This window comes from Danio rerio, chromosome 23 (genome assembly GCF_052040795.2).
Source record: "Danio rerio strain M-AB ecotype USA chromosome 23, GRCz13ab, whole genome shotgun sequence".
Taxonomy (NCBI): domain Eukaryota; kingdom Metazoa; phylum Chordata; class Actinopteri; order Cypriniformes; family Danionidae; genus Danio; species Danio rerio.
The window spans coordinates 40372501-40890000 of record NC_141043.1 but is presented as its reverse complement, the minus strand read 5'-3'; the positions used below and the strand labels follow the sequence as shown (position 1 = coordinate 40890000).

Here is a 517500-nt window from a genome sequence, read left to right as displayed (position 1 = left end):
CACAGGGGTGGAGAGAGTTAACACAGGGCTGTCTGCCTGTCTCTACCTGAGCTCAAACTACCCTCTCGTCTTGCAAACGGGAGGGAGCCCTGGGCTCGACGACCTTTTTGAGCTCAGGGCTCTCTCCCAGGACAGCAAGCCAAACAGGCTCTAAAATCAATCAACTAAGTGTGAACTCTTAAAGTAGTGCTGTATTTATATCACAGAAACTGGTAGTGTTTGTGTCGCTTGGCTTTTTCGTAGGTTTATTATAGTGATCTTCTGATTACAACAGAAAAATACTGGGAAATCTCTGTAGACTGATGGCATTTCATGCCGTTCAGCCTTATAATCTTAAAATATGAGCAAAATCACCTGTTTTCTCATTACTTTAGACATTACGCAAGAGAATCATTCAAACACAAGCTGCATATTGCCACTGGTGTGGAGTATATGTATGTATATATACACACACACACACATATATTGTATGTACACATATATACATATTACACACTCAAACACACACACCCATACACACACAAATACAAATACAATACACAGCCACATGCATTCATAATAGCACCAACTAGGGAGGCAGTAAACAGTAAACAGACATTAAAGCTACAACTTATTGGTTGTTTACGTCTAAAACTGCTGAGGAAGACATTTTAATAATGTTGTGGTGTCACGCTTACCTTTGATGCGTGTCTGCGCTTTGGACAGTCTGGATGCTGACAGAGCACACACTCTTCATCCTGAGAAGACTTCTCGTCTACAACAGAAAAAAAGACACAGATGTGTAAAACATCACACATCTTGTGGCAAGGTGGATTCTTGCGGGGAAAAGAAAATAATGCACATTTTTCCACCATCATTTCTATTGACAGTGTAGCAGTGTTTGTTAAACTATTCTGGATTAAAATTAAACAAATGAGTATAAACCCATTTTAACCTAAAAAAATATATATAAATAAAAATGTATAAAAAAAATGTTAAGAAATTAATCAATTAAAAACCAAAATGAAAAAAAAAACTAAATTACATATTAAATGTAAAACTAGGTAGGGATTTGATGAAAATAAAAACAAATGAATCACGATTCATGTATTTTAATTAAGCAAAAAAAAAAAAAACATTTGAAAAAAACTAAATAATAAAAAAAATGAAAATATTTAATTAAATGAAAATTATGGAAAAGACAAAACTAACAGAATGGAAAAAGTAAAGTAAAACTAAAAAAAAAATAAAGTGAAACTAAGTACATCCATACAAAAAAGAATTGCAATTAAAAGAAAGCTAAAAGAAATTATTTCAGAAGAAAATGAGAAAATACAAAGAAAAGAAACAATGAAATGAGACAAACTGAAGAAAAAACAACTATGAAATAAATAAATAATAAATACCAAAAAAGTGAAAAAAGAAAATTTAAATCCATACATACATTGAAAATACATTAAAAGTAAAAAAAAAAAAAAAGATCTTAAAAACTAAGATGATATTTAATGCAATTATGCAATAAAGAGACAGGCAGACAGATGAACAACAACAAAAATAAATTAAACGGAAGAGACAAACAAACACGTTTAAGTATAACATAGCATTGGCCCGATGCAATGCTAAAGCTACTGACCAACCACAAATATTACATTTGTATCCTAATTACACTATTCCTAATTCCTAAAGGTCTCCTGAAGTGCTTTGAAAAGGCGAAGCTTTGTTCAATGTGTCAAATAATTTCAGCTGAAATATGAAGACTGGCCAGGGCAAATATAGCAGCCCCTCCCCTTTAAAAAAATAGCCAATAGTGTTTTGTTACTAAGCACTTCAGACTCATGACAATTGCAGTCTTTAACAGTAATGCTGAGTCACTCTGATCGTTTTAATGCTTTAAACACAGCATTCAGTTCTAAGTTTAACAAGTATAATGGTTTGTGCATTGACTGATGTTTGCAATGCATTACTATCCTTTGGTCTCACCGTAGATAAAGTAAGTGAGTGTTCATGCACACAGTGTGCTTCAGCATGCCGGATATTGCGGTTCCTCCCTTCATTGCAACTAATGGATGTGGAGGAGTTCAGATCAACACAGCATCAGCTACTGTTTATTATTTTTTTATATTAGAAAGTGTTCAAGGGAAGCCGTATAAAGCCTTGGTTACATGTGAATAAGTGACTGAATTCAGCTGCATCAGTGGACAGGACCCTCCAAAAGGAAGCAAATGGTCAGACTTAGTTTTTTTAAGTAGATTCATTTGGACAGATTAATTGTTTACCTAAAGAATAACAAAATGCGCTAGCTCTCCTTTGGCTTAGCTTCTCATTTATCAAAAAACAAACATAGTAAATTTTGACTTCACACAGACTTTGAGATCTTTGTTTGTATGAAAGGGAATTTGAAGACATCCACATTTGCAAGTGATTCTTTGTCGGCCGAACAACAAAAGGTCAGTTCTCCTTTGATGCAGTACAGTCAGGAAAATTCACAACATCTTTCCATCTGGGGAAGTTTTCCTTTAAAGCAGTTAAAATGTGAGCTTTCCTCAGCAACGTGACTCAGTATAAGATCTTTTAGACTGAATCAAGAGTGTCATGAAGCTGTGCTATGCTAAGTGTCATGAACCCCTTTCACACATACAGACCTTTCGGGAAAATTACCGGCAATTTTCCGGAAAGGTTATATGTGTGAACAGGTCCTTTTTGAAAATACCGGTAAAGTCGTTCTGGCTATTTTCCGGAAAGAGAAGTTGTAACATTACCGGCAATTTGCCGAAATGCTGCGCTGTGTGAATGCAGAAGGAAGATTGCCGTAATAAGCGCGTGCACGTCTAGAACGTGCTGACGTGAGACGTCTGCTTTAGCCAATCACAACAGTCAGACGCATTTACGTCCGCGCGGTTTGTGAGCATAAAAGCCTTTGAATATTTTTCCAGACACATTTAGCTATTTAGCTAAGTTAGTCAGATCACGTTTATATGTTCTTCTTAATGCCAACTGTGTAAATAATCATCGATGAGATGCTTATGATAAGCCGTTGTTTGTTTGCCTTCAAGCTTTGCGTGTGCCTGTGAGCGCCTGCACACGCACATATTATGAACATCTCGACATGCGAAAGTGATCCTGCGAAAGTTGTTCACAATATTGATCATCCACAGAGTTTGTAATTTAGTCAAATGTTTACAAATACAAGCGCAGCCGTTTAAAGCTCATTTGTGGTGAATGATATACGGTATTTTGGAATGGATGTGTGAATGCTCTTTTCCGGAAAATTTCCGTAACGTCCTCGCCTGTGTGAACAGCGCTATAGTCTACATATTCATTCATTCATTTTCCTTCAGCTTAGTCCCTTTATTTATCAGGCGTCACCACAGCAGAATGAACCGCCAACTTTTCCAGCATATGTTTTACGCAGCGTATACCCTTCCGGCTGCAACCCAGCACTGAGAAACACCCATACACTCTCGCATTCACGCATATACACTACGGCCAATTTAGTTAATCCAATTCACCCATAGCGTGTCTTTAAACTGTGGGGCAAACCGGAGCACCCAGAGGAAACCCACGCCAGCATGAGGAGAATATGCAAACTTCACACAGCAGCGAAAACTGACCCGGCCGGGGCTTGAACCAGCAACGTCCTTGCTGTGAGGTGACAGTGCTAACCACTGAGCCACTGCGCTGCCCTAGTCTGCATATTGATGTAAAAAAAAAAAAAAAAAAAAAAAAAAACAATACACAAATATAAAAATGAAATAAAAGAAATAGCTTTAAAAAAAAAAAAAAAAAAAAACAATACACAAATATAAAAATGAAATAAAAGAAATAGCTTTAAAAAAAAAAAAAAAAAGTTATTTTTTTTAATATTCCAGTTAGTTAAATACATCCGGTTATAAAGCATTCCTTCTGTTTAACACTGACAGGAATGTTTGACCTCAGCACTGCTGATCACACAAACACGCGCACGCGCACGCACACAAGCAGCTGGATTCTCAAGAAACCAATGACAGTTTTTACAGCAAACTTGAGTGTCGTTCTACTATTTGGCTGCCAAAAAGCAAATATTCTTAATGTTTCTTTAATGTAAATCATAATTTACTTTAATAATTAGAAAGCAATAGAATAGTAATTTGAAAAATACAAATAAATAATAATATGTTTTTTATTAAGCATTGGTTAAAAGATTTGATCATATTTAATAACTATTAATCAAAACAGCATTAATAATAATTGGCACTTTAATAACTACAAATTATTACTTCAAATTATACAAATATACACATACATACATACACACTAACTAGACAGGTTAGTGTAATTAGGCAAGATATTGTATAATGATGGTTTGTTCTATTGAAAAATTATTTATCTTAAAGGGATCTCAAAGTATTTTGACCTCAAAATGGAGTTTAAAAATTAAAAAAACTGCTTTTATTCTAGCCAAAATAAAACAAATAAGACTTTCTCTTGGAGAAATATTATCAGACATACTGTGTCCTTGCTCTGTTGAACATCATTTGGGAAATATTAAAAAAAGAATAATAATATTCAATGGGGGGCTAATAATTCTGACTTCAAATGTATGTATGTATGCATGTATGCATGCATGTATGTATGTATGTATGTATGTATGTATGTATGTATGTATGTATGTATGCATGTATATATATATATATATGTATATATATATATATATATATGTATATATATATATATATATATATATATATATATATATGTATGTATATATATATATATATATATATATATATGTATGTATATATATATATATATATATATATATATATATATATATATATATTTATATATATATATATATATATTTATATATATATATATATATATATATATATATATATTTATATATATATATATATATATATATATATATATATATATATATATATGTATGTGTATGTGTGTGTGTGTGTGTGTGTGTGTGTGTATATATATATATATATATATATATATATATATATATATATATATATATATATATATATATATATATATATATATATATATATATATATATATATATATATATATATATATATATATATATATATATATATATACACTGTATATGCACACAACAGTTATGTCTAGTTCTTTAATCTGATTGGCTGATAGCCATGCAATATTCTGGTAGAAACAGTACTCATCCAGTCTCTTCACCCTTCACCCTTGTGTTAAACTCCGCTAACATACAGCAAAAAGCAGAGGACACGACAGTTTGACAAATATTGCTCCTGTTGGGCAACATACTGTACTTTTGAGGCTTTTTTTATTCGAGAATGTAGTTGCTTAGATTGCAACTATGCAGTTTATTTGTTTTAGCAAAAATGATTGACAATGTTCATCCATAAAAAAAGCGATAGAGACCGCATACTAAACGCTAGGTCAAAAACAGCAAAATTTCAAATTACAGCTGATAAAATGATTATTAAACAGGTAAATGACTTTCCAAGTTGATCTCTCTCTCTCTCTCTCTCTCTCTCTCTCTCTCATGTTCTAGTTCAATCTCTGTAGACTGATGGCATTTCATGCCGTTCAGTCTTATAATCTTAAAATGTGAGCAAAATCACCTGTTTTCTCATCACTTTAGCCATTACACTATAGAGAGTCATTTAAACACAAGCTCTAACGTGATGTTGGGGAATAAGCAACGGTTTCTGCTGTTCTGAAGTCAGCTGCAGATGTGAATGAATGGTGGAAGAAAGTAGTTCCTCTTACAAAACATTTTTTAGACTCTCCGTGTTTGATTTTCTTTTTTTACACACACGATTATGCTATCAAATTGCTGTATAAACGATATCACACTCGTAGCAGTGCAATATGGCTGTATATCTTCTCTGGTGGGACTCGCACTAGTGATAAATATTATAAATATTAGTCAAATTATGTTTAATAGAGCAAGGAAATTTTCAGAGTACAGATATAGAACATTTTAATTATTATTGTTGTTGTTTCTAATACTTGTGATTAAAACTAAACTAAACCAACCAACTTAACAACAAACAAACTACATTTTAATAACCAGGTAAAACAGAATCTTATATTAGTATATGCTATATGTAAAATATTTATAAGTATATGCATTAATAAAATTGTTAATAAAATGAATCGATAAAAATGAATACGACGGAAAATAATATGAAGAATACAAAGAAGAATATGAAAAATACAGGAACAATATGAAGACAAAACAAAGAGGAAGAATATAAAGAATACGATGAAGATTACTACAAAGAATATGAATATGAAGTGGAATATGATATGAAGAATACAAAGAATATGAATATGAAGTAGAATATACATTTTATAAAGACAACGAAGAATACAAAGATTACAAAGAAAAAAAAGAACCTGAAGAGGATGAAGACAAAGACGAAGAAGACAAATATGAAGAAGAATACAAAGGAGGAAGATAATATTACAATGGTATAAAATTTACATAAAGTATAAAAATAAACTAATAATTGTTTAAATTATAACTTAAGCAACAACAAGTCTCAAACCCAAAGGTTGAGATTTAAAAATACTGATGCTTGCCATACAAATAAATGATCCGTAAAACAAAACCATACAGTTCAGCTTACGATCCCAGAAGCCAGCAGTATTATCACAGTCATCATGAAAGAAGACCACACAGAGAGACCCTCAACCTTTACTCTTCCACCTTCACCATGTAAAGGCAGAGCTGAGGTTTCTAAGAGCATGTTTATGAATCGCTTTTGTACAGACTTTTATGAGGAATGCAAGGAATCCCTCAGATCTGAGCTGAATTTATCCCTCTGTTCTGTACCAGAGAAATGACTGGCACTACTAGACCCTCAGCCTGGATTACATAACGCCAGGGCTGTCACTGTAAGACAGATAGTACTATAGGTACAAAGTTAACAATTTCAAACACATACACATCATCTTACTTTTAAATGCAAGTCAAGCTCATTGGAAATATGTGCATCAGCCTACATTTTTTCAAAATGCATTGTTTTGGGTACATTTTGTTGCATGTTTCAAATTACAAATCTACTAGAGGGCGCTGTCTACATGTTTTTGTGAATCAGAAATATGTTACTTGGGGTACATTTTGTTATTAGTTTCAGATACACATCCATACACATTCACGAGAAGGCGGGGCTTGTTGTATAGATTACATATAGCAAACGACTGAACTAAACTCAACAAATATTGATTTCAAATGCAAACATTAGAGAAAAGTACACTTATAGTGTAATTTTTGCTAGATTTTACATTGCTTCACAAATTTCTTTTGTGGAAGTGTACTTCACTGGACTTAAACTCGAGAAATCTGCATCAAAAACACAAAATCTTACAAGGTGAGCTACCAAGCAAACTGACCATGCCAGAAATGTTGTCCATATGGAGATAGATATGTGCGCAAAATGTATTCGATTACAAATCATAGACATCAACTTGTTTTGTGGCACTTATTTAGTGTTGAGCAAAGAACTGCCAAAAATTATGCTTTATTTGTCAATAGTATAGCCTTGTAATATCATTAATGTAAAAAGGAACAAAGTTGTTGGCGTCATACAGCCCCCTAGTGTTTGTTTTACTTCGAATCTCCAGTCAAATTTAAGTTCAAGTATGTTTTTGCAAATTCACAAATATGTAGGCTAAAGCAGTGGTTCCCAAAGTGGGCGATAACCTCCTAGTGGCGTTCTTCAAAATTAAACAAAGAATAGACTTGGGCCTATTAGTGTGTGTGAGCCATTTTGCGTTTACAAGGTTTGTATATTCATAACCACCTCAGAGGATATTGGGAGTCGCGAGTCACTGGCATTGTTATTTTGGGGGTCACCGGCTGAAACATTTGGGAACCCCTTGGCTAAAGTACTTATTTCTAATTGGCCGGTGCTGAATAAATAACAACAATTGATGTTGCTGTGTCTGTTAAACCTGTGTACAATCACAGAAAACATTCAAATCTATTTGCAAAGCAATCAATCCAAAGAGCAGGTCTTAAATTGGAGGTAAAACATTTAAAACGCACTAGGAATGCTAGTTTTTGGCTCCCAGAATATTCGCTGTTTGTTAGAAATGAAAGGAATTTGTCTGTGTGATACCCCAGTGGCTAGAGCTTCGAAATATTCTTCTTCCCTCTCCTACTTCACTTTTTCTCATTCCACTGTCCTGTCAAATAATGGCAAGATACCAAAACAAATAGTCACCTTGGAAGGTTCCATCTGCGTTCTGAATGATTTTGAGATATTGAGCTTCAAAGTTTTTGCATGCCATAGCAAACAGTATGTGTGTGTAACATTTGTTAATTAAACAAAAAGTCATAAAATGTAAACAACTTATAAAAAAACATCCCAAAATGTAAATAAGTTGTCATTTAATAAGAAAATATGTCGAAAAATACGTCGATAACCCAATTTTGACAAAAATGTCTGATAATTTTAAGGTGACAAAATGTATTTATTAAGTAAATAAAACATTTGCTCTAGGTTAGGAATTTGTTCCCAGGATTCTCTATTTTAGGCTCCTGCTGAGTGGATGCAAAAAACAGTTCTGCAATATTCTGGGATGTTAGCTATTGGTTACTGAAAAAAATGCAACAAAGAATGTTCCCAGATTGTTGTTATTTGTGACCCTGGACCACAAAACAAAATTGAAATTTATGCATCACCTGAAAGCTGAATTAAATGCTTGTTTTCCATTGATGTATGGGTTATTACAATATGACTATATCTGGCATATTTGAGACAACTATTTGAAAATAGAATCTGACGGCTCAGAAAATATCAAAATACTGAGAAAAGTCATCTTTAAAGTTGTCTAAATGAAATGCTAATCAAAAAATGTGTTTTCATACATTTAAATTGTTATTTTACAAAAAAGGCAAACATAATACAATATTTTCTTAATATTTCAATGATTTTTTTGCATAAAATAAAAATGTACAAGTTTAACCAATACAATGTAAATTTTGTTGATTGCCAAAAATATACCCTTGCAACATACTGTAGGATTAGTTTTTTGTTCCAGGGTCACATTTGGTCCCCCAAAAATTTGAAAGTGCAACCAAAGGGGAAGCCATATGATTACCGGTAACCACTGACTTCTATAGTATGTGTTTTTCCTACAATTTATGTTAATAACTAACAGTTTACAGCATTCTTCAAAACATCTTCTTTTGAGTTTACCAACATCAACAAAAAACTGGTTTGGAACAAGTTAATATTGAATAAATGACAAAATTTTCAATTCTGTGTGAACGACCCCTTTAAGAGGCCCCACACTTAAATCCCATGAACATACAGCAATATGACCATTTGGTAGACACCAGTAGAGCTAATCTTACAGTACTTCACTGAATAATAATCCGCTACAAGTTTTTGACATTTTCCCATCCCCATTACAAACTCAAACACCAAAGTGAACCATGACCCACCATTACAATCCTCCAGACTAATTATGGCATTTGAGAAGACAAGTATGCACTTAGAAATGCTGTATGCGGGGGCTCTCAGTAATGGATCAGCTTTAAATTACAGGTCTCATGAATGGATGAGATCAAAGCTCAGCAGCTTTCCATCTCTGGATAAGTGTCTTAAATGATCCAGAAGAAATTTGGGTTGTGTAAGTTTTGTGACAAATAAACGAAGCACTGCGAGCTGAACAACGGACAAATGAAACAGTTTTAGTGAATCATTATATGCTATAGTGAATAATACTGAAAACCATGGAGATCACAGAAATTATTACTATAATTATGATTAAAAAAATTTTGTAAAATCCTAAATGAAAATTAAATTAAAGGCAGAAATAAAAGTAAACATAATATAATAAAATAAAATAAAATAAAATAAAATAAAATAAAATAAAATATATGGCGGCATGGTGGCGCAGTGGGTAGCACGTTCAGCTCACAGCAAGAAGGTAGCTGGTTCGAGCCTCGGTTGTGTTAGTTGTAATAATAATATAATATAATATAATATAATATAATATAATATAATATAATAAAATAAAATATATTGCGTCATAGTGGCGTAGTGAGTAACACAATTGCCTTACAGTAAGAAGGTTGCTGGTTCAAGCCTCGGCTGGGTTTGCATGTTCTCCCCGTGTTTACGTGGGTTTCCTCTGGGTGCTTCGGTTTCCCCCACAGTCCAAAAACATGCGCTATAGATGAAGTGGCCATAGTGTAAGTGTGTGAATGAGAGTGTATGGGTGTTTCCCAGTGATGGGTTTTGGGTTGCGGCTAGAAAGGCATCCGCTGCGTTAAACATACTGTATGCTGGATAAGTTGGCGGTTCATTCTGCTGTGGCAACCCCTGATGAATGAAGTGACTAAGCTGAAGAAAAATGAATAATATAAAATTATAATAATAAAATTAATAATATAATATAATATAATATAATATAATATAATATAATATAATATAATATATGGCAGCATGGTGGCGCAGTGGGTAGCACGTTCAGCTCACAGCAAGAAGGTAGCTGGTTCGAGCCTCGGTTGTGTTAGTTGGCGTTTCTGTGTAAAGTATGCATGTTCTCCCCAAATTCACGTGGGTTTCCTCAGGGTGCTCCGGTTCCCCAAAAGTCCAAAAGCATGTGTTTTTGGTGAATTGGATAGGCTAAATTGTCCGTAGTGTATGTGTCTGAATGGGTGTGTGTGAACGTTTCTCAGTGATGGGTTGTGGCTGGAAGGGCATCTGCTGCGTAAAACATTGCTGGATAAGTTGGCGGTTCATTTAAATTTAGAGTTTTTGGTTAGAAATATTTCAGTTCTTTCCCAAGGTTTACGATTGTGTTTTAATCCCTAACCCAATGATAGCAACTTTTGGCTTGAGAGATTTTCTGGAGATTCTCAATTGAAATGTATGGTTACCTGTCCAGTATGGCATGACAATAGCTAAAAAAGTTATTCTTTGTTTCTGGAAGAAAAATGTTGGGTCTATTTTTTTCTGACTGGCTTCTTGGACTCACCTTCACTTTACATTTGGAAAAAATTAGATATTGCAAAAACAATAATAATAAAGACAGACAGACAGACAGACAGACAGACAGACAGACGGATTGATAGATAGACGGACAGACGGACAGACAGACAGACAGACAGACAGACAGACAGACAGACAGACAGACAGACAGACAGACAGACAGACAGACAGACAGACAGACAGACAGACAGACAGACAGATAGATAGATAGATAGATAGATAGATAGATAGATAGATAGATAGATAGATAGATAGATAGATAGATAGATAGATAGATTTATACAATGTGCAAATTTTTGATGTGCATGTTCCCAAAATAAATCTTAGGACTACAATCAATATTTCTGAGGATGTTACACAGTATTTGGTCTACTGTCAAAACTCCATTTGAAGTGGTGCTTTATTTATGGTGGTACAAATTATTTATCAAAGGTCATAGATAATTTTTATTCTCAAACATAAACACTAATGAAAGATGTAAGGGTATAAAGCATAATTTGAGACCTTTTTTAATAAAAAAAAGAAGAAAAAAAATACTTTATCTAATTGTAATCCTGAGCTTACAAACCTTAATTTAGGGGTCAAAAACACCAATAACAAACTGTTCATGAATATTTAAAGGGATAGATCACCCAAAAATGAAATATTTATCATCATTTACTCACCCTTTACTTGTTTTATGAGTTTCTTTCTTCTATAGAACGAAAAAAAAAATATTTTGAAGAATGTTGCTTGATGGTAACCATTTGGGTTGTGCGATTATTCGAAATCAAATCCCAATTTGAAACTCTGCAATTAGTTAATTGCAAGAGGCTGCAATATAATATAAATAATATATGTTTATATATATATATATATATATATATATATATATATATATATATATATATATATATACATATATATATATATATATATATATATATATATATATATATATATATATATACAGTACAGTGTGTATACAGACTAACATCTGAGGTGCCGTGCTTCAAAACCAGTCCGCTATGCTTCAGAAAATTAAACATGCTAGACTTTCTGTGAAGGTTGTCGTGAGGCATCGCAGACATGGTATATGTTGTTGTGAACTATGCCACATTACGAAAATAGAAACAATTAAATCTTGTGTCACGACGTCCATTTGTTGTTTACGACTCCCCACGACGAAGGAAATCGTGGCAAAATCGTGTGATCTGACCAGGGCTTTATAACTAGCCAATTCGTTCTGTCCAACCAGAATTGCCCAACTGAATTATTGCCACAATAAAAAAAAAGAAAACAAACAGGAAAGCCCTTACAAGTGGGATTATGGCATCTGCTGCTTCAGAAGCATTAATAGATGAATTAATATCACAGAAAAACAGTTTATATTTGTTATATGGGTTTTTTTTTCACAGACACCAAACAAAAACAGGTAATTTTAGGAGCTGTTGCAGAATTGTTGCTACGGTGTACAGATTATTGAGCTGAAGCTTGAAATTAGATTAAAATCAGCTTGGAGCTTGAATTAAATCGTAAATCAAAATAGATTTAATAATATATATAATAATATATATAGATATTTTCCCCAAATGGCACAGTCCTAGCACCCATTGATTTTAATAGTCGTTCCTACTACGGATATTAATGGGTTCCATCAACTAGCTTTTTTTCAAAATATCTTGAACAGAAAAAAAGAAACTCATAAAGGTTTAAAACCATACAAGGGAGAGTAAATGAAGTCATTTTAATTTTCGAGGAAACTATCCCTTTAATAAACTGTCCACATTTAAGTACTCTTTATACCGAAGAGTACAAAAGACACCACTCACTGGTTAGTGACCGAAGAGTGAGAGTATTTTGGCTAAGTGGTTCCAGCCTTACCATAAACATCATGGATGACATCCAGAGAGGACGACCAAGAGTACCGTTCTGCCCCCAGCTCTGTCAAAGACGATGGGAGTGTCTCCAGCTCATAAGCTCCCCTTTTCCTCCAGTAAAGGAACATCATAAGGACGAGGCTGTAAACACTAACTGCAAAAAAAGCACCCCGCTAAGAGATCCGATCAAGCTGCTTCAAAAGGAAACAATGCCTGGTTGTACAATAAACAAACACTTAACATCTAACGCGGCATATTTATATCCAGCTCTGATGTTCCCCATACTGGATCTAGTTGAACAAATCGCAATAAAGCAGGCACCTGCAGTTACCTCATCTTCCTTAACAATTAAACCTCTCTTTGATCCTGTTTCACGAGTTACAACCCATAAAAGTGTGCAACTAGGCATGCCAAAAAACAGACCCATGTTCCAAATCTGAGCAAATGCTGTTACCCATTTCACAACACCATGATGATAAATCTCAACTGAGAGTGTATATAAAGAGTTCCTCGCTTCTAAAATGGCAGATCAGGCCCCGCAAAGGAATCTAGCAGTACGCCAAGTTGGGAACACCTAAAAACCCATTACACCTTGGCAGGAAGGGTTAAATTAAATTTACTTAAAGTTGCTCAATGTCTTGATGAGATTGTAGTGCCTTCTTTGAGTTAGTTTGTAACTCAATAATATATTTCAATTGAGAGCTACTGATGAATTCCTTCAGTTTTGAAAATGGCGTATCCCACAATGGGATGTAGTGCGCCAAGTCGGGAACACCTAAAATCCCACTACATCTTGGCAGACATGGTCAAACTAAATTTGCCCAAAGTTTCTCCATGTCTTGATGAGATTGTCTTGCCTTCTTCGAGTTAGGTTGCAACTCAATAATAAATCTCAACGACTAGTGTATAAAGAAATTCCTCTCTTTAAAATAGCATATCCCGCAATGCAACCTTGCAGTACGCCAAGTCGGAAAAACCTAAAATCCCACTACACCTTGGCAGAAATGGTCAAATTAAATTTGCCCAAAGTTTCTCCAAGTCTTGATGAAATTGTCTTGCCTTCTTCGATTTAGTTTGTAACTAGATAAATTGTAACTAGATAAAAGTGTATAATACATTCCTCACTTCATAATGGCATATCACGCAATGCGACCTTGCAGTATGCCAAGTCAGGAACACCTTAAAATCCACTGCAACTTGGCAGAAAAAGTCCAATAAAATTTCTCCATGCCTTGATGAGATTGTCCTGCCTTCTTCGAGTTAGTTTGTAACTCAATAATAAATCTCAACTACTAGTGTATAAAGAAATTCCTCACTTCAAAATGGCATATCCCGCAATGCAACCTTGCAATGCGCCAAGTCGGGAACACCTAAAAATCCACTACACCTCAGCAGAAAAGCTCAAATACGGTTTGTCCAAAGTTTCCCCATGTCTTGATGAGATTGTCCTGCCTTCTTTGAGTTAGTTTTTAACTCAATAATAATCTAAATTGAGTATAATGAATTCCTCGCTTTAAAAGTGCTACACCACAATGGGATCTTGCAGTACGTCAAGTCGTTAACACCGAAGAATCCACTACACCTTGGCAGAAAAAGTCAAATAAAGTTTGCCCAAAGTTTCTCCATGTCTTGATAAGACCACTTCCCTTCTTTGAGTTAGTTTGTACCCCCAATAATATACTTTAATTGAGAGTATTCAATGAATTCATCTCTCCTAAAACGCATATCCTTCAATGGGATTTGCAAAACGCCAAGTCTGGAACACCTAAAAATCCACTACACCTTGGCAGAATAAATCCAATAAAATTTTTCCATGTCTTGATGAGATTGTCTTGCCTTCATTTGAGTTCATTTTTACCTCAATGATAAATCTAAATTGAGAGCGTATAATGAATTCCTCGCTTCAAAAATGGCAGATCTGATACTGCAAAGGAATTTTGTAGTACGCCAAGTCGGGAACACCTAAAAATCCACTACACCTTGGCAGAAAAAGTTCCAAAAAGTTTGCCCAAAGTTTCTCCATGTCTTGACAAGATCATCTTATCTCCTTTGAGAAGTTGATGGCGCTTTTTCTTCACTTACATCCCAAAAGATGTTCTTCGCCAAACTATCGGTCTGCACAGAACAGGCACATCGGTGTCAAAGTCTGTGAAAGCAGTTTGGGCAAAGAGAACTGGTTGTCAGAGGGTGTTCGACCCACACTAGCAAACAAATGTTGCATTCATACAGACATGAAGTGCATGCTGGGATTGACAGACTAGGCCAATACCTTCCAGTCTTTGAGAAACAAAGATCCCATGCAAAGCCCTCCTACACAGACAGCGAACTTTGTCTACCATTTGCACAAACAATAAAAACCAGACATTTCTGCATTGATTAGAGCCACTGGTCCTCCTTTTTTTCAGAGATTTATGTGTGCGACTACAACACAGTCAGCTGTTTCTGTGAATGTACACCAGCCAGAAGTGGCTCCTGATAAGATATCTCCTCTACAGAGGTGGATGCATGTTCGAATGACATCATTTCAAAACATGGCGTGTCAAAGGCACAGACTTGTTGCTGTAGCGTTCAGTTGCCCTGCAGAGAAGAATTACTGTGAGAACGTTATGTGCAAGAGATTTCAGAGGGGAGGGACGATCCTGCACAGCCATTCAGATGTCCAATTTTGGGATAAGAAATTAGAGGGTACGGCTGGGACAGACTTACTCTTGGAGTCTGGCTTTGCAGACATATGGTAGTAATCCAGAACCTGGCTTTGAACTTGCAGCTTTTTTATGAACAGGCAGCTGCAGAACCATACAGATTTCAGACAATGATTCTCAGCTACTTCAGCGCCTTTTCAACACAAGCTAAACATTGAGTTTGCATAAAAAGTGTGCTTACGTAATAGGCTGAGAGGCATGAGTGTGTGCTAAAAAAGATCAAGTGAAGAACTGATTTCTTCCAGGTCTCATTGGTGTTGACAGGTGGAGAGAAGTTTGACGCTCTGGTTGCCGAAGTGGTGAAAAACAGAGGTTAACCTATATTTAGATAGAATGGCCACAACATAGGCCTATACTTAAAGAGATAGTTTAAGCAAAAATTAAAACTCTGTCATCATTTACTCATCCTCATCTTGACTCAAACCATTATGAGTTTTTGTTCTGTTGAACACAAAAGAAAATATTTTGAAGAAAGCTTAAAACTAAAACGCACTAGTGTAAACGGGGCCTAAGAAGTCACCATCTAGACCAGGGGTCACCAACTCAAATTGGCATGGGGGTCATTTCAGTGACTGACAATTCATAGCAGGGCCGTTTCAACATTCAAGCACAAGAAAAAAGTGAAACCTGACATAATTGATGCGTCTTAGGACAACAGACAGGACGTTTATATTTCAAGCAGTACCTGTCACCAGTGATAACGCAAATCAGCACGTTCATCCTGTCACACATCAGCTGTTGAAATATATGTGGTTGTTGTGTGTATAGTCGAGCATTAGACACACACTCATTCATTCTTCCTCAGAGTATATGCAGTAAAAACCTTGGCTTTTTGTTTCTTGTTGTACATATTGAAAGGAGTTTGAATTGCTATAAAAATACAACAAAATAATATAATAATATAATACAATAATAATTATTATTATTCTGTCCCAACCAATTGTATTGTCCCAACAGCGTAAGAAAAGCAGAAAACTTTACTGGCAATTGTTCTTCTCAACATCTTTTCTTTTTTTTTTTAAAGCTACAACAAAGAGGGGAAAGTACGTACACATTCACACTTATTTTAACATGTTCAATTTAACCAGTAGTACAATTTCACTAATGTACATAGTTTTTATGCAAATCTTAATAAGCAAATGAGGAAAATCTTTTAAATGAGACCATTTGAATGGAATATTAGCAAAATGATCATATTTGTTACACCACCAGTATAACGTGTAAGCCATTAGGAAGTGTTTGTACAACAAAATACTAGTATAAAATTGATGATAATCAAATGACCCTTGAATATTTACAAAAATAGAGCTTTATTAAAAGTAGAGCACTTACGGGCATATATTTTAATGTTTAAATGAGCCACAGAATTAAAAGGCATGCGTGTTACTCTCGACCGTACACTGAGAGAAAATCAAAGTAAAAGTAATCTGAATGCAGTACTTTAGGGCGTACTCACACAATGCCATCCGTACCGTGCCCAGGCCCGTTTCCTGGATAGTTTGAGAAGTGTGAGTGCGCTGAATCGGGCTCAAGCACGGTTCACTTGGTCGGCCCTGGCCCGGTTGGAAGAGGTGTGCCTGAGCGCGGTTCACTTGGGCTTTGGCGTGGTACGCTTGTGTGTGAGTGCAAAACGCGCCAAAGCCCGAAACTGAAAGCGAGACGTGACTTTTAAGGGGCTGTTTCATATGCATTTATTAATCATTCTTACTGTTCAGTGAACGCAAACTGCCGTAGTTTATTAAAGACGAGAACTCCTCACAGCACGAAAGCTGCGCGGCTTCAGCAGACCTCCTCATTCCTGCAGCACGAGAGCTTTATGATTGTTTATGAGCACCAAAAGTGGCAGATCTGTTCGGCGAAATATCTGACTGAGTGTCCCTGCATCCCTAAGGACTGTTTGGCGAAATATTTGACTGCATTTCACTGCATATCAAACGACTGAAACAATATAACTAGAGAAATCTCCTCTGTGCTGCTGAGTGAGAGAGCGCTTCTCACTGAACAGCGCAGCAGCGATGACATAAGCATGCCGAGGCCCATTTGTGGTGTGAGACGGGAGGGGGGACAAGCATGCTTTGGCCCGGTTCGAGGCAACTGTACCTATTGTGAGTACGTTCTTAAACTTCGACTAGGTGGTGGATCTAATGGCCCGTAGGTCGACAGTTAAAGATCCCTAATCTAGACTCTGCAAAAAGTCACAAAAATACTTCAAGATGCACCAAAATGTATTCCTTTTGTTTCTCAAAACAAACATACAATATTTTCTAAGGCAAAGAGGTCACCTCTTTAATGAACTGAGATACAAAATTAAAACATTTTTATAATGATAATCTAGTAACTTCAGGATATATTTTTAAGTTTGTGCAAACCCTCATGCAGCTACAGACAATCATTTGCAGCTATTTTTTCACACAAAAAGCCAACCCGTCTACATCACCCGGCTTTTTACTTCTCACCACTATCTAGACGGCTATGAAAATCACTGATATGCCTTTCACTCAAACCCTGTTTTTCGAAATCCCTAAATTGTTACTGTAACAGCACATTGGGGTATTTAGCACGTAATGAAAAGCTAGACCGTCTTGCTTTGTGCACAAGCAGATATTAGAGCTCATCCTTGGCAGAGACGTGCTCATTAACGCCAGGCTAAGATCCGCCTAAATGGACTTAAGCTGGGTGGGGGAAGCAGTTCAGCAGTAGTCAACTTGGGACAGGGTGATGGTATGAACTCAGGCTAAAGAGCCCTTTTAATCCCCCTGTAATCATCACACGGATGAGAGAGAGGTGACAAAAAAGTGCTATTCCTCTAATGGTCAAAGCATGATAGCTGCTAGCCCATTAGCAAAACCAAGAGCTACGCTATAAATGTATCTGTGTATAAGTGTAAAAAGTCAATTGCTGAGTCAGTTTAGAAAATAATGGAAGGACTATACATCTAAACATTCAGAGTTCTGACTCAACTCTTTCTCAACAGCTCTGCATGTCTTGTCAGGATTACTGTAATTATGAGATGACGCTAGAACATTACTCTGACTTTTGCATGCTAACTTAGCATGTAAAGCCGGCTAAATCCTTCATATCAATATTTAAAAGGAACATTCATTCATTCATTCATTTTCTTTTCAGCTTAGTCTCTTTATTAATCAAGGGTCACCACAGTGGAATGAACCGCCAACTTATCCAGCATACGTTTTATACAGTGGATGCCCTTCCAGCCGCAACCCAACACTGGAAAACACCCACACACTCTTGCATTCATGCACATACACTACAGCCAATTTTAGCTTAACCCCTAGCGCATGTCCTTGGACTGTAGGGGAAACCAGAGCACCCGGAGGAAACCCACACCAACACGAGGAGAACATGCAAACTCCACACAGAAATGCCAACTGACCCAGCCAGGGCTGGAACCAGAGACCTTCTTGCCGTGTACCCACTGTGCTGCCATTTTGCGAGTGCTTTAATGTTTAAATAATTTTCCATTAAAATTGCATGAAGGTTATGTGACCATCAGGAAGAACGCATCATCTTATTTCTCACAGGATGCATTTTGTGTCTTCGCGGTTTTCGTTCTTCCAAGGTAACCTGGCAAGAACGGTCTTCACAAGAACTCAAGTTCGCTCTCAGCGTTTTGGGAATGGAGAAACAGCTTAAGCGTGTGAAACAGCTGCCAATGCAATCTTTTCAAAAATCGCTGCTTAACAACCAGTGGTCACCATGGTGACTACTTCATAAGTGGGTGTAGCTCTAAGGCTCCACCCTTTAATCATAGAAATCTTCTCCAGTTGATTTTGTCTGTTATACAAACTAACGCTAATGACCTGTTTCCACTGACTGGTACAGTACGATACGGTACGGGTCACCTTTATCAGGCTTGCGTTTCCACTCCTAAAGGCCGCATTTACACTGCACTGTTCAAGTGACTCAATTCCGATTTTTTTCTCCCATGTGGCACAGATCGGATATGGCGCATGTACGTGTAAGCAGGAACAAATCACATGGATTCCGATTTACTCAAATCAGATTCAGGCCTTGTTCATATGTGAAAATTTATCCGACATGAATCGGATCTGTGCTCTCGTATCTGCAGTGTAAGCAGGTAGGTCGGATTTTCACCTGTAAATGCGAGTCGCGCGTCATTAAAAACCATAGCAAATGATGTCAAGTCTGACACTTTCATTTCAGAACAGACTTCAGCAGAGTCCCAAACATTAAATCTCATACTTGAGGACTTGAGGAGCGCAATGTCCACCATGTAACCAATATAAACTAATATAAAACTAGTGCATTGCTACATCATGTGCATAAATCACGCCATGGGCATTAATACATTAAGATGCCTAAAGGTTTAAAAAAAAGCCTATACCAAAAGAAGATGGACAAATGAGAACTTTCTGTCATAAACTATAGTAAAACAGCTTGTCAAAAACTGCGAACAGATTACATACAGGAATAGAGAAAGAGCACTCTTTAATTATCAGCTGTTAGTCAGCGTTCGCTCTTTTTTTCATGGTCATTATTGCGCCTTTGCCGTGTGCTGTGTAAATGCAGACGATCAGACACGAGACACTTTTAAAGATGATGCAAGCAGGTCATCAAAAAAAAAGTCGGATACAGTCACAAAATCGGAATTGACCATCAACATCTGCAGTGTAAATGCAGCCCAAAGGATACCAATGGAAACCAGATGTGTATTATATATTTATAATTCAGATGGCGCTATGTGGCACGGCAGAAATACGAACAGTGTCCTGAGTCGTAGGTGGGCGCTGCGGACAGACGCTGACTTGCGGCGCCAGTGTGCGACCCACTTTGCAGACGCCGAAATGTTACGAATTATAGAAAAACTACACACAACATACATTTAGTCCTTATTTGGGATCAAAAACAACACGCAACATATAGCCCACAGTCAGAGCAAACCTCTTAAATCTTCGCCAGAACATGTAACCTTTTTTAAGAAAGTAATTCCAAAACTCATCGAGTTCATAATAGTCCAAAAGGTGATGATAATAGGCTAACGAGGCAGTTTGTTCATGGTATAGGTTGCTGAAAGAATCCTTTACTCCTTTGTTTTTCCAGCTTCTTCTATGCTTTTTCGTGTGCCACTCTGGCGTTAGTCCGTTTCTGAAAGGATCAGATGTTGGAAGCACTTCAATAGTTATGCGCACGTTATCATCATCAGCTCAAGAAGCTGGTTATTTCAAATATACATAGACACAGATGTAAACTCTCTGGAGAAAGTGAAACTATGAAGTCAATCTAGGGCCTTATATATAATTGCAAAGACAAAAAAAAGTATTGACCAAAAAACTGTAAAATAATGCAAATCTCAAAAATAAATAAACAAATCGCAAAGCGAAAATTGAGCTTTGAGAAATGAAAAGGAATTTTGCAAACAAAAATAAAGAACTGCAAATAAAAATCAAGTAGTGCAAAAAAAAATATTTGCAATTTTTTTAAATATACATTTATTTGTGATTTTTTTTTTCTAGTATTGCCCTTGCAAAACCTCTCAAGTCAAATGCAACGCTCATTTTGATTTGCGAGTTTTACTGTTTGATGATTTAAACATCCCCCAAAAGCAAAGGATTCAGGTATTTTACTTAATCTCGATTAGATTTATGACAGCGATTCATGGCTGATTTCATTTATGTCAAGATCTCTCCAGCTGATGATGTCGCTTCATAGGAGACCTGTTCTGGCATGCTGTACATGCCCAATTTCTTGTGACTCCGCCCCCTCGTCAAATCAAGGCCAGAAAGTGAAACGCACAGAAATGTGCAAAAAGAAAACAGCATCGCAAACTTGTGGTTGACTGAAAATCAAATCAAAATGAGCGTTGCAAGTGACTTGAGAGGTTTTGCAAAGTCAATACTGGAAAAAAAAATCTAAAATAAATGTATATTTAAAAAAAAAAAATTGCAGGTATTATTTTTTTTGCACTTCTTAATTTTTATATGCAGTTCTTTATTTTTGTGTGCAAAATTCCTTTTTATTTCTCAAAGATCAATTTTCCCTTTGCCATTTTGTTTGAGATTTGCATTATTTTATAATTTTTTGCTCGATACTATATTTTGGTTTTGCTCGATACTAAATAGTGGTTTGCTTTTTGGTACCTTGTGACAAATATAAACGGCCATAGAAGCATACCAAACCGTACCCTACCCACTTAGTGGAAATGGGCCAGATTTGGAATAAGTCAACTATGATTATTAAAAGGAAATTAAAACATTATTGCATTATTTTTCATACTGCAGTTAGCAAAGTCCTGCATAGAAGTATTTGGAGTTTACTAGAGTGAACATTTTCATTACTCATCACAGCTGGGACCCAAATGAAAAAAAAGCACAAATTTCCACCTTCAGGCTCCACAAATCAGTCAAAAGAAGTCCAAACAACTCCAACTACAAATTCACGGCTAACTTACACTAATCTCATTCATTCAACAAGCCTAATAGCTGTACAACCACTTAAACCAAGGGCAGGACCTGGAGGAAGAAGAACATGCTAATAGCGCAGTCTTAAGCCCTTCTTGTGTGTGATAAAAGCAAGTGTAGAGCGTGACAAAGTGAAGGATGATGGGAAAGTTGTAAGGCTAGGAGGGCTGCTGAACAGTGGAGAGAATGGCTGACAGCTGCAAAAGCCTGTTCATGAGCATTACATCATCTCAGCACTTGAAAAGCTCATAGCGATAGCCTGGCGCTGTGTTTTTGTGTGCATGTGGGGGTCTGCTTTTGAGTTTTCGGAGTCTGACTAACAACAAAATGTGCCTAGTAATAGGATAAATTGCATATACACTACTAGACAAAAGTCTTGTTGCCTATCCAAGTTTTAGGAACTACAAATAATAACTTGACTTCTAGTTGATCATTTGGTATCAAAAGTGGCTTGTATAAAAGGCAAAGACCTCTAGATTATGCTTATTTTACTAAAATAAAATATTCATGCCTTGATTTTCAATTATTTATTTAGGACTTTACTCAGACAAAAGTCTTGTCACTTAACAAAAATAATGTCCAGTATAGAATATAAAGTAATGGTGCAGTGGAAAAGGAATTATTATTGTGTATGACTCCCATAAGCTTGGAGGACTGCATCCATTCATCTCTGCAATCACTCAAATAACTTATTAATAAAGTCATCTGGAATGGCAAAGAAAGCGTTCTTGCAGGACTCCCAGAGTTTATCAAAATTCTTTGGATTTATTTTCAATGCCGCCTCCATCTTATCTCAGACATGCTCAATAATGTTCATATCTGGTGACTAGGCTAGCCAATCCTGGAGCACCTTGACCTTCTTTGCTTTCAGGAGCTTTGATGTGGAGGCTGAAGTATGAGAAGGAGCGCTATCCTGCTGAAGAATTTGCCCTCTCCTGTGGTTTGTAATGTAATGGGCAGCACAACTGTCTTGATACCTTAAGCTGTTGATGTTGCCATCCACTCTGCAGATCTCCTGCACGCCCCTATAGTGAATGTAACCCTAAACCATGATTTTTCTTCACCAAACTTGACTGATCTCTATGAGAATCTTGGGTCCATGCAGGTTCCAGTAGGTCTTCTGCAGTATTTGTGATGATTGGGATGCAGTTCAACAGATGATTCATCAGAAAAATCTGCCTCCTGCCACTTCTCCAAATGATCAAGTAGAAGTCAAGCTATTATTTGTTGCTCTTACAACTGAAATCGATGACAAGACTTTCGCCAGGTAGTGTATTTTAACAAATGAATTAAATGCAATGTGACTACTCTACACTCAAACATTTATTTTGGCTGTTCAAACAACTTCTTTCATGACATGAAAACACAATTCTTAAGTTTTTTGGGAAGCTTAATTGTTTTATGTTTAATCCACTTCAATTTTATAAACAAGTTAACTCAACTGATTTGTGTTGCATGGGGTAACATGAAGGAATTGTGTAACCCAGCATTCTTACAGTGTAAGTGCTTGTGAATGAATCAGACAAATTAGGTGAGAACAGGGAGTCGGTTTCAGAAGACAAGTTGTTATATAGACTTTTCTTGCTGAAAAAGTTAATGACTTTCGTAGCATGATTGTCTACTAGATTGTCACATTTTTCAAATATAAAATGCCAAACCATTGGTATGCCATTGCTTTATTGGTTTTATCTTTGAACTTCACAACTAAAACATTTAAGTGAAAAACTACAAACTTTTTTTGAAACACTAAAACCATGAAATCAAATGACAACAAAAATAAATAAATAAAAAATGTGACCACAAAAACCGGTCATATGCCTAAACATTTTCTAAAAATTTAAATTTATGCATCATCTGAAAGTGGAACAAACAAGTTTTTTATTGATATGATTTGTTTAGAATTGATTATTGATATGATTTTGGTTTAATAGGATATGACAAAATTTGACAACTATTTGAAACGCTGAAAATCTGAGGGTTCAAATATTTAAACATTGAGAAAATCAACTTTAAATTTGGCAAATTTGTGTTTTAGGAACTGCTATTCATTCATTTTCCTCTGGCTTAGTCCCTGACTTATCAGGGGTTGCCACAGTGGAATGAACCGCCAACTACTCTGACATACGTTTTACTTCCAACCACAAGCAACTGATATTATTAAGTCAATTGTGGTAGAATATTCACAAAATATCTTCATGGAACATGATCTTTAATTAATATTATAATGATTAAAGGAAATTATTTTAGAATTATTATAGTTGCCAAAACCCATTCAACATTAGTCTTTTAGGGCAGGTTTTGAGGTTTAGGGTCTCAAATATATATCAAAAAGGAAAAATTATCAATTAATAATTCAAATAAACTTCAACATTTTTTTGTACATTGCATTTAACAGCTTTCCAGTGTGTTTTTTTGTCTTTTGATGGTAAAAAAAGGTAATTAACTGTACTTGTATTTTGTAACTGCATTTTATTGAAATATAAAGATATTGAGAAGATATTTTGCTGGATTCTTAAGTCAATGTGTGCCAGCAACCAGCATTTATCAAAATATGTACTTTTGTGAAACAAAAAACTCGGTGTTTTATAGTTGGTGACAAAATGTATCCCTTTAACAGCATTTTCATTTTTTTGTAAATTATCCCTAACTTAGCAAAGACCACTTACATTTAGTTCATAAAACCTGACTATAAACAAACACACCAAATTTAGCTAAGAGAAGTGCAAACTGGAAAATAAATACCCCTTGACACTTCAACTAATAAGATTAGCCTTTAAGCAGAAGGATTTGCCAGTGTTTGGGGCAGAGAATTAGCGGATGCAGGAGGAACCAACTTAAAATGATGCAATGACAATTTTGGACGAAGCGTGTCGAACTAAGAGCTTTAAAAGGTCAGTCAGATGAAATCATGCTTCCAAAATGAGGATAAAACACCAGTTAGAAGCAAGATAAAATGACAGAATCAAACTCGAGTTAGACAGAAGCTCTTTCACAGACGGGCCTTAAACAGCAGATGCTTCAAGATTAAAGCCTGTGTATTTCAGGGAGTCTTGAGTGGTCTGGTAACTTGCAGCCCATGCTGAGCTAAGAAGCTGAACAGCACACTTTAGTTTGGGCTTTCTATAAATAACCATTCAAACTGGAAGGCTAATCTTATCTTGATTGCAGAGGTCAATATAATCAAGCAGCGAAATGTTTGGCAACAACATAAAGTGTCTGTGCATGGCAATCTGTAGTTATATTTCTTTTCAAAACTGCAAAGTTTACTTTTTGGAAATTAAGAATGATCCATGAATAATTTGGCACTGCTACAAATGATAAAATAATTAAATATATTCAAGTTTATTTGTATAGCGCTTTTTACAATAAGTGAAGTTTCACAAACAAATTTCGAGAGGAGCATGTGATAAGATTGAGCACGACTGGCTTCTTATTTGTAATCAGTAATAATCCAATCAGAGTTATATATGGATCGTTTTCTCCCAACTGCTCTAACATCGTTTTGGAGGAATCCCCCCTTCCACCCCATCTCCTCCTTTTTACTTCCTTTTCTAAAGGGATACTCTTGAGATCTACCTGATCTTGGATCCCCTTATATGCTTATTGACCGGGCGGGAGCCTTGGGCTCAAGTATCTCTGAGCTCAGGGTTCTCTCCCGGGACAGCATGCCAAACCTGCTATAAATGTCAAGCATATCTAAGTGGGAACTCTTGAATTACTGTTTCTAAGCAGCTTTACAAAAGGTGAACATTATTGCATTACAAATTCGGAAAAGTTAAAGGTGCAGTAGGCGATTGTCTTCAGAAATATTTTTTGATGTGCTGGTTGAAAGTCTCTTCCAAGGGCGTAGATTTGCTTTTGATATTGGTGGGAACCTAATTTGAGCCCCACCCCAATCCAATCGTAAAATTTAAATGTAACTTCACATTTAAAATGTAAAGTTAAAGGAATGTCTGACTAAAATGTAGTTTAATAAAGACTTGCGTTTACTGAGGGATTATTCGTGCATAATCACCATCACCAAGTACAATATTGCCATTTATGCACTGTAAGCTAAAAGATGACTTTACATGTTCTTTGCCTTCTCTGGGCGTGCAAACAGAACAGCACACATTTTATTTCACACTTTAAAAAAAACATAAATAAATCAAATCAAATTAGTAATAAAAACAACATTAAATCCTATGATTTTACTTTGACAAAGAATGAATGCTGACTTCTGGAAAGGGGGATGTAACGTAATGTATTTTTTTATTTAATGCCATGTCAGCAACCAAGGCTATATTCATGGCAGGAACATTTCAATAATAAATATACAATTAAAAATCAACAAACAAATGAATACATGTATTAAATAAGATGTTTAGTGTTAATAGATGATAAAAAATTCTAAAATCTTTTCTGGTGTCACTTTGCTAAAAATGTCCTTAAGAGAGTTTATTTCATTACAAAGTATTCTGGAATCATTAAAAGCAGATCAGTCCAGTAAAATGGGTTTTATAGTAAGGGGAGTTATGCAGTGCAGTACAAACACGAAGTAGGATTTTCACCTTGGTGCAAAAAACAATGGGTTATTCTTGTATGCCCAATAACACATCTGGTAAAAATCACATGATCAAATCTAGTCTTAAAATGTCTTCAAATTCTGTGTGAGATTTCAGGTTGGATTTCATGTAATTCATTATTTTATAATGCATCCCATTCCTCTTGCCACTTGTTTAAAATGTAAGGGGAATGTATATGACACAGTAACCATTTTATCTCGATTGTTGTTTTTTCATAATCGCCATGGAGGCCAACATGGAAACTTTTGTTTTTTTATTAATTACACATCCATAGTTACTATTATGGTGGACTTGTAGCGGACTTGACTTAAAGTTCCTGACACTTTTCTTTGAAATGTAGCTGCTTATGTTCATGTCAGGCCTGATTCTTGCACAGTAAGCCTGATTTTAAAATTTTAACAATGCATTATTTTATTTTGGAGGCCATTCAATTATTGGTGGGGACATTTTAATAATCTGTGGATATTGGTTGGGACACATCCCCTCAGTCCATGCTAATATATATATACAGTTGAAGTCAGAATTATTAGCCCCCCTGAATTACTAGCCCTGTTTATTATTTTCCTCAATTTCTGTTTAACAGAGAGCAGATTTCGTTCAACACATCTCTAAACATAAACAGTTTTAATAACTCATTTCTAATAACTGATTTATTTTATCTTTGCCATGATAACAGTAAATAATATTTGACTAGATATTTTTCAAGACACTTCTATACAGCTTAAAGTGACATTTAAAGGCTTAATTAGGTTAATTAGGTTAAGTCGGCAGGTTAGGGTAATTAGGCAAGTTCTTATATAATGATGTTTTTTTCTGTAGACTATCGAAACAAAATTAGCTTAAAGGGGCTAATAATTTTGACCTTAAAATGGATTTAAAAATGTAAAACTGCTTTTATTTTAGCTGAAATAAAACAAATAAGACTTTCTCCAGAAGAAAAAATATTATCAGACATACTGTGAAAATTTCCTTGCTCTGTTAAACATCATTTGGAACATCACAAGGCAAATTCTGACTCAAAGTATTTGTTTTAATGTAAATAAAAACTGAGAAATATAATTTTGCCCAATCATCTTAAACATCATCTTATTATCTTTTAGGAGAAGCCTGTGTCATTTACGGTCAAAAAAAAAAAAACCTTGCTAGTTGAATAAAAGTAACTAAGTCAGACTTTGCAGGGAGTATAAAAAATTCAGACTTGACTGTAAATGCTAAAGCACAAAAACACACATCTACAGTCATCCATATGCACTGCACTGATATATAGCACCTTCAGGCATCAGACAAACTGTTAGTTCACACTCCTGAAGTGTTACTGTAGAACAAAACTTACGGAGACGCAGCCGGATGCCAAGCCAACTTCTGGGAGGAGATTTGTGAAGAGCTGGATGCATAATCCACTTGTTGGGAACCATGATGTTTGCCTTTACTCTGCGTCCAATGCGTTGAGGTAGAAGTTCACACTAAAGCAGCTGGCGGAGCAGTCACCAGCAGTCAGATACAACTCCTGACATGAGGACTGTGTGGAGAAATCAATATTTTTACTGACAGGGTCACAGATAAACATCATCTAAAACTAATTAAGTGTCTAACTGTTAGTATTACAAACAATCTGGGAAGAAAAACTAGTGTAAATAAAAAAAACATTAATATGCATGAAAAAATAAACTGCTAAAACTAATAAAATAAAATAAAGGGAGGCACAGTGGGTAGCACTGTCGTCTCACAGCAGTAGGTTGCTGCTTCAAGCTTCGGCTGGGCCAGTTGGAATTTTTGAGTGTAGTTAGCATGTTCTCCCTGTGTTGGCATGGGTTTCCTCCAAGTTCTCCAGTTTCCCCCACAGTCCAAAGACATGCGCTATGGTGAATTGGGTAAGCTAAATTGTCTGTAGTGTATGTGTATGAATGAGAGTTTATGAGTGTTTCCCAGTGATGGGTTGCAGCTGGAAGGGCATCTGCTGCGTAAAAAAATATGCTTGATAAGTCGGTGATTCATTCTGCTGTGGCGACCCCAGATTAATAAAGGGACTAAGCCGAAAAGAAAATGAATGAATTAATGAAGATAAAATAAACTGCTATATTGTGCAATGTTGATCAATTGAATATACGTGATTAAAATATATTTAAAATAGAATAGCTTTTATTTAATTGATACTTTTGAATTTTAATATATCACTTTCCATAAAAGTATGAACCTGCAAAACGGTTTTCAAAACTGTTATTTATCATAACTCTATAATCATAAGTTTATAGAAGAGTAAATAATCATGTTAAAACAAAGACTGGAGTAAAAATGCAAAAAAAACTGTTACTTTTTACTTGTAAAAGATGCAAGAAGCTAAAAACCTCTAAGTGCCGTCTGAAATTTCCATCGAAAATTAAAGATTTTTACAGCCTCCTTTGTTTATGTTGAGATATTTAACTTTAAAGACCAGAAAAAGGACTTATTCTATGCCATAAAAGTGATATTACTGAACATACACACATGCACCTGATAAAAATTAGCATTTTAGAGAAAAGTTTTAGATGGAATTTAGAGGTTTTTGCATATGAACTCTTCATATATATATATATATATATATATATATATATATATATATATATATATATATATTAGGGATGTAACGGTATCAGAATTTCACGGTACGGTAATACCTCGGTATGAATGTCACGGTACGGTATTTATTGAATCATTTACAGGAAAAACAAAACTTATGAAAATACTTCAAAAAAGTGCCAAAAGTGTCAATGACATACAAATTAGCCATCTATCTGTAAGCTTTGAAACAGGAACTTCAATTTTAATAACAAAAAATTATTAAACCATGTAAAAAAAATAAAGTTTCAATTTAGTATTGTTGAAAACTCATCACATTCAACATTTAATCACTCACTCACTTACTTAGATAGAGATGGGTTTAAAGGAAAATTATCATATAAATATAATCTGGTAAAAGCTGGTATCTCTGGGTATTTACAATGTCCCCTGCAACAGAAAAAAACCCTCTCATTTGGGACTGAGGATTCTGGGACAGAGATATGACTTGGCCCATGTTGACAGCAGTGGGTAACGTTGTGCATTGTCTTTCCTCTACTTGAGAAGACAAACCATGAGTGAGATAGAGATCTCTTTGCGGTACAAGTCAATGTCTGCATCAATCTGAACAGTGTGCTGTGTTTCTGCAGTCCCCATGACTGCTATTAGTCGTATTCCCCAACTTGCAGGCACGTGCACACATAGGGCTCAACCTGTGCAGTGCACATGCCCTTTTTAGTCTTGGATAGAAAATGCCCTTTTAAAACGATCAAAAGTGCCCCCGCGACGCGACACAACCTCCGTCCAGCCCTTCAGTAGACAACACCGCTCGAGTATGCGCGCTCAACCCCCCCTCGGCGCTTTACAATACGCGCGCGACAACACAGCTGATCAGAACGCGCGCGACAACACCGCTATTCAGCACGCGCGCGGCGACAACACCCGCTTTAGGTTCGATCATTTCCATCTTTTTTTCATCTCCGCTACTAGCAGCACACTCCATTTCCGCATTACTGGATCTGTAGCGACAACAGACCGCAAAAGATTATGGCCACGCCTGGGCTGATGGGAAATGTAGTTTAAGCTACCTCCCGTTCGCTTCATTCGCCTGAGCAAATTTTCTCAGAAGACCTATAGTTTTACCGAGTCATGTGACTTCGGTAATATCGAAAAAAATTAATATTGCGGTATGACGGTATTTACAATACCGTTACATCCCTAATATATATATATATATATATATATATATATATATATATATATATATATATATATATATATATATATATATATAATCTATTAGGTATAATTATGTTTTGTTCATGCATATGGTCATAAAGTGTAATACATAAATGTTTCATAAGGATTTCGTTGTTTTCATTCATTTTTTAATTAAATTAAATAATGAAGTTTTAAATATGCAGTGCACGCATTTCAGTATATACTTTAATACAATGTAAAAAATCCTGGTTGCCTTCAATTTTTAAGCTGAATCAAATTAACCTTATGAGTCAATTGAACTTATGTTAAAATGACTTGTTTAAACTTATGTTAAAATGGCTTACAGCTTGCACAACTTAAAATATTAAGTTAGAACATGATTAAATTAGTTTAATAAGTTACAATTAACTAAAAACACATGCTGACATGATTAATATCTTTTTTTACAGTGTAGTTTTACCTCTAATGCTGCAGACATTTGAGCCATTAAAAGTAACTTTGCAGAAAACTTATTAAAGTGAAATAAACAACTCAAGTTGTTTTTAAACATCCCTAGTCAGTGATGTACATAATATATCCACTGCATAATAAACACTGACCCAGATTGCTCATCTCAAAACAGGCCTGATTTGCCTAATAACTCCTTTGATCTCTCAGTATTCTGTTGCATTGTAAATTCAGTGTCGCTAAGCGCGCGTGCACGCTGTTTACGCACATCCATCGATTAACACACGAACAACAACATAACCAGTGCACTAACGAGATTGCTTGCATTTGCTTCAGTAGTTTTGCTAATATAAATGAAAACTCACTCTAACCTGTTGCATTGTAAAGCGTCATCGTCCACCCACAGAACCAAAATAAGCTAGTCCATTCAGCAGCAGCGGGACTTTAAATTCACTCCAATATCGCTTTCATCCCTTCAGCAAGGTGCTGGATTTACTGCACCACCGCGGTCTGCTTTAAATCCATGTTTGGCGGGTCAGGAGTGGCGATTTTCAGCGTCAAAGTTTCTCGCTGCTTTGTCTGGGCTGCTCCCTCTACTCTGTTTCAGCCATGGAAAAGCGTTTTCCATTCATTCAAGTCACCTTTAGTCAAGAGATTCCTCTGCAGTGACTAATTCAGCCGCTAGAGGCGCCAATAAGAGACTGTTTTTATTAATTTTTTTAAATTGTGAAATGTGTATAAACACGTACATGACACTAAAATCATTTGAAAAAATAAAAAAGATAAAGTACTGCGGTATGTTACATTTATGTTACCTTTTTTATCTGGGAAATTATTGCTTTTTTTCAATAATAATATTAATAATAATAATAATAATTATTATTATTATTATATATATATATTCTTCTAGTTGATCATTTAGCCTCAGAAGTGGCTTATATGAAAGGCAAAGGCCTCTAGTTTATGCTTATTTTACCAAAATATTCATGCCTTGATTTTTAATTATTTTAGGACTGAAGGTCTGACTTTGCTTAGACAAAAGTCTTGTCACTTAACATAACTAATAAAAAAAATTAATAAGAAATCAAATTACTTATTAATAAATTCATCTGGAATAGCAAAGAAAGCATTCTTGCGGGATTGCCAGAGTTCATCAAGATTCTTTGGATTTACTGTTTCTCAATTCCAAGAACGCAGAGAACTGACTTGTGTTCCTGTGAAGACCAATCTTGCCAGGTCAACTCGGAAGAAGCAACTCAGTAGACCGCGAGAACAGAACGTGTGCTCTAAGAAATGAGATGCTGCGTTCTTCCTTGGTTCTTCCTGCTGGTCACATGACCTTTACGCGTTTTTAATGGAAAATTATTTCAACTTTATATACGCCTCCTTCATCTTACCCCAGACATGCTCAATAAAGTTCATGTCTGGTGACTGGGCTGGCCAATCCTGGAGCACCTTGACCTTCTTTGCTTTCAGGAGCTTTTATGTGGAGGCTGAAGTATGAGAAGGAGCGCTATCCTGCTGAAGAATTTGCCCTCTCCTGTGGTTTGTAATGTAAAGGGCAGCACAAATGTCTTGATACCTCAGGCTGTTGATGTTGCCATCCACTCTGCAGATCTCTCGCATGTCCCCAGACTGAATGTAACCCCAAACCATTTTTCCTTCACCAAACTTGACGGATTTCTGTGAGAATCTTTGATCCAAGCAGGTTCCAATAGGTCTTCTGCAGTATTTGTGATGATTGGGATGCAGTTTAACAGATTATTCACCGGATTCAACCTACCTTCTGCCACTTTTTCAAATGATCAAGTAAAAGTTATTATTTGTTACTTTTACAAATTATTTAATTGTTAGCCAGAACATATCTCAGTAAGTAATTGTTTCCACATTGTGGAACAAACACGTATACACTTATTCCTGACTTCACAGGAGAGCTGTTTAAACTGACAAACAATACATAGGAAAGCAAAATATCTGCTAAAACTTTTTAACTCTTTTTTTTTTTAAACTAACATTTTAAATTTTTCTAAAAATGTAAAAGTAATGCATTATTAACTTTACTATTTACTTAAAAAACTAATCTGATTACATAAATTACTTGTAATGCATTACCCTAACACTGCATTTCAGTGCATTTACACTCACCAGTGGTTTAGGAATTCAACTGCCCGAGGGAATTCAAGGGACCGGTTTATAAAAAAAATAATAATAATCTGAAAAAGCTTTAATGCCGTGTTTTGCTATCCAGGATTAACTGATCTATTTTACTTTTATGACATTTTTTAAAGGAACATTGGGTTGGATCACTGTGAATCAAATACCAAATTTCAGGATTACCAAAACCTGTTTACCAGAGCCTTAAATGATATGGAACCATCCCTATCTCATTGTTAGATGTGACATACTTCATGTAGGCTTCAAATATGAAGGAATTTATATACAGCATCATCAGTAATTTAGTTATTTGATTAAAAAATCCCAACTGAATGCGTCTTTTTGATGGGATCAATACAATCCTGTTTTTTATTTTCGTGTGTGTGTGTTTGCTTTTTTGGATCATATAGAACCCAATCTGTTCAAAGTTTGAATAGCCCATGGGGCAGGTTTAATCCAAATCAAACGTAATATTGGACTATGTGGTCTGATCTTAATTTAAAATCCCTCTGTTACTTTTGAAAAACCCCTTCCCAAGATTTGATCCATTCTGTGATCCAAAATTACTTTTGAAAATCTGGGCCCAGTTGTGCATTTCTGTACTGATTGATTAATCGGATGCATGAAAAGAAAGTTCAACATTCATCAAAACAAACAAACAAACAAAAAATATTCAGAGTTTGTATTTCTCAGTTTTTGTTCATTTGAAATCATTCTTACTCAGTTTCAAAACATTTCAAATAAGTATATGCTTCCACACCGTACACAACAAACACATCTGCACTTATTCCTGATTTCACAGAAGAGCTGTCAGACAATATACACGAAAACAAAATAACTGGCACAACTTTTTAACTAACATTTTTATTTTTTTCTGACAATGAAAAAGAAAAGTGTAACTTCACTAGTTACTTAAAAAGTAATCTGATTACATAAGTTACTTGTAATGCATCAAACCAACACTGCATTTAAGTGCATTTATCCTCACCAGCAGTAATTTAGTAATTCATCTGCAGGCTATGTGAAAAAACCTGAACATACTTGAATATGTGGCTCCACCTGCTGGTCATCATATAAGTCTTCTTATGACCGCAAAATTTAAGCAAGTGAAAGTACAGTTGAAGTCAGAACTAATAGCCCCCCCGAAATATTAGCCCCCCCTGTTTATATTTCCCCAATTTCTGTTTAATGGAGAGAAGACACATTTCTAAACATAACAGTTTTAATAACTCATTTCTAATAACTGATTTTTTTTTATCTTTGCCATAATGACAGTAAATAATATTTGACTAGATATTTTTCAAGACACTTCTATACAGCTTAAAGTGACATTTAAAGGCTTAACTAGGTTAATTAGGAAAGTTATTGTATATTGATGGTTTGTTCTGTAGACTATCAAAAAATATAGCTTAAAGGGGCTAATGATTTTGTCCTTAAAATTGTTCATAAAAAAATTAAACTGCTTTTATTCTAGCTGAAATGAAACAAATAAGATTTTAGGAAAAATATTATCAGACATACTGTGAACATTTCCTTGCTCTGTGAAACATTGGGAAACATTTAAAAAAGAAAAAAAAAATGTAAGTTAATTCTGATTTAAACTGTAGGTCTGATACTTTTAAAACAGTTTTCAGGTTTAAATGTAGAAATTATGAAAAGATTGTTCATTAACATTTTTAGAGCAGCCTGTAAGTCTAGTTCCTAGCCAGGTTAGGTTTAATCAGATTAGATTAATTTTAGAAGGATAGTTAACTATTTAAGGGATAGTTCATTTACACACCAAACTCTCCATCAAATGATTCTGAAAACTAATAAAAAAATCTGAAGATCAAAAGATCTAAAAATTGTTAGAAACCTGTAACCATTGACATCCGGAGTAGGAAAAATAAATGGGCTACTATGGACGTCGCTTGTTACAGGTTACCAAAATATCTTCTTTAATATAATTAATCAAAAAAAAAAAAAAAAAAAAGAAGGTAAATTGAATGATGACAGAATTATGCTTAATTTTGAGTAAACTATCCCTTTAATGGAATTATACACAAATTTACCAATACCAACCCATATTTTCCTGTTTTTTCTTGTTTTCTGCAAGAATTTATTCATTATTTAAATTGTATTTAATTATCTGAAAATAAGAAAGCAAACAGAACTATATCATTTTGTTATGACTTTAATTTATAAACTGTACTTGATTATTAAATGTCTTACCCTCTAGGTTATATCAAGCTTTTTTATTATTTCTTTGTTTGTTGCTCTCTCTCTCTCTCTCTTGTATCTTTTCTCATTGACAATGTAATTCATATTCCGTATTGCAAATAATGTTGATAAACATGTCAACCTTTTTTTTTTTTTTTGCAAATTAAAAAAAAAATCCCATTAATGGAATCAAATGTTGAGTTATTTCTATTAATTAGTGAAAGTAACTCATTTCAATTAATTTATTGCACTGCTCGATTTTACAGCATAGCCTCATGGAGATGTGTGTTTTGATTGGAGTGTTCTTTCAGCAATAAAGTGAAACCTGAGTGAAACTGAAAGCTGCAGTTAGTAAAAGCCCATCCGCTTGTTTTATAGGCTACAGTTGAGGAAGTACTACACTGATCTTAATCTGTCAGGTACAGGGTCCAACCTATTTCAAAAACAAGTATTGAACTAAGAAAGGAATAGAATTGCTTTCACGATGAAGGCACTGCATCTTTTACTTATTTTGGGGTCTGTCATTAGCATTGTGTCTACAGATAATGAGTCCATGGTTGTGGCTGGTGGGCTCATTATAACAACGTCTGTGGTTCTGGTTTCAGTAGTCATGTATTTTACTACTCAGCCGGAACCTTTACGGACTTTTAATCCTGCAGGTGAGTATACTCGTACAATATATGACCATTGACCACTTTATGTTTGAGTTTGCAAGAGATAAAAATAAAAATAAGTTGATAATTTCCAGTGATATTGTTGGTAAACAAACTAAAATTGAACGTGTTATGTACTGACAATTCCTGTTTTGACCGCTGTTAATAACCAAAGTTCGTTTGACTTTGAACGTTTGATAGTCGCAAATTTAGGGACCGTCTCTAACGAAAAGGGGTATATGCACACGGAATTTTAATGCAGCCCGAATGGCTTCTGGTGAACTGTCCTCTTTCTTTCTTTCTTTCTTTTTGTTTTTTTGATGAAAATATCTGCTTTCTTTTAAAATAAGTAATATTCACTCCCTAATAGCCCTACTGAAAAAATAAACAACTTAAACCAGCCAGGCTTGTTGGCTGGTTTTAGCTGGTCGACCAGTTTGGTTTTAGAGGGTTTAGCTGGTCAGGCTGGGAACTAGCCGGGAGCCCAGCCAAAACCAGCTAAGTCTAGCTTAAACCAGGCTGGTTTTAGTTGGTCATTTTCCAGCCTGACCAGCTAAGACCAGGCTGGAAATGACTGGAAACTTGCTTGAAAATGGCTAAACCCCCTCTAAAACTAGGCTGTTCGACCAGCTAAAAGTTGTTAAGCTGTTTTTTTTTCAGCAGGAAAATCGTTGATATAAAGTGGGTCTCATACTAGACAAGAAGCACTATTTTAAATTTCCCTCCCATCCCTTTAAAATATGAAAAGTTATTTTACCTCAGTATTTTAAATGGAGTTTCTGCGCCAGCTGCTGGTTCTGACAGCTCGTGTTTTCACATGGTTATCATCTCATTTTATTCTTAAACAACTAAATCAATTCTTAAGTTTATTTAACTGAATGTATTTTAAATTACATTACAACATTGATGCTGTAAAAAAACTTTAAATAGTCACATTAACCATTCACTGGAAGTTTAACGTTGGCTAAAAACACTTGCATTGAGAAGTGTTAGTCACAAACCCAACTATAACCGTGTTATATTTGAACAGATTTATTTGTCTTAATTATTCTTTATAATTTTATTTATATTTATATATTAATTGCAGTGAAACTAAAGTAAAAATGCATTTATTTTGTTACTTTTGAGTATACTACTTTTATATTGTATTATTGTATCACGTCATGTGCTGTTTTGAAAATTATATTGTAATTTGTTTTGAGGTTAAAGTGTGCCTTAAAACTTTTCTAGCGCCACAATAAGATAAACATTACCACATACAATGTAATTTGTTGTGACCTCAGATTTGGCAAAAGCAGCCATGTAAATTATCATTGCAAACTACACAGAAATAAAATTTATTTTTTTTCATATTCCAGGTCTGAAGTCAGATTTAGGACAAGCCCTCTTTGGCCAGCACATTGTCTCTGATGTTGTACTAAAAGCTGTGTCCTCGTTTATGGCTGACAGCAACCCAAACAAACCTCTGGTCCTCTCTTTCCACGGGACTGCAGGAACTGGAAAAAACCATGTCTCTAAAATCATCGCAAGAAACCTTTACACTAAAGGAGAAAACAGCAAGCATGTTCACACATTTATATATGACAATCAAGATCCAAACGCGTACAGCGTAAGTAAATTGCATTTTACTAGTTAAGATAGCTAAGAACTGGTTTAAATGTTGCTGATGTTTGTCAGTTTCTTTATCTGTGCAGGTAAAATGATTCAAAATTTAATCTTTAGATAAATTATATATATATATATATATATATATATATATATATATATATATATATATATATATATATATATATATATATAATTTTTTTTACAATTAGCATTTTAAATTCTGTTTACCTACTATACACTTCATCAATATCACGGCTACAGTCGTAATAAATGGGCGATGGAGGTGATGTTCCAAATGCAGCTTTATTATAAAAATGGTCAAAAATAAATGGCAGAGGTTAATCAGGTATGGTTGATGCAAAACTGACATTAAGACAGGGTGTCGAGATCCTAAAGTCTAGATGTTACAAAACTAAAGTGATTCATTAGGAAGTTTCATTAGCATTTCAAGAAGTGGCATAAATGGGGAATCTGCACTTGATTGACAGCATTGGGAACAAGCCACACAATGGTATATACACTCACTGGCCAGTTTATTAGGTACTCCTGTTCAACTGCTCGTTCATGCAAATTTCCAATCAGCCAATCACATGGCAGCAACTCAATGCATTTAGGCATGTACAGTAGACTTGGTCAAGATGAGCTCCTGCAGTTCAAACCAAGCATCAGAATGGGGAAGAAAGTTGAATTCAGTGACTTTGGACGTGGCATGGTTGTTGGTGCCAGACGGGCTGGTGTGAGTATTTCAGAAACTGCTGATGTACTGGGATTTTAATGCACAACTTTCTCTAGGGATTACAGAGAATGGTTCGAAAAAGAGAAAACATCCAGTGAGTGGCAGTTATGTGCCTGCAAATGCCTTGTTGATGCTAGAGGTCAGAGGAGAATGGCCAGACTAGTTGAGTAAGTACACCGGTACTAGTAAGGTGTACCAAATTAAGTGGCAAATTAAGATCAATGGGATCCGGTAAGGTCCATAAGTCAGGATTTAAACTCAGGATGCCCTAAGTGTCTGATTGGTGCTACAAGTCGCCACTAGGCTTTCAGTGCAGACAACTTGTCTTTTATTATGTTTACTTTGCATGACTAAATTACATATTTATGCACAACCAGTTGAGATGTCAGACTAATGTTACAACAGATTACAAGAATAGAGCAATAATAACACACATTTTAATGACTACAATTACCCTGAATTGGAACCCAAGGTAACTGCATTCCAGTTAGGAACACTCACTGCTTAAAAATAAAGGGAACACCTAAATAACACAATGTAGCCGTGGTCACACTGCACAGTTCCTTAGCATTCTGGCTGATGTTTTGGTTACATTTTAATGCTGACGGTGTTTTCACACTAGTGGTATCATGAAACATGAGTGCAGCCCATCCAGGATGGTCCAGGACCAATGCAACCTGAGGCAAGAGGGTTTGCTGTGTCTGGCAACGTAGAGCATGTAAGCACTACCAGGGGACAGGCCAGTACATCAAGAGACTTGGAGGAGGCCATAGGAGAGCAACAACCGAGCAGCAGGACCGCTACCTCTACATTTGTGCAAGGAAGAACAGAAGGAGCACTGCAAAATGACCTCCAGCAGGGCACAGATGGGCATGTGTCTGCTCAAACTGTCAGAAACAAACTCCATGAGGGTGGTATTAGGGTCCGGCATCCACAGGAGGGAGTTGTGCTTACAGCTTAACACCATGCAGGACGTTTGACATTTGCCAGAGAACACCAAGACTGGCATATTTGCCACTGGTGCTCTGTGCTCTTTACAGGTGAAAGCAGGTTCACACCGAGCACATGTGACAGAGTCTGGAGATGCCGTGGAGAATGTTCTACTGCATGCAACTTCCTCCAGGAGGATTGGTTTGGCAGTGGGTCAGTAATGGTGTGGAGTGGCATTTCTTTGCAGGGCGTCACAGCCATCCATGTGCTTGCCAGAGGTAGCCTGACTGCCATAAGGTACCGAGATGAGATCCTCAGACACCTTGTGAGATCTCCTAATGCAAGACAATGCTAGGCCTCATGTGGCTGGAGTGTACCAGCAGTTCCTGCAAAGTGAAGGCATTCATGCAATGGACTGGCCCACCCGTTTCCCAGACCTGAATCCAATTGAGCACATCTAGAACATCATGTCTCACTTAATCCACCAGCTAGCAATTATGCAAAGAACAAAGTATTTAATAAGAATATTTAATTCATTTAGATCTAGGATGTGTTATTTTAGTGTTCTCTTTATTTTTTGAGCAGTGTACAACATGGGTTCAACTGTTTCTTTGTTGAAGCTGTTTCAGAACAATACTCAAAAATGACCGCAAGATGTCTTTGTAGAGATGGATGTCAAAATATTTCGAAGCCTTGACTAATTTTCTTTGGCTGCTTCAGTGCTTTACATAGCCTCGTTCTTCCCACCACTTAATCCAATAGAGTAATCCAAAGGGCAGGCAACAAGTCAGGGCAGGCAGCAAACAACCAGAAAATCAGTGACGGGCAAACGTTTTAGACCCAAGGGCCACATCAAGTTTTGCAAACCAAGTGAAGAGCCACAAGTCAAATCCTTAAAACAATTACTTTTATAGTGGCAGTATGCATGGAACATGTAATATCGGACAGAAACATGTCACATTAACACAAAGCAGTTTTTTTAAATAGTTATTATTGAGTCAAATTTAAAAGTCAAATGAATTTGCACCGTGATTTATATTTATCCTCACTTATCAATCTTCATAAAACAATAAAATAATCCCTCATCAAATATAATAATAATACTAATACTAATAAAAATTAATAACATAATAATTTTTACAGATTGTCTGATAGAAAAAATCTCATATTAACACAAAAATGATTCTTAAAGTTTACCATTCAGTCAAATTTACAATAATCTAATTTGAACCGCTTTTAAAATATACAGATCAATCATCATAAAACTTGATAAAACCACAAATCTTTGATAAAAGAACTTTTTAAAGCGAATTTATGCATGGAAAATATATTATATGACAAAAATTAACATTTAACCAGAAATTATTATATCATTTGAGTCAAATTCACAACCATCTTATTTGAGCTTGTATTAATATGCTCATATCAATCATAAAACTATGAGATAAAACGGGAGAAGAATCTTAGTCTTTGTTATTCCAAGTCATGTTATCATGAGTGTGTTAATGTAAACAATGAGCCTGAAAATAATTCAGTCGATTCAGTTGTTGCCTAACGACATAAAAAAGCGCACCACGCTCCTTTTTTTCTTGTCAACAAAAAGGCAGTGCGGTGCACCTCGCGTTTTTGGAACGTAAATGCACATTAAATGTGATTGGCCTCTTAGGTTGCAGTCTTTAAAAACAGCAATACATTTTCTTGGCATATTAGACATACAGCTTTCTGTCCGATATTAGTGAAGAAGTATTTTGTTGTCCATCCTTCCTTAAACACACAACATTCAGAGTCAATTTTTTTGCCTGACTCATTTTCAGTCATTAACGGTCGTTTAAGAGATTAAGAGTGTGTTCTAATTCTACTAGTTGCGCTAACTGTACCGTGTGCAATACTGACATCAAATGGCGTTCACTTGTATTACAACATTAATTTACTAATTCTGAACCAAACCGTTACTCAGGAGCAGCAGGCCGTAGGCCGTAGTTTGCCCACCTCTGATGTAAAACATTCTGAAATCAAAAACATGCAAGACATAAAACTAAGAATAAGGGAATTAAAGAAACCGTTCAGAAATGTTCACAAGACTTCAAAAAAATAGTGTCATTTGGGCTTATATGTGATAGTATGTCCTGCAGGTGTTAGTGTAATCAGAGTCTGGATCAGATTGAATGAGTCACAGCTGTAGTGGGTTGACTGGTGCAAAGCATAGTGGAAGGTGTAGTCGGAGTGAATGACAGAGGTGCAGGATGGATCGAGTGTCCTCTGGTAGGTCTTTAAGTGCATGCTAGCAATAAAGAAATAAAAAAAAAAGACTATTTACATAATACACATGTGGGGGTGTAACACTTGACATAAATCATTTCTCTAACTGGCATTTGCATGTTCTGTGTATTCAGGTATGGCTAAAGCAGTTCATACATACGAGTGTAGCAAATTTTCCACGCTCCACTTTCATTTTTGATGAAATGGACAAAATGCAACCACAGGTTATCGATGTGATCAAACCATTCCTGGACTACAACGCCCATGTAAATGGAGTGTCATTCCACAAAGCAATCTTCATTTTTCTCAGGTTATACTTTATAATTTATGTACATCATAATTCCCCAAACGATCCAATCAATAATTATCTGTGTTTATTTGTAGTAATACAGGTGGGAAAGTGATTGCCGACCTGGCCCTGGATTTCTGGAGAGAAGGCAGAAAACGGGAAGAGATAAAGATGCACAGCAGGGATCTAGAGATTATGATCTCTGAAAGCATCAGCAAGAATGAGAAAAGTATGAATTAAAGGATTTTAGTTATTTAAAGATTTTATTACACTCATATAGTCATATATTCATATATTAATAGTTTTTTGTTTCTACGGGGCTGATGAATGCTTGAATTGTATGAAGTAGATTAGGAGAGTAGATTTGCAGCAAGCAAAATTACAATTCGATTTGAATCAGGTCCATTGAATTGTTGTAAAATAATGCATATCGCTTCGCATCATGGCTGCATCAACCCCTTGTGGTGCATTATTCTATATAATAACTTAAAGGGGTGGTCCAGAATAGAGATGCGCGGATCAGCTGAAATGTCATCTGAATCCATGGCTTTATACTAGGCATGGGACGATAACTGTTTTGAAGGTACTGTATACCGCAGTTTGGAGAAGTCGAGGTTTTAAAACTGCCAAAACTTTCTATTATACGGTTTCTAAAGTATGTGTAAGATTTTTTATTTTTAAAAAAATTGTAGTTTTTTAGGACAACAGTATCTCCAGCAGTAAAGATATCTAAAGATGCTATTGTAAATTGTAAAGAAATCTATGTTTTTCAAACTAATGAAGACAGAAGAAGTCAATGATTAACTTGAAATATTTAACCTGACATGTTTACTGTCCCACAATATTTTAATGTTTCTCAAAATAAAATATATTGTGTTTAAAGGGGAAGAACATTTTTGTTTTTTACCCAGACATTAAAAGAGAATATATTTTAGAGCAGTAATCACAATACTGTGAAACCGTGATATATTAATCCAAGGTTATCATACCGTCAGAATCTTATACCAGCCCATGCCAACTTCATACTAGTCATCCACCCGCCCGCACATATATATATATATATATATATATATATATATATATATATATATATATATATATATATATATATATATATATATATATATATATATATTCGCATCTGATTGTCACTTTAATAATTATAATTTTAAGCATGATGATAGGGCAGCGTGGATCGTTCGTTAATAACTAGAGACAACATGGAAGGGGCGTACTGTACTGTATATCAAGGCAGCACAGGTCCACACATGCCTCCACGTAACTTCCAGCAGTATTTTTTGCTATCCTGATGAATGTAAGAACTTAAAGTGCTTGTCAGACTTTGACTTGACCAGCCTTTCGATTTAGCACACACATGATGTTTCATATTAGAGGTAGGCGACCGGTCTTGTGGCTTTCATATCAAGCGCTTTACAGCCATTCATAGCCCATTACATACCCAGCACTTGATTCAACCTTGTTGACCTTTGCTAAAACCCACCCACACAGCACTTTTCTTAACTTCCTTTTGTTTTGTTTTTAATTCTCCCTTTTTAAGTTACTCTCGGATTGTTTTCACCTCCATTTCTGCTTTAACAAATGTGTTTAAAAAATACATTACAGTGGATTATGCGCAGTGCCCAAAGATATAACCGCCATCCATGCATCGCTAGTCAAGAGTGTATTTTTAAGGTTTGGTTGTGTTTATAAGATGCAAAGCAATGTGTGCTCATGCTTCATTGGTAAAAAAACAAAACAAAAAAAAAAAACACATTATTTGTTCATATATCTTACTTTGATTATATACAGCTACTTTGCTAACACGGAAATGACTGTCATATTTAAAACTTACTTGAAATTAAATTGTAAGCACTTCTCTTTTTGTGTTGTGTCCTTTGGATGCCCAAATACAGAAACAGAACGAGCTCTGTGGAAATAGCAGCATTTAGACGACATTTTTGCTCTGGCCATGCCCTTCGCTGTGCAGGGTGTGTGCGCGTGGTGAATGCCAGAACCTGAAGCGTTTGTGATCTCACTAGCTCAGATGTATTTTTTGTAGTCCCCAAACTTCGTTTGCTGTAGGCTTTGCTAAGCAAACTCTGTAAAAGCCAATGTCTCCCTTTGCTTTGAACTTTGAGCATCTTACATTCAGAGATGTTGTTTATGTTCAAGCATCTACATTACACATCAACTAAAGTTTAAAATATGATATCATAGTGGACCACCCCTTTATCGGCCTGTCATCAATGATTTATTTTCTTATTTTTTTACAACAGTTGCTTCTTTTAATTGCATTCAGTTCATCCATTCCTTGTATTATTTGTCTTAAATTAGTTCACCTCAGATCTATTAATTGTTGTGTATCTCTTCCCAGGTGGATTTTGGCACTCCAGTCTCATAGATCATCATCTGATTGATCACTTTATTCCTTTTCTACCTCTGGAGCTGAGGCATGTGCGGCAGTGTGTCTTGGCTGAGATGTATTATCTGAACAAAACCTTAGATGCTCATCTGGCAGATAAAGTGGCCCGAGACATGCCTTTCTTCCCTAAAATACACAGAGTCTTTGCTGAGAAAGGCTGCAAGTCCGTCAGGCAGAAGTTGGCGCTATATGTTGATGAATAGAAGAACCACTCAGTACCATTTGATTATTTTTGCTAAATCGAGACTAATGAAGTATTCTCACAAAACTGTATGATGCGTGCCTTTCATTGTAAATTTAGGTACATTTCCAAAATAGCACACTGCAAAATGATTTTGTATGACATACGGACTTATGTTTCCGTCGCCAACTTCAACAGCTAACAACTTTACAGCAATCTTCATTAAATGGGCCATGAACTGAGAAACCAAAATTCTCCTAATCTTTTGATATGTATAAGTTCATTGTATTATAATAACACACTGTAAGTGTCAGAACTTAAAACTTTGTCTTTACTCTAAAAACAGCCTATAAAGAAAGCAGTCTGCCAAAACAAAAGCTTTGAAATGTTCTACTCTATGACGTAATAATATAAGCTCCGCCTCCACAGAAAGTTGTTTACTGCCTGTTTACCATTCGGTGTTCTAAACAGGTTTTATCACTTCTCCAAACCACACTTTAACGTGAAAACAATCATCATCACCATACTGAAGTGTTGTTCCAAACTACAGTGCATTAAAACTTGGAAATGAAGGATTTTAAAGGGTACAACCAATGATTGGAGTCACAAATTATGTTTTTTAAAAGCTCATCACTATGCCCTGCTTCAAAGGGATCACTTTTTTGTAAAGAAACCAAGATAGCATACAAATGTGGCCCACTTTAGGCAGTTATGCAGCACTGGGGGTATTGCTTCAGCCCAGACAAAATGAATGTGAACCTGAAGTGGCCTACCTGTACAATGTTAAAGGGGGGCCAAAGATTCAAATTCATATATGGGCCATTCAAGGCAAAGATTTGACACTTATGGCAAAATGTAATCTGAATGTGAGTCTAATGTGGCCCATGTGGAAAATGATACATTTGGCTCAAATGATAAGGACAAATGTGGGCCACAGTTGGCAAAAATGTTGCATAGTCATTTAAGGGTAATCTGGGTCTAAACTTAAAGTGGCTTACATGTGTAAGTGCAAATGTGGCCCAGTTATCTTAAGACATATGTGGGCCACTTTTGGCAAATATTTGGCACAGTAAGCTCTGGCTATTGTGGCAGTGAGCCTAGCGTGGCCCAGAGAAAATATGGAAAATGTGGCCCAGTTATTTTAAGACATATGTGGGCCACTTTTGGCAAATATTTGGCACAATAAGCTTTAGCTATTGGCTGTGAGCCTAATGCAACCCAGAGAAAACATGGCACATGTGGCCCAGTTATTTTAAAACATATGTGGGCCACTTTTAGCAAATATTCAGCACAGTAAACTCTGGCTAATGCAGCCGTTAGCCTTTAGTGGCCCAGAGAAGATATGGAAAATGTGGCTCAGTTATCCTAAAAAAAATATCGGCCACTTTTGTCAAATATTTGGGACAGTGAGACACAACCTGTGATGAAATAATATAATTCACTAATGTTTACCAATTTTAATCCATTATTAGAAGAAATAGGCCAGATCTGGGCCAGAATAAAAGCAAACTGTGGCACAGAACAGGGTCAGTTCTGGTTTATTTGGTTGAATTCTGGCTGATATGTGATATTGCTATGGCTTAATTGTGGCCCAGATCTGGCAAACAGGAGAAGACCACCCAAGTGCCATCTTTCCATGCGGTATGTGGGCCGTATGTAAGTGTCTGGTGTGGGCCCAAATTTGAGCCACATATTCACACACCATACTCTCCATAACATGCTTCTGAAAATCTACTATAGAAGTCAATAGTTGCAGGTTACCAAAATATCAACATTCAAATATTTCAAACAGGTTTGTGACAAGTTTATGTTGAACGATGTTCAAAACTAAAAACTATCCCTTTAAAAGAATCAAATGTTGAGTTACAAAAATTCTATTAAATACAATATACTTTCATGAAACTTTCAATGAAAGGAACTTATTTCAATAAATGAATTGCACTGCTCGATTTTTACAGCATAATGGAGATTCATGTGTTTGATCAGGCTAGTGTGTTCCTGCATGAATAAAAATAAAACCAAAAGCTAGTTTGTTGAGGCAAATCAACTTGTTTATGCTTGACGAACTGTACTACACCTCAAATTGAATCTGTCACAGCCCAACTTACTTTCAAAAACGAAAGTGTTGAAGCAAGGAGAAACAGATTTGCTTTCACGATGATAATTCTGTCAGCTATTGTTTTTGCGTCTGTAGGGCTTCTTTACTATAATTATAGTTCTACTCAGCCGGAACCTTTGTCTTTTAATCCTGCAGGTGAGTTTGACCACATTTATATTTGACCCTACATAAGACATATCTACCAAAAATCAAAATAAAGTGATCATGAACTATGATAAGGTTGGATGATAAACAAACAAAAAAAATGTTATGTAATGAAAACCCTTACCTTGAGGATACAGTTCAAAACGCTGGTATTTAAACTATGACTAGGCTAAGACTTGAGTATCTAGATATAGCCTACTTTTTACATTATTTTAGCTATAGCCTACTTCAATATATATAATAGACCCTTTTCACAATGACGTTACTTTACTTCCCCCTATCGGCAACACAGTGTATTTTTAGTTTACCTTTGAATGAATGGGAGACTTCTCTGGAAAATTTACAAATGAAAATATTTGAGCGATCTGACTTAAGACTATTATTGACATTGGGCATGTGTCCAAATGTTTCTCTTTCAACACTGCTTTGAGTTTGAAAATGATTTTTTAAAAAGTTATTAAGAATAGGAATAAACTATTGTTTATCAAGGAAAGTATGTTTGCAACATTTTCATTTAATTCAGTTTATTTCCTCAATAATGGATTTGTTTACTTTAATTCTGTACTGTAATTCTGTAATACTGTAATTCTGAATATAAATTAATATTATGTAAATTTTCCAGCATGAGTACAATTCTTTATTAAATCTTATGTTACCTGCTAAGTATGTCTATAAATGTAATCAGTTTCATTATTTATTATTTATTGATCTATTAATGTATTGTTCAGTTTCTTAATTTGAATTGCATTAATTATGTCCTACCGCCACCTTTTGGGTGGATTTAATTTGATATCTGTAGTACCTTTTAATTAATAATGTTACAAACAAATTCATAATCTAATAATACTGAATTAAAATGCCGTCTACTAGGTGTTATTTTTGCAATTGTAAATTTTTATAATGATTTAGTTTGATCAGTAAGAGTCCCATACTGTACAACATTGATATTCTATTTCATTTAATTTGAATATTAAATAGATATAAATGTTTTATGTTCATGAATAACATATACAGAAAAAAATGGCGGAGAACTGAGCAGTAGAACGTGAATAGTATGAATGGGTTTGTGAATCTGTCCACCGTAAACAACCATAGTAAAACAATCAGAGTTTTATTTACTTATTTTTTAGGAAACAACAAATTATAATAAAATTAAATAAGACATAAAAAATGTTCAGCACCTGTGTAAACATCGATGAAATTTTATGACAAATACTGACAAGTCCATATTAACTTCATTTGCAGTAAAGACAGCAACACAAAGCAGTAGACTCTGTTTAAAGTCCCATTTTCTTGGTTCAAGCAGATATCTGGATAATCTGTAAGTTTTTATTTTTTGGATGTCAGATGTCTCACCTTGAATGCAGACAACAAAAAACAACCGTAGTCACAGTCTAACCATATCTGGGTGAGTTCTCTATGAGGAGTTATGTGTAGGCAGAACTTCCTGGATGTGTTCTCGATATTGAGGATGCACTGATGCAGACTTGAGCACGGATCTTGCTCTGGAAGTCCCAGAAGTCATTGCGACTGGAGGTGGGAAGCGCAGCATTTTATATAGGTTTATTATGTAAGTTCGGAGATATAACTTATTTACCTCGGGAGTTTCCCTAAAGGAAACGGTGAAAGTAAACATCCACATGACTTAATAAATAACTTACAAATTAATAAAGGAATAAACACATTAAGGGTGTTTGTTTGCTGAAATTCGTATTAAAATATGTTTTATTTATATTGTGCAACATATATTTACAATGTTTTTATGCAAAGTATATATTTTGAAGAGGGGAAAAACAATAAATCGTTGTACGAGTGCTGTAATGTTTAAATAATTTACCATTTAAAACAAGTGAAGGTCATGTGACCATCAGGAAGAACACAGCATCTCATTTCTCAAAGGACGCGTTCTCTGTTCTCGTGGTCTCCTGAGTTTGTTCTTCCGAGGACACCTGGCAAGACTGTTCTCCACAAGAACGCAAGTATGTTCTCTGTGTTCTTGGAATAGAGAAACAGCCCTAATTTTTCCTAAAGGCCCATCCTCAAGAGGCTCTGATTGGTCAGCTAACATAATCTGCTGTGATTCGCGGATCGGCTCTAAGTCACGAGGAAAAACATCACGCCTCTAATAGCATGCGCGGTGTAAATATTGTTGGTCAGAGTAGCTGTTAACCGTATCAGTTTGAGCCTGAATCAGACAGAAAAAGAACAGCACACAGACGAGCCTCACGACTCCCCTACAAAATAAAATCTGCGCGGGGTGTGTGCACGGGGTGAATGCGTGTAACCTAAAGCGTTTGCAATCTCACTAGCCCAGATGTATTTTTTTGTATTCCTCAAACTTCAAATTGCTGTAGATTTTTTTACAATGGTTGCTTATTTTAATTGCATTCGGTTCATCAATTCCTTGTATTATTTGGCTCAAAATTGTTCACCTCAGATCTATTAATTGTTGTGTATCTCTTCCCAGGTGGATTTTGGCACTCCGGTCTCATAGATCATCATCTGATTGATCACTTTATTCCTTTTCTACCTCTGGAGCTCAGGCATGTGCGCCAGTGTGTCTTGGCTGAGATGTATTATCTGAACAAAACCTTAGATGTTCATCTGGCAGATAAAGTGGCCAGAGACATGCCTTTCTTCCCTAAAATACACAGAGTCTTTGCTGAAAAAGGCTGCAAGTCAGTGAGGCAGAAGCTGGCGCTATATGTTGATGATTAGAAGTACCACTTAGTACCATTTGAATGTATTTGAAAGGCTGTCAATAGAATATTTTTCTAAACCATGAGACTAATAAAGTATTCTCACAAAACTGTATAATGCATGCTGTTTCATTGTAAATGTAGGTACATCTCCAAAAAAATGTAGGAAATGTTGTTTCCTTTGTCAAATCTAACAGCTAACAACTTTACAGCAATCTTCATTAAATGGGCCGTGAACTGAGAAACCAAAATTCCCTTGATCTTTTGATATATAAGAGATCATAGTATTATAAAAACATCCTGTAAGTTTTAGAACTCAAAACTTTCTCTTTACTCTAAAACAGCCTATAATGAAGGGAGTCTGCCAAATCAGCAAGTTGTGAAATGGTCTACTCTATAATGTACCAATAAAAGCTCCGCCTCCACAGAACATTGAAATCTGTTCTGTTGTATCATTCGGTGCATTCTAAACAGGATATATTGACCCCCCGAAGCACACTTTAGAGGTCTGCAGATTTCCAAGGTTTTGCGCCAACCCTTAAACACACTTTCTCCAACTAATCAAGGTGTTCAAGACTACTCGCTGTCTGAAAACGTACCTATATACACTTCTGAAGACTTTGTGAAATGTATGTTTTTTTTGCAGTTTTTGTATTCGAAAATTTACGAGAGGCCGCTGTGTACGCTTTTTGAGATCTCAAATTTCTCTCGCAAGTGCCATTCGCGCCTGCTGTTCTCATGTTAACCCAACAGAAGCCACTGCTGACTGACTGTTTGACTGAATGAATGACTGACCAATCGACTGCTGTTGTTGTTGCGCGCGTACTGAAAAGCAGGGGCACTTTTGATCATATTGGAAGGGCACTTTCTCTACAAGACTAAAAAGGGCATGTGCACTGCACAGGTTGAGCCCTATGTGTGCACGTGCCTGCATAGAGGTGACCTAGGGTGGCAAAATAGGGAGGGCACCGTCCTACCTGCTTTCTGGAACCGTTCTTCACCGGACTCGAACCCCATCGTCGTGGTCAGCTCCTCTCTGCGTCTCAAGTCCGCTGACGTCCATGGCGAACTAACAGGACAAACTGGTTACAGTGGGAAAGCCATCCATACAGAGGTTAGCGGTCACCTGATAAGCTTGAAAAGGAACGGTGTCATACCGCCCCATAGCATATGTTTAAAAAAATTAAATGCAGCAATATGTATCTCTGGCTACATAATTTGCGGTCTTCAGAAATGTGTATCGGGCTGGGTTTTCATTATGAGCCTATGTTGCCTTGGTTAGTTGGATAAGCTGTCTTTGATTAGGGCTGAAGCAAAACTGTGCAGAGCTGCGGCCCCCCAGGAATTGAGTTTGTCAAGACCACCATATTGAAGTGTCATTCCAAACCAAAGTGCTCAAAACTTGGAAATAAAGGATTTCAAAGGATAAAACCATTGTTTGGTCTCACAAAATACATTTTTAAAAGCTCATTACTAATCCCTAAACCCTAAGTGTTTACCATCTGGTGGGACCGCTTTAAAGGGATTAGGGCATAGGGATGAGCCCTACCAAATGAACACATTGCCTGTTAATATGGAGAACTGTTTATTGTCATGTCTATTCAAACGGAGTGTGCTCAAAAACAAGGCAGAGAATAATACATATATAATTTCTTGTAATTGTTGAGCTACGACTTTACCGAATGAGCACTGTGCTACATCAGACAACTATTATTATTCTTTAATCTTTCATTCTTTCTTTTTATTCCCTTACACCTGTTTTAACAAACTTTTAATCTGTTTTTAATTTGTTGTTCTTGTTTCCTTTATTTATTGTGATTATTTTATGATACTTTTTATCTTCTTGTTTATGTAAAGCACTTTAAATTATCACCATATTGTGTATGAAATGTGCTATAGAAATTAATTTGTCTTGATAACATAAGAGAACAGTTCAAAACTTAAAACTTAGGTTGTTCATAATTACTTCAATAATAATAAAAAAAAAAACATCAATGCATCAGTTTTTGGTAGCATGGTGGCTAAGTGGTTATAGCATGGTTCGAGTCCATTAGATCGTGGACCATTAGATCTTCTGTGTGGAGTTTGCATGGGTTTCTTCCGGGTTTCCCACACAGTCCAAAGACATGCGGCATAGGTGAATTGGATGAACTAAATTAGCCATAGTACTGTATGTGAATTGAAAAAAGTGATGGGCTATGGTTGGAAGGGCCAGTTAAAAAAAGTGTCAGAGTAATTGGTGGTTCATTCCACTGAGGCGACCCCTGATAAACATTGACTAATCAAAAGCAAAGTGAATAAGTGAGTTAGAGGGCACACTCTTTTACATCACTAGACAAACCCAGTCATCTTGTCAAATGCTTTAAGAGGCAGACTTGTCAAAACTCAATTCTTTCCAGTCATCCTAATAATTTACTGCTCAAACCTGTTCCATCTAATTTCCTCCAAGTTATTTCCTGTTCAGCTTTACCTGCACCTACTAACATCCTTTAAGGGTTAGTCCGCCACCAAATAAAAAATTCTGTTACAGTTTTTTTTAGTGGCGCATTTCTCACCACACTATTTACATTTGCATAACAGTAAATTCATTTCTCAAAACAATTAGTAGTTTGCGCACATAATAGCAGTTTCTCATTCCTTCCAACAAATTGCAAATGCTTTTAGACATGCATCAACTGCTTTCATACAACTCTCTGCTGTTTATAACATCATCATTTGCTTATGTCACGTCAGTCAAAATGAACTAAACTTGTGAATGCTGAATAGTCACTCCATATAAAACTAATAGTCCTCGTTTCATTACTCGAGTCATTAAAAATGTTGAACTAGTTGTCAAAATCAGTCAAGCTAATTTTATAAAAAAACATTAATCTTTTTTTTTAACTAAAGGGAGTTTATGTTTGTTGTAAATAAGGGTGTATTCTTTTTCTTTTGCACAATGCTGTGAAAAAATTTGAAATGCAAAAAGCATCTGCAGTTAAAATGTGAAACATACATATTCAGTGTCTTATACTCAGATACCTCACTAAATGCAGTGATGTCTATAATGCAGTTTTCAAATGGCTGTAAAATAGTATATGGTGCTGTATTAAGGATTTTCGGGAAGTGTCTGCAAAATCTGACTTCATTGCATTGTAAAAAATGTTCAGAGTAAGCTGTCATAATGAAAACATTATCTTGTTCATAAACAATGGTGTCAGGACTTTTCATCTTGATGTTACTGACACTTTCACTGACATCAATACTTGCTTTTAAGAAATGAGCTCTCCATTTTGAGCATGTGACACGCGTTTGCAGGTTATCAAATAGCTTTTGCAGTTTGTACTAATTGTTTTGAGAAATGCATTAACTGTTGTTCAAAAGTAAATAGTGTGAGAAATGCACCAAAGCCACTGAGAAAAAAAAACTAATAATAACTCATAATAATAACCTCATGTGGTTCCAACAATATTTCAATATATACAGTTAAAGTCAGAATTATTAGCCCCCTTTGAATTTTTTTCTTTTTTTAAATATTTCCCAATTGATGTTTTACATAGCAAGGAAATTTTCACAGTATGTCTGATAATATTTTTTCTTCTAGAGAAAGTCTTATATGTTTTATTTCGGCTAGAATAAAAAAAAAAAACATTTTAAGGTCAAAATTATTAGCCCTTATAAGCTATATTTTTCTGGTAAATCTACAGAACAAACCATCATTATACAATAACTTGCCTAATTACCCTAACCTGCCTAGTTAAAAAAAAGTGTCTAAAAATATCTAGTCAAATATTATTAACTGTCATCATGGCAAAGATAAAATGAATCAGTTATTAGAAATGAGTTATTAAAACTATTATGTTTAGAAATGTGTTGAAAACATCTTCTCTCAGTTAAACAGAAATTGTGGAAAAATAAACAGAGGGGCTATATCTGACTTCAGCTCTATATACTATTTTTCCTTTCCCAACAATTTAACCACTTATAGATGAGGGAATACCCAAAAAACTAAAATAAAATAAATAAATAAATAATAATAATAAATATAGCTGCGAGCAGCAATTAACGGGGGTCAAGCAGTTTAGCAGGGTAAGGTCATATAGCGGTTAGGACGCCTGTAAGTAGTTAATTCGACAACGAAATATACGATTACAGTGTTAGAGTTTATAGATTGAGCTAACAAATGTTTGATTAAACCCTCCAGAGAAGCAACTTCGATTTTTACATATTGACAAATTTTTAATGAACATTTCGAGTGACCGCTTTTATGTCAAAGTGACCAGTATAAGCAGCCCTATGATATAATGTGGAGATCGAGTCATGGCACCTTAGACAAAGACACAGCATGTCAATTTTAAGTTAATCAGAAAAATGGTTACTCGGATACAGTGATTTTACAATGTATAGCGCCAGCATGTGGCCAATGTCTATGTGTTTCATCATATATGCTTAGACTGACCTCTTGCATATGTGTAACAAGTTTGGTGAAGATATTTTAATTCCTTCATGAGTTATGGCTATTTTAGCTCTGCTTAATAAAAATGACAAAAGAGCAGTGAATAAGCTATTAGTGATCTCCTAGTGCCATCTAGTGGCCACAGTGTAATTTATTTATGTGATTACAGCCATTTAGGTGTGCATAAACATATCCCTTCTATAATTGAGAATGTTCTAACTGTATGAAATTAAAATTTTGTATTTTATTAAAATAATTATAAATCTACAGAGTAAAAAGTGTGACAAGCTTTGACTAAATTTGATCTTAAATGGATTAACCGTGTTTATGCCATGTCAGTTTGGGATTCAGAATGCATTACATTACATTCTTTGCTATAGAGCAGTAAAATAAACATCAAGTGCTCTGTTACTGCCATCTAGAAGCCACAGTTGTGATTTTCTTTACATGTTTTAAAACAATGTGTTTAATCATAGAACCAGTTTTACCTATTAGAATTATTATGAAGAGGTTAACTGGGACCAAATTAGATGTTTAATGCATAACAGTGTTTACATCAGGTCAAAATGTGATTCAGAATGATCCTAAATGCAATTTCCCTGACTTTAAACTTACAAAATGTAAAAAAAAACAAAACAAAGGTATGCAAATGTTATGAACAATAAATAAGTGGTCTTGTTGTGACATCTAGTGGTTAGAAATGGTAGGTGACAGTTGAAAGTCTGTTATAGTGGCTAAAATGATAGAATATTGAAATTATGTGTTTTTGAGACCTTTAAACATCCAAGATGGACAGAAAAAAATTACTTATAAATCATTTCAGTGATAAGTGTGTAAATGAAGCACATTTACTTCATTTTTAAGCCTTTTTAGCATGTTTTTAGAACCATTTCCACTAATATAGCGCCACCTATTGCCCAATCTCCACAAGATTTTGCATGTTTATTCACATTGATATGCCACATCTGCTCACCAATTTATGTGATGTTTTGGGTTTTCCTTATTGGTTTACAGGCATGTAGATTTGTGTAGACACGCCTCTTTTGTTAATGAGCCAGTTACAGCTATCTAAAATGAAAGGTTCAACCTTTTTTTGATAATTATTGATCTACTCAGTCCAAAGGTTTATACAACACTGGTTTCGTTGCGATTGAGTTAAAAACCAGGGACTAGTTCGCAAAAGTAGGTTTTGTTTATATTGATAGTTTTTTAATGAACAGTTTGAGTGACAGCAGTGGTTTTAGTCTCAAACTGTTCAGTATGAGCAGACCTATCATATGATATGTAGATTGAGTGTTTTTTGTGAAATAGTATGTAAATGAAGCAAATTTACTTTATATTTAAGCGATTTAGCAATATTTAAAGACTATTTTTGCTATTGTAGCGCCACCTATGGTTTGATCGTCACAAAATTTTGCAAGTTTCATCTCGTTGATATGCCACATGTGCTCACCAATTTCTGTGATGTTGTGAGTTTTTCTTATTGGTTTACAGGCATGTAGGTTCGTGTGGACACGCCTCTTTTGTAAATGAGCCTGTTACAGCTATCAGAAGTGAAAAGTTCAACTTTTTTTTGATAATTATTGATCTACACAGTCCAGAGATTCCAACAACACTGGTTTCGTTGCAATTGAGTGAAAAACCAGGGACTAGTTCGCAAAAGTAGGTTTTTCCTATATTGAGGAATATTTTACGAACGGTGTAAGTGACAGCAGTGGTTTGAGTGTCAAACTGTTTGGTATGAGCAGGCCTATCATATGATATGTATTTTGTGTGGTTGCGCAAAAGGTTGTATGATACACAACCCATTACTCACTAAAAATACGTAAAATCGCCCCCTAGTGGCCGATTTCTTTCAAAATTCTTACAGACCTCTAGGACCTTAAGTCGAACATGCCCAGCGAGTTTCGTTTTGATCACTCATCGTTAACCTTGTTAAATGGCTGCTCAATTTTAATTGGCCAATGGCGGCCATGTTTTTTGAGATATCCCAATGTCCTTATAGTATGTTATGACAACTTGGTCAAAGACACTGCATGCCAAATTTCAAGCTGATCGGACTAACGGCTGTAAGGTTAGAGTAATTTTTATGTTTTTTTAGCTTTATAGCGCCACCATGTGGCCAAAGTCTGCGGGTTTTGCAGTGTCACCTCAAATCGAGCTTATGCATGTGTGTACCAAGTTTGGTGATGATATCTCATTTCGTTTAAAAGTTATAGCTCAAATTAGCATTTAGCTTCAATTAGCGTCAAACATTGTTGTGTACTGTTTCGAGTGAGAATAAAAATGTCAACTTTTTTTTGATAATTATTGATATTCAGTGTCCAGAGAATATTTGAGAGCTGGTTTGGTTTAGATGGAGTGTAAAACCTAGGACTAGTTCGCAAAAGTAGGTTTCGGACAAATCGCGATGTAGCGGGAAAACGGTGCGTCGTAGAGCAAAAAGTTCAGCTGTGCACTTTTGTTGGGGCTAACCCAAGGATTGAAAAAATGTAAAGTTTTTGAGTCTACGACAAACGGTGAACGTATAGCGGTCAAAAATGTCCAAAATCTTGGTTTTTGGCCCCATAGCGCCACCTATGGTCCGATTTGGTTGATCTTTGGTGAGAATGTAGTGTACCGGGGTACTACGATCTGGCCAAGTTTCAGCTCTCTCGGCCTTACGGTTTGGTCTGGGCAATAGTGACTTCGGCAGAATAATAATAATAATAATAATAATAATAATAATAATAATAATAATAAATATAGCTGCAAGCAGCAATTAACGGGGGTCAAGCAGTTTAGCAGGGTAAGGTCATATAGCAGTTAGGACGCCTGTAAGTAGTTTATTTGACAATGAAATATACGATTAGAGTGTTAGAGTTTATAGATTGAGCTAACAAACGTTTGATTAAACACTCCAGAAATGAAACATCAGTTTTTACATATTGACAAATTTCTTATGAACATTTCGAGTGACCGCTTTTATGTCAAAGTGACCAGTATAAGCAGCCCTATGATATAATGTGTAGATCGAGTCATGGCACCTTAGACAAAGTCACGGCATGTCACATTTTAAGTTAATCAGATAAATGGTTACTCAGATACAGTGATTTTATAATGTATAGCGCCAGCATGTGGCCAATGTCTATGTGTTTCATCCTATGTGCTTAGACTGACCTCTTGCATATGTGTAACAAGTTTGGTGAAGATATTTTTATTCATTCATGAGTTATGGCTATTTTAGCTCTTCTTAATAAAAATGACAAAAGAGCAGTGAATAAGCTATTAGTGATCTCCTACTGCCATCTAGTGGCCACAGTGTAATTTATTTATGTGATTACAGCCATTTAGGTGTGCATAAACATATCCCTTCTATGACTGAGCATGTTCTAACTATATAAAAAGAAAATTTTGTATTTTATTAAAATAATTAAAAATCTACAGAGTAAAAAGTGTGACAAGCTTTGACTAAATTTGGTCTTAAATGCATTAACTGTGTTCATGCCATGTCAGTTTGGGATTCAGAATGCATTACATAACATTACATTACATTCTTTGCTATAGAGCAGTAAAATAAACAATAAGTGGTCTGTTACTGCCATCTAGAAGCCACAGTTGTGATTTTCTTTACATATGTTTTAAAACAATGTGTTTAATTATAGAACCAGTTTTGCCTATTAGAATTATTACACAGAGGTTAACTGTGACCAAATTAGATGTTTAATGCATAGCAGTGTTTATATCAGGTCAAAATGTGATTCAGAATGATCCTAAATGCAATTTCCCTGACTTTAAACTCAAAAAATGTAAAACAGCAAAGGTATGCAAATGTTATGAAGAATAAATAAGTGGTCTTGTTGTGACATCTAGTGGTTAGAAATGGTAGGTGACAGTTAAAAGTCTGTGTTATAGTGGCTAAAATGATAGAATACTGAAAATATGTGTTTATGAGACCTTTAAACATCCAAGATGGGCAAAAAAATTAACTTGTAAATCATTTCAGTGATAAGTGTGTAAATGAAGCACATTTACTGCATTTTTAAGCCATTTTAGCATGTTTTTAGGACCATTTCTACTATTATAGCGCCACCTATAGACCGATCTTTACAAAATTTTGCATGTTTATTCACATTGATATGTCACATGTGCTCACCAATTTCTGTGATGTTTTGGGTTTTCCTTATTGGTTTACAGGCATGTAGGTTTGTGTAGACACGCCCCTTTTGTTAATGAGCCTGTTACAGCTAGCCAAAGTGAAAAGTTCAACATTTTTTTGATAATTATTGATCTACTTAGTCCAGAGGTTCATACAACACTGGTTTCGTTGCGATTGAGTTAAAAACCAGGGACTAGTTCGCAAAAGTATGTTTTGTACATATTAATGGTTTTTTGATGAACGGTGTGAGTGACAGCAGTGGTTTTAGTGTCAAACTGTTCGGTATGACCAGACCTATCATATGATATGTAGATTAAGTGTATTTGTGAAATAGTATGTAAATGAAGCACATTTACTTTATTTTTAAGCCATTTGGCATGTTTTTAAGACTATTTTTGCTATTATAGCGCCACCTATGGTTTGATCTTCACAAAATTTTGCAAGTTTCTTCTCATTGATATTCCACATGAGCTCACCAATTTCTGTGATGTTTTGGGCTTTCCTTATTGGTTTACAGGCATGTAGGTCCGTGTGGACACGCCCCTTTTGTAAATTAGCCTGTTACAGCTAGCCAAAGTGAAAAGTACAACTTTTTTTTGATAATTATTGATCTACACAGTCCAGAGATTCCAACAACACTGGTTTCGTTGCGATTGAGTGAAAAACCAGGGACTAGTTCGCAAAAGTAGGTTTTGTTTATATTGATGGTTTTTTAATGAACAGTTTGAGTAACAGCAGTGGTTTTAGTGTCAAACTGTTCAGTATGAGCAGACCTATCATATGATATTTAGATTAAGTGTTTTTTGTGAAATAGTATGTAAATGAAGCAAATTTACTTTTTTTTAAGCGATTTAGCATTATTTAAAGACTATTTTTGCTATTATAGCGCCACCTATGGTTTGATCTTTACAAAATTTTGCAAGTTTCATCTCGTTGATATGCCACATGTGCTCACCAATTTCTGTGATGTTTTGAGTTTTCCTTATTGGTTTACAGGCATATAGGTTCGTGTGGACACGCCCCTTTTGTAAATTAGCCTGTTACAGCTAGCCAAAGTGAAAAGTTCAACTTTTTTTTGATAATTATTGATCTACACAGTCCAGAGATTCCAACAACACTGGTTTCGTTGCGATTGAGTGAAAAACCAGGGACAAGTTTGCAAAAGTAGGTTTTTCCTATATTGATGAATATTTAACGAACGGTGTAAGTGACAGCAGTGGTTTGAGTGTCAAACTGTTCGGTATGAGCAGGCCTATCATATGATATGTATTTTGTGTGGTTGCGCAAAAGGTTGTGTGATACACAACCCATTACACACTACAAATACGTAAAATCGCCCCCTAGTGGCCGATTTCTTTCAAAATTCTTACAGACCTCTAGGACCGTGAGGCGAATATGCCCAGCGAGTTTCGTTTCGATCACTCATCGTTAACCTTGTTAAATGGCTGCTCTATTTTAATTGGCCAATGGCGGCCATGTTTTTTGAGATATGCCAATCTCCTTATAGTATGTTATGACAACTTGGTCAAAGACCCTGCATGCCAAATTTCAAGCTGATCGGACTAGTGGCTGTAAGGTTAGAGTAATTTTTATGTTTTTTTAGCTTTATAGCGCCACCATGTGGCCAAAGTCTGCGGGTTTTGCAGTGTCACCTCAATTTTAGCTTATGCATGTGTGTACCAAGTTTGATGATGATATCTCATTTCGTTCAAAAGTTATAGCTCCAATTAGCATTTAGCTTCAATTAGCATCGAACATTGTTGTGTACTGTTTCGAGTAAGAATAAAAATGTCAACTTTTTTTTGATAATTATTGATATTCAGTGTCCAGAGAACATTTGAGAGCTGGTTTGGTTTAGATTGAGTGTAAAACCTAGGACTAGTTCGCAAAAGTAGGTTTCGGACAAATCGCGATGTAGCGGGAAAACGGTGCGTCGTAGAGCAAAAATTGTTGGTATACACTTTTGTTCAGGTTAACCCAAGGATTCAAAAAATGTAAAGTTTTTGAGTCTACGACAAACGGTGAACGTATAGCGGGCAAAAATGTCCAAAAAGTGTTTTTTTGGCGCCATAGCGCCACCTATGGTCTGATTTGGCTGATCTTTGGCCAGAACGTAGTGTACCGGGGTACTACCATCTGGCCAAGTTTCAGCTCTCTCGGCCTTACGGTTTGGTCTGGGCAATAGTGACTTCGGCAGAATAATAATAATAATAATAATAATAATAATAATAATAATAATAAATATAGCTGCAAGCAGCAATTAACGGGGGTCAAGCAGTTTAGCAGGGTAAGGTCATATAGCAGTTAGGACGCCTGTAAGTAGTTTATTCGACAACGAAATATACGATTAGAGTGTTAAAGTTTATAGATTGAGCTAACAAATGTTTGATTAAACACTCCAGAGAAGCAACTTCGATTTTTACATATTGACAAATTTTTAATGAACATTTCGAGTGACCGCTTTTATGTCAAAGTGACCAGTATAAGCAGCCCTATGATATAATGTGTAGATCGAGTCATGGCACCTTAGACAAAGACACGACACGTCAAATTTTAAGTTAATCAGATAAATGGTTACTCAGATACAGTGATTTTACAATGTATAGCGCCATCATGTGGCCATTGTCTACGAGTTTTATGCTATGACCTTAGACTGACCTCTTGCATATGTGTAACAAGTTTGGTAAAGATATTTTAATTCCTTCATGAGTTATGGCTATTTTAGCTCTTCTTAATAAAAATGACAAAAGAGCAGTGAATAAGCTATTAATGATCTCCTACTGCCATCTAGTGGCCACGGTGTAATTTATTTATGTGATTACAGCCTTTTAGGTGTGCATAAACATATCCCTTCTATTATTGAGCATGTTCTAACTATATAAAATGAAAAATTTGTATTTTATTAAAATAATTATAAATCTACAGAGTAAAAAGTGTGAAAAGCTTTAACTAAATTTAATCTTAAATGCATTAACTGTGTTCATGTCGTGTCAGTTTGGGATTCAGAATGCATTACATAACATTACATTACATTCTTTGCTAAAGAGCAGTAAAATAAACAATAAGTGGTCTGTTACTGCCATCTAGAAGCCACAGTTGTGATCTTCTTCACATGTATTAAAACAATGTTGTTAATCATAGAACCAGTTTTACCTATTAGAATTATTATGAAGAGGTTAACTGGGACCAAATTATATGTTTAATGCATAACAGTGTTTACATCAGGTCAAAATATGATTCAGAATGATCCTAAATGCAATTTCCCTGACTTTAAACTCAAAAAATGTAAAACAACAATGGTATGCAAATGTTTTGAACAATAAATAAGTGGTCTTGTTGTGACATCTAGTGGTTAGAAATGGTAGGTGACAGTTGAAAGTCTGTGTTATATTGGCTAAAATGATAGAATATTGAAAATATGTGTTTTTGAGACCTTTAAACATCCAAGATGGACAGAAAAAATAACTTATAAATCATTTCAGTGATAAGTGTGTAAATGAAGCACATTTACTTCATTTTTAAGCCATTTTAGCATGTTTTTAGAACCATTTCCACTATTATAGCGCCACCTATTGCCCAATCTCCACAAAATTTTGCATGTTTATTCACATTGATATGCCACATCTGCTCACCAATTTCTGTGATGTTTTGGGTTTTTCCTTATTGGTTTACAGGCATGTAGGTTCGTGTAGACACGCCCCTTTTATAAATGAGCCAGTTACAGCTATCTAAAATGGAAAGTTCAACTTTCTTTTGATAATTATTGATCTACTCAGTCCAGAGGTTCATACAACACTAGTTTCGTTGCGATTGAGTTAAAAACCAGGGACTAGTTCGCAAAAGTAGGTTTTGTTTATATTGATGGTTATTTAATGAACAGTTTGAGTAACAGCAGTGGTTTTAGTCTCAAACTGTTCAGTATGAGCAGACCTATCATATGATATGTAGATTAAGTGTATTTGTGAAATAGTGTTTAAATGAAGCACATTTACTTTATTTTTAAGGCAATTGGCATGTTTTTAAGACTATTTTTGCTATTATAGCGCCACCTATGGTTTGATCTTCACAAAATTTTGCAAGTTTCATCTCGTTGATATGGCACATGTGCTCACCAATTTCTGTGTTGTTTTGGGCTTTCCTTATTGGTTTACAGGCATGTAGGTTCGTGTGGACACGCCCCTTTTGTAAATTAGCCTGTTACAGCTAGCCAAAGTAAAAAGTTCCACTTTTTTTTGATAATTATTGATCTACACAGTCCAGAGATTCTAACAACACTGGTTTCGTCGCGATTGAACTAAAAACCAGGGACTAGTTCGCAAAAGTAGGTTTTTCCTATATTGATGAATATTTAAGAAACGGTGTGAGTGAGAGCAGTGGTTTGAGTGTCAAACTGTTAAGTATGAGCAGGCCTATCATATGATATGTATTTTGTGTGGTTGCGCAAAAGGTTGTGTGATACACAACCCATTACACACTAAAAATACGTAAAATCGCCCCCTAGCGGCCGATTTCTTTCAAAATTCTTACAGACCTCTAGGACCATGAGTCGAACATGCCCAGCGAGTTTCGTTTCGATCACTCATCGTTAACCTTGTTAAATGGCTGCTCAATTTTAATTGGCCAATGGCGGCCATGTTTTTTGAGATATCCCAATGTCCTTATAGTATGTTATGACAACTTGGTCAAAGACACTGCATGCCAAATTTCAAGCTGATTGGACTAACGGCTGTAAGGTTAAAGTAATTTTTATGTTTTTTTAGCTTTATAGCGCCACCATGTGGCCAAAGTCTGCGGGTTTTGCAGTGTCACCTCAAATTGAGCTTATGCATGTGTGTGCCAAGTTTGGTGATGATATCTCATTTCGTTCAAAAGTTATAGCTCCAATTAGCATTTAGCTTCAATTAGCATCGAACATTGTTGTGTACTGTTTCGAGTGAGAATAAAAATGTCAACTTTTTTTTGATAATTATTGATATTCAGTGTCCAGAGAACATTTGAGAGCTGGTTTGGTTTAGATTGAGTGAAAAACCTAGGACTAGTTCGCAAAAGTAGGTTTCGGACAAATCGCGATGTAGCGCGAAAACGGTGCGTCGTAGAGCAAAAAGTTCAGCTGTGCACTTTTGTTGGGGCTAACCCAAGGATTGGAAAAATGTAAAGTTTTTGAGTCTACGACAAACGGTGAACGTATAGCAGGCAAAAATGTCCAAAAAGTGGGTTTTTGGCGCCATAGCGCCACCTATGGTCCGATTTGGCTGATCTTTTGTGAGAATGTAGTGTACCGGGGTACTACGATCTGGCCAAGTTTCAGCTCTCTCGGCCTTACGGTTTGGTCTGGGCAATAGTGACTTCGGCAGAATAATAATAATAATAATAATAATAATAATAATAATAAAAATTTTAACAAAAACAATAGGGTTTCAGCGCTTCGCGCTTGACCCCCTAATAATAATAAAAATCTTAACAAAAACAATAGGGTTTCAGCGCTTCGCGCTTGACCCCCTAATAAAAATCTTAACAAAAACAATAGGGTTTCAGCGCTTCGCGCTTGACCCCCTAATAATTAGGCCATATCCTGAGCTGCTGCTGCGCTGATGGTCATGGGGAGTGGAGAACATGAGTCTGATTCCAGCGACGCTCCAGGGACAGACGAGTCTTCGCTGAGGCCATCTTCCAGCCTCCACCGCGGTGACTGCAGCTCAGCACAAGACTTTTGGCCAGCGGAGAAATTAAAATGGTCATGCCGAACTAAGTCTGGTTCTCTCAAGGTTTTTTTTTTTCTTCACTCCTATCAGGTGAAGTTTTTTTTCCCCTCTCCGCTGTCACCACTGGCTCGCATGGTTCAGGATTGGTGGAGCTACGCATCGATGAATTTGCTCTTCAGTGTTTGAACTCTCAGTAATGATTTTATATCACACTGAACTGAGCTAAACTGAACTGAACTGAACTGAACTTAAACACTAAAAACTGAACTACACTGTTCCAGTTACTATGACCATTTATGTGAAGCTGCTTTGACACAATCTACATTGTAAAAGGGCTATATAAATAAAACTAAATTGAATTTAATTGAATTAATAATAATAATAATAATAATAATAATAATAATGTCAGTCTTCATTTGTAGACAACCAGACTTTTTTCCCCATTATTTGGACCTGTTTAAGTCACTGAATCCACTGAGCCACTTTTCCTTCCATCCAATGTACTACTTGTTTGCAACCAGTAATAATAGTTTGCCTTAGTGCAAATCTTGTTTCTCTATTAAACATTTCTTTGAACAGTGCTCCCAGTAAGAACACAACTGGATCTAGGGGTATTTCTACATTTAATATCCCATCTATTTCTTTTTTAACATTTTTCCAAAATTCTTGAATTAAGAACACTTTTGTGCTGAAAAAAGGAGTATAAGCATTTTGTACGCCAATGTCTTCATCAGATACATGTTTACTATGGGCAGTATGACTTATTTTCCATTTGAGTTGGCAGTGCAACATGCAAGTGACGAATTGCCCATAGTACACACACCCTAATCTAACATGGAAAATATAGGCTTTAACAAATGTCAGTAGTGACTATTGTAACCTAAATAGCAAACTCAGAAATGAATCACAAAATTCTGTTTCTAAAATGCACACAATTCTACAATTTAAATGATTAATATTATTATCATGTTTATAGTAAGATGCTTATTGTGCAAAAGGTGGTCATGGTTACAGTGACGTCAACATGCAAACCTGAAAACCAGGAAGACAAGAAATATGTGTTGTCGTTTTTTTTTTTTAGTACTCTATGTATGCAGTTTGCCATGTCAGCTTATTGCTAAAGGAGTGCACATTACCAGAAACGAAACACAAGAAGAAACCTGAATCATTTGCTTTAACAATGAAAGTGCAGCGTATTTTAACAGCTCTATTGCTTGTGAGTAATATAACTTCATCTTCATGTTTTCTGGAAGCCTTCACAGATGCCTTGAAGCATTCTGCAGTTTACAAATTTTTTGAAAGGGACGATTTGCTGGTTTTTGACCCTAAACGTGAGTAAAATTGCTGAGAGGCATTTGTTTTCAATAGCTAAATTTTAGTATTGTTAGCTTTCTGTTGTCACAATAACTTCCCAAAAAAGCACATATTTACTTGTTTAAGTGTTTAGTAGAAGGGGAAAGGTTTCTGTTAAAAAAAAAAAAAAATGTCATGCTATTTAAATAAGGTTTAATTTTTTTGACATGACAATTTTTTTCTCAAACCATGTCCAACTTGGTACCACATATACATGGTCAAATAATTTTTACATGCGTTTACAATTGTTTACATACAAAAACAGCATTAATTATAAAAAGTGACTGAATGAGACTCCAGTGTTGTTTCTCACAATTTTAATTTATAGTTCTTCTATTATCCTCTATATCTTTGACTTGTATATTTCTACATTTTTCAGGTTTGGAGAAAGATTTGAATGACTTTCTTTTTGGCCAGCACATCGCATCTAATGTTATATTAAAATCGGTATCATCATTTATGACTGACAGCAAACCAAACAAACCGCTGGTCCTCTCTCTTCATGGCACTACAGGAACCGGGAAAAATCACGTCACTAAAATTCTTGCAAGAAACATTTACAAAAAAGGGGAAGAGAGCAAGCATGTTCAGATTTATGTTTCAGAATATAATTTCCCAGATAGAGGAAAGGTTGACTTATACACAGTGAGTATTGCAATATCAAAATATGTTTCTAAAACATTAAATGGCCCACAGTATTCTTTATTGGCCCTCAGTATTTTTATTTTTACAATAATGAAGCTCTGTGTCATTTCTGTTAAACTTTCACTGAAAGCATTTTTCACTTGTAAATATATTCATTCATTCATTCATTCATTTTCTTGCGGCTTAGTCCCTTTATTAATCCGGGGTCGCCACAGCGGAATGAACCACCAACTTATCCAGCAAGTTTTTACATTTACATTACATTTACATTTAGTCATTTAGCAGACGCTTTTATCCAAAGCGACTTACAAATGAGCAAATGACTTACAAATTTTTACGCAGTGGATGCCCTTCCAGCCGCAACCCATCTCTGGGAAACATTCACACAAACACTCATACTTTATGGAAAATTTAGCCTACCCAATTCACCTGTACCGCATGTCTTTGGACTGTGGGGGAAACCGGAGCACCCGGAGGAAACCCACGCGAAGGCAGGGAGAACATGCAAACTCCACACGGAAACGGCAACTGAGCCGAGGTTCGAACCAGCGACCTTCTTACTGTGAGGCGACAGCACTACCTACTGCGCCACTGCCTCGCCCTTGTAAATATATATAAATAGATATATATATTTCTAAATATAACAGTTTTAATATCTAATTTTTAATTTTCTTTTATCATTACCATGATGACAGTACATAATATTTTACTAACCAGTGGCGGTTCTAGTTTGAATGGCACCCTGGGCGAACCCCCCATATTCACCCCCTAGACACCATGTCGGAACACATGTACTTGACTCAAATAATTCAGATCGCATACAAACTGAAATTGTACTATTTCACTACATCTGAACCTATGCTGCTTTTTTTGCTGCAAAGTCATCAATTATATCATCATAGTTAATTAAAATAACCCAAAGCCAGGGCGTTGCTTGAATATTGCATATATATATATATATATATATATATATATATATATATATATATATATATATATATATATATATATATATATATATATATATTTATTTATTTATTTTTTTTTTTTCAATAAAAATAGCAATTTATTTATATTTATCAATTTTTTTTATTATTATTATTGTTATTATTATTAACTGGAAAACTATGTAAAGAAACAATGCTAAGATCAATTAAGAAATCTTTTGCATGAATTATAATTAGGACAATTCTATAGAATATGGAAAAATGTTTTATGGAATTATCTGTTGTCTTAGACCCAACACATGGCCGAGAATTTGTTATCAAGTCTTACCTGCCTAAAATAAGATCATCATCACTATCACATCATCACTCATAATTTAAACTTTAGATTTGTCGACTTTCAAAACTTGCTACATGCCGACACCTCTACATAAAAGACTGGTACTCCAGTTTCACGGCATATGAGCTGTGCATATTTTTTCATCATGCATGTAAACGACTGGGATTCACACCGGGAGCAGGAGAAGCGTATATAAGGCGTATGGGAATGGTTTTCTGCGCTTATGCGTCAGTTTGTTTTCACCAGCGTTGTTTCGGTTGCACATAGAGAATAACAAACTTGCGCTTGCAAAAGTGGAACACAAAACGTTACAAATGTGAATGGCCCTCAACATTTTTGTTGTGGGATTACCACTCTAAATTAATACACTTGCATAAAGTAAATTGTATTTCAAAGCTTTTACTGGGGCAGGTTTGTTCTGTAGACAATCGAAACAAAACATTGCTTAAGGGGGCTAATGTTATTGACTTTAAATTAAAAACTGCTTTTATTGTAGCCAAAATAAAACAAATAAGACTTTCTCCAGAAGAAAAAATATGATTCTGTGAAAATTTCTTTGCTCTGTTTAACATCATTTGGGAAATATTTGAAAAAGAAAAGAAAATTCACACGGGGGAGAAGAATTCTGACTTCAGCTATATATTCATGCTATGGAACCAATGTTTTATTTTTTATAGCAAATATTTATTTGAACAAATTTGCAAATTATTAATATACGGTAACAAATATTTTTATTGTCAACAATCATTGTTCATGTCCAACCTGGTATCACGTTCACCGTCGCATAATTTTTACCACAAAGATCTTCTTTTAGCTAAGTGTTTACAAAGTAAAAAAAAACTTACTCATTATTTAATTTAAAGAAAGTAAGATGGATACAGATTATATACAGTATATGGCATATTTTGGGAATAATTCTGTCTATTCAGGCTCAGCTAAGGCAGTGGATTTATGGAAATGTATCCAGCTTTCCCCGGTCCATGTTCATATTTGATGAAATGGACAAGATGCAACCACAGCTGATTGATGTCTTAAAACCTTTTCTGGACTACTCTCTGGTGAATGGAGTATCATTTCACAATGCAATCTTCATTTTTCTCAGGTGATGCAGTAAAATCATTGATTTCCACAACTGTTGCTGCATGTAACAGAATAGCCATACAAAGATTCAAGAATGATGTAATGGTAATTAAATAGCTTACCTCTTCTCTCCCATAAGACTGTCACTAATGATGATCTGTGTTTATTTGTAGCAATGCTGGTGGGAAAGTGATTGCTGACTTGGCTCTAGATTTTTGGAGAGAAGGGAAAAATCGGGAAGATCTGTGGATGAACAGCAGGGAGCTGGAGATTAAAATCTCTACAAATGTCTACAATGATAAGAACTGTGTGTATTAGTGATTAGTTGTAAAATAATTGAATAGTTAAATTATTTTGCACGGATATGCAGGGTGGCTGTAAACTAATAGGCAATAGTTAAAGAGAAACATCAGCTAAAAATGAAAATCAACGAAGTATTTACTCGCACTCAAGTGGTTCCAAACTTATGAGATTCTTTTATCTGTTGAACACAAAAAGAAGACATTTTTTGAATAACCGGTAACGATTGACACTCTATAGTAGGAACAACAAATATACAAGTTAATGGTTACCAGTTTCCTACTTTCTTCAAAACATCTCAGTAAATGATGACAGATTTTGCATTTTTAAGTGAACTATCCCTTTAATGGCTATAGAATGTACATTTAAAGTATTGTATGGTTTGGCACCTCAATATTTCCTAGAACTTTTAACAGTTTACTCTCCTGATCTCTGTTTCCAGTCTTTTAAAAGTTCCCTTAACTTGTCTGCATTCTATGGGAACTCACTTTCCTTTAATTTAAGGCATGCAAAATCTTTTAATGCTCATGTACTGTTCAAATTTACTACCCTTTCGTTGTTTATGGCTTTTTGCCTCATTGATTTTTTCAATTAAAATTAAAAATATATATAAATATAGTAAAAATTAAGAAACTGTACTTCTGCCCAACAGGGAAAACCACAAAAAATTAAGAATGCATGACTATGCATATGGTGTCATGGCTTTGCATGTAATATAGACACAAATATAAAAGAAGTCAATAGTGCCGAAACAGCCACAAACATCTTAAAAGAGTTGTAAATTTGCACAGAGTGTGTTGAGTTTTTAAAGCATTTTCACAAAATATGTGTCAAAATAACATTTGTCACCAAAAATCATTACATTTGCTGAAACAGAGAAAGTTGTGGCCAAATTAAGAGTCAAAAATCGCCCCAGAGTGGATGAAAACATCCCCAACAACACACAAAGGATGAGATGCACTTTTTAGACTCGCCTACCTCTGAGGTGTGCGTTATTAGTGTGTTTTAGTTTTTTATTTAATTTAGACATGTTACACAAAGCAATGCTGTTTTATCCCTCTATATTTTAAGTGTAAAATGCTTTGAGAATTAAGTTTAAAAGGCACTAAATAACGCATATTTTATTATTATTATTATAGAACTTATGTCACTAGAGTCATGATGAAAACTAAATACTAATAAACTAACTACTGTCTCTAAACAGACATTAGTAAACAGGATTTCTTATTTGTGGATATAGACATAAACTATTAAAGGCAGTATTAGCTAGACCAGTGGTTCTCAAACGTTTTTAACTAAGTACCACCTCAAAAAAAAAAAAAAAAAAGTCCAAGTACCACCAAAATGACCAGTATTTAAATAAAGTAGCATAGTTGGCCAAATTAAGCAGCTGCAGCAATGCACAGTTCGAAAACAAGGCATATCCATATTTATATAATTTGACAACTTGACCATGTGACTTGCGGAGCGGCATTCTGAAAAGATGTTTTTAACTGGGCACGCCTGGAATACGCAAGATCGTCATGCTGCAGTTCCTACTCATTTTGCTAGCCTGTTGGTTAAATGTTGATGCTTAAGTGACTAAGATTTAACAAGAGAACACGGTCATTTTTCAAACTAAATAAAACTTCAAAATAAATGATCGTTCGGTACTAATTGATCTATAGACCGGTGCCAGTCTGTGGCCCAAGGGTTGGGGAACACTGCTCTTGTATCTGCTCTGCAAGCACCACACACCTCTTTCTCTAGTTCTGCCTTATATGGATTGATATTTAGCAGCTGATGATAGCCCCTTTCACACATACAGATCTTTCCGGAAAATTGCCGGCAATTTTCCGGAAAGGTTGTATGTGTGAACAGGTCCTTTTTGAAAATACCGGTAAATTCGTTCTGGCTATTTTCCGGAAAGAGAAGTTGTAACATTACTGGTAATTTGTGAATGCAGAAGGAAGATTGCCGTAATCTAGAACGTGCTGACGTGAGACGTCTGCTTTAGCCAATCGCAACAGTCAGACGCATTTACGTCCGCGCGGTTTAAGAGAATAAAAGCCTTTGAATATTTTTCCAGACACATTTAGCTGCTAGAAGTTAGTCAGATCACGTTTATATGTTCTTCTTAATGCCAACTGTGTAAATAATCATCGATGAGATGCTTATGATAAGCCGTTGTTTGTTTACCTTCAAGCTTTGCGTGTGCCTGTGAAACAGCCTGTGAGCGCCTGCACACGCACATATTATGAACATCTCGACATGCGAAAGTGATCCTGCGAAAGTTATTCACAATATTGATCATCCACAGAGTCTGTAATTTAGTCAAATGTTTACAAATACAAGCGCAGCCGTTTAAAGTTTAATTGTGGTGAATGATGTCAGAAATTACCGGTATTTTGGAATGCATGTGTGAATGCTCTTTTCCGGATAATTTCCGTAACGTCCTCGCCTGTGTGAACAGCGCTTTTTTGAATATACCGGTAAAGTCGTTCCGGAAATTTTCCAGATATTTACCGGTATCACTGTGTGAAAGGGGCTGATGACTCGATGCACTAAAGTAAACATTCTAAGCACAGTGCTTTTGATCATTGTCTTTAGGAGAACAGCCAATTTTGATCACATCCGTGTTATCGTATGCATCAAATGATTAAAATTGTATTCATTTTTTCTTTAATTACTTAGTGATTCCTCCGCGTACCACTAGTGGTACATGTACCACAGTTTGAGAACCACTGACCTAGACTGAGGTCTGCTTTTCACCCACTCTGCATTTTTTAAACATTTTGTCACCTTGGATTTATAAGGTTATATCTACATTCTGAATAAGTTTGAGATATTGAGCTTCAAAGTTTTTGCATTCCATATAGCAAACAGTATGTGTGTAACATTTGTTTTCTTAATAAAAAAAAAGTCTTAAAATGTAAACAATTTATAAAAAAAACATCCCACAATGTAAATAAGTTGTTATTTTATAAGAATATATCAATAACTCAATTTTGATAAAAATGTCAGATAGAATCTTATAAGTTTAAGGTGACGATATTTCAAAAGCCAATGTGTTTTGAACTCAACAAACCATTTAATCTTATGTTTATAGTATTCTTTTCTGAATTTGTGGTTGCAGGTGGATTTCTGCACACTAGTATTATAGACGAGCATCTGATTGATCACTTTATTCCTTTCCTACCTCTGGAGCTGAAGCATGTTCGCCAGTGTGTTTTGGCTGAGATGAAGCATCTGAACATCACAAAAGATGATGAACTGGCTGATGAAGTGGCCAGAGACATGCCTTACTTCCCTGAAGAAGAGAGAATATTTGCTGTTAAAGGCTGCAAGTCAGTCAGACAGAAGTTGGTGCTGCATGTTGATGAATAGACTTCTCACAGCTGTTTGCTTTATAAATTATTTGTAGAACCAGAACTTGTGCATATTTATTCCTGCACCTCCACCTGCTGGTCATCATGTGACATTGTCAGAGCTTGAACGTCAGTGAATGTCGCTTACAAAGAAAGATCCCAACAAACACATTTACGTTGTAGCGATGTCCGCACAACGTTGTATTTTTTTAAAGGCAACGTTGCCGCTTACGTGCTCGCTACATTGTCACAACGTAGAAATGTAAGACGTGAGAAGGCTGTAGCAACGTTGTCGTGCGACATTCAGCAACCGCGAGGCGGCGTTCTTACTACTTGTATTAATATTTTTTTGTGGCAGTTTATCAATACTGCCTAGAATACAGGATAAGCAGCAATTCTTTTCCAGTATTGCTTAATATGAAATATTATTCATTTATTTTTCGCATTTAATTTAATAACTGCATGTGTAAACTTTAAAGTGTAAAAATGCCACAAAAATTAATAATCAAACTTTTTATTATATATTTCACAACATTTAATACATACAGTACACATACAGTATCTAATTATAAGCAAACAGTATAAAATAAAGTTTAGATTTTATATATATATATATATATATATATATATATATATATATATATATATATATATATATATATATATATATATATATATATATATAATTAAACTAAAGGGTAAACAAACAAGAAAAGTAAACAAGAAATCATTAAAATGTAAATAAATATATAAATTAAAATTCAAACACTGGGCAGTGAAGCTCTGGACTGGAGAATACAGCAGACCGGGGAGCGCAGCTGAAGACCAGTCGTAGTTGTTGGTATGGAGAAAGCAGTCAGAGGAAGAAACAAATTCAACTGATAATCCAGCTTCAGAGATCCACAGCAGACACAAGTCAAAATAGGCAGTGAACAAGAGAGGACAGATCAGAGCTTGACACAACAGCACTACACAGGAAATGACTATAACTAGCAAGTTATTGAAGTTTAAGACATTTATTGTAATTTCATTACATATAAAATATCCAGAGTAATTATGAAGCCTACTTTATTTTAATGTTTTAATAATATATCATATACCAAAATTACATACAATTAAATAAATTTAGAGATACAGGGAAAACAGGTTTGAGTTAACAGAAGTCAGAGTTAGTCTCCGAATACTTACTTAAATTATGAGAAGAGAAAGAACAGGCCCTGTAGTTGTGGCGTTGCTCGCTGTAAATGGAATGTTAAACTTAGTGTCATTTCAATAACAGCTGTACAAAATAATAAAGTAATTTTTCATAAGCATGATCTATTTTCCACATTATGGACATGCTGTTTTAGGTAACATAACTACATTTAATAGTAAATAAAATAGTATACTTCTTACCTCATCCAATTCTTCTTTCCATAGATCAGGAATTACAGCAACACTGATCTGAGGTGAATTCAACAGCTGAAAACATTTTGAAAGACAAGTTACATGAGTAATTTGAAAACAACAGTGAGTGATTAAACAATAGAGTTTTATGCAACTTACGCATAATTAAAATCCAGAAATTATCAATAGAAGATTACCTCCATGTAAAAATAGCCTGTTGAGCAAAGAAAAGAGTGGGTTTTAAATAAAACATCAAAAGACCAATCAAAATAGAAATTTAGACTAGCAGACCTTTTAATTACTATCTATATTAATTAGGCATATGAACATTAATTTATATACTTTAACTTATAGGGATAGCTCACCCAAAACTGACAATTCTGCCATTTTAGCCTCATCCTTTATTTGTTGCAAACTTATATAGCTTTTTTCTGCTAAACAATAAAGAAGATATATTAAATAAAGCTGGAAACTGTAACTATTTAATTCCATAGTGTTTTCCTACTATGAAAGCAAATTTAAGTGTTCAACAGAATAAAGAAACTTAAAGGTTTGGAATCACTTACTATTTACAGGGCAAATAATTCGTGAGTACATATCATTTTTGAGTGAACTGTTACTTTAACGGGACGCAATCTGCACAGAGGTGTTTTGTTTTTAAAAGTTATTTTGTGTGTTTTGTAAATAGTGGGTCGGCTCGTGTGATAAAGTATCATACTGACTGATCACGATGGATATGGAGAAAACTGAACTTCAAAAACATTATTGTCCATTTGACTAAAGACAAGGCGTAGGTAAATAATCAGGAAATGTTTTATCGACAGATTTAACATAATGATTTTAATGTTGTTGCCGTCCGTGAACAGATTGCCGAAATGTTACTCGCTCGTAATAATTACGGCTTTTGTGTGTGTGTAATGTTGGAACAGATTGTTGTCGAAATCGTAGGTTTGTTTGAATATTCACGATTTACGTATCTTATTTAGCATGAAGAAATAAAGCAATACTCACGTCTCCTCGGTCGTTGATGAATGAGACGACGGCTTGTTGAAATTTAAACTGATTCAGCTGTGACCAGTAAATGTTGTACAGTGGTCGTCCACGCCACCTAAGCACAACCTAAAGCATGCGACCCTCATGATGTTTAAATGGCAACCTTATGACATCGTTGTGACAACGTTTAGCAACAACGTAGAATCCTCAACCTTTTTACAATGTTGGTACAACGTTGTAGGAAGGTCGCTACGTTGAGGCAACGTTGTGTGTTTGTTGGGATGTGTCTTTACTTGATATTTATGTGGGGATTTTGTGTATATGAGTTTATTTTCTGTCATATGCCTAGGGTTTTATTCTGAAGTAATAAGCTACGTAAACTCACATGAAGTTTAGCCTACATAGGATATGCTGCTTATAGTTCTCTAAAATATTAATAACATAAATAATAATAAAAAGTCATGAATTGCCAGTGTGTGGTCATTTAAACGTGTTCTTGATGCTTTCGTTCGTGTAAAGAAATGAATAAATGGTTTCGAAAGAGATTTCAATGTTAGCTGAAGGTGTAGCCTAACGTTACTTCCCAATGTCTCTTGCGACTTGACAAAACGAAAGCGATACTGCAAGTTTTAACAATGAGAGCTCGGCATTGTATGATAGTTTTATTGTTGGGATGTAATATAACTTTCTCTTTAGGTTTTCTTGACGTTGTAGTGGCTGTGGCATCTCATGTGTTTGACAAACTGTTTAAAACTGACGGTTTGCTGCCTTTTAACCGTACACGTGAGTACATCCACAACGTTTGTTATGTTTATTGGGATTCAAACAAAAAACTTTAATAATCCAAAAACTTTAATCTTTTACAACTCAATAACTACCGCAAAGTAGCATGTTCCTGTGTTATAAGTAAGCTATAGCAAGTTTAAAATGTTCACCTAACAAGGGATGTCCAAAATCGGTCCTGGAGTCTTGCTAGTTTTACTCTAACTTGCTCCAACACACCTGCCAAGAAGTTTCTAGATTTAGTAAAACCTTGATTAGCTGTTTCAGGTGTGTTTGATTATTTGGAGCTAAACTCTCAAGGACATCTGCCCTACAGGACCGAGTTTGGACACCCCTGACACTCAAAAAATGATGTTTGCTGTTTGTTCATACTTATTTAAAATTAGCAACACCAATGTTAAAGTTTTATTGGGACAACTTGATTGTTTTATGTTCAATCTACTGTTAAAACTAATGAGATAATTGCATTTTCTCATGTTGCTCCAACACTAATCAATTGTGTGGAACCCAGCATTTATTTATTTTTTTTATTTTTTACAGTGTAGTAGTTCATCTTTAAAGTATTAACCCTGTAAGACCCGACATATCAAAAAATCTAATTTTCTGGAACTGAGATGTTTATTAAACCATATGGCAAAAAAAATAAATAAATTGCCAAATACATTATTTTATGATATTTATTGTGTATCACATTCGACACATTAGGCATTTGTGCAACTTTTTCCCACAACAATGTTATTTTAAATTACAAAAAAATATTTTGGGCTATGCGGTGGTGCAGTAGGTAGTGCTGTCGCCTCACAACAAGAAGGTCGCTGGTTCCAGCCTTGGCTGGGTCAGTTGGTATTTCTGTGTGGAGTTTGCATGTTCTCCCTGCGTTCACGTGGGTTTCCTCCGGGTGCTCCAGTACAGGTGAATTGGGTAGGCTAAATTGTCTGTAGTGAATGAGTGTATGGATGTTTCTCAGAGATGGGTTGCAGCTGGAAGGGCATCCGCTGCGTAAAACATATGCTGGATAAGTTGGAAGTTCATTCCGCTGTGGCGACCCCAGATTAGTAAAGGGACTAAGCCGAAAAGAAAATTATGAATGAATGAAAATAATTTTGCCCTTAACATTTTGACAACAGAGAACATTTCAGGCAGTTTTCTCTTAGTTTTTTTTTACGTAAAAATCTTGACAGTCTATTATTTCACTTTGTGGTCGGCGTAATAGCAGTTTCAGTCTTTGTTCAGGCAAAGCATTTTTCTACTTACACAGTACACAGAAGTGAGAAATGATAGCTGGAGCAGTGCTTTTATCTATGTCAGGTTTCTCCATGCTGGAAAATGATCAGGGCCATGAATTCTTACATTAAAAGTCACACCACAACTTGACCTTTTGTCGGGTGCATGTTCATGTACATCCCTAAGACAATCTCTTTGGCATCTGTGTTTACCGTTTATTTGTTCTCCAGTGTCCTGTACCATTTAATCAGTGGCAAACTATTTCAATACTCTACACCAGAGTCACCAAACTTGTTCCTGGAGATCCAGTGTCCAGCAGATTTTAGCTCCAACCCTAATCAAACACACCTGAAGCTAATCAAGGTTATACCAGGTATACTTGAAACACCCAGGCAGGTGTGTTGAGGCCAGGTTGAGCTTAACCCTGCAGGGCACCAGACCTACAGGAACGAGATTGGTGACCCCTGCTCTACATTTAAAGAGTCCATCATATTAATTCATTTTCTTTTTCGGCTTAGTCCTTTTATTAATCTGGAGTTGCGACAGCGGAATAAACCGCCAACTTATCCAGCATACGTTTTTAAAAATTAGGTGTTTGGGTAAAGGTTTTTTCTGTTGTATATTTTGTTGTATCCTGGTATATTCTTTTTTCTATAATTTGTAATGTAATATTATGATTTGTTTCTGTAGTCTCACTTGGAATATTTAATTTGTATAATTTATAAATGTATATATTTAAAAAAAATAAAAAATTCTTGTTGTGAGATAATAGAATATCATGTGATCCGGAAGTATACAAAAAGGAGCACCTGATTGTGATGAACACTGTCTGATGAAGAGCCGTGCATTACACGCTTTGTGTCAGCTTTTTAATTTAAGAAATTAGCATTTTTGAATATATATTTTGCACTTTTTGCATTTTTTGGCTGAGCACACAGTTTAGAGTGATACATTTTTTTAAATGCAATATTTTTATAATTGAAAATTAAATATAAAGGTGTCTGGCATAAGCAACAGTTTCTTATTCTACTCTCATTTATTTAATTGTTTTTTTATTGTTTATTACAATCTCCATGTCCGTTGAAGAATCTGTAACAAAAATCAAAACGGTTTATTTTATTTATTTATTTGTTGTTTTTTTTGTGCTTGATGGATTATTCAGTTGCACTATAGCTTATAATTTACATTATAAGTTGTAGTATACTATCATGATGTTACATTATACTTTAATAGCACACATTTGCCATATCATAAACACTATTTCTGATTTCACATCTTACAGGTTTACAGGCAGATTTTGACAAATCTCTCTACGGACAGCACATCGTCTCTGATGTTGTGCCAAAATCTGTATCATTCTTCATGACTGACAAAAACCCAAACAAACCTCTGGTCCTTTCTTTCCATGGGACTGCGGGAACTGGAAAAAACCACGTTGCTAAAATCATCGCAAGAAATGTATATAAAAAAGGAGAGAAAAGCAAGCACGTTCACACATTTATATCTCAGTTTCATTTCCCACATCAAGAAAATGTGCACATGTACAGTGTAAGTCAATATATTCAGTATTTGTAGCATTAAACTATAATTGTATAAGTATAAACTCGGGTTTTCTTTTTCTTCATATTCAGGCTCAGCTAAAGCAGTGGATTCATGGAAATGTATCCAGCTTTCCCCGCTCCATGTTTATATTTGATGAAATGGACAAAATGCATCCAGAGCTGATCGACATCATAAAACCTTTTCTAGACTACAATTACAATGTGGATGGAGTATCATTTCACACTGCGATCTTCATTTTTCTAAGGTAATGCACTAAAATGTTACTGTCAGATCCAAATGGAGTCCAGACTCCATAAGACTGAAACTAATGAGGATCTGTGTTTATTTGTAGTAATGCAGGTGGCAATGTGATTGTTGACTTGGCTCTGGACTTCTGGAGAAAAGGGAAAAGTCGGGAAGAACTAAGGATGAACAGCAGCAAGCTGGAGACTAAAATCTCTAAAGACATCTTTAATGGAAACAGTGTGTATTAACGATGCACTAACATAAATATATAGATTTTTATATCAATAGGGCATCACGGTGGCGCAGTGGGTAGCACGATCGCCTTACAGCAAGAAGGTTGCTGGTTCAAGCCTCGGCTGGGTCAGTTGGCGTTTCTGTGTGTTCTCCCTGTGTTCATATGGGTTACCTCTGGGTGCTCCGGTTTCCCCTACAAGTCCAAAGACATGTGGTATTGGTGAATTGGGTTGGCTAAATTGTCAGTAGTGTATGTGTGTGAATGAGTGTGAATGGATGTTTCCCAGTGATGGGTTGCAGCTGGAAGGGCATCCACTGCGTAAAACACATGCTGGATAACTTGGCGGTTCATTCCGCTGTGGCGATCCCAGATTTAAGCCGAAAAGAAAATGAATGAATGTTTTTGACTAATGACTCATTGTAATTGAAACTGAAAGCAAAACAAATATTGTTGCTGCATTCCAGTCAAATTTTTTTATGCCCTCCTCTTGCTAACTTCTCTCCGTTTCATTCATTCATTCGGATGTACATCAGTGACTATGTTTACATCAGTAACTAAGGACTAAGGTGGCTAAGGATTTTACATGAGTTGCATTTTGAATGGTTCTCATTTTACATGTTCGATTAACGTCATTATGTCAACTATCGACCACATTCTTTACGTACGTCCGGGCGCAGACATTGAAATCTTTTTGGCTTGAGACTTCCAGTCTCATTGACTCCATTATTTTTAGATGTTAAAAACGGTTTGGTATGCTGCTTGATGTTGCAAACTGATATTTTCTTATTCTGCTTTGTCTGTATAGTCATGCACACACACGTTTGACCGTTTTCTGCCGTTTATTATTCCTAGTCATTTCTCCCATAGGCAAGTTCTAAACGAATGCACTTCCGCATTGAAGAATAAGGTCAATAGGCTACTTTTGCTATTCTAATAACTTTGGTTAGAGGCTAGAAACAAAACATAAAAAGTGCCACTCTTAAAGTCCTGCCCAGTTAAAGTTGTAAAACTGACTCTGGTCCATGAATAAATAATGCACAAAGTGTAATATGGTGCATCACCACCTAGGATGTGGAATATTCATTAATAATTGAATGGTGGCACGGTGGCTTAATAATAATAATAATTCCTTACATTTATATAGTGCTTTTCTGGACTCTCAAAGCGCTTTACACATTGGGGGGAATCTACTCATCCACCACCAGTATGTCAGTGGGAAGATTTGGCCAGGATGCCAGGGTTAAACCCCTACTCTTTTTCGAAGGACATCCTGGGATTTTTAACGACCACAGAGAGTCGGGGGCTCGGTTTAACGTCTCATCCGAAAGACGGCGCTGAGCAGTATATAATCACCTTCACTATACTGGGGCATTAGGACCCACACAGACCACAGGTTGGGTTTCCTCTGTTGGTCTCACTAACACCACTTCCCGCAGCAACCTAGCTTTCCCATGTGGTCTCTAATCCAGGTACTGACCAGGCGCAGCCCTGCTAAGCTTTAGTGGGCGACCATGTGAGAGTTGCAGAGAGCTAGCTGCCGGCTTAGTGGTTAGCACTCCTTGCAACTATATTTCCTCATAGCTTTATACATGTTTAATTTACACACATTTATGTCTGTATTTAATTTACATTTTAGCATTCAAAGGCTTAAACTAAAAGCAATGTGTACCTGTCCAACAGGTGGATTTCTGCACTCTAGTCTCATAGATCATCATCTGATTGATCACTTTGTTCCCTTCCTACCTCTGGAGTTGAAGCATGTGCGCCAGTGTGTCTTGGCTGAGATGGAGCATCTAGAGATCCCAAAAAATGATGATCTGGCAGATAAAGTGGCCCAAGACATGCCTTACTTCCCTGATGAAGAGCGAATCTTTGCTGTTAAAGGCTGCAAGTCAGTCAGACAGAAGTTGGTGATGCATGCTGATGAATAGAAGACACACTTTTTCGCCTTATTTTTGACCTTGGACTCTCCACCATTTTATGTTGCATGGGTATATTATTGCAATTGGAAACGCCAAATGTACATTGTACAGTAGCTCCTATAATAACTATGGGTCAGAATTATAGCTTCTTCCTTTATACCCAAATCATTATGTAAAGATTATGTTCCATCAAGATATTTAGTAAATTTCCTACTGTAAATATATCAAAACTGGTAATATGCATTGTTAAAAACTTAATTTGCACAACTTAAATAGTGATTTTTCTCAATGTTTATATTTTTTAAACACTTTTTTTTATACACTGTTGTGTTGTCCAGGGTCAGATTTGTGATCACTGTTTTAACCCCTAATGCACATAGATGAACAGCAATAGTGCTGCGGTAGTTTTTCTGAAGTGAATAAAATGCCTAAAACATCTAGTCTGTTTAGTTTCAGAGTCCACATTCTTTTACCCTACCAGAGATTTTAAACCATTTTACCATTTCAGCTGAAACTAAATCTTGCCTTCTAACCCTGGCATAATACAATTAGGGCCTACTCACTCTATGCCATCCATACCGTGCCCAGGCCCGTTTCCTGGATAGTTTGAGAAGTGTGAGTGCGCTGAATCTGGCTCAAGCACAGTTCACTTGGCCGGCCCTGGCCCGGTTGGAAGAGGTGTGCCTGAGCGCGGTTCACTTGGGCTTTGGCGCGGTATGCTTGTGTGTGAGTGCAAAACGTGCCAAAGCCCGAAACTGAAAGCGAGACGTGACTTTTAAGGGGCTGTTTTTATATGGATTTATTAATCATTCTTAGTGTTCAGTGAACGAAACTGCTGTAGTTTATTAAAGACGAGAACTCCTCACAGCACGACAGCTGCACGGCTTCATCAGACCTCCTCATTCCTGCAGCACGAGAGCTTTATGATTGTTTATGAGCGCCAAAAGTGGCGGATCTGTTCGGCGAAATATCTGACTGTGTCACCGCATCCCTAAGGACTGTTTGGCGAAATATTTGTGACTGCATGTCACTGAATATCAAACGACTGAAACGATATAACTAGAGAAATCTCCACTGTGCTGCTGAGTGAGAGAGTGCTTCGCACTGAACAGCGCAGCAGCGATGACGTAATATCGGGGGAGACAGGAGGGGGGACAAGTGTGCTTTGGCCTGGTTCGAGGCAACTGTACCTAGTGTGAGTACGGCCTTAATGAGTGCAATCAAAGAATAAATGCTTCTTTTTGTGATTGTTGGCTTTCCTTATCCACTTGGGCCACAAATTAAAAGATATACAGTGCTCGAAATTGCGACCGTTTTGGTCGCATATGTGCCCGAAAATTAATCTATGCGACCTCATATTATATTTTGGCGCATTAGTGCGACTGCAGATAATGGTTGTAGTGCGACCTGTTTTGATTTTTTGTAAAAAAAAAAATGTGCTGAATCGCTTTTCCCTGCCGCTATATTGGTTCATATTAGCTGTCAATCACTCAAGGTATTCCGCTGTCAGATGACAGGGAAGGAGCTTTTATGACCACGGGAAATGCAAATGGCTGAAAACTTAAAGCACACAGGTTTGCAAACCCCACCTAAAGTTGAGGCGCAGATGAGAGCGATCATGACACGTCACGTGGTGAATAATGATCCACCAGCTGATATCAATTGAGTACGCGCTTCTTGGAGAAGGCGCCCGAATCTCTATGCGTTGCATTCACTGCATGTTTAGCGCAAATGTCCGCTAAAAGTCAAATCTAATACTGTACATATCATCGCCAAAGAAGCTCGCCTTTACTAAGTTTACACTAAAACTGCGGCTCATAACAAAGAGCGGTATTGCGCCGGTTCTCATTGCAAGAATCCTGCTCTGCCTGCTCATAAATTGGGTCGGCTGACTCGCCAGCTTTTCCACTAACACAGAAAAATGAAGAACATCTCAGACGGAACCTTTAAATTGACACAAACTGAAACCAAAACTTTTAAATAGTGATAGAAGTGAGACATTACTTACTTTCTCTTGTCTATTCTTTTTTGAGGTGTATATTATTTATTTATTTACTGATGACTGCTTTTCAGCTTTCATAATTGAATTGAATGATTTATTATAATCTTTTGTTTTGTAGCAGAAATATTATTTATTAAATTGACATGCATATAAAAACAGCAGTACAAAATAAATATTTCTTACTGCAATGCTTTATTTTTGTTTGATGCAAACGATACAATTATTTTTCATAAAGTAACAGACTTTTTATAGCAGATAACCTACATTCATGCACATTTAAGGCAGTATCATAATGAGAAATGTATTCATTGTTCCTATTATTGTCATTTTTCATCATCATTAATATTATAGCCTAATTATTAGACATTCATTTTGGAATTTTTGCACACAAATAACAATGTCTTCGCAGCATTAGTTAGATAGTTTTTTTCTGGTTTTTGTCAGTCCTATTGATGTTGTTTTAAAATACAATAAAACCCATAAAAAACAATTTGCAGCGGTGCTCATTCATTTTTGGTGGGTGCTCCTAAATTTTTTCTGGTGATCCTAAATTTTTTTTGGTGCTCCTAAATATTTAAAGTTGGGAGCACCGGTGCTACCAAGTAAAAAAGTAAAATTTGAGCCCTGATATATGCTGAACTTGTTTAATATGTGATCAATTACACACAAATTAAGATAACAAGATAATGCCTCATCTAATGTGTATCTAGGTTTAGAAAAATAAAATAAAAAATTGCAAAACTTTTAAAACATACCTACAAATATATGAGCAATTCATTGCAGTTCGCAACTGAAATAAACATTAGATGGTGTATAACAGTGGTTCTCAAACGTTTTTCACCAAGTACCAACTCAAAAAAAAAAAAATAAATAAAATAGTCTCTCCAAGTACCACCAAAATGACCAGTATTTAAATAAAGTAGCATAGTTGGCCAAATTAAGCAGCTGCCTACAGCAATGCACAGTTCAAAAACAAGGCATATCCATATTTATATAATTTGACAACTTGACCACGTGACTTGCGGAGCGGCATTCTAAAAAACAAAACAATTAGTTCGCAACTGAAATAAACATTAGATGCCATATAATAACACAGACATGTATTCATTTGAAAGCAAATTATGATTACAGGGCAAAATTTAATTCAAAGAGGACAACATTCACTGTGAAATAAAACAGCGTAAGAAGCAATCCATGCAATGAAATCCAAAAAATTTTCAAAGCAAGTGTAAGCTAAACTAATCATATTCTATTTTTGTTAGGTGCGCCAGGTTCCTCAGTTTGCCATTTTAGCTGTCATTAGTGTCTCTGCCTTTTCTGCTGCTGTATCTCATCTGCTTCATTGTTTTATGTGTTGTTTGTTTTAATATTCTGATGCAGACCTCAGTTTTAGAGAGTTGTTATTTTACTGTTGTTTTTATATCAGATACCATCTGTTTATTCTCCTCAAACCTCTGGCATCCACAATGTATCTTCACTTACTGGATACATAGAATCAGTGTCGGTAAAGCTTTGTAAAAGAGAAATAAATATATATATATATCTGATATATAATTTATAATGGCGGAGTGGGTAGAACGATCACCTCACAGCAAGAAGGTCGCTGGTTCGAGCCTCGGCTGTTGGCGTAGGTTTCCTCTGAGTGCTCCAGTTTCCCCCACAAGCTCAACGACATGTGTGAATAAATGTTTCCTAGTGATGGGTTGCAGCTAGTAGGGCGTTGTGTAAAACATATGCTGGATAAGTTGGTGGTTCATCACGCTGTGGCGAGCCCAGATTAATAAAGGGAAAAAAGCCGAAAAGAAAATGAATGAATGAATGAAACTAAAGCTAAACTGTTAAACTATAATCTTATCTCAAGTTACATTGTGTTACATTGTAGTTACCTCATGTAACATTAATGATAGGTTAAGTAACCTCTAAAGATACATATTTAAATATGCTGTAAAACTTTTCCACCTCTTCAGAGTCTTCATTTGTAGACATACAGTCATTTTTTTCCATTACATAGACCTGTTTAAGTCTCTGAATAAACTGAGCCACCTTTGAAGGATCTTCTTCCACTTTATGTACTGTTATCATTTTTTTGGCAACCAGTAATAATATCCTTAGTACAAATCTTGTTTCTACATTAAACATTTCTTGTTTCCAGTAAGCACACAACTGGATGGAGAGGTATTTCTTTATTTAATATCTTATCTATTTCTGCTTTAACATTTTTTCAAAATTCCTAAATCAAGAACACTTTTGTGCGGAAAAAGGGAGTACAAGCAATTTGTACACCAATGTCTTCATCAGATCAGATGCATGTTTACTATGGGCAGTATGCAGTGTTGGGTAGTAGCGTCGCTACAAGTAGTGACGCTACTAGCTTAGCTACATTTCTCAGTAGCGTCGCTACTTTCTAAATCAAATAGCTTTTCAGTAGCGAAGCTATTTTATTAGTCAAGTAGCGCAGTAGCGTCCACAAAGCTTCATTTACCAATCGCGGATCAATAAGCGACGGCACCGACATCCACAGAGCTGTGAGGCCGGTGTTTGGCTAATGAAAGTAAATCTATATGACAGCGAGCGTGATGATTTCTTCTTCTTCCTGTTTTACGGTGGTTGACAACAAACTTTTTGGTGCGTTACTGCCACCTCTGGTTGGTGAATTCGTCTGCCCAACCAAATAAGGCTAACACGACAACTTGCTTGATGGAAAGATGACTGAGGGAGAGTTATTTCTGAACTGAAGTAGGATTTTTCGTGACCATACCTCGAAGTACATGTTAAGATGCAATAGCTTAATTTCTGATGCTGTGCTCAAAAAATCCTTTAGTAATTTATAGTAGCCTAGATACTTAAAAAAAATACTGCATTATGTAGTGTAATTTATTAATGAAGAATTGTATATATATATATATATATATATATATATATATATATATATATATATATATATATATATATATATATATAATGCTCATGTCAAAATATTTCCCTTTTCTATAAATGACTATAGTACTTTAAATGTGTAACAACTGCTTTAGTTTGTGCAGCTATATATTATAATTAGTGTCTGTTTAGTACAGCATACTATTTACAGTAAATAATTGAACTCAACTATTCTGCCTCATATGTTCATTGACAGTTTTATTGATCACTAAGATATGGTTGACTTGGATTTAAGTTGCTTCGATTTAAAAATAAAAATAGCAAAAATAGCTTAGATGTAGCTAAGCTACTTTTGCCTTGTAGCTTTTAGCTTAGCTTGCTACATTTCCCAGGTTGTAGCTTTAGTGTAGTTAAGCTACATTTTAAGTAGAGTAGCTAATAGCTTAGCTAACTACATTTTTCAAGTAGCTTGCCCAACACTGGCAGAATGACATAATTACCATTTGATTTGGCAGTGCATCATGCAAGTGATGAATTGCCCATAGTAAACACACACCCTGATCTGACATGGAAAACATAGGCTTGAACAAATGTCAGTAGTGACCATTGTGACCTAAATAGCAAACTCAAAGAAATGAATCACAAAATTCTGTTTCTAAAATGGACACAATTGTGTAATTTAAAGGTTTAATTGTACAATCTTTACACTAAAATGCTTATTGTGCAAAAGGTGGTCATGGTTACAGTGACGTCAATATGCAAAACTGAAAAGCAGGAAGACAAGAAATTCATGTTTTTCTTGTACTCAATGTATGCAGTTTGCCATGTCAGCTTATCAAAACACTAGGAGAAACCTGGATGATTTGCTTTAACAATGAAAGCGCAGCGTATTTTAACAGCTCTATTGCTTGTGTGTAATATAACATCATCCTTATGTTTTTTGGAAGTGTTCACGGATGCGGCATCTGCAGTTTACACATTTTTTGAACAGGACGATTTGCTGGTTTTTGATCCTAAACGTAAGTAAAATTGCAATTTTGTGTTTTCAACAGTTAAATTTTAGTATTGCTCAATTTCAGTTGTCACAATAACTTCACAACAAGCACACATTTGTTTAGTGGATGGGCAACGGCTTTTGCTATTTTTTCATGCTATGCTGTATGCCCGCAACACATGGCCCCCCGGCGTGTACTGGAAGCATTCGTCAGAAAATCGACATGCCATGTTCCAGAGGCACAGAGGCCTGTTTTAAACGCAGGGTCCATCAGGAGGCTGAGGGCGAGGCGACACAGTGAAGTGACAGTCACCTATTGTGTGCCCATGTGTCATGTGCATTTGATTGTGAAGCCAATGCTGAAGCAATTTCATATGGAGCAATCCGAGCGGCGTGACAGCGGCTGGGGATGTCATACGCCCCATGAGTCTCTGAAATAATATCAGTGGGACCACAGTTTTCCTGTCGAACTCCCTCAGACAGGTGGGCATCAGCTCGGTGCACTCTCGGGCAAGGCGCACACAGTCCCTAGGCATAGCCAATTTATCCTGCGAGAGAACTATAGTAAGCCAGTCATAGAGATAATAGAGTATGCAGATGCCCGCGAGCTGAAGGGGTGTTTGGGCATCCTCTGTGAGCTTAGTGAAAACCTGCGGAGACTGGGAGAACCTGGAAGGGAGGACTTTGTAATTCCATCATCAACCCTTGCATACAAAATGCAGAAACTGCTGGTAGCTTGGGAAATTGGAGACATGAACATACATGTTCTTCAGGTTTATCGCTCCAGACCAATCCTGAAGACAGCTTCTCTCACTGGAAGCTTGGATGGAGTGCGCTGAGGAATGGGAGGTGTGCAAGCCCGAGGGCTGCAGATTGACCCTTTTGTAGGAGCGAGCTGCAATCTTGGCTGAGCAACAGACATGCCATCACATTGATGGCATTCGCTGCCCGCGAGCACAACATTGACATGCTGAATCCTCAGACATGAAACACAGGGTTCATGCCCATCAACGTGGACAGGGAACCACTGCATCCAGAAACGCACAATCGAAACGACATCTTTAAAGAGACATGCTGGACGATCGGGTTGCTCTTTTAGGAAACTTGCTCAGTTACTCATCGATCTAGGAGAACCGGAGCAGAGAACACCCAGGAACTGGAGAATGCTCAGCTCGACCGTCTGCCACTTCATTATCACACACTCTGAGATCGGGAGAAAACAGCCTGTCGATCACCGGCAGCTTCTTTCTCTCTCTCTTTCTTTCTCCTCAAAGGATGGAGATGGAGGAACCAAAGACTCTCTCAGCAACATGAGGTTCTGAAAGCGTAAAGGTACTTAGCGTTGCGTGGCTGACATCTTTCACAGCTGATTGTGATTGCTGCTAGCTGCGTACGCTGACGCTGCCAATTCATTGGCCCATTTTTTATTACTCTTTCAGATGATTAAATTAGCATCAGGTGAAGTTTTTTTTCCCTCTCCGCTGTCGCCACTGCCTCACATGGTTCAGGATTGGTAGAGCTACGCATCGATGAATTTGCTCTTCAGTGTTTGAACTCTCAGTAATGATTAAATCACACTGAACTGAGCTAAACTGAACTGAACTGAACTTAAACACTAAAACCTGAACCACACTGTTCCAGTTACTGTGACCATTTATGTGAAGCTGCTTTGACACAATCTACATTGTAAAAGCGCTATACAAAAAAGCTGAATTGAATTGAATTGATTGGCTTTCTGGCGAACACCCCATAGTGGAAGTTTTTCCACATAGCATTGAAGTTCCCCTCCCACTGGGGAACTCCAGTGTTGTTTATCACAATTTTAATTTATAGTTCTTCTATTATCCTCTATATCTTTGACTTGCATATTTCTACATTTTTCAGGTTTGGAGGAAGATTTGAATGACTTTCTCTTCGGGCAGCACATCGCATCTAATGTTGTATTAAAATCTGTATCATCATTTATGACTGACAGCAAACCAAACAAACCGCTGGTCCTCTCTTTTCATGGCACTACAGGAACCGGGAAAAATCACGTCACTAAAATTCTTGCAAGAAACATTTACAAAAAAGGGGAAGAGAGCAAGCATGTTCAAATTTATGATTTAGAACATCATTTCCCACAGAGAAGCAAGATAGACTTATACTCAGTAAGTATTGCAATATTAAAAGTTGGTCTAAAGCGCAGGTGTCAAACTCAGTTCCTGGAGGGCCATGGCTCTGCACAGTTTAGTTCCAACCCTGATTAAACACACCTGATCAAACTAGTGCTTTAGGCTTGTTTGAAACCTACAGATAGGAGTGTTAAAGCAGGGCTGGAACTAAACTCTGCAGGACCATTCAGGAAAAAAAGGCTTAACTAGGTTAATTTAGCAAGTTAGGGTATTTAGGCAAATCCTTGTATAACAGTGGTTTGTTCTGTAGACAGTTGAACCTGAATAAGGGGACTAATAATATTGACCTTAAAATTGTTTCGAAATTCCTTTAACTGATTTTATTCGAGCCTATTTAAAGAAATAAGACTTTTTCCAGAAGCAAAAATATTTAAAGAAATACTGTCAAGTTTTCCTTGCTCTGTTAAACCAGATATTTGAAATATTTGAAAAAGAAAATTAATTATTCTGATTTCAACTCTATATTCATGATATGTAAACCAGGTTTTACTTTTCAATAGCAAATATTTAGTTAACCTGTCACTGTCGAATCATTTTTACCACATACTACATCTTTCAGCTAAGTTTACAAACAAGAAAACATATTAATTATTTAATATAAAGAAAGTGAGAGGGATACAGATTATATATATTCCACATTTTATGATAATTCTGTCTATTCAGGCTCAGCTAAAGCAGTGGATTCATGGAAACGTATCCAGCTTTCCCCGCTCCATGTTCATTTTTGATGAAATGGAGGAGATGCAACCAGAGCTGATTGATGTCTTAAAACCTTTTCTGGACTACTCTCTTCTATAGAAGTTGTTTTACTTAAAATAGAAGTCAATGAATACTGGTTTTCAACATTTTTCAAATTATCTTTAAATTATGTTAAAGAATTAACATTTTTGTGTGAACTAACCATCTAATGGCTATAGAAGGCTTATAAGGCCTTGTATGGTTTGGCACCTTAATATCTCTCAGAACTTTTTATGGGGTATTCTCCTGATCTCTGTTCCTCCGATTCTGGTGTTTTAACAATTCCCTTAATTTGTCTGCATTCTATGGGAACTTACTCCCTTATATTTTGAGGCATCCAGAATCTTTTAACCCTTGTGTGCTGTTCAAATGTACTACCCTTTTGTTATGTTTGCCCCATTGACTTCCATAATAATTAAATATATAAAAAATATATAGTTAAAATTAATTAAATATAGTAAAAATTAAAAACTGTACTTCTTACCAACAGGGAAAATCACCTAAAATCAAAAATGCATGATGGCTTTGCAATAAAACAGTCAATTTTAATTTTCAAAGCAATTTTTTTTCAAAATGTGTCAAAATATGATGTCACCAAAAATACTTACATTTGCAGAAACACAGAGAAAGTCGTGGTTAAATTAAGACTGAAAAGCCGCCCAGAATGAATGAAAACAACATTATTACCAATATTTAATGTCTACATTTTACCCACTCTGTATGTTTTGTTAACATATTTTAAATGCCAATGTTGATTGTAAAATATATTTACATACTGTTTTATTTTATGCTTATTGCTTTCTGAATTTGTGGTTGCAGGTGGATTTCTGCATTCTGGTATCATAGACAAGCATCTGATTGACCACTTTATTCCTTTCCTACCTCTCGAGCTGAAGCATGTGCGCCAGTGTGTTTTGGCTGAGATGAAGCATTTAAACATCAAAACAAATGATGATCTGGCAGATAAAGTGGTCAAAGACATGCCTTTCTTCCCTGATGAAGAGAGGATCTTTGCTGTTAAAGGCTGCAAGTCAGCCAGACAGAAGTTGGTGCTGCTTGCTGATGAATAGACTTCTCACTGCTGTTTGCTTTATAAATGATTTGCAGGATCAGAACATGTCAGATTCTAAATCAATATGAAATGCATATTTTTTCCTACACCTCTGCCTGCTGGTCATCATGTGACATTGTAAGAGTTTACATAGCCTAAAAGTGAGTGTCCCTATTGATGTTTATGTTGGAGATTTTGTCTATATAGACGAAATCCCCACATAAATATCAATAAAAGACACATATGAGTTGAGTTTATGCCATGTACGACTTTACTCACAAAAACTCAAAAAAAGTTTGCATTATTGCTATTGGAAAAGCCAAAAATACATTGTAGCTCCTATAATACCTATATACATTTTTCTTTTATACTAAAAATCATGCGGATATTATGTAAGGATCATGTTTCAACAAGATATTTTGTAAATTTACTACTTTAAATATATCGATGCAAATATATGCATTGCCAAGAACTTAATTTGGACAATTTTAAAGGTGATTTAAAAACCTTTATTTAAAAACCTTTATTTTCAACCTGTCTCAATATTTATATTTTTTGAACTCTCAGATTTCACATTGAATTGTGAATTGTGTTCGTACTCCACCCATGGGAGCTGCTGACTCCAAGAGGAGGGATTCTGAGAAACCAAACAACATAACATGCGCTCGAGATCTTGGTTGGCCCTCTCTGTTTGTCCGTTACTCTGAGGATGGAAACCAGAAGAAAGACTTACAGTCGCTCCCAATAAATGACAAATGATGACCCCCTGTCAGAAACCACGTCTGTCGAGAGGCCATGAATGCGAAAGACGTGATTAATGACAGCATCTGCTGTTTCTCTGGCAGAGGGTAATTTTGGCAGAGGAATAAAATGAGTAGCCTTCGAGAACCGGTCCACAACGGTCAAAACAGCTGTATTGTCACCAGATGGCGGGACACCGGTGACATAATATAGCGAAATGTACGACCAGGGTCTCGAAGGCACTGACAGCGGCTGAAGGAGTCCAGCAAGAAGGCGATTAGAAGTCTTAGAAACAGCACAAACAGAACAGGCCAAAACAAACTCACGTATGTCCCGAGCCATAGCTGGCCACCAGAATCACTGTTTAACCAAAAATAAGGTACGACTCACCCCTGGATGACAAGCCACTTTGGAGGAATGTCCCCATCGAATGACGTCAGACCGAATCCCCTCCGGCACAAACAATCGACTGGGTGGGCATCCGACGGGGGCGTTACCCCGTCCAGGGCTGTGCGAACCCTGCTCTCGATCTCCCATGTCACTGCAGAAATACAAATCCTCTGGGGAATGATGGGCTCAAGAGACGTATTGCGCTCGGAAGAATAAAAAAGATGGGATAACGCGTCGGGTTTGATGTTTTTAGAACCCGGCCGACAAGAGATGGTAAAGTCGAAACGTCCGAAAAATAATGCCCACCCAGCCTGCCTGGAGCTGAGTCGTTTGGCGGACCTGATGTATTCGAGGTTCTTATGATCAGTCCAAACGATAAAGGGAACCCCCGAACCCTCCAACCAATGACGCCACTCCTCCAAAGCGAGTTTGACAGCCAACAACTCCCTATTACCAATGTCGTAATTATGCTCTGCGGGAGATAATCGGTGTGAGAAAAACGCGCATGGATAAATTCTGTCATCCGAGGCAGCGAGCTGGGACAGGATAGCACTCGCCTGACATGCTGCACTTGTTCCTGGAGAGAACGAGAAAAAATCAGAATGTCATCCAGGTAAACATAAATAAACTGATCTATCATATCTCGCAACACATCATTTACAAGTGATTGGAAAACTGCAGGAGCATTAGAAAGCCCAAAAGGAAGAACACAATATTCAAAATGCCCCCAGGTGGTAAGGAACGCGGTTTTCCACTCATGGCCCTGCTTCATGCGAACCAAATGATATGCGTTGCGGAGATCTAATTTCCTTAAAAACGAAGCCCCTTGCAGACGCTCGAACGCCGAAGACATCAACGGCAAAGGATACGTATTCTTCACCGTGATACTGTTCAGCCCTCAATAGTCTATGCAAGGTCTAAGAGACTCATCCTTCTTTTTCACGAAAAAGAAACCCGCCTCCGCCGGAGAAGAAGAGGGCCGTATGATCTTAGCCGCTAGAGAATCAGAAATATATTTCTCCATGGCCTCCCTCTCAGGAATAGAAAGAGAGTATAACTTGCCTTTAGGCGGAGACGTACCTGGCAATAAGTCTATTGCACAGTCATAGGGACGATGAGGAGGCAGAGAAGCAGCTCGAGACTTACTGAACACTCTCTTCAGGTTGAGGTACTCACTGGGCACGTTTGACAGGTCCATGCGCTCCTCCTGAAACACAGAACAAGAAACAGCAGAACGAGCAGACGAAAGAAAGGACTCATGACAGTTCTCACTCCACGAAAATATCGTATTAAGACCCCAGTTAATATGAGGCTTATGGAGAATCAACCAAGGATGACCTAAAACCACTGGTGTGTTAGAACAGTCTGTTTAAAAAAAAGAAATGTGTTCAACATGATTTCCAGACGTGATAAGTTTTATGGGTTTGGTGGAGTGAGTAATAGTGGGAAGGGAAAGTCAGCTGAGGGCGCGTACTGCAATGGGTTGTGACAGTGCTATAACCGCAAGTTTAAAACTGAAAGCAAAACTGGAGTCTATGAAATTTCCCTCCGCCCCGGAATCGACAAGGGCGTGGGTGTTCTGGCTTCCGGAACCCCATGTTATGGTGACTGGCAGTAATGTGGCCGTCGCAGAGGATTTGTCCAAACTGATTTCACCCATCAGTAACCTCTTACTTACTGATGGGTGTTGTCTTTTACGGGACAGGAAGCCACCCGATGCCCTGCCCTACCGCAGTAAAGGCAGAGTCCCTCAGTTCTCCGACGGCACTTCTGTACGGACAGGTGGGATCTGCCCACCTGCATAGGTTCCGGGTCAGCATTTCCAACTTCCGGCGCCACCGCCAAGACCGGAAGGTCAGGAACAGGATCTGGAAACCTGCCTTGCCTCATGTGACTCTCACGGCGGAGCAGTCTGGAATCCACCCAGATTGCCAAATCCACTAACTCGTCAAGAGTCTTAGGAAGATCTAAGGAGTAGATCTCGTTCTGGAGACGATCCGAAAGACCATGTAAGAACATGTCCCATTGAGCCTCCGCCTTCCAGCCGCTTTCAGCAGCTAAGGTGCGGAACTCAATAGAATAGTCCGCCATGCTCGGATTCCCCTGGCGGAGCTCAGCGAGGACTCAGGCGGCCTCTCTCCCAGAAGCGGCCCGATCAAAGACCTTTTTGAGTTCCTTAGAGAACAGGTCGAACGATGAACAGCATGGTAGTTTTTTCTCCCATGCTGTGGTTCCCCATTGAGCCGCTTTTCCTGAAAGGAGGGTGATTACAAACGCCACCTTGGACTGCTCTGAAGAAAACAAGGACGGCTGCAGGGTGATATACAGGGAGCATTTGGACAAGCTTTTTTAAAAATTTTTTGTTCTGTTCTACACAAAAGATATTTTGAAGATAAAAAAACAGGAAACCTGCAATTATTGACTTCAATATAGGCTTGTATTTAGTACTGTATGTGTACGGCGTTATTTGGAAGTAACCTACATATAGGCCTACTTTTGAAAATAATCACTGCACACTACAATGTAATGCTTTTACCGAAATGAAAAGTAACATCATAATATTATGATAAATATTATAAGAATTGTAAGACAGAAATATTGTGTTTTATTTATTTCTTATATTTCTTATTTGTTGCATATTATATTACTGTATGATGTAAATATACTCCATGGTACATACATAATTAAAATGCCTTGGCAATACTGAATGAAGATATTGAACTTGAATTTGCCAAAGAGAGAGAGATAATCTATTTTAATTTTTATTCATTTTAATTTTTATTTTAATTAATTATCATTATTATTATACTATATCTTATAATACTATACTACTATTTACTGTTATTTTTAATGTAAACTTTATAAATGCTTTGACAATTTATAACATTTGTCATGCCAATAAAGCAATTATCATCTTTTAGTTTAAAATAAACCATTTGCTATTACTCAGAATCTTCACATAAATGTAAAGAATTTATTTTCAACTTTTTTATCTTGTTTGGAAATTTTTTTATACATAAGCAAAAATGCATGGCTTCAGTTCCTACTTTTCGACATTTTCTGATTGAAGTTGACTCTTTGCTCAAATCTTTCTGTATATGTAAAAACAAAAAATGTGTCAGATTCCTGGTTCTATATGAAGAACTTTTGTCTACAGACTCTGATTTGAGGTAGAAAGCTTTCCCAATGCTCTTAATTTAATTTAATTTAATTTAATTCATACACTTTTATACAATTATAATTTATTTACCCCTTCCTTTGTTTTGTTAATCTTTTTTTTTTTTCTTTTTCTGCAGCTAATTTGTATTTTTTTCCTTTGTATGTCTCTTATATCGATCTCCTGATTGTGGTTGTATATTTGCATTCTTTAATAAAAAATAAATAAATAAATAAATAAATAAATAAATAAATAAACAATAATAAAGCAATTATCGAATTGAATTGAATTAAGAGAGAGAGAGAGAGAGAGAGAGAGAGAGAGAGAGAGAGAGAGAGAGAGAGAGAGAGAGAGAGAGAGAGAGAGAGAGAGAGAGAGAGAATGTGTTTGTGCGGCTGTGGATTTGTGAGCCTCCTAATATATAAACGCGCATGTCTCGTGGCTTTTGAACGCGTCACTCGGATGGATGGATGAACTCCAGTCAGCATTAGTAGCGGTATAAATCCATAATCCATTCATGTTTTAATAGTCTCCTCTCGTTCTGATGTCACATTCGCGATAAACAGATAAGCTAAGCTGGCTAGCAGGCTAGCTGAGGATGTTTAACATTAGCCAGATGTTGTTTTTAATGCATGCCCTGCTTTATTAGTGCTTTATAAATGGCTATTTACTCCATGTCCTTGATTTCGCTTTATGTGGCGTTTCTGTCAGCGCGTACGCGACTAGCATGTGTCAGTGACATTGGCTAGAAACTTCAATATTTTGCACGACAGCTTTCAATGACATTTTAACGGTTTCTAAATGCATGACCTTTCAGGATTATATTTTAATGTTGTTTGGTGTTATTGTGCATGTTGCAGACGCAGTGCTCTCAATTATTTCCATAGCTGTTTAATTAACAAAGACATATTATATATTTATAAATTCTGTACATTATATATTTTTCTGATATGTATAATAAATTATTATTAATAAACAAGTAACAATGTAAAAAATTAAATATCAATAGGAACAAATGAGTGAAAAAACAATTAAAATGCATGTATATATGGGCTAATATATATATATATATATATATATATATATATATATATATATATATATATATATATATATATATATACATACATACATACATACATACATACATGCATACAATTGAAATCAGAATTATTAGCCCTTAGATTTTTTTTAATATATCCCAAATTGTTTAAAAGAGCAAGGAAATTTTCACAGTATGTCTGATCATATTTTTTATATATAATTAATTATATATATATATATATATATATATATATATATATATATATATATATATATATATATATATATATATATATATATATAATAAAGAAAGAATAAAGAAAGTCTTATTTGTTTTATATCAGCTAGAATAAATGGAGTTTTTATTTTTTTAAAAACTATTTTAAGGTCAAAAATTTTAGCCCCTTTAAGCTATTTTTTTCAATAGTCTACAGAACAAACCATCATTATACAATAACTTGCCTAATTACCCTAACCTGCCTAGTTAGCCTAATTAACCTAGTTAAGCCTTTAAATGTCACTGAGCTGTATAGAAGTGTCTGGAAAAATATCTAGTCAAATATTATTAACTGTCATCTTGGCAAAGATAAAATAAATCAGTTATTAGAAATGAGTTATTAAAACTTTTATGTTTAAAAATGTGTTTAAAAAAATCTCCGTTAAACAGAAATTGGGGGGAAAAATAAACAGGTGGGCTAATAATTCACATAACTAAATGTTGCAAACTTCAAGTAAAATTAAATATAATAAACTAAACTATAATAAACTAAACTTAAACTGTTAAACTATAATCTTATCTCAGTAAGATTATAATAACACTGATTTGCAAATCTATTAGATTTAGTTGTATTTATTTTAATTTGTTTAAAAATATTTATTATATTCACATTGATACTTTTGCATATTATTTTTTGGTGGGTAGAACTTATTAATGAAAATGCATGTATTTTTGCTTTTTATGTTGGCTTCAATTGGTCTTTTTCTTTATTTTACAGTATTTAATAATAATTTCCTATTTATTTATTTTGGATTATTTCTTACTCTAGTTTTCCCTTTATAATAATATTACTCTGATAGTCTCGGGGCTGCAGAACACACGGTCACGATGCGGACGGTGGTGGGGTTGCTCTCTGTGATTATGCTGTATGTGCTCCTGAATGATGCTACGGTGGAAAGCACTGCAGAATTTGATCCATATAAGGTTTTAGGAGTCACCAGAAGTGCAAGCCAAGCAGAAATCAAGAAAGTCTACAAACGCCTGGCCAAAGAATGGTAAGAATGCTCATCTTTTGTGTACACATTTAAATCAAACCCAAATTGTATACTGTACCATCTTTCATTTTTCCTGCCAGGCATCCTGATAAAAACAAAAATCCTGAAGCAGAAGACATGTTCATCAAGATTACAAAGTCTTATGAGGTATTGCAGCTTATATGTGGCATTTTTACACTGTGTGGTATGGCACAGAACCCCAGAATAGGGTGTTTTTCACTGCATAGGGTAAATTTACATAGTACATTTTCAGTACCACCTCAGCTGTGGTCCCAAGTGAACTGTACCATTACAAAAAAGATACTGATTTGCTAGAGAGAATGATGACTCATGACTACCTTTGTGGGTCATTTTCTATTTATTTGTAGTAGTACAGTAAATTGCTGATTATTGTATATCTGATATAATAAATCTATAGAGATCAATGGTAATTGGGCTCCTATGCCCTAAATACCCGTAGTGAATTGTGCTGTAGTGGCACATTTCCAGGCTGTGTCCAAAATCTACTACTCGAGGATGTACTACATTTGAATTTACTACATTTAGTGCTACAAAAGTATGGTCTATATCAGGGATGGGCAAACTTGATCCCCGAGGACCGGTGTCCTTGCAGAGTTTTGTTCCAACACTAGTCAAACACACCTGAACAAACTAATCAGTGTCTTCAAGATCACTAGAAATCTATAAGCAGGTGTGTTTGATTAGGGTTGGAGCTAAACTGCAGGACACCAGCCCTCCAGGACCGAGTTTGCCCACCCATGGTCTATATGGTATGTTGGGAGAAGTATTAATGGAATTGGACAGTACTACTGTACATCCGCCATTAGTCATTATGACGTGACCTCCCCATGTCAGTTGCATCACTTCAGTCCCATAAATGAATTCTCTCATACGGCATCATGGGATAGCGTAGCGTCTATTGGATGTGCACTTTAGAATCTCGTCGGAAGTAGTAGGTCATCTAGGTAATTTTTGACCACTGTTTTGTTTTCGAATATTATGAATTCAAATACAGTATTTAATACTACTCGGCTTGCATACTGTTTTTAACATACTATATAGTCTGGAAGTATGCGATTTGGGACACAGTTCCACAGTAGGTTTTAGTAGTTTTTTATTTATTTTTTGAAAAGTCTTCTTTTACAGTTTGAAATATGCAAACCACTGCAGAAATGTTCAAACCAACCGGCCCATGTCATTTACTGTACATATACATTTCTTAATAATAACAATTAAAACCATTAACATATTCTAGGCCTATATTTTTATTTTCACAAGCTTTGGAGATGTAACGTAAATCAGCTTTTAAATAATAGTCACCTAAAGCTTATGTCATGAGCCACGGCTGTTTTCAAAATGATCAACGTGCACTACGAAAGGAGCGCAATTGTCAACACGAAGATCGCTAAAACTGAACTGTAAAAATACTTTGAAAGCAAATTACACCCAAGACTTTAATGTTTTTTTCTTAAATCATTCCAAGTTTAAATGTTGGAACATTCTAAATGAATAGGGCATAGGGGAGATAACGGGGAATAGAACACAGCCAGGAACTATGTTTCTAACTACAGCTCTAGAGATGTAGTTTTAAGCTTACAAGGTGTTTACAAGGAAACAGCAAATCAACAAACTATCTTTGTAACGGCGGAACTTGCAACCTTAGTTAGCTAACGATGATAGTGGAAAAGTGCCTTAAGTTTGTTACAGAAGCAGAGGAAGTGTAGCTTAAAACTTGTCTATAATCCCACCCATTTTATATTGGTACTAAACTACATTGGAAAAGCAAACTCAACCTATGCAGTTGTGATGAACAGCAATGAGTTGTGTTAGCTGGGGTCATACCAAGCAGTGGAAAAGCCAATAGATGCTTAACTGATGCACATAGAGAAATAAGTAGTGAAAACGTCACCATTTTTCTCAGAAAACTTTTTTCTAAAGGTGCTGTTGACTTGAAATTTTTACTAGATGTTGGTAACAACCAAAGAAATAAATATATGCAAAGCTAATTAGTTTACAAATTCAGTTTTGTGTAATAAAATCAAATGAGGCAGAGAAAAAGAACACATGAAGAAAGGGAGGTGTAGAAAGGCAGTGAAAGCCCAGACAGAAACTGAAATCTCTCAGTCAGTAGTTCTTCAGCAACCCTATGCCCTTCATCATTGTTAATTAATATCAGCAAAATTGTTAATTTTTCAGCAAAGACTCTATTTTAGGGAAGAAAGTCATTGGCCACTTTAACTGCCAGATTATAGTCTTGTTTCGGGAGCTAGGTAAGAACTAAACCCAGAGCACAGGTGTAGTTAAAAGATCTTTTTATTTGCTTTATTATTTATAGGATTATTGTTTTTTAACATTCTTTGTGATTTGATGTTTTTATATTCTTTGTAACACATGACAAAAACCATTTTCCCACCCCCTAAAAAGGTAAACAAGTAAATACAGTGGGGGTAAATAAGTCGAAATTTTCCCTGGATGTTGGTAACAACCAAAGATGCAAAGAAAACAAATGGAGTTATGTGTAATAAAATGAAATGACATAGGGAAAAAGTATTGAACACATGAAGAAAGGGAGATGTAGAAAGGCAGTGAAAGCCCAGACAGCAGCTGAAATCTCTCAGAAGTTCTTCAGCAACCCTCTACCCTTCACCATTGTAATTGAATATTAGCTGCTTCAGTTCAACATATACATTATCAGGATGATGAAGATGAAACTAGGGTGAACATTTCAGCAAGACAATGAAAAAAACATAGCCAAGGAAACTCTTAAATGCTTTTAGAGAAAGTAAATAAAGCTGTGGATTGGCCTGGCCAATTACCTGACTTGAATCCTATAGAAAACACACAAAAAACTCAGATTTGATAGACGGGAATCATCAAGATTTTTACACTGTTGAAGTCTGTAAAAAACTCACACCTGAGCAATGCATGTGACTTAATGCATATAGGCCTGAAATAGATTTCAGTAGTTTCTCCTTGTGCCACTTCATTGTTGTTACAAAAAATTTTCAGATGTTCTTTGATTTGTTTTATTTTTATACTTGTATTGTTTGGGTTTTTACCAAATCTAGTGCAATACCATGTCAACAGCTCCTTTAGAAATATTATTCCCAAGAAAAATTCATGACGTGTTCAATACTTATTTCCCCCTCATGAGCACTCCTGATAATAGTTTGTCATCACTCCATAGATCTTAACAAATGAGGAGAAGAGAGCCAGTTACGATCGCTATGGACAAACAGATGATACTCAACCGTATGGCCACCGTCATCACGGATTCCGGCACTTTCATGACAACTTCTACTTCGACGAGTCTTTCTTCCACTTTCCCTTCAACAATAAGGGAGGCCGGGACTTCGCTGACAGCAAGTACACGTTGCACTTCAACCAGTATGTCAACGAAGTCGTTCCCGACAGCTTCAAGAGGCCTTACTTGATCAAGATAACCTCAGATTGGTGCTTCAGCTGCATACATATCGAGCCAGTCTGGAAAGAAACAGTGCAGGAGTTGGAAACTCTGGGTGAGAAATTTGAGTTGTAATTACAGTTGAAGTCAGAATTATTAGCCCTCCTGAGTTATTATGTATATTCCCCAATTTCTGTTTAACGGAAAGAAGATTTTACAACACATTTCTAATCATAATAGCTTTAATAACTAATTTCTAATTAATTATTTCTTTTATCTTTGCGATGATGACAGTACATAATATTTTACTGGATATTTTTCAAGGTACTAGTATTGTGTCTAGGATACTAGGATAGGAAACTGTGATACTAGGATAGTGTCGAAGATATGCTCACCGTTGTGAGTGATGCGCAGACGAGCTGGTTAGATCATGCCAAATCGTATTCCCTTCTTTCTTGTACAGCTTTGACTTAACTTAGTTGAAAGCAGCGTGTTTCCTTGCAATTCCTGCACTAAAGTCCTTGTAAAGCTTAATGGGGTGACCTTGATAGGAGATATCTTTGTGTTTCTAGGCCCATCGCAGTACGGTATCTTTGTCTAGAAATCTGTGAATCTGACAATGAATGGCCACGGTCTATTACTGTCACAATCACCAGCAATCTAATCCTTCAGAACGCTGGTAAACTCACAGATCTCATAGAACTACCGGCATATGGACTACAATATCCAGTCATGCAACACACACACACACCTACTCCAAGTCTCCAGTGATTAGACTTACACAGCTGAAGCTGCTCATGTACTGATTACATGGACTATAAAGTCAGCACCAAAACACACACATGTTGCTGAGTCTTGTTGAACTGTATAGTAAACATCACGATGCGTTTTCTTTGTCTTCCGAGTTTTTGAACCTTGCTTTTTTTTTGTTTGTTCATGTTGCCTGCTGCCTGCCTGTAATGACTATCTGCGTGTTTTTTCGACCACGACTCTGGATTGCCCATTTATATCTGTTTGCCCCTGTGTTGACCATTGCTGAACTGATCTCTGTATAATAAACCCTGCGTTTGGATCCGCACTCCCTATTGTCAGCATCAACTTCACATTACAAATACCTTGATGGCGCTTGGGTGCCAAACTCCAATAAGCGTGATCAATTTCAGGTTGGGCTGACAGGACATCTTTCATAGTTTTAAAGAAAATATCCATCATGAATTTCTAATCTGAATCCCCACTAAAACAGACTACTTGAAGATTCCGTTGCTTCAAACGAGAGACCAAATCATCGACAGCAGACCCTAATGTAGCATTTAAATCCGACACTGTTGTTAATTCGCCTTTTAACGAAGGAACTTCTTTCTCCAACTAAGTAATCCTGCCGATGTGACCCATCTCCATCTCTGATATGGTGGCAGCATGAGAAGCCAAAGTACCACGAATGCCATCTAAAGCTGTTTGAAAAGTGTACAAGGAAAAGTTCAGCAAAGCATTATATTCCTCTGTTAAACTTCACCTTGACTTCTTAAGCTCTGACATGAGCACCTCTGCCGTTAAAGGAACAGGCACTGCCGCCATATATCCATACATATGTTTAAAAGTCTCGGCCTGGAGTTTCGTTGTCTGTGGCACTGCCAGGTTTTTTATTCCTGCCCATCCCTGCATTTCTTTTGATTTGTTTTTCGTTTTAAATATTGTCGAATATAAGAAATGACTGCTGCAGTTGACACAAACTATGGAAAAAGTTGGAGCAAGCACAACGTGCGACCTCAGGCTACATTGTGAAACCGGAAGTCCAGCCTTAATTAGGTTAATTAAGCAAGTTAGTCCCACAGTCCAAAATACATGTGGTACAGGTGAATTGGGTAGGCTAAATTGTCCGTAGTGTATGAGTGTGTGTGTGTGTGTGTGTATGTGAATGTGTGTGTGGATGTTTCCCAGAGATGGGTTGCAGCTGGAAAGGCATCCGCTGCGCAAAAACTTCCTGGATAAGTTGGCGGTTCATTCCGCTGTGGCGACCCCGGATTAATAAAGGGACTAAGCCGACAAGAAAATGAATGAATGAAGCAAGTTAGTGTGTTTGCAAATGATTGAATAATGCATAACATTGTTTGTTTTTGTATACAATCGAAAAAAAGACATTACTTAAGGGGGCTTATAATATTGACCTTAAAATGGTTTACAAAAAAAAAACTGCTTTAATTCTAGCTGAAATAAAACAAGTAAGACTTTCTCCAGAGGAAAAAATATTATAGGAAATACTGTAAAAAAATCCTTGCTCCGCTAAACATCATTTGGGAAACATTTAAAAAAGATTAAAAAAATAAATAAAATCACAGGAGGGCAAATAATTTTGACTGTATGATCGAGTTATGAGCTAAAATGAGTTTGTGAAGTTGAAATTACAAACGGATTTTTCCCACCTACAGGAATTGGGATTGGTGTGGTTGATGTCGGATACGAGCGACGTTTAGCAAATCACTTGGGCGCACATCAGACTCCATCCATCCTTGGTGTCGTCAATGGAAAAGTCTCTTTCTTTCATTACGCTGTCGTCAAAGAACACTTGATACAGTTTGTAGATGACTTGCTGCCACAAAGACTAATTGAAAAGGTTAGTGATCATCATCATGCACTCCTAATAGTGTACTATAAAAACATAATATGTATCACTGAGCAATATAGAGTCCCCATCAATATACTGAGGTGTTAGGACCAACACAGACCACAGATTGAGCGCTCCCTGCTGGCCTCACTAACATCTTTTTCGAACAGCAACCTAGCTTTCCCATGTGTTCTCCCATCATGGTACTCATGGTGCAGCTCTGCTTAGATTCAGTGGGTGACCATGTAAGAGTTGCTGAGAGCTAGCTGTCGGCAAAATGTTAAGTTATTTCACTTTACAGCCATTGAAAATACCCTCAAACATACCTACAAGAAGAAAAAGTTTATATAGCATTTAGAGGTTATTGCATCTGAACTCTTCAAATGCAAATTAAAGGGTGAAGGTCATACAGAACAATTACATTGAGTGTTGAGATATCCCTACTATAAATTTTCTCTTCTGGACTCAAATTTCTGATTTGTGGGTTTGTAGGTTACAGATAAGAACAACCACGAGTTTCTGAAGAGCTGGCATGAGCTGAACAAGCCACATGTACTCCTGTTTGACCAAGTGCCTTCTGTTCCTCTGCTTTATAAGGTAGAGTTGGTCAGCAGCCTCCACAATTGTTGTTCTTTTGCCAATACACTATTAAATAATGTTTCGTTCTTTCTTTATTTCCAATAGCTTACAGCGTTTGCCTTCAAGGATTATGTGCAGTTTGGATATGTAGATCAAGGTCTTTCTGAGACTGCTGAGCTGCTCAGAAAGTTCAATATAAACACTTATGCGCCGACCATGCTGGTTTTCAAAGAGGACGTGGAGAAGCCTGCCGACATAATACAGGTATCAAGTTTTTAAAGAGCCATATTATGCATTAAAAAAGGTCATATTTTGGGGTTGGGGGTCTCCAACAACAGGCTGATATGCATGCAAGGTCAAAAAACACTTTTATTGTATTATAATATGCATTAATCTTACCAAATTATCCCATTGACTCCCATATGATTCATTCAGCAATTGGTTTGTTCCCAAAACCCTCCTTTGCATGAGGCTAATCTGCTGTGATTGGTCTGATGACCTAGTCTGTTGCGAGTGGTCATCTGCGTTCAGCGTGAGACAGAGAGAAATGCTCAGCACGGCTTATCAACATTGTTGAAGGAGTCAGAGTGCTGAGTGTATGTGTGAACCCAATGCAGGAGTGCATTAAAGCAATGCAGTTTAACACTAGCATATTGCTCTATTCTTCACCATAAGTAAAAGCAGTGACACACAATCAGTATTAATCAGTGGCAAAAGCTGAACTATTCTGAAACTTGACTACCATGTGTAAGAACAGCTGACGATGGCCATGGCAATGACAAACGGCAGTGGCTCGTAAGATCACTAACGCATTTAAATTTGTAAACAAATCAGCACGCTGCGCGTTTACAGCATAGTTTTAGATGCAATATGTAAATATAGAGTTAACCAGATACAGTACAAGTGGTTACAATTAACAAAACACAATTAATTGCATATTTTGCAAGCTAGCGAAAACAAGGAGGCAATCATTTTAATCGCACTTGCTTACACTTGTAAAATGGAGGAAGAAACTGATCCATGAACTGTGTACTGTAGAGTTCCTGTCAAGCTCTGACAAAGTCCTATACATCACTAGTCTTTTCTGATCCTTCCTTTAACAAACTGTCGACGAATCCACTGTTGTAGGGTATATTGTTGCATTAATCACCAAAACGTTCACTCATCTTCAGTCATGATCAGTCCATAGAGGCGACAGAATAGAGAGGGTGGCGTCCGCGACACCTCCCTCACCACCCGCGTCCTCTGATATATGTCTGTGCCTAGGGAGGCAGAATAGAGAAGGTGGCGTCCACAACACCACCTTCCTCACCACCCGCGTCCGCTGATATATTTCTGTGCCTAGGGTGGCAGAATAGAGAGGGTGGCGTCCACGACACCACCTCCCTCACCACTCGCGTCCTGTGATATATTTCCGTGCCTAGGGCGGTAGAATAGAGAGGGTGGCGTCCATGACACCACTTCCCTCACCACTCGCGTCCTGTGACATATTTCCGTGCCTAAGGCAGCAGAATCTAGAGGGTGGCGTCCGCGACCTGATATATTTCCATGCCTAGGGCGGTAGAATAGAGAGGGTGGCGTCCATGACACCACCTCCCTCACCACTCGCGTCTTGTGACATATTTCTGTGCCTAAGGCGGCAGAATCTAGAGGGTGACGTCCGCGACACCTCGCTCACCACCCGCGTCCTCTGATATATTTCCGTGCCTAGGGCGATAGAATAGAGAGGGTGGCGCCCATGACACCACTTCCCTCACCACTCGCGTCCTGTGACATATTTCCGTGCCTAAGGCGGCAGAATATAGAGGGTGGCCTCCACGACACCACCTCGCTCACCACCTGCGTCCTCTGATATATTTCCGTGCCTAGGGCGGCAGAATAGAGAGGGTGGTGTTTGCGACACCTCCCTCACCACCTGTGTCCTTTGATATATTTCCGTGCCTAGGGCGGCAGAATAGAGAGGGTGGAGTCCACGACACCTCCCTCACCACCCGCGTCCTGTGAGATATCTCCGTGCCTAGGGCAGCAGAATACAGGGTGGCGTCCACGACACCTCCCTTACCTTCTGCGTCCTGTGAAATATTTCCGTGCCTAGGGCGGCAGAATATAGACCCCCCCCTCTCTCCCCAGTCTACACTTTAATAATGGGTCACTTTCGTTTTCACTTTAGGGTTGAGGGCGGCGTGATCGTCCTCTGCCTAGAGCGGCAGTTCAGCTTGCTCCGGCCCTGGTCCCACACACACTTGCAGTCTGCTAGTGTCTGAAGGGAAAGGCGTGTTCATGTTTTACCTGATCTGGCACTTCATATTCGGTATTGTTTCGTGTCAAGGTCAATACGAACTGGCAAAAGATACGAACAAATGATGAAAAGAGGTTTTGTGCAAGCAAACATTATTTACAACATTACTACCATTAATCCACATAATCAGCAAACAGTCTTGAGCACTTTTTGGAACTCCATGATGCAGGAATATTTGTTTTGGAAATCCTGGTTATATGACATGTTTGACAAGAGATTATTTTTGTGTGCACCTCTTTGAATTAACAATTCTTCTAGGCTAAAGGGATGAAGAAGCAGATAATAGACGAGTTCATCTCCAACAACAAGTTCCTCCTGGCTCCTCGTCTGGTTAATCAAAAGCTATTCGACGAGCTTTGTCCTGTCAAACAGTTCCATCGACGCAGGAAGTAAGATGTCTTTGTATTGCATAAAAATGAGGAGATGATCAGATGCAACTCTCCATATTCCAAATATCTACAATGTTATTTTTATACAGATATTGCATTCTACTCATCACTGGTGAAGACGAGTCCTACATCCCTGGAAATGAAGCCTTCCTCTTGCTAGCCTCTGCTAATGCTAATGACGTACTGCGGTTTGCATACGTTTACCATCGACGTCAACAGCCTCTATGTGACATTCTGCTAAAGGACAAAGATGACACAGCACCACAGGTAGACCTTCTCTCCTATGGCCAGTTTAGTTTATGTTGAACAATATGTTGTTTTTTTCACCTATAAATTCGTTTTTGATGGTTTTTGTGTAGAAATGTTCATTACTTAACTTTCTATGAGCATGTTTTGATTATAACTGCAGATCAATGATCTTGATCTTCAGCAGCACATGTAACCTCCTGTTACAGTAATTCGGTATAATACAAAGTATACAAAGTATAATCGCAATATCGGCAAAATCTCATTATAATCGCATTAAGATGGTCCAAGTATACGTACTCACTGACCCCACTGCACACTTTATAGTGCCATCTGTTGGTCAAACGTGATAAATCATCAATCATAGTTGACTAAGATGACTTTAAAATGTCTTTAATTTCCTACTATACCTTTTTAAATGATGTCTATTAAAAATTATCGTGTTAACATGAGGCAAAGTATAATCGTAATATTGTCAAAATCCTATAATAATCGCATTAAGACAGCCCGTGTAAACGTGCTCATTGACCACACTGCATACTTCAGTTTACAGCGCCACCTGTTGGTCAAAAGTGATAAATCATCAATATTCTTTGACTAAAATGACTTTAAAATGTCTTTAATTTCTTATTGTAATTTTGAAAAATGGTGACTATTGAGAATTATTGTGTTTACATGAGGCAAAGTACAATCGTAATATTGCCAAAATCCTATAATAATTGCACTAATATGGTCCATGTACACATACTCATTGACCACACTGCATACTTTACAGTTTACATCGCAATCTGTTGTTTGAAAGTGATACATCATCAATCATAGTTGACTAAGATGACTTTAAAATGTCTTTAATTTCCTACTGTGCCTTTTTAAATGATGTCTATTAAGAATTATTGTGTTAACATGAGGCAAAGTATAATCGCAATATTGTCAAAATTCTATAATAATTAAGACGGTCCATGTAAATGTGCTTATTGACCACACTGCATACTTTACAGGTTACAACGCAATCTGTTGGACAAATGTGATAAATCATCAATCATTTTTTTAATAAAATGACCTTAAAATGTTTTTAATTTCATATGGTAATAAAAAAATAATTATTGTGTTTACATGAGGCAAAGAACAATCGAAATATTGCCAAAATCTTATAATTATCGCAGTAAGGTGGTCCATGTAAACATACTCATTGACCACACTGCATACGTAACATTTTACATGATAAATCATCAATCCTTTTTTTAATACAATGACCTTAAAATGTAGTTAATTTTCCTATTTTATCACTATTTTACATGTCAGTTTTATACAAGTCATCAGCTCAGATGTCTTTGTTTTGAGCAGGTGGTGATTTTAGAGAGGCGCAACGGGGCTGGAAAGATTCTTTATAAGCCGTTATTGGGAGGATGGAACGGCAGTAAGGAGGACAAACACAAACTCCTGGAGGAGCTGCAAAGACTGCAGAAAGATCCCTCCATCCTCAACTACAATGCCATCCTGCCAGAGCTCAACAATGAGTTTGCTTCTGTGAGTCTCTCTGGGATTTCTTTTCATAGAGCGTCTTTAATTGAGAAGTGAGAACCTGACCTACATGCCCATTTCAGTAGCAAATGTGATCCATCTCAAAAGTATTTTGAATTTGCCACATTCTACAGTTTCTTGTATTGTTTATTGTAACTGAGATCAATTCTGCTCGATTTCAGATGTTTTTAGTGAGATGGATTTACACGGCATATGATTACTTGTCTGAAATTATCGACGACCTTCTTCATAATAACTGGTAAGAGAGATGATTGACTGCTATACTCCGCCTCCTTAGTTACTGTTGCTAACGAAACATCCCCTGAGAATGGACTTGAACTGGTTATTTCCTTAAAGTTACTATTGTGTGAGCTGGAATTAATTGAGGCTATGTAAAAATGGTAAATGGAAATGTGCATTTTTTTACTCGATGTTTGACATGATCTAAAACAAAGCGAGGGCGGGACATAAATTAGCCCCTCCCCTTTAAAATAAAAAAGCCAATAGCATTTAGTTTTTATCACAGACAGTGAGAGCAGTTCAGCTCAAGCGCATCAAGCCAATAAGAAGCATCTTGAAGGGGGCGGGGCATGTCAGATACTAGAGAGCATTTGATTGGTCAGAAGATTTGATGAGAAACTGAAGTATGAGGTGATGTAAAAAAAAACTGTAGTTCCATTTAGGCGGAGGTGACAAACTGCAAGCTTTAGATGTTTATAATGTTTTTAAATCTTCTAAACGCAAATTTTGTCACTGTTTTGTAGCACACTGGCTTATAGAGATCCTTAAAACTATCATACTGATAATAACATCTAAAAAACATTGTTTTTTTATCTCACTGGACCTTTAAATTTGCTAGTAACATAATTTAAAAAATTGCAACTGTGAATGTCAGCAGGTGCTAAGGTGAGATTGGTCAGTAGTATTTCTAATATATGAATATTTCAAACATCATAGTTATTTTTGGTTGTTGTTTGTTTGCAGGCGTGAGATGATGCCCCTTCTGTCCTTGATATTCTCTGCACTCTTTATTTTATTTGGCACTGTAGTTATTCAAGCTTTCAGGTGAGATTGGGTGCATTTACAATTTTGATTTGTCTTTTTAAATGGGAAATGCAGAGATATTCAACACTGTTTTTTGCAATTTCAGTGACTCAAGTGAGGAAAAACAGCCCAAAATGAAAGTGAAAGAGACAAAGAGCGAGAACGGTTCGCCAAACACCTCCAACGCATCCAGGTTCTGTATATTACACATCCTATTGTGTGCCATTTTGTTTAGTGATAGTTATTCATAAGTCATTTGTTTATTCTGAAGTGTTAAATTACTCGCTGTTCTTTAGCTAAATTCTTTAGGTCCCACAAATTGAGTTTTTTTTCTGGTGAAAACTTTTAAGCATAATTTTTTATTTAGTGCTGCCCTTCAAAACACAGAAGATACTTTCATGTTTCCCCATAGATATAAAATTCACCTTGATCTTCAAATTTGAAAATGCAATGGTTTTCACCCCTATATTTAAACAATACTCCATGTGAACTTTTTAATGTGATATGTCTTATGTAAATGCCACAGTACTAAAAAAAACATGCATTTTGTGTAATCCGTCTTATTTAGGTAAAATGATTCACAATTTACACATTCAGCAAGCCATATGCAAATTTTTCACCACAACTGTGACTCTTTTTTTTTTAGAATACAAGAACCCTCCATAGGCGTTATGCATTTTAATCTGTAAAAGCTGCTTATTATATGGCCTTTCCATAGTCATAGATAGAGAGTTGCGACAATGGAAGTCCAAAATACTCGGTCATGATGTGATTTGTGTAGACTACTAGTTCCAGAATGTGCTTCAGGGTTAATTCAAATAATGTTAGATAATGTTAAACATACAGATTTTATTTATTTATAACTACCTTTCCAAAGCGCTAAACCAACCATCTTCAGCTGTAACTTGGCTGGGAACTATTGCGAGGCTTCATGAACTGCCATTGCTGTTAAAAAAAGTTCAGACGTTTATTTTTCTTCGGCTTAGTTCCTGATTTATCAGGGGTCATCACAGGAGAATGAAATGTCCTGGTTGCGAACGTAACCCACAGTCCCCGGATAGGGATCGTAGATGTGTGTCTGTTATCAGACACACGTTGTAGTTCCCATGAAGGGGAACACCAACTACTGAAAAAAGTTCAGTTGGAGTCAATGGAGTTGTCACAACTCTTTATCTATGGCTCTGCCTACCACAAACCCCAAAAAGCACAAGAGCCCTTATTTTGCATTAGAAAGGGTGATATTTTGATTTTGGGGGTCTCCAACAACAGGCTGATATGCATGCAAGGTCAAAAAACACTTTCATTGTTTTATTATAAGCATGTATTTTTATCTAATTATCCTAACAACACCCATATGAATCGTTCAGTGATTCATTTGTTCCCAAACCCCTCCTTAGCGCTAAGCTAATCTGCACTGATTGGTCTGATGACCCAGTCTGTTGTGATTGGTCGACTGCATTCAGCGCTCACCACGGCTTATCAACAGTGTTGTAGTCAGAGTGCAGTGTATGTGTGAGCATTCCTGACAACACTTCCGTTTTTTCCAGGAGTCTCTCGTATTTCAGACGCCACTTCCGCTACCCTCCCGTTTTGTTATTTCTCCCGGAAAACTCCACTAATTTCCCCCACATTTTGGTATTAATTCCCTGTTGTAAGCATGTAGACTGCTTAAGCACTAGTCAGAAAATTGACGGAAAACAGCACAAGACTGGGCGATGATGCTGAGGTATTTTTGCAAAAGTAAACCTCAACCACTTCTCTTTACAGTCTCATCTTTGGGTAGGGAAAATAACACTAACTTTCCCCTCACACTTCAGAGCACAGCGTCTTCGCGACATGATTCAACTGGGGTCTGCCACAGTGTTGTTCTTCTTGCTACTCTGTTTGTGGACGGGGCTGGGGTTTGCAATTTTTCCGGCACACCGGCAAGGCTAAAGACTCGTTATCAAGATGATTCATTTAAAGCACTATAAGTTGACTCTTATAAATGAATCAATAGTTTTAAACACTGTGCACTTTCAGATTTAAGCCTTAGCTGGATATTTCACTTCACTTAGAGCTGTGTTACACACTACATGGATGGTTACTTCCAAAAACCCATAATAGGGGCTCTTTAATAGAGTACAACCAGGTTATACCCATGTCATCATACAATTATGTGTCCTTGTAAACCACAAACAGTACATACAGTTGTGCTGAAATGTTAATTCATTCATTAATTCGTAATTATTAAAACAAAAATTGCAATAATTTATACTTTTTGTTTCGCCCATACCTTCTTTACTCAGTTATTTCTATGTTTTTAGCAATTCTGGGGTTAATGTTTGCTCTAACTGAATACACATTATAATTCTCAACTGTTCTACAATAATTTGAATGATTTTTCTTTTATTTTCTCTCTAGCAGTCGGCCACCAAAGAAGAACTTTGTGGAGGTGACAGAGTTGACTGACATCACTTATACCAGTAACCTGGTGAAGCTGAGGCCGGGTCACATTAATGTAGTGCTGGTTCTTACTGATGGCACCAAAAACATCCTGCTCAGCAAGTTTGCCAAGGAGGTTTATTCATTCACCGGGTGAGCCTTCATTATACGCCGTAGAAGTGACATGGAAACAACGCAAGGTCTCGTAGTATATCTTTTGTTATTAACTACATAACTACATAGGAAGAAGCCTTTAGTGGGGTAGAACATGTACTTATTTTGCTCACCTGGCTTTGAAGGGAATTAGCAATTTCTCTCCAACTTTTTTCTTTTTTGACCCGGTTGTGATATTGTTCAGATGACACGTCAAACAGACACGGGTGCTCCTGACAAATTTACACTAGTTTTCCCTCCATTTCTTGGGTCCAAATAAACCGAAAAGAAACCCTTTTAACTTCTCCCCCAACCTACCCATACTAGTGTTTGCTGCTCTCTCACGTGGCTGATGTTTTTGATAAAAAACAATAAAAATTACATAAATAATGAAAAAAAATAATGAAAAAAAATGAAAAAAGTATAGTATATTTATATTATAAACAACATTTTAAATGGCATAGATTACAGTTTCTACAAAAATCTGAAGCAGCCCAATAGTTCTTATCATCGAAAAAACTATTAACAGTGTTTTGAAAAGCAACTGACATTGAAACCTTTAAATGAACTTTAAATTGAAATTTTAACTACATTTATTCATTTTGAGTTTATTTGTATAAGCGCTTTTCACAATAGTTAACCATTTTGTATTAGGAACTACTTTCTTCTGCCATTCATTCACATCTGCAGCTGACGTCAGAACAGCAGAAGCCGTCACTAATTCACCAACGTCGATTTAGAGCTAGAATTTGAATAGTTCTCTATAGCGTAATGTAAAGCAGCGCTTCTGGTGAGTGACCAGATTATAAGGCTGAACAGGACATGAAGTGCCATCCGTCACAGAGATTTCTCAACAAACAGCTGTTGTGTTTGCGATAAGGAGGGACAAGGCTGAATCCAGCTTCTTATTCGCAGCTTCTTATTTACTCTATCTGGTCCACCTTAAAAACCACGAGGCTTTCGTTTTTCAGCTTTTCAATTCGCGCTCAGGAGAACACACTGAGCAAGGGCTTATTATGCTGTTCTGGCGCCTTCTTTTGGATAGACAACGTAAACCCTCTTTGGCCGCCTACAAGCTCTCAGAAATTGTAAATATTTTGAAATAGGCACTATTCTTACAAATAAACTGCATAATTGCAATCTAAAAACTACATTCTCAACTAAAAAAGCCTTAAAAGTATATTTGTTTGTCTAACAGCAGTAATATTTGTTAAACTGTAGTGTCTGCTTGTTGCTGGCTTTATGTCGGTGGAGTAATACACAAAGGGTAAAGAGGCTGTACGAATGCTGATATTACTTAAATAAATCACGGCTATCAGCCAATCAAATTCGAGATCCAGACGGAACTTTATATATATATATATATATATATATATATATATATATATATATATATATATGTATATATGTATATATATGTATATATGTATGTATATATATGTATACAGTATATATATATGTATATATATATATATATATATATATATATATATATATATATATATATATATATGTATGTATGTATATATATATATATATATATATATATATATATATATATATATATATATATATATATATATATATATACATATATATGCTGTATAACAGAGGATATATATATAAACAAAGTTATTATGTATAAACATTTAATAACTAAACAGTCACACTGCTAATGCAATGAAATCATATTTGGAGAGAAAAACAGCTGATGAAACAAAGACAGTTATGAAATGGCCTCCACAGAGTCCAGACCTAAATATTATATACAGTATGTATAGGCAATAGTATAGGCATATGAGATTCACCTGGAGAGAAAAATAAATCATGCTTAATCTAAGGAAGAACTTGATAATAAATAGCACAAAATTTCAAAGAAGACTCAATGACACCAAAGTGCTTGGTGCTAAAGCGGTCACGTTGACAAGACGTTTGATCCTAGTATTTTGATTCCAAAAGTAATTTTGTTCTGAATATTGTGTACATATTTCCCTTATTTTCTGTTTGTATATTAAAGGTATAGTTCACCCTGAATAAGGAACCTGCACTTGCTCAAAACCTTTTAGATAGATAGATTTGTGCAAAAGTCTTAGCCTCCCAAAGCTAGTGGTGGTCTTTTGCATGCTACTGTATGCTTCCTCTTCCTCACAGGAGTTTGACGCTCCACTTCTCCTTCCTGAATGTGGATAAACACAAAGAATGGATGGCAGCGGTGCTGGAATTTGCCCAGGACGCCATGCAGATCGACACAGATGAGGATGAAATGGGCACTCGTAAAGTCGACTACACTGGCTATGTCCTAGCGCTCAATGGCCATAAGAAATACCTGTGTCTCTTTAAGCCAGTCTACACGGGAGAAGACTTGGATGGAAAAGCAGAAGAGGAAGGAGGAGTATCGCGATCCAGAAAAAGCACGACACGTTCTCGATCCACATCTCTTCAGATCCACCACAAACTGGACCGACTCGGCCTATGGATGGAGCGGCTGATGGAAGGGACTCTGCCCCGATACTATGTCCCAGCCTGGCCCGGTCTGGATAAGATCACCGTCAATAAATAAAGCCTCGCTGAAGCTAGCTTGCTAATGCTGGAGCTAATACTCAAATTGGTTTAAAAGCACCAAAAGGCCTCGGCGAATGCAGGCTTGTTGCCGCTCGGAGTGCAGATGATGGCGAGTGACTTTCGTTTAGCGTTAGAGGAAAGAAAAGTGGTTAAAAGTGCTTGAGTTCTACATTGAAACCTTACATATTAAAACTAAAATACAGTGGGGCAAATAAATATTTACCACGTCATGTTTTTTTCTGGGAATTATATTTCTAAAGGAGCTGCCGATGAGGAATTGAACCTGGTAAAATTTGGTAAAAACCCAAACTATACAAACATAGAAATAAAACAAAACAAACAAAAAAATGAGTTATGTGTAATAACAATGCAATGACACAAGGAGAAAGTACTGAACTACTGAAATCTATTTAAAGTTTATATAAAAGACTTTTTTGGTGATGACCAAACTTCTGAGAGATTTCAGCTGCTGTCTGGGCTTTCACTGCCTTTTTACACCTCCCCTTCTTCATGTGTTCGATACTTCGTCCCTGCATCATTTCATTTTATTACATTTAACTTTATTTGTAAACTAATTAGATTTGATTTCTTTGCATATATAGATTTTTTTAGCAACATCTGGTGAAAATTTCAAGTCAACAGCAGAGGTGTAAAGAGTACCTGAAAACCTCACTTGAGTAAAAGTACAGATACCTTACTGAAAAAAATACTCCATTACAAGTTACAAGTCACCAATTCCAATAAGACTTGAGTAAAAGTATTAAAGTGTCCAAATTTAAAAGAACTTAAGTATTTTACTCATACTGAATGAAGGCTCAAAGAACACTAAGAAAGGTTTTATTTATTAATATAGAAATTAAATTGAACACCTCAATGTTTCAAAATGGCAGAACAAAATAAATTAAAAAGAAATAGAACAAAAAGTCCCTGTCAAACTCAAATGTTTAAAATGGCACAAACAATTAAAAAAGTAAAAAAAGCTGACTTTCATGTGATTTACCCCACCGTCTCAAAGGGGGGCAATACTTTTATTTTGAGTAGTTTTTCAATTGATTAGGATGTTTTCTCTGTATTAAAATTAAACACAGAGGAGCCGTGATATTTTTCAACCTGGTACATTACATATAAATTCAATAAAAAATACATCACAAACTCATAGCTAAATGCACTTGATGCAAAATGTATAATCTCAGTAAAACATTTATTCACGTTGCACAAAAAAAATGAAGCTAAAACAGTCATGTCATGTCGCAGTGGTTTTTGCTATTTCAGTAACTGTATTAAATTCACTTAATTCACATTAAATTAACATTAAATACACTCTTACTCCACTGTGTTTTCTCAAATTTTACAATAAATTCTTAAAAGCACTTATTCTCGTGGCAAACAAAGTAGACACTGCATCCTGTAAGAGCCATTCTGCATATCAGCAAATGAAAACATTTCTTTCAGATAAGGCCATGGATGGCCATCAGTGCTGGCACTGCTTGATGTGCCGACTTCGGCTTTATCATTTGCTGCAGCCATGTCGCTAATTAAACACCTGGTATTTGGCACGCTGCTAATTCACGTTCACTTGATTTAGCTCATAAATAGTATACAGCACCTTCAGCAGCCTGCAGATGATGATTTTGCCTCGTCCGCCCAACAAATTAGCCGTGGTAGATAGAGATGCCGACTTGTCACGCACAATCACAATGTAACGAGTAACTATAAGCGTCCGTTCAAATGTAGTGGAGTAAAGAGTACATATATTCAATCAAAAATGTAGTCAAGTAGAAAGTAAAAGTTGCTTATATTTTTAATCCTCAGTACAAGTAAAAAGTAGCCAAACAAATACTTAAGTAATGTAACGAAGTCCATTTACTTAAGTACTTTACACCACTGGTCAACAGTGTATTGGGAAATATGTTTTCTGAGAAAAATGGTGACGTGTTCAATACTTATTTCCCCCATTGTATACTTCGGGCTTTGGTTTTTGGAGATATTTACTAATAGAGGACTTACAGTCAGTTTGGGTGTTTACACTGCAAAAAAAAATGCTTTTTAAATTTAGATTTCCTTGTCTTGTTTCTAGCCCAAATATCTTAAATCAAGAAGCATTTTCTAGACACACAAAACATGTCTTGTTTAAAGAAATAATATGCCAAATTTTTTATAAAACATGCTAAATAATCTGCCAATTGGGTAAGTGAAATAATCTTGTTTGATTTTCCTTTTGACATAAGATTATTTAGCTTGCCCCATTGGCAGATTATTTTGCTTGATTTATGGAAAAACTCACTCAATCTTGACGTATTATTTCTTAAAACAAGACAATGCTTTGCTAGTCTAGAAAATGCTTCTTGATTTAGGATGTTTTGGTAACACTTTACAATAAGGTTCATTAGTTAATGCATTTACTAACAAGAACTAATCATGAACAACACATGTACGGCATTTATTAATCATAATTGAACATTTACTAATGCATTATTAACATCCAAGTCCATGCTTGTTAACATTAGTTAATGCACCATAAGTTAACATGAACTAACAATAAACTACTGTATTTTCAATAACTAACGTTAACTAACATGAACAGATCCAGTATTAAATGTATTGTTCATTGTTTGTTTATGTTAGTGAATACATTAATTAACATTAACTAATGACCCTAATGATATTTTTGCAGTGTAGTGCATATTTCAAAAGGCTGTTGGTTGAAAACTAAAAATATTAAGCTAGCGTAGCTTTCAATAGTCTACATTTCCATTCTACAAATGACACTGCAACATGCTGCTAGTTGAAAAACATAATGTAGCCTAACAAACAAAATCACTGTAGAGACTTTTAGTCATAACTGTTTACTCGTGACGATGCTGTGAATTTTTGTTTTATATTTTTTTAAGAGACACTTTTTCTCTTTTATTTGAATCCCAATAATCTACAAAAGTGCCCTATTTTATTTTTTAGGTAAGGTTTTATACATTAACTTTAGTTAATGAGTTGAAATGATTTAATATTAAAACATGATATTGTTTATAGGTAATATATCAGTTTATGGATAATATATCACTTGATTTAATAATTTTTCACAATACAAATACTACATTTTTTTAACATTCAAATGGCTGATGCCTAATGCATTACCTAATTAAAGAATTGCATAAACTATATTTAACATTAGTATTTAACCTCAAAGTGTGCTTTCGCTATTATTACATATTTTTTGCCTATAAATAATATATAGGCAAATTATAATAGTATAATAATAATAATCCAATTTTGGTCTTTAAAATAAAACACAAAATAAATAAAACAAGACTAAAACACTAGAGCTAAATTAAGACTTTTATTACATTTGTAGAATTTGCTTGATACAAACATTTTCTTTGTAAACAATGGTGAAAACAATAACTCTTTTAAACATTTGAATTATATGCTTTTCTGCTCTTCTACTAAACTAATTTCATAAATTATGACTTTAACTTTAAATCTTCTTTGTGCACATTTTGATCAAGTTTCTTAAGCCCTGTCCACACGAACATGGGTATTTTCAAAACCACACTTTTTTTTCAACTCAATTTTTTTCACACATAAACAGAGTATCAGGTGACTGAAACTTTCTAAAAACTCCAGCCAGGGTGAGGATTTTCTAAAACTCATGGTACAGTGGTGTCATGTGGACACTACAACCAGAGTTTTTGCCTCATGACGTCAACGTGAGCCGTTTTCTACTTTCTGATTGGCCAACACGGCCAAGTGTACACCAAATGCGAATGATATAAATGAGGCAAATTCCCCACGTTCGCAGAAAACACTGTTTGCGTAATCAGGGTGCCTGCAGGGTCTTAAAAAGTCTTCAAAAGCAGCATTTAAGGTCTTAAAGTCTTAAATTCACTGAAATAATGTCTTGTAGGACTTACATTTTAATCGGGTCTTAATTTTCCAATGTCCGTGTATTGTAATGTACTGTAATGCGTATTTATATAGAGCATGTATTGTGTATGGCCATACACCCAAAGCACTTCACAATCATGAGGGGGTCTCTCCACACCACCACCAGTGTGCAGCATCCACTTAGATGATGCGACAGCAGCCACAGGACAACAGCACCAGTGCGCTCACCACACACCAGCTATTGGTGGAGTGGAGAGACAGTGATAGAGCCAATTTGGTGGATGGGGATGACTGGGAGGCCATGATGGGTAAGGGCCGATGGATCGAATTTGGTCAGGACACCGTGGTTACTCCCCTACTCATTATGAGAGTTTAACGTCTCAATTTAACGTCTCATCCGAAAGACGGCGCTCACTGACAGTATAGTGTCCCCTTCACTATATTAGGGCATTAGGACCCACACAGAGCACAGTTTGAGCGCCCCCTGCTGGTCTCACTAACACCACTTCCAACAACAACCTAGTTTTCCCATGTGGTTTCCCATCCAGGTACTGACCAGGCTCAGGCCTGCTAACCTTCAGTGAGTAACTGGTGTTGACTTGCAGGGCAATGTGGCTGTAGTCACATGCAAAGCTGCTCAATCAGGTTAATGCTCATCCAAACCCCAATAATCCAGCTCAATAAAACATTTAACAAGGCTCAATTTATAACTAATATCATAATAGCAATTTTTTTTAGCTTTTTAACCAATATACCATACAGTTTGAGTTCACTAGTTTGTGTTATGTATGTGTATATATATATATATATATATATATATATATATATATATATATATATATATATATATATATATATATATATATATACATATATATATATACATACACAAAGTTGAAGTCAGAATTATTAGACCCCCTGAATTATTAGCCCCTTGTTTGTTTGTTTTTCCCCCAATTTCTGTTTAACGGAGAGAAGATTTTTCACAACACATTTCTAAACATAATAGTTTTAATAACTCATTTCTAATGACTGATTTATTTTATCTTTGCCATGATGACAGTAAATAATATTTGACTACATATTTTTCAAGACACTTCTATACAGCTTAAAGTGACATTTAAAGGCTTAACTAGGTTGGTTAGGGTAATTTGGCAAGTTACTGTATAACAATGGTTTGTTCTGTAGACTATCAGAAAAAAATATAGCTTAAAGATGCTAATTATTTTGTCCCTGAAAATGGGATTCAAAAATTGAATCCCAACAAAACAATTAAGACTTTCCCCAGAAACAAAAATATTATCAGACATACTAAGACAATGTCCTTGCTCTGTTAAGCATTGTTTGGGAAATATTTTAAAAAGAAAAGAAAATTCAAAGGGTGGGGGCAAATAATTATGACTTTAACTGTATTCTGTATATGTTGAAAAAATGACTATGTATACAACTAGGGGTTGTTTGCTTTGACACATTATTTAAAATATGTGGCTAAGTAATAACTAATTTGATTGTTTTTTTGACGGGCAAGTAAAAAATTTTTCCTCTAGACCAGGGGTGTCAAACTCAATTCCTGGAGGGCTGAAGCCCTGCATAGTTTAGTTCCGACCCTGCTCCAACACACTTACCTGTAGGGTTTAAACAAGCCTGAAGGACTCAATTAGTTTGATCAGGTGTGTTTAATTAGGGTTGGAACTAAACTGTACAGAGCTTTTGGAACTGAGTTTGACACCTGTGCTCTAGACCAACCAGGCCATTTGAAATCAAAGAATCCTTAGCGTTTAGCCCTCTGATACTGTGTTCATAATGGTCTTAAAAGGATCTTAAAATGTCTTAAATTTGACTTGGTCAAACCTGCAGAAGCCCTGGTATTCCGTGTCGTTTGCACTGCGGGACAGAGTGGACAGTAATCCACCTCTGTTCTCATGTTTGCATTGACTTGTATGCAATTTACTTGTGAAAATACTTTTTTTCCCCAGCAGTGGACCCAGCATAAAAGTGTCATTATTATACCGCCTTTTGGTTTAGTGTGCCCTTAACTGTGCACTTTGCCATTTTCATGTGGACAGAAATTTATTTATTTATTCTTAAACAAAGAGGGGAAAACTTTTATTAACAAGAATACCCATGTACATGTGCACAGCCTTAGCATTGCTAATTCTTGTGGTGGAAACACTAGCACAACATTACAGCAATACCTGTACAATATGAGCCAAATGCTTCAGTCACAAGCTGTAAATAGTTACATGATTATATTAAATGTATATGTGACAACATCACATTGGTCTGATAAATGTGTAAGTGAAGATCTTCATCAGTCACAGTCACGTTCAGCTTTATAGTGCAGCTACTTTATAAAAGAGCAGGACAAGCCTTAAAGAATGACAAATAGTGCCAGAATTATACATCGTTTGCCGTTGGAGTTTGCATTCAAGATGTGCTGTGTGACATGCAAAACTTAATCGTAAAAAAAAAAAAAATTGATTGGACGCATTTTCTACTATGCATTTGATTTGTTTACCTTGTTCTGTTTTATTTAGTGCATTTATTACATGTGCACGGTGTGGGTGAGTTTAATCCACTCTAGTATCAAGTCTTCCATTATCAATAATACTTATTTATTCCAATGGTGTTCAATGAACATTCATTACACTTGATGCAGTATTGATATTGTACTATATTAGCATTTTTATTTGTTTGTTGATCCTTGAAGATAGTCAGCATTAATAACTCATGCCAGATTTTCATGGCTTGATTATGAACAGTCATTAACTTTATGAACATTCGTTACGCTTGATGCAGTGTTGATATTGTACTATATTAGCATTTTTAGTTTGTTTTAGCAATGGAGAATATCTTAAATTTAAGATAGTCAGATTAATAACTCATGCCAGATTTTCATGGCTTATTTATGAACAGTCATTACACTTGATGCAGTATTGATATTGTACTATATTAGCTTTCTATCATTTGTTTCATTTAGCAATGCACTGGAGAATATCTTAAATATAAGATAGTCAGCATTAATAAATCATGCCAGATTTTCATGGCTTATTTATGATTAAATGTATTTCATGCGTATGTAACATTAACACTGTACCCATGTGTCAATGTAACCGATTTATGAAAATTGTTCTAAAACTAAATGATTGAATAAATGTGATACTTTATTTCCATAATATTGTGCGGTACGTTTTATTTCATTTCCAACCCTATTTTTTGCAACCCTATTTAAAAAGAAACCTTTTATTTAAAGGTACTGGTTTTTAAAAAACGTTAATAGTGATTTGTGACCATGAATCATGTACAGATTATAAATTCCACTGTGTATTTACCTGGAATATTTCATGATCATCTTAGAAAAAATAAAGCAATCAATAGTATTTGACTTTGGGAAGGACGCACATCATCTCAAAGAGGAGGTTGGCACCGAGCAAAGCAGTGTTTCCTATGAAGAAACAAAAAAAGGCTCAAATTTAGACTAAAAATTAAAGGTATAATCAAATATTCTGCTTGCATGTATTATTTTAAGTGAATTTTATTTATAAACTAATTTCGAGAGGATCACGTGCTTATAATTGCTTGCAGCCGGCCCCGCATTATTCAATTTATGATTCAGCAATCAGACGATTCCTATGCCACTATAAATACTCTACGATCCATATAACAGTCATCTTCGTTTTCAAGAATCCCCCCTTCCACCTCTACACCTCCTCCTTTTCTATATAGATGGCACGGTAGCCCAGTGGTAAGCACTGTTGTCATAAACTTTTTTTATCAGAGTGTTTATACTGAGGTCTGAATAACCCTTTAACTGGATTATTTACAGAAGGGAATGCATTACCTGTGGTGTCGTAAGGTGGAGAAACTTCAACTAAATCGCAGCCCACAAGATTAAGACCTCGACAGCCTCGGATGATTTCCAGACCCTGGACGCAGATTTCAAAAGACATTATTCTTTAAACAAAACTTGCAAAAGAGCTGAGATAGCACAAATCAGACACATCTCTAGTTTAAGCATTTTTAAACCAAAGTTAATATTAAACTTTCATTTGCAAAGTCTAAGGGCTGCTCAAACATGAGCCTGAAATCTTGGCTGTTTCCCAATTTTTAAACTTCCTATAGCAGGTGTTTTAACAACAAGCAAGAGAGTGCTTGGGGGTCCGTGAACTAAAAATATATTGTGTATTATTATTACTACTATTATTATTGTTATTATTATTTATTAATGTATATATATATATATATATATATATATATATATATATATATATATATATATATATATATATATATATATATAACAATAAATTAAATATAAATTGTTTAATCAAATAAAAGAAACAAACAATACAATTACATTAGTATAAAAATGTACATTAGTAAAAATAATCATACAAATAACTGTATTAATGTAATAGAATAATTATATAAAACTGGTACAAAATAGGTAAAGATAAAAAATTATTACATAAAATTCTAATGAATATTCAAATTGTGACTACAAAAAATCAACTTTATTAAAAAACTTAATAAATAAATGGAAAATGGATTAAAATGAAAAATAAAAGGTTAATATAATAAAACATTTTAAAAATATAAGTTGATGTGAATGAATAATGAACAAATAAACAAACAAGTAAATAATAAATAACAGAACTATAGGTTGAAAATAAAATAAATAATGCAAATTAATTGATCCTGCATTATAATCCTACATTATAACTTGGTTAATCCTACCTGAATGGGTGTGAGACCAGCAATCTCAGGTGTTCCTGTGCCCGGAGCAAACGCAGGGTCCAGACTGTCAATGTCAAAGCTCAGATAGACTGGACCTCTTCCCATCTGAGAGCGAACCTCCTCCATCAGCGGGACCAGAGATTTGTGCCAACACTCCACAGCTTCCACCACACGGAAACCCTGAAAACATCCACAATTATTTAAGAGGTGTGGTGAAAAATCTTTCTTAAAATGCATCGCTATCTTGAAGAGTTTCTAAACTTAGTTTTTAAGCTGACATTTAGATTTTAGCTGTTAAAATTAGCCTAGAGTACCATATGCTGTTAAAAACTAACCTAGAGCATTGTCTGCTCTTAAAAACTAGCCTAGAGCGTCATCTGCTATTAAAAACTAGCCTAGATAGAAAACAAACTTTATTGTTTCTTGTGCCTGAATGCAATAAACTCACCTTACACAGTAACAAATGTTTAAAATGTTTTTCAGCTAATAAACTGTAAAAATAACAGGAAAAATATGTTGTAAAATACCGGCAGCTGTGGTTGCAAGAACTTCACCGTAAAATGTAAGGTTACAATGTGCAGCACAGAATACTTTTTGATAAACCGTAAATTTTATAATTGAAAACTTTGTTTACAGCAAAGTTCTGTTAAATAAAACAGATGTATTGTACAAATGTTTACAGTAATTTACTTTAAGAATAGCTGCTGTGAATGTAAATTCCTTTACAGTAAACTACTGTTTATAATAAATATACTGTGTAAACCTATCTACTAGAGATCTGCGCGGGACTAAATTTTGAATCCCGCTCCCGCCCGCACCCACCAGGTTTTAGCGTGAACCCGACCGCTTACATTCAGCATTTGTTGTCCCGCTGCCTGACCCACCCCGTTTTCTATAGCGTTTAAATAGCGGGCGGGGGGTGGGGGGGGGGGAGAACAAAACCGAAAACCAACCAGCTATACAGAGTCCAGACAGCCTATGCCAAGCTGTCTGTATAAACACACACACACATAAGCACCAAGCACACAGACAAAGCTCTCTCTCTCTCTCTCTCTCATTCGCGCGCGCACACTAACGCACACACACAAGCACACACACAGGCAAAGCGCTCTCTGTGCGCGCACACACACACATACACACACTCACAGCAACAAACAAGCTACATACACGTGCTCACTCGGAAGTCGGGAGTGATATTGCTAGACGGCCCGATCCCGTCCCAAATTAAACCCGTTACCGACTGCTCCCGCGCTTTATTCGAAATTTATTCTGAATAAATGCAGACCAATGCAGACCTGTACTATCTACATTCTATTTCTGTAATAAACATAATACAACAGTATGAAATATAACAGTATTTTATAGTAATGTCCAGTTTTACGAAAAATCACCAGCAGCTGTAGTTGCCAGAACTTTATAGTAAAAAACATTACAGCGGTTTGCCACAGATTTTACAACAGTCAAGTTACGGAAATTGCTAAACTAATAAATACAGTCTACAGTAAATCAAGCAAAAACTATCAATATTAATAAAGCACATTGAATTGCCACGGTGTATGAAATGTGCTATATAAATAAACTTGCCTTGCCTAAAAAAAACTTAAGCACTAAACATGACTGACTAGACTCAAAATGTTAAAGGGCACCTATGGTGAAAAATCTACTTTTCAAGCTGTTTGGACATACATGTGTGTAAGTATAGTGTATATACTGTCATATTGGGGTGAAATAAACACACCCAGTCCTTTTTTTTTAATTTAACAACAAAAAAATGGTGGACCAATTGGAGCGGTTTTCAGATCGACCGCAACTTTACGTAGGAGTGCGGTCCCCCCGCCCACCAATATTGATTGACAGCTGCACGCATTAACATGTCTCCGTACTATTGCATAAACTCATATCGACAAGACAGGACGAGCGCAAAGCAACCGGGAACAAAAGGTTTGTTTCAGTTTGCTAGGATCATCAATCATTATCAGACGTGATCAAGAGTGAGTTTTACAAGTTTAACATGTTTTAAAACGTGTGCATGTGTGTAATGAAGTACAGCGATTCACTTCATCAGCACAGCCGCGTGTCTCTCTCACTGTCTCTGTGTGTGTGTGTATCTGCGCTATGTATGTGTGTGTCTGTTTGTCTACGCTATGTATGTGTGTGTGTGTGTGTGTGTGTGTCGCGCTACGTGTCTGTGCTATGTGTTTGTGTGAGTGTGTCTGCCTGTCTATGCTATGTATGTGTGTCTGTGAGTGTGTCTGCCTGTATACGCTATGTATGTGCCTGTGTGTGTGAGTGAACTCATTGTTGTTGGTAAAATTCTTACTGTAGTATTTCTCACAAACGTTACGTTAGATCTGCTTCCTGAGGCAGCCAAGGGCGTGTTGAGGCATGTTGCTGACAGGCACGTGGGATTGGTGGGCGGGGATGACTCGCCTTAAAGGCCCAGTGCAAAAAAAACAGCAACAACCTTTTCCCAGCTATAATACAGACATTTCAAACAGCTATAATAAATACTCTGATGGGTGATTTGAGCTGAAACTTTACAGACACATTCTGGGGACACAAAAGACTTATAATAAATATGAAAAAAGGGGTAACCTATGTGCCCTTTAAGACTGACCAATCAAAGTCAAGTATGTCAGAAAGATGTGTATGAGTGTGTTTATTGGTGAATGCATGATGATACCTGTCCTCGGCTCCACTCATAATTATCTGGAGAATAACCGGATCCTCTGAGCCCGATCTGGGCAACCCTCTTGCAGTCCAGAAGACCCTCATCCACACAGCGTCTGAAAGGCGTCCCGTGACCAATCTCCTCCCCCAGAATCATGTCACTAGTGTCCGCATGGGCATCCACATGAATCAGACCTACCGGACCATGTCTGAACAGCAGAAACAACAGCATTTCAGACTGAATATAAGTTAATAAAGCAAACAAAAGGCCTTTCGTAAAAAAACCTCTCAGCAACAGCTTGAAGGATCGGGTATGCAATGGTATGATCTCCTCCTAGAAATCCAAGATGAGTGGAAAAGGAGATTCAGCGTATGCATATTAAGAAAAGACTGAAAACTTTAATATCTGTGTAGTTCTCACCCAGGGTTAGTGGGATGCAGCCGGTGGCCACGATTTTACGGTAAGCCTCCTGTATTTTTTTGCAGGTGTCCTTCAGGTCAAAGAGGTTGACGTTAATGTCACCGATATCTGCCACTTTGATTGATTCATATGGAGCTGCTCTCGTCCAGCCACAGTATGCCCTGATCATAGCAGATTCTGCCCTGATGTGTCTCGGTCCAAACCTAAAAAAGGTATAAGAATTCATTAATGCTTCTTACAGAATATTTATGTATGAATGAAAAAGAGAGAGAAAGGTCATGAATATTTAATCGCAAACGATTTAAGTTTAACAACCTTCTGTGGAGAACATTTTAAACATTTCTGGAAGAAAATAGCCGTGTAATTTAATAGCCAGCATTTCATGAATTCTTCATAGTCAATTTTATTTTACACTTCCATAATGCACAAATGTTCAGTTTTATTGGAAAATCTAAATAAAATACATAAAATGAAACTAATTGTTTTTCTTTCATTGATAAATCTATTAAATGTATTTAAATTAACTATATATAGTAAATACAGTATATTACACAACATAAGCACACACACACACACACACACACACACACACACACACACACACACACACACACACACACACACACACACACACGTACATACACAAACATTAAACATCACATTGTGTAACAATAACCATATAGAAAAACATTATTATATTATTATAATATATTATGTACTATATATGTATACATGTTATATACATACTGCAATATTATATTATTCATATATTAATTATTTTGAATATATTTTTTATTACACTTAGGGCCCCACACTGCAAATAATGCTTATTTTACTTAGGTTTTTGTCTTGTTTCTAATCCAAATATCTAAAAATTCTTATATCAAGAAACATTTTCTAGGCAAACAAAACAATGTCTTGTTTTCAGAAATAATATGCCAATAATCTGCAAAATACAAGCAAAATAATCTGCCAATGGGGTAAGCAAAATAATCTTGTTTTTCCTTTTGACATAAGATTATATTTCTTACCCCCAGTGGCAGATTATTTTGCTTGTTTTAAGGAAAAAAACTCACTTCAGTTTGGCATATTATTTCTTAAAACAAGACAATATGTTTTGCTTATCTAGAAAATTCTTCTGGATTTAAGAATTTTTAGATATTTTTACTAGAAACAAGACAAACAAATCTAAGTAAGAAAAGCATTTAACTGAAATCTAAGCATTTTCTTTTGCAGTGCAGGACATCTGGGGGCCCCCAATAAATATTAATTATACTTATAAACTATATATAACATCATTTTCTATAGTAAGAGTCAAATAATTTTTTTTTACTCAATTAAGTGTTATTTTATATACAATAAAATAATAATATTATAATAATAACGTAATATTATGTAATAATAATATTATAAAAAAAAACACCACCATCAATCATGGAGTAGTCGTGCAGTCAAATTACAAAAAAAAATTCATATTATTTTTTGTTGTAAATTCATTTTAAGTCATCTAATTATTTAAAATGTGAAGTTTACATTGAGATAAATCGACGTAAAAAAGAAGATTTAGTAGTTTAAAAAAACAGCTAAGTAAATTAAATAAAAGTAGAAAGGGTGCATTTCAGGACTTGGGGCCTGCTGGAGTTGCTTAGGGCCCCCAAAATCACTAAATCCTACCCTGCTTGAAAGACATTCTCATTTCAGAACATATTCAGATTAATCTAGTTCATGGTACTCAAACTGGATTCCTGGAGGGCCGCAGGTCTGCACAGTTTTGCTCCAACCCTAATCAAGCACAGCTTATCCAACTAATCAAGGTGTTCATGATTCTTTTGAACACTCGATTATTTGGATCAGCTGTATTTGATTAGGGTTGGAGCAAAACTGTGCAGACCTGCGGCCCTCCAGGAATCCACTTTGAGTACCATGAACTAGTTGAATCATTTTATAACTAACATTTTGTATTCTACATAGCTTAAAATAATATTTCAAGATGCAAAAAAAATTACATAAATAAAAAAATGTGAAAAAAAATTAACAAAGGAATGCTTAAAAAAAGAGGCTTTTTTTTGAAGAAATTTCAGATGGCACTTAAGAGTTATTTGCATCTGAACTCTTCTGCATAATTATAGGCTATTGGTTTATCAGAAAATTTGACATAACAACATATTTGTAACAACATACAATTAGACATATTACAAATAATTGAAATAATCCTATTGAAACTACAGTAGTCAACATTCCAAGTAAATCAAAAATATTTTTCAAAATTGTCCAGGGACTAGAATCAGTGGGTGATATATTTAGAATAACTTTGATGAAAGGTGATCTACTAACTATTTCCAATGATGACTACTGTATTGTTAAATATAAATTCGCTCTTCTGTTTGATTAGCATCCAATCCATTGTTTTGCTCTGTGCGGCTTTACCGTGCACCGGGCCGGTTGGACGTTCCGGTGTCAATAGGAACCCCTATAAACGCCGCGTCCAGTCCGTCCGCGGTTTCCTGGAATGGCAGTTTGCACATAGTCGCGATTCCGCTGACCCGAGCCACAAACTCCGCGCTCGGTGGAACATTAAAGCTTTTACCGGACATCGGCCGTCTGAAAGACACATTTACACTGCTCTGATCTCCGTCAAGCTTTCCACATTTCCCCAGTCTCTGCGAAGCGCATGCTTTCAAACCCTGAGATCCAGCAAACAGCGCACGACTTTTATTAGCGATTCTGATCGAGGAAAACATGTTTAAAGCAAACTCTTGCAGCAACTGGAGAAAACAAGAACGCAGAAAACAAGTTTGACAAACGTGTTAAACGCAAGTTGTATCTGTAAGTGCCAGTCTTGGAAGTGAACTTTAGCCACAGGCGTGAAGAGAGGCTGGACTTTATGTGCTGTTTGCAGTCACTCTGCATTAGTAGAGCAAGTATGTACTCTGCATCTCTAGTAGCCTAATAGTATGGTGTTTGGGGTTATTAGTTAAAGGGACAGTTCACCGCAAAAAAAAGTTTTTAATTTACTCTCTTTTTCAGACATCCAAGATATAGGCACCTTTTTCCTCAGCAGTTTAAAGAAATATTTTGCTGACACCATGGTCACCATTTTTGCAAGTAAATATTTATACAGTGGGGGAAATAAGTATTGAAGACATCACTTTTTCCATGAGAATAATATTTCTAAAGGAGTTTTGACATGGAATTGAACCAGATTTTGGTATTGCTCAGGTGTGAGTTTTTTTACAGACTTCAGCAGTGTAAAAATCTTGATGGTTCTGTGATTGGCTGGACCATTCTACAGCTTGTTTTCTTTCTCTGAAAGCATTTGAAAGTTTCCTTGGCTGTGTTTTGGATCATTGTCTTGCTGAAATGTCCACCCTGGTTTCATTTTCATCATCCTGATAATGTAGATGTTGAACTGAAGCAGCGGAAATTCATTTACAATGGCGAAGGGCAGAGGGTTGCTAAAGTTAAAATGTGGGGGGGGGGGGGGGATGGTCGAGGGAGCTGTCACAGACGCCGCCCTCTCTATTCTGCCGCCCTTGACGCGGATATAACTGAGGGCGCGGGTGGTGAGGGTAGTGTCGCGGACGCCGCCCTAGACGCGGATAAAACTGAGGGTGCGGTTGGTGAGGGTAGTGTCGCGGATGCCGCCCTAGAAGCGGATGTAACTGAGGGCACGGGTGGTGAGGCTAGTGTCGCGGACGCCGCCCTAGACGCGGACTTAACTGAGGACGCGAGAGGTGAGGGTTGTCGCCCTCTGTATTCTGAATGCAGCGAAACATATTACCTATATTCACTGAGAATTGGATTAAAATACATTTTCGAAATGGGATGTACTTAATTATGCTGAGCACTATATATACAGCGGGGAAAATAAGTATTGAACACGTCATCATTTTTCTCAGAAAGCATATTTCTAAAAGTATGTTGATGAAATTTTCCCCGGATGTTGATAACAACCAAAGAAATCCATATATGCAAAGAAAACTAATCTAATTAGTTTACAAATGGAGTTATGTGTAATAAAATTAAATGATGCACGGGAAAAGTGTTGAACATTTGAAGAAAGGGAGGTATAGAAAGGCAGTGAAAGACCAGACAGCAACTGAAATCTCTCAGTAGTTCTTAAGGGTTGAAGGCGGCATGACCGTCCTTTGCCTAGAGCGGCATTTCAGCTTGCTCCTGGCTGCATTTGAACAAAATAATTTTAGACAGATATATTTATTTAAGGTAGCATCTTTAGAAAGAGAAAATATATATTGCAAGCTAAAAAAACATTGCTATCGGCGCAATAGCCTAGTGGTTGGCGTGCCGACATATAGTGCAGTAGCACGTCAGTGCATCCCGAGGTCGAATCCCGGCTCGAGGACACTTGCCAACCCTATCCCTCTCTCCCTCCCACTTTGCTTCTCATTACTGTCCTATCTAAAAAGGGCAAAAATAAATCTTTAAAATAGAATAATTAAAAATATATATATATATATATTGCAAAAAACAAAAAAAAATAATAATAAATGACAAAAAACTACCAAATTTCAACACATTTTTACACATACTTTTCATTTATCTTGATTTTCAGCCTTTTCTAAATGTTTCAATATTTTCCGCTAATATACAAATTTGGGCCACTTATTTTTGGACTGTTATCGTAATTTATTTTGATCGATTAGCTCCATATTTGGTTTCAGTACTGACTAATCTAATGTATATTTACAAATATAATATTGTATAAATGTATATTTACAAATATAATATTGTATAGCTTTCTGTAAAAAATATTAATTTATATGAGAGATTTGTGAGGAGTCTACTCGTATATGCTCAGCTATGTACACACACATTTACCCGCAAAACAAGGCTCCAGATGATCAAGGATGCACTATGGACCATTTTCTTGGCTGTATATAGATAAGAAATAATAAATAATTAAGTAAATAATGTTCAGTTTCTTGCACAGAATGATTGTTTTGCATCATAACACCTCAATTCATTGTCAGGAGCCACATGTTCTGCACGATTTTCATTTTTATTTTATATATAAAAAAGTCTAACTAATGTAAGAAATTGCTTGCTTGGAATATCACCTTAACTAAAATAGAAATGAATAAAAACTATACAGGCAAATTTGAAATGCATTCATTAAAATGAACCATTATTAAAAAGTAGAATATACTACCCTGCTGCTATACCTCTCTTGGGCAATGCAAATATTACAATGATAATTTACTGCAATAATAATGTGTGTATTTAAAAAGAAACACCAAATATAGCCAATCAATAACAAACGTATGTTAACACATTGTGCAATATGACAAGAAAACATTAGTACTTTACAATATCAATTCTTTATTGTTTTTAGCATCATCTGCTTTCCATATTATACACAATAAAATCAACATGCAATCAAAAGTCACTTTACATTAACCACACATTGCCTGTTCATCTAAACATATTTTTCCAAAGATTGTCAGTAGTGATCTTATCAAAACACAACTCATTATTATTCCCTTCAAATTTCTGATCAAACACATTCCTCTTCAATCACCCAAATCAGCACAAATCTGGTAAACGACACCTGCATTTCATGCCGCAATCAAAAATGCATTGAATATCCCAAACGCATCAGCTTTATGACCTGCTTATTTGTATCCCCTTTTCAAAAACAATATTGAGCTTACTGTTATAAAATGCGGGACTAATAACGCATTTCTTTATGCTTGAGCTTGTACTATTTTGGTTTTAACTGAATATCGCCTCTTAATATGATAGTTACACTGGTATTGTTATGTTAAAATGTATAAAGTGTCCTTAGATAACATGAAAAGTGCAAATGCATAAATTGCCACAATTAATTAAACGATAAAGGGATAGTTCACTTAAAAAAATGAACATTTGCTGTTAATTTACTCACCCTCAACCCAAGATTAAGACTTTTTATTTTCAGCAAAACATTAAAGATATATTTTTAGCTGAAAACATGGATTCATAACAAACAAAATAATGACCAGCATGCCTTTACGATTTGAAACAATACATACAGGCAACATTACATGAATATTGAGGATAGCAGAGGATTCTGACCATACACTGAGCCAACTGAACATTATAACAGTTAATCCACAGCGTGGTCCTCCACAAGTGGTCCTGAGTGCATTCAGAATGGTACGGACCATGAACCTCTGGAATATCTATTTTGTTTTGCCTGTATGTATTTTGGCCTCTCAAAGTGTTGATACAAAATATTGATTTGCATTTTAGAAGTTGCAGAGGACCACAGTATGTTATAAAAATCTTCTTTAATGTTCTAATGAAAATAACTGAATAAATTCTAAGGATGCACCAAAATCAAAACATGTTAAATACACTGAAAAAATCATTGTAATAATTTGATATAATTTTTTTAGTGCTGGGCAAACAATCACTATTAAACACTTTCAAAATAAAAGTTTGTTTTGGCATAATATATATGTGTGTGAGTAATATATATATATATATATATATATATATATATATATATATAATGTATAGTGATACACATATATATAAACAAAACTATACAAAACAATTTGTTACATAGATATTTAAATTTATACATCATTTATATCTAAATATAAATAAACCTTTTATTTATATAAAATGTGTATGCATGTGTGTATTTAATTATACATAATAAATATACACAGTACACACACATATATTATGTCAAAACAAACTGTTATTTTGGATGCGATTAATCGTGATTATTCTTTGCCCAGCATTCGTTATTTTATTAAATAATATTAAAAAGACTTTTTAAATTTAACAACTTAAATGATAAATATCAGCATAGCCTTTATTTAACTTATATTTTTGATCGTTTTTAATTTTTATCTGAAAACTGAAAACTCCATTTTCAGCTGATAATTTTAGGAGGTGCATCCCAAAAAATTCAGTGCATCTTAATATAATTAACAGCATAAATCTCAAATTTTTGGTTGAACTTATCTATAAAAACTAAAGTGCTTCATCTATCTACAGAAAGAACTGAAAAAAAAAAACATTAGAAATAGACTCTCTTGGCAATTAGAGCTTTTTTTCTACAATAAACACACACACAGACACACTATGGCTGAGAGTTAGACATCAGCAGGGATCTCCACTGCTTGCGCTCGTAGGTCATGAAGCTGACAGCGGTCCTCAGGTCCTCCAGCTCGATGTTGGCGAGGAAAGATCTCTGGAGTTCAGCCTCCACTGAGCTTTGGTCTCGCCCACGGCCCTTCAGGAGGACAACAGCAGACTGACACTGCAGCCAAGCCATCATCTCAGCCATCCGGACCTCGTCCAGACCCACCAGCACACGCCGGCCCCACAGACTGATGTGCAGGATATTAGCAGCCACTCGTGCACTGGGCCGCTGCAGTCATTGAATAAATGAGTCACATTAAATCAATTAATAAGCAGGTTTATTTTCTCAGTCGGGGTTGACAGGTCTTGGTACTAAGTACCATTTATATGACTGATTATTATGACTTATTTATTTTCTCTATTTTTTTAAATCTATTTATTTATTTATTTGTTGGTCTCAAATAAGTCATCAATGCAATTATTTTAATGTTGACGTAATTTCTTATTAAATTAAAAACTTCATAAACTACAACAAATATTATTATTAAATATGACTGGTCTTATTTTAAAAACAATTTAAAACAAATTAACATTTGAATGCGAGCAAAGCTTTCCAAATATTCATAGAAATAAGAATTCATCGCCTTAAAATACACTTAAAATATTTCAATTGTATTGATTATATTTATTTAAAATGATATTAGTTGACTTAATTAAAACACATGGTTGTGAAATTCTCCTGAGCTTTGTAAATGCAAAAACTATATAATTTTTTTTTTTAATTTTAAATAATCAAATGATTATATAAATAATTAAATAAACTATATAAAAAAGTAAAGATAATTAATTTAATAAAAATGTTTAATATAAATTCATAAAAAATAAAACGAAAAATGTATAGATTTATACCGCAAATAATATTGTAAGCTTATTTATATAATACTCACCAATGTTTTGAATAAAAATAGTTAAAGAACTACAAGTAATCCCCAATTAAATCAAACGAAGATAAAACTATTTCTAGCCCATTTGCGTCTTTGCCACCTTAATTTCACGTAAATTTCAAGTAAAACAGCTGCATTTATTTTAATGCTAACGTAATTTCTTATTAAATTAAAAACTTCATAAACTACAACAAATATTAATAATAAATAGATTTTTTTATTATTTAATGTATTCCAATTCTTTGAATGAAAATATGACAGGTCTTATTTTAGGCCCTGGTCTTACAGATCTTATTTTAAAAACATTTAAAAAAACTAATTAACATTAGAAAGTGAGCAAACCTTTCCAAATATTCATAGAAATCAGAATTCACTGCCTTAAAATAAACTTGAAATATTTCAATTATATTGATTTTATTTATTTACAATGATATTAGTTAATGTTAAACAAATGGTTGTGAAATTCAGCTTTGTAAATGCAAAAACTATATAAAAATATTCAAAAATGTAAATAATAAAATGATTATATAAATAATTAAATAAACTATATAAAAAATTAAAGGATAAACAATTTAATAAAAAATTATGTTTAAAATAAATTAATAAAAATACATAAATGAAAAATGTATAGATTTATACCGCAAATATTGTCGAGAGCCTATTTATATAACACCTATGTTTTGAATAAAAATAGTTAAAGAACTACAAGTAATCCCCAATTAAATAAAACGAAAATAAAACTATTTCTAGGCCAATTTGCTATTTTCCCAGCAAAATATTATCACCTTAATATCACAAAGTAAAACAGCTGCTATAAACACATTGGCTAAATGAACATGGTGGTGTTTGCAGGTAAATGCTGTACCTTATGAGGGTTTTCGCGCAGCAGCAGCTTCACCACCAGCTGAACGTCATCAGGCGCAGCAGCAGGAAGTGCAGGCAGTTGTTTTTCCTGGTAACTCCGACTCTCCAGTGTGTAGAAGGGGTTTGGCTGACCGAAGAGCTCATAAGCAATTGCTCCCACAGCCCACACATCTGCTTTACTGTAATCAATCACCACCCCTGGACCAGGCACTGCCATGGACACCTATAGGAGATCATCAGTCATCAATGCACTTCATCTCTGAATAAATTACATTTTCAAATTTGCATAGGGATGTTTCATCAGAGCAAGACTATTATATTTTTCTTATGGATATATATAAGGTTGCTAAATGCTAAGGTTGTTAACTGCTAAGGTCGATATTATTCATTTTTATCCACTTTTCAAGGGCCGGGTTGTGGGGAGGTAGTCTCAGGAGAGAACCCCAGACTTCCCTTTTCCTCCAGCTCGTCCGGGGGGGATCCCAAGGTGCTCTTAGGTCAGACGAGAGACATAGTCCCTCCAGTGTTTCCTGGGTCTTTCCAGAGACCCCTCCCTGTGAGACATCCCTGGAACACCTTCCTAGGTAGGCATCCAGGTATCCTAATTATAGCTAGCCTAATTAACCTAACTTGCCTAGTTAACATGATTAACCAAGTTAAGCCTTTTACTTGCACTTAAGCTCAAGTATCTTGTAAAATAAATAAATATTATGTATGTAAATATTAGTTATTAGAAATTAGTTAAACTACTACTGTGTGTTTAAAGTGTGTTTTGAGAAATATTTTTTAAAAATACAATTTTTACAGGAGACCAAATAATAGTCTGAAACAAAATTATCATAAATACAGCTTTCAAGAGTTCACAATTAGCTCATGATTGATAATGAAGCTTGTTTGGATGCTGTCCTGGGATAGAGCCCTGAGCTCATAAGATCCTCGAGCCGGGGCTCCCTCCCGTTTTTAAGGTGAGAGGGGAGTTTGAGCTAAGGTAGATCTCGAGAGCCACCCCTGTCATGATGGCTGAAGAGCAGATAGTAGTTGTTCTTAAAGAGATAGGTACTAGGTAGGGGCAAGACTATGGTGTTGATTTGGATTAGTCAATAAACTTAGGTTGCATGTTTTTGATCGGTGGGAGGAAATCGGGAAACCCACGTGAGCACGGGGAATTGTGCATACTCCACACAGAAACGTCTGCTGGTTTGGTACAGCCTGGAACCACAGACGTTCTTGCTGTGAGGCTACAGTGCTAAGCACTGGGCCACCGTGTCACCCATCTAGGAAGGAGAAGGAGTAGGGGTGGAAGGGGGATTCTTCAAAGCGAAGATGGTGGTGATACGTCACCCAGGGTATTTGTAGTGGCTTAGGAGTCATCAGATTGGTGCATTGAGAATTGGGTAATGCGGGTCCAGCCACTAGCAATAATAAAGATGTGATCCTCTGGAAATTAGTTTATAATAAACTTCACTTAGTGAGCATTAGAGACTCTTCAAAACACAAAAAAGTGTAATGCATGAACATTTATTGCACAATTGATATTTTTAAATATAAAAAGTTTAATAATTTTAAATTGATGAATACAAAATCTAAGAATATCTCTATCCATGCATCCATCCATTTATTTATTTTAAATGTACAGTTTGGAAAAATTCTAAATTTTTAGAATTCAAAAAATCAAAATCCAAAAAATCAAAATCCATTTAAATTAAGAAAAACAGAATAAACTAAACTAAACTCTTAGAACAACACTAAAGTTGAAAAGTTCCAACATAAAACTTCTTTTCTGCTTATTAAGACCCCGCTGATCCACTTTAGTTGATCTACAATAAAATCATTAATATTGTGAAATATCATAATAATCTAATGTCTAATTTAGTAATAATAAAATATAGTAAATGCTGATATATTTTGAATTCACAATGCTCCTTGAAGCAGAAAAAACAATTTGGTTATGACGCATTAAATGGTCATCAACAACTTAAATCCTTGAAAATGTAATATTTAGATAAAAAATATATACACATTTATATGCATTATATTATCTTTGCATCAAATTACAAAAAAACCCAATTACCTCATATGCAAGGTGTTAGTAAAGTTGTGTTTATGGGAGCATGACAGTAAATTTGACGTTATTCTCTCTTATGGCTGCCGTTATCAGTCTCACACTTTTTATCTGAAAGTCTTGATAACACCATTGTGGAGTTTTTCTTTCTTTATTTTAGCAAATTGTATTGTAAAAAAGTAATTGTTTATTTTTTTTTTGTTCTCTCCCATTCACTGCGCTCTAAGCCCCAATCGCAATTTTATTTTTGTACCCCTACCCCTTCCCCTTGGCCCTTAAAAACGAGTGTTAAGGGGAAGGGCTTCAAAATTTACCCCTAAGAAATGGGACAGCACTACGGCACCTGCACACGTCATCATATGTCATCGCGATCTCTTGTTCATATGAGATCAGATGATCCCGACTGCTGTAGTTATTCCAGTTGTGCTATTTTTAGGTATTTATCTTCAGGAAATCACTGAAGGCATATATAATGTTATCATAATGTTATAATGTGGCAATAAGGTCATAACTGTACTGTGCATTTAGATAGTGGCCATATTCATTTATGTACTGTAAACACACCAAAACAACTTTAACATTAAAGCAGACACTGTAAAAAACTAATTCCTGGCCACTAAACTTTTCTGACAGGGCATTGGAGTGTCATCGAGTGTCAGAATTTTGTGGGACTGCTGTACAAGAGTTATGATTAGGGATTATAGATCGGAAAATTTAGTGTTTTTTTTTTTTAAGTATGATGGTAAAACACAAACGCGGTTATGAATATATTAAAACATGTGCTTGTTTGTAGTAAAAATTCGTAATAATGATAAAAATACTTATTTGTGGATGTCCTTACTTTTGGGTGCAGGTGTGGCTGGTGTATTTTGAGAAATTTTCTTACCTCTTGGTTTCGAGTGTGGTCCTGAAAAATCTTTGATCTTCCCCTTGCCCTTAGCCATACGCCTTAAAGTTAAAGGGCCATGAAACCCCCTCGTTTCAGCAGGGTGTTTTCACACCTCTACTTTGGAAAAAGTCAGAAAAGTGGGCGTGTCCAGCTCTGTTTAGGGGGGAGTGTCGGAGGAAGAAAAGTGGGATGGTGTGGGAGTGTCTATTTGGGTGTGCTGAGTTTGAGTCAAAACACACACACAGAGGAGAAAGTGACAGTGTTTACATGGACATCTGTAGTCGAATTATTTGCCAAATTATTAAATGTTGGACTTTAACTGCAGTTTGGCTCTTTCATTCAGGGAATTCATTCATGCCCCTCGCGACAGACAAGATATTTGATTCGAGGAACTGCTCTAAGCGTGTATTTTTCATGCAATGTTTGATACCGCACGGCGAATGAGAGAAAAAAACCCTCCGCATTTCCCGGAAACTTAGATGCATACGGCAGGTAGCGTCAGAAAGCCGCGTGTGTTATTCCGGTCACAAAATGCAGTAAAAACCCTACACGAGGTTAAAGTTTGGTTGTGGTGCTAACATGTTTACACTCGGTGCAATAGTTAACTTAGTTCGATACGAACAAACTGAATAAACAAAGAGCACTGGTCGCTCACTTACCAAATCTGTAGAGACAGGACAATCACCAGCAACTAGAGCCGCGTCTTTATGAAGAGAAGACTACAAGCGAATCCGTATCTCAGCGTTTGCAGATGAGAACAGCTCTCAGGTAAACAATAATCCGCCTTAGACACGCAAGTTATTGTTGTCGAGTGTCGCGTACACTGTAATCCACGCGTGACTCCAGATGAGCTCTCACAGAGAGAAAATGAAAACAAAAATTAACGGCAGCAAACTATAAAAGCACCACTTCACGCTTGTTTTGCCAACACAACGTGGCGTCTCTGTCGTCTAAACACTGTGACAGTGATGAATATTAATGAAGTTGCACAATAGAGCGCGCTGATTGGTTTGAACCAAGCCTTACTCATGCATTAATGCATCACACTGTAAGACGTAATAAGACACACTCTGGCACAGGCGTCCAGTCTGCACACTGGAATACAACGCTATTATGTCATGACCGTGACGCAGCTTCAAAAATTAGTTTCAAACCGGAAGTACGAATTTGCTTGAAATAACACAAAAACAACCAATTTACACTTTTTAGTGAAATATAGGTGTCCTAATAGTGTTTTTAGCAGTGTGGGACACATATACGACTGTCAACAGCTCAAAAAATGTGTTTTGGCGTTTCGTGACCCTTTAAAGAGAATTGGGACTCCCCTACCCCTTCGCGGGAATGCACAAAACGAGGGGTAGGAATAGGGGAAGGGTAAAGGAGTAGAACTGGGATTGGGCCTAAATTTACCCAACTATAATGATTCCTGCTGCTGAAAAGAAACACGGAAAGGTGAAGCACCCATTCGAGCAATTTCTCACCTCAGGTGCCATTAGACAGGAGTTTCCCCCTCTGTTCACCCACCAGCTGCTGAAAGGCAGTTTGAGGCCTGAATCCTCTGCTAGACAGCAGCCAAAGTCAGTGATCACCAGCCTAGGACACCCAGCTTTAAAACAAAAACACAGTGTTTACATATAGCTGTGTAAAAAGTGCATGGCAAACACAGAGTCTCTGAGCTCTTACTGTTGTCGAACTCCAGGAGGATGTTGTCTGATTTGAGGTCTCTGTGAGCGATGTTTTGTCTGCACAGATGATCCACTCCCTCCAGCAGCTGCAGGAACATGAGCGAGGCCTGCGTGCGCTTTGGCACACACACCTCCAGGTACTGCCGCAGGGTGCAGGGGTAACTGCAACATCAATCAGGGTTTATAGGATAAAAAGTGTTTATAAATATACCACAAGCATTATCCATCAAAAAATGAGTGCAATGGCTTAATCGCATTCAATATGACAGAACTACTAAAGTTTTCTTTGGGGTCAAGTAAACAATTTATATTCTGTTTAGGAGAAATGTATATAATAAAATAAATAACATGACAATAATTAGTAGTAGTACTAATTAATGATCTTTTTGTTTGTTTAAATGCACTATAAGTAGCATTTAAATTACTTATTATGACTTATTACATTTTAAAGGTAAATCAATCATAAAAATTATCATTCATTATTAAGCATTATTGTTTTTATTAATTTATTAGTAAATAGCAATAATTATCATCATCTTTTATTGATATTATTTGTTATCATTTTACAATAAAATGCTTTAAATAAATAAATACATACATAGAAATACACATATACAAATACACAAACACATATATACACATGTCTGTGTGTTAAATAAAAAAGCAGTATATTTGATGTCATTTCTAGCAATCACAAAAAATACAAACAAATTATTACTTATTTTAATTAATAATCATGTACTTACTTTACGTATTTAAATTTTATTTAGTTTTTATAATAATTTATTAAGTAAACAAATAATTATAATAATTTATTTATATTATTCAATTTATTTATTAAATATTTGTTAACTAAATTACTATTGTTAATAATAATAATAATAATAATAATTAAATAATAGAAAATATAGTAATAAATAATTTACTGTTAAACTAAGGCCCAATCACAATTCTACCCGTTAGTCCTGTACCTTACCCCTCGTTTTGCGTATTCATATGAAGGGGTGTCCCAATTCTCTTTAGCTTGAGGACATAGAGCTAAGCGGAAGGACTAGATACCCCTTCAAACTGAGATTTTTCAGGACCACACTCGAAACCAAGGGGTACGAAAATTTCAGAAAAGTCAGAAGAAGCACAAATTAGTATTTTTTGTCATTATTTCAAATTTTTACAACAAAGAAGCAAATGTTTTATTATATTCATAACCGCGTTCGTGTTTCCTAATAACTCCTGTAGAGCAGTCCCACAACATTCTGACACCTAATGACACTGGAATACCCTGTCAGAAAAGTCTAGTGGTTAGGAATGACCTTTTTACAGTGTCTGCCATAATGTTAGTGTTGTCTTCGTGTGTTTACATAGATGAATGTGGCCAATGTGTAAATGCACAGTACAGTTACGAGCTTATTGCTACATTTTATGGTTATGATAACATGATATATGCCTTCAGCGATTTTACTGTAGATAAATACCAAAAAAATATGCAACAGGAATAACTACAGCAGTCGTGATTGTCTGATTTCATATGAAGCAAAAGATCATGATGGCATATGATGACGTGTGCAGGTGCTGTAGTGCTGTCCCATTTCTTAGGGGTAAATTTTCTAATTCTGTTTCAAGGACCAAGGGAAAGGGGAAGGGGTAGGGTTATGAAAACACAACTGGGATTAGGCCTAAATGTATATTTATCATACATTGTTATTTTAGTATTCTTTCTACTAATTTATTTTTTTTATTCTAAATATATAATATCATAGTGTTTTCATGTTTTCTCACTTCTTCATCACCAGGAACAGTGAAAAAAAGCTCATCAGGCTCCGCAGTGCATTTGAAGCTCATCAGGTTGTGTACTGCATTTGAAACTCATTTTAATTATAAATTTAAACAATTAATTTTATAATTTTATTATAATTATTTTTTTAAGTTTTAAATTGTATAAATTTTGCAACGTTAAAATAGTTTCCTAAAAAATCCAAAATAAGTAAAAGATGTTCATTATGTGCTTGGCCCCGTAATCGCTGCTTGCAGCTAGATTTACTATTATCATCAGTGTGTTTTCATGTTTCCTCACTTCTTCATGACCAGGAACAGTGTACGGTTACTGCCTAAACCATGTGGATTGAGTCGGGTCGGCAGGACATCAGGATACTCCTCGCGAGCTCCAGGCAGCAGCGGCACCTCCGCAGTGAAGGCCCGGTACACTGTGATGACGTTGGGATGAGCGCTCAGTCGTTTGGGCACCGCTCCAAAGTGCCTGCAAAAATAGCAAAGCCACTGCAATCATTCAGTCTATTTTAGGACCGTGTGGCTCCACTAAAGTCACAACCTACCCGTTCAAAGTCAGCTCTCCTTGCTCTTTTCTTAAAGCTTGTGGGCATGAAGGAACTAACTCCATGGACATCGAGCGGAGGATGGCATCACTTGATGAACCAGCCTACGGGACGGTATCACATTATGAAAATCAGAGTTCCCGCTCTTTCATGGACACCAAATTTAGGACTTGTTAAATTCAAGGTTACAAAATTAGATAGATTTAAGATGATTTTAAGACCTTTTTAAGACCATCATGAATATGAATTTTCAAACTTATATGGGGTTAAAAATTAAGCATTTTTTTCTAACAGCCAGTAGAAAAGATTTTTATGGTCCCCTCCAAAAAAAATCTAATGTTGTTATTTCTTAGCCACAATTTTTAAATAATGTGTCAAAATAAGTAAACTCTAGTTGTATAAAAAGAGTTTAAAAAATTGAGCTAATAAATTTGACTTGTTAAAGGTTTTATTGTTGCTGATTGGATGACTGGAAAAATAAGACCTGATTAAAATGATTTAAGACCTACAAGACAATATTTCAGTGATTTTAAGACTTTTTAGGACCTTGCAGGCACCCTGGATATCAGTAATAATTTGAAATAGAACAAATTTGTGATTCACACACCAGCATATATAGCGTGATAAAAGTCCTTTCTGTACTTAACATTTCACTTACACTTAATATTTACATTAAAATGTCATCTTAATCTTTTTAACATCATAAACATTATCACAAATATTCAAAAAGTATTAATAAAATATATTGTTTGTCATAATTCTTGTATAAGATTTAAATTTAGATTTTTTAAATGACAAATTTCTTTTTTTTTCTTTTTTTTTGTTCAGTTTTTGAAAGCAGCACAGTACAATTGTCAACTATAAATTCAAGCACTTTCAAGCACCTATGTTTGTTTTTAAGAACTTTCCAGGCCTTGACTTCATGTCTCTGAAATTTAAGTAACCTGATTTGGAAGAAATTTAATTATTATTATATTTATTTATTATTATTTTTTTCTTTGACACACAAAGGTGCTCTTGGAGCTTTGTATGAGTTTCTCAGGATCATTGCTGTCTATGGAGGATGAGGGAGGTGTCAAATTTAATCTAAAATATCTTAATTTGTGTTCAGAAGATGAATGAAGGTCTTGGGTCATTGGAACAAAATGAGGATGAGTAATTAATAACAATATTTTCATTTTTAGCTGAACTAACTCTTTAATAATGCTAAAATGTTCTAAATTCTTACCCCAATGTTCCACATCATCTTCATTGCCAAAGGAAAGCTTGGTGAAGCAGAAAGTCGAAGCGGTTCTTCTTTCTTATTATCATCTTCAGCTTCTTTCTGGTTTAGTTCCACCAATGAACACTTCTTACTCTCTACAGGAGGAGCAAATGGAGCCGCAGCCTCATAAACAGCTGCGTTACAACCTTTCCCGATCTGTTTCCCAATCACATAATCTTCCAGCCTGTAGCCGGATGTAAAGGGCTTCGGAAGGCTCTGAAACTTCTTCTTTCTAAATACAGCCTACAATGAAAAACAGTGTGAAAAGGTTTTTTTCACAGCAGGGGAATTTTTCATTAGTTTACTGAAATATTTATAAGAATGGAGAAATTGTATTCTGCATACAGTTGCTTGCACTCACTTTATAAATGCACTATAAATGTAATTTGCAAAATATTTTTAAACCATCACCATTCTATTTACATTGATACTTGTGATAAAGATGATTTCCACTGCAAACCTGATCGTGTTTATTGACATTCAGAAGTACATTTGCATGTATTTGCATGCGCGCACTTAGAACATGGTTTTATCTAAAGCAAAAAAAAAAAAAGAAGTCTATTTAACAGGTAATATTATAACAAAATGTGAATGTAATAAATTTAATAAATTTGTCAATCATTATTATTATTATTATCTATTTACAATTGTACAAATATTTTCATAGATTTTATCAAAAATATCACTATTTTTATGCATTTATAAATTTTATAATTAATAAAGATAATTAGAATTATTGTTATTATTATTACTAATGATATTTATTATTGCAATATTTCTATTGATAATAAATGTACGTTAAAAATAACAATTATTATTTTTAATACCAATATCAATAGTAATGCACTATAATTATAATGCATAATAAAGTAATTATTCATTAAAATATAATTAAGAATTTTATCATTAGTTGTTTTTACGTAACGTTGATGTTATACCCAAATAACTTTTTTTTATTATTTACCATTAGTTTAAAATGAATGCTTTTGACAATTTTTATATAATTCTAAGAACACGTTTTTATCTACACTAATATATTTATTTATTTACAGCTCGTACATTCCTTAGGAATTAACTGCATAGTTAATGTACAGTTCATCATCATCATCATTATTTCATATACAGCAGTTTGTCACCTGTATCTCCTGACACAGAGCAGCGCTGGTTCTGTCCTCCTCCTGCTCCTGTTCAATCAGACCCAAACCCACCCCAAACGCCAGGAAAACCGCCCTGTTTCTGGCAGACCCTCCTCCAATCACTCTCCTGAAAGCTCCGGACTGGAGCTGCGCGGCCAGCCCGCTGACAGACAACCTGAAGAAGCGGTACCGGCCGGGCAGAAAAGTCTGCGGCTGGACGGTGCGGGTCGGCCGGGACACACGCAGCCTCTCACCGCGGAACTTCGCTGCGACCCGACCGGCAGGTTTGAGAAGTCCCAGCTGGAAAACCGACCTGCCCAGCTCCAGCCCTCGGCTGAGAACATGCTTTACTGACATTTTGAGCCAAATAGAGAATTAATATTGACTATGAGAGGAAATCTGAAGACTTTTACGGACCTAACTTCTCCTTACATTCATCAAGGGTTGTGTTGTTTATGTAACGCTGATTGGTCGGTGAAATGCTTTTCGGAGGTTTCAAAATAAAAGCTGAAAGGAAATTATTTCACAATAAAAGTCAATAAGGTTTACAAAAATATATTTTGTAAAAATATTACAAAATATGTTTTATGATGCACTGTGACATTTAGTAAATTTCATACTGTAAATATATAAAAACTTTATTTTGATTAGTTATATGCATTGCTAAAACAAAACACATTACGTTATACATGTAAAACTAAGTGTATTTATTCAACTTTCAGATTATGTACAAATCCATAATACTGGTTTTCTGGTCCAGGTTTACAACATGAGTTACTCAAAAACTTCACATTTATTTATTTATTTATTTATTTATTTATTTATTTATTTATCTATTTATCTATCTATCTATCTATCTATCTATCTATCTATCTATCTATCTATCTATCTATCTATCTATCTATCTATCTATCTATCTATCTATCTATTTATTTATTTATTTATTTATTTATTTATTTATTTATTTATTGTGTGAAATAATGCAACCATACTTATATTTAGTGCATTAAATTTTTTTAATTCTACAAACTTCATTCATTACGTGGCCATCTTTTATGAGACACAATACATGTTGATTATTAATACATTAAAAAAGACATAACGAAATGTATTTCACAATAAAAGTCAAGACAGGTGACGTTTAAAATACATTTTCGATTTAAAAAGAAAATGACACTAAGTCTAACTAACCTCACAACATTTCAGTATAAAATTACTGTTTTTAGATGACCCATTTCCCTTTTTAAATAGTAAAATATATGCAAAAATATCAAATATTTAAATCATTTCAAATCTAACTTTCCTACACATTTGCTTCATATGCTTATGTACTCATATTTAATGGGTTTCTTTTGTTTGTCCTGATTGGTAATCCAGAAATTTCAAGAGAAAGCCTTCAAAATAAAAGCTGAAAGAAACCTATTTCACATTAAAGTCGAGATTGTTTATATTCCATATAAGCTCAATAAATAATGGCATTATTTATTGAGTCAGCTAAGTCAATTGTTAATCCCCAATTCTTCAGATTAAAATTATTCTTATTAGACAACACATATTTTAATTGTGGAATAATGGTATACAATTCAAAGGTTCAATACAATAAAAATATCTATTTTGCACATTCGCTTTAAAACATTAAATAGTTTCCTTTTTTTTTGTTTAAGGTCTTTAAGAGCCTGAATTTTTATGGTGATTGTTAATTGAGCGATTTACAGAGATAATTTACCTGATATTTTAATATAAATATTCAATAAAAAAAACTATTACATTAAAGGTGCAGCTTTCAAGTTTGACACTCAGTGGTTGAACTAAGCATTTTAGTCCCTGTTTTAAACACACGCAAGCCCATGTTGCCAGATTTCACGACACCAACAGAAGTGTGCCTAACTGTTGAGCCTGAAGGCTGATTCAAACCATGCTCTAAATAAAAGCTTCTATTTCTTGCAGCTGAACAACAGGATAAACTGACAATAGTTATATCAGCTTTATTCTGTGTTAAATGCTAACAATGTGATTTTAAATGCCTTTATACTAGATATTTATTGCTTTACTACTAAAAGCAGCAGTGGCAGTTCACCTCAGATCCTGAAAATAAAATAAACTGTTTGAAATTGAACTTTATAACTATGACTCAGTGCAAACCAACACATAAGTGATTTAGCGTGTACATTTAATTATTATTTAATTAGATTTTAACCTTATCATTTCGCTGGAGTGCAGTAAGTGCACTATTTTGTGCTTCTGAATGGCTGCATTTAAATTTCTGTCTTATCTGTGTTACTGCGTATCTCATCACACAGCGTGTTGTTGGGAAGCAATCACAATGTAACCTGCTACACCTAATGTTTACGTCTGTAAAATTTATATTATTTGCTATATAATAAACTCATGTGGAACTCTGAATCTGCATCTCATTTTGGAGTCTGCTATTGTCCACCGGAGGTCGCAATTCCTTCATGGATGTACACTTTGAGAATCTTCCTGACTGAATGACTGAGATGCATCATTGACTAAGATACGTCATACGTCAGTGGGCGGGATAAAAGAACCAAAACAATGACAGCGTTCTGGCATGTAATGCACATTTTCAAGCAGAATATCTGACTTCAGCATTGTTTTTCAGATAAACAAGAATGTTCACTTAGCATATTTCTTAAATATAAACAAACATGGTATTTTTATGCTTCAGAAGAGTCAAAAACTTACATACAGCACCTTTAAGTCAATTATTAACCTGACTACACTTCAGAAGATGGTAATTATTTATTAGTTTATGCATTCATTAAATATTATTGTAACATTTTAAGGGTTTTCTCTTGCTCTCAGGTCATCTGGGCCAAATGAACATGGCAGAAGCTCCTCCACTGTCATTTGTTTGAACGATCCATCAGTTTTTGACAAGTAAACGTCCCACTGTGAGCCAAACTGGAAAAGACAGATGCAGAGAGATCAACGTAAGGTGAACAATAATTTCCGCATGAATTACTCTTTAGTAATTCTGTGCTTTTTGTTCAGTCACACCCACATTTCACAAACACATATTTCCTAATGCAAGAGTTGACTCATCATTTGGCTCTGAATGATGAGCGACTGCAGATTTGTAAAGGATAGCAAATACTGTATGACCACAAAACAGTCTTATGTTGCACATGTATATTTGTGAGAATAGACAAAAATACATTGCCAAAAACCACAGTAAAGATCATGTTCCATGAAATATTTCATAATGTTTCTTGTGTAAATATATCAAAGCTTTTTATGCATTGCTAAGAGCGTAATCTGACAACTTTGTGTATTTAAAATAATGATTTTTAGATGCAAGCATCAGTATGTTAGTCTTAAAGGTCCCGTGAAGTGCTGAAATGTGCACTGTTTTTTGATGTTTGACATAATCTTAACCGAAAACCAACGAAGAACGGGTGGGACATAGTATAGCTCCTCCCCTTTTTATAAAGCAGCCAATAGCGTTTTGTTTTATGACCGCTCTGCCAGTGAGAGTGGTTGAGCTTAAGCAGGTCAAATGCGAAACTTCTTGAAGGGGGCGGGGCACTTCAGATACTAGAGAGCATTTGATTGGTCACGACTTGATGAGAAACTGAAAAATTTAATTGACATGTTAAATTAAAATTTAATTAAATGTTGATTCATTTAGGCGGAGGTGACAAACTACAAGCTTTACATGCTTATATCCCTTTTATATCTTCTAAACACAAATGTTCTCACCATTTTGGTCTGTACTATAAATATCCTAAAAACAAACAATACTGATTCTAACGTCTAAAAAACTGTACTTTAATTGTAACGGGACCTTTATGGATATCTTTAAGCTAGTGTGCTCCAAAACAGTGACAAAATTCTCATTAGGAAGAATATTCTCATTAGATGTAAACATTTAAAGCTTGTAGATTGTCACTTCCGCCTAAATGGATCAACAATGTTTTTTGACATCACACTTCAGTTTCTAATCAAATTTTCAGTCGAAAAACGAAACGCTACTGGCTGTTTACAAGGGGGGAGGAGCTACTCTATGCTCCGTTCTGTCTATATATTTCAGTTAGTGTTGCCAACTTAGCGACTATATTTAGTGACATTTCAGACCTCCGTAGTGACAGATTTTCAAAAATGCGACTAGCAAAAAAATCTAGCTACAAATGTAACTTTTTTTACTGTTACTAAAGACTTTATTGTGTCCGTATGATACTGTTTCTGCTCTTCTTAATATGTTGCTAGTGATGCATACGATTTAGCAGCAAGTGTGAGGTATTTCCCTGGTAAAGTCAAACCTTTGCTTCTCCTTTCACTCAAAAAAAGGTAAAGATTTTTGCTGCTTGTACAAACTACTTATTTTAAATAATCTGAAACAACCGAATTCTTGAGTTTTTTTTTTGTGACAATTTAATTGTTGTTTTTTGGAACTTAATCGATTTGTGTTGAGACAAAACAAAGGAATGAGTGGGACCCAGCTATTTTTCAGTGTTGTTTTTAATTTAACAATACAATTTTATCATTTACTCTTCTCTTACGCTTATATTGTTCACAAATCACAGACTTTATTAGCACCAGTTTCTGCCCTTATCTGAGTTTATTAGATTTGAGAGATTACTGTAAATACACTACACTAATATACAATATTAAAACAATAATAAATTTGATTAAATTTACATACATACCCAATCAATTTGTGTTGGGACAACAAAAAGGAATTAAGTTAACATTCATTTTTACAAAGCAAAGTGGATTGAACAAAACAATAGAGTATTGTGTTGTTTTAGCTCAATTTTATGTAGTAGTTTGCTCAAAAGTAGTTCTTGAGTCATTTTTTGAGTATATATATATATATATATATATATATATATATATATATATATATATATATATATATATATATATATATATATATATATAAAGCGTATCAAACATAAATAACAAATAAATTAATAATAAAAGAGAAATAGTTGGATTTGATGACATCAGGAATATGCAAAATAATGCATGATGTCATCTAGTGACATTTAATGACTTCGAGTAGAGCTTAGCGAATTTCTACATATGGTTTTAGTTCAAGTTGTGTCACACATCACACGTCATCACATGCACTGTTAATGATTTTTGTATGTGCAGTATGTTGCTGTATTTTAAAGTTACATTGTGAAAGTTACTGTGTATTTTACAGTAATGTAAATACATAAACAGCAAGATAAATGGTGCTTTAAATGTAAAGACAGTATTTTTGCTGTAACTGACTTACAGTAAGCTACTGGCAAACTGCTGCGAGTTAGCAGATTCTGCAGAAAAAGGTTAACTGTGCATATTAATTAGCTTGCCAGGGGACCTTACAAAGTCATTTTCTTAATGTTTTGATTTTTTTGAATTCTCAGATTCCAGATTTACATTATACTAATATATTAATAATGTTAAAGGGACTAAGCAGAAGGAAAATTTATGAATTTATAATATCAATAAGATACTAATATCTCTCAGTCAAACATGATCCTATCCAGACAAATCAAATAAATCAAGGGAAAACCTATTTATTCAGCTGCTAGGTGATGCATAAACCTCAATTTCCCAAAAATGACCCTTATGATTGGTTTCATGGTCACATATTTCTAAATGTCATAAATGCATAATTGTATTTTCAGAAGAACAGACCTCTCTCATGAATTGCCTGCAGGCTCCACATGGAGAAATAAAGCGATCTTCAAGGTCACTATACACAGAAGAGCAGACAGGAATAATATTAAAGACTGAATGAACAGATTGTATTCCTACCACATGTGCTCTTGAAATACCTGGCGATTGCGATGGCTTTGAAGGTGGTGTGTCCCTCTGACACAGCTTTTGAGATGGCAGTCCTTTCAGCACACAATCCAGCGGTGTAACATGCATTCTCTACATTACAACCTGTTAAGAGCAAATCAGATCTTTATACCAATTGATATGGCTTGTATTATCTGTTTGCCTTCCTTCTTGTAAACAATTTTATTGGATAGTGGGGGGTCAAAAATGTTGGAATTTTTAAGCATCAAAAGAATTAATATAATTATTATTTTTTTAAAATGATTTTATACTTAACTCTGTTTTTTCTCTTCTGGAACTAAAATAAGGAGCATCATACAACCTTGATTTAAATGTCTAATCAATAAAATGTCAACAATAATAATGTAACAAAAATGATTTGATGACATACAAAATACTGATTTATTGTCAATACTTTTCACTTAGCTATTATCCTTTAAAGGAGGGATGTCAAACCCAATTCCTGGAGGGCCTCAGCCCTGCACAGTTTAGTTTCAACCGTAATTAAACACACCGGATCAAACTAATTGAGTCCTTCAGGCTTTTTTGAAACCTACAGGTAAGTGCGTTGGAGCAGGGTTGGAACTAAACTGTTCAGAGTTGCGGCCCTCCAGGAAATGAGTTTGACATCCCTGCTTTAAACCATAAAGGTTTTACCCATTTTTCATCAAAATGTTTTTAAATACACTAAAAAATGAATCTTAAGGCTTGTAATTTTCATAAAAAAACTGATGTGTTCTTTAAAATTATGTGCATATTTTCTTTAAAAAAATGACTTTCTGAATTTTTAATATAAAATATTGAGTACATTTTGCTAATAAAATCAATATATAAATTTAACTTATTTTTTTAAGCAAACCAGTGCAGTTATTAGGGTTAATTTGTGGAATGAATTAAGCTACAATTGAGGAAAGATGGTTTCATGTTTATTTTAAGAGAATTGACTCTAAGCAGATTTAATTGAGATGTTTGCATTTCAATCTCAACAAAGCCATCGATTTGATTATATTTTGATGGAGCAGACCAACAGTGAACATGTTAAGAGGTAAGCAATAACTAATAAACAATTAATAAAACAAATTATTTTTGATTTTATTGTCTTTTTTTATGAAAGATATACTATTTATGTAGCTTGGTAGCTCAATAGCTAGCTCATGTAACTCAATAGCTTGTTAAGGAGCACATCAGCCAGATCACTGATACTTGTATATAAATATTACGTATGTTGTTTTATTTTTACATTAATACATGTTGTGTTGTGTGGATGATGATGAAAAATGTTTTACCTATATTTTGACATTTTATTTTCACAGGAGTTTCTGAAATATAAAATTCAACACTTTGCTGACACTGGTAAAATGTAAATATATGCTTTCTATATACATAAAGTCACTTCAGTAAGTATCAGTTCATGAATCTAGTTTTTCACACTATAGTTTTTATAATGTTTCACTATATTTATTTAATTTAGCAAATAACTGCAATTTTTTTACTCCTCTAAACACAAATTCACCATATTGGACTGGTTTCTTGAGGATCATGAATACTCTATCTATCTATCCATCCATCCATCCATCCATCCATCTATCTTTCTATCCAGCTTACGTTCGTCCATTCATCCATCCCTCCATCTATCTGTCCGTCTATCTTTCCATCCATCCATCCAATCTATCTATCTATCTATCTATCTATCTATCTATCTATCTATCTATCTATCTATCTATCTATCTATCTATCTATCTATCTATCTATCTATCTATCTATCTATCTATCTATCTATCTATCTATCTATCTCTGTCCGTCCGTCCGTCCGTCCATCCGTTCGTCCGTCTGTCTATTTTCCATCCATCCATCCATCCATCCATCCATCCATCCATCCATCCATCCATCCATCCATCCATCCATCCATCCATCGTTTTCCATAAATAAACTATTATTTGTAATGAAATTACTCCAGCCTTGGTATGGATAAAAAATGACCCAGGCACCATTTTAACCACAGAAATAAACCCTTGACATTGTTTTTTCATCATGAAATTTGGTGACTTTTTCTAAAATGACCCCAGCATAGGCAAAATTGAATTAGCATTAACAAAATCACTTTCTAATTTTGTACTTTCGTGAAGGCAATAGGGTACAACTGTTGTCCTTAGGATCAATTTGACCTGCCAGCTATAAAACTATTTATGCACCACAAAAACTATTGGCACGCATACGCACACTCCAACACACACACTTGTACAGCTATCTTTATCGTGACTTCCTATAGATGTAATGTAACGATGTTGGTACTGTACAGACTGTATATTCGGTCCCCCTAACCCAACCCTCACAGGAAACATCTGCTTTTTTACATTTTCAAATGACTTATTTCTGTGTGATTCATGATCCGTTTTTCTCGCAAGGACCAAAAATGGTCCTCATGGGGTCAAAATTTACTGGTATAGCTAAACTGGGACACACACACACCTAAACATTCTCAGGGTTAATGAGGTTGTTACTTCATGATAAATAGCTAAATAAGTAAATAGTTTTAAGGATTTAAATTAAATGTTGAAGCTTTATTTTAGAGGTTTAGTGAAAGCGGGTCATTTATGTACGAATTTCAAAGTCAACAGGCTCCTTTTAAAAACATTTCCTAACAGTTAAACATGCACAGTATTTGTAGATTGTGACATTTATGCAGTAAGAACACTTAATTGTATAATAAAAGAGTTTCCTCACCTGTGAATACAGTTCCATCGCTTGTTAAAACAGCTGCTCCCACCCTGAACCTGCTGTAAGGACAATACGCCAGCTTTCTGGCTTCCTGAGATCTCTGAACAAGCACTTGTGGGTTACAGCTACTCATAATGCCGCTGACTGGAGACTCTGTTCCTGCTGCCAGGCACTACACGGCTTCAAGTCACAAGTTAATGTGTGTGTGTGTGTGTGTGTGTGTGTGCGTGTGTGTGTGAGAGAGACTATTGAAGGAGGAAATTAGTGATGCATTGAGTCTTTGACGCAATGTCAACAACACTCAATGTCAACAATAGAATTTCACAATTACGTAAAAGGAAATTACACCCAAAAGTGAAAAGTTTTAAGAGTTATTTAAGAGTTATGACTTTTTTTTTGTCTCCAGCAGATAATAATGAACTTTTTTCAGCTGAAATTGTGGATTTATGAAAGACAAGTTAACATCTACTGGCTTTTTAAGAGTTAACAAAAATATGAAGGTGAAGTCAAAATTATTTGCCCTCCTGTGAATTTTATTTTATTTTTTCCAAATGTGGCCTAACAGAGCAAGGAATTTTTCACAGTAATTCCTATTGTATTTTTCTCTTATTTCGGCTAGAATAAAAGCAGTTTTAAATTATTTTAAAACCATTTAAGGTTTTAAAGTCAAAGGTAAATATTATTAGCCTCCTTAACCCTCTACCACACGCATTATGATAAATCTATTATATATTTGACTGTTTTTCTTTTCTTAAAATGGCTTAACTTGAAGTGCTGTAAAAAATCTTTTTGAAAAATTTATTTTGTTAACGTGCTTTATGAAATGTTGCCATACGGCAACAATGTCCAACAGTGGATCTAACTTAGATATTTCAAATGGAGAACTTTCCTTATAAATAATAATTTTGTTGTTTGAAATGATTTAATTGGTGTTGCAGTATTATATGCTTGAACACAGAACTCATAAATGACATCTTACACATACTTTTCAACAACTCATATTCCAACAGCTTTCATTTATTCATTCTTTTTTTGCTGAATATTATTAAAAACAAACAATATTGTAAGAATTTGATAAACATTTTTTTTTGTTGTTGTGAATGTCATCATAACTTACTGGAGGTGATGTTTCAGATTTTTTTTGTGGATCTGACAAAATTTGATCCTTTGTTTTTATTGACGTTTACATCTGCATTTGGCAATTACTTACAATAAACGCCAGTCTGTCAGAAATCATGCTACAGAAAAACACAGCATGTCATGTGACTTAACCAAAGCACATCATTGGGTACACTAAGGTCTTCTCTTTCCAACAACAAAAAAATGATGTTGGTCTTTAAGAAACAGTGGCAGGGAAATGAACATGAGTATCATGTTGTCATATGGTTACACCGTGCAGTAGAGGGTTAGGAAATATTGTTTTCAATTGTCTACAGAACAAACCTATTTGCCTAATTACCATAACTTGCTAATTAACATAGTTAAGCCTTTAAATGTCACTTTAAGCTGAATATAAGTGTCTTGAAAAATATTATTAAAATATTATTTACTGTCATCATGGCAAAGATAAAAGAAATCAGCTATTAGAGATTAGCTATTAAACTATTATGTTTAAAATGTGTTGAAAAAAAATCTTTCTGTTAAACAGAAATTGGGAACAGAATACATAGGAGGGCTAATAATTCAGCAGGGCTAATGATTCTGACTTCAACTGTACATGCTGTAGGCACTCCAGATTGTCATGAATGCCATGATTGTGGATTAAAGGTTATATATTGTAAGTAATATTCAGTTTCTTGCACTAATTTCACGCTGTGGTTCATAAGACAGGAAATGTTGGCATTTTTTAAATCACTGAATTTTCACAGAATTTTCTGCAAAAAAAAAAAAAAAAAAAAATCATCTTTAATGTTCTACTGAACGTAAAAGTCACCTATGTTTTAGATAGACCGAGGCTGAAATTAACAGCAAACTTTCACCTTTTTTTCTATGAACAGGATTGTACATTACATCGTTCTGACAATCATTGATGAAAACATTTTACTTACCTAAATGTGGTTTAAAGATTTATTCTCACTACTACTAGAAAATGTTTAGGTGCAGTAATGCACAGATGGATGATTATCCCGTTTGCTCAGTCCAGAGTTCAAAGGACTGCAATAAAGACACGTAGGAGCTGGTTGTAAACTTGATGTATTTATAACAAACAAAACTGTGACAATTGCATCAATTGCAGTGACAGCTATTGACATTCCCTTAAACGACTTCATGAGTTTGAAATCGTACTAGTTTTGTAAGAAACATCATATATAATAACTGTCTACATAACTGGCTTCAAGCATTCCAATATTCATGCAAAAACCTATCCCACATAGCAAAATTTCTCTGGCCCAGCTCTGGCCCACAAAATCAGCTTTGCTTGACCTAGATGCCGCTGTGAATTACGGTACATGACTGGAGTCTGGCTTCCAGACAATGGCTAAACATGGACCAAATCTGGGTCAAGTCTCAGCCAAGTTGATTCTCGAAGTGACCAGGGGTGCGTTTCTGAAAATCATCAGCCATATAAGGTCGCGGGTTAAGTTGTTACAATTATAGCTTATTGATTTGGCGTTCCCCAAATCCATCTTTCCAATGAACATTCGCAAACTGCATCACAAATTGTATGCTTGCAACTACACCTCTGGAGCTGTAGTTAGAAACATAGTTCCTGGCTGTGTTCTATTCCCAGTTATCCCTCCTATGCCCTATTCATTTCGAACATTCTAACATTTACACTTGGAATTATTAAAAAAAGCATTAAAGTCATCTCTCTTAGGTGTAATTTGCTTTCAAAGCATTTTTACAGTTCAGTTTTAGCAATTTTCATTTGTTCCTTAATTTTCTTTTCGGCTTAGTCCCTTTATTAATCCGGGGTCGCCACAGCGGAATAAACCGCCAACTTATCCAGCACATGTTTCACGCAGCAGATGCCCTTCCAGCTGCAACCCATCTCTGGGAAACATCCATAAACACTCATTCAAACTCATACACTAAGGACAATTTAGCTTACCCAATTCACCACGTTTATGGATTGTGAGGGAGCATCCAGAGGAAACCCACGCGAACACGGAGAGAACACGCAAACTCCACACAGAAATGCCAACTGACCCAGCCGAGGCTCGAACCAGCGACCTTGCTGTGAGGCGACAGCACTACCCACTGCGCCACTGTGTCGCCATTTTAGTGATCTTCAAGTTTAAAATAGCGCTCCCTTCACAGTGCACTTTAAAAACTTTAATGTCATTTTAAACACAGCCGTGTCTCATGATAAAACCTGTAGATGACCTATTATTTAAAAGCGAAAATTATGTTACGTCTCCAAAGCTTGTTAAAACAAAAAACACAGCTTACGTTAATGCTTTTAATTTAAAGTAGGTTAATTATTAAGTATCTGTACTGTAAACGACATGGGCCTGTTGGTTAGAACATCTCTGCAGTGGTTTACATGTGTCAAATTGTAAAAGTAGACTTCAAAAATAAATAAATAAATATCCTATTTAATAATAATAACCATCAACATCATTAATATTATTGTTATTATTAAAGTGGAATTTTTTATTTCCAAATAAATAATAAATATTACATTTTATTTCTTAATAGATCACCTCAATATTTATTTATTTAAATGATTTATACATGACATTAATGTTAGCTTTTGTAAGTGATTTTATGTTTTAGAATAGAGTTCATAATGATATTGGTAAAGGAAACTCTATGAGCCGTTTACATATATTTCAATTAATATGGAAAAGAAGTGCATGTTTTTACCAAAACTAATATTGGACTTTTTTTCTACATCGTTCTATTCCTAAATGATGCATTGTACTATGATCTTTTTGGATCACCGTCTTTCGGACGTAACATTAAACCGAGGTCCCGACTCTCTGTGGTCGTTAAAATCCCAGGATGTCCTTCGAAAAGAGTAGGGGTTTAACCTCGACATCCTGGCCAAATTTTCCCACTGGCCTCTGTCCATCATGGCCTCCTAACCCTTCCCATATCATAATTGCCTACATCACTGTCTCCTCTCCACCAATCAGCTGGTGTGCGGTCTGGTGCAAAATGGCTGACGTCGCATCATCCAGGTGGATGCTGCGCACTGGTGGTGGATGAGGAGATTCTCTCTTATGTGTAAAGCGCTTTGAGTGCCCAGAAAAGCGCTATATAAGATTTAAAGAATAATTGTTAGTATTATTATGATAGTTCAGCTGGGAGTTATGTTGTTGTTTGGGAAACGCACCCCGGATTGGTGGAATTTACTCAAAAATAATTAAAATGTATTTGAAATGTAGGTCCAGATAGGCCAAACTTATGTGGCCCACATATCAGTTTTTTAACATCCGTGCCAAAAACTACATTTGAATTGAGTCCCATGTCTTGTAGTTCGCCTTAAAGACCATGTCATCTCTGCCAAACCCACATGCTGTATGCCAGTGCCAAATGAATGCCTGCTGTGCCAGCTTTATGCCAAATCTGGGCCAGAATTCTTTGCTAAATGGGTGATTCAGATCGAATGAGAAATAAGAAAGAAATACGGTCATCTGTTTTTAAATCAGCAACAACAACAGCAAAACTCATCTTGATCATAACATATTAAACACAAATAAAAATTTATTCCATTTTTAAAAGTTTGGACTTTGAAAAGCAATCGTGTGAATGGATCAGTTCTTGAAGTAGGATCTATTTTTAAAGACAAACATGGTTTGAAAGATGGATTCAGCAAAAAAAAAAAAAAAAAAAAGGGGAATCCTTCCTTCATTCAGTTGAACCTGTTTTTCAGCTTTCAGTGCTGATGATCCAGTCGATCCAGCGGTTGTAGTTTCTCACTTTTGTGTAGACGCCAGGATAGTACGGAAGAGCACAGCCGATTCCCCACGACACAATGCCTTCTAGATAGCCATCACAAATGAGTGGGCCACCTGAATCTCCCTGAGAAAACAGAGTGCCACAAGATTAGATTTCTAATTAACAATTACAGTTTAGCTGAATGACTCACAATGGCTGCGTCCAAAATCGCCTACAACTCAAGTATGTACTACCTTTGAATTCGATTTTACGTCCATTAGATGCACACTTTAGAATCTCATTGGAATTAATAGGTCATCAGGTTACTTTTCGCCTACAGTTTTTCGAATACTATGAATTTGGACATACTAATCTGCTCACATAATGTTTTTCCTATACTGTACAGTAGGGAAGCATGCGATTTCAGACATTGCCAATGCTAAAGTCAGTTCTTCTTCTTCGGAAAATGGTCATTTCGTATCAGAATGTCTGTCTGTTTTTGGTCTATGTAACTCCACCCACTGCCAGTTTACCCAATTATATTCAAATAATTTAAACGTAAATGTACAGCGTAAAGCTTGATCATCAGACAAATTTGCTGCAATTGATGTCATCAATCTGGCAACCTGCGTGTGCATCAAATCAGTCAAGGAGGTGCCGGGTAAAAAAAAAAAAACTCTCTTCAATATTTTGAATTTGCTTTATAATTTCTTTACTTTATAATTCATGCACTTTATAGTGTCTGCGCTAATACTGCATTTATTCAATCATTTTCCTTTAGCTTTTTCACTTTATTTATCAGGGTTCGCCACAACGGAATGAACAACTTATCCAGCATATGTTTTACACAGCGGTTGCCCTTCCAGCTACAATCCAGTACTGGGAAACACCCATATACTCTCAAATGCACACATAGACTACGGCCAATTTAGTTTATTCAATTCATCTACTGCGCATGTGGGGAAAACTGGAGCACCTGGAGGGAAGCCCATGGCAACATGAGAACACGCAAACTCAACACAGAAATGCCAACTGACCCAGCCTGGGACTCGAACCAGCGACCTTCTTGCTATGAGGCGACACCTCTAACCAATGAGCCACCATGTTGCTTGTTAATACAACATACTTAATTTAAAATGATAGTTTTTTTCTGTGCTTTCCATTCTTTACAGTAAAAATTCTTTAAAGTGTCCTCAAGAGAAGTTACAATTCATTTAAACTAATGTTCGAACAAAATATTAAAGACTGTGTGGTCGTACACTGTTGAATGCCAGTTTTTACGGTTTAATGGGGGGGGATGCTGCAGATCCGCAGAGTGGATGCGCGCGTACTGAAGAGCGGTGTTATTGCGCGCGTATTGATCAGCTGTGTTGTCGCGTGCCTACTGAAGGGCGGGACCGAAGGTGTGCCGCGTCGCGGGGGCACTTTTGATCATTTTGAAAGGGCACTTTCTATCCAAGACTAAAAAGGGCATGTGCACTGCACAGGTTGAGCTCTATGTGCACGTGCCTGGATGTTTCCGAGTGTTGGGTTGCAGCTGACAGGGTATCCACTGTGTAAAACATATGTTGGATAAGTTGGCTGTTCATTCCGCTGTGGCGATAAAGGTTATAATATTTTTGGATTTTTCATTAGTTTTAGTTTCCATTTCGTTTTGACTTTTTGTTTTTAAATTCAGTTAGTTTTAATTAGTTTCAGAGGTAGATTTCTTAGTTTTTATTAGTTTCTATATTTTAAAAATGTCTTAGTTTTAGTTTAGTTTTTATTAGTTTTAGTTTTTTTCTAAATGAGGATATTTGTCAGGTGCAAGATTCAAAATTAACAGGATAAATATTGTATTACAAAAACTCAGTCATGAAACATGCATTCTGAGGACACATGAACACTATCATCTACCACAACCATCTACCCATCCTCAAATTCAAATACAACAGCCCACAAGATTGCAGTCTTAAGTACAATATGTGTGCAAGGCTGCTCCTGAGGTTAGACACACAGTAGTGATGGGCAGGGCCAGATTAACCAATGGGCATTATGGGCACAGCCCCAGGGGCCAGTCCGCACTTAGATTTTGCCTACTCTTCATCACGAGAAAGACAAGTGGGAAAGATTAAGGTAATAATTTTAAGTCTTTGTATTTAATGCTGTCACCGTGCTGCTGTCATGTCCACTCGTTGTTTTTGTCGCGGGAGCAACAGCGAGGATGAGCCGGCTCGATCTGGCCAGTGACAGCAGGAGAGGTGCGAAAGGGTCAAACACAAACACCTGCAGCGCGGATTATATTTACTTCTCAAAGGATTACAGTAAGATTATTTATTAAATACATTTACAAATACGAAAACAAAGGAGGTTTTTGCTATAATGTTAGTTAGTTTTGGTTAGTTTTGTATGTACACAATAGTTTCAGTTAGTTCTAGTTTTTAAAAAAAAAACTCTTGTTTTTATTTTTATTTCAGTTTTCGTTTTTTCGTTAGTTTTTGCTAACTATAATAACCTTGGTGGCGACCCCTGATAAATAAGGGTCTAAGCCGAAAGAAAAAGACAGTTCAGCCAAAAATGATAATTGTCATTATAAACTGTCAAGTCCTAAAATTTGTAGCCACCATTTTAAATAGTATTTTATTTATATTATTATTATTATTTTTTTACTATGGATGTCAATAGGTTCCAGTTTCAAACCCTCTTAAAAAGTATTATTATGTGTTAGAAAACCAACAAAAAAACTTAACAAAGATTTGGTGCCACTTGAGGATTAGGTTTTTGTTGTGAGCTGTCCCTTTAAAAGGTTCAGATTTAACAAAAGTGTCCAGATAACAAAACTGAAGTATCTATTATGTGCCTAAATGACACCTAAATTTGAACCAAACCCACAGGCTGAAGACTGAAGTCCTGAAAAGCTGTGCCATATCAGAGCTCATCTAACATTTGTCTGAATTGTCTGACCACACCTGTGTTTCCTCTGGTGGGAACTTTGGGAGGGTTTATATGGCATCATAAACAAAGGAAACTGCCCATTGTTGTGACAAAGCAAGTGTTTTTGAGGGGTCAAACAAAGTACTCAGTCAGAGCTCATACAGAAAAGGTCTAAGGGGTCAGTAAATAAGATGAATAGTGTTTATTCCAAATATAACTGACAAAAAAAAAAAAAGAATAGTATATTATCAATGTTTAATAGCCTCTTTATAAAGTCTTTCCAAAGATTGATTCTGATAAAGTTATTGAGAAAACAAATGATGTTTTTTTTCAGTGTATAATAGTCCATAGCTGATATTATTTTTACAACAGGAGTTTTTGCCATTCATCGAATCATTATAAGCCATGAACCACACAAATAAAAGGAGAAACAAAACATAACAGATTTTGTAGACAAATAGACAAATGTTCAAAAATTTAAATATTTTGAAAATGCACGTAGACCAACTTAAAGTGTCACGAAACACCAAAACACATTTTTTGAGCTGTTGACAGTCGTATATGTGTCCCACACTGCTAAAAACACTATTAGGACACGTATGTTTCATTAAAAGGGAAAATTGGTTGTTTTTGCGTTATTTCGAGCAAATTCGTACCTCTGGTTTGAAACTAATTTTTGAAGCTGCGTAACGACCATGAGATCTTAACGTGTATTCCAGCATATGGACTGGCTGTCTCTACCTGGAAGTACCTTGTGACGTATCTGAGTGTGCTGTATTCATTCATGAGAAAGACTTGGTTCAAACCAATCAGCGTGCTTTATTGTGTATGCATGAGCGCTTCGAAGACAGTTTTTACCTGTTACAGTGTTCTGACGCTGTATTGTGTTACCAAGCGGGAGAACAAGAATAGTTTGGAGATACGGGTCATCAGTGTTGCTTTTATAATTTGCTGCAGTGAAGGTTTTGTTTTCATTTTCCCTCTATGAGAGCGCAGCTGGACTCACGTGTGGATTACAGTGCACGCAACGCGCCATAGAAAAACATGTCTAAGGAACATTGTTTACCCGAGAGCTTTTCTCATCTGGAAATGGTGAAATTCGGATTTGCTGCTCGTCTGCTTTTAATAAAGACGCGGCTCCAGTTGGTGTTGATTGTCCTGTCTCTACAGATTTGGTAAGTCATGGATCAGTGGTCTTTGTTTGTTTATTCAGAGGCAAGGTTAGTTCGTATGGTCAGCAGTACTCTTTCAGTGTTTAAAGACGGACCTTAGTCAGATGATTTCTAAGTTAATAAAGTTTACTGTACATTAACATCACTACAATATTATGGACTGGAAAATCTGCTGTAAATGCTGCTCTCCGAGTATAAACATGTAAGTACCACAATCAAACTTATCGTCGTGTAGGATTTTTGCCGCATTTTGTGACAGAATAACACACACGGCTTTCTGACGCTACCTACACGCTTACATCAATTCCTCAAATCAAATATCTCTTTTGTCACGAGGGGCATGAATGAAATTCCTGAATGAAAGAGCCAAACTACCCGAAAAGTTCACCATTTAATAATTTAGCAAATAATTGGCTTATTGATGTCCGTGTAAACACAGTCACTGTCTTTCTCCCCTGCGTCTGTGTGTTTGTTTTGCTTCTGTGAAAATCAGCGTGTGCCCCAAACCGACACTCCCATTTTTATGCAAATTTTTACAGACCTTCCCTCTTTCCCTCCTCCAACACTTGCTCCTAAACAGAGCTGGACACACCCACTTTCCTGACTTTTTCCAAAGTAGAAGTGCGAAAAAACCCTGCTGAAACTAGGGGGTTTCATGGCCCTTTAACTATATCATCTGTGGCACTTTATAGAAGTGGGTGGAGCTAAAAACTCCATTTTGATGTGCTTTGCTCGCTGTACCTCTCTTATTGGTGGAATTTCTGAGCAACCGGAGGAAACCCATGCCAACACGAGGAGAACATGCAAACTCCACACAGAAATGCCAACTGGTCCAGCTGGGACTCAAACCAGCAACCTTCTTGCTGTGAGGCGATAGCGCCATCCACTGTGCCACCGTGCTGCCACTTTAATATTTTAATATAATTTTTTTTTTTTAGAAAATGCTTCTTTATTTAAGAATGTTCAGATATTTGGACTAAAAACAAGATAAAAAGAATAGCTTTTTTTCCCTCTCTGTTGCATTTAAACCTCATCTGATTACCTGGCATGAATCTTTTCCACCGAAACGTGAGCCAGCACAAATCATGTTGTCGTTGACTCTGTAGTAGTAGTATAACTGGCAGCTGCTGAAGATTTCCACATCCACCGCGCGCAGAATAGGTGACAGATAGAAGTTGTAAAGCCGCGTCACTCCCCATCCGCTCACAGTGCAGCTGCTTCCTCCAGCCAACTCTGGTGTGTCTGCGGTGGGCAACAGCGCTGGCTGAACATACGCATTTATCTGTGCTGGAGCAGTGAGCTGAGGAAAAATAAATATTCAGTCTTCATTAGGCATGGGACGATAATCGGTTTCAAGGTTTACTGTGGTTTAATTTTGTGTTTTTTTATCTATTTGTCATTGATTTGTTTTATTTTTTACTATTTTATTTAGTTTTTTAGAAGAACAGTATATCCAGCAGATAAGGACACTTTATATCAAAAGCTAGTCAGCACACAATTCTGCAAACATTAAATAAACAACTCGCTTATAAGCCAACATCAAAACATGCTCTGGACCTGACCAGTGTTGTGCCTTACTTAATGTCCAAAGAAAATAAAGATATCCAAAGAACAAAGTTGTAAAGAAATCTGTGTTTTTGAAACTAACGAAGAAAGCTGAAGTCTGTGATTTGTTTTATTTGGAATATTTAAGTAGTATTTTTTAAATATAAAACCAAATAAATTTATACTACTGATACAAATTTTGAGATCTGTTTTTTTTAATCCTAAATAAATTGTATACAAAGAAATGTTATGTAAATAGCATAAACAAATAAAAAAGTAAGATGAATAATAATACATTTTCATAAAAATGCATTTTCCATGTGAACATATATTAAATTGTCATTGAAATTGTCATTGAATTTGTCATTGAATTTTAAGGTTTATATATACAGTCAAGCCCAAAATGATTCATAACCCTGGAAAATTCTGACTTAAAGTTTTTGTTCGAATGTAAATAAAAGCTGAAAAAATATGTATTTTTTCCACAATTATGCCTCTTATTATTATTGTTATTATTATTAATAATAATATTAATTAACAACAACAACAACAACAACAACAACAATAATAATAATAATAATAATAAGAATAATAATAATAATAATAATAATAATAATAATAATAATAATAATAATAATAATAAACAAATTGCTGGTTGAATAAAAGTAACTTAAAAAGTAAGTCTTTAAATAACTTTACTTGAAGTAACCTTGAGCAACCTGAAGTAACTTCAAATAATTTCAGCCTTTACTCTGTATAGGTGTGTGCATGTGCTTCAATCCATATGCATTACAGTACAAATTATTTTAATATCAAACAGATATCAAATAGAAGGATTCATCAGGCATCAAATAGAAGGATTCATCTGTAGTTTTGAGCATTTGTTAGTGGATTTCTTACCTTAATAATCATGATGTCATTGTTAAAAGTTTTCGGATTGTAGGCAACATGACTGAACACTTTGGCCACAGTACAAACTTGCTCAAATCCCTCTTCTACAGCGAGATTGTGCTCACTCAGCACCACCTGAATCACACTGGCCCTGTTCTCCCGAATACAACACAACATTCAGATTTATTTTGTGTGAGTGAATACATTCAATTAAAGTAAAATGCCTATGTTGTTTTACTGAGCAAATCTACAGTGGTGGTCAGCATAAATGAGTACGACTAAATACTGTAGACCTATCTGAAAATAATTACTGTATTTATTATTTAATTTTACTTATATTATTGTATTCTTTATTATTACTTAATACTGTCTAGATCACAGGTGTCCAACTCAGTTCCTGGAGAGTCACGGCTTTGCACAGTTTAGTTCCAACCCTAATTAAACACACTTGATCTAATTAACCAAACTAATTAAGTTCTTCAGGTTTGTTTGAAACCTACAGGAACCTACTGGTCATACAGCAATTTTCGCCCCATAGACTTTCATTCATAAGCATGTGATTGTGACAGACTGGAATTGCAAGCTTGTGCGACAAATTTCGAAGTTAGTTGTGTTGTAAAGTTGTGGTTAAAAATAAAAATAGCATCACATGATTGAGTGAAACCGAAGATCAAAACACGACCTCTCTGTACAGAATAGTGTGTTGGAGCAGGGTTGGAACTAAACTGTGCAGGCCTGCGGCTCTCCAGGAAATGAGTTTGACACCCCTGGTCTATGGGATCTTATGCAAGTTATTGTGCACATCCTGCTTATTTGCTTTTCATTAGATTAGGCAGTACCAATAACAAAAGCTTTTCTAACAAAATAATTGTAAAAGATCATATTGCATAAATATGTCCATTTACCTGAATAAAATATTATGAAATTATGAACAGGAAAAAAAGGAAACTATATTAAATAACTCTTTTAAAGATATTTTTTCCTAGGTTGTAATTTCTTTTAAATGCATTGTTTGAATTTAAATGTATTATTTATGCTTATCCTAAAATTCTACACAATGCTAAGTTAATAAATCAGTTTTTAAAATGCAGTGATACATACAGTTGGAGTCAGAAGTATTATAATACCCCTGGAGATGACCCCTTGCAGCCTTCCACTTATCATTTCTCCATTGCAAAACTAGGTAAGTACATATATTTTGTTATTATTTTAAATTTCTTTTAGTGTCTGGAATTTAAAATGTAATGGAAACAAAAAAAAAAAACTCTATTATTTAAAACTGTTTGTTATTTATTATTAATAGTAATTAATAATAGAGCTATAATAGTAGCAATAGTATACTACCAGAATGGAAACATTAAAATGACATTTAGTCAAAATAACACAATGCATTGGGTTAAAATAACCCATAGTTGGCAAGGTGCTATAATAACCTATAGCTGGGTTATATGTTGGGGTATTTTTAATCCAACTATTTTACCTGCGTAGAATGTCAAATTTATATTAGAAAGTCGGAAAAAAATGACCGTAAAATAGTTTATTTTTTGATTTATTTTTATTAAAACAGCTTTAATTTCAGCCCAAATAAAATAAATTTGACATTCTACGCAGTTAAAATAGTTGGGTTATATGTTGGGGCATTTTTAACACACCTATTTTAACTGCCTAGAATGTCAATTTTATAATAGACAATCAGGAAAAAAATTAACATATATATATATATATATATATATTTTTTTTTAATTATTATTATTAATTTTAATTAAAACAGCTTTTATTTCAACCAAAAATAAATTTGACATTATACACAGTGAAAATACTTGGGTTATATGCATTTTTAACCCAACTATTTTAACTGTGCAGAATGTCCATTTTATATTAGTTTGGCTGGAATAAAAGCTGTTTTAATTAAAAAACAAAACTATTTAAGGGTCAATATTCTTAGGCCCTTTACGATTTGCTTTCAGATTGTCTACAGGAACAAATCACTGTTATCCAATGACATGTTATATTATCCTAAGCTACAGTTAACCTAGTTAGGGCTTTAAATTGCACTTTAATCTGAATACTGGAATCTTGCAAAATAACTGGTAAAACATTATGTACTGTCATCAAGGCAAAGACCAAATATAATAATAATAAATAATAAATAAATAATTTCTAATAACTAATTTGTTTAAAAATGCTTTGAAAACTGTCTCCATTAAACAACACTTGGGAAATATATTTTTAATGAATTAAAAATTTCACTGGGGGCTAATAATTTAGACTTTATCTTTATAAATTGTACAAATTCACAAAAAAATGAAAGCAATATTTATTCAAAGGCAGTGTATTCATTTACGATGGCCACTGTAGACTGATGAAGTGTGTATTCAGGCTGCAGTACATACGGTCTCCAGCAGTGGGCAGCAGTCAACACCCACTGCGGCTGAATCAGTGTTCCTCCACAAAAATGCTTTCTGTCCACCTGAAGAGACACCTGGTACTTGATGGAGTAAGGCACGACCTCCTGACCCCCGATAATCCTTTGTGAGAATGCATCTAGTCAAAAAAAAAATAAAACAAAAAAACAAAAGTACAGCAATAAATTTAGTGTTGTTAAATGCATTTAAAATGTGATTAAAACGTGACTTTTTAAAATCCTGATATATAACTTATTGATGAATCAGGAACTTTTTACATGCAAATTCTTCCTTAATAATATGCATATTACACACACACACACACACATACGAAAAGATTCATTGAATTTACTCAATTTATTAAGATAATTGGTTGCAAACAATTTATATAGGCTAAATTTAACCAAACAAATTAAGTTGAACATTACTAAATTTAATTTGTTTGTTTAAATTCAGCCCATATAAATTTGCAAGCAATTTTTAAAAATGAAGTAAATCCAATGAATCATTTTATCTTTTTATTTTACATATCTAATATAAAAATCCATCGCTTACCTCTGACCATTACAGCAAGCACAAGAAATACCCACAATAACTGAGCCATTCCAGCAGCGCTGAAATAAAATAAAATAAGTACAAATTATTGCAAAAAAAAGTTTTTATATCTGCTTGAATCCTTTAATAGAATCCCATTACAGTTTTTACAAGAGTGTATAAACATCTGGCAATCATAAAAATCTCACTGGTGGATTTATTAATGCTTTTTAACTGATTTGTTTCATTTGTTTTCGGGTGATATGTCCAGATTTGCATACAAACTGCACTGAAACAACGTTATACTACAGAGTCTACAAATGAAATAGAGATCAGATCATTTGAGATGAGCTCAAATGGCTGAAAACACATGAAAAAACTAAACAAAATGCAGTTTTGCATCAACAAACTGTCTAACTTTACCCTTCCTTCATTTTATACTTCCGCAATCTCCTTATATTTTCAACATTAAAGGGATAGTTCACCAAAAACTGAAAAATCTGTCATCATTTACTTGCTTTAAACCATTTTTAGTTTCTTTTTTTCTGTTGAACACGAGGATATTCTGAAAAATGTTAAAAATCTGCAACCATTGACTCCCAGAGTATTTAGTCTAATGGAAGTCAATAGTCACATACAGTGCTTAGCATAATTGAATACACCCCATTTTGAAAATGAATATTTTTATCTATTTCTCAGTGAACAATGTATTTTGGTGCATTTACAGGGCATCTGGAAAGTATTCATATTCACTTTTTCCACATTTATTTTATGTTACAGCCTTGTTTCAAAATGGATTAAATTCATTTATTTCCTCAAAATTCTACACACAATACCCCATAATGACAATGTGAAAAAAGAGTTTTTTTTAATTGTTGCATATTTATTAACAATAAAAAACCTGAAAAATCACATGTACATAAGGATTCACAGTCTTTGCCGTGAAGCTCTAAATTGAGCTCAGGTACATTCTGTTTCCACTAATCATCTTGAGATGTTTCAGCAGCTTAATTGGAGTTCACCGGCAGTAAATTCAGTTGATTAGACATGATTTGAAAAGGCATACACCTGTCTATATAAGGGCCCAGGGCTGACAGTGCATGTCAAAGCACAAACCAAGCATGAAGACAAAGGAATTGTCTGTATACCTCCGAGACAGGATTGTTGCTCTGAAAGGGCCAATGAGCACAGCCTCCATCATCCGTAAGTGGAAGATGTTTGGAACCACCAGGACTCTTCCTAGAGCTGGCCGGCCATCTAAGCTGAGTGATCAGGGGAGAAGGGCCTTAGTCAGAGAGGTGATCAATAACCTGATGGTCACTCTGTCTGAGCTCCAGCGTCCTTCTGTGGAGAGAGGAGAACCTTACAGAAGGACAACCATCTGTGCAGCAATTCACCAATCAGGCCTGTATGGTAGAGTGGCCAGACTGAAGCCACTCCCTCCTGGAATTTGCCAAAAGGCATCTGAAGGACTCTCAGACCATAAGAAACTAAATTCTCTGGTCTGATGAGACTCAAATTGAACTCTCTGGAGTGAATGCCAGGCGTTACGTTTGGAGAAAACCAGGCACCGCTCATCACCAAGCTCATACTATCCCTACAGTGAAGCATGGTGGTGGCAGCATCATGCTGTGGGGATGTTTTTCAGCAGCAGGAACTGGAAGACTATTCAGGATAGAGGGAAAGATGAATGCAGCAGAGTATGTACAGAGACATCCTGAATGAAAACCTGCTTCAGAGTGCTCTTGATCTCAGACTGGGGCGACGGTACTTCTTCCAGCAGGACAATGACCCAAAGCACACCACCAAAATATCAATGGAGTGGCTTCACAACACTGTGAATGTACTTGAGTGGCCAAGCCAGAGCCCAGACCTAAATCCTATTGAACATTGAAAATGGGTGTACACCGTCGCTTCCCATCCAACCTGAAAGAGCTTGAGAGGTATACTGCAAAGAGGAATGGGCAAAAATTCCCAAAGACAAGTGTGCCAAGCTTGAGGCATCATATTCAAAAAGACTTGAGGCTGTAATTGCTGCCAAAGGAGCATCAACGAAGCATTGAGCAAAGGCTGTGAACACTTATGTACATGTGATTTTTCAGGTTGTTCAGGTTCAGGTTGTCGCTCCTAACCTTATTTAAAAATTTTTTTAAATGTATTTTCCAATTTTATTATTGTGTGTGATAGTAATTTCAGTTTGTTTATGGAGGAAGAGATAGAAAAAATTATTTGTTTACATTTTTCTATAAAAATATCTTGCTATTTCTGTAAAAGTGTAATAAACAGAGCAACAACAACAACAACATCACTGAAAATTCAGCATGTGAATGCACATTTTCTTAACATGCTCATTTTTTCCCTGGATTTTAGTCAATTGAAATAGGAAATCAGTATCCAATCGACCAATTTTGCAGATAAAAATATCCGAATCAGCCTTTAAAAAATCAAACCGGTGCATCACTACTCTCAGTTGTATATTTCACAATTCACTTTCTCTTTCTCTCTCTTTCCTTTTTGCCAAATGGGATCTTGAGCTTTGCTGTATATAATTCTAAATCCACAATGTTCAATCAATTAAGAATAATAAAAGATATGTGCTAATGCATTTGTACTGTGCATACAGTAAGATGAGAAGGAAAAGGGAAATAAAACTTACCAGTAATGATTCCTCGCCTCCCGAGCCTTGAATGACCTCCAACTGTTGATGTCTGTTCTTCCTGAAGAGCTTTTATATTGACACAATATCCATGTCAGATTGCTTTTGTGGGCCTGCTGTATAATAATCCCACAGTATAACAAGCGGTGACCTAGTCTTTAACCAAGGCGAAGCCCAACAGTGTCATGTTTATCTGATTTTCGGCTCTTTATTTTGGCTTTATTGTGTGCTGGTGTTTTCGAACAACACCCTGTTCAGTCATTTCAATGGTAGCATTAAATTCAAGAACTGGGTATTGTTGATTAAAAAGCGGAGCAAAATAGTTACGTAGTTGGAACAGGTAGTGTTCACCCAAAACTGAAAATTCTGTTCTCATTTACACACCCTTTACTTGTCGCATGCCTGCTTGAGTTTCTTTCTTCTGTTTAACACAAAAGAAGAGATTTTGAAAAAACCCAGGCTCCATCTAATAATGTACCCCATATACATTTCTGGAGATGTTTTTTTTTTTTTTTTTTTTTTGCAGTTTTTGCAGTTTTTGCTTTGCAAGTCCAACAGAAACCGCTGTGTACGCTTGAGATCTCAAATTTGATACATTTATGCCGTTCCCGGCTGCTCTTCTCTTGTAAATCCACCAGAGTCCGCTGTCAACTGACTGACCAGACACGTGCACAGATAGGGCTCAACCTTAACCTTTCTCTTGGATGAAAAGTGCCTGTCAACCCCCCCCCCCCCCCCCACCCCCTCCCCCTCCAAAAGTTCTCGATCTTCATTTCCCTCTCCTGATTTTTACCACATTTTCACCCTGATATTTACTTGTTTATTTATTTATTGTTTATTTAGATTTTAGTTTTTGTCTTATCTGTTTTCTGGAACCGTTCTTCACCAGACTCATCAACTACTATCTGTAGCTCAAGTCCACCAACATATGCGGCGAGCCACTGGACTAACTGGTATCAGTGGGAAAGCCGTCTATATGGAGATAAACAGTCAGCTGCTGGCACCATGCCTCGTATCTCAACTGCCTCGTATCATTCGCTTTAAAGACGAAATGCAGCCATAAGTAGCTCTGGCTACAAAATTTGCGATCTCCAGAAATGTATATAGGGCTACGTTTTACGAATAAGCCTATGTTGTATTTTAAAGGAAGCTGAAAACCTGTAACTAGTGGTCTGCATTTCCGTGGCTGTACCGCGGGAGCCGCGGGACCCAACCAGATTTCTTGCGCTGCAGGAATAAATTTCTGAGTAAAGTGCGGAAGCGGTAACTGGTGTAATTAAAACAGGAGCAGGCGGTCTAACAATATTGCTCCTGACTCCCGAGCGAGCATGCGTATGTATGTGTGTGAATGAGAGAGCTTGATGCTGTGTGTTGCTTGTTTGTTGCTGTCTATGTGTGTGTGTGGATGTGTGTGAATGAGAGCGTGATGCTGTGTGTCGCTTGTTTGTTGCTGTCTGTGTGTGTGTGTGGATGTGTGCGAATGAGAGCTTGATGCTGTGTGTCGCTTGTTTGTTGCTGTCTATGTGTGTGTGTGGATGTGTGCGAATGAGAGCGTGATGCTGTGTGTCGCTTGTTTGTTGCTGTCTATGTGTGTGTGTGGATGTGTGCGAATGAGAGCGTGATGCTGTGTGTCGCTTGTTTGTTGCTGTCTATGTGTGTGTGTGGATGTGTGTGAATGAGAGAGCGTGATGCTGTGTGTCGCTTGTTTGTTGCTGTCTATGTGTGTGTGTGGATGTGTGCGAATGAGAGCGTGATGCTGTGTGTCGCTTGTTTGTTGCTGTCTAAGTGTGTGTGTGGATGTGTGTGAATGAGAGCGTGATGCTGTGTGTCGCTTGTTTGTTGCTGTCTATGTGTGTGTGTGTGGATGTGTGTGAATGAGAGCGTGATGCTGTGTGTCGCTTGTTTGTTGTTGTCTATGTGTGTGTGTGGATGTGTGTGAATGAGAGCGTGATGCTGTGTGTCGCTTGTTTGTTGCTGTCTAAGTGTGTGTGTGGATGTGTGTGAATGAGAGCGTGATGCTGTGTGTCGCTTGTTTGTTGCTGTCTATGTGTGTGTGTGGATGTGTGTGAATGAGAGCGTGATGCTGTGTGTCGCTTGTTTGTTGCTGTCTATGTGTGTGTGTGGATGTGTGTGAATGAGAGCGTGATGCTGTGTGTCGCTTGTTTGTTGCTGTCTATGTGTGTGTGTGGATGTGTGCGAATGAGAGCGTGATGCTGTGTGTCGCTTGTTTATTGCTGTCTATGTGTGTGTGTGGATGTGTGTGAATGAGAGAGCTTGATGCTGTGTGTCGCTTGTTTGTTGCTGTCTATGTGTGTGTGTGGATGTGTGTGAATGAGAGCGTGATGCTGTGTGTCGCTTGTTTGTTGCTGTCTATGTGTGTGTGTGGATGTGTGTGAATGAGAGCGTGATGCTGTGTGTCGCTTGTTTGTTGCTGTCTATGTGTGTGTGTGGATGTGTGTGAATGAGAGCGTGATGCTGTGTGTCGCTTGTTTGTTGTTGTCTATGTGTGTGTGTGGATGTGTGTGAATGAGAGCGTGATGCTGTGTGTCGCTTGCTTGGTGCTGTGTGTGTGTTTATACAGACAGCTTGTTATAGGCTGTCTGGACCCTGTATCATGTAGCAGGGTGGTTTTTGGTTGGTGGTTGGCATCATCAACCAAACCAAAATAATATCACCAACATACCAGCCATTGGTGGAGTGGAGAGACAGTGATAGATCCAATTCGGTGGATGAGGATAATTTGGAGGCCATGATGGGTAAAGGCCAATTGAGAGAATTTGGCCAGGATGCCTGGGTTACTCCCCTACACATTAAGAGAAGTGCCATGGGGTTGTTAATGACTACAGAGAGTCAGGATTTATCGTCTCATCCAAGACACGGTGTTTACTGACACTCACTAACACCCCTTTGAACAGCAACCTAGTCTTCTCATGTGGTCTCCCATCCAGGTACTAACCAGGCTCAGCCCTGTTTAGCTTCAGTGAGTAACCGGTCGTGGGCAGCAGAGTGATATGGAAGTGACATTTCTACTATGAAAGTCAGTGGTAACAGGTTTCTAACATTTCTCAAAATATCTTCTTTTGTGTTCAACAGAAAAAAACATATTAATGTTTTAAACCACTTTAAGGAGAGTAAATAGTGAATAAATTGTAATTGTTGAGTGAACTATCCCTTTATGAAGTCAATTAAATTGTTATTGCCAGCTATCTGAAGTACTTGATTCTGATTGGTCAGTCACAACTATTGATCATTTTAAGGTATGTTATTCCAAAATAACGACAACTAAATAACATGCATGTTTGGTGCCATCTTGTGGGTGATGAATGCACAGGTTAGTGTATACTCCATCAGTTTTTTGTCAACTTTGCGTTTAATTAAAGAATTAACAAACTATTACGTCCCAGAACAATGTTTTGAGTGTGATTTTTACCATGTAGCCATGTAAAAAGCGTGATAAAATACATTCAATAAGTTGTTTTTGCAGAATAAAACCCTTTAGTCTTATACAATATAAGACGTTGGGCTGTCGATAAGCATGTTGGGCTTTATTCCGCAAAAACAACCTCCCGTATTTATCCCTATCTTATTACACAACTCTCTTACGTACATAAAATAATGTTCTGAGTATAACAGTTTATTAATTGTGTAACTAAACCGTTTGTGTAAAAAAAAAACAGCAGAAGGAGAGTGTGCTGACCTACTTATTATTCAACCACAAGATGGCACCAAAACAATTCAAAACAGTAATCTGCAATTATTACAGTATACGGCTCTCTGGAATACTTGATGCTAATTGGTCAAAGTTGACATTCCAATGTATGCTATAAGAAAAAACGACAAAGCCTGACATTCTTATCGGCAGCCAGACACAAAACAGAGGGCGAGCTTTTTTTTTTTTTTTTCCTGACAACACTTTTTTTTTTTCTGCATGCACATCCCACTTCACACATCTTCTTGTGTTCAGTGTTTGTCCTCCAGCTCTTTCTCTCCCACTCAGACTGTGGGAGTTTCAACAAAAAAACACATCAACGCTTACAAAACAGCTTAAAAGGCATCTCCTGGGGAACGTCTGACATTACAGGAGCTTTACTGATCATGAAGATAAAATCAGGCCATTTTGGGAGTGACCTGAAAATGTCTGACTTGGTTCATTTGTTTCAGCTGAAGCTTTGTTTACACATAAGCAGCATTTTATTTTTTATTTTGCTGCAAATATTGTTAGTAGGTACGTTTCAGCGCATTTTATTTTTCTTAAAGTTGTTTTAATGTTTTGTATTGTAAATTAGCACACACCTAATGTTTTGCAGAGCAACATAAAAAGTACAATTAATGTATTATTTATTAAACTAATTATTTAAATTACTTCAGTTTAACACATATTTTAAAAAGGTGAAAAGATTAGTCTAGAACAGCGGTGCCCAAACTTTTTCTAATAAAGGGCCAACAACGAAACTTGATTGAGGGCTGTGGGCCGAAGTTAAATATACCAAGCGGTATTACATTAAATGTGCCATAGATAATTTCCTACTTTATTTGCTAATATTTAAAAATAACTAAAAATGTGGCTTTAAAACATATTAATTAATGATGCAGTATCATTTTTACCCTTTTATAATTGAGTTATTATAGTAAAAATATTTACAATCCCATTTATACACAATGGAGTTCAATGCTGAACACACTAGTTGAACTGCTCTTGCCTTTGCCTTGATATGTTCTATGTTGTGTGCATTGTTGTCAATCAGTATTTACACTTTAATTAGGAAAAAGTCAAGAACCGAAGCTGATAATTATTGTAAAGCTAATTTAAAACGTTCTGCATTATTTAAATAATAAATATAAATTATTTAAGTATATATATATATATATATATATATATATATATATATATATATATATATATATATATATATATACATAAACATAACATAAATAATGAAAATAAATAAATACACTTAAAAATAAAATAAAATAAATGTATTTACATACAAGTATTATGATTAATAATATAATATACATAATATAAATGAATAACAAATAATAATATTAAATTATTAAGTAAACACAATTAAAAACAAAATAAAACAAATTTTATATAAATACAATTAAAAATAAACTAAAAATAAAATAAATGTATATACATATAAATAAATAAATAAATAAACAAACAACAAATAATAAAAATAAATAAAACACTTAAAATGAAATAAAATAAAATTAACATACAATATATATATATATATATATATATATATATATATAGCAAATAATATAAAATAATATAAAATTAAATTAAAAAATAAATACATTTTAACACACACACACACACACACACACACACACACACACACACACACACACACACACACACACACACACACACACACACACACACACATATATATATAAATTGCAAATAATGAAAATAAACAATAATGAAACAATAAAATAAAACAAAATAAATATACATAAATAAATAACTAAACTAAACTAATTCATAAATAAATAAATAAATACAATTAAAATAAAGGCTGCAGTGGGTAGCATGATCGCCTCACAGCAATCGAGCCTCGGCTGTGCCAGTTGGCATTTCTGTGCAGAGTTTGCATGTTCTCCCTGTGTTTGTGCGGGATTCCTCCGGGTGCTCTGGTTTCCTCCACAGTCCAAAGACATGGGGTATAGGTAAATTGGGTAAGATAAAATTGTCCGTAGTGTATGTGTGTGATTGAGTGTGTATGCGTGTTTTCCAGTGATAGGTTGTAGCTGGAAGGGAATCCTATGCACAAAACATATGCTAGGTAAGTTGGCTCATTGGTTCATTCCGCTGTGGCGACCCCAGACTTATTAAATTCAATTGGCAAACTAAACAAAAAACCTGAATCTTTATTATCTGGTGACATTTTTGAAATCTCTTTTAAATAAAAGCTACATAATTTATCAATTCATGCTAAAACCTCAACCGTGTGGAAACATCACTGACACCCTAATGACCATGACAACTACACAGATGGATGCTCTCAATTAAAGTGGTCAGATATTAATGGAGGCCAAATGGATGATGAATAGTCCTTTGACACACAACAGTCCCGAACTCTCCATGAAATACGTCAGAAGCTTATGAGGACGATGACAGGGTTAATCACAGAACAACAGATGAGGGAGAAAAACAGCAGCGTTCAGCACACACACATCCAGCCATGAGGAAAATAATGCTGCGTCAGATTCACAGGAGATCATTAGAAGACACGCGACAGCATCTTCATTTTTAATGATCCGTCTGAGAGATCTGGGCCAATCCCACAATTGCCTGCAGCCACCGCTAATAGGGTTTGATCTGAATATGTGAATATTTTTACTGTCTCCCAACATTGCATGTAAAAAAATATATAGTATATTAAAATATAAACACATACAGTTGAAGTCAGAATTATTAGCCCCCCTGGATTATTAACCACCCTGTTTATTTTTTCCTCAATTTCTGTTTAACGGAGAGCAGATTTTTTCAACACATTTCTAAACATAATAGTTTTAATAACTCATTTCTAATGACTGATTTATTTTATCTTTGCCATGATGACAGTAAATAATATTTGACTATATATATTTCAAGACACTTCTATACAGCTTAAAGTGACATTTAAAGGCTTAACTAGGTTAATTAGGTTAACAAGGCAGGCTAGGATAATTAGACAAGTTATTGTATAACGATGCTTTGTTCAGTAGACTATCGAAAAAATATATAGCTTAAAAGGGGCTAATAATTTTGACCTTAAAATAATAAAAAAATACTTAATTCTAGGCGAAATAAAACAAATAAGACTTTCTCCAGAAGAAAAAAATATTATCAGACACACTGTGAAAATGTCCTTGCTTTTTGAAAATTGTCACTGCTTAGTTTCAATTATCCTTTGAACAGATTAGCAGGCCTAATATTAACCGTGCGCACGTGATCATCTTTTCACTATCTCTCACGGTATGTTTCTTTTCACCTGATTTCTTTTGCTTACAGTTATTTTTTGTTAATATAGTTTAATCATAATTTTTACAATAACTTTGCTTTAATATAAGATCAACTTATATAATATGTGACAATAATAATTTTTTAAATGTAATTTTTTAAGAGCAGCTGTTAAATTAAAAAACGTGCATGTATACAGCTATATTTTGCTTGTTTTGACACATTTAAAATTTGTGGCTAAGAAAAAATGAATTATTTATTTTTGGTGTGGTCAGAGATCAATTTGGCAAGTCCTTTTGATCCCTGAAAAGTCATGTGAAATAAAAACTAATTGCAATGTGACACAACCTATTTGCTTATGCACATTGAGCAGCTCATACACAACATACAAAAAAGTGAAATGAATAAGGGGCACATGGACAACACAACATCTAAATCAAGTAATTTTAGCATGTCAAAGTCAAATTCATGCATATAAATTTTATTTTCCCAACAACAAAAGTGTGACTAGTGAAAATGTTGAGTGGCTAGTAATGTTGGAAATCGACTAGCCACAGTGGTTGGTGATCAGAAAAGTTAATATCAAGCCCTGGAGATAATGAATACAGTATGTATTTGTTTTCACATATGAATACAACAGAAACACATACAATTTTACTAACTATGTGTCCACTTTTGAGGGCTCAACACAATTTTATAAATCTAGACAAAATAGCCTGAGCTATAATGAAATCATTTAAAAATATAAAAAATCTCGGATATAATCAAAACATTAAATAAACCAATATAAAACAAATAAAAGCTATAACGATTTAGGAATAAACAGTGTAATATAAATTAATCAACCGCTTTAAGCCATTTTGAACTTTATTTTTACAAAGGCCTATCTGAAAAAAAAGATTTTAGATATTTTCTAAAAACAATAAACAACGGAGTTTATTATAATTTTATTATTTTATAATAGTATTTGGATGCGAGAATATTAATCATCAAATTAATATCAAATTGTGTGAACAGCATTTTTTTTTTTTACAAACGAATTGGGAAAAACTGCAGGTAAAAATGTGATTATGACATCAAATGTTTTTATATACAGTTGAAGTCAGAATTATTAGCCCCCCTGAATTATTAGACCTCTTATTTATTTTTTCCCCAATTTCTGTTTAATGGAGAGAAGATTTCTTTCAGCACATTTCTAAACATAATATTTTTAGTAACTCATTTCTAATAACTGATTTATTTTATCTTTGCCATGATGACAGTAAATAATATTTTACTAGATATTTTTCAAGACACTTCTATACAGCTTAAAGTGACATTTAAAGGCTTAACTGGGTTAATTAGGTTAACAGGTTAGGGTAATTAGGCAAGTTATTGTATAACTTATTATTGTATAATTTTGTCCCTAAAATAGTGTTTAAAAAAATCAAAAACTGCTTTTATTCTAGCCGAAATGAAACAAGTAAGATTTTCTCCAGAAAAAAAAATAATATAATCAGACACACTGTGAAAATTTCCTTGCTCTGTTAAACATAATTTGGAAAATATTTTAAAAAGAAGAAAAAAATTTGAAGTGGGCTAATAATTCTGACATCAACTGTAACGTGGTAAAATTAAAAAATGAAATTAATCATCGCGAGAAAGTAATCACATTATTTGCTACAACATCAAAACATATTCTTGCAAAGGTGAAACAAATGATGTCTTAGAAGTCAAAAAGAGTGAATTTGCGGAGTGGAAGTCATGGAAAATGGAGTGGATGTTCTTGGCTGGTGGACGATGAGCAAACAATCCCACCCAAAATATGTTAAATCGCTAAAGCTACAGTGGATTCAAAAAAATGTTCCTCCACAAAAACACGTTTACAAAGCCTAATTTCATTCGCTGCTTTCATCATTCATTCATCAAGTTTAAATGTGACTAACAAAAAGCATCACTGCAGAAGGACCAACCCAAACCAAAAGACACGTAATATCCAAGAGTATTTTAACTTTTAGAATTAAACTTGAAAAACGACACCAATGCCATGCCGTACTCGGTTCTATTTGCTGTTTGTTCAAACTACTTATATAAAATGAGCCGAAACAACATGACTCTTCAGTTTTTATTCACAGAAACTTGTTTTATGTGCAATCCACTTAAATTTGTAAAAACTTATCAAATCAATTGTGTGGACCCCAGCTTTTTTTTTAAAAAGTGTACTGATACTACTGATCCAGTGATTTTACAGTGTACTCATCCTCCCAAAATCAGACCCAAGACAAAAGATCACAGGGTTTTCGGTTAAGCGAGTCTCAATTATATATTGTCCGTGTTCTCAGACGACATTGGGGCCTTGGAGACTGAAATAGAAACTAGGAAACCTGATAATGCGGAGGTGAAGCTTTCTTCCGCAGGTGAGGAATCCGAGCAGCAGAAGCAGAGCCGTCGTCAGTGTGTTTCTGTTCGTCTGTGAGTCTCCATCATCAGTCATGAATCTGCTGCTGCTGCTGCTCTGTGTCCTGCTGGAGATCCTGGCCGTCAGCTGTGAGTACAGAGCAAACATTACCATGCATACATACGCACATTTAAAAATTCCCATTGGCATCTTAAAATTTTAATTAATATATTTCACATCAAAATGTAGAAGACGATGTTGTTAAAGTTAATGCAAAAAAAAAAAAGTAAAAATGTAGTTTGTTAAATGGTGTATTGTAATTTTAGAACAAATATAGAAAGAGAAAACATTTTGGATTCAATGTGTAAAAAAAAGTCACACGGTTGAAATTTTTATTTATACCATAGCAACAATACTAATATACAAAGCTAATAATGTGTAATGTAAAATATAATATATATTTTAACAACAAAATATGTGCCTTTTCTGTACCTAAAATTAAGTTAGGATGTCAACAGATTGTGTCTCAGAAATTCCTTGAAATATATTTAGCAATATTTAGTAAAATTGTAAGAATAAACATGTATTAATTAAAATTAATCTATTAAATTTTTCATTTAAATAGTTTGTTACACTATTTAAAAAATCAATTGAAAAGAGCTGAATCTTTTGGTTGAGAAAAAAAGTTAGCAAAAAATAAATAAAAATAAATAAAAATAAACATGAATAAATGAACGAAAGAACGAAAGACAGAAAGAAAGAAAGAAAGAAAGAAAGAAAGAAAGAACAACTGAATAAATAAATAAATTTATTATTTTATTTATTAATTTTCCTTCAGCTTAGTCATTGATTCATTTTTTCATTTTCTTGTCAGCTTAGTCCCTTTATTAATCTGGGGTCACCACAGCGAAATGAACTGCCAACTTATCCAGCACATTTTTACCCAGCGGATGCCCTTCCAGCCGCAACCCATCTCTGGGAAACATCCACACACATTCACACACACACACACTACGGACAATTTAGCCTACCCAATTCATCTGTACCTCATGTCTTTGAACTGTGGGGGAAACCGGAGAACCTAGAGAAAACCCACGTGAACACAGGGAGAACATGCAAACTCCACACAGAAACGCCAACTGTGCTGTGAGGCGACAGCACTACCTACTGCGCCACTGCTTCGTCCCTTCAGCTTAGTCCCTGATTTTAAATAAATAAATAAATAAACAAATGAATAAATAAATGAAAAAAATAATAAGGTAAATAAATGAATTAACTTTTCTTCAGCTAAGCCCTAATAAATAAATAAATAAATAAATAAATAAATAAATAAATAAATAAATAAATAAATAAATAAATAAATAAATAAATAAATAAACAAATAAATGAACAAATACTTGTATTTATTCATTAAATTTCCTTTGGCTTAGCCCCAGACTTTAAACAAACAAACAAACGAACGAACAAACGAATGAATAAATAAATACTTTTATTCATTCATTTTCCTTAGTACCTAATTTTAAATAAATAAATAAACAAATAAAAGAATGAACAAATAATGAAGTAATTTAATTAATTAATTAATTCATTAATTAATTAAGTCATTAAACAATTAATTCATCAATTATTCCTTATATTTTCCTTCAGCTTAGTCCCTGATTTTAAACAAAAAATAAACATAATAATAAGAATAATAAATTAATTAATGCTCCAGGGACAAATGAGTTTTCGCTGAGGCCAGCTTTTAGCCTCCACCGCTGAGACTGCAGCTCTGCACAAGACTTTTAGCCAGCGGAGAAATTAAAATGGTCTTGCCTAACTGAGTCTGGTTCTCTCAAGGTTTTTTTTCTTCACTCTCCTATCAGGTGAAGTTTTTTTTGCCTCTCCGCTGTTGCCGCTGGCTTGCATGGTTCAGGATTGGTAGAGCTACGCATGGATGAATTTGCTCTTCAGTGTTTGGACTCTAAGTAATGACTTTAAACCACACTGAACTGAGCTAAACTGAGCTGAACTTAAACACTAAAAACTGAACTACACTGTTCCAGTTACTATGATCATTTATGTGAAGCTGCTTTGACACAATCTACACTGTAAAAGCGCTATACAAATAAAGCTGAACTGAATTGAATTAATAAAGTAAATGAATAAAGCAAATAAATAAACAAACAAAAAAAATGTTCCTTTAGCTAAATTTTATTAATTTAATAATTAATGAATTCATTCCTGATTTTAAATAAATAAATAAATACTTTTTAAATAAAAAATAGTAATTTAATTTAATTTAAATAAGTTATGTAAATAAAGTAAATTAATAGGATTAATAAATAAAGTAACTAACTAAATAAATAAATACATTTATTTTCATTTGGCTGATCCTTGATTTAAACAAATAAATAAATAATTTAATTAATTAGGTAAATAAAGTTAATAATAAATTAATAAATTGATAAAGTAAATTAAATAAATAAAATTTATTTTCCTTCAGGTGATCCCTGATTTAAAATAAATAAATAAATAAATAAATAAATTAATTTTATTTATTCATTCATCTTCAGCTCTGTCACTGATTTTAAATAAATAAATAAATAAATTTTTTTTTTTTTAAATTATTAATTTATTAAGTAAATAAAGTAAATTAATAAATAAAGTAACTAACTAACTAACTAAATAAATACATTCATTTTCATACGGCTGATCCCTGATTTAAACAAAAAAATAAATAATTTAACTAATTAAGTAAATAAAGTTAATTATAAATTAATAAATTGATAAAATAAATAAATAAATAAAATTTATTTTCCTTCAGGTGATCCCTTATTTTAAATAAATAAATAAATAAATAAATATATACATTTTATTTATTCATTCATCTTCAGGTTTGTCCCTGATTTTAAATAAATAAATAAATTATAAATAAATAACATTTTTTTTTATTTAAAAATTTTTATTAATTTGTTAATAAATAAAGTAAATTAATAAAGTAACTAACAAACTGAATAAATACATTCATTTTCATTTGGCTGATCCCTGATTTAAACAAATAAATAAATAAATAATTTAATTAATTAAGTAAATAAAGTCAATAATAAATTAATAAATTGATAAAGTAAATAAATAAATAAATAAATAAAATTTGTTTTCCTTCAGGTGATCCCTGATTTAAAAATAAATAAATAAATAAATAAATGTAATTTATTCATTCATCTTCAGCTCTGTCCCTGATTTTAAATAAATATGTAAAATAAATTAATAAAAAAAGACTTACTTTAAGATTTGCTTGTCAGATTTGTATCTTGAGAATAAGACCCAAAACTCCACATTTTATTACTTTTACTCAGTGTTACACAATTAACACTAAAACCTAATACAAACACAAATAAACTCCAGAACTCAATAATTAAAATGAAAATGCTTGACCAATTTTTTTCTACGTGTGGCTGAAGTTTTGTCAGTGGTATGATTTATTGTATAATACAAATACGTGAACAAACCACCGTTTTGTTTCACTGATGGATGAGCCCTTCATCCTGACAGCCCTGATCTGAATGCATCTTCACTGAAGGAAATCAGGATCGTTTTTCATTTTCAACAAAACCCCCGCCGAAACGCTTGAACATGCGTGCGAGATCAATTAATCCATCTGACACTAAAGTTCAACACTGTTTACTCTTTTATTCCGCTAAAGTCAATGACTCAGCAGCAAACAAAAGATGAACATAACCTGTTCATTTGTGGGAATTGAAAATATAATATTTCCTCACGTTGAAAACTTCAGCTCGCTGCTAATCCTCGTGAGGTGCTCATTCAATCAAGGTTATATAATCTGCTCAATGCAGCGCGTATACATTTCACAACGTTTCACACGGGCTATTATTGTATAGGATTACTTGAACGGTAGTATGTACAACTGGCTAATTGTTAGACGACAATCAATATACCCAAGGGCCGCTTGTATGCTGGAGTTAACACTAACATCATCGTTTAAGCCAAGACACAGCAGGAGAAAAAGGTAAAGATTTACTGTAACTAATACTTATTATATTAACATAATTCCTTAGCTGATTGATTACACTAAAGATAGCAAAAAAAAAAAATATTATTATGATTAAATGTTTTGTGCTTTGTTGTATTACAAATGGTACACAGCAAAATCCTCTGAGTAAAATTTACAGTTTAGAGAGTATTTGGTCCCTCTTTAAATAAGTGCAAACAGGTCGGTAATAAGTAAAGCTGCTGTTTGCTGAGCTGCTTATTGTTTGATTTGATCCTTTGCTGAGATTTTGAGAGATTCAATGTATTATATTTTAGCCGATTTCATTCAAGGCTGTGACTAAAGTCAGTTGTAGTTTCTCTTCTGTTTCTGCTTATTAACAGCAGGTGTTCATCATCCGTGCTCAATCATCACCTAATTAATCCTTTCATTATCTGATTAACTTGAGTAACTTTAACTCAATTTAGAGAGGGACCAAATACTATCTAAACAGGGGTGTCCAAACTCGCTCCTGGAGGGCCAGTGTCCTGGAGAGTTAATATCTAACTCACTTCAACACACAGGTTATCTAGTAAGAGCTTGATTAGCTGGTTCAGGTGTGTTTGATGACAGTTAGAGCTAAACTCTCCAGGACACCGGCCCTCCAGGACCAAGTTTGGACACCCCTGGTCTAAACTGAGTAACGTTTACTCAGAGGATTTTGCAGTGTATATATATGTTTTTTTCCTGGTGCTCTGGGTTCCCTCACAGTCCAAAGACATATATGCTATAGGTGAATCAAATGAACAAAATTGTTCGTAGTGTACGTGTGAGAAAGAGTGTGTATGGACGGTTCCCAGTACTGGAATGCCACTGTGTAAAACATATGCTGGAATAGTTGGCAGTTTTTTCCGCTATGACGACCCCTGATAAATAAGGGACTAAGGTGGGACTAAGAAAAATGAATGAATGAATTAATTAATTCATATAAAAATTGGGCATTAACTCTGTAATTAGCATATCTAAACATAATATTTAATACACAAGTCAATTGTTCAAAATGATTTTTTATGAAAGTTTTTATGACTTTTCTTTAATTTGTTACAGTAGTAGTTGTAATATAAGTAACTTTCTGTAGTAGTAGTTGGTGTAGCACTTGTGATTTATTATTATTGTTGTCAGTTATTACTGTTGTCCTTTCTCTCTTTTTACTCTCATATTTATTATCATACATTAATAAGCATTGTTGTTACTCCCTACCTCTGACTGGTTTCTTTCTATATGTTTTATCTATATCTGTGACACTTGCTTCATTTATTGACTGTTATTGTTCCTAATGTACAGTTGAAGTCAGAATTATTAGCCCCCCTGAATTTTTAGACCGCTTGTTTATTTTTTCCCCAATTTCTGTTTAACGGAGTGCTAATTTTTTCAACACATTTCTAAACATAATAGTTTTAATAACTCATTTCTAATAACTGATTTATTGTATCTTTACCTTGATGACTGTAAATAATATTTTACTAGGTATTTTTCAAGTGACTTCTATACAGCTTAAAGTGACATTTAAAGGCCTAACTAGGTTAATTAAGTTAACAAGGCAGGTTAGGTTAATTAGGCAAGTTATTGTATAACAGTGGTTTGTTCTGTAGATTATCGAGAAAAAATAAAGCTTAAAGGGGCTAATAATTTTGTCCCTAAAATTGTGTTTAAAAAATTAAAAACTGCTTTTATTCTAGCCGAAATAAAACAAATAAGACTTTCTCCAGAAGAAAAAATATTATCAGACATACTGTGAAAATTTCCTTGCTCTGTTAAACATCATTTGGAAAATATTTAAAAAAGAAGAAAAAAATTTGAAGAGGGCTAATAATTCTGACTTCAACTGTATGTACTCTGACCTGTCCACCAAGTTACCTTTACATGCATACACACACTCACACGCACACACTCACGCACATACCAGTACCTGACTATATTGTTGATGTTTTTGTTTTGTTTTTGTTTTGTTGCTTTGTATTTGTTATCTGTTGATGTTTTCTTGTATTTGTATGATTTTTGCATATTCTAAAAAAAATAAAAATAAATAATAATAATAATTTGTTACAGTAAAAAATGTTTTGGGGGATTTAGTGAATCTACTTTTATCGAATATTGGAAACAGTAATAAAAAGCTTTTTTAAAGTGTAGAAAATATAAATTCATTCATTTTATTTTCGACTTAGTCCCTTTGATTTAGCAAATATTTAAAAAATTGCAAACATTTTATGACTTGATAGAAATTTATTTGAATGATTGTTATGATCTTTTATGAAGAATTGTTTTATGCGATGACAAAAAATTCACACAGATTCATCCAGAATAAAAAAGATTTTGGAATTTAGGAAATCCTTTTATCAAGTATTGTAAACAGCAAGAAAAAAGTGTTTTCGAATATTGTGACCAGTGAGAGAAAAAGTTTTTTTTTATTTAGGGAATCTATTTTCATCGAATTTTGTGAACAGTAAGGGAAAAAATGTTTCGGGATTTAGGAAATATTTGAAATGAATATTGGAAACATTTTATGACTTGTTAGAACTTTTTTTAATGATTTTTATGATCTTTTATAAAAGATTTTAAGACTTTTGCTGAAATTGCAAGAAATACATTATTAGCAACAACAACAACAACAAAGGAACACAGAAGTCAGGGTCATGGGCAAAAACAAAACAAAATAAACATTTAGGGGATTTAGGGAATCTCTTTATCAAGGATTTTGTACAGCAAGAAAAAATGTTTTGGGATTTAGAGAATTTTTTTTTTTTTTTTTAAATTTAGGGAATCTTGAATCTTGAATATTGTGAACACTAGGTAAAACAAAGTTTTTTTGAAAGTTAAGGAATATTTTATTTGAATATTGCAAACATTTTATGACTTGACAGAAAGTTTTTTTTAAACAATTTTTGTGATCGTTTATAAAAGATTTAATCCTTTTTTATATGATAGAAATATGCCATTAGCAACAACAAAAAATTTAAGGATCATCTAGAAAAAAAAAAGATTTTGGGATTTAGGGAACCTCATTATCAAGTATTGTGAACAGCAAGAAAAAATGGTTTTGCGATTTAGAGAATCAGATATTGCAAACATTTATGACTTGTTCAAAAGTTTTTTTTTTTGATTTTTATGATCTTTTATGAAAGATTTTGCAGCTTTTGTTGAATTTACTGGATGGTGCTTCATTCCACTGTGGCGACCCCTGATAAACAGAGAATAAGCCGAAGGAAAAGGAATGAATGATGAATGAATTTTCTGGAAACTGGAAATCCTTGCATAATGGATATTGAGAACAACGAGGAAAAAATTGATTTAGGGATTATTTGCTTTATCGAAATTGCGTGGAACATTTTTTCTTCTTTGAACGTTTTTTAAATGATTTTATGATCTTTTTTGAAAGATTTTATGAGTTTTTGAGTTTATGAGTAGAATTTGGAAATCAGAAAAGGTATTTTTATTGTGATCAACTAGAAAAAAAAAATGTTTTTTTTGTGATCTAGGGAATTCCTTTTAACCAAAGGTTGCATACAACGATTTTTGGGATTTAGGGAATTTCTTATTATTGAACACTGCAAAAACCAAAATGAAATAATTTTTTACATTTATTTATAAAGTAAAAAGATGAAGTAAATTTTCTGAGAAAAAAAAAGTTGTTCACTGTTGTTAAAGTGATGATTTTAATCCCAGTACATATGAACAGAAACTTATTTTGTGGAAATAGCCTTTATAAATATGCTTTGTAATTAAAATCTAGGCACAAACTGATAAACATGAGCTAAAAAGAAACACTTAAATGTGTATTTTGGGATATTTCTTGACATTAGATAAAAACATTAGGAAAACTGTTTTTGACTTTCATGTGTCATCTTAAATCAAATGTCACATCCATTTGTGACGTGCATTGGAAATTCTAGGAGTGCGTTCACAATTTTAGACATGCAAAAAACCCATTTACTATGCATTGTTTAGGATTGACTTACAGTTAAACATATTTAGTTACGCTCAACCCTTTCAAGACAAAGGCATGCATTGAGAGTGTCCTCCACGTGTGCTGTGACTAACTTTGCTTTTTTTTTTTTTTTTTTTTTTGGCAGGTCAGGATGTGATACAGGCCCGTATCGTGGGTGGATACGTTCCTGCACCATACTCCATCAAGTACATCGTGTCAATTCAGAGTGCCACGGGCCAGCACTTCTGTGGCGGGACTTTAATTAACAAATACTGGGTGCTGACCGCAGCACACTGCAACATAGGGTAAGAGGAGCTCTCATGTAGAGGTTCACACAAATACCCGAATTGCTTTCTCTAGCTTAAGTAGCAAAGCATGGGGCTCGCAAATTCAAGGTTGTGGGTTTAAGTCCCAAAGAAAGCAAGAACTAACAACACCAAGGTTGTGGGTTTGATTCTAAGGGAAAGCAGGAACTAACAACACCAAAGTTGAGGATTTGATTACAAGGGAAAGCAGGTACTAACAACACCAAGGTTGTGGGTTTGATTCTAAGGGAAAGCATGAACTAACAACACCAAGGTTGAGGGTTTGATTCCCAGGGAAAGCAGGAACTAACAACACCAAGGTTGAGGGTTTGATTCCCAGGGAAAGCAGGAACTAACAACACCAAGGTTGTGGGTTTGATTCTAAGGGAAAGCAGGAACTAACAACACCAAGGTTGGGGGTTTGATTCTAAGGGAAAGCATGAACTAACAACACCAAGGTTGTGGGTTTGATTCCCAGGGAAAGCAGGAACTAACAACACCAAGGTTGCGGGTTTGATTCTAAGGGAAAGCAGGAACTAACAACACCAAGGTTGGGGGTTTGATTCTAAGGGAAAGCATGAACTAACAACACCAAGGTTGTGGGTTTGATTCCCAGGGAAAGCAGGAACTAACAACACCAAGGTTGAGGATTTGATTACAAGGGAAAGCAGGAACTAACAACACCAAGGTTGAGGGTTTGATTCCCTGGGAAAGCAGGAACTAACAACACCAAGGTTGTGGGTTTGATTCTAAGGGAAAGCAGGAACTAACAACACCAAGGTTGAGGGTTTGATTCCCTGGGAAAGCAGGAACTAACAACACCAAGGTTGAGGGTTTGATTCCCTGGGAAAGCAGGAACTAACAACATCAAGGTTGAGGGTTTGATTCCCTGGGAAAGCAGGAACTAACAACATCAAGGTTGTGGGTTTGATTCTAAGGGAAAGCAGGAACTAACAACACCAAGGTTGTGGGTTTGATTCCCAGGGAAAGCAGGAACTAACAACACCAAGGTTGCGGGTTTGATTCTAAGGGAAAGCAGGAACTAACAACACCAAAGTTGAGGATTTGATTACAAGGGAAAGCAGGAACTAACAACACCAAGGTTGTGGGTTTGATTCTAAGGGAAAGCAGGAACTAACAACACCAAGGTTGAGGGTTTGATTCCCTGGGAAAGCAGGAACTAACAACACCAAGGTTGAGGGTTTGATTCCCTGGGAAAGCAGGAACTAACAACATCAAGGTTGAGGGTTTGATTCCCTGGGAAAGCAGGAACTAACAACATCAAGGTTGTGGGTTTGATTCTAAGGGAAAGCAGGAACTAACAACACCAAGGTTGAGGGTTTGATTCCCTGGGAAAGCAGGAACTAACAACATCAAGGTTGTGGGTTTGATTCTAAGGGAAAGCAGGAACTAACAACACCAAGGTTGTGGGTTTGATTCTAAGGGAAAGCAGGAACTAACAACACCAAGATTGCAGGTTTGATTCCTAGTGAAAGCAGGAACTAACAACACCAAGGTTCAGAGTTTGATTCCCAGGGAAAGCAAGAACTAGCAATAAAAAGTGTGTCTTTGTTAAATTGCGCTAAATGAAAAATCGCTAAAATGCTCTAAATGGAAAATGCTATTTTGCTTCCTGTAACTCTAATGCAATGCTAAACAGTAGCTCAAACAATAAAGCATTGTGCCAGTAACAAAAGGGTTATGGGTTTGATTTCCAGAAAAGCAAGAATTAACAACAAAAAGTGTACTTTTGCTAAATTGCACTAAATGAAAATCGCTAAATTGCTTCTTGCACTAAATGGAAGTTGCTATTTTGCTTCCTGTAACTCAAATCCAATGCCAATGTTGTAGGTTCAATTCCCAGGCAAACCAAAATCTACCAAAAAAATACCTTCCCTAAATTGAGCTAAATGGACGTCCCATAACTCAAAAAAAATATGGTGCTAGTAGGGTTGTGGGTTCTATTCCCAATGAAACTAATAGAAAAAAAACTAACAAGGAATAATAAAAAAGGGTGCCTTTATTGCAATGTGTGTCGCCAAATTGGTTCATTTAGCTCAAATTGTAGAGCATTGTACTAGCAACAAAAAGGTTGTGGGCTCAATTCCCAGAAAAAACAAGAACTAACAAAAAAATAAATAAATAGTACCTTTACTAAATTACATTAAAGTTAATCTCTAAATTGCTTCCTCTAATGCAAATGCAGTAATGGTGCTAGCAATGCTAATATTGTGGGTTCTGTTCCCAACAAAAGCAAGATCTGATAAAAAAAAGTGTATCTTTAATGCAATGCAATATGGATGATTGGAACAGCATACTTGTGCTTGTATGTTTTATATATATCATTTAATTATTAAAAGTAGAGAGCAGCATGGTGGTTCAGTGGTAAGCACTATTGCCTCACAGCAAGAGGGTCGCTGGTTCGAGTCCCGGCTGGGCCAGTTGGCATTTCTGTGTGGAGTTTGCATGTTCTGTCTGTGTTTCCTCTGGGTGCACAGTCCAAAGACAAGTGCTATAAGTGAATTGGGTACAGTTAATCAATTTGAAAGCCACTTAATAAATAGGAGTTTATAACAATAAGCGGCCTGTCCAAAACAATGGTCAATACTTGTAATACAGATTAAAAAAACTAAGAAAAATGTTTATCATAATCATGTTATGTGCCATACAGACACTTCAGAGAATACATCCTTACCTTTTATTAATGACAATAATATTATATAGTATAGTACATCCTACAATACCCATAATAGAATTATTTTACCTTTACATTTTTTGCACATTCAGGCCTTAACAGTGTACTCTAAAGATGAATAATGGTGAAACATAACAAAAGCACATTTACACAGTTACAGTAGGTGCATCTGGAGTCATTCATTGGGACAATAATCACTGTTTATGTGTCTCCAGGGAAGCCAACATGAGGATCGTGGCTGGAGATTATTCAGTGGGATTATATGAGGGGATGGAGCAGTTTCGCAGGCCTCATATGTTGATACCTCACCCACAATACGACAGAAGCACCAATAACGCAGACATCATGCTCATTAAGGTGAGACGTTTCAATCAATGCTCCTATGTTACACCAACTGACCGTCAGAGCCGTGAATCATTAATTCCTTTCATGCATACCAAATGAACACAATGATCCAGCATCAAATCACGTTACAGGAAGTGACAAGTACTTGTCTTGGTGCATTAATTTTTCATTTCGTTTGCTATTTATACTACAGCATTTTGGCCATTTTTATTAGCTAATTATATATCATTAATATGCATGAGTTGAAATCAACGAACAATTAAAAGATTTAATCAACTTCTGACTAAATTATATTGTAACATGTATTTTGCTACCTTTTTAAGGTAACTGTAGTGCAAAAAGCTTCAATTTTATTACACATGTAAAAAAAACTGATTTACACATCAAAAATTTGATATAAAACATTATTTGCTACGCTAAATAGGATCAATATGGCATTAGAACGTGTGTTAATTTACAATTTAAAATAAAATAAGTTAAAATAACTTAAAATAAGACTATTGATGTTAAGCGAGTTTAATGTAAGTTGAAATTACTTTTAAAGTTAAGTTTGATGAAATAATAAAATAAGAAACAACTCATTCTTAGATAAGCAAAGCCAAACAAAAATATGTGTAATGGCATTTCTATATGTAATATACAATGCAATAAATAAATAAATCAAACTATTAATCAAATCTACAGGGGTTACTTATTGGCACTAAAATAAAATTGGCAAGATGAAGGTCTCAAATGTTTCAAAATATTATTTTATTCAAAGAATGCTATTAAATAATATGTTGCAAATGATACTGGTGAATCACTTGACTCAAAATGAAAATTCTCTCTCTCAAGCCATTCGAGAACACAAATGAAGATTTTTTAGATGAAATCTGAGATCTCTCTAATCCTCCGTAGACAAAAACATTGTGACTACAGTGCTAACTGTAATCATGCAAAGCTCCAAGAACAATTTTGTGCACCCAAAAACCCATAAAACAACTTTGTTTTCCTATGTTTTGTGTATCAGATCAGGATGTGCGTTTACTTTGGGAAATATGACGCATGCATGTTGCGTTGCTGATTCTAATGACATTTTGTCGTACTGCCTATAGTAAATGTGCACCATGAACTGTCACAATAGTGAAACTATAGCCGAACAAAGCTTTTTTTTACTGTTTGTTTGTTTTTTGGTGCACAAATGTGTTTCTTAGAGCTTCATATCATAACAACTGATCCATGGAATGTTTTAACAAATATTCTGGCTTCTTTTGTGGTTGTTTTGAGACCTTTAGTGTCTATGGAGGATGAAAGGGGTCTGAGATTTCATCTAAAATGTCTTCATTTGTGTTCTGAAGATGAAACAAAAACATTGTCAAAACATTCCATGTGACTGCAGTGGTTCGACTTATCATCTGAAGCTCCAAGAACGATTTTGTGCATCCAACAAAAACATAAAAACTTTGTTCCCCAATGTTTTATGTATCAGATCAGGATGTGCATTTACTTCGGGAAATATGACGCATACATGTTGCGATACTGATTCTAATGACATTTTGTGGTACTGTCTATAGTAAATGTGCACCTTAAACTGTCCCAATAGAGAAGATTTAGCCAAAGTTGTTTTTACTGTTTGGTTGTTTGGTGCACAAATGTGTTGTTGGGCTTCATGTCATTACAATTGATCCATGGAATGTTTTGAGAATGTTTTTGGTTCCTTTTGTGGTTATTTTGAGGCCGTTACTGTCTATGGAGGATGAGAGAGCTCTGGGATTTCATATAAAATATCTTCATTTGTGTTCTCAAGATTAAAAAAAAACATTGTCAAACCATTCCATCTGACTGCAGTGGTTTGTGCGTGTGGTTTGACTTTAAGGTGCTATATAAATAAATATTGTATTGCATTGTATTGTTTTGAGGCCAGTGCGGTCTATGGAGGATGAGAGAGCTCTAGGATTTCATCTAAAAGCATCTTAATTTGTGTTCTGAAGATGGACAAAGGTCTTAGGGATTTGTAACAACATGAGTATTTAATAACAGCTTTTTTTATTTCTGGTTGAACAAGCCCTTAAATTGTTTCTTGCTCACCTGCGCAGCTGCAGTCTCCAGTCTATCTGAACAGCTACGTGTCTCTGGTGCCGCTGCCACGTCAGGACGCAATGGTGGCCGTGGGTCGCCTATGCAGCGTCTCCGGCTGGGGCTTTACCACTTCAACCGGAGGCATCTCTTCAATCCTGCGCACAGTAAAGCTGCCCATCGTGTCCACCGCTGTGTGTAACGGCACAGACTCATTCAATGGAAACATCACCGAGAACATGATCTGTGCAGGATACAGTACAGGAGGAAAAGACGCATGCAAGGTGAGACAACTGATACACTTATAATGTGCTGTAATACTATTAAAACCATGATTATAATGTGTAAACCTGAATCCTGATATCAGATGGTCACAGTCTACATCATGATTTAGTAAAAGATTTGGTATACTGTGGGATATTGTGGTCATTAATTGCATTTTTCTAATGAGCAGAGGTTTGAACTAAGAAACAGTGACCCATACAATACAACTTCACCTGAATAAGGAATAAATTAATAAAAAGCGAAACATTTACACAGAATAAACCACTGGGGACTATTACCACTACAGAATTAAAGGGATTTACTGGACTGTGACCTTTTTTCAGCCATTATGTGGGTGTCACATTGGTTTAGCAAGCTGTTTAATTCCTTGTGCTATTTGCTGCTGTAAATGACTGGGTTTGATTAAAATAAAAAATGTGTTGCCCTATATTTGCAAAATATATTTCCAAATATATCCAGAACAACTCTTATTTAATAGTAGAGAGCATCTTTTTAATAAGCTAGCACTTGTAGTCTTTTGCAGTTTAGTTAAATAATAAAGAAATTAAAAAGGCTTGACATTTTATCTGATAAGGTTTTTTTATTTTTTACTTAATCAGGTCAGAAATAACTTGCAGAAATTAAGGAGTTGTCTAAATGAATGAATAAATAAGATACAAATACCTATATATATATATATATATATATATATATATATATATATATATATATATATATATATTCTGCCAGGCGAAATCATGTGGCACGCACCCACCGCAAACCTCCGCAAACACAGCGATGATGTCACATTCCCCATGCACACTGAGTCAATAACAGAAAGCTGATTGGCTATTGCATGTTGACCCCTGTTTGTAGTCAAATTACAATTGGACTAGTGAAATAAAGAACTACAACACCATGAAAACCTAGCACCAACAACAAAAATGAATGTAAATGAGTATTAGATGCAGCGTTACATGGACATCGGAAAAATAAGACCCGTGAAAAAATATTTAAGACCTAGAACAGCGAATTTAAGATTTTTTAAGGCCTTAAATTTCGATTTTCAAATTTGAGACTTTTTAAGACCCCGCGGAAACCCTGTGTGTGTGTATATATATATATATATATATATATATATATATATATATATATATATATATATATATATATATATATATATATGGCTGTATATCGGCACTGATGAGAGGCGTGTGTTGACTCAAGGCTGCAGGCTGAGTGCCTTAGTGCCCCACCTGTGACGATGTATACGGCCATATCTCTCAGCTATGAGTGTGATATTGTGTTTATACAACTGTTTCTTTAATTGTGTATATAAAAATGAAAATCACAACAATTAACCCCAAAAAAGCCAAATTAAAGCAAACACTACCAGATTACTATGATAAAAATACAGCACTACAACATAGAAAAGAGAGAGATCGATTTAGAATGTCACTTACCTGTTTTATAATGTTTTAATCAGCTGTAATTTGAAATTACACTGATTTTTTCTCCACTAAGCACTTATTATGTAGTCTTTGTCGCCATCTTGTGGCGGAACGTCAACCATCTTTGTTCTGCTCAAAGACAGGCAAATGGCCACCGATGCACTGAATCTCCGAAATGATAACTATTTTAATAGGCACTATCCTTACAAATGAACTGCATAATTCCAATCTAAACAACGAAATTCTCACCTGAAAAGTACATTATGTTGTCCAACAGCTGCAATATTTGTCAAACTGTAATGAATTAATTGATCTGCTGTCACTCTATGTGGGCAGAGTAATGGACAAGGGTGAAAAGGCTGCAAGAGTGCTGATATTGCAGAATATCGAACAGCTATCAGCCAATCAGATTCGAGAACCACACAGAACCGTTGTATAAATATATAGAGATTTTTTAGAAAGCTATCAGCTATTTAGACAGCAAAACAGTACTATTATAAAATGATCCATGAGAAATTATTTAAATATTATAATTAGTTTAATAATTTCCTTTACTGATGAATAGAATGTAAAAAAAGCATAATTTCTTACGTAAAGTCACAAAGTCTTTTGTAATATTTTAAATGTCCTTGATGATAAACATGTAATTTTATTAAAAAAAAAAAAAAAAAAAAAATCAACAACTTTTGAATCATATTTTAAATAAATAACCTTTCTTTTAACTAATGTCATAACCCCAATGTTTTTAGTGTATTTACAGTGTCTGCCTGGCTCCCATTTGCTATGCAATGATCAAATATGTGTTGAAAGCCAAATCATTTTCTTAGTTTCTTTGCACATTCCCACTGATTTGGTGACATTTTAATATGTCAAGTTCATCTCAATTTATACTAAATGCAATATCCTCTGCAATATCCTCGATTAAACGATTCCATTGTTAAGACAGTGAGTAAGTGTAAATACCCGAGCACCATCCCGGATGACAATCTAAAATTTGAGGCAAACACAAATTTTATTTGTAAAAAGACGAATCAACGTTTGTTCTATCACAACTTGAAAGGATTTAATGTGGATAGGCCTCTTCTTAGGCCTTCTAATAAAAGGCCTCTCTAGGAGAAATAGGCCTCTTCTCCTCTTCTGTTATTCTTCTTTAATTGAGTCTCTTTTAACTTTTGCAGTAATATGTTGGTATGGTAATTTAAGGGTGACAAGTAAAAACAGACTTACAAAAACTGTTCACTATCTCAAAACATTATGGGCACAAATCTTAACAGAACTGGGCATGTGTATGAGGTAAGAGCCATACAGAGGGCTATGTCCATTTTAGCCGATGAGAACCACCCACTTTGTTCCAAGTTTTGCCTCCTGCAATCAGGCAGGGGCCATGCTTATTTCAGATAACCTAGGTTCAAAAGATATTTAAATTCCTTTGGTCCAACTGCAGTTGGGTACCTAACAAGCTTTAAGCTTTATTTGATCATGCATATTATTTTTATTGCTTACGGTTATTTCTATGTTGTTTATGTGTTGATCTGTCAGCTATACCCTTCAAGGACAATAAAGAAATTCCAATCCAATTTAGCTCCAGTTTAACCTCCTGTCCAAAATCATCTCAATATTCTTCTGTTTCTGCAGGGGGATTCTGGAGGGCCTCTGGTGTGCGAGGGCCGCGTCTATGGCATTGTGTCCTGGGGCAATGGCTGCGCTGATGCCCAGTATCCCGGCGTCTACACCGCAGTCTCACAGTTTCGCCAATGGATTGATGCCACTATATTTGGCTTCTATGGAAGATGCCTTACGGACTAAACCTCAGTGTTACCTCAGCACTCCCCCAAAACAAACTTGAAACATGCCAACTTTTACAAGCTTACATCTATTTGGAAAAGTTAGGACCTCTGATGAAGTTCAGACAAGAAACACTGCTGTTCGGAAACGGCACATCTGTTCCTCAACGGCTGGTAGAGATTTTTTTTAAACACAGTAGTTTGTATGTTCGGTAAATGTGCCATATTGCTGCTTCTCTGTAAAGTTGCTGAAAACTAACCTTAGGAGGCTGAAGGAATGTTTTCTGAAAAACACAACAACCACAAATTATATTAAGTGGAATGGTACATGTAAGCAGGGGCAGACTTAACCAATAAGAGAGGTAAGCAGCCGCTTAGGGCGAATTAGGGGGCCCCAATGTCAAGAAGCCTACTGTATATTAATCATATAGCTCTTATATATATATATATATATATATATATATATATATATATATATATATATATATATATATATATATATATATATATATATATGAGCTATATGATTAATATATAGTATCATAATATAGTATCATAAAGTATACTGTAGAATCTGGTTTTAATTATTAAGATTTTAATGTTATTACTGAATTTATTGTACTTAATTTTAAATTAAGAAGATAAAGGTTGTTTATTTACTAAAACAACAATAACAACAACAACAACAACAACACTAATCAATAGAAAAAAATAAATATCTATATAGTTTTGAGTTTCAATGCTTCGGCCCCATAACAGGAATTGCTTAGGGCCCCCAAATCAAGTCCACCCCTGCATGTGAGTAACTTTTTAACTTTAAAATTAATGCAATCAAATAGATTTTGATTTGAACCCTAAAAATCCACTTATATACTTTCAAAGATTTTTTATATATATATATATATATATATATATATATATATATATATATATATATATATATATATATATATATATATATATATATATATATATATATATATATATATATATATATATATATATATATATATATATATATATAAAAAAGAGAAAAGTGTGTTGTCACACCTGTATAATTTTACAAAATGTTTACAAATTTAACAAAATATTAACAAAAGTATATATTATAAAGATATATATTTGATAATAAGAAACCTTGGTAACACTTTACATTAAGGTTGTATTAGTTAAAGCATGTACTAACATGAACAAACAATGAACAATACTACAGTGGTTGTTCAATTTTGATAAATGAAAATACAGTTGTTCATTCAGTTAACCCAAGGTGTATTAACTAACGTTAACATAAATGCATTTTATTACTAAATGTTGAACTATGATCAATAAATGCTGTACAAACATTGTTCATAAATAGTTCATGTAAGTAAATACATTAACTAATGAAACCTTACTGTAAATTGTGATTGACACCTTTCCTAAAAACATATAAGAACATACATAAACGTATAAGATTTTTGAGGGATCATACTTATGACTTGATTGCATGAATAAATTAGATTTTAAAATATGTATTTAAATGCTAAACTATGTATTACATATACTACAATGAAAAAGAGATGTTTTGTAATATTTTAATTTTTTATATTTTTTAAAAGTGTATTATCATACTTTTACTGTTTGTAATGTATTTTGGTTAAATAAATGCAGACTTGGTGAGCACAGAAGACTTATCATTTGTACACTGTTTTACCAGGTTATGGACAACATATTTTACCATTTCACCATAATAGTCATTATGGTCTAATATAATAATAAGAGTATACCAATAATTTGATATGTTATGATATGAAAATATTTGTCCAAGCTACAACATACATCCTAAAAATCTGGAATTTGAGGGTTGAAAAAAAGTATAGCTCTTAGCCATACCGGCATAGAAAATAGTAACTTTTCATTTTTGGTCTTAGTTCACAGTGCAACTACGTACAAAAGAGTCAAGCTTTCAAATAGACAAATAATTGAAACTCTTTGGTCATTTTTGAGTGAGATGCTAATGGCCTAATCTGATTCAATGCATTCAATGCTAAGCTAAACGTGCTTCTGCCAGACCTGGAAATAGGCTGAATGGATTAAAAAAATGTTTTAATCTCATCTGTTTAACTTTATGTAAATAGTAAAATGAGCCTATATAAAAACTCACTTTGGTTATGAAGCGTTTGGAAACACTCAGGGCTTAAGCTGTGCCAGAGCACGCCGGATCCGGCACCTCTGAAATCTGATCCAGCACCTCATTTTACCATTCCCCTTCCTCAATCTGCATCTCTAGTCTAGCAAAGTGCTATGCAGGTAAACCTCACTCCTCTGACCTTACAAGATGCTCCAGCGACACGCCATGGTCTTTAGCCTCCTTGTTAGAGCAACCGACTCCCATAAAAAGAATCGCTGGTTCGATTCCAGCTCAGACCAGATTGGGTGCAGTAGGACCGGTGGATTACATTTGGGGTCTTGTCCAAATGGGAGTGAAGTATAAGGGACTGTGTAACAGAGGCCAGCTAGCAAAGTGCAATGTGAATAAATCTCACTCCTCCGACCTCAAAAGGTGCTCTAGCGACAGACAACTTAGAGGCCATGGTCTTTAGCCTCCTTGCTAGAATAACCGACTCCCATAGAAAAAATTGCCAGTTCGATTCCAGCTGAGATCAGGTTGGGTGCAATAGGACTAATGGGTTACAATGGTAACATCGGTAAAGCCGTCCACATGGAGGTAGGTGGTCAGCGTGAACAGAAACAGAAGCTGTTGGCGGCATCATACCACCCTGCAGCATTAATTTTAAAGACCAAATGCAGCCTTATGCACCTATGGCTACATAATTTGCGCTCTCCAGAAATGTGTACAGGGGTAGGTTTTCACAATGAGCCTGTGTTGGCCATTGTTGTGTATATTTGTTTGTCCTTGCCTTTAATCTACACACTCCCCTAAACGATGTACCGTATGTGAATGACATTATCATTTTCAAAGACTTTTGTTTTTGAATGTTTACATGGAAAGTGATGGCGGTATTTTCAAAATCTTGCACTTAGAAGTTTTCACATTTTAGTGTTTTCAGCTTTCTAAAATAATGATTCCCGTTTCCATTATCACCTAAATGCACTCAAAAAATTATTTTTGCTGCTTGCTTAAACTACTTATTTAAAACGAGATGAATCAACACAATTCTTGAGCTTTTTTGGGGAGACAACTTATGTTCAATCCATTTAAATATGTTTAAAAAATTATGATTAAGTTAATCGATTTATGTTGGGACAACATGAAGGATTTGTGTGGAACCCAGCATTTTTTTTTACAGTGTGGCTCCTATAAAATGGACAATGAGACCAGATTCAGACTTCGATCGAATGTCATGTGCTGCTTTTAGAGGGAAATAAAGACTTTATCTTGTCACTTAAAAGATCTTAGAATAACTAGATAAGGGAAATTGGATACTGCTACAACTTTCCACAACAATCACTAGCAAAGCTTTTCGTTTTTGTTGCATTCACGGGATCATCTTGCGCTAATCTGCTCTGGTAAGTAAATCTGGCACATAGTGTTCAATCTAGTGTTCAAATCTGTCCTATTGTGCTGATGTTTAACTCATGATTGGATGCATTAAGTTCGGCCATCCACTCATCCACACTAACATGATTCCTGGAAGAAGTGGTTGAAATCCTGACAGATTAAACTTTTAAAGGCCATATCAGCTGATAATAAATACTGCATGCCCTACTTCAACAACTCTCAAATTACTCAATTAGAGAGATGTGCTTCGGTTTAAGGGAGTGTCCTTCATGCAGTGACGGAGATGAGGATTACATAAAGAGACGTCTCTATTGTGAGATTCATAACTTGAACTCATCACAGCAGATTTTGAAAGCCCATATCGCATGACACTTTCAGCTATTGTGTTTTATAAGGAGCATCTCAAAGGGAAATCTGGCTTTGTTGTTGTTGTTGTTGTGCAGATTTTCACACTGAAGGATTCAGTTCGGACTAACAATAGTCTCAAGATTGCAACTTTCAGGGGAATCTGGCTTTGTCGGAAATAGAAGGAACATGTCGTGTGAAGTTGACATGCGTCCGAAAATAAAACAGCTTTTTTTTAAATAATCAAAAATAAATAATTATATATTAGTGCAATATGGCTGTATATATCACTGGTGGGAGCCATGCGCTTCCCACCAGTGATGATATTCAGCCATATCATACTGCTACGAGTGTAATATTGTGTTTATACAACAGTTTGGCCGCATAATGGTGTGTATAAAAAAGAAAATCAAACATGAAGAGTCTAAAATCCTTTTTATATGAGGAACTACTTTCTTCCGCCATTCATTCATATCTGCAGCTGATGTCAGAAGAGCAGAAATCGCTGCTACTTTACAAACGTCACTGTAGAGCTAGTTTTTGAATGATTTTCTACCATAATATCTAAATTAATGACAAAACGGGTGATTTTGCTCATATTTTAAGATTATAAGGCTGAACGGCATGAAATGCCATCAGTCTACAGAGATTTCTCTGTTGCAATCGCAAAAATGAACCCTGAAAAAGCTAAAGCAATGGAAACACTACCAGATTACTGTTGTGTTTGCGATAAGAAAAAATGGTAACACATGGAGGCATTCCTTCTTTCTTTTACTGACATAGTCTGCAGTAATGAAAACAGGAGACTCATTAAAAACAAACAAATAGCCAAACGAAAACTAACTCAGGGTTATAAAAAGAGTGGCCAACACAAAATACACACATTTCTGATATGCGAGTTCCATCTCACATGCAATACACTATAATTACTATGGTATAAATACAGCAATACAACAAACAAATACGAAAGATTGACTTAGAAAGTCATTTACCTGTTTAATAATGATTGAATCAGCTGTAGTATGAAATTACGCTGAGTTTTTTTCCCCTAAGGGCTTATTATGCTGTATCTCCGAAATTATATACTTAGAAAATAAGCACTATCTTTATAAATAAACTGCATAGTTGCAATCTAAATAACTACAATCGTGCCTAAAAAAGCCTCAAAAGTACATTATGTTGTCCAACAACAGCAATATTTCGTCAGCTTAGAATCATAAGGTACTATCTGAAATTGTCAAAATTGAGTTATTGACATTCTTATTAAATGACAACTAATTTACAATATAGGATGTTTTTATGAGTTGTTTACTTTTTATTTAAAAACAAATGGTACACATACTGTTTGCTATAAGGAATGCAAAAACTTTAAAGCTTTTTAAATACACAAAGGTGAAAAGGCTATACAAGTTCTGATATTGCAGAATATCGCATGGCTATCGGCCAATCAGATTCGAGAACCAGACAGAACTTTTGAGTATGTATGTATGTGTGTATGTATAGCAGGGGTGTCCAAAGTCAGTCCTGAAGAACCGGTGTCCTGCTGATCTTAGCTCCAACTTGCTTCAACACACCTGCCTGGAAGTTTCTAGTATACCTAATAAAAGCTTGATTAGCTTGTTCAGGTGTCTTTAATTAGGGTTGGAGCTAAACTCTCCAGGACACCAGCCCTACAGGACCGAGTGTGTACACCCCTGATGTATATACATATACGGTGGGCTCATTTGCAATTTCAAAAGGCATGGCTGTGAAACACAGTCCCTCCCCTGCCGTCCAAAGCTAATATGCTAACCGATTATCATTTTGGCAGATCACAGTGTACAAACATTGTTTAAAACTATTAATTCATTTATAAAAGTGTCAGCTCACAGTGCTATAAATAAATTGTCTTAATAACGAGCCTTTAGCCATTTCAGCGAGACGTCGATACGAAACTTAAGCCCTGCCTAATTGTTGCACATGCAAACCCGGGAAAATTGAAACCTGCGGCCCCGCCCACAAACAGTAGCAAAGAAAAAGAGGAGGACAAACGCTGTAGCAGACGCCGGTTGAATTAAGTCATGAAGATGCTGTGCTCTGCTGGATATTATTGAAAGTGTGAAAAAAGTAAGTGTTATTTCCTCTACCCAAAGATGAAACTGTGAAGAGTCAGTGGTTGAGTTTTTTTTTTTTGCAAAAATACCTCAGCATTTCAGCCCAGGGGTCCGTTCTTCGTACCTCGCTTAAATGATCTAAGATGATTTGGCAGATCCTGGATCTTTTAATCTTGATAACTGATCTCTCGCTAATTTGGTTCTTCAAACAAGTTCGCGAATCAGATTAGAATGTCGGGATAAACTGATCTGAGATCGCTGCGTGTGTATTGAAGGACAGATCTATCGATCCTCGAAATCATGATCAGCAATGCAACGATTGGCTGACGGCACAGCAGCGTAATGACATCATCTGATTAATATTCAATTTTCCATGTGAGCAAAATTACATCAAATTAGCAGTAAACGGCTTGTTAAATATGACACGCAATAACCTTCCACATTTGTTGTGAGCTGCAGGCTTTACACTTTCATGTGTCAAGAGTATTCATCATGTATTTTAAATCAATGTATTTAGTTCTACATTTAAAAAAGATTTTCTTTATTATAGTAGCCGTTTTTTTTAATCGGTGTAAAGAATAACTGGTTGTTTACAAAAGCATTTTGATATATTGGTAAAGGCGTCTGCAACTATTGTGAAGCATCAAATCACCGGCATATTAACTATCAAAACATGTTCATGACTGCATAAATGTATTACTGCTTTAAAAAAAGTCACATATTGTGCATGTTTATTATACACAATTTGTACTAAAGCGATCTAAAAAGTTCATATCAATAAGTTTTCTCTGTGCACCACCAGGTGGCAGTCTTTGTACTTTCATTTCGAGGGTGCAGATTGCATACGTTTTATTAATATGTATAAATTTATTTATTTTATTAATAACTATAACTTTATATATATATATATATATATATATATATATATATATATATATATATATATATATATATATATATATATATATATATATATATATATATAGTTTAAAAAAATATTTACTCTTTTCCCAAGTGTATAACTACTACTGTAAGAAAATATCAGAATTCGGAACACTTTCTGTATATCTTTGCTTTAACTGACCCGATCTAATCCTGTTTATATGAATAGAACCTGCTCCCGATCAGGTTTGACCTAGCAGATCTGTTGCTTTGACAACAACTCTCGGATCAGCTTTGAAGAACGAAACGATCCTGGATCGTGTCAAATCGTCAATATCCAAATCCCGCTAACCGAGTAATCCACGTACTAAGAACGGACCCCTGCCTTGTGCAGTTCGAGGATAAGTTCCGAAATAAATAACAAAATGGGTGGGTGGCTGGAGATGGGTCTGAAATACTGGAGACTCCAGGAAAAACAGGAGTGTTGGCAGGTATGCTCACACATACAGTCTGACTACTTGAATATTGTTGATAAACCATGGTGGGAATTTCACTTTGTCTCACGCTGATTGCTTTCGACCAATCGCAACAGGCTGTCATCGGTCCAATCAGTGCAGATTAGCTTCGCGCTAAGGAGGGGTTTGGGAACAAATGAATCGCTGAATGAATCATATGGGAGTCGCTGGGATAATTAGGTAAAATAAATGCAGATTATAAGACCATGAAAGTGTTTTTTGACCTTGCATGGATATTAGACTATTGTTGGAGACCCTTACAACCAAAATATGACCCTTTTAGTGTATAATAAGGGCTCTTTAATATGTTTAGTCAGTTTGACTGATGTAAGTTGAGGTGAACAGAAAACACAATTTGATTCAACAAAAAAATTATAGTAGTAAGATTTGTTTTTTTTTCAGTGTAACAAAGCGGATCCATAAGGTACAAATGTGTAAAGGTAAATCCACAGTAACAGCATACCTTTATTTCTGAGAGTGCAAACAGAAGGAGGTACAATGAACAAACAATCAAGCAACTATAATTTTTAATGATTTAGTTTAACACTAAATTGTGTATATATGAGAATGTATGAAGCAAGTGCGAATAAGTCTGCACACTCTCAAAAAATCCAAACCTTAATCAAAAGGCACAAGCGTGATAAAGTGACAAGCTATTTACTGGAAAAAAGATTGTTGCATTGACTGGTCAAAAAGGAAATTATGTAAATGTTTGCCTTTTATCCAATGACACTTCCCTATATCACTTCATCTTGATATTTGAGAGTGTTCAGACTTTCTTTCTCAGCTGCTTCATTCTTTGGGATGTTTTGGTCTACGCACCTGTTGGATTGTTTTGAAGGTGTGGTGAGTCTTTGGTTGCTTTTATGAGGATTTATGCCACCAAACCACAAGAGGGCATTTAAACCACATCCATTAGAATAAAGTCATCGGGGAGCTTAAAAGCCAGACAGAATGTGCTGCTGCTTTGGCAGGAATACATATGAACCTTTTGTCTGTCTGTCTTCTCTGGCCAGTTGCCTGCGCTGTCCTCAGGCTGATGGGATGCCGCTCGACTGCTGGACGGGACAAAATATTCTGCCTCCAGCTCAGCGTGACATTGCGAGCTGCCTCGTGTTGTTGAAAGCAGCTTTAAAAAAATAAAAAATAATAAATCAGACACAATTCTGAAGTGAGGATGCATGCAAAAATGAACAGACAAGGCATGGATTTAAAAATAGGATTATATGTAGGATAATGTATCCTTTGTGTGTGCTAACCAATGGTATTTTTTTAACCCGATCAAATGGATAAAGAAGAAAAATTGGCTAAATGACAAAGAAAAGCAAATGATTTTTAAATGTGCATTTAAAAGTATTTACTAAATTTTTTTTATTGTTTGATAAGATTTTAAAACATGAATTAAAGTTTTAAATTTGTAAATTTATTTTTACATTTAGTTTTTTTAATCTATGGTTTAATTAAATTACATTTAAAAAGATGAATTAAACCACTAATTTATTTAAAAGGTGATTTATTATTTAATGTATATTTTCATTTGATTAAATCGATGTATTTAATCATGAATTTAATAAGTTATAAAAGTGTCTATTTATTTATACATTTAAAAAAATCCAATGCACTGTTTTATTGCTTTAATAAATGGCATTAAAAACATGAAATAAATAGACAAATTTATAAAACATATCCTGTTGAAATATGATTTATAGACATATATATGCTGCAATTACTAAATTCATCATTTGACAATTCATTTTTTGTAAGCGTCACTCTTTTTAAAGTGTTTTAAGTGTTTGTTTAAGTGTTCTCCAAAGACTATAGATCAGGAGTTGGGAACCTTTTTTCAGCAAAGAGCTATTTCAGATTTTTTTTTTGCAAATGCATTTTTTAAAGAGCCATTGGGGTACAGTTGAAGTCAGAATTATTAGCCCCCCTGACGTATAAGCCCCCGTTTATGCATACATTCATTTTCTTGTCGGCTTAGTCCCTTTATTAATCCGGGGTCGTCACAGCGGAATGAACCGCCAACTTATCCAGCAAGTTTTTACGCAGCGGACGCCCTTCCAGCCACAACCCATCTCTGGGAAACACCATACACACATTCACACACACACTCATACACCAAGGACAATTCACCTGTACCGCATGTCTTTGGACTGTGGGGGAAACCGGAGCACCCGGAGGAAACCCACGCGAACGCAGGGAGAACATGCAAACTCCACACAGAAATGCCAACTTAGCTGAGGCTCGAACCAGCGACCCAGCGACCTTCTTGCTGTGAGGCAACAGCACTACCTACTGCGCCACTGCTACGCCTTGGGCAAATAATTTTGACCTTAAAATGGTTTCTAAAAAATTAAAAACTGCTTTTATTCTAGCCAAAATAAAACAAATAAGACTTTCTCCAGAAGAAAAGTATTATAAGACATTCTATGAAAAATGCTTCCTTGCTCTGTTAAACATAATTTTGAAAATATTTAAAAAAGAAAAATTTCAACTGTGACTGTATATACACAATATATAATTGTTTAAAACTGTAAAGTTTGTTATAATTGTTTTAAAATCTAAAATATTATTGAAGTGAGACAGCTGGAAAGTCAAATATTTTTGTTCAAAGAGCCATCAATTAGAATTTCTAGAGGATAGCTTTGGGCAAAGTTATTTTATTTTTAAATAAATACTTTCTTAACCTGAGCAGTTCAACTAGCTACTATTTCTACTGTAAGTTCAGTTCTAAGTTTACCATCCGACATACGCACACACGCACACGCACACGCACACGCACGCACGCACGCACGCACGCACACACACACACACACACACACACACACACACTCAATTAAACAAGGTTGAAGGAAAAAAAAAACTTTTTAACATTTCCCTTTGCCCAAAAATGGACACTTATAAGAAATGAATGGGAAATACTAAAATCAAAGCTTTTCAAACTTTTTTGTTCAATAATAGACAATACATATAGCACATTGCCAATCAATCATACTGTAAACCTAAATGAAGATCTGAGTTTACCCAACATGCTCAATGTGTCAAACACTCTGACCCAAACACACGCACAAACAACCAACCACCAGTCTTGCCCCTGCAGTCAAATAGTGGCATTGAAAGTTTGGATATTTTGATAGATTTTGCCAAGATGAGCCAACAGATGTCCCCAAAGTCGCCACATTTATAGGTTTCAGTTGGTCTGGAATGACTGCAGTAATATTTTGGACCTGAAGTAAAAGAAATATTATCTATAACATAAAAAAGCATATTTTTACATTATCACCCAACTAAAAATTGGGCTAAATCATTTTTAAAAGTTTATTTTATTTAAATTTAGTTTTTTTTTTTAAATGATTTGTACGTTTACAGGTAGATAAATACATTCTAAAATACCCAAACAATACATGAATTGCTAGATTTGCATTTTTTCAAAGCCAGTGATATGACACTTGTCGTAAAAAATATTTAAATTGGGTTCACACTTGAGAACTTCATGCCAAAAAATGTCCGCTAGGCAAATTTTACCACTGCAATAAAAGGTTTACTTAAAGGTTCAAATGTAACAACATTGGAATAAAGCATTGCATTCGTTTAGGAACGTGACTGTGGCTCCAGGAGACACTTAGGAGCTTTAATGTAGCTTCATTCTGCTTCACTCATCCGTACAACGTCATGTTACACTCTTTTAAACATTTGCTTCGATTAAGTACTCTTGCCACTAGGCTGAATATGACCTGAATTTTTCCATATACAGACAACATAGCTTACTGCTTATCGTGCACACAAGTGGATTCATAGTCCTCTAGGAAATGGAAAAAGCACTCGACTCCCTTTGAAAGCCTTATGGCATTTGTGAAGCTATTGTGATTTATAGTGCATGCTCTCACAGAAAGAATGGGTCAAGATGAGTGGCCTAAATAGCTTTTTTTTTTTTTTGGACATTGCTAAAAAGTCATATCTGTTAAAAGAAATGTGATTAATTGTATTAATTGTGAGTTTATAGCATGCTTAAAATACTTTTAGCAATGTATTTGTTAAAACTGTACTGGAACATAACTAATATTTGTGAATTAAAATGTCAGTTTAAGTCTGCATGAAGCAGAAGTTGTTGACTATTATTTCAGTGTGTTAATTTACTTCCAACTGAACTAGACTATTGAGTAAGGGGCAGGGCTTTCTTTCATGTCCTCATAGCAAAGTAAAGCTGCGGTCACACTTGACTTTTCTCCCAATAGACTTCCATTTATACGCATGCGGATGCGTCAGACCGGAAACGTAGGGTCATGCGTCAAATTTCGCAGGTTGCTGCGGTGCAAAGTTCAAGCTTGGTGAACTCTGACCTGCGAAATCGCATCACTTGACTGCGTAAGACTAATCAAGGATCAAAACATGACCTCTCTGAACAGAAATTTAAGACATGGAGCAATTGCTCATTTTTTAAATCCCTAATAAGCTTGTTTAATCCTTCCTTAATCCTTGTTCAAACTCTAATGTGACCACAGCTTAATAGTAAGCAAAATTAAAATTACGTTTGTGGAGAGGTAAGCATGATCAAAAACCCAATGAGGGAGGGAGAATGTTTGGAGCCCGGCGGCTAGTCAGCGGGCCAATCAGAAATAATAGATAACACTTGTTTATTCTAGTGATTGGGCCGGAGAGTCATCCTTCTTAAAGCTGCGGTCACACTTGACTTTTCTTCCAATAGACTTCCATTCATACGCACGCGAATGCGTCAGACCGGAAACGCAGGGTCATGCGTTAGGTTTCGCAGTTCGCTGCAGTGCAAAGTTCAAGCTTGGTAAACTCTGACCTTTTTTTAATATATATTTTAGCAATCATCCTAAATTAAATGTCATTTAAAAGCTTGAATATAAAATTATTGAACAAAAATGAATGGTTTGGTATGAATGTCTTAATTATGGAAGCATACGAGTAGCAAAATTCATTTCGAAATGCAAAATGGCAACGCAATATGCAAACAGGCATTGTACTACTTATTTAAATGTGCATTTTACAAGACGTGTAAAGTTTGGTGCAAAATGAAAATGAAATTCTATAATTTTCATTTGCCATTTCACAGTTTTAATATGTAAATTACATACAATAAAGCCCGAAATTATCCACTGTAAAAAAATGCGGGGTTCCACACAATTCCTTCATGTTGCTTCAACACAAACCGATTAAAAAAACTCAATTGTTTTTACACACTTAAGTGAATTAAGCATAAAACAATTAAGTTGTCTCAACAGAAACCTTAAGAATCGTGTTGATTTAGTTCATTTTAAATATGTAGTTCATGAGTTCACACTTAGCTGATGATTTATAAAAGCTTATTTGGCATGCTGTACCGCGAGAGATCGGTGGATCTCAGAACTTCCCTGCTGCGGTACCTAAGGGAACACAAGGGGTTAGACAATGTACCCCCTAGAGAAAATGTATTTTTATTTTGAATGAACTATCCTATTAAAGCTGTTCTTTCAAAACAAAATAGATTAAAAGGATGCAACCCAGGCTCATTCTGAAAATGTACCCCTATATACATTTCGGGAGAGTGCCAAATACATACCAGGAGGTAGGTTTTGTGCAGTTTTTGTTTTCGCAGATTCCACCAGAGGCCGCTGTGTATGCTTTTTAATACCTCCAAATTTCTCTCGCAAGTGCCATTAGCGTCTGCTCTTCTCATGTAAATCCACCAGAGGCGGCCGTCGACTGACTGACTGATCGATTGTCCCGCCCACCCACTTCCCTAAACCCAACCAACAGTTTTCAAAAGCAATCCAGATAAAAAGAAAAAAGAAAAAGTCCTTGCAGCAGCCTGATTTTTACCGCGTTTTCAGATCTCACCACATTCTCAACCTGTTATTTATTTGCTTTTTATTTTATTTTATTTTTTGACTTTTGTTTTTGTCTTTCCTGAATTTTAAAACCGTTCTTCTCCGGACTCGAACCCCATCATCAGGGTCAACTCCGCTCCACGTAACGAATCCGCTGACATTCCGCAGCAAGCTACTGAACAAAGGGGTAACAGTGGAAAAGCCGTCAATATGGAGCTGAGCGGTCAGCTGATAATCGCAAAAAGAAACGTCAAACCGCTCAATATCGTTCATTTAACAGACAAAATGCAACCATACATAGCTCTGGCTACATAATTCACGATCTTCAAAGATGTATACAGGGCTACGTTTTCAGAATGAGTCTGGGTTGAAAGGACATGAGCTGGTACACTAAAATAAATGATTAATTGGATTTAATAAATTCTTTTAAGGTAAGTGCTTGTAAAAAAAATTATATTGGCTGAATTTTAACAAACAAATACTATTGAGTAATGCCCAAGTGGTTTGCAACCACTTACCTTAAAAAAAAAACTACATTACTAATCCAATGAATAATTTTTTTCAGCGTACTCTTGTGAAATTACCTAGCAGGTAAATTCAACACAAACCAAGCCTGCTGCGGCTAATGAGTCCCATCAGTCAACGCTCAGTAAAACAAAGTCTTTGCTCCCGATGAATGATGCAATGATTGCTCTAACAGCTTCAGATGTACCCGGCCACTTAGTGTTAGAAGCACGCGTTTGAAAATGATGGCATCTATTTTTCACTTTCGGAAAGCCGAGGAGCTCGATTGAGATGAATAACGTTACAGGACAAGCCTGACATACTTTAACAGCTTTACCTGAGAGTCTTTGGACATGAGTTAAAACCTTTCGACTTGGGCTGAACTGCGAAACACTGGGTGAAACGGAAAAGAAAAGAGGAATTAAGTGTCCCTGTCACAATCATGCAGCCATTTGAGACACTATCACTCAACGCGATTGCTTTCAGCCACTGCACTTCAACTGTGATGAACACCTAGCATGCCGGTTTTCAGTTTCTGCAGCTTTGAAAGGAGAACGCAAATGAGAAATACGAATTTAACTCCACAAAGAGATGTGGGAAGGGTTTAAGTGTTCAATTTTGAGCCCTCAAAATACGCTTTACAGACTTGGGGGAATCTACTCAACCATAACCAGTGTGCAGCTCCATCTGGAGGATGTGATGCCAGTCATTTTGCGCTATATGTTGGATGAATACGTCTGCCAAAGTGAATCTAGAATAATCATCCAATGCCATAATGTTTTTGCTTCAAAATAAGCTAAATTTACTTCATTAAGTTGTGTTAAGACATACACTGGGTGAGGCAGTGGCGCAGTAGGTAGTGCTGACGCCTCATAGTAAGAAGGTTGCTGGGTCGCTGATTTGAACCTCGGCTCAGTTGGCGTTTCTGTGTGGAGTTTGCATGTTCTCCCTGCCTTCGCGTGGGTTTCCTCCGGGTGCTCCGCTTTCCCCCACAGTCCAAAGACATAGGCTAAATTGTCCGTGGTGTATGAATGTGTGTGTGGATGTTTCCCAGAGATGGGTTACGGCTGGAAGTTCATCCGCTGCGTAAAAACTTGCTGGATAAGTTGGCGGTTCATTCCGCTGTGGCGACCCCGGTATAATAAAGGGACTAAGACGACAAGAAAATGAATGAATGAAAGACATACACTCAGCGCCCACTTTATTACTGTAGGTACACTTGTCCAACTGCTCATTAATGCAAATTTCTGATCAGTCAATCACATGGCAGCAATGCATTTAGGCATGTAGACATGGTCAAGAGGATCTGCTGCAGTTATAAAATAAAAGTCTGATGAAAAGCCCTTCTCAGCTGTTTACAAAGGGAAAAAAAAAACGGTTCAGCTCAGCAAACACTGAACTGACCAGACGCACCATATGCACTCCAAAACTGAAGAGATGTGTCAGCTGGAACCTACGGTGAGATTTGAGCGAGTGGGCGAAAAACATCAACGGTGACCTGCTTTTCAGCATCTCTCTTTAAAGACGTCTAAGTGCACTTATGCATTAGTCCTCAAGACTTAAACGCAGACGATGAACAATGTGGAATTCGTCGTCATCTCGACATTTTTGTTATGAAACCCTGAGAATACAGTGCGATGTGAGGCAGGGGGCAGGATGGAGAATGCTAATTACGAGCCATTAAGTCTACCACCAGGCCATTTCGGCAGTGTATTGCCATGAAACATTACGGATTTCCAACTGATGTCCCATTTTCTCCGTTCACCCACTCAGTTCCTGTCTTGACATTGTGGGGAGAGGGCTGAGCTGATTTATCTGCGCACGTCTCAGAGGAACTGGAGAAACTAGAGCACTTTAATCAAAACTCCTAACATAGTAGTTTTGTCAGAAGAGACAAGGCTCTTTTTTTTCTCTGACAGGAGTTGCCTTCATCAAACCATGCTGCCCACTTCCATATTGAACAACATTGTTCTGACATTCATCAAAATGTATTTACTCTGTCAGGCAGGTTTATTTATAAAGCACATTTCATACACAATGGTAATTCAGTGTAAAAAAACCTTTATGTCAAAAATGTCTTGCACAAACAAGAATAAAAGAAAGAAATCTATCTATCCATCTATCTGTCTGTCTTTTTATCCATTCATCCATTTATCTGTCCATCCATCTATCCGACCATCCGTTCGTCCGTCCATATATCCATCCATTAAGGTTTCCATCTATCTTTCTGTCTGTCTGTCTGTCTTTCTGTCTGTCTGTCTGTCTGTCCGTCCGTCCGTCCGTCCGTCTATTGATCCGTCTATTGATCCGTCTATCTATCTATCTATCTATCTATCTATCTATCTATCTATCTATCTATCTATCTATCTATCTATCTATCTATCTATCTATCTATCTATCTGTCTGTCTGTCTGTCTGTCTGTCTGTCTGTCTGTCTGTCTGTCTGTCTGTCTGTCTGTCTGTCTGTCTGTCTGTCTGTCTGTTTATCATTACGTCTATCTATCACTCTATACAGCTATGGAACAAATGAAGAGTTGAATTAATTCTCTAAATTTACTAGATATAAAATGTTGTAAATAAAAATAATTGTCTTATTTTTTTGTTGTTGTTTCCTAAAGTAACAGTTGGTCAAAATAGCAAATTATTTCACATGTTGTTATTGAAAATCTGGATTATTCGACCAAATTTTGATTTTTTTAATCTTTTAAAGTTGAAGACATTAATGATGTGTTGTCTAGAAATAAATATACACCTGGCTTCTTTTTAAAAACTGTATTTTCAAAAAAAAAAAAAAAAAAAAAATATATATATATATATATATGTATATATATATATATATATATATATATATATATATATATATATATATATATATATATATATATATATATATATATATATACACATACATACATTTTTGATTGTAAATCCAAAGAGTCTCTTAATGTTTTTATCAATTTTTTTTGTAACTATATCTACAGAATATCTTAAACATGCAACCATATAAAATACATAATTACTCAGAGGTTTGTAATAATTTAAGTAATTCCATATAACATAAAAATGTATAAATATATTTTTATACTGCCATTTTTACATTTCAGTATTATTCTAAGTACAGTACTATGAAGGAAGTGTACATTGATGTTACAGTTTTTCTCCGTGGCTTTGATGTATTTCTCACAGCACTATTTATATTTGCACATCAGTTAATGTATTTCTCAAAACAATTAGTACAAACTGCGAAACCTAGTTGATGAAAAGATGAAAAGTCCTAACACAATTGTTTATGAACAGTTAAGTCAAATGGCTTTGTCTTGTTTTCATTATAACAGTTTACTCTGTTTTTTTTTCCAATGCAGATTTTGGTGACACTTGAATATGTATTTTCACATTTTTACAGCATTTGCTCTTTGCAATTCTAATTTATTCCCAGCATTGTGCAAAAGAATAATCACACCCTTATTTACAGAGCTGTGCACAACTGTAAACAATATTGCAGTACTTAGTGGAACTGAACCTACAACATAGGTATATCAATCATTCATGAAATTGTTCATTTTAGAAGACTTTTTCAGGAAAGAAAGATTTTTAAAAAATGTATAAGATTACTAGTTCAACATTTTTGTATGTATTGACTCAATTAATGAAATAAGGACTAATTAGTTTTACATGGAATGACTATTCAGCATTCACAAGTTTGGTTAATTTTGACTGACATGACATAAGCAAATGATGATGTTATAAAACAGCAGAGGGTTGTATGAAAGCAGTTGATGCATGTCTAAAAGCATTTGCAATGTGTTGGAAGGAATGAGAAACTGCTACTATGATGTGCACAAATGACTAATTGTTTTGATAAAATGCATTTACTGTTATGCAAATGTAAATAGTGTTGTGCCAAAGTGACTGAGAAAACGGTAGTATACTGCTTCTTTTGCATTTATTAAATTAATGCTAAATTTCTTTGTATGAAAGGTGCAATACAGTGTAACTAAAAGCCACAATAGTCTTTTTAAACATTTATTAATAGACTTTAAAAATCTGAATGTTTTAAATCTCATATAAAAAGGAATATTGAAATCCAGAGCTGCAGTTTAGTTGCTGTGCAAAATTGCAGGAGATATTTATTTCCGATTTTATAGCTTCATTACAGCACAGAGCTGAAATAACCATGTATCCTGTATTTCACCAGAATCCATAAAGGTGCTGTGGCAACCGGTATTTTCTGTTTGCTGCCGTCAACGCTCATTTTTCATTGCAGTTATTGCTGAGACAATCTGCTTTGGCCAATTATATGATTAGACAGGTCCATACACTTGGCAAAAAGGGGGAAATTGTTTCCCAGTCAGGAAAAAAGATCCCAGTCAGCAATTTCTGGCAATCTGCAGACAAAGATGAAACAATATGCATCCGATACATCTTCAATAGAAAGAGGCTGAATGTAAAGGATGTCATACATCTGCTGAGTTTCACCCTCAAATTCTAGGCTTGACAAAAAAAAAAAATGTGTCATTTTAGAATGTAAATAAAGCAAACATTAAGGCTCAGAAGCTTAAATGGGAAGATTAGCAGATGATGGATCCCACATAGCAAAATTTCTCTGGCCCAGCCCTGGCCCACACAATCAGGTTTTGCTTGGCCCACATGCTGCAGTGAATTACGGTACATGACTGGACCAAATCTGGCTTCCAGACAAGGGCCAAACACAGACCATATCTAGGCCAAGTCTTAGCCAAGTTAATAACTCATAACTGGGCCTGAACTGGGCCAGATAGGTTGGTGTGTCACGATGGCAATGAAATTGATAAACGCATGGAGTGATGCGCTTTAGGCACACTATGAACACGTTTTTTCTCAAAGTGACCTGATTGGTAGAATTTTTTTTCTTTACTCAAAAATGATTTTAGTGTATTTTAAATGTGGGTCAAGACTGGCCAAACTCACATGGCCCACTTATCAAATTTTTAAATCTGGGCCAAATACTAAGTTTTTCATCTGGCCCAAATCTTGTATGCCGCCTTAAAGACGGTGCCACCTCTGCCAAACCGGGCCATGTTTGGCCCACATGCTGTATGCCAGTGCCGGATGAATGCCTGCTGTGCCAGCTTTATGCCAAATCTGGGCCAGAATTCTTTGCTACTAGGGATAACTGATGAATGCTATTGTTTAGCATTAACCTCTTAATGCCCAAGGTTTTTTGTTCTCTTTGTTATTTGGGCTTCTTGAAACCTAATTAGAATAAAACCCAAGTATCATTATTTGATATTATGTACTTTTGACAAAAATCATGTCCATATATGTGGACTCGTTGTCTGAGTTTACAAAAATCACCTTTTCCTGACTTTTTTAATGCATATAACATATTAAAACATTTTTTTACTTTGACTATCAGAGAGTAAAAACAAAATTTGTCCCCATTTTGGACAGTTAAAATATGTGTGGGACATTTCATATGCTGTAAAACAGTTGCAGGATGACACTGTATGTCTGTAACAATTTATAAAACACTCAAAGTATTTTAAACCACCACTTAAGAGCTAAACTGTGCTGTCCATGTACTGTATGTGGACACTCAAGCCCTAGGAGGTTAAATATATCCTTTCATTTCAATGTTGTTTTAATGTAAATTAATGTTGCACACAACAGTGCACACACCATAGGCCTAAATAAACACAGGCATATTAACACAAAAAATCTGATAAAAAGCATTTTATTCATTTGTTTAATTTGATATTAACCTCACCTATAATGAGACTGATTGACAATGTTTACTGCACAAGTCTATTTTTGGTTTTATTTTGGAGACTGCCACTTGGAAATCATCCTCCATGTTCTGTCATGGCCTTTATTTTTATTGAATGTGATAAGGTGTCAAATTTTACTATTGTGCCGTAAAATCCATCTGCTGCCACTGATGCTATTGCTGTGACGTTAATTATAATGTAACAACCCCAAGGGTCACAATCCCATAGAAAATAAATAAATAAAAAATTTCAATTATCAATGCATGCATGTTTTTTTAAACTAGTAAATACTTTATCATCTGTAGGTTGTGGAAGTAACTCTATTAGCTCAATCAAATTTATTTGATTTTTGAAAATCACCAAGCAAACCCTCTCAGTGGGTCCCAACCATCACTTTGGGAACCACTAATGTAATGTGTATTTATATAGCGCATTTATTGTGTATGGCCATACACCCAAAGTGCTTCACAATCATGAGGGGGGGTCTCTCCACACCACCACCATTGTGCAGCATCCACTTGGATGATGCGGCGGCAGCCACAGGACAACGGCGCCAGTGCGCTCACCACACACCAGCTATTGGTGGAGTGGAGAGACAGTGATAGAGCCAATTCTGTGGAAGGGGATGACTGGGAGGCCATGATCTTATGGGCCGATAGGGGGACTTTGGCCAGGACACCGGGGTTACACCCCTGCTCTTTCACGAGAAGTGCCATGGGATTTTTAATGACCACAGAGAGTCAGGACCTCGGTCTCATCCGAAAGACGGCGCCCACTGACAGTGTAGTGTCCCCTTCTCTTTTACTGGGGCATTAGGACTCACACAGACCACAGGTTGAGTGCCTCCTGCTGGCCTCACTAACACCACTTCCAACAGCAACCTAGTGTTCCCTAGTGGTCTCCCATCCAGGTACTGACCAGGCTCAGCCCTGCTTCGCTTCAGTGAGTAACCGTCTTGGGCTGCAGGGTGACATGGCTGTGGTTAATATAGAACACAGATCCTAAATAACATAAGCACAGTTTCAGAAAAGTTGTAAACTATCTTCTTAATAAAAACACAAATATAAGAATAACAGTCTTCCAGCACAACAATATATTTCTTCTTGAACACTGTAGGCTTTCTCTTTTTCCCCCATGTGACTAAAATTGGTCAGTAATTTTTCAGATTTTCCAGGTTAAGTGGGAACCCTGACTGCTATTGGTCTGGTTGGTCGCTAGGCTGTTGCAAGGGTGGTCTGAATGGTTTGTGCAAGCAAAACAACAACAACAACAACAACCAATATCTAAGATATTCAGTGAAGAAGAAGTATTGCATTGAAATGTTCTTCTTAAAATGTTCTGCCTCAACAAGACCATTTTTTCCCCTTAGCAAATAGTTTAAATGCCTAAAGAACTCCACAAACTTTTATACTTCAGACTAATTTCAAGGTCGGGCATGACAGTTCACTAGGTGAGCATTTCTGAGCCTCACAATATAATGAAAGAGAGCAGAGCTATTCCCCTCAGTGGCCACTTACCGGACAGAAAAGCCAAGTGGTCTGGAATCAGAGGTGAAATGGGTTTCAGCCGTACTATATGCTGCAAACACACGTGTGCAGGGATGAGGCCGAAGAGAGACGGATGGATCGATAGTGTTCAAGAGTGATGGAAAAACTGTCGGACGCCAGGCTGATGGAAAACAGAAGGTTGTGTCAGAGTCTTTCCTAAAACAAGGAAGAAATGATCTGTAAGCCTGAGGGAGTCTGTGGGGCAGAAATGACTGACTCTCTGTCTGACAGCTGAGAATCTGTTTACACAGTGAGTAATGCAGTAATGCAGTGAGTTTTGCTATTTCTGTGCAGAGTTTTGTAAAAAAATCTGCAGATTTTATGTGAAATAATTTATCATAACTAAAAACACAATATATGAAACAAAAATTAATACATTTTTAACTTTTATTTAATGTTTACAATGCAAATTCAATTAGATTCACATAACTGGTTAGCAAAGCAAATCTCTCATATAATATATCTACTAAAAGACAGAAAGTGATGTATTGTAAATAAATCATATGAACATTTTCAAATTTGGCAAAAATATTTTTGAATATTTACATTTACACACATTTACAAAAGTAAATAATCATGGGCGATAAATCTGCAGATTTCTGTGCGCGCAGATTCCGTGTGGGCCTAAATAATCCACGATAAGGAAAAAGGTCTTTGCACACCGAAATTTTCTTATGCGTTTTTTACAGATGCATATCTGAAATATTTGTCATGTACACAAACCTTTTACATTGAATCCAAAGCGTGTTAATAAATCCATTGTGATAAAATGCTTAACATTTCGGAGTCAATTCAAGCAGTAATGCTATGTTCTCTTCTCTCTTCTTCGAAGTAGAAAAAGTAAGAGGAATGGGCTATGTTGCGTGTTTTTGTTATATAGAATGGGATGTAACATTAAGGGCCCTATCATACACCCGGTGCAATGTGGCGCGAGGCGCGACGCAATTGTTGTTTGCTAGTTTCAAGAGTCAATTTGACATTTTGCACCATACTGTTTAAATAGCAAATACATTTCCGCTCATATGTACGCCCATAGGTGTTCTGGTCTAAAAAAGGAGGCGTATTAAGACATTGCTAGCACGTTGCTAATTTGAGGAACTAAAATTTCAATAGTTCAATAGACCAGCAGAATCTAAAGTCCAGCGCAGAGCATGTTAGTTGCGCGCCTCACTTAAATATTACTTAATACACACAGGGTGTACAGCAATATGTAAATATCTTTACATATGAAAAAGAATTAAAGGATTGAAATATTACAAAAGATTATTATTTTCTAGATCAATATAAAAACCATACTTTCATGCCTTCTTCATCTAGGGGATTTTTCAATTTATGACAATTTGCTTTTGTATAATGTTATTATTAGTAATAGTATTATTTATTAAATGCATATTTAAATTTGTTTTATCAAAAACAAGCTTAGATTTATCCATAAATAATTAATATCTATAACTCGCATAATGGATATAATCGTTATTACTGTCGAGTTCTTATGGGTTACACACACCAGTATCTGCTTCTAACTCGAAAGAGCTTCAGCCAATAACAGGGGACACAGGGAACAACTCCAAGGCTTTTCAGCTTTTGTATTTTAACTTTCAGTTTGCCCAATAATACAATACTGTAGCGCTTGAACAGTAGTAGCGATACCAGTAGCAGCGATAGCAATAGGTTGATAACCTTAGAAAAGGAACAAAATATATAAAATATACATTATTCGCAATACTGACTTAAACAAACACAATGTAATATAAATAAAGACAGTTCCTTCACAAATTTTGTCTCAGCATTATTAATTTGCATATCAAAATAATACTTCCCAATATTAATGCAAGCACCCCACTTTACATAAACCATTCACATAAATGAACAGCATGATTAACTTAATATTGTGCACAAAGTATTATAATGCACAAAATAATGAACTACAGTGCAACAAAATAGTAGCTGTCTTTTATATTGCACATATATTATGAATAAGGCAATGCATGTGGCAGTCCTTGTAATTAGAAAAAGTCAATTCTCATACCATCAGTGTCCCTGAGATGACCAAGTGCTGATGTGCCTTCCCTTCCTTACACACTGCAGCTTAAAACTTTCTGCATGCAATCGTGAAAGTTTATTAATGCAGCGATCGCGTTCTTCAGCTTTCACAGCGCGTCTGCATGCATGCACTTGCCATGTGAGTTTTTTTTCTTTCCGCATTCACTCGGCACTTCCCGTATCTCCTCGGCAAGTTCCGTATCTCCTCGGCAAGCTCCGTCAGCCAATTGCTTCCGCCAAACACTTTCAGTTTCGTTAGTTCCGCCTAATTCCTCCATGCATTGATTTGTATGAAGTCCAAATTCGCGATTTGACTTTACACCTCCCACTTGAACTACTGGTTCTTTGAACCCAAGTTGTTCACAGAATTTAGTGCGTGTTTAGTGCTGTTCCTCTATAGGTATTAAGACAACTAAACGTCTTACGTCTCTGTGGAGGATAGTTGCAGGGATTCTGTCAGTCAACTTTTTGGTTGTGACTTTGGCTTTAGCAGGCTTTACGTTTGAGACTGGGTAGCTTGTGAAGACTTTAACATTCACATCTCTGACAATACCTTTGTCATCAGCATTGACTTGGATGACTCTGGCCAACTTGTACTGACTCCTCAGTGCATTTTGGTCTGCTAACCAGACGACATCTTCAACAGCAACATTCCTTTCCTTGGTGTGCCATTTGTTTCTTACAAACAAGTTTGGCCCTGCTAACTGACTCCATTTCCTCCAGAATTTGTTAACTTCTCCTTGGATGACTTTTAATCTTTTATAAGGATAGCCAACAAAATCAAAGTCACCTGGGTCTCCCTTTGGTCCAGATCTTCCCAACAGAAGAGAGTTGGGAGTGACATATTCTACACAATCCTCTCTGCTCTGCGTCCTTGCATCAATAGGCCTCTCATTAGCCAGGTTAGCTGCCATATAAAGGAATGTTTGAAATTCGCTCCAAGTGAAAACACCATCACCTCCCAAGTTGTGAAGGGCTCGCTTTACTATGCGAACAGCGGCCTCTGCTGCTCCGTTCCTGTGAGGAGAACTTGCAGGATGGATCTTCCAAACCCATTCAGTTCCGTGTTTAGCAGCTTTTTCCTCTAGCTCAGATGTTTCTAACTTGTCCAGGAACTTGTAGAGTTCTGTGAGAGCAGGTTTAACTCCGATAAAATTTGAGCCGGGGTCGGACCATAATTTTCTTGGATGACCCCTCAAAGCCGTGAATCTTTGGTAGGCTAGCATAAACCCTTCAGCAGATTGGTCACTCACAATGTCAGTGTGTATCGCTCTAGATGCCATACAGCAGTAAACGATTCCCCAAACTTTGAGATGTACTCGCTTCCTCACTTCATCCTTTACTATGTATGGTCCAAACAGGTCTAAAGTTGTGTATTCAAAGGGTGCTGCTGGTTCTGTCCTTTCAGGAGGAAGGTCTGCCATGATTTGCTCACATCTCTTTGCTCTTGCCTTCCTGCAGATCACACAGCTGTCTACAACTTTCTTGGCTAGTCTCCGACCTTTAATCACCCACGCCTTTTTCCTCATTCTTAGAAGTGTCCCTGCTACCTCCTCATGATTTGCACTGTGGGCTTCTCTGGCTAATAACATGGACACCCATGCACTACAAGGTAATATTGGGACTGCTCTCTTTTCTTCATTAAAGATCTGTATTCTTCCACCACAAACCAAGAGTCCTGAATTTTCTCTATACACAGCCAGTCTGCTAAGTGTAGTGTCGGGAAAAGTCACACCCTGTTGAGCAGCTAGAAAGAGTTCTTTCAGAATATACTCTTCCTCTTTCACAGTCAGCATGGTTTGTTTGATCTTGTTTTGCAACACTTCTTTTCTTTTTCTCTCATTTGAGTCCTGATCCCTGAATCCTAGCCACTTCTTTACAGCACGCCAAACCCAGCCGATGACTCTGACTAGCTTGGTTAAATTGCTGTATTTTTCCTCATCCACTAGTTTCTTAATAATTAAGTCACGAGGTGTTCCTTTTGGTAAGTTTGGTCTTTTTCCATTTTCACCAGAGTCAGAAACAACATTGATTGAATCACCAAGGATTGAAACTTCAGGAATTCCTTTACCTGCTTCTGCCAGGTCCCTCTTTGTTTGAGATCTTGTCAGAACTGCTGAGAATGTTTTCCGTTGAAGTCTGTTAACATTCTCCTTGGCATCAGCAGCAACCTCAGCAGCTGATTTCTTTGGCCACTCCTCTACTGAATATCTGAGGAATTGTGGTCCCTCCTGCCATTCGGACTCTTCAGCAAGATCTTCAGGAGTGCCTCCTCTAGTAATGATGTCAGCGATATTGACATCCCCTGGTATCCACCACCAGTCACTTACTGATCCAGACTTTTGGATTTCTCCAACTCTATTTGCAAAGAAAGTTTGGTAGCCATAGCTATCACGTTGAATGGCCCCCAGCACCGTTTGACTGTCTACCAGGTGAAACCAGCGCTCCACTTCCATCCGCCCATGCTTTTCAAAGTACTTCCTGAGTCGTGCAGCGAAAACTGCACCGCAGATTTCAGCCTTCACAGCATCTCCTTTCTGGTCTAGTGGTGTTAGTTTTGCTTTAGATTCAACTAGTCTGACGTCTATCCCCTGGTCTGTATTCCATCTTAGGTACAATACAGCTCCATATGTTTTATCACTACCATCTGAGAAAGTGATTCCCCAGGGTTTTCCTTTCCAGCCAGGAGGTGTAAGACTTCTGTGGAACTTGACCTGATTAAGCTGCACATATTCCTCAAATAATCTGATAGCTTCTTCCCTGAGGTTTTCAGAAAGTGGCATGTCCCATGTCTCACGGGTTAGACTCCCCTTTCCTGTCTCTTGGAAAGCTTTCCTGACAAGAATTGCACCCTTCTGTTTGGCAGGAGTGACAAGACCAACTGGGTCATAGAGGCCAGCAACTTGGCTTAACAGGTGCCTTCTGGTCAAAGGGTTTGGTGTTCTCAGTCTCACCTCACTTTTTAAGAGGTTCTGACCCGTTCTCATTTTCTTCTTTCTTACTGAGAAATTAATGGAAGCCATGATGTACAGCTTATCCTCCTCTACCAAGTACCCTGTGCCCAAAGCCTTGTTGTCTTCATCTCGTAGCTGGTTTGGTAGTATGATTGTTTTAGATTGAGAGATTGATTCTTTTGGAACTTGACTTGGATCAACCACTTCATTCCTCCCACTTTGCTCCGACCGAACCCATGGTTTCAGTGCAAATCCGCCAGCTGCTAGAATCTCCTCTAGCCCATTTGTTATCTCTTTCAGTCTCTCCTGGCTATTATGGGATGTAAGGATGTCATCCACATAACTGTCCTCCTCAAGGACTCTGCACTCTTCTTTTAAATGAGCAAACTTTGCCAGCCTAGCTGTCTCACGCATAGCTAACTGTGCAATGCATCCAGCAGGACGATCTCCAATGTTAACTCTAGTGATAGCGTACTCACTTATTTCTTCGTCTTGAGTGTCTCTCCAGAGAAATCTGTGAAGATGAACCTCACGCTCTTCCAGCCACACTGAATTGTACATCTTTTTTATGTCTCCAAGAGCAGCAAATACTCCCTTCCTGAATCTTAGCAAGACAGCTCTGATTGGGTTGAGTACATCTGGTCCTTTTAACAGAAGATCATTCATGCTTAGCCCTTTGAATTTCTGACTACTGTTCCAGACAAGTCGCACTGGAGTGGTAGTTGAATGCGGATTTGGTGCTACCAGGTGACTAACATACCAAACAGGTCCCTTCCATTCCTCAATTACTTGTTTAGTAAGCTTTGTTGCTGCACCTCTTTTCACCATGTCATGGACTTGAGCTGCATAAATGTCCTGCCATTCTGGTACCTTTTTCAGTTGCTTTTCTGTTCTGAGGAAAGCAGCTTCTACTCCACTTCTGTTGTAAGGAAGTGTAGCTGGGTCCTGAATCCATGGATACTTTGTATCCCAGTGTGGAGCTGTGCTGTGGGTATCCATTTCAACATATGTGAGACCCTCTCTTATAATCTCCAGTTCTCTTTCTTCTGCTAGGGTCATCTCCTTCCCTCCAGGCTGACAGTTTCCACAGCGACATCCTCCACATTTTGGCTCACAAGCTGTGCCAATACTATCCCATTTCCACCAGTCAATAAACTCTCTGTTGCTTGCTAGTGAACTTCTTGGGCTCTTTCCCTCTTTGACAATATCAGTAATTGCTGGTCTTTCTGCTTTTTCTATGATTTCTTCATACCTGGCTGCAGCTGTTCTCATGGACCGAGCAAAATGTGTTTTGGACTCGTATGCAGCCATATCCACCACTTCAAACAAATCAGGGTGTGCTCCAGCCACTGTTTTCCCCAGCGGGCTGTCCCACAGGACAAGATCCCCAACAATCTTCACTCTTTGTGGAGCGAGTCTGCCCTCTCGGTGACTGATGAGGAGATCTATTTTTCCTGGTCTTTTCAGTTCTTCTAATTCCACCTCTGGAAAGAATTCTCTAAGTTTCTCATGACTTACGATTCTATGAACTTTGGCAATTTCTTCCAAACCATAGCAGATCAACTGATGAGCCTTCACTGTCCCCTCAGGAGTTTTGACTCTAATCCTGAGAAGGTATCTATTTGTGCTTACTCTGATCGCCATCTTGCCAACTCCATGAACCACTAGAGTGATTTTTTCACCTCTCAGCTTAAGTCTTTCAGCAGCTTCATGGGTGATATAGTTTGTATCAGAAGCCAGATCTATCAAAGCGCCAATCTTCTGTCCTGCATTCGTGGTTACTTCCATCAGCATCATGATAACAGGAAGCTCCTTTAATCCACTTTTACTGACCAATCCCTGCTGGTCATTTCCTGAGCAGTTTATCATCTTAACTTTGTTGGTGAATGCTTTTTTGCATTTCTCAGCCAATTCTGGAGAAAGTTCAGCCAGGAAATGTTCCTGCTCTGCAGTCAATCCACTTCCTTTTCTACTATCTTTACTGATGGTTTTCCCTTCATTCAGGTTCTTGAGGTCCCATTTTGGACAGAGGAAGTAATGGTGGTCTGAGAAGTCTCCTTTTTTGCAATCTTTGTTTCTGCAAAGGTAGTTATCACTGCACCTGCTGTCATCCTCATGAACTCCCAAGCACTTTTTGCATGCTCCTAGTTTCCTAATGATAGATTTCTTCTCTGTCAGCTTCAAGTCTTTAAATTTTCTGCAGAAGAAAATCCTGCCTCTATGTTTCTCTGCCCCACACACGATGCAACCAGCTTCTGTGGAGTCTTTCTTTGTCGTTCTAGTAAAAGCATAATTCTTTTCAAATTTTCTTTCTGGCTTTTCCACTCTTTCTGAGATCCTAAGTTGTTCCAGCCTTTCAAGCACTTCTTCCTGTTTCTGAAGGAATTGTAACAGCTCATCAAAGTGTTTGTCTGGTGTGATGTTATTTGCAGGATCTGTCATATATATGAGCCATTCTCTTTTCAAGAGTTCAGGTAACTTGCTTTCGATGGATTTTATCACAAGAGGATTCTTCATTGCTCCAACGTTTCCAAGATCTGTGAGATCAGCCAAGGCTTTTTCCACCATTTGGATTAATTCTATTACCCTTCTTGGTTGGTTTCCTCTCAAAGCTGGCATTTTCTCTAGTTCCTCTACAATTTCCATGGCAATTGTAATTTTGTTACCGTATCGGTTGTCTAACACCCTGAATATGTCATCAGCAGTGTTGTAGGAAGACAATCTGAGCTCTTTTGCGATTCTGTCATCCACGCTATCCACTAACTGAATCTTTTTCACTTCAACAGACCCAGTGGGCTCACCTTGCTTCTGGAGATTTTCCCAGTCTCTCTTCCAACGATAGTAATCTCTCTTATTACCAGTGAATTTAGGTAGACTTGTTGGTTTAATTTTTACCACTGGCATGATCTGTCCTGCAGGTACCATTATGTTTGGATTGTTTGTCATACTCGTGTCTAATGCTTGTGTATCTTCAGCAGCTCTTCGTGCCCAAGCGAATTCAGCTTTTCTTGATTCAAGCTCATTGCTACACTCTTTCAGTTTGCGAACATGACTTTCAAGATCCTTTCTCTCAGGTGCTGGAATCCATCTTTCCCATTTTAGCAAAGTTACAGTTGCCTCTTTCACCAGTCTCATCGAGAGCTCCAGTTGCACTTCATAACTTTCATATCCAGTGCCATCAACAGGCATAGCGGCTGTGCGATCGCAGGCTTTTTCAGCTGCTGAAATTGTGGTTAACACATCACTTTGTCCATATCTTTGCCAGAGATTATCTTGTACTATCTCAGTTACTTCGTCAAACTTTGCATTACATTCTTCCACAGCTTTCTTAAAGTCAGCTTCTTGCTGTGCTGAAAGTTGTACCTCTGCACCATCTTCTGTAGCTTCAATCTCTGCTATTAATCCAGCTTTATAGTCATCATTAGTTTCAAACACTTTTCTTGCTCCAGAAGAAAGCTTTTTAAATTCTTCTTTTAGCTCTGATTCTATAAGTCGGTGTGCTTCTCTACAGAGAAAGTTAGCTTGTTTGGTAAAGCTACTTTTTGCAGTGGTTCTTTCCTTTTTTAGCTGTTTAACTGATTTTCCTAATGCTTCCTCAGCCATTTTCCTTGAATTTTTCTTTCACTTGGTGTCAGCAGAACTTTGTCTTTGGACGTCACAAAGCCGTTGATCTTTATGTCCAGCTGCTACACTCTTGGTTATCAACTGTCGAGTTCTTATGGGTTACACACACCAGTATCTGCTTCTAACTCGAAAGAGCTTCAGCCAATAACAGGGGACACAGGGAACAACTCCAAGGCTTTTCAGCTTTTGTATTTTAACTTTCAGTTTGCCCAATAATACAATACTGTAGCGCTTGAACAGTAGTAGCGATACCAGTAGCAGCGATAGCAATAGGTTGATAACCTTAGAAAAGGAACAAAATATATAAAATATACATTATTCGCAATACTGACTTAAACAAACACAATGTAATATAAATAAAGACAGTTCCTTCACAAATTTTGTCTCAGCATTATTAATTTGCATATCAAAATAATACTTCCCAATATTAATGCAAGCACCCCACTTTACATAAACCATTCACATAAATGAACAGCATGATTAACTTAATATTGTGCACAAAGTATTATAATGCACAAAATAATGAACTACAGTGCAACAAAATAGTAGCTGTCTTTTATATTGCACATATATTATGAATAAGGCAATGCATGTGGCAGTCCTTGTAATTAGAAAAAGTCAATTCTCATACCATCAGTGTCCCTGAGATGACCAAGTGCTGATGTGCCTTCCCTTCCTTACACACTGCAGCTTAAAACTTTCTGCATGCAATCGTGAAAGTTTATTAATGCAGCGATCGCGTTCTTCAGCTTTCACAGCGCGTCTGCATGCATGCACTTGCCATGTGAGTTTTTTTTCTTTCCGCATTCACTCGGCACTTCCCGTATCTCCTCGGCAAGTTCCGTATCTCCTCGGCAAGCTCCGTCAGCCAATTGCTTCCGCCAAACACTTTCAGTTTCGTTAGTTCCGCCTAATTCCTCCATGCATTGATTTGTATGAAGTCCAAATTCGCGATTTGACTTTACAATTACTGTTCATTTATTTGTTTGCTGGAAATTAGAACTGAATTTAGAAATATTTTTTAAACAAATATTTGTGCTTAACAAACTAAATTAATTATGTATAGGCTAATGATATCTGTGCGTGCATCATGTTTCCTTATCACCGAAAGAGAGTGAAAGTGAAAGTAAAGAATGAGGAGGCTCATTCTCGTGCTTCAGATGCTCTGTTTAACTGTTTTCTCGCTAGTAAAGTGTTCAGTTTTTCCAGTTACAAAATTCGCTATGTAAATAGCAAATGCGCTATGGCGCAACGCCTTAAAGGGAATGGGAGTCGAGACTCTGATTGGTTTATTCTCAAAACACACCTATAACTTAAGAGAATACGCTCAACCCTGTTAGACCATGCGCCAAAGCGGATTTTTTTGTCCTTAAAATAGCAAAAGTGGATTCAGACTTCCCCTAATGCTTGTGCGCCCTGCACTTTGGACTTTGCACCTGAATCGTCAAACTAGAGCTCTAAGTGAGTTTCTAATGGTGCTCGATGAAAATAAGAGAAATCACAGCCAACGGATATCACAACCAGCAGATAAAACCAAAATAACCATTTATTAAACAATGAATATAGAAATTTAGAATTTAATTTAAATGACCAAATCAAACAAAAAACAGGAGTTTTGCCAAAACAATGCTATGTTTTGTTATACGTTTTAGATACATGTCCATCTTTAGAGATTTTCATACAGATCACCTGAAAAGTGAACCACAGACCTACACCCTTCCATAAATGCAACCAATAATGTTTTTAAAAGCAGATGTAAGAAAAATAAAAGAGCACCTTTACTGCATAGTGTTTTACATTCAGTTTCTCTATTTTGTGGAACTTGTGCAAATCTATGCTGTTGAAAATGCAAGCAAAATAACTGCTGTACAAATGGTAATACATTTTTATGTATCTCCAAAGTCGCAATACCATTAAAAATTGTGTCCCTCCATGTACTGTACATAAACCAGAACTCTTTGCTTCAATAGTCTCAAAGGTATCCCAGGACAAACAAAGTTAATACTCAAATGAGCCATAACTAAGAACTCCAATTAGTCTCCTGAGCTAAACAAATGTTCAGATAAGCTCTGGAAAGCATGCAAGAGAGTTTTGACAATGTGGTGTCGTATAATGATTAAGTGAGAGGTTCAACAAACACTGATGAATAAAAGATTAAATGGCTCTTTTGGCCAGTGATCCATTCATAATCCTGAAAGCAGTCCATTGAATTGGTTAGAGCAGTTGTGTGCCAATTGCGCTCAATGGGTTTAGATTTTTAGTTATGTCTATATGGTCACAGATTTTATTTTTAATGAGATGAAAGTGACATTTTATCGAACTAGAACAAACTATTTAACTAATTGCCACTGTATTATTTTAAATGTATTATTACATATTTATATTCATAATTGATTTGTTATGTTTTGTTTCAAAGTTTGAAAATATGAACAAATATATTTTTAATGAAAATCCTACAATTATAATGATTTAATATAATGATTTGATATTTTAAAAATTATACAATATTTTAAAATGAACTAAATAAACTTCAAATAATATTTTGGAGTTTTAAAATTTTTTCATTTGCGAAAAACTGTTTATTCTATTTATCTGAAACAGATGATTAGTAAAGTTTTTATAAAGCGTTGTTGTCGTTTATAAAGTGGCGTTGTCTAGCAGTTGCAGATCGCTGGAGTACCACAATTCTGCCACTGAAATGAACTACAACTCCCATCATGCAACTCAAACACACCAGTTCCAATGTCATGAGAAATAGGAGTTTTATCATAAGAATTGGGTCCACCAATAGGACCCTGATTGATCCTATTGTTTCACTAAAGTTGTAATAGGTATAGTCTATCGTACCTGATTATAGTCCAGTATTACAACTACACTGAAAAAAATAATTTAAAGATGATTCCTTGGATTTACTTAATTTTTTTACGTTAAGTGGTTGTAAACAATTTATTTGTGTTGAATTTAAACAAACAAATTAAGTTGAACTCTATTAAACTTAATTTGTTTGTTTAAATTCAACACAAATAATCTGTTTGCAACAGTTCTGCATGCAACACTTTTTTCAGTTTATTAATTCTGTGAAATCAAGTTATAATTTATATAACGTAAAAGCATTTCATTTTACCATTATTACGACATTTATCCAAGTATAGACCTTTTCATATACTGATGTCTAATTAAGGCAGGGATTATGAAATTTATATTGCATACTGTTTATTTGGCCCAGTTGGCACAATTATACATCTACCGTTAGCCTCCTAGCTACAACAAGCTAACGCAGCTCTGATTAGCCACACAACAAGGTATCCCGATAATAGCTTTTGATCAGGCATTCACCTCAGATGATTCCTTAGGGTCCTAAGCGGCTCGATTCCAGGGGGAACTCGATTTTTCACCAGTTTACCCAATGATTGCACACACAGCTGAAGCTCATGTAAACTGATTAGTTGGACTACAGTATATACAGTATACTGTTCTCATTCTCAGACACATTGCTGAGTCTTGTTTTCCCAGTAAAGCATTTCAAAGCATTTTTCCCCAGAGAACGAGGGTTGCGTAGCAACCATTTTGTTTTACAAATTCCTCTATATTGCTATCATGGACATTTAAGAGTTAGGAAAGCCTAAAGTCAATATTTAATAGATTGAAATCATCGGCTTCAGCAGGTAAAAGACTCCCTTTCAGCTCTAAATGAATAATCAGATACTTCAGCTTGATAAATATGAAGAGTTTGTCGTGCTTCAGCATGTAAATCCTCAACAACATTACAGAACAACAGAAGTGGATGTGTCTGCAGGGACAAAAACTTGTGTGGCTGGCACTTCACAGTGTGAGATATTGTCCGTGACAGACTATAATTAACAGGAAGTTTCCTCTGCTCTGCACCTCATACACTCTGTCCTCCATTCTTGACAAAAAGATAAAACCTGTGTGTGGATATAGGGCTGATTTCCATAAACTGAGGTTGTTAAAATGACAGTGTTGCAATTTAGTCGAAGCAATTTACATCCCTCCTGTAACACTCACTGCCAGAGTCTATTTTGATTCCTGCTGTCTTCACATCAGTATAAAACTCACCACAGCTGGGGAGTCATTTTCATGCACTGCCATGAGATGTAAAAATAATTTGATTGCTTTATCGTGGCGTGTAAAACAAGACAGGTTCTCTTAGGAAAAAGTCACATGAATTAAAGGAACGGTTTTAACAAAAACATTTTCACTATTGCTAACTCACCAAAAACACAAATTGAAAGTGAACACTGTGTTATGAAAAAAGTCAGAAATGCATCATTAAAAACACTACAAAAAATGTCTATGCATCAAATTTGACAAGTTCCCCAAAGCTCTGCAACAACTTTGTTGGTTTTAAATTGTTATTTCTTTATTCAAACAACTTCTTTGCTGTAGCTCTAGTATCATTAACTTAACACACAAGGTGGTTTTTAATTAGCAAATAACATAAATATTGCAAATGTACTGTAAATATTAGCTGAGCAGCTTACTGTAAAGTCCAGGACACGCCAAGTCGACACCAAACAACTAGCCCCGCAAAAACCCAATTGTGTTGTCCCCTTGCATTTGGTCCCGTCTTAACGAAAAAGCTGCCCATGAATTATAATATCAATTTCCCGCCTAAAGTATCATGGTCGCGGATAGAAAAATAATGTCAGTAAATCAAAATGTTGACATTGCATATAAAATTATACCATGAAAAACCGAGAACTAAACGCAGAATAAAAAACAATGAGGTCGTCTACCAAAAGATAATGAATATAAATCAAAAATGAAAACGCATTTAGACAAAATCAGTTTTACTGCTCATATTTGAATATTTTGGGTTTACGGCCTCTAATCTTGCTCCTACATTCTGCACTTGTGTTTCTAAAACATGCAATGCAAGTTTAATTTAAATCATGAGCAGAATTCTGTGTCCTCATTGCTCCACTAGTCGAGATTGACAGTTGCTCCTCTAGCCAATCAAATGAAGGGAAAGTTGGCATCACTCCAATGCAACTTGTGGCTGCTCAGGCAGGGATTTGTTTGCTTCATATAATATAGACGTCTGTCAGTGATCGCAAGGATTCATATGCTATATGTACTGTAACTTCATACACCAGTTCATGATTATGGGAAATTCATATTAATATAAACATTTATACTGTAATATCAGACACTTGTCCGTGATCGCAGGGGTTTCATTTAAATATTATATACTGTAATATCAGACACCCCGTGATCGCATGGGTTTTATGTAAATACAATACTGTAACTTCAGACACTGTCCGTGGTCTCAGGGGTTTCATATAAATACTACTGTAATTTCTGACACCTGTCTGTCGATCTGGCTGTGCCATAAATGTATTATTTCAAAGGTTCTCAAAATAAAAGCAAAAGAGGGCTGCGTGTGATGAAATCATGCGTTACAACATCATCTTATCTGATGTTTTGTTTTGGAAATATATGCCATATATATTATGACACAGCCAGTTGATTAACCCTGTGATCATGGAAAGACTGATGCCGTATTAATGTTGATATTGTTAGGAATTCTCCGGAATTACAAACGTGTATGAAGTATATCTAATATCTATTTGAAACTTCAGTAAACAAACAGATCCCTGCCTGTCAAACTGAGAAGCTATGAGTTGCATTGGAGAGATGTCAACTCCCCCTTTGATTGATTGGCTAGAGGAGCAACTGTCAATCTCGACTACTGAACCAATGATGATGCCTAAGTCCATCCGTGACTTAAATGAAACTCGCATTGCATGTTTGCGAAACGCAATCGCAGAACGTCGGAGCAAAAGAGCGAAGAAAAGACTGTAAACACACAAAACATTTAAATATGAGAAGTAAAATTAATTTTGTCTACATGCGTTTTCATTTATGATTTACATTTGGAACACAACCTTGTTGTTTCTTATTCTGCGTTTAGTTCTTGCTTTTGCATATTATCATTTTACACGCGATGTCAATATTTTGATTTATGCACATTATTTTTTCTATCCACAACCACTATACTTTAGGTGGGAATTTGATCACATATTGAACACACTAAACAGATGAAAGCCACATGAAATAAGAGATCATGCCTATCGTTTGCAAATATTTGAAAAATCTATCAAAATGAAAACTAGCCCCATTGTGTTACAACCATCTAGCCAGACCCAAACCCAATGGCCGACTGTCAGCTTGGTGTGTACCAGACCTGAGGCTCGACACCAGACATGCTCGCTCTTGTTGGTGTTGTCAATACGGCAACCAATCTGGTAACCTCCAGTAAGTAGAGAGGAGTTGGGTGAAAAAAAAAACCCCTCCCCAATGTTTTTAATTTGGACTGCAATAACTAGTAACTAGTTCCACATCTCTGGTACTCTAGTGTAGGCTACATACTGCATCTTTAAAATACTGTTTCACACCAGTGCTGCATCCAAACAGGATAAATCCACCTCCATTGGGCACTTTGAACAGAAAACAATCATAGCTGTCATGAGTGGTTCCAAATCAAAGTGCTCAAAGCCACTCCAAAGGCTCAAGGTTTCCAATTGTACAAGTGATAGAATTTTTGTACTTTGTGAAACATGATGGAAGATGTTTTTTTTTTTTGATCCCCTACAGCCTTCCTTCCTTTGAAGCTTTCATTCTGGAGGGTAAACCGGTAAACCGGTTTAGGCCGTAGGAACGAGCCCTCCAGAAAGGAACCCAACCTACTTTGATGTCAATGCCACTGGTTCTCAACTATCGCGTGACCAAGTGCGAGGTGACAAGTTAGAACAAATCTGGGGTCAGTTGGATAGAAATACTGTAGCAAGTTTGACTAAAAAGCAGTCAGAAAACGAAATTAGACCAAGTATACACAACATCGATGTAGACAAATACTGAAAAGTTTTTCCATTGCATTTTGAAAAAGTTTCACATCGACAAGACATTTTCGAAATGATCCGTGTTTACACTCTCACTCACTCACTCTCCTTTGGCTTATTCCCTGCTTTAGTAATGAACATGTTTTGTTTTACCGTCAAGTGCCTTTCTTGCCACAACCCAGCATTAAAAGTATGCCAACTTGTGAACTCCCAGTGCTGTAAAACACCCACACACTCTCCTATTCACACTACAGCTAATTCGGTTCATCCAAATCATTATTTTTAGACTGTGGGGAAAACAGAAGTACCCAGTAGAAACCCATGAGAACACAGGGAGAACATGCAAACTCCACACAGAAATGCCTGATCTAGCTGGGACTCGAACCATTAAACTTCTTTCTGTGAGGCGACTATGATGACACCTTAGTCACTGTGCTGCCACAAAAACAACCAAAACACTGTATTATGTACTGCATGCCAGGCTAGTATATGGTTTGGTCACCTTGTTATAAAACAGTACCTGTGGGAAAGTGATGATGTGATGTCTGTGACTCGGTGCTCATGTCTATGTATAATTTGCTGTTTGTAGGTTTCCGCTTTTGGTTGTAAAGTAAATCAACATTTAATGCTTATAAAGCATTAACTACCATGTTCTCCGCCATTGCTGTGTATGTTTGTTTGTGCTTGCTTTTAAACTACAGTACCCTAAACACGTACTATGCACCTGCGTGACATCATTTAATTTCAGAGACTTAAGATTTCAGGTATTTACAGTGCTCAGATATGAGGACACTCCTCAAAAATCGTTTAAATTTATATTGGTAATAGGAAGCTATACAATAACATATTTGTGCATATACATTAGACTAAACAGTACTTAAGCCAAATTTGGAGCTAATCTAACAACATAACTTCCGATAATGGTGCAAAAAGTAAACCCAAATGTATATGTTATAGAAAAATATTAAATACAAATTTATAAAAAAAAAAGAGGAAAAATCAAGAGAAGCAAAAAAATTTAAAAACTAATTTGAAATTTTGTAGATTGTAAATTTTTTTTTGCAATATTTGGCATGAATTTAATTGTATTATCTTTCAATTTCTCAATATGTCTGGCAACCAAAATATTTTAATAAATATATCTGTTTAAGAAATATGTTTTGTTTAAATGCATCAAAATACACTGCCTATATCCACTGAGAAAAAGATAAAAATATACATTTTTTAAAATGCGGTGTACTCAGTTATGCTGGGCACTGTACATGGATGCGTTTTCAAATATATTTTAACATAAAACACATCAGGGTTATAGTTGTGTGTGTGGACACTTCAAAGTCTATTAACTTTCAAGTGAATACACACGGATAACCCACTGCATGATGAAAAGGTCTTATAGCTAAACAAAAATAAATAAATAAATACAATATTTTTTATGAATTGCATTAGAAAAAAAAAACAAAGTTACAGATGTGACAAGGTGTCAGGAATAAATATTGATTTCATTGTATTTGTGAATTTAAAACTCAAACCATCACAGCACTTTCGTTGACACATAATTTTGCTTCTATTACACTGTCAGACAAAAGTCCTGCCGTCGATCCCAGTAGTAAAAGCAACAAATAATAGCTTGACTTCTAGTTGATCATTTGGTGGCAGAAGGTAGATTTTTCCGAGGAATCACCTGTTGAACTGTATCCCAATCCTCACAAATACTGCAGAAGACCTATTGGAACCCGCATGGACCCAAGATTCTCACAGAAAAGTTTGGTGAAGGAAAAATCATGGTTTGGGGTTACATTCAGTATGAGGGCCTGCGAGAGATCTGCAGAGTCAATGGCAACATCAACAGCCTGAGGTATCAAGACATTTGAGCTGCCCATTACATTACAAACCACAGGAGAGGGCAAATTCTTCAGCAGGATAGCGCTCCTTCTTATACTTCAGCCTCCACATCAAAATTCCTGAATGCAAAGATGGTCAAGGTGCTCAAGGATTGGCCAGCCCAGTCATAAACATTATTGAACATGTCTGGAGTAAGATGAGGAAGGAGGCATTGAAGATGAATCCAAAGAGTCTTGATGAACTCTGGGAGTCCTGCAAGAACACTTTCTTTTCAATTCCAGATGACTTTATTAATAAGTCATTTGAGTCAGTGCAGAGATGTATGGATGCAGTGGATTCATTGGAGTCATACACAATATTAATTCATTTTCCACTGCACCATGAATATATTCTATACTGTACATTATTTCTGTTAAGTGACAAGACTTTTGTCTGAGCAAAGTCAGACTTTACTGTCCTAATTAAATAATTAAAAATCAAGACATGATCATATTTAATTTTGGTAAGATAAGTGTAATCTAGAGGCCTTTGCCTTTCATATAAGCCACTTCTGATACCAAATGATCAACTAAATGTCAAGTTATTATTTGTTGTTCCTATAACTTGGATAGGCAACAAGACTTTTGTCAGCTAGTGTAGTTTTGACATAAATAAAACTATATCCTTCATGAAAATGTGTGATATTTGCATGGAAATGCTCATCAATAAATGCCTCTTGTGATTCCTTTTGAGACTTTTCAAAAATCTTCAAATGTGATATAAAGGTAGTAAGGTACAAGGTATTGTGCTCAGTTGTTTAAATTACAGTAAACAAAATGCTTGATGCATAAAGCTTTAGTTGGACTCACAACTTATTTTCTAATGGAAAAAACCCTATTGTCAAGATGTTGCAAGACTTTTTGGTGGCCTACAAAAATATGCCAACACAGCAGGATATTAGAAGAACGAATGAAATAAAGTTCTCCAATACATCTGTTTGCCATTTTTAAAACTCAACTCGACCTAATTTAGTTGGTGTGTTTTTGAGTTTGAACGAAAGTAGATCTCCAGGTGCAGCGCTCAGCACCCCTGACCCAGAAAGTCCAGTATGTATTCCTAATACAGGTTGCAGTTGGCAATCCTTTTAATTAGAGGCTCTATAAGCTGTTAGGTCGATTTGTGGTTATTCTGAATTAGACCCTGAAAACCGAACATTCAGCATCAATGTCAAGCAGAAAAATATGAGCACAGCCTTCCCCCGCTGAACAACAAGTGGTCAGCAAACCTTTGAATCATCTCTGCCCAGCCAATGACAAGTTGATTTACGCAGTTCCCTGGCAACAGATTTGGCTTACAGTCTTTCATTTTCTAATCTGGAAGCTGTCGGAGGGTCTCAGCATGGTCGGTTTAATGCCAGACAAAAAAACAAGCCCCAAGGAAACACTCTAGTACAGAATCTGCAGCAGAAATGAGAAAGGAAACTGAACTCAAAAATACTGGGTTGTGTGCTTGATTCATAAAAGATTTAAATGGTTCTTGTAGCCTAAGGACGGTGTTAAATATAGATGAAAAGCATGGATACAGTGTGGACAACAATGTCAGATAGTTGAGACTGGGGTAAGATGTGCAGTAAAATCAGCAGGAGATGTCAAAAACTATAACCAAGCAAATTTACTTGAGTAGAGACAGTTTTCGGAAAGTTTTAGCAGAGAATCTGAAATGTTTGTAATGAATAAAGGTTAAAGGAGTTGCATTTAGATTAATACGTCATTATGTACAAGCTCTGCAATTCTCTAGACAGATGAGGTTATTAAAATTACACTGTGATGTGTAAATGTCACATCCTTTTAGGTTTGCCACAGCATAAATGTTCTATGCCGGGGTGTCCAAACTCAGTGCTGGAGGTCTGATGTCCTGCAGATTTTAGCTCCAACTTGCCTCAACACACCTGCAAGGATGTTTCTAGGAAGTCTAGTAAAAGCTTGATTAGAACTTGTTTTTCCCATGTTGGCGTGGATTTCCTCCGGGTAGAGCTTAGATCAGCCCCCAAAAATTAAACTCGACCCTATACCAAAGCCCGTGCACTTTTAACTGTAAATATCCAGCCAGTTTTTTTAATTAGCTACAATTCTGAGTTGTTTGAACTACAGAAATTAGTTTAGATTTACCTTACCTTGCTGTCAGGACATTGAAAGCCAGCCTGATCTCACGAGAAAACGTAAGTATTTTACGTTTTGCCAGTTTAGTGGCTAATTCGTACGAATTCGTAAGAGTTCAGTCGTCTGAAATTGTACGATTTTAAAAAGGAGGCGTGGCTCCTAACCCCACCCCTAAACCCAACCGTCATTGGGGAATGAGCAAGTCGTACTAAATTGTACTAATTAGATCGTACAAATTCATACGGATTAGCCACTAAATCAAAAAGTTACGAATTGTCGTTAGATTGTGTTGTGAAAGCTGACTGTCATTCTTTCTGCAAACCTGTCAACCTTCTTGTTTTTGCCGGGATTCTCCCATCTTTTCATCGTTCTATCCCACTATTGTCCCGTTTAGGCATTTTTCTGTATCTTTCTATGAAAAGTAAAAGTAGCATCAAAGAGCAGATATTAAATATGATATAGTCTAATTGCAAGAGCTATTCAAGAGATTTATGCTTTCGCTTTATTTTGGCTTGAAACCACAGTGAAATTAATATAAAAACAGCTGCATTCACTATGCAGCCTCTGAATTAGTCAATTCATGTAACGTCTGGTTTCACACCGCATGTGCAGGAAGTTGCTGCGGGCCTTAATGCAGATGAAAAGTTAAAAAAAATGTATTTATTCATAAAGTTAGATAGGTAACTAAAAATAATAGAAATAGATCGACTTGTGCAGCAGCCACCAATCAGCTGCGGGCTGCAGGCAGAGACGGTGTGAAAGGCAAACGCCTGCATGCTGCTTCTGCACTCCATACGTGCTGTGCACAGGTGACTGATGGATGCGCTCCGTATAAACACACTGTTCTCAGATCAGCTTCTGCACAAGCGATTTGAAGATGAGCGAAATTGAACGCTTTAAGATTTGAGTGTGTTTTTAAACAGACAAATATACTTGATGTGTGGCTGGTCAGTTGGCATTTCAGTGTGGAGTTTGCATGGGTTTCCTCCAGGTGCTCCGGTTTACCCCACAGTCCAAAAACATATGGTACGATGAATTGAATAAGCTAACGGGCCATAGTGTATGAGTGTGTATGTGCGTGAATGAGTGTGTATGGGTGTTTCACAATACTGGGCTGCGGCTGGAATGGTATCCACTGTGTAAAACATATGCTGGAATAGTTGTCAGTTCATTCCACTGTGGCGACCTTTGAAATAGAGACTAAGTCGAAGGAAAATTAATGTATGAATCAACATTTATGTACAAAGGATTTTTTATTTATTTATATGTATTGGCTAATTCGGCTACTAACTTGTCTTGTACTAATCTTGTCATCCTTTATAACATTGAATGCCTTAAATTAATTTTCAAACAGCGCAAAATTATTAGGGAAAAAAACCCACTGTTCGATGACTAAATGGCAACTCGATCATCAAATGGCAACAAATATTTTTCAATAAACTGAAATATTTTTCCATTTCAAATTTTCAGTTACGGGGGAAAACAAATGTGCAATTCTGAATCTGCTTCATGCAGGTTAGTGGGCTTGATAAACCACCTGAAGGAAACACACTCTTTCCTCTCCATATGCACCAGACACCTTCTTATAAACACACTGTTTGCTACTACATTTTACAGTTGAAGTCAGAATTATTAGCCCCCTTTTGATTTTTATTTTCTTTTTTTAAATATTTCCCAAATGATGTTTAACAGAGCAATGAAATTTTTACAGTTTGTCTGATAATATTTTTTCTTTTGGAAAAAGTCTTATTTGTTTTATTTTGGCTAGAATAAAAGCAGTTATTAATTTTTTAAAAACTATTTTTGGGACAAAATTATTAGCCCCTTTAAGCTAATTTTTTACAGAACAAAGTCTACAGAACAAACCATCGTTATACAATATCTTGACTAATTACCCCATCCTGCCTAGTTCACCTTATTAACCTAGTTAAGCCTTTAAATGTCACTTTAAGCTGTATAGAAGTGTCTTGAAAAATATCAAGTAAAATATTATTTACTGTCATCATGGCAAAGATAAAATAAATCAGTTATTAGAAATAAGTTAATAAAACTAATATGCTTAGAAATGTGCTCAAACAATCTTCCCTCCATTAAACAGAAATTGGGGAAAAAATAAACAGGGACGCTAATAATTCAGTGGGGCTAATAATTCTGACTTCAACTGTACTTCAAATATAAAAGTACACAAACATTTCTCTCCCCAAGTGGCCCGTCGCTCCTGAAAGGCACTTTGCATTCTCAATATAGCACAGCAAACACCTACTGCACATAAACAGAGATGCTTATTCATATGCGGGACTCTTCAATCCTAAAGGCGATTGCTCTGATTGTGTCAAGCTGAGAGATAAAATGGGATGTTCTCCACAGCTGAATCAATGCACTTCAAGGAATAACACATCATTTACTTTACCTCACGTCATTCCAGACCTGAGTAACTTACTTCTGTGGACGTTTTGAAGGAAAACTGATGTCTTTTTTGAAAGCAAAGACAATAGCTTTCAAGCTTAAAAAAAATGATACCAAGGGATAATAAAAGATGTCTATACAACTTTTACCCTGTATACAAACACATGATCTAAATCCAGAAGATAGCTTTGTGTCAACTGCAAGAATGTCTTTTAACTTAAGTTTTTGTCTACAAATGTAATAAAAATCTCAAACTAAAAAGTTTTTTCTAGACAAATCAAAATACTGTTTTTTTTTTCAGAATAAGAAGTCAATATTAAATAAATTTTTTCCTTAAAACCAAGCTAAAAAATCTGCCAGTGACGAAATAACTTATTTTATTTTATTCATTCATAGTCCCTTATTTATTAGGGGTTGTCACAGCGGAATGAACCAAACTATTCAGGCATTTGTTTTACACAGCGAATGTCCTTCCTGCCACAACCCAGAAAACACCCACACACTCTCACATACACACGGCCAATTCAGTTAATACAATTCACCTATAGCGCAGGTTTTTGGACTGTGGGGGAAACTGGAGCACCCGGAGGAAACATGCAAACTCCACAAAGAAATGCCAACTGGCCCAGCTGGGACTCAAACTAGAGACCTTCTTGATGTGAAGCGACAGTGCCAACCACTAAGCCACCATGCTGCTCGGAAGTAAATGTAAACACATTTCAAACTGCAATCAAGATTACATTACACACCTCACTGGATCATTGTTTTGAGAAAAAAAAGACATCATTTATTTTCTTATTTACAGCATGAAAACAAAACTTTTTTTTCTAAATATATATTTGGCCTAGGAACAAGACACAATCAAATAATCCTTTGTTCCTATTACTGTAGGTTGAGCTGCAGGAAAATGTGGCTTATTTTATTTTCCATCAATCTGTTGATCCATCTCACCATTCATATTGTGGGCTAAACAACTCATGTGGAATGTATAACAGGTATGCACAAACAGAAAACTGTCTGTGCAGATAATGTAAAAAAGCCCAATGCTTGTCCTTTTCTCCCTAGTAATTGCAGCTTAGAAGTGCATAAATGCTTTCGATCCAGAAAGTCAATTGCAAAGGCATTTAAAAAAAAGAAATTGTTTATTTTGGTCCAGTCAATAATCTTAGTAATAATAATTAATAATCCACTCAAGAAAGATTTTTTTATTGGCACACAAATTTTGTCGATTTTCTAATTTATTACTGTGAAGCACCTGAGAAACTCAGTTTAAAAAAAAAAATATTGTATAAAATGCTATTTAAATAAAGTGCTTTAGCTAACTTGACTAATAGAAAATAGAAAAAAAAAACAATAAAAATAAAATGGAACTGCATTTTTCTGTGCATAAAGTACACTATATATTAGTGAAGCTTAAAATCTTTCGTACTCCAAATATGAAATATTTGTGTGTATGTGTGTGTGTGTGTGTGTATATATATATATATATATATATATATATATATATATATATATATATATATATATATATATATATATATATATATATATGAAACAAAAATAAATAATTAAATAAAAAATAAATAAATAAAAAATAAATAAATTATATATGTGATGTTTTTTTTTTTTTTTTTTAATTTTCCCAAATGATTCTTCCAAAAAAAAATTTCACAGTATGTCTGATATTTTTTTTTCTTCTGGAGAAAGTCTTACTTGTTTCATTTTGGCTAGAATAATAGCAGTTTTTAAAATCCATTTTAATGTCAATATTATTAGCCCCTTTAAGCTATATATTTTTCGATTGTCTTCAGAACAAACCATCGTTATACAATAACTTGTCTAATAATTACCCTAACTCGCTTAGTTAACCTACTGTAATTAACCTAGTTAAACCTTTAAATTTAGCTGAATACTATCTTGAAAAAATGTCTACACAAATATTATGTTCTGTCATCATGGCAAAGATAAAATAAATCAGTTATTAAAAATAAGTTATAAAAACTATAATGTTTAGAAATGTGTTAAAAAAATCTTCTTTCCGTTAAACAGAAATTGGGGGAAATATACAGAGGGATTATAATTCTGATTTAACAGAGTATTACTTGTTTTCCATTGTCTTAAAAATCTATATTAAATTTAATTAACCCAACTGGCATATCATTTTGTTTCATACTTTAACAACAGTCCTATTTTAATCTCTGAGCTACATCATTTCTGGCATTTGCTGCTCCCTTGTTATGCGTTAAGGTGAAGTCCAATCGGCCATGACCTTATTTCTAGATTACCTTTTTGGTGGCGTAAAAGCTTGGATGTTTTTTTTTTTTTTTTTCTCAGACAGAGAGAGGAAGTATTGAATCCATCTTTAATTATCTTGAACCCTGCAGGAAGAGAGAGATTGCAAAAACTTGCTGTGTCCCGCTGCCAAATTGAAATGTAAATGCAGTCTCTGTTTGCTCCTATTTAAGCAGAGCTTGCATACACATTTTCCGCGCTGTGCCAGACAGGGAGATGTGGGCGACACTGTTCATCCGAGTACGAATGGAAATTATATGCATGGATAGGTGCACCTACAGCAGTCATGCTTTAAATGAGATTTACACTATTTATGAGTGTAATGAGCGTGCTGCAGGGCAGAAAGAAATTAATGGAAACTCTATGAATTTCCAGATCAGTTGCTATCTATATTATTGTACACTTTTAAATGAGGATGGACTACAGTCTATTTGAAGCCGTGTAAGCCGTGCTTAACAGGGAATACGCTTTATCTGCGAATTGCTAAGTAATTGGAAATTGCTTCCTTCTTGCGGCCTCTCTCACTTCTCTAAGGCGTGTATTTAACTTTCAGTCACAGACAATTTGCTTTTGTTTCGCTTCCATGTGAAATCAAGCTGCTAAGATGATGTAGGACCAACATTTTTGCTTGACAATTCTGATCATACACTGTAAAAAATATCCAGAAATTAGCAGTTTTATATATTTTGTGATTCATGTATTCATTTTCACTCATGTATTTATGCTTTTGAATTGCATTATGGGATTGTGATCTATCTCCCAACTATGTTTAACATTGAAAAGTTTGAACAAGTGATTTATTTAAATTTTTATTAGTTTAAAATAGGGCTGGGTGGTATTTATTAGGTACTTATTGATCGAACATCATTGTCAATAATGATTAAAAAATTTTTTGGTATGTAGTTTCTGTATGAAGTGATATAGTTTTATTAAAATGTGTCTGCTGATTGCGCGCCTTGAAAGGAATGCCAAAAAGCTTAGGGTGTAAGTTTGTTGTTTCAAATCGAGGTGTGCAATTTAGGGCAAATAAGGAACGATGCGCACATGGTGTGCAAGCCGCAAACACGTGATGCACTCGCATTTTCCAGGCAATTTACACCTAGTTAAAAACATCTTTCCAAAATGCTCACGTGCGCACCGCGATTCAAGTAGAACTAGAACAAATCTTCATGCTTTGTATGAAATATTCACACTTCATTAATAATGATAAAATAGTTACCTTGAGAGTTTACGACAGATGTAGAGATCAGGGTCTCAAATTGCAATTATACAAACCAATAAATGTAAAACACTTGTACACGTTCACTGCATGCTGTTTAAAGGTTCAGGACACCCTGGAGAACTTTTTTTTTTATATTAACAGATGTGTGTGTGTTGAGCATCAGTTAAGACAATGTTAGCACCTGTCAGCTTTAATTGTGGGGAAAACTGGATAATTTTGAGCTTTTGTCAGCTAATTTCAGCTTCCGGGTTTAAAATGATTTTTGGGGCGGGATCAAAATCGGCGACGTAGCGCAGTACTGCAAGTGCAATGATGACGCGTCGGTTTCTCATTATTATTCAAAGCGGAGTTTTCTTATCCTATGAGAAGAGCCGGCTGCTTAATTATTCATCAGACCTGCCAGAGTCAAGCCCGAGCTGTGAGACATAGACCTACAGTTCATGAAGGCTCATATGTGTTTGTTTCCATGATCCACGGGGTTTGTTGCATGTGTTCCCCCGCGATCTTGTCAGGGCCGATCATACAGCAAAGCTGTGTGTGTTGCAAGCATTTTTGTCGGGAGAGCAGCACGAGAATTAGAGAATGGCGGACGCTGTCTTTTATCAGGAGTTCGTTCACATTCAGACACATCACTGTGCTGCTGTGTTCGCCTAAATCCTCCAGATTACCAGCAGGGCTAATGGTTAAAATAGACAGGTCAGGAGACCTGCTGCACTGAGTCTGCTGGATACGGGGATTGAGGGAGAAGTCTTTGGTAAGGGTTTACATAAACACACGTATCTTTATAATGATATAAATTGTGGTTATGTGTATATGAAATAACGAATAACAAATGTTGCAGGGCATTAAATCACTATTCATTTCTTTGCATTTTAACTTTGTAAACTATAAACTCAAGCGTCTCCTCACGGTTTGTCTCATTTTGTGAGCTAACTGACAACAACAGTTGTTCGCTTAAGTTCTCCCCTTCTGGCTACGCCCACTCCTGCCCGATGCTCGCGGAGCTCCACGCCCATTAATCATGCATCTTTTGAAAAAATTCTGAAGTAGACTTTAACCGAAAGTGGGGGGTGTCATGGCCCTTTAAAGCTACTGGATGTCTATTAGCATTAAAAAAAGACTGACTGTAATATATCGAAACATTTGCATATTAAGGGCAAAATATAGATGAATATATATATATATATATATATATATATATATATATATATATATATATATATATATATATATATATATATATATATATATATATATATATATATATGAAAACCAGTAGAACTGTGTTATATATTTTGTGTACTTACATTACCCCAAATGTTTCAATGAATGTTCAAATCAGGAGAGATAAGCAATTCCATCTAATTTATTTCATTCTATGCTAATGATGTCACAAACCTTTATTTTTTGCTTTGATTTTATAATTATATAGTGTTCAACAGAAAATTAGAAAATAATAACATGGAACCACATGAAATTGAACAAATGCCAAGTATTTTTTAACATTTTAGCTAAACTATCCCTTTAATAAATTGACAGTAAGCAACTATAGAGAGCCAGCCAGAACACTACATACAGAAGAAACTTGCCAAAAACATTCCACTCTGCCAAGATCCGCTCTATTAAATGTAATAATCATCATCCAGCAATACTACCAAATGAAAAACTGAACATACTATATTATTTTTACTGATTGATAAAGATTATTTCAGCAGCAAATGAATGGAGTTCTAGAGGTCGTAAGATCGGGTGCAACAGTTGCTGGCGTGGGTCTGGATTCAGTCTGTGTCTTAATTCTCAAGCTGCCAAGCCATTTGGGATGGACATGTTTTTTCATGGAATATAAAGTATCCTTTTGAATAACGAAGTGCAAATGTTAGCAACTCTGGGTCTATTTTGGAATAACAATGTGGGATCACAGAGAGCGTATGGCACATTATTATCACACCGGAGCAAAGCAGGTGACGAATTATATATTGTAACTTTATTGACATTAGCTATAATGCATTTTTTAAGTCATGAAAGTTTTTTAATAACTTCCAGTGACACATCAGAGTTTTTGCAATGAGCATAGTGATGAGTGCCCTATAAAGGGTTTCTCAACTGGTGGGGTTGTGACCCATAAGAAGTTTGACTGGTTCTGAGTTAAAGGTCTGCATTCCCAATCAGATTTCTTGGGGCGTGGGAATAAATTTTAGAATAAAACGTGGTAGCAGTCAGTAACTCTGTGTAGTGTAATTAAACAGGAGCAGGCGGGCTAAACACATAGCATTCCCAAGTCCTAACATTATTTCAAAACAGCATATCTGTGATTTCCTAATTGTTGAGCACAGGTACAGAGCATTTACCAACATGGAAGATCAAGATGAAGCAAGGTGAAGATGAGTTACTGTTAGGAAACCTACAGCCGGCCCTCCCTATAAGCGAACTAAGCGGCTGCTTAGGGCCCTGCCGCTACTAGGGGCCCCCACCACGCGCTAGTGGTCTGAGCCATTTGCTTGCTGAAATCGTTTTTATTTGCATTGTTAAAATGATGTTTATTGATTGTATATATATATATATATATATATTAACAATAAAGAAACAAAGATGTATATAAAATAATTGAATGGTCATTGAAAGGTGAAGGTCATATGATCAACAGGAAACTCGCAGCATCTCGTTTCTCTTATGTGTTCTGTTCTCACGGTTCGAGTTTATTCTTTAAAGGTAACTTGCAAGACAGATGGTCACCAAATGACCAAATGGCCTTTGCTGTATTTCCTGCCCCTCACCTGATTTTTAGTTTAGAAAAATGGCCCGTGAAAATAAAACGAATCTATTCTTCGGGAGGAGAAGCAGAAAATGATGATGGGAAGAGACTAATTTTTAGCATTTTTAAGTAGTAATAAGCATGATGTTAAAGACATACTCTAGTGGCACATTTATTGAAAATGGGCATTTGCAAATTAATAAACTTTGTCTGAAATATTTGATCTTTGCTTGGTTTAACAGACAAAGCTTAATTTTTTTTTTTTACTTTTTAAAATTTAAGCTTGAATTTCAATGAAATGCAATTTTACTGAAATGTCTTTCACTGGCATATATTGCACACTGATTTATATATATATATATATATATATATATATATATATATATATATATATATATATATATATATATATATATATATATATATATGTATATATATATATGCTTATAAAAGCTGTCCTAATTGAATTAATCCTAGTTAAATCTCTGAAACTTGCATCTCAAAAATCTGGACACCAATAAGAAAATAAGTCAAGGGATAAACAGGGAATAATAAATACTTGCTTATTTACTTTATTTAAGGATCAATCCTTGCATTGTATGATGTTAATTGATTTTTTTTTTCTTTTTAAGTAAAAGAAATGTGGCAAATTATTAAGCTTAACATTTCTGTTTTATTGACTGTATACAATAAGCAATAAAACCATTGTGGGCTGATATGCCATGGTATTACTCCACTAATAAGAGCAAGGTAGGGCCCCAAAATTATTCTGCTTAAAGCCCCCAAATGTTCAGGGCCGGCTCTGTCTACATCAGGCAAGTCTGATATATGAGAGTCTTTTTCAAGTGATAATACACTGCTAAAGAGTTTTACTCTTTAGCAGTGACAAAACCACTCATGTCTCATCACAAACGGCAAACAAAACAGACATTTAGCCTACAATTGTAGCACAACCTACAGTTTTATCTGTTTTCTCTTTTTTCTAGTAGCAATTTAAAAGTGAGATTTTGCAAACCAGATCTCATTTTAGCGAGAAAGTAATTTAAATTACTTAGTAAATTATTCTAAGCGGGCAATTGGTCAACAAAGGCTGAATATACAGAGGGATCGGTCAGATGTGGAAAAAACCTCACGTGATTTGTCCCGCTCAGACTTCTAGACTGAGTGTCAACCATTTTTACAAAGCAAGTTTTCTTGGGATTAATTTTCAATGCTGATGCAGAAAAAAATATGTTAGACTGCATATGTATACACTGTAATAATTATTTACCAAAACTCAGACAACATTTTTTATTTTAATAAGTAAATCAGTTTTCAACTAAACTAAGCTATTTAAAGTTTAACTTAATGCTTTAGTCAGTTTGAATGATGTGGGTTGAGATGATAAGAAAACTTAATTTGAATCCACTTAATTTAGGCAGCAAGAATTGTTTTACAGTGTGTGAACATAAAAATTCTTCCACAAAACCTCAAACAATTTATTATATTACATGCATTAAATTTTTTGTAACGACAGTTTTATTATTACTTATTACACGATTTGAAGAAAAAAAAAGAAATAAAAAAGAAAAAAAAATTGTCTGTTTTTGTTTATTGTTTGGCTCTGTCAGAGAGGTTTCTTCACATTGTGAGCAGACTTGTCAGTGGCTTATGAGGATGATATTATTTGAAGAGCTCAGAGATTAGCCAGTGTGTGTGTGTGTGTGTGTGTGTGTGTGTGTGTGTGTGTGTATGTGTGTGTGTGTGTGTGTGTGTGTTTGCATGATGAAGTGGCCAGACCGAGACGCACTCAAAGCCCAAAGGCAGACGTGACTGGCAGGAGGATTTGGACGGAGGCACAACACTTGTCAGCCCTGGAAATGAAGAGCGTTTAAGACCTGACAGAATTTTAATTTCCAGAGTTTATGAGATGTGAATTTAATTAGGGCTATGAGCCCTGGTACAAGGATAGCACTGCAGTAAATGTCATGAAGATATTAACTAATTTACATTCAATTTAGAGTAAACATCTTGTATGAAAGATTATAAGTATTTTTTTTAAAGATAAATAATAATACATGTATTATTAATATTAAATGTTAAAGGTAAGTAGAAAAATGTGTGTTGGGGGGGGGGGGTGATGAGATATACAATAGAATAATAATGTTTATTTTTTATAGGTCTGAATTTTTTGTCATTTATAGTTTTTTTTTGCAAAAAATAACTAATAGTTTTAATAAATATTTTCAAATAACTATGTTATTTCTAAAATAAGTTCATTTTCTCCGTGACATAGTACATAATATTTTATTAGTTGTTTTGCAAAATACTATAGCAGTAAAGTCCATATGAACAGGATGTTGCTTATTTCAGTATGTGTAATGATTCAGAATGGCAACAGAGGTGAGGATCCACATGGAGGATCCAATTTATTAAAAAGTGTAGCATGCAGATAATCTAAAAAGTATTGTTGGTGTAGCAGTTAAAAGGTCATGGTAGGCAGCAGCAAAACAAACATAAACAAGGGGTTAAAACAACGCTTATACTAAAGTAATGCTTTGAAATGCTCACTACTACAGGCAAACAAGACTTCACACTAGAGTTTGAGCTTGCAAAATTTTGTTATAAGGTGCTGCGAAAAGGGACAGGATTAAACGAGATGATTAGACATTAAAAAAGCAAGTGATTGCTCCATATTTTACATTTCTCTACAGAGAGGTCATGTTTTGATCTTCGCTTGGTCTCCCGCAGCCATGTGATGTGATTTTGCAGGTCAGTGTTCATGAAGCTTGAACTTTCCAACGCATCGAACTGTAAAACCTGTCGCAAGAGCTTGCGTTTCTGGTCTACAACATGCATACGATGGAAGTATGTCGGGCAAAAAGTGCAGTGTGTCCATGACTTTAGCATGGATGTGTGTTTGAGTGGTATGTACATAGTAACAAGTAATCAGTCCTGATCAGCTTTAAGAAAACACTGCTAATATTCATAAGAGTATGTTAATGTACTTAAGTTTATTGATGTAAAGTTGCAATAAAGCCCTCAAGTTGACATCAGTAGATTAACTTGCATGTATTAATAATTCACCTCAAAAATAACAATTAAGCAAAATAAACATTGTCATTTAATCTTGTTTTACTTTAAGACTTTCTTCATAAGAAAAATAATTTTAAAAAATCAAATTTCAGAGGAGAGCTAATATTTTTGTATTTGGGCAGATGAACAGATAGATGGATGAATGGATAATATATATTAGTAAAAAATATATATATACTACAATATTGTTGGTAAAACAAAGACACAAAATCAGAAGGTTTGTTTTAGTAGCCTTTAGTAAACAAAGTACAAAAGAGCCTGTCTTCAGCATCTCAGGGTTTTACAAGATTGCTGATCAGCCAGACTGAAGCCGCAATCATTCCAGTGTCTGTCTTCTGTTAGTGAGTGAGTGGGAGTAATAAAGAACTGTGAACACTATATAGTGCTGTCTTGTTAGCAGAATTTGTCTGTTCCTGTTCCGTCTCACTGAGTCACACTTTATTCCTTGAATAATTCAGATTTATAAAAGACCTAGAACATTAGAGGGTGGAACCAGGCACAGATATCACTAAATGAATCAGGCTAATGCAAGTCTCTTTCTCAATCAAACTGATAATTACAATGATTAAGTGAACAGAAATAGATTAGCAAACAGCTGAAAATATAACAACTTATGCATTCTTTGTCCTCAATCAGAGCTTAAGTGCAATAAAAATCACTATATATAATATTAATTTTAAATGTAAACATAAAAAACACATATAATAATAACAACAACAACAACAATAATATTAATAATAATAATAATAATGAGACAGCCTAAAAATCTCAGTTTTTCATGTTTATTGGTGTAACATAAGGCTAAACATGCAAACAGTGTTCCTTCCAAATGCAGCTTTATTTGAGAATGGTCAGACAGGCAAGGGTCAAAAACCAGCATATGTAGTATAAAATAGGAATGGGTGACGTGAAACTGATGTTTTGACAGTGTCGAGATCCTAAAGTGTAAGTGTTTCGAAACACTGCACCGAAGCATTATCCAAAACACCCGGGTCATGTGTCTAAAGTGTTTTAAAAGTAACAAAGACTTGCGTTAAATTACTAAAACATTGCGTACAGTCAAAGCTGTGAATATGCGTACCCAGTAAAAAATTCAGATGTATGAAACACTGCATACGCAGAATCCCACACATATGCAGTGTAAAAGACAACCCAGAAGTGTAATTCAAAAACAGGCAAATGCTCGGGACAGGCGGCATGAAATAAAAAATAAAAAAAAGTGAAAAAGCATTCCAAACGTCACTGGACACTGAAAACAAGGGACAAGAATTTATGAAATGAATGCAACACGAACTGGAACTATTGTGTGTGAGAGGTGCACGATAGGATGCGTAGTTCTTTTCAGTGGCAAAATTGTAGTTCTAGTAACTGCTAGATCGCTGGTGATCATAACAATTGGAATTACTAAGAATGAATGCGAGTAAACTGCTTATTCATTCATTAATTTTCCTTCAGCTTAGTCCTTTTATTCAACAGGGGTCGCCACAGCGGAATGAACCGCCAACTTATCCAGCACATGTTTTACACAGTAGATACCCTTCCAGCTGCAACCCAGTACCGGGAAACACCCAAACACTCTCACATGCACACACATACACTATGGACAATTTACCAGGGACTCAAACCAGCAACCTTCTAGCCACTGAGCCACCATGTAAACTGCTGAATAACGTTGAGAATAACGTCTTGCATATTCCAAATAAAATAAAAGTCTAATTTAGGGCTCAACTTTGCTAAAAAAAAAAAAAAAAAAAAGACTTTTTAGATATTTTTTGCAAAAAAAGGCCCTAAAAACATTTTTATATTAGAAAAAAAAATTCATTAGTAGCTTACAGAATAAAAGAAATATATTTTTACTCAAACTTTACTTAGTTTTTTTCCTAGCTGCATACAGTACTATTAGTAGTAGTTGTCTTAATAATGATAATAATAATAATATAATAATAATAATAATAAACATGTATCATTTTATGTATTTATATAACCAAAATACTAAATATAATGTAACAGAAAATAGCAGTGTTTGTTCATTACACACAGTAAAACCCAAAAAGTTAATGTAGTTTTGAGGAAACCGATTGCAACAAACCGTTAAAAACTAATTCTAATGAGTAGTGAACTTAATCCATTTGAGTAAATGAAGCAATTTGAGCACAGTAAAACCCAATAAATGAAGAGAACTCAAACCAACTGAGAACAGTAAAACCCAAGTTAAGACAACTCAAACTGTTTGAGGAAATTGATTGCCATGAAGGAAAACCATTTGAGTTAAAAAAACTAATCTACATGAGTACTGTGAACTAACTCCATTTAAGTTGACGTGATGAGGTATGTAATTATCTCATTACCTTCAACACTGAGTTCAAAACTCTTTTCAAATGAGTAAATTAATTTTCAGTCTTTGAGTTAACTACACTTATTTCATTTGATAAAGTTGACTGTTGGATTTTACAGTGCAGAAAAACTGTTTTAGTTTTGCGGAATTTTGTGGACAAGGTCATGGCAAAATACCTGTCTTTTGTTTTTATGATTTGGAAAGTAGTTAGCTCCTGATCTCAGGTCTGGTGTGCGGCAGCTGCCTATCGTCTCTCTGTGGAAAGAGTCGTGGATCAGAACCAATTCTGGCTTTCAGCAAACACAAGAGCACTTGACCGTTATCTGAACCAAGCAGGTATTGCCTAGTGCAAAGCACCTAAACTGATCCGCCCTGTATTTCAGCACTCCAATTCTGCAGCTCTAACAACCCTGCCAAAATGCTCCATTATATACAGGGGAAATAAACATCCAGGCTGTGAGTGCCATCTTATGTAAATCCCACAATGTGCTGAGTAGAAATTATAATTGCGCCATAAAACCCACTGCCTGACACCTGGGTCTATGGTTGGAGGTCGTACAAAAATTATACCAGAGAAATGAACCACAAGCCTGTAGTGCACAAACCTTGAGTCGCACCATTCACTTTAACAGATTCAGAAACCTCAAAATGTCAAGTGTCAGACCCAAATAACACATTAGCGCTTTTCCTTGGGTTAGCATGCAATGACGCAAGCAGCATTAGACCATGACCTTTTAAAATAATACATACAGATTATTTTTTCCCCTCAGAACTCACAATTTTGTAAGTAAATATGAACACAAAACTAGCTTAAAAAGGCACAAAAGGTAAGCTTTTTTTTTAATTCAATGTCCAAAATCCATTATAATGGTGTTACATATTTTGCTGACTTATCTATTTACATTATCTCAAATGTTGGGAAGAATGTTCAAATCCAGAGAAATAAGCAGCTTTAATTAGTGACAGTGTGTGTGCTGTGTGTTGACATCCCTCGATCTCGAGTTTGGTTTTATAGAAAACCGAGAAACAGCATAACCACTTGTGTGTTTTGTTAGATGGCACAGAGCAGCAAACAAATATGAATTATGGAATCGTCTTGTGCCTTGTGTTGTCACAATAACAGTCTTGTGCTCTTGATTCATTAAAGACTATGACAATCATCTACTCTGAATACGGTCTGCATCCAAGATTATGTGAACCTCAAGATAGGGAGAGACAGACAGCCTTTGCAGGGCTCATTCACACCAAATGCATATTTGCTTCTAAAAATGTGAGATGCAATGTTTAGAAAAGGTTCGAAAAAGCACCGCATAAATACGATGGTAATAGAAATAGAAAACTTCCAATGGTTGTCCCACCTCCGAATTCTTTGTATTGGTCCACTGCCTTGAAACTGACATTAATCAGTTGAAGTTCTTGTAAAGTTGAACTCGACAAGGCGTCTAAAAAATACAGTGCTTTAAAAGACGCAAGACATAAGTATAATAGTCCCACACATCTGCCAAGTGCATGTTTACATTGAAAAAAAAACAATAATAAAAAAGTGCTTTGTAAAGGAAAAACATGCAATGTGGACCACCCCTAACAGTGTTTTCAGCTCCAGTTACCCTGACTAATGAAGCCTAACAATCCTTGAAAAGATTTGGATTAAAAAAGTTATTCATTTGGATTTAATGTGCATACTAGTTCAAAGAGATGTGTTTTTAGTTTTAAACTGACAGAGTATGTCAGACCAAACTAATGTTTTATTTATACTGTACCATAAACCATACACAACGGTGTCAAACTCAGTTCCTGGAGGGCTGCAGCTCTGGACAGTTTAGCTTTTACCCTAATTAAACACACCTGATCAAACTAACAAAGTCCTTCTGCTTGAAGCAGCACTGGAACTAAACCAGGACCTGAGTTTGACACCCATACCATACAACATTACAACTAAGCACAGCCAAAATGGTGGTCTCAGTCTGCTTTCAAACCTTCCTAACATTTGGTAAGGTTTATTTATGACGTGAATATATTCCAACCTCGATCCGATACATTTGCAGAAAGCCCTGCACCTTCTGAGATATCAGGATCCTATATTTTGAGTTGTGCACAGGTGGCAGCTGTGGTTGCTAAGCAACCATAAACCACACAGTCTAGTGAAGGTAAATTCTAGATGGAATAGAGCTGCAGATACTCACGTCAATATAGCATAATTTTCTGTATAATAATTAATAATTAATTAACAATAATTAACATTTTTACATTACTGTGAGGATTGGATTTAGGAAAGATTTTAATAAAATACAGTTTAAGAGGTAATTTAATAAATAATATAAATAATACTCTATAATATAAATCAGGGGTGCTCAATCCTGTTCCTGGAGATCTACCTTCCTGTACAGTTTAGCTCCTACCCTGATCAAACCCACCTGAACCAATTAATTAGGACCTGAAATCCACTTGATAATTACAGACAGGTGTGTTTGATAAGGGTTGCAACTGAAATCTGCAGGAAGGTAGATCTACAGGAACAGGATTGGCCACCCCTGATATAAATAATATAAATAATAATGTATAGTTACTGTTTTTAAGTTACTGTGATGGTAAGGTTTAGAGTTTGGGTAGGGGTAGACATTAATAAAATACAGCTAATGGGTAATTTATTTTTCATTCATTAATTTTCCTTCAGCTTAGTCTCTGATTTATCAGAGGTCGCCACAGCAGAATGAACCAGCATTCCAGCATATGTTTTATGGTGCAAAACCCAGTCCTGGGAAACGCCCATACACACTCATTCACACACAAACACTACGGCCAATTTAGTGTATTCAATTCACCTACAGCTAGGGGCAGACTTAATGATTTGGGGGTCCTAAGCTATTCCAGGTATGGGGCCCTAGCATTATTGAAAATTAAACTATGTTAAAAAGATATATATATATATATATATATATATATATATATATATATATATATATATATATATATATATATATATATATTAGCGCTGTCAAAATTAGTGCGTTAACGCATGCAATTAATTTTAACTAATTAACGCATTAAAAAATTTTTACGCAATTAACGCAGTTGCAGGTTTTTTTTACTTCCTGTTGTGGTGGACGTGTGTTTAACATGCAAGAAATGTGGATAAGACCAAGGAAGCACTTTTTGACAAGTTTCAGTATAAAACTATTAGTCGCATCACCAGGCTCTCCAAAGTTTCATGCAATTTCGGGTGTTTCATTTTTAACTTTCGATTTCTGTTGTAAGTTGATACCGCATGGCGAACAGAAAGAAAATCCTCCGCATTTCGTGACTCGGTGTTCCTTTAAGGTAATAAAATCACTGCTTAGGCTACACGGTAGAATTTTAATAAGAGTATAATCTTAATCATATTAAAATCTGAGTATTGGTGTCTCATGTAAATGTACTCAGAACGTCTCTGGTGAAGTCGCGAGCTGTCAAAGACAGGGCATTACTCTGCCTTTCAGCATGAGCCCTCCAAGTTTAGCGTGTTTCCTCATTAAACGCAACGAAAGCGTATGCTTCGCGTTGTTGTGTCAGAATCCTTGTGAAATACAGTAATACTTTAGGACGCTTAGTTTAAGCAAATTTGATGAACGTGATCATGCGTGTTGAATCTGAGGGGAGTCGCTCCAGTATGGAAGGCCGTTGGGGCCAAAACATCTGCAGCGCGTTGTGTGTGTGTGTCTGTGTGTGTGTCTGTGTCAGGCTGTTGAGGGGTGTCAGGGCTGGAGTGAGCGACATATCCGAGTAGGGGCATGTGCGCGCGAGACGTAACTGAAGGATGGTGGGGGTGAGTTGCGCGCGACATAGGCTACCTGAAGAGCTTGGAGGGATGCGGGGGAGAGGGGTGTGCAATGTATTTAACGACCGGTTTGCGAGAAATTATCATTCATTTGCGGGCATTTGGGAGTCTCTGCACTTGCGGGATACTCCTAGTCTTTGGATGAATGTAAAGGAGGATTAAGCTAAATTGTTTCTACTCTATAATTAATGTTCTCAACTCACAGCAATAAAACTTCACAATGAGTGCAACAGTTTGTATTCTATAGTTTATTATTATAATTTTTCATTTTCCATATCTGCAATTCCTGTATTTTGGCATTTTTTTGCAGTAAACTTAGAATCCAACATGGAAATCAACGTTTTCTTTATTGGCATTGATTGTTTTTAAATTTAAATGTCATTAACATACCTGTGTTTTAATTTCTGTAATAAATATGGCTGTCAAGCCAGGATCTAGATGGTTTATTGTGGGTATGTTGTTTACATGAAGAAATCTGGGTTACAAGTTAAACAAAAATTCTATTAAACAATTATATTTTGAATTTTAATTCTAATAAACAATTATATTTTGAATTTAAATAGTTTTTGTCTTGTGTTTACATTAATTTTACATTTGAATAGCCAAAATTACAAGTTTCAGTATTTTAAATGCGATCAATCGCGATTAATCGTGATAAATTTTTTTAAAAAGGTGCGATTAATTAGTTAATTTTTTTAAATCGATTGACAGCACTAATATATATGTGTGTCTATATATATATATATATATATATATATAAATGAACCTTTATATTACTCATGTAAATTTAAAAGCAAAAAATTCACACAAACTACTGTATCTCATATTTCTACTTTTTTCCCCAATGTTCTCAAAATTCTCAATCTTGCACACTTTACCCACCTCTCCTCTGGTCGCTGACAGACCGGTGTCACTAAAATCTCTGATTGTGAACAACAGAAAGAAAAGAATAAACGGTCCATTTAAATTATTACATTTAAAACAAAGGAGAGGAGGATCGGTTTGACTCATGCTCACGATGCTAAAATTTGCCATTGATAAACAGAGGAATGATCCACTCTCAATGCTGCAGGTGTGAGAGATGGCTGTTTGGCACTGTGCCGCCTTTGAGTGCTCTGAGGTGGGGAAGAAACCGACAGCATCAGTCACAGCTCATTACAATGCTAGGAACGTTACAGCATGGACACATGAGGGTCTCTAAAAATCTCCAGTAACACCTAAAAACATTTGATAGTTATTTTTAAAAAAAAACTTGGCACTAGGGAAGTCTGAAAAGTTACTAAGTTTGCAACAATGGCTGGCAGTTTCTTTGATCAAAGCGCTCACACATCGCGCATGTGCAGTACAGAAGGAACATTCCATTATTCATGAGGGCCACATGTTTTGACAAGTAATAACATTAAAATCTTAACAGTTATAGACAAAATTTATAGCATATTACAGTAAATGTATAAACGAGCTATATGATTAATATAGGCTTCTTGGCATTGGCCGGGGCCCCTAATTCCCCGGGGGCCCTAAACGGCTGCTTACCTCACTAATTGGTTAATTCCACCCCTGCCTATATCACATGTCTTTGTACTGTGGGGGAAACTGGGGCACCCGGAAGAAACCAACAACATGGGGATAACATGCAAACTCCACATAGAAACAACCCGGGCTCATTGTGGAAACGTAGCCCCGCGGACGTTTCTGCGCACCGCGATTTACATCCCGGGAGGTACGTATTCGAGCGTTTTTTTTGTTTTCGAGGATCCGCGAAAGGCGGCTGTGCGCGCTTTTTCGCGTCTCGGGCGGGCGCCTCTCGGGAGCGCTTCGCGCCGGCGAGCGCGAAGAGGAGGGGCGGAGCGGCGCCACACCGCCCCACAGCGTTCGCTCGAAAAAAAAACAAACGCGGCCTTTACGTACCTCCGGCCACGTAAATCGCGGTCTCCAGAAACGTCCGCGGGGCTACGTTTCCAGAATGAGCTTGGGTTGCATAGAAATGCCAACTAACCCAGCTGGGACTCAAACCAGTGACCTTCTTGTTGTGAGGCAATGGTGCTAACCGCTGAGCCACCATGCCACCCCAGTAATTTATTAAATATTAGAAATAATTCTTGTTATCTTTTGGCCGCAGATGTGTCCCTTCTAGCAACAACCCTTAGTGAATCACCAATAACAAACCTCAGGTTATGCCCCAGCACTGGCTCTGATACAAGTTTTATTTATGGACAAAAGAAGTTGTTTCTATGTTTGGTTGCGAGATGCAAACTTGCAACTTTAAGAAAATAATGCAGAACTGTGAGATAAGTTCACAACTTTTATCTTTTTTTGTGTAAGGAAAAAACAAGCTAGACCAAACACTGCAAGAAATATGTATACACACACACACACACACATTTATCTAACAGTATTCTGTATTGAAGGTATAAACAAGTTTCTCTCTCCTGCCAAACACAATACCCAGCATGGGACTCTGAGGATTCACAACCATAATTACACCTCCCCAAAGCGCAGTGTGCGTTTCTGAAGCTGTGTTTCATCTTATGAGTGAATTCGCAGCTAGCCGGCATCCTCCGCTGTCAAATTAGTCTAAAAAATCTTTCCTTGGTGAGTTGGTTTGATGTCTGTGTCTGAGAGCATCTGGGAACGGATTGCAGAATTTTGCACCGACAGAATGTTCCTGAATGTTGCGTAACACAATGCGATCAAAGCTGTAAACCTCATAACTCAAGCCCTGCTTTTCAGACGCCTGTTCTTCCGTGCTCTGGCATGGTTTTATAAGCAGATGGGCCAACACTGATTATTCAGAGAGAGATAGACAGACATATAACCACCCGCACAAAGCATTACCAAACAGGATAAATGCACAACATAAAAATATTTGGATGCTCTGACTGCTTCAAACCACCATCAAACCAAGTTTAATGAAAACAGCAATAATATGTATGCAAGAAAAAAACAGCAAACAACCTTGAACATCTGGCCTTGAACATCACGCATAAATAATGCAATGCTTTAAGTGCTGCCTCTATCTATTCCATCATAAATGACAGCATGTTCTGTGCTGAAAATGATCAAGTCATCCATTTATATGTAGAAGCCAAGTGGGCGAGAGAGCACGGCACCATTTCAATAACGTCTGTGCATCAGCCACCTGCGCTTGAGGATAAGAGGACCAGCCGAAAGATATTTTGCACCTCCTATTTTGGAAGGGCTTCAAAAAAAAAAAAAAAAAGGTCTGTTTGCTGACATTCATATGTAAGGGATTTATAGGAGCTTCAGCCATTGGCAGTCCAAGCACGGAAGCTCAGCCCAGTCCACCACTCTCAATTACGGGCAGTGGCTCTGTTCTCCCCAAGGACTCAAAGTCAGAAAGTTAGAAAAGAAATTCCAGTTACACGCCAATTAAAAAGTGCTGTCGGAAGCCAATATCTGTAGAGGCTCACACCAAGCAGAATTTAGTTGTGCAAGATAAATACTGCACTCGACTACAGAATTCAATCAAAATAATTTAACTCAGAATTTAGCTAACTAATGTAACCCTGCCAGTCCTTCACCGCCCAACCCACTTCAAGCTAGGATCGAACTGGCGACCTTCTGGATGGGAGTTGGTTGCTCTAACAAGGAGCCTAAAGACCATGATCTCTAGCGACTGTCACTAGAGCACATTTGGAGGTCAGAGGAGTAACGTTTGCCTGCACAACACTTCACTAGCTGGCCTATGCTACCCTCACCCCCTAAAACTCACTCCAATTTGGTTCATGGAACCAGTGTAACCCTGCCAGTCCTACTTCACCCAACCCACTCCGAGCTGGGATCAAACCGGCAACCATTCGCAGGAGAGTCGGTTTCTCTATCAAGGAGGCTAAAGGCCGTGGCTTCTAGGGTCTGTCACAAGACAGCTAGACTATACTAAACTAGACTAGCTGGCCTTTTTAAAATGTGGTGTCAAATTGAAATGCCATGAGCCAAGGATGAAAAGAAAACTTTAATTTTGATTCTGTGGTCTACAGTTCAAAAGTTATTAGCATTTCAAAATTGCAACTTTGGACAGAGAGTTTGAGTAAGACAGTCCAAATTTGCTGTTGTTAATAAGCAGGTTGTCTTCTACCAGTGTAACAAATTTCATAACTTTCGAGCGAACTCCTACATAGGCTGCCATTCAAATCACAGAGGAAGAATAAAAGTGATAGGAACCAGAACAAACACAATAGGTTCCTTCGCAGCTTCGCCCCTAATAATAACTCCTTACATTTAGGGTGCTTTCACACCTAGACTTTTGTTTTGGAACCTGTCTCATTAGCCCAGTTAGCGCGGTTAATTTGGCATATGTGAATACAGCAATCGCGCTGGGATCCGCGCCAAAACAATCGGTCCGAGATCGCCTGAATAAGGTGTTCTCGGCTTGATTGAAACGAACTCTGGAGCGGATCAATTGTAGTGAGAAAGCGTTACGATCCGAGCCTGGCTATATCACAGTGTTTTATGGATATGTAATATATAACATAGCATACGACTATATGAAGAGAGAATTATGAATAGAGTGGGAGGCCATTCCAGACACCCCAAGTCTCTCTGAAGTTCCGGGAGTCTCCAGCAAATGCACAGAGATCTGTCTATCTAACTAAAAGTATACACAAAAGTAATAAAAGCTATGAAAAATAAAGGCAAATGCGGCCAAAATGCACTTTCCTTTTACGTGTGCTTTTGATAAACACATTAATTGGATTTAGTTAAGCTATTTGCTTGGTGATCCATACAACAAGGCCCACCTTCTGAATATCTTAAACGTACAACCAATGGGGGATGGGGAGGATTGGAAGGCCATGATTGATAAGAGCCGATAGAGGGAATTTGGCCAGGACACTGGGGTTACACCCCTACTCTTTACGAGAAGTGCCATGGGATTTTAAATGACCACAGAAAGGCAGGACCTCGGTTTAATGTCTAATCCGAAAGATAAATTAACTGAGAGTGCAACAACACACACCCTAAATAACATATTTCTGTTTGGAAAAAATGTAGACAGCGCCCTCTAGTGAATTTAATAACTGAAAGTGAAACAAAACATACCCAGAGGCACATATTTACCATAAACCTGGGCTGTTATTATTATGAAGCACTGTAGATTCTGTGTTTGGATATGCAGCAGTTGTCTTGCTGTCTTCCAAGCCATTTGTATTCTCTTCGCTAAATAACTGAAGTTAATACAAATCAAGGGAGATTTTCCCACATAATAACACTTTTTCAATCTCGAATCATTTGCTTGAATTGATTCGTACTAGTCTTGCTGCACAAATAGTACTAGATGTTCAAGCCATGATATAACACTGGGTATACATAAGGATTCCTATTTATTAAGTTTGCTGTTTATATTTGAACAGCTTGTAAAAAATAAGATCTTGACTGACTTTCTAGGTTGTTCATGACCCCACAGGGCAATTTTCTGTTTTAAAGATGTCAAACAGACACTCAAACATAGACGTCTTGGCTTAAACAAAGCTAAATTTGGGCTGTCAGTGAAAATTTTATAGACAAAAATCCAAAAAAATAGACTGATCATCTAATAGACAGGCTTCACATGTGTTGTCATTCATTTCTGATGGGTTGTGACAAAAGGTTCCAAGAGTGCAGTGTAGCATTTCAATTTTTTATTGAGAAAATGAGCTAAATGGCAAAAATCCATGTCTGAGTGTTCCTCTTTCTGACTCCAAAGACCAGACATGTCAGTTTGTATGAGACATTGGACTAAAGTGACACTTTAAAGGTCAACAGATTTATTCAGAGGAAACTGAAGCCATGCAAGTTTGGCAACAGGAAAGAGATGTGACGACTCGATAACCTGGTTTATGAAGGATGAATGTAGCTCTGAGCTTTCCAACGAGAGTATTATGTATTGCGCTGCCTTTTAAATTTGGTTACATTATGAAATGCCTTTCTGAGCAAAGCTGAAGGACAGAATATTATCAAATAATGTTTTCTATCACATCATTAACTCAGTCAGCATGTCTGTATGAGAGACGGCTCACTGGGCTGTCGAATCTGATTAGGATTAATATTATGCAGCAATAAAAACCTACTGTGTATGATGAAGTTTGTTATGTGATATTATGGTTTCCATTAAAGCAATACGACAACAGTGTTAATTCAAACTTGGGTAACACTTTAGAATAACTATCTGTTATAACTAGTTAAACTGTTAATGAGTTATAAATAACTTGTTAAATAATAGTTAATAGTTTGTTAATTATTTATAACTGTGTCTTGTAGATAGCCAATAGATAACTTACAAGCTTATCAATGACTTGTTAACTGTATTTTAATGATTTATAACTGTTACGGCCCAAACTCAAAACTGGCTCGAACAACAACAACATTCAAGGTTTGAGCCGAACATATGAAAGACACTGGCGTTTGATTTGTTAAATTGACATTCCGTCTATACGTTTAATTTTCCATAAATCATAAGTTTTCAAAAGAGACAAAACATTAGCAAAAATCAAGTAGACAGGTAGGGCAGCTAAGGTAAACAGGTCTCTGACTATAGCCTACTGTTTTAAATGGACAGATCTTACCTAAACTCCTGTGAAAGGAATAAAAATAGGTGAGTCTTCCGGGCCACTGCTTACCTTCGCTAAACTAAATAAATAACAAAACGTGACTATAAAAAATAAACCCCTACCTGCTACAAAACAAAGTATCAAAATAAACAAACTAGTTAACACATTACAAACTAAGGGTGCTTTCACACCTACACTTTTGTTTCGGAACGTATCTCGTTTGCCCAGTTAGCGCGGTTCGATTGGCATATGTGAACAGGGCAATCGTGCTCTGTTCTGCGCCAAAGTAATCGCTCCGAGATCGCTTGAATGAGGTGGTCTCGGCTCGATTGAAACGAACCCTGGAGCGGTTCGATTGCAGTGAGAAAGTGATCCGATCCGAGCGCGGTTATATCACAGTGTTTTATGGATATGTAATAGGCTTACGGCTATATGAAGAGAGAATTATGAGTAGGGCGGGAAGTTTCGCTAGTCTCCGGATGCCCGCAAACGAGTGATGATCTCCCGGTAATCTCGCGTCTCTCTCCCTGTCCTCAAATAGGCATCGTCGCGCACCCTTCTCACCCCTCCCCACCGCGTCTCTCCTCAGACACGTCACGCGCGCGCACCCTGTCAATCACCAACAAACCACCACCTCTCCTGACAGCTGAGCGGGACGCTGCAAAATAAACCCTGACACTCTGACCAATGTGAGGAGAGTTTACTCGCACGTGACTTGTTTTAGCTCTTTTGGTCCGATTAGAAACTTTGCAGTGTGAAAGCGAACCGCTCCAAGAGCAAAGAGCAACAATGTTACAATTTTAATCTCTGTTTCGGAACAACTGAATCGATTCACAGGTGTGAAAGCACCCTAAGAATCAAAAGATTAACAGGAACAAAACATTAAATGGAGCGGCATCTAGATGATCGCCTGGCTTCCTGAGAGCAAGCCACCACCGAGCTGAGGGAGAGCGAGAGACTGCAAGATAAAGAGAGAGACAGAGACGCCATTGCTGTCAGCCTTATATACTGCGAATCCCCAGTGACGTCACGGGCGTTATCCAATCCTGGATGAGCCGGGTAGAAATGCTCCTCCTAGAACTCGATCGCAACAAGCACAAACCGGCAATAAATAAATAGAATAATTAAATAACACAGACCTACGTAACAATAACTATACCTAATAAATTAGTAATACATCATCAACAAGCTGTTAGTAAAATACTAAAGGCTTATAAAAGATCAGTGTCACGATAACCAGCGATCGTACTCCATTCATCACGGGTTCTCACTCACACAACCATGGACTACACGGTTGTTGCTAGAGCGGATACGTTTGCGGCCGGAATTAACGAGAATTATTTCTATTATTTATTAAATTTCTCATTTGTTGTATTTTATTAACGTCTACCCCCACACCAACCCTGAACCCAACCGTCACGGTAATGTAAAAACAGTTGTTGTACCGATTATTAGTTATGTTATCTATTAAATTACCCAATAAAATGTATTTTTTAATGCCTACCCCCAACCCAACCCTAAAGCCAACCATCAAATACTGTAAAAATATTAATTATTGTAATACAGTGTCATTAAAAAAATGCTTCTTTATTAATGTGCATATCGCACTTCCGGCTGGCCGCATATCCGATCTAGACTTTACCGGTCTACACTTCCGCCTTTGATGGACTACATATTCATACATGCACTTCGCCCAGACACACATGCTTACTCATCTAGACTGATTACACCTGAGGATTGTCAGAGACTGATTACAGATTCTACTTAAGCCACACATTCACCCTTTCACTCTGCCGAGTCTTGTTTATCAGTTGATGACACTACAGCGCGTTTTCCCTGTGTTGTCTCTCCGTGTTTAGACCCTAGCCTAGATTATCCTTGTTCTCCTGTTTAGCCGCCTGCCTTCTGACCTCTTGCCTGTGTTTGACTACGATTCTGGATTGCCTGTACATACCCGTTTGCCCCTGTATTGACCACTGCTTGCCTGACAACGAATAAACCTGCATATTGGATCTTACCTCAGTTGTTTGTGTCACTCCGGGTTCCCCTTCGTTACAATCAGTTAATAGTTTATATATGTTATTAGGACGTTATTCTAAAGTTGCAACTATTCTTCATTCATGAACTTATTAAATGAGGAATAGTTACAACTTTAGAAAAACGTACCAATAACATACATAAGCGAATTACACTTAACTCCTATATTAACTCACACTTTACAAATCAGTTGTTCCTAGTTTGTTAACCATCTACTTATACCAGTGAAACTTTGTAGAGCAGCAAATGGATGGAAATTTGATGTGATATTTAAAAAATAAAATGTTTATAGATTAACCTTGTTCCACTCACAGGCTTTTCGTTGTGCTGTATTTTACCAAAGAAACTTCACAGATTAAATGTTGAACATTGTGTTGAAATGTTGAACATTCAGCAAGCAGAAGGCATTCTGCACAGCACAGGAGACACGGAGGAGATTGACTGACAATGGTCTACAGCCAATCAGGATGCAGAACACAATGTGCTGTAAAAAAAAAACAACAACAACAAAAAAAAAAAAGCATATCAACTTACACTAAAAAAATCTGCGAAACTGCGATGCTGCGAAAAGTGAACCGCGTTGTAGCGAGGGACCTAATGAAAATGGTTTTTCGATTTTTTACATTTTACAATTAATAGGCCTTGACCAGACACGCACACACAAAAAACAAATAAACGCACAAACTAATTCATAATATATACATATTACATAATATATAATTATCAATTGCTGTAGAATATGTGTACAAATTTTACTCAAAAATGATGTTTGTTTTTTTGTTTGTTTTATTTTGTTGTTGTTTTTAATTGTTACTTAATTGTATTATGTTCAATCCAGTTCAATTTGTAAAAACAAATAAGTTAACTTAATTCCTTCAAATTGTCCAAACACATATCGACTGTGTGGAACCCAGCATTTACAGTGCTGATAAAAATTAATTGTGGTTAGAGGAAAGCCTTGTTTTGCCCTTAAAACCACCATTCTCAACAGGATTTAAAATCACAAGAAAACTATGAATAGTTTATAGCCACCATAAAGAGCAATAAAATACACTTGTGTGGAACCCAGATTTTTTTTTTATGGATTGTGGTTAATGAAGGAGAGCCTTGTTTTTGTCCTCTAAACCAATTTTCCCAACCTTATTTTGAAATCCTAAGAAATAGTTTATAGCAATCATAAAGAGTGATAAAATAAATGCATCCCTTCGGAGTTTGAAATTAGAGTCCACTTTACTCAATTAAGATAATATGAAGAGGAATTATGGATTGTTCAGGATACGAACAACACATTACTCAATAAATACGGAGTATCTAGTTTTATGTACTGCATTATTACCATATTATGCAATGAGCAGAAACTAAATTAACTGGTGGAGAAAAAATAAATGCATCACATAAGATCTAAAAGATCTGCAGATACTTTACTACGCTGTAAAAGATGTTAGGTTCCACACAACCAATTTGTGTTGGGACAACATGAAGGAATTAAGTTAACTTACTAGTTTTGACAAATTCAAGTGAATTGAACATAATTAAGTTGTCCCCACCAAAAAATAAATAAATAAATAAATAAATAAATAAATAAATAAATAAATAAATAAATAAATAAATAAATAAATAAATCAAGAATTGTGTTGTTTATGTTCGTTTTAAATCGAAGACACTTGTGTGGAACTGGAAGCCAGACTTTTAATTAATTGTGGTTAACGGAGGAAAGCCTTGTTTATGCCCTTCAAACCAGCCTTTCTATGTTTAAAAAAAAAAATCACAAGAAGACTATGAATATTTTATAGTCACCATAAAGAGTAATAAAACAAATGCATCCCTTCAGAGTTTGAAATTAGAGTTCTTTTTACTCAATTAATATGAAGTTAAATTATGGATTGGTCAGGATATTAACAACACATTAGTCAATAAATACTGAGCATCTAGTTTAATTTACTGCATCATGCAGTGAGCAGAAACTAAATTAATTGGTGGAAAAAACAATAAATGCATTACAAGATGTGATTTATCAAGATCTGCAGATACTTTACTACACTGTCAAAATGTTAGACGTTGATTAATTTCTGAAGATTTATAAGTTGTTGTTTTTTCCTTTACATCCATTGCAGTGTCTTTTTTTAATCATATTAGTTAGTTACTGTATTTAGTGAGTTAGTTAGATAGTTAGTTAGTTAGTTAGTTAGTTAGTTAGTTAGTTAGTTAGTTAGTTAGTTAGTTAGTTAGTTAGTTAGTTAGTTAGTTAGTTAGTTAGTTAACTTTACTTTCCCCCATAGGGAAATGTAATTTGCGGCATACACTCAGACACATCTGACAATTTCACATTTAGCATTTATATAAATAAATCGTTATAAAAACTAAAGTACCATGGTACCCCTACCCTAAGTAAATATCAAGTCTACTGGCCATCGACTCCTACTGAGTGAGGAAGAATTTAAAAACCTATTGCTTGAGGTATAAATGATAATTTTGTCCTATTTCTTACACATCTGAAAACACAGTATCGATGACCTGATGGTAACATATATATATATATATATATATATATATATATATATAAAATATATATATAAAATATATATATATATATATATATATATATATATATATATATATATATATATATATATATATATATATATATATATATATATATATGTCTTGTATGGCACCATTTTCCCTGGTTTCATGCTTTATTTTATATTTTACATGCTTTATTTTACATTTTGCACACATTTTTGGTATAGGATGAGTTTGTCTATCTGCAAAAACTATAATAAAAAACAAATACTATCATATACTTACAAATTTAAGAGGGTTAAACAAACAATCAAGTTGCCCCCCCCCCCCCCCAAAAAAAAAATCAAGAAATCAAGAATTGTGTTGTTTCAGCTCTTTTTAAAGAAATAGTTTGAACAAACAGCAGCCTTAAGTTTTTGAGTAGTATTTGCAAATACACCAGCTCAGACAGTAGCCATTGCTGACTAATTTTATTGGCTGATGCTGCTATGACGATCGTGTCAGCCCCAACTTCAGACACACCCTTTGTCAAGCGTTGACCCTGAAGCCCATGTGAATGGGGTGTTACAGCAAAACAGTCGCTGGTTCGAGTCCCGGCTAGGTCAGTTGGCATTTCTGTGTGGAGTTTGCATGTTCTCCTAGTGTTGGCGTGGGTTTCCTCTGGGTGCTCTGGTTTCCCCAACAGTCCAAAGACAGCACTTAATTTTTAATCAAATAATTCCCGGAGCAAAATAAGAAAATAAAAGTTATTTTCACTGATGTCCATCATGCAATTACAGTTTTCCTGGAACATGACCGTGGAGAGGTAAGCAAGATCAAGCACACAATGAGGGGGGAGAGCATGTTCAAAGCCCAGCGGCTACTCAGCAGGACAATCTTTAAAAATACATAACACCCGTTTATCCTAGTGATTGGGCCAGAGAGACATCCTTTTTAGAAATATTCATAGATTTACACGTAGTTATAAATATGCTTGACGCCACTATGCAGTTATTTATTTTCGGTGCTCTCTGCGCGCAAAACAATAATCACCAACCAATGAGAGTGACTGTACTTAAATGTAAGAAAGCTGATTGGCTGAAAATATTGTTGATGGTCAATAGCTTAACGTGACTTTTGGTTTAACTTGAGCATGGTGACTATAGAATGCAAAACAGGAATATCCGACATTTTCCGGAACATGATCCAGCAAGATCTATCTCAAATTAAGCACTCGCTATGAATTGGATAAACTAAAATTGGCTTTAGTGGACGAGTGTGTGTGTGTGTGTGAATGAGTGTTTCCTAGTGCTGGATTGTGACTGGAAAGGAATCCGCAATGTAAAACATATGCTGGAATAGTTGGTGGTTCATTCCGCTGTGGCGACCCCTGATAAGTAAGGGACAAAGCCAAAGAAAAATGAATGTATGAATTGATAGCTGCTGTAGGAAAAAAAAAAAAAAGGGGGGGGGGGAGACAGATGGCACATGTAGAAGATCATATCCACTTATTAACAGAGCTTCTGTTCTGTTAATTACTGTAATACTCATATGAAATGAATATCCATGACATTTCTTCTCATCTGAGGAAGATTTCAAAACATTGGCTCCAGGTTTCATTGCTGCTTTGCTGCCAGCAAGATCAACCAGAGGCGGTTGGAGCTTTTTGATAAAGGTTGTTTGCTTGCATTTCAAAGCCATCCTGATCTTTCTCTCAGAAACGCATAAAGGGTTTAAGAGCAGCATGTCTAAAAAGCTGCAATCAGAGAAGTGTCTGAAAGCAAAGCTGTTTAGCCAGAGGAAGCAAAATGTTCAGTGAAGATCTTATTGGAAAGAGCCTGTGTGTTATTGCATCAGCCGGATTTCACCCAGAGGAGGAGCATGTCATAAAGCCTAATCAAATATGCTTTGTTTCATATAGGAAGGTAATAAAACAAGCCCAGCGATGAGATTAGGGAGGATTGTGTAATGATAAACACATACAATTTACTAATTAGGGTCTTTTTTTCCCAATGTTTATTGATGGATGCGTCTGTCTGGTGCACAATGATCCTGTTATTGAAGCCAGTTTGATGCCTCGGCAAAGATAATAGTGAATGTTTATCTGACAATTGGACTTTACAAGCAATATCAGCTTTATTTATCTTAATCGCAACTATTTTAGTTTTAAATGTGAACTTTAAATATTCTTAATTTAATACATCCATAATGGAGTTTCTGTTATTTATTATTTTCTATTTCTCTGAGAAGAAAACTGAATATCTGCAGTATAGGAATAAATTTTTTTATAAAAATCTGTAATTTGAAAATACAATTAACAACCTGGTGGCTCAGTGGTTAGCACTGTCGCCTCATAGCAAGAAGGTCCATGGTTCGAGTCTCGGCTGGGTCAGTTGAACATTCTCCCCATGTTGGTTTCCTTCACAGTCCAAAGACATGCGGTACAGATAAATTGAATAAACTAAATTGGCTTTAGTGTGTGAATGTGAAAGTTTATTGGTGTTTCCCAGTATTTGGGTTGCAGTCGAAAGGGCATCCACTGTGTAAAACATATGCTGGATAAATTGGCAGTTTATTCTATTGTGACAACCCGATGAATAAAGGGACTAAGCCGAAGGAAAATGAATGAATGAATTAACAAATGAAGTTTGCTAAAATGGGTTGAAACAACACAATTTTTGAATTGTTTTTGGGACAACCAAATCCTTTGATGTTCAATCCACTTAAGTTTGTAAAAACAATTAAGTTAGCTCAATCGATTTGGGTTGGGACAACATCAAGGAGTGTGGAAACCAGCATTTTTTTTTTACAATGTATACATTTCGCAAAAAATTTTACTTTAAAAAAATAGTTGTCTTAAAATTCAATTGTTTAAATGTTCAAGTAAAGGAAAAAAAAATAAATAAAATCACACAAAAATCATTTTAAATGGCATATAATATTCAGTTGTATTATATAACATGCATTCATTCATTTTCTTTTCTGTTTAGTCCCTTTATTAATCCGGGGCTGCCACAGCGGAATGAACTGCCAACTTATCCAGCACGTTTGCCCTTCCAACCGCAAACCCATCTCTGGGAATCCACACACACACACTTACACATACTCATACACTACGGACAATTTAGCCAACCCAATTCACCTGTATTGCATGTCTTTTGGACTGTGGGGGAAACCGGAGCACCCAGATGAAACCCACGCAAACGTAGGGAGAACATGCAAACTACTCACAGAAATGCCAACTGAGCCAAGATTCGAACCAGCAATCCAGCAACCTTCTTGCTGTGAGGCGACAGCACTTTCTTAAATAACAATATTTACTTAATTAATAATTGCTTATTTTAAATAAGCTGAAACACAATTCTTGAGTTTTTGTGGGAAACCTTAATTGTTTTATGTTTGTTCGTCTTAAATTTGTACAAACTAATCAGTTAACTTGATTCCTTCAAGTTGTTTCAACAAACCCATTGTGTGGAACCCAACAACAGTAAAAAATAATTAATAAATAAATTTAAAAAAAAATGCTGGGTTTCACACAATTGCTTCATGTTGCCCCAACACAAATCGATTTAGTTAACTTAATTGTTTTTGCAAATTTAAGTGAATTGAACAAATCAATTAAGTTGACCCGAAAAAAAAGTCAAGAATTGTGTTGATTCGGCTTATTTTAAATAAGTAGCAAAACAAGCAGCAAAAATATTTATTTTTGAGTGTACAGTAAACCATATTTCATCAGCATATAAGCAAGTATATTTGCATTAGAACAATACACTCTCAGAAATAAAGGTACAAAATCTGTCACATAATCCCTACTTTTGTACAGGTGGACATTAGTACCATTAGGGTTCAGTTTTGTACCTTTTAAGGTTTGATTTTGAATCGTTAATGAACTATAGGCCCACAAGGAATCTTAAGAATACCGCAGATTTTTAGCCCATCATTAATTCTGTTTATTTACTTGAGTAAATGTGTTTACATCTATATTAATTCAGTTTTTAAATTAACTTCAGTAATATCATTGACTAATATAAAAATGTTCATCTGATTTACAATGCAGTTTGTACCTTCATATTTTCTGTCTTTTAGCTATTTTATATGAGATACTTGCTTTGTTTGCCAAATAATGTGAATCTAATTGAATTTGCATTTTAAACATTAAATAAAAGTTAAAAGGCTATTATTTTTTTTTATTTCACATATTAAGGTTTTAGTAGTGATACTCCCAAAATAATTTCGCATAAATCTGCAGATTTTTACCAAAATTCTCGACGGAAATAGCAAAAAACGTCCGCAGATTCCGTGTGGCCCTGACTATAAGGTACAGTACACATTTGTACTTTTTAGCTATTATTATGTACATTTGAAGTCAGAATTATGAGCCCCCCTGAATTGTTTGCTCTGTTTATTTTTTTACCCCAATTTGTGTTTAACAAAGAGAAGATTTTAACACATTTCTAAACATACTAGTTTTAATTACTGATTTCTAATAACTGATTTATTTTATCTTTTTCATGATGACAGTAAATAATATTTGACTACATATTTTTTAAGACACTTCTATACAGCTTAAAGTGACATTTAAAGGCTTAACTATGTTAATTAGGTTAACTAGGCAGGTTAGGGTAATTAGGCAAGTTATTGTATAACGATAGTTTGCTAAATAAATGCTGCATTTAGATCCGCAACAACAGTGTTCAGCATTGTCAATCCAAAAGCATTAAAATTATTAAGCAATATTATTTTGATAGTCTACAGAACAAACCACCATTATACAATGATTTGTCTAATTACTATAACTTGCCTAATTACCCTGATTAACCAAGTTAAGTCTTTAAATGTCACTTTAAGATGAATACGAGTATACTGAAAATATATCTAGTAAAATAAGTACTGTCATCATGGCAAATATAAAAAAAAATCAGTTATTAGAAATGAGTTATTAAAACTATTATGTGTTAGAAAAAAATCTTCGTTAAACAGAAATGGGGGGGGGGTCTGGGTTATATGGGGGGCTAATCATTTAGGAGGGGTGATAATTCTGACATTAACTTAACTTGCATGAATTGTGTGGGAACCTGCATTTTTACAGTGTAAGGTACAAAACTGTATTTTTCTGCCAGTTATACTCTCTAACCGATACAAATTTGCCTAGCACATCTTTCATCATCAAATTGCATGTAATAAAAATAAACATTGCACAAAAAAAGCCTGTCCATTAACAATGAACACAATTCTCTGGATTAGAGATTTCCCCAAACTCCACACCCGAGGTTTGAGCAACAGTATCAGCGATCTTTGCCCTAGCAAGTATCACCAATTAGAAATCAATGTGGCATAGGATTGTTTGATTGGTCGGATGGCTGTTGGCAGGGTCTGTGAGGTCATTATGACTCAGGGCTGAATAATTGTTTGGCTCCGTCCTAGAGTGCTGACATTTAAAAAGGCGACATCAGTGTCACTAATGTTAGCAGGATAATTGAGGATATTAGCGCAACAGGGGCCAGCTCGGAGCAGACCCTCTGTTTCACACTACCGAGCTCATAATTAGCTTGCTAATGCTGGAATTTACGTCAGCAGATTCGCAGGACAGCTGGCGATCGTAGACTGTGTCAGGAATGAATCTGAAAACTACCGCATTGACGGAAAGTCTTGTCCAAAGATAGAGTGTGTTGGCTTGAGCATTTGGACAACACACCCTAGATGTTATGAAAGCCTTCTTTAATGCTTTAACTTTTAATCTCTCTGCTTTTTGGTGTGTCTAAATTATTACTATTCTTGCATGCTTGCAGCCTCTTTAAGATGAATTGCTTGTTGTTTACATTTGTAAGGATAGATGTGCTTTGCAAAATAGAGTCTGCTAAATGAACAGTTGTAAATATAGTTATTGGTACTACAATGAGCAGAGGAAAACACTTAAAATCCCTTGATTCAGTAAAAGAAAGTCTTAAAGATTCTGGACCACTTTATAATTCATTTTAGTCAAATATAGTTCCCACTCCGAAGGATTGATCTGAATGAAATCAACCATGATGTGATTGCTCGAACTGCTCAAAATAATTTTTAAAATAATGTTAGCGAGACAGTCCTGGGCCCGGTTTTTCAAAAGTAATCCACTAGGATTTTGGATAAGGGATTGGATCAAATCTTGAAAATGGGTTTTTCAAAAGAAAAAACGGATTACATAATCGGATTAGATCACGTAATCCAATCTTGGTTTTGATCCGGATCAGACCTTTAGTTTGGGTTTTTCAGACCTTTTTTGTAGGATCTGGATCACTTTGATCCAAAAAACCTAGATTAAACTGATCCCATCAGAAGGGTGGACTTAGCGTGGATTTCATGCCCAAAATGTAATGAAAACTTAAAAAAATTATTAAATAATACTATATTTGGATCATGCATTATCTTACGAGACATACTATTTCTTCATAAGGTTTTAATTTCATTAGTTGTTAATCCGTCAGGCTATAGTGAGTATAGGCTTTAACATATTCAGCCTTTCAGTATAGGCCTACAGCAAAGTAGAGAGTTTGGCCTTATAAAATAATCCCCCAAACAGCTGTCAAACTTGACCAAAAACAATACATTTTATTCTGTCACTAATTAATATATACATGTATATTCTGTATATATTATACAATGTATATTCTTCAAAATGGAAATTTTTTTTGTTTTTAGAATATTTATTAGGGATGCATGCAATGATAACAGAATAACAACAAAAAAAAAATGCAAAGAATGGCAATCACTGATTTTTGAAATCTCTTCCAACAATTGCAAAAGGAGACTGGGCAGAAGCACAGCTTCATCTGGCAGAGGAACAACTGACTCTAACCAAACTGCTGCAAACCAAGGCCAATGACTTGAGATCCGCATCCTAAAGGATACACTCAGACAAGCTGGTCTCTCCACATCAGATGAGGAAGTCTGAAATTAGTCTGAGTTTTTGACATTAAGTCTTTTTTTTTTTATTTACATCTATATTTGAAACTTATCATAAATATCCTCAATGTACACTGTTGTAGGTCTCAGATGAGCGGACTGCTTAAAGGGGATGTTGTGTTATTTTTCTTGTTTTTATTATCTATTATTATTATTATTTTAACAATTATTAAATTTTCTTAGTTTTCATTTTAAATAAAAAATAAAGTTATATTGACCCCACGCTGGCTATTCTACTTGTAGCTCTTTACATATCTATAGTTCTACATTGTGATTTCCTATCCTGTTTGAGCACTGGTTATCCAGATTTAGTGATCCTGAAAAGTTCCTATCCGGATCAGATTGATCCAATATGATGTTGCTTTGAAAAACTGGCTCAAAAAGTAAGCTGGATTACGTGATCAAGGATGGCAAAAACAGGATTACTAAATCCGGATAAATATTATCCGGATTAAACGTTTTGAAAAACCGGGCCCTGGTGTATTTCAGCGGATGAATTAAATGATCTCTTGCCTTTTCTTAGAAAAGATGACCTAATTTTTGAAAAACATTACTAAATGCTAAATGACTGTACTTTGGTCCAATTAGATTCAAGACAAAAGAGTCCTGAACACTTTGATTAGTTGGATCAGCTGTGTTTGATTAGAGCTGGAACAAAACTGTGCAGAATTGTGGCCCTTCAGGAATCCAGGTTGAGACCTAAGGTCTATATCAGTGGTTACCAAAGTGAGGTTGGAGACACCTCTGGGGGTTGCTTGGTGATTTCCAAAAAAAAATTTAATAAAATTCATTTTATGAAACTATTAGAAAAAGAAAATTTGGTAACACTCTATAATAACTACACACTATGAATCATTTATTAAGCATTAGCAAATAGTGAGTTCATTATCAGTTAAGCATTAACTCTACATTAATAAACGGTTGTAAGAAGTTTATATCTAAAGCTACAAATGCTGTATTCCTGATTTGATTATTAAACCACACTAAACTAAACTAAACTGAACTGAACTTAAACACTGAAAACTGAACTACACTGTTTCAATTTACTATGATCTTCTATGTGAAGCTGCTTTGACACAATCTAAAACCCATTTTTACCCCAAAGGCATCAAAAAGTATGGTCAAGCACCTTGCGCGTCAGTATAAGGATGCTGAAGGTGCCCACTATACCGACGCAAAAAAAATTCCATTGCTTTTAATGAGTTGCCTAAGGCGTCATATGGAGACGTTTAAAGCCTCGCATAGTTGCCAATAGATGTCAACGCAATATTTTGAACCTGGTTTACACCTATTATCGCAGTTTTTTATTTAAATATGTGATTTTTGTTTTGTTCATAAAAAGCGTCTGTAAACAGGGTCGAGACAACTGTAAATAGGACTATACCTCACTTCCATTCAACGGTGAGTTTAACATCGCTCAGCTATTGGTCAAAATGTAATACCGGTGAGTTCACCGATGAGTACAACTCTTTCCCAAATGAGGTCTGCTACAATACGAGGTAGGTTAATACTGCATAATGTATTTTTAAAAGTTTTATTGGAGATTAGTTGTTGTTGATATATGTTATCATTTACTTAATATTTAATGAGTGAAATTACTCTGCTCTGTTAAACACCATTTTGGAAATATTTGAAAAAGAAAAAAAGAAAAGAAGCAAAGGAAGGCTAATAATTTTGACTTCAACTTTATATATAAACATGGCAATCAGTCACCCTTAGATCACTTGAACAAGCTGGTCTCCGAAAATAAATTTTGGAGTGGTTCAGTTGAGGTGAGAAAGCAATCTGACCCAACGGGCCAACAAAACAAGCGGTATCATAATTCATAAGGGGAAATGTTACATAAAAAGCAGCAGTGTCTGACTCTGAGAGCAAGCACATCAGTTATCACAGTTAAAATCCAAAAAGCCGTTCTTCCACTAAAAAAAGTTGCACAATTGCCCTTCTCCGTGCAAACCAAGAATGCTGTCCTGACACATCCTCACTCATGTTCGGAATGATACCTGAATATACTGTGTGTTTGTGTTGCAAGATCTACAGATTAATTCACAACAAGTCCAAACCTTTTAGTCATTTTTGATAGATTATACAAAGAAGCAGGAACCAAGAGAGATATGACCAATGAGAGGACAGTTTGATTCCTATTTTTTTTCCCATTTCATAGAAATGCAGGGTCTGAACTCTGAAAACACCATTAAAGAGATTATAAAAAATTGCAAAACTTCTGTTATCATTTACTCATCCTTTACTTGTTCCCAACCCGAGTTTCTTTATTTTGTTGAACACAAAAGAAGAAAGAAATACTATGTAACCATTGACTTCCATAGTGTTTGTTTTTCCTACTATGGTTAAAGGTTTTCAGCTTTCTTCAAAATATCTTCTTTTGTGTTCAACAGAATAAAGAAATTCCTCAAGGTTTGAAACCATTGTAAATAGTGATTTGCGTTTCATTTGTGTGAACTACCCCTTTAAGCCGAGTGTACAGCACAGAGCCATTTTTTCTGTCAAATATGAGCTGATATATTATTTTTTTCCATTGGGAAAAGTCATTGATAATAATGTGGTCATAGCTTAAAGGGGCTCGCAATCATTTTCAAACATGTCAAATAAGTTTAAGAGCTGTCAGGTTGAATTTGAGAGGTGTGTGTGTGGTTGATCGAGCCGATCTGAAGTTTGTTTAATTGTGAGTATTGAATGATGCAAGATGCATGACAGAGTCTTCAGAGATGTCGTTCATGATTTTTTTTTTACCCAGCTTAAAGGGGTAGTTCACCCAAAAGTGAAAATATACTCACTATTTACATTGGCTTCAAACCTTTAGGAATTTCTTTCTTCTGTTGAACGCAAAAGAAGATACTATGAAGACAGCTGAAAACCTCTAACCATTGACTTCCATAGTAGGAAAAACAAATACTAGGGAAGTCAATGGTCACAGGTTTACCGCTTGCCTCACAATATGTGTGGCAATGTGAACATTCATGGCTCGTATCATTATGTAGCTCTTATGAGGAAGAAAGAGAGTGGCTCTGAAACTAAAGTATGTTTTTCATCTGTTCCATGTATTTAATGCAGGGCTTCATGAGATGGCTTCGGAATTTCTTCAAGTCAACAGTGATTAACATATGGGCAACACAGTGGCGCAGTGGGTAGCACGTTCGCCTCACAGCAAGAAGGACACTGGTTCGAGTACCAGCTGGGTCAGTTGGCATTTCTGTGTGGAGTTTGTATGTTCTCCCCGTGTTCCTGTGTGTTTCCTCTGGGTGCTCGGGTTTCCCCCACAGTCCACAGACATGTGGTATAGATGAATTGGGTATGCAAAAATTTGTGTGGATGTTTCCAAGTGATGGGTTGCGGCTGCAAGGGCATCTGCTGTGTAAAACAAATGTTTCATAAGTTCATTTCGCTGTGGCGAGCCCAGATTAATAAAGGGAAAATAAAATTAACTAAATGAAAATGAATGAATGAATTTTACATGAACTTACTCATGATGGGTGCATGGATCTGTCAAAAATCTGAATTTGTACCATTTACACATGCTTTTAGACAGCAAGAAACCATGAATTGTTCAATATTTTCGCATTGTAAAAAATTGCTGTAAAATTTACAGTAATATTGTACAGTAATAATAAATACTATTTATTATTACTGGTTGCCAGTAATACAATAAAATTTACAAGTGCACTGTAAATTAATAATTACAATTGTGCTGTAAAACTACAGCATAGTTGCAACTGTTAATTTATAGTGTGCTTGTAGAATCTGCCAGTAATACTGTAAATTGCTAGTAATACTGTAAAATTTCTGAGCGCACTATAAATTAACAATTGCAGCTATAATTTACAGTGCACCCGTAAAGTTAACAGTTATACCAGCAATCAAATTTGCCAGTAATACTGCATATTACAGCAATTTTTTACAGTGTGGTTCCATCATAAATAAGGCATAAAGTACATCCAGGCAGTTATTAATGCCAAATGTAGCCAGACAGGCTTTTTGGCGGTTGTATAAAGGCTGGTTTATACTTCTGCGTTGAGTGATCGTCATGACCCATGCCATGGCACATGCGTTGCACCTAGCCGTGCATTTATACTTCTGCATGCTATTTATGTTGCTCTGCAATAACACTTCCCAGACTCTAGCTGGCAGTAGGTTGGTGGTATGTTCCTCTGTGTCGAGTTTCTTCACAGGTGTTTTGTTTTTTCTGAATGCTACCTTAATCTACAAGTAGCTAAAACTAGCTCAGAGTCAGGAACCGGTGGACGTGCAACAACTTTAATCATAAGACGAACACAAAACAACATTTAGTCGGGCTCATGGCTCTCAACACCGCCCACACTCGGCACAGCTACCAAGCGATTAAATTGCAGACCTTGCGATATGCGTTGTTGCGACAAGTAGTCACTGAACATCAGCGTCAGCCGCGGACGAGGGCTATTCTGGACCATACGCGTGCACTTGACAACGTATAAATGGCGAAGTATAAATCAGCCTTGTTGGAGTTTATTCTATGAAAACAGTAGCAAATATTACACAGCTACTTGCCACAAAACATAAAAACTAGACAAAAAAATTCTAGCCTAATATTTTATTAATTATTTAATTAAAGGCGAAGCTGACAGAAATGAAAACGGCTGAATGGAGCATACACTAACCTGCATATTTTTCAGTCACAAGATAGCGCCAAACAATCACAAACAACGGCTTGACAGCCAAGCATTTTCAGCAGTTGTTGTCTGGGAATAGCATACCTTGAAATGTCGTGACTGACCAATCAGAATCAAGTATTTCAGACAGCATGTTACAATAATGAATATTATGCAATAATGGATTATAACAAGACCATTAAAACGCCATTTAAAAATAGGGTACATAGGGTCAGGAAGTGTCTGCCTTATTCTCTTTACTTTTCTGTGGGTTAAATTTTTAAAAATACCGATGTATACACATGAAAGATCCTGCTTTGATCTTCATAAAAAAATCCTCCATCCATTAATGATTCCACTCATCTTGTTCTCTGCAAAAAAAAACTGCAGCAAAACTTGAGAAAACACAAGAGCAAAGAGAATATCTCGGATGAAAACACTAAAATATTCAAGTCAGACAGTCTCCACGAGCTTAGATAACAGTACAGATGTCGGCCAGTTTTTCTGGGAAGACATGTCAGGAAACAATATCTTTCTTCCAACATGAAATATACCTGATCATAACAGGAAGCAAGTGTTTTTTGAAAGGTCATGCAAAATTCAGAGGCTCTTTATTTGCGAGTGTCAGAGACCGGGTCTCTTGTGGGTGGCTTGTGTTTGGAGTATATTGCTCTGTAGCGCTAATAACAGTTAAGCTGTTTTAGCTCGGACTCTATGGATCCGCGTGGACAAGTTATTTGGCCTGATTTATGATACCGTTGCATAACAATTGCACTGCAGGCAATCTAATTTCCTGCAGCAGTTTGTGGTAGGATTGCATTTAGCTCCTTTTGAATCTATTATTATTATTTAAATGAGGATCTATAGTCAACATGGCAGCTTTATATCTTTAAATTTGACTTCTTTTTTTTTCAGCAATAAAAATATCCCTTGGAGACTGATTTGCCTCCTCCTCCTTTGAAGACCAGTAAACACGACATTTTGTTTAAGATTGTAAATTTGACAGTAATCTTAAGACTTTCTTAATCTAAACTAGATGTTTTAATCATTTATGCTTTTGTTTGAAACAAGACAATACATTGTTTAAGCTGCATTATATTATATTTCAAAGTTTGAGTCAAAGTAAAAAAAAAAAAAAAAAAAAAAAAATATATATATATATATATATATATATATATATATATATATATATATATATATATATATATATATTAATGCAAAATTTTAATGAGCACATCTGCCAGGTTTTAGGCTTTCATACATTATTATGTCCAGGACTTGATTTGTGCAGAAACACCTCTGAAATTTGATCTGGCACCTCATTTTACAGATACCCCTCCTTACATGCAAACCTGAACGGCCACCGCTCTTTCTTCCGCGACTCCCCAAGTCTATTCACTTTCGTCCGCGAAACCACCAAATCAAAACCACCACGAAACCCCCTATCCCACCACCCCCACCCTCCACTGGTAATTTCGAGCTTGTAATTTACAAATTAAGCACTGATTATGTCCTAAATTGTTTATATTATGTGGGCGGACAGACATTGAAATTAAAGAACATACAAAATCTTGGCTTCAAACCAGCTTACTGATTGGTAGACAAATCTTTTTCAAAAGCTCCTTTCTTTCGAAAAAAAAAAAAAAAAGTCATATAAGCAGATGGACAAAGTATAGTATAAAAAATGCTCCAAGTTAAACTATTTGGAAATGGGTCAAAGATTACAATGAGTAAGAAATGTAAATGTAAATGTTATGAGTGCAATTTTAATTGGTTTATAAGGATGGATATTATTTATTCGCCTCATTTTTTTATTCATTCATTTTCCTTCAGCTTAGACTCTATTTCAGGAGGTCACCACAGAGGAATGAACCGCCAACTATTCCAGCAAACAATATGTTTTACACAGCGGATGCACCTTTCAGTCACAACCCAGTACTGGGAAACACCCATACACTCTCATTCCCCATACACTAATTAACCTATAGCACGTCTTTGGACTGTGGGGGAAACCAGAGCACCGTTATCCACAACGACAGCATGCAAACACCAAACAGAAAATGCCAATTGGCCCAGTGAGGACTCAAACCAGCAATCTTCTTGATGTGAAGCGACAGGGCTAACCACTAGGCCATTGTGCCAGCTCCATTTTTTTCCATCTCACTTTCTGACTTTATGTTGAAGGATTTAATCAGATTTTTTATAGCTAACTTGTGACCGCAAGACATTAGTTGGGGACTAGTTTGGTTGGGTTTGTTAACAGAGTAAAAGTTTAATTCTGTACAGAGATACTGTATTTTATTCTGTATTTTGCTTAAAAATAAATGAAACTCAACCACTATGAAACAAGAGTGCTTTTAAGTTTACTGACACATAAGTGACAGTAAAGACATTCATACAAATTAGATTTTATTAAATGTTGCTCTTGATATTTTTTCTATTTATCCAAGGGTCTTTAGAAACATATCCTAGTTTTTACAAAATATGAAAATACACAATTGTTTTTAACATTTACAGCACAAAGAAATGTTTCTTGAATATCACAAAAATGTGTTTAAAGTGATTTTAGGATTATTATTATTATTATTTTTTTATTATCATTATTATATTTAGTTGAGTGTTTTTGTTATTTTAAAACTTTTCATTCATTTACTCATTTTCCTTCGGCTTAGTCCCTTTATTAATCTGGGATCACCACAGTGGAATAAACCACCAATTTATCCAGCATAAGTTTTACACAGCAGATGCCCTTCTTGCTGCAACCTATCACTGGGAAACACCCATACACACTCTTTCACACAAATGCACTAAAGACAATTAAGCTTACCCACTTCACCTATCGCATGTCTTTGGACTGTGGCGAAACCGGAGCACCTGGAGGAAACCCACACCAACACAGGGAGAAAATGCAGACTCCACACAAAAATGCCAAATGACCCAGCCAAGGCTTGTACAAGTGTCTTTTTGCGATCGTGCAACCCATTGGGCTACCGTGATGCCTGCTTTTCATTTTAGTTGAAACAATAACCACCCTAAAAACATACCTTTTGATTAAACCCTGACAATATAAAATCAATATTATTTTAGCATCTCACACAAACTGTAATAATATTGTGAACTGCTTTTCTAACATAAAAATGCATTAAAATTATTGTAATTTGAAAGCTTTCCTTAAAAGTTATTAAAATGTAATTAGTTTTAAATGATCGAAAGCCCTAATATTCACTGTAAAAATATCGGTAAATTAAGTTTTGTGATTCAGGTTTTTATTTTTCAATGTTTATTTATGATAACATGATGAGACTTTGATCTTTCTTATGACAACTTTTAACAATAAAAGTTGAAAAAAGTGACTTTTATTAACATTTATAATAGTTTGTTGAAATATTTAATCAATTCCATGCGTGTTTAATAAAAAAAAGGGGGAGGTTTTTCTTCAATGTCAAAAATATTAGTAATTTACTGGTTACAAATTAATAATTCGATTTACAGAATTCTGGTATCCTCAATGCAATGCAAGAATTACATTCAGGAGGTGCGAAACAACTTTCATTTTCCGATTCACGCTTTTATATAGCTAATATTAACAGATGGAGTTTAGTGAAATTCGTCACTTGTCAACCATTCTCCAGTCCTTCATTGGCCGCACCCATACATACATCCTCTTACTAATTCTCTGCACAATGTCAAAAGCACGAGACTTCTCAACTGCAAATTCTGTGCCCACAGGAAGTTTCGCTGCAGAGCTCACGTTAATTTTAGGAAATTTAGACCTTTACATCTCTATTAGCTTCATCTACTTTTGCAATAATGCTTCATTAGTATGCACAGCATATTATACTCAAGAGTAGAAGTTCAGTTAATATATCACCTTTAAGAAATACAAATCCAATTGTATATTAAAAAAGAAAAACAGACAAAAATAATACAAATATACATTCCTTTTTCCCAACAAGTTTAAATTTATATATTGTCTGGTTGGTGTGGTATATTACGCAAAACCTTGTACTAAACTGCCAGTACATTTTCTGTTATTTTACAGAATTACTTCTCTCTATATGATTTTTTATACATCCTATTATTTTAAACTACTAAATTGTCAATAAAATTACTTTGTCAACTTTTGATGTTGATGACTCTACAGCAGGGGTCACCAATCTCTGTCCTGGAGGGCTGGTGTCCCTGCAGGGTTTAGTTCTAACTTGCCTCAACACACCTGCCTGGATGTTACAAGTATACCTAGTAAGACCTTGATTAGCTTGTTCACGTGTGTTTGATTAGGGTTGGAGCTAAAATCTGCTGGACACCGGCCCTCCAGGAACAAGTTTGGTGACCACTGGTCTACAGTTTAACAGAGCAGACATCAACATCCCATAATGCAATTCACAACTGTAAACACAAAATACAAAAAAAAAACTGTTAAGATATTTTTTGACAGTTTCACAATCTCTTCAGATATATATAAATATATATTTTTACAGTGTAGTTTTATTCATTAGCACACGTAAATAAAGAAAGAATCACTTCAGTTTGAAACTCTCTTGCCAGATCTCTTCAGGAACTTAATAAGGTCTTACTTGATCTTTAATTTGACAATTTGCTTTTGGAGATTTAAAATAAATCTGTTTTTAAACGCTAACAAAGCTCTGCCTAACTAAACAAGAACGAAGCAAACATCTTTTGCACTGTAACTATATTTGTGCAAATATTTCTTAGGGAATTAACTATTTATGACTGAAGCTTCAGGGAATTTTACCCGGCACAGTGTGTGTGTTTAGAAGGAATAATGCAGAATCCAGTGCTGCTGTTCAAGGGAAGAGAGCAGTGCTGCTGAGGAATACCAATGCAAGTCTTTTTCCTTATCTCTTCGCTTTTTAAACACACCAGAAACAGGTCTGTCATCCTTTTTTATCGCTCCCTCTCCCTGTACGCCTGAAAGATGTCTCATTGATCCTGTATGTCCTGGTCCGGCACACCTTGTTCCCCTCCGTGACTCCAGAAGAGACTATTAACACTTTCATTGAAGCTTTTGGGTGAGAAGTAACACCCCTCACACCACTATTATTCTGTCGCTCTCACACTCAAACCCACACTCACATTTTATAACAGATAGAGGTGAGATTACACTTACAGAATCCCATGTCAGGGACAAAATGGTGTCCATCACAGCTACTAGTGCACAAATCTGTCTGGACACACACTGTCTCAACACAAAATAAAAGTTAATTTAATCGTTTTTGTACATATTTACGTGGTGTGAACATTAAACTATTCAGTTGTCACAAGTTTTAAAAGTCATTTTTGAGTGCATGAATACAGCACAGAAGATTTAGGTCAGGACTTTTTCAGTGTTTTTGAAGTAAGTTTGCTTTGAATAAAGCATTTTAAGAGTTCATACTTAGATATTGCTTGACACTATTTGCAGGTTTGGCATGCCGTCCCAGGAGAGAACCCCGAGCTCGAAGATAATTGAGTCAAGGGCTTCCGCCAGTTAATTTAGCATAAAGGAGGTAGGAATCAAGAGCTCCCGTTGGTAAAGAAAAAGTAGGAGATGGGGTGGAAGGAGGGATTCTTCAAAAACAAAGACACTTAACACCCTTTGTAATATTAAAAGTGACAACCTTGACTCACTAAAGTGTAAATGGGAAGCTGATCTGTGTAGTGCAAGTCATAATGATTCATATATGACAGACATCTTTTTACTCTATGTAATTTATTGACATGTTTTTGCGCTAAAAATGTTTAATAAAAATATATTTGAAAAACAAAAATAAGGGACGTAAGGTGAAATGGGCTATTTATTGTTGGCTTGGATCAATCTGATTGGATTATCATGGATTGCGGACAGCCGCGATCGATCATATCACATGCTCATCTCGAAATTATAAAAAATGTATCACTTATTTAATAACAAAAAAGAGCAAAATAGTAATTTTGTAATGTAATTATTATAATATTACTTTTTAAACATAATAAATCATATAATCAGCTTAATACTGTAATAAATGAACACATTTTATGTACTTCTTTCATGATAATCTTCATAAAACTTTCTAATATGCTGCTTTGGTGATCAAGCTTTGGAAACAATATCAATAAATGAGAATGCATTTTGGAAAGTAACAGGCAGATTTTCTGAACTACCCATTTAGACAGAAGGCCAAAGCAAAATGATTTTGTTTCCAGATGTACAGCAGTATACATCATGAAAACCTCCCCAAGGACAAGTACAGGTATCAGTATAATGCCTGTGAAACACATGCTGCACAGTACTGCAAAATGTGGACCTGTTATGTACCTTTCCACTGTCATCTGGATGTAAATTATATAACATTATTCATTTATTTATTTTATTTTCAGCTTAGTCCCTTTATTAATCTGGGGTTGCCACAGCGGAGTGAACCGCCAACTTACCCAGCACATGTTTTACGCAGCGAATGCCTTTCCAGCTGCAACCCATCACTGGGAAATCTCGGCCCTGGAGGGCCGGTGTCCTGCACAGTTTAGCTCCAACCCTATTCAAACAGACCTCCCCTATAGAGTTCAAGTGATCTTGAAGACACTAATTAGTTTGTTCAGGTGTGTTTGACTAGTGTTGGAACAAAACTCTGCAGGGACACCGGCCCTCGAGGATCAAGTTTGCCTATCCCTGATCTAGAGTCAAAAATCCATCTTTAAATCTTTATATATGCTTTAAAGTTTATATCCTAACTTTAAGTTTATTTATTTCACAAAAGGGAAAGTGTACATTAATCAACGATCCACATGAAGCTAAATATAAAGACATTAGCCCAAAGATTTCATTGGTGGTCCCTTGGCCAGATGTTAAAGGCCATAACAAAAAAAAATACAAATTCAAACTAAAAACAAAACTCAAATAAAAACAAAAAACAGCCACAACGATAGCTATATAAAAAGTTTAGTGTTCACAATGTTGATTATTAAGAAGCCATTTCGTGAAGTTTCACAAACTAATTTCGAGAGGGCCATGTGATATGATTGACAGCAGCTAGTCTCTTATCTACCATCATTAGTTAGCCAATCAGATTATTCCAAACTCACTATAAGTAGCCTAGCAAACATTTACTCCCTTATCTTCATTTTCTGAAGAACTAGACGTTTTTCTAAGTGGAATATGGTAATCAGTCCAAGTCACTCTGTTTTCAGAGTAAAATAGAAGAGGAGGAGCTAAACCATGCATGATCTTGTAAGCAACTCAACCGTTTTTAAACTTAGGCCCTGTTTACACTAACATGTTTTAGTTTTAAAATGTATACGTTATGCTACGGTTACGCCATTCGCTCCCACTATGCCGGAGTTTGAGCATCGAAAACAGAGATTTTTGAAAATGCTGAAGAGACTGTTTTCATTTTAAAACGCTGCTGCTCCATTTCAGTGTGAATGGGGGAAAACAGAGATATCTGAAAACTGATCTGATTGGGGCTTATTCCTCAATATTAAGTAGCCTACACACAGTTCAGTCTTGCATCCTCTCCTTGTAAGTTCAGACTTCGCAAGTTTGATATGAAAAACAAACTCCAGAGGACACGTCGAGTAAATCTTTTAAGAGGAAAAGTATACTTTATAACCTCATTCACGTCATCCTGTCTACATCGTTTCACTTTCTTAACAATAAATCGAAAACATGATATAAGGAACTGCCAATTTTGATATTAACAACTTAACAGACACAAAAAATGTTGAGGCGTCATGTAGCTACAAATTTATATAACCACCATCTTCAATGCATATAACAACATAAAGCCTATAACATTACTGCCTCCTTTTATTTTCATTGAAAATATTAAACTTACCGTCTCTTTTGCTGAATATCAGTTTTAATAATCAATAATGGCCATTATAAAAGTATAACGTATAATAAGTACAATGAATTATAGAAAATAAAAGAAAGCAATCAGTCAAATATGCAGAATCAGTGTATGCGGTTACATTAATTAATATTAACTTATCTTTGCACTCAGGCAAAACACGTTACCCGAGAACAAGTTATAGATTCAAACCACCAAAGTCAGGGAATATGTTGTTAGATTTAGACAACAAGATGAATTAAAAATAACGTTTAACAAATATAGTTCAAGATTAAATCCAGTGCATGCCAGAGTGTGTGTGTGTGTGTGGTTATGTGATCCAGCATTATAATGTGGACAGAGAGTTGTTCAGAAACGCTGGGTGAAACACCAGTGTGGACGTGAATCATTTTATAAATAAACTATATTAGTGTAAACAGGCCCTTAATGATGTTTTCCCAAATCAGCAGGCTATGGGTTTTTAAAATAGTACAAAAATGAAAACCAAACAGTTCATTTAAAGTTGTCATTGCTTGTTTGTGTTAGACCAACTTATCAGACAATAACTTATAAGAGAGAAGATCATAGAATTTCAATTCATTTATGCAGCCTTATTTGATAAAGAAATTCTAATAAAGCTAAGATGAACTATATAAAATTGTACCTCGTTACATGCCTTCTTTGTAGCTCAATAGAAATGTATCAAATCCAATGTACTCATTATTCACATACGCCATTTGATGTAGAGTATATAGCCAAATGGCTGAGGATGTTAATCAGTTGCCTAACTCTTAAGAACTGCATGAGCAATAGCAAATGTGTGCCTTCGCAAACACCACCAATGAAATCATGTTCAACTAAACAAACAGCAAGTCTAGTTGTGATGAATTTGATGCAGGTCTTAAGGACTATTGCATATTTATGCACTTGTCCCTTTGTCCACTGTAATCAGCTCTATGCTGAGAGGCTGTTGAAGGCTCTTTTGGCTGATTTCATGTCAAGCTGAAAGCTCTGCGCTGCCTGCCCAGGTGTTTTATGCTCACTTCCTGTACAATTCAATCGGCTGATTAATTGCCTCACTTGGAGGGAAAAATCTAAGTGTCCTTCAGCAACAGACGAAACGAGTTCCTTCCTCAGCCCACTCACAGGCTGTCAATGGACATTTTTTCCCTTTTCTTAGAGCTACATACGTATATATTTTTTAAATCTTTTGAAATACAGCCTAAAAATCCTTCAAATTACCTTAATCTAATCATCATGAGACAAAATAAAAACCTAGAGCTCAATGAATGCACAAGTAGCATAAGCAAACATTTTATTATACAACATATGGCAATTTTTCACACTGACTGTGTCTTATTGTGCAGAAAAAAATGAAAGTAGTAGAAAAATGTTTCCCAATCATTTTCCAGAAGATTAATACGATGCGCTGAAATTACAAAAACACATGCCAGAGTTGACAGATGGAAGCTACGACCTTCACGTGAACGGCATAAAAATGAGTTGTCATGACTAACGCAATACACCGACACAAATTCAGCATAAATTACAACTGCTTGTCAGTATAAACACAATATACTTTGCTCTCGTTGGTCCCAGACAAAATCACAGTGTAAAATTGATACGGTTTAAAAACGCTATTAAAAAGGCCCGTTTCAAACGTCACAGGTGATGCCTCCACTTGCTATGCATTACTGATTAGCAGAGCTATGACGAATGGTAGCAGTAAACATGTCAAGTCAATGGCTCGATTCCTAAGTTATGGTTTAATTCATTAGTGCTGCTCCCAGTGCCAATAAACCAGCTTTAGCCGCATCCCATTGAAGCAGAGCTCCTGAGAGAGGTCACCGGGGGACAGACTTATGAACATCAAAAGACAGACTTGCTGTACAAAAAGTAGTTCCTTCACATAGTCCATCAGTCTAAAGCACTTGGCATGTACTCACAATATCACTAGGTGCTGTGAGTATGAGATGAATGCTTTACAGTCTTTTGGTGTGCCGTTTAAGCTTTGCTTGATGTCGGGGATAGATAAAGGCTTTTCGGTGTAAGCTCTCCACCAATTCCGAATGATTGGCGTACCTGTGGACCTCCTTGTATTGTGCTTCTACTGGCTTTCCCTCTAGAACGCTTCCTCTGTAGGCAACACTGCCCGACTGTCATTCTCCCGAATTTTTGGAGGGCTGTTTCATGGTGCATCAATGGACGTACCAGAGAGAGTGGGTTGGCGGGATAGGCGACAGGACGGAGGCTCAGTGGTGTGGACACTAAATTGTATCCATGTGATGTCACACCAGAGTGCTGATAGTCATCTGTGCTTCATCCCAGCTGGTAACTGAAACCTCATCCAGTCTATTTACAATCTTCCCCACATCTTTCTCTTTCTCTGGACTGCTGTTTGTGGATTGGGCACCCCCCAGTTCATCCTCATCCTCCTCTTCCTCTGTAATCGAAGAAAGTCGTGTGGCGCTCCCGGGCTTTTCTGCAGGTGGCTGGTAGTGGCATTGGCCATTCAGGAGTCTCCGAAGAGGCATAAGAGGCACGATGTCTTCACCCAGCAGCTGCTGCTGGCAATGACGGAAGTCAGATTGGCGCTTTAGCCTCTTGAACTCTGTGAACGCAGATGTTGTGTTTTGGTAGAGGCTGAGCGCTAGCGCTCTGGCCTTTTCCGCCTTGGCCAATAGGACAGCATGGCAGCGCAGCACCACCGCTTTATTCTTCACCTGATGCCTGTAAATCCACGCGAATATCTTGGGCCGGAATGGATCAGCAGTGCAGTACGTGATCCGGTTGAGAGAAAAGAGGTGACTAGGCTTCTTTTTGCCACTTTTATCAACTCCCATGCGTATCCCATGAGGCCCTACAGTTATCTTCATCTTAGCGCTCTGTTCGCCATAGTTGCTGCGGGTCCAAATCTTAGCCACCGCCTCCTGCGTACAGTCCTCGCCTTTAGCCACAATAGTGACCGCGCTGCCCAGGTAACGCACATTATAGGTGGGTTCCTCCTTATTAAGCTCCACTTTTTGCCGTTTGCTGTGGAAGACGCTCCCCAACCAGTGGAACGGGCAGTCGGGAAGGAGATCCGGACAAGAGTGGAGCAAAGTCGACAGCAGCGAATGGTAAGTTAGCCCAGCTCCAAGACTTTTCGGCTTGCTTTTGGACTCATTCTCCACTAGCACAAACTTACTCCTTTTCCAGGGCAGCATGATCCTGAAAGAGTGGAACGGATTCAGCACTCTCCCTTAAGCAGCAATGAAGAGCGTTCTGGTGTGTGTGTGTTTCTCAGAGAAGCACAGCAAAGGAAACTGCTCTGGCACCCGCTGATGAGAGACTGAAAGCAGAAAGGCTCAGCTGCTTTGCTCGCTCCTCCTTCCTCTTCCTCCTCCTCCTCCTGCATCACTGAGTGCTGATCAGCGCTGGGCTCCAAGCCTCGTCGCTCTTCATTTAACTCCTTCAAAACCCTCACCTGACAGTTTCCATGCAGACTCTGACCAGCGACCCCGAGGCAAAACAAAAGGGTTCATCCTCATGTCAGAGTGTCCTATTAGAATGTTGCTGAGAGTCACTTCTGCCATTGATATACCATCACATTGCCCAGCTCTAATTTAATTCATTCAGCTTCTGGAAAAACTCCAGGAAATTACTTTACGTAACAGCTGCAAAAGAAAGAAGGTGCTAGAACAAAACGTTAACATGGTTATTATATGTCTAGTTGTGCAAGTGCGTGGGCGGCAGAGCCCAAATCGATTGGAGACATTTCGTTCTTGACATTTGAACATGTTTACAGATTTGCTTGAAAGGATGAATCACTGTCTCATCTATACATCTTTCATTACAAAAAGTCAAAGTCAAAGAATATTGGCTTTAAATTATGCAACTATTCTGCTCTTTACTGTCGAAGTCAGTTGACTAAAGAAAAAGGCTTTTAATAATACTTTTTTAAATTAATAAATAATTCACAAATTCAAATTATTTGACACCCTTGTGTTTTCCCAGATCTATGAGATGTGGTTTGTTTCAGGGAACACAATGTGCTACTATTCATTGCAATTAAAATTAAAAGAGGTGTTGAAGCTTCAAAAAGGACCATATAAAACTATTATACACTTAAAGATAAAAAATTAATAGAAATTTTACATTGTTGGTTGTTGAAAATCTGTCTTTATTCTTTTTGCTGTGCGGACGAGTTGATGAAAAATATCATTGAGCAAGAGAGGACACCATACGACTTTGGGCACAAACCTAGGACAAACTTAAAGGTTTACTAATTTGAATCAACGAGACATCCAAAAGCAGAAACTTCTGGTTCCAGGTCCCATTTTTATTTTTTATTATTATTGTTTTTTTTATTTATATAATTTTAATAAGTTTTTTTTTCCTTTTCATAGTAATTTAAGGTTCCCTGTTTGGGCTTCTAATAACTTTTCTTCATTGATGTAGACCTGTTTCAGCACGGTTTTGAATACCTATTTCATTCTTCTATTTTTTTTATTTTTAACTGGCTTAATTTTACCATTACTTAACCCTAAATACAGATTTGGCTTATTGCCTTTTTTGGTTTGGAAATTTGTTTAATGTGTATGTATTTAAATTTATATATAAAAATGTATTTTATTTTATTATTTTTATTTGTTTTAGTATGTCCTTGTCATTACTCTTCAGTTTTTCCTTTTTATTGACACTACTGTTGTTATCGCTGGCACTATTATTAATACTTTTATTTAACAACCTGTATATTGGTTATTACATGTATATCTATGCACTTTGCTATATGCTGATTGCATGTTTTTCTGTGTTCGAAAAATACAAAATAAAAGAAAGATTTTATGGAAAAAAGAAAAATATCATTGAGGTTCAGTTTATTCTTCTGATCCAGTTATCTAATCCTCTATTACGAAGTAACTTTCAGCAGTTGTGATGGCTGTGACGCACGACTAATGCCTTGTACGTAGCTGTGTAATAATATTTCTGCGTGCTGTTTGTGTTGCTCTGCAATAACATTTCTGAAACGCTAGCTGGCAGTAGGTGTTTATGTTTCTCTGTGTCAAGTTTCTTCGCAGGTGTTTATTTTTTTCTGAAAGCTACCTTAAATGTACAAGTAGCTAAAACTTGCTCACTTAGAGAAACGTGCAAAGTTTAATCAGAAGACAAACAAAAAACAAAAGTTTCCATCTAGAGCTCCTTCACAGGACTCAACACTTGTAAACACTCGCTCTATCTGGCTGATGACTTTCGTGGCATCACCCACACTCACAGCTACCAAACGACCAATCACAGAGCTTGTGCTATGCGTTGTTGTAATGCGCAGTTACATTTTTTGAGAAGTGCAAGTCGACGTCAGCCATGATGAGGGCTATGTGACCGCACGAAGGCTGCGCCAGAGCAGACACATGCACTTAAAGAACTGTCTGACCTGTCCCTCAACATTCAAATCTGGCAGCTAGCTCTCTACAACTCACATGGTCACCAACTGATGCCAAGCAGGGCTGTTCCCGGTCAGTACCTGAATCGGAGACCACATAGGAAAGCTAGGTTGCTGCCGGAGTGGTGTTAGTGGCCAACAGAGGGGCGCTCAACCTGCGGTCTGTGTGGGTCCTAACGCCCCAGTATAGTGAAGGTGGACTCTATACTGCTCAGTGAGACATTAAAACGAGGACCTAATATTCTGTGGTCATTAAAAACCCACAATGTCCTTCAAAAAAAAGAGTAGGGGTTTAAGCCAAGTGTGCCGCAAGCCTGCGTTTGAGTGAAGGTCTCGGCCGTTAGTTCGCCCCCTGGGGGCTGGCTGCAGTACAAGTCATAAAGCCCGCCTCCTCCGTGTTAAAGAAGGAGACTTGAGCCCAAATAAAAAAATGTATTACACTTGCAATAAAATATCCTGAAAGATGGTTCTGGTCGATTAAGGCACTGGTTATTGTGCTGAAATAGGTGCAGATCTTCATTTTTGTAAACAGTTTGTTTTTAGCAGTAATTTAATGATGGGCGTGTCATCGTGATTGACAGCGGTGATTGACAGTTTCTCAAAGCAGCGCGTCTGAGCTTTGGCAGGAGACTGAAGTGTTATTATTCTATTTCTGTGTTATTGTACCATGACAAAATGAGTTCAGCAGTAAATTACAGTTTCTGACATACATGATCCTGGCGGAGCACTGTTTATTCGCCAAGGTCAGGGCTTTTTTCGGGCACTATTAGTTTGCTGATACACGTACGCCTAGCCACCCAGATAGCAAAACACACTCGGGCCAGTTCCAGCTAGATTCTCGCCTGCCGGAGACTTACCCCTCAGAGCTCAGACTGACTACCTCTGCTGGACCTACTCCGGATGCCTGGACTCACTGCCCGATTCCATCGAGCCAGATGCGGCGGCCGAGTGAGCCGGCGCTGCCGCATGCGAGCCGGAATCAGCCCGCGACGCCGCGAGTAGGTTATGCGCTGCGGCCCCGGAGCTGGCGCGATTGAATATATAAAACCCTTATATTTGTTAACGTTATTACATCCATTTGTGTTGATATGGCAGCAAACACATGCTGAGAAGTTCGGGGGGCGTGGTTGATTTTACATAAAGCGTTTGGTTGGAAGCTCCACTCTTCATTTTCGCGGCTCCTCCTCTGGCTCCATCAGACAGTCCTTCTGCGCATGTCAAGGCTCCAATTTCAGCAGTCTTTTGCGACAGTTTGTGCCCGTCAAGCAGGCGTTTTGCCCTCAAGGCTGTCGCGTCGTCCATTTTTTTTACAGTCATTGGTTTAACCCTGGCGTCCTGCCCACTGGTCTTTGTTCATCATGGCCTTATAATCATCCAAATATGATAGTTGGCTTCATGACTCTCCACCAATCAGCTGATGCGTGGTCTGGCGCAATATGGTTGCCGTTGCGTCATCCAGGTAGATGCTGCACACTGGTGGTGGATGAGAAGTTCCCCCCACTGTCCAGAAAAGTGTTATATAAATGTAAGGAACTATTATTATTATTATTATTATTATTATTATTATTGTTATTATTATTATATCTATTTTAGGTGTGAAGATTTGGTACTGAATGACAATAAAATTTTCAATATTTTGTGGTGTCAAGGCAATTTGGTCGATACCTAAAAATAATCTAACTCAATATCCAGCCTGCTTCATAAAGTTTCATTTAAATCCTTCTGAAACTTTAAAGCAGTTTTTTTTATTTTAACAATTGCTAGGTAAAAAAAAAAAACAGCACATTTATTAATTCCTCCTGTTTTGTTCAAAAAACAAATACTGGATTGCAATAACTTGCAGTTGATGATCCTTTTTAATAATCCCTACAGTCTCTGAGTCTCAGGATCTCATTGGGCTGGAGTGTATTGGTTGAGCCATTCTGCCAGGGCAGGTCAGCAGTTATGCATTACATCGAGAAGCATTTCCATCAATCCGATAGACTGCGCAGAGGAGTGGAACTGCTCCTGTCACTCTGAGATTACTTCACCGTTTGATGGATTGGCTCCTATTCCAAATCAGTCATTACAGAATGGTTATAGCACGCTGGGGAATTTCAGTGTTGACTTTTGTGTTAGTCGTTCGCAGAACAAAAAAATGGAGCAGAAAGGAAATGCTGTAGAAAAGAAATGCTGAAGTGGTTAACTGCTTGTTTGCTGATCATTTTAAGTACTGAACTGCTCATGCATCACTACACTGCATTTAATTCTGAGTTGAAGCATTTTGGCGCTGTCAGTTGAAGAGAAGGCTCATGCAAAATAATAAATAAATAAATAAATAAATAAAGCTTGTCATTTACTGTATGGCTGTAATGAAGGTGCATAGACAAAGATAAAGTTCCAAATGCAGCTTTATTAAAAGTGGGCACTCAGCTTGGTGGCTGTGACAATGGCATTGTGCTTTAGTGCAGTACAGACCTTTTTCTTCACTTCTTTATTGAGACCATCATAGCGGATACTTTGAAACTCCGTCTAATAATTGCAGTGTTTCTCAACTTGGATTTGTAAGTCAGAGTCCCAATCGGCTCCTTGTGAAGCAAATAGTGTCCTCAAAATTACATTGATGAATGAAGACTCCAGCAACTGTCACTGAGTAACTATGCTTACTACTTATGTTCAAGGAAATCACATTCATTTTGAGCTGTGGTCAAAACTGACTGGAAACACTTCAAATTAGAAAGAAAATTATTCAAGTATTTTAAAAGATTTAACTTTTTTTTTTTTTGAAGTTTTGGAGCAAGATGCTAATTGTCCAATTTATTTTAAATGACCCATGCCAACCCAAGCCAAGCTAAAAGTGCACCCGTCAGACCCAGAGATCAGCCAAACACATAAAAAAATACCTACAGTAAATCATTTTATTGCACACCTTCCAGCCAATCAGAATTTCATCAGACCATGGAATAATCCACAGTAACAGCAGTAAAAAAACCTTCATTCCTAAATTCCTGCTTTTCTGGGATCAGGTCACGAGGGCAGCAGTCTCAGGAAAGACCCCTTGACTTCCCTCTCCCCAGACACTTCCTCCAGATTCTCCAGGGGGATACGTAGGCGTTCCCAGGCCAGTCGAGAGACATAGGGCCTACTCACACTATGCGTTCCGGACCGTACCCAGGCCCTTTTCCTGAATCGTTTGAGAAGTGTGAGTGCTCTGAATCGGGCTCAGGCACAGTTTATTTGGCCGGCCCTGGCCTGATTGAAAGAGGCATGCCAGAGCACAGTTCACTTGGGCTTTGGCGCGGTAGGCTTGTGTGTGAGTTCAAAGCGCACCAGAGCTCGAAACTGAAGATGAGACGTGAATTTTTAGGGACTGCTACATATGGATTTATTAATCGTTCTTACTTTTCAAGGAACGCAAACTGTCGTAGATTATTAAAGTCACAATATCCTCACTGCACGACAGCTGCACCTTCAGCAAACCTCTTAATTCCTGCAGCACGAGGACTTAGATTTTTTTTTACGAGCGTCAAAAGTGACTGATCTGTTCGGCGAAATAGTTGACTGCGTATCACTCCATATCAAACGACTAAACTGATACAACTAAAAAATTGTCCTCTGTGCTGAGTGAAAGCGCTTCATAAACAGTGCATCATCAATGATATAAGTGAGCCCAAACCGAATGTAATGTGAGTGCTGCCCGTCGGGAGAGACGGCAGGGGGGACAAGTCTTCTGAACTTCTGAGCTCAGTTCAAGGCAACTGTACATAGTGGGAGTATGCCCATAGTCCCTCTATCGCAGGGGTCACCAACATGGTAGCCCACGAGGATCACATGTGTTGCCCACAGGCCTGTTCTAAAAATAGCTCACCATAGCGCCACTTACCAGTAAGCTCCATCTAATATAAAAGTAATCATTTAAAAATGTTAATATTTGCAGAGATATATAAAAATAAAGTGTTGCACATTGATACATTAAATACAGGGTATTTCCTACCCTGGTAAATCATTGTTGAAATTTGTTATTTGAGAAATGTTTATCAAACTGGTAGCCCTCCACATTGATCGGTACCCAAGAAGTAGCTCTCAGTTTCATAAAGGTTGGTGACCCCTGCTCTATCGAGTCCTGGTTCATCTCCGAGGCCTCCCCCCGGTTGGACACCTGGGGTAAGGACTTTCCTCCAACTTGGAGATGGCAAGCCACCTTTTTCCAATGGAGCACCATGGCCTCAGACTTCTCATCCCAGCCGCATTAAACTCGACAGCAAACTACCCCAGTGCATGCTAAAGGTCCATGTCCGATGAAGCCAACAGAACATTAACATCTGCGAATAACAGAAATGAAATCCTGCGCTCCCCAAACAGGACAGCCTCCGGCCCAAAGCTGCAAATAGAATTTCTGAAATGTTTTAATTGGTGATATTAAAGCATAACAAAAATATATTTAAAAAAAACTGCTAATAAAAGTACAGACAAAACTGAATTCAGACATATCCTAGTTTAACCTTGAGTAAAAAATTACACTTAATAAACAAATATTTCAAGCCGATTAAAGCCAGAGTGCTCACGTGCACTTGCCACAAATAGCAAAGTCTCCTCTCCTCACGTTTTTCTCTCAAAGCCTGACCCTGAAATCAAAAAGCTGCCAATGACAACAGTGAAATGCACTGCCACGAAAAACAACCAACTTTTATATCTATTTTTAACCTTAAAAGGGAGCTGCCGCCTGTATCTCCAGAGAAGGCCTGAAGGGTAGGACACTTGTTTCAGCCCATTATGTGAGATGGCTCTTTTTTTTTTTAAGAGCATAAAAAAAGCAAAAGCTATTGGTTCTCCAGTGATGTGGCCATGCGAGCGAAGGGTTACATGCGGCTGCCTTTATGATTTTTGACTGAAAGCGACAGTGGGATGAATCTTCCTGTGACGTTGTGTGCCTCAACCTAATGTGGACGATATAAAATAGGACTGTAATTTAGAGAATCTGTCCGTGACAACTTGAAGATGAACTGTGAGTGGACAGGGCTGGAGCGAGCCGCCCCGCTCTGGCCTTTACGAGGATTGATGCGAAGGGCTCACATTGACATCTCTGCCATGGGCTCAGCGCTGAAACTGATGAATGAATCTGGGTAATCTCTATTGCAGGACTGACTCCAGGGCATGTTTTGATTAAATTCCATATCAGTCACAATTTAAAATATTGGCCTTTTTTCTACATCCCATGATGCTTTTGTATGGGAGTAAGGTAATGGACCCTTTTCACAAGACTGGTCAGCATCCTAAATTCCTGAACATTTTTAATATTAAGATTTTTTTAAATGTATGAACATATATACAGTTGAAGAAAACATTATTAGCCCTAATGTGATTGTTTTTCTTCTATTTTCAAATATTTACCAAATTATGTTTAACAAATCAAACAGTATTTCCTATAATATTTTTTTTTTCTGAATAAAGTCTTTTTTGTTATATTTAGGCTAGAATAAAAGCAGTTTTTTTTTTTTTTTTTACATTTTAAAGTCAATATTATTAGCCCCCTCAAGCTATAATTTTTTTCTGATTGTCTACAGAACAAACCGACAACAGATATATATATAAATATATATATATCTATATCTCAACTTTGCATCAAGGTACAATATTTGAATTACAGATTGTGTGAGGCATTTGTAAAGCACTGTTTAGGGCAGGACAGTAAGTTTGACGTTGTTCTCTCTTCTGGCTGCCGTTAGTTTCAAATTATAATTTTTTTTACTTTTTCTGAAAGTCTTGATAACACCATAGTGGAAATTTTATTTTATTAGTTCAGCAAATAGGATTGTAAAAAAAAATATTTGTTGTACTCTCCCATTTTCTACATTTGATAGACAATGTACAATTATGATGATTTCCAATACTGAAGAAACCCAGAAATTTGAAAAGGGTCCATTAAGAGTAAATACACTAAACATCTGAATTTTTTTTTTGTTCGACTGAATAAAACAGGGTGTAATTCTGCTCACAATTTATCCATTGATTGTTGAAAGAAAACTTGTTAGAATTGTCAGACTTGTTCAGAAGACTATTAAAATAATAGTTTACTCAATTTAAATTACTCCATAATTTACTTACCCTCAAGCCATCTACGGTGTACAGTTAAAGTCAAAATTATTACCCCTCCTGTGATTTTTTTTTTCTTTTTCAAATATTTTCCAAATTAAAGTCTTATTTGTTTTCTTTCGGCTAGAATTAAAAGCAGTTTTGAATTGTTTTAAAACCATTTTAAGGTCAATATTATTAACCCCCTTAAGCAATATTGTTTCCATTGTCTACAGAACAAAACATTGTGATACAATCATTGGCCCAATTACCCTATCAATTAACCTAGTTAAGCCTTTAAATAGCACTTTAACCTGAATATTAGTGTCTTAAAATATCTAGTTAAACATTATCATCATGGCAAAGATAAAAGAAATCAGTTATTGGAAATTTGTTAATAAAACTATTGCGTTTACAAATGTGTTGAAAAATTTTTTTCGTTACACAGAAAATGGGGGAAAATATAAATGGGACTAATAATTTAGGAGGGCTAATAATTCTGACTTTAACCATATATGACTTTTTCTGCCATACAAACACAGTAGTTTTGAATTTTATACTGGCTCTTGTATGCTCTTGGTGCATAAATCTAAGGTAAAACTAACCCATACAGTGCCAGGGGGTTAACTCATGTCATATGAAGCAGATTAATATGTTTTTGTAACAGAAATATTTGTCATTTTTAAGTAATAAACTCCAATCTCTGATTTAATAGCAGTGTTATTAAAACTCGAATGGAGTCAAATCAACTCCAAATAAATGAACATTGTCCTTATATTTTCAGAGTTAAAATAACACTCTTCAGAAAGTAACTTGTACAACATTATAAATGAGAAAGGTTTACACTGTATCGAGTAAAAAAATAACTCTGGTCTACACTACTGGGAGTTGTCTGTTCCCTGGCTCTAGTGTAAAGAGTGAAAATTCAACACTTTAACAGAGAATTTAACTTATGATGAATTATTTTTAACTAACAAGTTAACATTACAATACCCATAATAAATAGTTAAAATAACTTGCATGAGGCAATTCTACAAAAATGATAGAAAAGATATCGTAATTACATTACATTCATTTTTTTTCAGCTTAGTCCCTTGTTTGTCAGGGGTTGCCACAATGGAATGAACCGCCAACTTTTCTGGCATATGTTTTACGCAGTGGATGTCCTTCCATCCAAAACCCTGTACTGGGGAACACCCATACACTCATTCACACACACACTTATACACTATGGACAAATTTAGTTACTTCACCTATAGCACGTCTTTGTACTGTGGGGGAAAATCAAAGTTCTCAGAGTTAAACCCACGTGAACACGTGGAGAACATGCAAACTCCACACAGAAATACCAACTGGCCCAGCCAGGACTTGAACTAGCAACCTCTGGTCACTGATCCACCATGCCACCCCGAGTTAAGTTCAGTAGACTATTAAAGTAATAGTTCACCCACAATTGAAAATTACCCCATAATTTACTCACCCTCAAGCCATCCTTAGTGTACATCTGACCTTTTTTTGTCAGATGAAAACAGAGCAGTGTTTAATTTTAATCTGGCTCTTCCATGCTGTAAATTGGTGCTGGCTTTTATCTTGAAGCTTCGAAAGGTGCATAAATCTAAAGTAAAACTAACCCATACAGTGCCAGGGGGTTAACTTATGTCATACGAAGCAGATTGATATATTTTTGTAACAGAAATATTTGCTATCTTTAACTTAATTTCTGACTAAATAGCACTGTTATTAAAACTCTAACAGAGGTAAAATTCAACTCTAATTGAGTGAACATGTTGTCCTTACATTTTCAGAGTTAAAATAACACTCTTAAGAGAGTTACATGTACAACATTATATATGAGTTATATTTACACTATAGAGTTAAAAATAACTCTGGTCTACATCACTGGGACTTGATTGTTTCTAGCTCTAATGTAAAGAGAAAAAAATTAACACTTTGACAGAGAATTAAACTTTGAATTATTTTTTTAAAGGTTCACGAAACCCTTGAATACTTTTTTTTGAGATTTTAACAGATTTGTGTGTGTTGAGCATCAGTTAAGACAATGTTAGCACCTGTCAGCTTTGATTGTGGGGAAAACTGGATTTTTTAAACTTTTGTCAGCTAATTTCAACTTCGGAGTTTAAAATGATTTTTGGAGACGGGATCAAAATCGGCGACTAAGCGCAAAACTGCAAGTGCAAAGATGACGCGTCGGTTTCTCATTATTATTTATAGCGGAGTTTTCTTATCCTATGAGAAGAGCCTGCTACTTAATTATTCATGACTGCGCGTGCTTTCTGGAGGCAAGGCAGACCTGCCAGTGCCAAGCTGTGAGACACGGACCCACGAAACACAGTATTTAGTCGTTGATGAAGGGTCGTATGTGTTTGTTTCAATGATCCACAGGGTTTGTTGCATGTTTTTCCCAGTGATGCTGTCAGGGCCAATACAGCAAAGCTGTTTGTGTCCAGAAAGCATTTTTGTCGAGAGCAGTATGAGAATTGGAGAATAGCGGACGTTGTCTTTTATCAGGAGGTCGTTCACATTTAGACACATCGCCGTGCTGCTGTGTTTGCCTAAATCCTCCAGATTACCATCAGGGTTACTGGTTAAAATAGACAGGGCAAGAGACCTGCTGCACTGAGTCTGCATTCAGACCTATGATTCAGACCCGGGATTGAGAGAAAAGTCCTCATTTATAGTGTTTATATGAACATGATTATCTTTATAATTATATAAATTGTGGTTATCTGTATATGAAATTACGAATAAAAAATGTAGCAGGGCATCAAACTACTGTTTATTTCTTTGAATTTTAACTGTGTAAACTATAAAATTATACGTCTCCGCATGGTTTGTCTCTCATTTTGTGAGCCGACTGACAACAGTTGCTCGCTCCCCTCCTTCTCCCCTGCTGGCCACGCCCACTCCTGCCCTTTGCTCGTGGAGCTCCACGCCCATTATGATGCATCTTTTGAAAAAATTCTGAGGTAGACCTGAATCGAAAGTGGGGGGTGTCAGGACCCTTTAACTCTAGTATACCAAGTAAACATTACAATACTCATGACTTAATAGTTAAAAAAAAACGTACATAAGGCAACTCTGCAAGAATGATAGAAAAAGATATCACAATTATAATTCTGTTATTAATCATTTTAATAATAAAATATGTTAATACCTGACAGCCAGCTCTACAAGGATACACTTTTAACAAATGAACACTTTTTAAGGGTTTAAAAGATTTTAGAAATGTCATGACTTTTAAGTTCCATTAAGATTTTTGGTCAAATGAATTCCGGTATGTTGGAAATAACACTATCAAGTGTTGGTTACCTGTAATTCCTTGATGTTACACTGGATCAAATCAACTCTATGTTCATTTATCAAAATCGAACTCTTAATGTCAATGCTTCGCTCTGAAATGCTTTAACACTGATGAATTTGATGTGTGCCGCCCAGTGTCATGTTAAAATAGCAAGCGTAACGTTATTTTCACAATGGATAAAAATCCTAGCATCCCACTCACTTCATTTTCACAATGAGTATTGATTATTTGTTGCACAATTTAAAACGATTTGTTCCCCAAACCGGAAATGCAATCCATACACAGTAATCGCATGCAGAGAATGTTGAATTCTAATCCACATTTCTGATCAGACTCGAGGAGAAAGAGCATTTGTCCAAGCTGACAGGGATTGCACATTTTGTCCAGTAACAGAAAATGGGACACCAGCGCCTCGATCCAACTGAATGCATTATTAAAGCCTTCTGTGTGGCAGAATAGCAGCTCATCTGCATATGAAAGAGGAGGGTGTGAGGGAATTCATTAACTGTGTGACTTTTACTAATGAAGAAAGAGGAGAGATCTGGGTGAAATGAAGACTTTGGCTGTGATTTACAACAGTGGGTTGTGATTTAACACGTTTATGTAACTGTAAGGCGTCTGTACAGACAGACTTCTGTCTGAGCTGAAGCAAAGGGATGAAATTTTGAACTTTGTATCAGTAAAGACTTTGTAAAAGTAAAAAAATATATATGACTAAACTAGAAAAAGATCTGTAAAAAACACAATTTGAAAAAAAAATACCAAGTGTTTCTACAAGTGTTTAACTGTATTTTAAAGTTTGCAGTGTAGTAATTATAATTTAAAAGGAACGAAAACTTTAAAGTAAAGAAAACCTACCTTTTATTATGACCATTTGGATCTTTATTTTTATTTTTTGCATAAAACAATACCAGTAATTTAATTCATAATTATTTTCCCTTTCCAATTATCATGACTATAATGCCGTAAAATAAGAATAAATATTTATCATGCTATAAACACTAACTAACAAAATTTTTATTTATTTATTTATTTATTTATTTATTTATTTATTTATTTATTTATTTATATACGGTGCCTATAGAAAATAATCCTACCCTGTGAAAATATATACCTTTAAATCACATAACACCCTGCTTTTGAAAGACCTTTGGGATAAAAGTTGTAGAAGGGCACAGCTTAGGAGAAGGCTACAAAAATATTTAAAAGGCTGGAAAAGTGATTTGGGATGTGATTTAATTTCAGGCTGTGTGACAGTTTATTTTTTTTTTATGTGAAAATAAAAAATTATTTTGATGTATTAGATAGCATAGAATTAGGGATATGCTTTATCAATAATAATATTTGGAGAATGAAATACTATTTAATAATCATTTATATTTTACTTTATTGTTATTTCATATATTTATAAGATTTAACAAATGAATGAATAAATTAGGGCTGAACAATAAATCGTTTAAGCATCAATATTGCATTCACAATAGCCACTTCACAGTATACACCATTTCAATATGGTCATGTCATTGGCCCATTAACATTTCCTGCTAATTTTCAAACTATTCCATAACTGCAACAAGAGGCAATTCATTCATAACTTAATGCTAGAACAGCCATCATAACATCATTTATCAATATTTGGCTCTTTTTGTATTCTTGGAAGCTTTAGGAATTAAACGTGTAAAACAGGAAACGTGTTGGGATCATTGTTTTTGTTTACATCCCTTAAAATGGTCTATAAGATTATTTTCTTAAATTATTTATACAATAATGGCCATTTTGTTTCACATTTGATTGTTCGATTTCTGTACTTAAATATGATTTGACTCCCCAGAAAAATCACAGAGCACCTTTCATTTAACCGTTTGTTTTTGCTCCGTCATATTTATATATGCTTGTAATTTATGATATTTTATGCAAAAGACTTGATCATCTCAGTCGATCTACATGCAAACAGAGCTATTCAAATCATCAGGTGAAATTATATTCATATCGCAATAGATATCGTAGCAAAACAAAATATCACAAGGTCAGATGTTCCCAGTACCGTGCAGCTCTAAATGAATGAATGAGCCAGTTCCTCAATTTCAGTCATTTGATTTATTATTTTAAACCAGCCGGAAACATAACTGCATATCATTTACATCAGTAGCAAAGGAGTTGTTTATTTCATATATAGGAAAAATTATCATTATAAATATTCAATATCATAGTATTTACCTATATAACCAAATTAATTCAAAATTTAGTCAAAAATCAGATAGAATCAAATTAACTAAGACCAGTTAGCAATGGTTTGTAATGGCAAAAAAATGTCACAAAAATGTCACAAGTCATATATATATATATATATATATATATATATATATATATATATATATATATATATATATATATATATATATATATATATATATATATATATAAACATTAAACATTAAAAAAACTTTTTTAACATGGACTATTTTCTTTAGGCTTAACAATTTCTAAAATATACTAAAATCAGTGTATAAATCACTACTAAATCAATGTACTGTATAAAGTGTATATTGTATACATGACACACACACTTCGTAGTTTACTGATGCATGATTATTCTATAAGAGCAATTAGATGTTCATCAGAGCAATGAACCACATCAGGTTTGCTTCAAAGTATACAGCAGGGTTAAATGCAACTCAGTGTTTTATCTCGTTTAATTTCTTTGGAGAATTGAGACTGTTTGTGCTGTGCCTGACAATTAACAGCACCCCTCTGGAGTGATCCCGGCATCCATTTCACAGAGAAACCGGGAGGAACATTTGTCTCCTTTGCTCATTAGACTTCTTCATTGGAGCCAACAGTGGACAAAAAAAAATCCGCACACAGGCATTATTGCGCCGTCGCCCTCGTGATTGGTGCTGAGAGAAATGCTGCTCAGTGCTGAATGCACCACTGTTTCATTCTCTGAACACTGAAACTTCTTTTTTTTCCTGCTGTTTTGCAGGCCACTGTTTATCATGAGCCATTTCCTCACATGTCCTCAGCACATGGTGGTACTAAAAAGCTTAAGAGTGGGGGGGATCAATCAATGCTTACTAGAACATTTTGTGCTGTGTCTTGATAGTGCTTTCTAAGGTGAACTATCGCTTCTGCTCATATTAAATGCATAACTCATCCCACAACAATCATGGTGCTCATTGAATGATACCTCAAATCATTTGTAAATGTTCACTGCTTTAAAGGAACAATCCACCTTGAGCCTTTTCAAGAAAATGTGGATCCTTCCTTTAAAAGGGCACCTGTCAGGGTAGATGAGGGGAAATGGGTAAAAAGGAGCGAGGACTCAAGTGCAGGAAAATGGGGAATTTATTAAATTATAAACATAAAATAAAATGCTAAATAAATTACCCCGAGGGGGAAAACATTAACAAAACAAATACATTCACATACAAACAGGACTGGGCAGACTGGCAAGGATGAGGACTGGAAACACGACAAGACTTCAAACAACAACATGTGATGACGAACTGGCACAGGACAGCAAATATGAGGGGTTTATAAACTGTAGAAAATTAACACACAAACAGGTGAACACAATTAACTAATGATGGGTTAACAAGGAGGGTGGGACAAGACAATAGACGGGAGAGCGCATGACAGAGAGACAACACAAGCCATGCGCTCACATAACAGGACAAGAACATGCAGCCAATAAGAGAACTCATTTACCGCATGTTCATGACAACAAACACAACACTGAAGCACACGACAAAAGCACGTGACCACAATGTAAACACCGAGCCACGTGCTTTGACAAGAGACGCAAGACACGAGCACACGATAGATAAACACCTTACCGTGCGCTCACACATAAGCAACGCGCATGCTTCATCTCAGCGTCAACCAACTGAAACCAACTAGACGGAGGCGCCAAGAATAAAGCAGCGCGCTGCTGACAGAACAAACACAAACACTAGTACAAGAGCGCGCGCGTCTGAGGGACGCAGCGCGCGTGGCCACATCAAACGGCTGCGCACACACTCCGCGTACACCCACGACGGCGCGCGCGCACACACAGAGACAGAAACAGGACCAGACATGGGTAGTGTCAGAGCTCTGCCACCAAAACTTTTTACAAGACCAGAGTGGCAGAACCCTGACAGGCACCTATTTGACCCCTTTTCAAGATTTAATACAAGTCTTTTTTGTCTCCAGAATAAAGTTTGGTTCCCACTTTATATTAAATGGCCTTAACTAATATGTGCTTACACAGGAATTAATAGTTTGTTACAATGTATTTGTGTAAATACATGTATTTACTGTGTACTTATGCTTAATTAAATACATGTATGTAATTACATCTGTAATTAACTTTTGTAGTTACATTTGTAAATACACTATTGACCATCCCTTACACCTTAACCCAACCTCTATCCCAACTCAAAAGCACCGAAAGTGTTCTCAAATACATTATAAACACAGTAAGTACATTGTATTTATTTTCTGATGTAAGTACATAGTAGTTAAGGACACTTAATATAAAGTTGGACAAAGTTTTAGCTCAGAACACCTGTCAGTTTATTTATTATACCTATCAGAATATTAGAATTTTCAGCTCTGAACACAATCTAGCTGTTTTTGTTGCCTGTGCCTTTACTGCAAATGAGCTATTTCTCCCCGCCCGACGTTCTCACGTGCCTGTCAGTGTCCTCATCTCTTGCTGCAACAGATAAACAGCACAGTGACAGACATAAAGGAAGCAGATTTCACATAACTGTAACACAGGGAGCAGAGCCGGAGTGGGACTCCTTTTCAGCCCTGGAGTTTCAAGCAGACCGGCCCACCCCAGTTCACGACGGACTATATTAAAATAAGGTCATTTCCAATTCAGTTTCTAATTACACTATCAATTTTTTTTTTTTTCGTAGTTAAAGTATCAGGCGAGAGGTCAGAAGGCAGGCGGCAGACAGTGAGAACTGAATAAACAAGGTGAGGTAAATACACAGGCAAACAAGGCTAGGAAAAACGCATTGTAGTGCTATTTTACAGATAACAAGACTCGGCAATGTGAATGAGTGTGCGTGCTGCTTAAATAGTGTGTGTAATCAGTCTTTGACAATCCTCAGGTGGTGCGAGTGTAATCAGTCAGAATGAGGAAGCATGCGTGTCTGTGAGTGGAGTGCATGTATGAAAATGTAGTCCAGAAATGGCAGATTTGTAGTCCATAAGTTATTGTGAGTGAGACCAAGCGATCTATGAAGTTACGATAGCTGGTGATTGTGACAGTAACGTTTGTGAGAAATACTACAGTAAGAAGTTTCCCAATGATTAGTTGATGTATTCGTTTTAGAGTTAACTCAAGCCTTTCTGCAACGACTTAATTCAAAAGACTTAATTCAATTAAAAGCCGTTAATTCAAAGCCTTTTCTGTCACACACAATGTTGTTACAAAGTTTATGCACACACAAGCACAGGCACACATGCAAGGCGCATGCGTTTAGCTTTGCACTGTTTTTGCATAGCAAATGTGACTGGATACACGTTAATATCCACTCCTGTGTGAATATCTGTTATATTAAATGTACAAAATAAACCTGATTTAATGTCCACAAACTTATTTTGAAGCGTCTTCTCTGGTAATTGTACTGACACTATATTGTGATGAATTACAGTGATTTTACAGTCTTTATCTTATTACATACACTTTTTTTGAAACATTTAAACTTGTAAAACAAATTTTTGATCATATTTGATGATGATTGATGATCACAGCAAGCTGAACAGATCTTTTAATCCTGGTTGCTTTGTGCATGTCCTGTCTTGTAGATATGATTATATAAATTACGGAAAAATTTGGATACTATTTTAACGTCAAGAAAAAAAAAATGACTTATTGTCTTTATAATCACCCTAATATGAATATGGATGCACTACCTGCACACAGTTCTGTTCAAACAGCTTACAAATATGATTTTTATCATAGGTTCCCTTTAAGATGTTCACCAGACATACAAATGCACCAGGCAGAGGTACATAGAAAGACAAAATGCAAACTAATGTATTAAAATGAAAATCATGAAAATACATATCCATTTATTTCATAATTCAAGTTATATTTTGATTAAACCGATTAAATGTACATAAAGCAACAACATTTAATCATTTTAATGGGGAAAAGGGCATTAGCAGTATACATTATGAATTAAGTTATATTTTATGACCCTAATAAACATTCAATAAATATTAATGAAACTAATATGATTAATTTAAAATTTAAAAAATCTGAAAAATGTTTCAGCATCAGAGCCATACGATGACTGATAACTAAAATGAATCATTTTAAATGTTGAAAAACAACATTCCAGTCAAAATCAAATAGATAAATAAATTTCATGCTATCATTAATAACTAACAAAAAGTAAATCATTTCAGTTCCATAGAATTAGCGATATATTGTATCAGTATGATGTTATACTAGCTAATATGATCATTAATTTCGAAAACTAATGAATAAATACAGAAAAATAAATGTTACTAGCAAGAAGTAAAATGATAATTAAACTGATAATGTAAAAGAGATGACTGTCAGGTGAAAAAAGGATTTAACAATATAAATTGTTCAAATTTGGGCCAATGTGATCATTAAAATACTTTTTATTAGGGCTGTCAAATGATTTTAAGAATTAACGTAATTAAATCACACTTTTTTGTAATTAATCATGATTAATCATGATTTATTACAGAAATAAAAGCACAGGCATGTAAGTTCCACTTGAATTTCAAAACAATCAATGCCAATAACAAACAAAAATGCTTTCCATGTTGGATTCCAAGAGGACTGCACACACGCGCGCATGGACGCACACACACAGACAACGCGCACAGTGCAGCGAACGTGGTGAGCGAGGGATCCCTTCAGATTCATCAACAAGCACGATCATCAAATTTGCTTAAACTAAGCATTCTAAAGTGTGGCTGTATTTTACAAGCAAGGCTTCTGACACAGCAACGTGAAGCAGACGCTTTACATTGGGAAACACGTCAAACTTATGAAATGTGAGGGCTCTTGGAAGCAGCTTACTGCACCAATACACCAATACTCCGCTTTATGATTAAGATAATACTGATTAAGAGTCGACCATGTAAGCAGCGATTTTTGATTACCTTAAAGGATCACAGGAGTCCTGAAATGCAGAGGTTATTCCTTTCTGTTCGCCATGAGGTATCAAATTCTATTAAAAAAATCCTGAATGAAAATATGCTGAATGAGAGTGAACTGCTGAACTGCAGTTAAAGCCTAAAATTAAACACTCGAAATTGCATAAAACTCTGGAGGAAACGCAGGATAGCCTGGTGATGCGACAATAATTGTTTTTTACTGAAACCTTACTTCTAAAAGCGTCTTATCCAAATTTCTTTGCACGTTAAACACATGCAGGGCCAGAGCAAGCTGAACTGGCGCTCTAGGTAAACGGCAATCATGCTGCCCTCAAGCCAAAAGTGACCGGTTCACGGATGAAAGTAAGGACTGTGAGGTAGGGGGTGGGTGTAGCGGATAAAACTGAGGACCAGGGGAGGTTCGCTCACTATTCTGCTGCCCAAGACAGCCGCCTAGGTCACCCAAGCGCCATCCCTGAACACACGTTGCAGCCACAACAGGAAATTAAAAAAAAAAAAAAACTGCAACTGCGTTATTTTTTTAATAGCGTTAAGTACATCTAATTAATCACATGCACTAATGCGCTAATTTTGACAGCCCTTTTTATGCTATGATCTTACTTTTACGCTATGCTTTTACTTACAGTAGCAACACTCATGTCACCACTCACCTTAGCAACAGCAAAGCAACATCCTGGCAACCCTAACATCATGGCAGCACAAACAAACTCAAGTCTCCTCATTTTGTTTCTGCAGAGCACTAAAAAGACAAGTCGTTTTTGTTATACGGCTCCCTACAGACAGCAGGCATCTAATCAAATCAGCTTCTGCCGTCCTTAATAAGCCAATACAGTGACATGTAGCAAGCAGTTTAGGCAGAACGTGGGGGAAAAAAGGGGTCGATCTCATAGATGTGTGATTTATGGCCGAACACAAGGTCTGTGGACTGCTCACTGTAAAGAATGAGCTGGCCTGATAATACTCTAAAAGCTAAATCCAGTGCCAAGAGCCACACACTAAAACTAACAAACACACACTCATGCATGCAGCCTGAATATAAAGCAGGATCGTTTACTTTTCGAAGAGATGATTCACTTGTTCTTTTCTCCTCAAGGTATTGCCGACGCATTGTGAAAAGGATAACCGTTGTCATAAAAGAGATTCAGTTGAAGTCAGAATTATTAGCCCCGCTGAAATATTAGTCCCCCTGTTTATTTTTTTCCCAATTTCTGTTTAACGGAGAAGATCTCTCAACACATTTCTCAACATAATAGTTTTGATAACTGATTTCTAATAACACATTTCTATACAGCTTAAAGTGACATGTAAAGGCTTAAATAGCTTAATTAGGTTAACTAGGCAGGTTAGGGTAATTAGGCAAGTTATTGTATAAGGATGGTTTGTTCTGTAGACAATCGAAAAAATACAGCTTAAAAGGGCTAAAAATTGACCTTAAAATGGTTTTAAATTTTTTTTCAACTTTTTATTCTAGCCAAAATAACAAATAAGACTTTCTGCAGAAAATAAAATCAGACATACTGTGAAAATTTCCTTGCTCTGTTAAACATCATTTGGTAATTTTTTTAAAAAGAAAAAAAATACAAAGGGGGACTAAAAATTTCAAGTGGTGCTCGCTGCAGAGCCATTTGGGCGAGCTGAGCTCCGGCGAGGGGGAGCTTGAGCTCTACCTTTTTTGCACTTCTTCTACGAGTGATGTCACTGGGGGTAGGGTTAGGGGTGGAGTTGGTGTACGCATTAAAACAGCTTACAGGAGGAGGAGCGAGAGCTCATGCTCCCTCTCGCTGGAGCTCAGCTCTGCTCAAATGGCTCTGCAGCGAGCACCCTCTCAAAAATTTTGACTTCAACTGTATCTCGTTATTCATTATCTGCGTATTGCATTGGTGATTTATAAATATGCATACAAGCTGTTTGTTAATTGAAAGTATCATTAGATTTGTTTAAACTTTTCCTATAAGATAAACGTGCTGTTAAAACAAAGAAAACAAAAACAAGCAGAAAGAGAAGATGAGTGCCAATTTATAATACTGGCAAATAAAATACACACAATTGTTGATATTATTAATTATCATACATTTTAAAATCAACAAAATAGGTATGAATGAAAAAAAGGTTAAGTAATCTGCCATCTTAAAAGGGCAGCTATTATGAAAATCAACTTTTGTAAGCTGTTTGGACAGAACTGTGTGTAGGTATAGTGTGTCCACACTTGTACAGCAGTTATTACAATCACAGTTAATCTTAATTTCAACATTTACTAATGTCTTATTAAAAGCCAAAGTTGTGCTTGCTAACATTATTGCACTGTGAGTTACACTATTAATGAATGAACTATCGAAGTTCATAAACTAAATTTAATGAAGACAAATATACACTGTAATAAATATATTTTTATGTTATTTACATTAATGAAACATTGTGATAAATTACTGCAGGTTTGAGAGAACCATTATTTCAGCCATCTTAATGTTATTCTCCTCAAACTTTAGCTGTTTTGACTTTGTAAATAAATAAACAAACTTTTTTTTTCATGTTAGCTGTCTGATTTTTTTGTATTGATGTACACCTGATTAATGATAATAGTTGATGCACTTTATCTCTGTAGAGCAAAGGTGTCAAACTCAAAACAACAAAAGGGCCGCAGCTCTGCACAGTTTAGTTCCAACCCTAATTAAACACACCTGATCAAACTAATTGAGTCCTTCAGGCTTGTTTGAAACCTACAGGTAAGTGTGTTGGAGCAGGGTTGGAACTAAACTGTGCAGGGCTTCGGCCCTCCAGGAATTGAGTTTGACACCTCTGCTGTAGAGTGAGGTTGGAAATGTGAAGATTGTTTATCGTCATTGCTGTAAAAGATTATAAGTTATTTTGTGATTAATAGTTAATGAAATGAGAGTGACGGTCTAACTAATTGCACATTGTGAATGTGATTGACTATGGGATAAAAGGGTGGAGTTAAAGAATTGTCACACACTGAGGAAGGCTTTGTGCCGAAACGTGTCTTTTAATCACCCGTAAAATGTAAAAAAAATAAAAAATAAAAACAGTACCAAGCAATTGAGTGAGAATCATTACCTTTTCTAAATAAATAAATAAACAAACATAATTATGTTTATAATTACATTTTTCTTGTTTCTCTTGATTTTTCTCTTTTTTGAAATCATCTAATATTTTTCCCTAACATACGCATTTGGCTGTACTAATTTCTGGACTGCTATCTAAAGTTATATACAGTATTTGAGATTAGCCTCATGTTTGGATTCAGTACAAACTAAAATATTGTCAATGCACAAATACAATATTGCACAGCTCTTATAGAAAATATTAATAAAAATAAAAAAAGATACATGCGAACCATCGAGGACAACACAGTACGAAGAGATGAAACTCAACCATCAAGGAATTCCAGGACAACACATACACTTACTACACTTCAAACATGATCACAGACATCATCTTTATGCAATAGAATGCAGGTTAACTAGGTCTGTATATATAAGCAATATCACACCCGTAGATCGGATCAATCAGATTCAATAACCAGACAGAACTGTTGTATAAAATAACATACAGTATATTTGATTGTAACTTTAACTTAATTTGATTGTAATACAATAAAGTGCACCGTTTGTAAAGCTGCTTTGAAACAATGATTATTGTAAAAAACACTATACAAATAAACTTGAATTGAATAAATGTTGACCACTGTATATTGTCTTGAACATAAAATAAATGAGACTTGAGTGTTCTCTAAACTAAGTGACTTTAGTTTTTGTTTATATCTGGAATGCTGCTGGAGAGTCACAACTTCTGCATCTTAATATAACGCATCACTGGATGCAGCTCGGTTTTGATGATGCATAATGCAGCATAATTACTAGCCTCAAACTTCCTCTCCATCAGCAGCACATTGGAAATTAAATGGGAAACCACCATTAAGCAGTGTTGCGTATTATGACACAAAATGTCCAAGTGGTTGGCCTGATTCAGCCTTTTTTGCATAATCATTATGTAAGGCTACGAATGCAAATAAGGCGCTCGGCGAAGTTTGTAGAAAGCATTACTGTGATGCAGGCCAGAGCCAATCATTATTCACCTGATGCCTTTATCTGAGTCTGTCTGGTAGCTTTATATTCCAATGCTGGATAATAGTCAGTTCCTTTAGATTCTGAATGAAATAAATGCAAATTCTGGGTCAATAAATGCATAAGTATTACTAATTAGTCTTAAAATAATCTTACGGTTTACTTTTTACAGAATAATTATGTTTACCTGAGTTTGATTTTCCAGCAAAACATTCATGACGCATTGCTCTGTTGAATTATTTATATTCTTTAGTGCGACTCCCACACTCATCATTAGACATTTACACATTAAAAATTTTAGTGGCAAATGCATTTAAATATGCATAATTACATAAATTCAAACCAAATTCCTGAAATTATACTGAAATTTTGGGAACCATAGCAACTGTCAGATATCTTGCATGTTTGCCATCCATGTGTTGTATATTATTTTTATACAAATGAATATTATAGCACCAAATCAGTGTTACAATCAGCAGTTTGATTACACCACGGTTGACATTTTAAGTATTTGTGGTGTTCATAGATGTCAAACATAGATGCCTTAGCGACTGTGCATAAAATAGTCAAAAAATATACAGTTCTACGGGTTATCAAATAGACAGGAATGATCGACTACGCATGTGAAGTCTGTCTGTAATGTTAATGTCTGTAAAGTTTTGGGCAATCTTAGATGTCTATTAGATTTTCATCCCAAATTTAGCCTTGTTTTATCCATGTCTCATCTAAAAAGTTCAGCTTATGAGTGTTATGAAGGCTGCTAACCACACACCCTTGCAGTGTTGCCATGTCCATTTACAATCATCCTTTTGTTGTTAATGATTGGCAGGTTTATAGTGTTATTAGTTGGAGGTAGCAATATTTATATTCTTTTTTCTTTACAATGTATTTGGATTTATTTCTGTTTATTATGGGCTTGTTTTATGTGCTATTTAAGATGATCTGGCAACATACACGAGGCAAGGTTTGTACTCATTTTCTTGTTATTTTTGTAAAATAATAAGTACTGAATGCATACAAAAGAGAGACATCAATGATGTGTGTCAAAATCTATCATTAACAAATAGCTATTTGGTTCTGTACATTTTTTTTTATTCTTTATTTGGTTGTAAAATGCAGTGTTGTTCCAAGAAAATGGCTGGATTGGGTCTGTAAAAGATGAATTGCCAACCAAATTTAGCTGTATAGTGTGTACTGCAGATGGCACAAGCAGGTGCAGCATTTAAGGAAATAACTGTTTACTATCAGCACTAGAGTTGCCAGGCTTTTGCCACAAAACTAGCTCAAAACTAACTGTATAACCAATCAAAACTATCCCAAGAATATAAACATACAAAATATGTACGCTTTACATCACTATATATGCACAGCTTCTTCTTTGAAAATAACTGCATATTAGTACTTACAAAGACTCTGATATTAGAATGTCTGTTGATCTTAAGGTAAAATAATGGCTTTTGTCAATTGCATATACTTTTGCAGTTTTTATTATCCAGCAATCCTGGAGTGTCCTGCCAATTGGTTACCATAGAAATGAAAACAGCTGCCGGGACTCAAACCGGCGACCTTCTTGCTGTGAGGTGACAGTGCTAACCACTTAGCCACTGTGCTTTTATTCAATAATGTTCCCTAACATATACATTTGGCTCTATCCCTTTTTGGACTGCAATTGTAAGTTATTTTGTAAGATTAGCCACAGATTTGGATTCAGTACAGACTAAAATAATGTCAATGCACAAATTTATAATTTAATAGTATTGAGAGTTGTGTACTTCTATGTGGTGAGCACCGTGTTTTGTTTTTAAGATAAAATAAATGAGACTTGAGTGTTCTCTAAACTAAGTGACTTAATATTTTGTTTATATCTAGTTTGCTGCTGGAGAATCACAACTTCTGCATCTTAAATGTAACGTATCACTGGATTCAGCTCAGTTTTTGATGATGCATAATGCAGCATAATTACCAGCCTCTAACTTCCTCTCCATCAGCAGCACATTGGAAATTAAATGGGAAAACATACAGTACTGCATATTCTCTCCTCTTTGAACCTCACAAAAGTGTGCTTAAGGGTTCATCATCCTAGCACAGTTTCATCATTGGTAGAATAAAAATTTTGTAGGGTCAAATATTGCATTGATAATGACCAAAAAACACATTGAATGACAGTAAAAAGTAGCAATTTTACCCATTAAATGCACCGATAATATCCTCTGATTTTAATACAGTATCTCAGATGAACTTAAACGATTAAAAGCAACAAACAAATGGACATGAACTACAAAACCAAATTTAAAACAATTTTAGTATTAGTTTTGCTTAGTAAGTTCCACACTATTTTCAACATGTATAAATATCATTATGACTGTACAATCCTGACAATCAAAAACAAAATTACAAGATATCGCATGCGATTGTCTTCTGACCAAGTGCACCTTAAAATACATGAATGACACTCCTCAGAGCGTGGGACACAAACTGTTCTTTAATATCTGTATATTGTAAAATAAACACTTGCGGGTTAAGAAAACGGCATAGAGGAAGTTGCTGCAAGCCTTTGTGCAGATAAAAAGTTTTTAATAAGTGTATTTATAAATAAATAGATAGGTGGGTAACTAGATAGAACAGACAGAGATAGATTGATCTGTGTAAAAGCTGTCGAAGGCAAACGCCTGCGAGCTGTTTCTGCTCTCCACAAGCGATGTGGATGCGCTGTGCACGTTCTCCTCGCGCTTGCGATGCGAAACAGGTGTAATCCTTTTAAAAGTGGAAACATCTCTCCACCCTCTTGATGCATGGATAAAATAAGTGTTTATTTGCATTAAATTGAAAAAGATATATAAACTATTACTTACTGGTTCTTTAAAGACCTTTGACTGGGTGTGGTGCCCCTTTTTAGATTATCTCCTGGATAACTCTCTTGACTCTTAAGCTGAGCAATAATATATGAATATCTATATTTATTATTCATTTTATTTTACTTATTAATTATGTTTATTTCGTTTTTTTTCAATGGAAGGTTTTAGGCTGTTAAGGGAGGGAAATGTTTATTTAGAGTAATCGAAGATAACAACAAGATGGAAGGATATTTATAAAATAAAATGTTGTAATTGTGTTCCATGAAGAAAACCTAATAAAAGGAATTTGAAAAAATAAAAACGTCTGAATTAGCTACAAAATAAAATTAAGAGACATTTCCCTGATTCAATTAATCAACAAGACCATTAAACTAAGTATATTACTTATTGAAGTTCCCTAAAAACTACTAATAAACACAAGAACCCACCTACACGTCCTGCTTAATTGCTTCATGTAAACACAATCCATCTGGAAACTTTCTGTAATTTTGGTTTAAAAGCACAAGTGTGTATGCGTATGCGTATAGTACATCTGTATCCCCATACACCTTCATAGACGCGCTCTACGGCACTAATGCAGACACATCTGGTATCCAGCTATATCCTCCTGTTTGTTGCCCGCCCGTCCATCTGTCTACACTTTTTCCAGTACGTGCTTGAGTGGGCACAGTGTTTTCTTGTCTGAGTGTCTTCGGGGGGTAAGGAACAGCAGGCTGTACACAACACAAACAGTTTACTCGTTCCCTCAACAAGGTGAGTAATGTTAAAGCCGAGGCCCGAGGCTCATGCCGTCCTCTGGTGAGTCAGCTGTTGATGTGGAAAGGGCATTTTCTCACATGTTTCTGCTTCTGCTTGATGTTCGCATTAGTCAGCCATCACTGAACTGCACATCACTTGGTGAACAACAAATCTTTATAAACTGAAGATGTTACTCCTGTTTCGGAAACTTTCTCTGAATGACCTGAAAAATCAGCACTTGTGAGGCTAGGTAAAACTGTTTGCCAAGCTTACGATTACATTACATATTTGGAATTACCAATAAAATTAAGCAACAACTGTCTCAGAAGTTTTGTTTCTAAATGTCGGAATCAAACAACAGCAGCCTATTTTTAGACTGCCCAAGTTAATTCGCATGTGCACTTGAAAGGAATGAGATCACGACACCAACCTTATTTATGGCTGTGTTACACAATCATCCTCCGAATAATGCTTCGTCAGATCGCACTGTTCTTTAGAAGTAATCCACAACTTGGTGAGGATGGCGAATCTCCTCCAGAAATGACAGTGACTCTTTGTTGACAAGTTTGTGTGCATTTAAGTAGTTCATGGTTTCTGCAGGTTTCACAGAGTTAAATTTAAGACTTTAAGACCATTATGAATGGAATTTTAGGCCCATTAAAGGCTAAAGGCTAAGGCATTTTTCAAATGGCCCAAATGGAAAAAATTTTTATTTGCCCTATTAAAAATATATATAATGATGGCCAGTCCGCCCCTGTGTTCGGGGATGGGGCGAGACATGATGATTGGCGTGTCTGTGAACGTGGTGTAACTGAGAACATAATTGGCTTAGATTGAGTAAACTTCCATCATTGGCCAATCAGAGGCAGAGTAGGAGAGGTGTTAACACAAGCACATGCAAAGTCAATGGCACACACCAATGACCAGAAGTCAGAACAATGGCAAATCCAACAAATACAAAGGTAGACTTTACAAACTGGAAATAAAACACTACTTTCCCCTCATTGAGGTGAAAGGCAAGAATGTTTATGTATCGTGCAACTTATGCTCAGAAAAAAAAAAACTCTCTCTGCTGCGTCGCTGACAAGTAATTCTAATCTAATGAAGCACATCACATCGTCACACGCCGCCACAAAATTAGTGGCTACACAGGTGATAACGTGAGCTGCTCTGCTACCAGAAGAGGAGATGAAGCCACGACGTCAAAGCAAATACATCTTTTTTTTCCCACCACAAAAACATGTATTACTCAGACAGAATTAAACAAAATAATTTTGAGAAACATAGTTGAGGACATGATGCCGATGGCTCTCACATTGTCCTACAACAACATTAAAATAGTGTAGATTAGTGTACAACATTTTAGATTCATTTTATAGTCATTTGACGAATCAGATTTTAAAAAACATAATAGTTATTTTCTCTGGTAATTAATTACTTTTAAAATGATGCAACTATTTATCCTATTTGTAAAAAGTAACTATAACTAATTACTCTTTTTAAAGAAATGTGCCCAACACTGTTGTCAAGTTCTTGATTTTCTGCTTTTTTTTTTTTTTAATGGAAAGCTACACTGCAGATCTGTGCTTAAAAGCATCCAACATTGGATGACTTTCATCCCAAGTGAACATTACAAGAACAGAATACAGATTTTGGCCTGTAGGATCAGATAAGTCTGGGATGGTCCAACTGTGTTCATCCAACTCAAAAGATCAAAAACGTACTTTCATCTGTGTTTGGGGCTGTAACTGTTAAGTACTACTTTTATCAGTTCAAAACAAAAGGATGTTCAAGAGTTCACACATTCATATTGCATGATAATAATAGCAAGTTTGGCATGCTGTCCCGGGAGAGAACCCTGAGCTCGGAGATAATTGAGCCTAAGGATCCCGCCGGTCATTTAGCATGTAAGGGGGTACAAGATCAGGTAGCTCTCAAGAACTCCCCCTTGTAAAAAGAAGTGGGGTGAACGGGGATTCTTCAAAAAACAAAGATAAGGGAGTGAAGTTGCAGTCACGCTGCACTTTTCTCCGTAAAGACTTCCATTCATACACAAACGAATGCGTCAGACTGGAAATGAAAGTTTGTGCGACAAGTTTCACAGTTTGCAGTGTTGGAAAGTTCAAGCTTGATGAACTCTGACCTGAAAATCGCATTGACTGCGTGAGACCAATCGAGGATCAAAACATGACCTCTCTGTACAGTAGTTTAAAACATAGACCAATCACTCCCTCTTTTGAATGTCTAATCATCTTGTTTAATTCCACAGCTTTAAGCTGTGGTCACACCGCACTTTTCTTGCCATCATAACTTCCGATCACTTTTCTTGCCATCAGACTTCCAATCATAAACACGTGACTGCGTCAGACCAGAAACACAAGCTCGTGCATCAAATTTTGCACACGCTGCGTTGCAAAGTTCAAGCTTGATGAACTCTGACCTACGAAATCGCATCACTTGACTGCGTGAGACCAATCGAGGATCAAAACATGACCTCTCTGTACAGAAGTTTAAAATATGGACCAATCATTCGCTTTTTTAAACATCTAATCATCTTGCTTAGTCCCGCCACTCTTAGCAGTGCCGTACGACAGGATTTCGCAAGCTCAAAGTCTAGTGTGACCGCAGCTTTAAGCTGGCTATTTATAGTGAGTTTGGAATAATCTGATTGGTTTACTAATGATTACAGATGAGAGACCAGCTGCGATCAATCATATCATGTGCTCCTCTCGATATCAGTTTGTGAAACTAAACATATTTGAAAAGTTGTAACAATCCAGACAAAATATTTAAATTGAGATTACCTGTGAACATCAAGGTTGCTTTTCTCTAAAGCTGCTCCAAACTGTTTCCTTGAACATGATGATCTTTGAGAGAAGATAAATACATATTAATTGTTGTTTTATATATATATATATATATATATATATATATATATATATATATATATGTGTGTGTGTGTGTGTGTGTGTGTGTGTGTGTGTGTGTGTGTGTGTGTGTGTGTGTGTGTGTGTGTGTGTGTGTGTGTGTGTATCAGAACTTAAGTATTTTCTTACACAATTACAAGTACATGTCAATCTATGCACATACATTACACAAACACATAACAAAAATCACGAGGTCTCGACTTGCTTTGTTTTGGTATATTAATATATACCATGACTTAGCATGATAATGCGTTTTCGTATCTTCAATAGCACAAAAAAACATGCCATCAGCATGCTATATTTTTCCATTGTAAGCTGTTGCTATTATGGATCAAAACATTTAATTCACATTTCTATCATCTGTGCTGTGTGCATCTCATCAGTCATCAAGCAGCACTTAAACTGTCTGCATTTAATCATAGTCATATAAATAAGTTAAACGATCTGCATAGAGCATGTGGGACATCAATATCTTCCTTGGTTTAAAAAAAAAGTTTAATAATGCACGAATATGTTCTGATGGGGATCATCTCATAAATCAGTATGAATAGGAGCAAGCTGTGGTACTGAAAAGTATGATGAATGAATGACTGTCAGTTTTATCATGCAAATTCTAACACAGCTTCATGCATTGACACACACCTTGTAGTCATGCTGCTTCTTTTACAGCATTAAATTACAGTACTCTACATGTTGAAAATAACTCCATAACCCATTGTTCATTGGAAAAAAGTAGTTTAACTTTTAATTTTAGCTCTATTTGACTGTCTCAGCATGACTCGACACTGCCATCTACAGTACACAGTGTATTAAGAAAAACAACATCCATATATTAATCAACAAATATCTTTGACTGAAACAAAAACACTCATAAGAAATATTAACCACTTTAATCAAAGACAGAAACAATGAAATGTCATATTTTGGCCAGAAAAATAAACAACACAAACTTTTATTAAACTAATCACCTTTCCAGGCAGCCTAGGTTACTCTGACTGTTGGTCACGGTGTGTGAGTTTTTAAAAAAAAGTGTGTATTATCAAAGTATCATCAAGACTAAAATGCCTCTTAACACAACAGCCTTAAAAAACAATGGAGCTATTTTAATACTGAATTATTAATTTCATTTACCTTTATTTGTACGGTTTGTGTAGACATTCAGAGTTCAGTCGGTTCATTCAGGGGTCTCTCATTATCGGAATTGATTCCCTGATTACCACCTGAGAGTTCGCTTTTAGGGCTTTTATTATGAAGCGGCTCGAGTTGCCAGTGAAGGCCAGCACAACTTTAGTGAAGGTAACTATATATTTTTTTTTACTAAATTTCTCATATTTAAATTATACTAATACTTTAAATATTTATTTTCAAAGGTTAAAAAATTGTACTTAAATGTGTTTAATTAAAGTACAATTATATTTGTTTTAGCAGTCATGTTTCTTTTTATTATTATTCTTTCTATTTTTTTATTTTCATTAATTTTAAAAATTAAATATCTATCCATCCATCCATCCATTCATTCATCCATACACACACACACACACACACACACACACACACACACACACACACACACACACACATTTATTTATTTATTTTTTCATTGTATATCATACAATGAAAAAGTCACTGTATATCATTGTATATCGTACACCCTTATTAGAACCAATATTTAGTTAAAACTGAGGAAAACAGTAATATAATCATTTTTTATCGTTTCAAACATTTAGACTGACTTTAACCAAAATCCTCACAGAATACAAAATCCTATAATTGTGCTCACATTGCCAGTTTTGAGGTGACAATGTTTTGCTCCAGCTGAGAGTCCCTTCCAAGAAAAATTGCCTTGAAACATAACTTAGTTAATATAACGAATATTTTAAAAAAGATTGGTTTGACAAGGGATTTGTTTTTGTTTCACTACTATTTAATAAACAGTAGTGAGATTTATACCTAACATATTTTTTTTTCTTCTTCAGGGATTTTTGTGTGTGTGTGTGTGTGTGTGTGTGTGTGTGTGTGTGTGTGATTATAATTTGATTATAATATTTATAATTTGATTGTGAAAAACATCTCTTATAAACTGCTTTACTTAATGAAAATTCATCTTTTTTATAACTCAGTCTTAAAGAAAATTGCAAAAAATGTACTAGGTGGTATCAATATCTTAGATATAAAAAAAACTATTACTTCTATATCAGAAAAATGTCTAATTCAAGATGGTTGTTTGCGAAAGCCATTTTAAAATAAAAACAAAATTTTCCTTTACCTTTTATAGATTATATTTGGTCAACAATAAGTTTTTACTCCCAAATAAGGTCAAAGAATTTCATTTAAAAATCCCTGTAATATATTTATTAATAAGTTTCTAAGACATTTCACCACAATGTTTTTTATTTATTTTTTTACTTTTTTAATTTTTATTTTAATTTATTTATCTATTTATTTTTTTTGTAACACTGATCCTCAAAGTTTTTTACATCTGTTTTGTACTTATAAATATTCTGATGATTTTTGGAAACAGGTTTCAGGATTGATTCATTTTACAAAATGAAAAAAAGCTCTACTTTAATTTTTTTGTAAAGATTTTAAAAATATTTTATAATTCTTTGACCTCAATTACAAGTAACAAAAAGTGTTTAAAAAAGTCTAATAATGAAAAAAAACTATAGAATCTAATAATTTAAATATGATGGATTCCCCATATATTTAATTTAGTATGTTTTATGTAATGCATGTTATGCATCACTGAGTAAGTTTTGTATGACTGTTACATATGCTATTACATAATCATATATGTTTGACAGTTATATTAAATACCATTCAATGCATTATGTATTCTAGAGTCTTTGGTTATTTGCAAAAAAAAGAGAGTCGCTTCCAGGACTTTTATTATGAAGCGACTCGAGTTGACAGTGAACGCCAGCACAACTTTAGTGAAGGTAACTCAAATAACATTTTCCTTTGGTGTATGTTTATTCTATTGAATAACCGTTTACAAACTTGAACAATGCTCATTCTGTATAGGCTCAATAAAATATTTATGAATATGTTTACAACAATTTGCGTGAGAGCTCAAATTTAGGCTGTTGTTATCGGAGGCATTGCTAGCAACTCATGCTAGTTTGTATTAGCCGTTTCGTTTTCACATTTCATTTCCTACAATATATGTCACAAAGTTACCCTGGATTACATTATTATCTCATAAAAAATATAAATAATTTAAAATATGACCCTTGAAGAATTCGTTGGTCAAACTAGAGACGTTGTTGACCTCAAACATGTATAAAGTGTTGCTCTCGTCAACCAGATCACACAGTAATCGCTTATGTTTTGTATTGTGTACAATAGTATGTTTCATAGTAAAATAATGTTGCCTGTACTCTTTATACCCAGCTGGTGTGTAGATTGAAGGATGGAGGCCAGCGGCAAACCCTCCACAGCACAGATTGTGTTGCTGGCCACTAGTTCAGCACTGACAGCTGTTCTATACACCATATACAAGAGGAAATCCAGCCATGTTGCGAGATTAAGGGTGAGAAAGCAAGCCTGATGTGTTCATCGTATTGCCAATATCAGTAAAGTGATTAATATTCTGTTTGACAGGAAGCCAAGAAGATGTCATTAAACCCAGAGCTGAAAACTATTCTCAGTGAAGCACCAGGAAAATGTGTTCCCTATGCAGTTATTGAAGGTAGGGCTTTAATTGTGGATATTGTTGTTCCTATTAATATTAAGTAATTATTTGCTCACTAAAGTAGTATTTATTGGGTGTTAATGTTCTAGTAGTTTGATTAATACTGTCTCTGTTTAGGAGTTGTGCGCTCAGTGAAAGAAACCCTGAACAGCCAGTTTGTTGACAACTGTAAAGGGGTCATCCAGAGGTTGACCCTAAACGAGAAGAAGATGGTGTGGAATCGCACAACGAATTTATGGTATATATTCAGAATTTGTGTTTGTGTGATTTTGCTGTATATTTGTATTTGTCTGAAATACTTCACATTAAGTTAATATAATCACATTGAAATATTTGCAAAAGTATGTAAATTAAATATAATTTATCTTCTTTTACACTATCAACTTGTTTAATTAGGTTAACTAGGCAGGTTAGGGTAATTAGGCACGTTATTGTAGAACAATGGTTTGTTGTGTAGATTATTAAAAAAATATTTATAGCTTAAAGGGGCTAATAATTTTGATCTTAGTGTTTTTTATAATTAAATAATGCATTTATTCTAGCTTAAATAAAACAAATAAGACTTATTTAAAAAAAATATTATCAGACATATTGTGGAAATTCCCTTGCTCTGATAAAAGTCATTTGGCAAATATTTAAAAGAGGAAATTCAAAGGGGGGGTGATAATTCTGACTGCAACTGTGTGTGTGTGTGTGTGTGTGTGTGTGTGTGTGTGTGTGTGTATATATATATATATATATATATATATATATATATATATATATATATATATATATATATATATATATATATATATATATATATGATTATAAGTAAATATACAAATAAATAAATTGAGATTCATGTATTGTATTATATAATTGTACTTTATTCAGATATTTTATTCTCTAATAAAGATTTTAATATTTGTTTTATTAGTTTCTACTTTTTAGAAACATTAACCATTCTTGAGTTCGTTCAATTAGATAATACTTCATAATAATAATATACTAAGTATACTTTTTTATCATTATTTACAGGGTGCCCGTGGTGTCTTAAAATCTTAAATTTCAAAAACAAAATTCGGGTCTTCATTTTCATCTGTCTAAGTAAAGCTACCCGATCGGGCTGACATCCATCCAAATCACCAACAATATATCCTTAATAAACCTTTTTTTTTTAAGTTTATGTTTAAGTTTTTTATTGCAAAGAGATACAATTCACAATAGCTGTTAGACTTGTTTTTACAGCAATTTCTCCAAATTAAATTCCCTAACCAGGTAAAGAAATCTAAAATTACATCGTTCCTAATGATAATAACTGAGCAGTATATCCCTTTACATCATCTTCCATTAATACAAAAACTAATTTACAGTAGTATAGGGGAGTAGACATAATATTTTTAAACAGGCATGTAAACACAGAAGTGCATTAGGTTGACTAGTTTTACTAATTATTTGTTGGTTTTTGGTCCAAATTTATTATTTTTGCTTATTTATGTATCTGCCTCCACAGTGAATATACTTTTAATAATGTTAAACTCGTAATTTTATTAGAAAAATAAATATTATGCTCAAAACTGTATACAACTTGTTTTCTTGTTTTGACATATTAAAGTATGTCGCTAAGACAATTACATTTGGTGGCAAAAAAAAAGTAATGATAATTCCACTGACCCAACCGAGCCATTAGAAATAATCATTAATGTTTAGTTCTGCACAGGCATAGGCTGGTATAAGTTTCTGACGGTATGATAACCTTGGATAAAAGTACCACGGTTTCACGATATTGTGATTACTGCTGTAAAATATGTTGTTTTTTTTTAAATGTCTGGGTAAAAAACTACTTTTTTTTTTTCCCCATTGAAGACCGTTTTATTTTAGGAAACATTTATAATACACTGCTCAAAAAATAAAAGTAACTCCAAGGTTCTCTTATTTTTTTTGAGCAGTATATTTTGGAACAGTAAACATGTCAGGCTAAATAATTAAAATAAATCATTGACCTCTGCCATTTTTATTAGTTTCAAAAACACAGATTTCTTTACCACACATCAAAAAACACACACACAAACACATACAAAGAAAACTTACATATACTCTAGGAACAGTAGTATAATAGATTATTTTAGCGGTTTTAAAACCTTGACTTTCTAAATCGTGTAAACCTTGAAACGAGTTATCGCCCCATGTCTAGTCCTGCATAAATCTAAAATTTCCTTCTTAATGGTCTTAAATATGGTCCCTAAATTTGACGTAATGAAACCTTTAGAAACCCTGGATTTAATAGTTAATTATTCTTCATAACCTTATGCACCACCAATATCCTAACATTATAATTTAATACTAAAAGCAATAATTTCTTAACTTATTCTTAGGAATGACTGTGAAAAGGTCATCCACCAGCGCACCAACACCGTTCCCTTTGACCTCGCCCCACACGACGACACTGTACCCACAACAGTCCGAGTGCTCCGTCCCCTTGATGCGGCTGAACTGGATCTAGAGACCACATATGAAAACTTCCACCCTTCCCAGCAGTCTCTGACCAACGTCATTGGCCACTTCATCAGTGGCGAGCGTCCACAGGGCATCCAGGAGACCGAAGAAATGCTACGTTTGGGTGCCAGCATGACTGGTGTAGGGGAACTAGTGCTGGACAACAATCTGGTGCGTCTTCAACCGCCAAAACAGGGCTTGCGGTACTTCCTCAGCCGCCTGGATTATGACACGCTCCTCAGCAAACAAGAGGCTCACTTGAGGATCTGGAGGGTCTTGACGGTGCTTTTTGGATTAACTGCCTGCGCTACATTTTTCTACCTGCTTTGGAGACAGTATGTGCTGCGAAAGGAGCGGAGGAAAGAGCAAAGTGTGCTAGATGAATACCGGAAGTGGCAGAGTAAACGTTTTCAGGAGCTCCACTTGGCGGAGGAGGATGTTTCTCCCACAGCATGCACAATTTGCTTGAATCACAAGCGTTCTTGTGTGTTTTTGGAGTGTGGTCATGTGTGTTCCTGTGAGGGGTGTTATAGGGCCCTGCCTGAACCTAAGAAGTGCCCCATATGCCGGGCGACAATAGATAGAATCGTCTCGCTGTATAACAGTTAAAGGCCTTATTGTGAATATATAGTACTTGAAATGAGGCATAGCATTTCATGCCTTTATCTAGAGCTGTGATGAAAAAAATGGTTCGAGATATCAATTCTGATTCTCCAAATGCATCGCTAAACTCTCTTGAATTGTTCTGAGCTTAGTTTTTTAACAGCAGAGTGTGTTTTAGGCTATTTAATAATAGGCACTGTATCCTTTACAAAAACCCATACTCTTCTGCTTGCATCCAATTCCTAACAAATACCGCCTCAAACTAAAATCATCGTTAATAAAGTAGGAAATGTTTAAGCAACTTACAAAGGTTTTCATAGTGAGCTGTGTTTACATTAATTTTGTGACATGCAGTAAGTCAACTTACACAGTTCACCCCAATGCACACTCTTCCTCATGAGAATTGTAAAAGTGTACAATTAAATAATAAACATAGAGCACCATCTGCTGTAATAAACTATCCTAGAGTGTGGTCTGCTGTTAAAAACTGACCAAGAGCACTGTTTGTTGTTGAAAACTAGCCCAGAGATGTGTCTGATTGAAAAAACTAGCCTGGAGTCTGCTGTTAAAAAGTAACCTAGAATGCTTTATGTTTGAAAATACTAGCGTATAGCACAGTCTTTAAAAAAACTAGCCTAGAGCGCCATCTCCTGTTAAAAACTAGCCTAGAGCAGTGTCTTGCAAAATATAGCCTAGAGTGCACAAACTGCTGTTAAAAACTAGCCTAGGGAACCATCTACTTTTAACTAATGTCGACTGCCGTCTGTTAAAAAACAGTCTACATTGCCATCTGCTGTTAAATACTTGTCTAGAGCGCCCTCTGTTAATATAAACTAGCCTAGAGCAACGTTCTGAAAATACTACCCTAGAGTGCAGTCTGCTTTTAAAAACTATTCTAGCCTAGAGTGTTAGCTCAGTTAACAGTTTAACAGTTAGCTGTTAAATACTAGCCTAAAGCACAAAATTTTCCCTAAAATAATTAGTTTACTGCACAGTCTGCTGTTAAATACTACCCTAGAGCACCATCTGCTGGTAAAAAACTAGCCTAGAGCACCATTGGTTGTTAAAAATTAGCTTAGAACGCCATCTGCGCCATCTGCTGTTAAAATCTAGCGTAAAGCGTCATCTGCTGTAAAAAACTAGCCTAGAGTGCCATTTGTCAAAAACTAGCCTGTTAAAAAAACTACCTTGGAGCTCTGTTTGCAGTCAAAAAACTAGCCTAGAGTGCTGTTTTTGGATAAAAGCTAGCCTAGAACATTGTCTGTGGTTAAAAGCTAGCCTAGAGCGTCATCTGCTGTTATAAACTAGCCATGAGCAGCGTCTTGAAAATAATAGCCTAGCACAATCTGCTTTTAAAACTAGCCAAGTCTGGATCTCTGTTAGCTGTTAAAAACTAGTATAGAGTGGCATCTGCTTGAAAAAAAACTAGCCTAGAGCGTCGCCTGCTATTAAAAACTAGCCTAGAGCACCATAGGTTGTTAAAAACTAGCCTAGAGCGCCGTCTACTGTTAAAAACTAGTGTAAAGCATTATCTGCTGCTAAATACTAGCCTAGAGCACCATCTGCTGTTAAAAACTAGCCTAGAGCACCATCTGCTGTTAAAAACTAGTCTAGAGCACCATCTGCTGTTCAAAACTAGCCTAGAGCACCATCTGCTGTTAAAAACTAGCGCAAAGCATCATCTGCTGTTAAAAAGTAGCCTAGAGCACCATCTGTTGTTTAAAACTAGCATAGAGCGCCATCTGCTGTCAAATACTAGCCTAGAGCACCATCTGTTGTTAAACTAGCCTAGTTGTTAAAAACTAGCCTAGGGCATTTCTTGCTGTTAAAAACTAGCCTAATGCGCCATCTCTTAAAAACTACCCTAGAGCGATATCTGTTTTTAAAGACTAATCTAGAGTGCTGTCTGTGGTTTAAAAACTAGCATACAGTGCATTTTCTGTTAAGAGCTAGCCTAGAGCACAGTCTGCGGTTAAAAACTAGCCTAGAACACCATCTGCTGTTATAAACTAGCCTAGTGAGGCATCTAGAAAAAACAAGCCTATAGTACCATTTGCTTTTAAAAACTAGCCTAGAGCATCGTTAGCAGTTAAAAACTAGCTTAAAGTGCCATCTGCTTTGAAAAACTGGCCTAGCCTAAAGTGCAGTCTGCTGTTAAAAACTAAGATCAGATTCGATTCGAGAGAATACCGTTTGCATTAAGTAAATCTCAGAATTTTTTTTACGAATTTTTTTTTTCTTTTTTTTTTGGCCACAGCTCTAGAAATGTCAAAAGATGTATGAATCTGCTATAATCCAAATAATATTAAGCAGGACAAAAAAAAAAAAAAATATATATATATATATATATATATATATATATATATATATATATATATATATATATATATATATATATATATATATTCTTCCAGATTGAGTTTGTTCTTGTGTTGCAATGATTGATTTGGGAACGGTTGGGAATAGAAATCACTCGTGCCTGCGTGAGCTGAAATTTAATGCTGTTTGCTATTTTCAAATAAAATTAAAAAGAATTCAGAAAATGGCTTCTTATCATTTAATAAAATACTTAAATATTATTTGTCATTTTAAAGCTTTATACTTTCTCACCATGCTTCAAATCACTAGGTTTTTTCCATTTGCCAGCAATAATCTGAAGTCAAAATAGCAGCAACTCAATGCATTTAGGCATGTAGACATGGTCAAGACAATGTGCTGCAGCTCAGACTGAGCATCAGAATGGGGAAGAAAGGTAATTTAAATGGCTTTGAACGTGGCATGGTTGTTGGTGCCAGACGGGCTGGTCTGAGTGTTTCAGGAACTGTCGATCTACTAGGATATAAACAAACTGCATAGTTGCAATCTAAACAACTACATTCTCGCCTCAAAAGTACATTATGTTGTCCGACAGCAGCAGTATTTGTCTAACTGTAGTTAGTCTATGGTCTCTCTCTCTCTCTCTCTCTCTCTCTCTCTCTCTCTCTCTCTCTCTCTCTATATATATATATATATATATATATATATATATATATATATATATATATATAGTTTCATGACACTTTATATTATATGCCATTATATTTCTTAAATTTTTTTCGTGTTTACTCACAATATAAACTAAACATATTTGCCTTTTTTTGTAGATTATTTTTGTCTTTCCTATTTGTTATTGCCATGTGGTTTTATTTAATATTGATATAATATTTTAAATGTTTCTTGTAAAGAATTTTCTTTTTTATTTTTGTAATCCCAACTATTCAATATCACAAGTCTATATTGCAATTAAAAATGTTATATATTAATTTTATGCATATTTAAAGAATATTGTAGATGTGTATTAATTTAGTTTTTCTAGTTTAACTGTAAACAGTATTACTGTGCCTGACCAGTAGATGGAGATAAATACCAGTCTATCTTCATTACAGTCTGAGAATCTCTATAGATTGGTTAGGTATTCTTATAAAAATTTAATAATTTATCACTTATAGAGCCAGAAACCCTACAGATACACTAACATAACATCTTCGACCATTAAAGACATTTTTTCTAGTTTGACTGACTAATGCACATAGAAAATCACTAACATAAACAGATCAGTAAAAATATTACTTGGAACAACAACCTGTGAAATTTAGAATGGCACAATAGCGGTGAAGAATCCATATTTTTATTGTAAAATATTGTTTAGAAAAATGTTTAAACATCTAAACATATTGTAAATTTACATTATGGTACAGCAAAGTATAGTGTTTAGTATGGTTTTGGATGGAAGCTGTTCATGAATTGTGTTTTGATAGATCTGTAAAGCAGTACAGGACAGTATTTGAGCTACTTAATTCTTCATTTATTCATTTATTCATTCATTCATTTACCTTCGGCTTAGTCCCTTGTTTATCAGGGGTCGCCACAGCGGAATGAACTACCAACTATTCCAGCATATGTTTTACGCAGCGAATGCAACCTAGAAGAGGTAAACGCAATCTAATTAGAAAAGAACAACCGTGATGGCGAATTTCTCCTTGTGGGATCTGGGATTAGAACCACTGATAATTATAAAATTGTTATTGATTAGTGATTAGAACCAACAAACTAACCCGCATCACATATTTTGTTAATTGAATTGGTCAGGTAAAAGTAATACTTGAATAACCTGTAACATTAAGAAAGACACTACAGTGAATGAATTTTCCCCTGTAGGATTTAAACCTAAAACCTAATCCACTTATTTGCAAACTGTTGCTTTCAAGGCAACTGGTTTACTCACTTTAAGTAAAATATCACTTATAAAAGTTTACTTAAGAATATGCATTTAGAAAATGTCTTAGAAAGGAAAAGCATTGATTTAAATGTACAGTATGATGTGAATTTACAGCATAGTGTTTAGTGGTTACAGCTTTCAGATCAAAAGTGTTCATGAAATGTGCTTTGACAGACCGGTGTAACGCACTACAGCACAGTAACTACTTGAGCAACTTATGTAAATCAGAATGTCACCATAGTGATAATGAATTTCCTCTTGTGGGATTAGAACCGCTGATCTATATTTCAATTATTATTATAGATCAGTGATTAGAAGCTACAACCTAACCCACGTCACCTATTTTGTGAAGGGAGGTGCTCGGGTAACTATTACTTGAACAACATGTAAAATTTAGAATGGCTCAACAGTGATAATGAATTCCCTCTGTGGGATTAGATCCTAAAACCTAATCCACTCACCTATTTGCAAACTGTCGCTTTCAAGGCAAGAGGTTTACTCACTTTAAGGATCACTTATAACAGTTTACTTAAAAATATGCAGAAAAATCTTTTGTAAAATATTGTTTCGAAAAGGTATTAGAAAGAAAAAGCATTGACTTAATGTACAGTATGTAAATTTACAGCATCGTGTTCAGAATTAACCTCTGTGAAGTTGGCACCCCATTAAAAAAAAAAAATAAAATTCCCAAACCTTTGGCATTCGTTTGTGCCGCAAAAACTAATGTTTATACTGGTTTGGGGTCTGAGATATTAAGCATTATTTTTTTGACCGTGTGACGTCAATTTCCACCCCAGTGATGGCGAATTTACTTTGACCAAAGAGAGTGATGGGGTGCTGCGCCAGATGACCTGGACTCCAGTCACCAAACCTAAACCCAATGGAAATGGTTTGGGGAGAGCTGAGCTGCAGAGTGAATGCAAAAGGGCCAACAAGTGCTAAGCATCTCTGGGAACTCCTTCAAGACTGTTGAAAGACCATTTCAGGTGACTACCTCTTGAAGCTCATCAAGAGAATGCCAAGAGTGAGCAAAGCAGTAATCAACAAAGCAAAAGGTGGCTACTTTGAAGAACCTAAAATATGACATAGTTTCAGTTGTTTTACCCTTTTTTTATGTTCATAATTCCACATGTGTTAATTCATAGTTTTGATGCCTTCAGTGTGAATCTACAATTTTTTATAGTCATGAAAATAAAGAAAAAACTGAGTGAGAAGATGTGTCCAAACTTAAACAAACATAAAATGGGAATGGTTGGTGATATTAACGTCCTGTTTGTGGCACATTGGTATATGTGAGGGGGCAAACTTTTCAAGATGGGTGGTGGCCATTTTGAAGTCGGCCATCTTGGATCCAACTTTTGTTTTTTCAATAGGAGGAGGGTCATTTGACGCATTAAAGCAGGGGTGTCAAACTCAATTCCTGGATGGCCGAAGCCCTGCACAGTTTAGTTCCAACCCTGCTCCAACACACTTACCTGTAGGTTTCAAACAAGCCTGAAAGACTCAATTAGTTTGATCAGGTGTGTTTAATTAGGGTTGGAACTAAACTGTGCAGAGCTGCGGCCCTTTTGGAACTGAGTTTGACACCTGTGCATTAAAGTCTTTGGGAATTTCACAAGATAAGCCGACAAGAAAATTTATGAATGAAACAATGGTGTGTTTAAACAATGGTTTTAACTTTATTCATTCATGAGTTATTTACAAGTTTCTGACTACTTATAAAATGTGTTTAATGTGCTGCCCATTGTGTAGGATCGTCAATGCAAGCCTCTTCTCCCACTCTTTAGACACTGATAGCAACACCGCAGGAGAAATGCCAGCACAGGCTTCCAGTATCCGTAGTTTCAGGTGCTGCACATATATACATTTCTGTTTCAGTTTTTGTAAATCATCCATTTTTCAATGTTTCAAATTCATTACTAGTTTTATTGTTATTTTTATTTATTAGTTATGTAATTTAAGTGTGTGTGTGTGTGTGTGTGTGTGTGTGTGTGTGTGTGTGTGTGTGTGTGTGTGTGTGTGTGCTTGTGTAGATAGTTCATTTCTGTGCTGTTGGCTGCATTGATTGTTTTTGTATAGTTGGGGAGGGGGTCAAATATATTTTGAAAAGAAAAAGTGATGGCGAATTTCCCCTCGAGATTAGGACCACTGATCTACAATTGAACAGTTCAGATGCAAAAACATGTCTAAGTGCCATCTGACGTTTTTCTCTAATATTTTTTTTTCTCAGCCTCTTATGTTGGTTTGTTCCATTATTTCACTCTAAAGGCAGTAAAAATAACATTCTTTTCACTAAAAGTAAAAATGACTGAAACTACACACAACAGCATGAGAAATATGCTAATTTAAATGAACATTTTAGGTGGAACTTAGAGATTTTTGCATCTAAACTCTTCAATTATAAAATTATTATCAGGGATTATAACCTACAACCTAGAATTGGTCAAGTAAGCTGCAGGTAGACTAATAAAACTAAAATAAAAATGTTAAAATAAAATATAATATTGAGACAGCTGGCTAGATCAACTCTAAACTCATTTAAGCCCATCTCTTCCACCTCTAAACCACAAATCCCAAAGAATGTGACCAGATTCTAGGTGCCACCGCCGGTGGAAAGTCACGAATCAACCCAAGTGGGACTCAAACCCACATCCTCCCGGAGCTGTTGAGCTCCTCCAGCAGAGCAGGCAGAGGCTGAAGCTGAGGGCGGGGGATGGAGCTCCTGCAGGCGGCACGAGCACAGCCTGAGTGACGTCTCTCTGCTCTCTCAGGATCCGCGCGTGTCTCTGTGTGTGAATGTGTTTTTGCATCGCGCTCCTGTTTTGCATCTACATCAGTTTTTCCGAGTGCTCGTAACAACGAAAAGTGACGGAGACTAAAACACGGCTGCTGATCTGATCGTGACCGCGCTCGCTTTTAGACTCTCTAGCTCGTTAATTATCGCTTGTTTTCTCAGTCGTGAGCGATTATTACTGCCAGCGGGATCATGTCAGAAGTGCTGCCGTACGAGGAGAGCATCTCTCATTACGGTGCAGATGGAGACGAGGAGCAGATTTCCCTCACCTGTCGCCTGCAGAACAACAGCAGCAACTTCTACAGTTCTGCGCAGAACAAACGAGCTCCGAAACTCGGACAGATCGGGCGCAGCAAGAGAGGTGAGGGGGAAAACACACACTTATTACAGATGACTCAAGAACAAAAGTAGGTTTTCCAGTCATTATTAATAATGTGATGTGAGCGGCCTAAAATTTAGCTAATTAGTGTGTGTGGTTCGGTGCATTATAAATATGCAAATTTATCGCATCACGTGATGATGTCAGCGTCACGCGTTTGCATTTAATTTACTTGCTCTCTTGTGAGTTTATAATGAGGTAATGAAAGTTTTTTTTGGTTTGTTTTTTCCAAGATATGTTTAATTGAGAATTTTTTTATTATTATTATTATTGGTATTATTATTATTATTATTATTATTATTAATATATTTACATAGACTATAAAAGTGTACACACGCATTAACTTGCCAATAATAGCCTACTTTTTTTTATTATTTATTTTTTTTAGCTATTTCTGTGCGGAATTGGTGGTACAGTCAAAAATAATTCAGCAACTATCCATATACTGTATACACAGAAAATTTGCTGAATGATTTGACAAAGGCATTTTGAAAGTGATTTACAATGCAAATCCAATTTGAACCTTTTGTTTGGTAAGACAGTAGTACATAGTAGTACAGTACAAATTGTACCGCACACAAATCATCTGAACATCTAAACATTTGCATATTTTTCAATAATATAACTGAAATTAATGAAAACAAATTGAAAAATATATTTAAACACACAAGTAAATAAATTGTTTAACAGACACTCAACATTATAAGATGTTAATATTAGGTTAGTTTTAGGTTTAGCATCTAAAGACAACGTTATTTTGACGTCTAATAATGACATGAAATGATAACGATATTGGGTTGATTTTATTTTGTGTTGGAAAGTGACCAAAATCCAGCGTCGAGCCAACATCTTAAACCAACATCATTTCAAAGTCATATTCTGTCATTTATTCGTCAGGTATGGCAGCAAAAATCCAACATTTAATAGACGTCATATTGGTAATGTCCATACAAAGTCAAGCTTTAACATATTAGATGTTGATATTTGGTTGATTTTAGGTTGAGTTGCAAAGTAACCAAAATGCAACATGTCCGATGTTGGACATTGATGTCGGCTTGACGTTGAGTTCTGACGTCAACCCCATTTTAATTTCCAAGCAAAATGCAATGTCCCATGACGTTGAGGTACAACATCAATTTGACGTCATGTTGACAGCCTGGGCTTTCTGGGGGACTTGTCAATGGGTTCAACAAAAAAATAAAAATAAATAAATAAATAAAAATCAATGGAAGCTTGCGAGTTTTCTGCATATTTTTGTGTTTGCAGTTTTCATGTAGGCCTACTTAAAGTCTAAACCTTTTCAACTCAGTCCCTTTATTAATATGGGGTCATCACAGTGGAATGAACCGCCAACTTATTCAGCATATGTTTTACGCAGCGGATGCCCTTTTAGCTGCAACCCATCAATAGGAAATATCCATACACTCATTCACACACATACACTACGGACAATACCCAATTCACCTTTATCACGTCTTTGGATATGTGGGGGAAACCAGAGCACCCCGAGAAAACCCACACCAACACGGGGAGAACATGCAAATTCCACATAGAAACACAACTGACCCAGCCGAGGCTCGAACCAGCGACCTTCTTGCTGTGAGGCAAAAACGCCACCGTGCTGCCCTACACATGCATTCATTATCTGATAAATTACAAGCAGGCAGATAAATGCAAATGCTCTACGCTCTGGCGTATAAATAAACACAGCACACAAACAGTACACAATAGCGACACACAAATAAGGTTTAACAAAAATCAGGTCAAATATTAATAAAGTTGGGTTTAAAAAAGTCTAATGGGTTAGTCCTATGGATGGGCGATTTGGCCTAAACTCAAAATCTCGGGTAATTGAATATTTTAACTTGATTATGATTAATAAACAATTATTTTATTTATTGTTTCTAATTTTTTTGCCCTCATACATATTAGTTGATTGACAAGTGTTGTACAGTAAATATGCTCTCATATTACAAGTGAGAGATTTCTGAATGAAGGGTGCATTACTTGATCTTAAAATAATTGAAGTAAACACACACAGTCTAGTATCTACAGTATGATTGTGTATTGAGCATCAACATTGATCCACTGAAATTAAATCACACATTGCCTAAAACCAAGTCTAGTTTTTTCTTATAAAAAAAAGTGAAAATAACTTGCTCTTTTGGAAACAAAATAAATTATTTTCAATGTTTTAAAAAGTAGAAAGTAAGCAGTATCTCTTCTAAATAAAATAACTCTTGCAAATCCTGGAAAAAATATTTCAAACAGTGCATTTCTTGAATTTTCTGTAAAAAAAAAATTATTTTAATGGAATTAATAATTTTGGTGTAATAGAAAATATGCCGTCTTAAGGCATCTCTGGCGCAGCATCCAATCATCGTCAATGTAGTGCAAACTTGCGACATAGTTACATTTTTCAAGAAGTTCGCAACCATTTTAAGGCTGCGCTGGTCCCTTACCCGTATGTTCGACTTAGAAGTATAAATCAGCCTTAACAGTGCCGGGTCACATGACTCCACATGCGGTAGGGAAAGCAATTGAAAAAATTGATCTTGAAAAATTAGTTTGATTATATAAATGTCAATCTCGATTACTTTGATTAATCGCCCGGCCCTAATTTGTCTTCCATATTTGCCCCAACACTAGGTAAAATATTCTGCCTTTGTTTTACAATGCAGCATTACAGAATTCTTAACAGTATCCTATTTAGCCCACATTTAAAGTATATTACTTTCTATGCCAAAAAAAAATCTATTTAATATTTAATCCATTAATAATAATAATAAACGGAAATGTTTCTAGGGGACCCAAAAACATGACGGACCCTGTTGAGATTTGTGTTATTATCATAGATATGTGCTATTATGGATTATGTAATATCCTGATAACATGAAAGTAAAGGAAAAACAACTCACCTTTCAAAGACCACCAATCACTTCACTGAGCAACAGTCACGGCATAACACATCATATCTCAGCAGGGTCCGTCATGTTTTTGGGTCGCCTAGAAACATTTCCATTGTGTTACGTGGATATTTGCAGGTTTTGTGACCGATTTGCTGCTCATTTCTTCAGTCGTTTGTGTTGTGACCAATTTGCAACACGTGTGCTGTGCTGTCAAATTAATGAAGATCGTTTCTTTATTGGCTGGTGTTTTTTGTAATTGCATGTGCTTTCTTTAATTGCATTGCGTTAAGCTCTCTCGGCCGCCGTATTATTTACCTCATATCCCACAAACCCTACTGCTGTCAATAAAGCGATGTCATGTCCTCAAGGATGTTTGACCTAACTGGCTCTTTTGCGATTTCTCTTTCAGTTGTCATAGAGGACGACAGAATTGACGAAGTCCTGAACAACACAGCGGAGAAGTCATCGGCGGGAGTGTAACGCTCAAGGACACTGTTAAAGCGTCAGGAAATCGTGGGTTCTGTGCATTCTGCATTGAAAGCACTTTGCAGTCCTGCTTAGCATGGGTTGAATTTCACGATGCGGCAGCAGGCGAGGACCAGCCCAAAACAAAGAGGGAGTCCGTGCTGCTTTACATCTTTCTTTAAGGGCATGATTCATATCCCTACCTATAAAGCGACATCTTAACGCTGGACATAGAGTCCTTTGTTGTTTACTACATGTGGAGTTGGTCTGTAGTGGTTCAGATTCAGTTTATATTGTGCCAGGAATGCTTTGATATCACAAGCACACAAATGTTTTTTTTAATGTCTTTAGTTTGCACTTGGTTCCTAGGAATCAAATTGTGTGCTCAATTTAAGTGTTTTTTTCTACTTTAAATATACTTTTATTTTGTAAAAACGATAGACAGATCTTTTTTAAACAGGATGAGAAAGGAAAGACTACTTTTTTAAAATACTTATGGTTTTCCATGTTACACATTGTGTTTTTTTTTTCGATGTGGCCTGCAAACTGCCTGCTTAGCTTGAATTTGAAAGCTTATTTTTACATCAAGCAGCGATTCCCGAAAGGGAAAACAAAAGCTGCTAATTTGTGTAATAGTCGAAGCACTGTCAGCTAAATGGATTTTGATCACTCGTGTGCCAAAATATGCCTGTCGACGTTTGTTTCTGTTCCCAAGTAATGTGAAGTTTTCCAGACCTGCCTCTTCTATGTGTTTCAGGGCTTTTTTCGGTAACACCTTATAATATCTACACACTATTAATCATTTATTGTGCATTAGCAAATAGTTAATTCATCATTTGTTAAGTATTAGCTCTACATTATCAGATGTTAGTATAAGCAGTTTAAAACTACAGATACAAATGCTGTATTCTTGATTTATAAGCACTTGTATAGTGTGCTTAATGATTGTGTTTTCATACTTTGTGAATTATTAATTTTCATTACTAAATTAAGCATCACATTATTTACAAACTAGTTATTTAGAAATAGTTGGTGTGTTTTTTAAATCATTCAGAATAATATATTTAATAACAGATTAATAAATTATTATGATTAATACATCTTATTATTCAGGCATGTACTAATAGTTAATTTGTATATTTTCTAATGCTTTATTAAATCAACTTCATCCAGTTTTGTGACCTAAAGTGACCAATAGTATCTGGATGCAGCCTTTATAATGCAAGCTGAGACTGCATCAGTGAGTGAGTGAGTGATGTCACTGTGAAGGGTAGAGTTAGGGGTGGGGTTAGGTGAGCGCATTAAAAAGCATTGGATGCAGCTCAGATTGCACTGCACCAGTGCAGCCAGACCCCTGTCAAAGTGATGACTATTTATGCTTTGTAAATCCCTTATAAACTACAATTAAAGGCTCCAGTTATATTCTAAACAGGAAAAAAGTAAATAATTGACTTTATTCATTTCTATTCATTTATATATGTATAATGTTGGAATATTTAATCAATTCTATGGGATGTCAATAAAAAAGGTCAGGAGAGTAAATATTAGTAATTTATTGGATACAAGTGAATAATTCGACTCTCAGTAGCCTCTATGAAATGCAAGAATTACATTCAGGAGGTGCGCAACAACTTTCATTTCCTGATTCGAGCTTTTATACATGCTGATATTATAGGTCGAGTTTAGTAAAATTAGTCACTTGTCAATTATTCTCCAGTCCTCTATTGGCCGCACCCATACATACATCCTCTTTTTCTATGAATTCTCTGCACAACATTAAAAGCATAAGACTTTCTGAACTACATATATTCTGTGTTCAGTTTCAACAATCAGGACAAACAGGCCTTGGCATTTCTAACAGCTTCATCTACTTCTGCAAAAATGCTTCATTAGTATGCAAGGCATATCACACAGTAAAAGTTCAGTTAATATGTCACCTTTAAGCAATACAAATACAATTGTCTAATGAAAGAAAAAAGAGACCAAAAAAAAAATCATTTTCACAACAGTTACACGGGCGACACAGTGGCACAGTAGGTAGTGCTGTCGCCTCACAGCAAGAAGGTTGGAGTTTGCATGTGTGGAGTTTGCATGTTCTCCCTGCGTTTGCGTGGGTTTCCTCAGGGTGCTCCAGTGTACCCCACAGTCCAAAGATATGCGGTACAGGTGAATTGGGTAGGCTAAATAGTCCATAGTGTATTAGTGTATGAGTGTGTGTGTGTGGATGTTTCCCAGAAATGGGTTGCAGCTGGAAGGGCATCCGCTGCGTAAAAACGTGCTGGATAAGTTGGCAGTTCATTCCGCTGTGGTGACTCCGGATTAATAAAGGGACTAAGCCGACGAGAAAATGAATGAATGAATGACAACAGTTACACAAATTAAACGGTTTCAAATGAAAATCTTTGCAATCTTATCTAAAATAAAATTACAGTATGTTTAAACATTGCTAAATAACATTGAAATGTTGTATGATAATATATTGTTGAATTATTATTATATTGTTGTTGTTGTTTTATCCAATTTTACTTAATTGCACTTATTTCTAATTGAATGTTGACACTACTCTTATCCAGCAATGTTTAAAGTTTACAGTAATTTTATTTTTTAAATAAGATTGCAACATTTGTTCACTTGATACTGAGCCTTTAATTGTCATTTATAAGGGATTTATAAAGCATAAACAGTTCTCAGATTAGATCACAAAACCGCACAAAGTTGAGTTAATGAAGCATTTATTAACATACATGGTAACCATTACTACAGTATATGCCTGAACAATGCAATTTATGAATGTTTATTTGAATAGTTTATTAATCATTTACTAACTCAATCTAAATGATTTAAAAGCCACCAGCTACTCTTAAATACTAATGGTTTGTAAATAATGCAATACTAAATTTAGTAATGAACAATTAATAAGTAATAAAGTATGAAAACAATTATTAAGAACATTATAAATGTTTTTATTGGTCAAGAATAGAGTATTTGTAGCTGTATTTATAAGTGGTTTACTAACGTCTATTAAATGTACAGTTAATACTTAACAGACAATGAATTCAATATTTGCTAATGCTTAACAGATGATTTATAGTGTGTAGTTACCACTGCTTCTTTTTGCATGAGATGAGCACAAACACATTTTCCTGTGGTGGTGAATTACAAAAAAATATATGTACAGTAATGCTACCTTGAATGACAAACCTCAGACTCTTTACTATTGTATATGTTGCACTTGTTACTGCTGTTTAACAGGGCTATATTTGCTAAGAAATGTATGATTAATAAAATGTAATGATTTAACAATATAAAAAGGTGCCACATTTATGAAACAACTTTTTATATATATAAAAACAGGCCTGTCAGCATATAATAATCATCTGCACTTTGGATAATAAATAATGGATATTTAACCTAAAGATTGCATTTTGCTTAAAATGGTGAAGTTTATTCATAAACTTATTTCGAGAGGATCATGTGATTATGATTGAACACAGCTGGTTCTGCATCAACTATGTATGATCCACCAATCCGACGATTCCTAACCCACTATAAAGAGCCAGGGTTTCTCACTACAGTCATCTTCGATTTAAAGAATCCCCCCTTCCACCCCTACTCCCCCACCTTTCCCTTTATGGGGTGGCACGGTGGCCCAGTGATTAACAGTCGCCTCACAGCAAGAACGTCACCGGTTCTAGTCCTTTAACAGGCCGGCTGTCGTTTCTGTGCGAAGATAGCATGTTCTTCCCGTTCTCGCGTAGGTTTTCCCCGAGTTCTCCGGTTTCCTTCTACATTCCAAAAACATGCACTACAAGTGAATTGATCAATCTAAATTTAGCACTACAGTCAAACTCTCATCCAGCAGCATATCTCTTCATAGCAGTTATTTTCTGTAATCAGCTCTTATCAAAAAAGGGGGAGATCTTGAGACCTACCTGAGCTCAAAGCTCCCCTCTTGCCCTGCAAACGGGAAGGAGCCCAGGGCTCAAGAACCTTTTAAGCTCAGGGCTCTCTCCCGGGATGGCATGCCAAACTTGCTCATAATCAATCATCAGCTAAGTGTGAACTACTGTAAAGGTCTATTTTCCTTCACTCTAAACAAATGCTGATTATTTCAACCCAATTCTGAGTGTAATCGGGTATATCCCAACTTCTGTGTTATTTTTTTATTAATAGGATCAACCCAGTGTTTGGGTTAGTCCATTTTTTATTCAATATTTGTTTTCAATTCAATTCATCTTTATTTCTATAGCGCTTTTACAATGTAGATTGTGTCAAAGCAGCTTAACGTAGAAGTTCTAGTAGATGTGATGCTCTAGTAACTGTGTCAGTCCAGTTTACAGAGTTGAAGTTCAGTTTAGTTCAGTTCAGTTCAGTGTAGTTTAAATTTCACTGCTGAAAGTCCAAACACTGAAGAGCAAAAGTATATGAATAACCCAATCTGGAATTAAATAACACAGCATCCTTTATGAGTGTTCAAGCTAGAAAGTTGTTGGTAGCAATGGGAAATAGTTCGTCAGAAAATGTGTTAACATTCACTACTCACAAAATTGTGTGTAATAAAAGCATATTTCCCTAAAAGTGTAAAGTAACATGGTCATTTGCAATAAAAGTGAAAACTTTGCACTGAAATGGATGCTATAATGCATTAATTGCATCCAAAAACACTTGCGGTAGGTGTCACATTTATTGTAAAATGCATTTCATTCATTCATTTTCCTTCGGCTTAGTCCCTTTATTCATCAGGCATCACCACAGCAGAACGAATCATCAACTTATCCAGCATACAGTACGTTTTACACAGTGGATGGCCTTCCAGCAGCAACTCAATACTGGGAAACACCCATACACACTTATTTACACACATACACCACGGCCAATTTAGCTTATTCAATTCACCTATAGCACATTTCTTTGGACTGTAGGGAAAACCGGAGCACCCAGAGGAAACCCATGCCAACACAGGGAGAGCATGCAAACTCCAGAAACGCCAACTGACCCAGCCGGGACTAAAACCAGTGACCTTCTTGCTGTGAGGTGACAGTGATAACCATTGAGCCACCGTCCAGCCCTCTAAAATGAATTTCATACCAGTAAAATACCTTCTACATTGTATGAATGTGTGCAGTTTGAATGAAATCTGGATGTCTTGTTTTTGGCATGCGTCCTGCATGTAGAGTTTCAAAAGCAAGAACTCCATACGTTTCACTATAGAGCTTTTTTTATTAACAATAATAGTTGTAATATAATAATAATAATAATAGACTATATTTGCTTATGCTAAATCCATTTGTTCACCTATACTGACTCCCAGGGCCATTTATATCGAAATTGATATTTAGCTGCGTTGGTGTTTCGTAACATCTAGGTTTCATAGTGTCGTATAACAGTTAATTTTTATTTCGCATGACCTTTCAGAGCTCAAAATTCAGGATTTACCAACTTTATCTTTCCAAACACAAATAAAAAATTTCTTATCCCCAAAATTTAAATGTGTCAAAACGAGCAAAATATAGCTGTACACTATTGACCTTATTCTCCGCCGATGAGTGGGCGCTGCCATTTGAATCTTTTTGGCTCGAGACTTCCGGTCTCATTCACTTCCATTCATTTTTAGACATTAAAAACTGCTCATTACGCTGCTTGATGTTGCAATTTGACAATTCCTTGTTATATTATTCTACTTGGTCTGTGTAGTCATGCAAACATTTGTTTGTAGAGCAAGTAGTTTGACCGTTTTCTGCCGTTTATTATTCCTAGTCATTTCTCCCATAAGCTACTGAATCGGAAGTTCTAAGCAATCGCGAAAACAGGCGCACTTCCGCATTTTAGAATAAGGTCAATACTTTTTATTTAACAAAACATTTCTTTAAAAAAAAAAATAAAAAAATTGACTATTAAAAAAATCATTGTTATGTATCTAAATGTGCACAGTAATCAGTCCTGTCTAAGGATTCCATATCACCAGTTAACTACACATAAATGGGGAAATAATCTTCCATTAAAGCAAATTTATTGTAAAAAATGATAAACAATACTTAAAAAATAACTAAGCAAAAGAAAGCATGTGAAAAGCATACCATGTATGACAATGAAAGGATGATCACACAGTTAATTTTAGGCCCATTAATAATCTGTTTAAATAATAGTTAAAGTGAAAGCAACCAGTGCTGCTTACAAAAGGCAAATCTGGAGCTTTTGAAAGCAGCAAGACTGTGGGTGCATGAGCATAACTTTGTCAATTCTATTTGAAGAAAAACCAATCACACCAGTTGCATTTCTAGGCACGGTTGCTTCACGAAAGGAAACGGGAGTGCGCACGCTTTTCAAAGAGTCGCGCGCATGACATCAGCAGTTATTAGAATTGATTACCCGCTGCAACCAGTTTGTCCGCTTAGCTCGCAGCGTTACGTTGGCGGAGCGGAGGCCTGGAGGAGGAGGGGCCGGCAACGGGGACGACCGGGATCGAGTCCGGGGAAGAGCGGTTCCAGAAATCAGGTAAGATGAAAAACAGAATGCAAAAAATAAGGGCGAGAACGCGGCGAGATCCAAAAACGTGGTCAAAATTAAAGACAAGGGCTTTTGGGGTTTTTTTTCTGGACGGCTTTTGCAAACCGTCGCTTGGGTTAAGAGAAGGAGGAGGAAGAGGAGGGCGGCTGGGTCGGCCGATTCACCAGCTGTCCGGTCAATCGTTCAGGCAGTCAGTCGGACGGACGGTCGCTCCACAGCGGCCTCCAGCAGCTTTTCACGCGAGAACAGCGCGGGCACGAACGGCGAGCGTTCCCGAGAGGCGTTCGAGACGCAAAAAAGCGTGCACAGCAGCCTCTCGCGGATCCACGAAAACAAAAACTGCTCGAATACGTATCTCCCGGGACGTATTTCGCGGTCTGCAGAAACGTCTGCGGGGCTACGTTTCCACAATGAGCCTGTGTTGTTTTTTTTGCTTGCACTAACACAAAATAATTTTGTCAGTCACGCTGCTTCTCAATTTTAAGACTGCATTTGTACGCGTATTGAGCCATCCTTATTGTTGAACCCTGTTTACAATTTAAAAATAATTTTTAATCAGCCAAAGTGGCTTGTGGCGATGTCTGTCTAACCTGCCAGAGCTGAAATCTACCCGCATTTGGCGGGTTGGCAGGTGAAAATGTCAAGCTCTGCAACACACATACACTATAGACAATTTAGCTTACCCAATTCACCTACATGTGTTTGAACTGTGGGGGAAACTGGAGCACCTGTAAGATAACCCATTGAAATGTATTTTAAAATAAAATACCAAATACCTCCATTTTAAGTGTATCAAAATAAACTACAAAAAAAGCAGCGACAAAATGTATTGAAATAAAACACTGTATTTTAAAAATACAACAAAATACTTTTACAAAGGAGCATGACATTTCTTCACAAACCTTCCATCAACAGGCACATTCGATTGATCACTTCACCAGTAACCTAATTTAGTGAAGTAAACAATGATTAATAATAACAGCAAGTCAGATTCTGTGCACCTCATTCACCTCTACTTGCGGAGCATGTGTAAGGCTGGCCCCAGAAACAACGGAGATAGCAGCAAAGAAAAAAACTGCATTGAAAACATGTAACGGGTGTAAGGCTGAATATGAATGTAATTCAATGTTGATGATTAACAGAACAATTTAGCTATTGTAAGTTTGTCAATTAAATTTAAAGTCCCCCTCCACACAAAAATGGATCTGTCCAACCCCGCACTTTGCAATGATGAGTGCTGTTTTTCGAAGCAGCTCTGAAAACAAAACCAAAAGTGCTGGCCAGCGAACTATTCTGATTTGCTGGTCATGGACATAAATAATAAAATGACAAATAAGTATAACGAGAGAGGTATAATAATATAATTTTCTGGCTTAACTTGTTTTCAGCATTAAATGAAATCTTATTTAAAAGACAATGGCTGTTTTTTTACCCATCAGTATATATTCCTTAGTGGTTAAATACACTCAAACTCAAAACTGAACTAACCCTTTAATTAGTTTACTTACAGTACTTATAACATTAGTCAAAGATAATGAAGCAGCTGCTAAAATGAGCAGTTTATATTAAAAACAAGCTGCGGACAAGATAGTGAATAAATCGGCGAAGTAAGTAAAGCGCTAAAGTGTCTGTGCTGCTTTTGAAAGGCTGGATGCAGATCTGATCTTTCTCCTACATTTCTGAACTCCTCTACACTCAATGACTCTGCAAACCCAGTTCTCAATTTATTTGCTTTCATTCTTATTTTAAAACTGCAGAGGAGCAGGAATACGCTGATCTTTCTCTGAACGCATCCCCACACCACTTATACCACATCCTGCTGAACTGATTTACTTCACCACTGAACAACACTCAAGATTCCAGTCACATATCTGAGGCATAATATCAGACTTGGGTGTTTTAATACTGTACATTAAATTGTTAGTAATGTCGGTAAAAGTAAAATAAGTGGTGTGTAGATGTATCATTTGTCATTTGTAACTGCCAAATACATTAGTTTCAGTATAAAAAAAAAAAAAAGTCAAATCAATTTTCAGTGACAGACAGGATTTAAAGTATGCAGTTTTGTGAAAAAATACAAAAAACATAATTAAATAAATAATAAAAAATACAAATTAGTTAATTAAAAAAAGAATTAAAAACAAAATAAATAAATAAATATATAAATAATTAAATAATAATAATAAATATTATAAATAAATAAAAAAATACAAATAAATAATTTTAAAAATAATATTAGATTTTTTTAAGAATAAATAAATAAATAAATAAATAAAAAATAATAAATTATTCATTCATTTATTTTTTCGGCTTGGTCACTTTATTAATCAGGGGTTGCCACAGCAGAATGAACCACCAACTTATCCAGCACATGCTCTTCCAGCTGCAAACCAACACTGGGAAACACCCATCCACACTATTTCACACACATACACTACGGCCAATTTAGTTTATTCAGTTCAACTATAGGTGATTGGACTGTGGGGGAAACCGGAGCACCCGGAGGAAACCCACACCAACGCGGAGAGAACATGCAAACTCCACACAGAAATGCCAAATGGTCCAGCCGAGGTTTGAACCAGCGACCTTCTTATATATCTTCATCATAAATTCTTTATAATTTAATGTGAAATATTTTTTCTGTGGCGGCACTGTGGCTCAGTGGTTAGCACTGTCGCCTAAGCAAAAATCTTACTTGTTCGAGCCTCGGCTGGGTCAATTGGCATGGGGATTTTGCATGTTTTTCCTGTGTTGGCATGGGTGGGTGCTCCGGTTTCCTCCACAGTCCAAATCTGCACTATAGTTTAAATGAATAAACTACATTGGCCGTAGTGTGTGTGCGCATGTGAGAATGTATGGGTGTTTCCCAGTACTGGGTTGCAGCCGGAAGGGCATCCGCTGTGTAAAACATACAGTATGCTGGCTAAGTTGGCGGTTCAGTCTGCTGTGGTGACCCTGATGAGTAAAGGGACTCAGCCAAAAGAAAATGAATGAATGAATGAATGAATGAATGAATGAATGAATAATAAAATATTCTGTACTGCCATCATGACAAAGACTAAATAAATTAGCAAGAGAAATATACTTAAGAATAAACAGTTTATATGCATGTATATATATTCCTATTAAATTCAGAGTCAAAAGTCACATTGAAGTAAAAATTTAAAGTATTATTAAATGCAAAAAATAAAAAAATAAAAAATAAAAATTATTTGGTTGATTTTAGGATGGACATTGACGTCAGCCCGACATTGAATTCTGACGTCAACCCGATTTTCATTTCCAAACAACATGCAACATCCCCGCAACGTTGAGGTACAACATCAATCTGACATCATGTTGGCGTCCTGTGACTGCTGGGTGTTTAAGCCCATTTTGGTCATCATACAGTAAACATCCGTCATCTTCTCATCAGTGAAAAGAATCTAAACAGTCTCTGGATTAAAAGCGTGTAAAGATTTTTAATGCTTCCAAACAGTTTGCAGCAATTATAAATCGCCCATGTCTTGAGGTAGTTCATTATAATGCAATTTATCTTCTATGTGCGATTTGATTGGACAGGAATCACAGGACTGATTTTTCTAATCCCCATAGACAAGAAAAAATATAGTAATGACTGCAGGATGAAGAAAAGCAGTAGAGTAAAAGTACAGATACTGCACTAAAAATGCACTCAAGAGAAAGTAAAAGTACACATTGATAAAACTACTTAGAAAATTACAATTCCTGATAAAAACTGCTCAATTACAGTAATTAGAGTATTTGTAACTTGTTACTTTACACCACTGAATATAATGCAACCATAAAGTGCATCTCACAGGCGCACTGAAAAGCTACTGAAAATAAAAACATTGAGGCGCAAAACCAAGAAGAAAAAAAGAGTGTAATTTGTGTGTTGGCATCTCATTAGAGCAGAAGCAGATCATGCACATCTGCTTGAGTGTGTGTGTCAGTGTGTGTGTGTGTGAGACATCCACTTCTGCTTTATTCTGTCCACTCCGAACACACACCGTGCTGATGGTACCCTTCGCTGCCATGGCAACAGATGCGCTCGCTGTTGTCTTGGAGCAGCGATGTGAGCAAAAGACCCAATTGGCGCCTTTTCTCTCCACAAATAATACAGTTTGCATCAAAGCTGTGTGTTTTATTATTCTCCACTTAAGCTGACAGTCGCCTCGCCAGCCTCAGCTCTCAGTGACACTGCTAAAAATCTGTCATTGTTTTGTTTTAATACCGGTGTGTACTATTCGATAAACAAACAGAAGAACGCAAGAATGGAAAACTATTTAATTGCTGTTATACAGTTGAAACCAGAAGTTTATATACACTGTATAAAAAGGCATATAACCATTAAAAAAAAAAGGTCAGATGTTAATGTGACTAATCGTTTTCTCTTTTAGGTAAGTTAGGATTATCAAATTTGTTTCTGTTATGCCTAATGGCAGAATAATGAGAGAAATCTTGTTTGAGAAATTGTTATAACTTTTCTTGAAAGTCAAGTTTACATATAAGATTATTATGCCTCTGATAAAGCTCAAATGATGGTGTCAAGGTTTTGGAAGTTTCTGATTGGCTAATTGACAACATCTGAGTTAATTAGAGGCACAACTGTAGAATAGTATTTAAGGAAAACCTCAAACACACGGCTTCTTTGTGTGACAACATGGGAAAATCAACAAGTTAGAATCAACAAACAAGCCAGGTTACAATTTGTTAAATTACACTGGGGAAAAGACAAATTTTTGGAGACATGTCCTGTGGTCTGATGGAACTAAGATTGAACTGTTTGGCCATAATGACCAGTGTTACATTTGGAGGACAAAGAGGAAAGCTTACAAGCCTAGGAACACCATCCCAACTGTGAAGTATGGGGGCGGCAGCATTATATTGTGGGGTTGTTTTGCTGCAGGAGGGACTGGTCCACTTCACAGCATAGATGGCATCATGAAGAAAGAACAGTATGTAGAAATACTGAAGCAACATCTCAAGACCTCAGCCAGAAATTAAAACTTGGCCACAAATGGGTCTTCCAAACAGACCATGACCCTAAGCATACTGCCAAACTAGTTAAAATGCGCTTTAAGGACAACAGAGTGAATGTTTTGGAGTGGCCATCACAAAGCCCTGATCTCAATCCTACAGAAAAGTTGTGGGCAGATTTGAAAAAGCTTGTGCGAGCAAGACAGCCTACAAATCTGACTAAGTTACACCAATTCTGTCAGGAGTAATGGGCCAAAATCCCTGCAAACTATTGTGAGAACTTTGTAAAGTTTTGACTGTCTAGAAATTAATAAAAAAAAATCTCAAACACAAATTCTCTCATTATTATGGCATTTAGCAAATGTAAATCATTTAGGTAATCCTAACGGACCTAAAACAGTAAATGTTTACTATGATTTACCATCAAACATTTAAATAAAACTTTTTTGTAAGTGTGTGTAAACTTCTGGTTTCAACTATATGGTGAATTGTATTAGGGTATTCTTGTCCAAACAAACACTCAAAAAATGATGTTTGTTGTTAGTTCAAACTACTTATTTAAAATGAGCTGAAACAACACAATTCTTGAGGGCTATTTTAGGACAACTTGTTTGTTTTATGCTCAATCCACTTACAATTTTAAACTAAAAGCTAACTTAATTCCTCTATGCTGTCCCAACACAAATCGATTGTGGAACCCATCAGTTGTTACAGTGAATAATGAATTGGACTACAAAGTACTTATAAGTGTGTAATTTGCTTTTTTCCTACTCTTCTGAAGCCTTATATTTTATATAAAAATATTGTGTAATTTACAAGTTCATTATTCAAAACAATTATGCATTAAAACCATTGTACATTATTTATAAACAAACTGTAAAAAGGTTAGCTAAAAAGCCAAGGAGCTACCATTTCTGTATCTGTATTGATCAAATGTAAATTACAAACATTTGGCCATTTTTATTTAATGCTGATGTGTTTTTAATGTATAAACTATTTAATGATCTTGCACCACCACCTTGTGTGACTGTCTGCAAGGAGAGTATAAGACAGACTAGGTCATCGGTAGGGCTAGGCAGAATCTGCGAACATGTTTTGCTATTACTGCGCAGAATTTTGTTTAAAATCTGCGGATTTATGTGGAATTATTTTAGGTGTATCATAACTAAAACCTTAATATATGAAGTAAAACGTAATACCTTTTTACTTTGTGTCTTTAATGTTTACAATGCAAATCCAATTAGACCAACTTTATTTGGTAAACAAAGCAAGTCTCTCGTATAATATATCTACTCAAAGACATTGCAATATTACTTTACAGACTACATTGAGAATAAACTATATAAATATTTTCATATTAGTCAATAATATTAAAAAAATTAATTTAAAAACTGAATAAATATGAATGTACACACATTTACTCAAATAAATAAACCGAATCAATGATGGGCTAAAAATCTGCAAATTTCTGCGCACGCAGACTCCGTGTGGCCCTAGTGATCGGTTAGCCAAGAGAACTGCTTTTGAACAATCATTATTTTCAGTTAGAGCAGCAGAGAGATGCAATAAAATACCAGCACATATTAGAAAGAGTACGACTTTTAATATTTTTTGAATCTGGCTTTAATATCAAATAAAAAATCAAATAGAAAAAATAGAAAATCAAATATGCAACCACTGATTTTATTTTATTTTATTGACTATGATGTATTGTACAGTGCTCAGCATAATTGAGAAGACTCCATTTGAAAATTAGAAAATATTTTGATCCATTTCTCAGTGAATATAGGCAATGTATTTTGGTGCATTTATACAAAACAGATTTATTAAGCATACATTTATTAAAATTATAATTTAGTCACCAAACATATTACAATTTAATTCAAGCAAAATGTTGCAAGAAAAAAATTAAACCTACAAAATTAACAATTTTTCAATTTTTCTTTTTTTTTTTTTGCTTCTCTTGATTTTTCCTTGTTTTTAAAAATTTGTATTTAATTGTTTTCTATAACATAAATTTGGCTGTACTAGTTTTTGGACCGTTATCATAAGTTATTTTGTTAGATAAGCTCCATATTTGGCTTCAGTACTGACTAATCTAATGTATATGCACAAATATAATAATAAAGTGTATAAATAATTATATATTTTAAAGCTTCCTATTTAAAATATGAATTTAAAAGACATATTTGTGAGGGGTGTACTTATATATGCTGAGCACTGTATGTATTGTACTGCAAGTGTATATTGTACTTTTCCTTATTTTTTAATATTGTTAAACTTGTTACAACTTCCTGCTCAGGGACTACAGATGTAAATTAGCTCCATAGCTAAAGCTGCTGTTTCACTTGACTTGTCTTCTCATGGACTTCCATTCATACGCACGCGAATGCGTCTGACCAGAAACGCAGAGTCATGCGTTAAGTTTCGCTGCAGGTCGCTGCAGTGCAAAGTTCAAGCTTGGTAAACTCTGACCTGCGAAATCGCATCACTTGACTGCGTGAGACCATTTGAGGATCAAAACATGACCAGAAATTTAAAACATGGAGCAATTTTTTGATGTCTAATAATCTTGTTTAATCCGGCCCTTTCCGCAGTGCCGTACGACAGAATTTTACACACACAAACTCTAGTGTGACCGCAGCTTAACTCTGGTACAACATGTTGTACTTTGTCCCAATGAAGCAAACAAGCAAACAAACAAAATGCACTGCAAAAGTTATTTACTTAAAGTGAGTAAACTCTTCACCTTAAGTAGACTTTACTTAAGCCTTGTATGCTGTTTGGGTCTGTGAGACCCGTTTTTAGTTTTTTCAAAAGAAAAATTAAACAACAAACTACTTTTTCAACCTGAAATTCATTGGCTTCAGCTTATTTTCTGTGAAGAACATAAATCTGAACAAATATTCAACGACCGCATAAATGTACCTCCCCCACACATTTACATTACATACAAGGTGTTCGGGTCCACTAGACCCAGGTCTAATAAAAGTGTTGAAAGTGTAGGTTCAGTGTTCCTACACTCTGTCCTCTTCCTTTCTGGTGCTGCTGTTTTCTTCCCCTCCTGCACAAAGTTGCAACATTGTTGCTAATTCAACTACCAACACTGTCTGCTCTTACATTCCCGCACATTTTACCCTCTCTCTTGCGGGAACCAAACTTTATTTTCTCATACCCTGTCCCATCTGCGAATTAGGGGCTATAGTACTATAAATAAGAGTTTGCCAGTGTGGTTCCTCATCACAACTGATCAAGATGTCCAAAAGATTATCTGCTGCGAGGGCCTTGCAATTGACTATGGAAGAGAGAGGGGCTTCCGATGATGATGTCCATGACCATGGTGGGAACAATACGAAAAAACAAATCTGTGGGTTTTATTTTTTTCATAACATTAATAAAAATAAAAAACAGAAAAACAGAGAGGGACATTAATTCATCAATATGATCTAACAAAGGTAAAGGGGGGAAATTAACCATGTTTGCTGTGCAAATGTCTTGTAATTGGGATTAAGTAAACATTTGTTGAGTAATTTAACACAAAATTGTTTGATAATGTTAATTTGGAAGGCCAAAACTCTAGCGGGTCTACCAGAACCATGAACACTGGCTGAGTAACCAAAATACAAACACCACACAAGGGTTAAAAAAAAAGTGTAACCTGGAGCTGTTAAACTAGACATTTAAAAAAGAACTTATTTTAGACAGTAATCACAGTACCGTGATATTTTTATCCAAGGTTATCATACCATCAGAATCTTATACCGGCCCATGAGTATATTGCTTTACAGAAATAAACAGCTGTGGTTGAGCTGCTTCAATTAAAGAGGAGGAGCTGTTCAATGTATCCTGTTCAGGTTCTTTGTATCAGTGGAAATGATGTCAACACATTGCATTATGCTGAGTTTCAAGGCTCCTTAGGGGACCTTTAAAATAAATAATGAACTGAATCAGAGAGTGACAGAGCCTCGTATGATATCAAGTTCAAAAGGCACATTCATGCCATGTTGTTATGACTAATTATGACATTCCAACTAGTAAAAAGCTTTCACGTCCTCAAAGGAATTATAATAAACATCTTTTGGAAAAGGGGAAAAATAAAAACAGCTTAGAGTAGAACGTCATGTCTTGTCATCTTGTCAACAAGTATTTGACATCCGTCTATGAGGTGACACGGTGGCTCAGTGGTTATCACTGTTGCCTTACAGCAAGAAGGTCGCTGGTTTGAGCCCCGGCTGGGTCAGTTGGCATTTCTGTGTGGAGTTTGCATGTTCTATCTGTGTTAGAGGGGGTTTCCTTCGGGTGCTGCGGTTTCCCCCACGGTCCAAAGACATGTGTGGGTGAATCGAATAAGCTAAATTAGCCTACTAATAAACTAAATCGTAGTGTATGTGTGTGCATGAGTGTGTATGGGTGTTTCCCAGTACTGGGTTGCAGCTGAAAGAGCATCCGAGGTGTAAAACATATGCTGGATAAGTTGGCAGTTCATTCCACTGTGGCAACCCCTGATGAATAAAGGTACTAAGCTGAAGTAGCAGTGTTTAATTCAAAAGCAGCAAGCAAAGCCTTATTTTATGGTAATATACACACTGTGAAAGTGCTGGGTTCCCCCATACAAAATCATTGATGCTGTTGTCCTAGCACAAATTGATTGAAGTGGAAGATCGAAGTGGATTTAACATAAAACAATTAAGTTGTCCCCAAAAACACCTTAAAATTGTTGATTCAGCTCATTTGAAATAAGCAGCAAGAATAATTGAGTGTCTTGATGGATTTATTTATTTAAGAAATATTTTTATTTATTAATTCATTACTTGTATCTATTTTTAATTTATATTTGAAACCTACATTGCTTGTGGAAGCAAAAAGACCTCAAATAATCAAATTTATGTTACAAATATTTATTAATTTATTTTGATATTGTACATTTTAGTGTAAATATCCTTTATGATTTTTTTCCAATATAGAAAAAAAAAAGTAAATTTCCATTTTGCCTTTATTTATTTATTTATTTATTTATTTATTTATTACCACATCAGCAACTTATGGCTATTTTATGGCAAAAGGGACATACATTAAATATTACATGATAAAAACACTTGTATGAATGTGTGTTTGTGTTAGGTGTTCGTTTTTGTTAGACAATAGTTTAATTTTGTATAAAGAAAGGAATCTTTGCATATTTATGAATCTGATGACTTCGATCTTGTTACCCTGCTTGAACATAAATGGGTTTTTATTTTTATAGCAATAGCCATAATAAACTCAACTGTCTCGAATCTTCGAATGATCGCTGGACGATTCGTTTGTTCGGATTTAAAAAGTCGATTCGTTTGAAGCCCCGTTCAAATGAATCTTCCTCCGTTAAGCTAATGTAATGTAATGGTTAATATAATGGTAATATAATGGTGCAAAAGATACGCAAGCACTGAAATCTAGATTATAACTGGCTACATTATAATGGTGGAAAATGCGCGAGAAGAATAACCTTGAGCTAATTTGCTACACACGTTTTGAACAATTCACAAATCATTAGTCATCATGTAAGGTCTGAAAGTAAACATTTATACAATTTGAGTATTTCAAGAAATTATCAATTCTTACCACCGAGATTCTTATCAATTCCCACAATTCTAAAATGTTATATTCATTTTGAATGCATTATAAGAGTTAACGAAAAAAGACTTAGAATAAAGTGATGAAAGTCATGTGTAAACATTGTGTTTTTTTACTCTCAGCCTCTCAGTTCTCATCTACTTTCATTATATAAACAGAGCGACCAGAAATCACTAAAAATCATAGAAAAATCACAGAGGTTTAGTACTACACTTGTTCCTTAAACCTACATTTTTGCTTCCAGGAGATAGGCTATTTACCTAATAGACATATGTCAGTCTCCATCATACACTGATGTTAAGGTTAACTTGTGCTTTGCTGCAAGGCATCATGCCACTAATTACAGAAAAAGACAGATTTGGCTTCGGGACCATGTTTACCAGAAAGTTGCACAATGGTTGCTATGGAAATGTGCACTAAAGTTGTCCGTTAACACACTGCTGGTGTTGGCAGTGATCCGTAGGAGGCATGAAAACGATACTCCTGTCTTATCATTAACTCTCCTTAATGCATTTCCAACAACAGCACAGGTCAGCGCACAACTGAAGCACAATTGTAAAAATCATAATTTTCCCATTTTGCTTCTGGGAATTAAATGCTCTCCATTCACACTTCACAGATGAGTTGCTCACCTCTGAGTGTTTTTTCTTAATCGGTAAAAATGTCAGAATTAATTGTCAGGTTTTTGCAAATGAGCCTTTTTAATCTGACTAGATTGGAAAGTGTGTGCCTGGTTACAGCATCTTGACAGGGCAAAACCGAGTGGCTGAAATGAAGAGGAAAAGTCGTGTCAGAGTTGGCATCTACACCAAACTCTGGTTTTGAGATGAGCTGAAAAGCAGGTTGCTGTGGAGAACTAAAGCAATGATGATCATGCCTTATTCTTGACTATTACATTTAATGCGTCATTGGCCTAGAGCAGTAAAACCAAACGCATGACGACTCAGAATTATTTCAGCCTTAGTAGTTTTACATTTCCAGTTTTACTTAATTGGTTGGGTACATTTTCAATGTATAATCATCAAAAGTGCACTTTTTTAAACGTTTTAGCATATTTTTAATTGTGTTCGTACAATACACAATCACAAAATAACTACACAAAATAATTGTGAAATACAAACTGCTGCAAGAGCTTTCAGACAAGAAATAGCAAATACTAATTATTCTCAGCTGTTAATCACAAGAAACCATTTAAAGTAAAATTAAAGTATAGTAAGTACTTGTTTTGATTGCGTATGTTCGATGTGTGAGTTTTTAAATTACATTTACACCTCAAGGAAAGTCCAAATGTAGCCTATTTTCTGAGAGAAGTCTGCTGAGAGAAGTCTGTTTGGTCAGATCTGTTGTAATTGGTCTACATTTCACAGAGTATAGAAAAACATTAAATTATTATAAAAGGTTAGTGGTTACAGGTTTTCAGCATCCTTTAAAATATTTTCTTTTGTGTTCAACAGAATAAAGAAACTTAAAGGTTTGGAACCACTTGAAGGGGAGTAAATAGTGAGTAAATGATCCATTTTCAACTATTTCTTTAACAAGCAGGATTTTAACATTTGGGTGGATTTTTAAAAAAATGTAAATAATTTGAACCCCCTGATTTACCTTTGGTCAAATTTGATGCCACAAAAAAAATAAAAAATAAAAAAGAAGTAAAATATAATTTAGGGTATATATATATATATATATATATATATATATATATATATATATATATATATATATATATATATATATATATATATATAAATCTACAGATATTTCCAGTTCACTGTTGTGTTTGCGATAAGAAAAAACGCTAAACATATGCAGGCATTTCTTCTTTTTTTCTGTTTATTGAACTAGATTGCAGTAGCAAAAACAGGAGACTCATTAGAAACAGACGCCCATCTCCTGTTTTAAGACTTTAAGATGAGTCCCATCTCAAACTCAAAATACACAACAATTACTGTGGTATACATACAGCACTACAATATACAAAAGAGAGAGGTCCACTTAGGGCGTACTCACACTATGCTATTCGAACCGTGCCCAGGCCCGTTCCCCGGATCGTTTGAGAAGTGTGAGTGCTCTGAATCTGGCTCAGCCATGGTTCACTTGGCCGGCCCTGGCACGCTTGGAGAGGTGTGCCAGGGCACGGTTTACTTGCTTTGGCGCGGTATGCTTGTATTGCGAGTGCAAAGCATGCCTGAGCGCGAAACTGAAAACGAGACATGACTTTTATGGGACTGTTTCATATAGATTTATTAATAATTCTTACTTACTGTTCAATGCTTACTGTATTAGGATGGACAATGTCAATCGTCTTTTCTCTGTTTAATGACAGGCTAATGGCAGTCGACACGCTGGGCCCTATCATACACCCGGCGCAGTGGGGCGCAAGGCGCGGCGCAATAGTCTTTTGGTAGTTTCAGCTTGCCGCAAGAGTTGTTTTGAGGCGTTGCGCTACGCTGTTTAAATAGCAAATGCATTAGCGCTCATTTGTGCGCCCATAGGCGTTCTGGTCTAAAAAGGAAGGCGTTCTGAGGCGGACCGCTGGCGTGTTGCTATTTTGAGAAACTATAATAGATTTTTCATTAGACCAAAACTAACCCGGTCTAAACTCCGGCGCAGAGTTGAGCCTCGCTTACGCACTGCTTAATACGCACAAGAGAGCAATAGGCAAATCTCTTTACATATGAAAAAATTTTAATATTAAGGATATATATAGTATATAATAAGAATATATATAGGATATAAATATAAAGGATTAAAATATTACAAAACATATTATTTTCTAGCCTACAAAAGTATGAAAAATCACTGCTTTTATGTCTTCTTCATCTCGGGAGGCTTTTTCAGTTCATTCATAACAATTTGCTTTTGTATAATGTTATTATTATAAGCAGTATTATTTATTATATCTATATTTATATTTGTTTTATTACAAACAAGCTTAGATTTGCCCACCTGTCAGGTTTAAGACCATATGGGGCATGGCAGGTGTATTTGGAAATAACTCAGTATTTTGACCACACTTGGTAATTATTGTTCATTTATTCGTTTGCTAGAAATTAGAACTGAATTTAGAAATAGTTTTGAAACAATTAATTTTGTCTGTTAAGCGCAAAGATTTATTTATAGGCTAATTGATGTCTGTGCATAAAGGTTTCCCTATCCAAGAGCGAAAGTGAAAGTAGATCATTTATCTCTCATTCTCACGCAGTAGATGCTCTGTTTAACAGTTTTCTGTAAAAAAAACTGTCAACTGTTTGCTTGTGAAATGCTCATTTTTTCCACTTAGACTTACTTTGCGTCCTGTAAATAGTGAATGCGCTCTTGGCGCGACGCAGCTGGCTCTTAAAGGGAATGGGAGATGAGACTCTAATTGGTTTATTCTCAAAACACACCTATAACTCATTAAGAAAATAAACTCAACCCTTTTAGACCATCCGCCACGGCGCAAGGCAGATTTCCCGTCCTTAAATTAGCAAAAACGCGTCCTGACACGCCCTGAAAGCGTTTGCGCCCTGCTTTTTGCGCTCTGTGCATGGACCATCAAAATAGAACCCGCTGTCTATCGGAAATTATAAATATTTTATAATAGGCACTATCTTTATAAATAAACTGCATAGTTGCAACCTAAAGAATTACATCCCCAACTAAAATAGCCTCAAACGTACATTATGATGTCCAACAGCAGCAATATTTGTCAAACTGGAGAGTGTCCTCTGCTTGTTGCTGTATGTGGGCTGAGTAATACACAAGGGTGAAAGGTGAAGAGGCTGAAAAAGTGCTGTTTCTGGCAGAATATCACACGGCTATTAGCCAATAATATTCAAGAACCAGACAGAACTGTTGTGTGTGTGTGTGTGTATCTGTGTGTCTATCTATCCATCCATCCATCCATCCATCCTCTTATACAATACAATATATTGTTTCAAACTACTAAAATGTCAATAAATAATAATAAATAAATATATTTTTAAAGAACATTGTTAAACTGCATAGTTAAATTAATAATTAATAATAAACTTTATTAATGGATTTTTTTTAACTGTAAAAAATATTATTTGTATTAATTGACTGCAACCAAATTGTTTTGTTTCTTGACTTTTTCAAATGCAGAAACACTTCATAACTATAAGTTAAAAGAAAAATGTATAAATCATTAACAGAAGTAAGATTTATGATTGATTTCTCCCCTTAGAAAGACCCTGTGCTCATCATCAGGAAGGGTTTGTAGGGAGTGCAGCATGTGGCTGTAATTGGCTCTGGGATAGGCTACACATGTTTTAGCAACAGCGCAGGCAGAGCATGAAGGTGGAATGTAATTCATTATGTGCAAAGGCTTCACGGACCCTCAATTCAATTCAAAAGGTACTGTTTAAAGAGGCAGCAAAGGGGTGATTCAGCTCTTCAGCATGTATGTGATGTCATAATCAGATCAGTTTTGTCAACAATCATTAGTACAGTCTGAGTCAAGCTTTCCTCTCAGTAAATGTTGTTGCTGATGACACGGAGTACGTTTACATGGACACCAACACAGTGACTATGTTAACATGGACATCAATAATCAATTTTTTTGCCTTAATCTGAATAAAACAATTATTCAAGGCATTTACTTGAGTTGCTTTTTGAATGTTCTTTTCATGAACCCGTTTTACATGTTATAGCACATGATCGATTAACATTGTGTCACCACGCTATTCACATTTCCTCCAGAGTTTCATGTAATTTAGTTTTTTTCATTTTTAATTTTTCAACTTTAAATAGTTGGTCCACTACGATATGCTCTTTTAAACTTTAGTTGATGTGTAATGTAGATGTGTGCATAACAACATCTCTGAATGTAAGATGCTCAAAGTTCAATGCAAAGGGAGACATTGGCTTTTACAGAGTTGGCTTAGCAAAGCCTACAGCAAACAAATTTGGAGACTACAAAAATACATTCGGGCTAGTGAGATCACAAGCACTTCAGGTTCATGCATTCCACAAACGCACACACCCTGCGCAGCGAAGGGTCGTGGCCAGAGGCGCAGTAATATAGCAGAGAAAGCTAAAATGCCGTCCAAACACTTCCACAGAGTTTTATTCATTTCTGTATTTGGGCTTCCAAAGGACACAAAATAAAGAGAAAAGTGATTATAATTTAATTTTAATTATGTTCTAGAGAATTATAAAAATAAAAATAAAGATATGGCTAGCATTTGACAATGGACGGTTTCCAGAATCTCTTCCAGTTCATTGCTGAATTTGGTTAAAAACTCCTCCAACCGATGAAACTGTGGACTGTGAGCCACAACCTGTAAGTATTTTTATTTGGTAAAATTTTATTAAATGCGCAGTTTCTAGCGTTAACAGTATGTTCTAGTAAGGACATAAACCAGTATGTAAACAACAAGAAAATGCTGTTTGGCACCTGTTACTTATTTCCTTAATTTATTTAATAATATTATAATATAATATACAGGTTTCATCATCACCACACACGTGCGGTGAGGCAGGTGCCAACACGTGGAAGCCTGCTTGTTTGTGAAGACAGTTTAAATCGGACTGGAATGTCGTTTCGGAGAGTCTCCTCTACAGCTTGTGTTGTTTATTTTGTAAAGTACAAACTGCTGTATTTACTCTGCTAAATTGCTGAAAGTGAGCACTGAGTGTTGATTTTGAGATCTATATGGAGATGCGTGTGCTGAGGAGGGTGCCCTTTTGTTTTTTTAGGTTTACTCAGGTTTTGTAGTCAGTAGGGAGTAAACCTTATTTTATTTGTTTTATCTCATGTGCTGGTAAGAGGGTCAAAAATGTAGTTAGTTGTTGAGTTTTAGTTTGTTATTTTGGCATTTACCTCCACAAGCTTTTTATTGTCTCCTTTTGAAGTTAAACGTCAATCAAATTTGACTTTACGTCATTGTTGTTTTTCCTTATGGACGGGAGATGAGACTTCATTCATTTTCTTGTTGGCTTAGTCCCTTTATTAATCCGGGTTCGCCACAGCGGAATGAACCGCCAATTTATCCAGCACATTTTTACGCATCGAATGCCCTTCCAGCTGCAACCCATCTCTGGGAAACATCCACACACACACACACACACACACACATACATACAATACAGACAATTTAGCCCGCCCAATTCACCTGTACCGCATGTCTTTGGACTGTGGGGGAAACCGGAGCACCCGGAGGAAAACCACGCAAACGTAGGGAGAACATACAAACTCCACATAGAAATGCCAACTGAGCCGAGGTTCGAACTAGCGACCCAGCGACCTTCTAGCGAACTAGGAAATATGTTAGTCGTTTTCTGTTAGCTGAGTAGCTGTTTGTAATCACAGTAAGGTCTATAAAACATAATGTGATTTTCTACAAGTTAAGCATGAGCACACATTACTTTGTATCTTATAAACACAACCAAGCCTTATATACACTGTGGAACACCCCTTTAACTGCAGTTCGGCAGTTTCACTTTCATTCAAGAATATTTCATTCATGCCCCCTGTGAAAAACTGAGGTACTGGATGAGAGTATGAAGTAAGAAACAAGTGTTGTTTAAATGGAATTTAATAGATAAAAACTTCTGCATTTTGTGATACAGCAGTCTGTGGTTCTTTACTGACTCGGTAGGTGCAGAGAATAGTGTCAAACAGTCGTGTGTGTATGAAATATCTTGTCGCAAAACACAGGAAAAAGTCCTACACAATGGTAATAGTTTGAATGAAGTGTTTACATATCTGTTCTACACTTCAATAATGCCACTAAATTAAAAATACTCCACATGTCTTCATTTGATTTCTGTTTAGTTCGATTATCACTTTAGTCAGATTAAGGTAATCAAAAATTGCTGTTTACATGGTAGACTTTAAATCATGTCTTAATCATTAAATTCAGATTGGTGTCCAAGTAAACACACCCAATGACATCTGTTCATTCAGCCATAAAGACTCATCATCTAAGCTCACCTCTGCCTGCTAATCCCTCCAATGCATTTAATACACAGGTCGTTTTTCAATCTGTCACCTATGAAACTCTGATAACACATGCTGACATACTTTTGGCATGACTGCAACAAAACCTAGATTGCCAGCTCTGTTGCCATCGTAACCTGCAGCCCCTCACGCTTCAGCGCAGGGATTGTGAGGCCGTGTTTATTTTATCATCCTGTCTCAGCTCTTCTCCCACACAACCCATGAAGCATGTGGCTCAGACATGTTTTCTTGCGAGTGACACTGATTTTTCACACTTCTTGTCTTTATTTTGCAGGACAGATACAGTAATCATATGCATTCCTCTGTTTTCTTTCGCAGTGGTGTATGCATTATGTAAAGATTGTCTTCTGTTATATCATTTTGTGCTAGCAATAAAGTTCACAGCTTTATGGGGAGAGAGTCTGTTACTGCAAAGGTCATGCGAGTCTTCATAGAGGAAGAGCTATTTACAAGTCTCAGCACTAAAAGGGTATTTGGTTGATATAAACGGTTAAAAAAGCTAGTGCGCTGCCTACTGAGACGGTATTTTGAGAAAGTATTGGTGCACTCGTGACTCAAAGGATGTAGGACTGGAGGTAAATGTCTTTTAGACTTATTTTTAAATAGCACTGCAGTGTTAGATATGATTTATATACAGAGACATCATTGAAGTCGGCATGAAATGGAAGTTAAGATTGTCTTAAGATGGATGTTGCTAACAAAATAGAAGAAGACTAATGAATAGACAAAAGCAGGGCAGAATGACAGAGTAATAGTCCGGCCTAAATTACTGATAGTCCTGTCCTAAAGGACTAATAGCCCATCCTAAATTACTGATAGTCCCATCCTAAAAGCCCTTTTTAATCTACTGATTGTCCTACCCTAAATTACTGATAGTCCCGTCCTAAAGGACTGATGCCCCCGCCCTAAAAGGTTGATGGCCCCGCCTTAAATTACTGATAGCCCCATCCTAAGTTACTGATCGCCCGCCTTAAAGGATGATAGTCCCGCCCTAAATGACTAATAGTCCAGTCCTAAAAAACTGATGCCCCGCCCTGAATGACTTACATCCCCAGCCTAAATAACTAATAGCCCCATCCTAAAGGACTGATAGTCCCACCCTAAATTACCGACAGCCACATCCTAAAGGACTGATAGCCCACACTAAAGAATGATTGTCCCGTTCTAAAGGACTGATGGCCCCGCCCTAAAGGAATGATGGCCCAGCCCTAAAGGACTGATGGCCCCGCCTGAAATATCCTTTTTAACAAGCACTATACACAAAAATAAAAAAAAGTATATTTAAATTTCATGCCAACTTTAAAATTTGCATGAAATCAAATTTACACTGTTTATTTTACCAGCCCACATTGCTAGTCTTTAGGTAAAAAATATTCCCTAACCATTTCCACTAACCACTGTGGATAGGAAGTCCTTCCCTGGTTGACTTTTGAGGGAAAATTAGCTAAGCCACACCTATCCAACCGTTAAGCTGTGGTCACACAGGTCTGCTCATAGACTTCCATTCATACGCACTTGAATGCGTCAGACTGGAAACGCAGGGTTATGCAGTAAGTTTCGCAGTTCTCTGAGGTGCAAAGTTCAAGCTTGATGAATTTAAAACAGAGCAATCGCTCACTTTTTTTTTATGTCTAATCATCTTGTTTAATCCTGCACCTTTTTGCAGCACCGTATGACTCCAGACTCCAAACTCCAGTGTGACCGCAGCTTTAGTTTGCTGCAAGTGATAGAGGGAGAGGAAATCATACTTGGGAAATTAGTTTATCAAAACTTAAACATGATTTCAGACACAGACAATATGTTGTGTGTATTAATCATCACAAACAACTACATTATATAATGTGATCCATGGTGAAACAGTAAACTGACTGACAGAGAAGACATACTCAAATCGAGACAAGGACAATGGGAAACCAAAGGACTGTATTATACTATTCAACAGTGGACACATGACAAGGCACAACTATAATGAGCAACAAGACACATGACTCAGCCAATCAATAACAATACAAGGGCTGCGTCCGAAACCGCATACTTCCATACTATATTCTATTCAATTCAGCTTTATTTGTATAGCGCTTTTACAATGTAGATTGTGTCAAAGCAGCTTCACATAAATGGTCATAGTAACTGGAACAGTGTAGTTCAGTTTTTAGTGTTTAAGTTCAGTTCAGTTTAGCTCAGTTCAGTGTGATTTAATCATTACTGAGAGTTCAAACACTGAAGAGCAAATTCATCGATGCATAGCTCTACCAATCCTGAACCATGCGAGCCAGTGGCGACAGCGGAGAGGGAAAAAAAAACTTCACCTGATGGGAGTGAAGAAACAAAACCTTGAGAGAACCAGACTCAGTTGGGCACGACCATTTTAATTTCTCCGCTGGCCAAAACTCTTGTGCAGAGCTGCAGTCACCGCGGTGGAGGCTGGAAGATGGCCTCAGCGAAGACTCGTCTGTCCCTGGAGCGTCGCTGGAATACTATATAGGACGCTAAAATCAGTATGCGAGCCGAGTAGTATGTCCGAATTCATAGAATTCGAAAATCAGTATGCGAGAAGTACCCATATGACTTACTACTTCTGACGAGATTCTGGAGTGAGCATCGCATGCATGCTGCGCTATCCCATGATGCCCCGCGAGCGAATACATGAACGGGAGTAAAGCGATGCAATTGACGCAGGTAAGTCACGTGACAATGAAAAAATGGCGGATGTAGTACGTCCGAATTCCATTCATACTTTTAACGTTCATACTATATAGAACGTACTATTCTAACGGCCGAGTAGTACGTTTAAATTCAAATGCAGTACCTACTGAGTAGTAGGCGGTTTCAGACGAAGCCAAGGAGTTAGCAGGAAACAGAAAGCACAAGGATAAAGTATAAAATAAAAAGACATTTTTAGAAATTAACCAATTTCTTCACAAAATGATTCACTGTTTTAAAGAGCTCAAAACAGGAACCAAGACAGTGCACTGTAAATGCAAGAAACTGCTATAAAATTGTTATGCTTGGTTTAAGAAAGTGTTACCTAACCACATACAGCACATAATACTTTCCAATTTGAGGCCAGAGAACTCAACTATAACATCAGCTTTCTGCAAACTCCAGTCGCCCACACAAAGGTCTGAACACCTTAAACCTGTGTGCCACTTTGGAGCTGAACCAACTTGCAGGACTAAGATGAAACTCACAAGGAGCCAAAGTTTCGTACACGTTATTTCTCTCATTTTAAAAACCAATGCAACTCTCAGTAGGAAGCTTCATCCATCTTGTCTGAAATGTTGTTCATTTTCTGTCCTCCATCTTTTGTGGTGCAGAAACTAAATTGTGGTCCTCCAGACTGTTGCAATGTTCTATCTTCTATATCAGGGGTGGCCAACCCTGTTCCTGGAGAGCCACCTTCCTGCAGATTTCAGTTGCTACCCATATCAAACACACCTGCCTGTAATTATCACGTGGTGTTCAGGTCCTAATTAATTGGTTCAGGTGTGTTTGATATTGGTAGCAACTGAAATCTGCAGGAAGGTGGCTCTCCAGGAACAGGGTTGGCCACCCATATTCTATATGGTTTCTCCTTCCTAAGTACATGTTCCTGGGTATACATTCATGTTGATCCTAGAACAACATTCCAATCAGCCAAGTTTACAGTTTATGTTCAATTTAGGCAAGTGGTGCTCGCTGCAGAGCCATTTGAGGAGAGCTGAGCTCCAGCGAGGGAGAGCTTAAGCTTGAGCTCCACCTTTTTTGCACTTCTTTTACGAGTGATGTCACTGGGGGTAGGGTTAGGGGTGGGGTTGGTGTACGCATTAAAACAGCTTACAGGAGGAGGAGCGACAGCTCATGCTCCCCCTCGCTGGAGCTCAGCTCTCCTCAAATGGCTCTGCAGTGTGCAATTCAGGTTATATACTTCTACATGATTGTTATCCAATTATTATTCGGCTCTGATTTTGGAAATAATTTACAGTTATGGTTGAGTTTAGGGGTAGGAGTTGGGTATGAATAATATTTTTAAACATAAATGACAATTCAGGATCAAGATGCATGTTAATCCAGGATCACATTATATTTGGCGAAATCACACCCACCTATACAAAGTGATGTTACTTAAGGATGAGTAAACCTGTTGCCTTAAATGCAACAAGTTGACTTAGAGGAACTTTAAATTGGAACTGTTGACAATTTATATAATTACACACAGTTAATTAAATTTAATACTTTTAAGGCAACAGGTTTACTTACTTTAAAGTCAACTAATTAATTTAAATGTGGGTTTACTTACTTTTAAGTAACGTCAACTAATCACTTTTAACGGTGTATAAACCCCACAGGCTGTAGAAGGTTGCTGGTTCAAGGTTGCTTGCCTCACAGCTAGAAGGTTGCTGGTTCAAGCCTCGGCTGGGTCAGTTGGCATTTCTGTGTGGAGTTTGCATGTTCTCCAACAAACGGAGAACATGCAAGACCAACAAACGGACCATCAAAATAAAGTGTGACCAACAACTCTAATAGCCAAAGTATAATTCACACTCTGATTAGGGCATAAGGATGAGCCCTTTCAAATGGAACGCATTATGCGACAATATGGGCACATGATCCTCAATCACTTCAGGAGCAGAGCCCAATCCATTTGTTCATGCGTCTAACATGATTAATTCAGCACTGCCACCTGCCTGCTGACCATCTGATCAGTCAGACATTCATCATGTGTGTCGTAGTGAACAGTGTTAGTATGGACAAACTGCAATAAAGCCCCAAAAGCATGTGTTGCCTGAAAGCTACTGTGAAACTTTGATTAACATGCCCTAGTTTTTATTGTATGCTTCTAGAAATGTAGTTTTACAGTTTGAGGACTTAGCAGACCTGCAGCCAGTCTCAGCCTGAGGCGGCTCACCCACACACACCACCCACTAAACACTCCTCAACCATCTGATCGTGTGGCACACGAAAATGGAAAGAGCTTTCTGAAAACATCAACCTCTTCTTCATGAAGAGAACAATAGAATATTGGTTGCGCCATGCTATTACTATTGAAGGTCACACTTTTATTTTGATGGTCCGTTTGTTGAATTTAAGTTACATTGCATCTACATGCCAACTAATTCTTATTAGATTATAAGTAGACTATTTGGTTGGGGTTAGTGTGTGTTGACATGTACTTGCAAGGTTTCTTATAGTCAGTTAAAAGTCTGTTCAGCAGCAGTGTCAACAGATGTTAAGCAGACAGTCTACTAATATTCAAATGGACCATCAAAATAAAGTGTTAACCAAATGAACCTTAAAACTAAAAAAAAAGAAAGAAAAACACGCAAGGGACTAGTTTAACAAAAGTTTTGCCAAAGTCTCAAAGTTGTCTAATCAAAGGTATTCTTCAATGTGCATGCAGAATAGAAGTCATTATACTGGACACAGTGTTGCCAACTTGGCAATTTTGTTGCTAGATTTAGCAACCTTTCATACTACCCTAGCAACGTTTTTTCAAAAAAACCTTAGCAACACATTTAGCAGTTTTTTAACATTCATTAGGCTACTTTTAGCAAATTTTTAAAAAGTGACTTAAATACTTCAAAAAATGCTTTTCTGGTGAAATGATTTTTTTGTCTTGTTTCTAGTCCAAATATCTAAAAGTTCTCAAATCAAGAAGCATTTTCTACACAAGCAAAACATATTGTCTTGTTTTAAGAAAAAAATATGCCAAAATGAAATGAGTTTTTCCTTAAATCAAGCAAAACAATCTTATCACAAATCGAAAAACAATATTATTTTGCTTACCCCATTGGCAGATTATTTTGCTTGATTTGAGGAAAAACTCACTTTATTTAGGCCTATTATTTCTTAAAACAAGACAATATGCTTTGCTTGTCTAGAAAATGCTTCTTGATTTAAGAATTTGTAGATATTTGGACTAGAAACAAGACAAAAAAATCTAAGTATCTAGGTAGTAATCTAAGCATTTTTTGCAGTGGCAAGCTTTACTCAGTAGATTGTTTTCCATAACTGTTAATTTACTGATGTTTGTTAACATGTTTAATTGTTGGTATTGTAAGTAGCAATAAATTCCAATAGTGCTATAATTGCTTCACTTCAGCCACGTCTGAGGTGAATACAGCATTAGATTCATATTCTTGACCATCAGTGAATATGAACACATCTATATTCATATACTTGTCTATCATACTGTTGTTTTTGACTGTTTGCTGCCCCCTTGTGACTGAATAATATGTTAGTGTATGCTCAATTCAACCATTTTCATTTTTTGTTTAATTAAATAATTAATACACTATTACTAATCAGGCATTACAGCTTGAATTTCTGTGAAAGCATTTGAGAGTTTCCTTGGCTGTGTTTTGGATCATTGTCTTGCTGAAATGTCCACCCTGGTTTCATCTTCATCCTCCTGCTTATGTAGATGTTGGACTGAAGCAGGTGACATTCATTTACGATGATGAAGGGCAGAGGGCTAATGAAGAACTACTAGGAGATTTCAGCTACTGTCTGGGCTTTCACTGCACTTCTACACCTCCCTTTCTTCATGTGTTCAATTATTTCTCCATGTGCATTTCATTTTATTTCACAGCTTAATTTGTTAACTAATTAGTTTCGTTTTCTTTCTTTGGTTATCAACACCTGGTGAAAATTTCAAGTAACAGCACCTGTAAAAGTAGGTGTTCAGAGAAAAATGGTGACGTGTTGAATACTTATTTCCCTCACTGTACATATGAATGTCCACATGCATAAAACAGTTTAATTTTTTTTTAGGATGAGAACATTGTGCAATACACACAAATCCAAATAATTATACATCCAAATAATATTTATAATAGTTATTTTAACCTAAGGGGTTTGTGGACTTAATTTATTAAAAATCAATATGGCTAGAAAGTGGTTAGCTGCGACAAATTCCTCTTTTTTTAATCCTTGTGAGGGAAATCGCACGTTATTTGTGGTCCACCACAACTTTTTCACTGACATTACATCACTATTAGAGGAGTCTGCTTGACCAAAAAATGTCCTTTGGATCAAAGGGGCAAATGAAATGTGTGTTTCATTGGGGGCGCAACCCATGTGAATATTTCCTGAAAGACACGAGATGCAGTGGCAATCGAGAGGATTCACATGAAAAGAAAAAGGGCTCTTCAAAGTGTTCCTTTAAGAAAAGCTCAAGCTCTACACATAAAATGGTTGCCTAGAAACAAGACGAAAATTTCAGCAGCATATCCATATCCAGATGAAGCCGTTTGCTACAACTTTCGTTAAATGTTACATGGAGTTTTTAAAAAGTAGCATCGCCCACTCTCATCCTCACTCAGACTCAAGAACGTTTGGGTCAAAGTTTATAATGTGCTCTTTAGACGGGTCAGATATTCCATCATTTAAAATGAAGCATACATATTTTGCCACTGCAAATCAGTATATTCACCCAAAGTAAATGTTTAAAGGGATAGTTCACAAAAAAAATGGAAAATTACTTAAACTTTACTTGTTTCAAACCTGTTGACCTCCTTTTGTTGAATACAAAATTAGATATTTTGAAGAATGCTGAAACCATTGACTTCCTGCTATGGAAGTAATGGTTTGAGGATTTTAGATTTCTCAAAAGTTTCTGTTTTGAGAAGCAAGAAGCTTATAAAAGGTCTGTATCCATTTGAGGTAGAGTAATTTTTCATTTTGGGGTGAACTATTCCTTTAGCAGAATCCAGTAGGGAATGATGAATCAAACGAATGATAGATCAAAAGAACCATAGAGCGAGAGAAACAAGAGCGATAGAAAGAACCACACAGCGATTGAACGAACGGACACTAGATTGAAAGAACCATAGAGCGATAGAAATAACGATAGATTAAATGATAGATTGAACAAATGACAGAACAATAGAATGATAGATCGAAAGAACAAACGAACGCTAGATCGAAAGAACTAGAGAGATAGAAAGAATGATGGATCGAATGATAAATCAAATGAACCATAGATCAAAACCATAGAGCGATAAAAAGAATGATAGATCGAATGAAAGATCGAACGAACCAGAGCGCTAGAAACCATCATGGAGCGATAGAAAGAATGATAGATGAACAAACGCTAAATCGATAGATGGAAAGAACCAGATTGAAAAAAAGAACCATAGATTGCATGAACGCTAGAATGGCAGATTGAAAGAACCATAGAGCGATAGAAATAAAAATACAGTGATAGAAAGAATGATAGATCTAACAAACGCTAGAAAGATAGATCAAAAGAACCAGAGCGATAGAAAGAACCATAGATCGAACCAACCATAGAGAAATAGAAATGAAAGATTGAATGAACCATAGAGCGATAGAAAGAATGATAGATCGAATGAACCAGAGCGCTAGAAACCACCATGGAGTGATAGAAAGAATGATGGATGAACAAACGCTAGATCGATAGACAGAACCAGAGTGATAGAAAGAACCATAGATTGAATGAACGCTAGAACGATAGATCAAAAGAACCAGGGCGATACAAAGAACCAAAGAGCGATAGAAATAACTAAGATGATAGATCGAAATAACCAGAGAGACAGAAAGAATGATGGATCGAATGAACCATAGATCAAATAATAGATCGAACGATTGAACAATAGAATGATAGATCAAAAGAACCATAGAGCAATTAAACGAACGATATATCGAAAGAGAACGATAGATAAAACAATAAAAAGGAACGATAGAGACAGACAGATGTTTTGATTTATTCATTTAGTATTACTTTTTCTATCTATGCAGTCATTCTCTGATGTCATGTACTTGTGCATATAATGTACTACATTCGTTTATGTATTTATACATTTACTTTTCTTGTTTCACTAATGGAGTTAATGAACTAGGTGTTAGAGCATGAGATTAACAATGGACAGTATATTACGGTTTACCTCGCTCGATATTTAATTTGTTTTCTAAAGCAAAAGACCAATAAAAACACTGAAAATAAATGTTGGGTGGGTTGCGTTGCATTTGGTGTAGAGCAGACAGCTGAAATACTTTGCTGAAATCTTGTTGCATTCTATCCAGTTAGAGTTAGGACACAGCGCAAGTCAGCAGAGATCAGTGACGTAGTTTTAATTGCACAGCATATTTTGGTCAGCGATAAAATCAGTGTCTGTGAAGTTCTGATCTGCTTCTCTGTGTCTTATCGTCCATACGCTGACATAAAACATTGGCTTATTCAAAATCACATTAATTAAACGGCTAATAGCAGCTCGTCAACGGCTCCTGAAATAGCAGCTTGTTTGTGCTTTCCAGCGCTGATGTCATTGAAAGGCTGTAAATGAGCTTGCACGTGCTGCCTGGTTTTACCGAAAACACGACACAAAAAAAAACAATATTGGGTGAAGCTCAATTAGGGGAAATTCTCTCAGCGGGTTTCAGACAATGCGAGTAATCTTTCGTTTTGGACCCTTGTCATCGGCTGGAGGATCAGAGGGAAGCGTTAGCTCTTAATTAGCTTCACCGCAGTGAGACAAACGCCTCAACTGAGCTTTAATGACGTCCGACGAGTTTGCTTCCACTGGGGTTCAGGGCTGATGAATGGCCGTACCTGCGCTTCATTAAAAGACTGTGGTTTGATTAAAAGCAAAGCCACAGAGAAAACGAAGCTCGCCCTAAATGACTCTTAATTAGCACACACGCGTACCTGTAAAAGACAGCTAATGCTGGAGTTTCTTTTCTCTGCTACATCCTCAAACACCCAAGCAGACAAGGAGGTTAAATAGTGCTTAAAAGTTAAGTTTTCTTTAGTTAAGATATAAGTTTTAAACTCTTCATCTATAATGTCAAAGAAAAAAAGATTAGGTCATAATTATTAGCCCTCCTGTATTTTTTACCCCAAATTTCTGTTTATAGGGAAGATCCAAATGTGTCGTTAGGGCACAATTCAACTACAGGCACAGTTTCTAGCGTTAACGGTGTGTTGTAGCGAGGACATGTACAAGAATGTAAACAACCGGAAATGCTGTTTGGCACCGCTAACAATTTAGCTACAAATTCTTATTTATCAGTCAAACCGCTGTTAACACACACAATCTTTAGCAGCATGTGCAGTGTCTCTCTATGCGGCTGCTTTCCGTGAGTTCATGATTTCCTAAAGTGAAGTATGACCCCACATTCCTTTGCATCTTAAAAAACACAACCAAGCTTTAAAAATACAATGTAGTCTACCTCTCTAACAAGTAAAAATACTTACAGGTTGTGGCTCGCAGTCCACAGTTTCGTCTGTTGGAGGAGTTTTTAGCTGCATCCAACACTGAACTGAGACAGATTCTGGAAGTTCTCCTTTGTCGAATGCTAGCGCTATTTAAAATTCTCTAGAACATAATTCTAATTCAATTGTAAGCACTTTTCTCTTTATTTTGTGTCCTTTGGAAGTACAAATAGAGAAACAAAAGAACAGTATAAATAGCAGAAATAGCAGTGTTTGGGCACTTGTGATCTCACTAGCCCGGATGTCATTTTTTGTAGTCCCCAAATTCATTTGCTGTAGGCTTTGCTAAGCTAACTCTGTAAAAGCCAATGTCTCCCTTTGCATTGAACTTTATGCGAATTACATTCAGAGATGTTGTTTATGTTTACACATCTACATTGCACATCAACTAAAGTTTAAAATATCATCTCATAATGGACCACCCCTTTAGCGGAAAGAATATTTTTTGGCAACACCTTATTTTGATGGTCTCTCGCCCTGCAAATGGGAGGAAGCCCAGAGCTCAAGGACCTTTTGAGTACTGGGCTCTCTTCCGGCACAGCATGCCAAACTTGCTCATAATCAATCATCAGCTAAGTGTGATCTCTTGAAATGATATTAAGAGTTACGTTTACACCACATCTGCACTTGCAAAATCGTAGCAACATCTGGAAGGTTTGTAGTCCACAGCATGTTGTCGCAATGTTTACAGTGCTGATGATCCTACATTTCCAGGTTTCTTTCCACAGCAGCCTTTTGTTTTTTAAAATGGCGGCCGCGTGAAGTAGGTATATTGTTTTATGAAAAACATTTACAAAAGTTGTCCACCATATGAAAGGGTTTCAAAAAAAAAAAAAAAAAGTTAGTTAAGCACCAAAGTGTGGGATGATGCGCTACTAAGAAGTCTGTGAATTATGACTAAAGGATCAAATTACCCAAACTTTAGCTTCTTTCTGTTTAACATTTTTTAGCTCTCATGTCAAGTATTCATTTCGAGGCATGCTTAACAATGCTTAAAGTTGCCATAGAAACAACCTCAGCTCAGCAAAAAATCTCTCTGGTTTCTGCGCTTCATGAAAGTGCAGTGTCTAATTCCTCTGCTAACTACAGAGCTGTCATTACAGTCTGCTTCAGCTTCATCTGCTTGTGCTTTTTGCCCCTTATGCTCAGCAGTCATTACCAAAACATCAAACAACACCTCGGCGCTGATTAAAAACTGTGCGTGTGTGTGTGTGCGCGCATAGGAGAGAGTGTGAAAGAAGTAGAGCACAATGAACACTTCCATGTATGCATCTTTAAATAAGAGGAGAAGATCTGTGTTGAAGCTCAATAGAGCGGATGGGTGTTGGATAATACATCAGGGACTATCAGCTCAACACATCAAAATCAGCGACAGGATCAGTGGTTTATATTATACGGGCATGGTCAATGAATTTTTGATGACTTCCTGTTTGCTAATGAGAGGATATGTGTATAGTTAACTAGTGATAGTATCAAATGGTTGTGCTGTAGTAAAAATAAAAAGGATCTAAACCAAGGGTCTCAAACTGGATTCCTGGAGGGCCACAGCTCTGCAGTTTTGCTCTAATGCCTAGTTCAGACTGCGTGATTTTAGCCCCGATTTTGTCTCGCCGACAGGTTTTGAGAAATCGCCGACAAATGCCTGAAATCACAGGCAAATCGCTGCTCGTGCACGTGAGTGACAATCACACAGTATGAACTATCAAAGACGCGATCTGAGAGAATCGCCGATGCCTGTGTGTGCTAAATATCTGGAGCTGTCGACGATTCAAATCATGCCGTGTGAAATGAGTTGATTGAAAATAACATTGGCGATCGCCTACAGCCAATGAGAGAGCAGCATTCACTTGTGTGTGTGTGTGTGTGTGTGTGTGTGTGTGTGTGTGTGTACCTGCTGCAGGCCAGCGGGAGGTTGGGGGGAGAATTTAAAAGTGATCATTTTCGGTTTATTTGGACCCATGGAATGAAGAAAAAACTAAGTTTGACAGTTTTTACAGAAAGAAATTAGTTTATTATCAACTTAAGTTGAGGAGAAATGGCTATTTCCCTTTAAACCCAGGTCAGCAAATATGTACATTTTTTTACCCCATTAAAGGCTTCTTTCTCATTATGTAGTTAATAACAAAAGATATGCTACGTGTTTTTGGCTGTGAGACGTAGTTTGGACGAAGTTGTCGGCGATTCTCCCTATAGTAAAGTCATGCAATGTGAAAGTCTCTGTCGCCGATCCATCTTGCAGTGCAAACAAAGCAGTGACCAAACGCAAGCCCAGATAGTCATGCAGTGTGAAAACATCTGTGACACGACTACTTTGAAAATCATGCAGTCTGAACTCGGCATAACCTTATGCCTAGTTCATACTGCGTGATTTTAGCCCAGATTTTGGCTCGCCGACAGGTTTTGAGAAATCGCCGACAAATGCCTGAAATCACAGGCAAATCGCTGCTCGTGCACGTGAGTGACAATCACACAGTATGAACAATCAAAGACGCGATCTGAGAGAATCGCCGATGAGTCGCCGATGCCTGCAAGATATTTGGCGTGCTAAATATCTGGAGCTGTCGGCGATTCAAATCATGCCGTGTGAATTGAGTTTTGACTGAAAATAACATCAGCCATCGCCCACAGCCAATGAGAGAGCAGCTTTCACGTGTGTGTGTGTGTGTGTGTGTGTGTGTGTGTGTGTGTACCTGCTGCAGACCAGCGGGAAGGCTGGGGGAGAAGTTAAAAGCGCTCTTTTTCGTTTTTTTTGGACCACGAAATGGAGGAAAAACTAGTGGAGGTTTGACAGGACTCCTGTCAGGCAACCGTGTCTGTTTGACGTTTCATACAGAAAGAAATTAGTTTATTTTCAACGTTGAGGAGAAATGGCTAATTCCCTTTAAACCCGGGTGAGCAAAAATGTACATGTTCTACCCTATTAAAGGCTTCTTTCTCATTATGTAGTTAATAACAAAAGATATTCTATGTGTTTTTGGCTGTGAGACGTAGTTTGGACAAAGTTGTCGGCGATTCTCCCTATAGTAAAGTCATGCAATGTGAATGTCCATGTCGCCGAACCATCTTGCAATGTAAACAAAGCAGCGACGAAATGCAAGCCCAGATGGTCATGCAGTGTGAAAACATCTGTGACACGACTAGTTTGAAAATCATGCAGTCTGAACTCGGCATTAATCAAACACAGCTGATCCAACTAATCAAGGTATTCTAGACAACTAGAGACTATAAAGCAGGTGTGAGTTGGAGGTGGTTGGAGCTAAACTATGTAGAGCTGGGCCCCTTGGGAAGTGAGTTTGAGACCCCTGGTCTAAATTGAGGTTTTTAGTGGTCTCAAACAGGCTCGTATTAAATTTACATTTTACAACTCAGTTTTAATTTTAATATTTCTTTAATTTAAAGCAGTTTCCCAGTGATGGGTTGCAGATGGAAAGGCATCCACTGTGTAAAACATATGCTGGATAAGTTGGTGGTTCATTCCGCTGTGGCAACCCCAAATTAATAAAAGGGACTAAGCCCAAAAGAAAATGAATGAATGAATGAATATAAAAGCAAAGGTTTTAAAGTCAGTGTGGACTGGAGGCTTTGTTTTATTTCATTCACATACATTTATTTTTTTCATGTTGATGTAACTGAAATTGAATATTGAGGTGGGGACGGAGCTTTCCTATAGCACATAATTTCCTAGTAAAAAATTAACAGTAAGGGGGCATGGTTAAGAACACTACAAATGAAGCTGTTAAAGTGGTGTCAACATTAAAGGACCGCCTCTCCAAAAGCAAATGGTCGGTCTAAAAATGCTGGTTTTAGTAATCTTTAATCTTTAATTATTTGTTTACCTAATGAAAGACATTGGACTAAGAAGAAAGCTATAGTCTTTTCTTATAGCAGGCCCATATCTAAAGGCTGTTAAACATCCTTTGGGAAATATTTGAAAAAATAAAAAATAAATGAATTCATTGGAGGGCTAATGATTTTGACTTTTATATTTCTCGCTTGCATAATACACTCTCAGAAATAAAGGTACGTGAGCTGTCACTGGGGTGGTACCTTTTCAAAAGGTACAAATTTGTACTGAAAAGGTCTATATAAAAACCCCAAGTTTACATATTAGTACCTGAAAAAGTACAAAAGTGTTCCTCTTAAATGTTTTAGGTACAAATATATATTTTTAAAAGTACTAATATAGACCCTTTAGGTACAAATGTGTACCTTTTGTAAAGGTACCACACCAGTGACAGCTCGTGTACTTTTATTTCTAAGAGCATAACTAACCATTTCTTTCACGGCTTAACCCCTGGGGTAGGGGTGTCCAAACTCGGTCCTGGAGGGTCAGTGTTCTGCATATTTTAGTTCTAACCCCAATTAAACACACCTGAATTAGCTAATCAAGCTCTATCTAGGTATACTAGAAAACTCCAGGCAGTTGTGTTGAAGGAAGTTAGAGCTAAACTATGCAGGACACCGGCCCTCCAGGACAGAGTTTGTACAGCCCTGCCCTAAAGGTTAGGGTTGGGTGATTAATCGAAATCGACATTCACAACCTATAATCGATCTGATTTTTTCAATTACTTTCCTTACCACGTGTGGTCACATGACCCCGCTATGCTAAGCTCTTATTTATACTTCTGCAGCAACTTTGCAGGCACATCTGATCTTTGGTCAAGTAGGATGACGGACCCATTCTTGAGCCTTACATTGCACATATTTGACGATTATTGAAAGCTGCGCCAGAGATGTCTTAAGATGCCGTATTTTCTATTACTTTAAAATTATTATTTACATTAAAATACTTGTTTACAGAAAATGCAAGAAACGAAGTGTTTAAAAAATTATTTACAGGATATTCAATCATTAATTTTCTTTTCGGCTTTGTCCCTTTATTAATCTGGGGTCACCACAGTGGAATGAACCGCCAACTTAACCAGCTTATTTTTTTTATGCAGCGCATGCCATTCCAGCTGTGGTCGGCCACCCGGGGAGGACTATGTGTTTTATTTGGGGAATGAAGAGACTGGGGAAAAGATGAAAAGGGGTTTAAAGGCCTGTGAAAAGGTCTCTTTGTTTATTGTTTTGTCATGTGATGCAAATAAAGTATGTATTTTGACATAAACAGAAAACTTACATGAAGAATGTTTTATGTAGAAACATATCATCTACTCACCAGCAAATGGTTGAAGCCATAGGGGTGCAGTCGCTCACTATAAATAGAGCGACTCGCATTCAGTTCAGGGTGGGAGTCGTAGGAGTTTGGAGGTGTGAGTAGTGGCAAATAGTTGGTTGAAAAGTATTAAAGTAAATCTGGATAGCGAATATTTTGTATACATTTATATTGTTCATTGTCTTTATTTTTTGTTTTGTTGTTTGTTTATTTTTGCATACAGTATATGTATTTGGTTTATTTTTGGGATTTTTTGGATTGGACACTTTTGCACGGTAAATGAACGCACCATAGTGCTACTTCGGCTTAGTCATCATTTATTTTTGTTATGTTTCACACATACCGCAACAATGTCTCCGTGTGACACCATCTCTGGTAAACATCCATACACACTCATTCACTACGAACAATTTAGCCTACCTAATTTACCTGTACTACATGTCTTTGAACTGTGGGGGAAACCTGAGCACCAGTGAATGCGCCGCTACTGCGTCACTGAATCGCCTATTTACAGGATATGCAAGAGTTATTTTATTTAGTAGAAATACGGCTTAATTTTTTCATTTAGTATGAAAAACACTACAAATTATTTATTTTGTTTTCAAAAGTACGAGTTATTTATTTTCACTTTCTATAAAAAAAAATTTACAACTGGTTTTAGGAAATGTGTGTTTTAATTTCAGTTGTTCAACGTTAATGTAAAAAAATAATCATAGTGTGCGTTTCCTTCAATTATTTTAAGATCAAATAATGCACCGTTCATTCAGAAAGCTCTTTCTTTAATATGAGCATACTTACTGTGCAAAACTTGCCAGTGAACTATGAGTGCAAAAAAAATAATAATAATTAATTAAATAAAATAACCGTTCATTAATCAAATAATCAAGATTTTGATTTTAGGCCAAAATCGTCCTATTAGGGGCCATATTTCCATCAGTGAAATGTCAACTGGAGAGGACCTGGATTGAGAACTGGATCACTTAATTCAGTGAATCTTTAACTGCAAAATTATTTTACCAAAACATCCACATTCATTTAAAGCTAAAAAAGAAAGTAATTTCTTCCCAGGAATTTAATGAGAAATCTCTGGGATAATATAGATTCTGATGAGGCAGTGCACAGTTCTTTGTGGTTATAGCATAGACTGTTTCATACAATTATGATTTCAGTTTTGCATTCACAATCATAATGGGTTTCCATTAGCGTGCATGCTGGAATAATCTACGGACATTAGCAGAATCAAATTTCCTCAGCCCTCACGCTCAACCAACTACAGCTCTAATTATATGATGCAGCAGGTTCATGACACAGTGTAAATACCACTTAAAGGCAGAACATAGTGAGAAAAAGATTACAGTATCCTGCAGTATAAACAAGCTAGAGTATCAAGAAGCCACTGGACTCACTGAATGGGCCTGCGTGATTAAATCTTTGCTATAAAGGTTGTCAAACAGAGTCTTTTGCATGCCTTCTTCCATCTAATTGTACTTTTAACAAGTAAAAACCTTTTAAAGGGAATATTTTTAATTTTATCCACCTTTAGGTCATGATTCAGGATGTGAAATCTTTAGTTTTGTAAAGCAATTGCAAGAATAACTTTGATATTGTCACTAATAGCATTCACAGAGCACAGACATTTCACCTGATTTTATCCACATGATTTTTGGAAAAACTCATCTAAATATCAAAATGCAAGAATTAAATTTAATACATCAAAATTGAGGAACAATAGTAAATCGAACAGCGTTGCAGTTCATTATATTTTGCCTCATACTGAAAACGAAACCATAATGGAAATCATTAACAACAACTAGATCATATGAATCAGCAATTTTTTAATCGGTGATTCGCTTCAACCAGAACATATGTATTAGTGAATTATTAACAATAGACTCACTCTGACCTTATCACATGAACCAGTAAATTGTTAACGGAAGACTCACTTTAAATGGATCATATGAATCAGTGAATCATTAACTCGAGACTCACCCTGACCTGATCTTACAAATCAAATGTTCAACAAGACTCTCTTCAACTGGATCATATGAATCATTAACTTGACTCACTCTGACCTGATCAAACAAATCAAATGTTCAACAAGACTCTCTTCAACTGGATCATATGAATCATTAACTTGACTCACTCTGACCTGATCAAACAAATCAAATGTTTAACAAGACTCTCTTCAACTGGATCATATGGATCATTAACTTGACTCACCCTGACCTGATCTTACAACTCAAATGTTCAACAAGACTCTCTTCAACTGGATCATATGGATCATTAACTTGACTCACCCTGACCTGATCTTACAACTCAAATGTTCAACAAGACTCTCTTCAACTGGATCATATGAATCATTAACTTGACTCACTCTGACCTGATCTTACAAATCAAATGTTCAACAAGACTCTCTTCAACTGGATCATATGAATCATTAACTTGACTCACTCTGACCTGATCAAACAAATCAAATGTTTAACAAGACTCTCTTCAACTGGATCATATGAATCATTAACTTGACTCACTCTGACCTGATCAAACAAATCAAATGTTTAACAAGACTCTCTTCAACTGGATCATATGAATCATTAACTTGACTCACTCTGACCTGATCAAACAAATCAAATGTTCAACAAGACTCTCTTCAACTGGATCATATGAATCATTAACTTGACTCACTATGACCTGATCAAACAAATCAAATGTTCAAAAAGACTCTCTTCAACTGGATCATATGAATCATTAACTTACCTCACTCTGACCTAATCAAACAAATCAAATGTTCAACAAGACTCTCTTCAACTGGATCATATATAACAGTGATTTGTTCAAAGGAGACTTACTTTATCTTTACAAATGAATAACAACTAAATTTGACTGGCGGCTGTGTCCTTAATATGGTGGAAAAATATGCAGCAAAGAAATATCACTTATAAATTAAAAATATTTTATTATTTTATGCAACACTCTTACATTTAAAATAGAAACATAAGGGCGATCATAAGCAAAAAGACCCCTAGCCTAAAAGGTGTTTTATGGAATAGCCCATCTTAAACTGATCCGCTATGTTTTTCTTTGCCTTATTTATTTTTTTGACGCATGTACTCATGTGCGATCTGAAAACTAGTGTAATGGCGGCATGCCATCTTTACCAGACTCAGGCAAACTCCGTCTCTCCTTTCACTAAAACAGCTGCGTCCCAAATGGCACACTATACGCTATGCACTCATGCACTATGTACTTATGCACTTACACACTCAACAGTATAGTATATGTATGTAGTGTCGTCCCAAATGGCACACTAATGTTTTTTTTACTAAGCGGAAATTCAAACCGTTTCCCTGATGACGTTTGACGGTTGCCAAATCAGTGAAATAAACGACCGAATTATTAAATAATACCTGCCGTGAGTATTGCCGCATTCACCATCGGAAGGCGCTAAAATCACTCTCGTAGGAGAATTTTGCTTTCACCATCCAAAATAAATAAAGTTATCCAATATGTGCATCTGATAGCTCCGCCCCTTCCGCTACGTAAGCAAACCAGCGGTCGTTGAGTGCGTGAAGTGTCCATCATTCCACACTTCATTTTAGCTGCTGAATGACTGCATCATCCGGGTAATTAATGTGCACTAATTATTTTTAGAGTTTTCAGTGTGAACGCACTACTTAAACTATTTATACTACAAAATGGCGTAGAATAGTGCATAAGTATGCGATTTGGGACGCAGCTCATGTGAGAAATTATCTTGTAATATTTTGTATAAAAGTCTCGAGATGTATCAGACTATTGTTATACTGTAGGTCAAAGGTAGGGAACTTATGGCTGGCGAGCCACATGTGGCTCTTAGACCAAAGATACGTGGCTCTCCAGTTTTCTCTCTTCAATAATATTTTACAGTTTAAAAAAAAAATTAAACAATTTTAAAAGTCAGTTTCCTATAAAAAAAAAAATCCAATTACAATTCCCTTGTTATTGTATTTTCTTAAATACAAAATTAATAAAAGCTCAGTTTTATGGAATAAAATCACTGTAATAAATATTTTGTGCGTAAAAAAAAAAATAAAAAAAATCAAGTATCCGTAATTATAAAATCGCAAAGGAAAATGGAACGTACTCGTAATTTTACGAGGGTACAATTCCTAAATCTGCAATTAGAACAGACACAGATACAACATTTTCTTTGTCTGTTTGAATATAACTTAACAATATAAATTTACGATGGGTGTACTTTACAAACATGAAAAACAGTTTCACCATGGACACAAAGTCCTGATTACGAGTACAAATCAAACAGCGACACTCCACTGTCAAAATTACGTCACCGCTGACACAGGCATAAATAAACAAGCGAGAGTCATCCATTACAACGGCACGCCTGCTGGGCACTCAGAGCCCCCAAACACCGTATCAGGTAAGAGTTTTGTTATTCCTTCTTTGAGAAATGTCCGTTATGAGCTGTGATAAGGGTTGAGACTTAATCAGGTCTATTTTCACTGTGTTTCTTGGACATTTTACAGAATCAAAATTAAGAATGGGCTGAGGATAGTGAGCTAGCATAATACAAATTAACATTACAGGCAGCGAGCGCAGTATGAGTGAATCACTGAACACTGTTAACTACAACATGACATCTGTTAATTAAGTCAACTTTTTTAACTGTTTAAGTAACTCACTAAAATACACAAACTAAATTAGACAGATTTATTCAGTACAGGTAGATAAAGAGTTTTTTTTACTCTGAGTTAATTGCAGTTTTAAATAAATCAGAATAAGCTAAATATAATGTGGTGATTAAGCAATTATTACAATAAGCATAATTACATTATGCTAGCTCACTATCCTCAGCCCATTCTTAATTTTGATTCTGTAAAATGTCCAAGAAACACAGTGAAAATGGACCTCATTAAGTCTCAACCCTTATCACAGCTCATAACGGACATTTCTCAAAGAAGGAATAACAAAACTCCTACCTGATACGGTGTGTGGGGGCTCTGAGTGCCCAGCAGGCGTGCCGTTGTAATGGATGACTCTAGCTTGTTTATTTATGCCTGTGTCAGCGGTGACGTAATTTTGACAGTGGAGTGTCGCTGTTTGATTCGTACTCGTAAGCAGGACTTCTTGTCCGTGGTGTTTCGTGTTTGTAAAGTACACCCATTGTAAATTTATCAGTTATATTCAAACAGACCAAGAAAAATGTTGTATCTGTGTCTGTTCTAATCGCAGATTTTGGAATTGTTCCCTCATAAAATTACGAGTACGTTCCGTTTTCCTTTACGATTTTATAATTACAGATGCATGAATTTTATTTACGCATGAAATATTTATGACAGTGATTTTATTCCATAGTTTGCAACAAAAGGACGTTTGACACATCCGTTGCTGTGGATAAACTTGAAATCGCAACACCAATAAAAGGGCAAACAACTTTCTTTTTTAGTTGCCATTAAAAAAATGCTAATTGCTAATTGTTTGTTTTTTATTTTCTTAATAACAGTAAAATATGCTTTTTGTTCCTTAAAACTAGCCAAAAGAAAAACGTTGCTGCATACATTATTTTGAATCAGTTAAAGTAACTGTAAATTTTTATAGTAGTAAAGTGTTTAGTTTTTTTAAATCGTGTTACTTTTCAGAAAAAAGAAGAGTTTATTTACCAGACATGTTAAGCAAGTTCATGAATAAATATGATGCTTTATATTTGTTTTTGAATTATGCATGGACATACAGTAAATAAAGGTTTTGTTTAAACCTGTATTATTTATAGTAGAGCAAGGAAATTTTCACAGTATGTCTGATAATATTTTTTCTTCTGAAGAAAGTCCTATTTGTTTTATTTTGGCTAGAATAAAAGCAGTTTTAAATTTTTAAAAGCCATTTTAAAAAGGTCAAAATTATTAGCCCCTTTAAGCTATATATTATTTTGATAGTCTACAGCAGGCAGGTCCAAACTCGGTCCTGGAGGGCCGGTGTCCTGCAAAGTTTAGTTTCAACCCCAATCAGACACACCTGGGCTAGCTAATCAAACTCTTACTAGGTTTTCTAGAAACATCTGTGCAGGTGTGTTGAGGCAAGTTGGAGTTAAAATCTGCAGGACACCGGCCCACCAGTGTCTACAGAACAAACCATTGTTATACAATGACTTGCCTTATTACCACTTCCTGCATAGTTAACCTAATCATAGTTAAGCCTTTAAAATGTCACTTTAAGCTGTGTAGAAGTGTCTTGAAAAATATCTAGTAAAATTTTTATGTACTGTCATCATGGCAAAGAAAATAAATCAGTTATTAGAAATGAGTTGTTAAAACAGAAATTGGGAAGACAATAAACAGGGGGCTAATAATTCAGCACAGCTAATAATTCTGACTTTAACTGTATAAATACACCCCAAAAGCTCTTTAAAAAAATATACATTTGCAAAAAAACAAAACAAAAAAAAAACGAATTGGCTCTTTGCTTAAAAAAAAAAAAAAAAAAAAAAAAAAAAAAAAAAAAAAAAAAAAAAGTTCCTGACCCCTGCTTGTAGGTTTTGGACACATTTATTGTGCCATCACTCTATACTCATTATACTCATCATATCAATGACGACAACCGCATCTGAATGCCATTAAAATCATTTGGTCCTGGGATTTCTTGAATAATAGATCGGAAAAGCTACAGTCCACAACCCTTTGGACTCCTGCACTATTTCTCTCTCCAGCAATCATGCTTAAATATAGCGCCATCAAAAACATACTATCATAATCCTCTCCTTAATACCGACTTTGTGCTTGAAGCCATACCCTACAGAGTGGTAACTGATATAATTAAAGCCTAGCATTCGCTGCAGGACAGACATTAGTGTGACTCATAAAAGAGAAAGCATTGATGAGAAACAAAGAGACGCTCCATTTCATTGTTTTGAGTCACACAAACATAATGACAGCCATAGCTGCGGTGTAATTCCCTGATCATTGTCTGGTTAAGAAGCTCAAGAAGTAGTTCTGAGAGAAACAAGCTTGTGAGTGTGGCATTTTGACAAAAAACAGCACCCTTTCTGTCTTGATTTTGAAAGTGTGGTGCAACATCTACTGGCTGCAGAAAGTATTGCCTTTGGTGAGGTTAGAGGCATGACAAAAAGGAAAAAAGCATGAGCTATGGGACCTTTAAAACGCTTAATATGAAAAAAAAAAGCTTATCGTGGCTTAATGTACCTAAACATCAACCAGGGAAAGCCACATTTCTGTCAAACTTTACTTGCAATTAACCCTACTACTGCAAAAAGAACGAGTCCCAATTCAATATACGAGTTAGGCATTTTCTCTCTCTTTGGAAAAAGCTTAATGTGGCCTTAAATGTACCTAAACAACAAACGAGGAAACCAAATTTTACTCAAAACAAACACTTTCTGATGTCAAAAATAATTACAAGTAAAATTTGATAGATAGTTGGTTTCCCAGGGAAAATGGAGGGAAAATGGTGATAGGAAAATATATATTCATTCATTCATTTTCTTGTCGGCTTAGTCCGTTTATTAATCCGGGGTCACCACAGCGGAATGAACCGCCAACTTATCCAGCAAGTTTTTACGCAGCGGATGCCTTTCCAGCCGCAACCCATCTCTGGGAAACATCAACACACACATTTACACACACACACACACACACACACACACACACACACACACACACACACACACACACACACACACACACACACACACACACACACACACACACACACACACACACACACACACACACACACACACACACACACACACACACTCACTACGGACAATTTAGCCAACCCAATTCACCCATACCACATGTCTTTGGACTGTGGGGGAAACCGGAGCACCCGGAGGAAACCCACGCAAAAGCAGGGAGAACATGCAAACTCCACACAGAAACGCCAACTGAGCCGAGGCTCAAACCAGCGACCTTCTTGCTGTGAGGCGACAGAAAAAATATTTTTATAGTAAAAAAAAAAAAATCTCGCAAATATGTACAGAAGCTAATCTGGGATCAATTTATCTCTCAAAGCGCGTCCATCAGTCAGCGCTTAAACATGCATTCACTGATTCAGAGGTTGCATATGAAGCATGCAGATGATTGACGCACAGCTTTAATGGAATGAAAATATATTAATTTCAATGAGCTTTCAACATTAAAAATATGGGAAAATACTTGATTACAGGATAGAATAGTAAAATATGGGACAATCCGGCAAAAACAGGAGGGTTAACATGTATGACGAAAGGGAATGCAAAACATCTTTGTGGTCCTGCACAAAATATATTTGCGAGATAACGCAAAAACTTCCTATTACAGTTCCTTTTTCTCTCGCCAATTTTTTTTTGTTCCACCCATTTTTTTCCCACCATCTTGTTCTGTCCAGGTCTTCGTAAGGTAGATCAAGCCACGCTAAGCTTTATACTTATAAAAGACTTAAATGAGGGAGAAAACGCTTAACTTGATGTTTTCACTTGATCTATTGAATTGGGACTCGTTCTTTTTGCAGTAGTTAAGGTTAATTACAAGTAAAGTTTGACAGATTTGGGTTTTCCTGGTTGATGTTTAGGTACATTAAGCCATGTTAAGCTTTTTTATGTTAACTGTTTTAGAATGTCCCAAAGCTATTTTGACAAAACTGCTTGCCTAAGGAAATTAATGTACACGATAAGTATTGGTTCCCTTAATTTTTTTGTTTAATCAAATTAACTTTTCTAGTAATCGAAACTTATCAGTCAAACTGACAAAAATAACTTCAATTTAGTTTAAACCTTTATTATTATTATTATTATTATTATAACAACCTTTATTTCACAGACACATTGAAATTAAAAATCTTTTACAAAAGCGTGCTGGCCAAGATTAGGCAGTATACAGTGCATGTCACATGGGTCTAACAGACAAGAAACAAAAAACGTCACACTGACAAACAAATTATTGGAAACATCTACAAAACCTGTTGCAAATTCTAAATCATTTATACTCTTTTTAACAGCATTTAATCCAATCAATTCTTTTAACTGTAACTTTGTTTGTAGATTATTCCAAGCAAAAGGTGTTGCGCATTTAAAAGCCTTTTTTCCCCAATTTCAGTCTGCACTTTAGCAACAACAATTTAACCACAGTTTACTCACCATGTCTTTCCAAATTTGTATACATTTCTTTCTTCAGTGGAATATGCTACAAAATATAAAAAAAAAATGTTAGTCACCAGTCAACTTAAAGCAACCTAAGCTGGTTGGCTGGTTTTAGCTGGTCGACCAACCTGGTTTTAGAAGCGTTTTAGCCATTTCCAGGCTGGTTCCCAGCCTGGTTTAAGCTGGTCAGGCTGGAAAATGACCAGATAAAACCAGCTAGACCAGCCTGACTAACTTATTGAAATGAGTCATTATTATTAATAATATATACAATGGATTATTATAATCCTTTTTGTGGTTATATTTTTTACAGTGTAATTTTAAAGAAAATTCCATAAAGCAGAAATGAAGGGTTTTTCACAGTTTACTCACCATGTCTTTCCAAATCTGTATAGATTTCTTTCTTCAGTATAATAAGCTAAAAAACATCATGAAAACTGTTGGTAACCAGTCAGCTTCAAACAGGACAAAGCAAATCCAAACTCTGACACTTACACAACAAAGTTAAATGAAAATTTAAATATGAGAAAAAAAATAAAGAGTTTTGCTAGCTTAATGAAATTAATTTCAAATAAATATACTTAATCACTTACAACTAATTGACACAAGGACAAGCAGAGATCTGTTAAGGGGCAGGGGCTCAAGTGCAAAGGGCACCTTTTTATTATATAAAAATTGTACTTTTTAATTAAAAAAAAAAAAAATATATATATATATAATAATAATAATAAATATATATATATATATATATATATATATATATATATATATATATATATATATATATATATATATATATATATATATATATATATATATATATATTCTATAGGATATTTCACCCTAAATGCACCATATACTCACCCTTAAAAGGATAGTTTATTCAAAACTGAAAAATCTGTCACCATTTAGCCATGTTTGACTTTTTTCTTTTGTTGAACACAAATGTTTTGAAGAAAGCTAAAAACCTGTAACCATTTACTCTGGAAGTCAATCATTTCATTTTTTTTTTTTTAAAAGATCTTCTTTAGTGTTTAACACCAATAACAATAACAACAAACAAACAACAAAATGTGGAACAACTGGAGGGTGAGTAAATTTTAATCTTTAGGTGAACTATACTTTATACTGTACCTCATATTATCAGATAATTTTCAAATAGAACACACATTCATGTATATACTATTAGTAGTATTTTGAAAATAATTATTATTCCCAAGAAAAAAAAAGTACTAATTCTTTCTAGGAGTAAAAAAGTGCAGGTGCTCAAGCACCCGAAGCCCCATTCTCTACACGTGTCTGAAGTAATATCCCACCACCATTTACTCACCATGTTTGTCTAGATCTGTGTGCATTTCTTTCTTCAGTGGAACACACTAGAAATACTATAAAAATTTTGGTAGCTAGTCAATTTAAAACACATGGAGAAAGCAGATCTAAACTGCAGTACTTGTTAAAGCTAAATGAAAACGGAAATAATTGAAAATCAGCACTTTTCACTAAACAAACACAACCTGAGAAAACTGAGGGAGACGGACACACTGCAACTAATAAGCCAAACAAGGAGCAGGTGATAGAAATCAATCACACAATGAATCGCCATGACAACACATGCAAACATGCTTATAAACAGAGACGCAAAGAAAACAAACCAGCAATGAGAACTCAATATAAGTGAAACTAAAAAAAATCACTAAGCTAATTGGCAGAATTGGAATCTAAAGCTCCTTTTACTATTGCTGATGCCTAAAACAGTTTACTTGAACTCAGCTAGCATGATGTTTCATTATTTTGTAGATACAACTCTCTATGGCATTTATTTGTATGCACTTCTGTTTAGATATGCCACGATCCCTGATGAAAAAACAGCTTAAACCAACCTAAGCTGGTTGGTGGGTTTTAGCTGGTCGACCAGCCTGGTTTTAGAGGGGTTTTGGCAATACCTAGGCTGGTTTCCAGCCATTTCCAGCCTGGTCTTTGCTGATCATTTTCCAGCTTGACCAGCCTGGTTTAAACTACACATAGCTGGTTTGGCTGGGCTCCCTGATCAAGCTGGTTTTAGCTGGTTATCTCCAATGCCTGACAAGCTATAATATCAGGCTGGAAAGACTGCATGGTCATAGACTGGATTAAGCTGTTTTTTTTTTTTTCCAGCAGGATATGGGATCAGCAGGGTCTTATTGATAGAAAAAAATGCACACTTTTATTAAATAAATTTTGGATTTATTACTCTGATTAATTGCAATATACTTAAGTCATAACAGTTTAAATGTCTTGTAACAACCCCCAGTTGCCGAATTGCATTGTGGATCCGTCGGCGCCGCTTCAGAGGCGTTGCTCGCTGTAGAAGTTGGGAGTCGGGACTAGCTCAACTTTTCAAGCGCTGACAGAAGCGTCAGCCAATCAGATTGCTGTATGCAAATACACCAGCTAGACAGTGGCCCATTGCTGACTGAATTTCATTGGCTGACGCTTCTGACGATCGCTTCAGCCCCAACTTCAGACACACCTTAAGTCAAGCGTTGACGCTGAAGCCCGGTGTGAATAGGGCGCAACACTCCAAGGTTTTCTAATCAGTATTTCAATGAGTGCCTTATAAGGTTTGAAATAAATACTTGAAGGAAAAGCCAACAATGCACAAAAGATCATGAAAAAACCTTGCCAATCAACATACATTTTCTGATGTTCAAGCATTTGCATTGACTTTGTATCTACTCACGCATATACTTGAATTCACATTTGGTATGAACCCAGCTTAAGATGGACACACAATTACTAAAATCCCTTCATAGTAAATAAATAAATACATGAAAATAAATGACCTCTGATTATATCTTGAACATACCAATTTCAGTGTAGACCAGGGGTCACCAATCTCGGTCCTGGAGGGAAGGGCCGGTGTACCTGCAGGGTTTAGCTCCGACTTGCCTCAACACACCTGCCTGGATGTTTCAAGTATACCAAGTAAGACCTTGATTAGCTGGTTCAGGTGTGTTTGATTAGAGTTGGAAATAAAATCTGTACGGCACTGGCCCTCCAGGAATAAATTTGGTGATTCCTGGTGTAGACCATCTTAAATGTTGCTTTAGCGGTCTAAAATGTCTGAACCACAGTCTGTCATCAAAATGGCATCACCTGATGACCTCCAGAACTGACAGACAAGATTGTGTTGCCAAAGATCAGGCATCACTCATGATAATGAGAGGATTTGTTATTGGTTGTGTCATTTGCAATTCATTTAATAAGGGGAAAAATGCCCTCCCCGTTGCAGCAACCTTTATTCTTTTTATTGATACCAATTTGTTCCATTTCGGGCTTATTGGAAATATGTACTTCCGCCCTAAAGTTTTTGTGAAACTGCAAAAAAAAAAAAAGCGTACTTCAACATACATTTCAGTGTAGTTTCTAGATAAAATGAACACTAGGGGGCAGTATGACGTCAACTTTTATTCCTTTTCACACTACATTTACCGCCAACCTGATATTACCAGGCAGGACATGTTCCTGGATTACCATCTATGTTGATCCTGGAACAACATTCCAATCAGCCAATCAGAATTAGGGGGTAGGTTTACAGTTTAAGTTTAGGTTTATGCATTTCTACATGATATCCAACTATTTTCCCCCCTGATTTTGGGAATAATGTACAGTTATGGCTTGGTTTAGGGATAGGGAATAGGGATTACATTTTCGAACAAAATTTATGTTCGGACTGGCATAGGCGTTAATCCAGGATTCATGGTGGGGGCAGGGGATTAAGAGCGAGTTGTATCTGAGTAGGGGGGCGTGTGCACGCGAGACGTACCCGAAGATCGGTGGGAGTTGCGTGCGCGACGCGACATACCTGAAGAGCGGTGGGGGTAAGTACCTGAAGAACTAGGAGGGATGCAGTGGAGAGAGGGCTGTGCAACGTATTTAAGGACCGGGCAGGAGATGCACGACTTCTGGGAGATTATCATTCATTTGCGGGCATCCGGGAGTGTCTATGCATTTGAGGGATACTCCCGCAACTTCTGGGAAACTTGGGATGTCTGGTTTAGGTCAGTGGTTCACTAGAAGATAAAGCAGAGTCTGGGCTGGTTTGTTCTCAGGAGAATAACTAATTTCTAATAACAGATTTCTTTTATCTTTGTCATGATGACACATAATATTTTACTAGATATTTTTCAAGATACTCGTATTAGGCTTAAAGTGACATTTAAAGGCTTAACTAGGTTAATTAGGCAGGTTAGGGTAATTAGGCAAGAAATTTTATAACAATGGTTTGTTCTGTAGACAATTGAAAAAAAGGTCCCGTTTTTCATCCAATAAACTTTATTACATGCAGTATTACACACAGTCCAGCACTGCACTAAGATGTACACGCGACTTGAAGAGAATTTGACACTTACTGTACTGTCGGTACAACCGACTTGACATAATCACAAACCAGCCATCACCGTCACAAGCGCACACGATCAGAAAAGAGCCTTGTAGACGAAAGATCTTTCCACAAACCACTCATGCATCTACTTAGACAACAGTACTCAAGAGCGATTCCTGAGGAGTAATAAACCGGGGTGATAAATACTGTATTACGACTTCTCAGTTTTCTCATGTAGGCTACTTTTTTGACACGTACAATATTTACAGCCACTACTACCAGTTTTCTGTACAATCTTCGAACTGACATCAGCAAAATACTGTAATGATACGTAGACGGCGATAAATATAATCAGCAAAATAATTACTATGTATCGCAGTAACAGTACAACGTACATATATCAACAGTCCAGAAAGTTCTGCGGGATTAGGCACTTAACACTGGAGAGCACTAGATAGTGTCCTTCAAGTGACAATTTGACATCTTTAACGATCGTAAAGGCAAACGGATGTACATTGCATGATGTTATACTTTACACATAACTGCATCTTACGTCGTCGAATCCTCCGTTAACTAAAATAGTCTGACATGCCACATACTGTATACAGTCGAAGTCAATTACATCAACTAATAAACAAATCACTCGCTATAAGGCTTTGAATGATATATTCATATTTATGATACAAAATCCTCCAAAGATAACCAAATCCACATCGTTACACCAGAGACAAGCTTTCTGTTATGAAGGAAAATTGTGTAGACATGCAAACATTTAGGAATATGTCAACGCAAACACTAGAAAATGCTAATCCTATTTATTAAATAAATAAATAAAGAATTCAAGTATGGATTGCATGGTTTTGTTAGGAGGCTATGGCACTTATTTATCACTTCTTAGGCTGATTTATACTTCTGTATCGAGTGATCGGCATGACCCACGCTGCATGCCTTGCATGTAGTCGTGCATTTATTTTCTGCATGCTGTTTGTGTTGCTCTGCAATAACACTTCCGAAACGCTAATCAGCAGTAGGTGATGGTGAAATGAAGCTTTCTGAACCTGTGAACCGTTCAACTCAATAGAGTGGAGGAACTATAAGCTAGTATACTTCTAGGCTAATCGGCTGCTAGCATAAAACTGGTTCCCTCGATAAAATTAGTATAAGAAAGAAGTATGCAGAAGTATAAATCATTATGGCACACATGTTAAACAGGAAATACTGTACACAAGGCAAATACAAGAAAAAAAAAACATTAAAGTAATTGTGACTCCGTCCAACAGCCATGTTTACAACAGATAAATTGGGCTGTCATGTCAACTTTTAGTAGTTAATACTATTGTGTTCACACAAAGTTTAGTATTACAGGTCTGACATCCACATTCAACAACCAAATTAACTCTCAAAAAGCAGGTAGTGATAATGCATTGACAAATAAAATATTAATTCGATGTGTAGAGAGCCGCACTGAACAACTGGCACATGTAAACGCTGTTTCTCTTTTTATTAATGGAGAACGAGTTGCATATTAATGCAGCAGGGTTGCCAGATCTTGCTAGAAGAAACTGAAAAAGCACTTCATTTATTAGCCATATACCAAAATCTATGCACTTGTCTACTATATTAACCCCATAACCTGGATTAAATAAAGCTCAAAGACACTTAACAAGTGTTATATACTGTAAGTGGACATGGCAACACTTTAAAAGCTTTCAATGTAAGATACAACAGCACTATTGATGGTGGTAAACTGAAAAAATCACTGACCATAACAACTCTTTGGTCGCTTTAATATTACTTTGGTCAGAATCCTTTTTATCGCACTATTTGCGACCTTATTTCTCATCACCGCAACAGCAATAATACATTTCACTTACAGTTGCAACCTTGTTCCTTTCCACTGTGTATAGCTGTCATTTTAAATCCCAAGTGTGTATATTTATTGTTGTTAAGGGTTAATATCACTAACTCTAAGTAAAACTAATTTAAAAAGAGCAAGTTACATCCAATATAAAAGAATATATATGATCGATAAGTCCTGATGGCATGTTTATATCACTTATTTCAGAAATCTAACCATGTCACAGCTTTGACAAGTTATACAAGATTGAACCTAATGTTTTAAAAGGACAGCTCACCATAAAATCAAAATTACCTCATCGTTTGTTCTTACACATGTACACTGTGAACATTTCCAAAGTAACTTACTGTAGATTAATTACGGGAAAATACTGTATTTACATTTATCTTGCTGTATCTGTATTTACATAATTGTGTGTATATTTTTACTGTAAAATATACATTCATTTTCACAATGCAAATTTTAAATACAGTAACATACCGCATACATGTTCTACAGTGTACAAATACTGTGTAATTTACAAAAACCTTAACAGTGTATGAGTTTCTTACTTCGGTCAAACACAAAAGAAGACATTATAAAGAATACTGGATGCTGGCACCAATAGACATCTGTAGTAAACTAAACACTACCTGACTAAAGTAGTGTCACATATCCAAGTTTTAGAAACAACAAATAATAACTTGACTTCTAGTTGATCATTTGGTATCAGAAGTGGCTGATATAAAAGGCAAAGGCCTCTAGATTACGCGTATTTTACCAAAATAAAATAAAGTCATGCCTTGATTTTTAATTATTTAATCAGGACAGTAAGGTCTGACTTTGCTTAGACATAAGTCTGACATACATAAGTCTGTCTTAGAACTGAGATCGAAGACTGAAGACTTTTGTCAGGTAGTGTAGAAGTCAATGGGTGTCAACTACCAGCATTTTAAAAAAATATCTTCTTTTTTGTTCGACAGAACAAAGAAATCCAAATAGTTGAGTAAATGATGTCATAGTTTTTATTTTAGGGTGAACTATCCCTTTGAATGTATTTAATGTGAAGTTAAAATGACTTAACATGTTAATCTGACTCGACTTAAAAATTAAAGGCAGCATTATTATTATTATTATTTTATACTGTGAACGTACAACAGGGATCTTGTAATGCATTAGCATCTACCTACCTGTGCAGAGTATGTTTCTGGCGAATGTTAACAAAGTACTACAACGATTTCTATCCATAAAACTAAAACAGAACCCACAGAATAAACATTAAAACGACTTCAGGAGAGTAAAAACCCTCTCTCAATTAGCATAGTTTGAAGTGTACTCCCTACCCTACGAGGACTCAGACGCTGTTGGGGTTGTAGCAGAGCATGTTGAGCTGCAGGTTTTCGTCCCAGTGTCTGAGTATGATGAAGAGCTGATTGGCTGCAGCTTTGACCGCCGCCAGGTCTCGGCCTTCTGGGATGATCTGTTCGTCGAGCCACAAACTCGCTTTGGCCGCAATCAGCTCCCACTCGATGAAGTAACAAGCCGAGCTGTGTTCAAGCCAGGCCAGAGCGACCGCCGTGGCCCAAACCATTCCTTCGGGGTCCTGCGATATTGTCGTTTCAACCATTTCAGACTCAGACCCTCGTCCGCTATCGTGCAAAGAGTTAATGGGCGATGGTGGGGCTTCAGTTGACATTGATGAAAAGCCATGCAACGAGTGCTCGCCGTCCACCCGAGGGCTGCGGGACATGAGATCCTCGCATTCAGAGTTCAGATCGGAGTCTGTGGGAGGAGGCGAGGAGCCGCGGTGGACCTCCAGACTCTCGGAGCGCTTGGATCCAGAGTGGGACATGTGGGTGAGGCTGATTCTGTGACTGGCGAAGGGCGATGTCCACTTCAGCTTGTCCATTGGCACGTTGATGGCGTCACACAAGGCACTGTTCAACATGAACGCCCCGCAGGACAGCTGCAGAGACACCTGCAAAAACACCAAACACAAACACTCTACTTAATCTGCATTTACATTTACATTTAGTCATTTAGCAGACGCTTTTATCCAAAGCGACTTACAAATGAGGACAAGGAAGCAATTTACACAACTATAAGAGCAACAATGAATAAGTGCTATAGGCAAGTTTCAGGTCTGTAAAGTCTAAGAAGTAAAAGTGTTAGTACTTTTTTTTTTTTTTTGGGTACAGTTAGTGTGATATTCTGAGAGGCAATTGCAGATTAGGAAGTGAAGTGGAGACTAAATAGTTGAGTTTTTAGTCGTTTCTTGAAAAAAGCGAGTGATTCTGCTGTTCTGATGCAGTTAGGGAGTTCATTCCACCAACTGGGCAGATTGAGCGTGAGCGTGAGCGAAAGTGATTTCTTCCCTCTTTGGGATGGAACCACGAGGCGACGTTCATTCACAGAATGCAAGTTTCTGGAGGGCACATAGATCTGCAGAAGTGAGAGCAGATAAGAAGGAGCAAGGCCAGAAGTCGCTTTGTAGTCAAACATCAGAGCTTTGAATTTGATGCGAGCAGCAACTGGCAGCCAGTGTAAACGGACTAGCAGCGGAGTGATATGTGCTCGTTTAATTTCATTGAAGACCACTCGTGCTGCTGCGTTCTGGAGCAGCTGAAGAGGCTTAAATACTTTAATACTTTTTTTTGTGAGTAAGTTAATTGCACACTGACTGAAATTTTTGCATGTTAAAAATAAATTCAACTTCGCTGGCATGGTATGTCAACTTGTCAGCTCAATCGTGAAATGGAAAGTGAAAGTGAAACTTGCACATCTTGTTAAAGGTCTCATGAAGTGCTTTAAAATGTGCTTTTTTAATCCGATGTTTGACATAATCTCAACCGAAAAATGAAGAAAGGGCGGGACATAGAGTAGCACTTCCCCTTTTTAAAAATACAGCTATTTGTTTTATCACCGATCTGCCATTGAGTGTGGCTGAGCTCAAGTGCATCAAATGAAAAGCAAAAGTGAAGCGCCTTGAAGGGGGCAGGGCATGTCAGATACTAGAGAGCATCTGATTGGTCAAGATTTAATGAGAAGTATGAGGTAACGAGGAAAAAATCATTGATCCATTTAAACCAGTGGCCTCAAAGTGCAACAAGCTCAACTGACGTCAAAACAACGAGATTCAACCCCCGAAAAACATCTGTTTTTGAATCACTATAATTGTTGTGCAGTCGCATATAGCCATTTGTGGTTTTGACCCCCCACCTACAGGACATTTAAAGTAGTGTATTACGTGCTTGGGCTACTTTCGGTTTCTCCCAGAGTGTGGTCGTGAGTAACCCAGTGGCGTAGCGGACGAGCCCGCAGGGCACGCACCGCGGGGGGGCCCTGCGTGATTAGGGGGCCCGACGTCATCGCGATTGTCAATAACTGAAAATCCAGGAACCGCAATAATCAAACTCTAGGGAACAACTGTGGTTGGAACCAAAGTTCACAGGTCTGTGTTCTCTGAACTGCTCAAACTACTTCATTCTGATTGCTTGCCGCCGAACTGCGTCATAGCCAATGAAGACGCGCTGCTGTTTCTCGCCGCCAGTTCTCGTCAAAAAATGAATGACTTCTGGCTACTTTGACGCTCTCGCCGCTTTCGGTTTGTGATCGCTCCTCAGTTTGTGAAGGATTCCCCGCGTTGTCGCTCCACCCCGCCTCTGTTCCCCGCTCCTCAATTTGTGACATAGATATATACACTAGATAAAGCATAGGGACCCTGAGCATGCGTCTATAGCGCCGCCACATTGGTACAGTGCTCCCAGAACAAATGTCATTCAACCGCACTAGACAAGACAGTATTATTACTTGAAGATGCAGGACTTTAGCGCTGTCTACGAGTGTAGTAACGAGCAAACAAAGAAAACAAAGCACAAAGGCAGAACATTTCATAGGTAAGATAAAGTTTTTACTTTTTTGTATGTTCTGAACTTTTGTGCTAAACAGGTAACGTTATTGATGATAACAGTCACTTACTGCATTCATCATAAGGCAAAGTAGCTCCAATTCGCACTAAATACTTGGCTTAGTTTGCATGTTCTCCCCATGTTTGCATGGGTTTCCTCCGGGTGCTACGGTTTCCCCTACAGTCCAAACACATGCGGTACAGGTGAATTGGGTACGCTAAATTGTCCATAGTGTATGTGTGTGAATGAGTGTTTATGGATGAATGAGTGTTTATTGCAGCTGGAAGGGCATTCGCTGCATAAAACATATGCTGCATAAGTTGGTGGTTTATTCCGCTGTGGGGAACCCTGATAAATAAATGGATTAAGCCAAAAAGAAAATGAATAAAATAATTTTGGGATAATCCAGTATTTCCCAAAATTTAAAGGATTGACCCTCCCCACATTTTGTTTTGATGTACTCGAGGTGGGATCAAACAACATTTAGGGGGGTCAAACCACCCAAACGCTCCTGTAAATCACACTCCTTAGTTACACTGAATGTTTAAATTAAAATGGAGAAAGAGACAGACACAGAATTGCTATTGAAGACAATGGCTGTTGTGAATCTGATGCGCTTTAGCTCAAAGACTCTGATTGGCAGAGCTGTGATATAAACAAAACACTATTGGCTATTTTTAAAGGGGAGGAGCTACTCGTTAACTCCAAACATGTGTTCATGTTTCAATTGAAAGTGCTGCACGCAGTAAACAAAGCTGTGCATTTCGAGAGACCTTATATACAAACAAGCACAGAGACTGAACTTCAAGCAGCCATTGAAGGTCTTTTAGCATTGCCAATTACATTAGCCTCAGAAAAAAAAGCTCTGCTGATTTGGTTATGGCTCATCTCCATTTACTTTGAGTAATTTCCATGACCCACAGGCTATATATTCTACTCAAACAGGACATCTCGTTTAAGCAGATGCACCGATCATGAGATATTGATCGGTGGTTGTTAAATGTCACCAGATATATTACTCTCTATATATAAAGACTCCTGCCTTTAGGTAAGTATTGACCAGCTATTCATAGGTTATGAGTCAAGTGAATCCAATATACTCAATGACGTCATTACAAGCTGTAAGTATATAGAGAGTCGAACATCAAATTATTAGCTCCATACTGTGATTTTGTTTTTATTTCCCAGGTGGTGTATAACAGAGAGATTTTTTTTCCAACACGTTTTAAACGTAACAGTTTTAATAATTCCTAATTGCTGATTTCTTCACCACAGGCTCATTGTGGATACATACCCCTGTCTACATTTCTGGAGAGCACAAATTATGTAGCTAAAAGTACGTATGGCTGTAATTTGGCTTTAAAATGAAAACTACAGGTTGGAATGATGCTGCCGACGGCTTCTTTTTCTTTTAGCGTTACCTGATAGCTTACCTTCGTACGGATAGAGTTTCTGGTGTTACCAGTTTGCTTAGTAGCCTGCCGCGTATGCCCCTGGACTTGGGACGTGAGGCTGAGTTGAGCACGACAATAGGGTTTGAGTTCGGAGAAGAACGATTCCAGAAACCAAGTAAAACAAAAGCAAATAAATAAATAAAAAAACAACAGGCTAAAAACGTGATGAAATCACATCTCCTTTTCTTTTTCTAGATTTCTTTTAAAAACACTATTGGTTGGGTCACGGGTGGATGGGTCTGTCGGTCAGTCTGAGCCAGTCAATCAGTCAACAGCAAACTGGCCTGGTCGGCTGCAGTATACATTGTGCCCCTGGTGGATTTACGCAAGAAGAGAACGTGCCAGATAAAATTTAAATAATCAAAAAGTGTACACAGCGGCCTCTGGTGGATTTTTAAAAACTGCGAGCAGACGTACCTCCAGTTACGTATTTCGATGTGTCCAGAAATGTAGACCAGGGTATGTATCTGCAATGAGCCTGGGTGGGATTTCTTTTGTCTTTGCCATGGTTACAGTACTTATTATATTATTAGATATTTTGCAAGATGCTACAATGGCCATTTCCAGTGACTGGTACTGTACAGGTCACCTTTATTAGGCTTGCGTTTCCACTGCCTAAAGGGTACCAAAGGTGGGCGTGGTGTATGACAGAAAGTTTCAGTCAACATCATTCTCGCTTAAGGAAATCTCGCTCAAAGTAAAGCTGTATAGGTCGTTCACATTTCATATGAGAACCTCTTCTCACTAAACAGATGCTTTATACACCTAAACACTTGTGCATAGATGTTCATTACTAACCTTTATATGAACATGATTTGATTATAACTGCAGATCAATGACGAAATAGCCTATGGTAACGTCTGCAATTATATGAAATAAATAAATGAATACAACATATATGAACACATACAGACCCTTACAGTATTTGATTTGTTACCAATTACATAAGTACATAAAAACTACACACAGCATACATTTAGTCCTTATTTGGGTTCAAAAAGGACACCCAATATATAACCCAGTTAGTGCAAATCTCTTTCCTTTATCTTTAATCTTCACCAGCACATATAACCTCTGTGAGAAAGTAATTCTGTCATTCGGAGTTCATAATAGTCCAAAAGGCGATGATAATAGTTAAACATGGCAGTTTGTTCACGTTTTAGGTTGCAGATAGAATTATTTGCTCCTTTGTTTTTTCCGGCTTCTCCTTTGTTTTTTTGCACTTCACTCTCATGTTTCTCCATTTCTAAAAGAATCGGATTTCAGAAGCACTTCAATAATCAAGCACATGTTATTATTATCAGCTCAAGACGTTTGTTATTTCAAATATAGAGGCACACATGAGCGATCTCGAGCTCCCTGGAGAAAGTGAAACCACTCGCACTTTTAGACGGACATGGCAGATTTTGTTCTTCTTGGCTTTGTGTCTATACATCAAGACATTAATAAGATTTGTCTGTGCTCGCGTCAACCATGGCTCGTTATTATATGCATATAATATGACAATGTAATGTCTTGGTTGTGTACTTTAAAATGGCGGCTTTGTTTTCATTCTTCTGCTTGTGTATGGGCGAGTGACGTTTCTCTGTAAACCAGAACTGTTCAGCTGTGCATCTTGCTCCGCATTTTGGTACCCTTTTGTCATGCTAGATACCCTTTGCAAAGGGTGCCTAAAAAGTGGTATGGTACGGTTCACTTTTAAATACCTTTTGACAGTAGAAATGGCCATAAAAGCGTACCAAACTGTACCGTACCACTCAGTGGAAACAGTCATATATGAACAACTAGTGTTTTTCAGGAAAATGGTAAACTTCTGGTGAACGGTTAATGTGACTATTTTCATTTTCATAAGGTTCCTTTTACAGCAATGACTTCGTAATGTAAATAAAATATAACCAGTTAAATAAACTTAAGCATTCATTTAGTTGTTCAAGCATAAAATGAGATGATAACCCATGTAAACTCTAGCAGCATCAGTACCAGCAGGCTAGCGCAGAAACTCCATTTAAAATACTGGCGTAAAATAAACTGTCATATTTTAAAGAGACGATGAGGAAAAATGGAATTTAATGCAGTGCTTCTTGTCCAGTCTGAGACCCTCTTTATATCGAATATCAGGCAGTGAAGATTTTTAAAGAAGACAGTACAGCGAAAGCCACCGGGATATCTGTCTGTAAATTAAAAGTCCTTGTGCATATACTCCATTCAGATTCAAGTGCAATTTAAAGACTTAACTTACTTGTTTGTTTCTAGTCCAAATTAAACCGAGAAGTATTTTAAGAAACACAAAAAAAGATTGTCTTGTTTTCAGAAATATTAAGCAATCAATAAGTGAGTTTTTCTTTAAAACAAGCAAAATAATCTGGTAACACTTTAGTTTAGGTACCAATTCACACTATTAACAAACCATTAAATAACACTCTTAGCTTAGTAAATGACTAATTAGCTGTTTACTAATAGTTTGTAAGGTAAAAGTTGGGTTTAGGTTTTGGATAGGATTAGGGATGCAGAATAAGATCATACTTCATAACTACTAATGAACAGTTAATAACTTAATAATAGGCAAGTAATAAGCCAGTAGTTAATAGCATGAATTGTAACCTAAACTAAAGTGTTACCAATAATCTTATGTCAAAGTAAAAAACAGGATTATTTTGCTTACCGCATTTTTAGATTTTTCTGCTCATTTTAAGGAAAACATTTTTATTTCTGAAAACAAGACAATATTTATTGTTAGTCTAGAAAATACTTCTTGATTTAGGAATTGGTAGATATTTGCACTAGATAAAAGACAAAAGCTCTAAGCAAGAGAAGCATTTTTTGCAGTGCATTCGAGTAATGTTAAAGTATTTTTTTTTTAACCTGAACTAAAATGAATAAGACTTTTTCTGAAAGATAAAATATAACTGAGAATATACCGAAAATAGAGCTTGCTCAGTTAAACATCACTTGGGAAATATATAAAAAAATTATAATTTCACTGAATGGATAATAATTTTGTCTTCAACTGTATGCATGTGTAATCTATATATGCTTTATGTTCGATCGAACCACATATAGAGTGGGGGAGATAAGTATTCAACACATCACCATTTTTTTTCAAAACATATTTCTAAAGTTTCTGTTGACTTGAAATTTTCACCAGATGTTGGTAACAACCAAATAAATCTATATATGCAAAGAAAACAAATCTAATTACTTTACAAATGAAGTTATGTGTAATAAAATGAAATTAACAGGAAAAAAAGTATTGAACCTAATAGAAAAAACAAAATAAAGATCAGAATTGACAGACGAGACCCACAGAACCATCAAGATTTTTACACTCAGTTAAAACCTAAATCTTATCAAAATCTGGTTCAATTCCATGTCAACAGCTCCTGTAGAAATATTATTCATAGGAAAAGCATGCCATGTTTAATACATCCCCCCGCCACTGTATGTGTATGTGTTTGTGCATTAAAATAAACAGATGTGATTAAAACTTTTCACCACTTAAAATGTCATTTGCATTAAAATCACAGTGAATAAACATGATTGAATATGCAGAAGATGCAAAGGCAGAAACCAGAGGGATGTAGTCCTTGTTGTCGTTTTCACTCTCTCCCACTGAGTTGCTGATTTTGCTCTGCGATCGGCTCATGAAGCCCCTTGCAGCTTTCGTCAGGAGACGCGTCCTGCTCAGGCTCAGCTTGCTGGAGGCAAAAAGACAAAAAAAAAACATCATTTACTCCGGTGCTTCGCTGTCATCATTAAATGCACAAACACACCTAAAGTGCCTTTTCTAGCTTTTTTTAATTTGTAAGCTGTTTACAAAATTATGATAGCACTGCTCCTCACATTTTGGTCATTAGTTCAGCTGACACTTCAAGTGATAGCGAGAGGTAAAACTGGGGACGAGATTCCAGACATGAAACCTGAAAGTGTGTATTTTGGTGTCTAGAGTACCATCTATCTTTAGCATAACAATTTACTTTTATTTAGGATTGACTTATTTAGAATTTGAATTGGGTTAGCAAATGATTCATGAACCTAGGACTGAGCGATAAGATTTTACAGTTGAAGTCGAAATTACTAGCCGTCCTTTTTTGAAATGTTTTTAAAAAATTTTCGAAATATTTCCAAATTGTTTACCAGAGCAAGGAAATTTTTACAGTATTTCCTATAATATTCTTTCTTCTGTAGAAAGTTTTATTAGTTTTATTTGAGCTAGAATAAAAGCAGCTTTTAATTATTTTAAAATCGTTTTAAGGTCAATATTATTAGCCCCTTTAAGCTATTTTTTTTGTTTCAATAGTCTACAGAACAAACCACTGTTATACAATGATTTGCCTAATTACCCTAACTTGCTTAATTAACCTAGTTAAGCATTTAAATGTCACTTTAAGCTGAATACCAATGTCTTGAAAAATATCTAGTCAAATATTATTTACAGTCATCATGGCAAATATAAAAGGAATTAGAAATGAGTTATTAAAACTATTATGTTTAGAAATGTGTTGATCTGTTAAACAAACTGCGGTAAAAAAATTATATGGCAGGCTAATAATTCAGGAGGGCTAATGATTCTGTATTTATTTTATGTATTATCACAATATAACATTCCAGAAGTAAAAGATTACTTAATTCAAAATATACCTTGATATGTAAATGAGTGGGCGTGACCAACTCATGGTAGTCTTATGCTGGGCTCACATCAAATTTAAGTGTTCGTGCAAATAGATTAAATGCAAAGTCATAGCCGTGAACACACACAATTTATCCAGTAATGTTTTGAGAGTTCAAAAAAACTCAACTTGAGTGGAAAATTAGCATGAGGCAAAAAAGCTGCGAGTAATCTAGAGCAAGTGACGTGGTGCATACATCTAAATCTGAGTAAACCACTCCTATATCCACCAAATGTCATGCTAGGGTGACTGAATAATGTGCACTGTGGAAATGATTTCCCTTAAGAACATGCATAAGCCAGTTATATAATAGTAGAATAATAGTAGCAGTAATAGCACAGAAGTAGTCATTAGTAGTCTATGCTTTTGTTAATGACCAATAAAATATCAAGCATTCAATTCTACCAAAAAAAGCTTGACTGAATGATGTTAAATGTTTACATATGATTTCAAATCAAATCACATAGGAATGCATTACCCCAACATGAACCAATCAGAACTGAATCAACTATTAAAGATAAATACATTAATAAATATTAAATGTCACATAATATCATTGGAACTTCATTCATTCATTCATTCATTCATTCATTCATTCATTCATTCATTTTCCTTCGGCTTACTCCCTTATTTATCAGGGGTCACCACAACAGAATGAACTGCAAACTATCCCAGCATGTTATATGCAGCGGATGCCCTTCCAGTCGCAACCCAGTATTGGGAAACACCCATACACTCTCATATTCACACACTCAATCGGCCATTTTTGTTTTTACCCAATTCACCTATAGCGCATGTCTTTGGACTGTGGGGGAAGCCAGAGCACCCAGAGGTACATGCAAACTCCACACAGAAATGCCAACTGACCCAGCTGGGACTCGAACCAGCGACCTTCTGTGCTACCTTATCATTGGAACTTATTACTAATAATATTCATTCATTCAATGTGACAGGTTTACCCTTCTGTGAATCCACCCTCTTTATTTCTCAATTCTAAGCACTGATTAAAACTGAATGTGAGTGTGTGTTTAACTAACATCCTCTAATCTCAAACTTCTCTGTGATCCTTCCTCTAAACTCAGGAACTCCAGACAAATTGTTTAAAAGGAATGAAAAACAAAATGAAAAACCTTTGACGTCAATAGAACAAACACTCATTGCCTGAAGATAATTGTCACAATGATTCATTTAATTGTAGGAAAGCATTATGCACTTCACATGAAAATATAACAGGGAAATGATTGGCAAATACCTGCACTAGACTTTATCATATTGTCAGTCTACGCATCTCCCGTCTGATAGTTTTTTCTGCCTAATGAATGTCTGTCAGTGTCTTCTATAAGAGCTGAACTCATTAGGCGAACCCAACAGAATACCACAAGCAATCAAAATGCAAATTGGACTCATGATTTAAAACAATGGCGCAGGAGTGATGCAAACTGCTGAATTATTCATTTGTGTTCTATGAATTAGTGCTAGTAATTGTCTAACTCGATTTGTGGACGTTGTTTGTGTTCCCTCGATCTACACACTGCAGAAAAAAAAGCTGTTCTTGCTTATGGAGTGGTATGGTATGGTACGGTTTATGGCCGTTTCCACTGTCAAAAGGTACCAAAAAGTTAACCGTACTGTCCAACTTTTTGGGTATCCTTTACAAAGGGTACCTACTGTACCCAACAAAAGGGTACCAAAAGGCAAAGTCAGATGCGCTGCTGAACGCTATTGGTTTACAGAGGCACGTCACTAGCTCATACACAAGTCAGGAGAATGAAAACAATAGAAGCTCCATGTTTCAATACACAGCCGAGACATTACATCATAATATATATACACATGTAATAACAAGCCATGTTCAACCCGAGTTCAAACAAACGTTGTCATCATCTGCAGAATGTAACTTGTGCCCTGTTGTTGTTTACAAGGCTGTCTAAAGCATAAGTGGTTTCACTTTCTCCAGAGAGTTTGTGTGTGCGTCTATATTTAAAATAACAAGCTTCTTGAGCTGATGATAATATCGTCCGCATGATTATTGAAGTGCTTCTGATATCAGATCCTTTCAGAAACGGACAAACGCGAGAGTGAAGCGCTAAAATACAAAGAAGAAGCCCAAACAAACGATTCTTTCAGCAACCTAAACCATGAACAAACTGTCGTGTTTATCATCACCGTTTGCACTATTATGAACTCGGAAAGACAGATTTACTTTCGAACAAGATGTTAACATTACATGTGCTGGTGAAGAGTAAAGATGCAGATGAGAGGTTTGCACTGACTGTGGGCTATATGTTGCATGTTGTTTTCAAACCCAAATAAGGACTAAATGTATGCGGTGTGAAGATTTTCTGTAATTGGTAACATATCGAAAACTGTACGGGTCTGTATGTGTTCATATATGTTGCATTTTTATTTTATATAGTTGCAGACATTACAGAAGTCTATTTTGCCTTATTATTGATCCGCAGTTATAATCAAATACTGTTCATAGAAAGGTGAACATTTATACAGAAGTATTTATGTGTATAAAGCATCTGTTTTGTGAGAAGTGCTTCTTATATGATATGTGAACGACCCGTACAGCTTTACTTTGACATTTCCTCGAGCGAGAATGACATCGACTGCTACTTTCAGTCATACACTACGCCCACCAAAAGGGTACCATTGATGGAAACGCAAAGTGGAAATGCAAACCAGACAAAGGTGACCCGTACCGACCTGTACCATATCGCACCAATCAGTGGAAACAGGCTATTAGAGTGTCTTGTCTTGTTTTTGTCTTGTTGTGTTGTTTTTTGTCTTGTTTTTGGTCCAAATATCGAAAAATTCTTCATTCATTTTTAGGTCAAGTTAAAAATCTTGTTTTGTTTTCAGAAATTATCTTAGTTTTATTAGTATTAGTTTTTCTTTAATACAAGCTAGATAAACTGCCAGTGGCATGAGTAAAATTATCTTGTTTTTTATTTGAAATAAGACTCGTAAGACAAGTTAAATGAATCCGAAAATTTGATTTGTCCACCTGTCAGGTTTTGGAGATGTATGCACCACCATGGAGCATAAGAATTGGAAGTGTCTTTGGATATAACTCAGTTTTTTTTTTACCATTTTGTTCATTTATTTGTTTGCTGAAAATTTTATTGGAATCAGTTTTGAAACAAATCTTTGCGCTTTACAAATGAATAGTTTTCTTGCTAGTGAATTGTTCAGTTTTTCCGTGTACAAAATCTGTCATGTAAATAGTTAATGTGCCATGGAGCGACACAGCTGACTCTTAAAGGAAATGGGAGATGTGAGTCTATTTGTTTAAATGCATTAAGCCCAAAACACCTTTTAGACTATGCATCTGGTGCATCAACTGTTTTTCTCATCCTTAAAATAGCAAAAGTGGATTCGGACACACCTTTAGTGCTTCTCTGCCATGTGCTTTAGACATTCGATCGTTGAAATAGAGCCATAAAGTATTTTTTGCAGTGCAGTACACCCACCTGGCAGAGAAAAGGCTCTCGACTGATCTCTGCGAGTGGTCCGAGGTCACCGACGAACTCCTTTGAGAGGCTAAAGAAAAGAGAAAGAAGTTGGTATTTTGATCATTTCTGCACTAGCAAACAAACACATTGCACTCCAAGGCGAAGTGCACTCCATAAACTCACCCGTGCTTCTCTAGGCCACATCTAAACTAATGAGTTCAGCAGTTATGTAATTGAGTGATTAATGCTGCTGTGTTTGTTTGACATTATTGAACACCTGCAAATCTATGATTTCTGTAAGTATCTGACTGGATAACAAAGGCTAGAGAGAAAAGTACCTTCTGAAGAGCTACAGCGTTCCCAACTGGAGGATGAAGGGGTTTTGCAGGGAGGCTTGGATCCGTCGACATCTGTGAATCAAAGAAGAGATTTAGAGCGGGCAACCGGTACATAAAACATATCCCAGAACAATTTGCAATATATTCTGCTGTGGAAACCCCTGATAAATCAGAGATAAGCCGAAGAATATTGAGATATGACTGCTTTTGCTGACAGAGTTTGGTTTGGTTTTCTGAACTCCATAAATCGTCTGGTGGTGATTTCAGAAACTGTATCATTTTTATTACCATGGAAGTCTCTTATGCTCACCAAAACAACAAGTCTTTGATCAAAAACACAGTAAAACTCGGAAAGATGCATTTGATGCTCTCAAGGAAATCTTCCGTTATGAATTCTCTGAAGACCCCAAAGTTGCTCTGCTACAGTAGATGTATGCCCTATGGGTTTTAATGGCAGAGCCAAAATATACATATTCTACTTGCTGAAGCTGTAAAGTGCATTCCATGTAGATGTTTAAAAGCGCTATAATATTATGCATCTCTATCATCTGAAAAAGATGGCCCCCTGTTGTGCCTTGAATAAAGAGTCAGAATGCTGTAACCAACGTCATTCCCTTATCTGCCTTATCCATCTTATTGTCCCTTTTTTGCCTTCTTTTCTTTCTTCTTTTTCCCTTCCTCTTTTCTATGTCCTACTGCAGGGGTTTTCAAACTGTGGGTCGGGACCCACTAGTGGGTCGCAAAGTGAGGCAAGGTGGGTCACGCAAATTCACTTAGGTGCAGCTATATTTACATTACGGTGAATCAAAACCAGTATGATATTGAGTAAACAACTCTTTAGAGACGATTCTGTTTTTCAAATGAATCATTGAAGTTAAAAAATATGAACTGAAACAGTCTAAATCAGCATTTATTGAATGAGTCTGATTAATTTGTGTTGAACTGTGATGTGTCTACATCAGTAACATACAGCATTCATGACAGCATCCGCGAAGCGTTTGATAAAATGGAAAAGTTGACAATAAAACATTCTGCATGTCAACAAAGGTTGACATCTAAAAAAGAAGAGTATCTTCGTCAACAAAAAATTATCAAAGGTACAGCCAGCATCCCACAAAAAGAACTTCGAGCCTTATTTTTAGCTGAATATTGTATCGCAAAATCCAAAAAGGCACACACCAAAGGAGAGGAGCTTCTGCTGCCGGCCTGCATAGACATTGTTGCAGAATTTGCTGAGTTTGTCACATCCGTCAGTGACCACCTGAGGGCGCTGTAGTGCACTGGGACTTTTAGGCACTGCAGCGCTTCACTAAAAAGACTACATTTTCATACATGCCCCGCGCACACACCGGAACACCTACACTGATCTGTCATCACATCTGTTTTGTGTTACCGTTGATTATCTGGACTATATATTCTACCATTCCACCCATGTTTGTCATCGCGTCGTTGTCTTCCTTGTCTTCCTGCTCCTAGTAAGTTTGTTCCTGATCTTGCCAAAGTCTAGTTCGTGTTATCTGTCTTGTTTTGTTGTTGATTTGTTACTTTGTATTTTTGAGATTTTGTATTTTTTAGTCACCGTTTTCTGCACTTTAAATCTATTAAATCTGCACTTGAATCCACAATCTTTTTTGTTCCTGTTTTGCTTTTGTTTTGATCACGCCTAACGTGACAGAACGACGCGATCAACAGATGGATTCAGCAGATGATAGATTAGTGCGTATAAAGCAGGGTAACCGCTCCGTGGAGCGTTATATAAAGGAGTTTTTGGAGCTAGCCCCGAAGAGCTCTCATAGTGATATTTTGCTGATGATGTTCTTTCGGGGAGGACTTTTGGAACCAGTCCGTTCTCAGATGCCACCTTATGAGGATGACTGGAACCTTTATCGGTTCATCGAGGTGGCTCTTTTGATCTCCGGCTCTCCCCTCTCTGTTGCTTTGAAGGAGGAGAACCCTCAGGAGGGAGGCCTGAGTGGTGAGCAACAAAGAGGGATATTTTCGGGGCCGGCAGATTTATCCAAGGGAAGGAGAAAAGAGGCTGGACTGGAGTTGCGGCCTTATCCGCGTCGGGCTGTCCGAAGAGCACCTTTTTCTGAGCCTCTAGAGAGCCTGCTTGAACTGTGTGGAACCCCAGTGTCTGCTCCAGTCCCACAGTGCCCACCAGTGTCGGCTCCAGCTCCAGAGCAAGCTGTTAACTATGCTCTTCCTTCTCAAACCACCAGACGGAGGAGGCGTAGAAACAGGACTACTCCAGCCCCAGAGCGCCCGCCAGTGTCGGCTCCAGCCCCAGAGCGCCCGCCAGTGTCGGCTCCAGCCCCAGAGCGTCCGCCAGTGTCGGCTCCAGCCCCAGAGCGCCCGCCAGTGTCGGCTCCAGCCCCAGAGCGCCCGCCAGTGTCGGCTCCAGCCCCAGAGCGCCCGCCAGTGTCGGCTCCAGCCCCAGAGCGCCCGCCAGTGTCGGCTCCAGCCCCAGAGCGCCCGCCAGTGTCGGCTCCAGCCCCAGAGCGCCCGCCAGTGTCGGCTCCAGCCCCAGAGCGCCCGCCAGTGTCGGCTCCAGCCCCAGAGCGCCCGCCAGTGTCGGCTCCAGCCCCAGAGCGCCCGCCAGTGTCGGCTCCAGCCCCAGAGCGCCCGCCAGTGTCGGCTCCAGCCCCAGAGCGCCCGCCAGTGTCGGCTCCAGCCCCAGAGCGCCCGCCAGTGTCGGCTCCAGCCCCAGAGCGCCCGCCAGTGTCGGCTCCAGCCCCAGAGCGCCCGCCAGTGTCGGCTCCAGCCCCAGAGCGCAGTTCAATGCCGGTTCCAGTCCGGCTCCTGGCTTTACCGGCGCCACTCAAGCTCCTCGCCCTGCCGGCGCCACCCAGGCTCCTCGCCCTGCCGGCGCCACCCAGGCTCCTCGCCCTGCCGGCGCCACCCAGGCTCCTCGCCCTGCCGGCGCCACCCAGGCTCCTCGCCCTGCCGGCACCACCCAGACTCCTCGCCCTGCCGGCACCAACCAGACGTCTAGCCCTGCCGGCACCAGCCCGGCTCCTTGCTCTGCCGGCACCACCCAGACGTCTTGCCCTGCCGGCCCCAACCCGGCTCCTCGCCCTGCCGGTCCCAGCCCGGCTCCTGGCATTACCAACGCCATCCAGACGTCTTGCCCTGCCGGCACCTCCCAGACGTCTTGCCTTGCCGGCCCCAGTCCGGCTCCATGCCCTGCCGGCTCCAGTCCAGCTGCCTCCTGTCCCGCCGGCTCCAGTCCAGCTGCCTCCTGTTCCGCCGGCTCCAGTCCAGCTGCCTCCAGTCCCGCCGGCTCCAGTCCAGCTGCCTCCAGTCCCGCCGGCTCCAGTCCAGCTGCCTCCTGTCCCGCCGGCTCCAGTCCAGCTGCCTCCTGTCCCGCCGGCTCCAGTCCAGCTGCCTCCTGTCCCGCCGGCTCCAGTCCTGCTGCCTCCTGTCCCGCCGGCTCCAGTCCAGCTGCCTCCTGTCCCGCCGGCTCCAGTCCAGCTGCCTCCTGTCCCGCCGGCTCCAGTCCAGCTGCCTCCTGTCCCGCCGGCTCCAGTCCAGCTGCCTCCTGTCCCGCCGGCTCCAGCCCAGCTGCCTCCTGTCCCGCCGGCTCCAGCCCAGCTGCCTCCTGTCCCGCCGGCTCCAGCCCAGCTGCCTCCTGTCCCGCCGGCTCCAGCCCAGCTGCCTCCTGTCCCGCCGGCTCCAGTCCAGCTGCCTCCTGTCCCGCCGGCTCCAGTCCAGCTGCCTCCAGTCCAGCTGCCTCCAGTCCAGCTGCCTCCTGTCCAGCTGCCTCCAGTCCCGCCGGCTCCAGTCCAGCTACCTCCAGTTCCGCCGGTTCCAGTCCAGTTGCATCTCCAGCCGGCTCTCCTAAAACCCCCTGCCTTGTGTTTCCTGCAGGATCATCCTTGGATCACCCCTCCCGCCCCTCCCTGGTGGTCCTCCCCACTCTATGGGACGGATTCCCCGGCCGCACCCTGGCTTCTTGCCGGGGCGCCTGAAGCACAGACTTGCCCTGATCTGGCCCTCCCATCCCTCCCTTTGTTCTTGCTCTGCTCTGCCCACCCCCCCCCCCCCCCCCCCCCCCGGGAGCGTCTGGAAGCCGCTCTTTAGAGAGGGGGTAATGTCACATCCGTCAGTGACCACCTGAGGGCGCTGTAGTGCACTGGGACTTTTAGGCACTGCAGCGCTTCACTAAAAAGACTACATTTTCATACATGCCCCGCGCACACACCGGAACACCTACACTGATCTGTCATCACATCTGTTTTGTGTTACCGTTGATTATCTGGACTATATATTCTACCATTCCACCCATGTTTGTCATCGCTTCGTTGTCTTCCTTGTCTTCCTGCTCCTAGTAAGTTTGTTCCTGATCTTGCCAAAGTCTAGTTCGTGTTATCTGTCTTGTTTTGTTGTTGATTTGTTACTTTGTATTTTTGAGATTTTGTATTTTTTAGTCACCGTTTTCTGCACTTTAAATCTATTAAATCTGCACTTGAATCCACAATCTTTTTTGTTCCTGTTTTGCTTTTGTTTTGATCACGCCTAACGTGACAGAGTTATGATGCTGCAGTAAAGATGGCTAAAGTTTTACTTTTTGATAATACAGTACAATGGCATACTGAGGAAATGTCTTCTGATATATGCAAACAAACAAGTTTAAAAAATCCACAATAGTGTTGCCTTTGCTGTACAACTTGATAAAAGCACAAAACGTGCACAGTTGCTGGCTTATGTCAGGTACAGTGTTTTTATTCACATCATTGAGGAATATTTATTTTGCAAAGAACTGAAAGAACAAACGATAGCAGCCGATATTTTTGACTGCTTGAAAGGATACAGTAAATAACGGCCGAGTTCTTCCAGTGGGAGTACTAAGTATCAACTCAGTACTCAGGTATTCCTCTTCCACTGTGTTTCTCATAAGACCTTTAGTATTGAAATCAACTGTAAATTTCATTCTTATTAAGCAAACTGCTCTGTAAATTAGTTTTTTTTTTTTTTTTATCCATTTTTCCAAATTAAAATATTATGGTGGACCTTAAGATTGACTTACTTGCCTAGGTGGGTGCCGGAATGAAAAAGTTTTGGAAACCCCTGTCCTACTGTATGTAAGGGTGTTTTTTATTTTCTATATGGTTTTACAACTAGCTACAAATAAACATGTAAAAAATTATGCAATGTTGTCTTCTTTAATTAAATGAAATTAAAAACACTACATATTGTAATATATATATATATATATATATATAATTTTGCAATTTCTATGTAAACGTTTTCTATTTGAATAAATGTTTGAAATGTAGTTCAAAATATCTTTCCTGTAATGACGGGCAGAATTTTCACCATCACTGCTGATTTCTAATATGATCAGTGTTGAAAACAGATCTGTTTAATAATGGTTGAAACTGTTAATTATTTTTTAAAAGATTATTTTATTCATTTTTTTTTCAGCTTAGTCCCTTTATTAATCAGGGGTCGCCACAGCGGAATGAACCGCCAACTTATCCCGCATGTTTTACGCAGGGGATGCCCTTCCAGCTGCAACCCAACACCGGGAAACAACCATACACTCTTGCATTCACCCACATACACTACAGCCAATTTAGCTTTTTCAATTCACCTATAGCACATGTCTTGGTGCTGTGGGGGAAACCGGAGCACCCAATGGAAACCCACGCCAACATGGGGAGAGCATGCAAACTCCACACAGAAATGCCAACTGACCCAGCCGGAGCTCAAGCCAGTGACCTTCTTGCTGTGAAGCGATCATGCTACCCACTGTGCCACCGTGCTGCCCTTAAAGATTATTTAATTAATAGAAATATCAAATAAACCACGCCCCCAAACTTTTCACTTGACCGCCGGTATCTGCACTATGACAAAGGCTTGCTAATATAAATATAAGCACTTTTACACATTTAAAAACAAGCAATAATACACAATTTAAAAACTGTGTGATGTAAGCTGTTATAATTTAATAAAAGCAATACATGTTGGACTCCAGAAATAAACGATCTTTCATACACTCAAGCCCGAGTTAGACTAATATGAGCACAAAAAAATTATTTCTCTTACAACAGTTTTTGTTATCTTCACAGGGGTAGAACTAACACTTGTAAAATATGAACAATAACATATAAGCAATACATACAGTACATGTTTAGAAAGGTTTTTATTTTTAATTACCAAATCAACAGGACCCAAAATATAGCCTACACACCATAGATAGCGATTTCTCTTGGGGGGAAAATTATGTGTTTAAAAGATAAACACAGCAAGATTTCTAAATATCAACAGGATATTTACACATCCATCCCTGCACTATATCAAATAATCCTTGTCAATTTCTACAATAAACTCAGCAGTAATAATGCATCAACTGATGTCTATCAGCTGCTGAAACATCGCTTGTATATTGTTTATCCTTTTTTGCCTCTGATTTCATCTGGTTTATTGGATGTCTTCATTATATCTGGCAAAGAGGAATTTACTTTCATTTTAACGTTTATTAGGAGTTTTCAAATAAAAAGCCAATGGTAAATGATGCATATAAATAATATATAACATTTACAGCTCTATTTGTTATTCGGTTTCTAAAACATTAATATTTTATAACAGCAAATTCAGTAGATTAACTCAATAACATGCCGAAACTCAAAATGCAGACACGTACTTTAAATCAATTTCAAATAACCTTACATGAGATCAATGTAGGTGTCGGCTAACATTAATTATTATTTCAGACCCATAAAGAGAATTACTGTTAGATAGCATTCACCTGTATTTTCCCAGTTATCGCTAGGTTAGGCGTGTATCAACAAACTAATCAAGCTCGATAAAGCCCTGACCTTACCGAATAAACAGTGTTCCACCAGATCCTGTATGTCAGAAAGTATAGTTTACTGCTGAACTCATTTTATCATGGCAAAACAAAGCATTAAATTACTGCTAAAAACATACTGTTTACAAAATGAAGATCTGCACCTATATCAGCAGGATAACCAGTGCCTTAATTGACCAGAACCATCATTCAGGACATTTTATTGCAAGTGTAATTAATTTTTTTATTTGGGCTCAAGTCTCTTTCATTAACATAGAGGGCTCTATTTAAATGATCTTGACGCAAAGTGCAAAGCACAGCGCGCAAAAGCATTAAGGGCATGTCCGAATCCACTTTTGCTATTTTAAGGTTGGAAAAATCCACTTTGCGCTGTGGTGGTCTAAGAGGGTTGAGCTTATTCTCTTAATGAGTTATAGGTGTGTTTTGAGAATAAACCAACATCTCCCATTCCCTTTAAGACTCAGTTGTGTCACGCCATAGCGCATCTGCTATTTACATGACGGACTTTGTTAGTGGAAAAAACTGAGCATTTCACTAGCAAGAAAACAGTTAAACAGAGCATCTGTAGCGTGAGAATGAGAGATGAGCCTCCTCATTCTTTACTTTCACTTTCACTCTCTTCTGTGGAAACGTGTTGTACGCACAGACATCCATTAGCCTACATAATTAATTTAGTTTGTTAAGCTCAAACATTTGTGTCAAAACTATTTCTAAATTCAGTTCTAATTTCCAGCAAACAAATAAATGAACAATAATAATAAAGCGTGGACAAAAAACTGAGTTATATCCAACTACACATACTAACGCCTATGGGTGCACATATTAGTGCAAATGCATTCGCTATTTAAACAGCGTGGTGCAACACGTCAAAACGACACTTGCGTCAAGCTTAAACTAGCAAGCAACATTTGCGTCACGCCTTGTGTTGCATTGCGCCGGGTGTATAATACGGCCTGGAGGAGGCAGGCTTTATGACTTGTACTGCAGCCAGCCTCCAGGGGGCGATCTAATGGTTGAGACCTTCACTCAATAGCAGGTGTGTGACACACTTAGCAAGAAGTCATATATGATTTTAATTGTTGCATTAGACCAGCGTTGCACTAGATTGTTGCACTAGAGCAGCGTGAGAGAGTGGACCACAGTGCCTCAATACACAACTAAGGACACTTAAATGCTTGTATTTGTTGTATTTGCACCAGCTCTGCGATACACGTCCACAACTTCATGCATTGAGTCAAATTAAGTTGTCCAGTCTCTGTGTTCAGTCCATTACTACCATAGTTGAAACCCAGACATGCAGTCAAATCGCGTAAAACCGAGAGTAAACCAAAGCGCATCATATGATCGGTAATTAAAAGGGGGGAAAAAAATAGAATACATTTTTATATTAGACACACATCTGATGATTATATTTGCACCAGCTCCATGTCCACAACTTCACGCATTAGGTTAAATTAGGCTTTCCAGTCTCCGTGTTTAGTCCACTTCCTTCCACTGTATCTATTCAGTTGAGGCAACGGAACCAACCCTGTGACGTCAGACACAGCGATATTCCAAGATGGCAGCACCCTAGGTCTAAAAGCTTTAGTAAAACATGCCGTTTTCTTCTAAATGGTTACATTAATCGTGTTTGTTTAATATATTTTCATTAAAGTGGAATCCAATGTTAAAAATAATGTAAACTTGACTGATTGCTTTATTTCCCCTTTAAAATGGTCTTAAAAATTTAAAAACTGCTTCTATCCTAGCCAATATAAAACAAACAAGGCTTTCTCCAGAAAAAAAAAATATTATAGGAAATACTGTGAAAGATTCCTTGCTCTGTTAAACATCATTTAGGAAATATTGGAAAAAGAAAAAGAAATTCACAGGGCTAAAAATTATGACTTCTGTACACTTGAAAATGTTCCCAACAGTGTGTGTTCTGTTATCTTACTGTGAGACAGAGTTGTGTCATCTTGCCCCGTCAAACCTCCAGACTGTGAGCGACCCAAACCTACAGAATAGCCATGGGACTTCCTGCTGCCGGAACGAGAGCCACAGTGCGAGCTTCGTTTATGATCCTCCCCTAGAGATAAACAAACACACAAAGAGTCATTACCATAATTCGATTGTGTGCTTAAGCCAAGAGCGACTGCCTCATCTGTTTTCCTGCACTCAACCATGTTTTTCTCTTCCCAAGAACAGCATCTTCGACATAATGATCGCAAATGCCAGGCTCAGAGAATGACTTACCAGGGTGGCTGTACTCAACGTAGGTGGGTAAATATTCATTGCTGTCAAGATCGATAGGTACAAACGCTGTGTATTTGCTCAAGATGTTGCAGGCTTTGCTTGTATGGATGGCGTAAAGCTGGTACCTTCTTCCAGAACCTAAAATAAATAGCACAGTTAAGAGATTTTAAAATGACAACTAATGATATTTATAAAAATATACAGTGCTTGACATATATGAGCACACCCCTCACAAATCTCTCTTTTAAATTCATATTATATAAAGAAAGCTTTACAATAATGGATGTCAAGTGAGGCTGCCCTAATTCAGTTAACAAACGATTATAAACAAACTCATAATACTTTTGACGAGACAATATTATTAGCCTATTTAATTTCCTTTGCTACTCCGTTTGTGTGCTGCTACAGTATATCAGTTCAGTATGTTCATTATATTGCATAACTGCCCCCTAGAGGTCACTTCTTTTTTTGTGCTAGACCATTTTGTGCTGTGTCGCGCAGTACTGCAGCATTGCGTGTGGTCACGTTCATTCACTCACACATTCTCTCTAGCCACATCTGTCTGTAGTTTGCATATACTGTCACATACCAGACTTCTACATGCGAAAAACCATAAGTTGATGAGCTAATAAAGTTAATCTCCTCACCATGCTCAATCTCGCACTCTTTATCCGCCATGTGTTCAAAGTCTTGAATAATAGACCGTCCCGCCAGGTGATGGAAAGTTTCATTCCACAGGTCTTCATGCACCTTTTCCTCCCGCTCTCGGCCGTTTAAGTAAGGCTGAATGTCAAAGGTCACTTCCCACTTCATGTGTTTGCCACACAGAAGTCCAGACACGACCACTTTACAATCTCGCTTTCCGTGACTGGCCTTGAATTCTGGCGCACGAGGATCTTGTGGTGTTTCGACTTCGCAAAGCTGATGCGTGTAGCCATCTGGTCAAAAAACAAACACAACAGAAGGAAAACATAATATTCAGAGGAATAAACAGATGGATTTCCTTGCTGAACACATAAAAAACAGCAGGTAGAGCTCATAAGGAGCAGAAATGACAAGTTAAAACAAAAAAAAAATAAGGAAGGGCACGTATTCACTTAACTTAAATATCATATTTAACAGGATCTTTTCACATTCAAAATTTTGCCACAGGTTTTATGTGAGGATTGGGTTTGGGAGTAAAATAAGGCAATTGCTACAAGCACCAGTGATCCAGCAACTGCGGATCGCCAGAGAACTATACACACACACTATTGAACTACAAGTCCCGTCATGCACCTCGCACACAGCTGTTCCCGTTTCACTTTGATTACATGCACATACACACAGCTGGAGGATCGTTATGAACTGATTACATGGACTTTAAAAGCAGCACAGACACACACATCAGGGCTGAGACTTGGTATACTGTATAGGGTATATGCCGAGCTAGTGTTGTCCCCATACTGATTAACTTCCGGTGACCGGTTATTGTGAGTTTTTTTCCATTTTATATGGTTCCTTTTAAAGCATCAATGCTGTAATGTCATTAAAATACAATCAGTTAAATAGACTCTGGCATTCATTTATTTTCTCAAGCATAAAACGAGAAAAAAAGCTGTTTACTCGCATGCGCCCGTCAGAATCGGCTGGCCAACACAGAAGCTCCATTAAATATACTGGGGTAAAATAAATGCTCATATTATAAAGACAGGGCGTGGAGAAATGTAATTTAATGCAGTGGTTCTAGTACAATCTGAGACCCACTTTATATCGGATATCAGTTAGGCAGTGGAGATCGCTGATTTTTGCTGACGCGCTGTTTTAGCAATGGCAACGAGTTCACCGGAAGCGCTTAACCCAGGTTACTGTAAATTTAAGGTCCTATTAGCATACTTCGGCATATACCCCATTGTGAACATTACAACGTGTTTCCTTTGCCTTGCCTTGCCTTGCCATGTTTGACCCTTGCTTTGTTCTGTTTGTTTATGTTGCTTGCTGTTTGTACTGACCAATCGCCTGTTTATTGACCACAACTTTGGATTCCCTGCATGCATCTGTTTGCCCCTGATTTGACCATTGCTTGCCAGACCATTCTCATAATACACCTACAATTGGATCCTCAACTCTGTTCACATAACATCAATACATTAAGCAGTTTTAAGCAGTTTAAAATATGTTAAATCAATAAAAAGTCTTCATAAACCACCAAAACCAATGTGTTTGTGTGTTATTAATGAATATTCTGGAGACAGACTAGTTGCTTGTTAAAACCAGAGGTTAGTAGATTAGGAATATGTATAATGAAGATAAAGTAGACTCAAATACTGTTCAAGTATCGTATTTAGGATGATTTCAACATCTAAAAAGCAGCTGGATGGGGCAACTAACTTGAAACTATCAATTTAAATCTAAACGTCTTCTGTTGAACACAATACAAGATATTATGAAGAATATTGGAAACCAGCAGCCACTGACATCCATAGGGACAAAACAAACACTATGGAATTCAATTTCCCTGCTTAACAACATTTTTCAAAATATCTTCTTTTGTGTTCAACAGAAGAGAGAAATTCATTCATGAAGGCTTGAAACAATTATAAAAAAAGAATTTTCAGGTGAACTATGCCTTAAAATCTATAATTTTCATTTCAAAAGGCCTCTAAAAGCTGAGACTGACATATTATGAACGACAGGAGAATTGCTCACAACAGGGGATTTCATCTCTGCTGACAGTCTTAAAATGTATTGCTGAATGCTGTGAATTTCTTACATAAGCAATTTTAATGGCAACGCTTATGAATCGAGAGACTTCTATAGTCATTTTGCAAGCAAAGCTGAATTACGGCTCATTATTTTGTGCCGAAAGTCATGAGTGTACAGTCAAACAAATCTAAAATCACATTTCTCAATGCAAAATTGCACCAACTACCATTTATAACATAGTAAAAGGCTGAGGAAATCCAGAGAAATCTCAGTCTGCTGAGCAAGGCTGAATGTGCACATCCTTTTGAGCCCTCAGATGGCATTGCATAAAAAAACATCATGCTGGGGTTTTAAATACAGCCACAGGAGCTTAGGAGAACTTTAGAAAACCTCTGAACACAGTCTCAAGCTGGACATGAACTGAAGGTGCAACAAAGCACAGCATGACTGACTGGAATATACAGTTGAAGTCAGAATTATTAGCCCCCCTGAATTATTAGCTCCCCTGTTTATTTTTTCCCCCCAATTTTTGTTTAACGGAGAGAAGATTTTTTTCAGCACATTTCTAAACATAACAGTTTTAATGACTGATTTATTTTATCTTTGCCATGATGACAGTAAATAATATTTGAGTAGATATTTTTAAGACACTTCTATACAGCTTAAAGTGACATTTAAAGGCTTAACTAGGCTTATTAGGTCAACTAGGCAGGTTAGGGTAATTAGGTAAGTTATTGTATAATGATGGTTTGTTCTGTAGAATATCGAAATATATAGCTTAAAGGGGCTAATAATATTGACCTTAAAATGTTTGTTAAAAAATTAAAAACTGCTTTTATTCTAGCTGAAATTAAACAAATAAGACTTTCTCCAGAAGAAAAAAATATTATCAGACATACTGTGAAAATTTCCCTGCTCTGTTAAATGTCATTTGGGAATATTAAAAAATAAATAAATTCAAAGGGGGGCTAATAACTCTGACTGTATGTTAGAAGGCAACATTGACATACAGTACATTAGGACAGTACAGAGTCTTGTATTATGTCAGATTGGGGTAAAATGTTGCCTGTCAAACATTAGCAATTAGTTTGATCAGTTCACAAACAATAAAAAATTTGAATAAAAAGGAAACTGCCTCTAAACATGCTTCTATTCCAACATATTTGGGATAGCAGGCTTTAAAATCAAAGTTTCTTTATAATTACACAATACAAAATTTTTGTTCTAACTAGGGATGCACCGATACCATATTTTATTCTCAGAGTTAATGCTTTGGAGTCTTTCTGATCCCATCATCATATTCTCTACAATCCCTCGCATATAGCAAAGATCTATCTGCTGAAAAAAGCAGTACAAAATCTGCACATCCACTATTGAAATAAACAAGAAAAAGATTTTACAACTACGAGTGATTAGCTGATTCAGTAGTAGTCTCTCACTGTATAATGTCAAGTGTCTTCACGCCCACACTGTGCAGTTGATTATGGGTGTTGAAATTATAGTGCTAAAAGCCAGCTTAACTGAGCCCAAGCGGTGCTGAGATTACTATACTTCGGAGACTGGAATCTTTATTCTTGAACTTAAGGTGAGACATTGCAGACAAAAGTCAGTTTGCTGTTTTTTTTTTTTATGCACGTCTTTAAAATTTGGCAAGTTTTTCACTTACTATTAAAGCAAAAAAACACCCAAACTAAAATTTTAAGAGTTTTTTTTTTTTTTTTGACTTTTTTTCTCATTTACACATCATGTAAACATCTGATGTTAGCGATCTCACACACATGTCATGTTCTTGGGAACATCAGAAGGTGAGTTTACAGACACACAGGTTATCAGGTAATTGGCAGATTTTCTAGTAAACACCATATGAGAGTGATCACCTCCTTTGATCAGTTGGTTAAGGATCCGAAGACACATAAGAAAAATCCATGGAAGAAGAGAAGACCAAGGAGCGAAGGTGAGGACAAACATCCTTCAATAACGGCCAAAAAGTGGATGAATGAGGTGGGTTTTTATAGTGTCCATTGATTGAGGGTACAGGTGCAGGTGATTGGTGAGAGACAACGATGATTGGGAGAGTATGAACGAGGCGTGGGTGTGACAGTCTTACGCCTGTTTCACACCGCAAGCGTCAGCGGCGCGTGAGCAGAGCGTGAGCAGCGCGTATGTCGAGCAGTAGCAGCACGCAGGCGTTTGCCTTTCACACCAGCTGCGTCTGCAGCGCGCAGTTCTTCGGCAGCTGCTGCTGAGATCAACCTATCTCTGTCTATTCTATCTAGTTACCCATGTCTCTCTATATACAAATACACTTTTTAAACTTTTCATCTGCACCAAGGCCCCACCTATGCTGTTTCGTTAACCTGCAAATATTTATGTTACAAATTTTATAGATCAAATAGTACTGTATGCTTCTAAAGCTAACTTATATGAGAAGTGTCTACAGTCAGAAGACAATCACCTGTGATATCATGTCATTTGTTTTTTGATTATCAGGTTGCTGTAGATCTAGTTATAATCATATTTATACAATATAGTTATAATGATATTTATACATGATCAAACTAGTGTTAATTTCTCCGCTTCAGTGATGTCCAGCGGCAGAATAACAGCTCGTTAATTCATGCTCGTGCAGATGATAAGACGGACAAAAGAAATTAATGCATGCCATTCTTTTACTTATTTTCGTGTTGTCAGATTCAGAGTGCAATTTGTGCAAACAGCTCCCGGTAGGAATAACTCGAGTGAACATAAAACAAAGCCGATTAAAACTTTCTTCCTCTGCTCCGCTGCACAGAACACAGCGAGCTCACATCATCCAGCATGCGTGTCGAACTACACTACCCACAATACACTTCGCTATGGACTACAATTCCCGTAAATATTCTATTTCCCCTCTCCTACAACACTAGTGTGCAACTGATACTAAAATTGTTTTACATTTGGTTTTGTAGTTCGGACCTAAATAAATGTTTGTTGCCGTTTTAAATCGTTTTAAGTGAATTTGAATGACTATATATAAACCATTTGACATTATTAACGCATTTATTGGGTAAAATTGCTACTTTTTACTGTCATTCAATGTGTTTTGGTCGTTGTCAATGCACTGTCACTTTAATTGAGCGTGAGCAGCGCGTCAAAAATAGACCCAGCGCCGAAACTATCGCTGCACTGCTGCTTCGGCGACGCTCACGCCTCGCTCTGATGCGCTGCTGCTGCGTGCGGTATGAAAGCTCTAATCTGTTAACATGGACGCCGAAAACACACGCGCTGCTCACGCTCTGCTCACGCGCCGCTGACGCTTGCGGTGTGAAACAGGCGTTATTCTTAACTGTATGACTGTATGATTTGCTGCTAATGACCATATCATCCATCATGCCAGTGCAGTTTCACTTTGGTGTCTTTAATCAAGAGTTTTTACCACAATGAGCCAGACAGGCTTTTCAAACGTAATATTTTCAGCACGAAATTTTTTTCCCCACCAACACGTCCCTTACGGGTTTCTGTAAATAAGCGCATTTTTATACTAATAAATCCCTTTGCTAATATCTAATAGTTTGCATATTAAACAAACATCACTAATAACTAATCATTTGCATATTATACATTACATTTTAGAAAATGTGTAATTAGATGAAATCAATGAGTAATCAATGAGCTGGGGCAGAATGGTGAGAAGAGTTTGTTATCTTGTCATAAGAACTGACCTGCGTCACCGGTGCTGCCCAGAGATGGACTGTCTGTTGAAGACCTGGAGCCGTTCTCCACAACGGGACCCTGTGCTGATGGAACGGGGTGGGTCTGATCTCCCTTACTCTCCCCCTGAAGAATCTCTTGTTGCTGCACTGGGGTTTTGTGAGCCGATACGGGACGTCCTCTAGAGGATGTGGCACACAGGCTTGCCAATTGTGGCTGTTGGAGAAATGAGCAGAACATTTCACTATCAATATGTGTCGAAATATCAGTACGTTAGACAGCACCACTGTGAACTGACATAATGCCACAACCACTGTAAACTATTGTAAAACATTAACAATTAGTATCCTCAATTCCCTCATTTAAAATTTATAAAGGTTTTTCTCTATTCCAACTTTTTGAGGGGTGCGTTGCAGCCATCAAAATCAAAATTTGTTTATATTTCCACAATACAATTAAAATGATCAGTAATAACATTGGAAATATTTCTTGTGTACCTCTGTCTATTAAAAAAATAAACCCAGGAAGACTTTGGAGATTTGTGCCAAGGACTACATTTTTGAAAACCAAGAAATACAACAACAGTGCTCACCCCTGAGCCATCATACTTCTTATAATAAATATTATGACACTAAAGACTGGAGTAATGATGCTAAAAAATCAGCTTTGTCATCATCACAAGAATAAATAGCATTTTGATATATATTCAAATGAACTGAACACTCAATAACAATTAATTAATAATGAATAAAACTTTCTCCAGTAAGAAATCAAATCAAATTGCAAATTAATCTTTTATAAATGCAATACCAAAATGTACTTCTTGCAGCGAGTCTTACAAAAACTCAAAATGTCACAGTATTTGTGGCTAATGCTAACTAGTCCGATTGCATTTCTTTGTCTACATGTGGCATTTCCAGCATAAAGGCAGCACATTGTGATAAAATAAACGTAATTTATTCCACCTTGTGGGGAGGAAGTTTATGAACACAATGATTCCTTGAGAAGCGGTAACCATGCAGCTCCAGCTCTCTCCTCGCTCGGGTCTAATGGCAATTTAGATCATGAAAAATTAATGCCTGCTAAAAACATAATAAGAGCCATTAAAACCATTATTGCAAGCATCCAGGGGAAATCGAGGACTCTTGTTATTGCTGAAGGTAATCTGTAATATTTCTCACTTCCTTTTTTGATATAATTTCCATGGCCACCTGCTTACAAATTACATTTATTACTGTTAATCATTATCATTATTATCATCATCATTAAAACATTTAAATGCTAACAAATAAATAAATAAATGCATTTTAACAAGTAAAATATAATTTTTTTTATAACATATATATATCTCTGTCTATTAGTTTTATGATTAATTAACAATGTAATAATTTTAATAAGAGCCATTACTGCTGATTATTATTATTAATATTACTATTATTATTATTATTATTATTATTATTATTATTATTATTATTATTATTATTATTATTATTAATATTATTATTATTATTATTATTATTATTATTATCATCTGTAATATTTCTCACTTCCTTTCTTAAAATAATTTACATGGCCACTTGCTTGCAAATTACATTTATTACTGTTATATTATATTATATTATATTATATTATATTATATTATATTATATTATATTATATTATACTATATTATATTATATTATATTATTGTTTAATTATAATAACTGTCAAATTATTATTATTAAATTATTTATATTGAATTATTAAATTATCAAGAAGTGTAAAATTATTATTATTATTATTATTATTATTATTATTATTATTATTAATAATATTAATATCTGTAATATTTCTGATTTTTTTCTTAATATAATTTACATAGCCCCTTGCTTGCAAAGAACATTTATTACTGTTAATATTATTTATTATTATTATTATTATTATTATTATTATTATCGATAAATTATTTAAATATTAACAAATAATTAAGTGCATTTTAACGTTTAAAATATCATTAATTTTTTATAATATCTCTCTCTATCACTTTTATACTTATTTACAATGTATTAATTAATAATTAGAATTTAGAATTATACTTTCTATAAGGCATATTAAATTATCAAAAAAAGTGTAAAAAAAATCACATAACATTAAAAACACATTACTATATTAAAATGTTAATATTAAAAAATAAAATGATAAATGTGTCTGCAGTGCTAATAAGACCCAATAAATCCATTATTGTGTTCATTGAGAGCAAATCAAGAACTCTTGTTATTGCCAAAGCTATATAATATGTCTTACTTTCTTTTTGATGCAATTTTCTGAGGCAATTGCTTGCAGTGCAAGTCGAGTGTCGGCCGGACTATTGATATCGTCTCCCCTTTCAGAGAGCATGACATTGGAAATTGTATGGTGGTCATCAGGGGTTTTGTCACAGTTGTCAGAACTAATTGTACCCTGGACGACAGATGTGAGTGGCTGGATGTTCAATATGTGTCTTGGCAGGGTGTGCAGGGGAATGCAGGAGTATCACTGAACTCAATTCAGAGACACAATGTCAGGAAAAATGAGCCATAAATAATAGACGTGTCATTACTTTGTTAGCAAGGAACATCATGCTAAGGAATGAGCCAGTAGTATTATTTATATATATATATATATATATATATATATATATATATATATATATATATATATATATATATATTATATATTGTGTGTATATATATATATATATATATATATATATATATATATATATATATATATATATATATATATATATATATTTTTTTTTTTTTTTTTATCAAATTATTATTAAATAAATTGTTTAAAAAATTCATATTTAAATGTATACAGTTGAAGTCAGAATTATTAGCCCCCCTGAATTATTAGATCCCCTGTTTTTTCCCCCCGATTTCTGTTTAATGGAGAGAAGATTTTTTCAGCACATTTCTAAACATAATAGTTTTAATAACTCATATGTAATAACTGATTTATTTTATCTTTGCCATGAAGACAGTAAATGTTATTTTGCTAGATATTTTTCAAGACACTTCTATACAGCTTAAAGTGACATTTAAAGGCCTAACTAGGTTAATTAGGTTAACTAGGCTGGTTATGGTAATTAGGCAAGTTATTGTATAACTAGGGTTTGTTCTGTAGACTATCGGAAAATAAAATAGCTTAAAGGGGGTAATAATTTTGACCTTAATATAGTCTTTAAAAATATAATAACTGCTTTTAATCATGCATTAAAACAATTTAAACTTGTTAAACTCACTCTTCTTGAACAAATTTCATGATGATTAATTATCCTAGGAAACTGAACAGACCTTTTATTCCCGGTTGCTTTGCGCTCGTCTTCTCTTGTTGATATGATTATACACGAGACTACCGGGACATGTCAACATGCAGCTGTTAGTCAACTCGGTGGGCGCGGGGACCGCACTCCTATGTCACGTTGCGGTCGATCTGAAAACCGATCCAATTGGACCACTGTTTTTATGTTGTTAAATTGAAAAAACTGACTAGGTGTGTTTATTTCACCCCAATATGATGGTATATACACTTTACCTAAACATATGTCCAAACAGCTTGAAACCATAGGTGACCTTTAAACAATTAAACCAAAATGATTCTGAACCTAATGAACTCTAACCTAACCTACAGTAACTCTTATCCTAACAAACCATGCATAAACTAAAGGATCATGTATTCAACAGATTTAATGTTGGCCTAAAACTTTCGCACTGTGCTGCACTTCTATGACTTAAATGTCCAGGGATCTGTGGTTCATTTCACAGTCTGTGCCATCTAAACTCTATTTGTGTGGATGTGGAGGCAAGAAGATTGAATTACAAATTGCACTCTCATCACAGAGCCCAGAAATGAGTTTGAATAATCCTTCAGAATGAGCAGATGATTGTGTGGAGCTCGTCTCATATCATAGCAGATGCTTTGGTTCTAGCAGATGGCGCAGCCTACAGATATTCCTTCTGAAGAAACAACAACTTCCTAAATAGAAGCCGTCTGTTTTGTGTTAAAACACATGTGCACAAAGGAGATTACAGATACAAATGATTCCTCATCGTTTCCAAGGTGTAATGGTTCTCGTGTACTCGTAGTATAAGAGATGATGATTCATAAAAATAAACACATTATGGATATGAATCACCATTAGATCTGAAGCACTTACACAAGTAGGCCATAGCATTACTGTAGTCTGATACTCAGTCTGATTTATTCTAGTGAATCAGTTCATGGCATCTCTTAATTATTGGAGAATTTGATTCATTCTAGTGAATCAGTTCAACCTACACTAACAAATGCTGAGTCAAATAGGAACAAACCCAAACGTTGGGTTAAACAGTATAATTAAAAATTGAAAAAACAACCCAATGTTGGGCTTGTCCATATGTCGTGTTTGTTATTGTAATTCATCTGACTAAATTGGCTTGTTCAAAACAGTTCTTTCCCTTTTTTATTTAGTGTTTATTCATTTAAGTGAATCAGTTCATCCTGCTCACTCTCATTCATATGTAAGGCTTAGAAATTTTGATTCGTTCTACCGAATCAGTTAGAAATCTGATTCATTCTAGCAAGTCAGTTTATTCTGCTAAATTACTTTCATATGTGGGGTTAAGAAGTCTGATTCGTTCTAGCGAATCAGTTCATCCGGCTCACTTTCTTTCATATATAGGGTTTAGAAATCTGATTCATTCTAGTGATTCAGTCAATTCCCGCTCACTCTCTTTCATATGTAGCGTTAAGAAATCTGATTCATTCTAGTGATTCAGTTCATTACCGCTAACTCTTTTTCATATGTAGGGTTTAGAATTCTGATTCATTCTAGTGATTCAGTTCCTTCCCACTCACTCTCTTTCATATGTAGGGTTAAGAAATCTGATTTCTAGTGATTCAGTTCAATACCGCTCACTCTTTTTCATATGTAGGGTTAAGAAATCTGATTAATTCTTGTGAGTCAGTTCATTCTGCTCACTGTCTTACATACAGTATATAAACTTTCTAAATCTGATTCATTCGAGTGAATCTGTTTATCCAGCCCACTCTCTTTCATATCTAGTAATGTGTATGTGTATATATATATAAATATATATATAGATATCTAATTCATTCTAGTGATTCAGTTCATTCCTGCTCAAGCTCTTTTATATGTAGGGTTTAGAAATCTGATTCCTTCTAGCAAAACAGTTCATTCTGCTCACTGTCTTTCATATGTACGGTTTAGAAATCTGATTCATTCTAGTGAATTAGTTCATCCTGCTCACTCTCCTTCATATGTAGGGTTTAGAAATCTGATTCATTCTAGTGAATCACTTCATCCTGCTCACTCTCTTCCATTTGTAGGGTTTAGAAATCTGACTCATTGTAGTGAATCAATTCATTCTAAAGGGTTCACTGTCTTTTATATGCAGTATTAGGATATCTGATTCATTCCAGTAAATCGATTCATCTTAAACTGTTCACTATTTTTCAAATACAGTGTTATTAAATATGAATAATAAATGTGATTTGGTTCATCCTGAAAACTACTCTCTCCTGTATGTGATATGGATTCAGTTCATTCTAGTGAATTGCTCTATCCTCAATGGTCCATATCTAGTTCTGGACTGATTCAATATAGTGAATCGGTACATTAAAAAAAAATCTCTCTGTAATATGCAATGAGAAATCTGAATGTTTTAGTCAACTGATTCATTATAAGCACCCTCTGTTTTTCATTGCGAAGGAAAGTTTGATCCATTTTAGTGAGCCGAATGTTTCTGCAATTCAACGACACTCAAGATTAAAAAAAAAAAAAACATCTGCGCAGTCATATGTTATGTTTCAGATCTTATGATCTAATATTTACTGACCTGGTAGTCCATTTTCCACTGAGCTCCGTGGTCAGGATGACTCTGTCCAATGAGCTCCTGGACTTTGGCTCTTCTCAAAGGGTTTCTGCCCACCACTGAGCTGGGGTCACTGGGAGTGTAAGTCTTCTTCGTGGGGTTGTAATCCACAATCTGATTCGTACTATAAGCACGTCTTCTTGGAGAGGTGCTCGAGTCAGTTCCTGTGCAAAAACAGTAATTTCACTCATGTTCATTTAGATCGTCTCTCTGTTGCAACTTACAGACTTAAAGAAAAAGAAAAATATTATTAAGGCCCTTTACATGCACACCAATACCCTGATAAGCCTATTGAAATAACTGTTTTACAAGACTTTCTAATTAAAATCAGTTTGTTTTGTGGTAACTATATCCAAATGTAATCCACTGCACACGACAAACGACAAGCGTCAGACCAGAAGTCATTCATTTCCAATGGAGAGTTGTCCGGGAGTTGCATGGAGTTCCGATCATCTCCGTATGCGGAAAATTCGGATCTGAATTGAGCTGCGAATCTGTTGAAATATTTAACCTCCTGCGACTAGAGCGTATGTGACCAGCCGACCGGATGTGATGTATTCCAGTGATGTTCAAGCAGGTCTGTGTGCGCGAGATGAGAAATAGAACTTTTTTTGGTAATTTTTTGAATCAGAAAAAGTCTATATTAAAAAAAACATTTATATTTATAAATGTAAGTAATGGGGCGAGGCAGTGGCGCAGTAGGTAGTGCTGTCGCCTCACAACAAGAAGGTCGCTGGGTCGCTGTTTCGAACCTCGTTGGCATGTTTGTGTGGAGTTTGCATGTTCTCCCTGCCTTCGCGTGGGTTTCCTCCAGGTGCTCCGGTTTCCCCCACAGTCCAAAGACATGCGGTACAGGTGAATTGGGTAGGCTAAATTGTCCGTAGTGTATGAGTATGTATGTGTGTGGATGTTTCCCAGAGATGGGTTGCGGCTGGAAGGGCATCCGCTGCGTAAAAACTTGCTGGATAAGTTGGCGGTTCATTCCGCTGAGGCGACCCCGGATTAATAAAGGGACTAAGCCGACAAGAAAATGAATGAATGAATGAATGTAAGTAATAAAGTAATAAAAAAATATGATGTTTTGTTGTCTCTACAATCCCTCCAATATTTTAAGCAGTCTAAGTTTTGTAGTATTCATTTATTCATTCAACCACAGAGAATTGCTTTTGCATTCCTTTATTTCGGACACTGCGTGAACAGCTTCTATCCAATAGAGCATGTCAGAACTGAAAATTCTGTGCGACTACCACAAGGGGGGGGTACCACAGTCGTGTCCAAATGTTGTGTGCAGTGGAAAGGCGGCGTAACATTGAGTATTTAAATGATGTCAACTGTATCTTTCATTCAAAGTAGATGTTTATGTTGGATTAATATTAAAATACATTTTTAATTTATTCAAACAAGTCAAAACTATCATTTAAGAGTTAATTTATAAATTTAACTGTAACAAATTACAGTTGAGGGGAAGGGGGGGTTGGGAGTTACATGGATTGGGAATGGGGGGATCTCTTATTTTCACATCCCAATATTGACACCCCAATGTTGACCTTTTAAAAAAAAAGGTACCACCACAATGAAAGCTTTTGTACCTTTATTTCTGAGTGTAGCAATTCTATTTCTGAACCACCAGATAAGAACACCGTTTTATACTTTTGTTTTGGTCAAGAAAGCTGTATATTTTGCTGTACATTTCCTACAATACATAATTTTCTCAGTCTGAATGTGTTTAAATTCAAAGGCGTGTTCCTGTCACATTTAACAAAATTGGCGAAATGGGAAAAATCTAGCTGTGCTGATCCTTTTACACTAAAGTAGTTCATTTCCTCACTCTGAAAAAGGAAAAAGGGTAAACATGTTTACATGACCACATGCACCGTCATTTTAATCAGGTTAAGGACGTGAATGTAAACACACTGATTGCTTCTGGAAACTTTAACAGTTAAAGTTAACATAAAATTCTGTAACACTCAAGTCGTTGGTTGCTTAATGGTACACATTTGCCTTATATGGAGCTCTACTTTACCTATAATGTCTTGCTCCGTGGCAATAGGGCTGCTTTCAGACATGGTCTCCTGGCAACAGTCAAACAGTGAGCCGACCTGATTGTCCCTGTGCGGCCTCTGAGCGTCAGAGGAAACCTTCCCAGCATCCTCCTCCAGAGAGTGGTAGAAGACTGAACTGGCAGACTCATTGGAGCGCATCATGCTGTAGCGACGCCGCTTGTCCTGACACAACAGAGAGACAAACCAGGTTCGGGACATTTTTTGCCTCAGACTAAAATCTGCAATATCAAACATTATATAATAAAACTTAAAACAATTACGTTCAAATAATATAAAAAATGATATGGGTGATACAAGTATAGCAGGTCAATTTTGCATGTCCTGGATAAACCTATTTATATAAACATAATGAAAGAATTTTGAATAGTAACACAAATTATATCATGTTATCTCTAAAATATGGATGAATGTCTTACTGATTTGGGGTTAGAGTGATATCGGGAAGTATCACAGACCACACTGTATCCAATCAGATGATCACCAGGAAACAAACACGTTGCTCCTACTGGAGAGAGCAGGATCTCCTTCGTCTCGGGATAAAGCCACTCGATGGAAATATCAGTCAGTACTGAAGTCATGCACTTCTTCAGAGACTTAATCATCTGCCAAACACAAAAATCACAGCCAAAGTCAAATGCTACTGCACCTACAGTGCATCCCGAAATTATTCATAGCACTTCACTTTTTCCACATTTGTTTATGTTACAGCCTTATTGCAAAATGGATTAAATTAATTTATTTCCTCAACATTCTACACACAATAACCCATAAAGACAAAGCGAAAAAAAGATTTTTTGAAATTGTTACAAATTTATTTAAAAAAAAAAAAAGGTGAAAAATCACATGTACATCAGTGTTCACAGCCTTTGCTCAATACTTTGTTGATGCACCTTTGGCAGCGATTACAGCCTCAAGTCTTTTTGAATATGATGCCACAAGCTTGGCACACCTGTCTTTGGGAATTTTTGCCCATTCCTCTTTGCAGTGCCTCTCAAGCTCTATCAGGTTGGATGGAAAGCGACAGTGTACAGCCATTTTCAGACCTCTCTAGAGATGTTCAATAGGATTTAAGCCTGGGCTCTGGCTGGGCCACTCAAGGACATTCACTGAGTTTTTGTAAAGCCACTCCATTGATATTTTGGCGGTGTGCTTTGGGTCATTGTCCTGCTGGAAGATGAACCGTTGCCCCAGTCGGAGGTCAAAAGCACTCTGAAGCAGGTTTTCATTCAGGATGTCTCTGTACATTGCTGCATTCATCTTTCCCTCTATCCTGACTAGTCTTCCAGTTCCTCCTGCTAAAAAACATCCCCACAGCATGATGCTGCCACCACCATGCTTCACTGTAGGGATGGTATTAGCCTGGTGACGAGCGGTGCCTGGTTTTCTTCAAACGTAACGTCTGGCATTCACTCCAAAAGAGTTCAATTTGAGTCTTATCAGACCAGAGAATTTAGTTTCTTATGGTCTGAGAGTCCTTCAGATGCCTTTTGGCGAATTCCAGGCAGAAGTGGCTTCAATCAGGTTATTAATCACCTCCCTGACTAAAGCCCTTCTCCCACAATTACTCAGCTTAGATGGCCGCACAGCTCTAGAAAGAGTCCTGGTGGTTCCAAACATCTTCACTTACGGATGATGGCGACTACTGTGCTCATAGGCACTTTAAGAGCAACAAAAAATTCTCTTTACCCTTCCCCAGCCTTGTGCCTTGAGACAATCCTGTCTCGGAGGTCTGCAGACAATTCCTTTGTCTTCATGATTGGTTTGTGCTTTGACCTGCACTGTCAACCCTGGGACCTTATATAGACAGGTGTATGCCTTTTCAAATCATGTTCAATCAACTGAATTTACCACAGGTGAACTCCAATTAAGCTGGCTGAAACATCTCAAAAATGATTAGCTGAGCTCAATTTAGAGCTTCACGGTAAAGGCTGTGGATACTGATGTACATGTGATTTTTCAGGTTTTTATTTTTAATAAATATACAACAATTTCAAAAAATCTTTTCTCACATTGTCATTATGGGGTATTGTGTGAAGAATTTTGAGGAAATAAATGAATTTAACCCACTTTAAAATAAGGCTGTAACATAAACAATGTGAAAACAATGTGGAAAAAGTGAAATGCTATGAATACTTTCCGGATGCACTGTACTGAACTCATACAAATCAGTGAATGTACGCAATGTGAGTAAAACAAAGAAAGTTCATACTCCTAAGCCCCACTATGTTTTAAATTTTCACAGTATGTCTGATAATATTTTTTCTTCTGGACAAAGTTTTAATTGTTTTATTTCGACTAGAATAAAAGCACTTTTTACATTTTTAAACACCATTTTAAGGTCAAAATTATTAGCCCCCCAATTTTTTCCATCATTATACAATAACTTGCCTAATTACCATAACTTGCCAAATTAACGTAATTAAACCATTAAATGTCACTTTAAGCTGAACACTAATACCTTGAAAAATATCTAGTAAAATATTATTTACTGTCATCATGGCAAAGTTAAAATAAATCAGTTATTAGAAATGAGTTATTAAACTATTATGTTTAGAAATGTGTTGAAAAAATCTTCTCTCCGTTAAACAAAAATTGGGGGAAAATATACATTTATTCAGGAGGGGTAATAATTTATCTGTATATGGATTATGTTTATCGCAGCCTTATTATTTAAAATGATTTGTTTCAGTTCTTTTGAAAGGAAGTACCCAAAACAGGAAGTGGAGCCCATAATTTAAAGCACAGTATTACATGTAGAAAAGAGTGGATTGACAGTAGTCTTAAACACCAGAAAGAGAGAGAAGAATCTGACGCTAAATGTGCTGTCTGCTTTGATTATTACCCTAACTCATGTTTGACTAAACAAAGCCAATTGTTAATTGCTAATACATTTGGTCGCTCTGCAATTTACGCCTCTGCTGTAATTGCTCTGCGGTGACATTCAGAATAGCAGACTGGAAGATAAACATGTCAGAGGAAATGAAGGACCTTGGGCTGCAGTCGTTCCCCTTCTGCCAGAAACTCAGCTGTGCCTCTGGAAACAGCGGAAAGTCCCGAAACCAGCCTTCTGCACGCGGCTTGGCCAATCCCGAACGTAAAACACCTGCCATGATGAAAGCACACACACACTGAGACACTGCAGGTGCGTAAATCCATGAAAACATCACAAGAGCTGCACGTTATTATCAATCTGCAACGCTCTGCCAGACAATATCCGTTTCGGAATCTCTGAAATGTATTGCTTTATTAATTCAGGGATTGGCAAGCAGACAGTGCAAGCCAGATAGTAAGCTAATCATATTGTTTATTTGAATTAAAAGCATAGATTGTGCAAGTCTTTGTCTCAAAAAAAAAAAAAAAAAAAACCTAGAGTGACTGTCATCTAATAAAGCAAAAAATAAAATGCAAATAGATTCTCTAACATATGGAAAAAACTACACTGTAAAAAATGTCTGTTAATCCTTTAGCGTTCTTGTAAAATTTGCTTAAATGCTTAAAAAAATGCATACCCAAAGTAAATTGATATGTCAATCAAAAGGTCGGCGGCCATTTTCCTTTCAAAATAGTAGTATTGTTTACACCTAAAAAGACAATACACTACCGAACACATCATAGATTTGATTGCTCCAGCAACTAGTTTGAAATGATAGCGGTGCATTCCTTGGATGTTTATCGAAATATAAAGGGGTTGTGTACTAAATATTTCACTGAATTGGATTGGCTGGACCCTTTGCAGTGTAATTACACCCTGTTTCTTGAAATGTTAAGGATCTGTGGACAGACAGGAAGCGAAAAAGTTTTTTTGGTTTTGTTATTGTTTCTGTGATTATCAACATTTTGACAAAGACACAAATTGTGTCTGCTACTGTATGCTCATTTGGTCAAAAGATATATGACATGTTTAGTTTTGTGGGAAGCTGATATATTTACCGACGTTTCCCCAAAGTTTTCCCGTAAACATGCTATGTACTGCAGGCGGTACGTCAGAACAGCAACTGCCTAATTAAGAGTTTCCATATTTGTGTGTTTTCTATTTATTATGGTTGTGAATTGCATTATGGGATGTTGATCTCTGCTCTGTCAACTTTCAACTCTGCAGTTTAACAAAGTGACTTTCACTGACATTTTAGCAGTTTGTAATAATATAATGTATAAGAAATAATATATAGGAAAATAAATCTATAACAGAAAATGTGGCAGTTTATTTTGTAGCATAATATACAACACCAACCCTAACAATAATCACTTTAAACTATTAAAAATGTTCATGAAAGTCAAGTTTTTTAACTTATTTACAAATTTTTCAAAAATTCAAAAATGGGGAAAAATAAAAACATAACTCTATAATAATTATAATTATATCTGCAATAATTTACGGATATTTTTTACACTGTAACTATGCTAAAATGGTGTTATCCAGACTGAATTGGTTTTACATGGTTTAAATTGATAGTTCATATACAGCTAGCTATGTTTACGAATTAAAAGATGAAAAACTGCGCAAAACTGAAATATTGCATACAATATTTGTAAATAAAGCACTGTTTTCAATGAGTTGAAAAGAACAAAATCATCACTTCCTGATAGCCTGACACCAAATATCAAAAAGAAAAATGGAATTTGCTGCTTTTAAATTAAAATCACATGACTAGGGTTCGAAATAATATTACAAGGCATGGAATATTGTTTCGAACCCTAGTCATACGTTACCTGACCAAAGTCTTGTCGCCTATCCAAATTAAGGAGCAACAAATAATAACTTGACTTCTAGTTGATCATTTGGTATCAGAAGTGCCTCTAGATTACATTTATTTTACCAACATAAAATATGATCATGTCTTGATTTTTAATTATTTAATTAGGACAGTAAGCTTTGACTTGGCCTGGACAAAAGTCTTGTCAATTAACAAAAATAATATACAGTATAGAATATAAAGTCATGGTGCAGTGGGAAAAGAGTTAATATTGTGTCTGACTCCCATGAGCTTGGAGGACTGCATCCATACATCTCTGCAATCACTCAAATAACTTATTAATAAAGTCATCTGGAATGGCAAAGAAAGCGTTTCTGCAGGACTCCCAGAGTTCATCAAGACTCTTTGAATTCATCTTCAATGCCTCTTCCTTCATCTTACCCCAGACATGCTCAGTAATGTTCACCTCTGGTGACGGGGCTGGCCAATCCTGGAGCACCTTGACCATCTTTGCATTCAGGAACTTTAATGTGGAGGCTGAAGTATGAGAAGGAGCGCTATCCTGCTGAAGAATTTGCCGTCTACTGTGGTTTGTAATGTAATGGGCAGCACAAATGTCTTGATACCTCAGGCTGTTGATGTTGCCATCCACTCTGCAGATCTCTCGCACGCCCCCATGTTGAATGTAACCCCAAAACCATGATTTTTCCTTCACCAAACTTGACTGATTTCTGTGAGAATCTCGGGTCCATGCAGGTTCCAATAGGTGATGATTGGGATGCAGTTCAACAGATAATTTATCTGAAAAATCTTCCGTCTGCCACTTTTCCAAATGATCAACTAGAAGTCAAGTTATTATTTGTTGCTCTTACAACTGGGATCAATAACAAGACTTTTGTCAGGTAGTGTATAGTCATTAATTTGTACCATTGCAGTCTAACCAATATTTACCACAGTGAAATTAAAATCTCCATCAGGCTTGATGATGGAACATCAGGCTTGATGCATCTTAGATCTGAATAAGTTCTGTATAAAATTTATTTCAAAATTCTCAATGTACGTGTATTATGTCTTGACTCTTTGTAAGGGGTATGTAAAATTCAGATTTAAGTCTCACAATAAAGTTGTTTATGTTTATACATATTGCAATTTGTTCGGTAAATGTTTCCATCGTCATTTATGCAAATTTTTTTCTTATCGGATAAAAAGTGTCTCCTAAGTTGTACATTTTTTAATGCACATTTTCAAAAATTGTGCGTATTAAGAATGTCATTGATTACATATTTCCAGCTTTACAAAAAAATATCTTCTTTTGTGTTCAACAGAATAGAGAAATTCGATTTGGAACCACTTGTGGATGACTAAATGGCGAGGAAATGTTCATTTTTGGGTGAACCATCCCTTGAATATATGATGTGCACTTCTAATACACCTACTATTTAATGCCTTAAAATGCTGTGAGCAACTCACATAATTTTACAAACCAAGCCAAAACAAGTGAAGTTTAATACACCGGCTGTAATGCAACCAGTAGTAATTGAACATGAGTGACCTTCAGCATGAGCAGTAGCATCTGCGGCTCACAGCGTGTGAGATCTGATGCACTATTTGCTCAAAGAATCCATCTGTCCACTGAGTGTAAATCTTCAGCTCTGATAAGTTTACAAGGAAACATCCATCCCCAACAAGCAAAGAAAGTGAATTGTGTCCTCAGAGCCGAGAAATAAGAGAAAGACACATCTGTGATCATTCTGAAAGATCAATGCAGTGCAGTTTAAGAGAGTAAATTACACCGTCGCTGGCACCGTCTTTGTGTTTGACCTCAGCTTTTGTCTATTGAACAGCTATAAAAACCTACACTTTCTTTGAAAAGAAAGCTATTGTAGCATCTACTTCAAGAGGACGAGGAAGAAAAGGAGCACTTCTTTAAGGTGAACATCTCGGCAGGTGATAAATTGACTGGATGTGGGAGATGGAAGCAACAGCGCACGGAAACAAAGCGTGCGAAAAGCAGCGGCGTTATGGCTAGTGCGGATCTGAAAGGATTGGAGAGAGAGAGACATCAATTTACCGTAGCTAGAGTCTGTGCTGATCTGATTATGATCTTATTACCTGCATAGATCTGCAGCTCTGCATCCTTCAACCTGCGATATTAAAGGATTACTTTAATCATTCCAAAACCTTACGACTTTCGATGGTATATTTTTAAGGCTGTGTTAACTTAGCATTGAAATGAAAAGTCCTTTCAATCAATTTCACTGCTAAGTTTATCCAGTCTTATACGTATATACAGTTGAAGTCAGAATTATTAGCCGCCTTTTGATTTTTTTTTCTTTTTTTAATATTTCCCAAAAGATTTTTAACAGAGCAGGGAAATTTTCACAGATTGTCTGATAATATTTTTTCTTCTGGAGAAAGTCTTATTTGTTTTATTTTGGCTAGAATAAAAGCATTTATTAATTTTTTTAAAACCATTTTTGGGACAAAATTATTAGCCCCTTTAAGCTAATTTTTTTTTTTGATAATCTACAGAACAAACCATCATTATACAATAACTTGCCTAAATACCCAAACCTGCCTAGTTCACCTTATTAACCCAATTAAGCCTTTAAATGTCACTTTAAGCTGTATAGAAGTGTCTTGAAAAATATCTAGTCAAATATTATTTACTGTCATCATGGCAAAGATAAATAAATCAGGTATTAGAAATAAATTTTTAAAACTATTATGCTTAGAAATGTGCTGAAACAATCTTCCCTCCATTAAACAGAAATTGGGGGGAAAAAATAAACAGGGGCGCTAATAATTCAGGGGGGCTAAAAATTCAGGGGGGCTAATAATTCTGACTTCAACTGAAAATTATCAAAAGTCATAAGGTTTTGGAATGATTTAAGTGTTATTTCAGTGAATGATTAAAGTGTTTGGAATGATTAAAGTGTCAAGTGTTTTGGGTATCTCCAAAGTCAAGCCATAAAAAGCACATATGACCCGTAAACAATATTTAAAGTCATGATAGGAAGACAGAAAGACACTTTCTCATCTCTCTGACTCTTGCACCGGGTTGCACATTTGCACTATAGACACTTTCTTAATCGCTCCATGTCTCTTGGAAACACTGCTTCATAGGTGAGTGGGCTTGACAAACCACCTGTAGAAACACTCTTCTCTCTTAGGCACCTGACACTTTATCTAAACTCCATCTTACATGGACTCAGCAATGAAAACGATGTTCACTATAAATGTACCACAATCATGTTGCACTGCTTGCGTCAACCTTAAATACCTCTTTTGCACAATATTAAACCTTTAATATGTCTTTTGCACAATAATTACCTTTAATACACAAGACTGCACAAGACTTTTGGCGAGCGGAGAAATTAAAATGGTCTTGCCCAACTGAGTCTGGTTTCTCTCAAGGTTTTTTTTCTTCACTCTCCTATCAGTGAAGTTTTTTTCCCTCTCCGCTATCACCTCTGGCTTGCATGGTTCAGGATCGGTAGAGCTACGCATCGATGAATTTGCTTTTCAGTGTTTGGACTCTCAGTAATGACTTTAAACCACACTGAACTGAGCTAAACTGAACTGAACTTAAACAGTAAAAACTGAACTACCCTGATCCAGATACTATGACCATTTATGTGAAGCTGCTTTGATACAATCTACATTGTAAAAGTGCTATACAAATAAAGCTGGATTGAATTTAAATTAATACCTTTTGCATAATATCCTGCACAACCTTGTTCAGTCTCATGTAAAATAACTTAGCCTGCCTTATTTGTATAGTTTATAAGTATTTGTAATATACATGTGTGTTAGTTGTGCATAGTTTTTTTTAAATAGCTCTTATGTCCAGTGTTTGTATTTATGATTAATCTATGAAGCACCATTGTCCTGTGAGACACAACATTTTTGTTCCTCTGAATGTCCACACATGTAGCGAAATACTATACACATAATCGGTTATGATCTATTTAGCAGGAATAGTTCATATAATAGTTCATACAAAAAAAGTTACATTTGAAATTCATGGATTTACTACATTTTGTTAAGGTAAGAGGTTGCAAACAATTGATATGGGCTGAATTTAAACAAACAACTTAAATTTAGTAATGTACAATTTAATATGTTTGTTTAAATTCAGCCCATGTAAATATTTTTCAACCACTTGCCTTAAATAAATGTAGTAAATCCAATGAATCATCTTTTATTTCAGTATATTCAGAGAATATTCATTGACTTTCCCTAATATAGAATTTTATTTATTATTAAAAATATCAGGTTTTATGTTTTATGAAAGAAAAAAAGTCATATAGGTTTCTCATTACATGAGAATCGGTAATACTGTGGAATAAAAACAATATTTATTCTTGGATTATATGCAGCACCTTTACATATTAGGTCTGTTTTTGTTTGCTGAAAATGTATCCATGTAATTATTATTAATACATTTTGTTTTCTTACACAAATTTAAGAAGCACATTTTTCTTAATATTGAACTTTATATTAGCTAGATTTACCGTATGTTTTCAGGGTCACACTTTACAATAAGGTTTAATAGTTGTTAAAGTTGTACAAGTAATGTTAATTTATGCATTTACTAACATGAACAAACAATGAACAATACATTTACTACAGTATTTATTCATGTTAGTTAATGTTAGTTAATGAAAATACAGTTGTTCATTGTTAGTTCATGTTAACTCACGGTGCATTAACTAATGTTAACAAGCACAGACTTGGATGTAAATAATGCATTAGTAAATGTTCAATTAAGATTTATAAATGCTGTGTTGTTCATGATTAGTTCATGTTAGTAAATGCATTAACTAATGAACCTTATTATAAAGTGTTACCGTTTTCAGTATAAGATCATAAGTCTGTGCAAAACTGTTGAATTGAATTTAAAAGTGACTACTAGTAAAACCAACCCAAGCTCATTCTGGAAACGTAGCCCTGCGGACGTTTCTGGAGACGCGATTTAAGTGCCCGGAGGTACGTACGGACGCGTTTAGTTTTTTTCGAGCGAACGCTGCGGGGCGGTGTGGCGGTGTGTCCGCTTAGCTCACAGCGTTGCGTCAGCGGAGCGTAGGCCCCAGAGGAGGAGGAGCCGGCCGCGTGGACGATGACCGGGATCGAGTCCGGGGAACAGCGATTCCGGAAATCAGGTAAGACGAAAAACAGAATCTAAAAAATAAGGGCAAGAAGCGGCGGGATCCAAAAACGCATTCGAAATCGAAGACGAGGGCTTTTGCTTTTTTTTTTTCTGGACGGCTTTTGCGAACCGTTGCTCGGGTTTAGGGAAGGAGGAGGAGGAAGAGGAGGGCGGCCGAGTCGGCCGATCCGCCGTTTTTTTGCGCAAGAACGGCGCGGGCGCGAACGGCGCGCCCTCCCGAAAGGCGCCCGAGACGCGAAAAAGCGCGCACGGCGGCCTCTCGCGGATCCGCGAAAACAAAAAACGCTCGAATACGTACCTCCTGGGATGTATCTCGCGGTCTGCAGAAACGTCTGCGGGGCTACGTTTCCACAATGAGCCCGGGTTGAGTAAAACTAGTAAAAATATTTTCATAAATTAAAATCAACCTTAAATATAAAAATAACTATTTTTCAGATCTTTCTAATGAAATAATTAATATTTCTGAAAGCCTTAGATTTAAATCAGGACGTTGTCAAAACAAGTACTTTTTTAGTCAGAACAAATAGTTTTTGGTAGCAATAAAATGTTTTTATTATTATTATTACTTTATGGCTTTTGTTGCATAAAGTCAATTGTTGCTTTTTAGCCAAAAACACTTTCCATTTCCAAATGCCGTGAAAATGTGATGCAGACTAATACTAATACATGACTTTTTAAAATGCTAAGTGTAATCCCATTTGACAGACATTAACAAAACAAGACAGTATGTTTTTACTGCTAGTGAAGAATACATAAACTGATCAAAAGTACAGTTGAAGTCAGAATTACTGCCCCTCCTGAATTATTACCCCAACCCCACTCACCCACCACCAACCATTCAAGTATTTTGGGGTTTTGCTCACGAGTTAGGGAAGGATGGAATGTGAGATTGACAGGTGGATTGGTGCAGCGGCAGCAGTAATGTGGTCAATGTACCGGACCGTTGTGGTAAAGAAGGAGCTGGGTCGAAAGGCAAAGCTCTCGATTTAGCAGTCTATCTACGTTCCTACTCTCACCCATGGTCATGAGCTTTGGGTCATGACCGAAAGAACAAGATCTCGGATACAAGCGGCTGAAATGAGTATCCTTCACAAGGTGGCAGGGCGCACCCTTACAGATGAGGAGCTCTGTCACCCGGGAGGAGCTCGAAGTAGATTCGCTGCTCCTCCACATTGAGAGAAGTCAGCTGAGGTGGCTTGGGCATCTGTTTCAGATGCCTCATTAACGCCTTCCTAGGGAGGTGGTCCAGGCACGTGCCACCGGGAGGAGGCCTCGGGGAAAACCCAGGACACTAGTGAAGCGCAGATGCACAGGTAATCCGCGAGTCAGGTAATAAAAACATACATTATGATGAATTTCGGGTCGGTTGCGGGTGGATGTAGTGGGACATGGCAGTGGACCAGCAAAAAAGTAGAGTGGGCTTTGCAGAATGGGAAGATATGAGACGACCAATAATAATGGATGAAGTGCAAGAGTAGCAAACTGTTCCGAGTTTCAGTTAGAGGAGTCATCAGAGGAAAATCTGCCATCGTTCTGGGAGAAACAAGATCGCTTATTTCCACGACTACAGCGCCTTGCGAAGAGAATCTTGTTTATTCCTACAAGAGATGCGAGCGAACGCTCATTCAGTGCATCGAGCCGCAGTTTTAAGGCAAAGCGGAAGGAAAAGGAAAAGGCCAAGTAAACAAGTAAACACAACATAGCTGCCGTTTAGACTGAATTGGCACCATTTTTTATCTTGTTCCTGTATCTGTAAAGCTAAAATGTCTTATTTTTACTTTTTGTATCTATTTGAAAATGAAGAAAATGTTAATTTAAAAAGGTTTAAGATTAATGTATTATTTTACTATCAGAGATGCGCAGATTGGTTCACTGAATCTGCTTTTAATATCCACGGTGACCTACGTATCATCATGCCTAAAACAAAGAATTAAATGAATAAAGTGACGATTGGGTTTGGGTCGGGTGCGGATACATATATCAGATAAAACTAAATGTGCGGGCAGGTGGTGGGTAAATGATCATTTCATCTGATCCGCACATCTTTACAGGACACGCTGGAGGGACTATGTCTCTCGGCTGGTTTGGGAACATCTCGGGATCCCCCTGGAGGAGCAGGAAGAAGTGTTTTTTTGGAGTTCTTTCCCAAGACTGCCCATGTGACCCAGCCCCGGAAAAGCGGAAGAAAATGAATAAATGAATGAATGAATGAATGACAGCACATAACATTTCACTAGATATTTTTTCAAGATACTAGTTTTCAGCTTTAAGTGACATTTAAAGGCTTAACCAGGTTAATTAGGCAAGTTAGGGTAGTTAGGTAAATCATTGTATAACAATGCTTTTTTCTGTAGACAATCAAAAATAATATTGCTTAAGGGGGTTAATAATTTTGTCCTTAAAATGTTTTTTTTTTGTTAAAACTGTTTTTATTCTAGCCAAAATAAAACAAATAAGACTTTCTTTAGAAGAAAAAATATTATCAGACATACTGTGAAAAATTCCTTGCTCTGTTAAACGTTATTTAGAAAATATAAAAAAATAAAAAACTCATTGGAGGGCTAATCATTTTGGCTTCAACTGTACACTTTAAATTCAGTCTTGCTTTTATTAAATGGAGGGATCTTCCGAAAGCATGAATATAAAAGTACAAGCATTGACCTGGTGAACCGAGCGTGGCTGCGGAGCAACTCAATGACCTTCCCCGTGTTACTGACGGCTCCGTCGGTCAGCAAGAAGAGCAGGCGAGGATGACCTCTGTGCATAGGCTGCCGCAGGATCCAGTTGAGTGGAGCCAGTATGTTTGTGCCGCCCATATCAGCCCGGATCTTCTTCACATACTCACAAGCCAACGCCAAGCTCTCCTGGGAAAGAAATAAGACAATTAAGCTGTCCGAAGAACTGTGTTGTTTCAATTAATTTAAAATAAATAGATTGAACAACCAGCAACAGTCATTTTTAGTAAACGTCTCTGAAAAAATAATTTGGTAAATCAGTGTTTTTACATTGTTCATAAACATGTTTAGTATGAAAATTCCATGACTTTTGCATGACCTTTTTAAAAAATGTTTACTAAATATGAATAATCTTGTAAAGCATTTATAAATCCTAGTTCAACATTAACTTTAATAATTAATGCATTATTAAAATGCATTATTAAAATCCGACACAGTGGTTCGCACTGCCGCTTCACAGCAAGAAGGTTGCTGATTCAAGTCCCAGCTGGGTCATTTGGCATTTCTGTGTGGAGTTTGCATGTTCTCCCCGTGTTCACGTGGGTTGCCTCCATTCCCCCACAGTCCAAAAATATGCGCTATATATTGGTGAACTGAATAAACTAAATTGACCGTAGTATATGTGTGTGAAGGAGTGTGTATGGGTGTTTCCCAGTACTGAGTTTCAGCTGGAAAGACATCCGCTGTGTAAAACATATGCTGGATAAGTTGGCGGATCATTCCGCCGTGGCAACCCCTGATGAATAAAGAAAAATTAATGAATTATTAAAATCCAATGTTGCGCTTGTTAACATTAGTTAATGCACTCTGCGTTAACATGATGTTAAAGTTAACATGATATAAGATTAGTTGTCTAATTTTGATCAGTTTACTTTCAAATAAATTATTTATTATATATATATTTATATATATTATAATAAATTGTTTATATAAATATATATATATATATATATATATATATATATATATATATATATATATATATATATATATATATATATATATATATATATATATTAGGGCTAACGTAATTAATCACACTTTTTTGTAATTAATCATGATTAATCACGAAAAGCCGTATTTATTACAGCAATAAAAAACAGGCATGTAAGTGCCATTGAATTTCAAAACAATCAATGCCTAACCAAAAAAAAATGATTTCCATGTTGGATTCTAAGAGGACTACAAACACGCACACACAGAGAGAGAGAGACAACGCGTGCAGTACAGCGGACTCGGCGAGCGAGGGATCCCTTTAGATTCATCAAAACGCACAATCAATCGCGTTAATCAAATTTGCTTAAACAAAGCGTTCTAAAGTGTGGCTGTATTGTACAAGTAAGGATTCTGACACAGCAACGTGAAGCAGACGCTTTACAAAAGACGCGTTTAGAAAGGAAACACGTCAAACTTATGAAATGTGAGGGCTCATGGAAGCAGCTTAAAGGCAGAGAATAGGGCTGTCTTTGACAGCTTGCGACTTTTTCCTCCACTTTTACTACAGTACATTTACATGGACACCAATACTCCACTTTATGATTAAGATAATACTGATTAAGAGTCTTCATTGTAAGCAGCGATTTTTGATTACCTCAAAGGATCACAGGAGTCCTGAAATGCGGAGGTTTTTCTTTCCGTTCGCCATGAGGTATCAAATTCCATTAAAACATCCTGAATTAAAATATACTGAATAAGAGTGAACTGCTGAACTGCAGTTAAAGTCTAAATATTAAAAGATGAAACAACCGAAACTGCATGAAACTCTGGAGGAAACGCAGAATAGCCTGGTGATGCCACATTAATTGTTTTATACTATAACCTTCCTTCTAAAAGCGCGTCCTTTTCTTTGCACGTCAAACACATGCAGAGCCGGAGCAAGCTGAACTGGCGCTCTAGGCAAACGGCAATCAAGCCGTCTTCAACCCGAAAGTGAAAAAGAAAGTGACCGGTTTGCTGATGAAAACGAGGGCCATGAGGGAGAGGGTGGGTGTAGCGGATGAAAGTGAAGACCGGTGGGTTCGCACACTATTCTGCTGCCACCTCTATGCACACCCCGTCCCTGAAAATACGTCGGCCACAGCAGGAAATAAAAAAATCTCCAACTGCGTTATTTGCGTTGTTATTTTTTTTCGCGTTAAATATTTAACGTTAATCACGTGCTTTAACACGATAATTTTGACAGCTCTAATATATATATGATGGTAAATCATACTAAACGTTTACTATTTTGGGTCTGTTAGGATTACCTTAATCATTTACATTTACTAAATGCCAGAATAATACATTTTAGACTGAAGCGCTAAGAACGAAAACACCATGGCAAGAACAAAACAACAAACACACCAGGACGAAAGCGTGCAACCGAACCGGGCGTGCTCAGCCAAGACAGCACTCATACAAAGACGAAAATAGACAGGAAATATGAGTGCTTGACTCTAGACAACTCAAGCCAGGCACAACATACTAGACAAGACAGGACTAGTGTCTGGACTCCGCCACCAAACAAGAATTAACAAGACCGAAGTGGCAGAATCCTGATGTTCCACCTTTCTTCAAATGATCTTCCTTTAGGTTCAGCATGAAAAAGACACTCATAAACATTTGCAACCGCTTGAGGGTATGTAAATAGTGGGTATATTTTAACTTTGGGGTGAACTGTCTCTTTAAGCTATCAATATGGACCACTATAGCTACACATGAAAAAGTACCACCCCAGTGACAGCTCTCGTACATTTATTTCTGAGAGTGCAGAAATAACATTTAAGCAGTTTTAAAATGACTTGCACCAGAGAATACCGAATGAGCAGAGTTTTATCTGTTTTGAAATCATATGAAGCTTTAAAAGCAATTCATTCTGTAAGCCCAGAGCTTTGCCAGTGGACGGCGGCAGAAAAACACAGTCATAGATCCTCTGGACAGTCTAGCAGCTCTCAGTGTTAACTGCTGATCTAATGAGGCCAGTAACGGCGGCTCTCTGCAGGGGACTTTACCTCATCATAGCTCTGGCTCGTGGAAAACAGTGTTTTGAATTTGGATCCAAAGCCCACAATGTTGAACAAGCAGGCCGGGAAAAGACTTTTCAGAATCACCACCATTGCATCCTGTGAACGCACACAAAAATGGGAGGTCAGCAGGAATGAGATGAATAGGAGAAAAGCAGGGTGGATTATAGTGGGCAGATACAAAGGAAGAGGAATGCATATACAGTTGCAGTCAGAATTATTAGCCCCCTTAAATTATTCGCCGCCTGTTTTTGTCCCCTAATTTCTGTTTAACAGAGAGAAGATTTTTATTTATAATAACTGATTTATTTTATCTCTTCCATGATGACAGTAAATAAAATGTTACAAGATATTTTTCAAGACACTTCTATACAGCTTAAAGTGACATTTAAAGGCTTAATTAGGTTAATTAGGCAGGTTAGGGTAATTAGGCAAGTCATTTTATAACGATGGTTTGTTCTGTAGACAATTGAAAAAAATAAGAGTCCCGTTTTTCATCCAATAAACTTTATTACATGCAGTATTACACACAGTCCAGCACTGCACTAAGATTTACACGTGACTTGAAGAGAATTTGACACTTCCTGTACTGTCGGTACAACCGACTTGACATAATCACAAACCAGCCATCACCGTCACAAGCGCACACGATCAGAAAAGAGCCTTGTAGACGAAAGATCTTTCCACAAACCAATCATGCATCTACTTAGACAACAGTACTCAAGAGCGATTCCTGAGGAGTAATAAACCGGTGTGATAAATACTGTATTACGACTTCTCAGTTGTCTCATGTAGGCTACTTTTTTGACACGTACAATATTTACAGCCACTACTACCAGTTTTCTGTACAATCTTCGAACTGACATCAGCAAAATACTGTAATGATACGTAGACGGCGATAAATATAATAAGCAAAATAATTACTTTGTATCGCAGTAACAGTACAATGTACATATATCAACAGTCCAGAAAGTTCTGCGGGATTAGGCACTTAACACTGGAGAGCACTAGATAGTGTCCTTCAAGTGACAATTTGACATCTTTAACGATCGTAAAGGCAAACAGATGTACATTGCATGATGTTATACTTTACACATAACTGCATCTTACGCCGTCGAATCCTCCGTTAACTAAAATAGCCTGACATGCCACATACTGTATACAGTCGAAGTCAATTACATCAACTAATAAACAAATCACTCGCTATAAGGCTTTGAATGATTAATTCATATTTATGTTACATATGATATGATAAAGGCTTAACTAGGTTAATTAGGCAGGTTAGGGTAATTAGGCAAGTCATTAAATAAAGATGGTTTGTTCTGTAGACTATTAAAAAAATATATAGCTTAAAGGAGCTAATAATATTGACCTGAAATGGTGTTTAAAAATGTTAAAACCGCTTTTATTCAAGCTGAAATAAAACAAACAAGACTTTCTCCAGAAGATAAACTATTATCAGACATAGTGTGAAAATTAATTTGTTTAAAATTAATTAATTTAAATTTAATTTGAAATAGTGACAGACCTCATCGTTTTAAAAACCGAGAAAATCCTACAGCTCTTCTGTATTAATCACATTCATATTTACAAACCTAATTATCACCTCATGCTAATTACTCTCTGCTGTTCCTGCTGTCAGTCTGACAAGGAGCAGCATTGTAAATTCTATCTGTACCTTAGACGAAACACAATAGACGTCTGACAGGTATAATAGTAGTGTTCATTAAACACTGCCACACTGTTGTCTAATGGCTCCGGGTCTGCTAACAAAGACTGCTGGCTCAATTCAAGCTAGGGTGACACAAAAAGCCATTAGCGATAGACCACTAGTCTAAACATTCGGGGGAATGTTCCAATGAAGGGTACAGACATGCCATAAGAGTGTAACACTTAACCCTGCAATTAGTTTAATGTGGATTGCTTTACATAAGGATGTGGTAAATTACATAGAACTATATAGCGCATTGAGCATGTCAAATGTAATGAAAAAGGTAATATATACAGTATTGTGCAAAAGTGTTTGTCTTTGGGAGTCTTTAGGTTTTGGGAGGCTGAGACTTTGCACACATCTATGTCTCTTCATGTAGATTGTGTCAAAGCAGCTTAACATAGAAGTTCTAATAATGGTAATGGTAGTATCTAAACGGTATTGAGCAAGAACAGGGTCATTACTTTTAGGGGAACAATACCTTTAAAAAAAGAGCAGAAAATAAGGGAAATATGTACACAATGTTCAGAACAAAATTACTTTTGGAATCAAAAGACTAGCATCATACGTCTGTGTTTAATGTGACCTTTTTGGCACCAAGCAACAGCCTGAACTTTTTTGATGAGACTTTTCTGAAATGATGTGCTGTTTACCATTAGGTTTTTTCTTTGATTTAACATGTTTTATCTTTCTTTTTCTCTTCAGGTGAATCTCATAATGCCTATACTATTGCCTAAACATACTTGTACACTCAAAAAAATCAATGAGACTGAGACGCTTCAAATCGACAACTCTCACTCTGGAGAGTCACTTCGCGCATATCAGTAGGTGGCGGTAGTTTTCATACGAAAACAACAAGAAGAAGTTTCACCGCGTGTTTTTGGCACTGTTTGGGAATTGGTTTTCCCAAGAGCTTGAATGTTATGCATGTTATGTTGTTGGCTATATGTTTCCTATACATTTTATACTTTTACATTTTGAATAGGAGTACCAAAGTGAAGAAAGCTGTTTAAACTCAATTGGTAAAAAAAAATGATGTTAACGTCCTACAGGTATTGCTTGGGGATCAGTTTTCTTAAGAGCCAAGGTTATTTTGATGGCTAAATGTTTCTTATACATTTTATATTACATATTACAATTTTGGATATTATATAACATTTTGTATCAGAATATTAAAGAAGAAATTTGTTTACATGTGATTCGTGCCTGCTAAAGGCTATAATAAAAGATATATATATATATATATATATATAAAATGTTTTCTGTCCTTTTTGTGTTGAATTACTTAATTTTAAATCTTGCTTCATAGTATTGTAATTTAAAAAAGGTAATTTAAACAACAGGGCGAAGCAGTGGCGCAGTGGGTAGCACGTTCGCCTCACAGCAAGAAGGTCGCTGGGTTGCTGGTTTGAACCTTGGCTCAGTTGGCGTTTCTGTGTGGAGTTTGCATGTTTCCGGTTTCCCCCACAGTCCAAAGACATGTGGTACAGGTGAAATGGGTAGGCTAAATTGTCTGTAGTGTATGAATGTGCGTGTGAATGTTTCCCAGATGGGTTGCGGCTGAAAGGGCATCTGCTGCGTAAAAAAACTTGCTGGATAAGTTGGCGGTTCATTCCGCTGTGGCGACCCTGGATTAATAAAGGGACTAAGCTGACAAGAAAATGAATGAATGAATGAATTTAAACAACAATATTGAACAAGAAATTTACTAGCTGATTTAACAAGACATAATTTTGTTAAAGTAAAGCTTTAGTGTTACATTGAGTAAATTAGAATTATTTTAATGAGAATAACACAATACAAACATTTTGAGCCAATTAGTTGCAAAGAAGTTAGACTGACATATTGAAACCATGTTTTATCTACAAATGTGCTTTGTGTTCATACAACATGTTCAAAGCAGTTCAGGTTTACTTGATTGGATTAGATGCATAAAGGGTGCCACGATTAAATCATGTTCATTCAACAATTTTTTTTTTTGAGTGTATATAATATTTAGGTCTGGACTCTGTGGAGGCCATTTCATGACTGTGTTCATTTCATCAGCTGTTTTTCTCTCCAAATATGATTTTGCTACATTAGTAATGTGTTTGGTATCATTATCATGCTTAAAAAATAAATCTATTACAAAGTAAGTTCTTTTTTAGAATTACATGATGAATTATAACCTGTCTGTACTTTTCAGCATTCACAATCCCATCGATTCAGGCAATATTGACAGCAGCTGTGGCAGAAATCAGTTCAAAAACTCTCCTTCACAAACTGGATGTTATTTACCATGCAGCAATTAGTTTTGTTACTGGTGCGCCATTTAATACTCATCATTGTTAACTCTGTATTTATTATTAAATTGGCCTTCTCTTTAATCATGTCGACACATTCATTGGTTTCTGTTAATTTACAGAACCCTTATTGGAAAAACTCCACTATATTTACAGTCACTTCTCAACATTCAGGAAACACGTGGAAACCAGCGCTCTAGTAGTTTTATTAACCTTTGCAAACCCAAAGTTCGCACTTCATTTGGTCACTGCTCTTTTCAGTTTTCTGCTGCTGATGCTTGGAAAGCTCAGCACTTTCATTCCACTATAATCTTTTCAAGAGTTCATACTTAGCTGATGATTGATTATAAAGCTTGTTTGGCATGCTGTCCTGGGAGGGAGCCCTGAGCTTATAAGATCCTTGAGCCCGGGGCTCACTCCATATTGCAAGGCGAGAAGGGAGTTTGAGCTCAGGTAGATCTCGAGAACTCCCCTGCTGTAGTAGCTAATGAACAGATAGTGATTGCTCTTAAGCGATTACTACTTACTAGGAGCATGTTGCATGTTTTTGGACGGTGGGAGGAAACCGGGGAACACGGGGGAAACCCATGTGAGCAGGGGGAGAACGTGTAAACTCTGCACAGAAACACGGCTGGCTTGGTAAGGACTATAACCAGTGATTTTCTTGCTGTGGGGCAACAGTGCTAACCACTGGGCCAACGTGCCACCCATCTAGGAAAGGAGGAGAAGTAGGGCTGGAAGGAGGGATTCTTCATAATGAAGATGGAACTTATATGGAACTTAGGGTATTTATAGTGGCAGTGATTGGTGAATCACAAATTGAACAATGCAGGACTAGTTGCAAGCAAGCATAAGCACATCATCCTCTCGAAATTAGTTTATAAATAAACTTCACTTAAAAACCCCCAAAATCTATCTAGAACCTGTTTTTTCTGGTTGTATTTTAATAAAGAGAATGCAAAGTAATATATAATGTCATTATACACTCACGAAAACAACAAATGCAACTAGGAGCCTAAGACTTTTGCACAGTAATGTACATTATTACATACACACACACAGCCCAATTTTAGCCCAGATTTTCGGTTTCGTGAAATTGCAGACAAATGTCCAAAATCTGAAGCAAATCGGTGCTTGTTCAAGCGGGCAACAATCACGAAGTACAAATCGTCAAAGATGCTTTCAGAGAGAATCACCAACGTGTCGCTGAAACCTGTGAAATATTTGGCATGCTAAATATCTGGACCTGTCGTCAATTATAAATCATGCTAATTTAAATGAGTTCTGATTGAAAAACACATCTGCAATGTTTTACTTAATTATACAGAGTTAAATCCATATTCGCGGTCAATAAATATAAAAATGACCAGCATGAGACCTTCAATAATTGTCAGTTTGTGTAATAATATTAAATAAATGGTGACAACATGCACGTTCATTTCAGGGTGAACAAAATTCCTTTAAATAGCATCTTTTCAGTGTTACAAGATACATCTATTGTTATCCTGCTTTATCCCAGGAGGAATCACATTGGATTTATGACATTTAAGCATGGATCAAGACTTCCTCAGGGTCAAGGATATTCTGGGACGGGTGTTTCTGCGACCTGAGCCTTTACATTCAAGCAGTTTGGAGTTTGTGGTCAGGAAAGGAGCATCCTCAATCAAAAGCCCAGTGAGTCATCGCTGCATCGTGCGTCACGCTGCAAAACCCGCCAACAGGGAGCATACACACACACACACTCATTCATACACACACACACTCATTCACACATCAACAGTGCACAAAATATCCAATCTCAGCATGAAGACTTACCAAGTTCAATTATCGTAGCCACTTGAGCCATTCAATGCAACAAGCTGGTTATTTCATTACAAAGCCTCTTCAACAGGCTGCTCAAATGCTCTGATTTGGTTCTGACTAAAGAGTTGTTCGTTGAAATAGTGTAACAAAACAAATAATAGTAATAAAACCAAAATATTTACTTATTTTTTCAGTTTTGTGATATTTATATGTCAATATTTACTGTTGAAAGAGATTCTACAATGCATTTTACACAAGTATTGTGTGCAAAACTGAAATATTGCTTCACTAGCATGGCCCACGCCACACTTTAAGCTAGACTTTACTGTAGGGATGTAGGGATGAAAGGGATGGTTGAAGAACAGTGAGATGAAGGGGAAAGGGAATAAGAGGATGACTGGTAAACAGGTGGGTAAGTTGATCGAGCATCATACTATGCCCAGAGACTCAGAGTGGGGGTGCTGTCTCTGTAATAGTTTGGCAGAGTGATTGGACTCCCCGATTCAACCTACGTGTAGGAGTGAAAAGGGTTATGGGATTGTGAATGGAAATGGAGGAATGGAGGGTGGATTCAAAGAACAAGAATAAGAGTGCTAGAGGGATAATCTTCCTTAAATAAGTTTAAGGAAGTGGGTGATTGGTTAAGGTGACAAAGCGAGGTGTGGTTCCGCCGCTGAACCTTTATTAACAAGTTAACTCCATATAAAATATTTAGGAACAAAGCACTGTTTCTAATCCAATGAGGCAATTTGAAAAACTTGTGCCAGAGTCAATTCAATTCAATTCATCTTTGTTTGTATAGTGCTTTTGCAATGTAGATCGTGTCAAAGCAGCTTAACATAGAAGATTATAGTAGATTGAAACTGTCAGTCCAGTTTTCAGAGCTGAAGGTCAGTTTGGTTCAGTTCCGTGTGGTTTAGTTTTCACTGCTGAAAGTCCAAACACTGAAGAGCAAATCCATTGATGCGCAGCTCCACAAGTCCCAAACCAAGCAAGCCAGTGGCGACATCAGTGAGGAAAAAACTTCACCATTTGACAAAGGTGAAGGAAAAAAACTGGCTAAATTGGGCACAACCATTTTTCCTCTGGCCAAACTTCTTTTGCAGAGCAGCATTCTAGACGCCGGAGGCTGCAGAGCGCTGTAGTCCATCGTGGAAAAGCTGCAGTTGGGAGAGATCATCGGCTGGTGTACAGGCTGGCCCTTCAGAATCAATGCAAAGACTCCAAATATCAAAAAAGGAAAATGGAAATTACTGCAGTAGGAGAAGCCACTTGCGAAAGAACAATTTGCACAGGTTCACCAAAATTGGACAACAGAAAATTGGGAAAATGTTGCCTGGTCTGATGAGTCTAAATTTCTGCTGTAACATTCGGATGGTCGGGTCAGAATTTGGTGTCAACAACATGAAAGCATGGATCCATCCTGCCTTGTATCAATGGTTCGGGTTGGTGCTGGTGGTGTAATGGTGTGGGTTTTTTTCCTTGGCACAGTTTGGGCCCATTAGTACCAATTGAGCATCATGTCAACACCACAGCCTTCCTGAGTATTGTTGCTGACCATGCCCATCCCTTTATGACCACAGTGTACCCATTTTCTGATGGCTACGTCCAGCAGCATAGCACACCATGTCATTAAGTGCGAATCATCTCAGAATAGTTTCTTGAACATGACAATATGTTCACTGTACTCAATTGGCCTCCACAATCAAAAGATCTCAATCCAATAGAGCATCTTTGGCATGTGGTGGAACGAGAGATTAGCATCATGGATGCGCAGCCGATGAATCTGCAGCAACTGCGTGATGCTATTATGTCAATATGGAGGAATATTTCCAGTACCTTCTTGAATCTACGCCATGGAGGATTAAGGCAGTTCTGAAGGCAAGATGGTCCAAGCCAGTACTAGTAAGGTGTACCTAATAAAGTGGCCGGTGAGTGTATATCGTCATACTGCACAGCCCTGCTGCCAAGTCAGTACTTTATGTGCACAACTTTGCTACTTTAATGACTCTGCATAAATATTAACTCCCAAAAACGTTCATAAAACCGAATTAAAACGTGGGCGAAGCATCTGAGGCTGTACAGTAGCTTATGAGGAAGACTCTCTTTGTTAAATAAGCCCTGCAGTGTGTATATAAAAGCCCTGATTCATTAATGGTCATTAACACGACTGAAGCACTTTAGGGTTTTAAGTCGCTGGATAAATTAGGATGTCTTCAAAAGTTAATGAGCACTGGGAGGGAGGGCCACAGTTAGTTTAAGCACAGAAACAGTTGTGTCCCACCTTAACTCGATTAATGTTGACCCCGCTCATGCTTCCACTGCGGTCTATGAGGAAGACAAATTCGCCCTGGATGCTGCGCAGGTCAGAGGTGGTGGATCGCAGGTCCGGACAGAAGTTCAGCATCACCACAGGGTTGTGGAGGATGTCTTTATGAAGCCTCTTCCGAATAATGTCCACCTACACACACACATACATAGATGAGTCCACAAAATAGCCATTACTGGAGGCAATAAGAGTAAAAGCTGGTGAATCTCAGTCATAAGAATATCTGTAAAATATAAGAAGAGCTAAAAGTTTGGGATTAGTAATAATCTGTGAATTTAGAAAACGTATTTAGTTTAAATTCTAGTAAATCAATAATTTAGTTTTAATGATTTCTATAAGCTAGCATGCTTCAAAACTGTGATAAAATTCGCATCTAGAATATATAAACATAATATAAATGAAAGCTAGCAGTTTGTCACTTCCGCCTCAATGAATCAATAATGTTTTGACATCACCTCATCATTCAGTTTCTCCTCAAATCTCCTGACCAATTAAATGCTCTGAGTATCTGACATGCCCCGCCCCCTTCAACATGTTTCTCATTTGCTTTTCATTTGACCTCAACTACTCTCACTGGCAGAGCTGTGATAAACCTTTAACCTTTAAAAAGACTGTTCTGCTCACGAAGGCTGCATTTATTTGATTTAAAAAAATACAGTAAAAACGATTTAAATATTGATAAATAAATTTTAAAACATCAGCATCATTATTAGTGGCATATTTAGTAAAGATGCTGGTGTTTTACACAACAGGAATGAAGAAAGTCTGGGAAGAAAAAAGTACAGTGCATTTAATGGATGGTAAAGTGTACAGATTAATTCATTCCTTTATTCATCAGGGGTCGCCACAGCGGGATGAACCGGCAACATATCCAGCATATGTTTTATACATTGGACGCCACTCCAGCTGAAACCCAGTACTGGGAAACACCCTTACAAACTCATTCACACACACGCACAACAGCCAATTTAGTATATTTAATTCACCTATTGCGTATGTCTTTGGACTGTGGGGGGAACCGGAGCACCAGGAGGAAATCCACGCCAACACAGGGAGAATATGCAAACTCTACACAGAAATGCCACTGACCCTACCGGGACTTGAACCAGCTACCTTCTTGCGGTGACTGTGCTGACCACTGAGTCACCATGTCACCTGTACAGATGTATAATGCTGAAAATTTAGCTGATGAAACTCAAAGAAGTTATTGAATGGATAAAATGTAGATTATGTAATACAGCAGGACCTTTTACAGTATGTAGCATGGCAAAGATTGTAAATCTACTACTCTATAAAGATTGTAAATCTATAACTCACTCTCAATTTATCCATGATTTTTCTATTGAAATAAAATAAAAGCAAAATCGTGTTCATTCATTCATTTTCTTTCCGGCTTAGTCCCTTTATTATTCTGGGTTTGCCACAGCAGAATGGACCGCCAACTTATCCAGCATATGTTTTACACAGCGAATGCCTTTCCAGCTGCAACCCATACACCCATACAGACTCATTCACACACATACACTACAGCCAACTTAGTTTATTCAGTTCACCTACAGCGCATGCCTTTGGACTGTGGGGAAAACCAGAGCACCCGGAAGAAGCCCACACGAACACGGGGAGAACATGCAAACTCCACACAGAAACACCAACTGACCCAACCGAGGTTCAAACCAGTGACCTTCTTGCTTTGAGGCGACAGTGCTGAGCCACCATGTTGCCGCTAAATCGTATATTTATGAAAATCATTTATTTTTTGTACTGTTTAATATTAAGGTTTCTTTGCAATAAATTATCTACACTGTGACTTTAGCATGTGAATCAAAACAATAAAACTGCATTATGGCACCTCTGATAAACATTTAATGTTGTAAACCGATCTATGCTTTTTATAGTGTGTGTATTTTTATTTATTCAGTATGAACCATATGATCTCTATCTTAACGGTTTAGGCACAAAGTCTAAAGCGCAGAGCGCAAAAGCAATAAAGGCATGCCTGAATCTACTTTTGCTATTCTAAGGATGAAAAAATACGGTTTGCGCCCTGGCGCATGGTCTAACAGGGTTGTGCTTATCCTCGTAATGAATTTATGGGTGTGTTTTGAGCATAACATGCATTAAACCATTCAGAGTCTCGTCTCCCATTCTCTTTAAGAGTCAGTTGCGTCAGTTGCATGGTGCATTTGCTATTCACGTGGTCGAACTTTGTAAGTGAGAAAAACTGAACACTTCACTTGCAAGAAAACAGTTAAACAGACCATCTGCAGTATGAGAGTCAAGAACAAGCCTCCTCCAGTCATTTTTTTTAACTTTCCCCTTCTCTCTTTAGTGGATAAGGAAAGGTGTTGTACACTCCACTGAAGACATCCATTAGCCTACATAATTAATTTTGTTTGTTAAGAGCAAAGATTTGTTTCAAAACTATTTCTAAATTCAGTTTTAATTTCCAGCAAAGAAACAATAAGAATGAAGTGTGGACAAAAAACACATGCTACGCCCCATATGGTCCAAAACCAGACAGGTGGACAAATCTAAGCTTATTTTTAATAAAACAAATATAAATAAATATGCATATAATAAATAATGCTGGTAATAGTAATAACATTACACAAAAGCAAGTTGTCATGAGTAAACTGAAAAAAGCCCCCCGAGGTGAAGAAGGCATGAGGCAGTGGTTTTTAAATTTATGTAGAAAGTAATAATTTTTGTAATATTTTAATCCTTTAATATTTTTTGTTTGTAAAGACATTTGTGCATTGCTGTACATCCTGCATGCTTTAAGCAATGTGTAAGTGAGGCAAGTAAGTATAATAGGGCCCTGTGTGTTTTCTGTGAGATTCCCCCAAAACTCTGTGACAAACATTTCCTAACAAAATGATTTCTTTCTACAACAAAAAAGTTAATAAAACATTTCACAAAGTTTGATCCTGGGTGTAGGATGTAAACTGGTCTATTAAAGGTTGAGAGTTCAATGTTTAGGTGAACCTTCAGCAGAAATACAGAAGTCAAACTACTTGACAAAGCTCAAGAGCTTCTGGAAAATGGCCATTAGCCTATAGTGATTGTGAACTGCTGTGAAAAGTGTTTCAAATCAGTAATGTATTCAACCACTTCACAGAACCGTTGAATTAGTCAGTCCTTTGTGTCATAAATGATGTCTTTCAAAAATCTGCTGTTTCTAAGTCTTTAATTATATGAACTACCTGGCCTGATTTTCATTTCAAAGTCTTTCATTTCAGCCCTAATCATTCGAAGTTCAGATTGCAGGTATTGTTTCTTTCAGCAACTTACTTCTTTAATGTGAGAAAAAGTATATTCGTTCTTTCAATTCTCCTTTGCTTTTCAACAAGTCTTTCTGATTTTTAAGCCTATTTTTACTTTATTTAATAATTTAATTAATATTTTTACCTTTTACCCAGGGCTGGACTGGGACAAAAAAATCAGCCCTGACATTTTGGGCCAGAGCGGCCCCTATACGATCCAAATGCTGCCTGTCTGTGCACACTCTTGAATGTTTACCAACTCCTATTTTATAAAATCAAAAAAGCCACATATAGGAAATGAATATTAATCTCAATTTAATTTCTATATACTGTCCATAAATATTTTGGTTATGTTCTCAAAAATTCACTATTCATTCATTCATTCATTCATTCATTTTCCTTCGGCTTAGTCCCTTTATTTATCAAGGGCCACCACAGCGGAATGAACCACCAACTATTCCAGCATATGTTTTATGCAGCAGATGTCCTTCCAGCTGCAACCCAGTATGGGAAACACCCATATACACTCATTCACACACACACATACACACACACACACAAACACACACTACGGGCAATTCAGCTTATTCAACCCTCTATTCACTCAGCCTACATGAAATAATTAACATAACTGCCTCGTGTAGCTACTATATTTATATGACCATCACCTTCCCTATAACAAAACTGCCTCATTTAATTTTTATTAAAATATACGAAACATACCCTGCCTCTTTTGCTGAATGCAAGTTTTGATAATCAATAATTGCCATTATAAAAGTATAACGTACAATACATTTATACAATAAACAAAAGCAACCAGTCACATAAGCAGTATTCACAGCCTTTGCCGTAAAGCTCTAAATTGAGCTTAGCTACATTCTGTTTCCACTGATCATTTTTGAGATGTTTTAGCAGCTTAATTGGAGTTCGCCTGTAGTAAATTCAGTTGATTGGACATGATCTGAAAAGGCATACACCTGTCTATATAAGGGCCCAGGGTTGACAGTGCATGTCAAAGCACAAACCAAGCATGAAGACAAAGGAATTGCCTGTAGACCTCCGAGACAGGATTGTCTTGAGGCACAAGGCTGGTGATGGTTAAAGAAACATTTCTGCTGCTCTGAAAGTTCCAATGAGCACAGTGGCCTCCATCGTCCATGAGTGGAAGATGATTGGAACCACCAGAGCTGGCCGGCCATCTAAGCTGAGTGATCGGGGGAGAAGGGCCTTAGTCAGAGAGGTGATCAATAACCTGATGGTCATTCTGTCTGAGCTGAATCTTACAGAAGGACAACCATCTGTCCAGCAATCCACCAATCAGGCCTGTATGGTACAGTGGCCAGGCGGAAGCCACTGCCACAGCCACTGGAATTTGCCAAAAGGCATCTGAAGGACTCTCAAACCATAAAAAACAAAATTCTCTGGTCTGATGAGACTAAAATTGAACTCTTTAAAGTGAATGCCAGGCACCGCTTATCACCAGGCTAATGCCATCTCTACTGTGAAGCATGGTGGTGGCAGCATCATGCTGTGGGGATGTTTTTCAGCAGCAGGAACTGGAAGACGAGTCAGGATAGAGGGAAAAATGAATGCAGCAATGTACTGAGACATCCTGAATGAAAACCTGCTTCAGAGTGCTCTTGACCTCAGACTGGGGCGACTGTTCATCTTCCAGCAGGACAATGACCCAAAGCACACCGCCAAAATATAAATGGAGTGGCTTCACGACAACTCAGTGAATGTCCTTGAGTGGCCCAGCCAGAGCCCAGATCTAAATCCTATTGAACATCTCTGGAGAAATCTGAAAATAGCCGTACACCATCCTTTCCCATCCAACCTGATAGAGCTTGAGAGGCACTGCAAAGAGGAATGGGCAAAAATTGACAAAGACACGTGTGCCAAGCTTGTGGCTTATATTCAAAAAGACTTGAGGCTGTAATTGCTGCCAAAGGTGCATCAACAAAGTATTGAGCAAAGGCTGTGAATACTGATGTACATGTGATTTTTCAGGTTTATTATTTTTAATAAATTTACAACAATTTTCAAAAAATCTTGTGTCACATTGTCATTATGGGGTATTGTGTGGAGAATATTGAAGAAATAAATGAACTTAATCCATGTTGGAATAAGGCTGTTACATAAACAAATGTGGAAAAAGTGAAGCATTATGAATACATAAATTAATATATCTTACTTAACTTATCTTTGCACTCAGCCAAAACGAGTTACCTGAGAACAAGTAATAGATTCAAAAGACCAAAGAGTTGTTAGATATAAACAGCAAGACAAATTAAATATCACCTTTAACTACTATAGTGAGATGAGGTGTAGCGGTAGATCTTTGATGAACTGTCCGACCTGCACTGCTCTCACCTGGGGTTTTGTGCTCAAAGAACATTATATAAAGGCAACAAAATAAAATGCTTTACAAAATAAATAAAGTAATCCAACATCAGTGTCCGAAAGCTCCACCCCTTCCGCTACATGAGCAAAGCTGCGGCCGTTGAGTGCGTGCAGCATCCTTCATTCAACACTTCATTTTACTGGTTGAATAAGTGCATCATCCGGGTAATTAAAGTGCACTTATTTTTTGTAGAGTTTTTAGTGTAAATGCACTACTTACATTTTTTATACTACAAAATGGCGTAGAATAGTGCATAAGTATGTGGTTTGGGACGCACCTCCAATGTTGGGTTATTACAAACCAGCAATTTTTAAAGAGTGCAGTCTACTTCAAGTCCTTTGGCAAAATGAGAGTTGCCAAGACTGTACAAAATTTGAAAGTTCCTCTGAAATTTGCAGCATTTGCTTCATTTTGGGTTAAATTCTGCAATTACAATATCCTGTAGGGACTGATACTCTGTTAAAATAGTTGGGTAAAAATACCCCAACATATAACCCAACTATATCTTTTTATAGCTCCTTCCCAACTAATGCATTGGGTTATTTTTATTAAATGTTATTTTTTCCATTTTAGTATTACTAGTACTACTATTCATTTTATAATTACTGTGTAAATAAATAACATACAGTATTCAAAAATATTGAAAATGCTTTTTTTCATTACATTTTAGTTCCAGACACTTTTGTTAAAATAAATCAAGAATCACAAAGAAACAGAACAAAGTAAAGACAGATATAAACTGTGCAGGCAGAAAATCATGTGGTGATGGAGCAGAATATGGAGCACTGTGTGTTGTAGAAACTGTCCAACAGCCGCAGCAGGCTTCACTTAGTGTCCACAATGTACAATACAGTTTAACCACATCCAAACACTTCTAAAAGATTGTCTTAGATGGTGAAACTGATATAAAAACACGACACGTAATTTGATAAAAAATAACAAAATGATTGCTTTATAGCTTAACTAAACTTTATAACACAAAAACAACATTACGCACACATATTTATACAGCTGTTTTGTGTCAGGTAAATCAGTTGACTGTTGAAATTTTTGAAATTTTTAACCCAACTGGTTGAGTTATTAAATAGATAACCAAATAAGAGTAGAAAAAAACAATAAAGCACCAAATATTTAACTCAACCAGTTGAGTTATTAATAAATAACCCAATAAAGGTTAAAAATAGCCCAACAAAGCACCAAATATTTAACTCAACTAGTTGAGTTATTAATAATAACCCAACAAAGGTTAAAAATAGCCCAACAAGCACCAAATTATAACTAGTTGAGTTATTTATAAATAACCCAATACAGGTTAAAAAATAACTCTACAAAGAACCAAATATTTAACTCACTGGTTGAGTTAATAACACAGTAAAGGTTAAAAAATAACCCAACAAAGCACCAAATATTTAACTCAACTAGTTGAGTTATTAATAAATAACTCAATAAAGCACCAAATACTTAACTATTTGAGTTATTAATAAATATCCCAATAAAGGGTAAATCAACCCAACAAAGCACCAAATATTTAACTCAACTAGTTAAGTTATTAATAAATAACCTAATTAAGGTTAAAAAAATAACCCTAGAAAGCACCAAATATGTTTAACTCAACCATTGGGTTAAATAAATAACTCAATGTTTTTTAGAGTGTACTGTACGTGAGCGAATAAATGATCACAGTAATTCAACTCACTTGAGTAAATGACCAACAGATGCTCTTGTGTATCTGTGAGCCAAGATTGAAATTTTGATCTTTTACGGCTCACGAATTCCCCTCGTGCATAGTGTAGATTTAATGAAAGAAGCTCACCTCCCGAATGAGCTGAAGTTAACTCTTATTTTGGTTCGCTGTAGGTAGAAACACTATGGACTTGGCTGAGGACCTTTGACGGTTTCCATAGAAACCTCTATTCATTGCTGATGATTTTAGGGCTGAATGTTCTCTGCCTCCTGTTGAGGAGCAGCACTCACTTAAAAATGCAATTGAAGCGTTGCACCGCTGAGAAACATGACAATCCCACTTAATGTAACTGCTTCCTGAAGCCACGATTTTCAAGAATTAGCAAGAGGGCTTAGCATTATGTGGATAATCTATTAATCTAGTGGATAATCAAGTAAGTAAATCTAAATATGTAAATCTGAATTTGAGCAGCACAACATTCAGTCATTCATTTTCCTTCAGCTTTGTGCCTTTATTCATCAGGGGTCGCCACAGTGGAAGGAACTGCCAACTTATCCAGCATTTGTTTTACGCAGCGGATGGCCATCCAGCTGTAACCCAGCAATGGGAAACACCCATACAATCTCACATTCACCCACACGCACACTCATACACTACAGCCAATTTAGCTTATTCAATTCACCTACAGTGCATGTCTTTGGACTGTGGGGGAAACTGGAGCACCAAGGAAGGAAACCAACTGGCCCAGCGGAGACTCAAACCAGCAACCTTCTTGAGGCGACAGTGCTAACCACTGAGCCACCGTGCCACCCATTAGATGAAACAAAATCAGAATATGGTATAGCATAGCAGGGGGTTGGGATAAAGAGGTACATGACAGAGCTCAGAGATGTAAGGCTGCATTTATAAATTTAAAGAAACTGATACTTTTAATAAGCAAAGAAGCAATAATTGGATCAAAATTGACATCAAACTAATTGAATTTATTATTATTATTTTCTTACAAAAAATTATACATTTTTTCATTAACATTTAAATGTGATTTTTTTATATTGTTATTTAAAAAAAAAAACTCTGCACACTTGAACTATATTTGAACCTAAAACAATAAATATAAGTTCACATTTTAACCTAAAACAAAAAAAATAAAAATTAATAAAATTAAATAAATAAATGGGCAAAAAAAACTGAATTGAGTTTTTTTTGTAATATGTCTTTTTAGTTTTAGATATAGTTTTGATAATTTAAGTTTTTTATTTATTAAAGTTATTTATTTTAATAAAAAATATTTAAAGAAATAAAATATGTTTACGTTTTAAACTTATAAACTTTTTTATTAATGTTTATTTTAAAGAAACAGTTCACCCACAGATGAAAATTCTGTCAACATTTATTAATCTTTTTCTTGCTCCAAGTTTCCATGGTATTAATGTCAAACTGGATATATCTGTGTGTGTATATATTATTATTATTATTGTTATTATTATTATTATTATGCATTTAAGAGAAAAAAGTAACACAAAGAGCTCTATTTTAACGATCTAAGCGCAAAGTCTAAATCGTTTTGCGCCATGGCTCTTAATGAGCTGTGGGTGTGTTTAGAGCATAGCGTGCATTAAACCAATCAGAGTCTCATCCCCCATTCCCATTAAGAGTCAGTTGCATACCGCCATGGTGCATTTTCTATTTACATGGCAGACTTTGGCTCTATTTTACCGATCTGGGTGTAAATTCTAAAGCACACGAAGCAAAAGCATTAAGGGCGTGTCTGAATCCACTTTTGCTATTTTAAGGAAGAAAAATATGCTCTGTGCCGCTGCGCATAGTCTTACAGGATTGTGCTTATCCTCTTAATGAGTTCTGCTAGGTGTTTTGAGATTAAACCAATCAGAGTCTTATCTCACATTCCCTTTAAGAGTTAGATTGCTATTTACACGGACTCTGTAAGTGGAAAAACAGAATGCTTCACTTGCAAGAAAACAGTTAAACAAACCATTTGCAGTACGAGGATAAAGAATAAGCCTCCTCCATTCGGCCTCTTCACTTTACTTTTACGCTTTTCTTTACTCCTTTACTTTCATAGGTAAGGAAACAATGTTGTACACACTCCACTGAAGACATCCATCCATTAAGCACATCCTTTGTTAAGCACAAAGATTTGACATGCCATACATGTCAAGTTTGCAACCACCCGAGAGAGAAAAAATGGTAAGTAAATATACATTTTTTAAGGAGAACTATGCCTTTAGGAACACTCTGGAAAGGTTGGTTGTTTGCTAATGGACTGTCAATAACAAATAAAATTGTGATTGAGTAAACAATGTAGAAGTAAGCAGCATGTACTAAATCTTTTTGCTAGATTTTTTCAATTACACATACTCGTTTTATAGAGTAATAATCATGTTTTGCTATTTTTTGTCCTTGTATCTCTTTAAACATCGGCCTACTCTCTCCTTAAACCTATTTCAAAATTTTACTCACTGTCTTCTCATTACTGCAGTCCTTCTTGGTGGCCTTTATGTAGTCGCTCCGTCCTTTCAGATGCTCATCGTATTCCTCCGCCGTCATGTCTCCATCTTCAATGAGAACATGCGGCAGATGGGGCTCTACGCAAAGAAATGAAGAATTACTCTCTGTGGAGCATAAAAACCTCTCGATATGGAGGCACAACAGTGAATTACGAGAACACAAGATGAGTTACATTGTGACCAGACATGTAGGACTCCCACAGCGGTGATATTTCTTAAAAAAAACAGCAAGGGTATTGAGAACAGACTGCGTTGGCGCCAAGTGGCTCATCAATATGGCTGAACGTTTGCCCTCTTTAGCCCTATTCAGACTGCAAACCTTCCTCATGTTTTCTCATCTGTAACAAAACTAAAATTCTAAAGAGCAAGTCCAGGGTTATGGATGAGACATTTGCAGTAAAAACTTAAACATTAATTCACAGAGGAAGTAAACTCACCGACCACTTTAATAGGTACACCTGCCCAACTGCTCGTTAACAGAAATTTCTAATAAATCAATCACATGGCAGCAACTCAATGCATTTAGGCACGTAGACATGGCCAAGACGATCTGCTGCAGTTCAAACTGAGCATAAGAATGGGGAAGAAATGTGATTTAAGGGACTTTGAATGTGGCATGGTTGGTGGTGCCAGATGGGCTGGTCTGAATATTTCACTACTTCTCTATTATGTACTGGGATTTCCATGCAGAACCATCTCTGGGAATTACAGAGAATGGTCTGAAAAAGAGACAATATTCAGTGAGCGGAGAATGACTAGACTGATTTGAGCTAGTTTGAAGGCAACAGTAACAGCCACTCATTACAACCGAGTTATTCAGAGGAGCATTTCTAAACACAACATGTCCAACCTTGAGGCGGATAGGCTACAGCAGCAGAAGACCACACTGGGTGACACTCCTGTCAGCTAAGAACAAGAAACCGAGGCTACAATTCACACAGGCTCACCAAAATTGGACAATTAAAGTTTGGAAAAACGTTGCCTGGTCTGATGAGTCTCGATTTCTGCTACGACATTAGGATGGTAGGGTCCAAATTTGGCGTCAACAACATGGATTCATACCTGCCTTGTATCAACGGTTCAGGCTGCTGGTGGTGTAATGGTGTGGGGGTTTTATCTTGGCACACTTTGGGCCCATTAGTACCAACTGAGCATTGTGTCAATGGCACAGCCTACCTGAGTATTGCTGCTGACAATGTCTGTCCCTTTATGACCACAGTGTACCCATCTTCTGATGGCTACTTCCAGCAGGATAACACGCCATGTTATAAAGGCGCGAATCATCTCAGACTGGTTTCTTGAACATGACAATGAGTACACTGTATTCAAATGGCCTGCACAATCACCAGATCTCAATCCAATAGAGCAACTATGGGATTCCTATGAGATGTGTTCAGACAAATCTGCAGCAACTGCATGGTGCTTTCGTGCCCATATGGACCAAAATCGCTGAGGAATATTTCCAGTACCTTGTTGAATCTATGCCAGGAAGGATTAAGGCAGCTCTTAATTGCAAACTGGGGTCCACCCGGGTACTACAATGGTGTACCTAATAAAGTGGCTGGTGGGTGTGTATGTTAACAATATATTGAAACATCTGTTTATATTTTCCAAAACAACTAACCACAGAGTTATGGGATCAGAAAAAATATTATTCTGTAAACATGTTTTATATTTTAATTGAGAAAAAGTAAATGCGTTATGGATGTGACCAAAAAAGTTAACAAGTTTACAGTATACAACCTACTTTGGCACAAGCAAAAAGAATTAATGCTAATCAAAAGAGTAAGCGTTGGCTCACTATTGAACAAAAATCATTCATTTTATTTTGACACATGTGAAATCGGCACTTATGTGACTTAAATCAAATATAATTGTTTGACAGAGACATCCTGGAGTATTTTTACAGTACTGTAGAATACAAGCCTAAGCAAACAACGTAGAAAGAGTTTCACTTTTATTTTTTTCCATTTTTCATGGGAAGGTTGACATTTGCATTGACTTGCTTTAAAGCTCCTCGTTGATTAAACAAATCCTTTTGGAAGAAGATGCATTTGCTATGGATGTCTGAGATTGTGATCTGTTTTACTTGAGCAAAATAATTGAAAGTGTTTTTTTTAGAAAGCTGCAGTCTATAACTTGTTTTTTTAAGGATAACAATTACCCCAAATTGTTTTTGATCTTGTATAACCAGACGATGTTCATATAATCTCCTTACCTCAGCCTAATTTACAAGGGTAAACTTGCAGTGATGTTTTAGAATTGGAGAGGTGCTGTTTTTTGTACAAAACAATATGAAATAATATAATCAAATAGTTAATGGGCAACTGGTTTACATTAATATTCTGTGTTCTCAAAATCAGGCATGTGCACAGGTAGAGTTCAAAAATTACTGAAAGTAGCAGTCCCCCAGGCGCTTCGGTTCGCGATCCTCCACTAACCGCATTAATAGTTCCCAGTCACTATGCTGAAAAAAAACAAGTCGTTTTATTTACTAAACTATTTTAAGGTAAGTCGTTGTAAACAACCTATATGGGCTGAATTTATATTGCTTTTCCATGATGGATGTACAGTGTTCTCCAGCCTCAGGACTGCAGCTCTGCACAGGAAGTTTGGCAAGAGGAGAAACTGTCGTGCCCAACAGAGCCTGGTTTCTCTCAAGGTTTTCTCCTTCACTTTCACCAACTGCTGAAGTTTGTTCCTCACCACTGTCGCCACTGGCTTCTTGGTTTGGGACTTGTGGAGCTGCGCATTGATGGATTTGCTCTTCAGTGTTTGAACTTTCAGCAGTGAAAATTAAACCACACTGAACTGAACTGAACTGAACTGAACTGAACTTCAACTCTAAAAAATGGATTGACACAGTTTCAGTTCACTAGAACTTATACGTTAAGCTGCTTTGACACAATCTACAATGCAAAACCTCTATAGAAATAAACATGAAATGGATTGAATTGAATTTTAAAAACACATTTAGTAATATTTAACTTAATTTGTCTATTTAAAGTCAGTTTATATAAAGTGTTTGCAACAAATTGCAATGAATCATGTTTTTCTGTGTACACTGAAGCACTGATGCAAACATTTTTAGCACTTTGGTAATGTAAAGGTCCTTTTTTAATGCACAATATACTGCTTTTCTAATGCAAATTACTGTGAAGTGCAACAATACGGTGCATTTCATTAAAAAAAAAAAAACATATAAAGATGTCTTTGAGTTTGATCTCCTAGAAACTCAGAGATGTGAATTCAGACGGCAATTAAATCACCACTTGACCTTACTGTTCATCAAAAAAACAGTAGGTAATTCAGCCAGGGATTTTTATCCGAGGGTGGTAACTGAACCGTTCTGGATTCTGCTGGAAATAATATCACCAACGACCCCCTGTAAATGGTGAAAATCCCTTACGACCCCCTGAGAAGCAATTTCCGTCAGAAAAGGGGCTTTTGTCTGGGATTTCTAATGAATTCAATTGCACAACACTGGCCTTGGGTCACCTTCAGGAGTGAGGCAATCTCATAAGGCATCATCAGATTCATTTATGCCTCAGAGACCGCAATAGAGGTCGAGAGGTATGATGGGGTGGCCGAAAAAAACAGACAGCTTGCCTAAACAGTGCCTAAAGAGAGAGAGAAATTATTTTATACGGTTGTGGACCTGGGAATGATGTTTCAATAGCCTCTGATTTGATAAAGCGCCTTTCGTTTGGACACAAGGAGAGATTAGCAGTGGCTTGCTCTGGAAGGCAGACTCTATTGTCCAGTTAACACCGGTCAGAGTGGCTGTGATCTTGTTTGCCTGTCCATGTGGGGACGGAAGTGTCCTGATGAATAATGACATTGTTGGGAAGGACCCGTAAGGAAAACGGCTTCATAAAGGGACTAGAAATGTGTGATGTTTATTTGCCACTATGGGTGGTTGCTAGAGAGATATATGTTTGCTACAGTGTTCTCTAAAGTGGCTTTAGAGTTGTTATGGTAACTTAAGTATTTCTAGGTGGTTGCTAGGGATAAAAATCATATATGCAATTTCTTCATCATTCTTTAAGGTTTTACCCAGCAGTCTGCTTGATGTCAAAACGGCATTAATTTGACTTCTAACATTGACATAAAAAAACAACACATCAAATATTGATTATGGGACAGTCCTGGGGCCTCATGTATGAAGACTTGCGTGGAAATCATACTAAAACATTGCGTACGCACAAAGCTGTAAATGTGCGTACGCAGAAAAAAATTCAGATGTATGAAACACTGCGTACGCCAAATCTCACGCATATTCTTTGTACATCCGAATGAACGTGAAACTGAGCGCAACATACACGAGCGCTAAACCCCTCCCTGCCTCCTCCCCCGTATGAATATGCTAATGACTCTACTTTGGCAAAACCCAACGAAAAAGCAATGGCAAAAGCAAGCAAGAAGAGAAACTTTGAACAGAATGTGAATTGGAGGTGCTGCTTTCGGAGGTAGACCAGAGAAAAACTTTGTTATATGCACGTTTGTGCTCCGGAATTAATAACAAAAGAAAAAAATAGAGTGGGGTGAGTTTAGCTGATGCGGTTAACACAGTTAAATCTGAACATTGCACTGAGTGGATAAAAGAAAGAAATAGTGAGATGTATAGGTGCAAAATGTTGCAGTACTCTTAACAGTCTGGGTGGCGCAGCTCGTAAAACGCATGTCATCATGTTTTGACACGTTCGAGCATGAACTCGGTTCGAATCCAGCGTCTGATTAAGTCATTCTTCTTTTTTTTTTCCCCGCTACATATCAGATTTTGCCTACTATTTATCAAAGGGAAGACAAGTAGGAATCATTAATAAGTCTGTTCATCATATTTTATTTGCACATTTATTGAATGGAAATGTTTCTGAATCACGCATGCAAATTCATCTTCAGATAGTGTCTTTAGAGCAATGTGTGTGCAGTAGATAGCTCCGATTACATTGTGAAAACAGGCGACCGCTGCAAATTGCGCTTTAATGTTTGGCTGGTCAACTGTATGGTATGGAAACCTTATATACCTGCTAGATCAGGGGTCTCAAACTCGCGGCCCGCGGGCCATTTGCGGCCCTCAGTGCAATATTTTGTGGCCCGCGCCGACCGCTGTACACTGACAGAATCAGCGGAGCGGGGAGAGAGAGCGCTCCCCGCTCCGCTGATTCTATCCGTACACAGCGGTCACTGGCATTCCCCGCCTGCCGTGTAAACAAAGGGGCGGGGATGCCGGTGACGTCACCACGTACCCCGCCCCTTTGTTAGACGCTGTGATGGGCGGGAAGTGTTAGGAGGGAACTCGCGCCGGCCAGAACCAAGGTAAGCTGTTCCCGCCCCTGCCTGCCACTTAGCTACCTATCTGCAGCCTGCCACCTACCTAGCTACAGCCTGCATCTTATATATATTATAGGTAGATACAGACTGGTACAGACTGATGTGACTGGAGTGGGGTGGGGATGTTTTATTTATACATATATACGCCTTTTTTTTAGGTGAGGGAATGGAAGTTTTGAGTGAGTCTAGACAGGTCTAGACTTAATGATGATCATCTTCAAGCCATACTGAGGGTCTCAACTGCTTCCGCTCTAAAGCCAAATGTGGTTCAGATTTGTGAGAAGAAGCGCTGTCAAGTCTCTGGCAGCAAGAAGTAGGCAAAAGATGCCATGTTCAGAAGAACTGTTCATAATCTTCACTCAATGTTCTATTAATGTTCAGGACACTTCATGTTCAGAAGAAATAATTAAAACTGTTAATAATGACATTTGAGGACTTTTTTTTTGTGAAATCCCTTATGCGGCCCAGCCTCACCCAGACTTTGCCTCCTGCGGCCCCCAGGTAAATTGAGTTTGAGACCCCTGTGCTAGATGAACTCGTCTCATACAACTGCCATTGCACGGCTCAAAGACACTTTGTAGAGTGCAATTTAACACAACTGCCTCTAGGAGTCGCCAATGGAAATAAAACAGACACGCACAAAAAATGTGCGTATGCCAGCCATGAAGCTGGCGTGGAGCTGCGCACATTCTCACGATCATTTCATCGTTAGTAAATCCAAACGTGAGCGATTCTGAGCGTGAAACATGGCATACGCAAAGTTTTTGTGCGTACGCAGCGTTGATACATGAGGCCCCTGGTCTGTATTTCAAGGCTATGTTAGATTAGTAGTAGTCAATCTAATGTCTTTTTGACATCAAAGTATTTTACATGCATTGTAGTGATACAAAATCCAGTAAATCGGAATTAAAGCTATCAGATTATTTAATTTGTTGGCTGTTACTTTGGAGGTTAATAGGACATCAATGAGCAGATGTCAAATGAACATCAAATCGATTAGCATTTTTTTTACATATTTTTATTGACGTCAATTTGCTGTTATTTAGACATCAAGGTTCCAGCAAACAGGAAAAAGCATGAATTTATGGTAATGACCAAGCGCCAACATACTGCTCTCCCTCGTGAGGCAAATATGGAAGTAACTGAAACTGTAATTCATCGAAATTCCACTAGGTCTGGCTCCATAATAGAGCACATTTCTATTGAGCCCACTGTTAAAATGGCCAACTTTACAGCAGAAATAAAGGTGTTTACAGCTTGGTACAGAGAACGATTTTGGTTTATATTGGTAAAATTACTCTTCGTGACAATTGTGAGGGGGATTAATTGTTTTATAAGTCATCAGTTTTATTTATATTAAATTATAATAAGTTTGTATAATTAAGGGCATGGCCATTTGAGTGACAGCTACAGTAGGTCTCGCTGGTTACCGTCACTTCACCTCAACTGATTCCGGCTGATTAGACGCTGAACTCGGCATGTACATCATATTTTTGTGTTGTTTTATGTAGCTTTACCCAGTCTCAGTTTACTTTTTGGAATTATTTCTTACAATTATCAGATGATATAGCATGCTGTGTGCACTTAATTGTGCTCACAAACTATTCACAAGGTTTCCATTTCCCAGGTGAGTGAAATTCTTATACATTTACATTTACATTTACATTTAGTCATTTAGCAGACGCTTTTATCCAAAGCGACTTACAAATGAGGACAAGGAAGCAATTTACACCACTAAGAGCAACAATGAATAAGTACTAAAGGCAAGTTTCAGGTCTGTAAAGTCTAAGAAGGGAAGTGTTAGTAATTTTTTTTTTTTTTTTTTTTTTTTTTTTTTTTTTTTGTACAGTTAGTGTGATATTCAAATAGGCAATTGCAGATTAGGAAGTGAAGTGGAGACTAAATAGTTGAGTTTTTAGTCGTTTCTTGAAAATAGCGAGTGACTCTGCTGTTCTGATGCAGTTAGGGAGTTCATTCCACCAACTGGGCAGATTGAGCGTGAGCGTTCGCGAAAGTGATTTTTTTCCTCTTTGGGATGGAACCACGAGGCGACGTTCATTCACAGAACGCAAGTTTCTGGAGGGCACATAGATCTGCAGAAGTGAGTGCAGATAAGAAGGTGCTAGGCCAGAAGTCACTTTGTAGGCAAACATCAGAGTTTTGAATTTGATGCGAGCAGCAACTGGCAGCCAGTGCAAACGGACTAGCAGCGGAGTGACATGTGCTCGTTTAGGTTCATTGAAGACAACTCGTGCTGCTGCATTCTGGAGCAGTTGAAGAGGCTTGATAGAGTTAGCTGGAAGCCCAGCTAGTAGAGAGTTGCAGTAATCCAGTTTGGAGAGAACAAGAGCTTGAACAAGGAGTTGAGCTGCATGTTCCGATAAGAAGGGTCGGATCTTTCTGATGTTATAGAGTGCAAATCTGCACGATCGAGCAGTTCTAGAAATGTGGTCAGAGAAGTTTAGTTGGTCATCAATCGTTACTCCAAGGCTTTTCACCATTTTGGATGCAGTAATGGTTGCCCCATCCATCTGGATTGAAAAGTTATGGTGTAGAGTCGGGTTGGCAGAAACTACAAGCATTTCCGTTTTTGCGAGGTTCAGCTGAAGATGATGATCTTTCATCCAGTGTGAAATATCCAACAGGCAGGCTGAGATACGAGCTGGAACCGAGGGATCATCAGGATGAAAAGAGAGGTATAGCTGGGTATCATCAGCATAGCAGTGGTAGGAGAATCCATGTCTCTGGATGACTGGTCCTAGAGAGGATGTGTAGATGGAGAAGAGAAGTGGCCCAAGAACAGAGCCTTGAGGTACCCCAGTGTTTAGATGCTGTAGGTTGGACACCTCTCCCCTCCAAGACACCCTGAATGACCTGTCAGAGAGGTAAGATCTGAACCATTGTATAACAGTGCCCGCAACGCCCAGTGACTCAAGCGTAGATAGCAGGATCTGGTGGTTGACAGTGTCAAAAGCAGCTGACAAGTCCAGCAAAATGAGGACTGATGATTTAGAGTCTGCTTTAGCCAGTCTGAGATCCTCCACGACCGAGAGCAGGGCAGTCTCAGTTGAGTGGCCTTTCTTAAAGCCGGATTGCTTGTTGTCCATGAGATTGTTTTGAGTAAGAAAGTCCAGGACTTGATTGAACACTACTTTCTCCAGAATCTTGGCCATGAATGGAAGCAGGGATACTGGTCTGTAGTTTTCAAGTAGCGTATGGTCCAGGTTGGGTTTCTTTAGCAGTGGGGTTACCCTAGCCTGCTTAAATGTAGTGGGGAATAAACCAGAGTCAAGAGATGTGTTAATTATGTGAGTCAGTGTTGGTATGACTGCAGGAGAGATGGCTTGCAAGAGATGAGAGGGAATGGGATCGAGTGGACAGGTGGTAGCATGGCTAGATAGCACAAGTTTGGACACCTCAGACTCAGAGAGCTGAGAAAAAGAGGTGAGTGTGTGTGGTGTTGGTGTTGTATCTTGCGTATTTGTTGTAGGTGCAGCAAATTGAGCACTGATTTTTGCAGTTTTGGTGCAGAAGAATGTAGCAAAGTCATCAGTAGTAAGTGTGGAGGATGTGGGTGGAGGAGGAGGATAGAGGAGGGAGGAAAATGTTTTAAAAAGTAGGCGAGGATTAGTGGCATTGTTGATTTTCAGACGGTAATACGTCTGCTTTGCAGAAGTAACCTCAGCTGAGAAAGAGGACAGAAGAGTTTGGTATGTTAAGAGATGTGCAGGATTTTTAGTTTTCCGCCAAATTCTCTCCGCAGCCCGAAGTTTTGAGCGATGCTCACGGAGAGCATCCGAGAGCCAGGGTGCAGGAGGACTGGCACGGGCTGGCCTGGATGCAAGAGGACATAATCGGTCTAGACATGATGCTAGTGTGGAGCAGAGTGTATTAGTGGCACTGTTCGAATCAAGTGCAGTGAGTTTGCGAGATGGAGGAAGAGAGTCTGAAACAATGGTGGATAGTCTATTGGGTGAGAGAGATCGTAGGTTTCTGCGAAAGGTAACCAGTGTAGGAGTGTGTGGCGGCTCAGGAGTAATGTGGATGTTGAGAGACAGAAGGAAATGATCAGATATTTGTAGTGGAGTTACTATTGTTTGATCAGTGAAGCAGTGTCGTGTGTAAATAAGGTCTAGCTGATTACCTGATTTGTGGGTAGCAGAAGTAGGTGCTCTTTTTAGGTCAAAAGAGGCAAGCAAAGTCTGAAAGTCTGCAGCTTGCGGTTTGTCAACGTAAATGTTGAAGTCACCTAGCACCAATAAGGGAGTGGCAAAATTAGAAAAAGATGAGAGAAGAACATCCAGTTCATCTAGGAAGTGACCTAATTTACCTGGTGGGCGGTAGATGACAACCACATTTATGTAGAAGGGGTGGATAATGGTGACTGCATGGAATTCAAAGGAGCTGATTGTTGGCAGGGACGGTATCAGAGTAAATTTCCATTCTTTGGAAATTAGTAGTCCAGTCCCACCCCCTCTCCCTGTCTGACGAGGAGTGTGGGAAAAAGAGAAATTAGCAGAAAGAGTAGCATGTGTAGCAGTGTCCTCCGGCCTCAACCAGGTCTCAGTTAGAGCCATGAGATTATAGTCAGAATATGTAGCTATGGAGGTAATAAAATCAGCCTTGTTAACAGCTGATTGACAATTCCAGAGGCCCACGGAGAGAGAGAGTTGTGAAATAGTAGATACATGTATTGAACGAAGGTTGTGAGGATTACGCCTGCAGCGCACCTCCCGTGTTTTGCGAGTGTTAGTAACAACAGGAATTAGAAAACACATAATAAAAGTGCACTGACAACAAAAAAAAAAAAAAAAAAAAAAAAAAAAAAAAAAAAAAAAAGTGTAAAGTAAAACAATACAGTAAAGTACTCAAGTGCTTTGTCGGTGTCTTTGCTCGGTGGAGTCGCGCAGGTAGAGTCGATGGTCTTTACCCTCGTCGGTCTTCACACGAGGCGGTCTTCACACGAGGCTGCCGCGACCGCTGCCGCGGTGAACTAGTTGTTTATATAACCCCAAAGCACTAGCTGATTGAATTCAGCTGGACACGCCTCGAGAGTCAAAACAAGGGCCGAAACTGAGGCGGACGACGCGAAACCGCGTTTGCGTTCGCTACACAAGCTCTTATAGTAACCAAGGAAACAGTGGCTAAACAACTTCTAGTATTATACACAACTGAAAGCAAGTTTAAATGTCCTACAACTTTACACAAACAGCTGGAAACAAGTCCTCAAACCATACACAACAACTGAAACAAATCTTAAATGTACTTACAGGCTGCTGGTCTAGATGCTGATAAAGTGCTTCTCCTGATACGTATCAGGAGAATATACGTATATACTATATCTATAAATGTATTTGTTTAATTTAAGATAAATTAATTTTATTTTATTTTCGGCTTAGTTCCTTTATTAATCTGGGGTCACCACAGCGGAATGAACCACCAACTTATCGAGCATCTGTTTTATGCAGCAGATGCCCTTCCAGCTGCAACCCATCACTGGAAAACACTCATACACACTCATTCACACACATACACTGCGTAAAAATGGCTCAGCGTACTACAACAATGTTTTTTAAAGGCTAAACACTTTATCGATATAGTACACAACCAAGCACATGTGGTCAGAACACAAATGAGTCGCAGGTAATGAAGTATTGAGAGTTTCTCACAAAGAAGACCCCGTCTAAGCAAACCCCTGGTTGGAGCGGTGACGCGCAAACAAAATGGTGTAGGTTGGCCACACCTACTTGACGTTTCATTTGCGCTCTTCAGAAACCTATGGGTGACGTCACGGATACCACGTTCATGTCTTTTACAGTTTACGGTGATGACAAATACATTTAAAACAGTAGAACTCAACAGTCTTTAGTCTTTAGTTTCTTGAAATATAAACTCCATTATTTGTCTCAATGTGAATTTTTTATTTAGAGAGACTGGTTGTGAGGTCTAATGTTGTTAATAAATTGTATATGCTATTGAGGAACAAATATGTTTACATTAGCTCTTAAAAATAAGTTGTTTGCAACCCAGGTTCTATCTGAATATGTACCCCATATGCATTTTGTGTGAGCGCCAAATATGTCCCAGAAGCTATGTTTTTTTTTTTGCAGTTTTTATTTTCACAAATCCACCAGAGTTTGCAAATTGCAACTGTTTTGGTTGCATATGCACCTGAAATTTTATCTATGTGAGCTCAAAATATATTTGGTCACATTTGTGCGAAAATGTAAATTGTCGCTGTGCGACCAGTTTTCATTGCGACATGTTCATCGCATGCGCGTATTTATGGAGCTTATAATATGCCAAAACAGTCTGAATTTGAATTGTGTTGATTTAAATTATTAACAACTGTAAGTTAATAAAACTAAATAATATATGCCATTAATTTTTTTGTTATTTTTTATCTGAATTTCTTAACTTGAATATTAAACACCTGAAACATCAGATGGTAAAAAAAAAACAGATTTTTACCATCTTTTCAGATTTTACCACATTCTCACCCTGTTACTTACTTGTTTATTTTATTTTTTGCCTTTTGTTTTTGCCTTCCCTGCTTTCTGGAACCGTTCTTTGCTAGACTCGAACCCTGTCGTCATGGTCAAGTCTGCTTTGGTCAAGTCTGCCAACGTATTGTTTGTGGCAAGCTACTGGACAAACTGATAACAGTGGGAAAGTCGTCCATACAAATGTAAGCGGTCAGCTGGTAAACTCAAAAAGAAACATTGTCATACCGCCCATAGCGTTCTTTTTAGAGAGGAAATTCAGCCATACGTACTTCTAGCTACATAATCTGCGATCTCCAGAAATGTATATAGGATTACATTTTCAAAATGAGCCTATGTTGGTTAAATATGTTTGATTCACTATAAGAACCATCCCATAATAAGAGTCTTTTGTATGTGAATCAAAATACAGTGGTTTCGCAGTATGTTCTCAATCACTAAAATATCAAGATCACTAACATCATTATTTTAGGATTTGAAATACATTACTTATGGCAAACGTTTTAGATTCACTAAAGAACTGGCTCAGATTCATTTGGAGTTTAATTAAATTGGTTGTACAGTACTTTTGTGCTTTACTTAAAAAAGCGGTTCATATGAATCATTCATTTAGAGTGTAAACCAATTACACTGCATCTTTTTGATTCACTTAAAGAACTGACTCATACGAGTGATTCATTTAGGGGTCAGACTAAACTGATTCGTTTTGATTCTGATGAAAAATAACGTGGTTTTCACAAATTTTTGTGTTTATTCACTAAAATAAGATCAAGAGTCAATTGTTTGGACTTCAGCTACACTGGTTGTTCTGCATTACTGGCTCATTTACTGTTTAAGGAATCCGAATATAGTAATGGTGTGTTTGTTTTGACTCGTTATAAGACTAGTTCATAGGCATAATTTATCTAGAAATTGACGTAATTTGGGATTTGGATCATGCTGGTTTGATTGTCTTTGATCATGAAAAAAACTCAGCTCATTAGAGTCATTTATTCAGACTACAGTTGCTGAACTCAATGCTGTGTGTTTTAAAAAATAAACAACTCACAGCCATTCATTTTAGAATTGAAGTTCACTAGTTTAACTGTAAGTTCACACAATTATTTTAGTCAAAGACGAGAAACATTTGATGCCTTTTGCCAGTTTGTTTACATGACAACAGGGTTTTGGGGACTGAAAACGCATTATATTAAAAACGGGTACAAATTTTAGCATTATCGTTCTGTGTGAGCACCCAATATGAGAATCTTTGAAAATGGTGAAATCATGCACAGTATGTGTTAGATATGTAGACATGCATATTATGTGTCAATTTCAAAGTGCGAACAAACACACAAACACACTGCTCATGAGTTTGCTAATGCTTCCACAGCAAAGTCTGGATTTACTTCACCAAAAGCCTGCAAATTCTAGATGCACATCAGTGTTGACGACATGTCTAATTTTCTCTTCCCTACAGGAACCATTTCCTAAAGTTGACTACATCATTAGCTATGTTTTCATCTACCTATATTTACCAGCATTTTGGAATATTTTGTTGAAAAAATGCTTAACCTGTTTACATTCACTACACTTTTGTTATGTTCATGGCTGTTTTTGCCCCATTGACTTCCATAATAATGAGATTGCAAAGCCTTGACACCATATAATCATGAAAAGTTTTTAATTGTTGGTGGTTTTCCCTGTTGGAAAGAGGTAAAATATGTAATGTATATTGTTGATCATCAGTTGGCAGCATTAACCATGTATTTTCGTTTCGTGTGATTCAGTCCATTGTTTACATTCTGCTCACTATCATGGCTGACTTATGGTGATGCATCATGACAAAAAAATAAACTGGACATAAAATAACTGACTCAGCATTGTCAGTTTCATGCTGTAGATCACACACAATGACTATTCAAAGGACTGTGTTTATATGTGCTACGCACCACTGGGGTAGATCAGTATCTCCACAGGGCAGTCGTAGGTGTACTTGTCTGCCAATGTGACCACAATGCTGGTGGCAGAGCGAGCCGAAGGGTCAGCATCTGCCCGGATGGCATGTGATGGGCTTTCCACACCTGCACAGAGAAACTTCTAAAGCTCATAAATAAAGCAGGAGCAACAGACATTACAGCAGATGAGAGGACTAAACTGCAACTCCAGCAGGATGATGAACTGAATGAGTTACATTTAGCCTTTCAACACCTCAGACAACATTTGACAAGTGACAAGCATGAACTGCATTTTAGATTTATTTTTCAGATGAATTGATCCACTTGAAGTGCATTTAAGATACATTTCAATGGTATGAAAAGTCAACACATCATCATTTAGGCTAGAACAGGGGTGCCCAAACATGGTGCCAGAAACAAAACTTGATTGAGGAATGTGGGACGACAGTAAAAATACCAAACTGTATTAAATTAAAGTTTCCATGAGTAATTTCCTAATTTATTTCCTAATATTTAAAAGTAACCAGAAAACATTGCTTTAAATTGTATTAATGCAGTATATAAAAAAATATAATTAACTTATTACAGTAAAAACATAAACAATCTTAATAACACAATGAAGATCAATGCTGAATACACTAAGCTACACCTGTCTTGATTTGCTTGCCGATGCCTTGTGCATTGCCTTCTGTCTGTTGAGTGACAGTATTTACATTTTAAACAATTACAAAACAAAAAAAATAACAAAACAAACAAACAAAATGTTACATAAAATTTCGAAATGACGATCTCTGTCAAAGATAATCGTTCGTTCTTCCTTTATTCTCAAATGGGATGGTAAGCCAAATCAAATGTTAGCATGGGCCAACTTTGGCCCGCGGGCCCTAGTTTGGGCATTGCTGGGCAAGAAAGTCGTCAGCAAGATTAACATGGATTTTTATGGATTTTTAATATAAAAGGCAAGTTTATCTCATAATGTGTTTCCTTGCAACTCTGTTCCACATATAAGATAAAAATTTGCAATTACCTTTTTTTATTTTTTGTTTGTGGTGTAAATGCTAGAAATAAATGCAGAATTCATTTTTACGAATAATTAGAACAAAGAATTCTGAAATTTAAACTTGCTATTTTAAGTAAAGTGTAAAAAATTACAATGTACTAAGAAAAAATACAAAGTTACAATTATATATGATTATTTATTAATCTATTTGTTTTTTCCCACATCCTCAGCATGACAGTGTAACGCCACGCCAGCAGAGGGCGACCTCGCCCGACTACTGACTCAGCTCCACTCCCTATGCAGTCACTTTCTGTTTATGCTGTATTTTAGCCAAGCAGCAACCTCCTGCTCTCCCTCAGGAAGCCAATACGGATTAACTAAAATTGCAATTCATCCGAAATTCCACTAGTCGTGGCCGCTCCTGGCTCCAAAATAGAGCAAATTTTAATTGAGCCCACTGTTAGAATGGCCAACTTTACAGCAGAAAAAAAGGTGTTTACAGCCTGGTACAAAAAAAGATTTTGGTTAATACAGGTAATATTACCCTTCATGACAACAGTGAGGGGAGTGAATTTTATTATAACTCCTCCGTTTCCTTTATATTAAGTTATATTAAGTTTGCATAATTAAGGGCGTGGCCACTTGATTGACAGCTAGGTCTTGTTGGTCGCCGTCACGTCACCTCAGCTGAATCCTGCAGATTAGCCACTGAACTCGGCATTTTTATCGTATTTCTGTGTTGTTTTATTTGGCTTTACACAGTCAGTTGTCTTTTGGACTTGTTTCCTACAATTATTAGATGGCATGGGATGCTGAGTGCACTTAATTGTGCTCACAAACCATTCACGTGGCCTCCGTTTCCCATGTGAGTAAAGTTATATACTTATATACCATCTTTATACATGTATTTGTTTTATTCGTATTTGTTATATAAATATATATATATATATATATATATATATATATATATATATATATATATATATATATATATATATATATCGTTTATATTTATATTTAGAGCTGTAATGCACTCCAGAATCTGACGAATTGATTAGCTGTAGGCTCTAGAACAGTCATCTGAAGCGTTGTCATGCAGTGTTATGCTGGATTGCATCAATAGTCTTACATTAACTAACACAGACTATATCTGAAGTGTTTGGAAGTAATTTGCGCTTCCTCCTGTTGAAAAACCTCATAAGAACAATGTTTAGTGGCTCAGTGTATTACAGCAGTGTTTTTAAAAGTCTAATAAACACTTTATTGATATAGTATACAACCAAGCACAAGTGGTCAGAATACAAACGAGTCACAGGTGATAAAGTATTAGGCGTTCTCCCAAAGTAAAGTGTGTCTGAACCAGGTCTAAGCAAAATGCCAGCAGGTGTCTGTAGCTCCGCCCACTCTCCGCCTCTTTGCCCTTGTTTGGTATCCCGCCGTGGGTGTGATGACGCGCGAACAACATGGCGGCGGTTGGCCGCGCCTACTTGTGGCTTCTTTTGCGCTCTTTAGAAACCTATGGGTGACGTCACGGATACTACGTCCAGATATTTTACAGTCTATGATTTTAGCAAGAGCTCAGGCCATGCTTCCTTGCGAAATATTGCCAGTTTACCTGCCTTACCAAGCGTTGTTCCAAGTGACTCTAACGACTGCTATCCTGTGTATGACCCTGCCTGCCTTATCCATGTACGTTCTCTGTCTTAGCCCTCTTGATCTGTTTTAGACTGATACAGTAGCTGTGATACTGAACTTATGCCTGCACTATTACCACGTCTTCTGGTTTTGCCCCTGTTGTTTGTTGTTTGGATTGGACTGCTTATATGTTGCAGACTCTCTCCCGGTTTATCCGCTGATGTCTCTGCCTAACTCCTTTAATAAAATTCTGCAAATGGATTCTAACAAAGGCTCAGCCTCTCCGTTACAGACAGAAACATGTCAAAACATGGCAGCATGACAAAAATATGTCAAAAAATCAACTGACATCAAACTGACAATTACTGTAACATTTGTGTCAAAAAACACATCAATTTGATGTCGTTTTGACAGCAAGGTCCCTGCTTGGTAGCGTAAACAAGCATACAGTACATACACTACCGGACAAAAGTCTTGCAACAAACAGGGTATATGAGAAGCTAGTGTTTCTTCACATACTGATAAACTTCCTGTGAACGATTAATGTGATTTTTTTCCATTTTATATGGTTCCTTTTACAGCCTCAATGTTGTAATGTAATTAAAATACAATCAGTTTCAAGAGTTCACACTTAGCTGATGATTAATTATAAAGCTTGTTTGGCATGCTGTCCCGGGAGAGAGCCCTGAGCTCATGAGATCCTCGAGCCCAGGGCTCCCTCCCAATGCAAGGCGGGAGGGGAGTTTGAGCTCAGGTAGATCTCGAGAACTCCCCTGCTGTAGCAAGTGAATGCTCTTGAAATTAATTACTACCTAGAAGCGTGTCTATGTTGACAATTTGGATTGTTCAATTGACTTAATTGCATGTTTTTAGGCGGTGGGAGGAAACCGGGGAACCCGGGGGAAACCCACGTGAGCACGGGGAGAAGTGCAAACTCCACACAGAAATGTCTGCTAGTTTTGGTAAAGCCAGGAACCAGAGACATTCTTGCTGTGAGGCGACAGTGCTAGGCACTGGGCCACCGTGTCACCCGTCTAAGAAGGAGGAGTAGGGGAGGAAGGGGGGACTCTTCAAAACGAAGATAGCAATGGAATAAACCCCTGGGAATTTATAGTAGTTTGATTGGATCGTAGTGAATTAGATAATGCGGGTCAGCTGCTAGCAATCATAAGCACGTGATCCTCTCGAAATTTGTTTATACATAAACTTCACTTAAATAGACTTTGGCATTCATTTAGTTGCTCAAGTTTAAAACAAGGTGAAAAGCCATTCACACGCACGCACCCATCAGAATTAGCAGGCTAGCGCAGAAGCTCCATTGAATATACTGGAGTAAAATAAATGTTCATATTTTAAAGACATGGCCGGGAAAAATGTCATTTAAGGCAGTGCTTTGTGTACATTCTGGGACCCACTTTATATTGCATATCAGTCAGGCAGTGGAGATCGCTGATTTTTAAAGAAAACAGACCTTAAACGCGCAGATTTTGTAAATGAATACAGTTTACCAGAAGCGCTTGACCCAGGTAATTGACAAATTAAAAGTCCTTCCGCATACTTCCGCATATACCCTATAGATGGATTTGGATTTCTACCTTCCAATCCGTCCCAGCATGGATCAACGTTTATCATTTTTCCCATTACTTTATTAATATGATTATTTGAATCAGTATTTCATTCATTCATTAGTTTTCTTTTCCCTTTATTAATCCAGGGTCGCCACAGCGGAATGAACCGCCAACAAGTTTTATGCAACAAATTTTTTATGTAGCGGATGCCCTTCCAGCTGCAACCCATCTTAGGCAAACTGAATCAGTATTTAACTTTGAAATTATTTTGACTAATGAAATGAAAGTTAACACATTGTTTAATATAATATAAAAATGTTCAGTGCATTTGTCTGCTTAGTTTACTCTATTTTCAGGAGCCACCAAACTAGGTCAGAGGTCATGGAGTCCTCAAGTGGAACTGAAGGGCTTGATGATTAAAAACAACTGTTTCCTATTTGTTAATTATGTGTTAATCTTGTCTAAAGTGACTTTGATAGGATTATTATCAAGACAGACTTTGTGTAGTAAGAATATAGCAGTCTAAATGCTGTTTATACCAGTTTTGAACTAGTTTGATAAGACAGCTGAGAGTACGATGAAACAACCTTGGGTTTTTATAACAGATTGTCTCTTGCGTATGTGTACTGTATATGCATCCGATGGGTCAGTTCTACAGGACTGAGACCAGCTCTTATTTGTCTACAAGCGACTTGACCCAAGCCTCCTGTCGCCATCCCTATCTGAATTCAGATATGACCCCGCATTGATGTACACATTTAGAATTGTCTACCTTTCGGAACCTGTTGCCTGATTCGCACCCTTTATGGTCTTGTGTTCAGAGTATAACTGTTATTGATTTGTGATTGTAAGCAGGGCGGCCATGGAACTCATTGCGAGTGTTGAAGCTGGCTTCTGCTGATGGAACTGCAATCTATCTTCAGTAAACTTTATTTATTTGAATCTCTGACTCCGGCTCTTCTTCATCTGCCAGATGGTCATTGTTTGGGTTCAAACTGTAAAATATCCCTACAAAATAACAACTTGACTTCTAAAGTCAAAAAATGGGCATAAGGTACATCTGTTGAACTGCATCCCCATCATCACAAATACTGCAGAAGACCTATTGGAACCCGCATGGACCCAACATTCTCTCAGAAATCAGTCAAGTTTGGTGAAGGAAAAGTCATGGTTTGGGGTTACATTCAGTATGGGATGTGCGAGAGATCTACAGAGAAGATGGCAACATCAACAGCCTGGGGTATCAAGACGTTGATACCTGCCCATTACATTACAAACCACAGGAGAGGGCAAATTCTTCAGCAGGATAGCGCTCCTTCTCATACTTCAGCCTCCACATCAAAGCTCCTGAAAGCAAAGAAGGTCAAGGTGCTCGAGGATTGGCCCACCCAGTCACCAGACATGAACATTATTAAGCATGTCTGGGGTAAGATGAAGGAAGAGGCATTGAATATGAATCCAAAGAATCTTGATGAACTCTGAGAGTCCTGCAAGAATGCTACTTTGCCATTCCAGATGACTTTATTAATAAGTTATTTGAGTATTAATGCATTCCTCAAAAGTCAAGTTACTATTTGTTGTTCCTGAAATGTGGATAGGCGACAAGACTTTTGTCAGGTGGTATACAATTTCCAAATATTGTAATAAAGAAGCTGCAGTACATTAAAGATTTAAAACGTTTGCACGTATTTAGATCTATTTGTGTGCATGTACTTCAAACATCAAACCTCATGATTTTAGTAACAGAAGTGCAATGCATGAGAATAGATGAGCTGACCTGCGAGTAAATACGGTCCTCTGATCTCAAGATGAAAGTTGAACTCGTAGTCAATGGAGTTGATGGTCTCTTCTTCCAGCAGAGCAGCCAAGCACACACCTGAGGCTGTCTGCTCGTGAGAACAATGATGCTGATCCCTCCTGAGGCAAAATCAGAGGATAAACAGATGTATACATGAGAACTCTAACATAACAGTATGGCTTCTTTAAGAAGTCCAAACTGAATGTAATGCAGTGTTTTGTGACATTATAAATACAGTTTTGCCATGCAAATACCTCCTAGCAGTGCTGGGCGAAAAGGCCTGCTCCTCTTTGACAGACCGCTGTACTCTTGGAGAGCAGACGGATGGTGAAACGACCCGAATACCACCGTTCGGGAGTGTCCCGAGCTCCGAGGAAGTGCTGACCAATATACTAATGGTCTCCAGAGGAGGAATGACCCCCAGACTGACCACCAGCACCGTCCTCTCCTGATCCTCATCCAAAACGACATGTCCTGCGGCAGGATGATTCATCAGTAAAGCCTCTGAAATGTACAGTCATCTTCAATGGAAGAGCTTAATAAGATTGTGCGTGTTAACTGGATTCAGCAGACGCCGTGACAGGCCTTTCCGTTTAAGCTCTGAATCAGGGGATTAGCTAGTAAGATCTTTTGATGAGCGGCATAAATGAGCATGCAATCTTACCACCTACGCTCTGCGGGGTTCCGTTGGCATCACAGCAATCAAAGTAACAGTCATCGATTTTCGTTTTGTCTTTGACCTGCACGGTTATTATTTGGCTGCCAATCATCGCCTCGAACCCGACCACCACGCTGCACTCATCCAGAGGATATATAAAGATTCCTGCATGAATCACAAGGGGAGAGGATTAGAAAAAAGACAGGGATTCGGGAGAACGCATTGTGTATTACACAATAGCGAAAGGAGATCCTTCCACGAAGCTAATTTTGCACTTGACAGAAATTAAATCCTTCATTTTAGTGCTTTCAGTATTGACCAATGCAAAATCCAATCTGTTGGGAGTCGATACGATGCTGGGGACTGCAGAGCAGCAATCGGCCGGTGACATTTCTACACTTCACACAACTAGCTGATCAGACTGGCAAGAAAAAAAAAACGAATGTTTTTCAACCCCTTGAGGGACTTTTGAGGAAGTATTAATATGATTACAAAGAGATTAAGGTGTTTAATGCTTCAAAATTGTGATTTTTTTTTATCAAAAGTTTATACACCACCTGACACCACCTTTTTAACAGAAAAGACCTCTTATGACAGTGGTGTCCAAACTCGGTCCTGGAGGGCCGGTGTCCTGGAGAGTTTAGCTCCAACCCTAATCAAACACACCTGAACCAGCTAATCAAGCTCTTACTATAGGAACGTCCTGCAGGTGTTTTGAAGAAGGTTGGAGCTAAACTCAGCAGGACACCGGCCCTCCACAACCGAGTTTGGACATGCCTGTCTTATGATACTGTTCTGTGACTTTGATGGTACAATTGAAATGAAAGAACACAATTGTTCTCATATAAAAGGTGCATAAGTGTTGAACACTTTTGTGTACATAAGTGTTGGTTTCTTTATTACAATATCTATGAAAATAAATATGACTAGAAAAGCAAACTGATTTTATGACTGATTTTATGACATGTGTTTAAAGAAACCCATAAACATTAAATATTAAATTCCATAATACAAAACTGGGAACACATAAAACTAAAGGTATTGTAAACTAAACATTTAAGGCATTTTTAGTAAATGTTTGGAATGCATTTGTGACAATGTTAAGGTGCAAAGGTGATAAAATTTGTACCTTTTATGAAGGTACAATATTGTATCTGCCGGTTTTAAAAACCAAAAGGTACATTTTGGTTTCCCATGGTACAAATCATGTCCTTAAAGGTACAAACTGCAATGGTAAGAATTTGTTTCTATCTCTAAAGGTACAACTCTGTCCCATAAAAAGTTACTGCCCCAATGACAAGGGTTTGTACCTTCTTTGGTACAACATTGTATAATTTTTTCTGAGAGTGTATGAAAATGTGCTGTTTCATATTTCCCCCTATAATGACATCACAAACCTCACTCAAAACTGCCAACAAGCTGCCCTATTAAAATAAATGTAATCCTTTTAAAGCAGTGACTGACTTTATTCTTTATGTTTATATTAATGCACAGGTCTAATAGAAACATGTTTCTTTCTCAGCTAGTTCACAGATATAACTGTGTCCTATTTTCCCAAATATACTTACATTAATGTTGAACTTCATGTTTAACAGACTTTTTATGGTTAAACTGTGTTATTTAAATAAATGGAAACTTTATATGTGACCCTGGACAAGAAAATCAGTCGCATATGTACAGTTGAAGTCAGAATTATTAGCCCCCCTGAATTATTAGCGCCCCTGTTTTTTTCCTCTAATTTCTGTTCTGTTCTGGGAAGATTGTTTCAGCACATTTCTAAGCATAATAGTTTTAAAAACGTATTTCTAATAACTGATTTATTTTATCTTTTCCATGATGACAGTAAATAGTATTTTACAAGACACTTCTATACAGCTTAAAGTGACATTAAAAGGCCTAACTAGGTTAATAAGGCAAACTAGGCAGGTTAGGGTAATTAGTCAAGTTATTGTATAACGATGGTTTGTTCTGTAGATTATCGGAAAAAAATTAGCTTAAAGGGGCTAATAATTTTGTCCCAAAAATGGTTTTTAAAAAATTAATAACTGCTTTTATTCTAGCCGAAATAAAACAAATAAGACTTTCTCCAGAAGAAAAAAATATTATCAGACATACTATGAAAATTTCATTGCTCTGTTAAACGTCATTTTGCAAATATTTAAAAAAGAAAAAAATCAAAAGGGGGCTAATAATTCTGACTTCAACTGTATATATTGTTGCATGGGTGAAATTTTATGAATCTAGATATTTTATCTATTTTAAATATAGATATTTTATAAATCTCAAACAGTAACTTTATCAAACTTTATTTTTGATTAGTAATACGCATTGTTAAGAATTTGAACAAGTTTAAAAGCCATTATCACAGTATGTAGTATTTTTGAACCCACAGGTTCCACATTATCAGACATAGTAGTCAACGATTGAAGTGGTTTAAAAGCTTTCATCAAAGTTGTCATAAAACTATTCAACAACACTTATTCTTGCCTATCTTTGTCATCTATTCTCTTTTTTTTTCTTGTCATTTTTTTAAACTTATTTGATCCACTTTAAATGTTGACTACTGTAGTTGTATCTCAGCCAAATATTGTCCTATCCTAACAAAGCACAAATCAGAGAAAAGTATATTCATTTAACTTCCAGATGATGTATAGACCATAATTCCCAAAAATTGACACTTATGACTTATTTTTGAGCCTTCAGATTTCACATTATCAAACATAATAGTCAACATTTGAAGTGGTTCAAAACCTTTCATCAAAGTTTCCTAAGACATTTCAACAACTCTTGTTCTTTTCTATTCTTGACACTTTTTTAAAACAATTTTGGAAAAACTTTCACTATAAATGGTTATCACTGTAGTTGTTTCTCAGCCAAATATTGTCCTATCCTAACAAATCACAAACCATTTGAAAGTATATTTATTCAACTTTCAGATGATGTATCAATCTTAATTTCCCAAAATTGACCCTTATGACTGATTTAATGGTCCATCCATTAAATAACCTATGTAACATCTGATGCTGTACAAACCACTGATGGTGAATATGATTACAAGATAGCATACTGACCCTCGATAGGGTGATCTTCGATGTTTTCGTAGGTCAATGAGGCTGTCAATGCCAGAGTGTAACCCCTGACACAGGAAGTGATGTCAGAGATGCTGAGAGGCAGAGCACTCCGCTTGCTCTTGTTGATCAGGCCCGGCATGATGATTCTTCTGTCCAGTACAGCTCCTCACATGCAGAGAAGGGGTGATGTTTCTCTAAAAAGTCTAGACAACAGACAAATCAAGTTTTACATTAAAACAGATTTCACTGAGAATTTTGAGAAGTTCACTGAGAAAGCATCACATTGGTTTACGAACAGTTTATGAAGCAATCAACAAACTAACATTGAAGTAAACATAATTCAGTGTGATGAAGTATCTATTATTATTATTATTATTATTATTTGTTTTCCTTCAGCTTAGTTTCTTATTTATCTGGGGTCGCCACAGCGGAATGAACCGCCAACTATTCCAGCATATGTTTTGTGCTTTCAGCCACAACCCAGTACTGGGAAACACCCATACACATTCTCATTCACACATGCACTCATACACTACGGCCGGTTTAGTTCATCCTATTCACCTATAGCGCATGTCTTTGGACTGTGGGGGTAACCGGAGCACCCGGAGATAACCCATGCCAACATGGGGAGAACATGCAAACTCCACACATACATGCCAACTGACCCAGTCGAGACTCAAACCAGCGATTTTCTTGCTGTAAGGCAACAGTGCTGACCACTGAGCCACTGAGTCCCTTCAGGATTTTGGATGGCAATTGTTTTTGTATGTGTGGTCTAAAATGACTGATTTTGTGATGGCTTTTCTCAAAGCGCATAGCATTATTTACTTTAAACATTGTGTATGGCTGCAGAAACACACATAAATCATAGTTGTCAAATTTGAAAATTTTTTGTAAAAAAAAAATCATTGGACTAACAAGTTATTAAATAAATACATAAATAAATAAACACACAAACATTCAGCTCTTTGGTGCCCAAATATTCACCTCATCTAATCTATTTATTTATTAATTAGAAAAATGGCAATTATGAAGTGTGTTTATTTATTTGTTTACAGGAGCAATCAATTCAACATTTCTGTAAAAACGTGCCAGAATGGGCTATATGAACAGATAGTGTTTTTCAGCCAATGATGAACTTCTGGTGAGAGCTTTATGCGACTCTTTTCAATTTAAAAAGGTTTTTTTTTTTACAGCATCGATGTTTTAATGTAGTTCAAAATTAATCAGCAATATAGACTTAACCTGTTAGCCAGCACACAATTTTGGGGGATTTACACCTACCTAACTTCAAATAGAAACTGTTCCTGACTCCAGTAAGCTACAAACACACATTATGTATCACTGGAAAGAAGACACTTTGAGTTTTACTGTGGTGAAAGGAGACGTTACATGTTAAAAAATATAAAAAGTTATACATTATAAGGAAAAAAAATTGCATTGTGTTCAATATTTGTTTTCCATATAGAAACAAAGGAAAACATTAATGTAATGTCCTAGAACTATATGACTTGAAAGCCAAGTATTTCATGTGTTTATATTTTAAATTTGATTAAGACGGCATGCAAAATGAGATTACTGCAAAAAGTTTTCCGAGGCTATGTCGATGACCTTCTCTCCCTCACCGTCAGAGGCACTTTCTCAAAAATGATCTTCTCAAGCTAAAACATTTGCAATTGCTGAATGATTTGGTCTACATTAACAGTTTATGTATATTTGGAAAAAAGACACTCTGGGCTTTGTTATCCATCATCTAAAGTTTATAATGCTCAAAATGAAAAAAAGTTATAGATGCTTAAGTAATTTTTAAAAAAATTGCATCGCACTAAAAATGTTATTATTTCATAAACAAATATGTGAAATTTGTTCTGGAGCGACACAGAAAAGTAATATGTCAAAAGCCACACATCTCCTGAGTATATGTTTTGAATTTGACACCAATATCATCCATTTATTTGTTAAAGAGTAAAAAGAGACAAAAAAACGTGTAAACACTGGCACCATCATTAGCCGCAGGCGAGCGCAGAAATTCCATTGAAAATACTGGGGGAAAATTAATGTTCATATTTTAAAGACATGACGCGGAAAATAAGAATTTAATGCAGTGCCTTTCGTCCGGTCTGAGAGCCACTTTAATATTAAATCTCAGCCAGGCAGTAAAGATCACTGTTTTTTAAAGAAATAAAAACTTAATCGCAGTAATTTTGTATAGGATGACAATTCATCGGAAGCCCTGGGGCTGGCTGACTGAAATTTAAAGTCCGTATTAGCCATTAGCCAAGAATGGCTAATTTCATCTCTAGACCCTTGACAGAATGTGACCCTTGTAGAAAGTCACACCTAAAAATAGAAGCAGGGCATAATAACACAAAATACAATATCATATATATATATATAAAATAAAAAATATATATAAAAAAATTACTTAGGTGTAATCACACTAACATCACACTAAAATTGTCTATTTTTCTTTTAAAACATCAATAAAAGTTCTGACATAACACTTAAATAGAGTGTTTATTCAAATATATCCTTCAAATAAAAGTTTAATATTTTACATTTTGTGTGTGTCTGAAGTGTCTAGAATTTCTGTGACCATCGTAGCTGTGCTCAAAAACCAGAGGTCACACATCACAACTCATTATCATTGGCTTCATGCCTGTCTCATTAATGAAGACGAGACGACAACAGCATTATCCGCACAGCTCTGGACGCTTCTATGTTGTCAGAATGAAGACCTCTGACAGGTCAGCTCCACCTCCAGTCCCACGGGTGGATTTCTGGCACACAAAGAGCAGGTCTGGCTCGGCACCATCAAAGGGAACTGAAGCCTCTGGCACATCAAACAGGCCACTGTAGCAGATGCAGCACTGCTGATGTCATGACTCGACAGTTTTTACCCGGGGTCAACCCTGACAAGTTCAGACTATGTAAACCACCTTTTTACCCCATGACGCTTCTGCGTAAATGATCTGCTAAACGCATGGTGGGTGCCAATGCAAGTGGTGTTTGGGAGAATTTGACCCCTCTATGGTTGATTGCCTCAAACAAGGAGCCTGATTTATAAAATATGCATAGAAAATAGGGCTGCATAAATTTAACAAATTTCGATATTTGATATACACTTACCGGCCACTTTATTAGGTACACCTGTCCAACTGCTTTTTAACGCAAAATTCTAATCAGCTAATCACATGTCAGCAACTCAATGCATTTATGCATGCAGACATGGTCAAGATGATCTGCTGCAGTTCAAACCGAGCATCAGAATGGGGAACAAAGGTGTTAGTGCCAGACGGGCTGGTCTGAGTATTTCAGAAACTGCTGGTCTACTAGGGTTTTCAGGCACAACCATCTCTAGAGTTTACGGTGAATGGTCCGAAAAAGCGAAAATATCCAGTGAGCGGAAGTTCTGTGGGCGTAAATGTACTGTGGATGCATAAAATGTAATAAATAAATTACAAGCATAAATGTGAAGTAAACAGTGTATGCTTTATGGTAATGGAAAATGACTCTGTAAAGTCTTTAATCCATAGGTCTCAAACTGGATTCCTGGAGGGTTGCAGCTCTGCACAGTTTTGCTCCCCTAGTCCTAATAAAAACACAGCTGAAGCAACTAATAAAGAACCTTTTTTCTTTGTTCTCCTCAAACATTTGAGAATACCTGAGATCTTGATAAATCATAACCATAAACAACATTAATATTAATAAGTTTTAAACAAGGAATGTTCGAGTAATATAAAAAATTTAGATCTCTTTATGATATATACAGTATGAATATCTCATTGGTTATTTCTAGACCCGCAATGACAACAAAAGCCTTGAAAGTGCATCTTATTTTTAAATAAAAGACTTTGCATTGTGCTCAGATTTACTAAAATCACACATCTACTGCCTGACAAAAGTCTTTGATCCAAGTTGTAAGAGCAACAAATAATAACTTGACTTCTAGTTGATCATTTGGAAAAGTGGCAGAAGGAACCAATTGGAACCCGCATGGACCCAAGATTGTCACAGAAATCAGTCGAGTTTGGTGAAGGAAAAATCACGGTTTGGGGTTACATTCAGTATGGGGGTATGCAAGAGTCCTGTAGAGTGGATAGCAACATCAACAGCCTGAGGTATCAAGACATTTGTGCTGCCCATTACATTACAAACCACAGGAGAGGGCAAATTCTTCAGCAGGATAGTGCTCCTTCTCATACTTCAGCCTCCACATCAAAGCTCCTGAATGTAAAGAAGGTCAGGGTGCGCCAGGATTGGCCACCCCAGTCATCAGATGAACATTATTGAGCATGTCTGGGGTAAGATGAAGGAGGAGGTATTGAATATGAATCCAAAGAATCTTGATGAACTCTGGGAGTCCTGCAAGAACGCTTTCTTTGCCATTCCAGATGACTTTATTAATAAGTTAAGTTGAGTCATTGCAGAGATGTATGGATGCAGTCCTCCAAGCTCAGGGGAGTCATACACAATATTAAATCTTTTTCCACTGCACCATGACTTTATATTCTATACTGGACATTATTTCTGTTAAGTGATAAGACTTTTGTCAAACTAAAGTCAGACTCTACTGTCCTAATTAAAAAAATAAAAATCAAGGCATGATCATGTTTTATTTTGGTAAAATAAGCGTAATCTAGAGGCCTTTGCCTTTCATATAAGCCACTTCTGATACCAAATAATCAACTAAAAGTCAAGTTATTATTTGTTGTTCCTAAAACGTGGATAGGCGACAAGACTTTTGTCAGGTAGTGTAGTAATATAGCTGTAGGCTGTTGTAAGATGATATTCTACACAAATGCTCAACACTTGGTAAGATTTTAAAAATGCTTTTCAAATAAGTCTACTATTGTCCCGATTACCAGCGATCGTATTTCATAAGATCGCTGAATTTCATTCACAATAACCATGGACCACAAATCCGCCATTTCTGGACTACATTTTCATAAATGCACTCCGCTCACACTCACACATGCTTCCTCATCTAGACTGAGTACACTCGCACCACCTGAGGATTGTCAGAGACTGATTGCACACATTATTTAAGCAACACACTCGCTCATTCACTTTGCCGAGTCTTGTTATCTGTATAGTAACACTACAACGCGGTATCCTAGTCTTGTTTTCTTGTGTTTTGACCTTAGCCTTGTTAGCCTTTTCGTCTTAGTCTGCCGCCTGCCTTAAGACCTCTCGCCTGTTATTTATCTACGAAACTGGACTGCCATTATAATTTACATCTGTTTACACCTGTGTTGACCATTGCTTGCCTGACCACTTAATAAACCTGCATGTGGATCAAAACTTTAGTTGTCTATGTTATAGCCTGCATTATACATTGATACAGCAAAACATGTTGAGCAATATAATTACAGTTTACTAATAGCTGCTTTTCTATTTGAATATGTTTTAAGGTGTCATTTATTCCTGTGATTTCCAGGCAGAATTTTCAGCATCATTACAACATATTATTATCCATTATTATTACCAATATTGAAAAACGTTTGTTATTTATCAGGATTCTTTTAATAGAAAGCTAAAAAATTATTTTTTATACATTATAAAAGAATTTAGCACTGTCTCCTCGCAGCAAGAAGGTCACTGGTTGAGTCTCTGGACCAGATGTGTGGAGTTTGCATGTTCTCCCCGTGTTTGCATGGGTTTCCACGGGTGCTCCAGTTTCCACCACAGTCCAAATACATGCGATATAAGTGAATTGGATTAACTAAATTGGCCATAATATTGTATGAGTATATTTGAATGAGTGTGTATTGGTTTTACTGGGCTGCAGCTGGAAGAGCATTCGCTGCATAAAACATATACCGGAATAGTTGGCAGTTCATTCCGCTGTGGTGACCCCTGATAAATAAAGAACTAAGCCAAAGGAAAATAAATGAATGAATGAACACAAAATGTATTTGCCATCTCATTTGAATTAATTATAATAATATCATATAAGCTACAATGTCAACAGAAACTGAAAAACCCACATCTGTCAACTACTAATGGTAATCATATTTACTGCATATTAAAGTCTAATTGCATCTCAGCATTTGTTTATCCTCAAGATTAGGATTTAAAATTATTATTTAGAGAAACATCTGTGACAAACTCAAAGCAGAAGTCATTAAGTGAAATTAAGAAAATATAACAATGGTTACCAAACAGGTTTCCCACCCAATCTGCTATCTATCTCTGAAACAAACACAAGCAAAAACTCAATTAACCCACCTGAGCTCTGAACAACAAACATCCTCTGAGAATATTTTAAAAGGATTTAACCCAAATCTACTGATTTCCATCTAACGTGTTGAATTTCCACAGAAGGACAGTATTTTGGAAATGTGTCTTCATTTCCAGCCAAACTCCAAATGACAGAGCTATTATTCTCAGAGGATATTAATGTTTGAGATTCAACAGGTCCTCGTCATTACAGAACAGAAACAAGACGCTTTTGTTAAGGCGTCCACATGGCTGTAACTCACAGACAGAGAAATGCCGCCCCTCTCTAATAGATTAGGGATTGGAAAAATGCCAAGAACGGACAGAAGAGTGCAACAGATTTCCCTCTGGCCCCCGACTGCTGTGACACACAGCAAACCAGTCAAACACTGCCATCATGTGTACCGAGAGAAGCCAACATTAATGCACAACATCATGCCAATTTCAGCTTTAAATGTGACGCGAAATATGCAGAAAGCATGCTTAAACATAAAAGATCCTTTATTTCCTCTCTATTCCTTGAATAAACATTCTTTTTAGTGTTAAAAGGGCATCTAGATTAGTCAAATCATAAAATAAGAAATAATTTTATTTTTAAAATAATTAAAGCGTTATTTGAAAGGATTTTTTGCTACAGTATCTAAAATGTTCTACTACATAATTTAAAGGGATAGTTCAACCAAAACTACATATTCAATAATCATTCATTCACCATTCACTTGTTCCAAACATGTTAGAGTTTCTATCTTTTGTTGAACACAAAATAAGATGTTTTGAAGAATGATGGAAATCTGTGAGCATTGACTTCCATGGAATTTGCTTTCCATGCAATGGATGTCAAAGTATCTTCTTTTGTGTTGTGTGTGGGGAAAATGCACTTGAGGAAAAAATAATAGAGTAAATTTTCATTTTTAGAATGATCCAAAAGAGTGCAACCTAAAAAAAAAACAATCATTATCAAATCACATTAGGGCTGGGTGAAATGGCGAAAATGCAATCTTTAAAATTATTTTCTATATTGAATGATATCAATATATATTTCAATATAAGTTCTTAATACTTCCAGATTTTCAAAGATTACCCCAACAATGACTGAAGCTACAAGGCTTATAGAGGGTCCATTAAATGGCATAACACAATCACAGAAAATTCGGTGCATCTCTAATATCAACACACTTTTAGATTCCCATTGTTGCACATTTCTGTAGTGTGATTGGCTCTTAGATCAATATAAAGTAAAAAAGTCCAGAGTTTATCATTGTTATTGACATTTTTATCGCGATTCGATATATCGTTTATTGGCCCAGCCCTAAATCACAATCATCGCAAGCTTTTCAAATAAACCAAGCAAAGCAGAAAGTGCCAGTAAAAGAACAAAATCAATTTCATCCTCGATGAAGAGATTTATTTGTTCAACATGATCTCACAGCAATTCGTAACTATTTAATTTATATACATTTGTACATTTTAGTACAGTTTTAGGGGTTGGGTTTGGAAGCATGCCTCCTTAAAAATAAAATAAAAATATCATACGAATGAAGTCATATGAATTTGCATGAATTATCCACTTTTGTGACAGTACACAAAATAGTTACATACAGTTGAAGTGAGAATTATTAGAATTACTTTTTTTTTTTATATTTCCCAAATGACGTTTAACAGAGCAAGGAAATTTTCATAGTATGTATAAAAATATTTTTTCTTGTGGAGAAAGTCTTATTTGTTTTATTTTGGCTAGAAGAAAAGCAGTTTTTAATTTTTTAAAAGCCATTTTAAGGTAAAAATTATTAGCCCCTTTTTGTTCCTACAGAACAAACCATCATTATACAACGAATTGCCTAATTACCCTAACCTGCCTAGTTAACCTAATTAACCTAGTTAAGCCATTAAATGTCACTTTATGCTGTATAGAAGTGTCTTGAAAAATATCTAGTCAAATATTATTTACTGTCATCATGGCAAAGATAAAATAAAACAGTTATTAGAAATGAGTTATTAAAACTATTATGTTTAGAAATGTGCTAAAAAAATCTTCTCTCCGTTAAACAGAAATTAAGGAAAAAAATAAACAGGGGGGCTAATGATTCGGACTTCAACTGTATGTCATCACTTCAATATGTTCCCTCTGCCGCCGCGCTTGCTGTCGCCCGCAGCTTTTGATCGTTGGGTGGCCCTTTAACCATAGATTTTCAGCTGTATGTGTACTTTATGTGATGTGATGTGTTCAATTAAAATATCATTTTTGTTTGGTTGTTTTGGCTTTCTCAGAAATAAACATGCTTTTACACTATACTGTTTGTTTTAGAAAAGATACATGGTAAGAAGTATAGCCCTATAGGCTGCAGAAATTAAGCAAATATAAGAATTAAGCCTTTAAAGTGTCCTATTAAATTGCGTTGGGGTGAAAAGACAGTTCCGATTGCTAAATCTGAAAAAATTTCAAAATATGCAAACAAACTAATAAATTAAACAGATTGCAATGACATTCATTAAAACAACACAGGGCAAGACGTGTTTAAACATTTATTTATTTTCTTTTCAGCTAATTCCCTTTATTAATAAGGAGTCGCCACAGCGGAATGAACCGCCAACTTATCCAGCACGTTTAATGCAGTGGATGCTTTTCCAGCCGCAACCCCACACCGGGAAACACCCACTACAGCCAATTAAGCTTATTCAATTCACCTATAGGACACGTCTTTATGTGGGGGAAATCGGAGCACACTAAGGAAACCAATGCAATCCAAAACTCCACACAGAAATGCCAACTGACCCAGCTGAGGCTCGAACCAGCAACCTTCTTGCTGTGAGGCGATCGTGCTACCCACCGCACCACCATGACACCCCAAGATGTGTTTAAAAAACCTTATCAAATGTCTCTCATTCTGAACGAACAAATGTTCGTAACGGAATAACAGAAAAGGTCTTTGTTATTTACTCAGCATGCAATATGTAACCGTTTCAAAGTCTGTCTAATTTGTTTCACTGCAGGTTCATGTGATATGCATATAATATTGACATTTAATACTGAAAGAACTTCCTTTTGCCATCATGGTGAAGTTATAACCTAAATCTTAAACGTGCGCACAGTACAAGATATGAAAACCGCAGCACACACTACAAGATATTATTAAGATTATCGTGCCCGATGGAGCACATCACCTGACTGCAGTATAACTTGCTCTATCAATAATTATTATTCATTATAGGATAGGTTACAAATATTTGTACATCTCCTTGTGATTTGTTTATCATCATCCGCATGAAAACATATCTTTCTGGACCAAGAACCAAGAAGGAGATCCCAAAAGTGACAGACAATGATCACCCCCGCCTCCCATCATCCTCTCCCTGGAGCAAAAGCGTGTGAATCACTCCCAACAGAACAGCCAAATCACCCACTACACACACGCTCTGCACGGCTGCCACCACACACCATGCAGGAAAACAGAAACAACCACCTGTTGATCCACAGCAGACTGACTACAGATCCATCACTTTGCAAGCGCACTAAAAATAGACACAATAAAACACACACACACACACACACTCAAAGGCAAAACTAAATCAGTCAAACAATTCAGAGTTCAGATCCTCATGCACTTTTTTTCCAGAAGTCTTACCTCACATCTGCAGCCTTCGCAATTCTCTCTCGACGACTGGTTTGGTGGTGTCCACAAAAATAACATCAGGTGGATTGCAACTCCGAAAAAAGCTCTTCTTTACCTCTTGGAGACGGACGCAACAACTGAACCGAATGAAGACCGGAGGGAGGTTAGAGAGAGAGAGAGACTGACAGATATAGAAGCAGCTGGAGGAAGCTTAACGCAGTCAATCAGCGCAGCAACATGTGGTTATGAAGCTGTGGCAGGAACGCAAGAGCTTGTCCTGTGCAACAGATTAAAGACGAACCCCACCAGCCTCCCCCCCCGCCAACGCTCAATTCTCCCCTCAGCATCTGTACCACCCACCTACCAGCTCTCCCCCACCTCTCGGTCTCTCCGTAATCAGTGACGAGAGCCCATTCATGTATCCTATTTGATAGGGTACCACGGGCTGAAATGCAACACCATGCATGAGGGGGGGAAATGAGGGGAGGGTGAGAGATCACAGATGATGCGAAGGATTCAGACTGACGTTTTATTTATTTAAATTTTCCTTCAATCATTCATGCTTTCCTAAGCTCACTATCTTGGTTTCAATATGACAGGCGTTGATTTATTATTATTTTATGAATGCATTTCATGGCTGTGGCGTCTGATTAATCTGCTTTTGCAGAGGACGTAACCATGACAATCAATATGGAGCCTCCAGGGCTTCTTAAAAGACAACAGGTTGGTTGGTTGGAGAAAGTGTGTGTGTGTGTGTGTGTGTGTGTGTGGTTAGTGATGTGCGCTGCTTTGGCTCGAATCTCAGCTTCTGTTGCTCAATTAAATTAACATGTGCTATTTACTGTCTCTCTTTCTCTCTCTCTTGCTCACTCGCTCTTCCTGAACGTCCCTTATCTCGTCTGCTGGGATTTACAGAGGGCTGCGGTGGTTCATCTGCAATAATTGAGAATATATGTCAAATCCAGGAGCAAAGCGAAAGGGAATGGATGGCATTCATAAATGTGAGCTGCAAAATAATCTGTAAATAATAAATCATTTTTTTAAAAAACAGTTATTCATTGAAAAACAATGCGCAAATAAACAAAAGCATACAGCGAAATAAAAGACTGCGGAAAAGAGACACATCATTTTTAACCTTCGTTGTCTTGGGTTATTGAAAATGGATGATATGCAAGATTATTACTTGATAACAATCCATAATCAAACAAAAAGTGCTCAGGCGTAGCTTAAGTAATGTATCGATTCTCTTTAGGTAAGGATTCATCAGAATAAAAAGCAAAAATCAGTCCAAGGCACTCAAAAAATGTGGACAAAATATTAAAAATATTGTCACCACAGCAAAATGGACCACAAACTATTCCAGCATATGTTTTACACATTGTAAAACATGCACTTCCAGCAGCAACCCAGTACTGGGAAACCCTTTGTGCTCAACAGAAGAAAAAGAGTCAAACAGGTTTGGAACAAGTGTGGGGTGAATAAATGATGAGGGAATTTTCAGTTTTGGGTGAGCTAGGCCTTTAAAGCGTACTATCTGTATATGTTTTAATTGGGTTTAAAGAAAATGTTAAACATTTAAATGGAAAATCCCTTAACCTGTTTCTTACACAGTAGCCAATGTTCAGATGAGGTATTTCTAGCACATTGCATTCCTATCACCATGGTTACATCAACTATGACTTCCTATATGATGGTAATGAAGGTATTATTTTTGAAAAATGTACACACTGTATAATATGTATCTACAACAGTCATGTCAAAGCAGTCAGTAAATCAGCATACTATCATCTCAAAAACATAGCAAGAATCAGAGGCTTTGTTTCCAGTGAAGATTTAGAGAAACTTGTTCATGCTTTTATCAGCAGCAGGGTGGATTACTGTAATGGACTCCTCACTGGCCTTCCTAAAAAGACAGTCAGACAGTTGCAGCTCATCCAGAATGCTGCAGCCAGAATTCTGACCAGAACCAGGAAATCAGAGCACATCACACCTGTACTCAGGTCTCTACACTGGCTCCCAGTTAAATTCAGAATAGACTTTAAAGTATTATTACTGGTCTATAAATCACTAAATGGCCAAGGACCTCAATACATTACAGATATGCTCACTGAATACAAACACAACAGATCACTCAGATCTTTAGGATCATATAAACTAGAAGTTCCAAGGGTTCAGTCAAAGTAGGGTTAATCAGCTTTCAGCCACTATGCCCCTCGCTGCTGGAATCAGCTTCCAGAAATGATCAGATGTGCTCCAACATTAGGCACATTCAAATCAAGACTGAAAACACATCTGTTTAGCTGTGCCTTTACTGAATGAGCACTGTGCTGCGTCCGACAGATCGCACTATTATGTTTTTCTCTTCTTCTTCATTCTTTCATATCACATTTTACCTGTTTTTATGTTTTTTAATCAGTTTTATTATTTGTTTTTGTTTATTTATTTATTTTTACTTGTTTCTTTTATTCTTGTTTATGTAAAGCACTTTGAATTGCCACTGTGTATGAAATGTGCTATATAAATAAACTTGCCTTGCCTTGCCTACTTTTTCTTCCAGAATAACCACTGGTGTCCCTTCTGAAAATGGACCAGGATTTTCATTCATTCATTTATTCATTTTCCTTCGGCTTAGTCTCTTTTGCTGAGGCCATCTTCCAGCCTCCACCGCGGTGACTGAAGCTCTGTACAAGACTTTTGGCCAGCAGAGAAATGAAAATGGTCGTGCCCAACTAAGTCTGGTTCTCTCAATGTTTTTTTTCTTCACTCTCCTATCAGGTGAAGTTTTTTTTCCCTCTCCGCTGTCGCCACTGGCTCACATGGTTCAGGATTGGTAGAGCTACGCATCGATGAATTTGCTCTTCAGTGTTTGAACTCTCAGTAATGATTTTAAATCACACTGAACTGAGCTAAACTAAACTGAACTGAACTTAAACACTAAAAACTGAACTACACTGTTCCAGTTACTATGACCATCCATGTGAAGCTGCTTTGACACAATCTACATTGTAAAAGCGCTATACAAATAAAGCTGAATTGAATTGAATTTATTCATCAGGGGTGGCCACAGCAGAATGAACCGTCAACTTAACCAGCATATGTTTTACACAGCGAATGCCCTTCCAGCTGCAACCCAGTACTGGGAAACATCCATACACACTCATTTACACACATATATAGTGCCGATTTAGTTTACTCACACCAACATGAAGAGAACATGCAAACTCCACACAGAAATGCCAACTGATCCAGCAGGGACTATAACCAGTGACCTTCTTGATGTGAGGCAACAGTGCTGACCAGAATTTTATTACAAATAAATAATATGTTTTTCTACCTAGTTGAACCATGGCAACCCTAAATTAACCAAGGTTTTGGTGCACTAACCATAATATAATCATGGTATTGAAGTAAAATCATATAATCAATTTGCCAAAAAACATCGCTGTACGTTTTATTATAAACCAATTGGGTGTTGCAAGAAGGATTTTGATATAGCTTTGAAGAATGAATGGATGTGTTAATAAATTAAATGTGATTCATTTCAGGGATACTGGACAAGTTGTGTAATGACGCCTGAATTTTCTGTTAAAGTGAAATATCTTTAGCAATTTTTAACAATATTGCCATAGTGGGAGGCACGGTGGCTCAGTGGTCAGCATTGTCGCCTCACAGCAAGAAGGTCGCTGGTTTGAGACCCGGTTGGGTCAGATGGAATTTCTGTGTGGAGTTTGCATGTTCTTATCGTGTTGGCATGGGTTTCTTCTGGGTGCTCCGGTTTCCCCCACAGTCCAAACACATGCGGTATAGATGAATTGAATAAGCTAAAACAGGTGATGGATACGTTGGTGGATCATTCTGCTGTGGCAACCGCTAATGAATATAGGGACTAAGCTGAAGGAAAATGAATGAATGAATGAATGAATGAATGGTAAAACTGTGGTATAGATCACAATTTGCCACAAAAACATACTTTTACTATAAGAAAATTGGGGTTACGTAGTGTTACAAGAGGGATTTTTATATGATTTTAAAGAATAAATAATAATAATAATAACAATAATTAATTGAGTTTAATAAAGTAAGCTTGATTCATTTACAATAATAATAATAAAAATTATAATTTATTCATTTATAATAATAATAATAATAATAAAATGAGTTTGTTAATAAAGTAAACGCGATTAATTTCAGGGATACTAGGAAAGTTGAGTAATGACGCCTGAGTTTTCTGTTAATGTGAAATTTCTTTAACAATTTTAACAATATTGCCATAGTAGGAAATACAGTTAAGCACGTGCAGAGATAAACTGCCATTAGGCAAAAATGTAATTTAGTAAATGTACAAAAATATCTAAGTATTGTTTTGGCCACTAGTCATTGGAAAATAAATTATATTAATAAAAAATACTACAGAGGCAGAACATTGGGGCAGTGGGTAGCACTGTCACCTCACAGCAAGAAGGTTGCTGGTGTGAGCCTCAGCTGGGTAAACATGGATAAGTTGGTGATTCATTCCGCGGTGGTGACCCCTGATTAATAAAGGAGCTAAGCCAAAAAGAAAATGAATGAATGAATGAATGAATGAATGAATGAATGAATGAATGAATGAAAAATACTACAAGTATAACGTAAATCAATCTGACAGAAAACATACCGCACTTTGACTATAATAAAATCTTGTTTAGGTTAAACGTTTTATAATAAATGTATTATGTTTTCTGTCAGACTGATAAACATTTAATTTAATTTAGGCTACACGTCCAAATAAATCAAAATGTGAGAAATTATCATCTGCAGATACTGCTTTTAGCAAAAAATAGACTAACTCAATTCACCATTAACACTGGGCTTTCAAATAAATCATATATACTGACAGATATAGTCTGTAAATAAATCATATATAGGTACAGATATATACTTACAGGTCGAAGTTAATAATCTGGAACTGGGCATCGTGTAATAATAACTTCCGGCCGGACAGCGTTCTGTGAGCGCGCGCTGGCAGTGTGCACATTCTCGTGAAGCCGCGTGAAGTGAACAGTCCGTCATCATCAGAAGAGTTATCAAGACCGGTTAAAAAGTTAATATATCTGCGATTAAGCCATGTCAACCGACTCGTGGGCTTTAGCTGTGGACGAACAAGAGTCTACAACCAAGCCTGTGAGTGAAACTGTATTTTTAATCGTGTTGTGATTCATTAGCGCACTAGCCGCTGTGAGTCAGGCGCTGGACGCGTCTCAAATCCTAGTGAACTGCCTACTTTGCGTTTATATGACACAGACGCGTTTGAATAGAGGTAAAGTTTTGAGGCGATGTTTTGGTCATCAAAAAATCTTTCTAAAAACATTCTGAGCCGTGGCCTGTGTGAGATTTTAAATGTAGATACGATTTAGTGACTACAGTTCGACTTGAAAATTTCCTGTGATTAGAAAGCTAAAGTTAACGTTTGTGAGATTTCAATTTACGTTAATGTTACATTGAGGTAACTTAAAGTTGGTTTTATTTTTGCACATTAAGACACTCTCGTTAATAATATGATTTCAGAAAATTATTATTTGCAAATAACAAACAGGAAAATCATACTATCAGAGTACAACATTGTTCACAGTCAATTAAATAGTGCTAGTATTGTTTTCAAGTCATAACTTACTTGCATGCAATAATATTCTATAACTTACTATAATATTCTATGTGAAGCTGCTTTGACTCAATCTACATTGTAAAAGCAATATAGAAATAAAGGTGAATTGAACTGAATTGAATTGAAATTCAGACCCAATATTTAAAGTAGCAGTAAACAATATGGAGACCATTAAAATGAGCGAATGTGAGAATATAAAACCAACTTTACCTCATTTAACAGCAAGTGTATATATCTTTATAATCTTTTAATTTTGTTTGATCGATTTTAAAAGTTATTATTGACATAAAAATAAATAAATATATATATATATATATATATATATATATATATATATATATATATATATATATATATATATACATACACACACACACACACACACACACATACATACATACATACATACATTTATTTTGTTTATATTAATATATATATATACACACATACATACACACACACATACATACATACATTTATTTTGTTTATTTTATTATTTATTTTTATATTTACTAAAACTGTCAATTCTTTTGTTTGAAAACAGGTTGGGAACCTGCGGATTATGGAAGCAGAAAATGCATCTTTGCATCAGAATAATGGTAGTCCTGCTTTACATGCATTAAAGTGTTAGTGGTTTTCATAGAAATACACTTTTAGTTGCAGTCCTGCATGACTTTTAAGCTTTGCAACTTTGCAGTATCACTAAAGCTTTATAATAGCTTTGAGCTTGTCTTTTTAACTTTTAAACTTGGAATTTCCTTGGTTATCGAAAGAACAGTCAAACAGTTTTATGTGAAGTATGAACTATTATTATAAAATGTATAGAGATTTGTTGTTTGTATAGTTATAAAAAAAAAAGAAACCTGTTGAAATAGTTGCATTATGCTTTTTATGCATTTTCTAATGTCTTGTACTTTTTTGTTCTTTAGGTGATGATGAAGAAGATGAAAAAGGTTCATTTCTTAAAATGTCAAAATTAACATATTTATATGTTTGAGCCAATTGCTCTACATTGTTAATATATATATTAACAATATTAATGTGTTGATGTATACAAGTGTGTGGGTGTATATATATATATATATATATATATATGTATGTATGTATGTATGTATGTATGTATGTATGTATGTATGTATGTATGTATGTATGTATGTATGTATGTATGTATGTATGTATGTATGTATGTATGTATGTATGTATGTATGTGTGTGTGTGTGCATGTATGTATGTATGCATGCATGCATGTGCGTGTGTGTGTGTGTGTGTATATTTAGTGTGTATAATATTTAGTGCTATTGCAATTTTTAATGTAGTATATCATTAAGTAGTGCAAGGGTGTGTTTACACATTTAGTCCTAGATTATTTAGTATTAAATAGTAATATAAAAGAATAGTTCATCCAAAGCTTGTAATTTACACTTCATTTACTTCCCCTTAAGTCATTGATGTACAAGATTTTATTTTCAAGTAGATCATTAATGTTCTAATGAAAGCTCGTTAAGTGAAACAATTGGTCTTCTTCAAACAATGAAAATTATTTACAATATTTGTAGTCTTAATCCACAGCCTGGGCAAACAGTTCTTGTGTAGTGAGCATGCTTGATGACATATGGTCGAGTGCACTCAGATGGGAGGTGACAAGAATGAGGATGCACGTTTTTTGCCAGAATGGTTCTTACCTGTGATTAAGATGTGACAACTGCTATAAATTATCCTTGCAGGCAGCATGACTCTATTCTGATAAATGAACTCGTGCCTGTGTGCGTGCTCATGCATATGTCATCAAGCAACCCGAAGCTTGTGCTCAATTCAATCGCATATGTGTGTGCGTGCAGAGAATTTTTTTTCAGGCTGTGGAATAAAGCAAATAATATTGTAAATAATGTTCAGTTTCTTTCTCAGATCAGGGCTTCCTTCTTTGTACCTCGCTTAAATGATGCAAGATGATTTGATAGATCCTGGATCTTTTAATCTTGATAACTGATCTCTGGCTAATTTAGTTCCTCAAACAAGTTCCCGAATCAGACTAAAAAATCTGGATGAACTGATCTGAGATTGCTGCGTGTGTTGTGAAGGACAGATCTATCGATCCTTGAAGTCATGATCAGCAATGCAACCATTGGCTGACAGCACAACAGCGTAATGACATCATCCGATTAATGTGCAATCCTCCGTTTGAGCAAAATATTATCGATTCCTAGTAAACAGTTTGTTAAATATTATTTGCAGTAACTTTCCACATTTGTTGTGAGCTGCAGGTTTTACACTTTCATGTGTCAAGAGTATTAAGATTTAGTTTTACATTTAGAGCGGATTTTCTTTATTATAATTTCTTAATCGGCGTAAGGAATAACTGGCTGTTTATATAAATTTTGCATCAAATAAAGCATTTTAATATAGGTAAAAGTGTCTGCAACTTTTACGAAGCATAAAATCACCGTCATATTAGCTGTCAAATCATGTTCATGACTGCATAAGTTATTATTCCTTAAAAAAAATGTATATATATAAAGTGCATGCCTATCGGCTTGTTAAGTGTGATGGCACGCGAAGCGGCTTCCGGGTTCAAGCACCAAATTAAACTGTATGGGGAGACTCAAGAAATGGTGATAATAAACGTTTACAAAGTGATTTATTACTCTCGAAAATCTCGATTACAATATACATTTCCATGCCTATGCTCGGATGACCAGAAAGTGATGAATTATTTTTATAATAAGTTGTTAAAATATTGATGTTTGTGATGCAGTTAGTTCAAAGACTGCCGTGTGCCATGGTTTTATATGAAATTAACTTAATAATGTGTGATATGACTAAAAAGTGGTCGTAAACCAATATTTTCTCAATTCAAATGAATCCGCTTGTTAAGTGATGACGTTTTGGTGACGTATGTAATACTGTTTCCGGGTCCAAGCCGCCACTCATTTGAGTTGAGAAATTATTAGTTTATGACGTTTATGATCACTTTTAATTCATATCACACATTAAAGTTAATTTTATATTAAAATCATAGTTTACACAACAATCTCTAGGCTTGCTGCGTAACAATTACCAAAATTGTAACAATTTATAAAAAACTGAATCACTTTCTGGCCATTCGAGGTGTTCTTGGAACAGTTTGGAACGATAGTGGAAAAGCAGCTATATATTGCGATCGTGATTTTCGAAAGTATTAAATCGCTTTGTTAACGTTTATTGTTACCATTTCATGAGTCTCCCCATATAGTTGAATAGAGCGCTTGGACCCGGAAGCCGCTTCGCGTGACGTCACACTTAACAAGCAGATAGCGGCTCGGACCCGGAAACAGTATTTCATACGTCACAACTTAACAAGCTGATTAACATACACAATTGTACTAAAGTTGGTACCTTAAAATAGTATGTGTTTGTGTCTAAAAAGGCTGTAATAATAAATGTTCTCTTTGAAATCCTTAATTAGGGAGAACCACCCCGTGACAGCTTTGTACTTTTATTTTGGAGTGCAAATTGCATACATTTAACTTGTATATTTTTTATGTACAGTATGTTTTTTATATAATATTTTTACAATAATTTATATTTTTATTCATTTTTATATTTTTTTATAGATAGTTTTTAATTTAATTGTTTAATAAAAAACTATTTACTATTTTCCCAAGTGTATGTAACTTCTACTGTAAGAAGATATCAGAATTTGGTACATTACAAAATCAGTATTATGCTTGAAAAGACCCGATCTAATCCTGTTTATAGGACCATTGACTTGCATTATATGAATCACCAAAAACCACAGATTCAGCTAAAAACCTTAAATGATCTACTGAATTAAAAAAGTCACCTACATCTTGAATGACCTGAAGGTTAGTAAATTAACAGTAAATCTTAATTTTTGGGAGAAGTATCCCTTTAGCACTGCAATGTTAACCTAGAAAAAAGAATAAAAAGGCTTTGTTTAGTGACGGAACTTACCAAATATCCTAAACTATGTGCTGTACTGATGCCTGTTGTTTACATGTGATAGTATTTTTTATCAGCTGAGGGCTCATGAGGAGCTTATAAAAATGTTTTGAGTCAAAAAAAGCTAGCAAAAACTGTAATGAACTATAATGGGTAATATTGTGAAAGTGAAAAGAAAAAACAGCTATGGTTTATACATGGTGTAAGAGCCATAATTTGATTTAATATAATTTATTAATAGTGCTCTGATTCACAGTTTATATGTTTCGTTGCATACATTTGATTTCACCCCTACTCTTCTGTTTTTAATGGTTTGCTCCGCCCTTATTGGACTGTTTAAGTTATATTACGATATAGAAAAGTGAAAGAAAGACAAATGGAGCAGCACAGTCTCTTGACCAGAGTTTATTGTTATGATGCTAAAAATTCTGTAAACATCTTTACATAAAAAGAAACCCGAGTCAAATTATTGCCCGACTGATTTTGATAACACATATGGTGTCAAAATCATAGAAGAACCACACTAGATTTTATTTGGAAGTCAACCAAGACCCATATTTTTAGAGGTCTCAGTCCACTTGTTTAGTGTGGATCAAGGCAGCTTTCAGACCTGCTCAACTGAACAGCACAGACAGAACACTTACAAGAGTTTGTTTGAATAGCACAAACTTGCCAAATGTGAACATCTTAAAAATTATTTGCTTGCCTCTGTATTTATTCAAATTACACCAGGGTTTTATGGGTTTAGATCATCAATGTAAGCCTTTTCTTTTCGGAATCTACTATTTTAGAGGACAGAGCCACACAGAGTCTCCTGAACAAGCTGATCAGAAGCAATCTGGTCAATAACACAAACCAGGTGGAGGTTCTTCAGAGAGACCCAAACTCACCGCTTTATTCAGTCAAGACTTTCGAGGAGCTGAGACTGTGAGTACTAGGGCTAAAATGACATGACACAGGTAACATATTGCAATATTACTGTATTTTTGAACATATAAATGTATCTTAGACGAGTGACGCTTCAAAAACATTGTGAAAGTCCTGATGATTCATCGCTTAAATCGTATTGCATGCAACAACAATTACTGCAATTATTTATGCTTTATTATTATGCCAACTATTACTGTCTTGTTGAATATTTGGAGAAAATAAAAGATTTAAGACCTATGGAGCATTTCTTTCAATAGTTTTTATTTGTGTAACTCAGGAAACCTCAGTTGCTCAAAGGCGTCTATGAAATGGGCTTCAACAGACCTTCTAAAATCCAAGAGAATGCCCTTCCCATGATGCTGGCTGAACCGTAAGTTCATAAATATCATGAATTCTATTTTAATAGAGGGTTAAGTGAGTCGTGCTTTTCATTTTGGCTCTATATTAAACTAGAATCAGGTTTATAATAGTGAACACACACATACAGATTTAGATGCATATATATTATTCTTGTTAATTGTTTTTATTGCAATGATTGCTTATTTGTTGCTCAATTGAACCATTTTATTATTTGTAATGTGAAATATCAGAGTATGTATTGAATTCAAGATTATTAGCCAAAATATTTTTTTCTATTTTAAATATTTCACAAATTACCTTTAACAGAGCAAGGAATTTTTCACAGTATTTCCTGTAATATTTTTTGTTCTGAAAAAAAGTCTTATTTGTTTTCTTTCGGCTTGAATAACAGCAGTTTTAATTTAAGGAAAACATTTTAAGGTTAATATTATTAGCTCTCCTAAGCAATATTTTTTTCGACTTTCTACAGAACAGCTCACTGTTATACGATGACTTGCCTAATTACCTTAAATAATCTAGTTACGCCTTTAAATGTCACTTTAGGCTAAATACTAGTGTCTTTAAAATAACTAGTATAATATCATGCACTGCCATCATGGTACAGATTAAAGTAATCAGTTATTAAATTACATGAATTAGAAATTAGTTCTTAAAACTATTATGTATAGAAATTGTTCCGTTAAACAGAAATTTGGGGAAATCATATAGAGGGGGCCAATCATTCTGGAGGGCTAATAATTCTGACTTCAACTGTGTTTTAAGGCAGTTTTAATATAACATTTATATGAACAAACATGTGTTTTTGTTGCTAACTCCCAGACCTCAGAATCTGATTGCTCAGTCTCAGTCTGGCACTGGTAAAACGGCTGCATTCGTTCTGGCTATGCTCAGTCATGTGGACCCAGCCTGTAAATGGTCGCAGGTAAGTTTAAAAACCAAGACTCACTCAAGTGTTCCCTTTCATTCTGATTTAAAGCGTGACACCTCATTTAAAACCATTGCTATTTCACGCACTTGTCACTTTTTGATGTCTTTGATTAGACTAGTGATAGAAAAACTTACACTTTTATAAATACACTTATATCCAACAGCTTTTTATTAGACTTTATATTTCCATTACATATCTCTAAATTAGTATATTTTATCATGTATTGGGCCAGAAGTCTAACGAAATGAATTGTGAGAGTTACTTTTTTCTTTTTGTGCAGTCAATGAGAAGTGAAAACACTAGTATGACATGCAACAAATGTATAATTCACAGTAACTGGAATCATAGTTAATGTAAAATAATGCGAAACGCTTAAATGTGATAGAGAACATGATTCTTTTACTAATACTTGTTTAAATTATTGTTAAGGGTCCTGTGGAGGGCTTAGAAATGTGCATTATTTTATTCAATGTTTGATGTAATCTCAACTGAAACACGAAGAGAGGGTTGGACATAGTGTAGCTCCTCCCCTTAAAAAAAAACAGCCAATCGCGGTTTGTTTTATGACAACTTTGCAAGTGAGAGTGTTTGAGCTCAAGCACATCAAATGAAAAGCAAATGAGAAAATTTAAATTGTAGGATGGGTTGACGAAAATAAAACCATTGATCCATTTAGGCAGAAGTGACAAACTACAAGCTTTACATGTTAATATCAGTTTCATTTCTTCTAAATGTGAAATTTGTCACTGTTTAGCGGCACACTAGCTCATACATATCCTAAAAACTGGCAATACTGACAATTTCATCTAAAAAAAAACTTTATTTTAAAGTACCTTTAAACAATAACAGAGCCTACAATAGCTGAGTTGACATTTTCCACTATTTTGTGATGCTAACCTCAAACCTGAGACCGCATGACATTTCTAAAAGAATAATTGCATGCATTTTCATCAAATAATTGTTTTTTTTTAAATGGTAATGAGAAATTCACTGAAATATCACAGTAACAGAGTTGACCTAATTAATCAAATCAATATTTGGTACAAATGAATAAGAGGAGAATAATGACATGCCTCCATGCCCTCACCAACTGAAGTGCCAACATTTTACTATGCCTTTTTATAGCTGATGTTACATAGTTTATAGTTGTTTCATAATTGAAATTACAAATGATACCAATATATTTGCGTTTCATGCAAACACACCAAAAGATGAAAATAACACTTAATTTATATATTTATATTATTTTATATATTTGTAGCTGAATGTAAGTTTGAGGAGGCAGAGATGGTCAAAAGTAGGTATAGTGGGAGTCTTTTGAGTTTATAATTCCAAGAAAAAATGTTCCTAAATAAATGCATAAACTTATTATTATTGTTAACTGTTTGCTTAAAGTTTTTGAAACGTATTAGAAGGTTGTTTTAAAGACACACATTGTTCCTTTTTCTGGCTGTTAACAGTATTTTCTAAATTTATTAAGTGATTACAAAAAAAAAAAAAAAGATATCCTGAAAAAAAACACAATTTTGAACCTGGCTTCATCCATTGGTCAGATTTCTGTTCTGGAAATAAATGCAAAATAGCATATTTCATTAAATAATTCTTTCATTTTCTTTTCGGCTTAGTCCCTTTATTAACCTGGGGTCGCCACAGTGGAATGAACTGCCAACTTATCCAGCACATTTTTACGCAGCGGATGCCCTTCCAGCTGCAACCCATCACTAGGAATAAATAATTCATCATTTGAATATTTTAACCCGGCATTTCAGAAAACTCATAATGCAAAAAAATTGACTATTTGCAAATGTTTTTGCCATAGCAATGACAAACGGCAAAGAATCGCGAGCTCAGAAACACATTTTAATCAGTAAAAGAAGCAGCACACGTCGCATTTTTTTTATGTGGTTTTGGATGCGATATGCGAATAACCCATACAGATGTGACCTGAGAGATGCATTACAAGCACTGATCTATAATAGATACATGATTACAAGCTGCACGCAGCAATTACAAGTTACTGAACACAAATACATATTTCGCAAACCACAGAAAACGAGGCAACCATTTTAATCACACTTACAGGTTATGTAGGAAAGAGAAACACTAACAGGATCTGGAGGAAGAAGAAATGGATTCATATAAACTCTGTCATCTCGTCATGATCAATCCCATGATCCCCAACGCTCCACTAGTGTTTGAAGGGGAAAGCGCAGTTGCGTTTTACTGGATCCCAATCTTCATATTTTGCGATGTCGTGTATCAACGTCGATGTGTGCAGGCGAAAGATCCGAACACAAAACGAATCATTCATTCGACTCCGAGTCTACTCTTTCCTTGAAGAATCAGTAGTTTTAAACATGGTGCACTTTCAGATTTAAACCTCAGCTGGATGTTTTCATTCACTTAGTGCTGTGTTACTGAATGGAAGGTCTGTTTTAAAATCCCATAGGGGCTCTTTAACTAAATCTGCAAAATATCTTTGCAATAACTCACAAAGTCAAAGGAATGAGTTTTCTTTTGAGCATGAGGTGTGATGTACAGTACATGTTATTAATTCACCGTGTCTGTCTTCCAGTGTTTGTGCATTTCCCCCACATATGAGCTGGCTCTGCAGACGGGCAAAGTCATCGAGCAGATGGGCAAATTTTATCCGGAAGTCACACTGGCATATGCAGTTCGAGGACATAGAAGTAAGCGTCTTTAAATAAAGCCTCTGAACCTTGTGATATGTAAATGCATGACGACTGCTGTGTTGTGTGTCAGTGGAGCGTGGCGTAAGGATCAAGGATCAGATCGTCATCGGCACACCTGGAACGGTTCTGGACTGGTGCATTAAGCTGAAACTCATAGACCCCAAAAAGATCAAAGTGTTTGTTCTGGACGAGGCCGATGTCATGATCGCCACACAGGGACACCAGGACCAGAGCATTCGCATTCAGAGGTCAGCTTTCCCTAATGTTTCAGAACGTGCTTTGACACCGAGCAAATGTGGACTGTTAAATATATGGATATTAGTTAATAATTAATAACCTGAATGTAAAACGCATTCCTTTGCAATGCCCTATTTTTAATGCTATGATTTTTTTTATCTGGAGAGGAATTCGTTTAAAATGTAAGCCCTTTCAAAATTGAAGAATGCATTATATAAAGTACATCTTTAGATTGTGTTTTTATTGTTACAAACCTGTGTTTTATAGAAAAGTATTATTTATAAACTGTAAATGTTGTGCTTCTTGCCATGAAATAGCCATTGATGCTGATATGGCAAAAAAAATCTAAACTCTTTAATAATTGATATAATAAAACTAACAGAAAAGTATAATTGACTGGTATTTTATAGTTTATATAATAATAATACTAGGAGAAATATATATTTGACTAATTTTAAATAGATTTAAATTCTCGTTAATTTATATAATAATAACACTAGGAGAAAAATATATTTGACTAATATTATTATATAGATCTAAACTCTCTTTAATAGTTTATATAACAATAATACAAGGAGAAAAATATATTTGACTCATATTATTATATAGATCTAAACTCTCTTTAATAGTTTATATAACAATAATACAAGGAGAAAAATATATTTGACTAGTGTTATTATACAGATCTAAACTAATAATTTATGTAATAATAATACTAGAATAAAAATATATTTGACTAGTATTATATGGATAAACTTTTTAATAAATTATATAAAAAAAACTAGCAGAAAAATATATTTGACTATTATTATTATAAAGATCTAAACTCTTTGATAATTTATATAGTTTTATTATATAAATTATTAAAGAGAGTTTAGATGTATATAATAATACTAGTCAAATATATTTTCTGCTAGTTTTATTATAGAAATAATACTAGAACAAAAATATATTTGACTTGGACTCAGCTAATACTCAATATTAAATCACACTTAAATCAATCTGATCAGAAAAATGGGGACATTCATAGTAAGCATATCAGTAATTGAGGTGAAATATTAGCCAATAGCCTAGTGGTTAGAGCGTCGACACATAGCACTAAGGTGCTCATGGTGACCCGGGTTCGATTCTCGGCTCGAGGTCCTTTGCTGGTTTTTCCCTTCTCTCTGTTCCCCACACTTTCCTGTGTGTAATCTCCACTGTCCTGCCTTGAAAAAATAATATTTATTTATTTATGTAATTAATTATTTTAGATAATTTATTTTTAATTTTTTTTATGTACTTTTAGTTTGATTTGTGTTAAAAAGGAAAATTTCACCCCATAATAAAAATTGGCTGTAATTTACGCACTGTCAGGTCATCTGTGATGTAAGTGATTTTTTTTTTTCCCCCTGCAGTACAACATTAAGATTTTTATTTTTAAATAGTTTCTTGGTGATTCATAAAATACAATTAAATGCCTGCAGGCACTTTTAGAGGCAAAAAATAAATATAAGTAAAAACAATGATTTAATAACCTGATGAAACAGTCTCATTGAGCAAAACGGTCCATCTGTGTGCATTAAATTTACAAACTTAAAAGTAACTTCAAAAAAGTGTCAACATGCTGAAGTAAAATAGAGTATAATTGGTCTATTTGCCATCTTTCACAGAATGCTGCCCAAAGGCTGCCAGATGCTGCTTTTCTCTGCCACTTTTGAGGACTCTGTGTGGAAGTTTGCCGAGCGGGTCGTGCCTGATCCCAACATCATCAAGCTAAAACGAGAAGAGGAGACCCTGGACACTATCAAGCAGTACTACGTGCTCTGCAACAGCAAAGAAGACAAGTTCAATGCGCTCTGCAACATCTATGGAGCCATCACTATCGCACAAGCTATGATCTTTTGTCATGTCAGTCTGTTTGCCCCTTGCATGGATGATATCTGTGTTTGAGCTTTTTTCACTCGTCTCATGCTGTCATCTTCTTTCAGACTAGGAAAATGGCCAACTGGCTTGCTGGCCAGATGTCTAAAGAGGGCCACCAGGTGGCGCTGCTCAGTGGAGAAATGGTGGTCGAGCAAAGAGCCGCAGTTATTGAACGCTTCAGAGACGGCAAGGAGAAAGTCCTCATCACTACTAATGTCTGTGCAAGAGGCAAGTATCTGTGTGTTGAAAATATTAACAAGGCAAATAAGAAATTCATATATATATATATATATATATATATATATATATATATATATATATATATATATGAATTTCTTATTTGCCTTGTTAATATTTTAACAAAACTGATAACTGCGGCTGCTTTGCTTATATATATATATATATTATGCAATAATTAGAAAATAATGTACAATGCCCTGGATGTCTCTGATTGAATTATAAAATTATTATAATGAAATGGCTTTGATTATGCCAACTCTAAATGAATACTTTCTATAGGTATAGCTATATTTTTGCATTAAATTACAAAGTATCAACGCCAAAACTAGAACTAACCTAAAGAACTAAACTAAACTGAAGAGCACAGTGTAAAAAATTGTACACCAATGAATATGTTAGAAAAAAAAATGTATATGCTATGTACTGCGTGCGTGCACACAGTGTTTTCTCTAGGATTTTTTCCAGCTGTGGCGGCAGACCTTTTACACAAATCTACCAACTATCTGTGAAGTTATTTTAATAGCCCCTTTCACACATACAGACCTTTCCGGAATATTGTGAACAGGTCCTTTTTGAAAATACCGGTAAATTCGTTCTGGCTATTTTCCGGAAAGGGAAGTTGTAACATTACCGGTAATTTGCCGGAATGCTGCGCTGTGTGAATGCAGAAGGAAGATTGCTGGAAAGAGCGCGTCCACGTCTAGAACGTGCTGACGTGAGACGTCTGCTTTAGCCAATCAGAACAGTCAGACGCATTCACGTCCGTGCGGTTTGTGAGATTAAAAGCTTTTGAATATTTTCCCAGACGCGTTTAGCTGCTAGAAGTTAGTCAGATCACGTTTATATGTTCTTCTTAATGCCAACTGTGTAAATAATCATCGATAAGATGCTTATGATGAGCCGCTGTTTGTTTACCTTCAAGCTTTGCGTGTGCCTGTGAAACAGCCTGTGAGCGCCTGCACACGCACATATTATTATGATTGTGATCCTCCATATGTTTTCATCGAAGTTGTTCACAATACTGATCATCCACAGAGTTTGTAATTTAGTCAAATGTTTACAAATACAAGCGCAGCCGTTTAAAGCTCGTTTGTGGTGAATGATGTCAGAATTTACCGGTATTTTGGAATGGATGTGTGAACGGTCTACTCTGGAAAAATTCCGTAACGTCCTCGCCTGTGTGAACAGCGCTTTTTTGAAAATACCGGTAAAGTCGTTCTGGAAATTTTCCAAATATTTACCGGTATCACTGTGTGAAAGGGGCTTATGACAATGGAGAAATGTCGTGAGCGCAGTATTACAAGTTGAGAACGCATTTATGCAATACGAGCATGCGAATCTTTACTGAAGTAAAGTGAAATGGCTATAAACTCCAGCAAGATAAAGTCATTGTATGCAGAACCCTAGATTTTCATTAATAAATAAATTAAAATTATAGAAAACTGTGTTCATCCTAACTAAAAGCTACGTCGTGTTTGCTGGCCTCATGCATCACGCACCTGTCAGTCAGTCAGCACGTAACCTCAAAGGGTTAAACAAATAACACACAGCACCACTACTATTACAGAAAAGTTTGCGCTGTTATAATTCATTTGCTTTTAATAAGTTTTGGTGTGACTATAGCCCACTATTAAAAACAACAACGACTGAATTTTTTTAACGAGAAGCTGGAATGTAGCCGTGGCGGGATGCATTTAGGGGTGGTGCCCCGCCATGGAGGAATGAATGTAGTGGAAACCATGCATTATATATATATATAGTTGAAATCAAAATTATTAAAGCCCCTTTAAAATTTTTCTTCTTTTTAAAATATTTCCCAAATGATGTTTACCAGAGCAAGGAAATTTTCACAGTATGTCTGATAATATTTTTTCTTCTGGAGAAAGTCTTATTTGTTTTATTTCAGCAAGTATAAAAGCAGTTTTAATTTTTTTTTAAAACTATTTTTAGCTCAAAATTATTAGCCCCTTTAAGCTTTCTTTTTTTTCGATAGTCTACAGAACAAACCATCATTATACAATAACTTGCCTAATTGCCCCAACCTGCCTATTTAACCTAATTAACCTAGGTAAGCCTTTAAATGTCACTTTAAGCTGTATAGAAGGGTCTTAAAAAATATTATTTACTGTCATCATGGTAAAGATAAAATAAATCTATTATTAGAAATGAGTTATTAAAACTATTATGTTTATAAATGTGTTGAAAAAAAAATCTTCTCTCCGTTAAACAGAAATTGGGGGAAAAAAATAAACTGGGGGGGGCTAATAATTCAGGGGGGCTAATAATTCTGACTTCAACTGTACATTTATATAGATATATAGATACATACATACATAAATACATATAAAAAATACCCATGCACACGTATTTATATACATCTATATAAAGAGAGAGAGAGAGAGAGAGATTTTTTTTTTATGTGTGCACGATTAGCAGTGCTATATGGCTGTATATCAGCACTGGTGGGAGGCATGCGCCTTTCAGTTTGTAAGTCATGCATTCTGCCATGTTCCTTAATCAAGCTACTGACCCACAGGTATTGATGTTGAACAAGTGTCGGTGGTGATCAACTTTGACCTTCCCCTGGACAAAGATAGCAATCCAGACAACGAGACATACCTCCACCGGATTGGCAGGACTGGGCGGTTTGGCAAGAGAGGACTCGCCATCAACATGGTGGACAGTCAGCGCAGCATGGAGATTCTCAAGACATACGAGAGGCATTTTGGCAAGTCTTTTTCATCATTAAAATAAATAGTTAACCCAATTTTACTTAATATTGTACCTGATTTAAAATGAATAAGTTAGGGAATATTGAGCTACTCCCCAAAAAAGTAACTAGTTACTTTTAATAGTAAGAAATAAGTTACGTTACTTTTGCTTTACTTTTTCTGACCTGGCTGTGACTTATCTCTTTTAGGACTTGCCAAGTATTTTTCTTCTTCTTCTTCTTCTTCTTCTTCTTCTTCTTTTTTAAATAGAGGAGCTCTGCAATTAACAGACTGTATAACCATCATTTACCTTCATTAAAAAAAAAAGCGTTAATGGAACACATTTTTAAAAAAAAGTAATGTAGGATAATGTTATCCTCAGAGAACTTCCTGACCCCAGAGCTCTACATGCTGTATATACAGATTAATGAAAGTTTAAAGCAATGTGTTTGCTCCTTTTGTCTTATTAATAAGTAAAATCACTGTCCAATCAGATGATCCTCTTTTCCTTTTCTTCCATGTGTTCAAAATAATGAGAATATTTCCATCACAGAAATGTAAGGGTGCACATACACTATGCGATCCGAACTGCGCATGGGCATGTTTCCCGGTTCGTTTGACAAGTGTGAGTGCTCCAAATCGAGCCCAGGTGCGGTTCAGTTGGCCGGTCCTGGCCCGGTTGGAAGAGGTGTGCCAGAGTGCAGTTCGGTTGGGCTTAGGCGTGGTATGCTAGTAGTGTGAGTGCAAAGCATGCCTGAGCGCAAATCTAAAGACGCAACATCACTTTTTAGGGGCTATTTCATATGGATCTTTTAACACTCTGTTTAATCAACTGTCATAGTTTTTTAAAGATGAACCCCAAAAAACCCAACCCCACCCCCACCCCCCCACCCCTGCACATCAGCTGCAACTTTAGCAAACCTCCTAAGAGGATCTGTTCGGCTAAATATTTGACTATGTTTCACTGCATCCCAAATTATATAACTAAAGCAATTTCCAGTGTGCTGAGCGACATCGCTTCATCGATGATGTTAGTGTGCTCTGGCTCTGAAGGTAAAATGCAGTGAGTGCAGGCCATCAGGGGAGAGGGAAGAGGGAACAAAAGTAACCCACGGTACATTAAAAAAAATAAAGGAACTCTGATATTATTACTTAATTTTTAAAAGTAATGCATTGCTTTACTCGTTCCTTAAAGGGCACATAGTTTACCCCTTTTTTATGATTTAATATTAATATTATGGTTGTTCTGAGTGTGCCAGTTTAGGTTTAGTTCAACACACAGTTCAGATGTTCTTATTATAATGTGTTAAAAAGTGTCATGTTGGGGGTGTTTACACAGTTTGCTGTTTTAGGGGCCTGTTGCTTCACAGTTTCGGCTTCCCGCCCAATGTAACAAGGGAGCCAAGAGCTCCCACACTCTGTGTTTGCAACAGACAGGCTGACAGACAGAGAAGCTAAGCTAAGCTAGGATGAGCATTCAGCAGTAGGACTCGGACACAGACCAAGCAGAGAGTACAAAATCATTTGTGTCTTTGTATAGTCTTGGTGTACAAGTGCCGAGCTTGTACACTGAGACTAATAACCACACACACTGAATTAACTTTGACTGAGGCAGCTAATGCGCCACGACACGGCACACCAGACACTCAGTGACGTGGCAGAAACATGAAGTGTCCCGAATTGTCACGCCCCGCATTCCAGAACTCCAAACACAGGCCTCCACCAGGGCAAACACAACGGCTCCGTGGCCGCCGAGCGGCTGACCCAAAGCTCCGCCGCGTGCAGCCCGATAGTGATATTGCTTTGACTCACACGCTGAAAATGGCGGACGTGCAACAAGAAACTGAGGATATGATCGTGGCGCGAGGCTGTCAATCAATACTGGTGGGCGGGGGGACCGCTCTCCTACGTAAAGTTACGGTCGGTCTGAAAACCGCTCCAATTGGTCCACCGTTTTTATGTTGTTAAATTAAAAAAAAAAGGACTGTGTGTTTTTATCACCCCAATATGACGGTCTATACACTATACTTACTCACATGTCTGTCCAAACAGCTTGAAAAGTAGACTTTTCACTATATCTGCCCTATAAAGTAATATTATTATGTTACTTGTAATGTGTTACCACCAACACTGGATATGATGATGATAATAATATGTTCATTATTATTTGTATAATTAAGTTTTCTATTTATGCACACATTCATATTATTTTTAATAATGATCACTATTTTTATAGATTTTTTAAAGTAAAATTAATTTGTGTAAATTACAAAATTAATGGACTAAAACATTGTATATTTTGTTGTTGTTGTTATAATATATTATGCATGTATAAATATATAGATGCTTATAAATTAATTATTTCTATTTTGGAAACGTAAGGTAACCTTTTTTATTTGCTGTTTTCTAACAGATAAGAAAATTGCAAGGCTGGACACGGATGATCTTGACGAAATCGAAAAAATCGCCAGCTGAGGTGATGAAGACCCAAACACTATTTCATTTTATAGCAAAATCAGTTCTGCTGTTACCTCGTTAGATATAAAGCTTGATTAAATCTACATTACAAAGACAGACGTTTACATAAATTCCCCGAAATTTGCTTTAACTTTAGTTTAATGCCAAACAGTTTTGATTCTGAGCTCTTCAAGTTGTTCCAGGAGTTTTTGAATTGGCTTGAGCTTAACAGAGTGTGCTTTGATTTAGAAGTGATCTGCCTGACAAATACCTTACATTTAATCTTGTTTAATGGTTACTGCTTTACTTGGGAATTCTGTCTGTTGTTTACTTGACTAATGAAGCATCTATTTAAATAGTGTTTTGGTCTTATGTTTGAATGGAACAGACAAGCTCAGAAAAATATGTTGGGACTTCAGAATATCTGCAAGCTGGCAGGAAATTATACGATGCATAAAACGCCACAAAGCAGCTCCAAACATTCCTCGAGCACTTTAGAATTAATGACACTTTGTATTGAGAATTATTGTGGAAAAACACAATAGAGTATTGTTGTGATGTAAAACAATGCCTTTGTACTTGAACTGCAGAAAGCATTTAAGCTTAAGCGTTTGATTTTTTTCTGTTCAGAAAGACCAAATAGTTTGAGTTTCAGTTGAACTGTGAATCATTTCAACATTTGCTTGCATCTTCTGCTGCAGGAACTGCAAGACTTTTGCGAAGTAAAAAGAAAAAAAGACTACTATTGTTGTAGTGGGAATTGTTTTAGTTTGTTTACATTATTTTGGGCGGCTCAAATTATTGCACTTTGTTTGATTTAAACCCATTTCTGATCGCATTTAACTGCGGCATTTCAGAGTTCTTTTGGTTGTTGTTTTGTTTTTTGTAAATTGCTGCATTTAGGGTTTTATAGTGTGTTTGCTAAATATTGTTATAATAATAATAATAATAAAATGAGCAGCTGGCTTATTTCTGTGTGTTGTGAATGTTATTATTGATTTTGACTTCATTAATTGCACTTGGTATGAGTTTGACTGGTTCATATAAAGGATTTTAAGGAGTTTAAAAAGTAAAAAATTACTTTCAGACTCATCTAAATAATTAATAAAGGCTCAATCGAAAAGCCGCATGTCATTTCAGAATATTGAGAAAATGTGACCATTGCAAAATCACAAAACTGTTTACACCAAGCAATTAAATAACGATAAATATATTTATGTCCACCAGGGTTTCTGCAGAGTCTTAAAAGGTCTTAAATCTCAAAATCCAAATTTTAGGTTTTAAGTCTTAAATTTACTGAAATATTGTTGTAGGTCTTAATTTAAAAATCATCTCAATAAAACTAAACTTTTTATTTAATAAGGTAATTTTTAACTGTTTATCATATTAGTTTAATTATTTTGCTAGCAATAATATTTGTTAAAGTGTATTATAGTTAGTTTTAGCTTATTGTAGTTTTAGAAAATTTAGTTTATTATAGTTTTTAAAACTTTAAAACATTTGTTTATTTTGCTTTTATTTTTAAGAAAGTGTATGTTGTAAAAAAAGTGTATGGATACAAGTAGACATTGCTTGTTTTTACACAATATTATTATTATTATTATTTACACATAATATTAATGTATTATTGTATTATTAAATGAATTGAATTATACTTTTTTTTTCTTTTTCTTTTTTAAAGGGCAAATAAAAGTCTTTTCCATCACGGCCGATTGAAAAATTGTTTAGCCTTTTGCCCTTTATGGGTCTAAACTTCCATTTTATAATGGTCTTAAAAATGTCTTAAAGTCTTAAATTTAACTCGGCGAAGCCTGCAAAAACCCTGGTCCACACAGACGAACAATTATGATATGTTTTAATTATGATGTATATCATCAGTGGAGTGGCTTCACAACAACTCTGTGAATGTCCTTGAGTGGCCCAGCCAGAGCCCAGACCTAAATCCTATTGAACATCTCTAGAGAGATCTGAAAATGGCTGTACACTGCTGCTTACTATCCAACCTGATAGAGCTTGAGAGGTACTGCAAAGTGGAATGGGCAAAAATCCCCAAAGACAGGTCTGCCAACCTTGTGGCATCATATTCAAAAAGACTTGAGGCTGTAATTGTTGCCAAAGGTGCATCAACAAAGTATTGAGCAAAGGCTGTGAATCTTTTTTTCACATTATCATTATGGGTTATTGTGTGTAGAATGTTGAGGAAATAAATGAATTTAATTCACATTGGAATAAGGCTGTAATATAAACAAATGAGGAAAAAGTGAAGCTCCATGAATACTTTCTGGATGCACTGTAAATTCATTCATTCATTCACTGGAAAAAGTCTCCGTGGTCAAGGAAATAGGTTTATTTTTTATAAGCAAAATATATATTTTATCTATAATATATAACATGTTCATCTAAATCTCTCTAATAACACATTTTCCTCAGATTTTTTTATGTTAATATAATACAAACCATTTCTTACATTTTAATCATCTTATTTGTTTTCATCAAGTAATTTTTTATATTTCGGACAACCAATATTATTTATAAATG

At 36.3% G+C, this 517500-nt stretch overlaps 17 protein-coding genes and 5 long non-coding RNA genes across 43 annotated transcripts in view; 10 read left to right on the top strand and 12 right to left on the bottom strand.

Moving 5' to 3' along the window:
• The window catches only part of plekhg5b (pleckstrin homology domain containing, family G (with RhoGef domain) member 5b), a 156751-nt gene extending 125384 nt beyond the window's left edge, over nt 1-31367 (bottom strand). For 2 of the 4 annotated variants that reach the window (XR_015523911.1, XM_087307658.1), the window contains exons 1-3: nt 31120-31367; nt 27879-28064; nt 678-754 (exon numbers count right to left, since the gene is read on the bottom strand). Coding sequence is in view for 3 of the 4 variants with exons in the window: in XM_087307658.1 (XP_087163784.1) it covers nt 678-754; nt 27879-27960 (159 nt within the window). In the remaining variant the exon portion in view is untranslated. Of the gene's footprint in view, nt 1-677; nt 755-12842; nt 12993-14154; nt 14986-27878; nt 28065-31119 lie in introns of those variants that run through there. The other 2 variants (XM_087307656.1, XM_087307657.1) reach the window with 2 other exon arrangements.
• Nucleotides 31368-35483: 4116 nt separating this feature from the next.
• On the top strand, nt 35484-44425 carry tor1l3 (torsin family 1 like 3). The gene is given in 5 exon segments (NM_200856.1): nt 35484-35760; nt 37113-37363; nt 41422-41597; nt 41672-41805; nt 43951-44425. Coding segments are annotated over 5 exon segments (987 nt in total). The 5' UTR covers nt 35484-35585; the 3' UTR covers nt 44202-44425.
• Nucleotides 44426-47538: 3113 nt separating this feature from the next.
• LOC141380541 (uncharacterized) lies at nt 47539-79689 on the bottom strand. The gene is made up of 4 exons (XR_015524108.1): nt 79578-79689; nt 71257-71367; nt 67901-68021; nt 47539-50223 (listed from the first exon to the last, which is right to left on the bottom strand). It is a non-coding gene; the product is annotated as an uncharacterized LOC141380541 (long non-coding RNA).
• On the top strand, nt 64448-71489 carry tor1l2 (torsin family 1 like 2). Its single transcript, NM_001386481.2, is given in 5 exon segments — nt 64448-64747; nt 65149-65414; nt 67628-67800; nt 67952-68085; nt 71194-71489. Coding segments are annotated over 5 exon segments (975 nt in total). The 5' UTR covers nt 64448-64596; the 3' UTR covers nt 71445-71489.
• LOC147838268 (uncharacterized) lies at nt 71924-73904 on the bottom strand. The gene is made up of 5 exons (XR_015524036.1): nt 73823-73904; nt 72971-73025; nt 72821-72886; nt 72614-72663; nt 71924-72315 (listed from the first exon to the last, which is right to left on the bottom strand). It is a non-coding gene; the product is annotated as an uncharacterized LOC147838268 (long non-coding RNA).
• On the top strand, nt 73407-80196 carry tor1l1 (torsin family 1 like 1). 2 transcript variants are annotated; one of them, XM_087304942.1, is made up of 6 exons: nt 73407-73605; nt 74501-74587; nt 77094-77359; nt 77443-77618; nt 77706-77836; nt 79515-80196. In XM_087304942.1, exons 3-6 carry the CDS (start codon nt 77174-77176, stop codon nt 79763-79765), a joined length of 744 nt encoding a protein of 247 aa, XP_087161068.1. In that variant the 5' UTR covers nt 73407-73605; nt 74501-74587; nt 77094-77173; the 3' UTR covers nt 79766-80196.
• Nucleotides 80197-85426: 5230 nt separating this feature from the next.
• On the top strand, nt 85427-90169 carry LOC141380540 (torsin-1A). Its single transcript, XM_087307826.1, has 4 exons — nt 85427-85654; nt 87514-87779; nt 88467-88737; nt 89361-90169. Exons 1-3 carry the CDS (start codon nt 85510-85512, stop codon nt 88599-88601), a joined length of 546 nt encoding a protein of 181 aa, XP_087163952.1. The 5' UTR covers nt 85427-85509; the 3' UTR covers nt 88602-88737; nt 89361-90169.
• Nucleotides 90170-94239: 4070 nt separating this feature from the next.
• Nucleotides 94240-114160, top strand: dnajc16 (DnaJ (Hsp40) homolog, subfamily C, member 16). Of its 2 annotated transcripts, none has more exons than XM_087307614.1 (15): nt 94240-94376; nt 96002-96196; nt 96277-96343; nt 99384-99714; nt 102026-102210; nt 102694-102798; nt 102886-103044; nt 105338-105468; nt 105558-105735; nt 107059-107241; nt 107418-107494; nt 108220-108300; nt 108386-108472; nt 110686-110856; nt 113008-114160. In XM_087307614.1, exons 2-15 carry the CDS (start codon nt 96030-96032, stop codon nt 113414-113416), a joined length of 2331 nt encoding a protein of 776 aa, XP_087163740.1. In that variant the 5' UTR covers nt 94240-94376; nt 96002-96029; the 3' UTR covers nt 113417-114160. The 2 variants fall into 2 exon arrangements, with proteins under 2 accessions (XP_087163740.1, XP_087163739.1); XM_087307613.1 differs by having other exon boundaries at nt 110683-110856.
• agmat (agmatinase (putative)) lies at nt 112487-128000 on the bottom strand. 2 transcript variants are annotated; one of them, XM_087305801.1, is made up of 8 exons: nt 127556-127986; nt 125129-125331; nt 124993-125041; nt 124721-124916; nt 122038-122217; nt 121142-121226; nt 120633-120745; nt 112487-113032 (listed from the first exon to the last, which is right to left on the bottom strand). In XM_087305801.1, exons 1-7 carry the CDS (start codon nt 127867-127869, stop codon nt 120672-120674), a joined length of 1101 nt encoding a protein of 366 aa, XP_087161927.1. In that variant the 5' UTR covers nt 127870-127986; the 3' UTR covers nt 112487-113032; nt 120633-120671.
• A 3985-nt stretch (nt 128001-131985) lies between these two features.
• Nucleotides 131986-143869, bottom strand: pink1 (PTEN induced kinase 1). 2 transcript variants are annotated; one of them, NM_001008628.1, is given in 8 exon segments: nt 131986-132515; nt 134036-134257; nt 138467-138591; nt 138669-138832; nt 140742-140924; nt 141001-141104; nt 142229-142507; nt 143401-143869. In NM_001008628.1, coding segments are annotated over 8 exon segments (1725 nt in total). In that variant the 5' UTR covers nt 143758-143869; the 3' UTR covers nt 131986-132224.
• A 532-nt stretch (nt 143870-144401) lies between these two features.
• Nucleotides 144402-152120, bottom strand: cdaa (cytidine deaminase a). The gene is given in 4 exon segments (NM_001351715.2): nt 144402-146325; nt 149053-149110; nt 149193-149304; nt 151924-152120. Coding segments are annotated over 4 exon segments (420 nt in total). The 5' UTR covers nt 152051-152120; the 3' UTR covers nt 144402-146202.
• Nucleotides 152121-156227: 4107 nt separating this feature from the next.
• On the bottom strand, nt 156228-168897 carry LOC560023 (trypsin I-P1-like). The gene is given in 6 exon segments (NM_001386493.2): nt 156228-156888; nt 161872-162129; nt 163275-163416; nt 165659-165809; nt 166226-166284; nt 168861-168897. Coding segments are annotated over 5 exon segments (753 nt in total). The 5' UTR covers nt 166275-166284; nt 168861-168897; the 3' UTR covers nt 156228-156735.
• An 8450-nt stretch (nt 168898-177347) lies between these two features.
• LOC101884801 (uncharacterized) lies at nt 177348-384086 on the bottom strand. Of its 6 annotated transcripts, XR_015523857.1 has the most exons (8): nt 383892-384086; nt 382934-382979; nt 382559-382604; nt 316291-316353; nt 215992-216142; nt 203209-203515; nt 191563-191794; nt 177348-178342 (listed from the first exon to the last, which is right to left on the bottom strand). It is a non-coding gene; the product is annotated as an uncharacterized LOC101884801 (long non-coding RNA). The 6 variants fall into 6 exon arrangements; XR_015523859.1 differs by lacking the exon at nt 203209-203515; XR_015523860.1 differs by lacking the exons at nt 382559-382604; nt 382934-382979; nt 383892-384086 and adding an exon at nt 317545-317663 and having other exon boundaries at nt 215992-216177.
• Nucleotides 178225-195463, top strand: zmp:0000001088. Of its 2 annotated transcripts, none has more exons than XM_087307608.1 (5): nt 178225-178344; nt 186296-186455; nt 189366-189507; nt 191571-191834; nt 194901-195463. In XM_087307608.1, the coding sequence occupies exons 1-5, from the start codon at nt 178290-178292 to the stop codon at nt 195069-195071; spliced, it is 792 nt and encodes a 263-aa protein (XP_087163734.1). In that variant the 5' UTR covers nt 178225-178289; the 3' UTR covers nt 195072-195463. The 2 variants fall into 2 exon arrangements, with proteins under 2 accessions (XP_087163734.1, XP_087163735.1); XM_087307609.1 differs by lacking the exon at nt 194901-195463 and adding an exon at nt 193187-193916 and having other exon boundaries at nt 191571-191859.
• Nucleotides 285160-287159, bottom strand: fam43b (family with sequence similarity 43 member B). Its single transcript, NM_001004547.1, is given in 1 exon segment — nt 285160-287159. A coding segment is annotated over 1 exon segment (918 nt). The 5' UTR covers nt 287065-287159; the 3' UTR covers nt 285160-286146.
• On the top strand, nt 319325-323648 carry mul1 (mitochondrial E3 ubiquitin protein ligase 1). The gene is given in 5 exon segments (NM_001098760.1): nt 319325-319352; nt 319807-319945; nt 320017-320104; nt 320225-320345; nt 322465-323648. Coding segments are annotated over 4 exon segments (1059 nt in total). The 5' UTR covers nt 319325-319352; nt 319807-319825; the 3' UTR covers nt 323195-323648.
• On the bottom strand, nt 329102-333568 carry LOC147838267 (uncharacterized). Its single transcript, XR_015523872.1, has 2 exons — nt 333538-333568; nt 329102-329297 (listed from the first exon to the last, which is right to left on the bottom strand). It is a non-coding gene; the product is annotated as an uncharacterized LOC147838267 (long non-coding RNA).
• Nucleotides 330188-334319, top strand: camk2n1b (calcium/calmodulin-dependent protein kinase II inhibitor 1b). Its single transcript, NM_001302502.2, is given in 2 exon segments — nt 330188-330601; nt 333938-334319. Coding segments are annotated over 2 exon segments (240 nt in total). The 5' UTR covers nt 330188-330432; the 3' UTR covers nt 334009-334319.
• A 5397-nt stretch (nt 384087-389483) lies between the features above and the next one.
• On the bottom strand, nt 389484-498179 carry vwa5b1 (von Willebrand factor A domain containing 5B1). 2 transcript variants are annotated; one of them, XM_087307593.1, is made up of 24 exons: nt 497844-497916; nt 493764-493854; nt 492934-493058; nt 483089-483291; nt 480024-480182; nt 479614-479833; nt 479339-479478; nt 473353-473484; nt 459538-459662; nt 449661-449837; nt 441569-441679; nt 438505-438707; nt 428965-429079; nt 426393-426578; nt 425937-426138; nt 423878-424077; nt 418028-418232; nt 412289-412579; nt 411642-411779; nt 411343-411474; nt 402590-402661; nt 402270-402339; nt 397692-397818; nt 389484-390739 (listed from the first exon to the last, which is right to left on the bottom strand). In XM_087307593.1, exons 4-24 carry the CDS (start codon nt 483225-483227, stop codon nt 390116-390118), a joined length of 3768 nt encoding a protein of 1255 aa, XP_087163719.1. In that variant the 5' UTR covers nt 483228-483291; nt 492934-493058; nt 493764-493854; nt 497844-497916; the 3' UTR covers nt 389484-390115. The 2 variants fall into 2 exon arrangements, with proteins under 2 accessions (XP_087163719.1, XP_087163720.1); XM_087307594.1 differs by lacking the exons at nt 492934-493058; nt 493764-493854 and having other exon boundaries at nt 497844-498179.
• LOC147838266 (uncharacterized) lies at nt 428692-433036 on the top strand. Its single transcript, XR_015523875.1, has 2 exons — nt 428692-429118; nt 431996-433036. It is a non-coding gene; the product is annotated as an uncharacterized LOC147838266 (long non-coding RNA).
• Nucleotides 497911-515931, top strand: ddx19a (DEAD-box helicase 19a). Of its 5 annotated transcripts, NM_001441881.1 has the most exon segments (13): nt 497911-498081; nt 499107-499161; nt 499492-499515; nt 503293-503428; nt 503709-503801; nt 504611-504713; nt 507295-507409; nt 507483-507660; nt 509302-509539; nt 509620-509782; nt 512331-512522; nt 514919-514981; nt 515664-515931. In NM_001441881.1, coding segments are annotated over 12 exon segments (1416 nt in total). In that variant the 5' UTR covers nt 497911-498024; the 3' UTR covers nt 514981; nt 515664-515931.
• An 869-nt stretch (nt 515932-516800) lies between these two features.
• Nucleotides 516801-517500, bottom strand: part of ubxn10 (UBX domain protein 10) — a 4271-nt gene continuing 3571 nt past the window's right edge. For 3 of the 4 annotated variants that reach the window (XM_087306186.1, XM_087306184.1, XM_087306185.1), the window contains one exon: nt 516801-517500. This exon is cut by the window's right edge. The gene's annotated coding sequence lies outside the window, so the exon portion shown is untranslated. The other variant, NM_001045446.2, reaches the window with a different exon arrangement.

Excerpts from the sequence above, each read along its gene's own strand:
- pink1 (XM_087305625.1), bottom strand. The coding sequence starts at position 143,757 with ATGTCAGTAAAGCATGTTCTCAGCCGAGGGCTGGAGCTGGGCAGGTCG. Across the intron at positions 142,508-143,400 it reads CTCTGTGTCAGGAGATACAG|GCTGTATTTAGAAAGAAGAA; the intron begins GTGACAAACTGC and ends TTTTCATTGTAG. Across the intron at positions 140,925-141,000 it reads GGAGAGCTGACTTTGAACGG|GCACTTTGGAGCGGTGCCCA; the intron begins GTAGGTTGTGAC and ends CTATTTTTGCAG.
- dnajc16 (XM_087307613.1), top strand. The coding sequence starts at position 96,030 with ATGCGGACGGTGGTGGGGTTGCTCTCTGTGATTATGCTGTATGTGCTC. Across the intron at positions 99,715-102,025 it reads GCAGGAGTTGGAAACTCTGG|GAATTGGGATTGGTGTGGTT; the intron begins GTGAGAAATTTG and ends TCCCACCTACAG. Across the intron at positions 102,211-102,693 it reads CACAAAGACTAATTGAAAAG|GTTACAGATAAGAACAACCA; the intron begins GTTAGTGATCAT and ends GTGGGTTTGTAG.
- vwa5b1 (XM_087307594.1), bottom strand. The coding sequence starts at position 483,227 with ATGCCGGGCCTGATCAACAAGAGCAAGCGGAGTGCTCTGCCTCTCAGC. Across the intron at positions 459,663-473,352 it reads GATACTGATCTACCCCAGTG|AGCCCCATCTGCCGCATGTT; the intron begins GTGCGTAGCACA and ends TTCTTTGCGTAG. Across the intron at positions 426,579-428,964 it reads GGGAACGACTGCAGCCCAAG|ATGATTAAGTCTCTGAAGAA; the intron begins GTCCTTCATTTC and ends TGTGTTTGGCAG.
- agmat (XM_087305801.1), bottom strand. The coding sequence starts at position 127,869 with ATGTTTTCCTCGATCAGAATCGCTAATAAAAGTCGTGCGCTGTTTGCT. Across the intron at positions 125,332-127,555 it reads TCCAACCGGCCCGGTGCACG|GTTTGGACCGAGACACATCA; the intron begins GTAAAGCCGCAC and ends TACCTTTTTTAG. Across the intron at positions 124,917-124,992 it reads CTTCAAGCTGTTGCTGAGAG|ACATGGTCCGGTAGGTCTGA; the intron begins GTTTTTTTACGA and ends TCTGCTGTTCAG.
- zmp:0000001088 (XM_087307608.1), top strand. The coding sequence starts at position 178,290 with ATGAATCTGCTGCTGCTGCTGCTCTGTGTCCTGCTGGAGATCCTGGCC. Across the intron at positions 178,345-186,295 it reads GGAGATCCTGGCCGTCAGCT|GTCAGGATGTGATACAGGCC; the intron begins GTGAGTACAGAG and ends TTTTTTTGGCAG. Across the intron at positions 191,835-194,900 it reads GAGGAAAAGACGCATGCAAG|GGGGATTCTGGAGGGCCTCT; the intron begins GTGAGACAACTG and ends CTGTTTCTGCAG.
- LOC141380540 (XM_087307826.1), top strand. The coding sequence starts at position 85,510 with ATGAAAGCGCAGCGTATTTTAACAGCTCTATTGCTTGTGTGTAATATA. Across the intron at positions 85,655-87,513 it reads GCTGGTTTTTGATCCTAAAC|GTTTGGAGGAAGATTTGAAT; the intron begins GTAAGTAAAATT and ends TACATTTTTCAG. Across the intron at positions 87,780-88,466 it reads GCAAGATAGACTTATACTCA|GCTCAGCTAAAGCAGTGGAT; the intron begins GTAAGTATTGCA and ends CTGTCTATTCAG.
- tor1l1 (XM_087304942.1), top strand. The coding sequence starts at position 77,174 with ATGACTGACAAAAACCCAAACAAACCTCTGGTCCTTTCTTTCCATGGG. Across the intron at positions 77,360-77,442 it reads AAAATGTGCACATGTACAGT|GCTCAGCTAAAGCAGTGGAT; the intron begins GTAAGTCAATAT and ends CTTCATATTCAG. Across the intron at positions 77,619-77,705 it reads GCGATCTTCATTTTTCTAAG|TAATGCAGGTGGCAATGTGA; the intron begins GTAATGCACTAA and ends GTTTATTTGTAG.